General features: G+C 39.7%; 19 protein-coding genes, 1 long non-coding RNA gene, 3 other non-coding genes and 3 pseudogenes across 29 annotated transcripts; 12 read left to right on the top strand and 14 right to left on the bottom strand.

The window, feature by feature from the left end:
* Positions 1–17,276: 17,276 nt before the first annotated feature.
* LOC122659108 (E3 ubiquitin-protein ligase RNF181-like) lies at positions 17,277–17,714 on the bottom strand. The gene has a single exon (XM_043854256.1). The coding sequence runs from the start codon at positions 17,712–17,714 to the stop codon at positions 17,277–17,279; it is 438 nt and encodes a 145-aa protein (XP_043710191.1).
* Positions 17,715–55,174: 37,460 nt separating this feature from the next.
* LOC122659788 (protein cereblon) lies at positions 55,175–84,871 on the bottom strand. The gene is made up of 11 exons (XM_043854924.1): positions 84,827–84,871; positions 84,558–84,787; positions 78,822–78,904; positions 78,656–78,733; positions 78,145–78,257; positions 77,987–78,052; positions 77,021–77,122; positions 76,370–76,928; positions 74,875–75,080; positions 68,453–68,616; positions 55,175–55,468 (listed from the first exon to the last, which is right to left on the bottom strand). The coding sequence occupies exons 2-11, from the start codon at positions 84,677–84,679 to the stop codon at positions 55,309–55,311; spliced, it is 1,653 nt and encodes a 550-aa protein (XP_043710859.1). The 5' UTR covers positions 84,680–84,787; positions 84,827–84,871; the 3' UTR covers positions 55,175–55,308.
* Positions 84,872–103,066: 18,195 nt separating this feature from the next.
* LOC122660554 (transcription factor MYBS3-like) lies at positions 103,067–108,814 on the top strand. The gene is made up of 3 exons (XM_043855915.1): positions 103,067–103,470; positions 107,628–107,836; positions 108,111–108,814. Exons 1-3 carry the CDS (start codon positions 103,173–103,175, stop codon positions 108,627–108,629), a joined length of 1,026 nt encoding a protein of 341 aa, XP_043711850.1. The 5' UTR covers positions 103,067–103,172; the 3' UTR covers positions 108,630–108,814.
* An 11,960-nt stretch (positions 108,815–120,774) lies between these two features.
* On the top strand, positions 120,775–129,861 carry LOC122660331 (protein phosphatase 2C 56-like). Its single transcript, XM_043855587.1, has 4 exons — positions 120,775–121,251; positions 123,599–123,883; positions 124,187–124,292; positions 129,208–129,861. The coding sequence occupies exons 1-4, from the start codon at positions 120,781–120,783 to the stop codon at positions 129,525–129,527; spliced, it is 1,182 nt and encodes a 393-aa protein (XP_043711522.1). The 5' UTR covers positions 120,775–120,780; the 3' UTR covers positions 129,528–129,861.
* A 46,700-nt stretch (positions 129,862–176,561) lies between these two features.
* On the top strand, positions 176,562–179,729 carry LOC122660214 (histidine-containing phosphotransfer protein 4-like). The gene is made up of 6 exons (XM_043855429.1): positions 176,562–176,692; positions 177,262–177,392; positions 177,485–177,553; positions 178,350–178,421; positions 179,166–179,238; positions 179,517–179,729. The coding sequence occupies exons 1-6, from the start codon at positions 176,633–176,635 to the stop codon at positions 179,568–179,570; spliced, it is 459 nt and encodes a 152-aa protein (XP_043711364.1). The 5' UTR covers positions 176,562–176,632; the 3' UTR covers positions 179,571–179,729.
* Positions 179,730–189,652: 9,923 nt separating this feature from the next.
* On the top strand, positions 189,653–196,021 carry LOC122660213 (ubiquitin-like domain-containing CTD phosphatase). Its single transcript, XM_043855427.1, has 6 exons — positions 189,653–189,981; positions 193,741–193,885; positions 194,396–194,510; positions 194,610–194,673; positions 195,356–195,521; positions 195,615–196,021. Exons 1-6 carry the CDS (start codon positions 189,734–189,736, stop codon positions 195,858–195,860), a joined length of 984 nt encoding a protein of 327 aa, XP_043711362.1. The 5' UTR covers positions 189,653–189,733; the 3' UTR covers positions 195,861–196,021.
* A 479-nt stretch (positions 196,022–196,500) lies between these two features.
* Positions 196,501–198,130, top strand: LOC122659647 (NAD(P)H-quinone oxidoreductase subunit T, chloroplastic-like). Its single transcript, XM_043854744.1, has 2 exons — positions 196,501–196,949; positions 197,618–198,130. The coding sequence occupies exons 1-2, from the start codon at positions 196,621–196,623 to the stop codon at positions 198,036–198,038; spliced, it is 750 nt and encodes a 249-aa protein (XP_043710679.1). The 5' UTR covers positions 196,501–196,620; the 3' UTR covers positions 198,039–198,130.
* A 13,344-nt stretch (positions 198,131–211,474) lies between these two features.
* LOC122657391 (pentatricopeptide repeat-containing protein At1g08070, chloroplastic-like) lies at positions 211,475–213,672 on the bottom strand. Its single transcript, XM_043852084.1, has one exon. It carries the CDS (start codon positions 213,543–213,545, stop codon positions 211,509–211,511), a length of 2,037 nt encoding a protein of 678 aa, XP_043708019.1. The 5' UTR covers positions 213,546–213,672; the 3' UTR covers positions 211,475–211,508.
* A 460-nt stretch (positions 213,673–214,132) lies between these two features.
* LOC122657326 (pentatricopeptide repeat-containing protein At5g15300-like) lies at positions 214,133–216,113 on the top strand. Its single transcript, XM_043851995.1, has one exon. It carries the CDS (start codon positions 214,264–214,266, stop codon positions 215,854–215,856), a length of 1,593 nt encoding a protein of 530 aa, XP_043707930.1. The 5' UTR covers positions 214,133–214,263; the 3' UTR covers positions 215,857–216,113.
* A 12,089-nt stretch (positions 216,114–228,202) lies between these two features.
* Positions 228,203–240,434, top strand: LOC122659107 (annotated as a pseudogene).
* A 7,154-nt stretch (positions 240,435–247,588) lies between these two features.
* Positions 247,589–260,533, top strand: LOC122657600 (subtilisin-like protease SBT4.4). 2 transcript variants are annotated; one of them, XM_043852351.1, is made up of 10 exons: positions 247,589–247,676; positions 249,501–249,592; positions 249,678–249,927; positions 250,061–250,553; positions 250,867–250,964; positions 251,053–251,271; positions 252,328–252,439; positions 252,527–252,740; positions 252,862–253,119; positions 260,155–260,533. In XM_043852351.1, exons 1-10 carry the CDS (start codon positions 247,600–247,602, stop codon positions 260,439–260,441), a joined length of 2,100 nt encoding a protein of 699 aa, XP_043708286.1. In that variant the 5' UTR covers positions 247,589–247,599; the 3' UTR covers positions 260,442–260,533. The 2 variants fall into 2 exon arrangements, with proteins under 2 accessions (XP_043708286.1, XP_043708285.1); XM_043852350.1 differs by lacking the exons at positions 247,589–247,676; positions 249,501–249,592; positions 249,678–249,927; ... (4 more) ...; positions 252,527–252,740; positions 252,862–253,119 and adding exons at positions 255,788–255,882; positions 256,619–256,710; positions 256,802–257,051; ... (3 more) ...; positions 259,249–259,360; positions 259,449–259,662 and having other exon boundaries at positions 259,900–260,533.
* A 7,992-nt stretch (positions 260,534–268,525) lies between these two features.
* Positions 268,526–276,637, top strand: LOC122659106 (annotated as a pseudogene).
* Positions 276,638–287,991: 11,354 nt separating this feature from the next.
* LOC122660031 (uncharacterized protein At4g06598-like) lies at positions 287,992–297,089 on the bottom strand. 3 transcript variants are annotated; one of them, XM_043855204.1, is made up of 4 exons: positions 296,328–297,089; positions 295,488–295,567; positions 295,241–295,363; positions 287,992–288,593 (listed from the first exon to the last, which is right to left on the bottom strand). In XM_043855204.1, the coding sequence occupies exons 1-4, from the start codon at positions 297,041–297,043 to the stop codon at positions 288,385–288,387; spliced, it is 1,128 nt and encodes a 375-aa protein (XP_043711139.1). In that variant the 5' UTR covers positions 297,044–297,089; the 3' UTR covers positions 287,992–288,384. The 3 variants fall into 3 exon arrangements, with proteins under 3 accessions (XP_043711139.1, XP_043711140.1, XP_043711141.1); XM_043855205.1 differs by having other exon boundaries at positions 295,241–295,367; positions 295,492–295,567; XM_043855206.1 differs by lacking the exon at positions 287,992–288,593 and adding an exon at positions 288,910–289,055 and having other exon boundaries at positions 295,241–295,367; positions 295,492–295,567.
* A 20,657-nt stretch (positions 297,090–317,746) lies between these two features.
* On the bottom strand, positions 317,747–318,406 carry LOC122659105 (annotated as a pseudogene).
* A 4,701-nt stretch (positions 318,407–323,107) lies between these two features.
* On the top strand, positions 323,108–330,847 carry LOC122658202 (magnesium transporter MRS2-4-like). The gene is made up of 4 exons (XM_043853113.1): positions 323,108–323,458; positions 328,055–328,488; positions 329,142–329,423; positions 330,216–330,847. Exons 1-4 carry the CDS (start codon positions 323,146–323,148, stop codon positions 330,492–330,494), a joined length of 1,308 nt encoding a protein of 435 aa, XP_043709048.1. The 5' UTR covers positions 323,108–323,145; the 3' UTR covers positions 330,495–330,847.
* Positions 323,471–399,883, top strand: LOC122658201 (ran-binding protein M homolog). The gene is made up of 12 exons (XM_043853112.1): positions 323,471–323,476; positions 325,525–325,529; positions 334,100–334,496; positions 349,929–350,075; positions 350,453–350,539; positions 354,675–354,720; positions 379,711–379,787; positions 381,170–381,332; positions 385,667–385,735; positions 397,384–397,443; positions 398,382–398,468; positions 399,416–399,883. Exons 3-12 carry the CDS (start codon positions 334,141–334,143, stop codon positions 399,695–399,697), a joined length of 1,374 nt encoding a protein of 457 aa, XP_043709047.1. The 5' UTR covers positions 323,471–323,476; positions 325,525–325,529; positions 334,100–334,140; the 3' UTR covers positions 399,698–399,883.
* LOC122658203 lies at positions 357,705–358,617 on the bottom strand. Its single transcript, XR_006332423.1, has 3 exons — positions 358,505–358,617; positions 357,912–358,051; positions 357,705–357,795 (listed from the first exon to the last, which is right to left on the bottom strand). It is a non-coding gene; the product is annotated as an uncharacterized LOC122658203 (long non-coding RNA).
* A 9,747-nt stretch (positions 399,884–409,630) lies between the features above and the next one.
* On the bottom strand, positions 409,631–410,879 carry LOC122659104. Its single transcript, XM_043854254.1, has 2 exons — positions 410,486–410,879; positions 409,631–410,406 (listed from the first exon to the last, which is right to left on the bottom strand). Exons 1-2 carry the CDS (start codon positions 410,877–410,879, stop codon positions 409,631–409,633), a joined length of 1,170 nt encoding a protein of 389 aa, XP_043710189.1.
* A 13,513-nt stretch (positions 410,880–424,392) lies between these two features.
* On the bottom strand, positions 424,393–428,628 carry LOC122659836 (V-type proton ATPase subunit G3-like). Of its 2 annotated transcripts, none has more exons than XM_043854977.1 (5): positions 428,487–428,628; positions 427,317–427,419; positions 426,994–427,094; positions 426,715–426,867; positions 424,393–424,635 (listed from the first exon to the last, which is right to left on the bottom strand). In XM_043854977.1, exons 2-4 carry the CDS (start codon positions 427,402–427,404, stop codon positions 426,724–426,726), a joined length of 333 nt encoding a protein of 110 aa, XP_043710912.1. In that variant the 5' UTR covers positions 427,405–427,419; positions 428,487–428,628; the 3' UTR covers positions 424,393–424,635; positions 426,715–426,723. The 2 variants fall into 2 exon arrangements, with proteins under 2 accessions (XP_043710912.1, XP_043710911.1); XM_043854976.1 differs by having other exon boundaries at positions 424,393–424,643; positions 428,487–428,627.
* Positions 428,629–428,816: 188 nt separating this feature from the next.
* Positions 428,817–488,127, top strand: LOC122658514 (phosphatidylinositol-3-phosphatase SAC1). Of its 2 annotated transcripts, none has more exons than XM_043853509.1 (16): positions 428,817–429,094; positions 429,200–429,404; positions 429,530–429,695; positions 451,466–451,688; positions 453,466–453,542; positions 454,032–454,219; positions 454,356–454,453; positions 457,214–457,347; positions 457,459–457,593; positions 458,512–458,875; positions 459,049–459,170; positions 459,452–459,562; positions 459,711–459,923; positions 482,400–482,591; positions 487,094–487,181; positions 487,669–488,127. In XM_043853509.1, exons 1-16 carry the CDS (start codon positions 428,945–428,947, stop codon positions 487,918–487,920), a joined length of 2,718 nt encoding a protein of 905 aa, XP_043709444.1. In that variant the 5' UTR covers positions 428,817–428,944; the 3' UTR covers positions 487,921–488,127. The 2 variants fall into 2 exon arrangements, with proteins under 2 accessions (XP_043709444.1, XP_043709443.1); XM_043853508.1 differs by having other exon boundaries at positions 428,818–429,094; positions 458,488–458,875.
* Positions 488,128–492,305: 4,178 nt separating this feature from the next.
* On the bottom strand, positions 492,306–501,853 carry LOC122658517 (clavaminate synthase-like protein At3g21360). Of its 2 annotated transcripts, XM_043853512.1 has the most exons (4): positions 501,786–501,853; positions 500,504–500,771; positions 492,972–493,225; positions 492,306–492,667 (listed from the first exon to the last, which is right to left on the bottom strand). In XM_043853512.1, coding segments are annotated over exons 1-4 (870 nt in total). In that variant the 5' UTR covers positions 501,788–501,853; the 3' UTR covers positions 492,306–492,321. The 2 variants fall into 2 exon arrangements, with proteins under 2 accessions (XP_043709447.1, XP_043709446.1); XM_043853511.1 differs by lacking the exon at positions 501,786–501,853 and having other exon boundaries at positions 500,504–500,906.
* Positions 501,854–504,756: 2,903 nt separating this feature from the next.
* On the bottom strand, positions 504,757–506,877 carry LOC122658516 (clavaminate synthase-like protein At3g21360). Its single transcript, XM_043853510.1, has 3 exons — positions 506,471–506,877; positions 505,451–505,704; positions 504,757–505,137 (listed from the first exon to the last, which is right to left on the bottom strand). Exons 1-3 carry the CDS (start codon positions 506,837–506,839, stop codon positions 504,792–504,794), a joined length of 969 nt encoding a protein of 322 aa, XP_043709445.1. The 5' UTR covers positions 506,840–506,877; the 3' UTR covers positions 504,757–504,791.
* A 4,252-nt stretch (positions 506,878–511,129) lies between these two features.
* Positions 511,130–511,211, bottom strand: TRNAS-GCU. The gene has a single exon. It is a non-coding gene; the product is annotated as a tRNA-Ser (tRNA).
* Positions 511,212–516,202: 4,991 nt separating this feature from the next.
* LOC122658518 (clavaminate synthase-like protein At3g21360) lies at positions 516,203–518,044 on the bottom strand. The gene is made up of 3 exons (XM_043853513.1): positions 517,667–518,044; positions 516,664–516,917; positions 516,203–516,551 (listed from the first exon to the last, which is right to left on the bottom strand). The coding sequence occupies exons 1-3, from the start codon at positions 518,027–518,029 to the stop codon at positions 516,206–516,208; spliced, it is 963 nt and encodes a 320-aa protein (XP_043709448.1). The 5' UTR covers positions 518,030–518,044; the 3' UTR covers positions 516,203–516,205.
* Positions 518,045–522,036: 3,992 nt separating this feature from the next.
* Positions 522,037–522,118, bottom strand: TRNAS-GCU. The gene has a single exon. It is a non-coding gene; the product is annotated as a tRNA-Ser (tRNA).
* Positions 522,119–522,215: 97 nt separating this feature from the next.
* Positions 522,216–522,289, bottom strand: TRNAR-UCG. Its single transcript has one exon. It is a non-coding gene; the product is annotated as a tRNA-Arg (tRNA).
* Positions 522,290–546,589: the final 24,300 nt, after the last annotated feature.

Below are 546,589 nucleotides of genomic sequence, written 5' to 3'. Positions count from 1 at the left end.
ATTTTAACCTTAAGCGGTACCAATCCATCGATACAGGATTGACCAGGAATCGATATCATTCTCTACGTGCCTGCTAGACCCCTCTCTCTCTCTCTCTCTCTCTCTCTTCCACACCCTTCTTTATCCTCCCTCCCAAGTCAGGTTGGCAAAATAGGAACACTATCATGTTACTTTCAGGGATTTAAGTGGAACAAAAGGCATACCCAATTGATGTTTTCTCGTGCACTCCCATTGACTCCCACACTGGTATAGGAACATGCTTTCGGATATGAAATTCTTCCCTAAAAAATTTCATTATTTGAATTTATGGAGATTTCCTTACCCAAAACCCATTAATACCATTCAGGCCAGTGTGGGCTGGATCGACACTGGAGCTGTGGGCTCTAACATGGCTTATCGTGGCATTCAGCTGGTTATATATACCTTCTCAGTCTACACCTAAACCCCTGAGAGAGCTCAAGGATTACATGAGAGAGAGGTACCCAACTCGCCAATTCCCCTGTAGATGTCGCTCGAAAGATTGATGTGGTGTTCACAATGGTTGATCATCCACCAAACATTTGATTTGTAATGCTCATAGCAACAAAGGTGTAAAGGACGATGATGGGTGGGGTTGGGTGGCGAGGTGTTGGAAGGGGGGATAATTTAGGGATTTAGAATTAACAGCGTAAAAAAAGATTCGGAAGTTTGCTTTTTGGGGGAGTTAGAGAATAAACTTTGATAAATTTGATGAAATATAGGACAAATATAAGGCAGATATAGATATTTTTTCTTTTAAAAAAAATAAACAATCTTTAATTAATAGGATTGTCTAGATCACTACTAATGAGTTAAGGTTAAAAAAGTGTTTTAAAAATACTTTTAAATTATTTTATAAATATTTAATTGTATTATTTTATTGTCCAATCAATGGTCATGATGTTTTATACTAATTGTTCAATAAACAAGAGTCATGACAGCAATTTAATTCCATGTCCCAATGTCCATTGTGAGATGTTGTAAAATAGAGGGATCTACAGATAATATAATCTATCCATTATGAGTTTTGTTACTTTGTGGTTATTATGAAAACAAAGGTGCACTTGTGTATAATTAATTTAATTATCCAATTGAATATGACTTCGTATAAGTAATCTTGATGTACGACCTAATAGGCACTAGTAGGGGAGATAAGGGTGGGCAAAGATGCAAGGTAGGGGGTGTGATACAGGGCCTTGAATTGTTGGAGGAAGAATTCCAAAAGAGGGGTAGATAATGTATTTTTATCTGTTCTATTTCTTACCCGCTCTATATTCTCAAGTTCCTCTAATAGAGGGGGTGGATCCCATCCGAGCAATATGTTCGAACAGAAGTAGAGTGATCATTTTTGCCCCCTCTATTAGAGGAACTTGGGAAAATAGAGTAGATACTGGTCCGTTAGATAATAGGGGTAATTTGAGGTTTTTAAAAGTATGAGTAAAGGAGAAGTGGAACTTTGGTTTTAAGGAAGAGTCAAAAAAAGAAGTTTGACTCAATATAAGATAGAGCATAGAAGACGCGGAAACTTGTGGAAGTACACGTAAAAGGAAGATTCTAGTTGGATTCCAATCGACGGCTAAAATACCTCCACTTTCATTTTCTATTAACCACTTTAATTTCCACGATGGATGGTCATATCATGACCACCTTCTCAAGTCTTTAAGGGCCGTTCAATTTTGATAGGAATTCACATATTATAATGCCGTTCCCTTTGTGATGAGGTGCCTCGTGAGCTTTTCACATTAGTTTATCAAAGTCAAAATCTTAATAATAATTACGGTAAAAACAAAGGGAAAATGTACTCTTTTTTTTTTTTTTTTTTTTTAAGGGAAAATGTGCTTTGAGTAATGGAGGTAGCACCTCTCTCTCAAGATATGACCTTGCTGCCCTTAAAAATAAGTACGATATCATTTTATCGCATCTCATTGGTGCCTGCTTGTTTGGAGAACTTTTTCCTTAAAGTATATATCTCTCTTATTAAGTCAACTAAATAGTGAACTAAGAAGTCGTAACTTTTAGTAATTTAATTGTTCATTATCTTATTCCCAAAATAATTTAATGAAATTATGTAAAGATAAAATAAAGTTTTCAAAATATTGAATATTATTTAATATAATATTTATGTGAAATGATAGGATTGACCTAATTGAAGAAAAAAAAAAGTGTTATAGACTACGATTACTTTCCAGTTTTCACCAACCTTAGTTACAACTAGATTTTACCCTCTTCTTAATTAGTTTCAATCGCTACATGCATATTAGGTATCGATATCGATCACAATCGATAACGATACATATTGATGCATCAGATATTGATACATAAAACCGTGGTCTGAGTTCCTCTTGAATTTCATAAAATGGTGCACCTATTGAATCTCGAATCAACCTTCAAAATAAGAAATTTTGATATTATGGGAAGGGTATAGCATGAGGAGCCAGGCTTTGCTACATAATTTCTATCCATAGTAAATGGATTATTACAAGGGTGTATAAAGGGAAAGAACACAAGATCGAGGGAGAGATCAGAATTAAGGTCATAAAAGTAATATAGTATAGAAAGAGAGATATTTGAAAACCATGGCTTGAGACTTCAGCAGAGAAAGAGGTGACGGCAGAGAGGACAAGAGCCACGGAGGGAAAGCCAAACGGATATACAAAACGAGTGAAATACGTGACCGCACGGCATCTGTTTGGCTTCTCCTCTGCCTTCTTCTTCTTCTTCTGTTGCTGTTGGTGGTGGTTGGGAGTGGTGGTCATGGGTTAATTCTTCCATGCAAACGGGACAAACATGATCAGGTGAAGAGGAGACGACAGTGGGTATATTAATGGATACCAGAGACTGTGATTCTGACGGCGGCGGCGCCGGAGTTCCATCAGTAATTGAGGAGATCTCATCCACTGCCAACTGGGGCGGGACAAGAACAAGACCCAGATCGAACCTTCCATCCGCCATCTCCATTGGATTCTGCCCATTCCCATTCCACATTTTCTCCTCAGGGCTTTCCTGAAGTTGTCGTGGCCATGCAATACAATGCAACTTGCAGGGATATATAAGGAATTAAAGAGAGCGACATAGATGGGTCTGACACTCACAGTGGTATTGGTTGAAATGAGTTATGTGTCAATTGGTTGGATTCGGATTAGTCGGTTAGGTTTTGGTTCAATTCAAGGTAGGAACTAGGAAGGGTAGAAACCAGAATTAAACTCTTGGGTTGTATGCCGCAAAGTTTATTGGTCCAAAATCGAACCGAATGGTTTAAGAAACGGTTTCACTTTTAAAAATTAATCGGATTGATTTGTAAACGATTTGGTTTGATTTTCGTAAACAGTTTCGATTTATATAATTCACACCCTTACAGTTATAAGGATGGTTTAGGTGACCTAACTTCAGGGCATCTAACTGAGAGAGCTTAACTTGAGCTTGAGAGTACCCAACTTGAGGGCACCGTGACCTGTCAGAACCCCACAAGAAATTGATCGATGAACTCTCAAGTGGAGGCCATACAATTAGAATCTTCATTGGTTCTCATGACATCCATTTTTTACGAGTCCGGCTCACGTCCTCGTACAAACCATGCCCACCCACCTGGAATCCAGAGGACCCAAATGGGGGCAGTGGGGTTAGGGCTAGGGATGTAAACAGATTGGATTCGGCTCGAATAGTGCTATAATAGCATTCGCATCCGATTAGCTTGTGGACGGATTCGAATAATGCTAAACGGATACGAACACGGATTCGGATCGGATATTTTATTCGTTTACATGTAAATATAGTTTTTCGGATAGCTATATCCTATTCGTATCTGTATCTATTTAATTTTCGAATGGATTCGGATAGTGCTAAATGGACACGGACACGAATACGAAAACGGATTTCGGCTATTCATTTACATCCCTAGACGTGGGGTCCCAAGGACCATCGAATCCGGATCCTCTCCAATGAGGCGCATGACCAATGAGCATCCAACGACTAGGCTGATTGAGTGCATAAATTTATTTCATCATTATTCTATCATTTTTTTTAAAAAAAAAATTATTTTTCTGCTTTTCAAACATAATCTTGGCGGGAAAACCCAATCTTGACCTTCTCCTGGTCTTTTATTTTCAATTATAATGCCTGAGGGCGTAAATTAGTAGTCGAAAATTCATATTTGGTTTTTTTTTCATATTAGTTTAGAGGAATTCGTTTTCAAAAAAGTAGTTTCCATAAACTATCCAAATCCATTTGAAAGCTGATTGAATGAGCATATGGATTTTTCAGTTTTATTATTCTAAAATAGCCTTATCAATTCACAAGCAATTAAATGAGAAATTAAATAATAAAAAAATGAAAGACATCTATGTAAATTTAGATATAACACTTTTACATCAATCTCAGTGAGATAATGAATTTTACCCTTCACCTTCTCGTCTTCTTGAATTTCCATTTTCTCTAATCCTCTGCCACTCAATATAGTAATATACAAGAAGATTGCAACACGATTCTCTTCTGACTCACAACTCCACAGAATCTTTCTCTTATTAACAACACTTGGGAAAATTGTCGTCTCCATTTATCTGTCCCTCCATTTCCTCCATTTCATCTATCAAAGGGAGTGGACCCCACCCGGGCAGTGTTTGGGCAGGGGGTAGGGTGGTCATTTCCACCCCCTATGAGAGGAAATGGAGGGGCAGATAAATGGAGACGATAAAGATCACAACATTTGGTAGCATTCCAGAGAATAATTATCACCTCCAATTCGCGGGCATCTCCAATTCCTCTAATAGGGGGGAGTGGATCCCACCTTGGATAGTGTTTTTGGGGAGGGGTTGGGTGGTCATTTCCACCCTCATGTGAGGAATTGGAGGAATTGGAGGGGGCAGTGAATTGGAGGGGATAATGATTCCATTCCAGATAGGTCTAGACTCCTTGCAACATGTCATACAAGTGCTAGGTATGGACAGGACCGTGCTGTCCCCTCACATGGGGGAGCAAAATGACAATTTAACCTCACCCGAGCAGGGGGTTAGGTCGTCATTTCGCACCCCCATGTGAGGGGATAGCACGGTCCTGTCCGGGCAGCGGACAGGAGAAGATAACGATTCGCTAGGTATGTTGATCGATCCAATAATTAATCAAACACATATTTATATTTTATATGGCCTTACCTAACTAAACTGAATTTCAGAAGATCGTAGGTCACCTAATTAATGTTAATTAATGGGTCAGCCCAGTGGAACTTGAGAGCTTGTATAATAATACATTGGCCCCGCCCTATATATCTCAACCTCTTAGTTCAATCCAACACTATAATATATCAAGATAATTGAAATATATAATTAAGCAATATCTTGGTAGTTGATGTAATGTCCTATTCTTCATATAGAAGCATTATCTTGATATATTACAATGTTGGATTGAACTGAGATATGGGTTTGGCCCGTATTGGACAATTTTGGAAATTGATACAAATTAGTTGTATTGGACAATTTTGCCTCTGGTTTTCTTAAAAAGTTAAGTTATTGACTGTTTTATCCTTAGTCTGTATTGTTCCATCGATATAAGATCTACCTGTGTCGATATCAAAACAGATCACCCAATACAACCAATCTGATACCAATACCTCAAATCATGCTACCACATGACAAAATGATTTGGAACCTAAGTTTTCTTACCCAATACCCTCATTTTTTATTTTATTTTTGTATTGTGAATGCTTTTAAGGCTAAAAACATCATTTTCTCATAACTCTTAATCTGATATTCTCAAGATTCCAAACCCTATATAAAGATATATTGGTAAAGGGAGAGGGTTTCAAACACTGGCTGAGTGCAATTTCGAACGAATAAGAGAACCCCTTTTGGAATTTGACAAAAGATAGAGGGACATTTATGACATATCACCCTTCACATGATCAGTGATATGTGAGGGGGTAAGGGGTGCAAGTTTGGTCCTATCGGCCTAAACATGCACTGGCCCTCCCTGAGCCCGAACAGGGCTTGGGCTGAGATATTTGGCCCTGAGGGGCGGGTCAAGGCTGAAAATTTATAATCATGAGTCAGGGTTAGGTCGGGTTAGGGTTGAGGCCTCAGGCTAAGCTTGGCTCGGCCCGGCCCGACCCTGATTTAAGTTATACTATAAAATATATATTGATATAATATGTACATTAAAAACTTTAAATGTCACCCACATTTTTTTATATAATAATATATATATATATATATATATATATATTGATATAATGTCCTATTCTTTAACATGGGAGCACCCAAAAAAAAAAAAAACATGGAAGGGAGGGAGAAGAAGATAAAACAAGAGCCACGGAAAAAATTTTGCTGCTACACTTGTAGCAGAAAAGTTCAGGAACCCAACAACCTTCCCTTCCTAGGTCTTTCCGCTTTGAAGCTTTCTGGGTTCATGAACCCTCCTTCCATGACCTCGTCACCCAGGCTTGGACCGTTCAAGCCTCCGAATCTCCATCTCATATCCTCCTACAGAAGCTCTTCAACCTCACCAAAGTTCTTTGTAAGTGGAATCGACACGAGGTGGGCAGACTTCATCACCGGATTAGCCTTCTCCACACCCTTCTTAATGAGCTGCAATCAATTCCTCATCATCTCAGAGAAAAATGATGGTATCTTCATGAAAAACAAGTCATTGCAGATTTGAAGCGCAATATAGTCCAAGAAGAGAAGATGTGAAAGCAAAAATCGAGAGTTAGTTGGATTGTTAATGGTGATTCCAACACTCGTTTCTTCCATCTAACCACTCTCCACAGAAGGGCCCGCAATAGAATTTCTACCCTCAACCATCAAGGCCTAACTCTCACGGACAAAGAAGACATTGCTCAAGCTTTCCCCACTTCCAGGGCATATGTACCTCATATCATGCCTCCATCGATGATGAATATTTTGTCCCTAAGGTCAGTTACATATCTTTCCACGTGTGTGGTACACGTGGTTAGGCATACATGATATTATAAGAATTGGACGAAATTTTGTTCCTGCTACAAGGCTAACAGCCAAGGAAATGGAATCTTAAGGCTCCGTTTGGTTGCAAGGGAAATTAAAGGGAAGGAAAGTGAAATTTTCAAACTTAAATACGAAACTTTTGTAATTATTATCCCATGTGACTATATCAATTACTCCAAATCATTCCATATTTGGTTATTAAATTTCACTTTACTAAAATAAAAATTACATGTAAAATATATCATTACTAAATATTGTATGAAATTTAAGTAGTTTATACAATCACATGGGATAATTATTACAAAAGTTTCTTATTAAGGTTTAAAATTTTTCATTTTCCTTCCCTTCCCTTTAATTCTCCTTGCAACCAAACATAGCCTAAAAGGGAATTTTAGAAAATACTAAAACCTAGGAGGGTATTTATGAACCCAAAGAGGTAGTGAATTATTCCATTTCCTTGGCTGCAGCCTTGTAGGAGGAACATTCCTAGGCATAGCAGCAAAATTTTGACCTTCTGCACGTATACATACAAGTGACATACATGTGAGAGGCAACCATTTGTTACTTTTATTAGCACTATGCAGGCTTTGAATAAAAACGAACAACGATGGAAAAGGGAAAGAACATAAGAAAAGGAAGAATTAATTAATTAAGGGCATGGCTAGACTTCATCTGAGAAAGAGGCGGCGGCAGAGAGGACAGGAGCGACGGAGGGAGAGCCATGCTGATATACAAGACGAGTGGAAGAGGCTTAGACCTCTCCTCAGCCACTTGGGCAACTTGGTTTGGAAAGAAGGGAAGGTCGTAAATCTTATTCAAACCGCCGCCAAAACTAGCAGTCAAAAAGTAGAGATCATAATGATTAAGATTTTTGAAATCAATGTAATTTTAATCAGAAACACGTGCTCCGTGCGCTCACACGGGATCAGACGGTCCTCCTGCTTCGGGGATATTTCGGGGCTTAGTTTTTAAGTTCAAAGTTCTACATCTCTCTTTCTCTCTCCTTCTCCTTCTTCCTCTTTTTTTTATTATTAATGATCAACTAATTGCTTACTCCACTATTTCAGCCAACCGCATCTTTTATTGGAATTTTTCTCCTCTCAGATTATTGTTCGGTCAGGTTCGTAGGTTCCTCTCATAGAGAAGGTGAAAATGATGATCTCATCCCACCCAGGCAATGTGTTCTGGCAAAGGATGAGATCGTCATTTTCAATTCCTTATGAGAGGAACCTACGAACCTAACCAGACAAGGAACCTTATGTGGCTCATCTCTAAGCTTTTCACTTTTCATAACAAAATCAGGTAAAGGCCCGTGAGGGTACAACCCCTCGGACTTTAGAGAGTAGCTTCTTTCTTAGACACCACATGTCATGTTATTATTGGTTGACCATTTTATAATATAACAGGTGGCATCATCATCATTATTCTCTCTCTCTCTCATTAACAACATTTGTTGGCACTAAATCAAAATTTTCAAATGGGTCTCAGACTCCTTGCAACATGTCAAATTGAGAAGGTGGTTTGCTCACCTATGCAGGGATGACATGTGTTTCACCTGATGCAATTAACAGTGCAAGGAAAAGCATTTATGGAACAAAAAGGAGATAGAGCTACTTGCATAATACAGTGGGCCTATGCATCTCAACTCAGCCAGAGCATAGGTCACTTATTTAAAATGATCGATTTATGTTAAAACCCTCTCTATGAACACAAACAAATAAATTTATTTTGTTTATTTTGAAAGATCTTATTCTTCACTTAAAGTTGTAGAGCATCATCTAAATACATATGACAATGTTAGATTAAATTAAAATTTTAATTATATAATGAGTTTGGCAGCAATATGTTCACAAAGCTTGGGCGTATTTACCAAATTTTCATGGAAGACTTTTAAGAAATTGAGCACCCATGGCCTTTCCATCTTTCCAGGGGTGCAGTAGTCTTTTTGCATTAGACTATGTCTAGGCATAGGTACATGCCCTGCCACACACAACACCGGTCAGCATTCTTGTTCTTTCTCCCTTAAAAAAGACTTTTAAGAAAATGATGGATTCCTGAAACCCCTGATACGGTCCCTCCAAGTCAAACAAAATCCCGTATCTTCATCCCACACATGTGACGGATACTTCTTCTTATTCTAAGATGTTAATTTATAAAATGTGCGACCCACATTAATCTTATTGTTCACAAAGCTTACCTATTCTTCTTTATCAAGAAATTTTAACCCTATGTGAACATAGTTCCGTAAGTGTATGAAAGCATCAATTAAAGATATGAATATTTGGGTATGGGATTTCAATATTCCCCCTCACGTGTTGGCAGAATAAAATGATGCACACCAATTAAACACATGGAAAGATGCACGAAAGAGGAACATGAATCACATGGCTGGTATCAATGATGGTGTTTTATATAAAACATAGTCAAATAGGCATCTTCAACTGCGTTTTTCAAAAACACCGTCATTTTTCCGCCAAAAGTGCCGTTGTCATTGCACCTATTTTTAGGCTGCTGATGAGTATGTTGAAGGTGACCTTAGAGATACAGATCGGCTTCTCTACTTGTTGATGGCATTGCCGAAGGTAGGAGGGGGGGGGGAGAGACGTTGCTATATTATTTGTCAAGGTGTGCAAAATGCCTGGACTATGACTCTGTACATCATTCTTTTTGTTTAATATTTACCTTTGCTGGCAAAAAAATATATTCATATTGGATCATGTAAAAAAGAGTCAAAAGCATCCATAGGAATTGAATCATGTTTGTTTTCAATTCGATTGGATGTGATTGGAGTCAATAAATACTAAAAAGGGAGATAAAAAAAAAAAACAAAAAAAACAGATGTGATTAGAGTTGACGTATTGATCAGTAAACCTCAATTGTTAAATGGATTTTATATTTGTTATTAAAAGGTTGCTTACCGGCTACAGCCCTAATGTAGTTGAAGAAGTTATCAATTATATACCATATTGTAGATTGATGGAAAGATTCCTATATTTAAAAGAATATTGATGAGAATTTATTATCACCATACACGATTACATGGTGATTGTCACTATTTTTTCAATGGATATCTCATATATGGTATTAATTTGCTTAAAAATTTTGTCCAAACACTTTGTCCGGATGAGGTCCACCATCCCTATTTAAGAAACTGGGGAACTGACCGACCAAGAAACTGGAGGAGATAATTTTCAAGAAAACCACAGCTTCAGGATTCAGCCGTGTAAGAGGTGGCGGCAGAGAGGACAAGACCGACGGAGGGAGAGCCAAGTTGAGATACAAGACGAGTGGAAGACGTGACCGCACGGCATCTGTTTGGCTGCTCCTCTACCTTTTCCTGCTTCTTCTTCTTGGTCTTCCGTTGCTGGTGCTGATGATGATGATGGTGGTGGTGGTGATGGTTTGGAGTGGTGGTGGATTAATTCTTCCATACAAATGGTACAAACATCAGTTGAAGCGGAGACGACGGTGGGCATATTAGATACCAGCAGAGACTCTAACTCCGAAACCAGTGGCGGCGGTGGTGCCGGAGTTCCATCAGTAATTGAAGAGATCTCCTCCACTGCCAACTGGGGAGGAATAAGAACGAGATCTAGGTCGAACATTCCATCTATCTCCACCGGATTCTCCCTATACCCCCTACTCCACATTCTCTCTTCTGACTTCGATGATGTTGTTGCTGCCATCCAATACGATGCAACTTGCAAGGAAAATCAAAGGGATAGAGAGAAGAAGGATTTGAAAGCATGGTACGTTTCGTCGTTTCTATTTATAAGAGGAACTCTTCAAATTGAAGAATAAGCATTTGCTTCTCGACAACGCTTGGAAATGATCGATCATGTTCAATCCGCCGCTGCTGCCAAAAGGGACAGTCAAAAAGTAGAGATCGATCATAATAAAGTTTTCTAAAATGACATCAATAAATGTAATGTGAATCAGAATCACGCGCTCCGCCCACACGGGGTGGTTTTTTAAGTTCAGAGTCTCTGTCGTCTTCTTCTACTCCACTACTTCAGTCAACTTCAGTCAGTCAATCGGATCAGACCATTTATTGGTTCATCTCTAAGCTTTTGAAATTTTAAAAAAATAAAAAATCAGGTAATAAGGCCATTTACTCGGAAACTTCAGACTGTAATTCCATTGCCTGAGTCCATCCACGCACGTGCTTTTTTTAAACAGAGAAACCTTAAGAATCGCAAAATAATAATGTGGGGGGACATCACAAACTCAACATAGAACAGCAAAGGCGACCATCTCGATCATGAACATCATCTATGGAAGACCACACAAAATTTGGTGGCATCATCGTCATCACCCACTCTTTCTCTCTCTCTCTCTCTCTCTCTCTTTATCCTTAGAATTTTTCCCATGACCTGTGTTTCACCTTATGCACTTATGAAACAAAAAGAAGAGAACTACCTGCATTAGACAGTGGGCCTATGTATCTCAACTCAAGTCTCAACGCAGCTACAGAGCCTAGTTAGGTCACTTATTAAAATGGTTGATGTATAGTTAAAACCTTCTCTATCCTGTACGTGTTCTATTCTGGTCCTGGTTCCGGTTCCTATTCGATTTTGAAATTTGATTCTTATTCGGTTTGGTTCCGGTTCTGATTCTTGTACTCGATTTATACATACTCTATACATAGTATAATGCTATAATATTATTAGTATTATAATTAATATATCAAAATAACTTGGTACCCAATTTTTTTTTGATGAAAGTGTAATCACACAAACCACAGACCAATCCCAAAAGGTTAACCAATTTTCAGGACCGTAAAATGGAAGATATACACAACACATATCACATTCACACATCCGATGTGGGACTACTTGGTACCCAAATTTGGTTCTCATATATGATGGAACAAGATCCAAACCGAACCAAACTCAGTTCTTGCATCCCAGTCCCGGATGATAACCAAATTCCAATTGGTTCAATTTGGATCCGAAATCGGTTTCGGTTCTAGTTCTAATTTGATACCCTTATGTGGCGACAAGGGGAGGCAAGGGTACTGACAATCCCACCAGAATGAAACAAAGACAGCACCAGGAGGAGACAGCAACTCACTTGGACAGAACACGAAACCACCAATTAGCACCATATAACCTTGACGACCCATTGTTGAACTAAGTACTTGTTGAGGCTGGAATTTTTTCTAAGGAGGGTAATCGAGTTAAGCCTGTTGATCACATCCCTTTTGATAGTGTTTACATCCCATATTTGGTCTATTTCGGTCAATAGAGAAATAGACTGAAATCTATTTCAGTCAAGACTATTATGTTAATTAGTGATCGGAAAAACGATCACTGACTGAAAACGATTAAAAACGGTCAATGACTGAAAATGATCGGAAAAACGATCACTGACTGAAAACGGCCAAAAAGGGTCAATGACTGAAAATGATCGGAAAAACGATCACTGACTGAAAACGGCCAAAAAGGGTCAATGACTGAAAATGATCAGAAAAAATGGTCAATGACCGAAAATGGTCAGTCGGGCAGAAATGGTCAATGACCAAAAATGGTCAATTGGTCAGAAAATGGTCAATGACCAATAAACGGTCAGCAACTGACGAATGGTCAATGACTGGCGAACGGTCAACAAGGTGGCTACAACCAACTCTCAAAGAAGTGGATAGTTGTTAAACTACCTAGTATGCCATGAAATGGGTTCCTTTGAATTTGGAAAAAAAACCAAAGTGGAAAGGTGATGAAGGAGGTTATGTGCATTTACGTAACCACTTACAAGTGTTCAAATTTAAATTCAAATGTGAAATGATGGAGATGGGAAGTTACTTAACCACCTGATGACTACAAGGGATTGCCAGTCACAACTATATAAGTGATGATGGCGATGAAGAAGGGATCCTCAAATCAATCAAACAATTTACAATTTATCTTCATCTTTTATCTGTTATTTTCTTTTATCTTAGGAGTAGCGTAATTGTAAATGGTTCCTGTTCTTTTCCTTAAAAGAACTTATTGAGGTTACTCTTCAACAGCACTATGTTCTTAGTCAAATTGAAGATCTCTGCAGTCTTTCATTTTACCAAAGATGTATCTGGAGAGAAAATTAATTTGATTACTTCTTTTTCTTGTTCTTGGCATTACAATTTTTTGAAAAGTCCTTGGATTACCAAAGCACTGATAGAACCCATTCTTTTCAATTCACTTTATGGAATAATTTCCACATCCAACAAAGGTCTTCAGACCGAAGGAATTTGACGGAAACAAATAGCACTAATAATGGAAGAACTTAAGGATGCCTTATTATGGAACAATATTGATATACCAAGAAAAATCCTGTCTATGGACAGCCGACATGTGACAAAGTCCAAAGTGAATCGTGATGTTGCATCCCCTTTTCTAGGGCTTAGGGAGCATTAGCCCACAGGCTGCAGGCTTGTAGTTGCCGCAAATGTTAGGATGGAATAGGGCCAAAGTATTTATTGCTGGAGGATTGGAGGCGTACCCATCTCTTCGACATTTAATGTACATTCCATCTCTGCAACCGAGATACGATATGATACGAAGACCTTTAATGTTATTATGCCTAAGCCGATCTGCACCCGCTAAAAGGCTCGGACGCCCAGTGGACATGCCTGGCCCAACATTTAATGTGGTTGTATACATTTTCAGGTCTGGACAGGCATTTAATCCTGGCATGCTCTAGCCGAAAGAGTACTCTAACAGTCACAGTATGCCAAGTCAGAACAATCCTCCGATCACCTATAAATTTGGAAAAGGACCCCAAGTAAAGGGATCCGCATCTAGGCCAATCACATCCAATCTTAATCCCTCTTACTCTCTTACTCACCCTGAGTCTTTTAACTTTGACAGGAAAACTGACTTTGGCATCTGATGATCCCATCGGAGTCATCTCCGGTCCCCCTTGTGTTCATCCTTTTGGTTGCAGGTCCATCCATTGGATGGCTAGCATCCCACCGTTGTTTTCACCCGCATCAAATATGAAGTTTCTTTCCTTCCACACATGCACCACAATACAACAGAATGCAAGATTGTCTAAACAACAAACGAAGTTCGTTTCATCAAACGTCTTTGTCACCCTACGGCTTCCACATTCACATAGGAGTTAGGTCAATGAGAAGGGGAGCAAAGAACAAAGATTTCTTTCCAAATCTGGGCCGAAAACCTACATTGAAAGAAGATGTGATCTCCTTAGTGATTCAGAAGGATCCTAACAGGGTGCCAAGGATCAAAGAGAAATCCATGTAAGATACCCTCCCCCTTGAGGTGAATGATCAAAGACTCTATACGAGTTCTATACTTGAGAATCTTGCTCCAAACCCATAGACAGTCCTATAGGACTTTGGCTATCTTAAATGTAGCCACTTTGGAGCACAGAAATAATAAACTGAAGCTTCCTAGCATAAGCAAGAAGTCTGGTCTTCCAACCTTCTAGCTTTTTGCGAACCATATCAAAAAGATGAGAACAATCTTCGACCTTCAACTTCCTTGGAGAAGATATTTAATAAGCAACTTGGATTCAAAAAACCCAGATAAGATTACTTGCTCCTCTCCAACCTCTTGGGTGACTCTGCCTGAAATGATGCTAGACTTCCCTCTGTTGATCTGAAGCTCTGAAAAAGTCAGAAAAGTGGACAAAGTCTCCAAAGAATCAGACATGGATGCATAATGGATTAATCCATGTAGAAAACGAATGGAAATAGCAAATAAACAATCACATAACGCAAGGATATATGTGGATCAACGAAGTGCCTACGTCTATGGAGAAATGAAAATAATTTTCACTAACAATGGAGAATAGGGTTACATGCAGACTCTCGTCCTCACGTCTCTCTGTGTTTGCAAAGAATTTCTAGTAACCTTAATAACCCTCATCGCAACAATTTATAGAAAAACAAAGAGATATAAATATCTCAAATTACCCCATGTAAACCCTAAAAAAACCCATGTGAAATATACAAGACATCCTACGTACTCCCAAAACAGGTAAATATATGTCTTTAAGGAGATGAGGGTGTTGCGTTAACAACATGGAAGAAGGGACAACACTTTCATCCAAAGAAGAAAAAAACAAAGTCAAGAGAATTATAAATACAATAAAAACAAAGGTTTTTATATTTATACTTTTTATAAACATAAAAGTCAGTTAACAAAAACTTGGCTAGATTGGATATATCATGTGAATCCTTATTGGATGATGAACTGCAATATTATTTTTAAAAATTGATGGATTCCTGAAATCCCTGTCACGGTCCCTCCAGGTTAAACAAGATCATGGATCTCAATTCCACACAATTAAAGAACTTTATCCACTACTGTAACTGGAGCGCTGTTGTGCGCATTGTGCGGAGCAGTAGCGGCCATGTGTGCACAATAGGACCCGCTATGCACACATGACTGCTGCTGCACCGCACGATGCGCACAGTAGCGGATAAAAATTCCACAATTAACGAATACTTCTTATTATAAGATGTTAATTTTATGAGAAAGGTTAACAACATGTGAGCATAGCTCCTTCATTATATCAAAGCATCAAAGGATATGAAGATTTCAGTATGGGATTTCAGTATTCCCCCTCAAATGTTGGCCGCACTTGGCAGTGTTGTGTCTGTTCATTCCATTACTTGTATTTCAAGAAAGAAAGTGGTGTGCATGTATGCTTTTTATTTTTTTGGGGAAAATTTACACATACCTCTCCTGAGATATCGATTAATTATCAATTCACCCATGATATTTAACTATTTACACTTAGCTCTCTATATTTCAAAATACTGAATAAGTTAATCCAGTCCGTTAACTTAGGACTAAAAATGTTAGACTTTTTACTATACTGATCATATTGCCAAAACCTTTTCTTCTAGGAACTCGGCCTTCCCAAACTGAAAGGAGAAGAATTAATTACGCCCTAACAGCTCCACATCTCCCAGGTGACCACCATTCTTGTCGCAGCGCTAAACCCGACCACCAATGGCTTTAGACGACCAGGAAATGTAGAGCAACTGCTACTCCGGGCTCTATTCTACATTCTTTCTTTGCATTCCATTATCTCTGATGTTGAGTGAGCTGTTCCTGAGGTCTATGACCACTATTCTTACCACTGCACTAAATTCAACCACCAATGGCTTTCGGCAACCTAGAACTGTAGAGTAGATAGGCTAAACAATTAATCATTAAAACTTGAAAGTACATCAGTCAAGACAAAAATATTAGCTCACAGTTTAGAAAATTTAGAAATTTTCCACCTATTGCACTTACAGAGTGGATCAGACCAAACAATTTTAGCTCACAGATTTCAACTTTTCCAACAATTTTACTGTATGCAAAACCCAATCAAGGTAAAATACCTAATTTCACATTCAATTAATAAACATAGCTTAATCCTATCAATTATTTCATAAAACCTAGTTTACTGAACTCAAAACAAACTTATTTAGCATACACAACATAATCCTATCATACATTTCATATGTCTTTAAAAAATTGTTAGGGTTTTTCACTTACAGAGTGGATCAGGTCCTCTGGTAGTTAGAAGTGCATCCAATATCACTAACAGGAGCCACTAACGGACTAAATTAACGTAGTCAATATTTTGCAAAATAGGGGAGGTACATGTGAATAGTGAAACATCATGGGTGAATCGGTAATTAGTTGATACCTCAGGGGAGTTATGTGTAAATTTCCCTTTCTTTTTTAACATCTTAAAAGAAAAAGATTAGGGATAGGCAAGAGATCACTGTCTAGTCGTTTAGCGCGTGCATCAGCACGAGGCCCAATGAAAGTGCATGCATGCAAGGATCTATCTAAATGGGACATATTTTATTTTTACTTCACAAGGGTTGAATGATAATTTCACCCGGTGTTGTCTCTGGTTCCAGTTGGCGTTCTTTTGCCTCTAATTTAAGAAGTCAGTTCCTCTATACATACATGCAGGTGCATGAACATGTGAGAGGTAACCAATCCGACCTATTATTGTTATTTACAAGACGAGTAGGGGTATTTATGGAAATAAAAGGGACAGGTATTTTCCTCTCACATGTACATACCTGCAGAGGATCTCATCTCCTAATTTCATAGCAAATTTGAAAAAAAAAAATTGTATATATAGTACATATGGTGTGTGGAAGATCAATATATATTTTCAAAAAAAAAAAAAAAAAGTGTAAGACCAATATAGAGAACCAGGCTCAGATATTTGATCCTAATTTCCAAAAGAAAAAATGATAAATAGATTAAATAAATAAATAAGAGGAACAACACAAAAAAAAAGGGAGAAAACAAGGCCGAAACGAGAAATATAGATGAGAGAGAGGCGGCTTCAGCTGAGTAAGAGGTAGCGGCAGAGAGGACAAGAGCGACGGAGGGAGACCCAAGCTGAGATACAAGATGAGTGGAAGACGTGGCCGCACGGCATGTGTTTAGCTTCTTCTTCTTCTTCTTCTGTTGCTAATGGTGGTGGTTGACGGTGGTGAGTCAGTAATTCTTCCATGCAAATGGAACAAACATCAGTTGATGCGGAGGAGACGACGACGGTGGGCATGTTGGATAACAACTGAAACCGTTCTGTTGTTCCATTAATACTACTTGTACTTGTGGAGATCTCATCATCCTCCACTGTCAACTGGAGAGGAGGGACAAGAGCGAGATCCAGATCGAACATTTCATCCATCTCCATCTCCATCATTGCTTGTTCATGTTCATCCCCAGTAGTACTCCACATTCTCTCCTCAGACTTCCGTGATGCTATTGTCGCCATGAAATACGATATATCCAACTTTATTGCAGGGGATTTACAGAGAGAGAGAGAGAGAGAGAGAATTAAATGGGTAGTGAGGAATCAATTCAAAGAGATACAAGAGAGAGATGGGTTTAATTTACAGTTGCAGGTGATTAAAAATAGATATTAATTGGTTTCTATTTATAGGAACTGCGAATTGAATTGAATTGAAAGGAAAGGCTAATATTAATAAGACCTTCATCAATTCAACATTGTTTGGTTTGCTGGCAGTTGGGCGCGCGCTTACTTGGTATCGTGCTTTGTTCAAACCGCCGCCTCAAAAGAGAAGTCAAAAAAGCAGATATCATAATTAAGATTTATGAAACGATATCAATAAATGTTATATGTCAAAACAGATACACGCGTTACGGGAAGCCTTTCTTTCTTTCTTGATTAAGTTCCAAGTTCTTCTTCATTACGCTTCTGCCTAATTGCCTAATTGCCTAATTGGGAGAGTAGGTTTCAATTTCAATCTCATTAAACACATAAAAAAAAAAAAAAAAAAGGAAAAAATAAAAGGTGAGATATGATGATCCTCTGCCTGCGTCTTCTGAGTTATTCTTATTCTTAATCTTATCCTCCACTTCACCCAACCGTGCCACTTGGCTAATGTCCTTGACCTTTTGAAATCAAACTTACGGTGGTCATCAGGACGTTACTTGGAAGCTTCAACCATTCTGGATTTCCATGGCATCAGGCTCACCCACCCACAGATGCAGTGTTCAGTGTCCACATTTAAAATGCATTCGGGTATGACCACTATACTTGAGAAGATAAAAATCCAAGAACATGTTTTTGATCATCAAATACACTTTAAAGGTGTACTAGGCAGTACACCGCACGTAAGAGGATAAAATTTTTTATCCTCATGCACCCATAGAATAATACAGACACCATGGGCGACCATCTCAATCGTCATCATCATCACCATCTTGAACTAGAGTTTAGTTACTGCTTCAACCCTCGCTAGCCACCACTATTCAGGATGATCAATTAAGGATGTCAATTTGGTATGGTACCAAAGCCAAACACCACATATCGATATCATACCGTACCAGGTGTAATGATAAGCTGCCCATACCAATACTGTACCATACGGTACCGATTCGTTATATGGTTTTATTCAATATGTATTCGGTACGGTATACAATTTTCGTTATATGGAGCCGGGTGTATGGGCTGAGCGTGTAGCTAGCCAGCATAATTGATACAAGATACCATCAATATTCGAAGCTCATTGATACAAGGTTCCATAAGTCAGTACCGCGGATAGGAAGACTCGGCTGGTTTTGTATTGGAGAAACAATAATAATTTACCTAAACGGAAGGACTTTAAAACTTTCCAAGTGAAGCACATTTCAATTGATCCATGAGTTTCTTCGTCTTCCAAACTTCTACCACGAATGCTTCCACCCTTTGAAGCTTCTACCTCTTCTGAAGCATTCGATTGAAGACCTTTCCCTTGTATTGAAGAAGAAAAAGAAGAAGACGACTTCCTAGCTTTTCTTCGGCTTTTAGTCATGATTGAATTTTTTTCTCCTATCCTTTCAGAACTCGTTCTCCACCGTCTCTGTCCCCGTCATGGTTTAAGGTATCAAATCAGATCCGCCGATTTTGGCCGGATCGGATCAGTATTAGCAAAGACCGATTCCGATACCGATCCAATCCAGCTGTATGAATAGGGGTAAAAATGTTTAACAAATTAGTTTTTTTTATAAGAAAACAAGGACAAAAGTGTCATATTTGCCCGAGTTTGGGCGATCCCGATCCGTATCGGCTGATCCAGTCGATACCGAGATGACGAGCCATGGTCCCAATCCCTTGGAACTGGATTAGTGTTCGGATTTTGAAGTTAGACTAGGGGTGCCAGTTTGGCACTGACGGCCCGAACCCATCCTGGCCCGCCCTGAGCCCGAACAGGGCCTGGGTTGAGATACCTTGACCCCTGAGGGTGGGTTAGGGTTGAGGCCTCGGCTGAGCCCAGCCCGGCCCGACCCAACCCGACCCTATCTTTTATTTTTTGTTATTGTTCTTGTTCTTTCTTCTTTCTTTGCTTCTTCTTCCTAGCTTGGCAAGTCCATGCATCTTCCTTTCCTAGCCTAACCAGCCCATTCATCTCCCTTTCCCAGCTTGGCCAGCCCATACATCTCCCTTTCTCTGCTTGGCCAGCCCATGCATCTCCATTCCCCCCATGGCTAGGGCCAATCAGGGTCAGCCTGGCCCAACCCTAAGGGTGGGTCAGGGTTGGATTTTTCTGCCCCTGAGTCAGCAGGGCCGGATCAGGCCTGGGCCGAGCTAAGGGGACTCAGGGTTGGGTTGGGGTTTTAATAGGCCAGGCCCAACCCGGCCTTGTTGCAACCCTAAGCTGGACTCCCCTGCAGCACCAGCCCCAGTACCCGCAGTCCGGCCTAATTTTCTAGGGATGCATTTACAAGTTTAGTTTTACCTAAATCCATGGATTTATAGCATAAAAATAGAACTTAAAAACATGATTTGAACAAAAAGATCCAGTTTATTTTTAAAAAATATATATATCTTTTTCTATAAAATCTCCTTCAATCTTTGATTTAAGCTTGTTGGATGATCCAAAGGATGATGCATTTTCACTCCTTGATTCGTTTTTAAGTGTTGATTGGAAGCCCCAAGTTGGTAAGTGTGAAAAATCGAGTTTAGACGCAAGGCGGTATGTACCGCCGATATCAACCCCCATATCGATTATGTACTGTACTGAGTACGGTACCATTTTCCTACGTTGGTAACATATCGAATTGTGCTCAGTACGGTACAATATCAGTAATTTGATATGGTACTGGTTTGATAAACGGTTTCAGTACCAAATTGACACCCTTAGTTACTATGCACGTAGGTGCAGGTACACGTACATGTGAGAGCTCGGCAACCATATGTCTCATTATTGCCATTTACAAGGTTGGGAGGGGTATTTATGAAAAGGAACATGTGGTTGCTTCTTACATGTACATGCACCTACACATACGTGTAGAGGGCCGATGCCCTTAATTGACCACCTTACTTTCCAAGAAAGATAGAAATCCCAATCCTATTGATGCTTCTAGGCATACTCCTATTGGTTCGGCGTTGATGGTAGGGTCACTCTTGAGGATAGACAATTCTCTCACCAAAAAGGCGAATATAAGAGATACAAAGTTGAAGTTGGGAGTCTTTGGACTAGGGTTATGGATTTAGGTTAAAGACCACAATCCAATAGTACTAGGAACCACCATATTATTATCCAATACAAGTTGCGAGTAGTTGAGTTCAGTTTCTCTGCATATACATGTAGCAGGTACACGTACATGTGAGGGGCAACCACCTATCCTAGTTTTGCTATTTATAAAGGGAGGAGGAATATTTATGGAAACAAAATAAACATGTGATTGACTCTGAGATGTACGTTCACCTGCACGTACATGCAGATGATCCATTCTCTGAGTAGCTGACCACTGAATTGTACAAGTTATCCATGTAGGAAACCCTTTTCTTAGAAAACTTAGCATATTATGGTTATTTGAAAGATCTTTTTTCTTAAATGAAATTGCAGAGCATTATCTTAACACATGGCAATGTTAGATTGAACCGATTATATTAATTAAATAATGAATTTTTTAACAACATATACAAAAAATCCGTGGGCATATTTGTATTGGGCAGCAAAACCATGTGTTGGATTGTGTGCCTATCTCTCACATGTTATGATATGTTATGTATATATGTATTTTAAGGAGATGTCGGTGGGGAGAGGAAGGAAGCCAACAGAATTATAAATACAATAAACCAGAGTTAATTTTTAACCTTTTTATAAACGCAAAAAGTCAATTAATTAGATATTAATATGATTATTCAAAACTTTAACTACAAGTTAAGTTACTATGAAAACTTAGATTAAATTATGTGAAATCCATATTGTTATATTTAACTGAAGGTCAAAGCCTTCACAGGATAAAATGTGATCAAGTAGACTGTCTGTGATTTGCGTCAATACATATAAAATGAGAAAAAGAGAAAAAAACATGTCATTAAAGTTGATCGAATTATGTTGACCCCATTTGTTAAAAGGAGATTATATCTCTAAATGACCTATTATGAGGTTGCCTACAGCCTTAGATCGTACTGTAGTTGTTGAAGAAGTAACCAAATAAAATAGTGTAGATAATGAATTTTTAATATTAAAAAAAAATGTTGGATTCATGTAGTCAAACAAGATCTCGCATCTCAATCCCACATGTACGAGGAATATCTCTTATAGAGGGAAGGGGTTTGTTGCCAGTCTGCGTAGCCTTGTTTTAATGGGGAAGGAAAAATGGGAGCCTTTCCATGTGAGAGGGCGTGGGGGCCGCTGCTCTTTTTCCTTTTTATAGATCATGTGAGCCTCATGAATCTTATAGTCTATTTACCTGTCTTAAAATTTAACTTGATCAAGAAATATTATTATCAGTATTTGTTGGAGTGTTCAACCCAAAGCTTAGACAATTAAATGAAAATAACTCTTTAATTAAGTAAATGAAGGTACCATTGCATTTCGCGCCTACTAGGTGTTGAGCTCTCAGTCTTAAACTACACCACATCACACTTTTAGGGCATTGGAGGTAGAAGATTTTTTTCCTTCTAAATACACCTATAAAAGTATCATTGAAGCCACAAGACTTAAAGAAAAGGGGATAAAGGAGTCTATCTGGGAGCATGGTTCTTGCACCCAAAACATAGGCCTTGTGAAATGATCACCCCACCCGGCCTTGGTGATGCTTCTACTTGCACTCCCATTAGCTCTGTGCTTATGCAGTAGTCATATTCTCGAACAAAAAACTCTCCATAGATTAGAGAAGAATTTAAATTCTCTGTTGCCGCCTGTCCATATGGTCGGCGTGCAACCTCACACAAGCAGGTGTGGACCCCACATGGATGGTCATTTCGCCCCTGCTTGTGTGAGGCTGCACGCCAGCCGCACAGACAGCGGCAACAGAGGATCCAAATCCATTCCAGAAACTTAACACCAGAGAGAGAGAGAGAGAGAGAGAGAGAGAGAGAGAGAGCCATAAAAGATAGGGTGAAACTAGTAATTTACTCCTACACTTGTAGCAGGAATCTGCTCCTGTTACAAGGTTGGCAGCCAAAGAAATAGAATAATACACTTCTTTTGTTCATAAATACCCTCCTAGGCTTTATTATTTTCTGAATACCCTTTAAGATCCCATTTCCTTAGTTGCCAGCGTTGTAGCAGTGTAGCAGCAAAATTTCATATGTGTGGATGCATGATTTCTTTTTTCGGTGTAACATGTTAAAAGAGAAAGGTTAGGGGGACAGAATCAAATTTAATACCAAATTGTGTTACAATTAATTACAGAGCATTTTGATCAATATCGTGTCGCCTCTATCTGTCGATCGATCGATTCCATGATTCGATGATTGGAATCCATTAATGATGAACTCATCTAGAAAGAATTGGGACAATTACTATCACTCTCCTACACTTAGCCTATATTAATGTCGAGTCTGTGCGCACATCATCAACTCTAACTAAAATCACCCAGAAGAGAACAACCACTAACTATAGATGTCAAGTTAGATCTGAGAAGAAGATGATCAAGAAATAAAATTAAGATCATAAAACGCAGGTCAGGCCATGATCAGGTCAAGCCGCTTGAGCCAGATGCTGAAATGGGGCAGCGACACATTGGGCAAGAATTGCGAAGAGAGAGCCAGTTGCAGATACATGGTGTATGGTACACATGACCACACGGCATTTGTTTTCCTTCTTCTTCTTCTTCGGCCTCATCATCAAATCCTTCCATGCACACCATACACCTATTTTCTGTAGAACAGATTACCGTAGGCATTCCAGAGATTAAAGCTTCTGGGTTTGCAATTTTACCTTCTGGGTCCTCAATTATACCAATAATTTGATCTAGATCGAAGTCCTCTAGATTGATTCCTGATAATATGCTGTAGATCAATGATACATTACTGGCTGCCATATATTGTTGGAGCGAGAGAAATAGAGAGATAGAGATTAATTAGAATATGAAAACTAGAAAGAGAATTAATGAAGGTTCAATTCAAGCGTCTTTGAGTTTAGTGTTCTGCGGGATTTTATAGAGAGAGGAAATAGAGTTGGGTAGTTTTCCTTTTTGGAGAAATATAATTAGTTGGTAGAGTCTGGAAAGGGAAGGTTTGGCAATAATATGATATTAGAAGACTTCTTGGGTGACTCCACCTGAAATGATATGAGACTTTCCTATGTTGATCTGAAGCTCTTAAAAATCAGAAAAAAATGTGGACGAAGTCTCCAAAAAGACAGACACGTAAGCATAATGGATTTCACATGATTGTCCTCAGATGTTGTACAAACGAATTAAAGCACATAACGATAGCAAAAAACGAATGGAAATAACAAATAAACAATCGCATAACACAAGGATTTATGTGGTTCAGTGACAGTGTCTCGTCCTCACACCTCTCTGTGTTTGAAAAAAATTTCTAATATCCCTAATAGCCCTCATCAAAATAATTTATACAAAAACAAAGAGATATAAAATTTTCAAATTAACCCATATAAAAACCCTAAGAAAAACATGTTAAGTAAATGTATTTTTTAACAATTGATTGATTCTTGAAATCCCTAACACTGTCCCTCCCGGTCAAACAAGATCACGCATCTCAATCCCACACGTGGCAAATACTTCTTCTCATTCAAAAATGTTAATTTTATAAGAAAGATTGACACCATGTGCACATAGCTCCTTGACTATATTAAAGAATCAAGGATATGAAGACTTCAACTTGGGATTTCAATATTTCCCTCACGTGTTGGCAAAGTGTACATTGTGTGTCCATTCCAATTACTTGCATGTCAAGAAAGAAACTGGCCTGTATACATGCATGCTTTCTTTTTTTAATATCTTAAAAGAGAAACATTAGAAAAATGCAAAAAATCACTATCTGATCATTAGTACAAGAAATCATATTTTACTTTTACTTCATTGAGGTTGAATAGTAATTTCACATACGTGGTATTGTCTCTGTAGCCGGTTAGCGTTCTTTTTTTTTTTTTTGGTAAGAACAGAAAAAGGTAACCATCTCTCCCTTTTATTTTCATAAATACCCCTACCCACATTGTAAATCACAATAATGGGACAGATAGAATTGATTGAGTTTAGTTAAACCCATTTGTTTATATCTCTAATGACCTTTTATAAGGTTGCCTACAGCCCTAGACGTAGTGTGGTTCAAGAAGTTACCAAATAATATATTGTAGATGATGATGAAGAGCAATATTTAAATAGACTTTTTAAAAATTGATGGATTCCCGATGGAACAGTCCCTTCAAGTCAAATAAAGATCACACATCTTTTAATCCCACACATGTGACGAAAACTACTTCTTATTCTAATATTTTTTTAAATATTTTTTTAATAAAAATAATATTAAAATTAAACTGAAAAGTCATTTACTTCTTTATTCTCAACACAACCCTTATCCATTATGCTTGTTTTTATGGCAAGTCTGATGAATAAGGAGGTTATACAACTATCAAAATCATTATAAAAAGAAAAAAGATGGTTCTAGAGTCCTTATGCTCTCAAAAATAAAGTTAGAGTTCTATAGATTATCAGGTAGATTAGAGTTCCTAATAATATTCTGTGACTCTTGAGAAGTATTCTAAATGTGACTTTTCTACCATCCAAATGCATTCACCAGATGGAGTCCCTTGAGGATTCCTCTCGCTGCAGCTTCCAAGCTAGTCCCTAGCTATCAAAACACTGTTGAGTTCGTCCAAAAAACTAGATTAATCCTACAAAATACCGAGGGCCTATTCTAAGATGTTAATTTCATAAAAAATGTTAACACTATGTGAACATAGCTCCTAAAGAGTATATGAAAGTATCAAGGATATGAAGATTTGGATATGGGACTTCAATATTCCTCCTCAGGTGTTGGCACTTGGCAGTGTTATGTGTGTGTTCATTCCACCTACTTGTATTTCAAGAAATAAAGTGGTGTGTGATACATCCAAGATTCATCGGACCAATCAGCGGCCACCACGTGTCACAGGGCGACCCGCTCCAGAACCAAGGAGAACGAACCGGGGGTCCCACCCGGGCACGGCCTGCACCCAGGCGTGGCCTCACCCAGGCGCGGCCTACACCCAGGCACAGCCTGCATCCAGACGTGGCCTCACTCAGGCACGGCATCGTGGATGCGGACGTGATGTACATGGACACTGGGGCCACTCGTCTATGACCCAATCGTGTCACTACAGACTCATGTCACCACCAGGACTCTAGGCCATCGCTTAGAAGTCACGTCACCCAGACGGATTCAAGCACCAATGACGTTATCACCACACGCGGGTATCTATCCGCCAAGGATCTTGATACCACCAGGACACTCCCTCCCACGGGGAGATGGCCAATCAGGATAGAGCCCCGCTACCTAGGGCCTCTATCCACTCAACGGCACACTCGCCATCAAACTAGGACTCTCCACACCGCTATACATTAATATAAAAGGCAAAGTACACAACCCCATTGGGGGAGATCAAAACTCATATTGAATAATCACTATTCATTTATTTGCTCAGGAGATCTAACTTTGGCATCGGAGAGCCCTAGGCCGGAACCACACCGGTTCTCTCTGTTGACCCCTTGGTCCACTTGCAGCTGACAGCACTCGTAGGACCGCTCGATGATTTCTTGACGCAACAGATTGGCGCCGTCTGTGGGAATGACGCTAGCCATTACAGCTACTAGCTCGCTTCCATATTCATTTAATGGCACGAAGGAAGACTACCACCACCAACAACGGAGCAAGGAATGGATCACCACCCCCAGAGTGCTCTCGTCGCAGAGCCAATAACCAGGACCATGTCCCTCTGGAGGAAGAGATCCCCCTTAATGACCAGTTTGTGGTCAACGAACCCAACAATGACGAGGCAGACGATGTGATGGTGGAGGTGATACCTGACCCCAATGCTCCAGCCACTGTGGGTCAAATCAACGACCTGCAACTACAGATCCTCGATGAACAACGACTCTTTCGAGAATACTTGACATAGCGTGCGACGTCTCACCGCCGAAGGACGTCACCATCAGCAAGGGTGGAGTCCGTACCTCGACAAGAGCCGAACCCTAGGAGATCATCTCCAAGGGGCGTGGGATCAGAGAGACTTGCGCAATGAGCAACCCCCACTCTGCAGCGGGGGGAGCCTTCCCAGCGTCCCAGGAGAACAAGAGACCTCTTGCCACTGTCAAAACGTGGGAGGACGCCAACACCAAGGGCGAGGGTGCCTAGCCTGCAGAGATCGGTCTGGAGGTCTGTGTTAGAAGGACGACTTGAAGAAGGTCACATACCACGACGAAGCCAGACCTACAAAGAGGAAAGCCCCCCACCTTCACTACAGGGTTCATCACGGCGTGACCATTCACCATCCCGCCAATACTCAAGGCCGGAGGGGACATCCAGGAGAGAGCGAGAACGGGGTCGCAGCGAGCGTTCGGCCAGGCGTGAGGGACAGACACGGGACGAGGAGCTCGATTGAAGACTCCGCGACCTGGATAAGAAGCTGGAAGGGCTGAAGAAGCAGACCAAAGGCGAGACACATTCCATACCTGAACAACACCCATTCTCGACAGAGATCATGTCAGCCACGCTACCTTCCAGGTTTCGACTATCCACCTTTGAACTTTATAGCGGTACCACTCACCCTAATGACCACATCAACTACTTTAATGGCATGATGACGTTGTATGGTGGGTCGGACGTGGTCTCTTGTCGGGCATTCCCTGCATCCCTCAAGGGAGCAGCCACATCATAGTTCTCCAGGCTACGATTGAGATCTATATGCTCGTTCGTAGAGTTATGCAAACAGTTCATCATCCGCTTCCAAAGCAATGTCAAGCAAAAGAAGACCACTATCAATCTATTGAACGTGGTACAGAACCCTGGGAAATCTCTCAGGGAGTACGTTAGCAGGTTCACCAAGGAGTCCTTGGAGGTTCGAGACTTGGACGACCAGACACAGCATGCAGCCCTAGCAGGAGGCATCAGGGATCTAGACCTGATCAAGGACCTGGCACGTCATGAGACCAGGACTATGAAAGAGCTCCTGGAGCGGTGCAACGAGTTTGCAAATATGGCCGAGGTACTACAAGCTAGAATAAAAATAATCGAGGCCAAGCTGCCGGACAACAAGAGGTCAACACCTGATGACCGCAAAGAGGGTAAGAGGTCGAGGATAGAGCGTTGACAAGAGAAGGGCGACCGCCCATCTGGGAGGACAGACCGTCTCCCAGAGAGAAGTGAGAGGGCAAGCACCCCTGAGTTCACACCACTAAACACCACCAGGTCCCAGATACTCATGCAGATCCAAGACCGTGACCTACTCCATTGGCCACCACCCATGCTAGCAGGACCAGAGAAGCGAAACCCTAACAAGTATTGTCTCTTCCACAAAGAGAATGGGCACGACACAGAGGAGTGTTATCAATTGAAGAGAGAGATAGAACAACTTGTAAGAGTAGGAAGCTTGAGCAAGTATATGAAGGGGAGACGTGACAACCGCTCAGGCCAAGGAGATAGAGGTCGCGACGGAGACAGAGTGGAACCGTGATGAGAAGAAAGAAGAACAGATCGAGAGAGAGACCGCCCAGAAGAGTGGAGAGATGCAACAAAACCTAGTGGCACCAAGGGACCTCCTATCCTCACCATACTTGGAGGACCGGGGCAAGAGTCCACCAGAAAAGCTAAAGCTCATGCTAGGTTCGTGGGAGTGGCAAAGAAGCCAAGCAAGATAGCCAAGACTGAGGCAGTGATCTCCTTCTCGGATGAAGACCTGGAAGGACTAAACTTCCCATATGAAGATGCCCTGGTAGTACAGGTGGAGGTAGCCAACCGACCTGTACACAAGGTACTGATAGACACAGGGGCGTCTGTTGACGTACTCTCCTTGGACGTCTATCGACAGTTCGGGTTTGGGGACGTTCAGCTCAAACCAGAGCCCACTTACCTCCATGGATTCTCAGGTGCCACCGCCTCCATCAGAGGTACCATAGAACTACCCGTCACCTTTGGGGTACACCCTCGACAAGTGACTATCATGGTGAATTTCATGGTAGTCAAGTCCGTGGTGTCCTTCAACGGCCTCCTAGGGCGACCATCTCTGACAGCCCTTAGAGGAGTCATATCGCCACTTCACCTGAAGATGAAGTTCCCCACCGAGAATGGGGTAGGTGAAGTCCGGGGAGATCAGAAGAAAGCAAGGGAGTGCTACGCTACCTTCATGAAAAAGAACAATGGTAACACCTGTGGAATGACACTCTGCCTAGAGAACATGGTCAGTGACCAGAGAGATGAACTGGCAGAGAGAAGGGGAAGACTAGTGGAAGACCTCATCCCATGGCCCCTCAGTCGGGATGACCCCTCCAAGGTCGTTCAGGTCGGCTCGCTACTAAGCAAGGAACAGAAAGAAGGGCTTGGACACCTCCTCCAAGCGAACATGGATGTCTTTGCATGGTCGACCTCCAACATGTCAGGAATACCACATTCCATAGCGGAGCACCGACTACATGTCGACCCAACCAGGAAGCCCATTCAACAGAAGCGGTGTAACTTCACCCTCAACCGACAAGCAGCAATCAAGGAAGAGGTCGAGAAGTTAAGCCAATCAGGGTTCATCAGAAAGGAGAAGTTCCCAACCTGGCTCGCAAACATGGTCATGGTACCAAAGCCAAGTGGGAAGTGGAGGATGTGTGTTGACTACACCGACCTGAACAAGGCATGCCCAAAAGATGAGTACCTACTGCCCAGGATCGACCTACTGATCGACGCCATCACCGGCCATGAGATGCTGAGTTTCTTGGATGCCTACTCCGGGTATAACCAGATCCTCATGTATGAGGGTGATGAGTCCTACATCGCATTCCGGACGGACAAAGAGAACTACTGCTACAACGTATGCCGTTCAGGTTGAAGAATGCAGGGACCACCTATCAGAGGATGGTCTACAAGACGTTCGAGGAGCAGATCGGGTGCAACATGGAGGTATATGTCTATGACATGCTCGTGAAAAGCATCCACGCCAACCAACACCTGACCGACTTAGAGGAAGCATTCACAGTACTGAGGAGGAACCAGATGAAGCTAAACCCTGCAAAGTGCGCCTTCGGTGTAACGTCAAAAAAATTTCTAGGGTTCATGGTCTCAGTACGTGGAATAGAAGTCAACCCATCCAAGATCAAGGCCATCCAAGAGATGGCACCTCCTCGGACGATCAGGAAGTACAGAGGTTGAATGGAAGGGTTGCCGCCCTTTTTAGGTTCGTGTCATGATCAGGTGATAAGTGCATACCATTCTTCAAAACATTGAAGAACCTCCGAAGCCCTAGAGATTTCACATGGACGGAAGAGTGCCAGAAGGCGTTCGAAGAATTGAAGGAGTACCTAGAGAGCCCACCACTGCTTGGGCGACCAGAACCTAACGAAGAATTGCAGCTCTACCTGTTCACCACCCCTGTCGTGGTCAGTGTAGTACTACTGAAGGAAGAAGATAAAGTCCAGAGGCCTATCTACTACGTTAGCCATGTTCTGATCGATGCAGAGACCAGGTACACTAGGATCGAGAAGGTAGCCTATGCATTGGTAATCGCAGCTAGGAAGCTACGACCATACTTCCAAGCCCATACCATCACGGTCCTCATAGACCTACCTCTGAAGAAGATACTCCACAAGCCAGACGTCTCCGGATGATTAATAGCATGGGCGGTGGAGTTAAGTGAGCATGACATCAGGTTCCAACCAAGGACAGCCATTAAAGGCCAGGCTCTTGCAAATTTTATTGCAGAGTGTTCCCTGTCTGAGATCGAATCAAAGATAAGGGAGCTGGAGGAGAAGGATCACGGATCGTGGGACATGTTCGTGGACGGGTTGAGTAACGCGACGGGAAGCGGCATTGGCCTCATATTAACCAGCCCCGAAGGATTCCGTATCCAATATGCTCTCTGATTCACCTTTCAAGCATCCAATAATGAAGCAGAAATACGAAGCACTACTAGCTGGACTCCGGGTGGCCAAAGCCATCCAAGTCACACACCTATCCACCCGGAGCGACTCCCAGCTTGTGGTGAATCAGGTGAATGGAGAGTACGAGGCGAAAGATGATAGGATGGCATCATACCTAGCACGTGCTCAAGCATTGATCGAGGGTTTCGTGAAGTTCAAGATGGTTCGAGTTCCCAGGGATGAGAACGCCACCGCCGACGCCCTATCTAGGCTAGCCAATGAGGAACTCCAAAATTTGGCTAGCGCAGTCTATGTTGAGATCCTGTATGAGCCAACGTATAAGAAAAAGCAGGTTAACAAAATTGAGGAGGGACCTAGCAGGATGGACCCTCTACTTAACTACCTCCAGAATGATGTCTTACCAGAAGACAAGGCCGAGGCAAGGAAAATCAGGATGAGAGCTGCAAAGTACACTGTCCTAGATGGGGTACTGTACAAGCGGGGGGCAACAGCACCACTACTCTGGTGCCTAGGACCCAAGGGGGCAGAGTACGCCCTAGCAGAAGTCCATGAGGGGATATGTGGAAGCCACATGGGGGGGAGCCCTAGCCTACAAAATCCTCCGCTAGGGACTATACTGGCCACGAATGCAAGAGGAAGCCATCCAATATGCCAAGAAGTGCGAGCAATTTCAGTTGTTCGCCCCAGTACCCCATCTACCCTCCACCAAGCTGACATCAATCCTCAACCCCATACCTTTTACCATGTGGGGACTGGACATCTTAGGCAACTTCACCGTAGCATAGGGAAATAGAAAGTACCTAGTCGTCGCGATTAACTACTTCACCTAGTGGGTCGAAGCTAAACCCTTGGCCAAGATAATAGAGAAAGAGATGGAGAAGTTCGTCCGCGATGACGTCATCTACAGGTTTGGGGTACCACAGATCCTCGTCTCAGACAACGGCAAACAATTCAACAACCCTAAATTCCAAGCATTCTGTCACAGCTACAACATCGACTATCGGCTTGTATCGGTAGCATACCCACAGGCCAATGGTCAGGGGGAGGTCACCAACAGAACACTACTGGAAGAAGTCAAGAAAAGGCTAGAGGGAGCCAAAGGAAAATGGGTCAAAGAGCTACCAAGCGTCCTGTGGGCGTACCAAACTACAGTATGGACACCCACAGGAGAGAGCCCATTCCGCCTAGCATATGGCATTGAAGCATTGGGGCCAGTAGAGGTCTGCACCATGTCCCATATGGTTCTGCACTTCAACGAATGTACCTATGGCGACGGACTATGGGCGAACCTAGACTTTATAGATGAGGTCCGTGAGAGAGCACTACTAAGGAACGTCGCCTACCAACAACGTACTGCCAGGTACTATAATGCCAGGGTCAAGGAAAGGCTATTCCACCAGGGAGATCTAGTCCTACGGAGGGCAAGTGCATCACAACCACAGAAGGCAGGGAAGCTGTCAACCAACTGGGAAGGACCCTACATAGTCTCCAAGCAAATACGTCCAGGGACCTACCGCTTGAAGACTCCGGGGGGCAAGAAGGTAGACCGTACCTGGAACTCAAAACACCTGAAGAAGTATTACTAGTAGAAGCAAACAGCTCCATCAATAGTAGCAGTCAAGTAGTAGCAGTAGTGGTAGTGGTAACAGCAGTAGTAGCAGCAGCAGTAGCAGTAAACAACATCACTGTTTCAAAGGCAATTTGAAAATTTTCATTCAAAATAAAGAGGTGTTTCAGGAATACTTGTCTTCTTCTACCACTCAATCGAATCACTGCCACTACACCAAGGCGTTATGCCACCACGGAGGCTTTATGCCTAAGGCAACATGCCACCACTGAGGCTTTATGCCTAAGGCAACATGCCACCATTGAGGCTTTATGCCTAAGGCGTCATCCACCACTGAGGCTTCATGCCTAAGGCGTCATGCCACCACTGAGACTTCATGCCTAAGGTGCCATGCCACCATCGAGGCTTTATGCCTAAGGCAACATGTCACCACTGAGGCTTCATGCCTAAGGCGTCATGCCACTACTGAGGCTTCATACCTAAGGCGTCATGCCACCACTGAGGCTCCATACCTAAGGCGTCATGCCACCACTGAGGCTCTATGCCTAAGGCGTCACGCCACCACTGAGGCTTCATGCCTAAGGCATCATGCCACCATCGAGGCTTTATGCCTAAGGCGTTATGCCACCACTGAGGCTCTATGCCTAAGATGTCATGCCACCACCGAGGCTTTATGCTTAAGGCGTCATGCTGCCACTGAGGCTCTATGCCTAAGGCGATAAGCCACCAAGGTCCGATGACCACCAAGGCGCAACGCCACTACCAAAATCCTATGACTATCAAGGGCCATAGGGCATCAACGCGCAATCAACCACCCAGAGACAATGCAATCAAAGAAAAGGAATAACGATCTCATAGAGAAGTCATACTAGTTACAACTCAAGTTCAAAAAGGAAAAAGGTCAAGATGTCTACAAGATCGGTACGGCCGTAGGGTCAAGGGACCACAAAGGGGTGGGTCACCTCCGACCCAGCAGGAGACATCATGTCCACCTCAAGAAAACGTGTAGCAGCACCCCCCTCAGGCAGGGCAGCCTCCACCTCTGACACTGGAACGCTCTCCACCACTGCTACAACTCAGAGAACCCCAAGACAGAGAAGTCATAATCGGGGGTCACCTCTAAGACACAAGCGGCTAAGTCCCGGACCCCTCCCTCATAGGCAGGCTGAAGCTGTGCCTGATTCAGCACCGAGAACATCGAGGACGCCTGGAACTCAGCCACAGCTTTCTCACCTGCAGATGCTAGCTCCGCCTCATGACTCCCCCTCAACGAATGAAGCTCCTCCTCCAAAGCAAGAACCCTAGCCGAGCTCTCGGCCGCACCAGCAGAGGTCACACGAAGCTCCTCAGACACCTCCAGGAGCTTCCCGGACACCACCACGAGCTCCCCCTATGCCCTCTGTGCGTCGGCCTTGACCCTCTCATGGGCATCGATCTGTCCCTGGAGCTCCCTCTCCACATCACGCAGGGTGCGCTGTATCTGTACCTTGCGAGAAGCGTGACTCTCCAATCGAAGCACTCCTCAGCAACACGGTGATGGACCTACAATCAACATGGCAAGTGATAAAACACTAAGCATAAGTGGAGCAGCGAACATGACGAGACAAAAAAGGGATAACTCATCGAAGCCATATCATGGTAGAGAGTCTGGGCCAGACACGCATCGCTAAGCCTCTGCAAGGCCACCCTCGCGGTAGGGAGCCTACCCCTATCCACCCACTCCCGCGACACGCCGGCTCCAGCCAAGGTCGAGCCCTCTGGTACACCCAAGGTGATCACCAGGGACTCATCCATCGCAGGAAGATCAGTGACAGTACCACCAGAGGAACTCACCCCTTTCCCCTTGGAGAGGGGCAATGCAGAAGACCCGGAAGGGGCGACAGATGGAAGCAGAGGCACAGAGCCCGAAATGCCATTAACATGAGGAGAAGTATGGGGAAGGAGGACACGCACACCAGAGCTCGTCACATGGGCATGTCCTGGACCACCCTTCCGCTTTGCTCCAACAACCACAGGCGCAGAAGGACCACCAACATCGGTCACTCCAGCAGATCGACCACCCTGAGAAGCGGCCTTCCTCTGCAGATTGCCATGGAGCAAACTGAAGTTCGGACGCATATCCACTGCATAGACCGTCCAACCAGTTAGATGACATATATATTCAAATACAAACATGCCAATCAAGTACAAAAGACAGTGCTCTTACCAGGACTCAGCTTCCAGAGGGACAGGAAGGCCTCCGAGTCCAACTCCTGGATGTGGAACGGATCGCGACCCAGGCACAGCTTGAGGGAGTCACCCTCAAAATCACTCAGCTCAAGCCCCTGATTGACCCTCTTGAGGTCAATGACTTCCCTAACAGTCCGTAGCGGGCATCGGGGGACCATGGCAAAAAAGAAGCGATCCCTCCAATACTTCACGTTGCTAGTGATCCCCGTGAGAAGCTCCACAGAGGCATAGGGCTCCTTGAGCACGCGGTGAGCAAAGTGATAACATCCATGATTCCCTTTCTTCAACAAATAAATGTGGGAGAACAGGGGAAAAGAGGCGCACGCCGGCAAAAAGACATAGAAACCCAAGATCACCCTCCAAGAATTGGGCAACACTTGCCCAGGGGTGAGGTGCCAATGCTCTAACACCAACTCGACAAAGCGAGGGATAGGAAGGCGAAGGCCTTGGAGAAAAAAGGAATGGTAGAGATAGATCTCATCCTCACGGTGAGAGAAGGTATACTCGCCAGGTCCAGGAGTATGCAACATGACCTCAGCGGGAATATGGAACTCCTCACGAAGGGAGACCAAGTCAGAAGGTGACAAGATGCTAGCAACATGGCCCAACCTATCAGCCAGACCGACGACTGAGGACGCCGCCCCAGAGGGCCTACGATCCCTACTGGGACCAGAGACACTAGAAGGTCCCACACCTCCATCAATAGCACTGGGGGAGGGTATAGAGGATGGAGTACCCATAGAAGAAGGCGATCCTGGGGAACGCTCCTCTGAAGATCCAACCCCGACTGAAGCAGGGCCAAGGTCACCCGAAAACGACATGAACGACAGGAGGGAATGGACTACTTACTCGAGAAAGTGATCTCCCAGATGAGAAGCTAGCAAGAAAAATGAAATGAAGGACACCTACAAAGTATAAACAGTAGATCCATCACAGACAAGAAGAAGAAAAGTGGAGAAGCATGAGGGTCCATCACACCCACGCCGCGGCCACCATAGGCGCGGCCTCACACCCGCAGGCGGCGGCCTCACGCAGGACGGCGACCAAGCTGCCTCACGGTCGTAGGCGCGGTCACCCCAGGCACGGCCTCACACCCCACAGGCACCACGACCCAGGTGTGGCCTCACGCCCCACAAGAGCAACGACCCTGGCGTGGCCTCACGCCCCACAAGCGCGATGACCCCGACATGGCCTGGCGCTAGCAGGCGCGGCCACCCTAGGCGCGACCTCACCTAGGCGCAGCCCTGCATAAAAAAAAAGAAAAAGACAGAGAAGGGGTCTAACTTACCTCAGGGGGAAGGCGATCGCACGGGGAGGCAGGCACACGACGACGCAGCCACACCACTGGCACGATCAAGTGACAGAGACCACCAGAGGCAAGGCACTCAAGCCAAGCACCACTCAAGCCCTCCAAGCAAACAAGGCACCAAGTGAGCACAAAGCAAACACAAGGACCCAAAATCAAGTAAAATGGATACTAGTCTAGGTGACCCAAAGACAAGCACATGGTGGGCCCCAAAAAGAGGACAAAAGACAAAAAGTGGAATGCAAAGTGGAAATTAAAGAAGAGCAAAATGGGAGACAAAAAGTAAGAAAGAGAAATGAGAAGAGAAAGTGAAGGAGAGAAACATATATCTACAAAAAACAAAAGAAGAAAAAGTGTAGGAGGAAAGGTTTGAACCCCTAACCTCTCTTACCTCACTAATAGATTTACAGGCAAGCCCCGCAAAGAAAGTTTATTCGCAGCGGACTCCTCACTATGTAAAGGCCTCTACTCTCTTGGACATCCTATCTCAAGAGAGTGGGGGGCAAATGATACATCCAAGATTCACCGGACCAATCAGCGGCCGCCACGTGTTACAGGGTGACCCGCTCCAAAACCAAGGAGAACGAAACCGGGGGTCCCACCCAGGCGCGGCCTGCACCAGGCTAGGCCTCACCCATGCGCGGCCTGCACCCAGGCGTGGCCTCACCCAGGTGCTGCCTACACCCAGGCGCTGCCTCACCCAGGCGCGGCCTACACCCAGGCGCGGCCTGCATCCAGGCGTGGCCTCACCCAGGCTCGGCATCGTGGACGCGGACGTGATGTACACGGACACCAGGGCCACTCGTCTATGACCCAATCGTGTCACTATAGACTCATGTCACCACCAGGACTCTAGGCCATCGCTTGGGTGTAGGCTGCGCCTGGATGCAGTTAGCATTCTTTTTCTTCCCTTGGTACGCGATGTTGTCTCTAGGTCCAGTTAGCGTTCTTTTTCTTCTAATTTAACTAGAACAATCCCTCCACACGTACATGCAGGCGCATGTACAAATGAGAGCCTAAGAGGTAACCATTTGTCCCATTATTGTCATTTATAAGGTGGGTAGGGGTATTTATAAAAATAAAAGGTATAGGTGGTTGCCTCTCACATGTACGAGTTCGATTCCACTCCATGTACAAGTGAGAGGCAACTAGCTGTCCTATTTTTGCCATTTACAAGGGGAGGAGGGTTATTTATGAAAACAAAATAAACATATGATTGGCTCTGAGATATACGTTCATCTACACGTACTTGCATATGATCCATGTTCCACATGTACATGCACTGCAAGATCCCATCTCCTAATTTAATACCAAATTCGCGTCACTCACAATTATTTACAAAATACAAGGAAACAATAGTTATTATGTGTGTAAGATCAATATATATTTACCCAAAAGAAAAAGTGTAAGGTCCATAACGAGAAGCAGGCTCATATATTTGAATCTAATCTCCAAAAATGATAAATAAAATAAGGGAAAATGTTCTCTGTGCGGATAATTGGAACAAAAAAAAGAGAAGTCAAAAAGCAGTTATCATAGGGTCTCTTTGGTATCACTTTTCATTTTCATTTTTTGATACATAAACATTTTTACAAGTGTTTGGTATAATTTATGAACCCTATTTTTATTTACAAAACATCAAAATAATGAAAAACACCCCCCAAAATGTTTTGGATTATGGCCAAAATCTGTTTTTCTTTCAATTTTTTTTTTCGCTCTTTAATGACACGTACTCATATGACTCAAATATGAAGCATAAAATAGACATTTGATCGTTAAAATAGAAAGGCAAGTTCCTTCTTCTTCTTCTTCCTCCTCCTTCAACCACCACTCATCTTCTTCATCTTCCTCCTGCACCCTCACCCCTTGCTGTAACCCAAACAACCTCACCCGCCCCTACCCCCCTGTTGCAACCCAACGGTTTCAGAGGGGAAAGATTATGAGAGCAACAAAGCCCTTCCCTAAGTAGCTTTACCCACTGCAGACGCATATGATTTCCTAGTAAAGGTTGGAACAGCAGCAGACTCTTCATCTTCGCCTTCCCCTCCAGCTGCCTCCACACCTTGAATCCCATCCTCTACCGCCGCCTGAGAAGTCAAACGAATCAGAAAATCTGTGATTGGTCTCTGCCAACGTAGAGTCAGAACACCATTCGGTGGAGACGAAGACGAACAGGGCTCCTGCTGAACCAGAAAATCTTTTCATTCCACTGATTAGATCCCCAATAGTTAGAACGATTGCATCCACCGTCCAATACCAATGAAGACGAAGATGAAAAGGGCTCCTGCTGAAGCAGAACATAGGAAATAAAGCACAAATCAAACAACAACTTCAGATCTATGCACCGTCTAACTCAGATCGAGCATCCACAAATTTAAAAATTGCTTTTAAAATTTTGTGTTTGCTGGTTTTTTTTATGATTATTTTGTTGAATTTGTCAAGGAGAGTGAGAGGCAAAACCAGAATAGAACCCCAGATTTCACCCATTCCATTTGAATCGGCACAAATTGATGTTGTATTTCAGGAGATTTATGTTAGAGTTGATTTGGGAAAGAAGATGGGTGATGAGAGAATTTCTTCACCTACCACTAAAATATACATGGCTTTGAACATTTTCTCTAAAACACAAATCTGATTTGGGTCCATTTGTTCAAAAATGTTATAAAAATTATTTACACATAGATAATTACCAAACTTATTTTTCATTCTGTAATCTATTTTGTTAGTAGTTATCAAACAGATTTTATTATTTGATCAAAATGGCTTTTAATAATAAATTTTTTTTTTAAATAGATCAAAATGAAAATGAAAAGTGATACCAAGGAGGCCAATAATTAAGATTTTATAAAACAATATCAATCAATGTTATATGTGAAACAAAAACACGCGATTTGAGAAGCCTTTCTTATTAAGTTCAAAGCTCTTCTTCATTACTTATTTTGTTTTTTTTTTTTTTTGGTTTACGCTTCTGACTAATTGGGAGAGTGAATTTCAATTTCAATCTATCAATTTTTTTTTGTTTTTTTTTGGTGCATTCAATCTATCAATTACATTACTTAAAAAGGTGAGATATGATTATCCTCTGCATCTTTTGAGTTATTCTTGTTCTTAATGTTATCCTCCACTTGCTATTAAAAAAAAGGCCAAATGTTCTCTAAGCCTGCGCCTAGACACATGGGGTGGGCGAAATGACCACCCTACCCCCTTGAATGGCAGGCCCATGTGTCTGCCATTCAGGGGTGGGCGCAGGCTGCACTGCTGCACAGAGAACATGAGCCCTAAAAAAAAAACTCTTATTCTCCATTTCAGCCAATCAGGCCACTTGGCTAATGTCCCTCAGCTTTTGAAGTCAAACTTAAGGTGGTCATGAGGCCGTTACTTGGAAATTTCAATCATTTTGGATTTCCATGGTATCAAGCTCACCCACGGATCTATATCCTCTCAAGTGCGGTGCACTACCTAGTGCATATTTAAACTGTATAATGACCACTGCACTTGAGAGGATAAAAATCCAAGAACTTGTTCTTAGTTACCATCGGATACACTTTAAAGGTGCACTGAACAGTACATCACACTTGAGAAGATAAAAATTCCTCACCCACGGAATAACAAAGACACCATGAGCGACTATTTCGATCGACCATTGTCATCATTATCATCATCATCACCATCACCGTAGTGAACCAGAGTTTAGTTCCTGGCTTTGCTTCAACCCTAGTGAGGCATTCAACGGTGGGGTTGCTCTATGTATGCTGAGATGCATGCCAAAGTGGGGCCAGGCACAAATCCCGTCATACGTAGAGCAATCCCACCATTGGATGCCTCATTGGGTACTCACCAGACGGGGTGCTTGCAAGAGAGGAGCCGAATCCGAACGAGAGCGTAGCTCTTGCACCCAAACACAGCCCTATAAATTGACAAGTTCAGTTACTAATTTAAGGGTGTCAATTTGGTACGGTACCGAAGCCAAACACTCCATATCGGTATCGTACCATACCATACCGGGTGTTCATTTTACGGTTTCTTATATTATATATATAAATTAGTATCAAAGTTAAAAGTATCGGTATCAGGTATTGTATCGGTCAAATGATTTTAAGAGACGTATCATATCAAAGATACGTATCAAACACTACAAATTCGCATGGAAATAGGTAAGATACGCATAGAAATACACTTTTGATACAAAAAATAATATAAATAAGCAATATATAACATGTATCATACATAAATACTAAAATGGAGAATAATGTAAACTAGACAAGTGCATTAAATTGAACCATTATAAAAGATGAGGTTTCTTACATATAGTCACTCTATAGCCATGAAGAGTGTCCAGGTGATTCAAACTCATATTTGGAAGGATCTTCAGAAATTTTCGCTTTTCTTTGAAAAATCATTGATTTGAGTACAAATCCTTGCAAATGTTCAACTTTTATGCATCTATTATAGCTTAATTTTACCTAAATCAATGGATTTATAGCATAAAAATAAAATTAAAAAGCATGATTTAACAAAAAGATCAAGTTTTTTTCAAAAAAACATACCATTTCCTATGAATTCTCCTTCAAACTTTGACTTTTTCAGCTTGTTGGATGATGCAAAGGATGGTGATTTCCACTCCTTGATTCATTATCAAGTGTTGATTGGAAGACACAAGTTGGTAAATGTGAAAAATCGAGTTTAGAAGCAAGATTTCAGAGTTTCGGCTGGATTTAGGGTCATTTGTTTGTCAGAATGCTTATGTCGACGTTATGGATGAAAACAGGTTTTAATGGTTTTGAATAATGCATCGAGATGCATTGAGATGTATCGAATCATATGTCTCATTATTGCCATTTACAAGGTGGGGAGGGGTATTTATGACAACAAAAGGAACATGTGGTTACTTCTTACATGTACATGCACCTGCACGCACGTGTAGAGGATCCATGCCTTAAATTGACCACCTTGCTTTCCATGAAAGACTTAAATCCCACACTTATTGATGCTTCTACACATGCTCTTATTGGTTCAGAGCTAATGCAAGGACCACGCTCAGAGACAGAGAACTCTCTCTCCCAAAAGTAAATATAAGAGATACAAAGTTGAAGTTGGGAGTCTTTGTATTAGGGTTATGGACTTCCGGATTTAGGTTAAAGACCAAAACAATCCAACAGCAGGAACCATCATATTACCGAATTGTACTGTGACATTTGCAGTTTTTAAGTCCCTTTTTTATTATTATTATTATTATTATGGAAATGCGACAAGTTATCCATGTAGGAAACCCTTTTCTTAGAAAATTTAGCATATTCTCCTACTTTAGATTAGATTAGATTATGTGAAATCCATGTTGTTATATTTAACTGATGGTCAAAGCCTTCACAAGATAAAATTGGATCAAGTTGTTTTCAATTTTTTTTTTTTTTTTTTTTTTTTTGGGGGGTAAATGCGTCAATACATATAAAATGAGAAAAGGAAAAAAAAAAATGTCCTTAGAGTTTATCCAATTATGTTTACCCCATTTGTTAAAAGGATTTTATATCTCTAATGACCTATTATGAGGTAGCCTACAGCCTTAGACCGTAGTGTAGTTCAAGAAGTAACCAAATAAAATAGTGTAGATGATGGATTTTTAATATTAACAAAATGCTGGATTCATGAAGTCGGAAAAAATTTTGCTGCTACCCTTATAGCAGAAATATTCCTGCTATAAGGCTTGCAGCCAAGGACATGGAATAATTCACTTTCCCTTTAGGTTCATTAATACCTTCCTAGGCTTTAGTGTTTTCTAAAATGCCCTTTAGGATTTCATTTCCTTGGTTGCAACTCTTGTAGTAGGAACATACCTGCTACAAGTATAGCAACAAAATTTCATTCCATGAAGTCAAACAAGACTGCCCATCTCAATCCCACACCTGTGACGAGTACCTCTACATGAGGGAAAGGGTTTGTTGTCAGGCTGCGTGTCCCCAGTGTTAATGGGGAAAGGACAATGGGAGCATGTACACGGATTGAGCTCCTTTCCAAGGAGGCCAGTGTGCCCAAGGACTGCCCAGGGGGCATGCAGTTGTTGGGCTGTGCTGCACAAATCCCGATGGCTGACTGGGTACGCACTAAGATGTGTGCGGCACAGCCAAGCCCAGCCCTTGGATACCCCCCTAGACACTCCTTGGGTGCTGAGCTCCCTGAAGAGGAGTCAGATCCCCAGGCATCCAAAGGAAGGGGTGAGATGGTCATTTCACTTCTCCATGTGAGAGTACTTAGGGGACACTGTTCTTTTTATTTTTTATAGATCATATGAGCCTTATGAGTCTTATAGTTTAATTACCTGTTTGAGAATTTAACTTTATTTTTTTAGTAGTGTCTGATAATTTAACTTGATCAAGAAATATTATTAGCAGTATTTGTTGGGGGTTCCAACCCAAAGCTTAGACGGTTAAATGGAAATAATTACTCAAGGAAATGCAGACGCCATGGATATGGAGATTCCTATATAGGATTACAATATCCCCCTTCACTTATTGGTAGAACAAGACAGCGCCAAATATATTGTAGACAAAGGTTGCAATATTAAAAGGGATTGTAGTATCATTTGTAACTTTACTTTTTTGCCTTTTTAGTGTTACTTATTATATTTTCCAATGAAGGTAAAATGTTGTCATTTCACATTTATACTCAAAATATGTACATGACAATGACACCTTTCGGTAATTGCATAATGATAAGTTATTTTTAAATTTTTTTTTGAAAACCCTTTTATACCCCTAATTTAAAATATTTTGAGATAAGAATATAAGACATGGGGCAATTTAAGAAAACGTCTAGCTCTAAACACACGCATAAAAAGTGTCATTTAGATAAAAAAAAAATTTGAAAATAAAAAGGAAGAAAAGAGCCTCGCCGGGAACGTGGTTCCTACACCCAAAACATAGACCTTGCAAAATGATCTCCTCTTCCCCATGAAATCTCGCCTATGATAATGCCTTTACGTGCATTTCCATTGGCTCCATACTTATGCAGGGGTCACACTCCCAAATAGAAAACTCTCTTGTATATGTAGGATTCTAGAAACTTAATCCGAGAGAGAGAAGGAAGGTGGTGTGAAACTGGTGTGGATGCATGCTTTCTTTTTTGAACGGACATGTTAAAAAAGAAAGGTTAGTTAAGAGGGGGGGGGGGGGGAGAGAATCTAGTTTAATACCAAATTGTGTTACAATTAGTCACAAAATACAAGAAAAAATAAAATAAAATCTCACTTTCAAATCATTTTATGATCAATATCGTGTCGCCTGTGTCTGTCGATCCATCCGTTCCATGATGATTCGAAGATTAATAGAAATCCATTAATGATGAACTCGTGTAGCTCTAGCTAGCAAGAATTGAAGGATCTGCTAATATTAATATCCTCTGCCCAGATCAGAACAGAACAGAACAGAACAGAACAGAGGAAGCTAAGACGAAATTAACCCATTTTTGCTCATCAGATCAAAACCACTAACTATAGATGTCAAGTTAGATCTGAGAAGATCATAAAACGCAGGTCAGGTCAAGCCGCTTGAGCGATGGAAGCTGAAATGGGGGAGCGACACATTGGGCAAGAATTGCGAAGAGAGAGCCAGTTGCAGATACAAGGTGTATGGTATACATGCCCACACGGCATTTGTTTTCCTTCTTCTTCTTCTTCGGCCTCATCATCAAATCCTTCCATGCACACCATACACTTCTTATCTCTAGAACAAATTACCGTAGGCATTCCAGAGATTAAAGCTTCTGGGTTTGCAATTTTACCTTCTGGTTCCTCCATTATACCCATAAATTGATCCAGATCGAAGTCCTCTAGATTGATTCGTGATAATATGCTGTAGATCAATGATACATTACTGGCTGCCATGCTTGTTGCAAGAGAGAGAGAGAGAGAATGAAGTTTAGAAACAAAATGAAGTTTCAGGTGTTTTGTAGGATTTTATAGAGAGAGAGGAAATAGAGTTGATACTTATCTTCTTTCTTTTTTTTTAGATCTTTTTAGGTATTAAAATCTAAGATGCGTTGCCATGATTGAAAATTGAATGAGCTCAGCAGCCCATGACCGTTTTTTTTTTTTTTTTTTTTGGGTCAAAGGTTGATGCAGATAATTAATGAAGAAATATTAGTTGCAGAGTCTGAAATGGGAGGGTGAGGCAATAATTTTCGTAACACATTTGTGATTTTCATATCTCTTGATACTTTGGATGGTTGCAAAAGGTGGGAAAGTGGCCACTTTCATGGTGATATTGTAGTCCTTATCGATCATCACATACAAATATTGGTGTTATTCATGTTTTTGGTAGATTAAGAAACATGGATCATGATGGATAGAGACCCGCCGGCTTTATTCGAATCAGATAGGATTTGAGGATTTGAAAACTAAACTAGATAAGAACTGAATTGTTTTCCCGTTATCGTCTTCACCGATTATGAGGTTTAATTTATAATAATCAGAAGTATATAACATTACAATAAACTTTTTACAAGTGATAGAGTTTGATTTCATGTAAACTCTCCTAATTTGTAAGGATAACTCTTATCCATATCTGGTGGAACTCCTCTTGACTCGTTCAACTGGGAATTCAAATTTTGAATATTTGAATATTCTGTTGCACGCCCCCTTAAGCGAAATGGTCTTTGGGTCACATTGAGCTTGTCCCTGAGTGCTCTGAATCGTGGTCCAGGCAATCCCTTGGTAAATATATCAGCTATCTGATCACTGTTTGGCACAAATCGTACACATAGACAATTGGACCTCACTTGTTCTCGGACAAAGTGGTAGTCAATCTCTATATGTTTAGTGCGTGCATGAAACAATGGGTTGGGAGCTAAGTAAGTGGCCCCAATGTTATCACAGTAGAATAGTGGTGCTTGAAGTGGAATGTCAAGATCTTGCAATAATTGACGTAACCACAATAATTATGCCGTGGCATTGGCCACACCTTAGTACTCGGACTCCGTTGATGACCGTGCAACCGTATGTTGTTTCTTGGAACTCCAGGATATTAAGTTGTCACCAAGATATACACAGTATCCACTTGTTGACCGACGATCGGATGGACAGCTAGCCGAGTCTGCATGTGTAGGCAATTAGCTGAAACAATTTTGATGGTCTGATTTGGATCCCCAAAGCTAGGGTATCTTTTAAGTAACGGAGTATCCTCTTTACGGAAGCCCAGTGAGTTACTGTTGGTGCGTGCATGAACTGACACACCCTATTCACAGAGAATGCTATATCTGGACGGTCAAAGTCAAATATTGCAGTCCTCCAACAACGCTTCTATATAGAGTAGGATCATCAAAATTAGTGTCTGTATCTCGATCAAGAGAACTTGTCAAGCATGGTGTAGGCATTAGTTTGGCTGCATCCATGTTGGCTTTGCGAAGCAGATCCAAGATGGACTTGGTTTGGGATAGATGGAGTCCTTGTGAGTTTCAAATTCCCTCAATCCCAAGGAAGAAATTCAGATCACAAAGATCTTTGATTACAAATTCTGTGCTTAGAGTGGTGATGAGATCCTGTACCCGGTTGGAGCTTGTGCCAGTGACTATGATGTCATCTACGTAGACCAGTAGATACATTACTCCGGATTTATCTTTGTGTACAAAGAGGGCCAAATCTGATGCTGCTGACTAAACCCAATGGATATGAGAAATATTCCTAGCCTGTTGTTCCAAGCTCTTGGGGCCTGTTTTAGACCATATAGGGCACGCCTCAAGTGACAAACATGATTTCGATAGTTAGGATCAACAAACCCTTGCGGTTGTATCATATACACATCTTCTTGAAGAGCACCATTGAAAAAGGCATTTTGCACATCTAACCGCCTTAACACCCATCCACGTGACACTGCTATAGACAGAACAGTTCTGATTGTATTTGGCTAGACAACAGGGCTGAAAGTGTCAAAGCAATCTAAACCTTCTCGTTGATGAATGCCTTTGGCTACAAGCCTTGCTTTGTAACATAATATTGAGCCATCTGAATTCCTCTTGATCCTATAAACCCATTTGTTACCAACCAAATTCATTGAATACTGGGAAGGTACAAGTTGCCATGTCCCATTTTTTAACAGGGCATTGAACTCTTCACTCATAGCCTCTCTCCATTTCGGACTCTTGCTGGCCATAGTGAATGCCTGAATGGGGTGGGTTCCACATCATCAGGGGCTGTATGGGTAAGAAGGGATAATGGAATCGGGTTGCGAGTAACTATAAGGTTAAGCTTGGAAATTGGTTTGGCTACACTTGATTTGGAACCAGTGATAATTGAATGTTGGGTCGGTGGAGCAATTGGGTTTTGGATAGATGATTGGACCGGTTGGGGTTGAGGCTCGGGTGGTGGGCTTTGGTGTTGAGGCAACGATGATGGGCTCTGTTGTGGAGGTAATAATAGTGGGCTTGGTGGTGGAGGTAATAATGGGGGGCTTGATGGTGTACTCGGCAGTTGATGGGTTTGTTGCAATGGATTATTTGGTAAGGCTATTTGGTTTGTGGGTATAATATTGTCATTTGTGACAATCAATGGTGGGTGCATGGGTGAGCCATTTGTTTTGGGTTTGGATGATTGTGGATTAGCCAATGGAAAACATGCCTCATCAAAAGTTACATGGCGTAAGATATAGGTGCGCTCCACCAATGGGTCAAAACATTTGTACCCTTTATGAGCATTACTATATCCACTGAATATACACTGTTTGGATCTAAATTCCAGTTTATGCCTATTGTATGGTCGTAGCCAAGGATAACAAGCACTGCAGTATGTCCTTAGCATCAGATAATCAGGCTCTTTTTGAAATAACACCTGATATGGTGATTTCTCCTTGAGCACTGGAGTGGGTAGCCTGTTTATCAAATAGACAGCTGTGTCAAATGTCGATGCCCAAAATGTCATAGGAACAGATGCCCTTGTCATGAGAATTACACCCATTTCAACTATATGCCGATGCTTGCTTTCTGCTCTTCCATTTTGCTCTGATGTATGGGGGCAGGAGTATGGTGCACAATGCCATGTTGCTTAAAATACTTATCAAAAGATTGATACTCACGTGCTCCCTCTGACTAAAAAAATTTTCAGATTATATTTAAAGAAATTTTGAACATGAGCATTAAATTGCATAAAAGTAGGTAGAGCTTCAGATCTAGATACAAGTGGAAATATCCAGGTAAACCTACTGCAGTCATCAATAAAAGAAATATAATATCTAAATCCTTGCACTAATGGAGAAGGTGCAGGACCCCATATATATAGGTGCACCAATTCAAACGGAGCCGAAGCCGTTGATTTATTTATGCCAAAGGAAAGTTTGTGAGCTTTTCCCATCTGACAAGAGCTGCATACTAAAGAGGAAGCTGAAGCATGAAATGGTAGAAGTGACCGATGTATTACTGAATTCATACACTTTGAAGATTGATGGCCTAATCGATCATGCCAAACCGACTTTGAAACACGTTCGCCAATATGAACGGTGGGCAGCAGTGATGATGTAGTGGATGCTAATGGATGTGGAAGACGGTATAAACCGTCTTTAATCATTCCTTGGAGCAGCCTGATCCCCGTGTGTGGATCCTTCACATAACAACACATAAGGTGAAATTCCAGTATTACATTGTTATCTGCAATAAATACTTACTAATAATAGATTTTTTGTAATCTTAGGAACATGTAATACATCATTAAGAGTAAAGTGTTGTAAAGAAGATTGAATATAAGAGGTTCCAGTATTTTTGATATTCAAACCTGCACCATTTCCAACCCGTACTTGGTTAGAACCTGTATAAGGGGAGCTGATATTCAAGTTGTCCAGGTCGGATGTAACATGATAAATGGCACCCGAGTCGAGGTATCAGGCTGAGTCAAATGACACAGATGGTGTTGCTTGCAATGCCTTTGATTGAGGTGGCCCAGTTGGTGGAGAAGAAGTGTGGTAGTTAGGGTTAAACCTGTTGTAACAGGTTGCTGCCGTGTGATTTGTCCTATGACAAATTTGACACCCTGAACCAGCAGTGAAATGCATTTGATTTGGTTGCTGGTTGGTACCACGTCCACCATTATTGTAGTAGTTTCTACGGCCACCACATCGTCCTCCATTGTTGCTGTAGGAGCCACGATCACGGTTGGGGTTGAAATGAGAATTGTTGGAATTTTTGGTGGTCATGTTGGCTTCTACGGTCGGTAAATCAAGCTGTGAAGAGCGCTGATCTTTTAAGATTTCTTTCCTTAGAAGCATGCCTGTGAAATCTTCCAATGCTAATGGCTCAATCCGAGTTGTAACAGATGTTGCAAAGGATTCATAGTCTGGGTTGAGTCCTCTTAAGGTACTGAGAATGATATCAGAATCTGGAACTGGATTGGCGGCTGCAGCAAGGTTATCAACCAAACTTTTAACACATTGAAGATATTCCGCCATTGTAAGTGTTCCTTTCTTCAGTTGGAGAAGCTGGTATTTCAGTTGCATCACGCATGCTTGCGATTGAGATGCATAGGTTCTTTCTAGAGTTTTTCAAGCAGCATTTGAGGAGGTTGCACCAATGATTTGGGCAAGTGCACTTTCGGTTAAGGAGGAGATAATCCAACTCAGGATTATCTGATCCTGTCTCCGCCAAGTAAGATAGGCTGGGTTGATGGGGTTTGGTTTGGTGGATGAAGAGGTTGGTGAAGGGGGCAGAGTTTGAGGCGGGCATGGATTGGTTCCATCTACAAAACCATAAAGGTCATAGGCATGTAGAAGAGGAATAAACTGAGATTTCCAGAGTAAAAAATTGGTGCGATCCAATTTAACTGGAAGCAGAGATACGATGTTCGTAGGGGAGATGGTGGTAGGCTGAGTGTTGGTTGCTTGAGTAACGGTGGCTGAGTTATCAGAGTTGGTCATGGTGCTGAGAGACACGTAGGTCAATGGCGACTGATACCAAGATAGGATTTGAAAACTAAACTAGATGAGAACTGAAGTGTTTTCCCCTTATCGTCTTCACTGATCATGAGGTTAATTTATAATAATCAGAAGTGTATAACGTTACATTAAACTTGTTACAAGTGATAGAGTTTGATTTCATGTAAATTCTCCTAACTTGTAGGGATAACTGATAACTCTTATCAATATCTGGTGGAACTCCTCTTGACTCGTTCAGTTGGGAATTCAAATTTTGAATATTTGAATATTCTGTTATATAATCCATTAGAACTAAAAATCTAAATTGTACTCAAACAGATTAGAAGGGTGGCAATCATCCTCAGTCTGGTCCAGTTCGGTTTTCATTTATCAATTCGGTCTAGTTTTTTGGACCAATAAGGAGTTCGGTTTACAAGAGCTAGCCAACCCAAATGACAGCTATTGGTCAAGTCGGTACATTAGCGGTTTCTTTTATCGGCCTCTTATTGGTGTGGTCTAGATATTTTATGTTTTTTTTTTAATGGAGAGAGAAATTAAAAGTAGGGAAAAAGTTCTCTATCCGGGAGTGTGGCCTAGGCCAGCACTCCCATGAGTCTATCTCTCTCCTCCCCATGTGAAAAGACACATCTGCCCCTTTTTTTAAGGAGGAGAGAGATAGACACATGGGAGTGCTGGCGTAGGCCACACTACCGTACAGAAAACTGCTTCCCTTAAAAGTATTAATTGTTATCAGTTTTATTGGTTTTCTGAATTCGATCCAAACGGTCAGTTTCATGGTTTAAAACTAAAACCATTAGTACTGAAAAAACAAGGAATTTGATCAGTCCGTCTATATATGATATCGATTTGGTTTGATGGGTTTCAATCATTTTGAACCGGTCCGGTCTTTCTTAATTTTTATTTTTTCTTTTGTAACACCACTACGATTAAGTTTTCATTTAACCTCGAGTCATGGAGTGATTCAAACTTCAAGGAGAAAGTGGAGGGCAGAGATGATAGTACTAATGATATCAAGGGTGGTTTAACAGTAAAACAGTAGTATATTTTATTTGTAGTTTTGTTTGGCAGGTTGTGTCTCCTGTTGATGGCAAGGCAATGCCGAAGGTGGGAGTCTCAACTTTGTTTTTCTTACAGGTTGTATACATTATGACCTTTCCCAGACCCCGTACCGATGGAAGCCTCCTGCATTGGATACATCCTTAATAATACAAATAATCTTTTTAATGAAAAAAAAAATAGTATGAAATATATCTAATCTATTTTATGATTCAAAAAATAGATTAGATCAAGACCATTGACTTTTTTTGTATCCTTGGGGCTAAATATCACTAAAGAATATAATAAAGAAAAAAAATACAGGATTTATATCTGGGCATGACACTTGTTTGTATTTTTTTTTTTTGAGAAGCTAAAGATCAGTAAAGAATATAATAAAAAATATATATATATACAGAATTTACATCTAGGCATACCTAGACGAGATACAAATATAAACTATGATTTGATTCTTCACCTTCGGCATGGTCATCACCAAATAAATCAAACTATATATAGAAAAATCAGATTGGTGGTGAAACCTGAATCTAGTCTCTCGTTTTTTTTTGGGTAGAGAAAAAATCTATTCATTCATGCGAGCCCAACGCCAAACAAAAGATAACAAAACACATAACACTGATAGATAGCAAGATAAACACAAGGTATGGATATATGGTATCCAAAACCAAGGAGTAGAAATTAACCCGGTCTCACCTGCCATTAACTGGGTCATCCTGACTAGGGGTTGGTTCACAGACACTACCCTAGAGATCAAGCTGTAAACACAGCTAAAATTAAGCCCATGCACTAACGTGCCAATAAAGGGATCCTCATATGTGCCGAAAAGAAGCAATCCACACTGCCCGCACCGCCGACATACTGCCACAGCCTACATTCAAACAGACACGCCGGATAGGCAAAGGTCTGAATAATCGGCAAGTGAAATTTCGGTTGATGGCAAGAAGACCACCAAAGATGCTGCCACAGCCTACTTTCGAACGGATCTTCAAGGATTTGCTGGATCGGCGAGTGGAGCATCACCCGGCGACAGAGGGTGGTAGGTGAAGACTGACCAGCCGATGGATCAACCGAGCCATCGTTCACCGCAGTGCCATCGGAGCCAAAATCGGCATTACCTGCAAAAAAACACATAAACAGAATAGAAAAACCCTCCGGTTGTCCCATGTTCATGATCAGATGGAAACCCAAGCCTGAAACCTCAAAGACGGCATCCAAAGAATGGATCTCACCAAAAGAGGTCAATTGCCAGCAACGGCAAAAAACCCCGACAATCCGCAATGTTGGGAATTTCAGGGGAGGGGTACAGGTCACGGTGGTGGAGGTCAAGAAGGGAACAGGGCGGAGAGGGTGTGGGAGGGCTGTGGTAGTGTTGAAGGGAGCAGGGCCAAAAGGGAAGGGAAGTGAACGGAAAGGGTATGGAGGCAGAGGGAGGGGTAGGGAGGGCACTTTAAGCTGGGGTTGCATATGCCGTAGTTCCTCCATCTGGGAACCTTCAACCACCGAGGCGACGTAGAGCGAATGAAGCACCACGAGATTACCGGCTTCTCTCCCAACCTCTATATCAGAGGTCACGACCATCTGGGGAATAAAACACCGGACAAGGAGCCGGAGCAAACTCACCCACACGATCACCTCCTTGTCGCGGCGCTTGAGCTCCATCATGATCCAACCGAGGGAAATGAGGGATCCGTAGATCGTACAAGTTCTGATGTCGATGAGCAGGCACTTCAGATCCACGCGAGAGCAGCCATCGGAGATGCACCAGATACAAAGGAAGACCAGCAGGTCGGGTTTCTGGCACTCCTTGTCCAAGGTGAAGAGAGCTTTGATGGGAGGGTAGGAGAGCTCGAAAGGCAAGTTGGTGTTGTTGTCGGCGGCCAAAGGCACTGCAAATGCTGCTAGAGCTAGCCTTCCCCCCACAAATTTGAACCGAATGCAACAGATTATGCTGACGATGGCGTTGGCATCGTCGTCATCGTCGTCATCGTCGGTATCTTCCTCGTTGGCGAGGCCGTTGGTCATTGTGGAGGGGCTAAGAAGGATCTGGAGAAGGAAAAAGCAGGTTCAAAGCACGCACATAGGCCGGAGATAGGGTCACGCCACACAGGTGGAGATCATATACACAACACAAGGGCGGAGACACGCACGGCGGCGGGAGAGTGCTAACAACGGTCCATCTCTAGTCTCTCTTGAGCGTCCCATTATATGTCATGCATAACATAAGATGGGTATGAGGATCCAAAAGTAATAGCTCTTTGTCTAGCATAAAAAAGTCGAGGAAAAGAGTTCTCTGTGAGAGAGTGTGACCCTTGCACGTCATGAGGACCAATGAAAGCACACACAAAAGGATCAACACAGTGGGTATTTCCACCTTTCATTGTGTCTAGGTGCAGGGGCTATGCTCTCCCATAGAAACCATTTTCCCTAAAGTTATTAAAATCTGATTATTCCTTCCTTTACCAACTACGACATTAACATAGAGGACGTAGTACAAACGCAAAGAGTGACGTTCTGCTCTTGTACGTACATTAGTAAATAAATATATATATATATATACACACACAATATCTTGATGATAAAAGAGCCAAACGCCGGCTCCAGCCAATACGTTATACGTAAGGCCACGTGAAACCATTATTTTAAAAATAAAATCTTAAATAAACTTGAAATAATAGAATTCTCTGAACTAACAAGTGGTATGGTCCCCAGCCCCAGATATGGTTGATGATGATAGCCAGATCTATTCCATCTACTTACCCTGAGGTATCTGAACTTGAATGCTGAAGCTTTTCGTAGATTTTCTAATTATTTGTTTTTCTTTTTTATGGAAAACAAAACAACTTAGTTAAATATAAAATTAGAAACATTGTCTTTTAATATATCCCTTAAGCCTTTCCTCCTAGCCTTAACCGCCCACTTATGAGCAATAGATACTACATCCCTTACTTGCTTGACCATATTTACATTATAAAATGACTTAATTACACATGATTTAGCTAGTAACCAACTAAACACTTCCCATGGCCATCCTTCACTTTTCCCCTGCTGCAGCCACGAAATAACCTGCTTGCAATCCATCCAAACTGGGATCCAGATCCTCTCCAATGAAGAGCACGCCCAATGAGTGCCGAATGAGCATCCAACAAATGAGTTGGCTGGGCACGCTGATTGGGCATGCATTGGGATGTGTGCCATCCAGCTCAGCCATTGGATGCACCATTGGACACTCATTGGGCAAACTTTTCATTGGAGAGGATCCCAATCCTCCACATTGTCAACCCTATCCATCCCAACTCTTTTGCCCTTTGCAATCAATAAAGCAATCCCCGTACCTCTGATTTCTATTGATTCCCTACAAAACCATGATCTATAGAAACCAAAGTAAACGAGCGCTATTAACTAATATAGAAACCCATCCGGCCTTGCTTGAGCGAAGTTCAAAGCTACCTTATTCCTTGCAATAGTCTTTGGTAATCCTCCAGGGTCAAAAACACAAATTGATATGGAGAATCTATATCCCACGCACTTTACAATAAATACTCCTCCATTCAGATCACCAATAAAAATGTCGGAGCAGGTCATTCTTTGAAACAGGTACAAAAATTCGAAACATACATTACACCAACTTAAGAAGTGCCTTATTGTGATCAGACATAAGCTTAAACCCAAGACCAACCCCCACCCCCACCCCACCCCCCAACAACCCAAAATGTTTTTGGCTTACAAAGCATATGCCAACCAAAAGAACTATTTGCTCTTCTCAACCCCATCTCCTCTCCAAATCTTAGCACTTAAAGAGTCCAAGTCTCGAACAAAGTTTAGATGAAAGCATGAAACAAATCATCCACATGAGTGGGAATCGAACTCGACATAGCCACAATAAGGACACAATGTATTGGGCCAAAACTGGCAAGACAACCGATCTTCTAGACTAACCAAGTTTGGCCTCTTCCTGTGCCTTGATAAAAATGGAGAAAAACAGAACCCTACATCTATTATAATTATGCTAGCGCAACAAATGCCTGATTATAATCTATGTGTGGGTGATAAAGAATGCCATCAAACTAGTCTTGTCCCCCTATTGAGTTGCCCTTTCTTTATAAATTTCTCTTTTTTGTTTTGGGTAAAGATAATAAGTTTATTGATCAGATCGTGACGGACACATGGTTGGGGAAGTAATAGAATCCCTAAGCCAAGAAGTGGAACTTGACCAGGTTGTCTTACACGATATCAACAAAGCCTCCCTATCTAAGGAATTGGCAATAGAGTTTGCCTCCCTGGGAATGAAATGGAAATTACAGGATATGAGAAAGGTTGTAAGCTGTCTGTTGTCCTCCAATATGGGTGCACATCCACTGCAAATGACTGGTGCTGTTTGTGAGTATTTATCTATGATTTTGTTGGCGTCTGATTCCAGAATGAGATGCTCAAAACCGTTGACAATAGCCTCTAGAATCCCACTCCTAATCACCAAAGCCTCGCCAAGTAGAATGTTCTCAAAAGCACATGGATCAGAAACTTAACACAGTTTGTATTTTCTGCATTACCCACATACAATCGAGTCGGGCTCAGGTTCTCGTACAGGTCTGAGCTGCACAGATGGGATTAGGCTGTGGGACCCACCTCTCTTGGTTTCCATCTGTGACGCTCAGGCTGGACGCATACGAGAACCTGAACTGCACCCCTTACAATCCCTTTCCCCTTTCCCCCAACCCCCCCCCCCCCAAAAAAAAAAAAAAACCTAAGGTTCTATTCTAACAGTCACAGCTTCAAACTGTGCTACAGTTCAAACAGATGGTTATTTACATTACTAGAGAGAACCCATTGGCTCCATTTGATTGCAAAAAGGAATAGACGGTAAGAAACTGATCAAATCAACACCAAAATGAAATTTTTATAACTATTACCTCACATGATGGTGCAACCGACTCCAAAACAATTCAATTTGGTTACTAGGTTTTATTTAACAAAGCAATCACAATCTTTTATTTTGAAAAGTACAAAAAATATGGGGAAAGGATTCGCAGAGGAGATTCTCTCCCATCCGTGATTCATAAAATAGGGGGGTTTGGACATTTCGATGGGGGCTTGTCCCCATCCATTTGTTTTGTGCATGAACATGCACAAAACCTTTTCCCTATAAATATTACAGTTGAAAAAATATAATTACCAAATATAGTATAACTTTTAAGTAGGATAGACAATCATAATTATAAAAAAATTTCTTCTATTCAAAACTGATTTTCCTTCCCTTCCCTTTACTTGCAACCAGATGAGCCTTTATGAAAATTCAAATTAAAATAAAACTCTACACAGAGCCCATAAGGTTGGATGACAGATGTATATTAAAAAAAAAATTGGTTATTTCACCTCTGGAAATATGAGTCAGTGAACCAAAGGCTTACCATGTGGCCACATAAGACACATCAGGAACCAACCTATACACAAGAAAATGATTTGAATGTTAATATGTCAAGTCTCATCACCTGTCATCTGGACCTTGGGAGCCACGCATGTCATCTGCGACTTGGGAAGTCCTAATACCCCAAAATGATTTCGGCTTCAAGTTCTTCTCAGTGGCCGTGAAAAGCCATCCCACAGTTGACTCACAAGTGGCACAGATGGCAATTGTCCAAGCATACCTACGGAACCAGTTTATTAGCAATTAAATAAAATCTCAGTCTAAAGTTTGGCACGTGGAGAATATACATAATTTCCTAAACATCCAACCGTAAGAAGTTTCAATTCACCCTTTCACATGGCAAAAAATAAGAGTTTGATGGTTTGTTCTAATAAGTGAGACTCTGAGAGTGTGCTAGAATTTTTTTTTATTTTTTTATTAGAAATTTTATTATATTTAAGTTTACTAGGATGAGCCATTGTGAGGACCATGGGCAAACACAGGGAATACCATGTGTCATCCACCTTATACTTTTTAGGGGAAGAGAGATTTGGAACAACACAGAAATAAAGACATCAGGAAACGTACTTCTCAATCTCAATGGCATTGTATGGATAACATAACATTTACAGAGATTAGTGGAAAAAAGTAATACCAAGAGGGTTCAATTATTTTCTCTTAGATACTTATACCTACAGACCTGCAAGGGTTTTGTTCCATAGCCCCATTCCATCAGGTCAATAGATTTGAGGTAAAGCCAAGGTCAAACAAAACTGATTCTAACTCCTCCAGCCATGTCTAGATAGGGATGGATTTCTTGTGCTCACGAGTAAGCCATTTTTTAACTAATAGCAATAACTGTAGCCCAACCCAGGTTAAAGGCCCAGGTCCATCTGAGAATCCAGGTTAAAATTTCCATTACTTGTCTTTGCCCTGCCTTTTCTCCTGCCTCCACTTCTTGCATGCTGGGCTCCAAAGTTCTAGAATAAGATTCCTATTGTCTGTAAATATATTTTCTATTCAGGGGCTTAAGAAATACGTAAGTATGGGTGTTTATTGTAATTACCAGAATTTTCTTAATTATAAATATAATGCTTTGCAGCCAATTAGGGTACTTGACTAAGCGGTCTGCTCTCTTTTCTCTTCCGTTTCTCCTTTTTCTTCTTTCTTCTCTTGCACAAGTCTAGTATTGGTTGTTATAGCTCTGATATTCCAACATCCACTAAATGACTTCCTTTACATATCTCCATATAAGGACCCAAAACCCAACACTGAAGCTGAGGAGAGCCACCAATCTAAAATTTTATTTGTATCCCTGCAGGAATCCTTTCTAGAACACTTCGAAACTTTTCATGAATGGCTAGGACTTCATTTCGCCTCTCATCTTTCACACCATAATTTCCTCCTGCTCTTTCCTCCCTTGTGACTTGGTTAGTATCATCATTTTCAAGAAACCCTGATTAAAAGTATAGCCCCTCATGATCATTGTCCCTGACTCCCTGTTACCAGTTGAAACCTCCATTTGTCACTTCTATCCATACCAGAAGAGAATCTGCCGTCTCATTTACTTTGATGCCAGCCTCACAAGATCCCCATTAGACTAAATTTCTTTCTCCATTTTCCCTTTTATCAAGGACAACTGGTTTAAAAATTCAATAGAGGTAGGATACAAACAATAAAAGGATTGAAGGCCATTTGAAAACAACAGAAGTGCTTTTAAGATGGCCACAGGATTGTGTGTGCTGTTTGGTGAGAAGGAGAGAAGGGGAGGGCGGGGATGGAAAAGAACTTGGATATGAGCTCTTCAATCATAGATTGGTCTTTGTTTGTTGCCTCCCAGTGCACGTGGGAGCAAACCTCACTTGAACAAAATGGTTTACGCAAATAGATGAATCATAACCAACATACTGGCCAATCCCAACTCAAGCTTCTCCCCCAAGAGTCTAAATGATGATCACAAAACAAGAATTTGTTGGTTCACAATAAGATGCCTGATTTCTACCTTCAAAAAAGAATTCCTTACGCTGGAAACTGACCAAGCTTCCCCAGCTTACTTACTCCACATCTGCTGCTGCTGTGCCATCAAGTTCTATCGGTTCCCTAATCAACTTAATCCGTGACCTTAAGATTTGTTCATGGAGATCATCAACTTCTGCTATAATAAGGTGATATCACCGAACTACAAGAGAGGCTCTGTTCTTACAATGTCGGTACGCATTTTTGTTGCAACAGTCTCTACCAAAGAGTATTTCAAAGCAATTTTTTGGCAAAGTTGAGGTCTCCGAGGCGCCTCACTTCATTACAATTTGAAAGGCTTGTTAAAGATCACATCAAGATACATCACTACTCTCCAATAGAGCATGAATGTTCTAATCATTCTTATTGGCCACATAAGTTTCAGAATTCTGGCATCAAGGGATTCCAAGGAGTTCAAACACCAAAATTGATGTACTCAACCAGGTCATCCCTCGAGTACGAACATGCACCTTTTGTTTAACCAAATTCATTCAAGATGAGGCTCCTTGTTGTATGTTTTTTGCTAATGATATTGTTTTGGTGGATGAGACGAAAGCACGGATTAACACCAAGTTGGAGCTATGGAGATCAACTTTGGAATCAAAAGATTTTAAGATACGTAGAAGACGGAGTGATGCAGATCCTAGCCTCCTCGAATTGAAGAAGCCACCCTAAGCCTAGGGTTTTAGTAGGAGCCTTAGTTTAGTTTATTTCAGCTCTATACTTAGTTTTTATGTTGTGTTTGTAATTGAACCGGCTTAAATTGGTTGCATCCAATTGGTTCAATCGGTCTAATTTAAGTGAAGTGATCCTATTGACTAAGAGGTTCTTATATCCTATTGGCTAGTAGGGAATCTTCTTTTAGTTAAGTTGTTTTAAGTTGTCTTAAGTCATTAGGGGTAGATAAGTCTTTTTCTTTTAAGTTTTTAAGTTATTTTTAAATTGGTCCACCTCTCCATGATTTAAGTGAGAGATTTGATTTGTAATATATTTAGGAATAAGGCCTTCGGCCTCTTATTTAATAAGAAATCGTGGGAGAGGCTCCCCTACCTATTATTGTTTAAAAAAATCGTTTCTTCATGCTGCTGCTTGCTCTTTGAGAGTGTTCCTTGTGGGTAATATCAAGGAGCCCTTGTGAGTCATATCAAGGGTGAGGGCTGGTGGACTCCGGCGACTCCTTGCATCTTGTAGATCGGGAGGTCCTTCTTCTTCAATCAAGTTTCTCCAAGCTACTGTTGTTGCAGATCTGCAAATCCAGTAAGTGTTTACAGTTTCTGCAAGTTTCTTTCTTCTCCCTCTCCATCCAACCTAACCCTAATCGATCCCCCTTAAACCTTAATTATTTTAAACCCTAGTTATCCTGTCCAGCCCCTTCCCACCATCAGATTCGTTCCAATTTTACACCATAGTTCCAGCAGGCTATCTCCTTCACTTGATCCCCATTCTGCCCCATTCCAACAGCTAAACCCTAATCCCCCTCTTCCCCATTAAAACCCAAAAACTTACCTAGACCTATCCAACCATCCAAATCCTTCAATATTACAACCGAACCACCCCTACACTGCCCTTAACACTCGACCTTAAGTTCCAGCCCAAATTCCAGCTCTAAACCCTAAGTCTCATCTCCCCCTTCATTCCCAAAACCCGAAACCCTCAACCTAAAATTTCTGAAATTTTAAAACTTATTCAAATCTAACCAAACCTAGTTCATTAAGACCTTTAAAACCTGCATATTAAAACCCTATAAACCCCATTACCATTAGTTAACCCTAACCCTAATTTCTGCCCTATTTAGCCTAAGCTGTCCCAATCGGCCAGCCTTGTTAAGTGATCCTATTACCCTGGCTCCTAGTGGGACTATTTCTACCGAGGACTACATCATATTGGTATCAGAGCCATGGCTGAACATGGCACCCCTGCTGTGGACCCCACACAACCACCCCCACTCGATTCCCTTGCTGCAATTATGACTATGCTGCAGAAGATTTCAACAGCCCAGCAAGCCCTTGGTAATCAAATGACGGCAATGGAACATAGGCAAGTTGTGCCTCTTGTAAACAACCCTCTATATGTAGAGGAGGACAGATTCCAGGTTCACTCTGAAGTACATGGAACTCTGGGAAGGGATGAACATCATAGAGATCATCCCAGACGTCACAGGGACCACAGAGATCATTCTAGACATGACAGAGATTACAGGGATCGACGTAGGTATGACAAAGACGACTATAGAGAAAATAGGGATAGAACTAGAGAAGAACCTCGAAGACCTAACTTTGACGAATATATGAGATCCTACTTCACTGGAGATGAAGCTACTAATAGGAGGTACGATACACAAAAGGTCAAACTAGAGCTAAAGGAGTATAATGGGCATGGTGATCCACAGGTGTTCTATAACTGGCTTGCTGCCCTGGATGATTATTTTGACTGGTATGACTTGCCTGAAGATCGAAAGATGAGATTGACACGTACCAAACTGATTGGCCCTGCCCGAGAATGGTGGCGAAAGACAGAGAGAGATATGGAACGTGAAGGTAATGCACCTACTAATTGGGAAGATATGAAGTATGATTTGAAAGAGAAATACTTGCCCAGACATTACAGAGCCCAGATGCAAGATCAACTTAACTCCCTACGGCAAGGGACTATGACTGTAGCTGAGTATATGCAGCAGTTCGATGCTCTTTCTTCTCGTACTGACACCAGGGAAAGTAATACTCAGATGCTGTCTAGATTTTGGTTGGGATTGAGATCAGACATTATTAAAGCTATTGGAGTTGTTGACTTCTGGACATCAAGGATTGTTTCGAGAAGGCATTGAAGGCTGAAGAATTATTGGCTGGAAATAGAAGATTTGATTCCTCCACTGAAGGTACTATCAACACTTTTTCAGCATTCAAGTCTACTACCAATGGTCACAATCGAGTTGGAAACTCTACTACTGGTCCTACTCGATCAGGCTACTCTGTTGGTAGTTCTTCCCGCCCTACAGCCCCTCCACGTGCTGATCATAAAGGTAAAGCTTCCATGGACAGCAATGAACCCCACAAGTGTTTCCACTGCAATGAGCTTGGGCACTATGCCAACACATGCCCACAAAAGCATAGACCCGTTAATGTGGCTGCCAAGGCAGAGGAAACCCCTGAAGGGAACGATGAGCAAGGTATATATGCACTACCCCCTAATAGTGATGAAGAGTTAGAACGTTACCTTGAAGCTATAGATGGTGGTGCTCGAGGTGTCCATACGATTGCTCCAGTTCTCATGGATGATATGGTTGATTGTGACGAGGAAATTGGGAGCATTTCACAGGGAGACAATGACAAGCAAGTTGTTGTTCTTGAAGAAGTAGAGCTCAATGAGAAGGTTATCAATATTGAAGACCTTATGGACGTTGAACACATTGATTTTGTGATGCCCCCTTGGTTCTTCGAAGAGAAGGCTCCACAACTTGAAGACCATACTCCCACTGTTCTAACCTCAACAGAATTCTGCCAGGGAAGTGTTGAAGCTGCTGCCCACATGTTGCTTCCTCCTCCTCATCACAAGGTTCGTGGACGAGTTTCTTCACACAAGCATAGTACTTGGGCTCCCACTCATGATGTTAAAAGGCTCAACCCCAAGTTGCCAGAATGTTGCATGGATTTCACCCATTCATCGGAGATGAATGTTTCTAAGTCGGGGAGAGTTGATGCAGATCCTAGCCTCCTCGAATTGAAGAAGCCACCCTAAGCCTAGGGTTTTAGTAGGAGCCTTAGTTTAGTTTATTTCAGCTCTATACTTAGTTTTTATTGTGTTTTTAATTGAACCGGCTTAAATTGGTTGCATCCAATTGGTTCAATTGGTCTAATTTAAGTGAAGTGATCCTATTGGCTAAGAGGTTCTTATATGCTATTGGCTAGTAGGGAATCTTCTTTTAGTTAAGTTGTTTTAAGTTGTCTTAAGTCATTAGGGGTAGATAAGTTTTTCTTTTAAGTTTTTAAGTTATTTTTAAATTGGTCCAGCTCTCCACAATTTAAGTGAGAGATTTGATTTGTAATAGATTTAGGAATAAGCCCTTTGGCCTCTTATTTAGTAAGAAATCGTGGGAGAGGCTCCCCCACCTATTATTGTTTAAAAAAATTGTTTCTTTATGCTGCAGCCATGAATGCTGCTGCTTGCTCTTTGAGAGTGTTCCTTGTGGGTAATATCAAAGAGCCCTTGTGAGTCATATCAAGGGTGAGGACTGGTGGACTCCAGCGACTCCTTGCATCTTGTAGATCGGGAGGTCCTTCTTCTTCAATCAAGTTTCTCCAAGCTACTGTTGTTGCAGATCTGCAAATCCAGTAAGTGTTTACAGTTTCTGCAAGTTTCCTTCTTCTCCCTCTCCATCCAACCTAACCCTAATCGATCCCCCTTAAACCTTAATTATTTTAAACCCTAGTTATCCTGTCCAGCCCCTTCCCACCATCAGATTCGTTCCAGTTTTACACCATAGTTCCAGCCCAATTTTACACCATAGTTCCAGCAGGCTATCTCCTTCACTCGATCCCCATTCTGCCCCATTCCGACAGCTAAACCCTAATCCCCCTCTTCCCCATTAAAACCCAAAAACCCAAAAACTTTCCTAGACCTATCCAACCATCCAAATCCTTCAATTTTACAACCGAACCACCCCTACACTGCCCTTAACACTCGACTTTAAGTTCCAGCCCAAATTCCAGCTCTAAACCCTAAATCTCATCTCCCCCTTCATTCCCAAAACCCTAAACCCTCAACCTAAAATTTCTGAAATTTTAAAACTTATTCAAATCTAAACAAACCTAGTCCATTAAGACCTTTAAAACCTGCATATTAAAACCCTATAAGCCCCATTACCATTAGTTAACCCTAACCCTAATTTCTGCCCCATTTAGCCTAAGCTGTCCCAATCGGCCAGCCTTGTTAAGTGATACTATTACCTTGGCTCCTAGTGGGACTATTTCTACCTAGGACTACATCATAGAGTATAAGGTGTGACTTTAGTTACACTAGGACAGATAATGAGATGGTAAAAATTGATGTGAGAGTAGGCATTCTGGTAGTAAGGCCGACCACTACATAAGCCATCGTCTAGGATCAATCATAAATAAAGAATGTGCTATTGAGGATGATGTTTCATAGAGAATTAAAATAGGATGGACGAAGTGGAGAAATGCGTTCGGAGTGTTGTCTGATCGACGTATTCCTTTAAAACTTAAAAGGAAAATTTTATATGGCAGTCATCCAACCAGCTATGGTGTATGGTGTGGAATGTTGGGCAGTTAAGAAGTATCATATAGATAAACTCAGTGTAGCTGGAACAAGGATGTTGAGATGGATGTGTGGCAAAACTAGGAAGGATAAAGTAACGAATGATTATATTAGATCTGATTTGGGAGTAGCTTTGATACATGATAAGCTATGAGAAATCATTTGAAGTGGCACGGCCATGTTCAACAGAGGCCTTTGGATGCTCCAGTACAGAGGAGGGATTTAATTCAAATTGAAGGAGATAAAAGAGCCAAGAGCAGACCTAAAATGACCAAGAGAAGTGGTGAGGAAAGACATGCATAGCTTAGGCCTTGTATCAAATATGGCCTCGAACAGAGCTGAATGGAGGGTTAGGATCCATGTAGCCAACTCCATTTAGTTGGAATAAGGCTGAGTTGCTGCAGCTCTATTGCAACCTGGTGGTTGCAAGTTCGAATCAGGAAACAGCCTCTCCATGAAGTGTGTGTATGTGTGTGTGTGGGGGGGGGGGGGGGTTAAGGCTGCGTACATATGCCCCTCCCCAGACCCTGCAGTAGAGGGAGTCTCATGCACTAGGACAGTGTTATTCCACAATCAACTCTTTCCCTTTCTGAGTGAAGTAAATCTAAAAACCTTAGTGTAGCTGATGATCTCACAAGTCACAATGTATTCATAGTAACTTGGATAAGTGCTTCCAAGGCAGTTCCAGCAATGCTGATACCAAAGTACACATATCATGTTCCTACTATATCAACACTATCTTTGCAGTGTTTCCCACGTCCTGGTGAACCTCCTGCTCTATACAGTAGAGATGACGAGGCATCCAAAAATCAGGCTCAACAGTATCAACTGTATAATATCACCTTTCTCTCCCAGACAGGAAAGAAGTGAAGGATTCCTGATGTAGGCAGAGGCAAATCTGATTGATTGGGCTTGATTAACTCTGAACTCAAAGCCTTTATCCATTGGGCTTGATCAAGTTTAAACTTAAAGGCCCAAGGGGTTATATGGGTTATGGGCTAAGCAATCTTGGGTGTTTTTTTTTTGTAATGGGAAAATACTTTAAGCCCAAATATAAGGATTTTGAGTCCTACACAGGACAGGTGCTAGCTTTACTCTCTATTTTGGGTTTTGAAAAAATTTAGCCAATATTTGGGGCAACATTTAGTTTCCAAGGAGATCCTATTTTCTGTGTTAGTTTTTAAGTCTAGGAATTTTGGAAAGTCTCTAGAATTGTGTCAAAGCTAAGAATAGAAGGTTTAAAGGTTAGTTCATCCATAAATATGGAGTCTTATTAACAATGTAATGCAGTGATTGGATAAAAAATACGAAAATTAAAGGGTTGCGATAGGAATTAATTGGTTGTGGTAAAATTGCCAGGGACATGGCCTGGTTGATAATTGTCCTTAATCATTGCTAGCATTCCTAATTCTCTACACATCTCTGTCCTCAACTCTAAAAAGGGCGTACCCAGTGCACAAGGCTCCCGCCACTGCGGGGTTTGGGGAGGGTCATAATGTACGCAGCCTTACCCCTGCTTTCGCAGAGAGTCTGTTTCCAGACTCAAACCCGTGACCTCTTTGGTCACAATGGAGCAACTTTATCATTGCACCAAGGCCCACCCTCAACTCTGTTCCTGTTAATAGGTTCTTGAATTTCTAATTCTGCATATCAATTATAGCCCCATTCCAACACTTGCAGATACCCTGTTTTCAACCATATTTCAAGCCATCTACAAACCCTCCACAATTCTCACATCAGACCAGTTTGCCTTCAAACTTTACCCAACATCCTTCCATACCAACCCCCCTCAATCCATCCATAAAACCCTAGTTCCAGTACTGTTTTCACACCCTACCAGAAACCACCCTAGTTCTGTCCAAATTCATCAAAAACCCTAACCACACCCTTGAAATCTCAAGGGTTCCTGAGATATTTTGGGGTCTAACTAAACCTATTTGGAGGCCAACAGATCAAAGGTTAATTTTTTCCTAAATCGGCCCTGGGCAAACTCTTGTTCTACTTCCCTAATTCCTTTGTTTTGGGTGAGGGTTTGTGGGTCACCAACAATTTCCAGATAATCAAAGTATCCAACTATCCTAAGTTTGTTTCTGGCTCCCATAGCCAAGCATTCACTTCTTTTCTCAATCTACAGATCCCAAGAAATCTTCACAAAACCAGCAACAATCTTAAGATCCCAAATGAGGAGATCCTGCAGAAAGTAAGCAATTCCGGATGGGGCTCATGTGGGAACCTGCCTAGTCCATTGGACTCAACGAGCATTATTGAGGATTGATAGAGGCAGTTAACTTGTGTTGAGGCAAAGGATGCCATGAGTACAATCTTGCTTATTAATAGGTTTTATGTTTTGGTGATTGCATTCTATTTGTGCGTGAAAAAACTATCTTGCTCTTCCCTAGTGCTTTAAGGAGTATACAGGTTCCAAGCATTGAGAAATATGTCCTTCAGCCCAAGCATCAAATTGGAAGATATCAAGCTACTCAAGAGACTTTGTTATGGATTAGTGGAGCTCAAACTGGAAGATCAAGTCAAGCCACCCAGGACGATTCAAGCAACCAGAGCAAAGATTGGAAGACTTACTTTTGTTTGCTTGAATGTAATCCTGAGCTATGGTTTTTATCTTATATTTATCTAGATGATCCTAGGATGTAAGGATCCCATGTGCTCGACTCAAGACCAATGGACTTAAAATGGAAAACCTAAAGTAGGTGGTTCATAGTGTAGACTAACTAAGTCAAACTGAACCTAAATGGTTGACAACTATCATGAACCTTGACTTAATTAGCCCTTTGGGAAGCTGAAGGGACCTTATTTTGGTTCACATGGCATGGTATGAGAACCAAGTGGAAAATATGTCCAAGTGCTATGATTTAAAAGTGAAAAAGACCATTTACAGAAATGGCGGTCGATTGAGCGGCCAACAGGTTCTAAGTAGAGAGGTCAACCAATGAGCACACTAGTGGACTACAGGTACATGATCCGCTGTTTACCAAGAGCACCCTTGATCAGGCAGACAATCAACCAATTCATTGACCGGTGAAAGTCCAAGGGGCTTTGGCCAATTTACAAGGTTGCGATCGATCAGCTCCATATAGCGATCGACCAAAGTTCATAAAAATGGATCCGTTAGAACACATAACGGCTAGTTTTTTACTGTTGGAAATGGGTCCATAAATAGTGAAATAGCCTGAGTTTCAAAAATGAACTTTGCACAAAATTGTGTGGAAACTCTGCTGGGCTAAAACGTGAAAAGTTCAAACACCTCTATGCTTCAACTTGCAAATCTAATGAGCTATTGAGCAAAGAGGCTGAGAGCTACAACTTGCAAATCAAGTCAGCCATTGAGCATGAGCCACTGAGCAAAGGGGATCAAAATATTTGCTAAAACTTGAATATCTGCCTGTAAAAGAAGTAACTTGTGTTTTGGCCTTTGAGCCATTGTGAAACACTTTATAGTGATTGTATTCTGATCACGGGGTGATCAGTGAGAGTGTTGATAGTCCTGGAAACTATTGTGAGGTGTTTCTCCTACCTTGCAAGGAGAGAGTTGATCACAGGGAGATCATTGTGGTTAGGTGTTTCTCCTACCCTGCAAGGAGAGTGTGGTTGGTCTCGAGGGAGATCATTGAGTGGGTATTTTCTCCTACCCTACAAGGAGATTGGTTTAGTGGAATTCCAAGCCGGCGAGGGCTTTGGGAGTGGACGTAGGACAGTTTTGAGGCCGTGCACTCTCATAAATCTGTGTGTGCACTCTCTTTCTATATTCCCTTCAATTTCTTTTATTGTGTTTTGATTACTAATAGTTGATTGAAGTTTAGAGAAAGCTCTAGCAAAGAAAGTGCAAAGAATTTTTAATTGGGCTAAGATTCCGCGTTAACCCAATTCACCCTCCTTGGGTTGCCTACATAGTCCTACAAGTGGTATCAGACTGGGTTCGCCACAAAAGGACGTAAAACTCCAAAGTGCAATGGCAACTCGACTTAGTGGACAAGAGGTAAATCGTCAGTACCAGGACTTATCATATTCCATGTTTGAGGATTTAATTGTTAAATTTGATTCTCTTACCTCTGAATATTTGATCTTGGAAAGAAAGAAATCTATTCTTAAGGAAAGATTTGATGAAATAGACAAAGAATTCTCAAGTTTTGAGTTCAACAATTGAGACTTCAAGATCCCCTGAAAAAGAGTACACTAACCAACACGAACCCAATCTGAAGTGGGTACCAAAAGGCCAAGATAGCTCTTTTGATCAGAGTTCTGTAGGTACTGGTAAAACTGAAAAGAAAGGTCATCAGAATCCTCTTCAAAAGCCAAAGAATGGCCAACTGAATTCTGCTCAGAGATCAAAGGAAAGCTTCCCTAAGCCTAAGATAAATTCTTTTGGAAAATCCAAGAAGAAAGGATTCATGAAGGACAGAAATGCAAATTACCCTAGGAAAACTATGCAGAAAGTGAACAATAAGAGGACAAACTTCACTAAAAGAGGCCACAGTAAAGTCAAGAATAGGAGACAAAATCTCCATTCTAACAATGCCAAGTATGTAATGCAAACTTCCCACATTGTGTGGGAAAATGATTATATCAAAATGAATGGATATTTGTGGAAGAGAGTTGGGGTTGGGGATTCTTCCCACTCCACCTGAGCATGAATGCTCAAGTGGGCCTGGCTCAAAAATGAGCATGTCTGTAATATGCTAAAGAGCTAAATATGTTTGGTATGACTTTAATGTAGGACAGGATTGAAGATTCAATCAGTCCCAAAACAGGATCTGAAATTAAGGGAATGGTATAGGGCTGGATTGGTTTGGTAGGTTAAGGGATAGGTCTAGGGTTAGGTTTAAGGTGAGGGAAAGATCTGAGACAGTGGGGGAGTCAAGGGTTTAAACAAAATCAAATCTTCAGCAAGGTTATCCTCTGCAGATTTCAGAATAGGTTAAGAAGCTGGGTTTGAAGGGTTTTTTTGGGAGGATTCTTGTAGCAGTCAATCTGCTGGGCATATGGAGCTGAAACAGGGATCGAGTGGGGGCCTTAGAATGGGGGAGATATGCTCCGAAGATGGGAGAGAAGTGATGGCTGGATTGGTCAGGAGAAGGGGCTGATGGAATTAGAAAGTAACACAAAATAGACACAAACCAGGGCACAGCAGCAGGGTGTCTTGGTTGATGGGAATATGGAATGGACCTTCTAGAGGCTTGACATTTTGAAGAAGATGAAGAACAGCAACAAAAATTGACCTCTTGGGCTTCCTATCGCAAGGAGTCAGCCAGATCATACACAAGCTCCTTCCTCCATGGATCAAACACCAAGGAAACACTTCAACAGATTACAATGAATACCCATTGAGGGGGCGGGCCTTGGTGCAACGGTAAGGTTGCTCCATTGTGACCAAGTGGTCACGGGTTCAAGTCTGGAAACAGCTCCTCTGCAAAAGCAGCGGCAAGGCTGCGTACATTACAACCCTCCCCAGACCCCGCAGTGGCGGGAGCCTCATGCACTGGGTACGCCCTTGTTTTTTTACAATGAATACCCATTGGACCGAGGGCCCAACCTATATAAAACTCACCCCAATCTTATTCTAGTGGACATAAGCCCACTACTATGTTTTATCTGCACATTATCTATGACAGATTTTGATGTCACACCTAAATCTGAACCCTAGTTGCCATACATCAGTTATCTATACCAGATTTCTTAATACTGGAAAATAAATAGAAAATGACAACAAACATGAGTTAGCCAACAATTAAACTATACAAAACCAAAAATATTTAAACATGGATGATATCATATTTCCCTATCTTCCAAAAAAATTCTAGTTCACAGGTTCCGGGTGATACGCAATGACTAAAGCAATTTATGAAGAAAATTATAATGTCAGGTGAAGAAGGTAACATGATGTTTGAAAAATGAGTCAAGTGAAAGCTTAAACTCATACTTTGGAAACCAGCTATGCTCTTGGACAGCATGTCCAAGAAGTGCTAAGCCATTCACTTTGTAGACAGTCATGATCTCATGTACATAACCATGTGGATTCGCATATGCACCAAGGGGGCCATCACTAGACATCACCAACATATCACTTCGTTTCGAAATTACAGTCTGCAAGAACAGGGAATTTTTGTTACAATTGGAAAATAAGTAACCAAACAGTGTGTATAGCTATATTAGCAGAAAACGCAAGTGAACAGAATCACTAAAATCTCTAATAATCATACAGGGGGAAATCTCTTCCTGAATCTTCTCTCTCAACCTCTTTTCTTTGACACAAATGCTACAATATCAAAGACTCTACAGAGGGCACAAGAAGGTAAGCATCAGAATCACCTGAAATTTTAGGTGTTCCACCTGTTCTTTTTTGTTTGTTTAACACTACAGTACTTGACCAATTTATACTCTCCAACCAAAGAATTGCTTTTATCATGTTAACCACTTACTTAGGAAAAGACTAACTAATATGCTAGACTTAAGGGTTGAATGTGCGCGCAATTGTGTGTAAGGATCATGTATCTGTGCATGTGCAAGCATTTTTTTGTTTCACACATGTTCCAGAAACTCTTGAGTCCGCAATAACTGGAATTGAAATGCCTAAAAGATTTCTGATTTGTATTAAACTCACAGGATGAATACACTACACTAGTAGAGTAGCCATTACTGGAATGTTGAGTTATTTGGCTCACCAAAAGACATGTTGGTTGGTTAATATCCAGGCACTTCATGCACTGAAGTTGCATGCTATTACGACCACAGGATAGAAAACCCCAATTTCAGGTTGCTATGAGACCACCCAAGCGTGCAATAGCCAAGTATTAAAGAATGATGGAAATTACTGAAGAATTCCAAGGAGGATGGCAATTTGGTAATAAAACAGAATCTTAAAGTGTTACTTTGGAATGAATATATGGGTTAGGATACAAAGAGGATGCTTCTTTAAAGAACAGAAATAGACTTGAAATGAAAGGATAATATGGATGAAGGAAAAATAATGTAATTCCAGATGGGTGTAATGCCAATTAGAACCAGAACCAGGATCTGCTAGGGTTTAGTGTAATCGGTTAGGGCAGCATGGGTGAAATAATGAGATTAGGGTTAGGGTTTAGTGAAGTTTAGGGCTTGATAGTAGGGTTAGGGTAAGTTGATGTGGGGAAGTCTCCCAATAAAGGTCTTGAGAGGTTTTGATGGAGTTAGGTATGTAACTAAGATGGTTAGTGAATTAGGGTTTGGGTTTTGGGAAAATAGAATGTGAGAAACTCATATCTCGAAGAATCAATTTGGTTTTATGTCAGGTAGATCCACAACAGAAGCTATCTATCTATTAAGGAGGCTCATGGAAAGATATAGAGCTAGCAGGAAGATTCTCCATATGGTCTTTATAGACTTGGAGAGAGCCTATGACAGAGTACCTAGAGCTATAATCCGGTATGTTCTTGCGAAGAGAGGGGTGTCGAGTAAGCATATAGATGTAATTAGAGATATGTATGAAGGTGTGGTGACTAGTGTGAGATCTATGGGGGGACAGGGCAAGAAATTCCCAATTACGGTAGGGTTGCATCAAGAATCAGCCCTAAGCCCTTATTTGTTTGCGCTTATCATGGATGAATTAATAAAGAGCATCCAAGATGAGGTACCGTGGTGTATGCCCTTCGCCGATGATATCGTTTTGATGGATGAGACTAAAGCAGGGATTAACACAAAGTTAGAGTTGTGGAGATCGACCTTGGAATCAAGAGGCTTTAAGATTAATAGATCAAAGACGGAGTATGTGATGTGTAACTTTAGTTACACTATGATGGATAATGACATGGTGAAAATTGGGGAGCGAGAGATACCGCCAAGTGATTGTTTCAGATATCTGGGGTCTATCATACACAAAGAATGTGACATAGATGATGATGTTTCACAAAGAATTAAAGTAGGATGGATGAAGTGGAGAGGGGCGTCTGGAGTCCTGTATGACCAACACATTCCTTTAAAGCTTAAAGGAAAGTTCTACAAGACTATTGTCCGCCCAGCTATGATGTATAGGGCGGAATGTTGGGCAGTTACGAAGTTCCATTTAGCGAAGCTAGGTGTAGCGGAGATGAGAATGTTAAGATGGATGTGCGGCAAAGCTAGGAAGGATAAAGTGAGGAACGAACGTATTAGAGCAGATGTGGGAGTCGCTCCGATCAGCAACAAGCTCCGAGAATATCACTTGAGGTGGTTTGGCCATGTACAACGGAGTCCTGGGGATGCTCCAGTAAGGAGAAGTGATCTGATGCCAATAGAGGGAGCTAAAAGAGCTAGGCGGAGGTCTAAAATGACCATAGGTGAGGTTGTGAAGAATGGCATGCATAGTCTGGGCCTTGTATCGAGTATGACCTCAGATAGAGCCTATTGGAGGGCAAGGATCCACGTTATCGACACCATGTAGCTGAGATTTTCCTGAATTACTGGGCAATCTCCTTTCCTCTTACTTACATCTTTCACTTTCCATTACTTACCTTGCTTATCCAATTTCTTTTAAGTTTCTCTTACTTTCCTTTCCCTTTATGAGGACCTCAGTTTTTCCTACTTTATTTTTGAAAGGATCCAAGTTGCCGACCCCATTTAGTTGGGATAAGGCTGGGTTGTTGTTGCTGTTGTTGTTGTACAATGTGGGAGAATCTAGGGTTTTTAATGGACACCTAGGGTTAGAACCAGAATCGAGTTTCCCTTATGGTGTAGGGGAATGATCGAACCTGGAAAGGTTGGATTTTGATGAGGGAATTGGGCTGGACAGGTTTTAGGGTATGGGGATGGATTTTAGATATGGGGGGATGTTAGGGTTAGGTTTAGAAGTTTAGAAGAAGAAGGATTTGGGGTTGGGTTGTTGTACTTACTTGCTGATTTAGGTGAGCTTGAATCCAGAAGCAGAAACCCCAGCAATGAATTGAATCCTCCAAATATTGATCAGGCTTTTAGGTTTCTTGAAGCTTGAATGCAAAACAATGGAGAGAGAGAGGCAGTGAAGGCTATCTCAGCCTGGGCATCCCCTATGTCAGGACAGTGTTAATTGCAAAGCAAACTTCATTCAATAAATCGTGGGAGGCTCTCAAGAGCTCTTACATATATATAGCCTTATGGCTGGACAGAATTCAAACTCTAACTATGAATCAAAACTTAGCTAGGACTCATAAGTGAACTAGGAATACTAACTAGGACTTCTAACTAGGATTCAAACTTGCCTTAGGAATCCTAATTAGAATTACAATTCAAATAAAAACTGAGTAAATAAAAGTAACAAATTAAAAGCCCACGATTTTAAGTGCTGGTGTAGGGATTCCCCTACACCTACCCGCTGGCTACTCATGCTGGTGTAGGGCAGCTGGTTTTAGACAGCCAATTTACATCAAAAAAGAGGGTACTTTTGGAAAAACAAGAAATAAGGTAAGGGTTAGAAATAACCCACGACCACAAGGTTGTCTTCAAAATTCGAATGTCAACACCCAGCGGCAAAAGGAGAAATTCAAATAGAGAGATTGCCTCAACAGGCCTATGTTTGGCCTGAAATTTCAGGTGAAGGTCACGGATAAAAGCTCTATCGAATCCACTATGTAACCACTCGAAACTGCAGGCTGGAAAGATGGGAGAACCTAAAACAGGACCTGGCGGTGACCTATAGAACCAGTGACTGTTCCTGGTTCTATCTCACAGCAAGTAGGGTTTTGGGAGTGATAACCTAGGGTTTGAGTCGCATATGCGAGGGGTACCCACACCCAAAATATCTGGTTGAGATGGAATGTAAAATTGGAATTCCAACGAACCTTCTCAGGTCAGCAGTAATGCTAAAAGGGAAGAACACAGTAACAGCAATGTAAAGGAGGAACAAGGAAGCAGAGGGAAAACAAAGAAATAGGAAAAGAAAAGAAGATAAAATAGAAGATTAACTAAGGGAAGAGAAGGAAAAAGGGAGGGATAACAGGAGGATTGTACCTGCGAAGAGGAAGATATTAAGGCTACGTTTGGTAACGGTCCGAACACCATTCTTTGAGAATAAAAAAACATGAAAATCTGATTGGATTGTCGGTTCGTTTTTTTGTTCTTTTAGAACGAACCGAAGGGAATATTCATTAAAAGAACGTTCTTTATAGACAGTCTCAGAAACGGTCTATAATGAACGAGAAAAATTAAAATGAAGCCAAGATTGAGACATATGGGAAAAGACCCGTGATTTCTCTGTCGTGAGGAGAGGAGAAGAGAACCTCAACGAAGCTCAAGTTTATCTTCAGGGTTCGATCTCTACTCAAATCTCTCTCTCTCATCTCTCTCTCTGTCGAAGTAAACCCAGAAAACCCAAACCTTACTCCGCTTCTTCTTCTCCTCACTGTAATGGCATAACCCTAACCCTTAGTTCAGCAATGGCGCGAAAGTCTCTCCGTCTACGTTGGTCCGGAGCGGAAGCATGTCGTGATTCCAACTCGATTCCTCAACCTCCTGATCTTCATTTCTCTGCTCAAGAAAGCCGAAGAGGAATTCGGATATCAAGCCCATGGCGGCCTAGCTTTGCCTCTCGAAGTGGGATTTTTTAAAGAGCTTCTGAAGGTTCTTGAGAAGGATGAATTTTCAAAGGTTCAAGAGGTTGGAGTTGGATGAGTTCTTGAAGATGTTCTCTGAAGTGGGTCTTGATTCGTGTAAGGAAGGGAACAACTCTTGCAGTGGATTCACTCCCCTGTTGCAGAAAGCTAGGGTTTGATGATGATCTTGGTTCTAGTTGAATCCCCTCCCCCTTTCACTCGGATGATCTTCCATGGTTGTGGGTTCTTTTGGGATTACGGAGGAAAAAAAAACAGGGTTTGTAATGGAGAAGGCAGTGCAAGATTGGTAGGAAGTTTTTTTTCTTCTTCTTCTTTTTTCCCCCTTTTCTTTTTTAAATTATCCATGAGTCCCAATCTTGAATGGTGGGTTTCAATGAGATGTTTAGCTGCTAAACTTTCTAGGGTTTTAGAGGAAACTATATGTTACATGTTTGAAGAACAATGAAGTTGAGGATAATATATCAGAATTTGATTTAATTTTTGTTGCTAAGTTTTCAGCTTATCCTGGCACACCCAGACTCTCTCTCTCTCTCTCTCTCTCTCTCTCTCTCTCGCTCTCTGAAATTTTGAATTCAATTTGATTTTTTTACTTCCAAGAATCTCAAACTGGGCTTGTCTCTAATCTCATGGTTATAATGGAAAAAATTAATAATCTCCATTGCAAGCACAGATTATGGCTGTTTGTTTGTATTTCGAATTTTAGTTGTGTATGCAGATTGGAGTAGTTTACTAATTTCTATCGATAAATTCTTTTCCCAACTGTATGAGTTCTTCCAAAAGGCAATCTTGTGTTGTCATTGTTAGCCAAAAATTTCATGTGTTGCCGCCACACAGAGAGAGCACACAACACAAAGAGAATGTAATGGTGGTGCCATCATGGGATTCCCTACTTAATTTTGTTTTGTTGCAATGATTCATAAAACAGTGTCTTTCTTTAAACTGTACACCTACAAAAGAGGAATTGATTAAGAGAGAAAGAGTATAATCATAAAACAATTTCTTTCTTTGACAATGTCTTTCTTTAATTTAAATGGCAATGCTGTACCAAAAAAATTTAGATGGCAATAGCATTATCGTAATTAATATCAAATAGGGAAGAACAGGTTTTACCAAACACCATTTTCATTCTAAACGTTCTTGAGACCGTTACCAAACGGTCATTTTCGGTCACAGAATGCCGTTCCAGACCAGAAATGCCAAAGAACGTTTCTAGTCAAGAATGGGTGTTCTTTGTTCAGACTGTTACCAAACGTAGCCCAAGTAACAGTCGATCACTTGACCAGCATAATAAGCATACTCACCAGCGTATGCAAAATCAACTAAACTTTATTCCATTCAATTTGTATGTCGATGAGTACATGCTTGCATAAATAAAGAAAGCAACAAAGAAGTAATCTACTCTTAGTAGAAGATAATCAAATAAAGATTACAAAATAAACCCAAATAACCCAACCAACCCCTTCTTGTTCCAAAAACCCAAGTTAGCACAATTCCATTTGGACTTGGGAGTTCCAAACCCAATCATGTCGGTCCAACCACTGACCACTCTAGTGCTACTGCATCACACGCATTTGTTTTTCATTCATGAAAAACAAAGCAACAAACTTAGGGTCCAGAACTAATATAACTACCCCATCACTCCAAACTTCCAAAACCAACCTCTTCCTTCTATGTCAAACTTGCAAATTCCTTCACTCGTTTCTTCATTTACAGTTTTAGCTTTTAAAAAAAATTCATGTAAATGTCAGTTTCAGATTGCAATGATAATTATGCAATACATATATATCCAACAAGACCATACTACCTGACAATTCTTGCAGCATACACGATCAAACCACTCAAGTAACTCGATTTCCCGGCGCAATCTATAGGAAACTCCATCTATCTCTAGTAGTTCCTGCCGTGTAGATTCGGATAAAGGAATTTTACTGGCAATACAGAATGATAAAAGGTCTGGCTTGTTTACAAGATCATCCATGCTTGGAACACCTACTATCTGTCTCCACATATCTGCAGAATGGTTGAAATCATTGATACAATTCAGAAACAATTAAATGTGGTTACACAACCTTCGTTTATTTGTTGGGGGAAGGGAGGCATTTAAGCAGAGTTGTCATTCTGTTTCTTTTTAGGTTCAAGGAGTGGGAAGGTGAATCACGAAATTCTCCCAGAACCCCATAATGAGACAAGGTTGACAAAACATAAGAAAGAAAGTTCAAGGATCTACTGCCCTCTTTACTCATTTAAAAAAAATTTACCCAAGACCACAACACTTCCATACACTAGCTGAACTGACTCCAAAAACTTGAATGTTTTCAGTGTCTCTGTTACTTTGTCCAAAAACAAATATATATGCAGGCACTGTTATCTGCATATGACTGTCATATATCTAAGATGTAGGCCAATCAAGCACATTCCATGTCCATAAACACATGTAACATCCACAGAGATTACAGATAAGTAGGATGGATGAGTATGTCAGTGCCAAACAGATAAGAAGTACCAGAAATAAATAAAATAAAATTTAAAAAAAAAACGACACTGGCTATGCATCCTTCATATGCCATGAGAGAATTATTCGGGTTATCAATTCTTAGGGTTGCATTGACATTCAATGTAAATGAACTCAGTTTTAAAAAATTCAGTTTTAAAAAAAAAACCAAAATCATTAACTGATATAGAGGGAAAATCAGGAAAAGGAGTTTTAATTAGCAGGCTTGGTTTGCTGTTCAGTACAGTGGGGATGTTTAATCCAGATCACTCACTTCAAAAGTAAATAGGGATTTGCAATGCGGACAGCACCCTTATCTGCATCAAATCCAAACTTTACTGTTCATAGGGTTTGTCCCATTAGCAGCCATTGTGTTTTACTTTTAACTCAAACAAGGAGGAGAAAATAGAGTCCCCTCCCCTGTCAGGTGTCCCTTCAGCTGAAACTAAGCAGATGAGAAGGGTATTGTGTGGCAGAACAAATGCATGCCTTGGTCCCTCAACCTCAGATATTATATGCAACATCCTGGTATTAATAGGAATCAAAGGCTATTGTCTAGAACATTCCATCTCATCTCAGGAAAGAAACAGTTGAAACCCAAAACTATATGACAGACTGATAGTTCAATTCTGCTTTTGAGTATGACTGCATATGTTTGACAAATGTGTATGACACTATGAGTCTATGACATGTATTTAGTAGTTGATATTTCATACAGCCATATTTCATAAATAGTCTTAATCTGATACTGGGAAACCTATCAAGTGCTACCTGGACCAATTAAGGGAGAGATCTACATTCACATTACCTGCAGCCCTCCGAGCAAGAAAATAGGAATCATACATCTGGTAAACCCATTGGGGCCAGACCGACCGTGGAGGTCCATGCAACCATTTTGATTCAGCTTGTCCCCGTTCCTTCCTCCCTTTTCCAACAATGAACTGGTTCCCAGAGACTAGGCCAGTGCTATTGTTTTCACTACCTCTCTCAATCATCGAGTGTGTTGACCTCCCAGAGTCATCAGCGCTTGACCTCCACCACCAACTACTAGGGTTGCATTCAGACTCATCATCTTCGCTACTTGTCATTCCATCAATCCTATCATGCTCTCTACGGGAATCAATTGCCGACTGATGCATTCTCATTTCTGCTGGAGAAAGTTCATTCTCAAAGCTTGTCTCAGACATAGATTCAGAATCATTGCCCTCATACCCACACCCATGTTGTTTGGCTCGAGAAACATCAGTACGAACTGGGCAAGAAATGCAACGGCTCCATAAGTTACTTACAGATGCTGTCTGTCCAAATGCATCCCTTGGTGTCCTCAAAGGAGAATCTTCCTGGATAATTTGGATTTCTGCATATGGCTGTCAAATATGGTAAAATCTAGACAAATCAGTTACATGAAATGCATAAGTACGAAATGGCATTTCTTTCAAAAATATTAAGTTATTCTTACAACTCCATCCACATCTATCCAAGGACGTCGTAGCCGAAATCGCTGTTGACCACGAGTAACCACATTTAATGAACCATCTTCTAACCTTAGATACTTCCGAATCTGGAACAGTGCATTAGCAAGCTAATAAGTTGTTGGTAATATTACACAATTTACTGAATAACCATGTTAGAACTTACAGATAAATGCCACAAATCTTGCCAAACCAGAACGAGATAATAAAAATAATGCTGTGAACATCCAGACAAGATCACTCTATATCATTTTCAGGAATGAGCAAGGAAACCTAGCATTAATGTTTGTGATAGACTGATAGTCTGCAGCAATGGTAAATTTAAGAAGTTTCAGTCTAAGATCATACAAAAGAGTCTTATTATGGAGTTTCTAATAAGATACTACAATAAGCCGACAGATATATATTAGTATAGTGGAAATTGTATCAGCAACCAAACTGACTTTTGCCACAACAGGCACAAATCAAGAAGAAAACATAGTTTAAAAGTTTTTAATGATTTGAAGAACAGCAAACCGTTTTAGTATTCAGGACATCTAGTTTCATTTTTCTCAACAATCACTATTGATCTCTTTCTCTACAGAAACAGAAAGATTGTTGTATTAGGCTACAATATAAAGCAACAAGCTCATCAACTTGCCAAGTAAAGCAAGATGCACTTAGATATTGACACAAAGGAGCCAATTGTTATGCAGAGCTATCTAATTCACAAGTCAAAATTAGACATTACTACTCCCTACCGTACTAGAGAAAATTTAAGAATTGTAGACATGAAGTTCTCGTGATTGTCATTGTCCTTATGACCAATCTCCTTTCTTTTATCACGAGACCACTTAAATTACTCTATTTTCTACATCATATGGGAGTCCACCACTCCACCTGAGTCTGTCTTACAAAACATACCAATATAAGGGTTCAAGACACTTCTATAAAGGTTTTCCCCGAATCTATACCTCTGCAGTTGTTCCAATGGATGAAAACCTTAGCCTTGCATCATATGGATCCCTATGAACACGAACCTGAACCAAATTTGTAATCAATGTTTTACAATCATGGTTGAGCAGTAGTCAGACTGAGCAAATTACAAGATGTTTGAGAGTACAACACATACCACGCCAATTGTGCAAGGATTATCAAGTTGGTTTAGTGCCCTGTCCACAGCAGCTATAAAACTAGGTTGAACAAGTCTCAGAGGAAGAGTGGCCTCCGGAAACAGAACAGCTCCTGATAAGATGAAACTTCAAACAAAAATGTAAAGACAGGAGGCAAAAGTAACAAAGGGAAAATCTAAGAGCTCTAATCTCCAACAAAGTTATCATGCTTTTTCAGGGAAAAGTAGAGCTTTCTCCAAAGCTCCACTTGTTTCCAGGTAAAACCCCATAATATGAAAATATTTGAGTAAAATCAAGTGCAAAAAAGTATGCTTTTACTTGAAAGTTTTTCTTTTTACATGGATTTGACCTAAAAACGAACAAATCCTAAGTTGATCACTGACAACAATACTGACATACAAATGTAGAATAATATTCCAGAAAGGAAAAAAGGAAAATAATGCAATGAACAGAAGCAGTGTTTTGTACCAAAACTAAACAAAAACCATGTCATTCAAAGCAGGAGATTACCTTCAAGGTAGAACACCGGAAGGTTCAATACGGCACCACCATCCAAGAAAGCTAGCCTATGTTGAGTGTCTTCCACCTCTGTGAAATACAAGTGAATCATAAACCTTCTAATGGTTAAGAATAGAAATATTCTGGAAACAAGCACCAGTGGGCTCCACGTGCCTACCACCAAGATAAGTATGCAGGGAAACCAAATGTGTGTCATAGGAAAATCCACCACTTGGACCTTCTCCTCCATCTCCACGACCACTACAATTTAAGAAGAATACATAGACCAAATTTAGTAGTCAAAAATGGTATAGTGGAAATAGAATACAATGTAACTTCACCAGAAAAGTAGATGAATATAAATTTGAAAACAATTGTCGCAAATTGCTGATAAAATTTTGACTCCAAACCACGATAACCAAATTTAGCTGAAACTCTCATGAATGAAACTACATTTTGCATAAATTTTTGACCTGACAAGTCATTTTCTTGTCTTGCTTTCAAATTAAGAAACAAAGAAAAATGAGTGCAGCAGGCAAAGGCTGCAAATCTGTTTGATTGAGATTGATCGTCAAAATTCAATGCCCCAATGGGGTGATTGAGTCATGGAATAGTAATTCTTGATTTTTCTATCGTAATGGATCAGTTCTATAAGCCCACATCATGGGGTCCTGTATGAGAGTTTAGTCTTAGGTGCTACTTTCTGTTTTGTTAAGTCTCTAGAAGTCCTAAGTTGGTTTCTATTTTCAGTTCAAGCAGTTTCAAGGAGTTTCTATTTTCTGTTTACTTGGTCTTCAAGTCTTTGATTTTAGGGAAGTTTCAAAATTCGGAGTTTGTGTCAGTTAAGTTAGGGAGAAGTTTGCCTATAGAGAAAGGCGTTATCAGTTATGTAAGGTGGTGGATTTTGATTGAATGAATGAGAATTAAGAGAGTTGCAGAACAGCAATTCGATGAAGCTTTTGTGAGGCTAATTGTGTGGAAACCCCACAGTCACAGCGTGGTAGATTGGTGCCTATTCAACTTCTGTTAAATTTCTGTTCAAGATCTAATTTTTGTTGTGAATCTCTACTGCTAACACAGTCTTAACTGATAGTGGGAAACCTATCAAGTGCTACCTGGACCAATTATTTTGGCTGTGCTGCTAACAGTTCAGATCGATACCTATATCATACCTGTTTCTTCGTTCCTGTGATACCCTCTTTCTATGACATTTCCCAGCCACCTTTACCATCTCAAAACTTCTTCAAATAAGCCCTACTTGCTGCCAAACTTCCATCATCCCTCCAACCCATTCTTTTCCAAACCCTTCCATAAAACCTAGTTTCAGTCCCAAATCAGTAGCCTCCCCTGTTCTACCCATGAAATCTTGGAGGACTTCTGAGATATTTTAGGGATTGATTGAACCTACTTAGAGGGCCACTCGACCCAAATCTAAAGGCCAAATAATCAGCCTATTGAGATAATCAACCAAAACCTTAACAACCAGAACCGCTGAAGAAGAAGATGAAGAACAAGAGAACAGAAAGAGAGAGAGAGAGAGACGATAGGAGAAAAGGAAAACAATGGACTATGATACAATTCAGTATTTTCCAATCATGGTCTATCCCCAATACTTGTAACATAAAGCAATTGACTCTTACTAAGAAAACTACTAAGAGTGTAAGTCTAATTACAAGCATAGTTGTCACAGCATCTAGGCGACACCAACAAGGCGCCCGTCTAGACGACCAAGGCACCTGGACTAGGAGACGCCTTGACAACTATGATTAAAAGGAAAGTAAACTACAACTACAACTACTCATAGCCTAACAATTACTCAAAGACTTTCTCACAGCTTATCATGTATCGAAGCTACTCCCAAATCAGCTCTAATATGATCATTCCTTACTTTATCCTTCCTAGTTTTGCCACTTAATCCATCTCAGCATCCTCATCTCCACTACACTAACTTTATCTATATGATGCTTCTTAATTGCCCAACATTCCACACCATACATCATAGTCGGTCGTATGACTGTCCTAAAAATTTTCCATTAAGTTTTAAAGGAATACGCCAATCACACAACACTTTGAACGCACCTCTCTACTTCATCCATCCTATTTTAATTCTCTGAGAAACACCATCCTCTATATCTCCTTCTTTATTTATGATTGAGCCCAGATACCTAAAATAATCACTTTGCGGAATCTCCCTCTCATCAATTTTCACCACCTCATTATCCGTCCTAATGTAACCAAAGTTACACACCATATACTCTATCTTCGTTCTGCTTATCTTAAAACCTTTTGATTCCAAGGTTGATCTCCATAACTCCAACTTGGCATTAATCTCCGCTTCTGCTCATCCACCAAAACAATATCATCGACAAAAAACATACACCAAGGAACCTCATCTTGAATGTCTCTGCCTCTCTGGTTAAATCATCCATGATAAGGCCAAACAAACAAAAGCTTAAAGTTGACCCTTTATGTACCCCAATTGTAACTAGGAATTCACTACCTTGACCCCCCACAGTTCTTACACATGTCACCACACCATCATACATATTTTTAATTATGTCCACATATTTACTTGAAACACTTTTCTCTAGTACTAGCCAGATAAACTCTCTAGGGACTTTGTCATAAGCTTTTTCTATGTCAAATTAGACCATATGGAGATCCTTCTTGCAATCTCTAAATCTTTCTATGAGTCTCCTAAGTAAGTAAATAGATTCTGTCGTGGATCTTCCCAACATAAAACCAAATTGGTTATCCATAATAGTAGTTCCTTGTCTCAGGTAGGTTTCAATAACCCTCTCCCATAATTTCATAGTATGACTCATTAGTTTTATGCCTCTATAATTGTTGCAGCTCTGAATATCACTTTTTTTGTAAATCGGAACCATGATGATTCTCCTCCATTCATCTGGCATTTTTCATTGTGCTCATAATCTTATTAAACAACTTGGTTAGCCAAGATAAACCACAGATTCCTAGGCTCTTCCACACTTCTATTGGGACCTCATCTGAGCTTTGTGCCTTGCATACTTTCATCCTCCTTAAAGCTTCTTTTACTTTAGACACCCTAATTTTTCGTATATATCTAAGACATGCGATGTCTTAATGGGTAATGCAGTCCATCCGGGACACTATAAATCGAAGTGTCTTCATTTAGAGGCTGCAGAAATAACCTTTTCATCTCTTCTTAATGTCCTCACCCTTTATTAATACTTTACCATCTTCAGTTTAATACATCTAATATGGTCGAGATCTCTACTCTTCCTTTCCCTCCCTTTAGCTATCTTATAGATAGCTTTTTCCTCTTCCTTTATGCTTAGTTTGTTATAAAGATCTTTATATTTCTTCACCCTTGCTTTTCCCATGATCTTCTTAGTTTCATTTCTAGCTAATTTATACCTTTATAGATCCTCTACATCCTTAGTCCTTTGCCATGTCTTAAAACCAGCTTTCTTAGTCTTAATGGTTGCTTGAACCTTATCATCCCACCACCAAGTCTCTCTAGAAGAATGACGTTTTCCTTTCAATTCGCCTAGGACATCTTTAGCAACCTTCTTAATACAAATAGTCATCTCATTCCACATCATATTACTATATTAGTGTCTCCCTCAAAGTCCCACTTTCCTTGTTTGACCACTTCATCAGTAAATGATTTCAAAGTAGGCAACAATTACATCGACAACTAAAGGAAAGTAAACTACAAATACAACTACTCATAGCCTAACAATTACAACTAAACAGAGACACACCACCCTCACGATAGCAGTCTTTAACACTCCTAATATGCCCTGCTCTGACTCTAATCTATTACTCCAAATTTTAGTCCCAACTACTTACTTTGGGGTCGAGTCTTGGGCCATCACCAATGAGCCATGTTGTGTGAACTAGGTAAGGTGCTGTTGAATAAGATAAACTCCAGGAACAGGAAATTATTTTTAAGTACCACAAGCTTTTATGGGCAGGTAGTAAGAACTAGGTAAGCTGTTGCATAATAAGATAAATTCGAACAATAGAATAAAATATATCAAGAAGCACAAAGGACTTTCTATGTCCAGGTGTAGGCAGCGGAGCACCAAATACCTTTAACGAGTTTCATATGAAGGAAAAAAGGAAATCAGGTGCAGATTGTGTCAACTAACAATGCAATATGCCATAGTTAGCAATGTGCCATTGATGCAGCCCCAAGTAGGAAGAAGAAGAAGAAGAAGAAGTCCTGAACTTACGATTTAATTAGGGAGCCATAGGTTAGGTTTATTTTGCTTGCATTTTCCATACTAAGTTTATTTTCTGTTTTTTAAATTGAACCGGTTTAAATTGGTTGCATCCAATTGGTTCAGTTGGTCTGATTTAAGTGAAGTGTTCCTATTGGCTAATAGGTTCTTAAATCCTATTGGCTAGTAATGAATCTCCTTTTAAATCAGTAGTTTTAAGTTAGAATCTTTTAAGTTAAGTTAATAGGGGTAATTAAGTCTTTTCAGGGTTTTTAAGTCATTAGCTTTGTTTAATTAGGTCCCTTCCACGATTTTAAGTGAGTAGGTAATTAATTTGTATTAGGATTTGGCATAAAGCCATATTATAAATAAGATAAATCGTGGAGGCTCCCCCACAATTGAATTTTTGAAAAGAAAAGACTGTTTGCTGGCTGCCGATTGCTGCTGCTCCTACTCCTTGGAGTGTTGCCTTGTGGATCCATCAAGGAAGAAGGACAAGTGGATTTCCTGTGACTCCTTATGCCGTGACGGCTGGGAGGTTCTCTCTTTGAAGGTGGCTCTATCCTTCTTTGTTCAAACTGCTGCCGGTGGAATCATGTGGTAAGATTGAATTTAAATTCTATTTTCCATTCCTTCTCCTTCCCCATTCGATCCCCCTTTAATTTCTGTTTTAATCATCTGCACCCTAATTCCCTTCATTCCCCATAAAACCCAAAACCTTAAAATCAATCTACATTCTGTCCAGCCCAACTTAACCAGCAGAATCCTCCCAAAATCTGATCGAACCAGCCTCCTACTGCTAGTTACACTCGACCCAAAACCCAACTTCAAACTCCCATATAAAAACCTAAGTTTCACCCTAGAACCTGAAACCTAACACCCAAACCCTAACCCTAATTCTGCAGGAATGTTAAACTCATCCAAATCCCAATATTTTTATAACAAAATAATCCCCTAGACCTGCTGATCATTACCATATATCACATTCACCCCTAACCCTAGCCTAAACCCTAAATTTGCTCTAAACAACCCCAAATCTGCCCCAAACAGCAGACTCTATAAGAATTTGATTTTACTTGGCTTCTAGTAGGGCTTTACCCTATCTAGAACTACATTAGCCATGTTAAGATAAATTTTTCAACAACAGATTATTCTCGGTTCCTAAAAAACAGCCTATTGCACGGAAATAGAAGGTGGGACTGCTCCCACATCGTAGATCAATTCCATTCCAATGATTCGATCAGATAGTGTCAGATGAGACGGAAATTGATTGCAAATTTTTTCTTTTATTCCTTTTTTGGTGGGAGCGTTCAAATTTGACTCACTGTATTGAATATTCATAGAGAATTGATGCGGCAAGAGATATCACATCGTGGTTTACAGTTTTCTTTCTGTGTTCTGGATTGAGCTATGTCAGGCAAAATGACGCTGAAACCAACAAGCAAACGGGAACCTAAAGTATTATAAAATCAAAGATGGAGGTTTTTCCTGGTTCCATGATCACTAATTCTACTATTAAGCTTCCCATGGCGATCGTTATTTTACTCACAAGCCGGATTTGAGACCAAAAACTTTTTTTCCGAAAACCAAAAAGGCAGATTAAGGAAACAGAGAATACTTTGGGGACAAAAAATTACTAGTTAACAACATAGAGGCGACGATTGTTGTGTAGAGAAAGAGAGAGAAGAGGGAAAAAGACTTACTTGGAAGCGTCAGATGATGAGGAACAAGTGTCATCGACTTCCTCGATCTGCAATTCCTCCATGTCAAGCTCCCTTATCTGCTCCATTTGAAGACGCTCGCTTTCTAAAATACTTTGTTCCATCCCTTAACGCTTATCACTGGTGTCCGTGTGCATGCGAGATAGAGAGGCAGAGAGAAGGACAGAGGTCGAGAGATTACTCTCGAAGCTTTTAGCTTTTAGTTTTGGGGACTGGACGACGTGGAAAGCATTGATGAATCTGCAAATCCAACTTTGGAGAAACCCTCCATTTCGTCCACCTGTTAAAATTATTTTCCTTTTTTTTAGGGTGAATTTCTAAATAGCGCTCGGAGTACCTGCGTTTCAAAAATTGCGCCTGACAACCTTCTATTTCAATAAATTACGCCCAAGGTACCTCAAAGCCCAAAGGCCCAAACAAAATGTAATCCGCAAAAGCAAACTACTGTCACCGTGTTTGGTTGCCATGTTTAAATCTAAATCTCTTGGTGCCTACATTGATTTTGATGTAACATTCGTAGATTAAGTATATGTGGATTTGAAATTCTGACAAAATAACTATTTGGTTACCTGATTCTGAAACCTAAATCTACCACAATAACTGTTTGGTTACATATATCTAGAACAAAGATGCTACAACAATTTATCATTTTCACGGATCATCTAAATAGGAGCTTTGTTGATCAACGAATATAAATAATATTAGCGGAACAAAAAAAAAATCGACTGTAATCCTACCAAATCAATTCACAGGTGAAAAAAAATTAACCAAATAACCATATCTGGATCGAATCTGTAGCGATCTCCATGAATGTATGACCAAAAAATATGTAATCAAACATAACATTTCAGAGGAAGAAAGGAAATAAGAGAAGTAAGAAGGATTAGGGTTTGAAAATTACCATTTCACACGCGAGATCTGTAGATGGGAGTTGAGAGAATTTCCTTCCGCGAGATTTCTGGCTTGGGCATTTCCTTCCTATCCTTTCGGTGAAATAGTGAAAAACATGTTCGCAACCAAATATGAACTCTGGCACTAATAAGAACTCCTTTAGCGAGATGAATTCACAACCATTTCGGTCCAGCAATCCGAATGGAGGAGCAGAGACGACGACGACGACGAGGAGGAGGAGGAGTAGAGTTGCGGCTGGTTGCCGTGAATTGAGGAAAATCCCGATTTTTTGTGAATCTCCAGATGTCGAGGCTTTTATACAAATGCTTGGATTTGCGATTTTTAGTGTAAATGGTGGATCTTGTGCATCTCCAGATGTCATCTCATTAATCAACCAAACACTACACGAAATTGAGAATCATGATTCTATTGATTCAACAGCTAGGGATTTACGCAACCAAATAGGCTATAAAAAGATTAGCCCATTGAGCCCAAACCAATGGGTAATTGATGGGCCTGTAGAAACAAATTGTGGCCCTTCTCAATGTATATCCATTTTTTATCAACAAAATTACAAAAAAAGGAAGTGGTTTCGGCTCCATTTGGTTGCAAGGGGAATTAAAGGGAAGGGAAAGGAAATTTTTTAAACCTTAAAAAAAAACTTTTGTAATCATTATCCCATGTGATTGTATAAATTACTTAAAGTTCTTACCATATCTAGTAAAGATATATTTTACATGTAATATTTATTTTACATTTTAAACTAAAGGGAAATGGATGCAAAGTAAAGTGAAATTTAATAACCAAATATGGAACGATTTGGAGTTAGATATATTGTCACATGGTGTCACATGGGGTAATGATTAAAAAAATTACTTTTTTAAGTATGAAAATTTCACTTCCCTTCCCTTTAATTCCCCTTGCAACCAAACGAAGCCTTCTCGGAAATTGAAAGGTTTGTAAATAGGGGGTGGCTTTGGAATTCTAAGGGGTCTTGGGTTTCAAGTACGATCGTGCACTATGCACAGCCGTACATGAAACCTTGCTAGGTTGTGTAGCATATGATAGCGTTTCCCATTTCCTGTGTCTATCTCTCTCTTCCCTCTTATGAAATGACATATCTACCCCGTTATTATAGGAGGAGAGATATAGACACAAAGAGGCGCTACCATGCACTACATAGCAAGGAATTCAATCCCATAAAATATTTATGTTCTTGATCAAGTTTGAAAACTGAACTGGTGCTTGTACTTTCAGTTGCTTCTCCAAGCTTTCGGAAGAATTATTTATAGTGGCTTTTAAAGATGGGATACTTTCATCTTGTTGATGCTTGTAAGGTAACCTTGTATTACTTCAAGTGGTATTGTTCTTCTCTCTTCCCTATTGTAAATCTTAAGTTTTGTGCAATTTGAAAAGATAAACATTATAATCCTCATTTGATTTTAATGGATTCCTTTTGAAATTGTCTCTTAGGTTTTTCAATTCACATCCAAAAGGTTTTCCACGTTAAATTTGATGTTGTGGTTTAGTCAATCGTGTTACTTGTTTTATTTCTTATGCTTCTAATATTTGCATATATATACTTTTATATACCGTATGTATTTTCATGTGCTATACATTATTTGCGACCTATTGTATCTTTGACTCAAATACTCGGAAAAGCTTTTTTACTTACAAACATATTTGACTATTGGAATGGAATTCAGATCCTCTATTGCTGAGCTGCCCAGACATAGTGAGGCACGCAATGACCGCCTTACTCCCATTAGGACCAGGCGCTAGGTGGTCATTGCACACCTCCCTGTGTCAAGGCAGCACAGTCTTACCGGGCAGTTCGACAATAGAGGATCCAAATTGATTGGAGTGGAGTGTAGTCCTCTTTTATGTATACAATATGAGAAAAATAAAATCTTCAATAGAATGGTCGTGCACGTGTAAGATGCATGGTAACCCAAACAGGAAAGAATTGTGAATTCATTAGAAAGCAAATAACACATAGTCCCATACACCAAGATAAAGGTATGCAGTCCCTGTAGCAGCAAAGCATGATAAGCTTCAATGGGTTGGGCTTGTATTTATTTGTGGAAAAGAAGGATAATAAGTGGCAAAGCTAGGAAGGATCATTCTTTACTTTATCCTTCTTTGGGCATGTCTTTTGAAGACATCTATTCCAAGTGTATCTTCTTCTCCTATATATAGAAATGTTGCTAAGCCCATTTCAACACAGTTTTTTTTTTCAGATAATTCAAAATTCTATTTTGTTTTTTGTTTAATTGAGCACAACTGTGAAATGTGCCGCAATGGCCTAGTCTGCGAGTGCACGTGGACTAGAGGGCTAATAAGGGCTGTTTTTATCTAGAGAAACCAATTCACACCAACCATGTTGCACCAGTAAAAAGGAACTAAGGTTTTAAGGGGAGTGCCCGGTGGTACAACTGAATCCCATTCCTTAAGTTTCTTCATGTATGCTCAAATTCGTGATATCATATAAGGTGTTTATTGTCAACCTGATCGACTGGGTTTGTCTATAATTCAGATAAGTACTCAATATCCCTTTTATTTACATATAATATCATATATACTTTGGAAGAAATTTCCAAAAGAAGGTTTCAGGTTCATTTACTAGGTTACTCTGTTTATCTAATCTTAATGCCATATGTACTTGTTGAACCCATTTACAAAAGAATACAAGAGGTTCCCTTACCCACCAAAGCCTGATCCTTTCTTCCAAACTATTTTTGGATTCGGTTACTGTCCTAAAAATTAGGGTTGCTGTTCTCAGTGCCGCAGCGCAGCCTGCGCCCAGGTACATGGGGGTGGGCGCAATGACCACCTTGTCCCCTACACAGGCTGCCCATGTGCCTGGGCGTAGGCTGTGGTGCGGCACAGAGAACATTCTCCCTTATTTATGGCAGAATTGAGCAAGTTCATTGTGATGTTGTCCATGTGTGTACCATTGGGACAGATTCTTCTTGGAGATATATTGGGTAGATGAAGAGATACTATCATCACCATAGATGGAGAGAATCTGGGTCTCATTCATACAAGTATACAACCAATTTTAACATGGAAAATTGGTAATCTGAAATTTCTTTTTGGGCAAGAGATCAATGTTTGGTTGTGTAGCCCCTGCATCAGTGTGGGGGCTAATGAGAATGCACATAGGGGCATCAATATAAATGAAAATTTTAACTTTAGAAGGGGTTGGATGGTAATTTTTCGTACTCCTGTATCTGGGTGCAAGAGCCACGCAACCAAATAACATTCTTTTTCCCTTTCTAAAAGGGCAAGACTATTTCACCCTTTTAACACAATAGCCCATTGAGCCGAACCCAAAGTGCAATTGATGGGCCTGTCCAAGACTCCTAGCACAATTTATTTTGAATGGGCTTACTAACCATTGGGTTATTTGGATATCTGATTGTCCCGAGTTCGGATGATGTTAAGAAAACCTTGCATAGCCAGACTATTGGATTGTAGCTAAGGATGTTAATCGGTTTGGATTTAGTTCAATTCAAGATACAATATGTATAAATTAAAACCAAATAATTTTCATAACTTTCAAATCGAAAACAAATTGAATTGGTTCAGTTTTGTTCGATTCTATATTTGATTTCATTTGGATCTTACACGGTCTTGATAGTTTTGATTAAATTCGGTTTAAGTAGAAATAACCAGCTGTCAGAACATATAAAGGTGGGAAAGAAATTACAACCGCATGAAGATAGAAATTCATAATGTCATATCTGGTACCTTTCAACCTTTTCACATAACAAATAAACCCATACTAGATAATTTCACACAACTCAATAGAGACACATGATTGTAGAGTTTAGTATGGTTTAAATTTTGTTCTATTCAATTTATACGTTTTATACCTTATTTTGTTCTATTCAAATTGATGGTTTTTAGTCTAAAATTGAAACCAAACAAAATCCAATAAATTTTCTTTTTTCAAAACTAAAGTCCAACTGATTTCTATAATTTTGATTTGGATTTCGATTCTAAATTGACATCCTTAATTCTAATCTTCTTTAGGTATACAATAAGAGAAAAATAAAATTTTCAACAAGAAGAGTCCCATGTGGGATCTGTCGGATCTAAGTTAGTTTTTTTCTTTTTTAAAAAAAAAAAAAAAAAAACTAAGAGTACGGAAACGAAACAAGAAAAGAATTGAAAAGTCATCAGAGAGCATATAACACTGTACTCGAACAGGCCAAAGATAAGATGCAGAACCAGTAGCTGCAAAGCATGACAATATTGACTTGCACCATATGAAACTCATGAAAGTCCATTTACACGAGAAATTGACTCTGAAATTTCTTCTCTCTCAAATTTATTTTTGTTTATTTTTATTTTTATTTTGGAAGGGGTTTCCTACTTGGACCAGGTCCAATGAACATTTGGTCAAAGGATGGCAGTCACCCGAGTCTTGGTCAGACAAGAAAACCTGTTTTCACAGAAAAGTGATCGGTCTAATAGTGAATTTTTTTTTATTTTTTTTTGTGATAAAAATAATTTATTAACGATGAAACAAAGTTCTAAAAGAGTCAGAGAACAATCGAAATCAAATACAATCAGGGGGGAATCAAACTAAAATAAATCCTGTTGAATCGAAGCAGCATAAGAAGCAAGGCAGTCGGCCACTGAATTAGCCTCCCTAAGAGTGTGTTTGAAAATGATATTTGCGAACATAGTATTGAGCTGTCAACAATCCTCGATAATAGTAGCAATTCTCCAAGGGAGGAATTTCGTGACATCTTTGAGAAGATCGACAACCAACAGATTATCGCTTTCAATAATCAAATAGTTGAAGCCCTGAGAAATTGCAATCACCATAGCACGCCAAACTACCATCGCCTCCGCAACCAGTGCAAAATTCCAGCCAATACCTTGAGCGAAACAACATAAGAAAGCTGCATTGGAAGTTCTGCAAACGTTGCCGATGCCTGTACTGCCCGGATTACCATGGCTAGCCCCATCAACATTGAATTTAACATATGGATCTGGAGGAGCGAACCATTTGACTGTTCTCACAGCAGGCCGAGGACGAAGGTAGCAAGCTTGAACCTGTTCCCTAGCATTGTTCCCTAGCATTCGAGATAGCTCTCAGAGAGATGGTATTTGGGTTGAAGGGAGTATGTTTGAAGATGAGGTCCCAATAACCTATAGTGAAACCAAGGAAATATAAATCTATCAATCTAGTTCAATATTCAATCAGGTAACCTAGCCTAACTTTAACCACCTTCGATCCAATAGAAACAACTTTCTTCCAGGATCAAATTTAATCTTTTAAATTCATTCACCTTTGACCAATAGTGATGTAATGGCATAAATGTCTGATGATAATTTTCAGAAATGGTATTGGTCGATCTGTGTAGATATCGGTTGTTTCTGATATAGATACCTACCTGATTCTGTATGGATGGAATGGTTTTAATTGGAGATAAATTTGTTTTAAAAAAAAAGATGTTTTTTTAAATTACAATTGAAACTAAAATCATTCAATTCGATCCGATACAGTCGACTTTGGGTTCGTCATTAACTCACATATCCTTATTGTATAAGATCAAAACTGCCCTTCCCTAATCCAATCAAAGGGATAAGATCTCCATGGAAGTGGATCGTGAAATAAATTCAGAATAGAAAGTTCCATTTAATGTTTATAGGTGTGGTTTAGCCTAGCTTGGTTGGGCGGCTCTTGATTTGAGCCATGTGAGTGACTGACAAAGGGGTTGCAAACAACAACAACAACATCAGTCTTATTCTAATTAAATGAGGTCGGTCATGGATCCTTGTTCTCCAAGTAGCTTTATTCATAATCATACATAGTACGAGGCTTAAGCTAAACATACGTTTCCTTACTATTTCTCCTATGGTAATTTTAGGTCTGTCCTTAACTCTTTTGGTTCCTTCAGGTTCAATTAAGTCACTCCTTTGCACTGGGGCATTCGAAGGCCTCAGCTCCATTGAACATGATCATGCCACCTCAAATGACTCTTTCTAAGTTTATCATGGACCGTTTCAAACATTGGATCAAAACATTCCCTTTGGAATGGCTACATGTGGTGTAAAAAAAGATAATAAAAAAGAATGTTGTCCGATAGCACTCCCTATGCCCTCTCACGTGGGGATGTGCAATGACCATCCCAGCCTCCCCTTGATGCCCATGCACGTGCTTTCATTGGCGTCCATGCTGATGTAGGGGTCACCCAGCCGGGCATCAAACCCCTTCCGCATGGATAAATTAGTAAAGAGTTCTCCATTCAAATAGAAACAACATAGAGGAGAGCAATAATGAAATACAATGGAACAGCTACATGTGAAAGAAAGACGGCGACAAAGTCATTTCTTGAAGTAAAGACAGATAGAATGAGAGAGTGCTAATGTACCCTACCTTGGCGGCTTAGAAAATCTTTTTCCACACATAAATGATGATCACATGTAAATAAATATGACTAGATGTGGGATTGATATTAAAATGTACACCCTTCGGAATTATCATATTCAGAATTAAAAACAAAAAAAAAGTATTATTATACTTTTAAATGATTTAAATGATTCTTCAGAGGCTGACTTTTCAACAAATTTTTAAAGCTTTGCACCATCAAACAGATGAAACATACCACCTGGATAGACAATGCTGTAGATCACATGTAAAATGTGGGTGCTAGTTATTATTATTTATTATTTGAAAGAAAATTAGGCAACCCATCCTTATATGTCCTAGAGAATTATTGATACATTAATTTATTTTGTCTATCTTGCCTTTTAGGTTTCCAAGCAATTTGGTGATTTTGAAACTTCCATTGCAAGCTTTGCCAGCCCATGGGACAACCACTCCACCAAAAATAAATAAATTAAAAAAAATGACCATGTGTGAAATTTCTACCCTCTTATATATAACATGTATCTATTTAAGAAAAATCTAATTTATTTAGATCATTCTTCAAATATTGATTTTTCAATCTATTTTGAAGGAATATTTTTTTAAGGGAGAATGTTCTCTGTGCCGGGGGCTCAGGCTGCGCCCAGACACATGGGGGTAGACGCAATGATCGTCCTGTCCTCTTGAATGGCAAGTCCATGTGTCTAAGCACAACCTGCGCTGCGGCACAGAGAACATGAGCCCTTTTTTTAAATAGCAAAATATAAATAGGTGAAATCTACTACTTAAATAGATGATAATATGGACTGCACATTATAAAATATGAATCTCAACCAATGTTTTAGTTCACGAATTTGGAATAGGTATCGACCAATTCTGAAGCACAGTACTCTGATACATATCGCTCAATATTGGTTCAAAATCGTCTAAAATTTATTAAAGGAAAAAAATGGAGAGAAATCATTAAACCTTTGAAAAGATGGAAATGACTAGGGATGCAACGGTTATTTCAAGCACTGGATCGATGCAAGAGCTGGATCGGTGGCATTCTTTCTCCCAAAAAATACATCTTTTTAACCAATAGCAGTGGTACGTTTTAATATTGACCATTCAATATCGATACCTAAAACCCCTGATCCTAAATAAATTATCAACAGTGAAAGAGAGGAAATTCTTTGCAATCCGTGCCTTTGTCGGTTGAGAAGTCGGTTACTAATAAGGAACAAGGAAACATTTGACCCAACTAGTGTCTGTTGGTCTATTGTAATATTTGTGGGCTCTCTGTGTCTCTTCATTACCCCTACCTCACCCTCTCTTATTGTTCAATTATTTATAGCATTGATGAATCGGATCAAGAATCGATCAATTCGTATCAGAATCATCTCGGATCGATTCTGATGTTTGCCATTCTGAATCGAAATGTTCACCTGAAATTCTCCCAATGTCTGTCTTTTCATTCTGATTTTAGGATTAACTGGACCAATTCGACCGATTCCAATTCAATATGAATCAGAATCGATAGGAACTGATTCTGTCACCAAATCTTGATTTTAAAATCCTGCTTCATGTCCAACAAACATCTTGACAACCCGACACGATTTAGAAGATCAGGATTGGATCGGATGAATCAACCGATTCCAATCTAGATCTGCCGTATTGACTGATTTCGATCCAAATCAACCAAGTCAATCCGGATCGGTTGATATATATTGGATTTCTAGGGTTAAGGCATATTTTGACCGTTTTACCACCACCGGTCAGCCCCAATTTGGCTTCAACCATCCATTATCGGGTAAGTCGAATGGCTTAATTTGTTCCGTCTATTTTGGCTTTTGATCAGCAAGCAATCTTGTGATTTTTATTGTTCATATATTACAGGTTTGACCTTTATTTCTTTGGATTTGGTGGTCCATGTAAGATTCTCCTTAGACCTTGGCTTAAGAGTCACAAAATAAGAACCCCACCAACCCTTTTTTGGACTTTAATTCCTGCCTGTTTTGTGGTAACCATTTGAGAAGACTTTGGGAATCTTTATAGAAATATGCAATTCCATTACAAGTTCAACTAACTACGATTTTCATAAATTTCACTAATTGTAAACTCCATCAAACTGACCATAGTCCCATTGTGTTTTTGGGGTGGGTCCACCTTGTTGGGATAAATCGACAATGGATTGGAAAGAATTTTCTATGGGGGAGTGTGGCCCTACATGTGTATTGGGGCCAATGAGAACGTACACAGAAGTATCAATAAGGGTATTTTCGTTTTTCATTGGGGGCAGGGTGGTCACTTTGCCCCTTTGTGTCTTGACGCAAGGACCACGCTCCCCCCTCCCCCTATAGGGTTTTTTTCCCCATTGCTCTACATCGTTTACCCTTTTAAAAATTTTCATCATCTCATATATTCACACTTACATCCTAACTATTTCAAAAATTAAGATCCATGATTTCGATCCAAATCAACAAAACCCGATACCGATTCTAATCAATTTGGATCGACCTAATCTTGTTCCAAAATCTAGGCTTAGGGCAACTTTAGACTGATTCTAATCTACTTACACTCAAGGGGGAGTGCTGGAAGAATAGTCCTAAATCAATTATCCCTAAAGCCTATGATCACTAGAGGAAGAGTGTTGAGAGCAGGGATGTAAACGGGTATTTGAACATCCGAATTTGATTCGCATCTGTATCCGTTTAGGGGTTTCCAAATTTTTATTCGAATAATCTGAAAAAAAATTATCCGATCCGAATAGATATCTAACTAGTGATATAGAGGGCTTTTGAAGATTCAACAGATTCTAAAAAAAAGAAGAAATGAGAATTATGAGACAAAAACAGGGATTAAGAGTGAATCATATTCTTGGAGGAGAAAGGTCTGGGTTACACAAGTCAGAGATGTAAACGGATAATCAAAATTTCGAATTTGATTCGCATCCATATCCGTTTAGGGGTATTTTTATCCGGACAAGAAATATCTAGATTCAATCACAATTGATCTGTATTTGATTCATATCCGATCCATTTACATCCCTAGTCGAGAGTACAATCTTACATTGATTACCTGTAAAATCTTTTGTGACCTAAGACCCTTCTCCCAATAGTTGAAGTTTTTGAATTGAATATTATAAAACAACAGATCAAGAACCTTTTGCCACAACAAACAAAGCAAATTGCATGATGGACCCATCTAATTGGGGCTCTCACCATATTTGGGTAAGGTTTGAAATGCTTGAAGAATACCCCACCTTTATCTTTTACTTGCAAAACTAAGTCATCCCCAGAATGTGGTACTCTCTTATCTTTTCCTCCTCTTCTTTTAGCTGGTGAGATAGATAATGAGAATTGAGACATGATAAAGACTCCCAAAGATTCCTGAAACAAACAACTCTATCTCAAGATAAGATAACATATTTTATCTTGAACTGCTTTTTTTTACTGTTTGGTGAGATCTTGAACTGCTCTTTAATAATCTATTACTATACCAATGGCTTTCTTATTATTTATTTTAAAGTAACAGAACCAAAGAAGTTTTTGCTCCTTCATAGCTTATCCAATCCACTTTGCTTCACATGCAGAAAGCAATAAATAAAAAATCTTTGCCTTCCGCCGACTTGGAACACAGGGCTTCGTATCCACATGTGGCATATTCTTTTGTAATTGGACCAATAAGATTTGCCTATTGACTTGCAATGGCCAACGGGTGTCGGGTGACTTCTGACGTACTGAAGGATTCAACCGACTTCCTAATAATTATCACCTCCAATTCCAAATAGGGGAGTGGTCCTCACCTTGGATAGTGTTTTTGGGCAAGGGGTGGGGTGATCATTTTTGTCTCCATACGAGAAATTAAAGGAAATGGAGGGGATAACGATTCATCGATTTCCTTTTACATGAGAAATTTAACACATCAAAATTAGGGTCGGTGTTCTCTATGGTGGAATGTGGGCCCTATGCATGTGCAAGGCCAATGAGTGTGCGTTGGCATCATGGGGGTGGGGTGGTCATTTTGTTTTCTTTGTGTTTGGATGTGATCAATACACTTCTTCACAGAGTACTTTCTTCCCAAAAATTAATAAGGAAGAAATTGATTGTCTTTGAACTGCAAGTAACATCGTTCATAAGAAAAACACATTGGCTCTCTCTTTCTCTCTCTCTCTCTCCCTCTCTCTCTCTCTCTCTCACTTTTAGGGTTCCAAAAACACTAAATTCACCAACTAGAGAGAGGGAGAGAGAGAGAGAGGAGAGAGGGAATGGCCAAATCGTGGTCATCTCCCATTCAGATTAAAATATTTTCCGATTCCTTGATCGTCGAGTGCGGTGCAGTTCGGGATTGAGAGGTCGACACCTGGCAAACACGACATCCAATGGTCCAAGATCGATTGAGTCACTGTTTTTCTTTCTTCTCGAGCTCGGCACCATTGGATGTCACACCTGCCAGGTGTTGAGTTCTCAGCCCTGAACTACATCGCACTGCACCTTTAGTGAGTTGGAGAGCATTTTTTTTTTCTTTCCCCTTCTGCTTCTGTCTTCTATAATATATTGGGTTGCTCACTTTGAGTGGGGAACTAGATTCTCTCCAGTTCGTTTGTCTAGTGCATATCCGACGACTACGCAATGCATTGGGATGTGCACCGAGTGCGCTCAACCGTCTGATGCTCGCTGGACCTGGACACGATGCGTACTAGAGAGGATCCGAGTCATTTGAGTGAGCTTCTTTATTCGAGTGTGTTTGGGATTCATAATCCCTATGAGATTCTTAAACCCGATACCGATTTATTTGGTTAATCCATTCAATGACAAGTACCATTGCCAATACCGAGTGTCCTTGTATCCTATAAAAGAGGGATGAAGTAAAATCTCATTGGGTATTTTATCTAATCTAGATATCATGAGGAAAAATTTATCTAATCAATGATTATTATAATTATATATTAAATAAGGGGAAAAGAACCCTACTTGTTCGTGTGGCCAGCGTGGCTCCTACACCTAGATATAGTAACACATGAAAGTACCATACTGCCCCCATAAAAATGCGAAAATCATGCCCAGGGTGATACTTGTGAGCGTGCTGCCATTGCCCAGCATGCTTGTGCAAGCTCTAGAGGCCCAGATAGCGATCTCTTTCCCATTAAATAAATAAGTTAAGACCATTACCTCCCCAAAGTAGTAAATATTCAAAAGTTGTTTTTTTTTTTTTTGGGGTAAGAATTCAAAAGTTAATTTGATTAAGGGAGAAAGAACGCTACCTGGGCATGAGCGGTGCAGTGCCACTGTTCCCAGACACAGGAGCAGTGTACTGCACGCGTCTAGGTAACGTTTACTTTCCCTTTGATTAATTACATATTAATCCATCCACCAAACAATATCACATAATGATATGGCATGTTATTATATTATTACTAAATCTCAGCCATCAAACATGTCTAACTGTATACAGAGATTTTGTGTCAGTTATTGGATCAAAATATTTAATAAAATAGTAAATGATATTAGTTTTTAAAATAATTTGTAAACTCATTACAAAATGGTTACAGAATCTGGATTTTTCGTCCAATCATCCACAAAATTCTCTCTTCTTGATATTTCCCAGTAGGTAGTGGATTCTATGTGGAGCATCTCTCTTGTTTACATTCAAACACTATGAATCTAGTACACTAATATTTAATCAGGAAAACATCAACCATTGGCATGCCAAAACCCATGATACACAACCGCAACGACAAACACTTCTCAGGTCAAAAGACCAATTGAACTCTACTAATGATAATCCTATTCTTCATCAACTGGCAGTGATATATGTAAGACTCTTGAGTAATCTTATACTATGTGCACATGGTATGTGCACTCACACTTGTATCATAGAATCCTCATTCCGAAGAATAAATAATGTGACAATCATATAAATAGGATGTCCAGTTTTGTCTCTAGTTGAGAACTATCCACTTTTGATGTAGATATGGACTTACAACACCTTGTGATTAAAATCTGAAAGTCTATCATTAGCCAAAAAATAAATAAAAAATTTATTTGAATCATACTCGTTCACATAACAATTTATGCTTCTAAAAGATTTTGATTAAAAGGATGTCATACAACCTCATATTTAAGAAATTTTCATCTCCAATTTTAATCATTATTGTAAATGTAGCATGTTAATTGTTGACAAACCTTTGGATCACTGATGTCACCATGGTTCATAATCTTGGGATCGTTATTCCCTAGATCATTATCAGGATCAGTATTGGTATTGCCCTGAATCAGGCCGAATCTATTGGATTGCCCCTGTTTTTTAAATAAATTTTTTTTTTTACATTTTTATCCTTAGATCGTACTAGTGGATATCAAGTTGATCTTGGTTGATACTGATCCAATCCAAGCAAATCCATCAATCCGAGACCACTATCATGAACCATGGTTGTGTATCTAAGTTTTGAGGTTCATCTCCACCATGTGGCTTATCATACTTGTGATTAATTTATCCTTTTTAGTTTGACAAAGTTATACTAAATTGAATTTTAAACAAAATTTCCTATTAACCTTTATATCTTCACATGGGAAAATGTATTGATTGAAAACTTAATGAGGAAATATTCCCTCTAAGTATTACATGGTGTTCATATGCATATTTGTACCTATATGGATATGATATCCACGTCAATTATTATCTGAAGTCGAGCACTAAATGGGTATCAAACAGATACCTACATACTTTGCCCAAAAACAAAAAAACAGATAACCACATAAATGGGTATCAAACAGATATGAGATAACCTTATGTAAAGACTTTTATTACCTTAAAAAAACAGATAACCTTATGTGGATACTTTAATTAATAAATATTTGTAGATAGGGAATAACTAAATAGGGACATGGAGTCATTGATACAAATCCATGCCCGTTTTCTGGATTCGGCTTCTCTCATGCGAGCCCAGCACCCGAGATGCACCAGGATCCACCTAGGCACACATCCTTCTATGCTCAATAGCCCAGCACCGTTGGATGCCTCTTTAGGCACTCCCTGGGCACTTGGGTCGTAGGAACCCCATCCCTATTTTCTATGCTCTAAACTCGAGCAATTAATTGGTGGAGAGGAATCACTAAGATGGAATGCAATTTACAACTAATAAAGGGTAAATGATCGAATCATCTAGTAACTAGTAAGAATCTACACATTGGCAGCATAGACTTCGTTTCCCTTAGTTGATGTTGACTTCCAAATACGAATATGGAGTCACTGATCCCAATCTACTGAGATTTGAATTTGGTTGGTGTTTGTTTTTTTTGTTAAGAAGAATTTAGTTGGTGAATGCATCTAAATGTCAAATCCATTAATTTATGGTAAAAATATTAACTTGGAGTCAAACTTAATTTATAGGGAGAGGGTTCTCTCCGCAAGCAGGTACTCTCCATGATTTGGGATTAACTCTTTACCCTCTCACATTGAAAATTTTTTTTAATCACTATTTTCTTTTTAAAAAAAATAATATAATAATTGATGCGAGGACTTTGAGGAGGCACGTCTTAGAACTACAGTCTTTTCCTTAATTTATATTAAAGGAAAGGGTTCCTTACATTGTTAGTGTAGGAGGAATCTCCCACACCACGCTGGATTATAACACACACTCCCATTCCGTTAGTTTAGATCTAACAATATTAAAAACAAGGGGTGAACTGACAAAAATGCCTTTCTAAGAAAAAAAATACAGTGAACTTTATTTTATATATATTAATTTAAGATGTAGGGTGCAAATTCCGACCCAAACTAGTCAGATCAATCAAAACTGATTGAAAAAAAACAGTGAATTGAACCGAACCAAATGTTTTATCGATTTGACTTTGGTTTGGATTTTTTTTTTTTTTTTTTTCTTTTTGTTTTTAAAAAAACCAATAGAAATAAAATCAAAACCCAAAACCGGACTGAATCAGCTAAACTATTAAATATGGTTTCGATCAAGGGGTTCCATAGTAAAACTTCAATTTGATTAGTATTGTACCGAAAATGATTCAGCCGGATCGAAAACCCAATCAAATTGTCCGATTGACATTTCTCATGCCAAGCCAATGGAGATATAGGAGGAATGCCTTATGATTCAAGGCCACATGGTCAGGGAGAAGAAAAAATTGTGGGTATAGAGAGTGAGAGAGGGCACATGCTGGCAGTAGATCTGCCAATTGTTTTAGGCTGTGTTTGGTATGTATTCTAATTTGATTTCGCATTCTAAGACCATAAAAACAACTATTTTTTATCAATAAAAAATGTGATATCAACCTAAAATACATTTTAAGAATGCATACCAAACATTGATTTAGTATGTCCAATTTTCTATAAGCTACACGTTGATAAGGATCAGGATCGTCTCTAGGGAGCAGGAAATGCCCAAGACGCTGTCAGCCATTGGGCTGTACCGCACACATCCTTAAGTATGCACCGTGATATACATAGCACAACTCAACCATTGAATGCCCCTTGACAGCACCTGGGCGCACGTCTCCCTGGAGACGATCTAGATTCCGTTGATAAGCAAACCTTCAGAGAGTTGGAGTTGGAATTATGGGTGGAGTTCCCCACTGGTTGGACTCAATCAGATGTTGACATGCAATCATAGAGTTGTGGTTTTCACATTAAAAGGGCAAATCAAAGCGAAGAACTTTAAATTGAAAGGAAATTGAGCACGAGACTACGAGAGAGGTGGAACTTGGAAGTGGAAGGAAGACCCCAAGATAAGAGGATAAAGTATTGGGTATAATGGACACACGAATCATTAGAAGTTTTACACGTGTAAGGTCATGGTGGCTCTGTTGAACTACATGTATTGTAATGCATTCATTTTACTGTGGGACCACTTGGATAGAAAACGTGCTCATTTCCCATCTCCACCCAACCGCCACGTGCCTCATTGAAATTTCTCACTCGCTTCCTTTGATCCTGATTTTTGTCATCAAGTAGAGATCTTTTTACTTAATAATTTAAAATAATAAAAAAAATCAATAAACCTTGCATAGGTTGGTAGCGATTACCCACTACATCGATTTAAAAATCCAATGACTGTTTAAAGAATGATATCATCAATATAGGAATCTAAGACTCATATAATTACAAAAAATAGAGGAAAAATTATTTGAACACCCCTTAGATTATTGTCCGTTATCTTAGTATTCCCTGTTTTTCAGACAATTACCTGAACACCTCTTGCATTTTGCCATTTCTTTCAAGTAGGTCATATCCGTTAGTTTAGTGATGATGTCATCAGTTAAATTTTTTATAATAATTAAATTACCCTTAAAGGATACTGAAATGATAGATTTACCCTTCCTCCTCTTTCCTGCAAACCCACTGCTCCTATCTCCTAGTGCATCGCATCTGCAACATGACTGTTTAGTGCCCATGGAATGAAAAAAATATATTAAAATAATCCTATGAATTTCATATTTCTAGATACAAAGGCTGATTCTAAGGTTCTAGTTTGGTGGATTCTTCGACTTGGAAACCCGATGTTCTTTTTTCTCTACAAATTTAAGAATGCCCGCTAAGCATTCCAACAGTTATCATGGTGGCACTTTGTACCATTAGAGTTCATTCAGCAGAGCATTTTACAAGTGTAACTATGTAAGAGCACAAAAATGAGTTCAGATGCTCCCAATTGTTCTCTCCTTCCTTGTCTCCGGAGTCTCCACGCTCCTCTCTGTCCTCTGTGCTACATCGAGAAGACAATTGCTTCCACCATTTGTCGAAGCATCAAGGGACTGCACGAGCGCAAACCATCCTCCTCTCTATGTTCTACTGATGAAGCCATCACAAACCATCCTCGATCCCTTACACGAGCTTTGTGGCATTCTTTGCTCTGTACCTGGGCATCGCTAGTAACCCTAGGTTCAGCGGGTACGTGAGGTTCAATTCAATGCAGGCATTCGTGTTGGATGTGCTTTTGGTGCTTCCTTTGCTGGCCAAAGGATCATTAATCCGAGTAAAGGGCTGTAATTCGATCTTTGTGTTAATTGTGGCTTGCTTCTTGTATAGCATAGGGTTTTGTATTTTGGGTACGACTCCTTACTTACTCCTTGTTGTTGATGCTGCCGAAATGTAGCTTTGAGATTGATATGAATCTACACAATTAATTGGGTTTGTTCAGAATAGAATATGTAGTTTGCCATGCAATATACTTAACCCAGGCCACATAGGATCCAAATCCTCAAAAATTAGAATTGAATCTGCTGATTTGAATTGGAATTGATCATGACCAATCCCGATTTTATAGGATTTTTATCCTCACAAGTGCAATGTACTACTGAGTACAGCTCACTTGAGAATTCAATCTCTTAACGATTGGATTTTCAAGTGTGGTGCATTGGGCACTTAAGAGGATAAAAATCTGATTTTGTACGTTTTGACTTGACAGATTTTAGGGTATTCTCGAATTTTTATCCTCTCAATTTGTCTGCCCGTACTTGACATCAAGTACATCCAACAGAGGGGTAGAAATGGCTATCCTACCCCCTAAAAATAAGATAAAAATTCAATTTTTACTGATTTCAATCCGATTCAAATATCCTTAATTCAATTTTCCCCCCCTAAAATTTGTCTCTTTTAAGAATCGGTCCAGATGAAGGATAAACAGCCCCCCATTACACTAACAGGGCCATACACACCTACATTCAAGGGCTAAAACGGTCAATTCGTTTGATTAACAAACAATTTCGGAAGCAAGATCCGTACATACGCACCATTTCTTCGGTCTGTTAAAAATCCAAAAAGAAACGAGTATTCCAATTCGACGGTTATAAACGTAACATCAATGTTGTACCGTACGGTACACAGTCTCGCACAACAACCGCGTCTTCAGTCTTTGACTAAATCTCGTAAATAAAATCAAAATGCAAGCCTTAATTAGTAATTACACGTTTCTTCACCCCAAGTAAAACCCTTTCCAGATAAAGGATAAATTGAAAAAACTCATGCAACAAAACTCCTCTAAGCCTCTAAGCCTCTAAGCCTCTAACCTATAGAGAGAGAGAGATAGAGAGAGAAAGTATTATCCTTCCGTTTTCTCTTGGCTGCCTTCCCATTTATTCCTTCTCTTCCATCTTTCTCTGTAACTCACGAATCTGATCACATTAAAAGCTTCCTTCCCATATTCCTTCTCTTCTACCTTTCCATAAGTTCCGAATCTGATCACATTTAAACGTATATTATCCTTTCAAAGTTCCAATCTTTCTCTCTCTCTCTCTCTCTGCGTCTGTCTGCAACTCTTCTTCTTTTTCTTCCTCTGTTGATCATCATATATTCTTAGTAACGAGCTCGTTTGGGGAACCTGAGTCGCCATGACTCGGCGGTGTTCTCATTGCAGCCATAACGGGCACAACTCACGCACCTGTCCGACAAGAGGAGGGGTGAAGTTGTTTGGTGTTCGACTCACGGATGGGTCTATAAAGAAGAGTGCGAGTATGGGCAACCTCTCTGCTCACTATTACTCATCATCCTCTGCTGCTGCATCTCCCAATCCTGGTTCGCCTTCTTCTGATACCCTCCGTGATCCAACCCCTGTCGCCGAAGGTTATGTCTCTGATGATCCTGCTCATGCATCTTGTTCTTCTAATTGCCGTGGGGATAGGAAAAAGGGTAATCTTCTGTCTTTTTTCCTATTTCATTCCTTAATTTATTATTCGAATTCGTTTCTACGTTTGTATTGATTTCCATATGATTCGATTGACGATTGATATGCATTTTGAATTCTTTTTTACTTCAATTATTATTCACCGGCTATTGCTTTCGATTTTTTTTATATACCAATTGGGTCCTGATTCGAAGTTTCTTTTGCTTAGATTAGGTTAAGATTTGATTTTGATAATTCTTTAGTTGAACTGTTAAACTTTCTTTCCCCTCAACTTTTTTAACTTTAGATCGTTTTGGTGAGTATGCTACTTTCATTTTGATCTACGTAATAGTTGATTTTGATAATGCTCTCTAGGGGGGGAAATTTATATTCTTTTCCATTTTCCCCTATTCTTATTTGTCTTTTATAGATGAACATGTATTTGTAGTTTTTGGGATCGCTTCTTTTGATGTTTAGGATAAACACCTTACTATAATATTTTTTCCCCCTTGGCTTTTCAAATGGGTTGGTTCTCTGTTTTTTTAGTTTTGTTTCCATTTTGAAATTGTTATTACATTGGTTCTGTATGTCGTCATGTCACTTTAACTATTTTCAATGATTTTGTATGCACTTTGCCAAAATTTCCTTTTGTTTCCATCATCTTTTACATTCTATTTCCTTTTTATTTTGGTGCTTAGAATTTTTATAGATTTTCCATTAATTTTTTTGTTTGCTATTATTGGTATAACAATGCCCTCAAATTGTGTTTCAGTTCATATTATAGTTGGTGCTATTCATGTTCATAACTTCATTGTCATTAATTATTTTTAGTTTGTCAATTATTATCATTCTCTCTGTTTTTTGATGTTTTAATCCAAGTTCTAATGGATTTATGGTCAATAACTTTTCTTTTGTTTTCTTTTGGTATTTTTTTTTTCAGTTTATATTTAAAAAAAAATAGTTTTGTTGGCTTTTACACCCTCCAAAAAATCCTTTTTCTCCTCTAAATTCTTATTATATTCATAATTTTATACCAATGGAATAGGTTTTATACAATGTCACCTTCTCCAACAAAGTGGAAGTAAACCGCTATGACAGAAAATTCAGCACTTGTTGAAGGATATCTACTACTTAATTCCTATGCTGTGGTATCCTTCAAGCTGGAAGTCCTTGATCAATTGATTTTCTTTTTAATAACAATGGGTAATTTTCTAGCAAGTTTGGTTAATCAATGCATCTTGTCAGTGTTATTTCTCTTCTGATAATTTAATTAGATATTATGAAACCCAAGAAAGTGTATATGGAAAGCAACCAGAAAGATACTCAGTATGAAGGACACACTAGTAATATCCTTGGCTATTTGTGTATAGTGCTTCCGAGACTAACGTTTTTGATTGCATACTTGTGCAACTGAGTCTCACACCATTTAATCTGTTCTCTGCAACTGAGTTTCTGATTGCATACAAAGGTTTATGTTATTCTGCTTCTGTTATCTAACTAATTATAATTTATTTAATTTTTTTCCAATTTCCCTTAAACAAGAGCATTTGACAAAGTAGGGGGACCAGAATACTCATAATGTACAGGACAATTGGGATGATTTTGTATTTTACCTTTTGTTTTTTTGGAGGGAGGAGTTAATTTAATTGATACAAGCAGTCCATATCTTTGTTATATAGGTTTGTTAATTGTTTTGTTATCTTTAATGCACAAATTTTTTTCACTGATCTTTTGAGAAAAACAAAAAAAAAGGAGAGCTTTTGACAGTAATATAGGAGATGGAAGACAAATATGGCAGAGATAGTGGAACAGGACCTCCTTTCCCCTCCTGATTGTAGTCTTTCTTATTGGTTGATGTATTAATGCCACAACATGTCCTGCTAGTAAATTCTAGCTTGCAACCCACAATTTTCTTTCATAGTTCTCCCTCTTAATGGAATACTTATTTGACTATTGCTTTTCATCTGTGGATTTAGATTCATGTATACAACTATACATAAAGGTTTACCTTTCTCTCTTTGGACTTAATCCCCTCCCCCAAAAGGCAGTCCCGCTCTTTTGCTTGTTTGCAACTGTTGAGTCTTGTTATTCTAGCATCTAAGCATGGTACGTCTTATTTGCTTCCCTTTCTGTTTCTTTGAGTTCTTGTTTACGTTTATGTTTAGGAATTTATGTGCTTTGGTAGCAAAATGAAGGAAGGTTTAATTGCTTCTGCAAGGGTTAAGCCAAGCTTAAATCTGTGCACTTATGTATTTTTTTTATTATCAAGTTGTAAATGATGGGAAATGCTCCTCTTGAGGATGTTTCCAACTTCAGATGTGCACTTCTAGTGGACCTTGTTAGGTAGACAGTAGGCTAGTTTCTCGTAGTGTCTTTTCTATTCCAAAAATTAAATGCAGAGTAAAAAGATATTCAAATTTGCAGTTCTTGATTCTAACTCCTATTTTTGAATTCACTGCTAATCTCGCGCTTATTTGTCTTACGCTTAATTTTGCTTGAATCTTCTCCTGTTTGGAGGAATTCAAACTTGTGAAGGTATGGTTTTTATTACCGTGCTCCTTGGAGATGGATGAGATAAAAAAAGATTGTAATTAGCTGCTATATCTCCCTTCTTTTATTGGCTATTGGATGATTTAATTTGTTTAATCTATATGAATTGTAGCCTCCTCTAGTGTATGTTACTTATTTCTTAGGGTAAATTACGAAACACCCCTTGAAACCGGAACGAATCTCAAGTCACCCCCTCTTATTGGAAAATACTCATCCGTCCCCCTCTACACCAACGGTGTTATCTTCTTTTGGTAGAATAACGGTGTTGTCTTCAGTCAAACCAAAAAGTGAAATGTCATATTTAACTTTAATCCATCCCTTTGTAACCCAACCCAACCCTAACTATGGTTTCAAACCCAACTCTCCATCTCTCCTCTCTCTCTCTCTTTTGTAACTCTCGGAGACGGCAGCGGCGGTGGTTGTTTCAGGCAAAACTAGCTGTCTATTCATCTGTCTGCATTCCATGATTTTGACGAGCTCGTCAAGGCACCACTTGAATTGGCGTAGTTTTCGGAGAAGACAATGACGGCGATCCTCGAACCAACGATGGCTTTGAGGAGCTCTGAAGCGATATCTTCTCCCCTACGGAGTTCATCGTCGTCTCTGAAAGTGTGAATGCCTTTTGAATTAGGGCTGTATAGAGATGGTCGGTGAAGTTGTGGCGGGTGTCTTCGCCTTTGAAGCTGAGAGTACTCCTACGCCCAAATACTTGTTCGCGGCGGGATTGTAATGTGGGCTCGGCAGAAGGAGAGATTTGAGTAGCTCTGGTAATCCTAACCGAACTCCCCTTCCGATCTCCATCTTCGATTTCTTCTCCCTGCTACGTCCTTGTTGTTCCCGTCGGTTAATGGAGGGAGAGGTTGCAAATTTCTCCTATTTCAGGAAAGTTTCCATAGTTATCTTCTCAAGCAAAGAGTTAAATCGGAGAAGACAGTGGAGAAGATTCAGCGGAACATACTTGTTCACGGCAACAGCAATGAAGAGGGGAACAGTAATGGGAGGAGGAAGGAGAAGGAGAAAAGATGAAATTAGGGCTTGATAGAGGGTTGGGTTTGGATAGTTCTTTGGAGAGTGGGGAGATTGCTCTGACAGTGTTGCCAGGTCATATGAGGAAGAAAGTGGTGTGAGGAAGAAGATCGATTTGGGGATTTTTAGATTTCAAGGGCAAAATAGTAACTACACAATGGTCAAGGGTAGTTTAGGGTGTTAAAAAAATTTATTCAGCTGACTTCATAAGTTAACAGCATAAAACTAACAGTAGGGACTAATCTGTCATATAGGGCTCTAAAGCAGGGGGTGTTCTGAGTACTTTCAAATAAGAGGAGGTGACTTGAGATTCGTTCCGGTTTCAGGGGGTGTTTTGTAATTTATCCTATTTCTTACTATAATAGAAATTCTAATTCTTTTCATTCTCTCTTAAGCTTCTTCTTATCGTGTCATTTTGCTTTGAGCTTTATTTTACTCCTAAGTTCATATTCTTCTACCCTTTTGTGGAGCATTATGGCAGGATGAACCTATATTACAGAAGAATTAGTTGGTGAAAATAAAGACAGAATTTGATTGTCATAACGAAACTTTGTTAGGTTGTTAACACCTTATATGATAATGTTTTGGTTTCTGCTTCTCTTATCAGGCATACCATGGACAGAAGAGGAACACCGGCTATTTCTAATGGGTCTCCAGAAGCTAGGGAAAGGGGATTGGCGAGGGATTGCACGTAATTTTGTCATGTCAAGGACTCCGACTCAGGTGGCCAGCCATGCCCAAAAGTATTTCATACGGCAGTGTAATTCATCCCGGAGAAAGAGACGGTCCAGCCTATTTGACATGGCTCCAGATATGGTTTGTCTAGGATCTTGCTCTATTTTTATGTGCTTCAGTTTCACATTTGCCCTTTGGAAGATGACCAGCAGCACTGAATCTCTAAACCTAATAGACTGAAATAACAGTTGAACCTATCCCAGTTCCTAAATCAACTGGTGTTCTCAACCTGTAATGATGGTGCTAAGGTCATCTATATGTAGTGTTCTACGACCTGATTTAGTTAGCACGTATCTGAAAATTCCTGATTATTAATCTCTACTTTGTCTTTGATGTTTTGATCTTTAATTTTCAGTCCATGGAGTCGACAATTGTGACAGAAGAGCAACTACTGCAGCCAACTTCTCAAGCCGGTGAAACAGAGAGTGTAAACCCCAAACTGCCTTTAGACCTCTCCCTCAACCATGAATGTGAACCTATGGAGGGTACTTCTAACGAAACCCACACAGAAGCTGAAGAAACTGTAATGTCAAGTAATTTCCCTCCAATGATTCCTGGGTTCTTCCCGTCGTATTTACCTGTCCCTTTTCCATTCTGGCCACCAAGTGCAGCCCCAGCAGAAGAAGAGAACCAAGGTGAGACTTCTCAACATCAGGTCCTAAAGCCAACTCCCATTCATTCCAAGGACCCGGTCAATGTTGACCAGTTGGTGGGCATGTCTAAACTAAGCCTAGGAGAGGCCGCTAAGGGACATTTAGAACCTTCTCCACTCTCCCTGAAATTGCTAGGAGCTCCATCAAGGCAGTCAGCCTTTCATGCAAAACCACCGGTTAGTGAGTCAGATTTGAGCCAGAAAACAGTAGCACTAGCATAATCCATGCAGTGTAAGGCATGGAATATAAGGGTTAATTTCCTTCTCTCTTTTTTTTTGCTCTTATTTTTTACTTTTATATATACATTTATTTTTCCCAATGCTTATTACATTATTCATTTTTAATATTTTAGTTACATACAAATAATGTTTATGTGAAAATGAAAAAGAGAAACAAAACACATGTACATGTATGAGATCTGTAGCAGACACTTTTTCTTCTTTTTTTTTTTTTGGGGGGGGGGGAGTGGTTGGTGTTAACACTTCAAGTTAGACAAGGCATTGTGAATCTCTCCTGGAGATTATTAGAACTCAGATAATAATTGTGTGCTACTGAATTCAACCAAGAACAACCCGATCAATCGACAAATAATAAGAAGCTAGGAGCAGTTGTTCTTGAGAGAGACTTTCTTTCCCCCCCTTTAAATGTTTCTATAACCATTTGTTTTAATGAAATGTTATTTTTTTAAGAAGACTAGTTAGACATTGGAAGCCAGATATATATTGTCGTTTTTTCTAAAATTATATTGTTGTTTAGAATTTTTACAACCTATTCCCCCCTCCCCACCATAAAAAAAAGGTAGACATAATTATGAATCTCTATGCATTTTTGCATAAAATTTGTACAATAAAAGCCACAGAGACTTTAATTTCTTGTTACTTGAAGTCATAAGGACCTCATCATCATTTCTGCAAGTAGGGACATATTTTTCTTCAAAGATATTTATCCATTGAAATTCTGTTGAATTCTTTTTTAATGATTCGTTTTGGAACAATCTCAGAAAATTGCTAAATGCTTAAGAACAAAATAGTTGAGTTCTGTTTAGATCAAACAATTGATGACACATTCTGAAAAATAAAAAGAAAAAATCTCAGGAAATTGCTAGATCCATATGGTGACTACCCATTAATAATTTTTAAATCTAAAAAGAACAAAATCAATTACTGAAAATATTTGCAGAAGTTCTTGTGCATCGATGATGTATTGCAGTAAGTTTGAATAACAGGTTGATCAAGCCTTTACAAGTGGATAGGGTGTCCTTTGGATTTTGCATATTTCAAATGTTTGGTGCAAACGAATTGTATGGTCCTCCATGTGTTGCAACTTCTCTTTGGCACTCTACCCTTTTCTGAATATTAACTTTTCAATAATTTCCTATGAACTCTATTTGTTGGAAACTTAGCAGTTGAATGGGAAAAAATGGCAAAGAAACAGATCATAGAACAATACTTTCCTGTAATGTTCATGCACTAAAGTTAATGAAATATAATATGGACTTGAATGAGCTCTAATCTGGATGGCACAAAGAAATTGTTGGGAACTTGAGCTTCTGGTGTATTAGATACACTAAAAGGCATATTTTAGTACCCACACCATAACGACTACAAACTTGCTTTTCAGTACAGTATTACTCAGATTCCATCTCTAGATCAGAAGTTTTATTTAGTGAATGTAAAATATATGTTGGTATGACCTTTTTTCAAGGAAAAAAAAAATTTTAATGAGCGTATTTTAATTTGTTTCTTCAGCCGTTGCTCAAACCTCTGAAGATTCATTGAGTAGTCCATTACCCAGCCGGATTAGAGATGTAAACGGATATTTGAAAATTCGTATTTGATTTGCATTCGTATCCGTTTAGGAGAATGTGAATCCGTCTAAAACTAATTGGCTACGAATATGATAATTCACCTATCAAATCGATTATAATCTGAAATATATCTCTGTGTTTGTCTATCCTTTTAAGTTATCTTATTGGATTTTGTTATTTTATTTTTATAAATCTATAAGTTAAGGTCTATAAGGTTATCTTTGACATGGTTTATATTTATATTTATGACCTATTTATAAATAATCAATTATGATAATAGGTTATGGGTTATAAACAATAATCATTTGGTTAATACTAGACATAATAGATTATATAATGAAAAATAGGTTTGGTACACTTAAGTGAAGAATATATTATGTATTATGGTGGGCATGGGGTGGGGTTGGAGAGAGAGAAAAGGGCAAAAGAGAGGCTTTGTTCTAATTTTAGTTAATTTTACCAATTTACCCTTACTTAAGTAGCAATTCTGCACATGTTCATTAATGATACCCGCATAAACAAACATTAACAATTTATGGTGACAAATCATAAACAACTCAAGTTGTTTATAAATTGATTTATTTTAATGAGAAATAGGGATCATAAATCATACCAAATACATCTATTTATGTTTGTGTATCAGATAAACATAAATTTAAACTATACCAAAGAGAGCCTTAGATAATGTGATTCTTTTTGTAGATTTGTTATTGGTTTATGCAATGTGATACATGAAATCACATATCTATTAAAATACATACAAGATAAAATAAAAAATAAAAAACATAAGAAAATCAAAGACTAAGAAGAGTAGAAGAAAGAGTAGTTGTTGAACTCTCAAGTCTCAACCCTATCCTCATCATAAAAATGGTAAAGATGTCAACGGATAGTTGAAAATTCGTATTCAATCTGTATTCATATCCATTTAGGAGAATCTGTATTCAAAAAATCATTATCCGAAAATTATCTGAATCCGTCTGAAAATCGATAGGATATTATCCGAATATGTCCGAATATAATCAAATACGAATATGATAATGCCATTAACCGAACGAATTCGATCCATTTACATCCCTAAGCCAGATGTGCCTTCTTCAGCTACCATTTCTCTACTTGTATAACTCTGAAGATCTGTAACAGGGTTTCAAAATTTGGAATCGGAATCCGGATCGGTCCTTGCCAATGCAGATTTTGATTGGATCAGAATTGGTCTTGATCGACCCTGGAATTGACCTATAGATAGGGATGTAAACGGATCGGATACGGATTGGAGCCGGATATCCCTGGCCGAATACGAATACCTCAAAACAGATTCGAATGCGGATCGGATTCGGATTTTCGACCATCCGTTTACATCTCTGTCTTGTGTAATCCGGACCTTCCTCACCTGAGCGGATACAATTCACTCTCAATCCATATCTCTTAGATCATGATTCTCTTCTCATCATATTCTAGAACATGTTGAATCTTAAAAAACCCTCAAAATCATTATTTACTTAATTTTTTATTATTAAGTATTTGGATTTTTTTCTGGACGAATTTTAATCGGAGTATTTGGATTATTTTCTAGATATCTCTAAACGAATACGGATGTCCCTAAACGGATACGGATGCAGATTCGGATTCGGATTTTGGTTATCCATTTACATCCCTACCTGTAGATCCATTAGGGCAGTTTCTTTATAAGGATTGGTAAGATCTAGAACGGGCAGAATCGGGATCAACTTCTGCCGATCTGATTAAGATAGACTTCTAAACTTTTGGGCTTAGATCTTGAACCAAAAAAAAAATTATGGGATTGCCAGTCCATTAACTAACCAAACTGTCCCATGCCATAAAATTTCTTCTACCTCTCGTTTTCCTCTTACAGTCTTACACTTCTCCCCCTTCTCTACAATTTTACTATTCTCCATACATTAGTTATTTGGGCCTAAATTGGTCACCATTTTCAATTATAGTGCCCCCACTAGCTTGGGATGAAGGTCAATTTCTCTTAGGTAAGCAAGGAGTGTTATGCATTTTCAAAGTTATTTTTTTTCGACGAAAAGAAAACAAAATAAAATTTGCATAGACCACAACAAACTCAGCCTTATCCTAACTTAATGCGGTCGACTACATGGATCAAAACAAAACAAAGTAGTAAAAACTGAGGTCAACACAGAAAAAGGGGGAATGAAGAGATGGGGAAAAGAGATGAGAAGTGAAAAACTGGAAAATGACAAATGAAAGAGGGAAAGAAAAAGAAAGTAAGAGGACAGAGGCTCAACTTAGTAGGTTAGGAGAATCTAAGCTAAATGGAGTTTGCTACATGGATCCTTGCCCTCTAATAGGCTCTATCTAAGGTCATATTTGGTGCAAGACCTAGATTATGCATGTCCTTCCTCACAACTTCTCCTATGGTCATTTTAGGCTTGTCCCTAGCTCTTTTAACCCCTTCAATCGGGATCATATCACTCTTCCTTACTGGGGCATCCCTAGACCTCCGTTGGACATGACCATATCAACCCCAACTTAGATAAAACATGTGATATCTATCATAACATCAAATCACTCTCAAGGCCAAACCCAATCTTCTTGCTTAGGAATTAAACACCCCAAGTCCTCCAAACTCGTCCATACTACTAAAATTTCGCTATCTAATAGCAATGCTCCCTTGATCCTTTGGACCAGTCTCATGGCTTCTACTTCCACCATGCTTTCTACTACACCATAGTTCATAACATGAAAAAACAAACTGATTATGATAAATAAGAATTGAGGCTTACTCCCGCCTCCTCAGAAAATTTGCCCCAAGCTCCACCAATAATGACTATACAATGATCCGAAGCAAGCAAGATGGTGCAATCAACAAGAGAGCAAACAAGAGTACCAAACCTTGTCTAAACTATAATGTAAATTTTCCTATCTAGTAATATAGTACTTTCTTTTCTCATCATCAGAAACAGAGAAAAAAAAAAAAAAAAGGAGTATTGACATCAGGGACCGAGAATTATGACTGAAAAGAGTCCAACAATTGAAAATTAAGGTTTGGTTTAACCTTGGGGAAGCCAACATGATTTTGATGAATCCAGATAAAATAGACACTTATATCAGCAACCCCAAAAAACCAATGACAGTGTTTAGAGGTTGACAGGTTCGGGAAAGAGATTGAGAATGGTTGTCCTAGACCTCTCAGTTTTCAGGCTCAACACACCATCAGCTTAGACCATTTTAGAAAGTCACATGAGAGAAAAACATGCCAAAAAAAATATCATCAGCATTCAACATTTCAACCATTTAGACAATCTACCTATGGAGGAATTTCATTAAGAAACAACCGCCACAAAAAATATTTTAAATTTATGATAGGATGTTTATTTTTATTTTTTTGGGTTAAAAGGAGCTTTATATATATCTAGAGTTATATAAGGAATTTACAAATGAAAGAATTTCTTCCCATTGGCATCCTCTCGTATTAATCTAGAGAGAGCCTCTAAGAGACTATGATAGGATGTTTAATTTCCACCACTTCCTAATAAGCCCATTATTATTGACAACAAAACTTGGAAATAGCCTCTTCTATGAAGTAGGAGGTAACGCTGCATACACTTGCCCCTCCCAGACCCCACAGTATTGGGAGCCTCATGCACTAGGACGCTCTTTTCTATTATTGATAGCAAAACTACCTAACTCCCTAGCTATATATAAGAGGATGTGATCTTAGTGGTTAATATACCAGACTTAGTAACGGGGCAAAACCAATGATTCAATGTATAAGTAGAAGACAATATAATTTTAATAAGAGTAAATTACTTGTACCCCCCTGGAACTAGCCCATAACTCATATAACTCCCACGATTTTAAAAAAAATACATGTACCTCCCCCACTTTTACAAGCTAATATCAGAGTAGTCCACTCCGTTAGTTGATTCATGTTAAGTGATGATGTCATCAGGTTAGATTTTACTAAATAACCAAACTACTCTTGAAAAAGGGCACACTTATCATTTTACCCTTTATGCAAAAATCCCAAATCGCAAGAGATACAATTTAGGGTTGAGGTTTATTCTCTGCAAATCCTTTCTTCTTTGTCGAAGGCAATCTTCCTTGGGACATTAATCTCCGACGAAGATATACTGGCGATCTGCTGTTCTCTTAGGCAAACAATCCCGGCGACTTGCTCATCATGTACATGTAAATTTTTCTCCCTCATCATGTAAGGACTGATACTTGGAGTGCTATCATTGTTAGGGGAAGAAGTAGAAGTGAAGTTGATGTAAGAAGTGTTTGTAGGAGTGCTACCATTGCTGCTGGAAGTGGTAGCTCTCCAGGTGTTGCCAGGGCTAAGAATATAGTGTTGCTACTGCTGCAAACAAGGGAAAGAAAGTTGATGATATACAATGCAGTTTGATTGTAGCATTTCTGAAGAAGAAAAATATAGTGATGTTGAATGTGAGGATGATAGTGATAAAGAATACATAGATTCAGAGGAGAGCCAAGATGATGATAATAATGAAGCAGAAATAAGGGAAGAAGATGTAAATGGTCATTCAGAAAATGATCAATGGATAGACGTCTACATTGATGATGAGTATCATCAAACATATGACAAAGAGCATGATTTAAATGATGACTCAAAAATTCAGCTTCACCTGCATAATGTGTTTGATAATTTGGACCACTTTAGGGCTGTCCTTCAGAGTTATACCGTACAGGAAAGGTTTGACATTTAATGCTAAAGTTGAACCTTGGTACTATTTTCAATCTAGTACCCTAAAAGAGACATGACATAACTCAAAATCCTCAGTTTAAGAGGTTATTTGTTTGTATTTTAGCATGCAAGATGATTCACCCACTATTAGATTTGCAAAATTTGGAAGTTGTTGATGGTAATGATGTGTAGCAGCCTCCATCATTGAAAAGGCTACCAGGTAATTAAACCCACAAAAAAGCAGGAGAAGGTAACCAGCTGGTAAAGCAGAACTTGGAGACTTTAGGAAGAGGACTTATGCTATTCAGTGCGACATTTGCAAAGAATTGGGGCATTATAACAAGTGGACATACCAAAGAGCTGCAGTCCCAGGGAAGGCCCCTCTTCCATCTAGAGATTTGGTGTGAAGGTAATATCATTCAAACATCCTCAAATAAAATTATATTTTTTTATACAATTATAATCTATTATTATTTATTGTGTAAAGAAAGATAAAAAATAATGATGTGGATGCAACCAACAGCTTTCAGAGAATCACCAGATCTCGAGGTTCATCTGCAACCGCTCATGTCCATAGTCAGGAAAAACAAAGAGCAAAAATGTCTAATAAGGCAGAATGGATAAAAGCAAAGAGAACTGTTGCTAGAAGAGGAGATGGTGGTAGGCAAATTTAGGAGTATGACTGAGAACATTGTTGTGTATGGCTGGAAACATATCTTTCTAGTGGGGACCTTGATATAGCAACACTATAATTCATGTGTTGAATGAGAATGGGCAATGAATGCATCACACCCTGAGGCATTGGAATGCATTCTACTTATAAAAACAACTATTTTACGAAATCGATTTGATTTGAAATGTATTCTAAGAAAACATACCAAACACTGCCCATTGCTTTTTTGAGGGAGTTAGAGAGGATTCAGATCCTCTACTGCTATAAAATTACCTGCCATCGTCCTGCCGTCAAAGCTGGGAGCGACACGTGGATTTATACTGATCCAACGGTCATTCTTAAAATAATTCAAATCTCAGCTAGATATCTGGGTTATTTAGACAAAACCAAAACCAACCGGTACCAACAGACCAAGACCAACCGGACCATTGGGTTTAAAACAAAACAAAACCCTAAAATGTTGTCCCTGAGTCGTCTTCTTCTGCTTCTTCCTCTTGTCCCCTGAGTTGTCTTCTTCTGAAACTCCCTAATCATAGTTGTGGATCCATTTGAGGCGAGATAAATTGAATCCCTACAAATCATCATCTGAAACTCCCAAATCGTCCCAAATCGTCTTCTCTCCTTGTCCGAGAAGAATCTGATGAGATATGAAACCAGATTCCCAAAGTGAGATATGAAACCCATAACAACGAATGGAGGTTTTCTATGCAGAGCATATAATTAAATTTTATCAGCTCTTGAAGGAAATCCTTCGACAGGGTAGCTAGTTAGAATATGCTTACAGTGAAACTAATTATGAATTTTTTTTTTTTTTTTTTTTGTTTGGGGGGGGGGGTTAATTCTGATGAGCGGAATGGGAAACACAAGCTCATAATAAATATTAAATGTTTTTTTTTCCTGTTGAATGCTATTGCTTCTTTTCCCCCCCTTTTATCTATTTTGTTAATTTCTCTTATGTTAATGAACTGACTGGAAAAACTTTCAATTCTATTAATGCCAGTGAAATGATTAGTATACTTCATCTCTCGATTTTGTATTATTTTCTTTTGGGATCCAAATGCTTTATTGTTCAGATGATCTATAGTTTTTATCTTACTTCAATTTGTTGAAGGGAGTTCTTGGAATGGTTTGGCTTTCACCATCCGAGAAGAGGATTATCAAGATGCTTCATAATGTCTGTGGAATAGTGACACCATCAAGGTGTGTTACAGTTTGTTTATGTTGTAGAGCTATTTCCTGGTGAGATATGAAACTAGATTCCCAAAGTGAGATATGAAATTAGATTCTTCTCGGACAAACAGAGAGAGAAGACGATTTGCAGGGATTCAAATTGTCACGCCCCTATTCCAGACAAGGAATATAATATCATATAAAGGGTGACTAGGACGACGCGTGTCATCCTACTAAACCGCCCGGATCACTGACACAGTGTCCCAACGCACAGTCATATCCAATATTAACACAATGTAACATTAGAATGCGAAAAAGAGGAATATTACATTCCAAGGATCGAGTATTGCGGAGCGTATAAATCGAATAGTTACAAGATGTTCAAAGCTAGATGATAAATACGATAATTAGTTACATTTCCAATGATCATCTAATAACTATAAAAAATGGTAATACGATAAGTATTTCACCATAGGCCTTAGCCTCAAAAGTAATCAAAAAGGGATCGAGTCCCGAATATCCTCACGGCCCGTAGGCACAATCATCGCAAGGACACCGTCGCCATGTTCCTCAAACACGGCCTCCAGTTCCTCCTCACCGATCTCATCGTATCCCGAGGGCTGAACTCCAAGTCCGCGAGATATCCGTCACCTGCACCATAATCTAAAAAAAAATGCGCACGAGGGGTTAGCTCCACTGAGCTGAGGGGATGGGAATGCACAAACACGCAATTCACATAGTCCAATGATGCATGCACATGTTAAGTCCATTTTCCACCTAACAAACAACTAAGTCAATGGCATATGCTCTTTGTGACAACTCGGGAGACATCTGTGGGTCACTTAACTTATCGCCACAATGAAACCTCAATTGTCACGTGGGACCTACGCCGATCGAAGCCTCCAAGACCACTCGGTGGCGGACCCTCGATAACCAATACTACCATGATGGCCTCTCCCACCTCCACGAGAATCCGGTGTCGATTACCCAACACCTAAACCCCTGTTGGTAAGGGTCGTAGCATAAGGGTGTGAAATCCTAGCCACAAATATACTACATGCAAGTCCTATCGTCCCGAGAGGTAATCCGGCGCATCAACTTTTCATCCGGTTTAGTGCCCGGTTACGGCACGGCGCATACGATTCAACATGACATTCAACAAATTTCTTCATAAATGTATATAGAGTTCGGGGTTCCACAGAGACCCATCAAGATACAACATTACCAATCAACATTATAACAAATAGATATAAAATTATGCAATATGCCAAACATGCTTATTAATTATAATGAGTACATAATATATAGTGCAATAGTAATAACAAGCCCAAACAACCAAACCCACTCACACGTATACGCCAAGCACCACGATTATCGCTTGTCGCCTCGATCAAGCAATAAGCCACAAAAGTGAATATTTTAACCTATACAAAGAGTGGAATAAGGTTAAACGAGCGAAGGAACGGATCCCAAAAGGTCTCCCATAAACACTTAAGTATAAGGTTTCGAGACGAAGTGGTTGCGGGAGTGGTTTCATGCCCAAATTCTGCAACCACATGTAAATCCTAGGAAACCGGGGTTCGGGACAGTTTTAGTCAAGGTCGGATGCGGATGTGGTTTGAAAAAACTGAATCCGAGTGTAAATCCGAGCTTCACAGGGGCTCGGGACAATTTTTGCCAAGGTCGGATGCGGATGTGGTTTCGAAAAGCGAATCCGAGTGTAAATCCGACCTTCACGAGATCCATCTCGGGAAGGTAATTTCGGGGTGGTTTCTTGCGGTCCGAACCCACATGTAACCCTCACACCTTCAGGTCCAAAAATCCAAAGGATTCCCCTCCAAGGACCCCATTTCAAGTGGTTTTAAGCACAAGGACTTCTAGAAAACTCCATCCTAAGCTCATTAGGGTCCAACCTTAAATCTCTCAAAAGGCAATGAGAACCCTCACATTAGAGCTCATAATGGAGTGAACCAACTCCACCATAGCTTGGCTTTAAAGCTCCATCTACTCCCTAGGTTCCAAGAGAGATCTAGGTCAATCTCTCCCATTACCCAACCCCTTTTTGAAACCCAAAATAGAAGAAGGAAGAAGCTTACCTACCCCCAAGATGAAAGCTCCACGATTTCGGCCCAAGAGATGGGGTCTCCACCTTTCTCCAAGCCTCTCTCTCCTTCCTCTTTCTCTTCCTCTCCTCTTTCTCTCCTCTTTCTCTCCTCCACGATTTAGGGTAGAAGAGGATGTTGAAGAAGAAGTGATGTTCTCTCTCTCCCTCATGGACTCATTTATAACAAATGGGTCTATGGGTACCCTTAGTCAAATGGGTCATGAGGCCTAATGGGTCAACCCATTAGTCCTATGTGGGTAAATGGATGGAATAACCCATCATTGGGTCAATAGGTTATATGGGCCTGCCCACAACCTCAATTAGGGAAAAGCCCATTCTTAGATGGGTTTAAGTCCCCAATGTACTTCCTAAAGGTACGCGGGACCCGAACTTAAATTATTCCCTTCTCTCATGAAATAGCTCGAGCGGTTCAAGCCCGGACCCGCATTTCGAGGTTACCAAGGGAAGAATAATTAATAAGTCTTGAGGCTAGAACTTACTTTTCCCCCTGTCATGGTTTATTACCCATGACCCGAAACTTCGCCACGGCAACGCTAAGCTCATCACGAACGAAATATCCAGTGAGGTGACGGTCCGGGATGCTCTCTCCTGAACTCCTCGCTTCGGTGGGTACTTGGAGGGTAGTCGGCGAAGTCGCCGTCCACGAACTTTCCCCAGGCGGTTGAGGAATCTTTCCTCCACGGGCAAACCCGTCTTTGTGGTCAACGATTTTGTAGCTAGGTTTGACCATCATGGAGAACAGGTCACCAGCATACATGGCAGCGGTATCTACACGTCACGAGAAGAAATGATATTTAATTATATCCCGGGGTACGGGTATAACACAAATTATCTCGCCTCAAATGGATCCACAACCATGATTAGAGAGTTTCAGAAGACAAGTTTCAGAAGGAGAGGACCAAGACGAGAGGAAGAAGACGACTTAGGGACAAGAGGAAGAAGTAATGACTTGGGCAAACGTCGCATTTTAGGGTTTTGTTTTGTTTTGGTTTGAATCTAATGGTCCGATTGATCTTGGTCTGTTGGTACCAATTGATTTTGATTTGATCTAAATAAATCAGATATTTAGGTAAAATTTAAATTTTTAATAATAATAGTTAGATTAGTATAAATCCACGTATCGCTTCTAACTTAGATGGCAGAACGATAACACATAATTTTATGGTAAGAGGATCTGATTCCAGTTAGAGAACACGTTCTGTTGATCGACATATCAGCATCGAGTCCAAGGAATTTTGATTATGTATCCCGACTCCCGAGAGATTTCTTTTAAATCCCTGATTGGACTTACTCCTATCGTGCTTTTCCGATGTTGGTGGCACCTGGCAAAAAGTTAAATACCAGACCTACACAAAATTGCCACGTTTCCACGTTAATTTAATAATTAAAAAAAAAAAGTATAAAAAACTACACTGATTTGAATTGATTGTGTAGGTACACAGTCATAGGTTTGTGGTCCCCACCAAGTTGTCGTGCCAACCTTGAATCCTTTCTCGCACTTGGCAGGTTCAGACTTATAGGAAAGTTCAACGACTCTAACGATGAACAAAAAGTCGAAGCCTACTGACTCTATAGGTTCAGGTTGGCAGTGGTCCTTCGTGCCCCCCTATCATCCGTCAGATTTATTGAGTGGACCCCACACACGTGGCGTTGATGGAGTTTCCGAAACGTTCTATTCTCAGTTTCCTCATTTGCCAAAATGCAGCCTTCAGGGTTGGAATCCGAATGCGTGTGTCATCCATTCTATTGATTACTTCCTCACACGTGTCTCCTTCTCTTTCCTTTTTATCTCGTTATCACCTCTCCACCCCCTTTCTCTTCTTTTCTTTCCTTTCCGTTCCTTTCCCCATTCTCTGCTTTGTTTCTCTGATTTCTATTCTAAATGTGAGGGTTTCGACACAACAACGATGGATTCTGTGGATGACGAAGATCTCTTCAGAGCAGACGAATATCAGCGTGAATCGGATCTGACATCAACTGACTCCGGCGTATCTTCTCTTTTCACCGGCGAAGACAGTACCAGCTCCACTGACATCTCCGGCAGCAGTAGCGGTAGTTCCGGTGAGATTTCGGCTTCCGTTGTTGAAGGCGCGGTGATGGTGCCGAACCTACTACTGTCACCTACACCCTCGGCTGGCGATGTAGGTAAGGATGGGAGGCAGAAGTGCGTGGGGAGGAATAACAAAGGAGTGACGTGGGGGTTCACTTCCATCACTGGTCGACGGCGAGAGATGGAGGACGCTGTCGCCATCATCCCTGGCTTTATGTCCAGTTCTTGTGATCATGTAGGCGGTTGTACGGCGCCTGGTTCTCGAATTCCCGGCGAAATCTCTCCCGTCCATTTCTTCGGTGTCTACGACGGTCACGGTGGCTCCCAGGTATTTTTTTTTCTCTTCTTTTTCCCTATTTTAATTTAGAAACTGAAATAACCAACTTGGCAAACAACGTCCGATTAGAATCTTGGATAGGATGTGATCTATAGATTCCAATCTGACATTCAAAATCCGCTATCACATTAACACGTGGTTGTCAATTTCTATTCTGTCCATTACTTATAATAGTAGGTTGGAACTTGGAAATGGATATTTTATTCCGAAACTTTTCCGGCAAGGAAGGACACGTTTCGAACAGAGTATGGTGTTGAAAGAAACAATCCAAAACCTAATAATCAAAGAAGACTTTGTTTTCTACACTTTTTTTTTTTTTTTTTTTATTTTTTAAATCTTCGATATTTGAACACGTAAGCCTCATGCCGTAATGACGTGATGTAAGGCATATACATTACTTAGCCGGAGGATATACGTGTCAAGCTTCGGCCTTTCGCTGATTATTCCAATGCGAGGCTTTCCATTGGCTCCTCTATTATTATAAGGTTGGTGGCGATTATTCCAAACCGACAGCTCTAGTTGGTCCCACCTACTTTTTATACAGAAGCTGGACTTCTTTGTCATAAGGTTAGAAGACTCTGAAGACTTTCCAAACAGCAATTTGTGTGTTTAACCCTTCAACTCCTAGACCACCACAAATGTTGTTATTCATACCCGGTCTTGTTATGTGTAATCAATATACCACGATTGCCATCTTCATCCAATAGGAATAATTTTACTTTTTAGCATACATAATACAAATTTTTTTGTTAGTATATGAGCGTTAGATTGGATTAGCTTAGTATAAGATAATTTAAAAAATTTGATTTAACGTGTTTCATCAATGGTTGGCATATCGATCAAAGATTAAAATCCTTTGCAATTCCTTCTTCTTGCGGTGCCTTACAATTTGGGCCTAAAAACTCGACACATGGAAGATGCTTCATCCTCCGATGCGCTTGATTGATCCAATCTTTTTTTTTATGAGATCAACATCATTGGATGTTGCATCTTCCACGTGTCGAATTCTCAAATCTGAGTTGCAAAACATCGCAAGATTAAGACATTGCAGAAGATTTTTTTCTTCCATCTATTAAATACCTAACATAGAGCCAGACATCACGTCACCAAAGAAAGAACTACTTAAGAGACGGCTTTGAGGTTCAAAGATCCCACAAAACTAGAATCGTGGGTTCTTTTTCTCTGGTGTTACCGATTGTTTTATAGGATCCATATCACACAATTGTGTAAAAGAACGATTATTTCGTACTCCAATTGATCGATCAGAGTACAACTGTCCAATGTCAACCTAAGAATGACCGAAATGGTGAATCTCAACTGCGACCCGGAAGGAGATTTTAATTTCTTCATTAATAAAGAGGAAATATGAAGGGCCCATCAAATGAATAGGGGTCTTAAAAGTTGAATCCCAACTTACGCCTCTGCCAGGTATGTGGACTATATGGATTGCGGCGTCGTAATCAGTGATGGGGCATGGGCCCATGAAAAATTATCCTCTCCAATTCTTTATAGTTCAGCAGTGCTAGTGTGGATGTTCAACACCTGCTCTCTCACTATGTTGAATTCAGACCGTTACATATTTGAACTGTCATGTGTCAGACATCCACATTAACACTGTCGCACTGCCAAGCAATATGGAATTGAATAGAATAATAATCCTGGGTCCATTGCCTGTTTACCTAACAATAAGGAAGGACGACAGCAGGAACTGTTGCGAGTTGCAACGCGTCTTTGCTGTCAGTACCCAAATTATTGTAAAACCTTTTACCAAATATATACAGAAATAAAATATGGAGAGAAAATGCCTGGGCCTCATTCTACGAACTACATAGCCGGCCACGTTAAACCACTAGAGTGTGTTATGAGGAAGGCAGAGAGAAGTATTTGTTCGATCTTAGCCATTGATTTTGAGTGAACCTGATTACGTCAAATCCCTATGGTTGACTTGTTAAGTGTGAGATTCATCTGATTCAGATTCATCATTTGATGCCACGTGTCATATGTTGGAAAGTGGAAACAAATGTTTAGAGATAAGAAGTATAATACTAAAATGGCCTGGTATTAGTGAATGCTCTCCACCAATCAGACGGGGTTTATGATTTCAGATACATTAACATTTGTCTATATCAGAAAGGAATAACTTGAATGAAAGGAAAACACAGCTAGTTTTTCCTTGGTAGAAATAGAGACTTTTATTTATAGTCAGCGTGTAGAACTCACGGTACGAGTAGAACACATCTCCTATAACTATGGAACGGAGTTGGGTTAAACTGTGGTACATGTCAACAACTCAACCAGTTGCAGGAATCATTTATATTTATTTCCCCATATTTTGAAGGTGGCTAAATTTTGTGCTGAACGGATCCATGAGGTTGTGGCAGAGGAGTGGGGGAGGGTAGTAAGTGGTGATTGTTGGCGTAGGAGGTGGGAAGTGGCATTCTCTACTGGGTTTGAGAGGGCTGACAATGAGGTTGTGGCAGAGTCAATAGCACCAGAAATGGTTGGCTCAACTGCTGTTGTGGTGGCTGTATCAGGGTGTCAAATCATTACATCCAACTGCGGCGACTCAAGGGCAGTGCTTTGTCGAGGGACTCAAACAATCCCTTTAACTGTGGATCACAAGGTCAGTCTATCCCTATCTTTCTTTCGTTCTTCTCATTTTCTTCATTGATCTGCAAATTGCCAAGATTTAATAACTGTCTTTGTTTATCACTTAATAACTTGCATGATATACTATTGTTTAATTGAAATGTCGATTGTCGAGGGCCTCAGCTATTCTTTTGTGGTTATCAATTAGGATAAATGAATGCATGTCAACTTCCATGCGAATATGCTGATATTTCTCATTCATTGTATTGTTATTTTCCATTTTGTTAACAATTCTCAATGGAGCTGCTGTTGCTGCTTCTTCCTGATGTTTTTACAGCCAGACAGAGAAGATGAACTTGTGAGAATTGAAGGAGGGGGTGGAAGAGTAATAAACTGGAATGGTGCAAGGATTTTTGGTGTTCTTGCCATGTCCCGATCGATAGGTTTTTCTTTTCCCTCAATCCCCAACTTTTCTTTGGCCATCCTTTTCTGAAACTGATAAAACATTGCTATGTTTAATTATGTCAACCAAATTTATCCTTGGATGTACTGACTTACCAACATCATCATGCATGGTTATATACTAAAAGAGATGTGATTAATCTGTAGAGTAGTGGTTACTTTCAGGGTCTTTCAATTACCTCACTGAACTGTGGCAATCTTGTGGTTGTATGAGATACCCTGTGGTGTAAGTCAGGCCATGTTAGAATAAATTAATGTGCCAATTGCAGTCCAATAAATGTAGGACAGCTGCACAGGAAATCGTTTTTGCTTTTAGTTTTAACTCTTGGGACACAAGTAGTTTGGTGACCTCAGTGTTGCAACTACATATGTGAATTGAAAGTAGGAAGCTATTTTAGGAGACAGAAACCATTCCTCAGGTTGTTTTAAGGAGAAGCGAGGTCCTAACATATTGTTAGGTTCAAGGAGTGAATGAGAAATGCTCTGGTAGCAAATGGGAAATGTTAAAAGAAGTGGAAGGAAAACAGTAGCAGAAGCATTTGGAAGGATAAAGAAATGTGGTTAAAACAAGTGGAAAAGGGTTGGCTGAGAATGCATCATAAACAACAACTAAATAGTGGAATGGAACACATGTCATAATAAGAAGATACAAAAAAGAACCTGATGAAAATTTAAAATGAGAGTGGGAAACTTTATTATTATCGATTAGGAAATGAGTAAATAGTAATGCATTAAATTTCAAAACAGCTGAAGGCACGTCTACTAATTGTAATATCAAATGATACTATCTAATTAAATATTAATAACTAACACACCCTGTCGAATAGACAGAGTCGTAATGCTATTTTGGAACTTTCGAAACTGATTCTGGTGAAATGATTGTGTTCAGTAGCCAAAGGAAACATAATTTGTTTCCAGTGTTGTTTTAACAACCTTTGTAAACTCCCCCTCCCCCCCCCCCAACCCCCACCCCGAAAGAAAAAAAAAAAGAGGCAGGTGCTCTTTCCTGAATGTAATTTGGTTTTTTGAGGCCTCAGTCCATTCCGTCAAATCCAATATTTGCCTTGTTTGGGAATGATTTTAGAAGATCTTGTGGGTCCATTGGAGATATCAAGTGGAGGAAGATTCTATCCTAATGCTGCCAAAGTTTAGTTTGTATTTTCAGTTTTAGAAAGTATATTTTATTTCATTACAATAGAATCTTAGGTAGCTTCTAATTTCAGTCTCTTACTATTTTTGTTTTGTTCTCTAAAATAGGAGTTTCTTTTTTGATGTATGGCGGCTAGATTTTATAGGAAGTTTCTATTTTGGTTGTATGCTATTTAGTAGCCAGCACTTCCTGTTTTTATTGTTTCTATTTTGGGCTCAATCGTTGAGTCTTTATAATGTAATGCCCTTAGAGGCCTACGCATAATTTTTAGTTGAATGAAAACTTGCTTCTTTGCAAATTGATTGTCCTGAGAGAGGCTGAGAGACTGAGAGAGTCTAACTGGTGAAAGACCAGGGCTGAGAGATCCATTCTATCCCCAACCCCCAGTCTTCTACTTGATACCCCTCCTCCTCCTTACTATCTATTTTTGTTTCTAATTCATTGCTCTGCAATAAACCCGCTCCCTGGGAAGAATCAAGGCACTGTTTTCCATCACTGTTATTACTGGGAGATCCCTAGAAGTCTACCCCCATCGAGTGTCACAGAAGCTAGTCCATGAATGTGCAAACTCCTACCCTGCGGCCCTATTCTGTTGGTGTCCAATTGCAGCAAACTCCCAAGTCCTGATATCTTCTGATCAGGCCATCAGTTTCAGTCCAAAATTTGAGGCAGTATTGCCCATCTCAGGCTTCTTCGATATTAGTTTGTGTCTTATCCAAAGGCTGGATCTGGTTATAAACTGTTATTTCTATTTTGGATCCTACTTTGTAATTCTGAAACCCTTCCATATTTCACCGACCTTGTTTATTTACCTTTGGATTGAGTTTATATACTGTTACAAGTCTGAACCAGCACCTGTACTTGAGTTGTGCCTGTGATCGTAACTGGGATTGGATAGTTCCTATCTAGCCTTGCATTAATTACTAAATGGTCTACAAACAAAATTGAAAAGTTCATGTTTTGGGTGTTTTCTTTGTGGGGGAGATAAATTAGGGACAAGAGAAAATTATAGGAGAATGGGTTGAAATCTATGTTCCCGGACACTTTAAATTATCTGTACCTGTGTCCAGCATATCATGTAAGCCAATGAGAATCCGGGAAGTGGAATCCATTGTGGCACCTAAGTTGTGTCCTTTGCCATGTGCAGATAACAGAGGCTGAAATGGAGAACTTGTTGGTGGTATAGGAAAGCTGAGCTAGCCACTCATCTGTTATCTTTTCTCAATGAGTTTTCTGTACATATACTCTTAACTATGCACATTTTGTTATAATGCATAGAATGAATTGCTGGTAATTAGAAACATAGTTTATAATGTTTTCTCTTTTCAAATTCACGTGTCTCTTATTCATTGGTCTTTTTTTTCTGTTGTTTAGATGAATTGTATCGTGGAGGTTGTTTTTCTCTTTTGTACCTTGCATGCATAGGATGGTTTTGAAAAAGGATGTGTTTTCTTGGGCACATTATTGTGATAAAATACTTGATTTTGATTTTCTGTTAAATGTATTATTCTCCCTGCTTATTATTTGTCTTTTTTATTTCTGTTCCATGATGCTTATACAATCTATTGTCTTCTTTCAGTTAACATGAATGAGTAATTTTTAATAGAAAAGACATTTTGTATGTCTATTCTATCCTTCAACACTAAACATTACATTTCATATCATTCTTTTTCCTCTTCACACCCTGTTCTGTTCGTGCTTCTTTTATTTCTCACAAAGCAACCTCAGCCGCCTGGCTATGGTTCCTTCTACATTTTCCTGTGGCCTTTGAAAGGTACTATTACTTTATCAATATGGCTATGACTATGAGAACTTTTGCTTTCCCATAAGAACTTGTTCCATAGCTTAGAAAAAAAATTGTGCTTTTTCTGAACTTTTTAAATTGTTGTACTTCTTAAAAATTTTATGCCACAAGGACTAATCCTTTTTTGCATGCTTCTAGTGGTGGGCATTTTCATTTTACGTCCTATTTTGAACTTTAGCTCCTAATATGCTCTTAACATTGTTTTCTGCCAAAACTCAAACTACCTGTGGGAACTAAAAGTAAGCTTGGAAAGTCATCAGATACTTGAAAATTAATGAATACTGGCGCTGTAGGTTCATTGCACAATTATTGCGGAAGGCAGTTATATTTTATTCCCTCCTGTTAAGTGTTTATGCTAACTGCCACATGTGATATTTTGTCAAACATCACTTGTGTTAATCTGTTATCAGAAGCTGTTGGTGAGCTTGAGATTTCTAATTGACCACTATCAACGATATCTAAGATCTGGTTGAAGCATCACGACTTATCTTTGTCTTAAGTTGCCATAGTATTTTGGTTATAATCTAGAATCAAAGTGAGCCCTATAAATTTGTTACACCACAGTTCAGTTCTGACACAAACATTTTCAATATTAGACATCTGAAAAGGATAACCTAGAGGTCGTACTATTGTCGAATACTTCCTTTTGTTCAAGGACCTCTCTTGAGGTTATTTGTCGATTATGGGAAATGGATGTTGTGTCTTGTCTTCTTTATTTCTTGTAAAAGAGAAGTGAATCAGTGTTTGCAATAATGAAGATTTTGTAAATCTGCTGTGAGACGAGTTTTTTATATCCCTTGACATTGAGGGGTTTGATTTGAGTTTTCCTGACCAAAAGAAAGTAACTATGGCTTTCTGTTAACCTTAAGAATTGGATTCAGCAGTTTTTTTTCCCCTCTTTGGTTACAGTATGACACCTCTTATTCATCAAATGTGGTCCGTTCTAGTCATTACTGCAGTTTCCTCTTAACATGCTTCCACCTAATTTTGTTTGGGAGTAATCTTTGGCATGATTAATTATCAAATCACGTATATCTATGAATGAGCAATGTGATCCCAATAAAGAGGGAAAATATGAATCAACTTACCGATGTCTCTATTATGAAAATGGTGCTACTCTAAAGAGAAAAAGAAATGTTGGAATTTCAATGGAAGCATGTTGTATTGTCGTCCTTCCCCATGATTATATAATGACTCACCTCCATATATGGAGCAATGCAGATATAAATCTCAACAAAGAGAAGCGGAAAATGGAGTTAATTTGTGTGGATGTGTGTATGAAATTGATACGAAAATTTTAATATATAGAAATTTTAGGATGAGGATAAGTGAATCCTTTTGCATTAGTATTTGGTAAATAAACCCAGCCATCTCTGTCATGAGACATTGTTGTCATCTGAAAAAAAAATGACAGATCATATTGGTGGCAACCACACATATTTCATAGAACCATGCACAAATTTGGTGAAACTTTTGGTGACGGGGTTTAGATTGTGAGGATGTTTAGTTTTCACTCAAAATCCTAGAATGAGGATGTTGTCGTATAGTATGAGTTTTTCTTTTGTTGATGGTCCTTTTGCTGAAGGTAATCCTTGCTCTGCTCTTCTTTGAAGTAACATTGGCTTTAAAATTGTTTCTGGGTCATATAAGTTTACCTCCTGGAATACTCTTGTAAGTGATGGACATAGCATTAAAGGAATGTCCAATCTGAATATTTTGTTCAAGTATTGCTTTGCGACTTATTTGGTTGTCTTTTATTGATTGGCACGGTAGCATAGGTCTGATGGGAGCACATTAGTTAAATTCATCTGATTGTTGAAGGATTAGATTCCAAAAACAACTGACCTCCTCCAACAATTGGTGGCATTTTAGTCTAATCATTACTTCAGTGCACTTGTTATACTTTACTTAATTGGCTCACTAGGTTTTGGTTATGATCCAGGGGATAGGTATATGAGGCCATGGATCATCCCAGTGCCTGAAGTAACTTTCACAACAAGGAGTGAAGAAGATGACTGTTTGATAGTGGCAAGTGATGGTCTTTGGGATGTGATGACCAATGATGAGGTTGGAGAGGTAGCTCGTCAACTGTTCAGACGGCGACGTAGATCCACAATGGCTGATGGGAGTTCATCACCACCAGCACAATATGTTGCAGATCATCTAACAAATGTTGCTTACAAGAGAAACAGTTCAGACAACATCTCAGTCATTGTTGTTGACCTTAAACCAAAAAGAAGGCGTCCTCAGAGACACTATTAGAGGGATAAATGCACCTGCAAAGGAGAGGTCAAAACCCTCATAAGAAAAATCCCAGGAAGGTGGTCATAAAGTTTCAATTGTTGAGGAATGATCGGTCTATTTCTAACAGTGAAGTTATTGGAGAGACCACCATGGAGTCATCATATGGCTGTTGCTGGTAGCTATGGTTTTTATTCTTGCGAAGGTGACTACTGATGAATCTGTTGTTCACATCTATCTGGCTGCCATGGAATTGTTGCTGTTTGTAACAACCAAAACTGGTTTGTTGCCGCAAAAAACGAGATCAATCCTCAGTTTAATTGGTTTTGGTCCAAGTGAGAAGAGCAAAAGGATATTAAGAAGCTGCTTCATTTCCTTTCCCTGAAGGAAGAGTTGGGAACAAGATTTTTGTCCCTGTTTTTGTTTTCGTAACCAATCTTTGACATAAACCTAAAGAGAAAACAAACACCCTGACATCCATAACTCAGGAGGAAGGGGACCAAAGCTTTTGGGATTTGAACTATCAAAATATATTTTGTTATACTTACTTTTCATTGCATTTTTCCTGTTCCTTTTTTCTAAAGTTACTTAGATATAATACTTTTGCATCATACTCAGAAACCATTGGAATTTCTAATCATCTTTTTCTAGTTGAGATAATACTTAAAGTACCATTGTAGTGTTTATTTTTTCAGCAATGATTTCTTTTTGGTTTTTGGACATTTTGGGTTGGGGAAATAGAGCCCAGCTTCTGTAGTGTAATCTTTGATTATTTGGGCAGCTGTACCTTCTATGAGGAAATCCTCTGTGCATCAGAATTACGTAATGGCAAGCTGGCAAGGATGGTATCTATATTTGGCAATTGGTGTATATGGACAATTATAAGAAAGGGTGAAGTTCTCATTTTCTAAATTTGTTGTTGGATTCAAGTGTTCTATGAATTGTAATTTATTTTCAGGTAAGCCTTGCCACTGTATGAGAATGGCACAATGTTTGATGTAATGGAGATCTTGTTTCGTACTTCTAATTATGAGAAATGGTCTTTACTGACAGGTACTCTATATACTAATCCCTCAAATCTTTTTGAAGTTTGACTGATGTAATTTCTCAACTTTTAACGTTGCCTAGCCACGTGAAGCCTGTACCCAGACATAGGAGCGTGTGAAATTACTGTCCACTCTATGAAATAAAAGATCTCATCATGTTGATGCTGCACACTCTCGTAGGCCCCATGTTGGCGCAGGGACCACACGATCAGACAGTGATCTCTTGCCGTAGACATATATAGGGAAAAGAACACTACCTGGTCGTGTGGCCCTTGTGCCTAGTCATAGGTGGACACGAAATGACCGTCACACCCCCATGGAAAGGTAGAAATCCCATCCCCGTATGATGTTAGTGCTCATGTTTCCATTGGCCCCGCTTTGGCACAGGAGCATATATATATATAGACAGAGAGAGAAGCAATACATGCATACAAAATACAACTGGACATAGGCAGCCCGGGTAGGTTTCTTCAGGGTATGTTGTCATGTACACCAGTTTCTTGAGTTAAAAAGTACCCTTGTGAAGCCTAGCCCAATGTTTAGTTCATGTATAGCCATCTCCCTCATATTTTCATATTGCTTGGTCTTGAGTAGAACAATAGCCCATCATATGCTATAAAATGTGAAGACGCCCGAAAAATGACAATATTGGGAGGATAAAACATTTGAGTTTGATGACACTTAAAGATATAAGCCCTACTTTAATACATATTATGTTGAACGTGTGATTTGGTTAGAGATTCATAACGTTCCCTCTCTTGCAATGATTTTTCTAATTCCAATTCCATGTCCGATCGTATTGTATCTATTATGGTCTGAAATCAAGGGCAAGGGTTCTTCCCTTCTTAACTCAAATAATATTAGGTGTTTTAAGGATTCACTTTTTCACAAACTTTTGTGAATGCCTTTTGGGCTGGACATGCCTATCTAGGTGAGCGTCAGGGTGGGCATGGCCATGGTTTAAAAAGCTGGATTGAATTGATGATCGAGCCCAAAAAATAAAAAAAGTAAAAAAAATAATAAAAAATAAATAAATTAAAAAAAAAAAAAACCAGATGAAAACCAAGCTTTTTTTTTTTTAGGGAAAAGGATCTGCATGCCATTCGTGTGGGGATTCCTTTATACGTCAACAGATAAAAGTTGGGGTAGGGTGGACACACAAACACTCTCTCTCCTCCATAAACCCCTTATGTACAATCCGAAAGGGGGGGGGGGGTTCCATAAGCCAAAATTACTACTTGGGTGTTGCGGGAAACCCCTTATTTTATTTTGTTTTTGGTAACAGTTTTATTTCACACTGACTACCGACCGGATACCTGAGGCAAAGTAAGAACCAGATGGGGCAGCAGGCGCAGGTGCAACAGAAGGTGCAGCGGAAGATGGTTGGAGCATGCGATGAAGGGCGTCTAGTAGCTCATCTTGAGTAAGACCAGTGTCAGCAGAGGGAGCTGTAGCAGTAGGAGTAGTAGTCTCAGTTAGATTTGCCTTCGGTTTGGGCTTCACCTGGCCTCGTTTCGCCTCAAAATCGGTAGGTTTCCTATGTAACTTCCAACATTGGGCCTTGGTGTGATAGAGCCTGTGACAGTGCTCATACTTGACAAGCTCTTTGGAGGCAACATTACCACTGTCGGTAGTGGCAAGAGGAGCAGGGCTGGTAGTAGTCTGTAGCGTAGGCCTAGTACCAGAAAGAGCATGTAGCATCGCAGCCCGATGAGTCTCCTTAGTATGAATCATGGCAAAGGTCTGCTCCAGTATAGGAAAGGGAGACTGGTGCAACACTTGTATCCGAATAGGGTCATACTCCATATTCACCAGCCAGGAAATCATACACACGGTCACTATTTAGGTGTTGACGATAGGCAGCAACATCAGTAGGTGTAGAGGGTTGATAGGTGGAGTAATGATCCAATTGCTGCCACAAGCTTTTGAGGGCAGCATAGTATGTAGAAACAGATAACTCCTTCTGAGTGAGACCATGACCCTTCTTGCGAATCTCATACACTTGGGCAGCATTCCCTACATGCCCATAAGTCTATTTGGTGGCACTCCAGATCATATGGGCAGTCTCCAGAAGCATGAAATTGTCGGATAGATCTGATTGTATCATGGCCAACAAGTAAGACATGACCATGACATCATAGGACAGCCACTTCTCTTGTGGAGACCCAACTGTAGGTGGCATGGGAATAGTCCCAAGTATGTGACCAGTCAGTCCTCGACCAACAATGGTACGTCAAATAGGTGGTCCGAGACCACTTAAGATAGTTGGAGCCATCGAGCTTGAAAGGAACTGAAAGTGGAAGAGAATCTGTCTGAGGCTGTCCATCTTGCACAGGGGGTGCAGAAGATGCATCTGAGTTTGGCATTGTAGCAGCCCAATCAAAGAAGGAAGACCTTATGGAATCAGCTAGGAAAAACCTTAAGAGGCAATCTGTCAAACACATGGTAGGCACTCTTGAAAAGACACTGAGTTGGAGGCTGAAATTAAGGTCAAAGATGGCTCTTGATGGTAGAAAGCATCTCTAAAAATATCAACACCAACAAGAAGTTCAGTAGGCCCAATTAGGAAAAATCGATAAGGATTAAGGTTTTGAAAAACCTGAAAAAGAGAGTATCGATTGGGATGGATTCTCAAGGGAGAAAGGGTAAGGATGAAAGGCTGCTGGTTAGGACTGTAAGGAGGTTTGTTAATACAAAGTAACGTTCCCCACAAGAACTAGCAGAGAAGAAAAGGTTCAAACTCCAAAAGTTGATAAGTCTCAGGTTTTTGAAGAAAAAACTGAAAGAGGAATATCGATTAGATTAAGGGACTCATATGAGGAGTTTGAAGGATGGATAGATGCTGGAAATGATATGCAGGTGAAGATCCAATAAGGTAAGATGAGCCTATAAGGGAAAAAAGGCTAAATCTCCAAGAACTTGGAACTCTTTAATACCGTAGGAAGAAGGCAGCATCTATCGAACAGAAAAATTTTCAAAGCATATGAAGGAAGGGAGGTAGGATTGAGGGCAACAACTAGATCGTAAGATCACCTCATTAGTGCTGCCCTATAGTGAAGGATAGAAACCAAGAGAAAAAAAAGAGAGAAGGGATCGAAGGTAGAAGGAAGAAGGAAGAGAAGAGAAGAGAAGAGAAGTTTGGGAGCTTGGATCAGAATAGGGTTAGCTCTAATACCATGTTAACTTAACAGAGAATGAGAGACTGAGAGAATGGCTTAAGTGAGTCGTGTCTCTCCTCAGCACTCTATACATAGATTTCATTAATAGGAACAGAATTACAAGTATACCCTCCATAGCCGACTATTATAGCTAAGGAGAGAAATAAAAACAAAATAACAAAGAGAAATGCCCAAAGTACCTTTATTGGGTTACATAACACTTACATATACTAATAGTCTAATACCACAAAGAGTGTTAGGCTGGTTCAAAATCAAGGTCGAAATCACTCCCATTCATAAATCATTTACTTGTAGTTCTCAAACTATATTGAACCAATTTGCATCAATTATCCCCTTTTTTTTTCAAGTATTTTAGGAATTTTAATTTTCTAAAAATTATAATAATTTTAATATCAATTGTTTTTTACAAGAAATAAAAAAAAATAAAAAGAAAATCCAAGTAGAACACTTTTCGACTTTCTGAGAAATTTCAGAAACCTATGAACAAATTGATGCAATAATTCATGTTTGATGAAAAGCCTCAGGTCCAAGAAATGAAAGGGAGATCAATTGAGCAGTTGTGCTTCAAATTTTGGAAACTCAGGTACTGCCAATGAGAAGAATAATCTATGTTTCGAAAGTAAAATGGGTTTTGTAGATACGTATCTTAAGTATCGGTAGGTGTTGGTACGTATTAGCTGATACTTATTGATACGGTACGACACACTTTTCTTTTTAAAAAACCTGTATCGTATCAATACCAACCGATACCGATGCGTATCGATCGATACGGTATGATACTTTTTTTTTTTTTTATAGGTAGGGGAGATGTAGGATGAGAACTAGGAGACTTGAACTCAAGACCTCCTGGTAGCAATGGGTTGATACTTATTGATACGGTACGATACTAACCGATACTTTAAACCTTGCCTCTAGTGTTGTTTTGGTCCAGAAAGATAAATCCTGCACGGATTTAAATGGAGCTAGTATAAACTAAGTTACTCTCTCTCCTCTATCGTTTTAATAGTATTAGGCTTATTTCTTTATTTTCTTATGCTGTTTTTTTTTGCTAATGGTTAGCAAGGTTTGTATTAATAAAAAGAAAATATGATACAATCAAGAACCCTCTAGCTGGGCTCGCATTTCAGTACATTCACAAAAGACCAGTTCCACAGCTAGCCAACCGTTGAAGGTGATAAACCTCTCTAGGTGAATCTGTAGTAAGGACGACTCATCGCTTCCCACGCTATTCTACTTGCAATGAAAGAGGGGGTGTCGTTCCACTTGTCTGTTCTCTTTTTCTTCGCTGCATGGTTGGCTAATGCATCCGCAACCGAGTTTCCTTCCCGATAGCAGTGTGTGATCCGCCAGTGAATGGTGTCTAGGTATTTCAATGTTGCCCACCATTGTTGTCAAAAAATCCAAGGTGTATTTCCTGTGAGTATTGCGTTTACTACAGCTGTAGAGTCCGACTCAATCCATAATTTCTGTATTTACAGCTCTTGAGTTTCCTTAAGGCCAGTGAAGAACGCAGATAATTCTGCAAAGTAATTTGTTCCTACACCCTCATATGATGCGTAACACCATACCGTAGCTCCGAGATGGTTTCGGATGACTCAACCTGCGCCAGAATGTCCAGGATTTCCCAGCGATGAGCCATCGATGTTGAGCTTCCACCATTCTGGTGGTGGTTTTCTCCATGAAACTTCCAATATTCTTTGTATTGGGGGTGGTCTAGTGTTAATTTGGAATCTTCTCGCCAACATGAGATCATTGATCCTCTTCACCTGGGCACCCTTTGAGTTGGAGCAACTCCTGACTTCTTTGATGCAAAGCATTACTATTTACGCCGCCGTTCTGCTCGAGTTATCGAATCTCCATCGGTTATGTTCCAGCCATAGCTGCTGGCAGGCAATTACCAACAGGTCTTTCCATATATTCGACAAACTAGAAAATCAAGGGCTTGACAGCCTTTCAACTTTGTTTTTTATGTTCCCTTGCATCAATAACTACTATCTACTGATGAGCACATTTATGTGTGAAATCTTAGGGCATAAAGCATACATTTTACCATATTGGACAGAGTTACTCGGTGCTTTCTTATGCTTTTCAGGTTTTAGGTGAATTCTTGTGAAAATGGAGGAGATGATGCTAAAGAAATGTTTTTAAGGTGTTTAAAGGTGTTAATGGCTTGGATGAGTAGCCCATCGAGTCAACTTCGCAACGGTTTAAACGGCACTTGATTCCGAGTTGAAACGAAGAAGTTACGGCCGCTTTCCGTAACGGCGAAAAATGGTCTCGTAGGGGTTTATTTGAAATTATTGACAGTCGGCCGGAGACAAAGTGAAGCGAAAGTTCAGATTGCAGGGGCCTTAATAGAATTATTAGAAGTTATATTTCTTCTACCCGAAAGATTCCATTTGGAGGGCTCTGGACAGTCCAACTTCAACTTGAGATATCTTGGGCTCCCGAACTCCAAATTCGACGAAATTTGGGTCTATTTTGGGTGATTTTTCGTAAGGAACACAATGGTGAGGCTTATATAAGCACCCCATGCTCCACGTTTTCTGAAGGACAGAATGGGTATTTTATTTATTCTTGAAGGAATCCTAGTCATCACCCTTACTCTCTCTCTCCTCCAACTTCTCAAGGGCACTTCTGGAATTCTATTTGGGATAGATTTATTTTGAAAGATATTCTCTCACCTATGGAAAGTTGAAAAATCAAAGATGCTTTGATTTTATTGCTTGGAGAAGATATCTACAAAGAAAAGGAAGCACTTGTTAGAATTGGAAGTTTACTTTTCTAGAAATTGAAGCCTACAGTAAACAATCTTCTTCTTCTTCATTCTATTTTTTTCTTTTTCTTAGGATTCAAGGCATTGTAAAGAGGAAGGAGAAGAGAATATTCTCTTTTCTTAGGGAATATTTCTCCTACACTTCCCTCTTCTCTCTTCTCCTCTCTTCCTCTTATAAATACCCCTTGCCCTTTGGGTTGTAAGAAGTTAGTTTTTTAGTTAGTTTCTAGTTCAATTTTAATTCAGTTTTTAGTGTAATTTTTAGTTCATTCACTTAGTAAAATTTCTTTTCTTCTTCTCCTTCTAAGTTATGATTTTTGGCTTTTCTAAGTTCTAGTTTGCTTTTTGATTTTCATTTAATGGTTGTAATAGGTTTAGTTTATGCTTTAATTTCAATTTAAGTCTTCAATTGGGTTGTAATTTCTTAATTCTAATTTAGGTTTTAAGCCTTCTAGTCTAAGTTCTTAAGTTGATGACAAGACTTGAAGATTTAGAAGAGGAGGTCAAGGTAAGTTTATGAAGTATTCAAGCTTTTCAGTTACATTCATGCAAGGACATCAAGGTTTTACTATCTAAACTCTCAATCTCATTCTCCCTCTCCTCTATCTCTCTCTATCTTCTTCTTCTTCTCCCTCTATTTCTTTTATTTTTTTTATATGGTTGTGGTATGTGGATGCACTTTTATTCCCTTATTTCTTTTTATGTGATTATGAAGTGTGGCTGCGTTTTTGTTATTCCTTCCAATTTACGTTAGTTTGATAGGTTAGATGCTCATGTGTTAGGATGCCAATTTAATCCTTTAATTTTGTTAGATGCTTATGAGTTAGGATGCATTAATTTTCATTAGTTTAATTAGTTTAATTTAACACTTTAATTTGGTTCACTTTGCATTACTTTTAAGTTAATTAAATAGAGTGGCGTATATCTCCTCGTGTTCGACCCGTAGCTACGATTGACCCGTACGCTTGCGGTATTATTTTAACTCAAACATCTACCCATACGCTATAAATAATTTGGTTTGTTTTCATCGCACATTAAAATTGTTTTTATGAAGACAATAAAAATAAATTATTAGTTATTCATATATCAAATGTGCAAGTTGTGTGATCCTCCTAAAACACTTAAATTTATATAATAAATTTTATAAAATTAATGTTACTATGCTTGAAAAAAGATTATGTATGCCACCAAGTCATTGAATCCTATTGCCAACTCTGACATTTCATGTCCCTCTCAGATTCTGATACCCAGGAGATATATCCAGGCTCTCCTCTGCTAGAATCCAGATCTTTTACGGCACGGGCTGCCTGTCTTGCTGTGCTGCGCTGACACAAGGCGGTGCACATTGATTGCCTTACCCCTGCTCGAGCGCCTTGCTCTAGTGGAGGTAAGGCGGTCATTGCGCATAGCCTTGTGTCTGTGCAGCATAGGCAGGACAGGGCAGCGCACGCCGTAGAAGATCTGTGTTGGGCTCTACTCTTGTATAATAGGTCTGAATGTTTGTTTGAGTCTTGACCATTCTTGTTACACCTCTTACATTGATGATAGATTTTGGTATCTCTATCATCATTCTGCTTTTCTCCTTTTAAACTTTTGTCGGTTCGCTACGGGGAAATAATGTCTAATTCTAATTATCTGGATAGTGTTTTGGGAGAGGGAGCCACAAAAGTGGTATGCTACTCTCAATAATGTCTACCAAGCAATGGGATTCTCACGGAGATGAGTAGAACCGATGCTGCTGGAAGAATTTCAGTGAAAGGGTCAGTTAGAAAGCAAACTTAAAGTTAGCTTTTGGATGAACCTATGGATACCCACAAGGCTCCCCAAAACCACATTATTGGTAAAGGCATAAGAGAAAGATCACTTTCAAGGTCCCAAAGGAGCTAATTCTTTGATGGACCAATCTTAACCTCTTCTTATATATAAACAGTTGTTTTATGTCATATTCTTCTATATTCATTGATTCTGGTTGCTTTTTCTCCCAACGGTATTTGACATAACCTCATTTTGTAAATTTCCTATGGTCCACGGTATGACCTCTTTTAAGTTCTCTAAAAAGTGAAATGTTAGTTGAGTTAAATAGAAGTATTAATCTACTATGGTAAAAGTTTTTCTGGTTTGCTGACTAGAGATGAGGCAGCTTAGTTTGGACTTTTTTTTTGGTGAAAGAAAAAAATTATATTAAGATAAGAAAATATATACAGTTTTGTTGGTCAGAGCATTACGAGCCAAGTTCACTACTATAGTTATACAAAAAGGATCTCCATAAGCTATGTACTTAATGTTACCATACGAGTCAGAAATATATAGCAGATCTTTAAGATGCTGCAAGGGCCAGGCTGATTTTGTCACGCCCCCATCCCAACAAGGGATAAAATACATTATAAGGGGTGACTAGGACAACGCTTGTCATCCTACTAAGCTGCCAGGATCACTGACACAGTGTCCCAACGCACAGTCATAACAAATATTAAAACAATATAATATCAGAGTGCGGAAAGGAAAATATTACATTCCAAATGATCAATAGTTTTACGGAAGCGTATAAAATCAATAGTTACAAGATGATCAAAGCCTAGATGATAAATACTGTAGTTAATCCATTTTTCATTACCATCTAATAATGATCAACAAGGGTATAACAGTAAATGTTTATACATGGGCCTACGCCCTAAAATAAACAAAAGGGGAACAAGTCCCTAGAATTCTCAAGGCCCGTAGGCGCAATCGTCACAAGGACACCCGTTGCCATGTTCCTCTAACATAGCTTCCGACTCCTTCGTACCTGCATCATAATCTAAAAATTGTGTACACGAGGGGGTTAGCTCTCCACTGAGCCAGTGAGGGGATGGGGATGCACAAACACACAATTCACATAGTCCAATGATGCATGCATATGTTAAGTAAATTTTTCACCTAACATCACAACTAAGTTAGAGGTATATGCTACTGTGACAACTCGGGAGACACTGTGGGTCACTTAACTTATCGCCACAATGAAACCTCAATTATCACCTGGGACCTACGCCGATCGAAGCCTCCAAGACCACTCAGTGGCAGACCCCTGATAACCAATACTACCATGACTGGCTTTTCCAACCTCCACAGAATCCGGTGTACTGATTACCCAACACCTAAACCCCTGTTGGTAAGGGTCGTAGCATAAGGGTGTAAAATCCTAGCCACAGCTACATGCAAGTCCTATCGTCCCGAGAGGTAATCCGGACGCATCAACTTTTCATTTGGTTTAGTGCCCGGTTACCAGCACGGCACGGCTCATACAGTTCAACATGACATTCAACATAATTTCTTCCTAAATATATATAGTATCCGGGGTTCCGGCACCGGCACCCACCGGCACCGAGACCCATCAAAGTAAAGCATCTCCAATTAACGTCATAACATTCATATATAAAAGTATGCAATATGCGCAAGCATGCTTAATAATTTATAATGATGACATAATATACAATGCAATAATAATATCAAGCCCAAACAACCAAACCCACTTACATATAAGTTATGTTCCGATGTTATGAGTTGTCGCCGCAATTAAGTAACACGTCGCAAGATGAAAACTTTAAACCTAAATAAAGAGTGAAAACAGGGTTGATTAAGTAAAGGGATGGATCCCCAAAAGGTCTCCCATAAATCATTTAAGTATAAGGTTTCAGAGGCAGGGTGGTTTTATGGGTGGTTTCATGCCCAATTCCTGCAACCACATGTAAATCCTAGCTAACCAGTGGCTTAGGAAGGTCTCTACCAAGGGCGGTTGCAAGTGTGGTTTCATGCCCAAATGCTGCAACCACAGGTAAATCCTAGGAAACCAGGGGCTCAGGACAGTCTCAGTCAAGGGCGGTTGCAGGAGTGGTTTATCAGGAAATGAAACCACACATAAATCCTAGGAAACCAGGGGCTCAGGACAGTCTCAGTCAAGGGCGGTTGCAGGAGTGGTTTCTTAGGAAATGAAACCACACATAAATCCTAGGAAACCAGGGGCTCAGGACAGTCTCAGTCCAGTGCGGTTGCAGGAGTGGTTTCTCAGGAAATGAAACCACACATAAATCCTAGCTTTCCAGGGGCCTTCTCAGGGAGGTAATCTCAGGGTGGTTTCTTGTAGGTCTGAAACCACATGTAAAACCACATACCTGCAGAACCGAAATTGAAAGGTTTCTCACCCGGGATTCCTTTCCCAAGGGGTTTAAAGGTAGGGAGGCTCCAAGAAAGCTTCCTCCTAGGTCCATTAGGGTTCTAAGACCTCATTAGGTCCATGTAATCCCAAGGATTTAAGAGGAAAAACAAAGAGAACCTAATTTAGGACATAATAGGGTAGAAACCCTAAATTTCTCAAATGGAAAGGGATTGCTTAGGCTTAGAGCTTGTAATGGAGTGAAATAACTCCACCATAGTCTAGGTTTAGAGGTTCCATCGATTCCTTGGGTTCCAAGAGAACCCTAGGTCGAATCTCTCCCATTTCCCAAACTCCAAAACCCAAAATAGAAGAAAAGAGGTGGGATTGAATGGCTTACCTACCCCCAATATAGAAGGTTCCATGTTGAGGCTCCAAGAAGTGATCTTCAAACCTCCAACCAAGATTCTCCATCCTTCTTCCTTCTTTCCTTCTTTCTTCTTTCTTCTTTCTCCTTTCTCTCCTCTTTCTCTCCTCCACGATTTAGGTTAGATGGGAGAAATAAAGAGAAAGAGAGCTTCTCCCCCCCCTTTGTCTTATTTATAGAAAATGGGCTTGGGTCCTTTAAGTTAAATGGGTCAAAAGTTAAATGGGTGGATCCAAAATAAATGGGTCATTAGGCCAAATGGGTAGTTTAAGTTAAATGGGTCAAGAAGACTTAATGGGTTGACCCATGGTCTTATTTAGGGTAAAGGAATGGGTTAACCCATCTTTGGGTCAAATAGAGTCAAATGGGCCCTCAAGTTGAATGGGCCTCTTAACTAAATGGGCATGCCCACAGGTTTCAAATAGAAAACAACCCACTTGGGGATGGGTCCATCCACCATGGGATTATAAGCCCATCACACGCTCCCTTAAATAAGTGGGACCCACAAATGAAATATTTCCTGCACTATTAAAATAGCTCAGACGGTTCAAACCTTGACCCGCACTTCGAGAACATCGAAGGAAAGGGTAAATAAATAAAATTAAGGGCTAGAACTTACTATTTTCTTGTCATGGTTTGTCCCCTATGACCCCGAATAGTTTCCTCCACAGACAAACCCGTACTGTGATCAATAATTTTGTAGTTGGGTTTGACCACCAGTGAGAACAGCTCACCAGCATATGTGGCAGTGATAGCCACACGTCACGGGGAAGAAATAATAATTAATTATGATCCGGGGTGCGGGTATAACATCCTCCCCACCTTACAAGAAATTTCATCCCCGAAATTTGAGGCAGCTAGGGTCTCAAGTGATAAGAACTGTTGGATAACAACATCCCAAGTCACCCACTTCTTGAACTAAATCAAAGGTTGGGTCAAGATGAGGCAGTGCCTACATGACACAGCAAGTCAGGTTCCACAATTCTCTTTTCCTTACAGAGTCACATTACCACAGGGGTGTGGTTCACAATAACCCTAGGAACACAGGGTTCCTACTACTAAGTTAAGTCTCAAGGAACAGAGTTCCCTAAATCTTCCAGATCAGGTGATACCATTCTAGCCTTCACTACTCTGCTCATTCTTGGGTTACAGGATTTAACCTGTCCATGTCCCAACATAGGGTTCACATTCTGAAGGCTTTCACATCTGGTTGTCTCATTACCTAACCCAATTTTAGAATGATTTGGAATATTGATGGAATCTCCTATTGTTCACTCCTAGTACGGAGGGGACGTATTTGGTGATCCATTACCCCATTCATATCTGTCGTTGGAGAAGGTCTTGTTACATCCTTCAATCTCAGCTTTCACAACCTTTAAACCTACTACACAATCATTCTACAGGGGAAAGTTCAAATCAGTCCTCATTTGAGAACCAACGACCTTTACTAGCTTTTGTCCAAGTCAACTCTTCAAGCAGGTCTCAATAATTTAACCTATCCGATCATTAAATTCATTATTCATTATCCTAAGGTTTGGTCAACCAAGGTCAAGGCTCCAACTAGTTTCACAGCAAGGTCGAGGTAAGTCATACTTGTAGTACCAGAGAATCACTCTAGTCATGCAAGTCTAAGGTTCTAAGGGATATCTATATATATTTATCACACCAATATGTAGGTATAGATTCAATAATTACATTCAAATCCCTATGGACATATCTGTCATCTAGGTCAATCCACAAGAACAAGAAGTTCTCAGGTACGGTCCGCTAAGTCCTTTTTTTGGAAAGTTAAATCACGATGTAGGACTTTCTCTATGAGTCTAAACAAGGTTTGGATAAACCAAGTAAAGTTCAAATAGAGTCGTTACTAGCTTGAAGTGTTATGAATGACTTCTAAATACACGTGACCTTCATGGCTCAATCACATAGACCAGCCCAAACCAGCCTATCACTTTCCTTTCTTAGTACCTACCCATAAGGTTTGGGTCCTTAAATTCACAGGGTCTAAGGTCTTCATCCTCCAAGGTAACTCTTCTCCTTTTATGTAAGAGAGGAGTCACAGTAGTTACCAATGCCTGCTAGTTCTTATTAGCTGGCCCAGTCGGGTACAAGTCCTAACCTCCTTCAATTCAAGGTATTGACTAAACTTAGGTGGTTCCTACAAATGGGTCACATAACGGGATATCCGGTCTAGGGTATAGGCACATAATCATTACATATAAGTGTAGTCAAAGGTCTCCAAAATAAGCTCAAAATCCTAAAAGAAATCGGGTGGACTCACGAGCGACGTCAGCACTCCGGGTGCGTTCGTGGCCCCTCCGCGAAAATAGGGAGAGTGGACTAACGGGAGGATGTGCAATGCAAATCCGTCCGTTCATCCGATCTCAGAAGTCTCAATGGCTGAGAGAGTGTAAGTCAAACGGATCTACGGACGGACGCATGAGTGTGGATCCGTTCGTGATCAGCACAACTTTAAAATGATAATTCCAAGTGTTTTTTTTTTTTTTTTGGGGGGGGGGGGCGGATTCACGACAAGTGGATCCGTTCGTAGAATTTTAACAAAATAGAGCTGCGAGTTTTAAAACTCACTTTTGGCTCCAAAGAAAGGGACATAACCGCAGGGAGAAAATTTCTACAGGGACTTCCGTTCAAGCTTCCCTTGGGTGGTTTTTTTTTTTTTTTTTTTTTTTTTTTTCTTGTAATCTCAAGCCTCAAGGTTCAACTCTCAGTTGTTCAAGATATGACTTTCTTCCCATTCCTACTTTCTCTTTTCTTGGATTTGGGATGAATCATTTCAAGTTGTGATCATGTCTTGACTTTGCTTGTAATCTCATGGCTATGTACACCAAATCCATGCCAAACCGATTGCGACTAGGGTTTTTGGGTGTGAATCAAGTCCTATTTGATCGATGGCACTAAGTTGTTGGATCTTTGTTTGATTATTGCATCTTTTATAAACTTTCAAGTCTTTGTAAGCATTTTAGAGATTACTACTATGTTGTCATGTCTAGTTGAATTTTACTTGGATTATGCCCAGGTTTTGGTTGTGGTAAAATCCTCAATTCACAATATTTTGGGGAAACTCTTCAAGTTTAAGTTTAATTCTTTTACATGCCATAACATCTCATAGAAAATTATCACATTGCCTTATCTTCAAGCATATTCTTTGTATACATGATTGTTGATAAAATCCTTAGAATTTTTTCTCTTTTCCTCAGATAAATAATTCTTGTCTCTTGTTGGGGTATTTTCATCCAATAGCTTGCTTGGTTGGCATTGTTTGGAATATAAAGTAGCCAAAAGTACATGTTGTTCACATTGATCTCATTATTCACATCCACGCATTAGGAATCTCACATGGATTTTATATGTGCATTGATCTTATTCATATCTCTTTACTCCAACATATTCCTATGGTTATCATGTCTCATTTTCCCTTATAAGCTTTTGTCATAATACAGTTCCCATATCTTGTAGACATTTCATTTCTATAATTTTATTTGCCAAACATAAAGCTTACATTACTAGGGTAACATAGGTCACAAGGGGCGAGGGAAACAACATATGAAGGAAATAAAAGCCTAACATAGGTTGGTTCATCAAGACAGGGCAAGAAAACCCTTTCTGGCTTGGGCGGTTTTAGGTGTGGTTTCAGTAAGTTGCAACCACAGGTAAATCCGGGCTTTTACAGAATCAAATTTTATTCTCAGAAATTCGCAGATTCTCAGTCGGTTTTATAAAATTGAATCCGTAGGTGAAACCGTATGGCCCAAAAAATTAAAATTTTAAAACCCGCGACTTAGGGGTTTATTTTCCTCCTTCAAAACACAACTCTAAAGCTTCGAAGAAACCCCAGCTGCGACCGTACTTGCTCTCTCCTCACTCCTTGGTGGATTTTAGTGCTCCAAATTACTCCTCAACAACATCCAATCGCATTCAGGTAAGATCTCTCTTTCTCCCATCGATTTCTCTCAAGGAGAAACCCCAAAATCGATTTCAGGTTTATAAAACTTGGGGTTTTTGTTTCCTTTTTGCTTGGTAGGTTACTCACAACCTAATCTTAACCATTTTCTCATCATAAGCAACCTATACAAGGGCTTGCATACAATCTTGGCATCTAACTCAAGGATTTAGGTTGGATTTTGGAAAAACCAAACCTAATCAAATTTTCCTCTTCCCTTTTGCTATGTATGAATCTGTCTTACTAGATAGGGCTTAGTCTACACTATTTTGAGTTGCCATAAACCAACTTTACTTGTTTCTCAAGATTCAAACTTCCCATCACAAAATTTGAAAATTCTTTTTGAAGCCCAAGGCATGCTCCATGATCGAACAAGTCTACTTCTTGTTTGAACTTACTACTTTGTATAAAATATCATGTCCTAGGCATAATATGTCCATGAATCTTCATTATTTATCATGTCAATCACATAATAGCCATGCCTTTCCTTTTTCCTAACTTCTTAGATCACAATTGGATAAAATCAGAATTTTCTAGCCTAAGAATCCTGCTGTAATTTAATTTGCTTTGAAAGGAAAATCAAGGGCTAGGTTTTGAACTTCACAACCTTACATTGATCATCTACTTAGGCCTTAGCATTCAAGGTACTAATTTGCTATCAATCTTAGCTTTTGGCTGCAGGTTAAAACAATCAATGGCTCCAAGAACACAGCGTGCATGCGTTGAACAAGTTGCACCAACTGTCCTAGATCCACTATGGTTTCAAAAGATAGAGGACCAAGAGCTTTACCAAGACTACTTCCGCTTCAAAACTATAGTGGAAGGGCGGGATGTAGTGTTGGATGATCTCAAAGCTTACATGGTGGGGCAGAGATTCGAGGCATTGGGGTGGACCAACATTCTCAACCTTTCTGAACCATACTACCTGAAACTCATTCGCCATTTCTATGCAAATCTGGACACCGAGAACCCGGGCATACAACATTATCGGGTTGTCTTATATGTGAAGGGGGTTCCTATAGCCTTTATAGCAGAACAACTAGCCGGCATTATTAACGTGTCCATTGGAGGAGCAAGGACCTATTGTTCACTTAGAAGGAATCCCTATACCTTAATCAAGTGGGAGGTATTGACATTCTGACGACCATCAGGCAGCTGAATCTACGAGTGGTGGATGGCTTCGATGAGGTCATGAAGCAACTCTCCGACCAGACTCGGAGCCTAGAGGGTATCGAGAGAGGGGTAGATGACATCAACACCTTTCTTGATCGCGGTGGTGGAGGTGGTGCAAATGACTAGCACAGCTTTCTCTCAACAAATTGAAGTTATCTCGGATCAGTTCTTCTAGTTCTTGTCTTAGGATGAACAACTGGGAACTTTTAGAAATGGTAGACTTGTATATTTAATCTGAGATGAACAGAATCAAATGTTTTGAGTTGGAATAGATGAGATCTTGCATTTTGAGTTGGGAAAGACACAGTTATGCCGAAGTAGAGAATCTGGAACAATCATGGTGTTTAGATTAGTATTTTCTGATTGAGCAGGATGGAATCATATGTCTTTGTTGGAATAGATGAAATCATGAATGTTGAAATGGGAAAGATATGATTGCCTCCCAAGAAGATTTGGAACAATTAAATATTTGTAATTAATCTTATATGTATCTCTATGTATTTACTTAATTCTCTCTTGTTTAAATCATTGTTGATAATTGTGATTGGTTATAATTGATTCATTATTGTTTATAAATTATAACATATAGTTGCCCATTTATGACCTACTTAAGACTCAACCAAGCAATTACAAAGTCGTAGCTTAACGGCCTATGGTTCAAGTCCTAAGTTCCATATTGCCTATTATTTTCTAAGTTCTTGTTTCACCACAATCAGTCTTCTCCTATGTCTGCACACAATCATTTATGTTCTTGAAGATTTTTAGTTTAGAACCTAATTGTGGAGAGTAAATCAAGAGTCCACGAGACTGTGGTCGGTGCAGAGCATCATTGCTCTGATACCATTCTGTCACGCCCCCATCCCAACAAGGGATAAAATACATTATAAGGGGTGACTAGGATAACGCTTGTCATCCTACTAAGCTGCCAGGATCACTGACACAGTGTCCCAATGCACAGTCATAACTAATATTAAAACAATATAATATCAGAGTGCGAAAGAGAAATATTACATTCCAAATGATCAATGGTTTTACGGAAGCGTATAAAATCAATAGTTACAAGATGATCAAAGCCTAGATGATAAATACTGTAGTTAATCCATTTTTCATTACCATCTAATAATGATCAACAAGGGTATAACAGTAAATGTTTATACATGGGCCTACACCCTAAAATAAACAAAAGGGGAACAAGTCCCTAGAATTCTCACGGCCGTAGGCGCAATCGTCACAAGGACACCCGTTGCCATGTTCCTCTAACACAGCTTCCGGCTCCTCCGTACCTGCATCATAATCTAAAAATTGTGTACACGAGGGGGTTAGCTCTCCACTGAGCCAGTGAGGGGATGGGGATGCACAAACACACAATTCACATAGTCCAATGATGCATGCATATGTTAAGTAAATTTTTCACCTAACATCACAACTAAGTCAGAGGTATATGCTACTGTGACAACTCGGGAGACACTGTGGGTCACTTAACTTATCACCACAATGAAACCTCAATTGTCACCTGGGACCTACGCCGATCGAAGCCTCCAAGACCACTCAGTGGCAGACCCCTGATAACCAATACTACCATGACTGGCCTCTCCCACCTCCACAGAATTCGGTGTACTGATTACCCAACACCTAAACCCCTGTTGATAAGGGTCATAGCATAAGGGTGTAAAATCCTAGCCACAGCTACATGCAAGTCCTATCGTCCCGAGAGGTAATCCGGGCGCATCAACTTTTCATCTGGTTTAGTGCCCGGTTACCAGCACGGCACGGCTCATACAGTTCAACATGACATTCAACATAATTTCTTCATAAATATATATAGTATCCGGGGTTCCGGCACCGGCACCCACCGGCACCGAGACCCATCAAAGTAAAGCATCTCCAATTAACGTCATAACATTCATATATAAAAGTATGCAATATGCGCAAGCATGCTTAATAATTTATAATGATGACATAATATACAATACAATAATAATATCAAGCCCAAACAACCAAACCCACTCACATATAAGTTATGTTCCGATGTTATGAGTTGTCGCCGCAATTAAGTAACACGTCGCAAGATGAAAACTTTAAACCTAAATAAAGAGTGAAAATAGGGTTAATTAAGTAAAGGGACGGATCCCCAAAAGGTCTCCCATAAATCATTTAAGTATAAGGTTTCAGAGGCAGGGTGGTTTTATGGGTGGTTTCATGCCCAATTCCTGCAACCACATGTAAATCCTAGCTAACCAGTGGCTCAGGAAGGTCTCTACCAAGGGCGGTTGCAGGTGTGGTTTCATGCCCAAATGCTGCAACCACAGGTAAATCCTAGGAAACCAGGGGCTTAGGACAGTCTCAGTCAAGGGCGGTTGCAGGAGTGGTTTATCAGGAAATGAAACCACACATAAATCCTAGGAAACCAGGGGCTCAGGACAGTCTCAGTCAAGGGCGGTTGCAGGAGTGGTTTCTTAGGAAATGAAACCACACATAAATCCTAGGAAACCAGGGGCTCAGGACAGTCTCAGTCCAGTGCGGTTGCAGGAGTGGTTTCTCAGGAAATGAAACCACACATAAATCCTAGCTTTCCAGGGGCCTTCTCAGGGAGGTAATCTCAGGGTGGTTTCTTGCAGGTCTGAAACCACATGTAAAACCACATGTAAAACCACATACCTGCAGAACCGAAATTGAAAGGTTTCTCACCCGGGATTCCTTTCCCAAGGGGTTTAAAGGTAGGGAGGCTCCAAGAAAGCTTCCTCCTAGGTCCATTAGGGTTCTAAGACCTCATTAGGTCCATGTAATCCCAAGGATTTAAGAGGAAAAACAAAGAGAACCTAATTTAGGACATAATAGGGTAGAAACCCTAAATTTCTCAAATGGAAAGGGATTGCTTAGGCTTAGAGCTTGTAATGGAATGAAATAACTCCACCATAATCTAGGTTTAGAGGTTCCATCGATTCCTTGGGTTCCAAGAGAACCCTAGGTCGAATCTCTCCCATTTCCCAAACTCCAAAACCCAAAATAGAAGAAAAGAGGTGGGATTGAATGGCTTACCTACCCCTAATATAGAAGGTTCCGTGTTGAGGCTCCAAGAAGTGATCTTCAAACCTCCAACCAAGATTCTCCATCCTTCTTCCTTCTTTCCTTCTTTCTTCTTTCTTCTTTCTCCTTTCTCTCCTCTTTCTCTCCTCCACGATTTAGGTTAGATGGGAGAAATAAAGAGAAAGAGAGCTTCTCCCCCCCCTTTGTCTTATTTATAGAAAATGGGCTTAGGTCCTTTAAGTTAAATGGGTCAAAAGTTAAATGGGTGGATCTAAGATAAATGGGTCATTAGGCCAAATGGGTAGTTTAAGTTAAATGGGTCAAGAGGACTTAATGGGTTGACCCATGGTCTTATTTAGGGTAAAGGAATGGGTTAACCCATCTTTGGGTCAAATAGAGTCAAATGGGCCCTCAAGTTGAATGGGCCTCTTAACTAAATGGGCATGCCCACAGGTTTCAAATAGAAAACAACCCACTTGGGGATGGGTCCATCCACCATGGGATTATAAGCCCATCACACGCTCCCTTAAATAAGTGGGACCCACAAATGGAATATTTCCTATACTATTAAAATAGCTCAGACGGTTCAAACCTTGACCCGTACTTCGAGAACATCGAAGGAAAGGGTAAATAAATAAAATTAAGGGCCAGAACTTACTATTTTCTTGTCATGGTTTGTCCCCTATGACCCCGAATAGTTTCCTCCACAGACAAACCCGTACTGTGATCAATAATTTTGTAGTTGGGTTTGACCACCAGTGAGAACAGCTCACCAGCATATGTGGCAGTGATAGCCACACGTCACGGTGAAGAAATAATAATTAATTATGATCCGGGGTGCGGGTATAACAGATTTGATTGGAGATGGAAGAACATCGGCGATCATAGGATAAGAACACCACACTTCTTGGATCTGTAACCCCAAAACTGATGCATGATCCAACCCAGTTCTAATACTATACAAAACCGGCTCCAATTTCGTCGAAGCAGACTGAAATCCAGCAGCAAAAAAGGTAAGTCTTCCTCCTGTCAAAAAACAATAAGCCCATCCTGCTATGCTCAAACCTGGTATGTAGTATCCTGCGCAAATTACAACATGAAAATCGAGGTTTGGTAAGCCATGGAATTGTGAAATAGATAAACAAACATCCGGCTCATTATTTACATTCGAGGGTGTAATAGGTGGGGGAAACAGTTTCATATCAGATAAATAACTTGAAATTTACGTTATTGATGAGCACATTTATGTGTGAAATCTTAGGGCATAAAACATACATTTTACCATATTGGACAGAGTTACTCGGTGCTTTCTTGTGCGTTTCAGGTTTTAGGTGAATTCTTGTGAAAATGGAGGAGATGATGCTAAGGAAATGTTTTTAAGGTGTTTAAAGGTGTTAATGGCTTGGATCGTAGCCCATCGAGTCAGCTTCGCAACGGTTTAAACGGCACATGATTCCGAGTTGAAACGAAGAAGTTATGGCCGCTTTGAACGAAACACGAAAATGGTCTATAGGGGTTTATTTGTAATTATTGACAGTCGGCTGGGGACAAAGTGAAGCGAAATTTCAGATTACAGGGACCTTAACAGAATTAATAGAAGTTACATTTCTTGTACCCGAAAGATTCCATTTGGAGGGCTCTGGACAGTCCAACTTCAACTTGAGATATCTTGGGCTTCCGAACTCCAAATTGGACGAAATTTGGGTCTATTTTGGGTGATTTTTCGCAAGGAACACAATGGTGAGGCCTATATAAGCACCCCATGCTCCACGTTTCTTGAAGGACAGAATGGGTATTTTATTTATTCTTGAAGAAATCCTAGTCATCACCCTTACTCTCTCTCTCCTCCAACTTCTCAAGGGCACTTCGAATTCTACTTGAGATAGACTTATTCTGAAAAATATTCTCTTACCTATGGAAAGTTGAAAAATCAAAGATCTTTGATTTTATTGCTTGGAGAAGATATCTACAAAGAAAAGGAAGCACTTGTTAGAATTGGAAGTTTACTTTTCTAGTAAAAAGGTCTATGTAAACAATCTTCTCTTCTTCTTCTTTCTATTTTTTCTTTTTCTTAGGATTCAAGGCATTGTAAAAGAGGAAGGAGAAGAGAATATTCTCTTTTCTTAGGGAATATTTCTCCTACACTTCCCTCTTCTCTCTTCTCCTCTCTTCCTCTTATAAATACCCCTTACCCTCTGGGTTGTGAATGAGGAGTTTTTTAGTTCAGTTTTTTAGTTAGTTTCTAGTTCAATTTTAATTCAGTTTTTTAGTGTAATTTTTACTTCATTCACTTAGTGAAATTTTCTCTTCTTTTCCTATTTTTGGCTTAAGTTCTTATTTTTGATTTCAAGTTCTTAGTTTTGATTTCATAAGTCTAGTTTAATGGTTGTAATAGTTATAGTTTAAAGCTTCCTAGTCTAAGTTCCTATGTTGATGACAAGACATGGAGATTTAGAAGAGGAAGCCATGGTGAGTTTATTCAAGTATTCAAACACATCAAGGTATCTCATTCTCTAAACCCTTAATCTCATTCTTTCTTTCCTCTATCTCTCTCTATCTTCTTCTTCTTCTCCCTCTATTTCTTTTATTTTTTTATATGGTTGTGGTTTGTGGATGCACTTTTATTCCTTATTCCTTTTATATGGTTATTATGTGTGACTGCTTTTTTTTATTCCTTTCAATTTGCGTTAGTCCGATAGGTTAGATGCTCATGTGTTAGGACGCCAATTTAATCCCTTAATTTTGTTAGATGTTTATGAGTTAGGATGCATTAATTTTTATTAATTTAATTAGTTTAATTTAACACTTTAATTTGGTTCACTTTGCATTACTTTTAAGTTAGTTAAATAGAGTGGCGTATATCTCCTCGTGTTCGACCCGTAGCTACGATTGACCCGTACGCTGCGGTATTATTTTAACTCAAACAAGTTTTTGGCGCCGTGTCGGGAGATTATAGTCCATTTTATTTTTCTGATTTTTAAGTAGTTCAAGTGTTTTAGTTTATTATTTTCTCTTCTTTTTCTCGAAAAAAAATCAGTTTTTGAAAACCTCTTCTTGTTTCTCTTCTGTTTGAAATAGTGTGCGCCCAATCTAAGGTCCTTCATATGCCCAAACCCACCAATCTTGGTGCCCCTTGATTCGTTGGGTGGTTTGGATTGGCATGTGACTTATCTTTGGAGGTGACCACTCTTGATAACAGGAAAGCGACATAGTGAGAGAGTTTGAAAATAGAAACGTATAGTAGTCCTCCACTCTACATCGAATCCACTAGGAGTCGCCGTAGGTGGCTCGTGAAGACTATACGGGTTTCTCTTGTCGTCAACCTATATGGCAACCTTACGCCTTTGGAACCACTCACAGATTTTTGAGGGATAGATGCACTATCTACCTTGGGCTCCCTCATGTTTTTTTTTTTTTTTTTTTTTTAGTGAATTTTTTTCTAGTCTTGTATTTATTTATTTATTTATTTTTCTAAGGGAGACCTCAATTTGGGATAGGTGGTTAGTTTAGAATTATGGGAGATACACTTCCATATAAGACTTTGGGGCAAAGATGGACCTATGCTAAGGCAACCATGATTTTGGAGGAAATGTTTAAACAGATTAGGAAAGCCAAAAGTAATGAGATAGAGAACAATTTTGCACCACCCCAAATAATTTTGCTCCCCAACCCAACTATGGGCTTTCGAAAAATTTTGATTGGTCACATCCCCGCACAATCCATGTTATGGAAGGATGCCCTAATCTTTATGGGGGTAGCTATGGTGATGAGAATGTGAGTCCTCAATTTCAATATAATTCTTTTGGCACTTACAATCGGGGGTGGAATGATTATCCCGATTTCTTGTGGGATCAATGGAATAACCAAGTGGACCACCCAATTTCCAATATCCTGGTCGCTTGGTCCTCCAATGCCCAACCCTCCATTAAATCTCAATGGGCCACCTCTCCTTGAACCATATCACCAACCCCTTGAGTTTCAAAACATGGGTGAGGAGGCTAGACTGAATGAGCTTGAGAAATACATAGACCTTCTCACAATAAGCCAAAATATCATGGAGAAGCAACTCTCTCAATTGATAACCATGGTGCAAGAGGAGGAAACGGGTACATTACCTAGTCAGCCTGACCATCCCCAATTTAATGATATTGAAAGTCCACCACCCCAATTTGAGGTTAATGAGAGTCATTCCCAACAAGCTGCTTTTCATGATGATTTATTTGTTGAGATTGAGTCTCCTCAGATATTAGTGAAGCGAGATTTGATGAGCTACCCGGGGAAGTCCACCTTTTGCCTGAAATTTCTGATTTTAGTGAGCCTAGTGAATTTATTGATTTAGAATCAGATTTTCATGATAACATAGAAAGCCAGGAAATTCGATCTCCCCCTCTCTCTTTGGAAAACTTAGATAATTGTCATTTTGAGGATTTCATTGTCTCACATGTTGATTTGTCCAAACCTCCTAGGTTTGACGATTTTATTGAGGAGGACAATGTTAGTCATAATGCCTTTCAAGAATATTTCCATGATCCTTATTTGGCAAACCAAGTTATGCAAAGAGCGGATAGTTGTATTGCCAGGATTGATTTGAGTAAACCTCCAATTTTTTATGATTATTTAGATGAGGTTATTCATAATCCTTTTTATGCTTATTGTGATCCGTTTTTGATTGGTTTTTCAAAGAATAATAGGTGTTCTGCATTGCAAACGGGAGAGGAGGACGAATTTATGGCCTCGAGTTTTAATGCCTTCATTTTCCACGTCCCATGAGGATAGATTTTTCTATTGAATATTTCTCAATTGTTCTTAACTTCCATATTATTTCTCGCTTTACTAAAATTCATGGTCGAGTATTTTCTCGGGTCTCAAGCTATTTCTCCATTTATCGCCATGGATTGAGATTTCTTCTCCTAGCACTTTTTGTAGAGCTCATGACTCTTCATGATTCTCTTTGTTGATTATATCCGGTAAGCCCCTTCATCTCCTCCTTGTCCTTATTCTTTCTTTTATGCATGCATTGAGGACACTGCATGAATTAAGTGTGGGGGGATGTTGGGCTTAATTGGTGAATTTTGATTGTGACAATAGTTTGGTTTTGTGCATATGTCTCTTTGATTGCAAAGCGAGAGAAAGAGGGAATTAGGTATCCTAGCATGCGAAATAATAAAAAATCCCTTTTCAAGGACGGTAATTGGTTTGTATCCGGTGAGAGGGATTGAATTGGAAAATATAAGCGTTGTTTCATTTGATGGCTAGATTTCTCTCTGTGTTTTATGGACCCTTTGATCTTTTGGCTAGTAGTTGAGACCAATTTGTTTGTGGCAAGGCAAGGCATGAAAGTGGAAGTGAATGAAAAAAAAAAAGAAAAAAACAAGGAACAAAAAGAAAGTGGAATTCCTTGGGACTAGACAGGCATTGTGCCTCATGAAGCGGGGGTGACTTGATCGAAATTCCTTGGAAGGAAACTCAAAAAAAACTCTTGCATCAATGTCTCAATGTCTTATGGATATATGCAAAAATCGAAGCTACCAAGTATTTGGGTGTACGGTGTATGCTCCACCATGTCATTCAGAGAACAGAGTGGAGTAGAAATAGAGTTTGTGGTTGAGAAAGAAAAACTTTTGCCTTAATGCCTAAAAAAAAAAAAAAGTATGGTCAACAATACTCAATGCCTAAGTCTTTGGTTCCATCGATGCTATGGGGGTTTACTTGAAGGTGAGTAGTGTTCAGAAAATATAAGGAGATCCCTTGAACTTGATGCATACTTGTTACTTGAATTGATGTGGGGTGATAAAATTGAAGTGTGGGGAACCTTTGGCTCCTTGATCTTTAGTTGAACACTTTTTGGGATTATGTACACCGTCCTACTTATGCTATGATTAAAATTTGCAGCATTCATTTACAATTGAATTTTGGGTGTATATTCACTGCAAACACCCACGAGACACAACTCGTCCACTAGGGGTAACCTAGGGGTTCAAAGGCTTGTTGTACATGCTAAGTGCAACCGTGATTCCTACGAAAGTGAGTTTGGATTTTCTCGCATTCTAGATTAGTTTTTCTTTTGCTTTACTTGAGGACAAGTAACGTTCAAGTGTGGGGGAATCTGATGAACACATTTATGTGTGAAATCTTAGGGCATAAAACATACATTTTACCATATTGGACAGAGTTACTCTGGTGCTTTCTTGTGCGTTTGGTTTTAGGTGAATTCTTGTGAAAATGGAGGAGATGATGCTAAGGAAATGTTTTTAAGGTGTTTAAAGGTGTTAATGGCTTGGATCGTAGCCCATCGAGTCAGCTTCGCAACGGTTTAAACGGCACATGATTCCGAGTTGAAACGAAGAAGTTATGGCCGTTTGTAACGAAACACGAAAATGGTCTATAGGGGTTTATTTGTAATTATTGACAGTCGGCTGGGGACAAAGTGAAGCGAAATTTCAGATTACAGGGACCTTAACAGAATTAATAGAAGTTACATTTCTTGTACCCGAAAGATTCCATTTGGAGGGCTCTGACAGTCCAACTTCAACTTGAGATATCTTGGGCTCCCGAACTCCAAATTGACGAAATTTGGGTCTATTTTGGGTGATTTTTCGCAAGGAACACAATGGTGAGGCCTATATAAGCACCCCATGCTCCACGTTTCTTGAAGGACAGAATGGGTATTTTATTTATTCTTGAAGAAATCCTAGTCATCACCCTTACTCTCTCTCTCCTCCAACTTCTCAAGGGCACTTCGGAATTCTACTTGAGATAGACTTATTCTGAAAAATATTCTCTTACCTATGGAAAGTTGAAAAATCAAAGATGCTTTGATTTTATTGCTTGGAGAAGATATCTACAAAGAAAAGGAAACTTGTTAGAATTGGAAGTTTACTTTTCTAGAAATAGAAGGTCTATGTAAACAATCTTCTTCTTCTTCTTTCTATTTTTTTCTTTTTCTTAGGATTCAAGGCATTGTAAAGAGGAAGGAGAAGAGAATATTCTCTTTCTTAGGGAATATTTCTCCTACACTTCCCTCTTCTCTCTTCTCTCTCTTCCTCTTATAAATACCCCTTACCCTCCGGGTTGTGAATGAGGAGTTTTTAGTTCAGTTTTTTAGTTAGTTTCTAGTTCAATTTTAATTCAGTTTTTAGTGTAATTTTTACTTCATTCACTTAGTGAAATTTTCTCTTCTTTTCCTATTTTTGGCTTAAGTTCTTATTTTTGATTTCAAGTTCTTAGTTTTGATTTCATAAGTCTAGTTTAATGGTTGTAATAGTTATAGTTTAAAGCTTCCTAGTCTAAGTTCTATGTTGATGACAAGACATGGAGATTTAGAAGAGGAAGCCATGGTGAGTTTATTCAAGTATTCAAACACATCAAGGTATCTCATTCTCTAAACCCTTAATCTCATTCTTTCTTTCCTCTATCTCTCTCTATCTTCTTCTTCTTCTCCCTCTATTTCTTTTATTTTTTTTATATGGTTGTGGTTTGTGGATGCACTTTTATTCCCTTATTCCTTTTTATATGGTTATTATGTGTGACTGTTTTTTTTTATTCCTTTCAATTTGCGTTAGTCTGATAGGTTAGATGCTCATGTGTTAGGACGCCAATTTAATCCCTTAATTTTGTTAGATGTTTATGAGTTAGGATGCATTAATTTTTATTAATTTAATTAGTTTAATTTAACACTTTAATTTGGTTCACTTTGCATTACTTTTAAGTTAGTTAAATAGAGTGGCGTATATCTCCTCGTGTTCGACCCGTAGCTACGATTGACCCGTACGCTTGCGGTATTATTTTAACTCAAACAGTTATAATCCGGGTTGGATTAGGTCTCTCTGAGCCAAACAATGCCTTATTTCGAGCAACCCAAATAAAATAGCAAGTTATAATAAAGACATTAAAAAACCAGACAAGAGACTGTTTATCGAGTTTTGTTTTAAGAAACATAGAAATGCATAATTCTAACATATTTGGGGAGGTTAAGAATTCAGTTCTCAAGCCAAGAGGTCCCACCACCCAAAGATGCTTGACCCAATCACAAGATATGAATAAGTGCTAGTACAATTCTGCACAATTTCCACAAAGAGCACAGGACAGATCGATCGAAAGCCATTTAGAAGGAGCAGCCTTGATAGGGAGTCCTGCATTTAGAAGACACCAGAAGAATATTTTAAATTTCGGATGGAGTTGAAGTTTCCAAAAAAATTTCCACCAAGCATTATAAGTTAGATGAGTATGCTTAATGGAAGGATTTAAACCAGTGGCAGCAAGCTTAGTTGTGAAAAGGCCTTGTTTGGATGGTATATACCACCAGCAATCATCACAAAGTGAAAATTTGGTAAGAGTTAAAAGAGAGATGATGTTAGGAGGTAAAAGTTGGTGAAGGACCTCGACATCCCACTCATTTCTCATCCTAAATTTATCAATAGAATAGGAAAGCATGTTCTTATGAAGAGAACTTAAAGAGTGCCCCAAAAGGTTCCCATTGAGAGAAGGAATCCATTTGTTAGTCCAAAAAAATGTGGACTTGTCGTTACCAACCTTCCTAATAACAGATTTTTCAAGAACTGGAATAATATTTGTTATACTATTCCAAATCCACGAACCCTTCCTTTTCCTAGTGACTGAGTCAAAGAAGGAATTTTTTGGGAAATATTTCTCCTTAAGAACTCTGGACCAAACAGAAGAAGTATTAGTTATTAATCTCCATCCCAGTTTTAAAATGGGGGCTCTATTATGGTATTCAGCCTTTCTCAACCCCAGCCCCCCTTTGGCTTTGGGTAGACACAATTTATCCCAAGCGATGAAACATGCTTTTCTTTTCTTACCTTCTGGCATGCCAAGCCAAAAATTAAAGCAATTAGAATCAATTTGACGACACACTTTCACCGGGAATAAAAAACAGTTCATGAGATAGGATGGAACTGCGGCCAAAGCAGATTTGATCAATACCACACGTCCAGCAAAGCCAAGGCAGGTAGATTTCCAATTGGCCAGTTTGTGTTGCATCCGTGTGACAATTCCATTAAGATCTCTAACTTTTGACCTACCATGAAAAAGGTTAGTGCCCAGATAAGTAGCGTCCTTGGACATCTCCGAAATACCTATTAGAGAACACAAGACCCGTCTCTCAGAAGTAGTAACATTTCTACTGAAATGAATAGCACTCTTCTGAAGGTTAATCTCTTGACCAGATAGATCAGAAAAAAGATCTAAAATAGCTTTGATGGTCAGAAGATCATCCTATTCAGCACGACAAAAAATGAACATGTCATCAGCAAAGAATAAGAGAAATTTCTGGTGCAGTCTTGGAAATCTTGATACCATGGAATAGGTTTAGATCACGGTAGGTTGTAAGTAAACGAGAAAGAGCCTCCATAACAAGAAAAAGATAAGGGCTTAGAGGGTAGCCCTGACGAAGTCCCCTCGTAGCACCAAAGTTATCAAAAGGACTTGCATTCAGCTTAATAGAAAAGCTAGAAGAAGATATCAAACAATTAATCAAAGAAACCCATTTCTCACTAAAGCCTAGAAATTAAAACAGAGATGTTAACAAACACCATTCAATACGGTCATAGGCTTTAGACATATCAATTTTAATGGCAGCAAATTTCTTTTTCCTTTTGGTTCGATTTAGAAAGTGAAAGATTTCTTGTGCCACGACAACGTTGTCAATGATTTGTCTGCCAGGCACGAAAGCAGCTTAGAAAGGTGAGATAATAGTGTGTAGGTGTTTTTTCAATCGATTAGCCATTAATTTAGAAATTATTTTATACAAGACATTGCAAAGGCTAATTGGCCGAAAGTCTTCTACTAGAGCCGCAGATTCCTTTTTAGGAATCAAACAGATAAGAGTATGGGTAAGGCTTGAAGGTAATGAACCATTGTTGAAAAAAGAAACCACCAAATTCCAAATATCAGAACAAACAAGATCCCAACATTTTTTGGAAAAACACAGCTTGAAACCCATCAAAACCTGGTGCTTTCAACGGCCCCAAAGAGAAAACATGTTTGATTTCCTCCAATGATGGAAGAGAGCAAAGACAATCCAAATCTGCAGCAGAAATGGCCTGGGGAAATAAGCATTCAATAAAATCCGCCTCAAGGGGATCAGAGGATGTAAAAATACCCTTCAAATAGGAAGCAAAAGAGTGGGCAATAGCCATTGGATCCTCCACCTTGTTACCTGAGGAGTCAATAATAAAACTTATCCTTCTTTTCCGAAGATTCGTTTTGGCTACAGCATGAAAAAATTTAGTGTTACGATCCCCATCCTTAAAATACATATGTCTCGATTTTTGCAACCAAAAAACCTCTTCAGCATTAAAAATCCATTCTGCCTGTTGCTTAATTTTACCAAGCAGCTCAGAGTTGGGAGTGCTCCCATCAACATTGTCGAGAAATTGGTCAAAAAGTTGATTTTTGAGGTTGAACACATGCCCAAAAGTATTCCTATTCCACTTCTTAAGAGAGTTAGCCAGGGAGGCAAGCTTGACAGTGATTTGGTCCTACTGGAGTTGGTTCCAACAATTGTCACAAAAGGATTTGAAATCAGGGTGAAATATCCAAGCATCTTGGAAATGGAATAATTTTTTATAACTCGGTTGAGATCCAGCCGTGGAAAGTCAAATGAGAGTATGATCAGAATCGAGAGCAAACAGTTTGGTATTGATGGCATCAGGGAAAAAGGAAAACCAAGAGAGTTGAGCCAACCCTCTATCGAGACATTCTTTCACAAGTTTGGGTGGTTTTTGTTTATTAGTCCAAGTAAATTTGGGACCAAGAAAACGAACATCCTCTAGAGAAAAAGTAGAAATTATTTCCCTCAATAACATGGTACCCGGGGATGGGTGGAAACGGGCCCCACCCAATTTTTTCGACTCATGAATGATTTCATTGAAATCACTAAATAAACAGAACGGTTCATTCAGGGACTCCAAAAGGTTCATCAAACTTTTTCCAGAAGGAGGACCTCTTAACAGGTTGGGGAAGAGCATAGGAGCATAGATGCAAATAAGCCAAACCTTGAAAGTGTTCACACTGATGAGCACAACAATCAAGTTGGAATTTTGCACAATTCTGAAGCTATTAACATCAGGGGAAGATAATAACCACAAACCACCTTTTTTCCCTTTAAGCCCCACACTATTCACAAAGCTCACAGAGTTGTAAGAAGAAAGCATTTAATACCTTCTATTGGAGGAAGTAGAGGAAGTTACCGTAATGCCATTCTCTAATCCCATCAAGTGGACATGGGAATCACAAAATCTTTAGAAAATATTCTATCATTTCCCCACCCACCCCTGAAAAAAGACAAAAGGACATTGCATCAATGTAATAAGTGAATATGCCATAAGTTCCCTTCTGCCCCGACAATTGTTTGTTGTCTATATGTCATTATCTCTAGAAGATATTGTACTTAAAAATTTGGACCTTGGCGTAACGGTTAGGTTGCTCTATTGTGACCAAGTGGTCACGGGTTCGAGTCTCTAGAAACAGTCTCTCTGCAAAGTAGGAGTAAGGCTGTATACATTGTGACCCTCTCCAGACTCCGCAGTGACAGGAGCCTCGTGCAATGGGTACGCCCCTTTAGTAAATAACATGTGATACGTTATATATGGTAAAACAAAATGACGCACAGAGAACTGCATCATAAGTATTAGAGTAAAGTTTGATTTTGAATTTTCTCCCCTGAGATTTTGGGGAGAATATGTATTTCTATATATAAGCTTTGTTGAACACACAGTGCAGATGGCAGTGACTGTGTGTTGGTTGTCATTGTTGTTAACGTAGTGCATGTGTGTTGTTGTGGTCAACACAATGCATCTTGGTGCAGTTACAGTGCTCAGGCCAGTTCAGGCAGCATTCTAGTTGAGTAGACATGCTTATGGCAGTGCAGGCAGTGATTGGATAGTGTCCCCACCATCCCTAGTAGTTCTTATAGTGTTCACAACGGCAGTGATATCATTACAGGGGTTTGGCAGTGTATACAGAGATCCCATAGTGGTTGGGAGTCATCCAGGGGCATTTATGTCATTTTTAGGCATGGACAACATTCAAGGGCATTTATGTAATTTTATAGAGTACAAATGGCCTAGACAGGTGATAGAGAGCATTCAGTAGTATGTTGGTGATTTAGTCAGTCACAAAGGTCTATGGAGTGTTGACACAGCTCACAGGGGTATTTTGGTCATTTGACAATGTTGTGACATGTTAACAATGATGCTGGAGCATCCGGGGATTATGTGGCAGCATGAGATTGTTCATTACAGTGTTTGGAAGCCTTAAACAGCCTTGGGTGAAGGCTAGGTGCATCAAGAATGTTGATTTCATAGGTTTCCGCACTGGCAGTGTGTTCGTCGGCATTTTTGGAGGGTATAATGACAGAACTAGGCAGAGGATTCTGCATGAATATTTTAGTTCGTCAAGTCCTCTTTGAAACGCAACTGGAATCACGCAATTTCGAGTTCGGACAACAAAGTTACATCGATTCCCTTTTGGTCACCTAAAATGAAGGGCATTTTAGTCAATCCAAATTTTTTTGGGTTCCTTGAGAAAATCAATATGGATTTTGCTGATGTGGCCAATTTTGATTGGTAGTGCTCATTGTCACGGACACGTGGCTGCAAACGACACTCAAATCGGAGGTAAAATGAAGAAGTTATGGCCTAGATTCCATTTCGGCTTCTCTGGTAGATTGGAAGTGCAGAAGATTCTAATTGATAAGACAAGGTTCAATCGGACTTTTTGAAATTTGAATGAAGGATCCAGATTGATCCTACAGGGTAGACTCTCGTGCTCCTTGATTTATGCATCGCCCATGTAGAGAGGCACCTAGGAAAGATTCTTTTTCGGAGGATCTCATGAGCCCTTCTGTTTCAAGATGAAATGGATGATTATCCGATGGGTGAGAAGTATTCCCGCCTTCACCGACAGATCTGACGGCTCTCAGGCCTCCGTACGAGACAGCTAATAGGAGCGTGAAACGTCAACTTGCCACTGTCAGCCTTTGACATTGACTCTATCACATGATGTTGATCTGACGAACGCGATCTTGAGCGATCTGACGTACGAAAATCATGTGGATTTCAACAACAAGATCCGACGGACCTTGTCAAGTGTACTGGTGCACTGGCGTAGCATAGAATCAAGAGCCGATATGATGCTTGCACGTGCACTTATACACAACCCTCTAGATTCTATTTCAAGCCCTGTGAATGGCCTAACTTCAAAACGCGATATCTCACTCATCCGGTATCGAAATGAGGTGATCTTTTATTTGATTTTGGGTGATTTTTCGAGAGGTATCCATTGGTGTACTAAAAAAAATCGAGAAGAGTAGCAAAGGTTGCTGGAATATGGGTTGCAGCCCTAAATAGGTGATGTGTGCATTCATGGTTTGAGTCACCACCTCTATCTCATGTGTCCAGCCTTCCTAGAAACCATTGATGGTCTGAAATCATAGAACTAACACCTCTCTTCGTGGTTGCAGCCAAGAAAGAAAGGGGAAAAGAGGAAGGAAGAAGAAAGAGGAAGGGGAAGGAGAAAGGAAAAGAAAGGGAAGAGAAAAGAAAAGAAAGAGAAAGGAAAGGAAATAGAAGGATAAGAAAGAAAAGGAAGAAGACAATGGTTTCCCACACTACTAGGAACCACTCCAGGACTCCAGTGACAGCGCACACTTGAAGATTCCAGTTCTCCATCAAATTGGGAGAAGTTGAAGATTCCAGTGAGCCACTAGAGTTGCCAGACTCGATCTACGGATATCAAGAATCAGAAACACTACATGGTTGTGAGAATTTCTATCCCTTGACTTTGTAATTTTTGTATTTCGGTATTTATTGTAAATGCTAGCAGTAGGGATGCATGTTGAGACCTATACTAGATGTGCTTGACATTGTAGGGCATTCATATAAGCCCAAGTATTATTATTGAGTTGTCCAGTTGCATCTGGACACAGTGTTGGTTACCAGTGCGTGCTGGGAAACCATTGGGGGTAACACCCTTGTCTCTATACTTAGGGATAGAAGCATATCAAATGTCCTGAGTCATAGGTGTAACTAAAACATCATCTGCCGTGGGTGCGGCCTCTCAGTTCTATGCTGGGAAAAATTAGTGATGAGTAGATGCTGAGGTCCAAGTGACCATTACTCCGTGCATGTAGGCAACTTGCTGAAGCACACATTTCTTTGTGTTGTGGATGCTTGCTTGCTTTGGTTAGAAGTGCTTTTCTACAGGATGGGTGTACACACCTGGTAGAGCCTTTGACTGTCAAGCTAAGGTGTGTATGTGATTATATGTGCCAGTAGTGTGTGTGGTTGAGTGCCATATTGTGTGATAACATCAGCTCTTGGTAGCACTTGGTGTAGCAACTCTTGGCAGCAGTATCAGTGACTGTAGTTGTATGAGACTGAGTCAGGATTGGTATTAGAGTGTGATTGTGTGCCTGTGTGTCTTTTGAGAAAACTGTGTGGGTGGTTGTGGTGAGTGTTAAAGATCTCAACAGGTGAACTAAGAGATGAACCTGTTGGAGGGAAAAGTTTTATAGTCCACTGATTCACCCCCCCCTCTCAGTGGCCATCACTGTTCAACAAGCTTTACATGCTACAATTGTAAGAGCTGTTACACAAAAGATTGATTGTGTAACAGAAGTTTTAAATTTCAAATTTGAATTTTGAATTGAATTGATCCTTATCCTCAATGGCAATGGTTATCTCATTATCTGTAACCGATTGAGATATATATCCTTTACATTAAGCATGTAAATAATTCCAAACACTCCCCTGCTCTTGCCATTCAAAAAAAGTGTGGGAAAAGAGAGAAAAAGAAAGAGGGGCTGGGGGGGGGGTGTTCAGCTCCTACCCCAAATGACTATTTCTGAATCTCCTTATGTTGACACTTTGCACTGTATTCTATATCACCCTTTATTTTTTTAATGAAATATTTTATATTACTCTATGCTTATTGCTTTTAAGTCAGAAGGAGAGAAAGCAAGCTCCAGCAACCTTTTTAACCTTTAGTCCTTTACACATTATGTATATATATACAGGGGTGATGTCCTAACCTTTAGTCATTTACACATTGTGTATATATATATATATATAGGGGTGCTGTTCTCTGTGCCGCAGCGCAGCCTGCGCCCAGACACATGGGGGTAGGCACAATGACCACCCTACCCCTTGCACAGGTGCCCATGTGCCTGAGCGCAGGCTGTGCTTTGTCAAAGAGAACATTCTCCCATATATATATATAAGAGAGAGAGAGAAAGAGATGGAGTATTATTAGCGCTTATCATGTCCAGGCCAGGGTGGGGATTCTTATCTATATGAGCGATGGTGATTGAAATTGAAAGAAAGAATCACAATTTGTTCAAGAAAAAACACAAGTTCATATTCTGATCCCTCTCTTCCCAATCCCATCCACAGCTTTAATTTGTTGTTTCCTTTAAACAAATGAGTAGATGTGACCACACATTTGCCAAAAAAACCCCAAACCAGGGGAGAACGTACGTGACGGGAGAAAGCTAAGGAAGGTAATGAGCTTCTCTCCCTAATCACTACTTTGTAAGTATCATCAACTCTGCCTCTGCCCGGGGTGGGGGCAGAGGAATAAATGAAGTGTCCTCTTCAACTTCTTGCTCAGAAATTGGACATAAAGGACCACCACTGCCACTGCTTCCCCATTTGGAGCTAAATCTCTCATTTCAATCATTATTGGGATTTGTCTCCCTTTTCATCTTTTGCTCATTTCTCCGATTCTTCTTCTTCTTCTTATTCCTGATCATTATTCTCCACTCACAAAAAAATAAATAAAAAAATAAAAAACATCTATCACTTTAACGAGTTGAGTTACCCATATGTTAGAAATGGAAAATCTCATAGAGAATATTATGTTCCATTATTCTAGTCATGAATTGAAGTTTTATACTTTAAAGTTTAAATATTTATAATCTATTTGTAACATCCGAAACCTAGGCAATGTTCCAAAAACGTTGTTGGTCTCTTGAGATTATATTGTCCAATCTAGCCATGGTTTTATCAGTTTTTAGTAAGTTATGTTCTCCATATATCAACTCCTTTTTTTCACATAAAACAAATTGGATCTGAACTTTGATCTGTATTATTGATGACTTTTCCGATTCTACTTTTACTCCAGAAGATGGCTCTGTGCTTGGGGTTCATTTAAACTTTCATTTTTATTATAGAAGCTTTTCCTGAGAAATCTGACCATTGGTCTTTCAAGATTTTCTAGTTTTTAGATCCTGGAATGCAACCTGGACAGTCTCAAAACACCCCCTAGTAACTGATAATTTGTAAGGACTAAGAGTTGATGGTTTAGCCGCATCTTTATCCCTTGTAATTCCCTGCCTGGTCTAGTTCCCCTAGTGCTCCTAACAAGGGGGGCCATTCCACCCGTACCTGGGTGGGGTCCACCCCCTCTTATTACAAACACTAGGGAATTTTTCTATGTAATACTAGGTCAACCTCTTATCTCTTCCTCATAGATAGGAGAGTCTTTCTGTAATCAAACTCTACCTCTTGATGAGTTTGAATTTTGTAAAACTCAGTTATAAATATAACATACGTCTAACCTCTCATATTGGAGAAGACAAGCACCATTCAAATTCTACTTTCACATGGTATCCGACGACCAGGGAATAAGAGATGCTGCTAAAATTAAATCTTTTCTTTTCTTCTTTATTTATTTATATTTTGAAAGATGCTAGAAATGTTTAATAATGCTCAATTAAGTGGAGGTTCATCTGGCTTAGAAATATTTTAGGAAAAATTAATGTGGTTAAGATAGATATGCAACTTTAATCCAGAAACTATTGAGTTGACTTGCAAGATCATGCTGTGCATTTCACTAATTTTCTTAAAGAAGAGGTTTAGATAATTGTTAACAAAAATTAGTAGAATAACTAATAATGCAGGAACCTGATATAAAATTTGAAAAAACAAAAATGGTTCTTATGGAAATAAGAATATGTAATCCATCTTAACCTAATGTAGAAATTACAAAATTAAATTATGTTATGTGCCTAATGGGGCCCACTATAGTGTATGGGCACTAGATTGGGCCAGCCTAGTATGGGATAGGTTAAAGGGCTTGATTTAACGCGTTCCATCAGCTTCGGAGCTTTTGGCGTATTGGTCAAGTACCTAACATTTGGTATCAAAGCCAGGCACCAGGTCAAGGGTTCGAGTCACGGAAAGGGCTACCTAGGGGAAGGGCTACCTGGAGTAGAGTGAAAGCCGTTAAGAAAGGGCTACCTGCCTCCGAGGCAAAAAAACCTTGGAGCAGAGTGAAGCCGCTTGAAAAGGGCTACCTACCGCGAGTGAAAGCTACCTAGAGTGAGAGCCGCGGGGACGGCCGGCTGCGGAAGCGTGATGGTCCGTTATGTGCCTAATGGGGCCCACTATAGTGTATGGGCACTAGATTGGGCCAGCCTAGTATGGGATAGGTTAAAGGGCTTGATTTAACGCGTTCCATCAGCTTCGGAGCTTTTGGCGTATTGGTCAAGTACTCAACAATAAACTCTGATGAGAAGTCGGGTAATGCCAGGACTGGAGCGCATGTCATCGCGGCTTTGAGTTGTGTGAACGCCTCCTCAGCTGTTGGTGTCCAATTGAAATTGTTTTTTTTAAGCATTCCAGTGAGTGGCCCAGCTATTTTACCGTAATTTTGAATAAATTTACGGTAATAGCCCGTTAATCCAAGAAACCCACGCATGGTCTTTATTGTCTTGGGCTTTGGCCAGCTCAACATGGCCGATACCTTATCGGGATCAACTCGCTACTCCATCGGCAGAGATAATATGACCTAGGTAGTGAACGCTAGATTGTCCAAAGTTACATTTCTCCCGCTTCACGAACAACTTGTGTTCTCTTAGAATTTGCAAGGTCACCTCCAGGTGCTTCTGATGCTCCTCAAAATATGTTACGTGCTAGAGAGAGGGGGGAGTGGCCACGTGCATGAGGGAGGAGATAACTTCCATGGTTAGTGGGTGAAGTCATTATTTTATGTATGAGGTCATCATTTTAGGTGGGTTGCTATGTTATTTTATGTAGGCTTTCACTGTATGTAGGTAGTTATAGAGTATGGGTTGCTATTTTGAGGGATGGAGAGCATTATGTGTCTGTTATAGGGAGAGGTAGTGAGGTGTCGTGAGTAGGTGGAGTTGGTTATGTACACGGATAAATAGTATTGATTCGTTGAATGAAGGATGGAAATTAACCAAAACTACTCTTGAGTAGAGAGGTCAGGCTTCCTCGATTAAGCCACTTTGTCTTGATTAATATTCTTCTTCCCGTTTAGATTCTTCTCTCCACTATAGGTGGGAAGAAACGATCCCCTCGTATATACCAGCTTGGTATCAAAGCCTGGGAATGGATCGAGGGTGGAGCGACTAGAAGAGGATGTGAGTTCTCTAAACGAAGGGCAGAACAAATTCTCGTCGAAATTAGAAAGCCAACAAACGCTAGCGAAGATTGGGGATATGTTTGAGCGCATGAGTCTTCACCTTCCAATCCAAGAAGAGGGAGATGTAGGGGAGAATTCGCGGGCTTCATCTCAAAACCACGGAGCGCAAAAGACTCCTATCATCACCCCTACTGTGAGGACCACAACTTCACAACAAACAGTTCATCCCAAATTGGTCAAGCTCAATTTTCCCCATTACAATGGTGAGGAGGATACTACGAGCGGACATGCCGGGTAGAGCAGTTTTTGATTTTCACCAAACGCCGGGAGGCGGAGAAGGTGGCCCTAGCATCCTTCCATCTCGAAGGAGAGGCACAATCGTGGTACCAACTTCACAAGCAAAGTGGAGGTCGGAACCTGGCCGGAATTCCGTGAGGGCTTACACGCAAGGTTCGGCCCGACACCGTTCCCAAGATTTCTTTGGCGAATTGGCTAAGCCGCAACAAACGAGTTCTTCGTGATTACCGAGACAAGGTTCGAAAGAATCTTATCAAAGGTGGGTTACCTACCACCCAATAGGCAGATCGCTTGTTTTTGAGTGGGTTACGGGACAATATTAAGGCGGATGTTCGGCGCGCGACCATCTACCATTTCAAATGCAATCGGGTTAGCACGACTATTGCGAAGAGCATGTCACAGCAGAGACGTTTCGCACCACCAACAGATCCTCGCAAGCTGCCCGCAACCAACAAGGAGCCGCCAAATGCGGATGTGTTTGCCGATCAAAAGAATGACGGCTAGCGAAATGCGGGAGAGGAGGAGCAAGGGGCTTTGCTATAAGCGCAACGAGCGCTGTTCCAGCCACCGATGTAAAAACTATTTTTGATTGAAGGATATGACGTTGACGAGGAGGAGGAAGCGGCGGTGGGCGCTCCAAATGATATAGTAGATGAGGGGTACGGCTTGCACGAGATTTCCTTACATGCAATATGTGGGGATAAGGCTCCGAGACGATGAGGATCGCGAGTATCGGGCATGTGGCGATCACGGTCTTGATCGATTCTCGTAGCACTCACAATTTCCGAGCTTAAAATTAGCTACAAAGGTGGGGCTCATTCCTACAAATAAGCAGCCTTTTGAAGTCATGGTAGCATCTGGAGAGAGAATCGCAAGCCCAGGCATGTGTACCAACGTTGCATTAAATGTGCAAGGAGTACCTATTGTTGCAGATTTTTTCCTCTTATCCCTTGGTGGTTATGAAGTAGTACTTGGAGCCCATTGGCTGAGAACTCTTGGTCCTATTACATGGGACTTTGCCAACCTTACCATGAAGTATGAGGTGGTAGGCAAGATAGTTGAACTCAAGGGCATGAAGGCTGGAGTAGATAAGATAGTAGGAGATCCCACTAGAGAAGCAAGACGTAGCAAGCAAGGACTCTTACTGCAACTGTATTCGATCTCACCTTCCTCCACACAAATAGGAGAGGGACCCACTTCAAAGCCACTACAACGTCTCCTACACAAGTATGAAGACGTGTTTATCGAACCCACAGGCCTTCCTCCAATGCGGTTGCATGATCACCGAATTCCTCTCAAGGCCAACTCGCAACCGGTTTGTGCCAAAGCCTATCGTCACCCATATTTTCAAGAAGGAGATCGAGCGATTGGTGGGGGACATGCTATCATCGGGCATCGTGCGTCCAAGTAACAGCCCTTATTCTTCGCTGTGATTTTGGTCAAAAACACGATAATTCTTGGCGTATGTGCGTGGATTACGGGGCATTGAACAAAATTACCATCAAGGATAAATTCCCGATCCTCTTATAGATGAGTTATTAGATGAACTCCATGGTGCACGAGTTTTCTCTAAGCTGGACCTCCGCTCGGCTATCATCAAATCGAGTCGTTTCCGAAGATCTGAAAAAACGGCATTTGAACCCATCACGGCCATTATGAATTTTTGGTGATGCCATTCGGACTCACCAATGCACCTTCCACTTTTCAGAATCGATGAATCAGGTATTTAAGGAGCATTTAAGGAAGTTTATTTTGGTTTTCTTTGATGACATCTTAATTTATAGCACCACGTGGGAGGAGCATCGAAGCACTGGAGGTGACCTTGCAAATTCTAAGAGAACACAAGTTGTTCGTGAAGCGGAGAAATGTAACTTTGGACAATCTAGCGTTCACTACCTAGGTCATATTATCTCTGCCGATGGAGTAGCGAGTTGATCCGGATAAGGTATCGGCCATGTTGAGCTGGCCAAAGCCCAAGACAATAAAGACCATGCGTGGGTTTCTTGGATTAACGGGCTATTACCGTAAATTTATTCAAAATTACGGTAAAATAGCTGGGCCACTCACTGGAATGCTTAAAAAAACAATTTCAATTGGACACCAACAGTGAGGAGCGTTCACACAACTCAAAGCCGCGATGACATGCGCTCGAGCCTGGCATTACCCGACTTCTCATCGAGTTTATTGTTGAGTGTGATGCAAGCGGGTCGGGTATAGGAGCCGTGCTCCTACAAAAAGGCCGATTGCTTTCCTTAGTCATTCGTTGAAAGGAAAAAATCTTTTGCTTTCAACCTATGAAAAGGAAATCCTAGCACTGGTGGTAGCCGTTCAAAAGTGGCACTCTTACCGATTGGCCGACAATTCGTGGTTAGGACTGACCGGAGGAGTTTGAAATATCTATGGGAGCAAAAATAACTACCCCCGCCCAGCAATGTGGTTATTTAAATCGATGCATTACGACTTCGTCATAGAGTATAAAAGAGGGAAAAAGAGAACGTGGTCGCGAGATGCACTTTCACGGAGAGAGGAAGTAGTAGGAAAAGAAGGAGAAAAAGAAGGAGATGAAGGGGGTAGCCGAGCAACACATCATGGCCTTATCCATGCCTTTGACTAATTGGATAGAGGCCATAAAAGAAGAAATTGCTTCCAACGTGGAGATGCAACAAATCCTTACAAAAATAAGAGAGGATGAAGCCGTGGGGCCATGGGAGGATAGAGGTGGAGTTGTATTTTTAAGGAGAGGATTTATATCCCTACAAATTCTCCACTTATAGCCACCATTATTGACCGTTCCACAACAAGACGCATGAAGGATTTCGAAGACTTATCATCGGATAAGGCGGCGTTTTATTGGCGGGGTATGCGGAAGTCCATTTTAGAGAAAATAGCCACGTGTGACACATGCCAACGTCACAAGGCAATTCTCCAAACCCTGGCGGGTTTCTTTCGAACCGCTTCCTATCCCCGAACGTGTTTGGGAGGACATTTCTATGGACTTCGTGGAAGGACTTCCTACTTCTAAGGGAAAGACGGTTATTCTAGTAGTGGTGGATCGACTCTCTAAGTATGCACATTTTCTCTCACTCTCGTACCCCTACACGTCCTGCGGGAGTGGCGCAATTATTCTTTGATCAAATTTTCCGACTTCATGGAATGCCCAAGTCGATCGTGTGTGATCGCGACCCTACTTTTACTAGCAATTTTTGGAAGGAACTGTTCCAACTTAATGGGACCCGCTTCAATTTGAGCTCAGCATATCATCCCCAAACCGATGGGCAAAGTGAAGTGGTTAACCGTACAATGGAGATGTATCTCAGATGTTTTACTGGTTCACATCCTAAGGAGTGGAGCAAATGGCTGGCGTGGGCAGAGTATTGCTACAACACTAGTTGGCACTCCGCCATTAAAACTACACCCTTTGAAGCTGTGTATGGTCGATCACCACCATCTCTACTTACCTATGTGCCAGGGACCGCCAAGGTGGAGGCAGTTGAAAGACAATTCTGGATAGGGATACCAAAGTTAAGGAGCTGCGTCACACCCTCATCGAGGCCCAAAAGCGAGAATGAAGCGCATTTATGACAAAAAACATCGGGAGAGAATTCGAGATAGGAGATTGGGTCTATGTTAAACGCACCTTATCGACAAACATCTCTTGCATTAAGAAGGGCGCAGAAGCTTGCTCCACGATATTATGGTCCATACCAGGTTCTTCAACGCATTGGGAAAGTGGCTTACAAGTTAGATTTGCCGGACTACTCACGCATCCATCCTACGTTCCATGTGTCTCTCTGAAGAAGCAACTTGGAGAGCGGCATCGAGACCCAAGAGCGATTCGGCGGTGCAAGAAGATGAAACCCTCCATCCTCTTCCACAAGCCATATTAGACCATCGTACACACAAGAGGCGAGCTCGAGTCTTAGTCCATTGGCGTGGACTCTCTCCTCCGAAGCTACTTGGGAGAACGTGGAAACGATGAAGTTACAATTCCCGGCCCTTGGTCTTGAGGACAAGACCAAACTCAACGGGGAGGAAATATGTTACGTGCTAGAGAGAGGGGAGTGGCCACGTGCATGAGGGAGGAGATAACTTCCATGGTTAGTGGGTGAAGTCATTATTTTATGTATGAGGTCATCATTTTAGGTGGGTTGCTATGTTATTTTATGTAGGCTTTCACGTATGTAGGTAGTTATAGAGTATGGGTTGCTATTTTGAGGGATGGAGAGCATTATGTGGGCTGTTATAGGGAGAGGTAGTGAGGTGTCGTGAGTAGGTGGAGTTGGTTATGTACACGGATAAATAGTATTGATTCGTTGAATGAAGGATGGAAATTAACCAAAACTACTCTTGAGTAGAGAGGTCGCTTCCTCGATTAAGCCACTTTGTCTTGATTAATATTCTTCTTCTGTTTAGATTCTTCTCTTCACTATAGGTGGGAAGAAACGATCCCCCTCGTATATACCAGCTTGGTATCAAAGCCTGGGAATGGATCGAGAGGGTGGAGCGACTAGAAGAGGATGTGAGTTCTCTAAACGAAGGGCGGCAACAAATTCAGCCGAAATTAGAAAGCCAACAACAGTAGCGAAGATTGGGGATATGTTTGAGCGCATGAGTCTTCACCTTCCAATCCAAGAAGAGGGAGATGTAGGGGAGAATTCGCGGGCTTCATCTCAAAACCACGGAGCGCAAAAGACTCCTATCATCACCCCTCTTGTGAGGACCACAACTTCACAACAAACAGTTCATCCCAAATTGGTCAAGCTCAATTTTCCCCATTACAATGGTGAGGAGGATACTACGAGCTGGACATGCCGGGTAGAGCAATACGCCAAAAGCTCCGAAGCTGATGGAACGCGTTAAATCAAGCCCTTTAACCTATCCCATACTAGGCTGGCCCAATCTAGTGCCCATACACTATAGTGGGCCCCATTAGGCACATAATGACCACCACGCTTCCACGGCCGTCGTCCCCGGCGGCTCTCACTCTAGGTAGCTTTCACTCGGCGGTGGTAGCCCTTTTCAAGCGGCTTCACTGCTCCAAGGTTTTTGCTGGCGGCGGGTAGCCCTTTCTTAACGGCTTTCACTCTACTCCGGTAGCCCTTCCCCTAGGTAGCCCTTTCCGTGACTCGAACCCTTGACCTGGTGCCTGGCTTTGATACCAAATGTTAGGTACTTGACCAATACGCCAAAAGCTCCGGGCGATGGAGCAGCGTTAAATCAAGCCCTTTAACCTATCCCATACTAGGTGGCCCAATCTAGTGCCCATACACTATAGTGGGCCCCATTAGGCACATAACAAATTACATCTAATCCAATATTATGCTTCTTCTGTCCTCCTCCCTAACCTTTTTTCATGGTGGGAACCATAAGTTTCAAAAATAGTAAGCTCTTCTGATGCTCTGTATTGTATTCTATTCTAAACCCACTTGATTTAATGGAAAGAAAATAATGGTGGCACGTTTATTCCACAAGGAGAAAAAAAAATCAGTAGCACTCCTCCAAAAGGACAATTTTTCCCCCCCTCTCTTGTAAAGGATATCGAATATGGCCCCACTTGAAAACGAAAATAAAAAGGTACAGTGAGAAGTAATTGGGAAAGGGCTGCCAAACATAACTCATAGGGAAAAGCTCTTATGTAGACTGAATAATACTTCATGGCATTTGAGAAACTAACAGACTTTTATGGAAAAAAATAATGAAAGTAGTTCTGTCAGGGAGTGTCTATCGAGTTCGGCTCAGGGGTGTATGAGAATGTTCTTGTATGTGAACTTGAGTTGATCCCCTATTTCTCTTCAAACAAGAAGGCATAAATGTCTTTTTATATGTGAAGGCCCGAAAAGAGATAAACTTAGAAGAATGTTGTGTAATTTATGTAGGGCACATTCTTGGTCAGAGTTTTTTTTTCCTAATAATAATTTACTTATTTTTCGATTGATATTGGGTTTGGAGCCTTATGTGGGTATTTTTATGTATTTAAAGATTTTCTTAATTGAATGATTAATTCAAAGGTTCTCAGGTAGCCATGGCGAATGAAAAGAGAATGAGTATCTCATCAAAAGCTCGCTAATAATAACTCTCATCTCGGAAGGCTTTTCATAGAAGTTGCTTTACTTTGACCACTTTTAGCTAGCTGTTCCAAGCACTGACCTTGATTTGATGCTTTTAAAAACAAAACTTTGTGAAAAAAAGAGTCTTTTCATAGGAACTCTTGATTTTTTTATTTTTATTTTTTATAGAAAGAAAGTTCATTGAATCAAAGGCTTCTATTCCTTCTACCTCACAAAGATGGAGAAGCCAAGGAGAGGTAAGAGACCAAACAATCGGAGACTCAATCAAAAAGATTGACCTGGCTAAAGAATCAACCACAGAATTGACAGACGTTGGAACATAAGAAAATGAGCATTCAACAAAAGATTTTTAAAGATGAACAATATCATGAAAAATACAATCAATAGCAATCTCTGACTCTGAAAGAACTCTAGATTAACAATAGTATGAAAAGGTTAAACCTGGCTTCTTTTTTTTTTGGACGACTGTTTCCTTTGGGAAAGGAGCTCCCCCTCCCCCTCTATGTCTCTCTTCTCTGGCATATGTGTCATTTCACATGGGGCAAGAGAGAGGCAGAGGCGCAGGGTACATCTCCTTCATTGGAAACAATTGTTTGTTTTTTAATACTTTTCTGTTTGGTGTTTGCCCCTTTCCCATTAAATGGTTCCACACTTCTTAATAAAGTGGGGATGAAAAAAGGTACAAGGTTTCGTGCATAGCTGTGCATTATGCACAGTCAAGCATTGATCTTTGCCATTGAGCAAGATGGATTCGAAATGATCAAACCCCCTTATTTGACGCATCATCACCTCTTCTAAAAATGTGGCAAATAGATTTGCCAAGATATCAACTGAAGATGAAGAGGAAAGGGAGAAGAAGAGAGAGAGAGAGAGAGAGAGAGAGAGGGAGAGAGAGAGAGAGAGAGAGAGGGTGCAGGGTGTGGATTGCGAGTGATGCAAGGGAGTGGTAATGAACAACTAAGATGCCTCACTCCCACATCATCTGACGGTCAATAAAATGCTAACGTGCAAAATTCCAATACACAACACTAGTGTGTAGATTCTTTTCCCAAAAATTATTGGGAAAGGTTTCTGTTAACAGTAGTATAAGGGAGAACACTAATAAAATCTAATAAAATGGTGTCATACATAATAGAATAGTGAGGTCATTTTATGTGGGGTAGAGAGAGAAAAAAACCAAGGTGTTAGCTTGCCCTGTCTTTGCTGCTCAAAAAAAAAAAAAAAAAGTATCAATTCGGTATGTTACCGGTATTTGGTACTGAAGCCAAACACCTCATACTGATACCGTATTATATTGAGTACAGTATCATTTTCCCATATCGAAACCATACCATATGGTACCAACTACCAATTCAGTATATGGTTTTATTCGGTATGTATTCAATGCTATATATGGCATTCGTTCTATAGTTTCTTATATTATATATATATATATATATATATTAGTATATATAATATGAAATATATTATATTTTGTATATTATTTTATAAATATATAAGTTATTATATATATTTAATACATATATCCTTATATATTATTTATTATATATAAGTATATATGCAACTGCTATGGTACGGTACTAGTATTCAATAATTCGGTATCAACCTCCATATCGATATTGAACTGTATCGAGTACGTTATTATTTTCCCATATTGATGCTGAATTGTATTTTGTACAGTACCAAATTCAATTTTCTTGACTTTTTGTTTTTTTGGGATAAAAATTTCCTAGAGTAAAATGCGTGTGTTCCTAAAGATCTCACACTCACCCGAAAGTTTGAAAGTCAGGAGAGTCACGACAACGATGGCACAAAAAGGAGAGAGAGAGAGAGAGAGAGAGAGAGAGACCAGTGGGCCAGTGGGTGGACCAATGAGATGGAGGCTTTGAGAATTTTACGCGTGCGTTTGGAGTAGGATATCACTTACGTAAATAAAACCCTAAATGACGTCGTCTCCTCTACCTGTATAACATTTTTCATTCTTGGAAGGAAAAAGACCAAATTCAGATCTTCCGCCGCGTGCTGTTCGTAGCGGTCTGAGCACAGCGCAATGACCATTTTACCCTACTCGACCATTTTGTATGAGCGGGGTAAGGTGGTCATTGCATTATGCCTGTGTTTGTCCCGCTCAGACCGTTACGAGCAACGTTGAAGATCTGAATCCGAAAAAGACACTCAATACGGAATCTTAAACATTAATTTCAGCTTTTTATGGTCCTTTCAACACAAAAAAATATCTGATTCCCTTCCCTTCTTCTGACCTCCACTGTATAGAGAGTGTAGATAAATACATCACATGATCACATAAATCTTTCTTTTTCCATATCACAGACTATGCGTACAGATATGCATGCTATCAACCTCCTCCTATCCATTATTGCACATCTCTCTCTCTCTCTCTCCTTCTTCCCCCACTATATAAACCCCTTTTGGGATTAGAGGGTTGGTGTGGTGTGTCTCATTACCTGCTTCACTCCTACCTATAAGGCTTGAAGCCCAGTCCCCTTGCATTGTTTACCCTCTTCTTTTTGCAGAAAGGTTTGAACCCCCCCCCCCCCCTCTCAGAGAGTTGTGCTCCAAGCCTCCAACTCAACATTTCTTCAGTACTTTCCCCCACCATTAATTTTCTTCAATGGAAAGGAATCAGCTCAGACGCCAGGTTGCCGTTGTGAGGCAATCTCTCTTTGATCAGGTTCAATTCACTTTCTTCACCTTAATTTCCCTCCAGTTGCTTTTAAGAAGAAGAAGAAGAAAAAAAAAAAACCCACCTCCTCTTCATTTCAAGAATAGGGTTTCCATTTTCTACCATTTCCTTTTTAGGTTTATGAGGGCGGGCCTTGGTGCAATAGTAAAGTTGCTTCATTATAATCTAGTGGTCACGAGGTTTGAGTTTGGAAACAGTTTCTCTGTCAAAACAGGGGTAAGACTGCGTACAAGCCTCGTGCACTGGGTATGCCATTTTTTTCCCCTTGTCATCCCATCCTGATTCCCTCCATAATAAAATGATTCGATCATTCGCTTAAAAGCTAGTCTTTTAGAAGGTATCAAGTCGTTATAAGCCTTCACATTGGGCTACTCACATCATTAGAGTTAGTACTCCATTCACCAAATTAAGATGCTAATTAATATACATATATATGTATCCATGATATTTTATATCCTTAATAAAGATTTCTTATGTAAATATAAACTTTAATAGGATTGTGCTTGGATATGTGATTGTTGAATATCTGAAATAAAATTATAAATGGATTGTTTCAGGGATACCTTGATGAACAATTTATTCAGCTAGAGGAATTAGAGGATAGTGATAACCCTAATTTCGTGGAGGAAGTTGTTACATTGTTTTTCAGGGATTCTGCCAGGTTGATTGTTAACATAGAGCAGTCATTGTAAGTCAATTTAGTTCAAATTAAAAATATTTTCTTTTTTTACTCAATATGAAGTATCCTATGGTAATTTAATATTGATTTGGTCAATGCAGGGAATGTAGTCCCCTCGATTTCAATAGGTTGGACAACTACATGCACCAGTTCAAGGGTAGTAGCTCAAGGTATACACACACTCTAGAATTCACATCCGACATGGAATCATTATTTTTGCGTGAAACCCAACAAATGATACAATATATGGATCCTAAACATAGGATGTGAGTCCAGATTTATCCTAGTCTTGTGGTTTTTTTATCATTATAATTGTATTTTTAGTCACATGAAATTACTTTGTTCAAAAAATTAAATTTGGGGTAAGAGATCTTTTCTTGGTCACATAGTCTCTACACAAGCGTCTGGGCCAATGGATGAACACGCTTGGATATCTACACAAGGGGCAAAAGTGTTATCTCACAGTGCCCTATGGGAGGGTATAGAAAACACCACCAAGTAAAGATCTTTTTCCCTTAAATTTTATACATAGATTGTAAAGAAAGAGTCCATATTCTTGTGCAGCATAAATTCAGGATTTATTCTTGTGAGAACAATCATAGAAGTGGGTCATGGTTGGATGAGAACTGGAAAAGCATGAAAAGGGTGTTTCCATAATTCAGTTTTTGGCTAAGGAATCAATACCGTGGGCTATGAGAATAATGACATTATGGGGGGAAGAAAAGATGTTGATGTCATTACTCTCATATTCCCTTCATGGCTTTATCTATTGTGTTTGTTGCGAAGATTCTCCCTTTATTTAAAAAAAAAAAAATTTATACAATTTAGGAAGTTGTTCTTATGTGGATCACTTAAATAGATGGGAAAATCTTTATTAGGTTACTTCTCTAGTCTCTCCTAATAAGTAACTCAGACTATACTATACTAATGGCACTAAAATTAAACCATATGGTAATTTTATTGCAGCATTGGAGCTTCAAAAGTGAAGAACGAGAGCACACAGTTCAGGGAATACTGCAGGGCAGGAAATGCAGAGGGGTGAGTATCCCTATTCTTTTAATATTCTTCTATTTTTCTTTGGGTCATGCTCAGTGTAACAAAACATCGCTTACACTCTTAAACTCTGTAACCACATAGAAAGCTACAACTGTCGCAGCATAAATTTAGGAATTTTTCTTGTGAAACCAATCTCGATTATCCAAAATACATTTTTCCACATATTGGATGCTACAATTGCTATCATCTTGATTATCCAAAATAAATACATTCTGCTGCATATTATTGTTGGATACTACAACTGCTTAACCTCTATACCTACATAGAAAGCTACAATTGTCGTAGCATAAATTTAGGATTTGTTCTTGTGGGACGAATCTTGATTATTCAAAATGCCTTCTTCCATATATTACTGTTGAATGCTACAACTGCTATCATCTTATAGTAGAAGGGGAATCGTTAGGTGACATTCCTGACGTCAATAAAAAGTGGGGTATTTTGAATAATTGAGATGTCAGGCTTAGGACAATGATGTTTTGTATTATCTATGATGCTAATTTATAAAGATGGTAACGACTCTTTGTAACCAAGCATGGTTACACCAAGATTAACCCGACCTTCATTTTTCCACAAGAGTGCAAGGTTACTATGTTCTTTTCAGGTCCAGTTCATGATCAATGGACTCTTATTTTGGAACTAAAAACTAGAAAAAGGACTGTTTTATCCAAAAGGAAGTATTCTTGGCCAATTCATTTATCTAATTCGAGGGCATTCTAATTCTTGCAGATGCATGTTGTCATTCCAACAAGTGAAGAAAGAATATGCAGCTTTGAGAAAGAAACTTGAGCATTATTTTCAGGTATATAGCTATTTCAGTCCTTTTCTCTACTTCATCGATCTTTGTTTATATAGAAGAAAAGGTTGTATTCAGTGCACGGGGAAGGGTCATAGTGTATGCAGCCTTAACTCCCTGTTTCATGGAGAGGCTGTTTTCAGGGACTTGAACCCGTGACCACTTCGGTAACAATGGAGCAACCTTACAGTAGCACCAAGCTCCACCCTCTTCAAGAATATATATAATGACGATTATATGGCATCATTGTTAATATATTTTTTTCTTGTGTTTTGATGTTTCAGCTAGCCAGACAAGCTGGACCCGCGGAGACAGCATGTCGCCCAGCTAGGAACTGATGAGGAGCAAGAATGACCAATGGAGCTATTATTTGAGTTGGTTTGAGTTGGGTTCCCAACCACTATGGAAGGGCTTCATAGATTTCTTTCCTAGGTCTTAGCTAGGTGCCCTGTCTTATGAGTTAACTATGTTACTTATAATATTTCAGTTTTTGGTTTCTTTTTGGTCCTAATAATGCTTCATATCTTTGCTCCGGCCTTTTTGATGGTTCATACCAATGTTTACTAGTGATAATTGTCTTGGAATATTAAGCTTTAGAATTGGGAGTAAGGGCTAGGGCTCATCAGCCAACTGAACTGGACCTCATGCCTAATTCTTCCTTAGCTTCGCCCATCACAGCCCATTGCGGAATTTTTGTCCTACAGGTATGGCCCAGCCCAGGTCTGAGGTTACTGCAAAGTTTGATCAAGGGTTTGGTCTGGTAGAGAGAATCGGTCATGGCCTGGCGGGCTTAAGGCTGTTGTTTTTATTATGGACCACTATATATACAATATGGGTAAGGTATTTACACACTGCTTACATGTAATGGCATCTCTCACGCCAAGTCAATGGATATATGGGAGAGGGTTCCTTGCGTCCGAGAGTGAGCGGCGGGCGGCATGTACATCCTTTTCCCATAAATATAACATTTAACAATTTTTTTTTTTTTTTTTTTTTTTAATGAACAAAAGCAAATTCATTAACTAAAAAGAAGATACAACAACTCTTGTGCGCGCCTTAACCCTTTATCTACACTTGTGATTGAGGCTTCTACTTGTTGACCTGTGTCCAGAAAACCTGTAACCACCAAAATAATGCTTGCATCTACCAAAAAACAATAACTCCATCCTGCTCTTTTTAAAACCAGGTCAGTAATTCTTATGCAAATCAAAACAGAAAAAAGTAACATAGGGAACTTTGTATTGTAAACAAGAGAGAGGTCATAAGTCTCATTACAGTTATATACATTATCAGGAGTATTAAAGGATTGGGGATACAAGTTTAAATCAGACACCCATTTTGAAACATGATCAATAGCCCAATTGGGATAAAGTTTCATGGCTCCATGCACTACATTGTTCCTAAGACTCCAAATATGGAATCCTATTGGCATCTTTTTCTATCATGTCAATGGATTAAGCGGATTTGGGCTGCGGGCCCTTTTGAATTGAGAACAGAATTCCTTTCCGCCTCATCCTTGGAAAATCTCCGCATCTCTATTTTTCATGCCAAAATATTAGACAAACATTCTTAGCTAGGAAAAAAGACGAGGAAGAATAGTTGCAACTTCCAAATAGTGTATATATAGTTATGTTTGTTGAAGAGTGGTAAGATTGTAACGAAGGCTCCCTGCTTGCTCTTCCCATCTGCAACCAATGCAATGGCCCATCTTCTTGACGACTTTGTTAAGTTGATGCCCACCATGATTACAACTTGCTTTGAGAAAACTATAGAATTCTAAGAGATTAAGGAAAAATTCCATTAGCTCTACTCCAAACTATGCAGAGGCTTTGATTAAATACATTGTGCTATGCATTAGTGCCTAAGAGTTCTAAGTACATACAAGGTAGGAAACTAGACTCAAGTTTATACTGAAAACCTTATCAAACTGAAACCCAATCTCTCAACATCACATTTGCTATGGATGAAGAGTCCATAGCCACATATGATATGGAAGTCCTCAAGAGTCCTTGAATAATATGACTCAATACACCCCCTCAAGTTGAAGGTTCACTAGGATGGACCTTCAACTTGTCACGAAGAAACTGGAGTTGTATTGATGGCAAACCCTTAGTCATAGTGTTTGCAATATGATCAGTGGTGGAAATGAAATTATCAATTAATTCGTGGTGTGACAACCTCTCCATATACAAAATGGAAGTCTATCTCCACATGCTTGGTGCATGCATGAAAAACAGGGCTGTTCGAGAGGTAAGTTGGACCAATGTTGTCACACCACAAAATTGGAGAACTCTTTATAGGGAACCCAAGTTGTGTAAAAAGTGACTATACCCAAGTGAGCTCGACTAAGGCATCGGCCAATGCCTTGTACTCTGCTTTAATGGAGAAGCATGCCATAGTCCGTCGCTTACATTATAACCATGGGAATGAGATTTATTCCAATAGGAGGAAGGCAGCGGTGTCCCTGAGGCCAACCAAAGTAGGGAGGACGAGACTCAGTTTGACGACGACGCATCCTAGTCCTGTCATTTTTTGTTTGTCTTTTGATTTGCCAACCCCAACATGTGTGTTCCTTATAGTTTTTGGATGGATATTTCCAGGCATATTGACCTAATAAATTTTTTTTACTATTTGCTCTTCAATGATTTTGAATCCCAATTAGGGTTTTTTAATCATATAGTATGCTTTGATGGTGGTAACCCATAGTATAAATTCATAGACAACGCAAGTAGACGAGGATCCTGTGAGCCCAATCCAAGGGACCTCTTTGACTCAAGAGGCGGAAGACTAAGCTTCACCTAGCTAGTCCCTCTTCAACAGTCACCTCCATTTGGGATCCAATGTGAGGGGATAAGGCACCTGCAACCTCAACCATAACAGGACTCCCTTCCTTATTCAAAGGAGGGGATATGGAACCCGCCCAATCTCCACAATGATGCTTTTATGAAAGCACTGTGGTATATTTGCACATCTTATCAGTTAGTAAATTTAAGATAAATTAATCTATTCGGATATTTTACAACGTAAAACATAAATGTTGCTATAGCATATAACAATGTTTTGCGTTACTTTTAAACGCCTCTGTAGACCCTTTTTTTGTTTTTTTTATGACAAAGAGAAATATATTAAAAACTAACTAACCGAAAAATATACAGATTTTTTAGTCTGAGCATGCCTAGCTAGATTAAAGGTTATAGCTATACAAAGGTTGTCTCCCTGTCTGTTATAGCATATATCTTGGGATATATTAGATGTATAAATTAAGTCTTTTATAAGATGCCAAGGCCAAGGAGATTTGGTTGGGGATGGAAGAACATCAGTGATCTGTTTGTTGGAGTACCAAACTTCTTTTATCTTCAATCCCATATTGGTAGCATGGTCGAGGCCTGACCGGATGCTCATTAGTTCTAGTTCCATATGAGTAGTAGCAGTTATATGCCCAACAGCAAAACATCTAAACTTTCCATCTAACAAAAAGATATAGGGCCATCCTGCCAAAGTTAGTCCAGGTGTATGGTATCCTGCACAGATTAAAATAAGAAAGTTAAGTTTTGGTAATGAAGAGAAGGAATCAAAAGATGGACTTAAGAAATCCTCTCAGAACTACAATATGCATTATGGGACGAAATTAACGGTGGGGATACTTTCAAATCAGCTAACCATTGTTTAACCTGTTTCAACACCCAAATTGGATCAGGCTTTTCTGACCCAATGACTACCTTGTTCCTGATTGTCCAAATAAAGTAACAAGCAATAATAAAAACACTAAAAAACCAAATCAGAGATTGTTTATCTAAAGTACAGTTGAAAAGGATTGCCAAGCAAAAATCTTTTAGGGATGGATGATCCAAAAACTCAATTCACAGCCTCAAAGGTCCAACTACCCAAATATGTTTAATCCAATCGCAAGATAGGAATAAGTGCCATAAGGATTCAACACAATTCCCACATAGAGCACAGGAGGGGTCAATCTGAAGCCATTTGGACAGAGTAGCCTTGATTGGAAGACCAACATTTAGCACCCGCTAGAAGAAGATTTTAAATTTGGGGTGAATCTTAAGCTTCCAAAAGAATTTCCACCAAGAGGCGATAAAAAAGTTATTATTGTTAACAGAAATAGAATTAGCTCTTTAGCAGCCAGTTTAGCGCTAAAAATTCCATTCTTGGCCCTGGTACACCACCAACTGTCCTCAGAAGTAGATGGAATTACCTGTTGAATGTGAGATAAGATGTGCAAAGGTAGTAAATCGTTTAGTAAATCAGATTTCCATCTAGATCCCATGGTAAAAAAATCAACCTTCCTAATTTGATTAGAAGGATTAATGGAGTTCAACGGATAGTTTATCAGACTACCAGGCTGAGAAGGGATCCAATGGCCAGTCCAAAAAAAAGTAGATTTGCCATTACCTATTTTCAAGACCACGATTTTCTCTAGGGATGGGATGATATGAGAGATACTGTTCCAAGTCCAGGAGCCCTTCCTCGCACGAGTGTTCTAAAAGCTAGATACTCTCATTCTTTGATTTGTAGACCCTATTTCTTGTAGTGATTAGATCAGACATCTATGGGATGTAAAGGTGGTAGTAAAGTGGACATTTTATTTCTTATGGAATGCATTTTACACCATACACTCACTACTAATGAAATAGAAACGATGATGGTGCATGAATATGGGGATCCAAAGGAACCCACATCCGCTTATTCTTCAAATTGATTATGCTCTAGATAGGCTTCGGTGGAGTAGTAGCAAGCTCCCTACGATGGAAACTGCAGTGATAGCCACATGTAACACACGTAGCGCCTCTTAGTTGCCTTCCACTCCTGCGGCAATAAACTCCTTACGACCATCAATGGCATATCCACCAATTGAAACCACATAGTTCCTCCTGCACTCTATGTACTAGATACGCACCATTGCCCTTCCAATATACTAAAATCATTTGGTTCATTACTAAATTTGCAAAATCATTTGGTTCATTACTGAATTTACCTCAGCACCGTCACTACTCACACTCCTGGTGGTGTTGTTCTCCATATGTGATGATTATTGACAATTATAAAGCACCACCTTTAATTTTATCTCCCTTATTCTCCACAAACCTGCAATCCTTACTATTATATACCTAACTAAAGCAAGAGATGAAGACCAAAAAGTAGAACTAGAAATTGATTCTTTAGAGGCAACTTAAGAAAAAGTAGACATAGCAGAGTTGGTTAAATTAGATCTTAACCAAAAATAAAAAAAAGAACTTTGGACAATACCTTCGTCGTAATACTCAAAACTCACAAAAGGAGTGATTTTGAGTTGAGAACCAAGCACTAAAACTCCAAGGACTTAGTGGGGGGACCCTTCTCAACATGAGAGAGAGGGTATTTATAGTTGTAGGGGTGTGTGTGTATTCCCAAATTTGACCATGGACCAAAGTATTGATCTGAACCATTAGTGGGGCATCTTATGAGGTGTCTTTGCATCGACAATGGGGGTTTTGCCAACAATTATGGTCAATGGGGGTGTGGGAAAGTGTTTTTGTTTCCACAATTGAAGTTTTTTTTGTGCTAAGGGAGCCAAAACATGGATCAATGTTGCCAAAATTGGGCTTGGTCACTAATGGAAGCAATATCTGAGCCAAACATGGCAATTTTTTGTATTTTGGATTGCACAAGAATCGATATTGAAGAGGGGGTGAGTCAACATCTATAGGGTTTCTATGAACATGGGTCGATGTCTACTTGGGGTTGGTAAAAATATCTCTGAATGTCGAGTGCATATGGACATCCAAAATGTGGATTTTTATCCTCTCAGGTTCATCCGGTTCCCCCTCCTGATGCTTGATATGTGTCCAACTTAATCCAACGACCAATTTTGAAACTCAATTGTGTTTCCCAAAAACGCATCATTAACTCTCTCTCTCTCTCTCCCTCTCCACTCTTTCCCATTATTCTCTCTCTCCTCTCTCTACTCTCCACTCTCCTCTCTTTACACCAACCTCTGCAACCTACTACCGTCAGTTCCTCTCTCACATCAACCTCTGGCGAAGTTCTTCCTCTCTTACAGTAATTTCTGGCGAAGGCAAAGGCGAATTACCTTGGTATACAACCTCCGACGAAGTCCTTCCTCTGTCGCAGCAACCTCGTGAAGGTGAACGCGAGTCACCTTGGTCACCTCTGTAACCTACCGCCGTCGGGGCTCTTCGTAGGAGAAATACTTGCTCCACTCTCCTGCATCTACACTCCTACCCAACCTCACACCCACTGCGGAGGACCTCTGCAACAGTTTTGCTCCCACTCTCAGGTTCAATTTTTGCAGACGATAAACCACTTCGTCGGAGGATACTGGTGTGAGAGAAACCTCTTCGCCAATTTCAGGAGGAGTGGAAAGAGGAGAGAGAGAGAAGAGGGGTTAATGAAAAGTGAGTTTTTGGGGAACTGGAATAGCATTTTCAAAATTGGCCGTTAGACACCAAATGCCACGTGTCGAGCATCGTGAGGGGGAATCGGACAAACTTGAGGGTGTTAGAACCTAAGAGGATAAAAATCCTCCAAAGTGTATTGTTTAACATTAACAGTAGGTAAGGTCAATGTCGATGGGAGGTGGCTCAATGTCGACTCAGGGCCTTTGAGTATCTACACCAGGCTTGAGTGTTGATAGTGTATTTTGGGTTGCTTAGGCTGGTTCTGTGTTGGACCAGATTGGTTTCAAAGTTAACTTGGTCAGATCTAGCCCTTCAAAGGGTAGTTTAGAATTTTTGTGTTTATGTTTTAGCTTTGGTGAAGATCTGCAGGGTTCTCCCTCTCAGGTGTACTTTGGGTAAACAATTTGTGAATGAAATTGGGAAAGTACACACTTACCATACATCTACAGATACCCAAACTCTACGTCTTGAAGGGTGCTCATCATCATCATGGGAAGCCTCAGGGGCGTGACAAAATGATGTGTTTATAGAATACCCCTCTTTGACTAAATTGTGGTACAGTTGAAAGTCATAGAAGTGATTCCTGAACACTTCAAAATCGTTGGGGATTGAGAAGGATCCTACCAGTGCATTGCTCAAGGGCACTAGAGCACGAGGGATGATGGGAACATACCTGTGCTACGTCTTCATTAGATGCATGGATAGGGTGTAATAACGGCCATTGTATGGGCTGTACTGGTTGGGTGCCAAAATTATCGATAGTATGGGTTCTTCTCAGGGGTATAATCGTAAATGGCATTGTATGGGTGGTTACATTGCCGTAGTATTGGGTGCAATTAAGATATGTCATTGCATGGGCGATTGGTGTAGTAGTTATGTATTAGTGATTGTTGTCACATGGGCATACTAGGAAAGAATTACCCTTGATAGTTGTGTACTAGAGACTACTGTTGTATGGGCATGCTGAGGAAAGGTTGTCGTTATAGGGGTAAGATGTGATATGGTTGTCGGTGTATGGGTGCGATTGGGGTAAATCGCCAATGTAATAGCTTGAATGATAATAATGTGCGATGTAGGGCGTAATTAGTGCGTGTTTGCTATCGTATAAATTAGGTAACTGTCGTTGTGTGAATGTGATTAGCGTGATTACACAGATTCACTTCACTACTCGTACGGGACCGTGGACCAATGAGGGGTGCATTATGGCATGTTAAGTGTGCCATTTCACCATGTTTGTGGATCTGCCGATTCATATTTTAAATTTTGACATGGAAACAAGAGGTTTAAACAGTTGACAAAAGATATTTCTTGTGCCACCAACTTGAATAATCAGACCATTAACTTTTTTCCACTTCAATTTCAAGAATCTGACCCCAATTGTTTCATGTGCAAGCGATCGACATTGAAAACTATCATCATTGACAATCTCTCATTTTGGGTTACGGCGTGATGACGTTCTCTCTATTAAGTAAAGAAAGTAAAGTATTTTGACTTCCCATATTTTTCTTGACGGATTTTAAGGTGAGAGTACTATGATCTTGTGATTCCACCTTTTGTTTGGTGAGTTGCTTTGTAATCTAAGAAGGATTTGTTCTTGATGTTTTGGTAACCTCTAGTATTGTTTAGAGAGAATATCTTGTAATTCATTCTATATCATAGTGGAATTTAAATTGGACGAGGCCCCGTGGTTTTTTTTCCTTTTGCCTTGGAAGGGTTTTCCACGTAAAAATTAGTGTGTGCATTTGTAGTTTAGGTTGATTTGTTTCAATGTGTTATTAATATACACATATTTGATTATCATTGTGGATCTCTGTTAACTTGCACACATGTGTTAAATGGTTCTTTTTCTCATCAAGTGGTATCAGGAAGTTTTTGATTCGTGTGCAAAAGATGAAGGGAAACACCACAATATGGAGAAGTTTGATATTTGCCTTGGTGAAAACCTGTGTTGTAGTGATATACAAATATTGACATGTCAGATTTGAGAGATCCTTTCTCGTGAGTTGGAGGGAGCGTTTGTTAGGATCTTTCTCATTTTAAGGAGGAGGACCCACACGGTTACTTACCTCAAGTTGGTTTCACAAATCGATTCTGCTTTCTAACACCACTTTTATTTTTTTAGATGGTTCACATCTCTTACTTTTTATATTATATATATATAAAGGGAGATAAGAATGGTGTGCTAAAGAAGTCTAATTGTGTGTACGATCTCTTTTTAGCTTTGATTCTCTGTGGGTGGTTATCATTGTAGAACTCTGTTAACTTACACACATGTGTTAAAGGGTTATTTTTCTCATCAAGTGGTATCAGAAGATTTTTTATTCGTGCGTAAAAGATGGAGGAAAACACCACAATATGGAGAAGTTTAATATTTGTCCTGGTGGAAACTTGTGTTGTAGTGATATACAAATATTGACATGACAGATTTGAGAGATCCCTTCTCGTGAGTTGGAGGGAGAGTTTGTTAGGATCTTCCTCACTTTAAGGAGGGAGACTCACACGGTTACTTACCTCAAGTTGGTTTCACAAACTGATTCTGCTTTTTAACATCACTTTCCTTTTTTTAGATGGTTCACATCTCTTACTTTTTATATTATATATATGTAAAGGGAGATAAGAATGGTGTGCTGAAGAAGTCTAATTGTGTGTACGATTTCTTTTCAGCTTTGATTCTCTGTGGGTGGTTATCACTGTGGATCTCTGTTAACTTGAACACATGTGTTAAAAATGTTATTTTTCTCATCAAGTGGTATGAGGAGGTTCTCTGTGGGTGGTTATTACTGTGGATCTCTGTTAACTTGAACACATGTGTTAAAAGGATTATTTTTCTCATCAGGTGGTATTAGGAGATTTTTAAATCGTGTGCAAAAGATGGAGGGAAACATTACAACACAAAGAAGTTTAATGTTCATCATGATGAAAATCTGTGTTGTAATGATATACAAATGTTGACATGACAGATATGAGAGATCCCTTCTCATGAGTTGGAGGGGGAGTTTGTTGGGATCTTCCTCATTTTAAGGAGGGGGACCCACACGGTTACTTACCTTAAGTTGGTTTCATAAACCGACTATGCTTTCTAACACTACTTTCTTTTTTATGGATGATTCACATCTCTTACTTTTTATATTATATATATGTAAAGGGAGATAAGAATGATGTGCTGAAGAAGTTTAATTGTGTGTACGATCTCTTTTCAGCTTTGATTCTCTGTGGGTAAAAGAGGAGAGAAAAGAAAGAAGAGAAAGAGCGTTGTTGTTTTGAGTTATGACATAACGATATTCTTTTTGTCAAGGGAAGAAAAGAAAACATTTAGGTTTCCCGCATTTGTCATGATGGATTTTGCAGGTGAGAGTATTATAATCTTGTGAATCTACCTTTTGTTTTGGTGAGTTGCTTTGTAATCAAAGAAATGTTTGTTCGTGATGTTTTGATAGCCTCTAGTATCATCTAAAGAGAATATTTTTGTAACCCATTATTTATCATAGTAGAAGTTTTAACTAGATGAGGTCTCAAGGTTTTTCACTTTCGCCTTAGAAGGGTTTTTCACTTTAAAATTGGTGTCAACTTTTGTAGTTTGGATTGATTTATTTCAGTTTTTGAAGTCGAATATGGATCACCCAAAACACGGATGCATTCACTCCCAAATGGGTTCTGAGAAAATCTCCAATGGTTTGAAGCAGGAAGAATAGGGAAGGAGATGAAATCAGAGTTTTTCATTTAAATAACTAAAGGGGTTAAAATGGACATTTCAACTTTGGGTGCTAACCTTGCTTAACTTCAGGGGAAAAGTTGATATTTTGATCAAGTATGGGATGCCCGTGAAATTTACCCAAAAAACATCCTAATATTACAAGGCAGTGTACCAATCTTTTTTCTTTCGACTTATTTGGAAATTAACCTGCGGTGTGGAGTGAGGACGAAACAGAAAAAAATCTAGGGCTTACAAAAAGAGCAAAATTAACAAGGGAGTAGATTAGACTGAAGACACGGAGACGGACCAAAAGGGTTGTTCTTGGAATCGGCGCTGCAATTTATAAAGGAGTAGACGAAAGACTGAAATAACAGAGGCAAAAAGCAGAGTTTCTATGGCTTCGTCGTCGATGTCGGAGGAGGAGCTCACGCTAACGGTCCGTTGGAGTGGAAAGGAATACACAGTGCGAGTGTGCGGCGATGATTCCGTTGGAGAGCTGAAGCGGCGCATCTGCGAGGTCACAAACGTACTCCCCAAGCGCCAGAAGCTCCTTTACCCAAAAGTCGGTTCCAAGCTCTCCGATGATTCCCTTCTCCTTGCCCAACTTCCCCTCAAATCCTCCCTTAAGATGACCATGGTCGGGTAAGTATTAATCTACTCACCCCTTGTTTGTTTTCTTGCTTTTCTCTTAATCATTGCAATGTTCCAGGTTTATTCGGCTCAATTGCGGTAAAATATTGCCCTTTATTTGGTTTTTGGGACTGATATGATCATATAGAGTTTTAAACATGATTTTGTGTGCAACTGGCGACACTATTATCGATCGGGTGCTTAGTTGTATGGGGGTAATGGACTACTAACTGAGTTGAGGACTTTGAAACTAATGTTATTAGCCCATCAAAAGCAATTTGAATCTGACTAATAGACTTATAGTTGAGATTCTTGGTGCATTCGGTGAATTATCAGCTAAATTCTGGAACGGAAACAATAAATTATTGATTCAGGGCAGAAACAATCTGGCTATTGAAGTCGTATTTCTTGTTTCTCCTGTGGGACTACTCGAGTATTCTTCATAATGTCAATGAGCTGAGTATAACCACACAATGTTATTTTGATGTATTTCTTTTGTCTCCAAAGGATTGTGGTTGGCTCACCAGCCATTTAAGATAAAAATTTTAGTGTCCGATGTTGTAGCTGAAGCAAATCATGATTCACCATTTATCTTTTTATAATTGAAATATCTAAAGAATGAACGCAAAGTGGATGTTTCATCTTTTCTTCAATCTAAGATGGCTAATGGTTTATAAACCAAATTAAGTTATAGCCAACATAAGCAAAGTGACAGACTCAATTGTGGAGTTATAAAGGCTAACCAAACTAGGATTTTCAGTGCAAGCTGTTATTACAATGCTGCAGGCCCGGGATTTCTGCCCCTTGCATACCTTTTCTTTATGACTTTTATCATATATCTCAAAAAGAGATAAGAGTATTATTTTCTTTATGCAATCTTCTCTTTTCCAATATCTCCTCCTGATTACGCTGATTTCCTCTTTGCTATTCAATTACTCCAACCCTATGTCTAAAGACTTATGCTTCTCATATCCCCAAAATTTTGCCATTCCATTTTTTTTTAATAAGTTCTATGGGCCAGTCAGCATTGAATTTTTTTCAGCCCAGCAATTTGCCTCTAAATTGTTTTGCCAATTCTTACACACTGGTATGAAGTTTGGCAATTCCAGCCGCCTATTCTCAAACTGAAAGGTATTTAGTTGCTTTCTTGGAAATTCTCATGTAGCCATGTAAGAGCACAGACTTGTGGTGTGAGAAAGCATTTACCATAACTTGTTGGACATAAATTCTGTAACTTCTCAGCACTTTCAGCTGAAATTATCAATCTAACCAGTTTTGTTTTATAGATGGATGTGGCTTGTTACACAACTATTCTTACAAAGGGATTCCTACTAAGTTCAACTGGATTGAAGTATATGAACATCTGTCATTGCCTTGCTTCTACTATTTCTAGAATGGTTTTCTTTTCATTAACCACATGCAGTGTCAAAGTCTCCACGAATAATCCGACAAGCTTCATACCAACATCTGAAATCTTCCATATCTTACAAAAAAGCAGCACTGTTTCACTTATCGTTATGTCTGTAGATTGATTTTATTTCCCATGCTCTTTAAATTCTTTATCGTCCAACAGAACTGCATAATAATGGTAGAGCAATATATGCCAAGAAATGTACTCTTTGGCACTTATATTGTTCTTTAGAAGTCCCACTGGGGACTGAACTTAATGCTATGCTCTGATGTAAGTCTTAGACTAGCTTTATCTAGCTTATATTGTAGTAAAGGAAGGAGAAGTGGACAAGAAAACTTGCATTCTAAAAAGGGGAGGGAAGGAGGCCACAATCTCAGTGATTGAACGTCTTTTGTTGTTTTGTCTATTAATATATTATTTAACTTACCATAGAAGACCCTCCCCCCCCATGCAGGAACTTATGGACCTATCTTGGCTAAGTGACTCTGCCAACGTCTTGTTATATCTGGTGTCTCAGCCTTGGACCCTTCCTGGATTACCAATGCCTGAAAGAAATGTGATGTGCTCCTCCCATCCAGTAAAAAACCGTTTAGTTTTTCGGCTTCCTAGACTATCTGCTCTTTGAGTTGTACTTCTGCTTCTACCAAGTCCTAAACCTGCTCTGCAACATGAGATCATGTACATAATATCCATTCCTGTCTGCCAACATTGGAAATTTGGAATTATATCTTCAGGTGACCTTCCATTCTTACCATTTGAGATGGGAGTTAACAGGGTTGACTGATGTGGCTTCACTTCGTGAAGTGTTGTCTCCCTTCCTTTGAATTGAAGACACAGGAATAGTATGGTCTGTCTCTGTCACTCCCTCTTGAACCATCATTGTTTCCCAACTCTGATGATCAGTCGGATTCAGTTGAGACATGATAGTGCCCCCCTATGTTACAAACACTGTCTGTGGATCCCTTTGTTCTTTTGATGGTTAAAAGTGAGGATTTTATTGGACCACCAGGCAACAAAAATGTATAGTACATCAAGACAATGAATGAAAAATGCAGAAATAAGCAATATCTTACATCATCCACTCTTCTCAACTAATGTGATAGGGAGGCTCCAATTCCCAAAGGATCTTTCCCCACCATTCTCTGGGCGATGAATCCACCAGAGAATTACTTGGCCTCAGCCTCCAAATAACCTAGACATAAGGATCTGGCTCTCCTGATTAAATGAGAAAATCTCCATGGGAATTCATTAGTCAGGGTCATCCAACTAATATTCAAGGCTGAATCACTCTCAACTATTAAATCTGGCCTGTGGGATGATGATGCCTTTCAGGTCCCTTTTTCATAATGTAAATCATTGAACTATAGCTCTACCAAATGAGAATGTATTCTTCTTTCTAGTAGCAAGTCTCTTCTCGATCTTCAAGTTGTTGGCATTCAAGAGATATGTGACTAAGGTTTTCTTCCTAGGAACATACTGGGTAGTGCCCAGCAGCTAAGGGCCTTTGCTGGTTGGAGTGTACAGGGATCGGCTACCGTCTTCTCCATGGGGAGGGGGTTTGGGGGTGTTAAAATATCTTTCCTATTCCTTCCCATCCCCCTCCCACAAAAACCAAAAAAGAAAAAAAAAAGAAAAAAGAACTCTCCTAGGGGGTCAGCAAGACAATGCATTCGCCAACTTCTTCCTCTCTAACTTATTGTTTCAGAATCTTCCCACGAAGTCAATGTGCATATGAATTTCTCTGAAAAAGGTTTTCTCCAAGTTCAGTTTAAGGTCCAGTTGGATTCAATTAGTCAAAATGTTTGATGTTATTAGTGACTCAACTTTCTGCATATATGTTTTCTGAAAAGGAAAATCTTGGGATTATGTGATTGAACCCATGATTAGGGGTTTATTCTTTCCTGGGAATTAAATTTTGGTCTTGTGTGCGTTTGCCAACTATGTTGATTGAAATTGTTTCTGTAACTGTGAAAATTAAAATATTTATTGTTCGTGAAATTTGTTGAAATCTGGTTCCAGGAAATTTCTATCCAAACTATGGGACATACAGGATCATTATTTTAGTTTCTGATCATGCCTCTGTGTCCTCATCACAACACTTCGAAATCTAAATGCTGATACCCCAGTGTCAATATACTACAGTAAAAATACTCTTCTATACTCTTAAGTGTTAATGTTATAATGATAATTTTGTGAGATTTAATCTTTTAGGAAATTTTATATCTATGTGATGTTTGTATAAAGAGGCTGTTGAACCTTGCTCATGCATGTGGACTGTCTTATCAATTTTGTATGAGTTGAATATATTGAGTGTGGATAAATATCTTTAATCTTGCAGTTTCCTAACACCTACTTTACAGTACTGTGGAAGATGATATTATTGTTGATCCAGTCGATGCTCCCGAGATTATTGATGATTTTGAACTCGGAGAAAAAGAAGCGGTTCACATTAAAGACAAAGAGGTTAACAAGCAGAAATTGAGACGCCGTGTTGATCAGTACAAGGTCAATTTGTTGATTATCTTGTATGTTAAAACATATTTTGTCAGTTTTTTTTTTTTAATATTATTTTATCCTCTCTTTTCGATTGATTTTCTTATGAATAGAATAAACTCAACTTAGCCTTATCCCAACTAAATGGGGTCGCCTTTTCTTGTGAATAACATACCTTTTGATAAATCCTCTAATGGAAGATGTGACTGTCAAAAATACAAGATATGCACTGGCTTGATTACTATAAGCTTATCATCTGCTGTTATTTGGTAACTCAAGATGCCTATAATACCTGTAACATCCTTTCAGGTTTTACAGTAGCACTTATATTGATTATATATTAAAAGGGATTTGAATGAATCCCAAAGTTGGCAGACAATAATGCTTATGGATAAAGAATACTTTGAACCACATTATTATTTATTATGGACCTCACTGATAGAATGGGCAGTGTTTGATACTTTTTAGCATGGCTGTGTCATGCTGTTGCCATATGTTTTGAACCTGGATGTTCTATTTCAGATTAAACTCCTCAATCCATGCCGAGAAGGGAAAAAACTGCTTGTCCTTGATATTGATTATACACTTTTTGATCACCGGTCCACAGCAGAGAACCCACTTGAGCTTATGCGGCCATGTGAGTTGTCTTCTTGGGTCAATGATGAATCTCCTTATGCTTGTTTTGTTCCTCTTAGCAGTTTTTTTTAACATGGAACATATGTGACACTATGTGCAGATCTTCACGAGTTTCTTACAGCTGTTTATGCTGAGTATGATATCATCATTTGGTCTGCAACCAGGTTAGGTTCCTATGTTCTATAAGGGTTGTCACGGACCATGGTTGCCACAGAGGGAGTGAGTGGGTACTGATAAGAAATGGAATTGGGTAACAGCTGAACAGCATAGAAGTTTCACAATATATAGATTTTGAACATATAGAAAATGGTTTGGAATCACCAATAGAAACAGCTGAGAAATGACAGTGCCAGATGGTGCGAGTGCCTAGTTAGTTGTAAACTGGGTTTCTCAGTCATTTCTCAAGTGATTCTAGGTCTTTCTGTGTATTTGTACTGGATGGTTCACCTGTGCTCTTGACATTTCCTTTATTAAATTTTACTGGAAATCACATATTTCTTAGATTTACGAACATGTAATTTTCCACAAAGCACAAATTTCATTAGGTGAAGAATGTCCTATAAACTTTCTCGTCGGTGAATATGTACCCTTGGGGGCTGAATCTAGGAGTCTAGGGTTATCTTTTGTTTTAGCTTCCAGGGGGAGATTGAGAATTTCATTTTGTCATTGGAAGCATTCATTTTTGTTTTTCTTTATTTCTTCATTAATCATTATACATGTTCCTTTTTCAAGGTTATGCTGCATATAAGTAGTGTAGCTGCTTATCCATTCCCTCTGGACCTTAGTCCAATTTGGATTTCAATGTGTAAATCCTTGGTGCCACACATTTTATTTCCTTCACTGCAGCATGAAGTGGGTAGAATTGAAGATGGGACAGCTTGGGGTACTCAATAATCCTAACTACAAAATTACTGCTATGCTGGATCACTTAGCCATGATTACAGTACAGTCAGATTCTCGTGGAATCTTTGATTGCAAGCCGCTTGGTCTTATCTGGGCTCAATTTCCAGAGGTTTGTTAACTAACAAGATTCATCTGTTTGGTGTTATTTTGCTTTATCCAGTTCTTTTATTGACAAGCTAGGCTCTTTTTATATTGTCTGCAGTTCTATAATTCAAAAAATACTATTATGTTCGATGACCTTCGGAGGAATTTTGTGATGAACCCACAGAATGGTCTTATAATCAGGCCTTTTAGGAAGGCCCATGCGAACCGCAGCACTGATCAGGAGCTAGTGAAGCTGACCCAGTATTTATTAGCAATATCTGAATTGGATGACATGAGTGTACTCGACCATGGGAAGTGGGAATCATACACGGAAGATAATGTCAAGAGGCGGAGGCACTCATGACTATAGCCTTGGATTATTGAATTGCTGATGTTTCCTGGCTGTGTGAGTTCTTAAGTTTATGCTGTAGCTTCTTACAGCTCTATATACAATATTGAATACAAAAGTAGTGAAATTATGTAATTGTTCTTGAACGTATTTTTGTATGAATGATGACTGGAGATTCAAAATTATTATTTTTACTGAACTTAACTTGTCCCCCCCCCCCCCCCCCCCAACCCACACCCGGGAGAAGAAAAAAAGCCAAATTTCCTTTCACTCATGGTGAAGGGGTTCCATACGTTAATCTTTGTCGAATCGAACTCCCAGGGGTATTAATGACTTTGTACAATAGGAGGGTCGATATATTTTACCGTTGATTACCTTCAACGTGGGTGACTACTGCATTTTGTTGAAGCTCGACCTAAACTGGGAGTCTGAGATCGGGTAGTATCGAACGGCTTGGTAACCTGCAATACGGAGTTGACTCGGCCAATCTGGCCGATCCAACCCTGAGTTTCAGAGTTATGCAAAATGTCAATCTGGAGGTCAGCCAGAATCTCCTGTACATCTATTGATCAAAATTTTAAAATTAGCTACACGTGGCGAATATAAGAGCCCATAGCGAGGGGCCCACCTTGACTCGTCCCCTCTCTGTCTCTCTCTCTCTCTGTGCCACCGAAACGAGAGGTGAGAATCATTTTGTTTCTCACAGAGAGCTAAGCACAACTACGTTATATGAATAAGTACTTTTATTCGTCATTCTTTGAAAATCAGACGTCTCATGGCTCTCACGACATCTCCTCTGGCCTTGTCTTTGCTCCTTGGAAGCCTGAAAGGAGGGAAGAGCTCGAAGGAAGCCCAGATAAGAAGCAGAAGTAGCAGCAGTGGTAGAAGAAGCTTCTTGCGTGTTTTCGCATCGGAAACCCCCTCTGAACAGCGCAAAAGGGCCGCAGCGGGAGTTGATACCAGAATTCACTGGGAAAACCCTGATGAGGGTTGGATTGGAGGGACTAGTAATTCATCACAGCCAACAATTGAGGAAGAAAAACAGAATCTCTTAGGGAAAAACTACTCTGATTTGTTGAAAGAGTACTCTGATTCTCATTACCAGTGAGTCTCTCTCTCCATCTTTTTGTTATAGCTTCAAATTCTATCTTATCCATTGAACCAATATTTTGAACCTTTCAATTGGTATCGTTATCATTGTTCACATGTTCAAATCATCATTTGCTCTCCTCTGTTGGAAATAAATTCCATCCTACCATAGGTCATGGTATACTTCACCATTCGAAAATCAGTCAGATGGATTGATTTTGTTGGGCAGGCCTTGGTGCAAGGGTAAGATTGTTGCTCCATTGTGATCAAGTGGTCATAGGTTTGAGTTTGGAAACAGCTTCTCAATGAAAGCAGGGTTAGACTGCGTACATTATGACTCTCCTTAGATCCCACAGTGACGAGAGCCTTGTGCACTGAGTATGTCCCTTTTTGGAATGATTTTTGTTGGGTGATTAGAAGCGCCCAGTTGTTCATTAATGCCTAGTATTGAGCTTGAAACTCTCCCATACAATGGGTTAGTGAGAAAATTTCCATCACAGGCTGTTAGGACCCAAGCTAGCGGCCAATCAGTACAGAAGTCTTCTTTGTTTGAGTGATTAAATGATAAAGTAAAGGTTCATGTATTGTACAATTATAATTATCTTTTGTCTTATATGATCAATATCGGATGATATCAAATCAATGTAACAAAAAATTGTATGACAAATCCTATATTTTTGTAGGTTCTTAGGAGTATCTTCCGACGCTGACTTGGAAGAGATCAAAGCCGCTTATCGAAGGCTATCAAAAGAGTACCATCCTGACACAACATCACTACCCTTGAAAACGGCATCCGATAAGTTCATGAAACTAAGAGAGGTATATGATACGTTGAGTAATGAGGAGACCCGAAAGTTCTACGACTGGACATTAGCTAAAGAGGCTGCCAGTCGACAAGCTGAGAAGATGAAGATGAAGTTGGAAGATCCTCGTGAGCAAGAACTGCAGAATTGGGTGTCTGTACCAGATATGGTTGATCGTCTAGATGGGAAAAACATGAAGCTGAGTGATCAAGCTATGACAGCTCTCACCATTGATATTATTATCATTATCTTTTCAATTCTATCCATCATTGTTTATGCTCTCTTCTTTCAGCCATCATAGTTGCTCGATTATGTTAAGAAAAAGAAGAATCAAGATGAAGGTACAAATTAATACTTTTCAATGCTGACCAAATGTACAGTTTTTTATGTGTAGTTTTCACATCGGCCAAATTTTAGATTGTAGATGATTTTTCAGCTGTGTTTGGTATGCGTTCTTGGAATGCATTTTAGGTTGATTTTTGCATTCTGCTAGGTTCTTCTCTAATGGAACTTGGCTTGATTTGGTATGATTTCTATTTCAATTTTAGGGGGTGATTTCTATATTAGAAGTTGTTTGATTTGATTTTTGCGTCTTATTTTAGTGAAATAGATATTAAGTGGTTTAGAATTTCTATTTCATTTGATTTCACGTACTCTTGCTCTTTAATGAATACATGGTTAACTTGATGGACAAAGTAGTAATTTCATGTTAAAAATAAAATGCCACCCCCCTTCTTCTCCTAATAGTCTCACCACCACCACCACCACCACTTCCACACCACACCACCACCCTTCTCAAAGAAATATAGAGAATCTATTCTCAGAAATTGAACTAGCAAATGGAATTTTTTATTCTTGAATATTTATATTAATACAACCAAAACAATTTCAAAATTTTTGACCAAAAATATATTTGTTGACTATTTCATGAAATCAATCAAAACTTGAAATAGAAATCATACCAAATCTTGAAGTAGTCCCTTAGCCCTTCAGCTTTTTCAGTTCTTGATTTTGTATGGGATAAGGTTCATTATATCATTAGAAGGTCTCCTAGCAATGGTGACAGACTGACAGTGTTGTGTTGAATCCCTCCCCTAATAGGATATTTTCCGTGGCATTGACTAGGGATCTTATTCATATTAAAATGAAACAAATTGCATTGTGGAGTTTGCTCTAGTTTACGCATCACATCCCAAGGCATAGTTTCATCACTTGGTGTGCTTTGACGAGTATCCTCCCTACCTAGGAATCCATTTAGGAACATTGCCATTCCCAAATACTGCCTTTGTTGGAATGCACTTGAAAATATTGAACAACTATTTTTAAAAAAATTGCAAATATATATATAAGACATGAATGAGTCGACCCAAGACTTGGTCCAATCTAAATTGGTCAAACCATCAGGTCTAATCTATGATTAATAACAATAGGAACTGTCTTACAAACCGTTTATTAATAATATAAATTAACAATAAAACTTGAGAAGAGATCAGTAAAAGCAAACGTTTCAAGTATTTATGGTCCATGGTCCGGTACCATTTTCCAACCCTATAAAACTGCCCCCATTTATAAATCTCTTGCAATCTAATTTTCTCCTCCGGTCTACTTGCAACCAAAGATGAATAGAGCAAGAGAGCTGTTATGGTTACTGTTAATTGCAGCATTAGCAATAGCTATGTCAATTACTACTTGCAGTAGTGCTCTATTAACAAATGAAACAAGGCTATACAGGATTATCTATTTTTACCCAGGTGGTTCTAGGAAGCTTGTTGTCGATGCCTTACCACCTGACCCAGAAGTCATACCTTGCTGGTTATCTCTTCAAAGCACACAAGGGTGTGCACAGAATGTATATGACTCCTTTTGGAATGGCACAATCAGTGCCCTCAAACCTGCATGTTGTAAGGTCATTGCCCAAATTAGCAATGATTGCTGGTTTAAAATGTTCCCTAAAAACCCTTTCTTCCCTTTTGCTCTTAAATATTACTGTAAAGATGGAAGTCAGGTCGACTTTGATACAAGAAAGTACTTTCTGCCATAGTGCCACTTATTTCTACTACCACAAGACAAATCTTTGAGAGATTTATATAAAAAGGGGCAGTTACTATCATTCCACACACTTATCCTATATTTTAGGAGTGTCAATCCGTAGGTTCGAGTCGATTTTGATCGGGCTTAATCGGTTATTCTTATTTTAAGATGTGACACCGTGATCGGCTCATTTAAGTAATCTGTCCTCATAGGCTAGGCATGGTCCCATTTATAAACGGTTGGTCAGGTATAGGTCTATAATTGGACTTATATTGAACAATAAACGAGCCTATAAACGGACTCATTCTAAATGGGCTAAAATCGGGTTATGCAAGTTTGGTCCATATTGCTGTTAATGAGATTCATTTTTTTGTGATGACACAAAGAACTTACTTCAGGCTAATGGATATCCATAATAAAATCTCAAATTTATTTTGAGCTCTATAACCCTAAATCTCAATGGACATACAACCCTAATTATGTGCCATATTTATTTTTGGTCTGTCAATTTCATAGTGCAATAATATACAATTATCAATTCTATGTTTCTACCCCGCTTAGAGTCCTATATGTATAGCTTATGTAATGCAAAATGATAAATTAATCAAAGAAAGGGTATTTTTGGGATAAAATAGGAATTTCTGGGGTAATTAAGGTAAAACAAACGGTACAGGCTTAAACGTGTCGGTCCTTAAACATGTTGGGCTCGGTTGGGCGCCTATTGGTCCATCCCCTTGCACCGTGACCATGTTTAGCTAACATGTTGGGCCTTAGCCCGACACATTTAGCTAACGTGTCGGGCTGGGTTTGGGCTTTTACTAGTCGGGACAAGTCAACCCTACCAAGGCGGGTTAAGAATTGACACTCCTACTATATTTATTGATACTCTCTTACCTTCAACTTTGTTTCAGGCGAGTTTCTCTTCATCTATATTGGTGAAAAGATTCTTTATATTATTGCGATTGGATGGGACTCTAAGGGTACCATAAGATTACAATGTGGAGGAAACAGAGATTAGGGTTTCACATTCTCTGTTAAGGTTTTCCTCTTCTCATGACAGATGGCCACTGGTCGTCTCCCTCCGGTGGTCCCACTTCCCCCACCCACCCCGGGGGGCATTAACCCTTTGCTACCTACCTCCTTTGCAGGAGGTTCACTTGATGGCAGGTGGTCTAATTTGTTCTCCAACTCCGCCCCGAATGACAAAGGAGTTTCGCTCTCTTATGTGGAGCCCGACACCACCAACGGTCAAAAGACTGCGAGATGCAACGAACAAGACGTCGCTGATGAAATCACGCGCTGGGATGCTGCCCTGGTAAGCTATGTTCTAGGACTTAAACCCTCCTATGCTTCCATTAAGAGGTTTGTTTAGCAGCATTGGGAGAACACTGGAGCGGTTGGGGTCTTTGGTCTTGATAGTGAGTGATTTCCAGTCTGTTGAGCTTCGCCAGCAAGTTTTGGACAATGGCCCTTGGCGCTTTGGAGTCAGACCTCTCATCCTCCGGCCTTGGTCTATAGATATCTCCCTTTCTTCCAAGGAGGAAGATCAACTCCCTCTTTGAGTTCGTCTCCCTGGCCTGGGCCTACACCTTTGGGGCGAGAGATGCTTGGAGCGTATCACTAGTGTCTAGGGTCACCCGATCTGCACCGACAAGTGGACCATGAATAGGGAAAGACTTTCTTATGCTCGTGTCTGCGTCTTGATCCATGCCATTGATGGTCTCCCTGACCAAATCCTGATCATGCTCGCTGCTGGGTTGAGGATCTCACACATGGTTGAGTGTGACTAGCGCCCCCCTTGCTGCAACCTTTGTGCGATTTTTGGGCACTCTAACACCTCCTGTCCTAACAAGGCCCCTCCCCCGCCCTCTTCTGATGCCATTGCCTCCGTCAAGTGGCAGGAAGCCAGGAATCGGCGACGGAATGGCAAGCAAGTTGCCCCTGCTTTTCAGCATTTTTCCATCCCGACTCCTTCTGAGGATCTTATGGATCTACCTCTCGACGTACCTTGTGTGAATCCCTCTATTTCTAACCCTTCTCCGTTGGAGGATCTTATGGCTCAACCTGCTGCCACCCCAGCTGTGGATCCCATCGTTATAGACCTCCTAGCAGTCATCCCTGTAGCCCAACTCCCCCTCCAATCCGTTTCTCCTCAGAACACCAACAACCCACCTCTCCAGTCAATCTGTCCCCTACCTTAGCTTCATCCTATTGGGTCCTCCTCCATCAACGTCAAGGTATTGGCTCGATCCATGAACTCGAAAAAGCCCCCCAGCCGCCGGTAGGGGTAAAGGGTCTAACAAGTTCTCCCCCCTCACCGTGAATGAGCAGATGTCTGATCACTCCTAGTTGACCTCCCAAAATAGGGGCCGCTCCCACAATACTACCTTGAGACATCGAAGTTGTTCTCCTACCGTTGTCAGAGAGTGAGATCGAAGCCCAGAAAAGGGGTGCCTTGATAACTACCCAAATCAAACCCTTGGTTCCCAATGATCCGGCTCCCAATGCTACGTTTGACTTTGACCATCCAAGCTGCTGCCACATTCACAGAATTGTGTCAAATATAACTATAGTACTGACTCTTAATGATTGGTATTTATGGTCACTAGATAGGTATATTGATACTCAGATCCAATAGTGATTGATCCAGCTCAAAATTTCCAGATTAATTTTTTCCTCCCCAATTTTTCCAAAACATGGTTGACATTCCAATTCTATATATTATTACTGGGAGAGGGTTCCCCACAACATCAGGATGGAGAGAATCTTCCATTCATCCCAATGGCAACACAAAGAACGGTATCATGTGGTCCACATGGAATCATTTGGTTAGGGCATAAAAAAACAAAATAAAAAAACCCTATGTTATAGGCCAATAATACATTGGCATTGTTGGAAACTTTGTTGTTGTGTTGTTGGGGTAGTAATCCATGTAACAATGGAAGGTGGTATTTTCAAAAATTACAAGATACATATGAGCCATCCATATTTTTGTTTTTAAATCTAAACTGTCTATTCCCACTCAAAGTTGGAAGAGTGAACAATAATGCCAAGAGTAGTGGTACACATGCATGGACATAATACACAGGATATATGCCAATACACATACAGGATATGTGCCAATACAAAAGGGGGTATTTGATTAAATTAGACTCAGAAAAGTGGCATGCATTGCATAGGGAATTGTAAAATAGCACTAATGATGAGGTGAAATTGTAAAATAGAAATAATAATAAAGTTTAATAAAACAAGTCTAACTTAATTTGACTATTTTATTGACCTATTTATTCAAATTTCTAGAAATAAAATGAAAAGAAATGAAAGGAAGCTGCACAAAATCTAGCCAATATTTAATTAATAAAAATAAATAAACAAGAATTGAGGGTCATATAAACTGCCATAAATTTACTTCTACCCCATTCATCAGCACACTGAATAGAGTACAAGACATAAGCACTATATGTCATACTATTTCTCCAGCTATTTCTTCTTGTGGCCACTCTAGATATCACAAAGCAATTAATGATTAAATTATGAATTGGGTTCCTCCTCTAGCTCCTTCATGAACCATGTTTTTGACAAATACAGTCACACATATTTGAATCAACCTTTCACACATAGTTGAAACAACCTTTCATCTAGTTGTAAAACAAGAAATATATTGATTCATTTCGAATTAGTGAAAATAAGAGTGAGTAAACATTAAAGGCACAAGTTCTTTGAACTAGAAAGTAAAGAGGGAAAATGCAAGGGCTATGTTCTTAAGCTAAGGAACCAGAATGGCATCGGTGCTGGAACAGGTGGAGTGGAGTGCCAAATTTGAAAATTGTCTAGAGGTTAAGTGCCTTCAGAGCATTTAATTATAAGTGTATATAATTTTGCATGTCTATCTACTTTGTGATGTGTATGTTAGAATTGTGTGGCCCAACACAAATATATTTTGTATAATTTTTGCACATTATTGAACATTTCTATACTCTCATTTTGTGATATATGTCATGTGGCATTTATATTTTGTGACTTATAAAATTAATTAAATTGGTACCATGGTTTTTGGTCTACTTGGTTAGTGGACTGGTGTTTTGGATGATCATCCTGATGAGCCACTTTGTAGTCCTCGACTTGACCACACCTATCATGATGTATTATATGTTTATGTATGCATTGTTGGATTGTGATAGGTTTGAGTGGTGCAAGTCAAAATTGCTCAGACTATGGGAGACATGATGACTAGTGTCTTGATGGTCAGTACACATAAGGTCTGTGGAGTCCATCCATGGAAAGACCTCGTGTACATTGAGTATTGATCTTAGTGATTAATATTCCATTGCCAGTGACTTGACAATTACGGAAGTGTATGCGTACCTACAAACTGCCAATTTAAAATGTTTTATTGTCAAAATGGTTTTGTGAAAATTGTTTTTATCTATTGATATAAAAATATTATTTATTTTCTATCTTTGCAAAACCAATTTTGATTTATTTTTTGGTAAGGGCAGTTTTGTATTTTTGATCCCTTTTTGTTTGGGGGCATTTTTGATAATTGTCAAGGTAAGCCCAAGAGGCACTCTGGATATGGATATTAGGTGGCTAGCATCTCACTTAGGGTTGAACTTTATGGTTGGTCTTCTCCACCCTAGAGATATAAATATCTCAAGGTCACATAAGCAAGGGGATCTCTTTTGGAAGTTCAAAATACCGGGTTGTGGTATACCTGTGCAGCTGGGGTAAGCACCCTGATTGCTTGTGAGATCCTTGGAAATTCTACTGGCTTCATCAAATTGTGATCATCTACAATTTTTCTTCTAAAATTTACTAAGAGAGGTTCAAGTCTTCTTCTTCAACTCATTCAACAAAGTATTTTAGATTCACATCTACACAAGGGTATGTCTTTTTCCTTTTTCTTCTATTAAAAAATCTATAGATAAATAATTTTTATTTAGGATTTTGTCCTTCATGGATTGGAACTAGATAATTCCTAGTTTGAGATGTTTCTAGGACTCTTTTTCTTATAGTAAAACTAGCAATTAAGGAGAGGCGGCCCCTATTAATCCACCCACATCCCCATTCATATCCAATGTGGGGCTATATTTCTGTCTTATACGTGGATATTCCAACAATCTCCCCTTCCACACAGAAGGCAAACATGAAGCCTGAGATCCCGATCTTCCCCTTCACGCGGGAGTTGACGTGGAGCCTGAGATCAAACTCGAGAATCCTCAGCCAAACAAAAATTTTCATGCCCTGACTCTGATACCAGTTGATGGTTCTGCTAATCTCTAGTGTCCTAGATCATTTCTTTTGTTTTTCATGTTCTATGGATTGTCTATTTCTTTTAAAAAGAATTTGTATATGTTCTTCTTTGAGTTTGATAATTATTTATATGCTTGCATATATTCATGGATAATTTTGGTTTGATGTTTCTTTAAGCCTTTTGTTTGTGAAGTTGAATAGTCCTCTACGTATAGAGAAAGAAGAGAAGAAGATGATTCTTTGTATAAAACATTTATTGAATGATTGTGACATTTGAAGAGATTTTGCAAAAGATAATAAAGTCATTGAAAGTTATATTGAAAATTAAAAATTAATAATAACTTTTGAAAAAAGGTATCGTTGAAACTTAATAAATCTTCTTGGAATTTGAAAAATCTTATTGATATATACAAAAGGACATTGGTACTTGATAGGTTGTGTTGGAGGATGGAAAGTTTTTATTGTTTCCATACGTTACCTTGTACCAAGCCATCTAATTACTTTTGGCTCATTGCAAACCATATAATGTATTTTAGCTCATCTCAAGCCACCTACCTTTATTAGCTTATCAAGCTCTATTATTGACATGTAGTCATTGACTCAAGCCATTTTTTTGTGAAGCTATTTTTGTTCTTTGTAGCTTCTCTTGTTATATTATGAAATATTTTTAAGCTTTATATTGTGCTTGATTTTTTTCATTCGGATAAAATTTTTATTGACTGAATTAAATAAAATAAAATAATTTTGTTCCATATGTATCTATCTCAATTTTTTGTGAGAGCATGGGTTATGATATATTCTAGTGCTACATATACACAATCCTATTGGTTTCAGTGGGAGTGTATGGGTTTGGGCATTTGATGTAATTTTTTTTTTTTTTTTTTTTGATATTTTGTTCACTATTTCGATGCTCACACATGATGACATCCATCGGTTAATCACATGGATGAGATAAGATTGTGGATAGACATGAGAATTTTTTGTGTGTCGATGCCCATCGGATAAGACACATTTGATCCTTAATTAATTGAATTCTTCTTTACGCCCATCGGATACAGGAAGGGTTTAATTTATTATTGGATTGATAATTGATTTATGTTTTGTGGTTCTTGATTAATCAAGTTCTTCCCTACGCCCATCGGATACGGGGAGGATTTGAGATATCATAGGACTATTTGATTTTACCACATTATGTCCAATAATTTGTTTTTTGTGCAAAATTGTAATGGACCTTAGTCTCTGATCTTATCATGCATGTTGTATGCTTATGACAGATGATTGATTCTTCTAATTCTCTAAATATGTCTGACATTATGAAAAATTACATCCTTACTGGACCCAACTATACTGAATGGAAGCGTAGAATTGACTTGTACATTGGGTTTCATAATTATTCTGTTTGTATTAAAAAGAATTGTCCTCCTATGCCGGGAGCACATTTTACCAAATCTGCTAAGATTGCGTATAAGAAATAGACAGAGGCTGATAACAAGGTAAAATATTTAATGTTGGGATACATGACTGATTTTCTCATGGATGGCTATATGAATAGTCCGTTTGCAAAAGCTATTCTAGATAGTTTTGAACTGAAATTTGGGAAGAAATCAAGCCAACATATTGAAGGTTTGTGGGAAAAGTTCACTAAAACTAAATTATCTGAAGGAGAAAATGCTAGAGAGCATGTGAACAACATGATTGCCATAGCTGATGAATTAACTCTTCAGGGAAGATCAGTTGATGAGAAAACAAAAATATCCACTATTTTATCCTCTTTACCTGATTCTTATGAAACTGTAAGGGAGATATATTTTGTTTCTGGTTTGGATTGGTCTGTGGATGACCTCTTAGGTCACTGGTCATGAAGATACTAAGCTGAGAAAAAAAGATTTTGCAGTTAATGCTATAAAGTAGAAATCAGATAGACCCACGAATGGAAAGAAATATCAGAAGAATAAAAAGTTTAACAATAGGAAGCAATATTGGGGGAAGAAAAAGAGAACCAGTGTGAAACAAGATGTTGAGTTTAAATCAAAACAGATAGTTTATTATTTCTGCAAAAAGCCTGGACATAAAAAATCTCAATGCTACTCTTTCTTAAGGACTGCTGGAAAACAACCCCAAGGTATGTTTGCTACTTTGATTCTAGATGAGATTAATACTACCATTATTAAATCTGGATCATGGTGGACTGATTCTGGAGCAACTGTACATGTCTCCAATACCTTGCAGGGGTTCAAACAGCTAAGGAGAATAAGTGATAATACCAGCTTCATCTACATGGGAAATGATGACAAGGTGGAGATTGAAGGAGTTGGAGTTTTTTGAATTTAAGTTAAATGATGGAACAGTTTTTTATCTAATTGAATGTTTGTATGCTCCTAATCTTAGGAAAAATTTGTTATCTGTTTCAATGCTGAAAATACTTGGATATGAGTTTTATTTTGAAAATAGAAGATTTTTAATGAGTATAGATGGTAAAATTATTTTGCATGATTTTAGAAACAATAATATGTATCAGATGCAATTGTGTGGTAATATTGTGTGTGATATGGATTTTGTTGTGAAAGATAATTCTACTTATCTTTGGCATTTGAGACTGGAGCACATCAATATAGATAAAATTGGCAAATTGATTAAGTCTGGCATATTAACTGGAGTAACTCTAGAAAAATTCCCAACATGTGAAAGTTGCATTTCTGAAAAAATAACTAAAAAGTCTTATCCAAAAGGTGAAAGATTTTCTTATGTTTTATAAAGGATACATACTGATGTATTGGACCTATGAACATCACTGCCAGAGGTGGTTTTTGCTATTTTATTACTTTTACTGATGATTTTTCTAGATTTGGTTTTATGTATCTGATGAAACATAAATCTGAAGCCCTAGAGTTTTTTTAAAACATTTCGACTTGAAGTTGAGAAGTTGACTGGGTTAGTGATTAAGTCACTAAACTCAAATAAAGGTGGAGAATATTTATCTGATGATTTTGAGAAGTATTGCCTTAAAAATGGCATTAAGCATTTTCGAACTCCACCTCACACTCCAAAACCTAATGGGATTGTAGAAAGGCAGAATTGAACTTTGCTTGATATGGTTCGATCAATGATGGCTAGAGCAAATTTGCTAACTACTTTTTGAGGGGAAGCTTTATATACAGATATGCATATACTTAACAGAGTTCCCACCAAAATAGTGGATTCAACCCCTTATGAGATGTTTTATGTTAAGCAAGCCAGTATTGCTCATATTCGAGTGTGGGGGTGTATTGCTCATGTTTTGATTCCTGATCCAGATAGAAATAAATTGTTATCCAAAACTAGAAGGTGTATTATGGTTGGGTATCGTCACCGTTCAAAAGGATATAAGTTGTATGATCTTGAGTACAAAGTGATAATTGAGAGCAAGAATGTGACATTCTTGGAGGATCGTTTTGATAGTGGGAGTACAAAAAATGTTGATAAAAGAGTTTTGGAGGAATTAGCTGAAATTGATGAAAGTCATCCAAACCCTATGGATGAGGGATCCTCAAATCCTATTATATCTTCAAGCCAAAAGAAGCGTAAGGAACTTCTTCAGCCAATAAGAAGAAGTGAAAGGGTATCAAAAGCTCCAGCCATGTCAAATTTTTATGTTTATTTGGGAGAAACATATGAAAGAATGTCTATTATTGAAGTTGTTGAGGACCCTGTTACATATTCTCAAGCTATGTCAGATGTTGATTCTCAACAGCGGGTTGTTGCAATGCAAGATGAAATCAACTCTATGCATAAAAATGGTGTATGGAGATTGGTTGATAGACCTATGAACACTAAAGTTGTTGGTTGCAAGTGGATTTTTAAAAGAAAGAAGGATGTGTATGAAAATGTTGAAAAGTTCAAAGCAAGGCTTGATGCTAAAGGCTACACCCAAGAATATGGTGTTTATTATGATGAAACTTTTTCACCAGTTGTGAGGATACAATCTGTTCGTGCTATATTGGCCTTGGTTGCATATTTTGATTTTGAACTTTATCAAATGGATGTAAAGACTGCATTCTTAAATGGGAACCTTGATGGAGATGTTTTTATAGATCAACCTGGAGGTTTTATTTCTGAGGGAGATGAAGACAAAGTCTGCAAGTTAGAGAAATCTATATATGAATTGAAACAAGCTTCACGATAATGGAATTTACGGTTCCATGATTCAATTGTAGGAATTGAATTTACACAAAATACTTCTGAAGCTTGTATCTATGTGAAGAAAGAAGGTAACAAGGTTGCATTTCTTACATTATATGTGGATGATATTCTACTTGCAGAAAATGATGCAATTATGTTGATAAAAATAAAACAATGGTTAATTAATACTTTTGAGATGAAAGATTTGGGTAGAATGCATTAGATTGAGCTGTTTGCAATGGATAATGAGATATCTAAAGCTTGAACAAAAGGCTTTAGGTTGACTTATCATTCTAATGAGCCTAATATCATTGGGTATTCTAATTACACGATTATCAAGGATGTGTTGATAGCAAAAATCTACCTCTGGTTATATATTTACTTTATGTCGTGGTACAATTTCTTGGAAAAGCAAGAAACAAGAATGTGTTGCTCAATCCACTATGGAAGCTGAATATATTGCTTTAAATGCCGTAACTAAAGAAGCAGTGTATCTTCGAAAGTTCTTATCAGAACTCCTGATAGTGGATTGTGTGGAAAAGCCTATTCCCTTATTATGTGACAACAATTCAGCAATTGCCATCACTAAAGACCCAAAGTGCCATTCTCGTGCCAAGCATATAGAGGGTCGATATCACTATATTCGTGATGTATTAAGAAAAAAGAGGTAGATGTTCAGAGAGTGCCATCTAAGTCTAACTTGGCTAACCCCTTTACAAAATGTTTGCCTTTTGGTGTATTTGAGAAACATGCAATGAATATGAGATTATATCAGGCCAAGTGGGAGACTGTTAGAATTGTGGCCTAACACAAATATATTTTGTGTAATTTTTGCACATTATTGGATATTTCTATATTCTCATTTTGTGGCATATGTCATGTGGCATTTATATTTTGTGATTTGTAAAATTAATTAAATTGGTACCATGGTTTTTGGTCTACTTGGCTAATGGACTGGTGTTTTGGATAATCATCCTGATGAGCCACTTTGTAGTCCTTGACCTGACCGCACCTATCATGATGTATTACATGTTTATGTATGCATTGTTGGACTGTGATAGGTTTGAGGGGTGCAAATCAAAATTACTCAGACTATGGGAGACATGAAGACTAGTCTCTTGATGGCCAGTACACATAAGGTCTGTGGAGTCCATCCATGGAAAGACCTCGTGTACGTTGAGTGTTGATCCTAGTGACTAATATTCCATTGCCACTGACTTGATAATTACGGAAGTGTACGCGTACCTACAAACTGCCAATTTAAAATGTTTTATTGTCAAAATGATTTTGTGAAAATTGTTTTTATTTATTGATATAAAAATATTATTTATTTTCTATCTTAATGAGCAAAACCAATTTTGATTTGTTTTTCGGCAATGACAGTTTTGTATTTTTGGTCCCTTTTTGTTTGGGGGCATTTTTGGTAATTGCCAAGGTAAGCCTAAGAGGCATTCTGGATATGAATATTAGGTGGCTAGCATCTCACTTAGGGTTGGAATTTATGGCTGGTCTTCTCCACCCTAGAGATATAAATATCTCAAGGTCACACAGGCAAGGGGATCTCTTTTGGAAGCTCAAAATACCGGATTGTGGTATACCTATCCAGTTGGGGTGAGCACCCTGATTGCTTGTGAGATCCTTGAAAATTCTAGTGGCTTCATCAAATTGTGATAATCTATAATTTTTCTTCTAAAATTTACTATGAGAGGTTCAAGTCTTCTTCTTCAACTCATTCAACAAAGTATTTTAGATTCACATCTTCAAAAGGGTATGCCTTTTTCCTTTTTCTTCTATTAAAAAATCTATAGATAAATAATTCTTATTTAGGACTTTGTTTTTCATGGATTGAAACAATATAATTCCTTGTTTGAAATGCTTCTAGGACTCTTTTTCTTACAATGTACTAGTAAAATTTCACGAATTTGTACATTTTCTTGCTGGGATATGGGGTGGTAGACTGTTGGGATTTGGAGTGGCAAGAGTTTTCTAATATCTGTTGCAGACTTGTAGGTTATGTTTTTGTTCATATTTGTTTCCATTGAGTTTTGAAGTGGCAGACTCTCCTCCAACTGATCCCTGTAATCTCTATCCCCTCTACTTGTCCTTCTTGACAATTACAATCTACTAGTTAATATAGTTAAGCTACTGACATAATTTTAAAAACTTCAAATTGTAAGGAGTTGATAGTATTTCTTACCATATCATGGGAAAAGAAAACTATTTGATCCAACTTCTAGATGCCAACATTGTTGATGAGGCGGTCATTGATAAGGAATATTAAACAACTCAACTATTCAAGAGAGGGATATCACATAGCTCAATAAAGATGTCACCAATAGTCCTTGCAAGAACAAGACCCATCTCTGAAGTAATGGAACACATTCCTATCCCTCAAGACTATTTCTCGATTGAAAAGTTTAGATATGAACTTCATAGCAGTGTGACAATCACGACAAACTCGAAGGTTCTTGACTATTCTGATGGGTACACCTTCTTCAATGCTGATGAGCCCAAAGGCTATCGCTAATTTCTCACTGTGATATGAAACAACATTTTCTTTCTCTTCATCTTCTATGTCAAATAACACTGGAGACGTATTTGGTGTGTAACCTGCATTTCTCAATCTTGATGTGATCATCTCTAACATTATATAGATTTCTTCTGCTCTAAGGTGAGATTTGTCTCCCACATAAAATTCATGAATTGTACCATGGACCTCTAGTGAGCTACAGCCTGGGCTCTTTCGTAGGCCCTTTGATTTCATTAACATTCTCATCTTCCTCACATCATCCCACCTTCCAACGGTGGCATAGATGTTAGACAAAAGCACATATACACCACCATCATTTGGTTCAAGGTTAACAAGGTGGTCACCTACATACTCCCCTATTTTGGCATTCCCATGTATCCAACAAGCTCCAAGCAGAGCACCCCATAACACAGGATTTGCTTTCATGGGAATGGTTTCTATAAAAGAAACTGCTTCTTCCAAAAGGCCAGCGCGTCCAAGTGTGTCTACCATACAGCCATAGTGCTCAATTTGTGGTTCAATACCATATATCGTTCTCATTGAATTAAAATATTTTCTACCCAATTCCACCCAGCCACCATGGCAGCAGGCACAAAGCACACCAACAAAGGTGACCTCGTTAGGCCTCACCCCAGCTCTTTCCATTTGACCAAACAACTCTAAAGCTTTCTTGCCATTGCCATTCACTGCTAGTCCTCCAATCATGGCTGTCCATGAGAACACATCCTTTGATGCCAACATATCGAAGATCCTCATTGCATTTTCTATGCTCCCACACTTGGCATACATGTCAATAAGTGCTGTCCCAATTATAGAGTCAACCTTCATCTTGCTCTGGTCTACAAAGAGATGGATCCTTTTGCCTTGATCCAAGGCTCCAAGCTGTGCACAAGCCGATAGCGCACTCACTAGGGCAGCCCAATTGGGCGTCACCTTGGCATTTTTCATTTTCTCAAACAAAGCCAAGGCCTCATTAGGCTGGGCCCCTTGTGCATATGCAGTTATCATGGTGCTCCAAGAAACAATATTTCTTGTAGGCATCTCATCAAACAAATTGCGAGAACAATGAAGAAGACTACACTTAGCATACCCAGCAATCAAGGTATTCCAAGACTCTACATTCCGAGAAGGCATCCAGTTGAAAAGCTCCCTAGCAGCTTCAATTTTGCCACATTTGCAATACCCATTAATCATAGCATTCCAAGAAACAATACCCCTTTCAGGCATCTCATCGAACAACTGACGAGCCTGTTCGATAAGCCCGCAATTAACATACCCAGACAAAATTGAACTCCAAGAAGCTGAGTCTTTGTCATAACTGGTGTCGAACAATCTCCGGGCAAGACTAATCTTTCTACAAGCTGCATACATGTGGATTAAGCCATTGGTAGAGAACAAGTCACTATCAACTCCAGACTTTAAGATAAAGCCATGGAGTTGCCGGCCTTCATCGTAGGCAGCGAGATGAGAACAGGCTTTGATTACAAAGGAGAAGGTGAAGGAATTCGGGGTGGAACCAGACTGTAGCATTTGATTGAAGAGATGTAGAGAGGGTTTGGGGTAGGGAGATTTGGCATAGCCTCTGATAATTGTGTTCCAAGTGAAAGTGTTTGGATGAGAAATTTCAGCGAACAACTTGTGGGCGTAATGAAGGTTTCCAAAGTCTGAAACAGCACAGAACTCGACCAATTTGCTGGCTGCAAATGGGTCTTCGAATAAAAAATTTCGGATCATTTGGGCATGAATTTGGAGGAATTGCCTCATTGACGTGCATGATTGTATAAGGGCCAAGCATGTTGGATGGGTTGCCGTTATCAGAGAAACTGCAAGGAGCATAAAGATGGTGTTTCCGGCTTCTTCCTTGTGGAACGGTCTAGGCTGCCATTACGTAAAGTAACAGGGTCCACCGTCTACCAATGAATGGGATTATCTCAACAAAGGATAAGCTGAGTTGGCAGCTAAGAGGAGTCCCCGTATTGCGGGCATTAGGTCCTGTAGAAGAAACACTCCTCCTCGGATGGGATCCGGCTCCTCTCCAGCGAGCTCAGCACCCAAGGCACGCTCAAGGATTGGACTGTGCTGCACACATCTTGGTGCATGCTTAGGGATATGTGTAGTACAGTCCAACGGCTGGATACCCCCTGAACGTGCTGGGCTCCCTGGAGAGGAGCTCAATCCTCCGGATGTGTGATTGTGCACCCCTCAGATGCGTATAGAGCCAGCCCAGCCTTCGTTTAGCTCATTGGGCTCTCCAAGATCCCGATCCAATCTATACACCCTTGAACCGATCCAACCAACCATCAAGTGAGAAACCAGTAAATATTGCAAATTTTGCCACAGACCCACAGAGCCCTCATAGTCGCGCTAGTTACAGTTACAGAGATGGGTCCTTCTGGTTTAAAAACATCCATTTTCGAGTCCTTCGCTTTGAAATTTTATGGGTGCGTTCCTGCTTAATGCGTTTGTCAGAAATCGAATTCTCTGAATAATCGAGGTAGTCTTGTCTGTTTGAGTTTGAACCGTTTGAAATCGCTTTAACCATCAGACATGGAAGATGTGGAGAGCCATTGTTTCATCCGTCTTGTCCATACTTCAACAACTTTCCACTATGAGAGAACTGGGGCAAACTCAAGCTCTTATCACCAAAACAGGTCTCACTGGGTACCCTTCAGTTATTGCCAAATTCATCACCTTCTCTGCTTTATCGACCTCAGGAAGCCTTGCATATGCCAGGGCTATCTTCGAGGAAACCACCATGGAAGATACCTTCCTTTGCAATACCATGCTCAGAGCTTACTCTCAGAGCATCTTTCCAATTGAAGCCATCTTTCTCTACAACCAAATGCAACGTATGAACGTCACGTCCGATCATTTCACTTACCCATATGTTCTTAAGGCCTGTGCTAGAGTTTTTCCTAGGAGGGAAGAGGACGAGAAGCTTTACGGGTTCGAAATTTCTGTTAAAGGAGCTGAGATTCATGGTAGGGCCCTTCAGACAGGCTTTGTCCTTGATCATTTTGTCCAGAATTCGTTAATTCATTTATATTCCCATCTTGGGTTCCTTGATCTTGCACGCCAGGTGTTTGATGAAATGGAGGAGAAGACAGTTGCTTCATGGAATACCATGATTGCAGCATATGATCGGATAAATGATTTTGAGTCAGCAGATTTGCTGCTGCATTCGATTCCTGTTAAAAATGTGGTTTCTTGGAATACCCTGATTGCTCGTTATGTCAAATTATGTAATATTGAAGCTGCAAGGAGGATGTTTGAAGAAATGCCTGAAAAGGATGCTGTTTCTTGGAATTCAATGATTGCTGGTTATGTTCAGAGTAAAGATTACAATGGGGCACTGGAGCTCTTTCGTCAAATGCAGGCTTGTAGGGTTGAAGCAACAGATATAACACTCACATCTGTTCTTGGGGCATGTGCAGAAATGGGAGCACTGGGCTTCGGAAGGGAGATTCATGAGCTATTGAAAAGACAAGAGTTTAAGATTGAAGGGTTCTTAGGGAATGCTCTGCTGGATATGTATGCAAAGTGTGGGAGCTTGAATTTTGCTTGGGAGGTTTTCGATGGGATGAAGATGAAGCATGTAAGTTGTTGGAACTCGATGATTGTGGCTTTGGCTGTTCATGGTTACTGTGAGGAAGCACTGGAGTTGTTTTCAACCATGGAGATGAGATTTGATGAGGTTAGGCCCAACCGCATCACCTTTATTGGTGTTCTGATTGCCTGTAGCCATAAAGGCCTGGTTGAAGAGGGTCGTCAATATTTTGCCCGTATGATTGGGGAGTACAAGATCAGGCCTGATATTAAGCATTATGGATGCATGGTTGATCTTCTTAGCAGATGTGGTTTGCTGGATGAAGCATATCACATTATCAAAACAATGCCATTTGATGCTAACTCTGTCCTCTGGCGAACATTGCTGGGTGCTTGCCGGAACTATGGGCATGTCGAGTTGGCAGAGGAAGCCTTTCGAAGGCTTGCTGTGCTGGAGCCTCTTAGAGATGGAGATTGGGTTTTGTTATCAAATACTTATGCTGAAGCCAAGAGATGGGATGATGTTGAAAGAGTGAGGAATGAGATGATTGGATTAAGGATCTTGAAGAAACCTGGATCAAGCCAAATTGAGGTGAAATGATTAAATGGATTCTGCAGTTCCATTACTGGATTGGCAGAATTTCTGTTACATGGGAATGGGAGCAATGTGATTGTCCTGTTTGGGCAATGCAGTGCATTGGATTGTCTTGCTAAGTCTATTTTGGCTTCATAAACCTGAACTCTAAACCGCTATGGTTGTCATACCATGGAAGGTAGCAGTGATCCAGTTCATGAGTGATCGAAGCTCTTCAGCATCCATGTTTATTTATTCTCCTTGCAGTATCCAGTTAGACAAGTGAAGAGGGTTCTTTGTTGTAAGAATGATTTCCCCCCCCCCCCCCCCTATAGGAGGAGAAATTCCTTGTAGGATACAGCAATGCTGCTGAAAACTGAATGAGCAGTTAAATACATACATTTCATATTATGGGTATTCTATGGTGGTGATCCTGATGGTGGTGTTCTTATTTTAATTATATTGCAGGTTCATATTGTGTTCATGGGGTGTCCTTCCTAAGAAGGAATGCTCACTTTCATTTCAACACCTTAGCATGCTAGAAGATATTGACAATGGTAATAATCTTCAAATTTGTATGTCAGTAAAACTAGTTTAGTTGCGAATTTGTTTTTGACATTTTACTTCTAAATTCTTCATATATGAATTTATGGGAAAGTTAGTGGCAAAATGAACATTATGGCAAGCTTAAAACAAAGGCTGATTATAACAGCCACTTTGCAGTTTCCCTGGCAGCTAAATAGCTTTTACTGTGTGACAAAAAAAAAATGCTTCCAGATGGTTGGAAAGTTGAAAGATGGTTTAATGCCTGAAAATATGAGGAAGGTACAGTGAGTTGGACAACCAAATCTAACATTTGTTCAAATCAGGGGGATCTTATCAATCAGATGTTCAGATTAGCCACATCATCTCTTCACATGGCCTCAAACTAGGAGGCTATTGTGTCATGGTTAGCACACCACCATTTTGCTACACTTTTCTCATAAATTTGTAGACCTCAAACTTTAATCTTTTTTTTTGTTATTTTATTTTCAATAAGCAATTGTTGGTTTGGAGAAAAGAAGATCTCTTTTCTAAGGCTCTAAATTATCATACATCTTCATCAAGGAACAATCAAGCATACATGAGCACACACCACATATGTTTACCAAGATTTACATAAAAACTCTTACACGGCTTGAGGCTTTATATTCTCATTATTTCATATATGGATTTTACTATGGAATATCTAGGAATTTAGAGAAGGGGCTATTTCATTTTATGATCCAAGAAATATGAAGAGTTGGCTATAGAACTTGACCGAGTGGTAGGTTCTTCACCAACTATATATCTAGGGCTTTCTCTAGGCACTAAATATACTTCTATAAGGCCATATGTGGTCGAGTGATAGAATGCTGTGGGAAAAAACTAGCTGTAGACCATTGTAAGACAATTTATTTTAGTGGATAAATATAAATGTGCTTATCTTGAAAGAAACCATGTCTGGTTTCTCAGAAGGGTGCATGTGACACCTGTTTAGTGGGCGAGCCTTGTGCAATGGTTAAGTTGCACTATTGCAACCATCAAGTTGCGGGTTCAAAACATGGAAGCAGCCTCTCGCAGGGATAAGGCTGCGTACATTGGCCCCTCCCAGACCCTGCAGTAGCGGGAGCCTCGTGCACTGGGACACTCTCTAATTGGTAGGACCACTGGGTTTTTTAAATCTAGCACTCATGTGTAGTGCCTTGTGGAGGGATTTGACAATTTGTGGCATCACAGGTTATTATGGCAAAATATGGGCTGTAACTCCGGACAGTAAGACAGATTTACAGTGCTGGTGTTAGGAAAGGTATTTTGTCTGAATTCAGTGGTTTCATTCCAGGAATTGAGATGGAGCTGGTTTGGTATGGGTAAGAAATTGCATTATCTTGCAGGTAAATGGGTAAAGTGGTAAAGCTTTAAAATGTTCTTTAACTTGTATGTTGGAACATTAAAAAATATATAAATTAATTATTGACAACCAATATTGATTATTATCTCAAGTCACCAACTGGAGCATCATACCTGCCTGTTGAAGCCATATGGAACTTTAGGATTCCAACTAAATAGAAACTTTTCAAAACAGATTTAGAAACCTGTAGGGATGAGCAATAGATCCCAGAAAACCAGAAACTAATTAACCAAAATAGAAACCTCCAAGAATAGAAACTAAAGTTGGAAACCCTGCAGAAATTGTGTTAGCAATCAAGAAACACTGGGTTCAGAATTAGAAACTCAGGTTTTGAAGGCTGAATCAAGGACTTTTTTTTTTTTTTTTGATGAAAGGCTGAATCAAGGACTTGATAGCAACTGATGATGCTTGTCTTCAATTTCTGTGGAAAGGATACACAGGCCAGGAAATAGTAGTAAATAGAAGTTAAGTCCATATCCGAATAAGAAACCAAAGGTAGGTAGGGTTGGGAAATTTAAAACACCATGTTTTAGCAACTGAAATAAGGCTGGAAGACACCAGTGTGTGTGCTGTAAGAAATAGTCCTTGAAACCTGTGGGAAAACAAATCTGATTGCAGGTCTGTGACCAGATTCTATCTCAGGTCTAGAAAGAAGATAGTAGTGAAGCTCTGTGGTCAGATTTAAGAGTATAATCAAAACATAATAGAGCTTTGATCTTACCAGCCGTAGGATGCTTTTTTTTTTTGTATGGTGTTAACAAAACAGGAATTTCGTGAATGGCTTGAATGATCAATGAGATCAGTCAAGCTCTCTATTTATAATAATAATAATAAAAGAGATTACAAAGGGAAATACTGTTCACGATACTATTCATGATACTGTTCACGACACTGTTCATGTAAACAGTGTCATAGCCCAAATTACAATCCTACCCTTGTTCAAAAATACATAAATAAAGCATAAATAAAAAACCCAAAATACCCTTATAATATCGGGTGACACATCTCAACACTCCCCCTCAAGTTGAGGCATAGATATCACACATGCCCAACTCGACTAGACTAGGATAAAACAACTTCCCACTCAACCCTTTGGTGAAGACATCAGCCAGTTGATCTCCAAACTTCACAAAAGGAATACAAATCTGCCCACTCTCTAACTTCTTCTTGATGAAGTGTCTGTCAATCTCCACATGTTTGGTACGGTCATGCTGCACTGGATTGTGGACAATGCTAATTGCTGCTTTGTTGTCACAAGACAACATCATTGGAAGATGAACAGAACCACGAATATCAAGGAGTAAACTCAAGCCATAGTAACTCACATATGCCCTGGGCCATAGCACGGAATTCAGCTTCAAGACTAGATCTTGCCACAACATTTTTCTTTTTACTCCGCCATGTGACTAGATTTCCTCCAACAAAAGTACAATAGCCGGAGGTAGATTTCTGTCAGGGTTACCACCCCAGTCGGATCATCGTGTAAGCCTCAATGCGAAGATGGTCATGAGGAGACAAAAGGATCCCCTTTCCTGGAGCTAACTTCAAGTAATGGAGAATACGAAGAACAACAGCCATGTGAGTGGAATAAGGATCATGCATGAACTGGCTCACAAGACTCACAGCAATGGCAATATCTGGTCTGGTGTGGGAGAGATAAATTAGCTTGTCCACCAATCGTTGATATCTGCCCTTATCAATAGGTTCACCATCCTTCTCTTGCAGACGGGTAGTAGCTTCCAAGGGAGTGTCACAAAGATGACAACCAAACAAACCAGTCTCTGATAGTAAATCTAGAACATACTTTCTCTGGGAGAGAAATATGCCTTTTGGAGAACGGGCAACTTCAATCCTAAGAAAATATCTTAGCTGTCCTAGATCTTTTATGTCAAATTCCTGTCCCAAGAAAGCTTTCAGGTGAGAAACTTCATCTGTATCATTACCAATCACAACTATGTCATCAACATAAACTATGAGAAGAGTGACCTTTTCTCCCTTTCGCTTGATGAACAGAGTGTGATCAGCATGACTCTATTTGTATCCACAGGAGACCATGGCTTTATGAAACCTACCAAACCATGCTCGTGGAGATTGCTTCAACCCATAGAGTGCCCTTTTGAGCCTACAAACTTTCCCATGGGTCTTGTCAGAGGAAAAACCCGGAGGAACATCCATATAAACCTCCTCTTCCAACTCCCCATGAAGAAATGCATTTTTTACATCCAACTGCTGTAGGTCCCAGCCAAAGTTGACAGCACAAGATAGTAAGACCCGGACAATGTTCAACTTTGCAACAGGGGCAAATGTCTCCTGGTAGTCGATCCCATAAGTCTGAGTGAAGCCTCTGGCCACAAGCCTGGCTTTATATCTATCCACTGTTCCATCTGGCTTCTGCTTAACAACAAATACCCATTTGCACCCGACTGGTTTCTTACCCGAAGGAAGAATAACTAGCTCCCATGTCTCATTTTTAAGTAAGGCCGTCATTTCTTCCATCATGGCTGCTTTCCACTTTGGATCTGCAATCGCCTCCTGCCATTTTTTAGGAATAGAAACAGAGGAAAGAGAAGAAACAAATGCATGATAGGAAGGAGATAAAGCATCATAGGAAACAACATTGGAGATGGGGTGTTAGGTGCATGACCTAACGCCTTTACGAACAACGATAGGTAAGTCAAGGGAAGGATCCTTACCAGATGATGTAGTAGGGTCTGGATCTGGATCAAGTGTAGACGATTGTGGAGGTGGTATGGTGGTGGTGGTAGTCTCAACTTGTCCTGTGCGCTCCCGGGTATATACCTTATCAACAGGGATTTGACTGATTGGTCTACGCTCCCCCTGAATAGGAGCCACTATAGGAGCTGAAGTTACAGAGGGCTCCCCCTGAATAGAAGCCGGAAGAATAGCAGACACATCTTCAAAACCCTGATCCTGCTCCCCCTGAAGAGGTGTCTGGGAATAATATGACAAGGACTCATGGAAGACAATATCCATGGAGACAAAAGTACGACGAGAAGGTGGATGGTAACACTTGTATCCTTTCTGGGTCGCAGAATAGCCCAGAAAAATACACCGAATGCTCCATGGAGCAAATTTCCCATGAGGATGATGATTGCGGACATAGCCAACACAACCAAAAACTTTAGGGGGAACCACAAAGGAGGAGGAACCCTGGAGGAGATCAACGGGGGAACGACCATCAAGGACACGGGTAGGCACAAGGTTGATGAGATAAGCAGCGGTAAGAATGGCATCACCCCAGTAGTGAGAAGAAACCTGCCGTGCAAACATAATGGCCCGGGCTACCTCAAGGAGATGTCTATTTTTCCTTTCAGCAACCCCATTCTGGGCAGGTGTGTCAACACACTGGTCCGATGGACAATACCATGTGCAGCCAAATAAAGTTGGAACCGACCCTCCATGTACTCTCGCCATTATCATCTGCGTAAAATGCGCAAGGTGGCATTGAATTGGGTCCGAACCATACGATGAAATAACGAAAACAATGGAAGACCTCACTTTTATGGCTCATCATGTATACCCAAGTGGCACGAGTATAACAATCAATAAACGAGACAAACCATCGATGACCAGAAAGGGAAGTACAACGGACAGGGCCCCACACATGAGAATGAACCAAAGCAAAAGGAAACTCACTTCTTTTATTTAATGAAGAATAACTGGAACGAGTCTGTTTGGCCAAAACACAAGCCTCACATAAAAACTCATTCCTATTACAATGCTTAATCAAGCTCGGAAACAAAAGAGACAAAGTACTAAGGGATGGATGACCAAGTCGGCAGTGCAGAGATGAAGGTCGGGGGCGAGGTGGATCAGTAAATGATGAGTCAGAGAGGAAGCCGAATGCAAAGTAGAAGGCTGACCCGGTCAAATAAGTAGAGACCACCCCGCATCTTACCACCCCCAATCGTACGCCCCGCCTCCGATCCTGTATGACACAATGAGAAGGGAAAAAGTCGGTTTGCGATTCGATCTCTAGTTAGACTACTAATTAGAGAAGGTTAGTAGAAAAGGACAGAACATGCAAAACAGATTTTAATGAAAGGGTAGGGGAGTAGCGTATGGAACCCTTCCCATTAATAGGAGAAAGGGAACCATTAGCCACTCGAACACTGTCTTTGCCAAAAGATGGAGAATAAAGATGAAATACATGGGAGGAGCCAGTCATGTGGTCAGTGGCACCGGAATCTATAATCCAAGGACTGGATACGCCGATGCACACGACTCATCGATCGAGTACCGAGGCAAAATTAGAACCAGGAGGGGCAGCAGGTGTAGATGCCGTAGTGGAGGCAACAGAAGAGGCCTGTAGCATGCGCCGAAAAGCTAGGAGCTCATCCTGAGTAAGCCCAATGTCAAATGAAGGGGTAGCAGCAGCAGGAGTAGGAGAATCAGCCATATGAGCCTTGGGCTTAAACTTCCCACGGGCTTTCTTTTCCTCAAAATCAACAGGCTTCCCATGGAGCTTCCAGCATTGAGCCTTAGTATGATAGAGCCTGTTGCAGTGTTCACACTTGATAGGACCTTTAGGGACAACAAGACCACCATCAGTAGTGGTAAGAGAAGGAGTCTGGAAGCAACTTGCAAGGCGGAGCGATCAACGATGAGAGGAATGCAAGCATAGCAGCCCGACGAGATTCCTCATTATGAACCAAGGCAAAGGCCTGTTCTAGGGATGGAAAAGGGGACTGCCCAAGTACTTGCACCCAAATAGGATCAAACTCCATATTTAGTCCAGCCAAAAAATCATAGACACGTATTTTGTCAACGTGTTTGCGATAGGCAGCCGATCGAGCGAGAGAGGGCTGATAGTCGGAGTAATGATCCAATTGCTACCACATGTTCTTGAGGGCAGCATAGTATTTGGAGACAGAGATGGGTAGTGGCATTAGCCTTCTTTCTAATCTCATAGACCTGTGCATCATTCCCCGTGCGACCGTAAGTCTCTTTGGCACCATTCCAGATAGTATGGGCAGTGTCCAGTAGAAGAAAATTGTTTGAGATATCCCCTTGCATAGAATGGATCAAGTAGGACATCACCATCGCATCATTCAATAACCACTTGTTGAGCTGAGAACCCTCTTCCACTGATTTAGTTGTTGTCCCAAGAAGATGGCCAGTGAGGCCACGGCCAGCTAGTGTCAAATAGGTAGATCGAGACCACTTCAGGTAGTTGGAGCCATCAAGTTTGATTGGGGCAGCAAGGGGAAGAAAATCAGTCCGGGGCTGGCCATCAATGCCGAAGAGGCCGAAGAAGAATCTGAACCAGATCATTGCAGCAGTAACCAATCTTCAATGAAGCGCAAACAGCCAAAAATATCCAAAAAATTCTGGAATCGACCCCAATAGAAAAGGGCTGTATTGGAGCAAAAAATCTCAGATATGTAGGCTGAGAATGATGTCGAATGAAGGCAGCAAGGGTGCCAATCAGATGCAGCAGGAACCAGCAGCCCAACCCCAAGATCGATTAATGTCAGGGTTTTGAAAAAAACCCTGAGAAGAGAGATCGATAAGGGGCTGGGGTCTTCAACCAATCTGATGAAGTGAATAGGGGTTGAGAACAATATAAAATAAAGATCCCACAATAGAAGATGTAGCCGAAACAGATGTAGAGGCCTGATCTCCAAAAAAAATAGGAATCTTCAAATCGCAGACAGTGCTTCAGCTCCACTCGATCAAAAAAAGAGGCATAAAAAAGGAGGTATATTGGGGCAGTAGCTAGATCATTACGATCACCTCAGTAGTGCTGCCCTAATGGGAGAAGAAGAACCAAAAGAAAGGAAGAAAGAAGAAGGGAAGAAGCTCGATGGAGGGAAGCAGAAAAAAATCGAAGGGAGGGAGGTGGGTTTTGAAAACCTAGATCAGAGTGTATTTGGCTCTGATGCCATGTTAACAAAACAGGAATTTCGTGAATGGCTTGAATGATCAATGAGATCAGTCAAGCTCTCTATTTATAATAATAATAATAAAAGAGATTACAAAGGGAAACACTGTTCATGACACTGTTCACGTGAACAATGTCACAGCCCAAATTACAATCCTACCCTTGTTCAAAAGTACATAAATAAAGCATAAATAAAAAACCCAAAATACCCTTATAATATCGGGTAACACATCTCAACATATGGAAATAAAAATATTATATTAGCTAAGCAAAAGAGTACATCTGGATAAAGTTGGGCCATTTTTAAAGTTATCAGTTTCTTCAGCTAAAACAAAAAAGCTGTTTATAAGATTCCAAGGTATAGGGTGGTTGTTTGTGTGAGTAAAAAGCTGAAAAAGATCTTTGTTGCATAACCAAATTTGCTTGATGGGGATATTTTCTTTGCCGACTCTTTTCCATCCTTGCAGAATTCCAAAATGCTCCGCTTCCTTACATCCTGTGTTGGGAGGCTACCTGCATCTGTTAGCAAACTTTGGCCACCAGCCGTAGGATGTTAGTAACCCAAATTACTGACCTTGCAATGGAAGGGGAAGAAGAAAGAAGTAAGTAAGGATATGTTAAGGCTCTCACCTAACTGTGGAGAAGGTCTCTCACCAGCTTCAGTCCTGGAGTTCCACCAGGTTTCTACTGCCTCTCACAGTTGCTAACACTCACTCTCACAGACTTAAAACAAAGCACACATTGGCTAAGACTATTACTGAAATTGTAGGGGAGAAGGTCTGCTCCTTGTCATTATTTATAGTTTTGAGAATACAACTCAATAGGAACCTTCCCATTTGTAGAGTTCCTTACAACTCAATTAAAACTAAAATAAAAACTGAAAGAAATAGAAGCTCCCTAAAACTTAACAAATTAGCAACTAAGAGGGCTGGAATGAAATGACACCTATCCATCCTTCTAGAAACAATAAAGTAGAAAAGAATATTACTGAAAACAAAGCCCCCACACATCTTGGATCATAATACTGAAATGTATGGAACTTTTAGACCTGGTTCTTGAACTGGTTCTTCTCCTGCACGTATTCTTGTGAATGACCTTTGAATCTGCATCATAGTTAGAGTGAGGCCAGCTGGCCACACCCTTACAGGTTTGCACCTACAGTCTTCAGGAGAGCAAACAGTGGCACAATTCAGCTACACCAATTCCTTAAGTTTCTCCTTTTGTTTTCAGATTCATGATGCTATGTATGGTGCTTGAGTTTGTCTTCATTGGTTTATATGCGGTACAAAATAAGTATTTTATTCCCTTGTTACATATGTTAACATGTATGTTTTGGATGAATATTTCCAACACCCAAAGATTAATGGGATCTATGTCGTTTGAGTACTTTGATCGCTTTGACGTTGTAATAAGTCCAATTGTTGTATCAACGCTTTTAGTTTTTCCTTAGTTTCATCTGTGCTGTAATTTTGAACTCTTCACTTGAAATGTAAAGATATAGGCTTCAAATATTTTCGTAATGTACTGTTCCTAGTTAATCACAATTTTATTTTATTTTTTGGTATTTTATTTCTATTTACTATTTACATCTTAGTTCTATGATTCTGATGGTTAATTAAGAGACCAATTGGATTTTGATGCTGGTGGCATGCTTCTGCTTAGATTTGAACCTAAAAATATATATATTTTTTAACAAAGAACTATAGAATTTTATTAACTAAAACCCTGGCAGCAGAATCTCCACAGGGCAATAGGTACAACAGTAGAAAGCAGAGAAGGTAGGGTTAACCACCAAACATGAGACAAACACAGAGGATGCTCTAGAGGCAATGGAGTCAGCTTCAAACTAAATATTTTACTGCAAGGCATTGCCTAAGAAACATAAGTGACAACATTAAACATGTTAGAATTCTATCCGGTGACATTGTATTGCATGACAACATTATGAAATTATAATGCTAAATTGTGATTCCCATTTAGGTGATTTTACAAAACTTACAAAACTGCACCGGATATCAAATAGGGAAAAAGAATGTTGCTTGGTCGCGTGGCTCCTATCCCTAGACATTGGAGTATGTCAAATTACTGCTCTACTCTTGAAATAAAAAATCCCATTTGTATTGATATCCCCGTGTGCTCTCTCATTGGCCCTTGTACTAGTGTAGGGCCACACAACCAATCAGCGATCTCTTGCCCCAAATATTTAATACTAGATATTCTGTTGTTCCCCAAATTAGATGTATCAAATTGAAGAATCTATGAAAATTTTACTAGTGTTAAAATTAACAACTATTTTGAACTTGCGGATGCAACTGACAATTGGATCTTTATCCCCTGCAATTCCCCGCCCGGTATAGTTCCTGCTGTTCCCTAACAAGGGGGGTGGCAATGGCCATTCCACCCCTGACCGAACAGCCTGCCCAGTGGGGTCCACCCCTTTTTATTAGAGGCACTAGGAGAACTGTACCGGTCAGGGAATCGTAGGAGATATTTTTCCCTAACAATTTTACTAGTGTTAACTTTAAATGGTGTAATTATATGCCATCTCACAATACCTCTTCTCGGTTGGAAACTCTAATATTGTAAGCTTTTCGTCTTAGTAATATAATCTTTTCTTCTCATAATAAATAAATAAATAAATAAATAAATAAAAATAAAAAATAAAAATTGAAGAATCTGTGGTCCAAAGAAAGGGCAATAGCTAGGACTAATGTTAATAAGGCTTGCTTGGGTTGGATTACATTCTAAATTACCAAATTATTTGTCCCTTGTATTATCTCTCTTAAAAGAGGTATGCAAAACTTGTAAATGATCCCAATGCTCTTTAGGTTTAAGATTATTAGAATCAAAAGATTTCCTAATTACCTTTCTTTCTTCTCTTAAGGCTCAAATAGATATATGTTTGTGGACCTTAATTATAAGAATTCACAAAGCCCAAAAAAAAAAAAAAAACACTATTTATCAGACAATCAATCTATTTATGGGAAAAAGAACGTTGCGATCCCCGTGGATCTTGCGTCCTACCATCCAGACATTGAAGCAAACAAAATTACCGCTTTGTTTCCTTGGAAATAAAAAATTCCATTCATGTTTGTTACACCCCATTTTTCAAAACACTTATGTTATTTTAATTTTATTGTCAACAAGGGTGTCCTGGGGAAGGCTTTGATAGACGTCGAGAGTTGACATCGTTACCTAAGGCTAATATAAGAAAATTTTAATTTATGATTGAATATTTAAATAAAATTTGAGGACTTATGATATGATTTTTTAGAGAATGTCATGATTTATTTTCCTTTAAATCATGGTGTTGAGTATGTAATGTGACATATAAGTATGCAAAGTAATTTAATAAACCTTGAGACAAACAAAAAGATCATAAGCAGGGTATGTCATGGTTTTATATTTTATTTGGACTTAAAAATACAAAGGAATTCAATAGCCCAATGGTCACCAATGTATTCTATAAGTAATAGGTCTAATTTTTAAGTCTTATTGGCATCCAACTATTATTAAATAGGAGGTGGGTCAAAGACTAAGATTGTAAATTCAATAAGTAAGGATATCAAAGCTAAAGTGGTTAAATGTGTGACTATTGGATAAAATGGGTGGAAAGCAAGGGAAAAGGGTAACAATACATTGGTCGAAGGATTGCATAGAAAATGTTGAGTCAAACCTAGGATATATGGTAACCTCACTTCAGTCGAAGTAAGAGCATAATTGTGGGAGACAAGAGCACCCAAAGCAAATTACTATATTGGTTTTAATGGGAGGTGAGTTATGGGTCAACAAGGGTAAATTAGTCTTTTCCTAAGGGATATGAAGGAATAAAGTTTACTAATAAAAAAAATGACTCTTTTTTTCACTTTTTACTTGTTCATTTTTAGGAATGTAAGGGAAAGGGGAAAGGGGAAGAGGAAAGGGGACAGGGAGAGTCGAACTTGAGAGAGAGACGAGAGAGAAAAACAAAAGAAAGGGAGAGGAGAGAGAAGAATCGGCCAAGACAAGGAGAGAGAAGAGAGACCGAATTTTAAGAGAGAGAGAGAGTTACAAAATGGAGTGTCTACACCGATGGATCCTCTCCATAATGGTCACTTCCAGCTTTGACCCAATTCCTTATTTTGACCCTCTTTCCTTCCGCCACATGTGGATTGCGTTTTGAGGGGTTATTTTTACAATTTGGATCACTGCCCGTCCTGCCTGTGCTGCACAGATACAGTACTGTGTGCAAAGACTGCCTTGCCCTTGTCTGAATGCCGCGCCCAAGTGAGATTAAGGCGGTCTTTACGCACAGCATTGTATCTACGCAGCACAGGCAGGACAGCCAACTGCGCCGTAAACGATCTGGATCCTTATTTTTATGGTTATTATTAGTTTTCATTTAAACAACATAAGTCAAGTTATTTTTAGTCATATGTGCTTCAAAATTTTGAAATGGCCAGGAAAGCAACACCGAGTCATTGACTATATATGATTCTTTCCCACCCATATATAAATATTGCATCGCCATGATCCACAACTTGAGGGAGGATCCAACAATGACTAACTTCATCGCTTCTTCATTTTCTCCCTTCCTACTGGTTCTTATTGTTTCAGTATGCATTCGTTGTGGTGCCGTCGGAGAAGATAGAAAGGCAAGTAATCTCTGAACTTTTTTATTATCATTACCATTTTTTTTTTCTTTCTAAAAGATCATTTATATTAAAGAAAAAAGAATGAAAAAATACAAGCTAGACTTAAACCGATACACCAACAAAAAACAAGACAGACCCCTACCATCTACGACGAAGCCATGGTGATTAATGGTTCTTCAGCTGATCTTGATTAACAACTTCTTTAAATCGTTATGATGTTCTAAATTACATATAAACATAGATAGAGAGGCCTTTTCATTTTCATGGCCAAGGATTAATGGCCAATATATCCCAAATACGTACTTGGCCTATAGTATTGCTTATCCTGATTATCTCAGATGATGAAGCTGATACACTCGTTATACCTAAATCCATTAAATGGATCTATCATGGTATTGATCATACATATATTGTTGATGCGTGCAGGTCCATATTGTGTACATGGGTGCACCTTCAGAAGGTGAATTTTCAACTACATCTGATCAGCACATTAGCATGCTGAATGAAGTTCTTGATGAGGATGGGTAATATTCTTATATTTTATCATGGCAAAATATTTCATGTGCACAGCCGTGCGCCGTGCACGGTCAAGCACCTCCCCCTTTTCAATCCAATAGATCTTTCTATCTTGTTATTTTATGAGTGGAAGATATAATGTTAATACAAAGCAGTACTTTGGCTTATTGCTGGAAATTCTGACCATGACAAATGACAATATTAGTAAGTCGAAATTGCGTTAGATCTATGAGATAAGAAAATTAATTACAAATAGATTTAACTTTTTTTTAACATTTGTTTTGTAATTAAATTTTTTTTTTTTCAGCAAGTGATCGTTGCCTGGTCACGTGGTCTGCACTAGTGCAAGGCCAATGAGAGTTCAAAGAGGGGTATCAATATGGATGGGTTTTTTGATTTTAGGGGGAGGGATAGTAATTTCACGCACTCCTATGTCTAGGGCAGGCCCCACGCGACCAAGCACAATTGTTTTTCACTGAAGGCATAGAATTATTTAACCCTTCTATTTTTTTATAGGGGAAAATGTTCTCTGCACTCGGGGGGATGCGCCTCACATGGGGTGGGAGAAATGACCGGACCGCCCTCCTGAATGACCGAAATGACTGCCCGTCCCGCCTCATGTGTCTGGGCACAATTTGCTTCCCCGTGCACTCCTAGGGAGAACACATCGCCCCTTTTTATAGTGATAAAACATAGGGATGTAAACGGATCGAATTTGGTCGGACAGTGGCATTATCATATTCGTATCCGATTATATTCAGACGGATTCGAATAATATCCTATCGGTTTTCGGACGGATTCGGATAATTTCCGGATAGTTGTTTTTTGAATACATGTTTTCCTAAATGGATATGAATACAGATCGAATACGATTTTTCAACTATCCGTTGACATATTTACCGTTTTTATGATGAGGGTTAGGGTTAAGACTTAAGAGTTCAGTAATTACCCTTTCGTCTACTCTTCTTAGTCTTTTATTCTCTTACATTTTTTACTTTTGATTTTTTAATAGAAATGTAATTCTATGTATCACATTGCATAAAACAATATATATAAACCAATAGCAAATCTAGAAAAAGAATCACATTATCTTAACTTATAAATTTATAAAAATAAGATAACAAAATCCAATAAGGTAACTTAAAAGGATAGACAAACACAGAGTTATATTTCAGATATTTTATTACCGTCGGACAGCTAAACGAATCGGATAATAATCGGTTGGATAGGGGGATTATCATATTCGTATCCGATTAGTTTCGGACGGATTCGGATTCTCCTAAACGGATACGAACACGGATCGAATACGAATTTACGAATATCCATTTACATCCCTAATAAAACATGCCACTAAAACCTTGTACCAAGAAATTTTTTTTTCTTTGATATCAATAGACATGACTCAGACTCCTACAGGATTCAACAATGGAGAATTCCCTTTCCTTTAATTTCCTTTACAATCAAACGTACTCATATATGATCTTTTGTCTTATATATAATAATATTTTGTCTTATATGGACCTTGTGGGATGATTACAACTATATGAACCATGGTTGGTTACACTGAGATTAACCTATTTTAAAATTACCAAACTCTAACCAATTATATCACCCTCTTTGTGCAGCTCTACAACCGAACACTTCGTGCGAAGCTATCGAAGAAGTTTCAGTGGATTTGCAGCAAAGCTCAATAAACAAGAGAGAAAAAGGCTTGCCAGTTAGTAACACAATTATATCTTTAATTTCTAAAATGCATTTCAGTTTTATAACAATATGGTCATAATATCTTTGGTATCATGTCAGGCAAGGAAGGTGTAGTATCTGTTTTCCCAAGTAGAACTCTCAAACTACAAACAACTAGGTCCTGGGACTTCATTGGTTTTTCCAATGCTGTGAAAAGAAAACCCAGAGCTGAGAGTGATCTGATTGTTGGTGTTCTCGACTCCGGAATATGGCCAGAATCTGAGAGTTTTAGTGACAAAGGATATGGCCCTCCTCCTAAGAAATGGAAGGGTGTTTGTAATAGCGGCAATTCGAATTTTACATGCAACAAGTAAATCTCTTGGCCTGATAATTCATTATTTTTGTGTTGATTATAATATCTTCTCTAGAACAATGAAAAAGACAATTTTCCATTAATCTTTTACAGCAAGATCATTGGTGCTCGATTTTACTCCAATTCTAGTTCAGTGATAGATACAGAAGGACATGGGACACATACTGCCTCTACAATTGCTGGTAACTTAGTATCAAATGTGGGGTTTTATGGATTGGCTCAAGGGAATGCAAGGGGAGGTGTACCATCAGCAAGAATTGCAGTTTACAAAATCTGCAATTCACAAGGTTGCACTGATAGTGATATCCTTGCTGGTTTTGATGATGCAATTGCGGATGGAGTAGATATCATATCAATTTCGGTGTCAGCGAGCCGAATCCATTATTTCGATACAGATTCCATTGCAATTGGGTCATTTCATGCCATGGACAATGGCATCCTCACATCACATTCTGCAGGAAATAAAGGTCGAGGAGGCAGACAATAGTAAGTGTTGCACCTTGGTTACTATCTGTTGCCGCAAGCAGTACAGATCGCCACATCATTGATAAGGTTGTTCTTGGGGATGGAAAGGTCATTATGGTAAGAAGTCCTGATCAGTCTTTTTCTTTTCTTTGAAGGGGGGGGGCGCCGGGAGAAGGTGGGATTTGGAGCGTCTACGACGCGGCTGCCTGTCCTGTCTGTGCTGCACAGACACAGGGCCATGAGCAAAGACCACCTTACCCCTGCCCAAGTGCCTTTTCTGAGTGGGGTTAAGACGGTCTTTGCGTGTGGCCCTGTGTCTGCGCAGCACAGGAAGGACGGACAGCCGCGCCGTAGAGGATATGGATCCAAGAAGGTGATGGATCCAGATCCTCTAGCTACGACGCACTGCCCGTCCTGTGCGGTGCTGCACAGACACAGGGCAGTGCGCAATGACCGCCTTACCCCCACTTGGGCAAGGTGCTCAGGTAGGTGTACGGCGGTCATTGCACGCAGTCTTGTGTCAACGTAGCACAGCACAGGACGTGAAGTGCGCCGTAGAGGATCCAAATGCGAAGGTGATTGATTGCCTTATTACTTAGGGTACTATATATATGGCACCAATTAAGTATTAGTTTTTGTTTAACAGGGTAATTCCATTAATTCTTTGTTAAAAATCTGAACAAAAAGGAGAGGACAGAAGAAGGCTCAGTCGACGAAATCGTTCGTCCTTAAGACAGATTTGCACCCTCCTAATCCTGCAAGGGTTGCGCAAACCGCCTCCCAAGATAAATCAGTGATCATCGGTTGCGAGAGATAAGAACACGTGTGAAGCTATCGAGAATCTTTTTTTAATCCCTGGATGAGAGAATTCGTGGCCCATTTATAGGCCCACAAAGGCCTGTTCGGATGGGTCACACCGTGGCTCATATGGCTTGACCGGCAGTCATGACTATTGGGCTCCCTTGGCTGTTCGTGTGGGCTGCAACTCTTGGGGTCAATGTTAAACCAAGGGTTGCACTCCCTCTTTGATCGCCACCTATCCAACGGTCGGATCGATCCTAAGCACCCTTTGATCGGAACACGCCGATCCCGAAAAATTAAGGTGACATATCTGCGACGATGCGCACGCGCGGGTGCAAAGTGCGCCATCAAAGCGCCACATTGCGCCTCATGCACACGCACGCGCGCACGCGCACGCGCTCGGACGGGTACCGTCCTCGTTCGCAAGTGCACCGTACAATCTCTTCTAACATTACATGTGATAATAATAACTACTTACTACTAACACATATAAATCCAATGAGCTTTCCTTTCATAGCCGATGTAGGACTAAAAGTCCACATCAATATTTTGAAAAATTCCAACAATTTTCCCCAATTTTTAAAATAATTGAGCCTCATCAATAAACTCTCTGTACTTCTAAATCATACTTACATAAAGGTGTCTTTCGACTTGAACCTTTATGTTGTCAAAATACATTAGTACTTGTCAAAAACGAAGTAGCCGTAGCCTTGAACTTAGAATTTTATAGCGACAAATCTAATATACTAGACATATGACTTACTTGAACATAGTTTCAATAACACCCGCACATTTATGGCCTTGTGCTTTCATCTTAGGTTTTCATAAGTGCCTTAGAGACAAGCTTTGAATCTCATGAGCGGCCCCACTTCCTGCACTTATATAGGTGAATCTAATCAAATGCAATTGTTTGACTTGCATTTCCTATAAGGCATAGATTCATTGAAAGATTGATCCTACCCTCTGTCGGTTTCTCCATACAAACATGCACTATCTTGAGATGTCAAGAGATCTTATCTCTACTAGTTGAGTGCATAACCGGTTATTACTACAAGTGTTTTTCCATTGAACTAGTTGACTAGATGTTGGTCTAGTGTCTAGTTGGTTTCCACTTGCAAGTTACCTCTCATTTAAAAGCTTTAAACCCATCTCCTGGAAGTCTTCCATACCACATCCCTACCCAGGCCTTTTGTAAAGGGATCAGCCAAATTTTCCTTTGACTTTACATAACTAATAGTCACAACTCCTTTGATGAGTTGTTCTCTTACATAGCTATGTCTTAAACCGATATGCCTTGACTTTCCATTGTAGACTTTATTATAAGCTCTTGATAATGTTGCTTCATTATCACAAGATATTGATATAGCGGTATTGGCTTAGGCCACAGAGAGGAATCTCTGTTAAGAGGTCCCTAAGCCATTCTGCTTCCTTTACTGCCATTGCTAAAGCGATAAATTCAGACTCCATAGTGGAGTGTGAAACTACATCTTTCTTGGATCCCCAAGAAATTGATCCTCCACCCAAGGTAAATATCCAACCACTTGTGGACTTTGATTCATCGGATCCTCGTGATCCAATTAGCATCTGTATATCCTTCTAGTCTGCGGGGAAAATCCTTATAACTTAATGCATAATTCATTGTGCCCTTTAAGTACTTAAGTACTCTAGAAACGCATTCCAATGAATTTGTCCAGGGTTATGAGTAAACCTACTCAAAACACCAATCGCAAAAGCTATATCGGACGAGTGCCTTGCATGGCATACATTAAGTCGCGCAATGATACTAGCGTATTCCAATTGAGATATACAATTCCCTTCATTAAAAATTAATCTAATAGAATGATCATATGGGGTAGCAATCGGTTTACGATCCTCATGATTGAATTTCTTTAATATTTTCTTTATGTAATGAGACTGTGTTAAAGAAATACAATCGTAGAGATTTAACAATTTTGATTCCCAAAATTATATTTGCTTCACCCATATCTTTCATATCAAAACACAAAGATAGGAAAGCCTTTGTCTCCAAAATGAGTGCTTGCATTAGTATCAAAGATTAACATATCATCAACATATAAACATATTATAACACCATGTCCATTCTTGAATTTAGAATAAACACATTTATCGATTCATTTATTCTAAATCCATTTGCTACAACCTTTTGGTCAAATTTATCATGCCATTGCTTAGGAGCTTGTTTTAGACCATACAAAGATTTGACTAGTTTACAAACCTTACTTTCTGGCCTTTCAAAACAAACCCTTCAAAGTTGTTCCATGTAAACTTCTTCTTCTAAATCTCCATTTAGAAAAGCGTTTTAACATCCATTTGGTGTATAACAAGTTTATTAATCGATGCTAAAGCAATTAACAATCTAATTGTACTAATTCTAGCAACGAGGAGCATATGTATCAAATAATCAATGCCTTCTTTTTGCTTAAAGCCCTTTGCTACAAGCCTAGCTTTAAACTTATCAATGGTTCCATCGACTTTAAGCTTTCGCTAAAAATCCACTTACAACCAATAGATTTAAAACCGGGAGGTAAATGCATTAAAACCCATGTTTTATTACCCATGAGAGAATCCATTTCATCATTTATAGCTTCTTGCCAAAAGCGTAATCTTGAGAATTCATGGCTTCTCGAAAAATCAATGGATCATGTTCAACATTATACACACAAGAATATGTAACTTCATTTCTGCTTCCTTCTACCAAGAATTGATAGAAATCGGACCAAAGGATTTTTCCACTCTAACTCTTTTACTTCTTCTAAGTTCAACACTCTCATTATTCTCGAATTTGATTGAACAATATCTTGATCCTCCTTGTTTGTATTTTCATTCTTCCGTTTCCTAGAGAATGAATCCTCAAAGAACTCGCATCTCTAGATTCCAAAATTGTATTTTGGCTAACGGTCTCTGTAGATTCCATTGTTAGAAATCTATAGGCCTTGCTATGTTGGGCATAGCCAATGAAAATACATTCAATTGCCTTTTCACCTAATTTAGGTCTTTTAGGATCGATTAATCTTACCAATGCTCTACATCCCCATATTTTGAAATATCCAAGAGAAGGTTTTCTCTTCATCCAATATTCATAGGGAGTGATATTAGTCTTTTATGGGATATACGGTTAAGTATATGACAAGCGATCATTAATGCTTCCCCATAAATTCTTTGGTAAGTCAAGTAAGTAAAAGTGTATTCACCATTTCTTAGAGTCCTATTTTTTCTTTCTCGCTACTCCATTCTCTTGAGGACTATAAGGTGCCGTTGTTTGATGGATAATTCCATAAACTTCACAAAAATCATCGTGGAGAAGTATTCTCTTCCCTATCAGTTAAGTAAGATTTTAATCTTACGATCCAATTGGTTTTCCACTTCGGCTTTGTAGATTTTGAATTTCTCCAAAGCCTCATCTTTAGTCCTTAACGATATACATATGTGTATTTTGAACAATCATCTATAAATGTGATGAAATATCTTTTACCACCTCTAGTTAGAATACCTTCTAATTCACACAAATCGAATGTACTAATTCTAAGAGTTGTGCATTCCTTTCTACTTTCTTAAAAGATTTTCTAGCAATTTTAGACTTGATGCATACGAACATTTGTCATGACTAGAAGATGTGCATTCGGTAATAAACCTAATTTAACCATATTTCTCATGCATTTATAATTAACATGCCCAAGTCTAGAATGCCATGTATCAAAAGTAGAAACAATGTAAGCGAAGATGAGTTTTCATTAATCATATTAAATTTATACATCCCGCTCGATGCATATCCTTTCCCAACATAAACTCCCCCTTTGGACACTATGATGTTCCCGACTCAAACAGATTTTAAATCCATGTTTGTCAAGCAAGCTTTTGACATTAAGTTCTTCCTAATATCGGAACATGAAGTACATCATTCAAAGTAAGCTTTTTCCCGGATGTGAGATTCAACCACTGTGCCTTTACCTATGACCTTAGCAGTTGAAGAATTTCCCATAAAGAGATCTTGTCCATCTGCTATAGGTTCATAAACTTTGAACAAATTTTTGTTCTTGGCAACATGTTTGGTTGCACCGGAATCGATCCACCATTCCTCATCATCACCCACGCATATACCTCGGATATCATAGCAGCCAGTCATCATTGTCAATCATGTTGGCTTGGTCCTTTTGTTGCTTCTCCTTGATATAAACTCTGACTTGTTTCTTGAAATGACCGGCTTTTCCGCATTTCCAGCAAGCGCTTTGGGGTTAATAAATGTACCTTTTTCTTCTCGAAGCGATTGCCTTTTCCCATCATACTTTCTCTTCTTGCCCTTAGAAGATGCATTTTCTATGACATGAGCCTTTGGAGATTTTTCCTCCAATTCAAGTTTATCCATTTGCGAATTCTCTTCAACTTGGATATACTTAATCAACTCTTGCATAGTCATTGCATCCTTCTTCTGCTTCAACTCTTTCCGACAATCTTTCCAAGCAAAAGGTAACTTTGAAATAATAGATGACACTTGGAAAGATTCGTCAAGAGAATGGCCCTCGGAGATGATTTGATTCATGAGACCTTGCAACTCATAGGTTTGTGAAATAATAGACTTATCTCCTACCATCCCGTAATCAAACAACTTACTTATAAGAAACTTCTTGTTGCAAGCATCCTTAATTTTGTACTTTTTGTCGAGATCCTCCCATAGTTCTCTCGACGTGTCGTCAGAATTTGGGCTCATACACATCATAAAGTGTGTTTGATAACCCATTGAGGATGTAGCCCTTGCACATGAAGTCGTCTTGCTCCCACTTCGCGCGCCATGCTTCGCACCGGTGTCTCTCCATTTGAAGCTTCTGCAGCGTGGTGTCGTCGGTGTCGGTGCTCGGCTTCTCTTCGTTCAGGACATGAGCAAGTTTCAAAGCGAGTGAGGAAGAAATACATCTTCCCTTTCCAACGCTTTGAAAAATGACCCATCAAACTTCTCAAGTTTGCTTATCTCGCTTCCGTGTATCTTCATGATTGCGCTCCTCCATTGAGTTAAATACTGTCTTAAGATTGTTAAAAATCGAACAAAAAGGAGAGGACAGAAAGAAGGCCCGAGTCGAACGAAATCGTTGCGTCCTTAAGGCAGTATTTGCACCCTCCTAATCCTGCAAAGGGTTGCGCAAACCCGCCTCCCAAGATAAATCAGTGGATTCATGGTGCGAGACAGAACACTTGTGAAGCTATCGAGAATCTTTTTTTAATCCCTGGACTGAGAGAATTCGTGGCCCATTTATAGGCCCACAAGGCCTGTTCGGATGGGTCACACCCATTGGCTCATATGGCTTGACCTGACAGTCATGACTATTGGCTGGCTCCCTTGGCTGTTCGTGTGGGCTGCAACTCTTGGGGTCAATGTTAAACCAAGGGTTGCACTCCTCTTTGATCAGCCACCGATCCAACGGTCGGATCGATCCTAAGCACCCTTTGATCGGGATACACGTGATCCGAAAAGATTAAGGCGACATATTGCGACGCGAAGTGCAAAGTGCGCCATCAAAGCGCCACATTGCGCCTCACGCACACGCACGCGCGCACGCAGCACGCGCTCGGACGGTACCGCTCGTTCAGTGCACCGTACAATCTCTTCTAACATTACATGTGATAATAATAACTACTTACTACTAACACATATAAATCCAATGAGCTTTCCTTTCATAGCCGATGTAGGACTAAAAGTCCACATCAATATTTTGAAAAATTCCAACATTCTTTTACTATGAATGGAACAAATCATCCTTTGGTATACGGAAAAGATGCTTCAGTAAAAACATGTAATCCAGAGGCTGCACGGTAATGAAGTTATTCCCCCTAGCTTGGATTACTACTATCAATTCTATCTTCTTACATTACAAATTAAAAGTGAAGATTGGCTTTTGTGTTTCAGACTTTGTCAAGCTGGATGCTTAGATAGTGAATTGGTGAAGGGAAAGATTGTGCTGTGTGAACAGTCAAGTCTAGGAGATGAAGCATTGCAAGCTGGTGCTGTAGGGACAATAATATCAGTTGATGGACATGATGACTTGTCTCTTATATATCCTTTACCTGCAACACATATAAACAACCAAACTGGAGAGCAGGTCAAGTCTTACATAAATTCCACCAAGTAAGTTCAAAATAGTCATTGAGCTTCAAATGATCAATATATTGTTTGTGTCATGCTGAATTTTATTAAGAAAAAAAAAAAAGGTACAGGATTAATGTCCAGGCATATCTGGACGGGATATAATACACTAGAAACCCCCAACTCCACCTTTGGCATGGCCATCAGCAGAAACCCCAACCCAACCATAAATGACTTATAGATATCCGATATCTTGTACAAAAAACTTCATAATCAAGATAGAGTTCTTCCCATAGACTACCCAAAACGGTATCTAGGCTTCCATAAGCATCCTGAGCAACTTCTTCTTTCACATATTCAACAAACCTCCTCCAAAATTGAGATCTTCTGAATTTAGCGGTTTGGTTAGCTAGAGAGTCAACAACTTGATTCACCTCTCTATAACAGTGAGTAATTTTCCATCAAATTGAAGAAAGAAAAGCACTTAAGTTCTTCCAAAGATGTTGTAAATCCCAAGGAATGGTGACATTTGACATTGAATCAACTACCGCTTGAGAATCACTTTCAAACTAAATGTGCATATATCCTGCTGCTCTTGATCATTCAATTGCATAAAAAAATGCTAGGAATTCTGCATAGAAACAAGTTTTGATACCCACATAGTAAGAGAAATCTCCCAATGGATAGCCCTCACAACTCTTAAAAATTCCACTAGAACCAGCATGGCCAGGATTGTCTAGAGAGCACCCATCAATGTTGATTTTAATCCACCCCTCCATTGGTTTTCTGTGAAATAACTCCCTGATGTTTCATGATGATGAAGGAGCTGAGAGTCTCAATATATATGTCTTAAATGAAACATAGCCTGCCCATGCCGTTACTTTGAAGGATTATTCTACTTTCTATTAATTGATTTTTGGGAGAAAGACCACAAACTGGTGCTGTGTGTGGGCGTATACGTGCACCCAAACACAGCCCAATGCGAAAAGACCACCACACCCCCTGGCAAGGTGGAAAGGTTCAGGGGTGCGGCAGTCATTTCGTGCCGGGTTGTGTCTAACGCAGGTACACACCCACACATAACACCGATTATCATTCAATATTTCAAACTTTTTAATGCGTTATCATTCAAAATTTCAAACTTTTTTTATCTACAGAAACCCTACAGCAAACATTTTGAAGAGTGAAGCTATAAATGATTCCTCTGCCCCAACAATTCTTTCATTTTCTTCCCGTGGACCAAATAGTATTACACCAGATATTCTCAAGGTCTCTCTCTCTCTCTCTCTCTAAAAAAATTCTCCCTTCATTCATTTGGTCTTTCTTTCTTATAACATGGTGTTTTCAAAAAATCTTAATACAGCCAGATATAAGCGCCCCAGGGGTAGATATCTTGGCTGCATTTTCAACCATTGCTTCACTGTCGAAAAATATTAAGGATACAAGATCAGTGAAGTTCAGTATATTATCTGGGACCTCCATGGCCTGCCCTCATGTTACCGCTGCTGCTGCTTATGTTAAATCTTTTCACCTCGATTGGTCACCTTCTGCCATCAAATCTGCACTCATGACCACTGGTATTACCCTAGCTCCATCTATTAACATACTTGTTCATATATATACTCTTGATACCAATTCATTTTAATCCAATTTTACATTTTTTTTTATCTATAGCTTGGCCGATGAACGCCACCAGGAACCCAGATGCTGAAATCACTTACGGTGCTGGTAATATCAATCCAGTGAAAGCTATACATCCCGGTCTGGTATATGAAATCCTAAGAGATGACTATATCAAATTCCTCTGCAATAAAGGCTGGGATACCCAGAGGGTTAGAACTGTATCAGGAGGTAACAGCAGTTGTCAAGCAGGAACTAAAGGAACAGCATTGGATCTCAATTATCCATCAATGACAGCTTATATTCAACAAGATAAGCCTTTTGTTAGTAAATTTACAAGGACAGTTAAGAATGTTGGCTCAACAAACTCCACATACAAGGCATCAATCACTTCCCATTCTGAAATTAAAATCAGTGTTATGCCTAGTATTCTATCTTTCACATCATTGAACCAGGTTAAATCATTTGTTGTTATTGTTTCGGGAAGTAAATTCCCCCCATTGTCTATGGCATCTGCTTCACTGGAGTGGTCTGATGGCACTCATACTGTGAGAAGTCCGATTGTTGTTCACTCGTTTTCTTAAAAGAGAAAATCTCTGGCCAGCTATACTAATATTGATAAAGATTAAGGTGGCGTCCTAATGTTCATAAGGATGATCAAGGTTGGTGGCGTTCCTAGTACTGATAAGGATCAAGGTGGCCTTCCTATTTTATCTACAATCACCAGTATTAGGAGATCTTCATCAACCGATTATGATAAGGATGCATGCAATATTACACCTAATATTGATAAGGGAACATCTAGTCCTTCCATAAATAAAGGACTAAAATCATTGTTAAATACCAATGTATCCCAAGAGATTGAAAAGTAGTGGAAAACAGAGTACCCATAGTCAGCCAAAACGCGTTTAAAATGACGTTCTCATTTTTTTTTTAAATCATTTTAAATGTATTTTGTTGTTTGTTTCCCATTATACGAAAAAAAACAACAATTGGCAAGCATTCCTATTTTCAATGCGTTTAATACACGTTCTTGTGCTTTTTGGCATTTTTTAAGACCTTAGAGTTGTTGAACAATGGTTTACTTGGCTGACCATATCTCTCTCTACCGAACTCCAGTCAAACTGATTCTTTCGCCAAGGTAAAGCTGACTCGAAGGGCTACACTATCAAGCTATAATGCAGGCGGCGGAAACGTGAGACCGAGAGAGATAAATTACACACACTCAAGATATAAGAAAGGCCAACATACAAGTATGACCACAAAAATCGATAGTAAGAAAGGGGAATTTGCACAACTCTTCAAGGTTGTGCGGGCAACTCTTCCAGGATGCCGAGGGATAGAGAAAAATAGAGCTGCAATAGGGTCGGGTTGGGCCGGGCTTTTTAAAACCCTAGCCCAACCCTAAGTCCCCTTAGCTGGGCCCAAATCCGCCCTGAGTTAGAAACCCTGACCTTGACCCTAGCTCCTTACAAGTCTGGATGGAAAACAACTATCTTGCATGGTATGATTAGATTGCAACATTATATATTACTACAATAACTAAAAAAATGGTTTAACTTACCAACATGTGAAATGTTACATGTAATAAACCTATATTGACCTCCTCGATTAGTCAAACCAATTGTTCATGCCCCTCACTCGATCGACTCCTACTATAATAAGCTAATTAAAATAGTTGAATGTTTATAAAGCAACACAATAAAGGGACAGATTCACATTAATTTGATTATTTTATTATGTTTTTTTTTTCCTTGTTTTAATGGTTAGGACCAATAATTATATTTCTTGATCACTTGTATCATAACTCCATTTTTTTATAAATAAAGAATTTTTGTCACGGAGTACAACCCAGAAATGATTCTTTAGTGAACCATAGAGCACATACTAGAATACTAACACAATAAACAAATAAGGTACAAAAATTGTACACACCAGCTATGCATTATTTTACTCCCCAAACTTGAAGAGCAGCTAGTTCTGATAACTAAAGTTGACCCCTCAAAGTCCTTACTTGGGAAAGCCCAGAAATACATCCCTTTTGCCTTATTTAATGTCCTCTAAGCCTTTTCTAATGTCCAACAAAATTTGATTGATACTAGGATTGTAAGTTATCAACATCAGGGCCAAGATCAGGGTCAAAATCAGGGGCAAAATCAGGGTTGGGCTGAGCCCGAGGTCTTAACCCTGACCCGGTCCAACCCTGACTCAGGGCCAAGAATTTCTAGCCCTAACCCGCCCTCAGGCCCAAAAATCTTTATCCCAAGCCCTGTTTGGGATTAGGGCGGATTTGGATTGACAAGACCAAACTTGCAACCCTAGAGAAAAGCTTCCACTCTTCAAGGTTGAAGTGAAAATTCTTCAAGATTTTCAATAGGGAAAAATCAGCTCTTCTAGGTTGATGGAAAAACTTTTCTAGGGAATAAACTCTTCAAGGTTCAAGGAAGAACTCATAATGGTTCTAACAAAATGCACAAAGCTATTTTTCATTCATAAAAATTCTAGTCTCAATTACAAATAAGATAAGTAGGCCTTTTATAGGCAAGCAAAAGAAAACCTAAAAGCTCCCACAACATCTCAAATGAGGTTCCAATGGTTGAGAGTACATCTTGATTTATGAAAACTCTAGAGCTTTTTCTCCACTTTTGTTTTTGTTGCTCCACAATTAATACAATGTTTTACCTAAAAGCTCCCACAACATCTCAAATGAGGTTCCAATGGTTGAGATTACATCTTGATTTATGAAAACTCTAGAGCTTTTTCTCCACTTTTGTTTTTGTTGCTCCACAATTAATACAATGTTTTGATTGTTATTCCAATTAATGAGTTGATACTTTTTTCAAAGAACCTTGGTTATTGTTTTGAGAAGTCTTGATGATATCTTCAAAAGAAGAGTCAAGAGGAGAAGAACTTAGCAAAAGATATTTTGAAAGTGGGTGTCATATCATCATCCACTAAGAAATTTTCCACATCATTAATCCACTAAGGCAGTTCAAGATACATTGTAGAGATTCTCCACAAGCAAGGCTCTTATTAATCTTGGACTGGTTCTCTTTTGGTCCGGTGTTCTTAGACTTGAGTTGGTCTTAGATTAGAACCAATCTTTTTTGGGCTAGTTTTGTGATAGGGTCTTCAAGATGTGGGTTGGGCCTGCATCATGCTATTAGCTTTGACTCATGTTCAATACACAGACCCAGAAATTGAGCTACAAACTGATGCATCTGTTGAAAAGGGTTTCTAAAGCGATGACTCCCAACTCCAACTGAACATGAATCACTACGGGAGTGTGTTGGTTGTTTTGACAATAATGAACAACACTGTAGCCAAGCCACACTGTTCAATAGGAATTTGGACATTTTTATGGTGTATGATTTTAGAATTATATTTTGGATGATATGTCTTGGACCACTCTAAATTGGTTGTGTGCATCCTTCTCTCTCTCTCTCTCTCTCTCTCTCTCTCTCCCCCCCCCCTTATGCACACTTTATCTTAAGCACTTGATAACATCTTCCATGGCACTCAATGTGCTTATTGTTTATTTGTTTTCTCTTATCTGTCATTGCAATGATTGGATTATTTATGGGTAATTTGTTATACTGTTTTAAAATGGTTACGACTCAATTCAAACCCCCTCTTAGGTTGCATTCAACCTTACAAACAAAAAGACAAGGAGCGATATCAACATAGTATAGCCGCATCACTTCAGCTTTACTTCAATATTGCTTCATTATTACTACATCAACAATCCAGAAGCTATTCATTACGTCAGCATCTTGCTATTCAAGTATGATGCAAGAAGCGATGGATGACTCCAGAACCATAAATTTACTTTAGTAACAACATCAAAAATCAGAAAAGAAGATACAACAGTCAGAATAGGATTAGAAACAAAAATATGTATGCAGTCCTGCAGGAGCAGGTGTTGCAGGACCCAGGGTGGTTTAGGTATTTTAAATTATTAGGGGAGACAGAGAGATGGAATTTTATTTTTTGGGAACCAAAAAAAGGTTTCAAGTGGAAAAGTTTAAGTAAATATAGACCAAGAATAGGGGAGTGATAGAAGTTTTCCCTGTACTTGCCAAAAATAAAAATAGAAGTTTTCCATTCCTTTGTTTTCAAATATGTATGACAGAGAGAGAGAGAAAGTAATCAATTAAGAGACTAATAATGAAAAAAGATTATTTGTAATTTGTATAGAAAAAAGCATAATAAAAGGTAAGTTTGGCATTGGAGGCAAACAAACTCCCTTTTCTATTGGGAAAATCTTGTTTTAAAACTTAGGTTGGTTGCAACAAGATTGTAATATTACTTTTTTGCTCTTTTAATATTACTTTTTTTTTTAATGAGAGTAAATCCGATCATTTTACATAAAAACTGTACTAAATACTGCATTAATTTTTTTTAAAACCTCATTATTAAATCAACAATAAATAGTTTTTGGGAGCAAGACAAGGACAATTAAAAGAAAATTACAACTTCTAAGTTTTTTTTTTTTTTTGGTAAAAAGTAGTTCTATTCAAATAAACGACATGAATTACACAAGATTTGGATACAAAAATATCAAAAACTAAGGAATGGAATATGGCCAAAGTATCTTACATGCCATTGACACGGCCTTCCAGACTAGGGGATTGGTAACACCAATAGATCCCCTAGCTAGAAACAAAGCTGTATACACAGCCAACAAGACAAAAGAATATATGAAAAATATCCTTGGGAGATGGAAAAACCACTAGTGGGGTAGTAATGGTAGCCAAAGCGGTATGGGTATCCAATTTAGTTTCATAAATCCTCCTTGATCCCAACGATCCAAAATGGCTCATTGTAACTTGAATAAGGCAAGCAATTGGGTTTGGCTTTGAGATTCACCGGTCTTCTTTTCTGACATCTACTCCGGCTTCTCCTCCACCACTGGATCTATGCCTTACATCCTCAGGCCTCTCATGATGGGAAGAGTTGACACAAAATCCATCGATGCAATGAGGGTTCTCCAAGGAAGATGGACCATTGTTGGTTCGACGAGCTTCCAACACAAATTCATGAAACACTAGACCGAAACGATGGGGATGAAGGATGGACAATTGCATGGGGATGAGTGAAAGTGGAGTTGCAACGGACATGCTTTCAAAAACATATCGTACAACGATGAGAAAAGTCAAAATGGGCACCAAGTGATGGATCCATTTGATGAGCACCAAATTCTGAAGCCGTTTGATGAGCACTAAATGGTGGACCCATTTGATTGACACCCAATATTGAAACCGTTTGATAAGCACAAAGAGATGGTGTCATTTGAAGGGCATTAAATGATGTACCACTTTGGTGATAAGAAGTTGTTCCTTTTTTTTTTATTATAGTAATATAATTTCTTAAAGAAAATACTCCAAAGAATATAACACTTCTACTAATAAATAATTAGCTACTAAAGTATCCGGTAGATAAATTAGTGAGGGTAGTGATTTGGGCAAATTCCCTTTTTGAGAAACGTCTACACCCTCATCGCCAATAGTTACATCTGATTCTTTCGAAACTAAAATTCAAAAATTTGCCCCTATGCTGAGACTACTCATACAAACTTTTGAGGACAACAAAAGTAATAGTGAATGAAACTCATTTACTCTCTAAAGAACACACTTTTTTTTCACTACGAGGATTCATTAGTGAGAAGAAAATAGAAATAAATACATAGAAATAGAAACCTGAGCATTCCCAGGCAAAGAACTAAAGGAGAAGTAGCCTCATCTACGACAAAGCCGTCAAAAGGCATTACCCCCTCCCTCCCACCACTAATAGAATCTGAACCTAGGTCTTGACATAGGGTCAATCCCAAGTTCCTCAGCAATGTGGCTTGGAAATTGAACCATATAACCTGAAATCCATGATTTTGTAGCATTTTTCGCCAAGTAGTCAGCAATAGGATTTGCCTCTCTATAGCCTTGCGTGATCTTCCACGGAATGGATCTCAAAAAATGGTTAGAGGAATGTCCAATCTGGAAAAAAGAATACTTGCATGGCTCTTGTGCTAGACATAGGAGTGCGCAAAATTACTTCCCAACCTCTTCTGAAACCAAAAATTACATCTGTATTTATCCTTATGCATACACTCTCATTGGGAGAAAGTTCTCTGTTCGGGAGTGTGGCCTATGCCAACACTCCCATAAGTATATCTCTCTCTCCTCTCCATTTGAAAAGACACCTCTGCCCCCATGTTTTGATGAGGAGAGAGATAGACACATGGGAGTGCTGGCGTGGGCCACACTCCTGGACAAATAACTACTTCCCATATATATATGACAAGACTCGTACATGGGAGATTCTCCCATCAAGCCTGTCTTTATATGGGGCAGGGGGTTTTGGTCATTTCAGATGGGCATAAATGCCCATTCAACTGTACTCCATGTAGACCATGCATGAAAACTATTGCCTATACCCTTATTGAATTGCTTAAGTTGAGTCATAAACCCCAAGCTAAAATTAAAATTACCCACCTGTCCTGCTTTTAAAGTGCTCAAAAGAAGGAACCAAAGGTTAAAAAAAAGAGGTTAAAAAAAATCTGTTGTAACCACCATAGTGAAAATCTGTTTGTAACCACCAACAACTTCTACATATATATATATATATATATATATGTGTGTGTGTGTGTGTGTGTGTGTGTGTGAGAGAGAAAGAGAGAGAGAATGGTTTGTAACCAACGTGGTTACAACAGATTTTGTAACCAAATTTTCTAATCTTTGATTATGATTCTTTCCCACCCAGAGAGAGAGAGCATTAACATGTTTAAGGTAAAGTTCTATGGCCCCGGTTCAGTAGAGAATTGCAGTGGACAAAAGATTCTTACACGTTTTAGAAAGAAAACAAATACTTACTATTTTCATTTAAGAAAGTATGCCCCACTCAGGCTTTATCAAGTAAAATGATTAGTTGTATCTCTATATGTATTTTCAAAATGAAAGGAACATAAAACAACTCTAAATCAATGACAATATATGATTCTTTCACACCCTTATATAAGTATGTGTCGCAGCAGCTGTGATCCACACCTTGACAATTCAACAATGGCTAACTTCTTTGCTTCTTCATTTTCTTCCTTCCTACTGGTTCTTATTGTTGCAGTATCCATTCGTTGTGATGCCGCCGTCGGAGAAGATAGAAAGGCAAGCAAACTCTGAACTCCTCTATTATCATCCTCACATGTTTCTGTCAAATGGTCTATAAAATCTAAATGTACATGCATGTTTGTTATGTGTTAATGGTTCTTAAGTTGACCTAATTGATTGGAAATTAACTTTTTTAAATCGTTATGATATGGGTAATTTACATATAAACATAGATATAGAGGTTTTGATTAGATTATTTAGGTAATTTGTTTCTTCTTGTAAGGTGTGTTTTTATTTTTTTATTTTTTTATTTTTTTTATTTTTTTTTTTTTTCTGCTGATGACAATACCGAAGGTTTATTGATATATTTTTTCTGATCTTTGAAAAAAATAGATATAGAGGACTTTTCATTGTCATCGCCAAGGATTTATGTCCCAACCCAACGGACAATCCGAATTACTTGGCCTTATCTATGATGAGAGATTAGTGGTATCATATAGTATTAGCTAGATTAATTGGTCCCAGCTTATCTTGATTAACTCAAATGATGCAGCTAATACACTTTTCATATGTAAATCCATATTCATGGCTCTATTAAGGTATTGATCATATATGCTAATATTGTTGATGCATGCAGGTCCATATTGTGTATATGGGTGCACTTTCTGAAGGTGAATATTCACTTAAATCTCAGCACCTTAGCATGCTGGAAGAAGTTCTCAAGGATAAGTAATAATCATATATTTTATCATTCCAATAGATCTTGATTTTCTTATTATTTTATGAATGTAAGACATAATTTTCATACAAAGCACTACTTTGTCTTATTGCTGGAAAATCTGTCCAAGACAATATTATTAAGGGGAAATTGCCTAGATCTACAAGATAAGGAAAAATTAATCGCAAAATAATTATGTTTGGTTTTTTTTTAATACTTAATTGTCTTAAAAATCCATGCTATGTGTTCTGTAATTTTTGTACAAAAGATTGTTGCCTGATCACGTGGCTTCTAAACTAACATGGGGCCAATGAACGTGCATACAAGGGCATCATCATGCCCATTAAATTTATTTATACGCTCCTGTGTCTGGGTAAACTCAACGTGACCAGGCAGCGTTTTTTTTCCCGACTTAATGAAACTCCGGTCTCCTTCCTCCCTCATTTGTTTTCCCGTTCTTCTTCTTCTTCTTCTGCAATAGAGGCCCGTCCATTCCCGTGGTTTTGGATATGCTGGAATGTGGAGTTGGGGAGACGAACATGCTGACACAGAAAAAAGTCAATAAATAGATGGCAGAGACAGAAATGCGGAGTAAGTAACAAAGGCTGAGAGCCTGAGACTCTGTGAAATGGAAAGAGCGTAAAGCAACATCAATTCAGTTGCAGAGGCTTCAAAAGCTCTTTTGCGAACTTAGCAGCTTTACTGATCTGGCACCAAAAGTAAAGGAATAGAGTAAAATGAAACAGCAGCTGGAAACAAAGAGTTCGAAGAACAGAGGCAGAGGTATAGAGCTGAGAATAGAGTGAGTGAGAGACGATGCATAGTGAAGTAGTAGAAAGTTTAAAGGAGAGGCATTTAAAGTAATGGAAAAGGATTGAAATGAAAATGGTGAAAAAGAAAGAGAGAATGCCATCTTTTTATTTCATCTTCTTTGCTAGTAGTGTTTCTTCATGTTTTTTTTCCTGAATTCATTTTCAAGTTTTCAGCTGCTACTGTAATAGTAGTTGTTGTGTATGAAATGTTTGATAAAATGCCTGAGGCATTCTAGACTAAAAAAATGCATTTTAGCTAAATATGTAAACAAACAATGTTCTCATTCTCAGCCAAGAATGCATTCTGCGTTCTGAGAATGGGAATGCATACCTAACACAGCTTATATTTCTAATGAGACAAATCTTCTTTGATTTAAGTACTGTAATCCGATTCTCACCAAAAAAAAAAAAACTGTAATTCAAGAGTAAATGTGTCACAGTGAGTTCATGCTAGCAAAACCCTTTCCATAATCCTATATTGAACCTTTAAAGAGTCTCATGGATAATTCTTGAAGGTCGGGTAGCCAAGGCCTTTTATCCCGAGCAAGAACCAGTTTCTTCTTGATGAATGGTACACCTCTATCCAAAGATCCTAGAATTGGAAGTTTCCACAGCAGAGAATGTATTGTCTTGGCTGTGAGCCTCTTTATTATCCTAAATTCAGGTTTTTTTTTCTTTTTTTTTTTAGAACTTTGTAGAAACCAGGCAAGCCACTGGAGGCATTAACATTAGTGTATATATATAAAATGGGTAATGCCCAGTATAATCACAGTTTGTTACAATGAGACTGCTTCAATGATGCTTTTGCCCTCTTGGGGGAATGTCGACTTGATACAATATAGACAATATATTGTAACAGTTATATTAGTATCATAATGATTTTGTCTTATATTTAATAATATTTTGTCTTTTATGGATCATATAAGATGATTACAACTTTATATAACAATGGTTGGTTATATTGAGATTAACTCATCCAAAAAATACCAGATTCTTACCAATTATATCACTCTCTTTGTGCAGCTCTATAACCGACAACTTTGTGCGAAGCTATCATAGAAGTTTCAATGGATTTGCAGCAAAGCTCAATGAACAAGAAAGAAAAAAGCTTGCCAGTTAGTAGCCCAATATTTTTAATTTCTAAACTATGTTTCAGTTTTACAACAATATATGATCATATTATCTTTGGTGTCATGTCAGGCAAGGAAGGTGTAGTATCTGTTTTCCCTAGTAGAACTCTCCAACTACAAACAACTAGGTCCTGGGACTTCATTGGTTTGTCCAATGCTGTGAAAAGAATACCCAGTGTTGAGAGTGATCTGATTGTTGGTGTTATTGATAGTGGAATATGGCCAGAATCTGAAAGTTTTAGTGACAAAGGATTTGGCCCTCCTCCAAGGAAATGGAAGGGTGTTTGTAATGGCGGAAAGTTGAATTTTACATGCAACAAGTAATTTCTCTTGGCCTGATAATTCATTATTTTTTGTATTGATTATAATATCATCTCTAGAACAATGAAAACCTTCAGTACTGTACTCAACAATTATAGATTATCTCAACAATTTTCCATTAATCTTTTACAGCAAGATCATTGGTGCTCGATTTTACTCCAATACAAGTAGTTCAGTGAGGGATACAGAAGGACATGGGACACATACTGCCTCCACAATTGCCGGTAATGTAGTATCTAATGTGGGGTTTTATGGATTGGCCCAAGGGAATGCAAGGGGAGGAGTACCATCAGCAAGAATTGCAGCTTACAAAGTTTGTGATTCACAAGGTTGCTCTGAAAGTGCTATCCTTGCTGGTTTTGATGATGCCATTGCAGATGGAGTAGATATTATCTCAATTTCGATCGGAGCCACTCATATCATTGATTTCGATTCAGATTCCATATCAATTGGGGCATTTCATGCCATGCAGAATGGCATCCTCACATCACAATCTGCAGGAAATTATGGTCCAAGCAATATGACAACAAGAAGTCTTGCACCTTGGATACTATCTGTTGCCGCAAGCAGTACTGACCGCCACATCATTGATAAGGTTGTTCTAGGGGATGGAAAGGTCATCAAGGTAAGAAGCATTATATATGCAGTCCTGATTATCACACACACCCAGCCTTATAGGCAGCAACCAAAACACACACTTAGACATTACCGCGGACATCTGGGCTGCAACATGGGTACTTGCACACAAGCACACACATAGGTAGCAGCACACTCACATAAACAAATAAACATATTCAAGCACTCACACAGGTCCACACACATACACGCCCAACATGGGAGGGAGATGAGGTGGCTTCTTTTCCTTATTTTTCTTTAAAGAGGGGAGGGGAAGAAGGTGATTATGTTAATACCAATTAAGTATGATTTTTTATTGACAGGGTAATTCCGTTAATTCTTATACCGTGAATGGAAAAAAGCAACCTTTGGTATATGGAAAAGATGCTTCAGTAAGAACATGTTCTCCAGACTATGCACGGTAATGAAGTCATTCCCCCTTGGATTACTACTAGCTTCAAGCTTCTTACATGACAAATTACAAGTGAAGACTGGCTTTTGTGTTTCAGAGCTTGTGCAAATGGCTGCTTAGATAGTAAATTGGTGAAGGGAAAGATTGTGCTGTGTGAACAGGCAAGTCTAGGAGAAGAAGCGTTACGAGCTAATGCTGTAGGGACAGTGATGTCAGCTGACAGATATGATGACGTTTCTTTTATATATCCTTTACCTGCAACACAGTTAAGCAAACAAGCTGGAGAGCAGGTCAAATCTTACATAAATTCCACCAAGTAAGTTCGAAATAGTTGTTTAGCTTCAAGTGATCAATATATTAGTGTTTCATGATGCTGAAGGAGCTGAGAGTCTCCTGACCCCAGTCCATCAACCTGAGGATGTCCTAAATGAAAGACAGCATGTCCTTAATTGATTTTGTTCTGTTCTAAGTTGGTCTTATGTTAGCCTTGAGATATTTTGCATTGTAGAGGGCTAGTATTTTATTTTCTTTCATCAAATAGTAGATTATTTTGTTATCGTCTACATAAGTATAGTTACTCTATAGAAGGATGGCATGGCAATAGTGTGCAGATTATCTTGTGCTTCATACATATAGTCATGATGTATCTTAAATGGTCAACACTTCAGTCATTGGATAGGAGAATTTGATTCTTTTGTGGCTATTTGAACGACTAAAGTGTTGACCATTCAAGATACATAATTATATATATAAAAGTCCTTTTTTTTTGGGTTACTAAAATATAGGCAAGAGATCGCTGCCTGGTAGCGTAGCCCGTACACCAGCGCAGGGGCATCATCATGGATGGGATTTTTTATTTTATGGGGATAGGGTGGTTATTCCATACACTCCTATGTCTGGGTGTAGGAAACACGCGACCAGACAGCATTCTTTTTCTCTTAAAATAAAATTAATAAAGCCAAGAAAACTCCCTCCCCCTCCCCCCCCCCCCCCCCAAAAAAAAAAAAGAAATAAAAAAAGAAGGAAACAAGGACAAAGCCAACCCAAAGCAGTCAACTGAGAGGACTGATCAAAGAACAATACCCCAGCTATGTTTTAATGAAACAGCTCTGTTTTTATTGCTTCTCCATGTGCATTATATCCTTGAGAATGAACTCAATGTTCTGTAGGTAGTTCATAGTAATTAAGTTGCATCATATACTTACCAATGGTTACATCATCATCTTATTTCATTGGTCAAATTTTTGGGGCTTCTATATTGATATTATGTTAGTTTAACGTGTCTTTGTACTGCTTTTAAACTCCAGTGCATGATAGGCTAAGCCAATTTTAATGGGTTATCATTCAGTGTTTCAAACTTTTTAATCTACAGAAACCCTACAGCAAATATCTTGAAGAGTGAGGCTGTAATTGATTCAACTGCCCCTACAGTTGCTTCATTCTCTTCCCGTGGACCAAATGGCATTACACCAGATATTCTCAAGGTCTCTCTCTCTCTCTCTAAAAAAAAATTTCCTTCATTCATTTGCACTTTCTTTCTTTTCACATGGTGTTCTGAAAAATTATTACAGCCAGATATAAGCGCCCCAGGGGTATATATCTTGGCTGCATTTTCACCTTTTGCTTCACCATCTGGTAGTATTATGGATAAAAGAAGAGTGAAGTTCAGTATATTATCTGGGACCTCCATGGCCTGCCCTCATGCTACCGGTGCTGCTGCATATGTTAAATCTTTTCACCCCGATTGGTCACCTTCTGCCATCAAATCTTCACTCATGACCACTGGTAATGCCCTAGCTCCTTCAATATTTGATTGTTATTTGCTTTTGTACTTGTCTATATATATATACTCTTGATACCAATTCATTTTAATCCAATTTTGCTTTTTCCTCTTTTTAATCTATAGCTTGGCGGATGAACTCCACTAGGAACCCAGATGCTGAGTTTGCCTACGGTGCTGGCAATATCGATCCTGTGAAAGCTATAAATCCTGGTCTAGTATACGAAATCCTTAAAGATGACTATATCAAATTTCTCTGCAATATAGGCTGGGATACCAAGAGGGTTAGAATTGTATCAGGAGGTAACAGCAGTTGTCAAGAAGGCACTAAAGGAACGGCATTGGATCTCAATTATCCATCAATGACAGCATATATTCAACAAGATAAGCCTAGTTTTGTTAGTAAATTTACAAGGACAGTTAAGAATGTTGGCTCAGCAAACTCCACATACAAGGCATCAGTCACTTCCCATTCTGAGATTAAAATCAGTGTTATGCCTAGTGTTCTGTCTTTCACATCATTGAACGAGGTTAAATCATTTGTTGTCACTGTTTCGGGAAGTAAATTCCCACCATTGTCTATGGCATCTGCTTCACTGGAGTGGTCTGATGGCACTCATACTGTGAGAAGTCCAATTGTTGTGCACTCGTTTTCTGGTGCTTCTAAATAGTCATTCGTATCATGTTCCGATATATGATATATAGAAGCAAATAAATCAGTTCAAATGAAAAGTAGAATGTTCTTTGGATATTAAAAGTCAATATATATATATATCAATTCAAGTTGCTCCTGAATTTATTTTTTGCAAATTTCAGTTTACTCATCATTCTGATGACTTTACATTTATATAATAACCAGTATATTGGTTTCTTGAACTATCAATGATTTGGAGTTGCAAAACGGATAGTTACAATGATTTGGCGATTTGGGCCACATCAGCAAACATATATAGTTTGGTTTTCACCTCAGTACATATCATTACCAATTCCGGAGGAAGAATAAGGAGTTCCATCTAATAAGCGATTGGCAGGAGTACTCATGTTTGGTTGTTTGTTTCCCAATATACAGGAAAAATTACCCGTTTTAAATGCGTTTAAAACATGTTTCCATGTTTTTTGGCATTTTTTAAGACCTTGAACTTGTTGAACTTTTTTTGGTAAAAGATCATTTGTATTAAAGAAGAAAAGATAGTGAAGTGTACAAAGACAAGGCTCAAAGGAGCCAACTCACAACTACAAACTAGCTAGGAAAGACTCTTACCACCTACGGCATTGCCATCAATGGCATACCCTAACCCGATACATAAAGAAAGTACTACTAGATCGTCTTGCACAGAGGGGGGCAAGAAAACATGAACAGAGAAATCCAAGAATTTCTGCCATTGGGTTGGCCTCTCTAAAACAATGTGACACCTTCCGATCAGTAAACGATAGATAAGGTTGAAGGGCTGACCAATTCTGCCTCACAAACCATGGGACAAGATTCCTAGAAGCCAGTATTGAAACTGACGTTTAGTCACACTCAATCTAAAGTATTTGAATATCTAGATTTCGAGCACGCTCCAAGCCAAGGATAAGAGCCCAAAACTCTACTTCAAACTAAAGTTTGTCTTACCCTCCAAAAAATGCCTAAAGGAGAACACCCCTTACTCTATCATCACAAAGTATTCCATCAATGAGACTAAGTGTGGGAAGGATCAGAGCCCAAAACTCTACTTCAAGATTGAACCGCCCAAATGAAAGCATAGCCCAATTAATAAATCTCCAAATACACAAGGGCCCTGCGAGACTAAGTATGGGTGGCAAGCAAGGGCAAAGGGTAACAACACATTGGTCAAAGGATTGCATGGAAAATGTTGAGTCAAACCAAGGATATTGTGGTAACCTCACTCTAGTCATGGGATAAGACCGTAAATGTGGGAGACAATGGTATCCAATAGGGGTGTCAACGGGCTCGGCTGGGCTAGGCTTGCCCTAAACCCTAGCCCAACCCTTTGAGCCTTAACCTACCCAAGCCCAACCCGAACTTGCCACGGTCAAGCATACCCTCAACCCAACCCGATCCTGGAAGGACTTTCTTATTCTGAATTTGAAAATTTTTAGTAAAATTATTTACCATTTTTTGAAAAAAAAAATCATTTTATTCATTTTAACCACCTATACCAGCTTGAGGTCTGAGAGCACACTACCTAAGGCAAGGGGGACACTATGAACTATAATGAGGGGACCACTTTCATACTTTAGATATATTCCGAGCTCATCATTGTCTAAGGCCACTCGGGGGTTGATATACATAAAATATACATATACAGGTGTCAATAGAATTGCAAGATCGAAAGATCTTCTCTAACATTATACGACCATTTGGGTCCCCGTCATCAATGCATCTACATCATACCTTCTCGTCTCTTCCAAGACTGTTCAAGAAAATCGACCTAACTCTGACGGCTATGACAGCTCACCATCCACTCAATCAGATCGTAGGACGAATCGACCCAAACTATGTAAGGAATAATGTCTAACAGAGGTAGGTAGAACAACATTTATTACTCTTACCGCATTCATCTCACTTTTATGGTCCAAATCTAGCGGCAACAGGGGTTACAAAATGGAGTGTCTACACTGACGGATCCGTTTCATAATGATGGCCCAATTCCTTCTTTTGACCAGTCTTCCGCCACATGTCGATTGCCTGTTGAGGGGTTATTTTTATGTATATTAACTTTCATTAAAACAACATAAGTCCATCCAGTTCACTCCAGGCTTTACCAAGTAAAATGATGAGTGTATTTTCAAATGTGCTTCAAAATTTTGAAATTCTTTCTCACCCATATATAAATAAATATTGTGTCGCAGTGTCCCACACCTTAAGGATCCAACAATGACTAACTTCCTCACTTCTTCATTTTCTCCCTTCCTACTGGTTTTTATTGTTTCAGTATGCATTCGTTGTGGTGCCATTGGAGAAGATAGAAAGGCAAGTAATCTCTCAACTTTTCTATTATCATCGTTCTTTGCATGGTATTGATCATACATATATTGTTGATGCGTGCAGGTCCATATTGTGTACATGGGTGCTCTTTCTAAAGGTGGATATTCACTTACATCACAACACCTTAGCATTTTGGAAGAAGTTCTCAAGGATAGGTAATAATCTTATATTTTATCATGGCAAAAGATTTTGTGTGCACAGCCGCGCACCATGCACAGTCAAGCACCTTCCCCTTTTATCAATCCAATAGATCTTTCCAGCTTCTTGTTATTTTATGACTGTAAGATATAATGAACTTTCGCTTATTGCTGGAAAATCTGACCACGACAATATTAGTAAGTTGAAATTACCTTAGATCTATGAGATAAGAAAATTAATTACAAATAGATTTGATTTTTTTTAACAATTGTTTTGTAATTAATTTTTTTTCGGCAAGAGATTGCTGCCTGGTCATGTGGCCTGCACTAGTGCGGGGCCAATGAGAGTGCAAACAGGGGTTTTTAATTTCAAGGGGCGGGGTAATAATTTCACGCGCTCCTGTGCTTAGGGCAGGCCCAACGCGACCAGGGAGCAATCTTTTTCCTAAAACCATAGAATTATTTAACCCTTCTATTTTTTATATTGATGAAACATGCCACTAAAACCATGTACTAGGAAATTTTTTTATTGACATCAATAGACATGGCCCTGACTCCTACGGGATTCAAGAGCAGAGGATTCCCTTTCCTTTAATTCCCCTTGAAACCAAACATAATTATAATGATCTTTTGTTTTATATGGACCATTTGGGATTTTTACAACTCTATATGAACCATGGTTGGTTACACTGAGATTAACCAGCCTATTTCAAAATTACCCAACTCTTACAATTATATCACCCTCTTTGTGCAGTTCTACAGCCGACAACTTTGTGCAAAGCTATCAAAGAAGTTTCAATGGATTTGCAGCAAAGCTCAATGAACAAGAGAGAAAAAAGCTTGCCAGTTAGTAACACAATTATATCTTTAATTTTCTAAATTATGTTTCAGCTGTAAAAATATATATATGATCATAATATCTTTGTTGTCATGTCAGGCAAGGAAGGTGTAGTATCTGTTTTCCCAAGTAAAACTCTTCAACTACAAACAACTAGGTCCTGGGACTTTGTTGGTTTGTCCAATGCTGTCCAAACAATACCCAGTGTTGAGAGTGATCTGATTGTTGGTGTTATTGACAGCGGAATATCGCCAGAATCTGAAAGTTTTAGTGACAAAGGATTTGGCCCTCCTCCTAAGAAATGGAAGGGTGTTTGTAATACCGGCATGTTGACTTTTAAATGCAACAAGTAATTCTCTTGGCCTGATATATAGTTCTTTCTTTTCTTTTTTTTGGTTCTTTTTTAGAACAAGGAAAACCTTCAGTACTGTACTCAACAATTTTCCATTATTCTTTTACAGCAAGATAATTGGTGCTCGATTTTACCCCAATGTAAGTAAATCAGTGAAGGACTCTGTCGGACATGGAACACACACTGCCTCCACAGTTGCCGGTAACTTAGTATCAAATGTGGGGTTTTACGGATTGGCCCAAGGGAATGCAAGGGGAGGTGTACCATCAGCAAGAATTGCAGTTTACAAAGTCTGCAATACAGAAGATTGCTCTGAGAGTGATATCCTTGCTGGTTTTGATGATGCCATTGCGGATGGAGTAGATATCATCTCACTTTCAGTGTCATCGAATGGAATCCGTGATTTCGATTCAGATTCCATAGCAATTGGGTCATTTCATGCGATGCAAAACGGCATCCTCACATCACATGCTGCAGGAAATAAGGGTCCAAGAAGGCAGACAATAACAAGTCTTGCACCTTGGTTACTATCTGTTGCCGCAAGCAATACCGACCGCCACATCATTGATAAGGTTGTTCTAGGGGATGGAAAGGTCGTTATGGTAAGCAGGCCTGATCAGTCTTTTTCTTTTTCTTTTTATTTTCTTTGATGGGGTTAGGGGGGGATCTAGCTCTCCTCCAGCCGTGGCGGTAGCTGGAGGGTCCAGCCCAGCAAAAACACCCAAAAACAGGGGGTGTTTTGTCATTTCAAAGGGGTCCCAGTTGGGCCCACCTGTGAAGTGTCTAAAACCACCCTTGTTTTGCTAGGCTGGACCCTCCACCTCCAGCAAAAACACCCAAAAACAAAGGGGTGTTTTGTCATTTCAAAGGGGTCCTAGTTGGGTCCCACCTGTGAAATGTCTAAAACCACCCTTGTTTTGCTGGGCTGGACCCTCCAGCTCCTGCCATGACTGGAAGAGAGCCAAATTTGGGGGGGAGGGGGAGGAAGAAGGTCATTGATTGCCTTATTACTTAGGGTACTATATATATAGCACCAATTTAAGTATAATTTTTTGTTTGTCAGGGTAATTCCATTAATTCTTTTACTTTGAATGGAACAAATCATTCTTTGGTATATGGAAAAGATGCTTCAGTAGAAACATGTGATCCAGACAGTGCACGGTAATGAAGTTACTCTCCCTAGCTTAATTGGATTACTACTATCAGTTCTATCTTCTTACATGACAAATTAAAAGTGAAGATTGGCTTTTGTGTTTCAGAGTTTGTGCAGATGAATGCTTAGATAGTGAATTGGTGAAGGGAAAGATTGTGCTTTGTGATCAGTTAAGTTTAGGAGATGAAGCATTGCGAGCTGGTGCTGTAGGGACAATAATGTCAGTTGATGGACATGATGACTCTTCTATTATATATCCTTTACCTGCAATACATTTAAACAATCAAACTGGAGAACAGGTCAAGTCTTACATAAATTCCACCAAGTAAGTTCAAAATAGTCATTGAGCTTCAAATGATCAATATAGCCTTGCCAAGCCGTTACTTGGAAGTATTATTCTTCTTTCTTTTAATTGATTTTTCTTTTTCCTATTTCCAAGTTGGTCTTATGTGAAGCAGGCCTAGAATTGTAATTGATTATTTATTTTCTTTTATGAGTAATTGGGCGTAGTTTTAAGATTCCTAATTATTTTAGATTTTTATTTAATTGATAGGTTAGCCGAAGCCCATGGGTATTTAATTAATGTAGATTCCCGAGGTAAAATCAGATTATTATCCTCTCCAATTCCTAAAGCTCGGCAATGCGGCAATGCTAGGTGGAGGTGCCGACACCTGGCAGGTTGGTCATCCAACGATCCGACCTTGATATAGTCAATGAGCTCGGACTGTTGGATGGCTGAGCTGGCACGTGTCAGCATCTCCACCTAGCATTACCGCACTGCCAAGCTTTAGGGAATTGGAGAGGATAATTTTCCGGTAGAATCTTCCAAGGTGAATGAAGTTCCAAGAGCTGTAGCCTCCCAAAAGAGTGGAAGACGTAGTTAAAGGGAAAATTATCTCCTTCAGTTCCCTGCCAAGCATAGTTCCCCCAATGCCTATAATAAGAGGGGGTGGACCCTAATCGGGCAGGGATAATCTTTGTACTGCTTTTAAACTCAAGTACCTGATAGGCTAAGCCAATTTCAAACTTTTTTATCTACAGAAACCCTACAGCAAACATCTTGAAGAGTGAAGCTATAAATGATTCATCTGCCCCAACAATTGTTTCATTCTCTTCCCGTGGACCAAATAGCATTACACCAGATATTCTCAAGGTCTCTCTCTCTGTCTGTAAAAAAAGTTCTCCCTTCATTCATTTGGTTTTTCTTTCTATTCACATGTTGTTCTCAAAAAATATTACAGCCAGATATAAGCGCCCCAGGAGTAGATATCTTGGCTGCATTTTCAACCTTTGCTTCACCGTCAAACAGTATCAAGGATACAAGATCAGTGAAGTTCAGTATATTATCTGGGACCTCCATGGCCTGCCCTCATGTTACTGGTGCTGCTGCTTATGTTAAATCTTTTCACCCCGATTGGTCGCCTTCTGCCATCAAATCTGCACTCATGACCACTGGTAATGCCCTAGCTCCTTCAATATTTGATTGTTATTATTTGCCTTTGTGTGTGAAAAAATTATTTCTAAACATCTATTGACATACTTCTCTCTCTCTCTCTCTCTCTCTCTCTCTCTCTCTCTCTCTATATATATATATATATATATATATATATATATATATATATATATATATTACTCTTGATACCACTTCATTTTAATCCAATTTTTACTTCTTTTTTTTTTTTGTATCTATAGCTTGGCAGATGAACGCCACTAGGAACCCAGATGCTGAGTTCGCTTACGGTGCTGGTAATATCGATCCAGTGAAAGCTACAAATCCCGGTTTGGTATACGAAATCCTAAGAGACGACTATATCAAATTCCTCTGCAATATAGGCTGGGATACCCAGAGGGTTGGAATTGTATCAGGAGGTAACAGCAGTTGTCAAGAAGGCACTAAAGGAACAGCATTGGATCTCAATTATCCATCAATGACAGCTTATCTTCAACAAGATAAGCCTTTTGTTATTAATTTTACAAGGACAGTTAAGAATGTTGGCTCAGCAAACTCCACATACAAGGCATCAGTCACTTCCCATTCTGAGATTAAAATCAGTGTTATGCCTCGTGTTCTATCTTTCACATCATTGAACCAGGTTAAATCATTTGTTGTCACTGTTTCGGGAAGTAAATTCCCACCATTGTCTATGACATCTGTTTCACTGGAGTGGTCAGATGGCACTCATACTGTGAGAAGTCCGATCGTTGTGCACTCATTTTCTGGTTCTTCTAAATAGTCATGCGTATCATGTTCCGATTTATGATATATAGAAGCAAATAAATCAGTTCAAATGAAAAGTACAATGTTCTTTGGATATTAAAAGTCAATATATATATCAATTCAATTTGCTCCTGAATTTGTTTTTTGCAAATTTCAGTTTACTCACCATTCTGATGACTTTACATTTATATAATAACCAGTATATTGGTTTCTTCAACTATCAATGATTTGGAGTTGCAAAACGGATAGTTACAATGATTTAGAAATTTGGGCCACATCAGCAAACATATATTGCTTGGTTTTCACCTCATTACATATCATTACCAGTTTCGGAGGAAGAATAAAGAGTTCCAGCCCTGACTATTTTGGTCATTGAGTTGTGGAACTAACAAAGCCCAGGTTATAAAAAAACAAAGGTGTTTTGCGAAGAAAAGCTGTTTCCAAATTCGAACACATTACCACTTGGTCAGAATGAAATAACCTCGACTATTACACCAAGGCCCACTCTCTAAATATTATGGTAACCTCACTTCACTAATGGGGTAAGACCGTAAATGTGGGAGACAATGGAACCTAATAGGGGTGTCAACGGGGCGGGGTGGGCCAGGCTTGCCCTAAGCCCTAGCCCAACCCTTTGAGCCTTAACCTAAACCCAAGCCCAACCCGTCCTTGTTAGGGCCAAGCATACCCTCAACCTAGTCCGACCCAGATTGGCCCTGAATATCTTGGTCCATTGAGATGTGGAACTAACAAAGCCCATGATATAATAAAAAATAAATGGAGAAAAGTTGTTTCCAGATACGAACACATTACCACGTGGTCAGAATGTAACAACCTTGATCGTTGCACCAAGGCCCACTCTCTAAATTTTATATAAATATATATTATATAATACAAGGTCGGGTTGGCCCTGCTAGGGCCAAGAAAACTCTTAAACCGGCCTTATATTATACACAGGCCTGGCCCGGGGCCGGGTTTTTTTTTTTTACACCCCTAGTACACACGACAAGTTACTCTATTGGTTTGATGAAAGTTGGGTGTCAATTGGATGGTTCCCAGTATTCGGGACTGGTCTTTACCGATACCGGTACCAAAGGTGCCAATCCCATTTAGTTAATGGGACCAAACATAGGTCCCGGACCCGATTATCAACGAGACGGGACAATACGGATTCCTAAACAATTCTAAGCCTCGTACAAAAGGGGAGAAAAGCTTTAATGGTTTCTAATGAGATGGTTTCATTATAGTGTTGTGGATCTTTTCACTAGTATGAGATCTAAGCCATTCCTTACTTTTGAAAGCAACTTAGAATACGAAGCCGTGATGAATTAAATTTCATGGTTTACTTCTTCAATTTCCTTAAGATCACATATAATTTCTCAAAACGACGACTAATAATAAATAAAGGTGTAATAAACAAGTCCATATACAGTTTTAGTGCTATCACTAAACAAATTTATAAAAATACAACTGAAGGTCTATGATGTGTGCTCGGATATTGTTGAGAAAAAATAAATAAAAAAACAGAAGCCTTACCTCATCTCTTAGGGAGATAATAGGTGTTTCAGCTTCAAAGATGAAGCCTTGCATCCTGCCTTGGGTGAAGAAGCCTTACCTCATCTCTTGGGGAGATAATTTAGCAATTTCAAAGTCTATCTTTCTTCTATTCATTATCCATTATACATAAGATCGAGTTACAAGTAGTTAACTCAACCCACTACTAAGAGTAACTTCCCGCTAAGACTCAATAACTACTCACTCATCTTACGTACAATATTGAATAACTAATTATAAAATAATAATAAATTAACTATATAATATTCTCATACCCTAATTATAAAATAATAATAAAATAAACATATAATACTCTCATATCCGACTAACTATCTACAGATCCTATGCACGTAAGAGTCTATCAATTGAAACCTCCATAAGATAAAATATCACTCAAATACATCAAACTCTAGCCATAAACTTGAACAAAAGAACATGAAATATACCCTTTGATAAGGGTATTAATAATTATGGTCTCATCCGATATCTAATCGGTATTTCGGTACTAGTACCATTGGGAATCTCATCACAGAACCGTCCCATCCCATTTATTATTTGGTACCAAAATCAGATCCCAGTACCGTCCCGTTTGTTAATGGAACGGTTCGATACCGGGTTTTAGCAGGACTATTCTAGGACGGTTCCCGGTTCTGGTCCCAAATTGACACCCTTATTTTAATGGGAGGTGAGTCATGACTCAACAAGGGTAAATTAGTATTTTCTATGGGATTGGAAGGGATAAAATTTACTATAAAAATTACTTCTTTTTTCTTTTTACTTGCTGATTTTTAGCAAAGTAAGTGAAAGGGGAAAGAGAGTCAAACTTGGGAGAGAGAAGAGAGAGAAAAACAAAAGAAAGAGGAAAGGAAGAGAAAGAAGAATCGGAAGAGAGCAGGGGAGGGAAGAGAGACCGAATTTTGGGAGGGAAAGAGAGAAAATCGGTAGGAAAGGGGGGGGGGGGGGGGAGTCCTAAACAGAGTTTTCCGAAATGGTTTTGAGTGTTTTACCTTGTGGATTTAAGAGGAGGTTTTCAAGGAAGTAAGGTGCTGAAGAGAGAACTTGAAGTGGGATTTGGAATCTTCAAATTAAGGTTGGCTTCTTATTCTAAATTTGAAGAATTTGAATAGAGATTCTGAAATAGGGAAAGAAGAGAGTGAAGGAAGGCATAGAACAGGCACGCCACAACATAATGCATGGAAACTTAAAGACTTGAAATTCGTACATGAAATCACTTAACATGATCCCCAAATATAAATGCATAAGTGATGGACACGGTAAAGATTTTCCAAGATTAGTTGAATTGATTTAAACATAATAAAGGGCTATCATAAGATATTGATACTACTAGCATTTTTCACAAGAATGGATGACTTGAGAACAGAACAATATAAAACAGAACATAAATTTGAAGAATCTTCAAATTAAGGTTGGCTTCTTATTCTAAATTTGAAGAATTTGAATAGAGATTCTGAAATAGGGAAAGAAGAGAGTGAAGGAAGGCATAGAACAGGCGCGCCACAACATAATGCATGGAAACTTAAAGACTTGAAATTCGTACATGAAATCACTTAACATGATCCCCAAATATAAATGCATAAGTTATGGACACGGTAAAGATTTTCCAAGATTAGTTGAACCGATTCGAACATAATAAAGGGATAACATAAGATATTGATACTACTAGCATTTTTCACAATAATGGATGACTTGAGAACAGAACAATATAAAACAGAACATAAATGATGAAGAGAATAGGTACACAAAATTAAATTTCGATAGTGAAAATTTTATAAGAGGGGGAGAATGTAACACCCCATTTTTCTATGCACTTATTTATTTTAATTTTATTGTTCACGATATGTCCCGAGGAAGGCTTCGACAGATGTCAAGAATTGGTGTCATCACATAAGGATAAGATAAGAAAATTTTAACTTATAGCTAGGTATTTAAATAAAATTTAAGAACTTGTGATATGATTAACTAAAGGATGCCATGATTTATTTTTATTTTTTTTAAATCATAGTGTTGAGTATGTAATGTGCCATACAAGTATGCAAAATAATATTAATAAACCTTGAGACAAACAAAGAGAGCATAAGCTGGGTATGTTATGCTTTTATATTTTATTTGGGCTTAAGGGTGCCAACGCATTCTTGAAGCCATAGATCTAAGGCTCAAGTCTCATTAGCAGCAACTAGTAGGTTTTTTTTTTTTTTAAGGAGGTAACAAGGCAAGTTGTCGCCTCCAGTTCGCCGGATTTTTCAAGATCGACGAGCACCTTCAGACGCGCCGCTCTCGATCCTTTCCCATTCAGGCTCATGAAATGCTAGATACCTAGTCTTTTCGTTCTTGGAGATCACGTACTACATTTTTGTTCTACAACAATGGGCCTTAGGCATTTTATTGCATCTCTCCAGCTGACTGAGTCCACCATACACAGGATCTTGAGGAACACAAAAGTTGTCTTGCAGGATTGAGCTCTGGCCGCCTTTACCGTAATCTAATCATCAAGTTCAATATCCCATTTTAATTTTAACATGCGAGAGTTTTCTTCTGGGATTGGGATTGGGATTTTAGTCATTGGTTGATAGCTCTTCATCTTCTTCAACATCCTCTTTCCTAGAAGCTATTGAAGTAAGTCTCTGCATCTTCCCCTATGTCTTCTCCCTTTTGCTCAAGTACCCTATTTTGCATGTGATTTTTGGTTTCTTAAACGAGCAATTTTAGCTCTTATGATAGTCTATCCTCGGTTTCTTGCATGGATCATCTACCCCCCCCCCCCCCCCTCCTCTATCTCCGTTTTCTTAATCATGACCCCTATCTGTTCTACATGGAGGCTTTTCGACCTGGATTATCTCACTTTTTTCACCCTTTATTTAAGCTTGGTGGTAGTGGTAAGACTATAACACCCTCTATCACCCAAGAGACCTTCCCCTTTGTTGTGAAAGTTCTTATGGCTAAGTTGTGTAGAACAATTCCTCTCCACATGTCTCTACCAAGCAACTCCCTCCTCTCTTCCTCGCCTTTTTTCAAGATCCCCGGCTCTAATGCCTTTGCCGAACAGCTCGCGGCTGATTTCTCTTCCAAGTTGGATCTTCCAAACATACAACTCCCCCAAGTGAATGTTACTGAAATCGCTCCGTAACAGGCTCGTGATAATCTTCAATTCACCATCATAGGATGGATCTTGGACAATGGCCATGTTTCAGTTCTTGAACTGCGTTCTATGTTCAATAGAGCGGGACATGCAAGAGCAGTTAGGCTGGAAGAAATTCATCTGGTTGATAATGCATCAGATCGCTTCATTATCAAGTTCAAGTGTGCTAAGGACATGCATGTCACTTTGTTTGCACAACCTTGGATCTATCTTGGTCACTTAGTGGTTCTTCAACGTTGAAACCCCGAAATCCTAGCTGATCAAGTGATCTTCACTATAGCGGTTATTTGGACTCAGATTGAGAACTTACACTGGATGTTCTACAGCCAAACCATTCTTAACTCTATATTTTCCAAGGTTGGTAGATGTCTCGATGTTGAGTGCCCTACTGGAACAATCAGTTTGAACAACAATCCGATGGCTAGGGTGATCATTCCTCCCTCAAGCAGAATCATTCACACCGCCATTGTCAACCTCAATCCATTTATCTCAACTACAGTGGCATTTGCTTATGAAAATAGGCCAGCTCTGGTATGCCCTAATTATGTGATTATTGGCCATAAGGGGGCTGACTGCCCTTTCAAACCTAACAAAAATATCTGCATGCTATCGCACAGAAGGATCCCAATGTGGAACTGGCCCTTATACTGAAAGCTGCTATCCCGCCTCGTAGAGTCAGTCTTATCACTGAGATCAGCATTGTTTATGACGAATTCTTCTCAACCTCCAGTGAAGGACAAGCCAATCCTCGACCTTCCAACCCTGGAATGAATGCAACAGGGAACACCATTCCATACTCTCATTGTAGGAGAGTAGAATTACCCCAATTCATAATCACTATGGCTCACGTTCTCAGTATTGATCTGCCACTAACTTCAACCAACACTAGGAAGATGATGTTGGATATTATCAAGAACAATGCCTTCCCCTCCTCTTCCAATGTGCAAGAATAGGAACTTCTTCCAGTGCTCATTCGCAATCCAGTGATGAATCCAACCTCAGGTACCGAAAATCATAATCAGAAGGAGGTGGTTAACTGTGAGAACAACACTCTGACGGGCACTCCCACAGCTACTCTGAACTTCATTCCCAATATCTGGAACATCAAAGGCCCCAGGTTAACACTCCATGGCATACCTATCAATCTGGCGCTCCTTAGGACTAAAGGAACTATAGTCTCCCCAAAGAAGAGGGCTATTATGCACGATGAGCGCGATCCTCTGGTGCTCCAGCTTGCCACCTCGGGGGAAGGGGAATCATCCAAGAAAGCTAAGAATGACAAATCTGCAGCAATGAACATTGACTTTGAGGCTGTGGTAACTGGCCGGAAACAGTCACCCATGGGAAAATGATTGTCATGAGTTTCAACTGTCGAGGGATGGCAATAAGGCGGGAAATCTGTCAATCCATAATAAAACATAGACCGGATGTTTGCTTCCTTTCTGAAACAAAGTCTTCCATTCCCAATCCTAGGTCTATGTGCAAAACTTTATCTTTTCCCCATTTTGAATGTATCCCAGCTGTCAATGGTGCTGGTGGCTTGATGCTTATGTGGTCTGATCGAATTCAATGTAATATCACCTGAAGCAGCAGCTGGTGTTTTCATGTACAAGCACACCTTTTGGAAATGAATGAGATTTGGGAGTTGTCCTTTGTTTACTTGAGTTGCAATGATACAATTAGGAAACATCAGTTCAATACTTTGATTAACTTGTCTCATTTCATCCAACATGCTTGGATTTTAGGAGGCGATTGGAACACCTATCTTCACACAGATGACAAAAGGAGCGGCAGATTAATATCTCATTCCCAACTGATGCCTTTTAATGAATTCATTAATGAAGCTTGTGTAGCTGAAGCCCAACAAATGGGTTACCACTACACATGGGATAACAAACAAGTTGGGGATAGGCGTATTGAAGCCAAGTTGGACAGATTCCTTACCAACTCTGATTGGATTAACTTATATCCCAATGCTTCGGTCTTCAATGAAGTTATGGCATGTTCAGATCACAGAGCTATCTACCGACAAGAAGCCGAGAGCACATAGGCCCTTTAGATTTGAAGCATTCTAGACTAAAGAGCCCTCTTACTCGGATGTTGTGTTTAACTTTTGGACTTAAACGCATCGTCATGGTTCTCCGTGTTTCTCTGTTTGTGGTAAGCTGCAACTTTTATAAACTGATCTCAAGCATTGGAATAAGCATACCATCGGTAATATCTTTAAAAACTTGGAGGCCACTAAAAACAATCTCTCTAATCACTATGGCATACCTCCTTCTCTTAGGAATGAGCTCTGGTTTCTTGCAGAGAAAAGACTCATTGCGGTATCCAAAAGATTGGCTCACCAGGAAGAGATTCTTTGGCAGCAGAAATCCAGAGGGAGGTGAAATTTGGATGGGGACGGAAACACCAAGTTCTTCCATCTAACCACTGTCAAGAGAAGAACTAGGAATTCCATCAGATTTCTCAACTCTAATGGAATCACTTATACTAAAGATGCGGATCTGGGCAAGGCTGTCTCTGATTTCTTCAAGAATATTTATCATTCTAGGAATATCAGGTTGGAGTAGGATTATTTTGCTTCAATCAGGGGATGGATTGCAGAAGCTCATAATTTTACCCTCAACTGCCCAGTCATAGATGCTGAAATTACAAGCATAGTTAAGACTATGCTCTCAGATAAAGCTCCTGGGACTGATGGGTTCTCAGGTCTTTTTTTTCATAAATCTTAGCCTTTGATAAGTAAAGAAATCTCTGATTGCATCAAGAGTTTTTTCAACACAGGGACATTTAGCCTCTCTCTCAACCATAATTATATTTATCTTATTCCCAAAGTGAACCACCCATCAACCATCTCCGAGTTCAGACCCATAAGCCTCTACAATTTTATCTATAAAATCATCTCAAGAATCATTATCATCAGGCTTAAGCCAATTCTGGACCGAGTAATTTCCTTTAATCAGAATGGCTTTGTTAAGGGAAGGCAGATCCAAGATAATGTCTTAATCTGTCATGAGCTCCTGCATAAGATAAAGAAGACAAAGAGGGGAAATAAGGGTTTTTTCTCGCTAAAGGTGGATATGAGTAAGGCCTATAACAGGTTAGAATGGAATTTCTTAAGGAGCACTCTCTCCAACATGGGTTTTGTTGATGCGTGGATTAACAAGGTGATGTTTTGTGTGGAAAGTACTCAGGTGGGAATTCTACTCAATGGTTCCCCACTCCCTTACTTCAAACCGTGTCGTGGTCTTCAGCAGGGGGACCCTCTTTCCTCTTACCTTTTTGTACTTTGTGTTGAAGTACTTTCCACTAAGCTTTCAATTGCAATGACAGAAAAGAAAATTCAAGGTATGTAGATTAATAGAGGAGGGGAGAGACTTTCACACATGGCATTCGCTGATGATTTAATCCTTTTTGGAGAGACCTCCATGAATGAAGCAAGGGCCCTAGATATTCAGACATACTACAATTATTCAGGGCAAGCTATTAATATCAGCAAGTCAAGGGCCTAGTTTACTCCCAATGTGGATTCTGCTACAAAGAGATTTATGAGAGAGTTCTTTCAAGTCACCCCTACTACTTCGTTGGATAAGTATCTAGGGATTCCTTTCATTGGTGGAAAACTATCCAAGGCACACTACACTGATTTGATTGACAGAGTGACTACAAGACTTCAACACTGGAAGTCACAGTTTCTCAGTTCGACTGGTAAAACCATTCTGGTTCAATCTACTCTTTCAGCCATGCCCCTTTACACTATGTCATGTTTTAAGCTCCCTGTGTCAGTTCTGAAAGCTCTTGATTCTACCTACAGAAACTTTTTATGGTCCAGCGGCACTAAAAAATTTGTCCCTACCATTCCTTGGAGTACTATTTGTCTACCTAAAAGGGCGGGGGGTCTCAATGTCAAACTCTCCGCTCCTATGAATCAAGCCATTCTTGCAAAGAAAGGATGGGAACTGCTCATTAATTCCCACTCCTTTTGGGCCAGGCTGATGAAGGCAAAATATTTTCATGCTTCCTCCTTCCTTGATGCCAAATGTCCCCAATCTTCTTCTTGGGGTTGGAAATCTATCTGCTCTACTCGTGATCTTCTGCGGAGAAGTCTGTTCTACTGTGTGGGAAACGGTCAATCCATAAACCCTTGGACAGATTTCTAGATTCCCATCCATCCCCCCTCTTCAGCCCCTTTCCCCCTCCCTCCGAACGCCCCCTATTCTGTTGACTTTTTAATTGATCCAAACTCTAGAACGTGGAATAGGGACTTGATCTTCATATGGTGGCCGCCTGATATAGCTTTCTCTATTGTATCAATTCCCCTTCCCATCTTCCCGATCGAAGACAAATTTGTTTGGGCAACACTGCATCTGGCAACTTTACAGTTGCCTTGGCTTACATTCTTGCCATTAATGGATTATTCTTTCAAACTAATGCTACCTGGTTGAAGATTTGGCATATACCCATAGCTCCTAAAATCCAACATTTCATTTGGAAACTTTTCCATAACAAACTCCCCTTACCAGATGTCCTCAATCCTCGAGGATTTAATTTAAACTCGCTTTGCTTCATATGCCAAAGTTATCCTCAAGATCAGTATCACTTGTTCCTCAACTATCCGGTTATCATGCACATATGGAATCAGCTTGGCTTACTTCATTGCTGGGCACCAACATTACGGAAGGAATCAACAACATTCTTTGAGCAGACCAACCTCATAATAGGGAGCACAGGATTAAGATTTCTCTCGTATGTAACATCATTTGGTAGATTTGGAACAGTTATTGGGATCTTATCTTCAGGAACAAGGTTTTTAACAGTGCTTCAGTTGTTCTCAGGGCTACTTCGAATGTCAAAGATTTTCTACATGAAGAGCTGTCCCAAGTGCTGAACCACGGCCGACAGGTTAGATGGTTCCCTCCTATTTATCCTTATGTGAAGTTCAATGTCGATGGCTCCAGCTTTGGGACCCAGGGAAAGCAGGGATTGGAGGCATTTGCAGATCGTCAACGGCATTCTTGGGCTGTTTTTCCGTTGGCAACGGTTGGAACTATGCTCTTGTGGCAGAGGCGCTGACTGTGTGGCAAGCTCTTATCTTGGCACAATCTTGGAATATCTCTCATCTCATTATTGAATGAGACAATCTCTTAGTCATTAACATTCTCTCCCATAAGACAATCACAATACCTTGGCGCATTGAGAGCATTATCCTGGACTGCTGGAATTTATCACGTAGTTTCACTGCTGTGCTCTTTCAACACACCCTTCGTAAGGGGAATGCAGTGGCTGACTCCCTTGCGGGCAAGGGATTGTCTTCATAAGAATCTAGAATCTATCTTCATCAGCCTCCATGTATTTCTATTCCTCTCTTTGTAGACTCAGCTAGAACCTTGTTCCAAAGATAATAAATTCTCATTATCAAAAAAAAAAACTAGTAGGGTTTTTCTTTTATTTATTTTTTGCATGCTAGGAGTGGGTTCCACATAATGACTAGGATGACAAATGTTATCATAGATGAGGACATGATGGAAGAAAAGAACTGCATGGAAGCTATGTGGCATCCTAGTTGGTAGATGCATGAAGGCCATGTGGAAAAGTAGATTCCAAATAAGGGATACCATGGGTTGGTTTACATGGTAAATAGGAGGTGGGTCAAAGACTAAGACTGTACATTCAATAAATAAGGGTACCAAGGATAAAGTGGTTGAATGTGTGACTATTGGATAGAATGACTGAAAGCAAAGGCAAAAGGGTAACAATACATTGGTCAAAGGATTGCATGGAAAATGTTGAGTCAAACCAAGGATATTATGGTAACTTCACTTCAGTCAAGAGGTAAGAGTGTAAATGTAGGAGACAAGGGTACCCAAAGCAAGTTACAATATTGGCTTTCATAGGGGTTGAGTTATGGGTCAACAAGGGTAAAATAGTCTTTTCCTAAGGGATTTGAAGGGATAAAGTTTACTAATTTAAAATTACTTCTTTTCACTTTTTACTTGCTGATTTTTAGGAAAGTAAGTGAAAGGGATAGGGAGAGTCGAACTTGGGAGAGAGATGAGAGAGACAAAAAAAAAAAACAAAAGAAAGGGAGAGAGAAGAATCGGCCAAGAGAAGGGGAGAGAAGAGAGATCGAACTTTAAGAGAGAGAGAGAGAGAGAGAGGTTACAAAATGGAGTGTCTACACCAATGGATCCGCTCCATAATGGTGACTTCCAGCATTGACCCAATTCCTTATTTTGACCCTCTTCCTTTCTGCCACATGTTGATAGCCTTTTGAGAGGTTATTTTTACAATTTGGATAGTCTACAGCGCAGCTGCCGATTCTGTTTGTGCTGCGCAGACACAATGCCGCATACAAAAACCGCCTTATCCCTATCCGGACACCTTGCCCGAGTGGGGTAAGGTGGTCTTTATGCGTGGCACTGTATCTGCGTAGCACAGGCAGGACAGGCAACTGAGCCGTAGACGATCTGGATCCTTATTTTTATGGTTATTACTAATTTTCATTTAAACAACATTAGTCCAGATATTTTTAGTCATATGTGGTTCAAAATTTTGAAATGGACAGGAAAGCAACACCAAATCATTGACTATATATGATTCTTTCCCACCCATATATAAATATTGCGTCGCAATGATCCACAACTTGAGGGAGGATCCAACAATGACTAACTTCATCGCTTCTTCATTTTCTCCCTTCCTACTGGTTCTTATTGTTTCAGTATGCATTCGTTGTGGTGCCGTTGGAGAAGATAGAGGGGCAAGTAATCTCTCAACTTTTCTATTATCATCGATCCTCGCATGTTTCTATCATGCATGGTATTGATCATACATATATTGTTGATGCGTGCAGGTCTATATTGTGCACATGGGTGCACCTTTTGAAGGTGAATATTCAATTACATCTGAACAGCACATTAGCATGCTGGATGAAGTTCTTGATGAGGATGGGTAATAATCTTGTATTTTATCATGTCAAAAGATTTTGTGTGCACAGCCGTGCGCCATGCACAGTCAAGCATCTACCCCTTTTATCAATCCAATAGATCTTTCCTTCTTGTTATTTTATGACTGTAAGATATAATGCACTTTCGCTTATTACTGGAAAATCTGACCACGAGAATATTAGTAAGTCGAAATTGCCTTAGATCTATGAGATAAGAAAATTAATTTTAGATTTGACTTCTTTTAACATTTGTTTTGTAATTAATTTTTTTTCGACATGCCAAGAGATCGCTGCCTGGTCACGTGGCCTGCACTAGTGCGGGGTTAATGAGAGTGCAAACAGGGGCATCAACATGGATGGTGTTTTTAATTTCAGGGGGATGGGTAGTAATTTCACGTGCTCCAGTGTTCAGGGCAGGCCCAACGCGACCAGGCAGCATTCTTTTTCCCTAAAACCATAGAATCATTTAACCTTTCTATTTTTTATAGTGATGAAACATGCCACTAAAACCATGTACCAGGAAATTTTTTTCATTGATATCAATAGACATGGCCCTCACTCCTACAGGATTCAGCAGCGGAGGATTCCTTTTCCTTTAATTCCGCTTGAAATCAAACATAACTATAATGATCGTTTGTCTTATATGGGCCATTTGGGATTTTTACAACTCTATATGAACCATGGTTTGGTACACTGAGATTAAGCTATTTTAAAATTACCAAACTCTTACCAATTATATCACCATCTTTGTGCAGCCTTACAGCCGACAACTTTGTACGAAGCTATCAAAGAAGTTTCAATGGATTTGCAGCAAAGCTCAATGAACAAGAGAGAAAAAAGCTTGCCAGTTAGTAACACAATAATATCTTTAATTTTCTAAACTATGTTTCAGCTTTAAAAAAATCTATGCTCATAATATCTTTGTTGTCATGTCAGGCAAGGAAGGTGTAGTATCTGTTTTCCCAAGTAGAACTCTTCAACTACAGTCTACAAACAACTAGGTCCTGGGACTTTGTTGGTTTGTCCAATACTGTGAAAAGAATACCCAGTGCTGAGAGTGATCTGATTGTTGGTGTTCTTGATAGCGGAATATCGCCAGAATCTGAAAGTTTTAGTGACAAAGGATTTGGCCCTCCTCCTAAGAAATGGAAGGGTGTTTGTAATACCGGCACGTCGACTTTTAAATGCAACAAGTAATTCTCTTGGCCTGATAAATAGTTCTTTTTTTTCTTTTCTTTTTTGGTTCTTTTTTAGAACAAGGAAAACCTTCAGTACTGTACTCAACAATTTTCCATTAATTTTTTACAGCCAGATAATCGGTGCTCGATTTTACCCCAATGTAAGTAAATCAGTGAAGGACTCTGTCGGACATGGAACACATACTGCCTCCACAGTTGCAGGTAACTTAGTATCAAATGTGGGGTTTTACGGATTGGCCCAAGGCAATGCAAAGGGGGGTGTACCATCAGCAAGAATTGCAGTTTACAAAGTCTGCAATACAGAAGATTGCTCTGAGAGTGATGTCCTTGCTGGTTTTGATGATGTCATTGCGGATGGAGTAGATATCATCTCACTTTCAATGTCATCGAATGGAATCCGTGATTTCGATTCAGATTCCATAGCAATTGGGTCATTTCATGCGATGCAGAACGGCATCCTCACATCACATGCTGGAGGAAATAAGGGTCCAAGAAGGCAGACAATTCATAACAAGTCTTGCACCTTGGTTACTATCTGTTGCCGCAAGCAGTACCGACCGCCACATCATTGATAAGGTTGTTCTAGGGAATGGAAAGGTCGTTATGGTAAGCAGTCCTGATCAGTCTTTTTCTTTTCCTTTTTTATTTTCTTTGATGGGGGAGGGGGGGATCTAGCTCTCCTCCAGCCGTGGTGGGAGCTGGAGGGTCCAGCCCAGCAAAAACACCCAAAAACAGGGGGGGTTTTGTCATTTCAAAGGGGTCCCAGTTGGGTCCCAACTGTGAAAAGTCTATAACTACACTTGTTTTGTTGGGCTGGACCCTCCAGCTCCTGCCATGACTGGAAGAGAGCCAAATTTGGGAGGGAGGGAGGGAGGGGGGAGGGGGTGGAAGAAGGTGATTTGATTGCCTTATTACTTAGGGTACTGTATAGCACCAATTTAAGTATAATTTTTTGTTTGTCAGGGTAATTCCATTAATTTTTTTACTTTGAATGGAACAAATCATTCTTTGGTATATGGAAAAGATGCTTCAGTAAACACATGTGATCCAGACAGTGCTCGGTAATGAAGTTATTCCCCCTAGCTTGGATTACTACTAGCAATTCTATCTTCTTACATGACAAATTAAAAGTGAAGATTGGCTTTTGTGTTTCAGAGTTTGTGAAGATGGATGCTTAGATAGTGAATTGGTGAAGGGAAAGATTGTGCTTTGTGATCAGTTAAGTCTAGGAGATGAAGCATTGCGAGCTGGTGCTGTAGGGACAATAATGTCAGTTGATGGACATGATGACTCTTCTATTATATTTTCTTTACCTGCAACACATTTAAACAACCAAACTGGAGAGCAGGTCAAGTCTTACATAAATTCCACCAAGTAAGTTCAAAATAGTCATTGAGCTTCAAATGATCAATATAGCCTTGCCAAGCCGTCACTTGGAAGTATTATTTTTCTTTTTTTTAATTGATTTTTTTTTTCCTATTCCAAGTTGGTCTTATGTGAAGCTGGCCTAGAATTGTATTTGATTATTTATTTTCTTTTATGAGTAATTGGGCGTAGTTTTAAGATTCCTAATTATTTTAGATTTTTATTTATTTGATAGGTTAGCCGAAGCCCATGGGTATTTAATTAATGTAGATTCCCAAGGAGGTAGAATCAGATTATTATCCTCTCCAATTCCTAAAGCTCGGCAGCGTGGCAGTGCTAGGTGGAGGTGCCGACACCTGGCAGGTCGGTCATCCAACCATCCGACCTCGACATAGTCAATGAGCTCGGACTGTTGGATTGCCAAGCTGGCACGTGTCAACATCTCCACCCAGCACTGCCGCATTGCCAAGCTTTAGAGAATTGGAGAGGATAATTTTCCGGTAGAATCTTCCAAGGTGGATGAAGTTCCTAGAGTTGTAGCCTCCCAAAAGAGTGGAAGACGTAGTTAAAGGGAAAATAATCTCCTTCAGTTCCGTGCCAAGCATAGTTCCCCCAGTGCCTGTAATAAGAGGGGGTGGATCCTACCCGGGCAGGGATAATCTTTGTATTGCTTTTAAACTCAAGTACCTGATAGGCTAAGCCAATTTCAAACTTTTTTATCTACAGAAACCCTACAGCAAACATCTTGAAGAGTGAAGCTATAAATGATTCATCTGCCGCAACAATTGTTTCATTCTCTTCCCGTGGACCAAATGGCATTACACCAGATATTCTCAAGGTCTCTCTCTCTGTCTGTAAAAAAATTTCTCCCTTCATTCATTTGGTTTTTTTTTCTATTCACATGTTGTTCTCAAAAAATATTACAGCCAGATATAAGCGCCCCAGGAGTAGATATCTTGGCTGCATTTTCAACCTTTGCTTCACCGTCGAACAGTTTCGAGGATACAAGATCAGTGAAATTCAGTATATTATCTGGGACCTCCATGGCCTGCCCTCATGTTACCGGTGCTGCTGCTTATGTTAAATCTTTTCACCCCGATTGGTCACCTTCTGCCATCAAATCTGCACTCATGAGTCATGACCACTGGTAATGCCCTAGCTAGCTCCTTCAATATTTGATTGTTATTATTTGCTTTTGTGTGTGAAAAAGTTGTTTCTAAACATCTATTGACATACGTCTCTCTCTCTCTCTCTCTCTCTCTCTCTCTCTCTCTCTCTCTCTCTCTATATATATATATATATATATATACACACTCTTGATACCTCTTCATTATAATCCAATTTTACTTCTTATTTTTTTGAATCTATAGCTTGGCAGATGAACGCCACTAGGAACCCAGTTGCTGAGTTTGCTTACGGTGCTGGCAATATCGATCCAGTGAAAGCTATAAATCCCGGTTTGGTATACGAAATCCTAAGAGACGACTATATCCAATTCCTCTGCAATATAGGCTGGGATACCAAGAGGGTTAGAATTGTATCAGGAGGTAACAGCAGTTGTCAAGAAGGCACCAAAGGAACAGCATTGGATCTCAATTATCCATCAATGACAGCTTATCTTCAACAAGATAAGCCTTTTGTTATTAATTTTACAAGGACAGTTAAGAATGTTGGCTCACCAAACTCCACATACAAGGCATCAGTCACTTCCCATTCTGAGATTAAAATCAGTGTTATGCCTAGTGTTCTGTCTTTCACTTCATTGAACGAGGTTATATCATTTGTTGTTACTGTTTCGGGAAGTAAGTTCCCCCCATTGTCTATGGCATCTGCTTCACTGGAGTGGTCCGATGGCACTCATACTGTGAGAAGTCCGATTGTTGTGCACTCGTTTTCTGGTGCTTTTCTATAGTCATTCGTATCATGTTCCTATTTATGATATATAGAAGCAAGTAAATCAGTTCGAATGAAAAGTAGAATGTTCTTTGGATATTAAAAGTCAATATATATCAATTCAAGGTGCTCTTGAATTTATTTTTTGCAATTTTCAGTTTACTCATCATTCTGACTTTACGTTTATTTAATAACCGGTATATTGGTACTTGAACTATCAATGATTTGGAGTTGCAAAACGGATAGTTACGATGATTTGCCAATGTGGGCAACATCAGCAAACATATATAGCTTGGTTTTCCACCTCAGTATATGTCATTACCAGTTCCGGAGGAAGAATAAAAAGTTCCATCTAATAAGTGACAGCCAATATATATAGCTTGGTTTTCCACCTCAGTATATGCCATTACCAGTTCCGGAGGAAGAATAAAAAGTTCCATCTAATAAGTGATTGGCAAAGAATACCCATAGTTAGTCCAAATGTGTTTAAAATTAGGGTTGTAAACGGATCGGATTCGGCTCGGATAGTGCTATATCCGCATCCGCATTCGATTAACTATTGGACAGATTCGGATAGTGCTAAACGGGTAAGGACACGGATACGGATTGGATATTTTATCCATTTACATGTAAATATTGCTTTTCGGATAGCCATAGCCTATCCATATCCACATCTGTTTAGCTTTCGGATGGATTCGGATAGTGCTAAACGGATACGGAAACGGATTTCGGCTATTCATTTACACCCCTATTTAAAATGGCACTCATTTTTTTACCATTTTAAACGTGTTTTGTTGTTTGTTTCCCAATATACCGAAAAAAATGACAAACGGTAAGCATTCCCCTTGTGGATGCGTTTAAAACAAGTTCCTGTGCTTTTTAACGTTTTTCAAGACCTTAAACTTGTTAACTTTTCATGGTAGAAGATCTTTTATATTATAGAAGAAAAAATAGTGAAGTGTACAAAGACAAGTCTCAAAGGAGCTAACTCACAACTACAAACTAGCTAGGAAAGGCCCATGCCACCTACTAGGGATGTCAATTCAAGGCCCGGCCGGGCAGAACCGACCGAGCCCACCCGACTAAAGCCCGGCCTGGCTCGGTCCATTTACTAAACGTGTCGGGCTTAAGCCTGGCACATTTAGTAATCGGGCGGTCTCGGTGTGAGGTCTTAGCTTGTCGGGCGTCCGACCGAACCGACCAAATGCTAGCCCGACCTAGCCTGACCTTGATGTGTAAAGATATCCCAGGAATTGGGTGATCTACCATCCTCTCCTGCTGCTCTTTCCACCTTCAACACAGAACCACCACCACATATATACTCAGTATTTTCTTATCTATGATTTCATTAGATCTTCCTAATCTAATCTTCCATAAAGAAACAATTCAGTTTCAATATGATGATAGGAGATCTAATATAAGGTTTTTGATGATACTATACCTGATAAGCTGAAGTTCATGCACCAAAGACTAAGTCGGAGGGGAAGTCATGGTGGCTATATTTGAGTGAATTTTGGCATTTATATTTGGGTGTGTTTTGGCCTGAACCCACCTCTGATGAAGCTAATAGACAACTTAGCAGATGAAGAAGAAGAAGAAGATATAACCAAATTGACTACTCCTTTCTTGAACCCACCTCTACTATTATTTCACTCAAATCGTTCATTATTGATGAGATGGAACCCATTCAAGGGTATAATGTTGCATTAATTATCAGTGCTGAGAAGTGTCAATTTAAAAAGATTGAATCCATTACATGACATTTGGTATGAAATATCACTTAGCCCGACCATTTAGAGTTAAATAGGTCATTAGCCTGACCGAAACCCGTTTCAGGCCCGTTTAGCCCGAATAAGGTTCTCCCGATTAAAGACCGAACACCAACCGACAGAAATGAAACCATATCATGCCCACCCAAGGCAAGCCTGAATGACTAAACGGTCGGACACGGTGCAGCCTATAAAATTGATGAGGCCCGTTTAGGCCCAACCGAGACCGACCGAGCCCTACCGGTTGACACCCCTACCACCTACGGCATTGCCATCAATGGCAAAGCCTAACCCACTACACAAGGAAACTAGCTACTAGTATTGAATACGAAATCTTGCCCTACATTGTGCGTCAACAACAAGATCATCCTGCACAGAGAGGGGCAAGGAAACATGAACGGAGGAATCCAAGAATTTAATTGGTTGCTGATTTTGCTAGGTAATCAGCGATTGGGTTGGCCTCTCTAAAACAATGGGACACCTTCCAATCAATAGACGACAGATAAGCTTGAAGGGGCAACCAATTCTGCCTCACAAACCATGGTACGAGATTCCTAGAAGTTGGGATTGAAACCGACGCCAAGTCACACTTAATCCAAAGTTCTCGAATATCTAGATTTCGAGCATGCTCCAAGCCAAGGATCAGCGCCCCAAAACTATACTTCAAAGTTTTTCTTAACTCCCCAAGAAATTCCTAAAGGAAAACACCACCCTTGTTCTGTCATCACGAAGTATTCCACCAGCACCCAATCTGCTCAGATTTCCTAGAGAGCACCTATCCACATTAAGTTTGAACCACCCAAGCGAAGGCGTAGCCCAATAAATCTCCAAATAAACTGGGCCCAGCGAGACTGTGTGTGGGAGCCTATTCCTCTAGCTTGCAAGAGATCATTTACAGATAAAATTGGATGCTTGAAATTTGAAGAAAGGGAGTAGAGTTCCCTCTTCACTAATTCCCAATTCTAAGATGGTCTTCTCCATCTTTCATCAAATCTTCTCATGTTCCTCTCCATCCAAATAAAATAAGGGATCAAAACCAGACACACTAACCAACCTTCTTTGAAAGATAGAGACCTGGAGTTCCTTTTCCACCACGAACTCCACTCTGGTATAGAAACCTGATTTTTCCAAGTAAAACTGAAATAATCCTTAGACTTGTTGAACAATGGCTTACTTAGCTGACCATATCTTTCTCTATCGAACTCCGATTGAATTAAATCTTCACCAATTTAGAGCTGACTCGAAGGACTACACTTCCATGCTATCACCTTTAACTCATGTTCAGTACACATTGATCTTGAAATTGTCTTTGATATCCTTTTCCACCGTTGCAACGAATCCAAAATGGATGTTGAAGAGTACAAGTTGACCTTGAAATAATCCAAGAAACGTTGCTAGAGGTATTTTGAGGTAGGACACTCCAAAAAAGTGTGCGAAATCAGCTCAATCTCACCAAGGCACAGCTTACATATCTAGAGATCGACAAGAGACACGCCTTTCCTACTAGTCTGATCATCTACGAGTAATTTCTCATGAGCAAGCCTCCAACCATATAATGAATGTCTAGGCAACAGTTGAATACCACAGAATTTTTAAATTCCTTACCTGTAAGTCCTCCCATGCCGACTTCACTGTGAAACCACCAGAAGGAGTGCATTTCCAATAACATGAATCTTCCAACAGAGAAGACGGTAATGGTACCTATCTTACTTCATCAAAAATTTGGTTCAAGAACATAGAAGACACCTGAGAAAGACATCATTGTGAGGAAACAATAAAATCAGCCACTTTAGCATTCATTCCATCAAAAAAGCAAGGTTCAAGATCCAATGCAGCCGCAATGGATTGATTATCAACCAAACGTCCTTCTGAAAACTTATTTGGAGCCATTATCTACAATCCACCTTTCCTTTGCAATTTCAGATTTTTCGAATACCCGGCCAGATTGAAGAAGACTTATACCCTCTTTTTATGGATCCAGTCGCATTAAAAAATCTCGCTCTAAAGAAGCACTAAATATTGAATCTTCATGTTTGATTTGCCAGAAAAGCTTACAGAGCAGGGCTTTGTTAACATCACGTAAACGATGAATACCAAGGTCTCCTTCCGATTTCGGTTTGATTTCCCTAATTCAACATCTCCAGTCCATAGAAAATCCTTAGTTATAAGAGTCTCTCTCTCTCTCTCTCTCTCTCTCTCTCTCTCTATATATATATATATAAATATATATATATATATATATATATAAATATCATACTATTACATAAAAGCACATTGTGGCAAATCTTTCAGTTACGTATTCTACCCTTCATTCTTATCTAATATTCTATTCTTCAATTCTTAATCTGTATATCATTCTTTCTTATAATTTCATAATCTTAGGTACCCTTAGTATTAATTATTATTGTTTTTAATTAGTGGCAAATCTTTCATTTACCTATTATACCCTTCAATCGTATCTAAAATTCCATTCTTCAAATCTTAATCTTTATGTCATTCTTTTTAATAAATTCTTAATTTTAGGTGTCGTTAGTATTAATTACTGTTTGTAATTAAAATTAATAATATTTATTATTATTTAAAGCAAATCTTTCTAATTCTCTCCATAAAATTAGATTTACCAAAAGTAAATCGGTTAACAATTATGGAGAGAAAATCTCTCCAATTCTCTCTCATAAAATTAAAACAATAATAAAAAACCCTTAATTAAATAAGGTAGATATTCATTCTCTCTCTGTCTCTTTTGCTTGTTGTTTTTTTATTTTTTTTCAAAAAATACTTCTTTATTCTTAACGATATCTCCCCTCTCTCTCTCTATTTGAATCTACAAAATCTCAAAACATTTCTTGCTGTATTTTTTTTTTAAATATCTTTTTTTATTCTCAATGATCTCTCTCTCTCTCTCTCCAATTCCTTAGCAAATGCCGATATCAATTCCTGGCTGATCCCATATCAATGGGTTGGTATTGACAAGGGTGAAAATAGTAAAAAAAAAAATCTAATTTTTGAACAAAAAAAAAGGTAATCTAACCGATAGATCAATTTAGATCGGTATCGGCTGAGACCAATATCGATTCCTGGTCAATATTGTATCGATGGGTCAGTATAGACAAAGGTAAAAATATATTTTTTTTAAAAACTAATTTTTTTTAAGAAAATAGGGTAACCTAACTGATGCAATCCGATAAATACGGTCCCCGATTGGTATCGGTGGAGATGGAGATCGATACCGATTCCTGGCTGATCCCGTATCGATGAATCGATACAGACAATGAAAAAAATATTTTAAAAAAATGTAGTTTTTTTTTTAAAAGAAAATAGGGGTAAACCTAACCGATCCCGACCAACACGGATCGGGATTCTGTAAAGAAATAAACGATAATGTAAAGAAAAGTATATCATGATTCTGTAAGTTAGACTCACTAATATATCTACTTATAATCCACGTATGGTCACACGTGCACCTTTACTAGTGTATATATATATATATATATGCATCTTGTTGTCACCAAATAGGTGAACCAAGAAGTTGTAACCTTACTTTTTATACACCTTGTCATATTCTCAAAAGTTGTTTAATATAGGGGTAATCTTGTCATTCACATGGGCAATGACAGTTTTTTAATATGATATAATGATAAGTCACTTTCAACTTGTTTTGAAAACCATTTTTTAGCAATAACTAAAAGAACTTTCGAAAATAAAATAAAGGTTTTTTTTGGGTAAAATTTCATTATGATTTTTTAGCAAAAATAAAAAGAATTAATGATTATGATTCTTTCCCACCCCTATATAAATATTATGTCACAGTGAAAGTGCCTTGAGGATCCAACAATGGCTAACTTCCTCGCTTCTTTATTTTCTCCCTTCCTAGTGGTTCTTATTGTTGCAGTATGCATTCGTTGTTGTGCTGCCATTCGAGAAGATAGAAAGGTAAGTAATCTCCGAACTTCTCTATTATCCAACGCAGATCGTCTACAGCCCAGCTACCTGTAGCAGCCTGTGCGGCGCAGACTGGGTCGCACACACAATGACCTCCTTACCCTCTGCCCAACGCCTTGCCCGAGCGGGGGTAAGACGGTCATTGCTCGCACGGTCCTGTCACATCGCACAGGCTACTACGGGCACCTGAGCCGTAGGGATCCTAGCTCGCATGTCTGTTCGATGGATCAATAAGATGTGAAACATAAATAGATGCTTACCAAAAAAAAAAAAAAACATAGATACATGTTTATTCTGTATTAATGATCTTAATTAAGCTGATCTTGATTGGAAACTTCTTTAAATCCCTATATAAGATATGGTAAATTACATATAAACATAGAAATAGAGGCCTTTTCATTGTCATGGCCAAGGATTTATGCCCCAGCGCGCCCAACGACCAAACCCAAATAACTTGGCCAATACTGCTGATAATTGCCTGATTTATGATGGGCGAGCCTTGGCTCAACGGGTAAGTTGTGCTATTGCAACCTGTTGGTTGCGGGTTCAAAACTTAGAAACTATTAATTCTATTAAAGGGTGCAATTTCAATAACATGGATCTATGGGTGTAAGGCTGCATACATTTGCCCCTTCCAGACTTTGCAGTAGCAGGAGCCTCGTGCACTAGATTGCTCAATTTACGATGGGTGATTAATGGTATCATATAGTTTTCGCTGGATTAACTCAGATGAGGCAACTAATACACTTTTCATAAGTAAATCCATATCCATGGCTCCATCACGGTATTCATCATGCTTATATTGTTGATGCGTGCAGGTCCATATTGTGTACATGGGTGCACGTTCTGAAGGTGATAAACATTCACTTTTACATCTGAGTGATCTCTACACAAGCGTCTGGGCCAATGGGGGAGCATGCCTGGGTATCTACCTAGGGGACTGAGACGTCATTTCACAGTGCCTTGTGAGAGAGCGTAGGAATTGAAACACCACCAATTAGAGATCTTTTTCCCTAATGTTATATGTGAAAACCTCCCCCTTATCAAGGCAAAAGGTTCCATGCACGGCTGTGCAATGACGAACCTCCCCCTTGTCTTGTATACCTCTTGTTTTGTAATTAATTTTTTGAGCAAGAGATCGTTGTCTGATCTCGTAGTCCTTGTACCAATGTGGGGGCCAATGAGAATGCACGCAGGCATGGGAAGATAATTTTTATGTGCTCTTGCAGCGATCTTTCCCGGAAAAACCATGAAATTACTATCCCTAGCAAAACCATTTCCATAATCCTCAATTGAAACTTTAAAGAGTCTCATGGATAATTCTTGAAGGTCACGTAGCCAAAGCCTTTAATCCTAAGAATGGAAATTTATGACAATCATGTCAGTATTATAATGATCTTCTGTCGTAATATAATGATATTTCATTTTATATGAATATCACGTGAGATTATTACAACTCAATAACAATGATTGGTTACACTGAGATTAATCAATATATAGAATATCCAAATTCTTACCAATTACATCCCTCTCTTTGTGCTGCTCTATAACCGATCGACAACTTTGTGCGAAGCTATCATAGAAGCTTCAATGGATTTGCAGCAAAGCCCAATGAACAAGAGAAAACAAAAAAGCTTCCCAGTTAGTAGCCCAATATCTTTAATTTCTAAACTGTGCTTCAATTTTATAACAATATGATCATAATATCTTTGGTGTCATGACAGGCAAGGAAGGTGTAGTATCTGTTTTCCTTAGTAGAACTCTCCAACTACAAACAACTAGGTCCTGGAACTTCATTGGTTTGTCCACTGCTGTGAAAAGAATACCCAGTGTTGAGAGTGATCTGATTGTTGTTGGTTTTATTGATAGCGGAATATGGCCAGAATCTGAAAGTTTTAGTGACAAAGGATTTGGCCCTCCTCTTAAGAAATGGAAGGATGTTTGTAATGGCCGCGAGTCGAATTTTACATGCAACAAGTAATTCTCTTGGCCTGATGATAGTTCATTATTTTTGTGTTGATTATAATATCTTCTCTAGAACAAGGAAAACCTTCAGTACTGTACTCAATAATTTTCCATTAATTTTTTACAGCAAGATCATTGGTGCTCGATTTTACCCCCATATAATTAGTTCAGTGAAGGATACAGAAGGACATGGGACACATACTGCCTCTACAATTGCCGGTAACTTATTAGTATCTAATGTGGGGTTTTATGGATTGGCTCAAGGGAATGCAAGGGAAGGTGTACCATCAGCAAGAATTGCAGTTTACAAAGTTTGTTATTCAAGAGATTGCTATGAATTGAAGAAAATATCCTTGCTGGTTTTGATGATGCCATTGCTGTCTTGCTGATGGAGTAGATATCATCTCACGTTCAGTGTCATCGAATCGAATCCTTGATTTCAATTCAGATTCCATAGCAATTGGGTCATTTCATGCCATGCAGAACGGCATCCTCACATCACATGCTGCAGGAAATAAGGGTCCAAGAAGGCAGACAATAACAAGTCTTGCACCTTGGTTACTATCTGTTGCCGCAAGCAGTACCGACCGCCACATCATTGATAAGGTTGTTCTAGGGGATGAAAAGGTCATTATGGTAAGAAGCCCCAATAGGGTTCCCTAAAATTGGATTTTATTATGTTTCTCAAAATACCCTCTCAATACCCTTCCACGCACATCTGAAGCCCCATGATGAATGGATTCCCATTCAACGAGGCTGAAGGAAAACTCGGTCCTTTATTATATGTTAGCTTACTTTAAAAAAGAAAAATACAATTCTTGAGAGCCGATCTTTGGTTTCAATGATCTCATTTAGTGTCTTTTTGGTATCATTTTTCATTTTGTTTTTGGCCTATTTGACTGTAAAATGAAAAATAGATTTGGTACAAATGATTTTTATAACAATTTTTTAAGAGAAGGCCCAAAGCCCACATGTAGGTTAAGTGGTGAGTAAAGAGGACAGCTGGGGTGATTTGGGTTGCAACAGGGGGTGGTGGGGGGCGGGTGGGGTTTCTCGAACAAGAAGAAGAGGAGCTGGTGGAGGAGGAGGAGGAAGAAGAAGAACGCCAGGGGTAGGAAAGGGGGGTTGCAAGAAGAAGAAGAAGAAGTAGTAGGAGGTCAGGACTCAAGACTTGCCTTTCTAATTGAAGGAGGAAATGACTACTCTACCCTCGACGTACTTTGAGACTTTATAACCACATGCACAACTCTATTATGGCTAAAAACCTTTTTTTTGGCCAAAATCCATAATAAGGTCTCAACTCTATTATGGTTTTTCTATTATTTCGATGTTTTTTAAATAGAAATAAGGTCCATAAATGATACCAAACACTTGTAAGAAAGTTTTTGTATAAAACAAAAAAAATTGAAAAATGATATAAAAAAGACCGTTAGGTTCCATTTAATATGTGTCAACTTGCAGAGGATGGTGTATTGGTGCTTTGCATTCTATCACACAAATCTAGAAAACTACTTTAATGGCTTTTTTTTTAATTTTTGGTAAGGGTAATTCCATTAATTCTTTTACTTTGAATGGAACAAAGCATCCTTCGGTATATGGAAAAGGAGCTGGAGGTTCATTATGTGATCCAGAAAGTGAACCGCAATGGATTTTAATCCTCTCCATTTCCAGATCCATTATTTCTTGTTATTTTCCCCTCCAGAGTGCAACATGTGGCAGTCTTCAATCCAACGGCCTTAAATCATTTTCTTGCTTTTAAGTAATAAACTAACTATGGTTAGCCAAACCCAAAACCTAACCCAGGTCAAATTTAACCAAACCAATACTAAACCAAACCTAGAACCTAACCCAGGTCAAATTTAACCAAACCAATACTAAACCCATGGTTAACTCAAACCGAAAGACACCCAACCCTAATCTCATCGTCTCTCTCTCCTATGCCCTCATTGAGAGACGAACAGAGAAGCTCAACAAACAGAGAAGCTGCCGCTGCTGTCGGAATCGCCCCCATCTCGCCGGATCCGTCAAGGAGAACCGAAGTTGCGGGTCTTTCTACCCCTTAAACTGAATACTCGACCCCAATTCTAGGTCCATCAGACTAGTTCGAACAGCCTACTGAGTTTTCTCCTAAATCTTGGTGAGAATGAAACCGAAATACGTATTCCATTTGACCATTGGAGGTTAGGAAACGCAAAAACAGATTATCTCAATAAAACCAATGACAATTCAAACAACGTTCGGTCTTAATCTTTCATTAAGTAGAATATCATATTGGGCATAAGCCCAGAGCTTGCAACCTTCTCAAACGATTCGTTCACTGCAAAATAGGATTAAGAAAAGAGAATGTGTAAGGAATTAATTAATCATGAGATTCTCTGTGGTCTCTCTTCTTCCCACCAACGAGAATGAGTGAAGCATATCATATTTTGTTTGGTTGCACATAAGAGTTCTGGTTATCAGAGTGAATTCCAGTGTCCACCGTTCTTGAATTCAACAAATGGGCTTCTTCTTCTTCGCCTTCTGGTTCGTCTATGATTGAGTTAGTAGATGAAGACTGGTCATTGGTATTCATGGTTTTGGTACTCACCATATTTGGATTTCTGCGATTATTTCTACTTTCTCTTCGTCCAATACAATATTTGTTTGAGATGATTTCTCCATATCACAATCTGACAAAAACCCATCCTTCAGATGAGCGAATGATTCCCAAGTGAGAACTCATCAATCGATTCAGTTTCTTTTATGTGAACATTCCAACAACAGTCCAACATATTATAAATTAGAACCCAAATCGGCTCCTTGAAACGATCAGAAATCACATAAATGAGAGAACACTAAACGATTTGGGAAAATCATTGAAGAAGATTGGATTTCAGAGAGGTCTCCTCGACAACAACCCCTATCGACTGCAACTCCTATCGACTGCAACTCCGGTTCTCCTCGACGGATCCGACGAGATTGGGGCGACAGCGAGATGGGGGCGACAACGAAATAAAGGATCTCCGTCCTTCATGCTGTAGCATCACAGTTCGACGATTCCAGCGGCAACGGCAACTTCTCTGTTCGTTGAGAGATGAGGGCATAGGAGAAAGAGACGATGAGATTAGGGTTGGGTATCTTTCGATTTGAGTTAACCATGGGTTTAGTATTGGTTTGGTTAAATTTGACCCGGGTTAGGTTCTGGGTTTGGATAACCATAGTTAGTTTATTACTTAAAAGCAAGAAAATGATTTAAGGCCGTTGGATTGAAGACTGCCACATGTCGCACTCTGGAGGGGGAAATAACAAGAAATAATGGATCTGGAAATGGAGAAGATTAAAATCCAACGGCAATGAACTGTCCCTTAGTATTACTACTAGCTTCCATGACAAATTACAAGGGAAGATTGCCTTGTGTGTTTCAGAGAAGGTGAAGATAGCTGCTTAGATAGTAAATTGGTGAAAGGAAAGATTGTGGTGTGTGATTGGTTATCTCTAGGAGAAGAAGATAATGTCAGATAAAGATAAAGAATATGATGAGTATTCTTTTACATATCCTTTATCAGCAATACATTTAAGCACCAAAATTGGAGAGGTGGTCAAGTCTCACATGAATTCCACCAAGTTCTTCAAACTAGTCATTGATGAGCTTAGTACATGATAAGTTATCACTCAATATTTCAAACTTTTTAATCTACAGAAACCCTACAGCAAACATCTTGAAGAGTGAGGCTGTAATTGATTTATCTGCCCCAGCATACATAGTTTTCCACAGCCAAGCCATCTTCAATCATCCATTAAATCTCCAATCCAAGGGTCATAAACTATCTTCACAATCAATACAAGCAGTTCCTCATCTGAAGAATCATGACTGTGAAGCGACTACTCATGAATAAGAATCACTTTGCGATACAGGAGACAACCAATAAAAGGGGGAGGGGGGGGAGGAAAAGATTAACGAAGTTATCACCTCCGATGAATCGCCTGCCAGAAAATCAATTCTCCGGCAACGACCACCAGGTGCACAAATGAAGATATCAGAAACACAATATGGTTGTTGGGGAGGAATAGTGGCTGTCAGGGCCCCAAGATTCTGATGGCTACCCTCAGTCCTTCTCCACAAAAGAAACTACCTCGGTCACCAGAGTTGGAGTGCAAGGTACATAATATGGCACATATTCTATCTGAACTCAAATACGAAGTGGCCCAGTGACTGGATCATGACCAGAACTCGCCTCTTTGTGTTTTAAAGATAGGTTGGCAAATTGGGAATCCAAGTCCCTACTGCTGGCACGGCGATGAGTTGACGATGGTTGTGGTGGTTGTTGCTGCTTCTGCTGCTGTTGCTGAGACAATGCTCGTAGCCTTGCAATCTCTCTCTCCAACACATCCTGCTCCACTGATCCACAACCTCAGAAAATTTAGATTTTCTCTCGATGAATAGTACCATCAGTACTGGGAAAAGATCCTCATTTCCAGAAAAAAACACAATCTACAGCTGTTAATTATTTTAATATAAATTATCAAAAGTATTTTGCAGGAAATTGGGCCTGCTAAGCTTAATTTGTTTCAACAGAAACATTTTAGTATTTTACACATTGTTTTAAAAGCAAAAGGTAATTGTGCAGCAATAAAAAGAACAGAAATCATTTATGGAAGACAATACAAAGATTTCGATAACTTTCACTTAAAATTTCCAGAAAAGGGACTGCATCCTACAATTGCCACCCATGGGTGACACAAAACCCATCATATGGATGGATTCTTCTCCTCAATTTCCATGCTCAAAAATGCTCAGGCCCAAATTTGAATCACAAATACATACAAGGCAGCATAGTAATCCTCCATTATTTATTCAGAACTATAACAGCTAATACTATGAAATTAGTTGAATAATATATACATAAAGAAAAATTTTCTTTCATTTTCAGTACAAATAATATAATAAATCTTCTGCTTTTAAATTTTAGGGGAAGTTTGTCCAAGCAGCCTGCATAGAAAGGAATCTCCAAGCGGATGCTTCATTTTGCCACATGAAATAATGATATGGCAATTCTGAACTTTGGATGACTAGCGAATGGTGTGGATTGGCCACGTATCAAATTCCAGAACCTAATCCAATCAAATATCCCTCCTATGTATCGGCATGCATCCCCATGTATGTCCATGCAGACCTACTGTTACTCAAACACTACTGTCCTGAATTTTCAAAAGCTTAATTCTGCCACTTGAAAAATTCCGACTGGGCTGAAACTTTACATATGTGCAGGGAACCTTGGGGTCTTCCTGTCCACAACATTTGGGCCCCACCTGAAATGCGTGCAGATATTCAAAAGCTGCTTGGAGTTTCCTTTGCAGCCAAGCCACTTAGAGAACTTAAATTTAATTTAGATTCTTATCCTTTAGAAGTGTCTATCTGTCTCTAATATATCACCTACTTTTCCAAAATACTCAATAGTTTACTTGAACCGCTGAATGGGCACATTTAGGTTTGCCACGCGGAAGAGTGATGGAGCAACTCTGACTATTAGACATCCAGGGAATGGTTTGAATAGGTCACATGTAAAATTTCAGCCCCAAAGTCAATTATTTACCCTCCACCTAATGTCAAACCCTCCTATATATGTCCATGCACCCCCCCCCCAATTGTAGTCTTATGCTTTGGTAGTTCTAGATTTTTCAATTCCTTTTTTTTCCACTTGGCACACTCGAATTGATATGAAATTTGGTGTAGGGGGCCTTGGTAAATGGTAACTACCTATCCACAAAATTTCAGTCCCATCTGAGCTCCCACGTGGCAGATCAACATGCACGCTAAGAAGATTCTTTCCTTAATGTCTGTGTAGGAAAACCAAGTCCTCCTTTCAATATGAGATGACATGGTTTTCCTCATAATATCAATATCTAGCCAACCATGTTAGGCTCTCTTTGGTATCATTTTTATTTTTGTTTTTCTGACACAAAAACATTTTTGCAGGTGTTTGGTATCATTTATGGACCCTATTTTTATTTAAAATAAATCAAAATAATAGAAAAACCATAATAGATCAAGACTCATCTATATATATATATAATGTGCACAAAGGTCTACCCAGTGCACAAGGCTCCCACGTTTAGCAGGGTTTGGGGAGGGTCAAATGTACGTAGCCTTACAATGTGCACAATTGCTATTTAAGTGGGGGTAAAATGGTAAAATTAACAAAAATACAAAAACTCTCTCTCTCTCTCTCTCTCTCTCTAATTATATAGGTATATATTATAGGGTAAATTACATCTCCATCCCTTGTACTTTGCCCTAATTAAATTTCCTCCCCCCAACTTTTCCTAATTACGTCCCCTCCCCTACAGTTTATAATCAATTACAATTACACCCATGCTGTTGTGGCAAAGTAGTATTTTTTTTAATCCCCAAACTAACCCTGGGTCCAAGTAACATGACCCTTTTACCCTTCTTCTTCCTCCTCCTGCAACTCCGCCCCCACTCTTTTACCCTTCTTCCTTCTTCTTCTTCTTCTTCCTCCTACTCTCCTCAAGGTACTAAAACTCGGGTCTCGGTACCAACTCAGCCCTTGGAAAAACCGAGTCGAGTCGAGATCTCGCCGAGTTGGAGCATTTTTTTTTTTCCGACTGGAAGCCTAAACTCGGTGGGTTTTAGACCTAGTTTGGGTCTGAAACTTGATATTCAACCTATTTTAGGCCATTTAAACACAATGGCACTATCAGATTTTGCAAAAACAAAGTCCAAATATGAGTTTCAATTCAGACCATAGGTTGGTAGGCGATGATGTACTAAAATACCCTACTCTACACATAATTTAGTAATAGAAAGCAAACAAAACATTCAATTAATAGCTAAACAACTTAAATAAGAATTAGAAATGTTAAAGTGATACATCAAACTGTTTAACAGTGTTACAACTATCATCACATAAATGACTTTGAATCAAGTATTCAGTCCCTGCTAGTGTCACATAGTCTTCCCATGACATAGTGTTGCTGTAATGTTGTATATAGTGCTCCACAGCAAGCATATAATAGTTCTGTCGAGTTAGGTAAGTAAATACCTAGTAGATGGGTCATTTCCATGGGTCAACCCGAGATCTCGACCTGAGATCTCGCCGAGATATGTCGAGTTCTAGTTAGGTAAGTAAATACTTAGTAGAAGGGTCATTTCCATGGGTCAACCCGAGATCTCGACGAGCTATTGCACTTTTATGTACCGTATGCCATCTCGTCTCGGACTCTTGGTTTCTCAGAAAACCGAGAAACTCGCCGAGATCTCGCCGAGTCGAGACAAGTTTTAGAACTATGCTCCTCCTCCAACCCCTTTTCTACAACTCCGCCCCCTCCCCCACTGCCAACGCAACCCATCTCCCCACCCCATTAATAGCCTATAGTGGAGATTTTTGTAGCCATCACTTGGTTATCATTTCTCTATTAGAGGCTTCACCGTGGAGTTTCTTGTCTACAAAGTTTAATTCTCATCAATTTCTTGTTCAATAGAGACCAGAAAGGGTTAGTGAATCAAAAGCAACATGAAATTGAGAGTGAGAGCTTTAGAATCGAAGGAGACTCTGAGGATCGAGACGCCATCTCCATGTTCTCTGCAAGACCTAAAGACCGCTATTGCTGAGAAAATTTCATCTCTTCCTGAAACTCTACGTCTATCTCTCAACCGGAAAGATGAGATTCCCGAGTCTGCTCCAGAGGAATCTCTCCAGTCTCTCGACATCACTTCTGGGGACTTGATCTTCTACACTCCTAACCTAACAGGTTCTTGGGAGGAACCTCCATTGTGACCCAGCAGACCTAGACGAGAGAGAATCATCAAATTCAGGCAAGTAATAAGCTTTCTGATCCTCATTGGCAAGTGCTTATTACTTGGGAGTTGTTGTTCAATGTTACATTGAATTATTCATGTCCTGCTTGCAGAACCAAAATCTATTGTGTTCAATTTAGAACTGCGCAGAGGATTATTCAACTTCACACTAAGATGATTAAGTAGATAAAAGGAAATGCTTAAAACTTGTAAAAGAAGTTCTTCTGTAATGATTGATTCTTTATATTTCTTTCCAACTATTAAAATGAAGAAAACAACAAAAATTGAGCAAAAAAATTACAAATGAAAAGGGAAAACAAATAAAACCATTAATGTATTCTTCAATTCCTGTAACAGAGCTTCTCCCAACAACCTCTCTGACTCTTCCATCAATTCAGGGCTTAAACTAATCATCAAAACACAAAAATCCATATGGTTCAGAGCTCCATCACCATCCAAATCACCCTCTTTCAACATAGACGACAGTTTATCATCACTCAATCCCTGTAACCCTAGTAGAGCGGAGCTCTTCAAGCTCTCAAAATGTAACGAATCCCTTATTAGGATCCATCAATAATCTTCTACCTTTGAGAATTGAACTTTCCCTCCTCTCCCAAACCCCAACGAAAAGGCTGGTTTGGTAAAAACATCGCTCATGGCGGTCCTGCTAACAGATAGACGACAGCGCTCTAATGTCAGCAAGGGCAATACCGGCGGTGAGGACGATGATGTGGTGACTCAGAGGTGCAAATGGGTGGGGGTGGGTGGGGATAATCTAATACCAATCAATTTCCTTCTTTCTCCTCTAATCTCTTCTTATTTGTTCTCTCTGTAATGTCTCTCTGATCTCTTCTTATTCATTGTGGTTTGTAATGTTCTCCTTCTCCTCTGTCAACATCAATTTTCGTTGGATTAGTGTTTTTCTTAGATTGGTAGTCGATCCAGTGGATGAAGCTTCGACTAAATCGATTTGCTTTTGAGCAACACTGTAAACAATCAGAACAGAGGCGGTGGAGGAGGAGGCAGCGGTGGCAGTGGTGGTGGTGGTGGTGGTGCTGGCAATGGAAGAGGAAAGATAGATATGAGTGTTTTAGGTTGCAGATGAAGAAATGGGCAGCATTGTAATTTTATTTTGATGTTTTAGTACAAGGGTAAAATAGTCTTTTCAAAACTAAAACTAACACCAGGCTAACACCGTGAGCCAGAGGGGGTCTAGGTGTAATTAGGGAAAGTCAAGGGGAGGAAAGTTTAATTAGGGCAAACTACAGGGGAGGGGGATGTAATTTACCCTATATTATATGTTTATACATAACATAAATATATATAATATATGAGTCGTGCTCCATGTAACCCTGGTTAAGTACATAGAGTCTGTAACCAGAACCGTAATGCCCCTCATTGCGGGTGTGACCGGGGGTAGAAATGGTCCTTTCGGTAAATGACTCAAATTTTAAAATCACCCTTCTGGAACGATAGCCGATATTGATACTTTAAACCTTGGCAGACAAAAGTAGCTTGGGGCAGTTCCTTCTTGCTCCTTAGTGGTAGAGCATTATTCAGATCTAATAGGCCAACGAAAAATACCAGCGCAAACTGAAGAAGCTTCACTTCCATTTCCATATCATGCTGGTAAATATAAATTTGATATAATAGCAGCGGAAATTTGCAGATGGTCGGGGGAGAATGGAGTTCTTCTGTTAAGGCCGGTCGCCTGGCTGTTGAATATAATGGCATAGTGGATGGAAATGCGGTAAGGTTTCTCATTCGATATAATAGGGCTGTGGGAAAATACTGTTCCAGAAATAAGAAGCTTCAGTTCCTGCTGCGTTCCTTGGTGAAATATCTTCATTCAATATCGTAGCAGTGGCCACAATCCTGTTGGAATGGAGGAGAAGCCGCTTGAGTTGAGGGATGAGGGATAAAAACAAAGGCAAATGTGAATCGGATTGCGGTAAGGTCCTATTTTCAAAAAAAGGATTGTACATAGTGTTGGAGAACTAATGCCTCAAATCTCGTCTCCTAATATTCAGGCATGTTCCTCAAATAGTTTTGTCTCTTTATCCAGTCGATTCTCTACCAAAATTGTGAAGAATGAAAAACATTATGTACAATCATCCAAATAAGCACCAACTATATATGTTCATTGGAAAACCAGTGTTAACATTAGTATAAAATAATCAAATGAAACATGTTCTCCTTAATTTCCAAGTACATAAATTATGCAACGAATCAACCTACCATCTAGTTTTCTCCTATTTGGAGAGAAAGAGACAGGGGAGCACCTTACCCGTCCATATAGAATATAGTAATCAGATTGATTGAATATTTGTATGTGATTTTTCAATTAAGAACTCTTGTATTTTTCAGTTGAAATATGTTCACCTTTTAATTTCTTCTCCTTATCATTGGGTGCATCCCATTCCACAAATCAATCGATTATTTGTATGGATGTTCATTTGATCAGTATATTGAAATTGAGAAAATTAGATTCTAATACAACATGGTGGTTAATGTTGTCGTGGAATCTCACTTCTGAATGTTGATTAAACGATAACATCATGTAAAAGCTTTGTAGGATCGAATGCAACCCAATTGGGTTGTGACCAAATAAATAACTAATTAAACACAAACCAAAACTAATCCTAAGCACATCACACAAACATAAAACAGAAAACAAAGAAGCACAAACAAAGGTAGTGCTATGGAGGATAGTGTGCTTGATGTAGAAGCAAGAGAGGGAGAGGAACGATGCACACCAATGCATTAAGGCAGAAATGGTTTGCACCAACTTGTCCTACGTCCACTACCTTGATCACGGACAAAGGATTTCTCCACTATCCAATTCTTTTCCCCAGGTAAGAATCAAGCCTTTACACCAACTCAACCAAGGATTTCCCCTTTTGTTTATTATATGTTGGGTTTTTTTTTATATTATGTCATTAACAGCATAATTATATAGCTTCTATATTGCGCATAAGCATTATGATATAAATTATCATTTGTTATATTACATATAGCCATATACTGCACGCCTAGGCGCGTAAGCGACTCCTAGGCACCCCTCCAACGCCTTGGGTCGCCTAGTTGCCTTGACAACTATGCATGGAAATGAGAATGAGTTGCATTTAAAATCTAACAGTTCTAGCTCAGTAGCACTGCAACCACATACTTCCTAAATTATTTCCCCAAGGGATTACAGCTTTAGCTAGTCGGTATAAGAGACTTACAGTATTTTATAAGTTGCTCCTGTGCTAAACTTTCAAGCCGTTGCTTCAGGGCTTTGTTCTCCATGCTTAATATAAGATTTTGCTGGTCCAGAAATTCAAGCTCAGCTGAAACTTCAGACCCTTCTACCTAAAAAATCATATATAAATATATATATGAGAAACAATAATAATGTCCATAGTTGCATAGCAAGGATAAATAATTTAAAATCTAGAACAGACTGATAATGTGTTTAACTTTTTCATAAACTTGCCTGTAAAGCTTGGACATTCCTTTCCAGTTCAGCTATGTACTGAAGTTTCCGGACTCGCGAACGTTGAGCAAATTGCCTGCAGTAAACAGCGTCCAATGTCATACATACAAAGATGAAAACAATAGTAATTAACTTGTTTGCATTTGTAAGCGTATATTCAAGCATAGGTTGAATAACAAAACAAAAGATCAAAATTCAAACATGCAGTCATAAAGGATTCTCTGACCATGGAAGGGTAACCCCTCTCCCCAAAAAAAGGATTCTGCCCATAATTAGACAAAGCAGCAGAATAGAGAATGCAATATTATTAACCAATGATCTTGGTCCCTATCATAGCTGAGCCACCAAAACACTAATTTTTTAAATCAACCACCATAGTATTTGAATAATTTATCATTTGATGAGCATCAAAATGTGAATTACTTATGTAGCCATTAGAGGAGATGCATATAAAAGGGAAATTGAAAATCCAACAGAATAGAAGGCCTACACATTTTAAAGTACAATCCCTAACAGCTCAGCACAGGTTATAATGCAAGAGAAATACAATCACAAGTTTCTTTTCCTTTTTTTTTTTTAAGTACAGTCAATTTTCTTCGTCTTCTTCTTCTTCTTCTCTTCCTCCTCCTGTTTCCCTTTTTTTTTTTTTGGGACCCGGGGGGGGGGGGGTGAGAGAGGAGGGGTACAGTGAACAAATTAATTAACAACGAAAAATCTTAAAAGCATACTTATGGCAAAGAACACAAATTTTCTTCAGACTAATAGCAAACTATTCTCAATATATTAGAAGTTCTGGAATCAAGCATACTGTGAACAAAGGAATAAAGATTTCTTACTGTTTAGTACGGTTTGGATCTGTCTCTGATGCAGTAGGCTTAGCATAAGAGTTATCCTTCTTATCAGAAGAACCTTTTAGATTATGTGACCCAGATTCCCCCTGTTCTTGCTTGTCAGTAGCTGTAGATGGAACCCTGTCCGGTTCCTGTGGCACAGATAACTGTCCAGAGCTTTGACGTACACTATTATCCCTGGAAGATGGATGGCCACTTAAGTAGTTAACAGAATTCAATGAAGATTCCCATGACCTATTCTGCAGGCTTCCAAAAGAAGTTGGCTCTGTGTAGAAAGAAGCATGCCATGCCTCTTTGTAAGGATCAAATTCCAGAGATCCCCAAGTAGGTAAAGAGGCCTTTTTAAAGTTGTCCTCCTGAGCTACATTTTCCAAGTTAAAAGCATTAACAGTGTCCAAGTAAGGAAATGAGTCACTTGAAGACCGCCGGTGACCCCTTCGCAAAGGTGTCTCTGGCTCATTAAGGAGATCATCAAGCCAAGAAGGTTGATCCTCTGTTAGAAAGCTCTCAGAAGAAGTACGTTGGTGGTGTCTATGCCCCTCTCTTTGCTTCGGAATAGCTTTCGATCCTATTGCAGGACTGGTTCCATATTCAGTATAGGATGGTGATATACTCGGAAAGGGACTTTTAGGAGGCAGCAGTGATTGTTTTCCTGAGTATGGCAAATTTCTAATGTGTGAAGACCCTTTTGAATTGGCCATAGAACAGCTTCAGTCTGCCAAAGAAACTGACATGAAATGACAGATATCAGGACTAATAAAAAAAAAACTGCATCAAATTATATTGCCTACACATTTTGAAATGCATCTCCATTCCTTTCACATTGGTCATGACTCATGAGATCAAATTAAAAGTTCATAAAATGTGCTAATTGGTGTGTACCTGTACAGAAAGATCAAGTAGGTGGCATTCAGTAACACAAAAAACTGTGTCCCAGGATAACAGATTTATGACCTACAAATAAATCATGAACCCAAACCTTATCATGGAATGAGACAAACGAGTATTTAATACTTGACATTATGCAAGAAGCTACTAATTTCCATTTTTTATGAAGACTAATTAGTTTCATCAAATATTGATCAACCGTAGTTAGCAAAGTAGGAATCAAAACTTAAAAGCAAAAAAGCAACGACTATAAAATATAGAGGATCTTAGAAGTGAAAGCAGAACAAATGTATTAGCAAGTGGAAGATGATCAGAGAATAAAGAGGCAAACAATTTTATTAATTTAGAGAAGCAAAAAAGACATCCCAATTTTTAACTACGAGTAAGAGTCTAGAATTGATAATGTTACGAGGAGACGAAGGATTAACATAGCTTGTATTCAGGAGACCAGATGGAAGGGTATAAAAGCTAAAGAGTTGAATGACTTTAAGCTTTGGTATACGGGGGATTGAAGTATTAGAAGCGGAGTGGGCATAGTAGTGGATAAAGATTTAAAGAATGATGCAGTGGATGTTAAAAGAATTGGTGATAGGATTATATCCATCAAGCTTGTGTTGGAGAACGAGGAGAACAAGTCTTTAAAATCTTACGTGAATCTAATGGTCAGATTTGAAGATATGGGTAGTCTCAAAAATAGTAAGTCACAAAAAGAGAGACCAGATCTAGCGACCAGAAGAAGAAAAAAAATAGCAACTAAGAATCAAAATAGCAAGTCATTCTCAACATAGAAACAAGAAGTCGGATTAGGAAACTCAGGTAAACATAAATAGCAAGTGCGTCAGCAATCAGTAAGTAGAAGAGAATAGAAACAAAGAAGAAGTATTGCTATAACAGAATTCAGACATAGCAAAAAACTGCCAACAGAACTTCAGTCCGATGGGCTTGCGTAGCTCTGATATGTTGACACTAGAAATCTGGTTAACACTTGAGTAGAAGAAAACTGACCCTAAGAAAGAGAAGAAAGATAGAAAAGAAGGATAGGACTACGCCTCTCACTTGAGTACAAAGGTTAGTGAACTGAATAGCAAATTGAGAACAACAGAAACTGAACTTGTATGCGCAAGGATGAAGCAATCAGAAAACTGACCTTAAGAAAGAGAAGAAAGATAGAAAAGAAGGATAGGACTACGCCTCTCACCTAGAACTTGACTAGCATCTCACTAGTACAACTTGGCATCCCACCAAGCAACCTCGGCATCCAACCAAGGATTTCACTACATCACACAGAGAAGGAGCTCTGAATCTCACAAAACTAAAAGCAAAAGCTATGTCTGAATCTCAAAAGCGTAAGGAAGTTGTGTAGCCCATTCTCTTTATTTATATAAACTAAAAATAGTAAACTGTTCATGCACAAGCTAAGGAAAGTCTCGTTACAACTTAATTCCTGATAATAGAAAGTACCTAGGAACTCTAAGAAAATAAAAACAAATACCTAATTTCATATAGGCCACAAATCCCTCATATTTGGGCTTATAGATTTAGCCAATTACAATAGAAAACCCAAAATACTAAGCTCATGATCATAAGCCATTGGGCACACAAAATAAAGCCTATTAGTCCAATCTGACGAAAATATATTAGATGAACCTGCATATGTTATCCGTATTTTTTTCTTCTGAAGTCACCCGTTCAACTTGACAAGTGTCGGTTTTCACTATCACTTGGCCTCCTTCCTCCGTGTAATTCTTTCATTTTGGTACTCCGTAGTGAAACCTCAAATTTCTTAATAAATTTCAACAGTTACTGTATTAACAGTTCATCCCGAAGCTATCAAACCACACCAACAAGAAATTAAACATTCTTCCTACATTTTGCCTCACATGAGAGCACCTCCTTCTCCTTAGAAAATAATGAAGCACATAACACAGCAACCAACTGCGTGATCTTTTAACACAAAATGATTCTTTTTTATGACAACTGACACACCTCCAAACCCGATTAAAATAAAAATAGAAAACCCGCTACAGACGACCACAGAACTGACTCAAGAGATTGGCGGGTGGTGAAAAGAATGGAAAACAACATTAAAAAATCCCAAAAAATTACAATAAAATGAAAAACGAAATTTCAAGGGAAAAAATAGGACCCAAAAATGGTTCTTAAAGAAAAAAACATCTAAACCAATTTACATAAGAAATTAAATAATTAAGTACAGAAACAATGGAAGATTTTGAATATACAGAAAACGAAAGGAATACAGCCATAGCAAATTGATGAATTAAAGACAATGTATATACCAGATTGAGAGAGACTAGCAACTACGTAATCCTCTTCGCATCCTCTGTGCTCCGAGAAACAAACCCTAGAATCAGAACCCTAAAAAATAAACATAAAAAGAGAGAAATCCTAGGGCTCTGCAAGAGCAAGAGCAAGAGCAAGAGTAGAGGGAGAGAAGATAGTTGCGAGGCTCTGGTGACTGGTTGGAAAGTATAAGCAAATGGCATTTCAATGTTAAACCGTTAAAAAACAGAAAGTAATCTCCAAGAATATCAGACCCAATTTATCGTACCCATAATATCGTGAGATGCTTTACCAAAAAAACATTACTATCGTGAGATAAAATCAGTTTCTCGATATTTTACAGCAAAGAGTCAAAGACCTTTTTCTGTTTAAGTCACAATATTTTACAGCAGGAAAAGAACAACTTGGGTGTGCGTGTGAAGCATCCAGACCGGCAGAACAGTGCAATTGTGCAAAGCCCTTATTCATTACCACGTGGCTGGTCCCACATGAATAAAATTTGAAAAAAAAAACTCTTGCCCAAAGATAACCATTCCAAAAGGAGGTCATAAGCCAATGTTATGGAATCTTTCTTTCTTAAAAAGTAGACAATGTCAAGATCAAAATGACTAACTTTGATTCCAAAGTAGTGGCCACTGCTAAAGGGCTACAACCTTTGGCTGTGGAACCTGATTTACTGTATCACGAACCTTACATATTTTCGGTGGAGAAGGAAAAATAAAAAAAATAAAGATTTTCTCCCTTTCTACCCTTATTTATATTTGGAAAAATCTTGTTGTGACCAATCTTGGTTATAATCTTGTTTTTTTATACCTTGTCTTATTCCCAAAAGCCATTTGTTGCATTCAATGCAAGTGTAAAAAAAGGTTTTCAAATAAGATCTACATTTTTCTAACAAAAAAAATAAATAAATAAGATCTACATTTAAATGAACCTATAAAAAAAAAAAAAAAAATTTTAAATGAATTTTAATTTTTTAAATTCTTTTTTACCCCTACATTAAATGATTTTTTTATAAATAACATAACTGACATAAAAGTAAGATTATAACTTATTAGTCCACCTACTTGGTGACAATAAGATGCACCTTTTAGATTTAGAGTTATTCTAAATAAAGTCGCATATGGTGAAATTTTGATCCATTCAAGTGATTTCTCAGTTGTTTGACTAGTTGTTTTACTTGTTTTGAAGCGTTCTTTGTGAAATTAAAATTTCTCATCCTACTATCTCTTAAACATTTTGGAATTATCAACTTTTTTTTTTTTTATGTACAAAATTGTCAACTTCTGTAAGGTTGTACATATTAAGTGTCAATTCATTGTATAAGAATTACTTTCAAAAACAATGAAATCTACCATTAGAATTTGAGAAGGTTGCCCTTTGCATCACATGAAGGAAAAGTACAATCATCAATGGCCGTAAATATTTTTCCCCTATTTATAAATGATTGACTCCCCGATAACCCAAAAGTCAAGAGAAATTCTCTTGACTGTGGGTGTGAGAAATCTCGAACCATAAGAATTACTCTAGAAACTCATAAATTGTACCAAACACGGTAGACAAATCTAGTATCTTTTCCCTTAAATTTTAAATCCACTAATTATATATGATCAATATTTGCATATAATACTAACTTCAATCTAACAAACCAGCTAGTTGGATAATACATGTCATATCTCTCTCTCTCTCTCTCTCTCTCTCTCTCATATTTTAAGGGTATCAAGTGATTCCGTTGATCCAAAAAAAATAATCTTTAAATTAATAAGGTTATGTGGTGGACTTTGACAATTATTCATAACACTATATCTAAATTTTTATAATTAGAATCAAATATAGAGCAATTTTATCTATTTTACTGTGAATAAGCTTCTTTCAATAATTAATGACATGATGAGACCATCATAGATATTCTTTTTGAAATATGTAGCTTGTCTATTCTTTACGGAGTAAAAGAGAAGAAAATAAAATAAAAGGCTAGAATCCCCATTTCCCTGCACATAATAATAAAGAGGAGAAAATGTGGGAGAAAAACACTAGTGAATCAAGAAAAGAAATGATCTCTTGCCAAAATCCTTGATATGATTTTTTTATTTTTAATTAAGATAGGCAAACTTTCTTTCTTGTGTTATTTTTTTCATTAATTTCTTTTGAAGATTTGGTCAACTACTAAGTATACGTAAGAAATGTTTTAAACATCAGTGTACTGTAAAATATATTATAGAGAGATACAAAATGTATCTAATAATATTAAGAAACATAAGAATTTATTGTATATTAGCAATCACAATAACAATAGCATTATGAATGACTTGTTAAATAGGCAAAACTTTCCTTCTTGTGTTATTTTTTTTAACTATTGTTACTATGTTCATATCTATGTTTTCTTCATAAACCTATCCTCGTCCATGCCACAACACCTAGTTTGATATCGCTCACCCCTCATCACATTCTCGACTATTAATACAATGGATATGAATGATGTGGATTGAAGTCGTCATGTTACACTCCTTTCAGCCTGGCCTTCACCCTAGAAAATGCCATTTTAAAACATAAAGAATTATAAGTTAAATTTCTTAAAAGAAAATACCAAAAAATAAAAAATAGAAGATTCTCTAAGCAGACTGCTTGGAAAGGAATCTTCAAGCGACGCCTAAATATCTGTCACGTGGTAGTTTAGGTGAGACCTAAAATTGTTAACAGATAGACCTCAAGGTTCCTTGCTGACATGTGACCAAAAAATTTTTGAAAAATCCAAGTTAATAGTGCATAGTAGTTACCAGCCTAACAGTAGGTATGTATGGAAAATATGGAGATGCATCAATACATGGGAGGAATTTTGATTGAAGTTCATTCTGAATTTTGATATGCGGCCAATCCACACCATACCATAGATATCCAACAGGCAAAATTATCATCACTCACCCATGTGGAAAAATAAAGAATCTCCTAAGATACGTTTTTTCAAGCGAGCTGCTTAGATGAACTTTTCCATAAAAGATACTTCTAAACAAAATTTCACCAATTAGACATTAGTGGTGAATATAAAATCCAAGATTTTTTCTTTGTAAGAATAAAATCAAGATTCTTACTAGTACCAAAAATTGAAAAGCCACCAAACCTAGTTTTTTTTTTTTTTTTCCCTAAATAGAGAAGAAATTAATAAAAGAAAAGTATAGTTGATGAGACCCCATGGTTCATGTGAAGAAGAATTTTGATTGATGTTCATACTAAAATTAAATATGTGGCCAATCCACACCACTCCCTAGATGGATTATTATCCTCTCCATTTCCTAAAGTGTGGCAGTGCGGCTGTGCTAGGTGGAAATGTCGACACCTAGCAGCTGCTACATCCAACGGTCCCCATATCAGTGAGCTTGGACGGTTGGATGCGGCAGCTGCCAAGTGTTGACATCTCCACCTAGCACTGCCACACTTCAAGGAATTGGAGAGGATATTTTTCCCTCCCTAGATATCCAACAGGCATAATTGTTATATCAATCATCTAGTCATCTACATGGCAAAAATGAAGAATCCGTAAAAAGAGATGCTTTTTTATGCAAATCTCTCTCTCTCTCTCTCTCTCTCTCAAAACCCGTTGATTTGGTAATCATAGATTTTTAATTCTCTTATTTAACGTTCCCTCTACCTATGTCACTTTCCGAAATGCTCTAAAGGTAATAATTTGAATCAAAGGCTTACCACTTGTGGTTTTTTGTACTCTTCGCCCTCCCGTGCATATGCCCTTCGTCATCCTTTCGGTCTCCTACCCTCTTTGACTCTCTCCCCCAACCTTTTTTTCCTCCCACACCCCTCCCCCACTCTATTTTAAATTAAAAACAGTCGATGCAATGTTTTTGTTGGGGTTCCATGCGAAAGGCGAGAGTAATAATCCCATATCAGTAGCCCAAAATGGAGACTTATAGGTATTTGGACACCCTCTCCTTAATAACTAGATTTTACAGATGGATTCTATCCAATTCCCTAACAAGTGGTATCAAACCCAAGGTTATGCCAGAGCCAAGGCATGACAACCTAGTGTGCGTTTAAGGATGAAGGTAGGGAAGATATGAGTTCTACCTAAGGGTGTACCAAAATCGTTTATCGAACCGGTACAATACCGAATTACCCGTGCCGTACTGACATATCGATACCATATTGAATTATTGAATACCGGTACGTACCTACCATATTACTGGCATATATGTTGATATATATACTAATTTATATATAATAAATAATAAATATAGTATACGAGATGTTGAAGGAGCAATACTGCATTTCTTGTTTTATCAAGAGGGTTGGAACTTGGTACTGGTCCTTCATTTAGTTTATAGTTTAGTAATGTTTTTTTCACACTAGATTTTTTGCCACTTTTTTTTTATGAAGGTAAGAAAACTAAATAATAGTATCGATACAGAAAAATGGTACCGTACTCGGTACAGTATCAGCATGGGGTGTTTGACTTCGATACCATACCGAATTGACACCCTTAGTTCTACCCAAGTCCCTAACAAGTTGGGAACTTAAATGCACAACCACAAGGAAGAAACCAAACAAATGATCACACACAACACGAGAAATTTAACTTAGTTCGGGACGAATTGTTATATCCGCACCCCGGATCATAATTAATTTTTATTTTTCCCGTGACGTGTGGTTATCAACGCCACGTATGCCGGGTGAGTGTTCTCACTAGTGGTCAAACCTGCCTACAAAATTTATTGACCACAAAGCGGGTTTACCTGTGGAGGAAACTATTCGGGTCATGGGGACAAACCATGACAAGGAAATAGTAAGTTCTAGCCCTTAAGTTTATTTATTTACCTTTTCCTCGATGCCCTCAAGTGCGGTCAAGATTTGGACCGCCCGGCTATTTTAGTTGAGTTGGGAATATTCTATTTGTGGGTCCCACTTGCCCTGGGAAACGCGTGAAGAGCAATTATACCCATATCATGTGGGCTCATCTTTTAATTAGGTTCTTTCCTAATTATAACTAGTGGGCATGCCCATTAGCTTAAGAGGCCCATTGGGCTTAAGTGGCAATTTAACCCGAGGTCCATCTAACTCTATTTGACCCAAAGATGGGTTAACCCATTCCTTTACCCTAAATAAGACCATGGGTCAACCCATTAAGCCCTCTTGACCCATTTAACTTAAACTATCCATTTGGCCTAATGACCCATTTATCTTGGATCCACCCATTTAGCTATTTGACCCATTTAACTTAAAGTACCCATTTAGCTATTTGACCCATTTAACTTAAAGGACCCAAGCCCATTTTCTATAAATAAGACAAAGGGGGAGAAGCATTCATTTTCATTTCTTCTCCCATCTAACCTAAATCGTGGAGGAGAGAAAGAGGAGAGAAAGGAGAAAGAAGAAAGAAGAAGGAAGGAAAGAAGAAAGAAGGAAGGAAAAAAAGGAGAAGGAGGAATGGAAAAGCTTGGTTGAAGGCTTGGAACCTCACCTTGTGGAGCCCTCACGTGGAGCTTTTCTACATTGGGGAAGGTAAGCCATTGAAACCCACATCTCTTCATCTATTTTGAGTTTTGAGGTTTGGGAAATGGGAGAGATTCGACCTAGGGTTCTCTTGGAACCCAAGGAATCGATGGAACCTCTAAACCTAGACTATGGTGGAGTTATTTCACTCCATTACAAGCCCTAAGCCTAAGTAATCTCTTTCCATTTAGGAAATTTAAGGTTTCTACCCTATTATGTCCTAATTTAGGTTCTCTTTGTTTTTCCTCTTAAATCCATGGGATTACATGGACCTAATGAGGTCTTAGAACCCTAATGGACCTTGGAGGAAGCTTTCTTGAAGCCTCCTACCTTTAAACCCCTTGGAAAATGAATCCCTAGCAAGAAACCACCCTCGAAATTACCTTCCCGAGAAGGCCCCTGTGAAGCTCGGATTTACACTCGGTTTAGTTTTCAAAACCACATCCGCATCCGACCTTGACTAAAATTGTCCCGAGCCCCTGTGAAGTTCGGATTTACACTCGGTTTCAGCTTTCAAACCACATCCGCATCCGACCTTGACTAAAATTGTCCTGAGCCCCCGTGAAGCTCGGATTTACACTCGGTTTCGCTCAAACCACATCCGCATCCGACCTTGACTAAAATTGTCCCGAGCCCCGTGAAGCTCGGATTTACACTCGGTTTCAGCTTTAAACCACATCCGCATCCGACCTTGACTAAAATTGTCCCAACCCCTGGTTTCCTAGGATTTACATGTGGTTGCGAATTTGGGCATGAAACCACCCCGCAACCACTTTGTTTCAAACCTTATACTTAAGTGATTATGGGAGACCTTTTGGGGATCCTTTCCTTCGCTCGTTTAACCTTATTTCACTCTTTGTTTAGGTTAATATATTCATCTTGTGGCTTATTGCTTGATCGAGGCGACAACTCATAACATTGGGGCATAACACATATTGTGAGTGGGTTTGGTTGTTGGGCTTGATATTATTATTGCATTGTATATTATGTCATCATTATAAATTATTAAGCATGCTTGCACATATTGCATACTTTTATATATGAATGTTATGATGTTAATTGGAGATGTTTTACTTTGATGGGTCTCGTGCGGAACCCCGAACACTATATACATTTATGAAGAAATTATGTTGAATGTCATGTTGAATCAGATGCGCAGTGCCGTCTTGGTAACCGGCACTAAACCGGATGAAAAGTTGATGCGCCCGGATTACCTCTCGGGACGATAGGACTTGCATGTAGTCGTGGCTAGGATTTTACACCCTTATGCTACGACCCTTACCACAACAGGGTTTAGGTGTTGGGTAATCGCACACCGGATTCGTGGAGGTGGGAGAGGCCACCATGGTAGTATTGGTTATCGTGGTCCGCACCGAGTGGTCTTGAGGCTTCGATCGGGCGTAGGTCCCACGTGACAATTGAGGTTTCATTGTGGCGATAAGTTAAGTGACCCACAGTGTCTCCCGAGTTGTCACAAGAGAGCATATACCTCGACTTAGTTGTGATGTTAGGTGGAAAATTTACTTAACATATGCATGCATCATTGGACTATGTGAATTGTGTGTTTGTGCATCCCCATCCCCTCACCGGCTCATGGAGAGCTAACCCCTCGTGTACACAATTTTTAGATTATGATGCAGTATGAGGAGCCTGTCGTGTTAGAGGAACATGGCAACGGTGTCCTTTGGCGATTCGCCTACGGGCCGTGAGAATTCTTGGGACTTGTTCCCCTTTTGTTTATTTTAGGCGTAGGCCCATGTAAAAACATTTACGTTATACCCTTCTTAATCATTATTAGATGGTAATGAAAAATGGATTAACTACGATTTATCATCTAGGCTTTGATCATCTTGTAACTATTGATTTTATACGCTCGCAAAACTACCGATCATTTGGAATGTAATATTTCCTTTCCGCACTCGATATTATATTTTAATATTAGTTATGATCGTGCGTTGGGACACCGTGTCTGATCCTGGCAACTTAGTAGGATGACAAGCGTTGTCCTAGTCACCCTTATAATGTATTTTATCCCTTGTTGGGATGGGGCGTGATAGAGTGGTATCGAGCAATGATGCTCTCGCACCGACCACGCCTCGCGATTCTTGATTTACTCTCCACAATTAGGTTCTAAAACTAAAAATCTTCAAGAACATAAATGATTGTGTGCGACATAGGAGAAGACTGGTTGTGGTGAAACAAAAACTTAGAAGATAATAGGCAACATGGCACTTAGGACTTGAACCATAGTCATTAAGCTACAACTTTGAAATTGCTTGGTTGAGCCTTAAGTAGGTCATAAATGAGTAACTATATGTTAAAATTCATAAACAATAATGAACCAATTATAACCAAGCATAATTATCAACAATGATTTAAACAAGAAAGAAGTAAGCAAATACATAGAGATACGTATAAGATTAATTACAAATATTCAATTGTTTCAAATCTTCTTGGGAGGCGATCATATCCTTCCCATTTCAACATTCATGATTTCATCTATTCCAACAAAGACATATGATTCTATCCTGCTCAATCAAAAGATACTAATCTAAACACCATGATTGTTCCGATTCTCTACTTCGGCATAACTGTGTCTTTCCCAACTCAAAATGCAAGATCTCATCTGCTCCAACTAAAAACATTTGATTCCGCTCATCTCGGATTAAATATACAAGTCTACCATTTTCAAAAGTTCCAAATTGGTCATCCTAAGATAAGAACTAGAAGAACCGATCCGGATAACTTCAATTTGTTGAGAGAAAGTCGGGCTAGTCATTTGCACCACCGCCACCACCGCGACCAAGAAAGGTGTCGATGTCACCTACCCTCTCTCGATACCCTCTAGGCGTCGAGTCCGGTCGAAGAGTTGCTTCGTGACCTCATCAAAGCCATCCACCACTGTAGGTTCAGCTACCTTATGGTCGTCGAATGTCAATACCTCCCACTTGAATAAGGTATAGGATTCCTTCTAAGTGAACAATAGGTCCTTGCTCCTCCAATGGACACGTTGATAACACCGCCAACCGTGCTGCAATGAAGGCTATAGGAACCCCCGACACATGAAACAACCCGATATTCTCGTATGCCTGGGTTGTCGGTGTCCGCATTTGTATAGAATGGCAAATGAGTTGTAGGTAGTATGGTTCGGAAGGTTGAGAATGTTGGTCCACCCCAATGCCTCGAATCTCCGCCCCACCATGTAAGCTTTGAGATCATCCAACACTACATCCCGCCCTTCCACTATATTTTTAAAGCGGAAGTAGTCCGGGTAAAGCTCTTGGTCCTCTATCTTTTGAAACCATAGTGGATCTAGGACAGTTGGTGCAACTTGTTCAACGCATGTACGCCGTGCTCATGGGGCCACTAATTGTTTTAACTCGCAGCCAAGAGTCAAATAGATAGCAAATTAGTACCTTGAATGCTAAGGCCTAAGTAGATGATCAATGTAAGGTTGTGAAGTTCAAAACCTAGCCCTTAATTTTCCTTTCAAAGCAAATTAAATTACGGCAGGATTCTTAGGCTAGAAAATTCTGATTTTATCCAATTGTGATCTAAGAAGTTGGGGAAAAAGAAAAGGCATGACCATTATGTGAATGACACGATAAATAATGAAGATTCATGGTCATAATATGCCTAGAAAATAATGCTTTATGCAAAGTAGTAAGTTCAAACAAGAAGTAGACTTGTTCGATCATGGAGCATGCCTTGGGCTTCAAAAAAAATAAATAAAATTTGGGCCATTTTGTGATTGGAAGTGTGAATCTTGAGAAACAAGTAAAGTTGGCTTGTGACAACTCAAAGGATGTAAACTAAGCCCTATCTAGTAAGACCGATTCATACATGGCAAAAGAGAAGAGAAAAATTCGAGTAGGTTTTGGTTTTTCCAAAATCCAACCTAAATCCTTGAGTTAGATGCCAAGATTGTATGCAAGCCTTTGTATAGGTTGCTTATGGTGAGAAAATGGTTAAGATTAGGTTGTGAGTAGCCTACCGAGCAAAAGAAAACAAAAACCCCAAGTTTTATAAACCTCGAAATCGAAGTTTGGGGTTTCTCCTTGAGAGAAATCGATGGGAGAGAGAGAGATCTTACGTGAATGCGATTGGATGTTGTTGAGGAGTAATTGGGAGCACTAAAATCCACCGAGGGAAGAGAGAGCAAGAACGATCACGGCTTTTGGTTCTTCAAATGTATTAGAGTTGTGTTTTTTTTGAAGGAGGGAAATAAACCTCTAAGTCGTGGGTTTTAAAATTTTAATTTTTGGGCCATGCGGTTTCATTCGTGGATTCAATTTTGTGAAACCGACGAGAATCGTGAATTTCTAATAACAAAATTGGTTCTGGAAAGCTCGGATTTACCTGTGGTTGCAACTTACCAAACCACACCTAAAACCGCCCATGCCGAAAGGATTTTCTTGCCTGTCTTGATGAACCAACCTATGTTAGGCTTTTATTACCTCTATTTGATGTTTCCCTCGCCCCTCTTGTGGCATATCTTACCCCGGTAACTTAAGCTTTATCTTGGCAAATAAAAGTATAGAAGTGAAATGTCTACAAGATGTGAAAATTATATTGTGACAAGAGCATATAAGGGAAAATGAGACACGATAACCATAGGAAGATGTTTGGAGTGAAGAGAAATGAATAAGATCAATGCACATGTAAAAATCCATGTGAGATTCCTAATGCGTGGATGTGAATAATGAGATCAATGTGAACAACATATACTTTTGACTACTTTACATCCCAACCAATATCAAACAAGCAAGTTATTGGATGAAAATACCCCAACAAGAGACAAGAATTATTTATTTGAGGAAAAGAGGAAAGATTCTAAGGATTTTATCAATAATTATGTATACAAGAGAATATGCTTGAAGATAAGACAACGTGATAAATTTCTATGAAATTTTATGACATGTAAAAGAATTAGATTTGAACTTGAAGAGTTTCTCCAAAATATTATGAATTGAGGATTTTACCACAACCAAAACCTGGGCATAATCCAAGTAAAATTCAACTAGACATGACAAGATAGTGGTAATCTCTAAAATACTTGCAAAGACTTGAAATTTATAAAAGATGCAATAATCAAACAAGGATCCAACAACTTAGTGCCATCGATCAAATAGGACTTGATTACACCCAAAACCCTAGTTTCGCCAATCAATTTTGGTATGGATTTGGTGTACATGGCTATGGGATTACAAGCAAAATCAAGACATGATCACAACTTGAGATGATTCATCCCAAATCTAAGAAAAGAGAAAGTAGAAATGGGAAGAAAGCCATATCTTGAACAAGTGAGAGTTAAACCCGAGGCTTAAGATTACGAGAAAACCACCCGAGGGAAGCTTGAACGGAAGTCCCCGTGAGAGCTTTTTCTCCTCGCGGTTATGTTCCTTTCTTTGGAGCCAAAAGTGAGTTTTAAAACTCGCGGCTCTATTATGTTAAATTTCTGCAAATGAACGAACGAGCGAATCCACTTATCGTGAATCCGCTCCGCATAAAACTTGAAATTATCATTATAAATCATGCGATCAACGAACGGATCCACACTCATGCATCCGTCCGTAAACCGTTTGACTTACACCCTCTCGGCCATTGAGACTTTTGAGATTGGACAAACGAACGGATTTGCATTCCACATCCGCCCGTTAGTCTCGCTCTCCCTATTTTCGCAGAGGAGCCACGAACGGACCCAGAGTACGACACCGCTCGTGAGTCCACCCGATTTCTTTTAGGATTTTTAGCTTGTTTTGGAGACCTTTGACTACACTTATATGTGATGATTATGTGCCTATACCCTAGATCGGACACCCCGTTGTGTGACCCATTTGTGGGAACCACCTAAGTCTAGTCAATACCTTGAATTGAAAGAGGTTAGGACTTGTATCTGATCAGGCCAGCTAATAAAAAGTAGCAGGCATTGGTAACCGCTGACTCCTCTCTTACATAAAAGGAGAAGAGTTACCTTTGAGGATAAAGACCTTCGATCCTATGAATTTAAAGACCCTAGGACCTTATGGATAGGAAACCTAAACCTATATGGGTAGAGACCCTCAATGGGGTGCGTAGGAAAGGAAAGTAATAGACTGGTTTATTTGAGTAAGCCATGAAGGTCACGTGTATTTGGAAGTCATTCATAACACCTCAAGCTAGTGACGACTCTATTTGAACTTTACTTGGTCCATCCAAACCTTGTTTAGACCCATAGAGAAAGTCCTACACCGTGATTTGACTTTCCAAAAAAAAAGAGACTTAGTGAACCGTACTTAGAACTTCTTGTTCTTGTGGATTGACCTAGATGACAGATATGTCCATAGGGATTTGAATGTAATTATTGAATCTATGCCTACATATTGGTGTGATAAATATATATAGATATCCCTTAGAACCCTGGACTTGTGTGACTAGAGTGATTCTCCGGTACTACAAGTATGACTTACCTCGACCTTCTTTGTGAAACTAGTTGGAGCCCCGACCTTGGTTGACCAAACCTTAGGGTAATCAATAATGAATTTAATGACCGGATAGGTTAAATTATGGAGACCGCTTGAAGAGTTGACTTGGACAAAAGCTAGTAAAGGTTGTTGGTTCTCGAAAGAGGACCGATGTGGACTCTTTCCTGTGGGATAATTGTGTTATAGGTTTAAAGGTTGTGAAAGCTAAAATCGAAGGATGTAACAAAACCTTCTCCAACGACAGATATGAATGGGGTAATGGATCACCAAATGCGTTCCTCTCTTTATCGGAGTGAACAATAGGAGATTCCATCAATATTCCAAATCATTCTAAAGTTGGGTTAGGTAATGAGACAACCGATGTGAAAGCCTTTAGAATGTGAACCCTATGTTGGGACATGGACAAGTTAAATCCCGTAACCCAAGACTCCACGAGTAGTGAAGGCTAGAATGGTATCACCCGATCCGGAAGATTTAGGGAACTCTATTCCTTGAGACTTAACTTAGTAGTTAGAACCCTGTTTTTCTAGGGTTATTGTGAACCACACCCCGTGGTAATGTGACCGTAAGGAAAAGAGAATTGTGGAACCTGACTTGTTTGTGCCACGTAGGCACCGCCTCATCTTGACCCGACCTTTGACTTAGTTCAAGATGTGGGTGACTTGGGATGTTGTTATCCAACAATCCTTATCACTTGAGACCCTAGTCGCCAAATTTGGGACGAAATTTCTTGTAAGGTGGGGAGGATGTTATACCCGCACCGGATCATAATTAATTTTTATTTTTTTCCGTGACGTGTGGTTATCATCGCCACGTATGCCGGTGAGCTGTTCTCACTAGTGGTCAAACCACTACAAAATTATTGACCACGAAGGGGTTTACCCGTGGAGGAAACTATTCGGGTCATGGGGGACAAACCATGACAAGGAAATAGTAAGTTCTAGCCCTTAAGTTTATTTATTTACCTTTTCCCTCGATGCCCTCGAAGTGCAGGTCAAGATTTGGACCGCCTGGCTATTTTAGTTGAGTTGGGAATATTCTATTTGTGGGTCCCACTTGCCCTGGGAAACGCGTGAAGAGCAATTATACCCATATCATGTGGGCTCATCTTTTAATTAGGTTCTTTCCTAATTATAACTAGTGGGCATGCCCATTAGCTTAAGAGGCCCATTGGGCTTAAGTGGCAATTTAACCTGAGGGTCCATCTAACTCTATTTGACCCAAAGATGGGTTAACCCATTCCTTTACTCCTAAATAAGACCATGGGTCAACCCATTAAGCCCTCTTGACCCATTTAACTTAAACTATCCATTTGGCCTAATGACCCATTTATCTTGGATCCACCCATTTAGCTATTTGACCCATTTAACTTAAAGTACCCATTTAGCTATTTGACCCATTTAACTTAAAGGACCCAAGCCCATTTTCTATAAATAAGACAAAGGGGGAGAAGCATTCATTTTCATTTCTTCTCCCATCTAACCTAAATCGTGGAGGAGAGAAAGAGGAGAGAAAGAAGAAAGAAGAAAGAAGAAGGAAGGAAAGAAGAAAGAAGGAAGGAAAAAAAGGAGAAGGAGGAATGGAAAAGCTTGGTTGAAGGCTTGGAACCTCACCTTGTGGAGCTTTTCTACATTGGGGAAGGTAAGCCATTGAAACCCACATCTCTTCATCTATTTTGAGTTTTGAGGTTTGGAAAATGGGAGAGATTCGACCTAGGGTTCTCTTAGAACCCAAGGAATCGATGGAACCTCTAAACCTAGACTATGGTGGAGTTATTTCACTCCATTACAAGCCCTAAGCCTAAGTAATCTTCTTTCCATTTAGGAAATTTAAGGTTTCTACCCTATTATGTCCTAATTTAGGTTCTCTTTGTTTTCCCTCTTAAATCCATGGGATTACATGGACCTAATGAGGTCTTAGAACCCTAATGGACCTTGGAGGAAGCTTTCTTGAAGCCTCCCTACCTTTAAACCCCTTGGAAAATGAATCCCTAGCAAGAAACCACCCCGAAATTACCTTCCCGAGAAGGCCCTGTGGCTCGGATTTACACTCTTGATTTTCAAACCACATCCGCATCCGACCTTGACTAAAATTGTCCTGAGCCCCTGTGAAGTTCGGATTTACACTCGGTTTCAGTTTTCAAAACCACATCCGCATCCGACCTTGACTAAAATTGTCCCGAACTCCCGATTTCCTAGGATTTACATGTGGTTGCGAATTTGGGCATGAAACCACTCCTCGCAACCACTTTGTTTCTCGAAACCTTATACTTAAGTGATTATGGGAGACCTTTGGGGATCCTTTCCCTTCGCTCGTTTAACCTTATTTCACTCTTTGTTTAGGTTAATATATTCATCTTGTGGCTTATTGCTTGATCGAGGCGACAACTCATAACATTGGGGCATAACACATATTGTGAGTGGGTTTGGTTGTTTGGGCTTGATATTATTATTGCATTGTATATTATGTCATCATTATAAATTATTAAGCATGCTTGCGCATATTGCATACTTTTATATATGAATGTTATGATGTTAATTGGAGATGTTTTACTTTGATGGGTCTCGGTCCGGAACCCTAACACTATATACATTTATGAAAAATTATGTTGAATGTCATGTTGAATCGTATGCTGCCGTGCCGTCTTGTGTAACCGGCACTAAACCAGATGAAAAGTTGATGCGCCCGATTACCTCTCGGGACGATAGGACTTGCATGTAGTCGTGGCTAGGATTTTACACCCTTATGCTACGACCCTTACCAACAGGGGTTTAGGTGTTGGGTAATCGCACACCGGATTCTCGTGGAGGTGGGAGAGGCCATCATGGTAGTATTGGTTATCGGGTCCGCCACCGAGTGGTCTTGGAGGCTTCGATCGGTGTAGGTCCCACGTGACAATTGAGGTTTCATTGTGGCGATAAGTTAAGTGACCCACAGTGTCTCCCGAGTTGTCACAGAGCATATACCTCGACTTAGTTGTGATGTTAGGTGGAAAATTTACTTAACATATGCATGCATCATTGGACTATGTGAATTGTGTGTTTGTGCATCCCCATCCCCTCACTGCCTGGAGAGCTAACCCCTCGTGTACACAATTTTTTAGATTATGATGCGGTACGGAGGAGCCGGAAGTCGTGTTAGAGGAACATGGCAACGGTGTCCTTGTGACGATTGCGCCTACGGGCCGTGAGAATTCTTGGGACTTGTTCCCTTTTGTTTATTTTAGGGCGTAGGCCCATGTAAAAGCATTTATTGTATACCCTTCTTAATCATTATTAGATGGTAATGAAAAATGGATTAACTACGGTATTTATCATCTAGGCTTTGATCATCTTGTAACTATTGATTTTATACGCTTCGCAAAACTCATCGATCATTTGGAATGTAATATTTCCCTTTCCGCACTCGATATTATATTTTAATATTAGTTATGATGCGTTGGGACACCGTGTCGTTGATCCTGGCGCTTAGTAGGATGACAAGCGTTGTCCTAGTCACCCCTTATAATGTATTTTATCCCTTGTTGGGATGGGGGCGTGACACGAATACCTACAGCCACCTGAGAGAACCATAGATTTTCCAATAAATCTGAAAAAACACTCTCCACCTTTCAAAGTGAGATCCCTTTCATTAGTGTTTAAGTTTTAATCACAAAGACAATATATTGGGAACCCAAAAACCCTAGCCCTTGAATGATTACAATTTTACCCCGTACATATAATGGACCCAAAACTAGACCTAAATACAAAACAAGCCAAATAATAATTATGTAGACCCGTAGAATACAAGACACACCCAAACCTAACAATTTCAGACTCCAGAATCTAAAGCGAAGGACACCACTCAAAGCATGCATTTATCTATGTTACAACATCTTAAAACAACAAAGATTATTCATTACAATATTATGACTTTGCAAGCTTCTCTTTATTCTTTCACTCTCCCTTCCCCAAATTGCAATTATGCATTATCTTTGAAGCTGCCTTCTTTTTTTTTTTCCTAAGTTGTCTTCCTTACTCTTTTGATTCTTGGCAATATCTTTTATAAGAATCCCACGTTTGACCATCAAAGAGAGGCAAATGCTATCACACCCCTATACTCACCCTATATTTACTCAAAGTCTCCTATGCTAAACTTTTTTTTTTTTTTATTCCCCCAGAAAGGAAAAGTTTCACCTATCCTTCTCCCCTATTATTTTAAAATTCCCATGTTACCCCTCTGTCTAGGGAGGGTCATAATGTATGCAGCCTTACCCCTGCTTTTTCAGAGAGGTTGTTTCTAGACTCGAATCCATGACCACTTGGTCGCAATGGAGCAACAGTACCGTTGCACCAAGGCCCACCCTCTATAGAGCAAGATGTTTCCAACATATTTCTCGTTGGTTAGATTTTGTTGTGTGATATTGTTGGTGTCATTTGGTTACCTCCATCCCTGTAGATCTTCATCCTCTATGGAGAAGTATCAGGTTAGGTTTCTGCTTCAATCTCACCAATATGTTCGTCTTCACGCCTATGAGAATCGAGATAATTCTCTTCAGTGTTTTAATCCCAAAACCCCTTAACCTTCTAGGGATTTTTGGTTAACTTGAAACTATTTTTTAGGAGCATCATCTATAAATAATTCCTTTTTTGTTGATGCAAAATCTTGCTCATACCCATGAACGATGTACATTTATAGGGTTTGTCCCTTAGATTGGAGATTTATTGTCATAGACCTAAACCAAGCTTGTACCCAGCTACAATTTTGTTTTTTTGGGAACGCAAGAACGCAGGTGGTCACAGAATGGAGAGCAATCTGATCTGTCAACGCAATTGCTGCACATCTCCGGTTGGATGATGTGTTCGACCTGTCACCCACCAATTCACAAAAAGTATTCTCGCATTCCTTTAATGGAATACAACGTCTGCAGCAGAAGCCACCAGAAGGCCCAAAGAAAGTGGCAAAACCTTATTTGGAAGCTAGAAAGAAAATGAAACGTCGGGTATGGTCCCAAGCTGTTAAAGTTTCACTATGACGCCATAGCAATGCACAGAACTTCGACGATGGTGTATGGACTGGAAACCATGCACAAGTAGATAGCGTTTTCATTATTGAGATTTCTATTCACTCTTTGATCACAACCCATTAATGTTTAATTCCACCGTCACAATGTGTTTATAATTAGTTGGGCAAGGATACGGGAGGGTAGGGCGGGGTTACAGAGCAGGGGCAGGGTGAGAGAGGATGAGGGGGTTGGGGAGGGAGAAGGAGAGAAAAATGAAAGAAAAAGTAATAAAAAGGAAGAAAGATGATAAATCAGTTAACAGGTGAATAAGGAAGGGTGATTTGGGCATTTTAAAATAGCAGGGGAGAAGGAGAGGTAAAAGTTTTAATGTAGGAAAGTATCAGTAAATATATATTGCCTCTTAGAGAGAAGAAGCTTTAGTCCGTTCTGTGCTGAGTTTACCTTATAGAGGGGGTTTCATATGAAACCCAACTAGGGTTTTGTGGACATGGTCAAGGTTGATGAACCCACCTAGGGTTTTGGCCTAAATTCATGAGTGTGCAAACTCCGCACTCCACTCTCCCCGCTGCTGTAAGCCCCCATCAATCGTTGCGATACAAACTCGCTCAGGGGAAGGGAAGAACGAAGATGAAATCAACACTACTTCGAGGTGTAGCAGACCTCCTAGAAGAAGAAGAGGAACAAAGATTTCATATATTGCTTGATGCCCTTTACAACCGATCCCCTTACACTATATAAAGCCATATCTAATAAAATTATCCATCTACCCTTAACAACAAACAGAATACCCTAAAGCCTATGATCATATAATTGCCATCCCCTTTGGACAAAACCTTGTCCTCAAGGTTCGAACAATATCACAAACAAGTGGTGGTCAATGTAGGATGTCGCTTATTTTGTGTGACTTCCAATTGCTCAAACATGTTCTTCAATTTGAAAGCATATAGCTTCTTTCTCTTCGCAGCTTTCACATCTAAATTTACATGTGCAAGGTTCTAAGTGAGACCCTCACTAACATGGGTCCCCTTTTCTTATTGTTCATGATTCGTAGGCTCTGTCTTAGTATGTCTACCTGTATTTCCATGGTAGCTACTTTGGCTTTCAAGTCTTGGACTATTTCTTCCTCTTCAATGCTTCTATGGTGTTCTCCTCCTTGTTCTAGAAGCTCAATATCGAAATGTTCTTGTGAAGCGGATCTCCCTTTGCATGGTTCTTGGCTGCTCAGACTTTTGATCCTTCAATGGGGGCTACTTGAACATCTCTGGGAAGAGCAGATGATTGTCTGGCATTTGATCAAATAGTTTTCGTGCACCCAAACCATCGCCCTTGATGTATCCATGTTTGACGACATTGACTCCACCACTCAACATCTTGTAATTAGACTTCTCAAATCCCTTCACAACACCAGCACCATAGATTGCCCCAAGGCATTGTATCACTATTTAGAACACTGCCCTCGTCAGAGACAACTTCCTCGCCAAGAACAAACTGAAGGCCACAGTTGGGTTGATGTGTCCTCCTGAGATGCCGATGGTACAATAGACAAGGCCAAATATCATACCCCAAAAGGCCCAAGCAAGACCTTGAATAACCATAGAGGAACACATGTTAGGAGACTTTTTCACAATCATGACAGCCAAGACGGTAAGGTATAGGAAGAGGAAAGTATCCATGAACTTTACGATTCCAGCTCTCCAAAAAGACCATGATTGCAGCTCCCCAACCTCAAATAAAGGAGCAGTAAGTGGTTCCTTCTAGCCCTTGTTTGTCTGTGCTGCAGTTCTTATGGGCTACCTTGCTGAGTACTTGTTCACTCCAAGCTTGACATCTTCCTCCTTGCCTTCCATTTCCTCTCTCTCCCTCCAGTTCTTCTCTTCTCTACAAGCTCTGAACACAACAAATAAAACACCCTGTGATGCGGGCAAAGGTGGTGGTGGCTCCGGTGGTGGCCATGGCGGAATGGGTGGAAACACATTCACGCTGTAAACACCATCAAGCATCTGGGAAAAATTGAACGAAGATCCAACAATAGTGTCTATCTCGGCAAACCCAGGCGACTCTTTCCAAGAAGCTGATCGGAGATAAAGGAACATAATTGGCAAAGCATTGCTTAAGACCCTCTGGTGATTTCAAGGACCCAGCCTTTCCATTCTCCAAAATATGCAGCAACTAATATCTTCGGCCTACAACGTTCGTTGATTCAATTGGATTATAAGATTGATAGATCTGATTCGGATCGACTGGGATAGAGGGCTCAGGCTGTATTGGCAGTTCTTCATCCGGTAACTCGGTGATTGTCGTTAGTGACAGAGTTGGAAGCAAGGGTGGGGGAATCATGATAGGGGAGAGAGAATTGGTGGACGACGAGATCTCGGTTTGGTAGTAGAGAACGATTGAAGGGGAAGAAGATGGAGTAAGCAGACGTGGCTAGTAGAACAGAAGATGAAGGTGAGGGGCTAAGGCAGAGTAAGCAGGGAAGAGGCGGCAAAGCTTGGCATCAATGGAGTCGAAGAGCAAGCGGATCTCGGACAGAGACTACTGTTGATGGTAGCGAGTTCCTTCGGCCATGGAGGTGGAGGAAGCTCTCAATGAAAGCCCCAATGATACGAACTCTCTCAGGGGAAGGGAAGAATGAAGATGAAACCGATGCTACTTCAAGGCGTAGTAGACCTCCTAGAAGAAGAAGAGGAACAAAAGAGATTTCATATAATGCTTGATGCCCTTTACAACCGATCCCCTTACACTATATAAAGCCATATCTAATAAAATTACCCATCTACCCTTAACAACTAACAGAATACCCTAAAGCCTATGATCGTATCACGCTGCCCCTCCCTACTTCTACTAGAAGGGAGCGATGTGGTTCAAAAACTAATGGTTGTGATTGAATCTGTTGGCTTGTTCACGAAATTCTAGAGGATGCGGGCTGGAGCGCCTCAATCTTGTGAGGTGTATGAAGCTCTTCATGCATCTGTTAGAACTTAGAAGCCAATAAACGCAAAGAGAGAGAGGGAGAGAGAGAGAGAGAGAGAGGTAGGGGTAGAAAGATGGTAGTAAATTTACATCTTTGTCCCTTTAAGTAACTAACACATCAACTTATAGAAATGTATGGTTATAAATTCTTTTTGTAATATTTACCAAAAAAATTCTTTTTGTAACCAACACCCTATATTAAATAACTACAACTCCTCAAAGGAACATTAAAACGGGTCTATATGTTCGAGAGAGGGAACGTAGTTCCCATCTTGCCAAGGGCGACCGATTCCCCGGTACTTGAGAGTTATGGGCCTATAGTTGAAAAGAATTAGAGAAAAAGAAAATGAAAATCAAAGCTTAAATATTACATCTCAAAAGTATAATTATCAAATGAGTGGTGATATTTGAGCTAGCGGGGTAGGGAGCAAGTCAGTGAAAAGGGCAACAGATGGTTCATCAATGGAGGGAAAATAGAGAGAGTGTAAAGACCAAGGTTTTAAGATCGGGAATTGGATTGGTGAATCGGTCAGGTTCATTAATGGAGGGAAATAGAAGAGCGAGAGAGAGTAAGTAAAGACCAAGGTTTTAAGAATTGAGAATTGGATTGGTGAATTGGTCATGTTCATCAACGGATAGAAAACAGGAGAGAGTGTAAAGACCAAGGTTTTAAGAATCAGGAATTGGATTTATCAATCTGTCGTGACCGATTCTGACCAATCTGATATGGCCTATACACACCCAAAAACCCTAGAAATTTAGTATTCTTGGATCTCAGGACTGATTCTAGGGTTCTTGAGGACCAATTTCGGCCAATTCCAATATGAAGTCACTGATCGATTCCATCCACGATCCCACATTTTAAAATCTTGGCAAAATATATAAAGAAATAATGCTAGTGTGGCACCTTTTTAACTCACTAGATATGATAGAGTTAATGTGCAAAGCTTTCCTCTCTTTTCAAAACTAATTTCACTTCTCGTCCCTTTTATCTTACTTGCAACAAGACTGAGCTGTAACGGCCCAAATGAGGACATCTCACTAAACAACCATTACAAGTGAACTTTGTTCACCGTTGGATGAAGACCTTATCCAGCTCAGGCACAAGTCATCTACCAACCCAATGGTAGAAGCTCTGAGAAGCATGGAGCACTTTATCTTACCCCCTCCCCCAATACTTCTCTTTTTGGGAAAAAGAACGCTAATCGATCACGTGATTAGCATGGTTCCTGCGCCTAGACACAAACCAATGCCTTTGTGTGTGCAAAAACCATTCAACCTCCAGTAAAATAAAAAATCGCCTCCAAATTAACCAATGCCTCTAGACATCTAAAACATGATCCATCAATGTTTAACCTTGCTAAAATTTAGTGGAGGGAGAGACAATGCAATATGTATTATATCCGGTTGAGGCAAGTTGGATGGAGGTGTGTAGTAGTCATGTGCCAACTTGAAATTGAGGTGGACAGCTAATTGAGGCGTGTAATGGTCGTGCCTAAAAATTGAGTTAGAGTTATTGCACCAAAGAAATCATACCACAGTGGACGAGAGAGCTTTGTACCAACCCTTAGGATGTAGTGAGGATTCAGCTCCTCTCTTACGAGCACCCCGTCAAGTAAGTGCCCAGTGAGGCATCCAAAGGCAAAGCAGCCCCGCCGTTGGATGCCTCACTGGGCGGGGTGCTCGCTGGAGTAGAGCTTGATCCATGTAGTTATGGCATGGCTTAGTTAGTTATTCTCGCAGTTCAGAGAAGATTTGGACCGCCACTTCTCTGAAAGCATGGTTCTTGCCTCCTCTCCTCCCTCCTTGGCATGGTTCGTGATCTCGGTATCGACTGGATCGGATCAGCCGCTATGGATCGGGATCGTCCAAACTCAGGCAAATATGACACTTTTGTCCCTGTTTTCTTATAAAAAAAAACTAATTTTTTTACAATTTTACCCTTGTCCATATAGCTGGATCGAATCGGTATCGGGATCAATCCCGATCGATATCGATCCGATCTGGCCAAAATCAGCCGATCCGATCTGATACCTCAAACCATGCTCCTTGGAGCTCGTCCATTTGTTGGGTGATCCCTTGCTCTCATATTCGAGTGTCTGCTCGTCATCTAGGGGGTGAGTGAGATTTCTGCTCATTGCAGTCACCTCCGGGGTTATTTGGACCTGGATAGTCAACTCGTGCCCTGGACTGCATTGCCCGCCCGGAGCCCACCCTATGACCCACAACTCCAAATGAGCCTTGCAACGAGAAGCTACGGTTCCCTCTAGTCCTTTCCCAGGTTGGGTTAGGGGAACATCTGAGCGATTGCCTTCGTGAATCCAAACATGCTCATAAGGCGCACAATAAGAATAAGACCAATAGAGACTTGAAGGGACCATTTGAGCTGCAAATCGTAATGCTCGATTCATGATGATGTGAGATAACCAACTTTGAATGGATGTAGTAGGATTTGTTGATGAAAACCTGCAGTCCTCCATACCTTACTTTTTATTTTATTTTATGAAAAGCAGCAAAATATAATGTTAAACAACCTGGGGAAGTACAGAGTTTTTGTGGTAGGCATTTTTAGCCAAGTTTCTAGCTATAGTTAGACAAAAATTATCCCCAGTATTCCTAAAATATACATCCTAGTAAGATCTGATATATAGAGTAGGTCTTTGAACAAGTTCCACGGCCATGGGCATTTGGTTGGAGATGAAAGAAAATCAATGATCCACTTGTTATCATACCAGACTTCTTTAATCTTCAACCCAATGCAGGCAACATGGTCTAGTCCTTTACGGATCGCAAAAATATATGAGGCTAGATCTGCCGTATATCGAATGTTTCCTGCAGCAAAAAACTTAAAAGTGGCATCTATCAAAAAGATATAGGACCACCCTGCAACACTTAGTCCAGATATATGGTGTCCTGCACAGTTTAAAGTAGGAAAATCGAGCACAGGTAAGTTAAATGAAGAAATGTTAAGAGAGACCACTGCACTGTGTTCTATTATAACCTGGGACAAAAAAGAGGTGGGGGGGAATAAGTTTTGACCAGAGATCCATTTGTGGATATAATTCAGTTTCCACATTGGATCGGGCTTCTCCGAGCCAATAACCACTTTGTTTCTAGCTGTCCAAACATAATAACATGTTATAATAAATACACTGAAAAACCAAGAAACCAATTGTTTGTCCGACCTGAGTTGAAGATAAAAAAACAAACAGAAAAGTTTCAGATTGTTAAAATCCAAGGAATCAGTTCTTAAGCCCAATGGTCCTGCCGCCCATATGTGTTTAACCTAATCACAAGATAGAAAAATGTGCCATGGAGATTCAACACCATTTCTACAAAGAACACAGGAAGATTCAATTTGGATCCATTTCGATAAAGCCGCCTTGGATGAATTTGAATTTTCCAAATGAATTTCCACCAAACAAAAAAATTAGCAAAAGCATCTATTGAAAAGGGCCAATGAACGAATAGATGATCCGAATCATTTGTTGCATAACTGCATAAAGGACAAGTGTCCAGGAGGGAGAACCCCATGTCGATTGAGTAGATCAACCCTCCCCAGTCCCCACCCCAACCCAAATACATTCCGAAAGAATATGGCGCACTAGCCACACACCCATGGGAACGAGAGCTCTGCAATAGTGGGAGAGGGAGAGGGAGAGGGAGAGTGAGAATGGGTGGAGGGTCTTTCTTGTTCCTTCGGAAGATACGACGGCGCCGGCCCCGGCCGCGGCCCAAGAAGACGACGGAGATGCAATTGCAGCTAGTCGACGCTCATAACAACAACAACAGCTCCTCCGTAGCTGTCGTATCTGGAAAGGGCAAGAAGAAGATTTGTGGTTCACGGCTCTGGATGCGTTTCGATCGATTTGGTCATACTGAACTGCTTGAATGCGACAAGAGTGCCATCATCAAGCGTGCTTCCATTCCTGCGAGGGATTTAAGGATCCTTGGCCCTGTCTTCTCTCACTCCTCCAATATCCTTGGTAATCATCGTTCAGGAAGTGATCATTTTTTGAATTGCTCTGTTTGATTGAGTTTTGGGTTCATGTGGGGTTGGATTTTGATTATTTAAATAACGATTAAATGGATGATAGAAGAGGATCTAGGGAGAATTGCGTCAATTACTTGGGCAAGATTTGAATGTGGAGTTCTTGCGTTTCTGATTTTGTGATTGCTTCACAGGGCTTTTGTTTGTTTGGTTGTTTTTAGTGTCGTTTGTGCCTTTCTGGTTCATTAACTCTGGCTTAAAACACTCAACTTGCTCTTTGTTGGCTCTTGATAGATGAGACTGGGTGAGAGGTGATCGGCAACTTGATTGTGTACTACCAATTTTTATGTATGACTCAGTCTTGCTCCTCCTCAGTTGTCGTGATTGAGTTACTAGTTTTTCCCCTCTTCCATTTTAAAGTGTTCCCTTTAGACACTGCATTTTTTTCAAGTACAAGGATGGAAGTTGGACTGGCCAAGTGAAAGAAAGGGATGGTTATTGGAAAATTTTCATCAGTCATGCTATGGCAAGGTACTAAAACTCAGGTCTCGGTACCAACTCGGCCCTTGGAAAAATCGAGTCGAGTCGAGATCTCGCCGAGTTGGTGCATTTTTTTTTACTTGACTCGAAGCCTCAACTCGGTGGGTTTTAGACCTAGTTTGGGTCTGAAACTTGGTATTCAGCCTATTTTAGGCCATTTAAACACAATGACACTATTAGATTTCGCAAAAACAAAGTCCAAATCTGAGTTCAATTCGGACCATAGGTTGGTAGGCGATGACGTACGAAAATACCCAACTCTACCCATAATTTAGTAATAGAAAGCAAGCAAAACATTCAATTAATTGCTAAACAACTTAAATAAGAATTAGAAATGTTAAAGTGATACATCAAACTGTTTAACAGTGTTACAACTATCATCACATAAAATGACTTTGAATCAAGTATTCAGTCCCCACTAGTGTCACATAGTCTTCCCATGACATAGTGTTGCTTTAATGTTGCATATAGTGCTCCACAACAAGAATATAAGAGTTTTGTCGAGTTAGGTAAGTAAATACATAGTAGAAGGGTCATTTCCATGGGTCAACCTGAGATCTCGGCGAGATATTGCACTTTTATGTACCGTATGCCATCTCGTCTCGGTTTCTCAGAAAATCGAGACGAGAGCCGAGATCTCGCCGAGTTGAGACGAGTTTTAGAACTATGTGCTATGGGTGTTTGTCTAGATGACATGTTGAATTACATGCTACCTCGTAGTGGGAATGACTCCAAATTTGCTGCATCCGATGGACCTGTTAATAGGTGAAGTCTCAGTAGGTAATTAGACAGTTCAGGTGTATCTAGACTTTGACTGCAGTCCACTGTAAACTCATTAACCAATCATCATCTTAGTTTATTATTATTATTATTATGAATAACAATTAACAGAAGAGCTTTATTGCCAGTCCATACTTATCATTCATCTTGATAAGAGTCCAAAACCTTTAAGATACCTCCTTATTGATGATTTGAGAACTGATAGATATGGAGGAAGCATAGAATACTAAGTACCTTACTGTGACTAATAAAATACTAGGCTTTGTATTTCTAAGAGAAGTTGACGTGTATTAAACAATCTGTTGAGCAAAGTGGCTGTGGGTATTGTCAACACATTCAACATACTAAAGTCAATGGTTGGATTGCCGAGGTTAAAATGTGTTCTGTTGTGAAGAAGAAGCCAAGTTTCAGCAAAATGGAGAAGTATGGTAACTTACCCAGATTCAATGTCGAAAGCACAATGTTCGACATTGAATGAAGTTTTGTCGATGTGAAGTGCAAGGCATTTGACACTTGCTCAACGTCGGCATGGAGTATGCCTCGTGTCTAATGGTGTTATTGACAAACTCAACGTCCATCGGTTTCTGTTTGATGTTAAATAGGATCGAGCCGACGTAGAAGAAGAGTTGGTCGACGTACGCTCGACATCGAGTAAGTTACATTGCACGTCAAACTTGCTACTCGTGGGATTTTGTCTTTAAGTCACTTAAAGGCTATTTAAGTTGGACATTGGGTCATAAGAGGTTGTGAGAACACACTCTACTCAAGAAAAGAGAAAAGAGGAGAGAGTCCAAGAAGAAAAGACGTAGAAGTTTGCCCTTGAACCAAGGGATTCTTCAAGCTTTGCAATAGAGTATCAAGGGTTGTGAAGAGAGGAGAGAAGCTACACAATAAACTTAAGGTTTATGAAGACAACACAAGAAGGGTTCGGTTTGCTCAAGAATGTTGTTTAAAGCCCTATTAGTGCCCTCATCTTCCCCAAATCATCATCTTAGGGGGGTACACGTATTTGACCCCTTTTTTTACTGTTGGAACTTTCTCTATAAATAGGAGAACAACTAGGATTTTTAGAAAGAGATTTTTGAAAAATTGTAGGGAAACCTTGCTGGAATAAAATTGCAAAATCCATACTCCAAGTGAGCTTAAACTTGCAAATCATATGAACTATTGATGAAGAGCTATTGAGCTTCACCGGGAGATTCATATGAACATTTTGAGCATGAGCATTTGTGAAAAGGGGATCAGTATATGAGCTTCAACTTGCAAATATGCCTGTAAAAGAGGTAACTTGTGTTTTGGCCTTTGAGTCATTGTGTATCATTTTTATAGTGATTATGTGGTGAAGAGTATTGAGGCCTTGATTCTTGTGTGATTGATCACGGTGATGATCGGAGCGAGGTGTTTCTCCTACCTTGCAAGGAGAATGCATTTAATCTCGGTGAGATCATTGTGTGCAGGTGTTTCTCCTACCCTTTAAGGAGATTGTGTTAGTGAAATTTCCAAGCCCGAGGCTTGGAGAGTGAGTTGAGGTCCTCGAACCACTATAAATTCGGTGTGTGCATTCTCTTCTTTCCCTATGTCCATTTATTTTATTGTGCATTTGCTTAACTAACCAATTGTTGGAGTTTTGAGATAGCGCAAAAAGAAACCAAATTGCGCTAAGATTCCAAATACCCAATTCATCCCCTCTTGGGTTCCCTATACAATCCTATACCTTGACAACATATGAGATAAGGATTAGTAAATCCAAACCCACATGCATAGAGGCTGCCTTTAAAGATGAGAAGGGTCACAGAGCAAACCAAGAGTCAGAAGGCAGTGTCGAAGATGATTGGGAAGAAAACTCTGTCAGAAGCTTGAAAAGAGGAAAATGAAAGTACAAAGGGAAGCTATCACTCAAATGCTTCAACTGTGGAGGAATGGGACACTTTGCCTCAAAAGGTCCATTCCAAGGGAAGAGTGACAATGATGAAGACTTTGTTGAAGAAAACAGTGGCAGAAGAAGGTCAAAGAAGAAATGGGGAAGTCAAACAAGAAAAGCTTCATGTCCAGGGAATGTGCCAGCTCATCAGATGAATGCTCCACCAGCAACTCTTTAAATGAAGGACGTGAGTCCTTGTTCATGGCCTTTGAAGAGAGAACAAAGAGGGAGCGAGAGATTTGATGAAGAGAAGATGGGCTCAGAAACAGATGAAGAGGACATTGACGCAGAGGTTGATCTTGAAGGAGAATTGATTTCTGCCTTAAATGAACTGATTGCTGAGAGAAGAAAACATAAGAAGACCTCTAGAAATCTAAGGGATGCAACAGAGCTTATCATGAACTTGGAAGGATAGGTGAAAGAATTCAAGGTCATAGTGGAAGTACTTGAAGCCCAACTCATCTTGAACACATTTATGGATAGTCTATCGCAAGCTTGAGTGTCTCCTTGTTGAGAACTGGAACGGCCAGGTGCTTGTTTCAAAGCTTTTGTATGGTTAATATTATCAGAGAGAGGGGAAAATGGGTGTTGAGATTCATATCGAAAGCAATAACCTTTTTGACTGGTAATTTCTCAGAAATCCCTTATTAAGGTAGCAACTTTACCTAGGCATTTTTTAAGAAAATCTTACTTTGGGTATGCTGGACAAGCTTCTTGCTAATGGGGAATGGGATGATCACTTCATGGAGGCAAATGTGGTGCTGCTATCTTTACCAGCTTCTGACCATACACCTTTTATACCTACAGTGGGAATACAAGGGAGAGGTCCATCTTCATTTAAGTTCTAAGTTGGTACTTGGTAGTTTTTGATATATTTTTGGAATTTATTAAAAGATGTCTTACATGTATGTAGTTCTCTAAGTCCTTGGTTGTATTATCTTTAGTTCTTTCAGTTCTGATCAGCACTTATGAATTCAACCTGACTTTACTGTTTCCTTACCTAGCCAATTGTGTGTGTGTGTTTTTTTTTAATAAGAAAGAATTGAGTTTCTCTTGCAAGAACCAAACCTGTCCAGCTGCACCATAGAGCATAGGAGGAAACTGTTCCTTAGAGAGAATCTCTTTGTTTTATTCTGTTGTTATTTTTTGTTGCATTATTCATCTTTTTCCTGCTTGTGTTTATGATCTTGAAATTTCTAGTTCTTAATTTTCTCTAATAAAGGAGGTATGCTAGTGAAAGAATTCTGAACTCTCTCTTTTCTCCTCTCATCTCAAGAGATTTGGTTAATTTGTAGTCTTCATCTTAACTGGAGCAAAAATTTTACTGTCTTCACTTCCGGTTTGCTGTAGCCAGAGAAAAGGCCATGGTTGTCAATTTAGAGTTCATAAAAGCCATAGTTACTGCTGAAGAAGTGCTGCTGCTTGATCCTCTGTGTCGAGACGTTATACCTTTTGTAGATCAACTAAAGCAACAACTTCGACATAAAAGCCCATTTGGAATTCGAGAGGCTGGCCTAGAAGAAAGCCGTCCTTCAACTGGTGGACAGTGGTTGCCTGTTCCTGAAACAGCTGAAGGTGTTCAACATGAGCTTCCGTTTGAGTTTCAGGTCCTTGAGATTGCATTAGAGTTTGTTTGTACATATTTAGATAATAGTGTGGCAGGCCTTGAGAGAGATGCTTATCCTGTCCTGGACGAACTAGCGAGGAATGTTAGCACTAAGAATCTTGAACGTGTCCGAAGTTTGAAAAGCAACCTTACCCGTTTACTTGCGCATGTACAAAAGGTAAGGCTGATGAATTTTTTTCTTTTTTTCTTCTTTAATGCTCATTTTTGTTTGTCTTATACTCCTTTGCCCCTTTCTGGGAGTATGATATGCTATTAGCATGGTGGCTCTGGCCTAGATAGGAGTTAAAAATAGGAGCTGGCACTTAGTTAGTTACTACTGGATTGAAAAACAGAAAATAATGATTCATTTCATGTGCCTTACTCATTCTCTCCATGACTTCGTTACACCATCACAAGTGTTGCAGTCACAGACTCACAGTAGGGGATGAGAGAGTTAGGTTTGAAGAAACAAGACTGGAGACTTTGGACAATCAACTCGTGGGATTTTAAGTATTTATCTATTTTAATGCATTTGAGGGATTGAAATAAATGATCAATTCGACCATTGCAACTGGCTGATGAACATGCAAACCATTTTTTTTCTTTACATGTTCTCATTGTCTAAGCTATACTGAAAAAATAATAATGTTTAATGGTGCCATAAGATCTCATTTTCTCCCTATAAATGCAGCTTACTTTTTCTGGTTGCATTTTATATTTATGAATATTTCTGTGGACAAATATTTATATGTATATGCAGTAAATTTGGATTTGTGTCTTTGTTATGTTTCATTATCACTCAACTAGTGAGAGCTAGCCGTCCTTTTGCAGGTGAGGGATGAGATTGAACATCTTTTAGATGACAATGAAGATATGGCACAGTTGTATCTAACAAGGAAGTGGATCCAGAATCAGCAGTATGAAGCATTGATGGCAACGGCGGCTTCAAATAGCATTGTCACTCATGCACCTAACCTGCGTCGACTTAGTTCTAATAGGAGTGCAAGTATGGGTACTAGCAATCATTCCGATGATCATGATGTAGAAGATCTGGAGATGTTACTCGAGGCTTATTTCATGCAACTGGATGGAACTCGTAATAAGATACTATCAGTGAGTCCAATAATTCCAATTTCCCTCTTAAAATAGCATTAGTACGTGTAGACTGATCTAGCATATTTAGAGATGATCTGCTTCCCTCTCTCCCTCTCTCCCTCTCTCCCTCTCCGTCACTTCCTGCTCTTTCTCCACACCTGGGCTATAGATGTATCTTGTCCCTGTTATGACTAAACATGTATTCACTCTGTATCCTTTAATCTTCTTCTCTATATTTTTGTTAGTTTTTTAGATTTTTTTTAGGGTTTACTGGGGGAAGAATGAATGAGGGAAGTGAAGGCTGGATTTGATCCCAAGATCTGGTTGCAACCAGCCAAGACCTTACCAGCTGCGCTGCTGGCACCTTCGTAAATCTTTGTTACTTTTTCAGATTTTAGAGACTGCTCCTTAGATTTTTTTTAGGGTTTACCAGCTGCGCTGCTGAGGGAAGTGAAGTATTTTAGTCCAGATTTTTTTTCTTTCAATTCATCTGATATGGAAGAAAAGTTGGGACTACTTTTATTGCTTAAATTCTAGTTTCCATGAAATACTTTCACTAGTTTTGCTGGTTATAAATTAAGCTTCTTTTGCATCTATTGCATGTGAACATGTCACCAAGTATTCACACCCTCATGTGTCCAAGCTTCTTATTTCACATGCATGTAAAATGGTAAATTTCCTTGGGATGTTTCCATGAGATACTACATGCAAATGTAGGTTGATTTGTTGTTTGTTCATCAAACTTCTGATTGACCATATCAGTTTTTTTGCCTCTTTCTCTTTTTTCCTCCCACCCTCGTGTAATTGAAGGTACGGGAATACATTGATGACACAGAGGACTATGTCAACATCCAACTTGACAACCAGAGAAATGAACTTATTCAGCTCCAGTTGACATTAACCATAGCATCGTTTGCCATAGCTGTTGAGACCTTGATAGCTGGAGCATTTGGCATGAACTTGAACTGCCAATGGTTTTCCATCAATGGCATCTTCGGCCCTTTTGTTGGAGGAATCTCAACAATGAGTTTCTTGCTTTTTCTGCTCATGCTGGGTTATGCCCGATGGAAAAAGTTGCTTGGGTCATAAATGAAGTGAAGTGAAGGTTGTGTTATAGTTCATTCTCAGGGTTTTTGCTTTGGCAGAACTGTCTAATTTTACTAGTCACAGCTAGTGTCCTGATGGTGAGAAATTCAAGAAATAAATGCTGGTAGTTGAAAGATATTTTGCAGGTATTTTCAATGCAGTCTACTGAAGTTATATGATGATATGTAACAGCTGTTGGTGATTAGTTGATGGCATTCTCAATAGTGTGCATAGACAAGGACAAAGCTTGCTTTGTTGATTCAGATGGGTTATTAGGTGTACACAATGTCCTTGACATGGAACAACAGTGTGAGATGTCAAGAATTACAAAATTTTCAATGGGAGGGCAAAAGTTATTAAATGTTTTCGCTTTTGGTGTGTAGTTGAACATTGAGATGTACTGAACTATATATAATTTAACAAAATTGTTGTTTAAAATCAGCCATGCTTTGGTGCTGTAGTCCTTGGAGATGAAGACTTTGTTGAGTGCTTTTACTTTCGTAGTTTGCATTCTGGAAAACATTTGATGCAAGGATATGTTGACCATATGGTTTATGCCTTATGTTTTGGTGATGAAACAGCCTAGTAGATGATGGTAGTTGGGGATTGTTAACATGTGTCTCAGTGTTTGTATATGAAACGCAAGGCGACCTTGCTTTTTCAGGGTAAGAAGGGTTAGAGAAAATGTCTCGAGCCAATGTTCGAGTGTACTGAACCAATATGACATAAATTCAAAAAATTTCATTGAATCGTGTGATGAGGAGATTCAATTCGTGCCCCAAACCGATAAATTCTTATCTTATAGAAAATTAAAAAAAATTGGATTACTTTATTTTTTGAATTTCATAAGTGTTTTTTTTTTTTTTTTTTAAATTTATTTATTAAGAATCAAAGGAGGATAATTATGTGTATACAAGCATCAAGGAGCAAACGCCAATGAAAGTCTCAAGTTCAATTGGAGAGCTTTAGTAAGATCCAAGCTAAAGAAACTGAATCTTGGAAGTATCATGAAGTAGAAGACCTGTTAGGCTGTGTTTGGTAATGTTCTTGTTCTGAGAACGCTGTGTTTTTGTAAGATCATCTTTTCTTGTTTTTGGTCTGAAAGTGTTTTTCTGCCTCAAAGTGAGTGTTTGATAAACCTGTTCCAGGACGCGTTCCAAAACAGATATTATGGCATTTGGTGATCCTATATCGGAACAATCTGATATAACTATTGATAATATTTACATCATTGCCATTAAACTCCAAATTAGGCTAAATAAGATTAGAACTGCAGTGAAAACGTTTGCTTAACTATCTAAATTATAGAGGTGCCATTACCATCATACTGTTTTTAAAAAAAATACATAAATGAATTTACAATGCTCATATGCCTAAAATACTTGTGGAAATTGTCAATACAAACAAAATCGAGTAATTTGAAATTACATAAGGTGATACTAATCTCCACCTTCATCCAATTCAAGTTTATTCACAACATCAAAGATGTCTTTCAACATCCTTATTTGATTCTCAGAGACTTTAATTTCGCCTTGTAAATAACCTTTGATATATTCTGTTGATGGTGAATGAGTTGAAGATGTTGTGATTTTCTGACAATCATTCTTTAAAGGTGGACTATGATGGGTAGAAGGTCTTTCCTCTTCTACACACTTGAACATCCCACATCTACTATCATCACCCTGCATATAAATTTTGTATTGTTGTTAAAACTTAAAACCCAAAGTTCCTACACTATTATGTATTGTTTTAAAACTCAAAACCCAAAGATAAGTTCTAGTAGTTTCTTGAAGCTACTATAGTCCAATCTCAACTTGTTCATCTTATTACGCAATTGATTCCTGTGAAAGGAACGACCAACACTATCCTCTAATTTGGTTTTGATGTTGATAAGGGATAAAACACCCAACCAATCAGAAGCTGCCACATGGTCGAACCGAGCTTGGCGGAAGACCGGGCCGACCTGATCTTCGACGAACCTGACTGCTTGGCCGAGCTCGTCGGACACCTCCAAGTCAACCAGACACTGAGCCGAACTCGTACGGGTCGAACTAGGCCGACCTAGTAGGCCGAGCCCTTCGGCTGATCTCTGGCCGCACGGCACGGCAGACCAGTACCAACCCAAAGATCCCCCATCGCGGTTGAGCAGCACGCCCGCAGACCCCACGGTCCTAGCCTACGTAGGTCGGTCTTGATTGGAGCACCATAGCGCGACCAAGCTCACACAACTAGTGATGACCCTCAGGTCATACAGGCCGAGGCCGAGCTCTTAAGCCGAGCACTGAGGCCGACCTCCCAAGCCAAGCCCTCCTCCACAGAAGCCACCATAACGTCCCACCAGGGATCGCGGGGCCACGTCAGCACATCCCGGGAATCACGGGATAAGGATCAAGCCATGCTCCCTACGCAATGTGAAATCATACTTTACATGGACTCTTACCTTAATAAGAGCCCGACCCCGAAAATAGCTCTCCACTCCGCTCTATGCGAGAGAGCCTTCCAAAAGAAGGACTCCTACCATACCAGGACTCTTCCAACCGCCTCATCTCATCCTCACTCTATAAATACCCAGGTAGGGAGCACCATTCCGGATCTGATTTTTACTAGCTGTTACGCTGTTTGCACTGGTGATCTAACTTGAGCATCGGAGAGTCCTAGGCCAGAGCCACACCGGCTCTCTTGTGCTCATCACTTGGTCTTTGCAAGCTCATCCGGGGGCAAACCAAGCATCGGAGGTTTTCACACGCAACAGATGTCAATCCAACCAGGTTTATTAAAAAGTAGCATTGATCTTATTTCCTTGAATTGAAATTCATAAGGGGAGTAGTAGAATCTCTCGATTTGCAAGTAGTATAGAGTTGGGAGGAGTAGCAACCCTCGATTTACAGGTTGTCGGAACACTTATGCCAGTGGTCAGTTGCAAGTAATCGAAAAGACTGGTGGTCACTTGAAATGGAGTTGCAGGTGATCAGAAGGGACTGTTGCTCTTCAATTCCTTCGTTTCCGAGTGAATTGAGTCCTCTCCTCCATAGTCGAGAGAATGGGGTTACAATTACGATTGAAGTCATTTAGAAGAAACGGCAATTTGGTGATATAAACATTTTATCTAATGTTTTGGACGGGGTTACGTTTGTAATTTTAAGAACCACAGGGAAAAAGTGTAATTTACCCAATAAAAAAGATAAAAGGTCAAAAGAAATGGTGAATAGATTTATTTTGTCACTGCTTTAGTGACAATTAGACAGACCAAGTTACTTGTAGTGTTGGACATGGCCACATGGCAATTGCGCAGGCGGCAAGTAAAGTGAAACGTGCATCCGTAGGTAAAGGGTATTTTCGTCATATTATTATGTCACGTTTCATCATTTTGCAGATTCTTCTCCTCCGCATTCCCATGTCTCCCTAGCTCGTTTGGGTTTTGTATCTTCTCTGGTTTTCAGTTTTTCTCTTCTTATCAACTTTTAGACACCAATAATTAGGGTTCCTTATCCAATTCTTGCACATGGAAACAAACCGAAGTCATCATAAATCGATGAGAAACTAGGGTCTCTGCATTGGTGGGCTCTGTCAGAGTGGAAGTGATTCAATTGCCATTTCGGTTGGTGAAGGTTGTGATACTGGAGACGGAAACAGAAAGAGAGATTGGTTTATGGTTCAAATGGTAAGTGATCAAGATAGTGGTGGAATCAATCTTGACCTCTCAAAATTCAGCTTGCGACGGGGCATGGATGATATGGAAGTGGAGGAGGAAGAAGAGGTACCGAAGCATCTCAATACCATAAATAGTTCTGGTGGGTTTCTCGTAGTTTCGACGGATAAGCTATCTGTTCAGTATACAAGTGTTAATTTGCACGGCCACGATGTGGGAGTTGTACAGGCGAATTGTCCGGCACCAGTGAAGAGGCTGGTGTACTATTTCGAGATATTCGTGAAGAATGCTGGAGCGAAAGGCCAGATTGCTATTGGGTTTACAAATGAACATTTTAAGATGCGAAGACAACCCGGGTAAGAATCCAATTCTTTCTTTCCCTTTGAATGCGGGTCTTCTGTCTTATATTGCCCCTTTCAATTCTGTAAGTGATTGCTACCTTGTAATACGTAGAAAATAACCATTTTTAAATATTAACTCCTTATCTGGGTATTGTAATATTCATCATCTTTTCTGCTGGTGAGGTCAGTGGGCATTATATACCAAACCGGGGATTGATTCCTACCCTCACCTGCTGTTGTAGTTGCCAGTCAATGAGGTCCTACAAAAAAAAAAATGCCAGAAATGATCAAACATCTTATATGTTGTAATAGGGAGATGGTAAATTTTTTAATGAACCGTGGAATTCTGTATCGTTATAAAGGTAATAGAAGTGGAGTGGGCATAGTAGAGGATAAAGATTTAAAAAATGATGTGGTGGATGTTAAAGGCTTAGAGATAGGATTATATCCATCAAGCTTGTGCTGGACAAAGAGATTGTCAATATAATTAGTGCTTACGCACCCTAAGTTGGATTGGATGAAAGTAGTAAGATACAATTTTGGGAACACATGGATGATTTAATACAAGGTTTTAGTCAAATAGAAAAGATTGTTATAGGGGGAGATCTGAATGACATGTTGGGAGAGATTGCAGAGGCTATGAAGGAGTATATAGAGGATATGGTTTTGGAGAGAGGACTGAGAAGGGGACTTCAGTTTTAGATTTTTCTGTGGCATATAATATCCATAGTAAACACATACTTTGAAAAAAGAGTCGATCATTTAATTACCTTCAAAACTGGGCATCAGTAGCCGAATTGATTTCTTCCTAACTAGAAGGACCGATAGGTTGTTATGTAAGATTGTCAGGTTATTCCTGGGGAGAGTCTAACCACTCAACATAGATTAGTGGTCAATGGGTATGTGTCTCACTATGCTGAACTGTAAGAAAGGTGAGATTATTTATCATAGGATAAAGTGGTGGAGCTTAAAAGGAGAAACCCTAAAATTATTTATTGATAAGTTGGTGAAACAAAGGTGGGACTTTGATGGAGACACTAATAAGATGTGGAACAAGATGACTACTTGTATTAAGAAGGTTGCTAAAGATGTACAAGGTGAATCGAAAGGAAAACGTCATTCATTTAGGGAGATGTGGTGGTGTGATGATGGTGTTTAAGCAACTATTAAAGGCTAAGAAAGTTTAAGACATGGCAAAGGACTTGTAGAAGATTTAAAAAGGTATAAAGCTGCTAGAAAGGAAGCTAAGCAGATTGTGGGAAAAGCAAGGGCGAAGAAATATGAGGGTCTCTATTACAATTTGAGTTTAAGGAAGGGGAAAAAGCTATCTATAAGATAACTAAAATGAGGGAAAGGAACAATAGAGATTTTGAACATGTTAGATGTATTAAAAGTGAGGATGATAAAGTCCTAGTAAGCAATGAGGGCATTAAGGAGAGGTGGAAAAATTATTTCTATACCTTACTAAATGAAGAGACTTAGAGTAATAGTGTCCCGGAAGGTTGCAGTACTCATCAAAGCACCACATGTCATAGATATATACAAAAAATTAGGGTACCTAGAGTAAAAGAAGCTCTAAGAGTAGGCAAGGCACCTGGTCCAGGTGGGGTCCCAATAGAAATTTGGAGGAGCTTAGGGTTATGTACTTTATGATGCAGAAGCCGAAACCATGATTAATTTGGCTGTTCTTTGATTTTTTCGTTGGAGCCTTTTTATTTGTTTGTTCTTTTAGCCTAGGGTTAAAACAGTCATTTTCATGGTTTATCTTCTTAGTTCCCTTCCACGATTTTAGAGGGATTAGTATTTTATTTTATTTGTGTTAGTTGTTTACACTTATACTCCTATTTAGAGTATAAGTCTATTCTATGTTTTATAATTAGGATTCAGATTAGGAATCCCAACTCCTAATCTGATTAGGATTGCTTTAGATTGATTATTTGTAAGGCCTTTAGGCCCCCCTTTATTATTATAAATAGTAGAATTGTGGGAGTCTCCCCCACCTATTATGTTTGAAATTTTGTTTCTTCTTGCTGCTGCCGCCATGACTGCTGCTGCTTCTCTGTCTTGTGTGTCATATCAAGACCCCTTGTGAGTTATATCAAGGGCTAGGGTTGGAGAAATCCAGCGACTCCTTGCATCTCGCAGATCGGGAGGTTCTTCTTCTTCTTCAATCAAGCTTTTCAAGTTGCTGCCATTGAAGTTCTTCTATTACAAGTAGTATTCTGAGATTCGCAATTAATTAGTTCCTTCTTATTCCCTAACTTGACCCTACATCCTCTATCAATTTCCATAACCCTCAACCCCATTAAATCGCAACTCCTATTTTAACTAGGATTCCTTCGTAACTACAGATCCGACCATCAGTTTTCATTAAACTTCTAACCACAGATCCCTCACAGCAGACCTTCCACTCGACCTAACCTGCAGCCTTCACCTCAACAACTAAACCCTAATTTCCTCTCTTCTCCATTACACCCCAACAACCCTAAACCTGCCTAGACCTAACCAGCCATCCAAATCATCCCATACTTCAGCCGAACCCTATTCCCTACCTCTGTGACACTCGGCCAGAAGCTCTTGGCCTGATTCCCTCTAGAAACCCTAGATCCCTTTATCCTCTTTAGTCCTAAAACCCAAAAACCCTAACCCTAATATTCTGAATTTCTATTTCTTATTTAAACCTAGTTAGATCCTATACTAATAGACTCCTAAAAACCTGCAGGCCATTATCCAATAAACCCTAACTCAATATCCCATTCCTAACCCTAACTTCTGCCCTAGTAACTCTAATCTGTCCATTCGGCCAGCCCTAAGACAGAACCTGGTCCTACGTGAGATTTATTTCACCTAGGCTACATTACTTTATCTTGGCTGTTTAATAAGATTATGAGCACAAGGAAAATGCTAGATGAATGGAGGAGAAGCTTTGAGGTTTTGATTTATATACATAAAGCTGATATTCAGAGTTGAATAACTATAAAGGCATAAAACTAATGAGTCATACTATGAAGTTATGGGAGAGAGTTATTGAAAGTTGCCTGAGACAAGAAACTATTATTATGAAAAACCAATTTGGTTTTATGCTAGGAAGATCCACGAGAGAAGCTATTAACTTACTTAGGAGACTCCTGGAAAGATTTAGAGATTGCAAAAAGGATCTCCATATGGTCTTTATTGACCTAGAAAAAGCTTATGACGAAGTCCCTAGAGAATAAATTCAGCATGTACTAGAGAAGAGATGTGTTTCAGTAAATATGTGGACATAGTTAAAGATATTGTTGAGAGGATCAAAATTAGAGCTGAATGCTTAGATGATTAATGATCACCCCAAGCTTCTAATTTATATTATTGAGAATAGAGAATAGAGTTACAAGTAAGCAATGTGGGGCTAAACCCACATAATACAAATAAGAATAAAACAGTAAAAAAGTCCAGTACTGACCAAAGTACGGCGGGAAGGGGGGTGGTAGCACTTGTAACCCTTCTGGGTTGGAGAATAACCCAAGAAAATACAATGTAACCCCCTAGGTTCAAGTTTGCCTGGAGATTTAGTATCTCTAGCATAACACACACAACCAAACACCTTAGGATTAACAACAAAGGAGGAATTCCCCTTAAAACCTCAGCTGGACTACAGGAGTCAAGGACCCGAGAAGGTAGCCTATTGATGAGATAGGTAGCAGTAAGGACAGCATCTCCCCAATACTGAGATGGGACATGTCTAGCAAACAACAAAGACCTGGCCACCTCTAACAAGTGGCGGTTTTTCCTTTCTGCCATACCATTCTAGGCAGAGGTATCAACACAACTGGTCTGGTGAACAATACTATGGTCAGCAAGATAGTTTTGAAATTGTGATTCTTTATACTTGGTTCCATTATCACTTCTCAATATTTTGAGAGTAGCCTGGAACTGAGTTTGGATCATTTTATGAAAATGCCGAAAACACTCAAAAACCTGATTTTTTGTGTGTAAAAGATACACCCATGTGTGCCTAGAGTGACAGTCAATAAAAGAAAAAACCATCGGTGACCAGAAAGAGATGTTTTACGACTAGGACCCCAAACGTCACAATGCATCAATTGAAAACAAGAAGAACTCCTTTTATTTGATAAAGAATAAGTGGAGTGTGTCTGTTTGGCCAGAACACAAGCCTCACAAAAAAAGTCATCCCTAGTACACGGGGTGACCAAACTAGGAAATAAATATGCTAAAATTCCTAATGGAGGGTGACCTAATCTAGAGTGCCATTGGTAAAGTTCAGAAGAGACCAAGGAGTTCTGAGGTAGTGGAGAGGGGCGACCATCTTCAAGCAGGTACAATCCACCATGTACTTTTCCCAATCCGATTGTCTACCCAGAGCCCAGATCCTGAAAAACACAATGGGAAGGAAAAAATGTTACTTTGCAATTAAGATCACGAGTAATACTACTAATAGAAAGAAGGTTAGTAGTAAAATTAGGAATATGTAAAACAGAGGACAAAGGAAGAGAAGAAGTACAGTTGATGATTCCTTTTCTAGATATGGAGGAAAGGGAACCATCAACTACTTTGACCTTGTCTTTCCCAGAAGTGGGAGAATAGCGATGGAACAGGCTAGAGGAACCGGTCATGTGATCTGTAGCTCCAGAATCTATGATCCAAATGGGAAGCTACAGAAGCACAATGACCACCAAATGGAATACCTGACCGGGCAAAGTGTGAACCTGAAGGAGCAGCGGAGTTGGCAGTATCAGCAGATGTAGTAGAGGCAACAGCAGTAGAAATCCTTGGCACACATAGGAATGCCTGTAGATCATCTTGGGATAGACCAATGTTAGTAGTAGGGGCTGTGGTAACAGACTCAGTGTGATGAGCCTTGTTTTTTGCCTTTGTCTTTATCTTGGCAGCCCTTTTTGCTTCGAAGTCAGCCGGTTTCCTATGAAGTTTCCAGCACTTCTCTTTGGTGTGGTAGGGTTTGTGACTGTGCTCACAAGCAACAGTCCGTATAGTTGAATGACCAAGAGAAGCAGTGCCAACGGGTGCAAGAGTAGCCGGGGCAGCCGCCTTGAGAGCTGATCTGTCAGTAATAGGTGGGTGCAACATAGCAACCCTACGGTTTTCCTCAGAGGACACCAAGGCATAGGATTGTTCAAGTGTGGGAAAAGGCTTATGGCCCAATACTTGAACCCTAATCTGGTCATACTCCATATTTAAACCAGCCAAAAAATCATACACCCTGATCTTGTCCACATGCTTCTTATATGAAGCAATGTCAGCAACTGTAGTGGGGTGGAAATCAGAGAAGTAGTCCAATTGTTGCCACAGACTACGTAGAGTAGCATAATATTTGGAGACCGAAAATTCTCCCTGAGTAGTGTGGAGGACCTTCTGTCTGAGTTCATATACTTGGGCATCATTGCCAAGCTGCACGTAAGTTTCCTTGCAAGCAGCCCAAATCTGAGAGGCTGTATCAAGGAGAAGAAAATTATGTTGCAGATCTGAAGTCATAGAACCAATTAGGTAGGACATAAGAACACCATTGTTGGCAAGCCATCTTTCTTGAGCCTAACCAGTCTCAGTTGGCATAACAGTGGTGCCATTAATATGAGCAGTAAGGCCACAACCAACAATGGCAAAGGAAGCAGACCTAGACCAAAGCAAATAATTAGTACCGTCCAGTTTGATTGGATTAGTAGGAAAGGTATGAAATTCTGATTTGCCTTGGCCATCACCAACAGAAGTTGCAGTAGAATTAGCAGAGTCATCCATGATCACAGAGAAGTTGTAGTGATGAGAAACCCAAGAATCCCTTCAAGATAAGGGCTGAAATTTGGTGGAGAACGCTCTTTTAATATTGGGAGATATGTCTCAAAAAACCAGCAGCATCTGACAGAGAAAACCTTGAGATCGACTTTTTCAGGGTTTTGGAAAAAACCCTGATTTTGCTGAAATCGATGGAGGGCTGATTGACAAAGAAACACTAGATAGAGGTGAAACTAGGATCGAGTATGCTTCTAATAGGACTGAAGTACTCCTTAAAAAACCAGCCCCAATGGAAACCTGAAACTTCAAGATCGATAGTTGTCAAACACCCTGATAATGTTGAGGTCGATTTTTGGGAGAAGGCTGTCAAAAAAGCAAGGGATGAAGCTGAAATTTGGATCGAGTGGGCCTGTAGGGCTGCTGAATCACTCCTCCAAAAATCAGCACTAACAGAGAGCTGTACCCCCAAGATCGATATTTGCAGGGTTTTGGGAAAACCTGAAAAAAAAAAAATCGATTAAAGAGGAGATGTTCAGAAGAGCTGGCTGGAGATAGAGGCTTGGCTAATAAACTAGCGCAGGTCTTGATCTTCAAAAAAAGATGGAGAGATTCCTTGTAATAGAGATTGAATCAATCCAAAATATATGAAGTCTTCAAAGTTCGCAGGCATAGAGCAAGCCCTTATCGATTGAAGTTGTCATAACATGAACTGAGGTGATGGAGGGCAGCAACTAGATCACATGGATCACCTAATCAGTGCTGCCCTATGAAATATGAAAGAACAAAAGAGAAACAAAGGAGAGGAAAGGGAGATCAAGAATGAGAAGAGAAAGAGGGGATCGAGAATGGAAGAGAGGAGAGCCCTAATCCAAAACCTGCACTGATGCCATGTTGAGAGGATCAGAATTAGAGCTGAATGCTTGGATGATTAATGATCACCCCAAGCTTCTAATTTATATTATTGAGAATAGAGAATAGAGTTACAAGTAAGCAATGTGGGACTAAACCCACATAAATCAAATAAGAATAAAACAGTAAAAAAGTCCAGAATACCCCCCATGGTATTCTGGCCCATATAATCCAACAGATATGTATAATGGTGTGGTGACCAGTGTAACAATGGCAAGGTAAGAATTCCCAATTACAATGGGGGTACATCAAGGATCAGCTTTAAGCCCTTATTTGTTTGCGCTTATCATATATGATCTAACCAGAGACATTCAAAACCAGTTTCCTTGTTGTATGTTTTTTGCTGATGATATCGTTTTGGTGGATGAAATAAAAGCAAGGATTAACACCAAGTTGGAACTATGGAGGTCAACCTTGGAATCAAAAGGTTTTAAGATAAGTAGAACGAAAAAAGGGGTATATGACGTGTAACTTTAGTTACACTAGGACTAATAACGAGATGGTGAAAATTGATGGGAGAGAGATCCTGCAAATTGATTAGTTTCGGTATCTGGGTTCAATCATAAATAAAGGAGAAATAGAGGATGATGTTACACAGAGAATTAAAATGGGATGGCTGAAGTGGAGAGGTGCGTCCATAGTGTTGTGTGATGACGTATTCCTTAAAAACTTTGAGGAAAATTTTATAGGACAATCATACAACCGGCTATGATGTATGGTATGAAATGTTGAGCGGTTAAGAAATATCATATAGATAAACAAAGTATAGCTGAGATGAGGATGTTGAGATGGATGCGTGGTAAAACTAGGAAGGATAAAGTAAGGAATAATCAAATTAGAGCTGATTTGGGAGTAGCTCCAATACATGATCAACTGCAAGAAAGTCATTTGAGGTGGCATGGGCATGTACAACGGAGGGCTTTAGATGCTCTAGTATTGAGGAGTGATTTAATTCAAATTTAAGGAGCTAAAAGAGCCAGGGGCAGACCTAAAATGACTCTGGGAAGAGTGGTGAGGAAAGACATGCATAGGTTAGGCCTTGTATCATGTATTGCTTTAATAGAGCTGATCGGAGGGTAAGGGTCAGTTGAGAATCAGAGTATTGGAGAATGATTTGGCTTGACAGATATGTCAGAGGTCATCTTTATTTATAATGTAGATCTGTAGTACAAAGGGTAACAAATACGGTAAGTAGTACATGACTAGGTAAGTAGTTAGTACACTAGGTAGTACACATACACACGTATATGATGTGGCATACTTATCCTGTCCTTACCGCTCCCCCTTGGTGCATAGATGTCTCTCATGCCTAACTTGTATACAATAGGATGAAACACTTTACAAGTTAAACCCTTCGTAAAAACTTCAGCTAGCTGATTTTCATGTGACAAATGCCATACAAATGGAGCCTTGTTCAAGCTTCTCTTCGATGAAATGTCTGTTTATCTCAATATGCTAAGTTTTGTCATGTTGAACTGGGTTATAAGTTATACTGATTGCTGCCTTGTTATCATTGTAGAGCCTCATAGGTTCTTCAGATGTCACTCCCAGATCACTGAGTGATATTCTAAGCCATATAAGTTCTCACACTCCTTGAGCCATTGCTCGGTACTCTGCTTCTGCACTTGATCTAGATACCACTAATTGCTTCTTGCTTTTCTAGGTAACTAGATTCATGGTTCAAGATATTGGTTTCTCAAGTTTCCAAAACAAAACCCATATGTATTACTGTATCAGTATTGGTTTCAACCAGGTTTCGATATATTTCGACAATATTTTGGAAATTTTGATAATTTCAACCATTTTCGACCAGCCCAGTTTTGTTAGTTTTGACCAGCCTATGACATGTCGAATTTTGTCCAAAAAGACCAGGTTTTGAACAAAACCTGGGAAAACTCAGTTTTGGCCAGGGTCAAAACTGGCCTCGAAACCTAGATCTAGAACCTTGACTAGATTTTCCCCTAAGAAAGTGCATTAACCAGAGGTAGATCAATCAATAGAGCCTGCCCAATCGGCATTAGTGAGGGTTTCCAGTTTCAGATTGCCATGATTAGAGAATAAGATTTCCTTTCCAGGAGTAGATTTCAGGTATCTCAGAATCCGATTTACTGCGTTTAGATGTGCAGTCTGTGGACCATGTAGAAACCGACTAACTACCCCTACAACATAGGCAACATCTGGTTGGGTATGAGATAGATACATCAATATTCCAACTAACTACCCCTCGAAGGCTACTAATTGTTTCTGGAATTCTCAGAGATAGTATTCTGTAGTTGCTATGATAGAGGTTGATTGGAGAAGCCCAAAACAGGCCCATGGTTCTGTTTTCTTCAAATATTCTGCTGCACCTTCAATTCCATTGATCTATGCACCCAGCCACCAGTTGTTGCTGGTCTTTGGAGGATCGAATCCCTACCCAAGAGTCCCCCATTCGATGTTGATTTTCTTTATAACTGAGATCCTATTATGGGGTTGAGTCACTTGTGACTTGGCTCTACATTAGGTCCCCTAACATTAGAGTGAATAACGGAAAAAGGAACATCACTTTTATTCAAATTTGGGGAGTAAGAAGAACGAGTATGTTTGACCAACTAACAAATATCTCAAACAAACTTGTCTGGATTACAATGCTTTATTAAAGAAGGAAATAATAAACCAAAGTCCGAAATAATGGATGACCAAGTCGGTGATGCCATCGATGTGGCTGTTTGAGAGCACTATCTATCCGAGAAGTATAAGTAGAAACCCATGGAGGTATAGCAGCGAAATATGGCTTGGGATAGTACAACCCATCACATGCCCTACCATATCCAATCGTTGCCCCTGTCACCAGATCCTGAAACACGCAGTGAGTGGAATAGAACAAGATACAACAATTTAGTTCAATAGTGAGATGATAAATAGAAACCAGATTAGCACAAATATTAGGTACATGTAAAACAGAGGACATGGATATGGTTGAAGAACAATTAACGGTCCCTTTCCCAGAAATAGAGGGTAAGGATCTATTTGCAATACGGACTTTGTCCTTACCTAAACAAGGAAGGTAGGAACGAAATACCTCAGAGGAACTAGTCATGTGATCTGAAGCTCTTGAATCAAGAAGCAAGGAAGGACTTGAAGAAACATAGACTGTACCTAACTGGGCAAGATGAGAGGCAGGTGCAGTGGAGGGAGCCATGGCAGTGGAAGTCCTACCAAGCTGAGACATCATGCGCTGGGGTACAAGCAACTGATCCGAAGTAAAAGAGCTGTAGAGGCAGGGATAGGTGGTTGGGAACTGTCGGAAGCTTCCGATAGATATACATGGGAGCATGTAGAGCCCTGTTTCCCCACACGTCCTTTCGGACGGTCATGAAGTTTCCAACATATCTCATGGGATGTCTGGGCTTGCCACAGTAGTCACACTTTACAGGTTCCTGGATAGGGGGTCTAGACTTAGTGGATGACCCAGAGTGATCTATAGTCGGCATATCCTACTGAGTGGTGACTAGTGGTAAGCGATCAAGAACCGTGGCAGGCATCATAACAGATCGACGACGCTCTTCATGCTGTACCAAGTTATAGTCCTGTAGGAGGGTGGGAAATTTGTCTTGGCCGAGGACTTGAATATGGATTTGAACATGTTTCAGATTCAAGCCAATAAGACAGTCATAGTCCCTTTCCATTTTGCGCTCACTTTTAAATGTTGTGGCATCCAAGGTTCGAAAACTCGGGTCTCGGAGCCATCTCGGCCCAACAAAAAACCGAGTTGGGCCGAGATCTCGGTGAGTTTGTGCATTTTTTTTTTCCGACTTGGAAGCCCATCTCGGTGGGTTTTAGACCTCTTTTGGGTCTGAAAATCGGTATACAGCCTATTTTAGGCCATTTAAACACAATGACATTATTAAATTTTGCAAAAACAAAGTCCAAATAGGAGTTTCAGTTAGTGAGAAAGCAGGATAGACACTTACTTATTCTAGAAACCAAGACAGACACAGGACAAACAGTCTTATTTATGCCTTTTCATTTACTTAAGATATTATTCATAAATAAGCAAATACCCCCCTATTTGAATCCAATAAAAATAGTTAAAAAATCAAATTCCAAAAGGAAAAAAAGTCAACCCCCCAATTCAAGAACAAAAACTGGATTTTCGGCGGTAGGTGCAATTTTCAACTTTCTAATGCTAGGGTTTTTCTCAAATCTAAAAATTCCATAAATCTTAATATGATAAAACATTGCTAAAAACCAAAAGTGCGGTAAAATATTCATTTGTTTTGATGTCCAAAAATATATTTTCATTCAGAGCGATTTGACAGCATTCGCGCACACCGAATTAAGTTTGACAGGTAAATAACTCCTTCAATATAAATCAGATTTAAGAAATCTTGGACTTGTTGGAAAGCTTTCAAAACATAGCTTTCCAACAAGTCTAAGATTGCTAAAATCTAATTTATATTGAAAGAGTTATGTACCGGTCAAACTTAATTCGGTGTGCGCGAATGCTGTCAAATCGCTCTAAATGAAAATAATTTTTTGGACATCAAAACAAATGAATATTTTACCGCACTTTTGGTTTTTAGCAATGTTTTACCATAATAAGATTTATGGAATTTTTAGATTTGAGAAAACCCCAGCATTAGAAAGTTGAAAATTACACCTACCGCCGAAAATCCAGTTTTTGTTCTTGAATTGGGGGGTTGACTTTTTTTCCTTTTGGAATTTTATTTTTTAACTATTTTTATTGGATTCAAATGGGGGGTATTTGCTTATTTATGAATAATATCTTAAGTGAATGATTCACTTAAATGATATTAGGCATAAATAAGTGTCTGTCTTCTCTGTCTTGGTTCCTAGCATAGATAGGTGTCTGTATACCAAGAATTTTCAGCAAGATCTCGAGATCTGGCATTCATATAAAGGACCTAGATGGGCATTTTCCTATGTCACTCCAAGATATTGACATTTTAAGTTTCGTAGGCCATCTCGACTTGGGAAATTGGAAAATTGAGAATCTCGGCGAGATCTCGCGAGATTTCGGACTATGGCGGCATCCTCACTGCAGGCCATAGGATGAGGGCAGCGTAGTAGGCACTAGGTAGTGAGAGACAAGTCCTTTTGAGTGGTCTCATGAATCTGACTACAAATTCAGCCTTATCCCAACTCAAATGGGGTTGGCTACATAAATCCAAACAAAACAAGGTAGGAAAAAAGAATGAAGAGATGGGGAAAGAGGTAAGAAAAGAAAAATGAAAAATGATAAGTGAAAAATGGGAAACAAAGGAAAACTGAGTGAATAAAGTAAGAGGAAAAGGCACAGACCAGCAAGTCAGGAGGATCTCAGCTAAATGGGATCTGCTACATGGATCCTTGCCCACCAATAGGTTCTATCTGAGGTCATACTTGGAACAAGACCTAGACTATGCATGTCCTTCCTCACAACTTCTCCTATGGTCATTTTAGGCCTGCCCCTAGCTCTTTTAGCTCCTTCAATTGGAATTTGTCACTCCTCCTTACTGGGGCATCCCTAGGCCTCCATTGGACATGACCATACCACCTTAAACGACTCTCTCGGAGCTTGTCATTGATTGGGGCAACTCCCAAGTCAGCTCTAATACGATTATGCTTTACTTTACCCTTCCTAGTTTTTCCACACATCCATCTTAACATCCTCAGCTTTGCTACACAAAGCTTCTCAGTAAGATACTTCTTAAACGCCCAACATTTTGCCCCATACATCATAGCCGGTCGTACAACAGTCCTATAGAAGTTTCCTTTAAGCTTTAAGGGAATGTGTAGGTCGCACAACACTTCGGAGTCTGGATGCACCTCTCCACTTCATCGATCCCACTTTAATTTTGTGTGAAACATCTTCCTCTATGTCACCTTCTTTAATTAAGATTGACCCCAAATATTTAAAATAATTACTTTGCGATATCTCTCTTTTCGCAATTCGCACCATGTCGGTATCCATCATAGTATTGCTAAAATTACACATCATATACTCTGTCTTTGTTTTACTAATCTTAAAGCCATTTGGTCTCACGAACCTGACAACGCATAGTTACTAGTTTGTACATAGGTCTGCTTAACGGCCTCCCATATGTCTTTGGCAGAATTCAGAAGCACAAAACTGGGACTGATAGATGGCTCCAGAGTTCAGAAGGAAGGACATAAAAAGGGCATCCATCATTAGCCAACGAGGCATTCTTTGCTGAGGCCTCAGTAGGCATTAGAGTATCACCCGTCAGGTACCTCGAAATGTGATTGCCACAAATAGAAAGTAGACAAGCCCGTGTCCAAGCAAGAGAATTTGTCCCATTCAACTTTGTTAGACCTGGCTGGAGGGATGGGTTATGGCTATGAGTCCCAACATGACTCACCCCCAACTCCCCTTAAAGAGGTGCCACTAATGCCACTCTTTGCCATAGAGCCAGCGTATCAACACAAGTGTGAAATGGACTGCTAGAAAGAATGCACAAAAGAGAGGAGAGCGGCTATCATACCATCAAATGAAGGCGAGCCAGCATTAGCGGCAGGGTGGCCTGGGCGGTGCTAGCGGCAAGGGGCCTAGGCGGACTGGGCAGCGGCCTAGGTGAGGCTGGCTGTGGCCAGCAACAGAGGGCGGCAAGGTTGAGAGGGGCTGGCAGTGAGGTGGCAGGGCCGAGAGGTCTGGCAGGACCAGTGGCGAAGCGGCAACATCCTAGGGGGGCCGGCGGGAGCTGGTAGAAGCCAATGATAAGTGGCCGGCGGCAGAGGTTGAGCAGCAACAAAGATGCCTCGATTGCTTGTTGCGGTGATCCTACTGGCGGAGGATTTAAAATAACACTTTAAGGTATTGGGGCTTTTATACCAAGTTGAGAATCAGAGTATTGGAGAATGATTTGGCTTGACAGATATGTCAGAGGCCATCTTTATTTATAATGTAGATCTGTAGTACAAAGAGTAAATATGATAAGTAGTACAAGCCTAAGCAGTACACGTATACGATGTGGCATACTTATCCTATCCTTAACAAGATCCATGTAGCTGGCCCCATTTAGTTGGAATTAGGCTGAGTTGTTGGTGTTGGAACTTTCTATCGTTATTGGGGGGCTGATGCAGATTCATCATCGAAATGGGGTTATTTCTTTAGAAATAAGTTTAGGGTTGGGATATATATATATGTTGGGCCTTTGATCCCAAGGATTTTCTATGTAATAGGCCACTTTAATAGGCCTAAACTAGGGGTACATAGGTTGCATATGGGATTAGCCTAATACTTAGTTTATTTTTCATGTTTTAGTGTTTTACATTGAACCGGTTGAACCACTGGTCCAATTTAAGTGATTTTAAGTCAGCCTTTTATTTTAAGTTATTAGGGACAATTAGGTCTTTTTGTCTTTTAAAGTTATAAGTTGTTTTAATTAGGTCCCCACCCCTCCACGATTTAGTGAGGGAGTGTTTTGTTTAGATTAAGATTTGGTCTACGGCCTTTTATTATAAATATTGAAATCGTGGGAGGTTCCCCCCACAAGTTTATGAAGTTAAAAAAAATCGTATTGCTGCCTAGTTGCTGCTGCTGCTGCTCTTTGTGAGTGTATATCCTTGTGGTTCTATCAAGATGGAAAGGGTAGGTGGATCTCCTACGACTCCTTACGCCGTGACGGCTGGGAGGATCTTCTCTGAAGGTGGTTCTATCCTTCTCCACTGCTCAAGCTCATCTTCAAGCTGCTGTTACTGGAATTCTGCAACATCCAGTAAGTTATTTAATTTTTCCTGCAACATCCCTTCTTATTCTAATCCTCCAATCTAGCCCTAACCCATCCCCATCAATCTCCACTAAACCCTAGGTTGTCTAGAGACTGTCCAGCTCTATTCTACCATTCATATCCTTTCAAACTTCAAGCATAACACCCCCATAATAGCCCCTACACTCAGTCCAGATCACAGCCCCCATTCCTAGTTCAAAACCCTAAAATCCCCTCGTCTCTACAAAACCCTAAAAACCCCAAATCCTTCCTAGACCTAACCAGCCATCAGAATTGCACCAAACCACAGCCGAAGCATCCCCTTGTTGCCCCTTGGACTCGGCTAGAACCCCTGCCCAGATTTCCCACTCCAAACCCTAAATTCACCTTTTTTCCTAATTTTCAAAACCCGAAACCCAACCCTAAATTTCTGAATTTTAATTTTTTAATTAAAACTTCATCAAACCTAAGCCATTAGCTTCTCCTAGACCTGCCTATTAAAACCATATAAAATTTGACCCCATTCTCATAAACCTAACCCAATTCTGCCCATTCGAACCAGCAGCCCCTTGTTTGATCCTGTTGCTTGGCCTCTAGTAGGATCCTTCTCCTATCTAGAGCTACATTAGGGGCTCTGTTATTTCAAGCTATTTTCTGATTGTTTTAAATTTGTTGGCTGACTGAAACTTGGTAGCTCTGAGGTCTGGAAAATTTGGCGATCATTAGATCTTAACCGATTAGACCATCTGCTGGATGGGGGAAGAGAACTCTTGATTATGCCCAGTATTTTCTAAACCGTAATACTGTTTATTATATTAGATGCTGTCTTTTGGGTGTAGCTTACAGGGTGGTCTCTTCTCTACATATTCGTATTAGTCATTGCTGCTATGGCTATAATTACGATGGAAAGGCTATGCAGGATTCATGTAGTAGACTCGGATTAGTTAAGGTTGCGCTTACATTTCCTTGTTTGTCATTGTCTTCTATTTATTTACAGATTTAGATAGCTCACAATTCATGATTTGATTTTGAATCCTTTGTTGTCATACTAGTACTTAATAAAGTCGCTTTTCTTTTTCAGTTGGGAAGCCAACAGTTATGGGTACCATGGGGATGATGGACTGCTTTACCGAGGGCAAGGAAAGGGAGAAACCTTTGGCCCAACTTTTACATCTGGTGATACAATTGGTGGCGGGATAAACTATGCTTCACAAGAGTTCTTTTTCACGTAAGACAGTTTCCCATTTTTACTAGCTGTCGATGAGTTTTTTAGTTACTCTGCTTTAAGTGTCTGTTTGTTTTGTCTTTGTAGCTGGAGATATGATTGTGGATTGGTCATTCTAACAGCATTTCCCTTGCAGCTGGTGCCTTTTAACAAGCACATCTAGAGACTGTAATTTCTGCTTTATTATTAAAAAGGCAGCTTTAGTCTTTGTATCTTCTCATCGCTTGCTTATGAATTTTGTTGAATTAATAAGGGTGCGTAATAAATTTGGTTTATTTGGTAGCTATTTAGTCTTCCAAATGCTGCCTGTATTAGATTTAGCTCCTGTTGCTTCAAAATGATTCTTATAGATTCAAATGTTGCTTATGCTGAGGATGCAGTAAAAATGGAAAACTAGTTGGAACGGTCTACAAGGACGTTAAGGGTCCGTTGTTTCCTACAATTGCTGTCCACAGCCAAAATGAAGAGTATGCCCTGGATACTTTTGTTTCTGAATTGTATCTGTTATCCTTTCTGTATAATTTTGTTCTCTGTTTCTTGCCTTTTGTAATGTATTGTCACAGTTATTTAAAGTGGTGCATACAGTATTAATTTCCTATGAGAATTTTTTTTTTCTGGGTATACTTCAGGGTTTGCCATCTGGAATTGTGTTTGGATGTTTAATTTTTATTCGTTGCTTTATACTCTTAGCAGCTCCTTCTGTCATTCTGCATAGACTTTTAATACCTTGGTTTTTTATTTTATTTTTTATATACTTGTTCAATGCTGCGAGCAAAGTTAAAAACATCAAAGTAAACTCAGAGTGATAGTCAAATTTTGCTTTGTAATGACTCATGACCTTTTCGTTTGTCCTCTACACTTTCTGGTATGCATCAATGTATGATTGTTGTAAAACTGCTAAATATTGAAGAAAATGTTATCGTATTTATGCAGGCATAATAGGCTTTTTCAATCCCTTGTCTACATCATCGGCCCACATGAGGAGGCCTTCATATGTGTCCACCTAATTGCGCCACATGGAAGGGTGATGTGACAACAATGACCACTGGATAAATAGAGGATGGCCTGGATTCTCCATTTGTCAAATTTGACAGCCAAATTCAATCGCATACCCTTCCATGTATTTAATAAATTTTCCCTTTACTTTCAGCCATCCATTTACATTCTCAACCTTTTTTCAGAAGATTCTTTTTCCTGGTGGACTTTTAAAGCTTCATCTTGCTATGCGGCCAACTCCTTTTGGGGGCTGAAACTTGAAATGTGAGTGGGGGCCCGGGTCCTACCTTCCCTCAAATTTTGGGCCCCACTTAATATGTCACATGGCAGATAATAGGGCCACGTAGGAAGGATTTAGGAAATTAAACCACAGGGACAGAATCACAGTGAAAGCCATTAGGTAAAACAGGGCGTAATAGGGAGATGATTAATTATTCAAGATCCAAGTTCCTGATTTGGACCAAAGGCTGGTCGACAGTAGATTATGGCATGCTGATTGAACCTTTTAAAACCCGAGAAGATCCAATGGCTGGATCAAGAATAACAGAGGTGAACAGAAAGTAGAATGATGCAGATAAGTCATCTAAAGGGCTTATATTATTAAAAATAAACTTTGGTTGGGTTATGTAGGTGTTGGGCCTTTGATCCCATGGGTTTTCTTTGTAATGGGCCACTTTAATGGTCCTAAAATATGGTAGAAAGTAGGAAACAGGATTTACTTTATTAGTTTAGTTAGAGTCCTGTGTTAAGTCAGTTTCTTTCATTATTTTAGTTTCCTAATCAGTTTATGTTACCTTATTAGCATAGTTATCAAGGCGGCAACGCGACCACGGCATTGGGGAGGGCCTAAAATCAAGGCGACACCAACAAGGTGGCAAGGCAGCAAGGCGCCCGAGGCAACCAAGGAGCCTGGACGCCTTGATAACTATGCTTATTAGTTAAGGATTGGGTTAGGCCTTTTCTTTTAGTGTTTGAGTCTGTTTTTGAGTCTTCTATGTAAGTTTGTAAGGGGCTACAGCCTTGTACACGAATTTGAATTAATGAGATTGGAGAGGAAAAAACATGGCTTTGTGCTTTGCTCTGTGAGTGAATGTGGTGAGAGACCAAATACGGTGAGAGGCCGTAGGGGAGAGAGTAGAGACCCGAGTCTAAGAGAGGTGACAATAACACAACTTAGAAACCAGTAACCGATGGAAGAAGGAAGAAAGAGAAGGCTGCTAGAGAGTCATAGCCGATAGGTTGCTCCCCCTCTCAACTCTTATTTATAGTTATAATCACTGGTACAATAATCTTTCCTATTCAGACTAGGAAAGTACGACTCAAGTAGGAAACAAATAAAGAAAAAACTAGGAAACAAACTTTCCCTTCTTTGATTTAGAAACTCTTCTAGAACTTAACAAAATGGAAACTATGGTTAGATTGTAGCATATCTATCCATCCCTTCTAAAATCACTAATAAAATAATGAATACAACTTATTAAAATAGAAAGTAACACTAATCCCATATGTCTTAAAATCGTGGGCTGAAGATAAGCTTCTGAAATCCTGGATTCCGTAAGCCATTTAAAAGATTTCCAACTGTATATATTGATAAGGTTCCTGATTTTCAGGAACTTCAGAATCGTAAGCTTTAAAACTTCCTTCAAATGGACCCCACAAATTCTGGTTTCTAGGATTTACACTTCCTTGAACAGAATGTTGATCCGACCCCAAAAATTGGATCTCAACCCAATCCAAACCAAACCAGCCCTGCATTATTCCCTCCTCTTTAGAAAAGACTCGTCCTGGAGTCATAATGAGGATAAATCTCGACCTAGGCGTCCAGGTGCCTTTCTCTCGCCTTGATTTCTGGTGTTGCCTTGGTTTTTAACCCCCTCGATCGCCTTGGTTCGCCTAGGCGCCTTGACAATTATGGATCATGGTGCAATTATCCAACACATCTCATGATCAAATTCAGCAATATTGGCTTTCTTACATCTAAGATTTGTGGAGGAAGAAGGAAATCAATGGTCTCGATCTCTTCGAACTTTTTTTTTTTCTTCAATTAGAAATATCTCTTGATGCTCATCGAGTTTTTCTACCATTGGATCTTCTTCCATTTATGTCTTCTGATTCTTTTTCTGAAACTTCCATTAAGCTCAATACATTAGTATTATTGACAAATTTTTGAAAACTCGATTGGAGATCCAACAATCTATCCTCAATTCTCTTCATACTTATCTCCATGTGAAGTTGAAGAGCAAGACAATCATAATCGATTGTGATCAGAAATGTAGGATTTCACCTCTGATACCAAACTGATGCAGATCAGAGAGATGATCTGCTAGTGATGGGCTTGCTTCGAAGATAGAAGTAAAGATTCTGTTTTGATGTTTGATACAAGCAGGATCTGATAGAATAGTTTAAGATCTCTTAACAGAGTTGCAGGGAAGAAGAATCAGAAAATTCAGAACTGTGGGTAAAGAGAGAAGATGGAAGGGAGAGAAGAGAGAGGGGAGAGAAGAGAGAGACTATAGGAGGTAACCACCTCACTAACAAAGTAAACTAAGCCAATCCATTCAACCAAGTCGTATGGAGGGTCTTCCCTTTTCATGCTTCTATAACCAGCTATAAAACTTGACCACGATTGGGAAACGAAACATAAATAAAATTAATAAAACCCAAACCAAAATGAGATCTAACTCCTCTAGCCGTAGGCTAAGAATGGAGTGTCCTAATGCATTAATAGCACTAAACAAAGAAGGAAACTGCTGGACAATTAAAAAGAGTGAAACTAAGAGAAATATCCTCCTAAAAATTGACCTACGATTGGGCTGAAGATAAGCTCTTCTGAAATCCTGGATTTCGTAAGCCATTTAAAAGACCTCAAGCTGTATATGTTGATAACATAGTTCAAAACTCGCAGAAATTTTGGTGATTTCAAGGCCGAGATGAAATAACGCTAGAATTAGGGAATCAGCACTGTTTTGGTTGAAATTTCGGTCATTTCGGTCAAGTCTACATACAAAATATGCACTGTTTTTGACAAAAAAATTTGGTCATTTTGGCCATTTCCCCCTCCCCCCCTCCGAAATGGCCTACTGAAAAGCACGGCAAAAAATTCATTGTTTCTGCGAAATTTCGGTCAGGCCAAAACTAGACCAAAACCTGAGGTTTCGAACTATGGTTGATAAGGTTAATGTTTTCAGGAACTTCAGAATCGCAAACTTTAAATATTCCTTCAAATGGGCCCCACAAATTCTGGTTTCTAGGATTTTTAAGCCTCCTTGAACCGCCTGTTGATCCAAGGCCAGAAACTGAACAAAAGAACTGGTTCATAAGTGAACCAATCCAATCCAAACCATACAAGCCCTACATTACAACCCCAAGTGGTTGGGTAAGGATTTGTTAATTGACTTTTCTTTTTGATTTTGGAAAAGTTCCTTAATTCATCTCTGCCTGGAAAATATCACATCACTGCTTTAATCTTTATCTGCTCCTTGTACAAATTTATTTGCAGATATTATATTGCATACTGAGTTGTGAAAATCTCTATGCAATTTTTAGTTCTACTGAAGTGTGTGTGATTCTGCTAACTGCTCTATATATTAAATGTTAATTCTTCAGGGTGAATGTCAACTTTGGGCAGCAATCATTTGTTTTTGATGTTGAGGTAATCTACAACCTTCTGTTTTCTTCCTCAGTACTGGCCAACTTGTTGCCCTGCCTTACTTTATCACATGGTATTGTATATGTTGCATTGTCAGGTGAGCATATGATGTTATGTATGTTCATGGATTATCATTTATTCAGTTTTGTGTTTGCTCCTGTTTCTGTAAGTAAGGATTATATTTTTGCAAGTGCCTACGCCATTGCATATCCCAATATAATAAGTGAGTCACTTCATATGAAGATTTGGGCATTGGATTTCTTATATTCATTTTGTTTTCCTCTCTTTCCTTTGGTACTGTGACACATATGGACACTCATCTTCTTTTTAAACTTCTTTCTGTAATAATGTACATACTGTTTTTCACAGATATAAGAAATTGTTGATTGATGGGATTGTTGGCTTGGCAATATGATAGAGGCCCAGCCTTTATTTATAATGAGTAAAACCTTAATAAGGAAGATACAAGAGAGTAAAAGTACAGAAATATCCCTATAGACAAAACTATACTTATACTCAAATTACAACACTTCCCCTCAAGTTGGTGCATATATATCATGCATGCCCAACTTGCACACAATAGGATGAAATAACTTATTGCTTAAACCCTTAGTAAAAACATCAGCTAATTGGTTCCCAGATGTAACAAAAGAAATACAACGAATTCCACTGTCTAACTTTTCTCTAATAAAGTGACGATCAATCTCCACAGGCTTTGTACGATCAGGTTGAACTTGATTGTGTGCAATTCTGATGGCTGATTTACTGTCACAATATAGCCTCATTAGCGATTGATAAAGCTGTCTGGCTATGTTCTTATTTGCTGTTCAGGTGGACAGCATATTGATAAAGCTGTCCGGCTATGTTCTTATTGTGGGAAAACAAATCATACTGTTGAGACATGCTGGTCCAAGCATGGGAAACCAGAATGGGCTCAAAACTTGGCCAATCATGCAGCTCCTGAAGATGGTTCTGACTTAGTTGCACCTAGTGATACTAAACCTAGTTCAGTCGTGGGAGATTCATCTTCCAACCTTCGTGATGAGGTTCATCAACTGACGCGCCGTATAAGGAGTCTAGAGTCATCCACTTCCACTGCTGGGGCACCTACTTCTGTTGCCACATTAGCTCACGTAGGTACACCTGCTTTCTTTTCCACCACCTCCACACCTTGGATCATTGATTCAAGGGCTTCCGCTCACATGACTGGTAAGTCATCCATTTTTAGTTCTATTTCATCTAATTCTCACACTCCTGGTTAGGCTTGTCAACCGGTACGGTTTTGGTAAAACGGTACGGTACCAAAAATAGGTACCCAATACCGATACCGTACCATTTAGAAGTCCTATTTTCAATACCGCAACCGTACCGTGACGGTACGGTTTGAAAACGGTATACACAATGTACGGTTTTGGTATGGTATAAAAACGGTATGCATACGGTACAAAAACGGTATGGAATCTATTTTTATAAAAAACGGTATAAAAACAGTATAAATTCGCATGAAATGGTTTGAAAATCGTTTTTTTTACCGGCATTAGAAATGACGCTTATTCGGTATTGGAACCAAATTTTTTTTTTTTTTTTTTTTTGAGAAACTAGTCATTAAGCAGCAGAACATTAATTACAAGCCCAGTGAGAATTTAAACAGCTTTACATGGTGTCCAAAATTATGAACGAACTTCAATATGTAAACCCTAAATCAATGGTAAGCCAGAAAAATCAATCTCCATTTATCATTAGCGATTGAAAAGGCACCCTTTTTATCTCCACAAATGTTGAGAATTCTCTATCCATTGGCTGTTTCCATGGTTCCCCATCCATCTGCAAATAAGCTTTTCTCCATTCCCCACCTCTAATTTCTAGCCTAAGTGCAGCAGCCTGCGCAATATGTTTGGCAGAGATAAGCTCCACCATGACGAATGAAGCATGCCATCCTTGCTTTAGGCCAAAGATTTCAAGAAGGCCATCATCTGCATGGGCCTCAACAAAACCTCTCAGTGGCCTAGTATGTCCATCAGTGCTTCCCTTTTCCAAATACTCTGGGAATATGGATCAATATCACAAACACCTGCTAATATATTCAATTATCAACTCAGATAATGTGATGGAACATTGAATGACAACTAAACAAATTGACATAAGAAAAATATTCTATCTTGCTCTAAAGTCTAAACCACATCAACAACGAAGTTGGAAGTAAAAACAAGTTCTTGCTCTAATGTCTCCATAGTACATAGTCCACTTCCACCCATTTTTACAGGTCTTGGACACTCAAACCTAGAGAAGAAAACAGAGAGATCAACAACTAAATTAGAAGAGGGAAACAAAATCAGAAGGCTGAAATTGAACAAAAGCAATTGAAATAGGCAAATAGCTACTCAAAGATCCATTTATTGATAACTAAAGAAAGAGACAATCAATCAAATGAAGAAAAGTTCCAAGATAGAAACTCACATTGCATTTGATAATTAGTTAATAATAGTGGGGTTAGATGTTGTAGGCACTGTTAATAGGAAGAAAGAAGTAATATCTAAACACCTACAAATCCAAATTAATGAATCATGTTAATAGGACTCAATGAAAAACCTCAGATCAACAAAATTTGTGGAAAGTAAAATAAATTTACATGCTAAGTATAACAAGAATTGCCAAGTAAATAAAAATAACAACTCAAGAAAGCGTATGTTAATTTCTATCTTTATCAATAAAATAAAGTTTGAAGGGCTAGAAAAACCATGCTTCACTATTTCCAATACCTGGCAACTGGCCAAAGAAGGATTTCAATTCACTCGCGGCAAGCCAGCAAATTTAGGAATTGATGCCCAATCCAATGCTCTTCAAGATGTCAGATAATACATTTGCAGATAGAGCTTGTCATACAGCAGCAGGCCTCCATCTGCCTGCTTTCACCTTCTCTGTGTTGTCTTCAGATCAATTCTGTTCATGTGGAATACCAATCTTTCCATTTCTAATGACATGAGGCATTTCTCCCAAGTATATCTTCATGATGACCCACTCACTTTGCTTCGGCCATGTTATGCATCACCTGCAAAAGCCTTCTGTTAGGCACTCATTCTGAAAGACAAGTGTTTATGTGGTTTTAAAAGAACATCAACCTCATGTCGTCGAAAATATGAAAAGTAAAACCCAACCAAAATTCAGTCTTTATAATAGTAGAATTTAAATCTTACATGCTATTCTACAAGGACCGTAACAGACGAGCTGCAAAGGATCCATCAAGAGAATGTTTCAGGGGGTTCGAGAAATAGAAGCCATTATCTGTTACAAACTCGGGTGGAACATATCCATCAACAGGATCTATGTGAAATTCCTGCAAAAGAATAAAGTAGAGAAATCATTAAGTGGTGCCTCACCAAAACTATAACACTGCTCCATTTGCCATTGGTTAGGACTTTTTAGCCCAAAATATTTATCGTAAGCCATTAGCCATGACCAAATAATCCTGACCACTCAAGCAGCTGCATTCTGTTGGTATTTCAGAAACATTATGAACAGATTTCTGCTGCTTTGGTCATCACATATTGCAATATTCAGGGCTTTATCAGTCTAAAAAGTATAGAAAATGGATTGTCCAGATAAATAAGGTGGTTCGTCAGTGTCTGAGTTTCTACATATAATATTTGTCCTTGCTGTCTTACATACAACGGAGACAACAATCAGTTCAAATTTACCCTTGGAATCATCTTCGCTCTTCACAGGGACACAAAACATCGAGGAATAAAGCACGTAGACAATTTAAAGATCTCCAGTAAGGAGCTTTTACCGGATGCCTATGAAGAAATGCAGTCACTCGCTCCTCATTTTCTTCAGGATCTATGGAACAAGTACTGTAAACCAATACTCCGCCAGGCTTTACCAACCTATGAATGCAATTGCAGTAACTAACAAAGTCAAGCACTTGTCTAGTACAAGAACAGGCTTCAATAAAAATAACCAAGACCGAGAGAGAGAGCAGCAGCAGCATATCTTTAAACACACCACATAGAGAGAGAGAGAGAGAGAGAGAGAGCAGCAGCAGCAGCAGCAGCTTTGAGGAAATAAATCAGAAAATAGAAGAAACCACATCACAGAGAAGGAAATCGAACTGAAATTTTTCACAAATTTTCCAGTGATTCACTTGAAAAAAAACACAACTGCACTCAGAGGTAACCAAGAACGAGAGAGAGAGCAGCAACAGCATATCTTTAAACACACCACATAGAGAGAGAGAGAGAGCAGCAGCAGCAGCGTTGAGGAAATAAATCAGAAAATAGAAGAAACCACATCATAGAGAACGAAATCGAACTGAAATTTTTCACAAATTTTCCAGTGATTCACTTGAAAAAAAACACAACTACACTCAAAGGTAACCAAGAATGAGAGAGATTCATTGTGTACCTGATAAATCTCCGCCTCCGCTGTTAGGGTTTTCGCTGAACTGAAGAAGACGACCCTTGTGAGAGGAGTTGTGTTTGAACTTTGAAGAGGTTAAGGTTACTCCATTACTCCATTACTGTGAGACTGAAGTCTGAAACTCTGAAAATCGAAAGCGTGAAATGCTCCATTACTGTGAGACTCAAAGTCTCAAACTTTGAAAGTCGCAAGCATGAGAGGACGAGAGGCTAAGCCGTTAAGAAATTAGGGATTTAGGTTTAGGGTCTTAGGAGTTAGAAATTGATTTTACAAATATACCCCCAAAAAATGGTACGGTTTCGGTATGAATTCGGTATAACGGTACATTAACGGTACATACCGACGGTATTGTACCCAATACCGATACCGTACTGTACCGTGGTCAAAACCGTTTGACTATACTGTACCGTACCATTTTTTGCAACGGTACGGTTTTACATGGGCGGTACACGGTTTCGGTTCCAAATTGACACCTTTACTCCTGGTATTGTGGCCAATGGTTTCTCCACACTTGTTACTGGGCATGGCACTGTTTATCTTAATTCTAACCTTTCTCTTTCTTCCGTATTACATGTTCCTCAATTACCCTTAAGTCTTCTTTCAGTTAGCCAACTTACTAAACAATTGAACTGCTCAGTAACATTCTTCCCTTCTCACTGTATTTTTCAGGACCTTCACACGAGGAAGACAATTGGTGGAGGGTGTGAGAAAGATGGGCTATATTACCTATATGGCACTGCTCCGTCTGCTTCGGCTGTAGCTACTGCTGTTGGTAGAGAGTCCCCTTTCCTATGGCATTGTAGGCTAGGACATTTATCTTTGTCTAGATTAAAGATTTTGTTTCCGTAGTTTAAATCTTTAGATAGGTTAGAGTGTAAGGGTTGCGAGTTGGGTAAGCATCATGGTGCTACTTATCCATCTCGTCCTATGCCCTGTAGTACGTCTTTATTTTCTTTAGTACATTCAGATGTGTGGGGTCCTTGTCGTGCAAGTAATAGACATGATTTTCGGTACTTTGTCACTTTTGTGGATGACTATTCTAGAACTACATGGTTGTATCTCTTAAAGGATCGGTCTGACTTTTTACATGTATTTCAAAGTTTTTACAATGAAATAAAGACCTAGTTTAATGCTTCTATTAAAAATTTTCAGTCTGATAATGCTTTGGAATTTGTTTAAAATGTGATCTCTTTTTTTTTGTGTGTTACTAACGGAATGATTCACCAAACTAGTTGTTCCTATACCCTTCAACAAATGGGGTAGCGGAATGGAAGAATAGGCATTTACTTGTGGTCGCTCGGGCTCTCATGCTGCATATGCAGGTACCCAAACATTTTTTGTGTGATATAATCCTTACTGCTTGTTTTTTGATAAACCGAATGCCTTCATATGTACTTGCATTAAATCTCCTTTTTCTATTTTATTTCCTGACTTATCAATTTTCAGCTTGCCTCCTCGGGTTTTTGGGTGTGTCTGTTTTGTTCATAACCTTCATCTCCCTTGTGATAAGTTAGACCTTAGGTCAACCAAATGCATCTTCTTGGGTTACTCTCGGACCCAGAAGGGGTATAGGTGTTATGATCCTCTGACTTGGAGCCAATTTGTTAGTGTGAATGTCCCCTTCTTTGAAGGTACATCTTACTTTTCTGGTCAGCACACCTTGTCAGGTGATCCGTTAGCTGTATCTGACCCTACTCCCATTCCAACTGTTGTTCCTATATTTACCTCTCCACTACAGGTGTATCGGCGCAAAAAGCATATTGAGCAGCTCAATACAGATAATACTGGTCCACCTACATCCCTTCTTGTACCGTCCTCAACATCTGGTGGAGATCCTAGCTTACCTGCTCTCCCTGACTTACCCGCTGATCCGGATCCTGATGACTTACCTATTGCCACTCAGAAAGGTAAACGTTCATGCACTCAAAAATCTTTAGTTGCCTATCCCATTGATAAGTTTGTTTCTTTGTCTCATCTTCCATCGTGCCATCATAGTCTTGCTACTTCCCTGTCTATTATACCATTCCTCACACCCATATTGAAGCTCTTGCTATCCCTGCTTGGAAGAAAGCCATGGATGTGGAAATGGATGCCTTACTGACTCGGCATGCATGGGAGTTGGTGGATTTACCTCTTGGTAATGACCTAGTCAAGTGTCGGTAGGTGTATACTATTAAGTATCATTTTGATGGCTCTGCTGAGCGGCTTAAAGCCCACCTGGTTGCTAAGGAATACACCCAGACCTATGGTGTTGATTGTTTTGAGAGCTTCTCTTCTGTGGCTAGGTTGAATTTTGTTCGTTTCATTATTTTTTGATTGGGCCTTATACCAGTTGGACATTAAAAATGCTTTTCTTTATGGTAAGTTACTCGAAGAGGTCTATATGGAGCAACCTCCCAAGTATGTTGCTTAGGGGGAGAATGGTGGACATGTGTGTAGGTTGCACAAGGCCATTTATGGGCTGAAACCGTCTCCTCAGGCATGGTTCGAGAAGTTTAGTTCCATTGTGACTGGTTATGGTTTTTCTTAGTGTTTCTCAGACCATTCTGTCTTTGTTCGTCGTTAAGGAGAGAAATTGGTTGTTTTTGTTGTCTATGTAGATGACATCATTGTGTTAGGAAATGATGAGAGTGGGATCAAGGAGGTGAAAAATTACTTACAACTGCATTTTCAGACTAAAGACTTGGGCCAGCTTCAGTACTTTCTTGGGATTGAAGTCATTAGAAGCAAACAGGGGATCAACCACTCTCAAAGAAAGTATGTGTTAGATCTCTTGAACGAAACTGGTATGCTTGCTGCAAAACTAGTAGATATTCCTATGGATCCTAATAAAAAATTTGGCACTGATGATGGTGAGTATCTTAAGGATGTTCACTCCTACAGAAGCTTAGTTGGAAAGCTATTATACTTGACCGTCACTAGACCGGATATAACTTATGTTGTTGGGGTTCTCAGCCAGTTCATGCAATCTCCTTGTAAGTCTCATTGGGATGCCGCTATTCGGGTTCTTCGGTATTTGAAGGGTGCTCGTGGGAAGGGGATTTTTTTATCGTCCCAATATACATATGGAGCTTGTTGCCTACTCTGATGCAGATTGGGTAGGTTCGGCTAGTAATCGTCGGTTTACCACAGGGTATTGTACGTTTGTTGGAGGAAATCTGGTTACATGTCGAAGCAAGAAACATACCATTGTTGCCAGATATAGTGCTAAAGCAGAGTACAAGCTATGGCTCATACTATTGCAGAGTTGATGTGGGTTAGATCTCTCCTACTTGAGATGGGGTTTCCAGTTCTAACTCCTATGAAGATGTTTTGTGACAACTAGGCAGCCATCTATATTGTTAGTAATCCGGTCTTTCATAAGAGGACCAAGCATATTGAGGTGGATTATCACTTCGTCTGATCAGCTTACTTATGTGTTTACCAAATCTTTATTTGCCCCTAGTTTTCGGTCTTGTTGTAACAAGCTGAGCATGGGTGATATATATGCTCCAGCTTGAGGGGGAGTGTTGAAATATAAGTCTAGGGGCATATAGGACTTTTACTTTAGTTTGTTTTAGTCTTTTACTCTTTTATTATGTTGGTTTGATGTAGGGGCATTATTGTCCTAAAGCCTTTCATATTTTTGTTATAAATATTAAAGTGGCTGACCTGCGTGAGAACACTTTGTTATGCCGCAGGTCCCTTTCACTCTTGGGATTTGCGTATCTTCTCTCGTTTCTCCTTTTCTTCTTTCTTCTTCTTCTTCCTCTAATCTGGTTATTAGTTCTTGATATTATAACAAGCTTTAATAGGAGTGTCAGATGGACGACAACCTAACATTCCTGTTTCAGCGAGATGGTCAAGTGTGTACTTCCGTTGAAAAAGAAAAACTGGCTTATAGTGTTGGTGTCGCCTTGATTTTAGACCCTCTCCAATGCCTTGGGTTGCTTAGACGCCGTGACAACTATGAACAAAGTAATGTTGATCATACTCGGTTCATCAAGTGTATGGGTGAAACGATTATTCTACTTATAGTGTATGTTGATGACATTGTTGGCACTAGGAATGACATTAAGGAAATCTCCTGTTTGAAGGCATACTGGGGGAAAGAATTTGAGATTAAGGACTTCGGCCTACTACGATACTTTCTTGGCATAGAAGTATCCAGATGGCTGCCTAGTTGTCACAAAACATCTGCATAGGAGAGATGGTCAAGTGTGTACTTTCCTATTTCAGAGAGATGGTCAACTCGAAGGGCTGCATCCCAATGTGACTTGCAAGGGGATTGCATAAACTGGCTGAGAACCCCAACAACATAGGAAATGTCTGGCCTAGTGACTGTCAAATATAACAACTTTCCAACCAAGCTTCTGTAAGAGTGAACATCCTTAAGACCCTCACCATCATTAGAGCCAAACTTGTGATTAGGATCCATCGGAACATCTACTGGTTTGGCAGCAAGCATACCAGTTTCGGTCAAGAGGTCTAACACATACTTTCTTTGAGATAGGTTGATTCCCTTTTTACTTCGAATAACCTCAATCCCAAGAAAGTAGTGAAGTTGGCCCAAATCTGTTGTTTGAAAATGTTGCTGTAAATAACTCTTCACCTCCTTGATCCCAATCTCATCATTTCCTGACACGATAATGTCATCAACGTAAACCACAAGAACCACCAATCTCTCTCCTTGGCAGTGAACAAACATAGAATAGTTTGAGAAGCACTGAGTAAACCCAAAACTAGTCACAATAGAACTAAACTTCTCAAACCAAGTACAAGGAGACTGTTTCAGCCCATAAATGGCCTTGTGCAGCCTACACACACGCCTACTATTCTCCCCTGAGCAACATACCCCGAAGGTTGCTCCATATAGACCTCTTCAAGCAAGTCACCATAAAGAAAGGCATTTTTAATGTCCAACTGGTATAAGGACCAATCAAAGTTCACAGCCAGAGAAATAATGAGTCGAACAGAATTCAGTCTAGCAACAAGAGAGAAAGCCTCAAAATAATCGACACCATAAGTCTGGGTGTACCCCTTAGCAACTAGGCGGGCTTTGAGCCACTCAACAGACCCATTAGAATGATACTTAATAGTGTACACCCAACGATACTTAACCAGTTCTTTATCAGGAGGTAAATCTACCAACTCCCATGTATGACGAGTCAGTAAAGCATCCATCTCCACATCCATGGCGGTTTTCGAAGCAGGGTTTTTAAGAGCCTCAGTGTGAGTCTTAGGAACAGTATAAGACGACAAAGAGGTAGCAAGACTATGAGGAGAAGTTGGAAGATGGGATAAAGAGACAAACTTGTCAATAGGACAAGTAACCAAGGATTTCTGAGTACATGAACGTTTACCTTTCCGAGTGGCAATGGGTAAGTCATCAGGATCCGGATCAGCTAGTAAGTCAGGAAGAACAGGTAAGACTGGATCTCCACCAGAGGTCGAAGAAGGTACAGGAAGCGATGCAGAAGGGCCAGGCTGATCTGTATGGCGCTGCTCAAAATGCCTCTTACGCCGATACACCTGTAGTGGAGAAGTAGACAAAGGAACGATGGCAGGGATGGGAGGAGGGTCAGACACAGCTAATGGATCACTGGACACGGTGGGCTGAGCAGAAAAATAGGATGTACCTTCAAAAAAGGTGACATCCGCACTCACAAATGACCTTCTAGTGAGGGGGTCATAGTACGGTTAGCACCTATAACCCTTCTGGGTCCTAGAGTAACCCAAAAAGATACATTTGGTTGACCGAGGATCCAACTTATCACGATGGAGATGGAGATTATGCACAAAGCAAACACAACCAAAGACTCGAGGAGGCAAACTAAAAATCGAAATAGCGGGAAATAAAATAGAAAATGGGGACTTGTCACCAAGAACAGAGGATGGCATTCAATTAATCAAAAAACATGCAGTAAGAACTGCATCACACCAAAAATGTTTGGGCACCTGTATCTGCAACATGAGAGCTCTGGCAACTTCAAGTAAGTGCCTAGTCTTTCGTTCCGCTACCCCATTCTGTTGAGGGGTATAGGAGCAACTAGTTTGATGAATCGTTCCGTTAGCAACACAAAAAGATGAGATCTCAGTTTGAACAAACTCTAGAGCGTTATCAGACCGAAAAATTTTAATAGAGGCATTAATCTGAGTCTTTACTTCATTGCAGAAATTTTGAAACACAGATAAAAATTCTGATCTATCCTTTAAGAGGTACAATTAAGTAGTTTGGGAATAATCATCCACAAAAGTGACAAAATACCGAAAACCATGTCTATTGCTTGCACGACAAGGACCTCACACATCTGAATGCACTAAGGAAAATAAAGAATCACTACGGGGCATAGGACAAGAAGGAAAAGTAGCACAATGATGCTTTCCTAACTCGCAGCCCTCACACTCTAATTTATTTAACGACTTAAACTGAGGAAAAACAACTTTTAACCTAAGCAAAGATAAATGGCCTAGCCTACAATGCCATCGAAACGGAGACTCTCCACCAACAGAAATAGCTGCAGCTGAAGCAGACGGGGCAGCACCATTTAGATAATATAGTCCATCTTTCTCACACCCTCCACCAATCGTCTTCCTCGTGTGAAGATCTTGAAAGACACGATAAGAAGGAAAAAAGGTTATTGAACAATTCAGACTTTTAGTAAGTTGACTAACTGAAAGAAGACTTAAAGGAAATTGGGGAACATGTAAGACAGAAGAAAGGAAAAGGTTAGAAGTAAGAGAAACAGTATAATGTCCTGTAATAGGAGTAGAGGAACCGTTGGCCACAACAACAGGAGGGGTGTGAGAACTATGAGTAATAGTACTAAAAACAGATGACTTACCAGTCATGTGAGCGGAAGCCCCCGAATCAATAATCCAGGGTATGGAAGTAGTAGAAAAGAGAGCAGCAGGTGTACCTGCATGAGCGAGAGTGGCAGCAGTGGTGGATGCCCCAGAAGTGGAAGCGGATGATCCAGACTCTTGATGTGACGCATGAGCTATTGCATCTGATCACGAACGTTGGTAGACGAATCTCCCAAAGTAGAACCAGCCTTAGTATCACTAGGTGTAACAAAATCAGTACCATCTTCAGAAGCTGCATGATTGGCCAAGTTTTGAGCCCATTCGGGTTTCCCATGCTTGAACCAGCATGTGTCAATAGTGTGATTAGTCTTCCCACAATAAGAGTACAATCGGGCTGCTTTATCAATATGCTGCCCACCAGAATTGCGACCACCAAAGCCACGGCCTCTAGTAGTAGTGAAAGCAGAATTTGCCTTGGGGTTTGTTTCAGGCTTGGAGCTAGGATAGACAATATGCTGCAGCCTAGAAAAGGTGTCATTCAAAGTAGGGACAGATTCACCAGCCAAAAGATGTCCTTTAGCAGCCTTGAGACTAGGACTTAAGCCAGCCAAAAACTTGGAGACAAAAAACTCATTCTTTTGGGCCTTCAACTTGTCAATGTCAGTAGTAAGAGGCTGGAAGACATTTAACTCTTCAACCATGCCCTTGAAAGAACTGTAATAGTCTTGGAGAGACTTGTCTCCCTGTTGAAACTGAAACAATTTCTCATAAAGGTTGAAGATACGTGTCATACTCTTCTCTTAAGAGTATGTCTCCTTGAGATAGTCCCAAACTCCCTTTGCCGTGGTATGAAACATAACATTCGCAGCGATATCTGACTCCATGCTGTTCCATAACCAAATTAAAATAATAACATTCTCCTTATTCCATGTGCTGTACTCCTTAGAGTCAGGTTCTGGAGGAGGAGAAGTAATGTAGCTAAGCTTGTCCTTAGCTATAATGTAAACCCGGACAGCTTGTGCCCACAATAGGTAGTTGGAATTCCCCTTCAGTTTAATGGAGGTAATCTGAACATTAACATTGTCATGGGATGTCTTCGAATCAGCCATGATATGTACTCTTTAGGAACCAATAAGGATAAGCAAACAATGATAGTCGAATCAGCAGTAAGAGACAGATGGCAGCAGCAATCAATAAGAAGATAACTGATCGGCAGTAATAAGGTAAGCAAAGAACAGCAGCAATACCACACTCAATGAAGACAGCCAAGAGAAAAAAAACAGAGTCGATCTCAGGGTTTCTGGGAAGGAGAGGTAGACCTTCAAATAAGCAGTCCCATCAATCAAACCAGGTTGCAACAACTTCCAGAAGCAATAAATAACATGTAGAAGCAGCCTTGAACGGCAGCACTTCAACAACAGCCTTCCCAGAGTCAAATCGATAATTGTCAGGGTTTTGTCCTAACATCGAATGGAGCAGCCTTCAAGAGTAGATAAAGGAGAAATCTAATCAATCATCAAATCGGGTAGATAGTAGTAGAAATCACTCCATTAATTCTTCTATAGGAGTGGATTTACACCATAGTAAAGGCAGCTGTAGGTGGCTGCACACCACAGGCTAAAAACGACAGAGAGAAATCAGAAGAAGATCGTGGAAGGGGGCTCTAATCTGATTAAAAAAGCTCTGATAGCATGTTAGTAAACCAGAACTTAGTGAACCAGATCAGAGAATGAAGGAAAAGAAGAAGAAAAGAAGGAAGAAGAAGAAGGAAGAAACACAAGCCCCAAAAGAGAGGAGAGGACCTGCGGACTGAATAGAATGACTGCCGCAGGTCTGCTCCAATATATTTATCATAAAGTTAAAGGGGAAAAGGACAAGTATGCCCTTATTACAAAAACGGCATAATAAAAGGCAAACAACTAATCATAACACAAAGACCCTTTTGCGCCTACAACTACTTATTCCAACACTAGCTTTATTTAGTATGCTACAATATGTATCTTATATCATAAAAAATCAACATTAAACCACATCAAGTCATAAAAAATCAATATTAAGCAACATCAAGTCATCAAAAATCAATATTAAGCCACATAATGATGTAGATTTATCACCAAACTGGGCTTCTTTTATTAGGAATAAGTCTAGGGTTGGGTTACATACATGTTGGGCCTTTGATCCAATGGGTTTCTAATGTAATAGGCCACTTTTATGGGCCTAAAATATGGGTATATAGGTTGCATATGGGATTAGTCCAATACTTAGTTTATTTTTATGTTTTTTAATTGAACCGGTTCAAATTGGTTGCATCCAATTGGTTCAATTTAAGTGATCATGTGACTTGGTTAAGTGGTCATGTGATGTAAGTTGGGCTGGATTAGGACTTTATAAGTCTAGCTATGTTTTGAGTCTATTTCCTTTAGTATTCTAGTTTCCTAGTCAGTTTAAGTTACCTAATAGGTTAGGGATAGGGTTAGGCCATTCCTTTTTAGTGTCTAAGTCTATTTTTGAGTCTTCTATATAAGTTTGTAAGGGAGGCCAACATTGAATACGAATTTGATTAATAAAAATTAGCTTTATGCTTGCTGCCATTGCTGCTACTCTTTGTGAGTGTATATCCTTGTGGATCTCAAGGTGGATAGGATGGGTGGACTCCTGCGACTCCTTGCGTCCGTCCAGTACCGGGAGGTTCTTCTTCTTCTTCAATCGAGCTTCTTCAAGCTGCTGCTGCTGCTGCCTTTGAAGAAGATCAAACTAGTAAGTAATTTTAGTTTCCTGCATATATCCTTCCCCTCCATCCATCAAACCCTAACCTCCATTAAACCTGCAATTCCTACCTTAACTAGGATTCCCTCATAACTAGAGATCTGGCCATCAATTTCGAACCATACTTCCAGCCTATATTCCCCACACCTCTCCCTACACTCGACCTTAAACCCAGTCCATAATCCCCACTATATCCCCTCCATTCTTCCACTCCATTAAAACCCAAAACCTGCAACTCAATTTTGTCCAGAATTGCAGAATTTTAAAACCTTCCCAAACCCTATTATTTATATGCCATAAAGGCACCCTAGACCTGCTCATTAAAACCCCATAAACCCCATTGTTATTGTCCAACCCTAACCCTAGTTTTTGCCCTAAATAAGTAAACCCTAACCCAATCAGCCAACCCTTGTGTGTGACCCCATTACCTTGGCTCCTAGTGGGACTACTCCTACCTAGGACTACATTACATAAAGCCACCAAAAATCAACATAGAACTAGAAGACAACAGAACTGAAGAAGCAAGTTATTGGAAGTTTGAAACAATCAAAACATACGTTTGGTTTATACTGTTCTTAGAAAGTATGATCTTGTCAATAATTAATTAAATTTCTCTTGATTTATAGAATTGTTCTTGTTCCCTAAGAAGTTTGATTGATCAACTAATTTTATTTTTACATGAGACTTTTTTTATTCGGTAGAACCATGGTTCAAAATCTCAAGATATATCGCCAATATTTCGGATATCCCGACACTGCCGAGACGAGATGACCATACGAAATGAAAAAAGCCCAAATTTCGGTATATTACTTAAACAATGTGTATTTAACTATTTATACATCAGGGTCCGACCGTATACTGTCAATCAAGGGTGCAAACCCAAAACACCAATTTGAGTTCTTTTTTTTACAATATGAGGGTTTAAATGTGTTTATTTAGCTTAAATAAGGGTGTACATGAAGTATCAGGCCTTAATATGGCCAAAAACCCACCGAGATGGACTGCCGAAATATGGCAGAAAAAATACCATATTTCGGCAAAATTTCGGTAAATTTCGGAAATCTCGACTTGCCCAAAATGGCGAGACGAGATGAGATCTTGAACTATGGGTAGAACACAAAACCAGCTTTCCAACAAATCCAAGATTTGCTTAAATCTGATTTATATTGAAGGAGTTATGTTCCGGTCCTTATTTGGTGTGCGCGAATGCTGTCAAAATCACTCTGAATGAAAATATTTTTTTAAATATCAAAACAAATGAATATTTTACCGGACTTTGGGTTTTTAGCAATGTTTTATATTATTAAGATTTATGGAATTTTTAGATTTGAGAAAAAACTCAGCATTAGAAAGTTGAAAAGTTCACCTACCACCAAAAATCCAGTTCTTTGATGTAATTTTGAATAGATGAGAATTGTATACTTCCTAGATGCCTAACATGCTGCCCATACTTTGGGTATGTGGGTGATGCAAGAAATTTCATATGGGGAATGGGAGGATGATTTCTTTACTTTGTCATGGAATATCTTCTCGAAGTTACAGCATTGCCTTCAAAATTCTGAATCATGTTCCTGTCAAGTTCTTGAATGTATAAGACATGAAGTGTGCACAGTATGGTGTCCCCGATGAGTTAATACATATGATATTTGATGCAGTCAAGATGGCCCAATTGGGCTTAGGAAGGGAATATTTTGGGCCATGGATAGGTTCTATGGTACTTGGGATACTTGTTTATTGGTTATTTGTTGTAGTGAGCCTTAATTATAAACCTATAAAGTGGGTGTGAAGTTAGTACATGGGATTAGTAGTTAAGTTAGGTGTTTGAGTTTAGATTGGGATACTTAATAGATTTAAATGTTTTGTTTCGAGTCTATTAAGTCAAGTCAATGTGTGAGAGTACTTAGGAGTCCTTTTATGAGTTAATTTTGGAATTTCAAAAAGGTTGTATATATGTAATACACCTCCATCAGTTAAGGATGATTTGAGTAAAGAAATTTTTATGCAATCTGAAAATCCAGATTAAAGATCTCAGATGCAAGCAGGCCCAATAATCAAAATATGTAATCAGATCTTTGATAAAGGAAGCAACTGTGTTGTTAAGGGAAGAAATCGGATCGATGGACAGAGAGGGAAGAGAGATGAGATCTATCTTCTTGGGAGGAAGAAGAGAGAAGAAGAGAACAAAAGAGAAGAGGAGGAATCAGGTTTGGGATACCAATCCTGCATGCACTACTCAACAGCATCAAAACTCTTAGAAAAAACTCTTTCTTTACACAAATCATATCTAATTGATGGGAGATGTATTACATACATATAGACCTTCTAAAATTCCTAATTTGACTCATAAAAGGTTTTCTGATCACTCTGATACAGTTAATAAAGTAAATAAACTCATAACAGAATTCTATCTAACTACTAAGTATCCTAATCTAACTCAAACACTCAATTTAACTACTAACCCCGTGTACTAACATTATCTCCACTTTATGGGCTTATAAAATAGGCTCATTACATCAATAAACCGAAAAATAAGAAGCCCAAGGTCTATAGAACCCAACCAAGGTCCAAAATAAAGTCTTCTAAGGCCCAATTGATCCAATTGGACAGTCTTAACTGCATCAATTTTGACTTTGCTTAGGAGTTTTGGAGCTGTTGAGCTATACATATGTGATTGGTATTCTAGATCTGATCTCCCTCCTTGTAGTTTTGTTATCTCCGAGATAAGGTGTGATCTTTCCTTTCTCTTCTTCTTCTTCTAGCTCCCTTAATTTCTTCTCTAATATCTTCTAATTCTCTTCTCTATGAATTTCTCCTACCATTCTTTTATTCTGGTTCTATATTAGTTTTATCGATTATTCATTGATCCTGGACTGTTTGCTCTTTTTTGGCGTTGAGAACATTGAACTACATCAATTTGGTATTAGAGTCGAACAAATTTTCATCATGGATTTTCAACAAATCTGTGATTTGTTACTTGTCACCTTAGCAAGCTCTAAAAGCTTGAAGCATATAGGATAGCTCTCTTTTGAGAATCCGTTAGTTGGTTCGTGCCCCCTTCCCCTCTTGTCCCTTTGTATATTCCCCCCCCCCTCTTTTTTCTCTTTCTCCTCTTTTGGTAATACATTATTTATTCAACAAAAAAAAAAAGGGGACGAGTGCTACATATGAAAGTTTAATTGCTTCTAGTGAAGAGATTTGAGAATGTAATAGAAGATTTACTGGGAATCTTAAAACTCTACAACCATGAGCTGAAGGCAAGTTGATTGCGGAAGCCCTTGAAGATGTAAGATCCTCATGAGGAGCCATTGATCGGAATCAAGATAAATTGATCCTTGATCTGATCAAAGATAAAGAGCCTCCTATGGAAAATTATGTTGAAGAAGAGCAGATCAAGATCATCCTTGTAGAAATCGAGTGTGTGGAATTTAGTATTCCCAATAGATCCGCAATGTCAAGAATCTAAAGGTTGATGATTTTGTTTAAGTTTGTGTGAAACATTGGATCAACATCAAATCAAAGTATATGGTTGTGGGTGCTGACCATGTGGTGAAGATTATCCCTCACTACAAGACTCCAGGATGAGTCTTTTCCAACCATGAGGGAATTTGATGCAGTCAAGACTGCCTGATTGGGCTTGGTAGTCCAGATTTTGGGCCATGGATAGGTTTCATGGGCCTTGGGATACTTGGGTTTTTTATTTTTTAAGTTAGCAGTTTGAATATTGTTTAATAGTTCTGTTTTGAGTCTATTATCAAGTCAATGTGTGAGAGTTGTTAAATATGTTAAATGTGTAGGGGGTTCCATGACTTAATGTACCGTGGGGGTACGTAAGTCATGGATACAGCTAGCCAGTCCATAAAGTAAGAATAGGCCAGCTGTAGTCTTATTTTGTCCTTATTTACTTTCCTTATTTCAGTTATTAGGTGTAATTCTGTTTCCTTAATTTAGGAAACATATTTAGAAAGATTATTTAATATATTCCCTACGTGAGAGGAGCAGCTCTCACAACCGAGACTGCTCCATTTCTAGCAGGTTCTTCTCTCATCTTCCCTCTTCTTCATCTTCTTCTTCTGATCAGTTTTTCTTTTTATTTTGTTACATGGTACCAAAGCATTGATTAAATCCATGTTGTTCTTTCTACGGTTCTGGTTTGATCAAGTTTGAAGTACTCCTTGTTGGCTGCAGCAGCCTATGCTGCCTATCTACATGATGTCCTAGTTGATGATTACGCAAGCAAACTAGGACTCTATTGCTATCATATACTATGTCTGAAGATCATGTAATGTGTAAGGATTGATTCTGCATACATTCCCTACAAGGGTTAACTGATGTTTTAAGGATCGAGTGAAGGATATCTTCTTGTGCAAGGTTTTTGTTCAATTTTCAATTCTGGTTCTCTTCATTCCACCAGATGTACTGCTCCAACCTGGAGGGTTCTATTCTGCTGCATATATGTGTCACTCGATCAGAGTTTTGAGACCTTTTGAGTTCTCCTATTGCTGCTCTTGAAGGACTACAGGTTTTGACCTGCGATACTCTGTTTTTCCCAGATTTTTTGGGACTACTATATTTTCTATAACTGCTGAAGCTGTTGGCTTCTTGGTCTAAGCTTCTGGGCTTTTACTTAGCTTCCCAAAAGCATTCTTCGATATCTATATCAGGTGATGTTATTCTGATTTTTATCAAAACCTGTTTTAACCCCTGTTTTGTGCTTCTCGATAGCTATTTTACTGGCTGTCAGTTCTGTTATGGATTCCATATTCCTATTGAGCCTTGATATTTGGTCCTTCCCTTGTTACTTCTTCACTGCTTGTTATTCCTATTCTGGTTTAATATTATGGAAGAGACTGAAGCTACTGTGGACCATATTCATCTACCTATTACTGGTGTTAAACTGGCTGGGATTTCTAATTACACTCTATGGGTACAAGCTGTACAAACCTATCTGTATGCCAAGGATAAGGTCTAGCATCTCACTGAAGATCCTCCTTCTTATGACTCTAAAGATAAGGCTTCCACTGCTGCCTATACTACTTGGATGCGTGATAACTCCACTGTTAAAATCTGGTTATGGAATAGTATGGAACCAGCGATTGCTTCTAATGTTATCTATCACTCCACAGCCAGAGGAGTATGGACTGATCTTCATGAGACATATTCCCAGGCCAAGAATGTGTTTCGCATTTATGAAATATATGAGAAACTGTTTACACATAAGCAAGGGGATAGGCCTCTCAGTGAATTCTTTGGCAGTTTTAAGGGACTTATTGAGGAACTTCAAGTGTACCAGCCCTTTACTACTGATGCCGAGGTATTAAAACAAAAAAAAATCTGACTTTCATGTGGCATTGTTTATGGCTAACCTTCATCCTCAGTATCAGTCCGTAAAAAGCCAGTTACTTACTGGAGAACAGGTGCCTTCCTTGAATGAGACATTTGGTCGTCTTCAGCGCCTGTCTTCTGCACCCAAGAATGATTCATCCTCTGAAAAGGATTCTTCTGCATTTGTTGCTGGCCGTGGCCGAGGGTCCTTCTCTTTTGGTAAGGGTCGTGGCCAGGGCCGTGGTCGTGGTCGTGGTCGAAATGGTGGTCGTGGATCTGTTGGTCAGTTTGTTGATAAAGCTGCCCGTCATTGTACCTTTTGCAATAAGCCCAACCATACTATTGATACTTGTTGGGCTAAGCACGGTCGTTCGGATTGGGCAAATGAGGTTGCCCAATGCTGCTATTGATCAAGCTTCCGCTTCTATATTACCCAGTGAGGCATCTTCCTCGTCTTTACCTGGGGCTCCTCCCTCCATCTCTGGGTCTCGGGACGATTATCATCAACTTCTCAAGCGTGTGCAATTGCTTGAGATATCTAGTTCTCCATCCAAAGCTACCGTAGCCATCACAGGTACATCTGCTCTTTTTTCTTCCACATCAGTTTCTACCCTCTGGATTATTGATTTAGGGGCATCCTCCCATATGACTGGTAAGTCTGGTATGTGTTTTTCTTTGTCCATACTTACTAATTCCACCCCTGTTCTTCTTGATAATGGCTCTTCTATTGCTGTTAGTGGTCATGGTACAGTTTCTCCCACTCCTAACATCACTTTATCATATGTCTTGCATGTTCCTCAATTACCATTAAGTTTATTATCTGTGAGTCAACTTACCTAGCACCTTAACTGTTCTATAACCTTCTATCCATCTTATTGTGTGTTTCAGGACCTTCAGACCGGGTTGACAATTGGTGGTGGGCTTGAGCAGGCCAACCTCTACTATTTGGATGGAACTAGACCTTCCACAGCTGCTACTGCATCTACTCATCCCACATCTCATTAGTGGCATGTTCGGCTAGGCCATCTGTCCTTACCTAAGCTGAAAATTATGGTCCCAAGTTGTTCCTCTTTGACTCATCTTTCCTGTGAAGCATGTGAATTGGGGAAGCATCATCGCACTTCTTTTCCTCCTCGTACTGAGCCTAGGAGTAGTTCCTTATTTTCTTTAGTTCATTCTGATATTTGGGGTCCCTGTTGTGTCAAAAATAGGTTAGGTGTTTTATATTTTGCTACTTTTGTGGATGACCACTCTCGTTTAACTTGGGTTTATATATTAAAAGATCGGTCTGAATTTTTATCTGTCTTTCACAATTATGTTAATGAAATTCAAAATCAGTTTGATGTTCGTATTAAGGTATTTCGGTCTGATAATGCTTTAGAATATATGCAAAATGAGATTTCTACCTTGTGTTCTGAACGTGGGATTATTCATCAAACCAGTTGTTCCTACACCCCTCAACAAAACGGGGTAGCTGAACGGAAAAATAGGCATTTGTTGAAAGCCGCACGTTCTCTTATGATTCACATACATGTGCCTAAGTATTTTTGGTGTGATGCAGTTCTTACTGCCTGTTTTCTTCTTAACCGAATGCCTTCTTCTGTCCTGTCCAATAAAACCCCTTTTTCTATTTTATTTCCTACTAAATCCTTGTTTCCTCTTTTACCGCGTGTCTTTGGGAGTGTTTGTTTTGTCCATATTTTGCACCAAAATATTGACAAATTATCTCTTCATGCTATCAAGTGTGTTTTTCTTGGTTATTCCAGGACTCAGAAAGGTTACCGGTGTTATGACCCTATTTTTCATAGGCACTTTGTTAGCGCTGATGTTACTTTCTTTGAGAGTACTCCTTATTACTCTCCTCCTCCCTCATCTAGTGAGGCTATGTTTCCTAACCCCACTCCACCTATTCCATCTGTGGTTCCTCTTCCTGTTTTGGATCCTGCAGCCACACCTCCTTTACAGGTTTACAAACGGCGCAAGGCTACAGTTCCATCTGCTACAGTACATGCTCCTGCTCTACCTTCCACCGATGTTGCACCGGCTGAAGTTCCAGCTGAAGTTCCTTCACCAGACTTACCCATTGCTAAAAGGAAAGGTATTCGTTCTTGTACTATTCGTCCTGTCTATCCTATTGAGGACTATGTTGGATTTTGTCACCTTCCCTGGCCTTTTCGTAATGTTGCTTTCTCCTTGTCCTCATCTTTTGTGCCCAAAACTCATAAGGAGGCACTTTCTCACCCTGGTTGGAAGGATGCTATGGATGTGGAAATGGATGCTCTATTGTCCCGTCAGACATGGACATTGGTGGATTTGCCTCCAGGTAAGGATTTGGTCCGTTGTCGTTGGGTATACACTATCAAATATAATCCAGATGGATCCGTTGAGCGTCTCAAGGCTCGTCTTGTTGCTAAAGGCTATGCCCAGACCTATGGGGTTGACTACTTTGAGACCTTCTCTCCCGAGGCTCGTCTCAATTTTGTTCGAGTTCTTATATCTATTGCTATTAATCTGAATTGGCCTCTTTATCAGATGGATATCAAGAATGCATTCCTCTATGGTGATCTCCAGGAGGAAGTTTATATGGAGCAACCTCCGGGGTATGTTGCTCAGGGGGAGAATGTTGCACGTGTATGCAAGTTGGCAAAGGCTATCTATGGTTTGAAGCAGTCCCCAAGGGCATGGTTGGACAAATTTAGCAATGTTATGGCACAATGTGGTTTTTCCCAATGTTATTCGAATCATTCAGTTTTTATCCGTTGCCAAGGTTCTAAGCTTGTGGTACTTGTGGTGTATGTTGATGACATTATCATATCTGGTAATGATGAGTCTGGCATTGCAGATTTCAAATCCTATCTACACAAGCAGTTTCAGACGAAGGATCTGGGTCACCTTAGTTATTTTCTTGGCATTGAAGTCCTCCGGAGTAAAAAGGGTATCAGTCTATCATAGTGAAAGTATGTGTTAGACCTACTATCTGACACTGGTATGTTAGCTTCTAAACTAGCCGATACTCTTATGGATCTTCATCAGAAGTTTGGCAAAGATGATGGGGATAACTTTGATGACGTACACCAATATAGAAGACTTGTTGAAGCTTATTTATTTGACTGTTACTCGCCTTGACATTTCCTTTGCTGTTGGAGTAGTTAGCCAATTTATGCATGCTCCAAAGCAAATACATTGGGAGGCAGCCTGTCACATCTTGAGGTATTTAAAGGGTGCTCCAAGGAAAGGTCTTATCTATCGATCACGTAACAGTGTTGATCTTGATGGATTTTCCGATGCTGATTGGGCTGGTTCTGACAGTAACCGGTGTTCTACTACTGGATATTGTACTTTTGTTGGAGGAAATCTAGTGACTTGGCGGAGTTAAAAACAGGCTACTGTATCTAAGTCTAGTGCAGAAGCTGAATATAGAGCAATGGCTCATACAACTGCCGAGTTAATGTGGCTTCGTAATCTCCTTCAGGAGATGGGTTTTTCAGTTCCTCCTATGAAGATGTTTTGTGATAATCAAACTGCTATCTACATAGCCAAGAATCCAGTGTTTCATGAGCGTACAAAACACATTGAAGTGGATTGCCATTTTGTTAGAGATGCGGTTATGAAGAAGCTAATTACTACTCCATTTACTTATTCTGCAAATCAGTTGGGTGATATGTTTACAAAGCCATTGTTTGGGCCTACCTTTCGGAACAATCTCAGCAAGCTGGGCTTGGGTGATTTGTATGCTCCAGCTTGAGGGGGAGTGTTAAATATGTTAAATGTGTATGGGGGTCCATGACTTAATGTACCATGGGGGTACATAAGTCATGGATACAACTAGCCAGTCCATAAAGTTAGAATAGGCCAGCTGTAGTCTTATTTTGTCGTTATTTACTTTCCTTATTTTAGTTATTAGGTGTAATTCTATTTCCTTAATTTAGGAAACATATTTAGAAAGATTATTTAATATATTCCTTGCGTGAGAGGAGCAGCTCTCACAACCGAGACTGCTCCATCTCTAGCAGGCTCTTCTCTCATCTTCTTCTTCTGATAAGTTTTTCTTTTGATTTTGTTACAAGAGTGATTCTGAGCATAGTTCTAAAACTCACGAGATCTCGGTTTTCCAAGGGGTCGAGACGAGATCTCATACGAGTTCTAAAAGTGCAATTTCTCGGTCGAGATCTCGAAATGTCGACCCAAACTCCTTTATATGAGTGCCAGATCTCGAGATATGGGCGAGATCTCGGTGGGAAATCTTGGTATACAGACACTTATTTATGTAAGAAATCAGGACAGACACTTATTTGTATTTCATTTACTTAAGATATTATTTCATAAATAAGCAAATACCCCTTATATGAATCCAATAAAAATAATAAAAAAATCAAATTACAAAAGGAAAAAAAGTCAACCCCCTAGTTCAAGAACAAAAACTGGATTGGCGGTTGGTGCAATTTTCAACTTTCTAATGCTAGGGTTTTTCTCAAGTCTAAAAATTCCATAAATCTTAAAATGGTAAAAAATTGCTAAAAACCAAAAGTTTGGTAAAATATTCATTTGTTTTGATGTCCAAGAAAATATTTTCATTCAGAGCGATTTTGACAGCATTCGCGCACTCCAAATTAAGTTTGATAAGTACATAACTCCTTCAATATAAATCAGAGTTAAGCAATCTTGGATTTGTTGGAAAGCTTTCTAATGCTTATTTAAGTTGTTTTACATTAATTGAATGTTTTGCTTGCTTTCTATTACTAAATTATATGTAGAGTAGGGTATTTTAGTACGTCGTCGCCTACCAACCTAGGTCTGAAGTGAAACTCCTATTTGGACTTTGTTTTTGCAAAATCTGATAGTGCCATTGTGTTTAAATGGCCTAAAATAGGCTGATTATCAAGTTTCAGACCCAAACTAGGTCTAAAACCCACTGAAACCAGGTTTCGAGTTGGAAAAAAAAAATGCAACAACCCGACCAAGATCTCAGTTTTTCGTAGGGTCGAGTTCCGAGTTTTAGTACCTTGATTATGAGTCTTTTTGTGAGTCAGTTTAGGAATTTCAAAAAGGTTTTTATATATGTAACACACCCCCAATCAGTTACGGCTGATTGGAGTAAAGAATTTTGACTTTTCTTATAGAGTCTTGGAGTTGTTGAGTTGTACATGCGGGATTGATATTCTAGATTTAATCTCCCTTCTTCTTGTAGTTCTGTTCATCCTTCTTCTCTCTTCTTCTCTGTTGTTCTTGTTCTCTAATATCTTCTTCTCAGCTATTTTTCTAATGCTCTTCTTTTTGCTTGAGAGAGATAATTTCTCCTACCATTCTTTATTCTTGTCTTCTATTAGTTCTTTCGATTTTGCATTGATCCTGGAGTGTTAACAGTACTTTGGCTCTAGCTCTTTCTAGAGCCTTGAACTGCGTCGATATTACTAACACTTGTTAGATTATATGTTATCAGGAGGAAAAAGAAGTGCATGCACAGACATGTGTATATTTGCAACACACTCTTTCATTTTCCTGGTTATGCATCTATTGGAAGATAATTTTTCTTTTTTGATGTGTGAAGTGTTGCATGTAGCAATAGCAAAAGGACATCTGCTAAAGTTGTTTATATCTACTGCTAGATACTTTCATTCCATAGCAAAGCGATGGTCTACCTATCAATTTGCAATTATATTGTAGATTTTTAATTGTTGTTTCTCTTTGCTTTTTCTTGTTTAGGCTTTTGTACTGGAGGAAAGAATGAGGCAGCAGATGACGATTGAGAAAATATCACTGCCTCGTAATATTAGTCACTGGTATGTTCACCATTGGCTGTAGCTTGTTGAAAGTTTTAATCCTATTGTCGGACTCTACATATTTTATTGTTTTGTACATGTACTAATTGCTTGCTTTGTGGATGGGTGGGTGGGTGGGTGCATGTGTTTTCTGACGTTTGGGTGGGGGGGAGATCTGGCATCAAGTTCAAGTTTGTCCTGCTATGGCAGCCTTTTACTTGAATGCATCTTTTCGTTATGAGACAAGTCTTGGATCACTATATGAGACCTCAAATCCAGGATTTTTCCCTTTTGGAAGATTGACATACTAAATTGCATCACAGCATTAGTGTCTGGAGCTTTCAGGGTTGGAAGATCAAGTCGATGTGAGGGCAGGTTTGAGAACTTGTAGGTGCATGGGGAATGCCTTGGATTTTGATGTTTGAGCATCAAGGGCCCTCAATTTTAAATGCAAGTAAATGGGGGTATTGAGAAAGTCGGAGAAGGTTAATGAAAGACATCCAATATTGTCTGAATGTTTTTGAGAACACATTTAAATGGTTCGGACATACTTCATCAGATTACAGGATAGAAAGGAAGAAGATTGAACCATTACAAAATAGAAAAAATTTAGAATGTCAAATTATTAACTTGTAACAATTTGTTAATAGGAAGTGGCTGTTTTTTGTTTTTGAAACTACCAAATGAAAGTAAAAAGTAGTTATGAAATTGGTTCTAGCTCTTTGTGGATGGTCATTACAAACCTTCAGAGTACAAAAATGATGAAGTGCAAGTTTATTGAATTCATTTTGTTGCAGCCTAATTCTTATGACAAACCTTATATTTTAAAAACTTATTGGGTGCATGCCCTTGACAGATGGTGATTCTTCAGTGCATATGCATCTCACCTTGAAGCTTGGGCCTCAGTCAGTTTACACTAAGAGCCTAAGAACCTAAGACATCTTTATAATAAAAGTTTGGAGGTTCCTTACGAATAATATCAGATTTTGGCGTCTCTTTGGGATTTAGCTATGGCAAAGGAGTTCATAGGGCTTCATAGATCCAGCAATGGGACTGATTAAACAAATTTCACTTTGGGATATCTGGTGTATTTCTGTTTACATGTTATTCTATTTGTCTGGTTGAAAAATGGCTATATTCACCAATCTTTTCTCTTATAAATTCTCTTCTTTGTTTGCAGCTGATGGAAGTTTTGTTGAGGCTTGCCTCGAGATAAATTTTTTTATTGACAAATTTGGGTTCTTCTTTACAACATTTTAAATCTGTAATTTAACTTGGTATTCTTACTACCATTATGTTTATAGTGACTGTTCATCCCCTTTTATCTTGGGGTTCTTTTTGTTTCTTCTTTCTGTTGTATAATTTTTTTAATTTTTAGTTTTTTTTTGGAATATGGGAACCAGGATCATTCGTTCCTACTTTCTACACTATGGGTATCAAGATACACTCAATTCCTTTGATTTGGCTAGTAGAAGTACACTCCCTCCTATTCCTGTAGTTCAAGAAAATGGCATTAATGAGCGAGGCAATACATATGCACTAAGGCACAGAAAGATTCTTCGTCAGGTATGAAGATCATGTTTGATGATGGAGTTTGTAACTTGTAAGATGGTTTTGGCCCTTTTTGATTTAAGAGTATTATTCTTTGGTGCATTAGTTGGAAGCATCTTTACTTATTCTTGGTTGAAGGAAAGCAATTTCTTTTTCATGCGATCTGAAATTGAATATGTTTCTCATGTCCGAATATGTACAAAATTTCCTGATAGGATTTGTTGAACAATATTATCATTCTGAGTGACTCCTAGATTTGTTGGCATCATCTTGATGCCTGATGTGTCTTTCTAGATGTTCCAAGTCTTGCTTAATCACCTTCCTTTGTAATTTGCTGCAAGAAATTGTTCCTAATGACGGAAAAAATCGAAAGGTGGAGCTTTTTCCGGTTTATTTTGTGCAAAATTGGTCTTTCCTTGAGATATAGTGGAGACTGTCTGGTTGGTCAATCAGCCTGTGTGGTGAGGTTGAAGATTCTCTAGAGTATCCACCTTATCCCACTTTATAGAGGTGATTAGATAGGGTGGAACTATATAAACTCTGAAGTTTGCTTTTCATCTGTGATGCTATTCGCTGTTCTGAGGATATCACCATATGGTAATTTTGAAGAATTTTTTGGCCTCAAGGTGAACCATTTTCTTAGGAGTTAGAAAGATATTATTGTTGGGAATTGATAAGAAACAAAGAATGGAGATATATGTATGCTGATATCTATCAGGTGGAGGTGAATGATTCGGCAAGCCTTTCTGTCCTTAAAAGATGCCTCTAATCTCTGTTTTGTTCGTTCAGTTTGGTCTCTGTTCATCATCCTTATGGAACATTTTCCCTATTGATGCACATTTATTTATTTGTCACTCCAAGACAGTTGTTTCTGATACCAAACTTGTAACAAGGGGAAATAAATGTTTGATAAGAGTAGTAAGAGTGGTTGTGCTTGCTGAATCACATTGATAACCAATTGAGAAATTGTAGGCATACAAGAAATGGATAAAAAAGAGAGTGTCCCAGTGCACGAGGCTCTGGTACTGCAGGGTCTGGGAGGGACAAATGTTTGCAGCCTTACTCCCTCTTTGCAGAGAAGCTGTTTCCATGTTTCGAACCCACAACCTGCTGGTTGCAATAGGACAACTTAATCGTCGAGCCAAGGCCCACAACCTGATGGTCGCATACAAGAAATGGATGTATAGCTAAAATTCACGTGCTTTGCACAGGAAGAAATGATGGTAGAGAAAAACAGTTGGACTCATGCATTTGTAAGGACATTGGCTTTGGTTGGTATGGAAGGTAAGGTCAGAATTCATTGTAGTGAATCTAAATGGTTAGGAACATAGTGTTTGAAACTTAACAGTTTTCACATCAGATCATAGTTGTCACGGCGTCTAGGCGACCCAAAGTGTTAGAGAGGGGCAAAGCTCAAGGCGACACCAATTAGGCGAACTAGGTGCACCTAGGCGACCCTTAGGCGATGCCTAGACAACTATGCATCAGATGGCCAGATGGGTAGAACCAATAATGAAGACTTTTGGTTCCTTTTAAATTAATTGATTTCACGAGAGACCCTTGCCCCTAACTCTTTATCATCGGTAATGTCTTTCACTCCAATGACAGCTCACTGTGATGTATTTTCTCCTGCTGTGAAACTAAATCTCACTGGGTATTTTTCTCCTCCCACACACACACTGCCGCTTTTTCCTATTCACCGTTCTTCTCCAGCTTTGACTGCGTCTGGTAACTAATTTGACGGCATATAAACAAGACAGTGGTGTAAGGGTTTCATGCTCTAGATTAGTAACAATGAAGAATGTTTTCCAGTCCTTTCATTGATTGATTCAAAATAATAATAATAATAATAATAATAAGCTCTACCATAATATTATTATTATTATTTTGAATCAATCAATGAAAGGACTAGAAAACATTCTTCATTGTTACTAATCTAGAGCATGAAACCCTTACCACCACTGGGGCAAAATCCTCTCCTATGCCAGCAGGGTTGAGTGCATTAGATCGGTTCTCCAATCTTCTTACATCTATTGGTGTGGTATCTATGGTATCCCTAAATCCACCATCAAAGCTATGGAAAAACTTTTCTGTGCTTTCCTCTGGAAAGGTAAAGAAGTTTTCAAATTTCTCCATCCAATTAGCTGGAAGTCCATTTGTCTCCCCAAATCTGAAGGGGACCTGGGCATTTGTCGCATCCGCGATTCAAATACCGTGGGTATCCTAAAGCTCATTTGGGAAATTTCTCCTTTAGATATGACTCCATCTAGGTCAACTGGGTTTACTCTCACTTTCTAAAAAATGATTCCATCTGAACTGTTCCCATCCCCTCTGACTCTTCTTGGATCTGGCGTAAGATTCTCCTCCTTCGCCCCCTTGCTCTTAGAGCCACCTCCTCTACAATTGTTGATGGATCTTTCACATCCCTTTGGCTTGATCCCTGGCACCCTCTAGGAGCCCTTTATAATGTCTTTGGGCCCAGGTCTATTTATTCCTCTGGCATTCCCAAATCTGCCTCCCTCTGCTCCATCATTTCTCATGGCTCTTGTTCCCCCCACCCTCCATACCCCTATTCCCTCCCAGATCTGTCCGTCCCTTCCCCCCTCCCCTCCCCCCCCTAGCTCATGCGGATAAGGTTATTTGGCTTCCCTCCTCCAACGGCCTCTTTAGCTTTAGATCGGCTTGGAATTTTGTTCAGAACCCGGACCCCCCTCTGTCCCTTGGCACAAATTAGTCTGGTTCAAAGGCCACATCCCTTGCCATAGTTTCACAACCTGAAGAACTCTTAGCTTTTGCCTCCCAACCCAAGCCTTCCATCTCCACCGGAACATCCCTGTCTCCCCTTCTTGCATCTTCTGTTGGAGTGGATCCGAGGACATTGCCCATCTCTTCTTTGCCTGCCCCTTTACCTCCACCATCTGGAAAAAAGCCCTCTCAACCATTTAGCCCCATTGCAGGAGACCCTTGTCCTTTGATAGAGAATGGCTCTAGCTGGATAGTACCTTCACTGGCTGCACTACCTGTAACACTATTGGAAAGCTTGTTTTTGGCTTCGTTATTTACCACATCTGGATGGAAAGGAATCTTAGGATATGGACCTCCAACTCTAAATCTTTCAATTTGATTTGAAAATCCATCTCTTTTGATGTTTCCTCCAAGCTCAGCTTTATCCCTCATAGGCCCATTTTTGATAACTCCAAGGAACAGGCATATTGTTGTATCCTGGGATCTTGATATTTCTTTCTTGCAGCCTCCTACCTCTTCTTAGGTTGGCATGAGCTTGCGGCTTTTGTTCCCCCTCCCCCTTTCTCCTTTGTATTCCCCCCCCCTTTCTTCTTCCCACCCGCTCCTGGGATTTGGTAATATATTTATTATTCACCAAAAAAAATTAAATAAAAATAAAAATTTGAGTATAAAGAATAGTACTAAAACTTGCAAAATTTCAGTCGAGATATCGAATATTTCAAGTATCTCGACCTGTCCGAAACGAAACGCAAGTCCGATATGAAAAAATGCAATATTTCGAATATTTCGGAAATTTCGGTCATCTCGTTTCGGAAATCTCGGTAATTTCAGTAAATCTCGTTTCGAAAATTTCGGAAATCTCGGTCATTTTTGGCATTTTACACCCACAGAAAAATACCATATTTCGACGAAATTTCGGTATCTCGGAAATTTCGGTCAGACCGAAACACCGAAACGAAACGAGATTTAGTACCATGGTATAAAGTAGTGGCATCACATGAGCAAAGGTTGCAGTAATTTGCCTTCTCAAAATATCAAATTTTATATGAGCGATTGTGTGGCTGAGGTGTAAATGAGGGGAATGACCCCATTTCTTTCTCCCTTCCCTTATTGCAATTACATGAGGGCTGAATACTGATTACAGTCTGTTATTTGTTATCTTTATCTGGTCCATGCCAGTGGAGGACAACTCAGTGTCACAAGTCTCACTGAAGAGACTGGTTAACTGGGCTGTTCTGACTGGATTTCTTGATTTTCTGGTCAGACCAGATGAAGCACTTGAAGCTTGGGTGGAGAATGATGACATTGATTATGGAAAACACTTTCTCCAAATTTTTGAACCAACACCCATTGTTTGTTGTAGAAGCAATGCCATGTTGATCATAAGATTTTTCGACCAATTGTTAACTTTTTTTTTATTATCCTATATGGTTTTTTAATATTACGGTTGTTGCCTCTTGTCTTTAAATGTTTCCAGTAATCATTGAGCTCTGTCTGCATTTATTAACAATGTTTGCATTTCTTGTTTCCTGCTACGATAAAGAACATAATATTGTATATAGTTCATCTTCATATTCTCTCATGTATTTTCTCTACTGATGAAGCTTATCAGGAGTGGAGAGCTTGATTCTGTGTTTGGTAAACTTCGAGATTGGTATCCTCAGATTGTACAGGTATATCGCCTCACCTTCAGATATACACACATGCATTTTTTCACTTTAATATATATATATATATATATATATATATATTGGAAGTTTTTTATTCGAAGATTTCATCAATGAATTGGCAAGGAGCAAAAATAACAAGAGTGAAAGGAATCCCGTCACCACGGGCTTGGGAAACTTTCAAAAGGGCTGGCAAGGAAAATCAACATCCGGCTGCAGAAAGATACATCAGTTTGATAAAGGTCAAACTCTTGCAATGATGGAGGTTGGGCTTCTGAGGAGTGGGAGAAATTGTTGGAATTCCGTGAAAGAGTTCTGGAAGCCAGGATGCATGCCAGTTTCATACGACCAGGTGGAGTGGCACAAGATGTGCCCCTTGGGGTTGTTTTCTCCTGTCTTTTTGTCTTGTCTGGGCTTTCTACCACAGTCTGTCAGTCTACGAGGTTGTCAAAGTCGCATTTCTTTCTGGGGAACTACCACCACTGCGACCCCCTCCCCAATCGATGTTTGGGTGCTTTCATCTTTAGGGTTCCCGTCGGTGTGAACTAGAGCTGGAAGATTGCTCTCGTTCCAACGGAGCAACAAATGGGAAGCGAGCCGCGAGTGACGCGTGCATCCGTTTTTCAGCTGACTTAAAAAAATCCGTAGTGTGCTTAGCCCACCTACTAATCAAAGAGGCTGAGAAGGATTGTCATGGTTCGGATGGTGGGTGACCCTAGTCTGCTAGACGAGACGTATATAAATGGGAAGCGAGCCGCGCGTGACATGCACATTCGTTTTTCAGCTGACTTAAAAAAATCCGTAGTGCGCTTAGCCTGCCACCTACTAATCAAAGAGGCTGAGAAGGATTGCCATGGTTTGGATGGTGGGTGACCCTAGTCTGCCAGAGAAGACGTGTACCGGTCGAACCTGAAAGTGAATAAGGCAGTCTTTGTTGGTCGCTGGCTTCCCAACCTCCTGTAAATGAGCTAGTAAAGCAACCAATTGCTCAGCTGAACGTCGCCATTCCAGCAAGCCATTATCTTTGGGACTCCCAAACCGCTAACGCCCAACTATAAACGGGCGTGCTAACGCGTCTTAGTAATAGGTTTGTGAGCTGATCTACGAGCACCCTTGCTTCTTTGGTCTACGATCAGCTAGCGCTCAGGAGTTTCCAGCGCATCGACCTGAACTTACTGAATCCGGAAGGTCGACTACAACGAAAATGTAGTTATTCCCCCTCCGGCAATCGTCCTACGAAATCTATGGTTATTTTTCCTGTGTGTGTATATATATATATCCATTAGATGGACGTGCTAATGCAAAACACAGACTAGGGGCTATGCTTAAATGATGATGAATATGACACAAATTTGAATCTCAAGCTTTTTGTTTATCCCTCTCTTTCTTCCCCTCCTTACGTATTCACTTACAATGAATACGATTGATTACAAAAGAAGGATCTTATGGAAAGTACAGGCTGGGCCACTAGATAAGAGGTGTGCCGTTTGTAGCCAGGATCAGTGCACTAGATTGTGGACCTAAAACAGGAAATGGTAAATTTTTTTTTTTTTTTGTGTGGTGTGTTGTGGGGGGGGGGGGGGGGAACCATTATCCCACCACTTGAGCTTGAACAGGGACAGACCAGACCTTTCCCTAAATTTTTGTACTAATTTGGGATTCATGTGCTCTATGGGATTACTGCATGGGATATCAGATCAGGAAAGGTGAGATCATGTGACATGCTGCAAAGGAGGTTTCCTTCTTGGTCTATTTTCCCCAACATGTGCCATTTAATATGGGCTGAAAGGAAGATGGAAATTCACCTGTTCATGCAGTATGAGTCCATGTGCCCATTTTGTAGGATTATTTGGGGTTTGTTGGAATTGTGTTTTGGATACCTTGGACCTCTTGTGATCTTGGAATTTGGAACTGTGCTGTTTTTATTTTTAATAGTAGAGGAGCAATAGAATTTTCACTAGAAAATATCAGTTCAGCATGTGTGTGTGGCTATTTTGGTGAGGGCTATACACTGATTGTTGTGTTTCCTGGTATCTCTTTTTATGTAGCCATGACGAAATGAGGGTTGTTAATTAAATCCAATTTGCATATACATTATGCATTCAGGTAGGTTCACCAGTGGATCTCTCGAGTCCACTCTCTGGTGATTAAATTTAATTTTGATTGTAGCAGATTGGGAAACCCACATCTGCCAAGAGTCATTGACTAAGGGTGCTTTACGAGATTATGGTGGCGCTTTTATTTTTAGTTTTCTCAGGCCCTATTGATATCTTGGAAACTGTGGTGGCAAATTTGATGGCGTTGGATATTGGCCTAGAAATAGCTATTACCATTCAGCAAAAGAATTTCATTGTTGAGGGGGAATTCTTCTACTGCTAGTGGGTGGTTGTCCCTACTCCCCAATGAGTCCTGGTTCTTGGAGTTGTTGTCTTCTGATTTGAAAGAGGAGACACATATGTCCTCATAGGAATCCATGTCAGTGGAGATGGAAGTCATGTAAACTGTGTAGTGGATCAGTTGGCTGAACATGTAGCATTTGGAGACTGTCGGTTTTTGGTTGCCTTCTTTTGTTATAATCTGTAATGTACGGGTGTGTGCTATTCAGCACTGTCAGCTATTCCTGCCATTTGGATGGATTTTAGAAGTTTTTTCCACTTGATGGACGGTGAGTTCTCTGAATTAGCCATGTGTCTGATTTAGTAGCTCATCTCAAAGAGTATTAACCTCCTTAAATCCAAGCTCTTCCTCTCTGGTGTCTCGGAGCTTGACAAAGACTCCCTCCTCCGTCTCACAGGCTTCTCTCTGGGCTCCCTCCCAATGAAATACCTTGGCCTTCCTCTTATCCCTGCTAGGCTCTCCAGCCACCATTGCACCCCCATGCTTGACATTATCCGCAAGCGTCTCCAACTCTGGAAGGGCAGGCTTCTCTCCTATGCGGGTAGGCTTGAATGCATTAGATCAGTGCTCCAATCCTCTTACATCTATTGGTGCGGCATCTTTGTCATTCCTAAAGCTACCATCAAAGCTATTAAGTCCCTTTTGGCTGCTTTCCTCTGGAAAGGGAAGGAATCCCCCCAGATTCCTCCATCCGGTCAGCTGGAAATCTATCTGCCTTCCCAAATCCGAGGGAGGTCTTGGCATTCGCCGTATCCGGGACTCCAACACTACAGGAATTCTGAAGCTTATTTGGAAAATCTCCACCAAGCACGACTCCATTTGGGTCCATTGGGTCTATTCCCATTTCCTCAAAAACGATTCCATCTGGACTGTCTCCATCCCCAAGGATTCCTCCTGGATCTGGTGCAAAATTCTCCTCCTTCGTCCTTTGGCTCTCTCAGCCATTTCCTCCTCTATTGCTGATGGGTCCTCCATTTCCTTATGGCTTGACCCCTGGCACCCAACGGAGTTCTCTATAACTTCTTTGGAGCTAGGGCAATCTACTCCTCCAGGATCCCAAAATCGGCCCCTCTTTCCTCCATCATCTCTCATGGCAATTGGTCCCCCCCCCTCCCCCCTTCCCCCCTTCCCCCCCTGGTCTTGCGGACAAGGTTTCTTGGCTTTCCTCCAACAATCATAGTTTGAGAACTCGCGAGATCTCGGCTCAAGATCTCGGTTTGACCTAGGAAAATGCCCATCTAGGTCCTTTATATGAGTGCCAGATCTCGAGATGTTGCTGGAAAATCTTAGTTTACAGACGCCTATCTATGCCAAGAACCAAGACAGACACTTATTTATGCCTATCTATGCCAGGAACCAAGTAAATGTTTTATTATTTGTTTTTGTATTTGTATTTCATTTACTTAAGATATTATTCATAAATAAGCAAATACCCCCCTATTCGAATCCAATAAAAATAGTTAAAAAATCAAATTCCAAAAGGAAAAAAATTCAACCCCCCAGTTCAAGAACAAAAACTGGATTTTCGGCGATAGGTGCAATTTTCAACTTTCTAATGCTGTGGTTTTTCTCAAATCTAAAAATTTCATAAATCTTAATATGGTAAGACATTAGAAAGTTGGAGATTTTTAGATTGGAGAAAAACCCCAGCATTAAAAAGTTGAAAATTGCACCTACCGCTGAAAATCCAGTTTTTGTTCTTGAACTGGGGGGTTGACTTTTTTTCCTTTTGGAATTTGATTTTTTAACTATTTTTATTGGGTTCAAATAGGGGGGTATTTGCATATTTATGAATAATATCTTAAGTAAATGAAATACAAATACAAAAGCATTTACTTAAATGATGTTAGGCATAAATAAGTGTATTTGTCCTGCTTTCCCACTAAGTGAAACTCCTATTTGGACTTTGTTTTTGCAGAATCTGATAGTGCCGTTGTGTTTAAATGGCCTAAAATAGGCTGAATACCAAGTTTCAGACCCAAACTAGGTCTAAAACCCACCGAGATGAGGCTTCGAGTCGGAAAAAAAAAAGTGCACCAACTCAGCCAGATCTCGACTCGACTCGGTTTTTCAAGTGTCCGAGTTGGCACCGAGACCCGAGTTTTCGAACCTTGCCAACAATGGCCTCTTTAGCTTTAAATCTGCCTGGAACCTAGTTAGGCCTCAAGCCCCTACTGTCCTTTGGCACAAGCTAGTCTGGTTCAAAGGTCACATCCCCCGCCACAGCTTCCTTGCCTGGAGAACCCTTAACCTTTGCCTCCCAACCCAAGCCTTCCTCTCCCACAGAAGAATCCCCGTCCCCCTCTCTTGCATTTTCTGCTGGAATGGTTCCGAAGACATTGACTACATTTTTTTCGCCTGCCCTTTCACTTCTACCATCTGGAAAAAAGCCCTGTCGTTCATCTGGCCTCGCAGCAGGAGTCTTCTCCCCTTCGCTCGAGAGTGGCTTTGGTTGGTCATGACTTTCCCAGAATGTACCACCTACGACATCATTGGCAAGCTTGTGTTTGGCGCTACATTTTATCACATTTGGATGGAGAGGAACCTTAGGAGATGGACCTCCAACTCTCGTTCTTTTGATTTGATTTGGAAAGCCATCTTTTGGGATGGATCCTCTAAGCTCAGTTTTCTGCCCCACAAAGCCCTTTTGGATTCCCCAAGGAATAGGCATATTGCTGTTTCCTGGGGTTTAGATAGTGCTCTGTTACGCCCCCTTCCCCCCCCCCCTCTCTCTCTCCCTCTCGCCCCTCTCGGGCTTTGGTAATATAATTTTTTATTCACGAAAAAAAAAAAGGTGTCCCCTAGGCCTTGATGTCCAGGCACCTTGGGCGCTTTGGTCATTTAGGCAGCACCTTGGTCACCTTCCGTCTAGGCCCCCTCCAACACTTTGGGTCACCTAGACGCCGTGACAACTATGTTTTTCAATAAATTTTCACACCTTTTTCATGACAGCTAAATCTGATAAGGCTGAAGTTGATAGGAGTAGAAAATTTGAGTGCCAACAAGAGTTGCCATTGGCAGATAAGCCAGCAGTGCTAGACTGACTTCTTGACTAGGATGATGTGGATAACATATCCAGAAAATTTGGGTGCCAACAAGAGCTGCCGTTGGTAGATAAACCATCAATGCTGGATTGGCTTCTGGACTGCTGGTGCTAGTTCCCTGCTCCCAAAAATTAATTTTGTTTTTTTCTAAGTTGAACAACTTAATAAACAAAATGAAAATATTGTCCTCTCTTGTGAACTTAATAAGTTGTGGATCAATCCCCTAGGAACTTAAAACTTGTTTTTTTTTTTGAATTAAATGGGCAACTGCAGAAAGATTTTATTAGAAGAGAAGAAAAGGGAGAACTATTTATTTTGTGTGTGTGGGGGGGGGGGGGGAGGATATAAAAGTATTTTTTGTGTGAGCTTGTCAAACCGCTGACATGACCCTGGTGGCTGGGCTTCTCAAGCCCATAGTCATGCTTCAAGTCTTCTGAGTTCTGATACTACGAAAAAATAGATCCACATCAAATATAGTTGCCTTTTTTTTATTTTCATAATTTCATATTATTCATTTAACTTTGATTGTGTTGATTGTCATGTAGGCTTTGTATTTTAGTTTTCCTTTTTGGGTATTATAATAGTATTTTAGGTTTCCTCAACCTATATATAGCTTTTTTAGCTGTTCTTCTCATTATCCTCTTGTGCTTATCCAAATCATTGATGCTATGTATTGCGTATTGCGCATCTAGTGGTCAATTTTCATTAATGTTGATGTTCAACCAATGCTTATGTTGGTCTAACATTTATTTCAATACTCTTCCAAGCTTTTAAGTGATGAAGGATGGTGTATATTTTCTATTACAGCGTGCAGTACATGTTAAGAATAGGAGTTTAAGGGTATTCTTGTATATAACCACATGTATTTTATATTTCTTCTGTTATTTGTATAAGGCCAGGGGCCCCTGTGTAATTAGTTATTCTTTTTCAATATAAGGAAGTTTGTCTCTAGTTTGAGATAGAAGAGATTAAACACAACCGTATGTGCTCTTCTCTTTCCCTCTCTTTTCCTTCTTCTCCTTCCTCTCTAAAACTGAACATGGTATCGGGCGTACTCTTCCTGGAGTTTGAAGGTGTTAGAAGGGTGTTTAGTGGACCAAGAGGTGGTTTCCTCTCTTGGTTGTTCTTGGAGTTTGAGCTCCAACCTGCGGTTCTTCACAGATCTGTTTTCTCTCTCGGTTCTCATCCAAATGGAGAGCAACCAAGTGCTCTAGTTTCGTTTGGAGGTTACCTTTCTTCCCATTGTGTCATCTCGAAGCCGATTGGGAGCATCCAAGGACAGAGTGAATCTCGGCCAGGACTGCCCTGTTTTCCGCCACCCAGTGTGTGGATTGGCAATAGCTCTTCACTAGAGCTTTGTTTGGGAGCTGTTTTGGACTACCCATGTCGTTTCTTGGTAAGGAAGACTTTTCTTTTCTACTCATTCTGTTTTCTTTTGTGAGGCTCTACAAGTTTTTTTCAAGCTTTGTGGTCTAGGTTACCTCTGTTTTTCTTCTTGTTACTTGGGAATCTATTGTTCTTGCTTGAAGTGCTTGTTGATTGCTCCTCTCAGTGTTTGTTTTAAAACCACAATGGGTGAAAAAGCTGTTGAGACATCCGAACTTCCCATTCTGACAGCCTTGCCAATCCCTCTATCATATGAGAATCCAAATGTTCGGCTCCCATTGTTAAGCTTGATAGTAACAATTACTTGGATTGGTCACGTCAATGAAGCTTATCCTTCAAGTAGGGGAAGTTGGGATATATATCCGGAGCTTTAAGGCCCCTTCCATTGATGATCCGGGTTACTCTAAATGGGAAACCGAGAACTCCCTTGTGATGACTTGGCTCATTTTTTCAATGAAGCCGGAGATTGGAAGAAGGTTTATGAGCGAGGAGACAGCCAAAGATATTTGGGATAGTGTTGCTCGTATTTTTGATAGAGTGGGGGACTCTACAAAGGTTTATCAACTTCTTCAACAGTTGTTAGCTGCGTCGGGGTGACAAAAGTATCTCCGAAGTACTATAGCCTTGTTGTGGGACTTTGGGAGGAGTATGATCACTACAGAGATCTCCATGTGTCTGTTGATGAGCCTAAAGTGCATCGAGTTATTTGAGAAGGAGAGGGTCCTGTTCCTTCTTGAGGTCTTAACTACGAGTTTGAACCCATACGGTCGAGATGCTTGGCCGACCAAGTCTTCCCTCCCTGGAGGAGGTGTGTGGTTATTCAGAGTGAGGAGACGCGTAGAAGTGCTATGGAGACCACTCCCACGTTGAGCGCTCTGCTCTTGTTTCATCCACTCCACAGGACCGTCCTCCCTTCACCTAAGGGGCGGTAGAGGCCGATTCTCCTGTGACTATTGTGGCAAGTCGGGCATAAAAGGAGTTTTGTTGGGATCTTCATGGGGAAACCACCCTCTACGCATCCGGAGGACGAAAGGACCGAAGAAGAATGGGCCTAAAGCCCATGTTGGGGTTCATGAGTCCGATTCATCCTCCCTCTCCAAAGAAGACATAGCAGCTTTTGTCGGATTGTAGCACACTTGGATGGATCCTCCTCTCTGCACCACTACTTCCACCGCTCTCTGGTCTCTACTTCATCCGCCACTACACCGGGTAATTGACTCAGGGGCCACGGATCACATGACTGGTAGGTCTCGCTTTTTAACTCCTACTCGTTTGTTCTCGGAAAAGATAAGGTAAAAATTGCTGATGGTTCCCTTTCTTCCATCTCGGGTAAGGGAGATGTCCAAGTTACTCCACTTATCCCTTTGAAGTCTGCTTTCATGTTCCCAACTTTGCCACTAATCTTCTTTCCATTAGCCAATTGACTAAATCTTTGAACTGCTTTGTCACATTTTTTCCTACCCATTGTCTTTTTCGATTTGGTGACGAAGAGAGTGATTGGCGGTGGACGTGAGACCCGATGGATTATATGTTCGACACTTGTGCTTCCCTGTGACGATAGCTCAATCTTATGTGTGTGGGCAACATGGCGGACGTACACAGGAGGACATTTTGCTTTGGCACCGGCGTTTGGGACATCCTTCCTTTTCTCATTATGAGAAAAATGTTGCCACATTTATTTACCTCTTTTCCTGTCAATCATGTTTTTCATTGTGAACCTTGTCTTTTTGCAAAAAGTTGTAAGACAGTTTATCCATCTTCTAGCAATAGATCTATTTCACCTTTTCACATTGTTCATATTGATGTTTGGGGCCCTTCCCCGTTACTTCTTTACGTGGCTTCCGCTACTTTGTCTCCTTTATTGATGACTTCTCTCGAGTTACTTGGGTTTATCTCTTGAAAAAAAAAGAGTGATGTCTATGTTGCATTTAAAAACTTTTATGAGTTGGTTTACACTCGCTTCAAACTCGTATTGATTGTCCGTTCGATAAAGGTGGAGAGTATATGTATGGTGGTTTGGAGTCCTTTTTTCTCGACCGTGGCATTATCCACTGGTGGCTTGTGTTGATACCCCTCAACAAAATGGGGTTCTTTGAAAGAAAAACCGCCACCGGGAAGTAGCCCGGTCTCTTTGGTTTACAATGCATGTTCCAAAAACCTTTTGGTCCGATGCCTTACTCACTTGCAGTCTTTCTTATCAATCATATGCCCTCCGGTGTCTTGAACTTCAAAGTACCTCTTGCGGTCTTACCCTTACTTTCTTCTTCTTTTTCACTTCCCCCACGGGTCTTTGGTTGCATCCGCTATGTCCATCTTAGCAAATCTGCCCACACTAAATTGGATCCTAAGTCCTCAAAGTGCATCTTTCTGGGTATTCCTCTACCTCTAAAGGCTACACATGTTATCACCCTCCTACCCGTCGGTGGCTTCTCTCCAAAGATGTTTCTTTCTTTGAACATCTCCCGTATTTTCTACCACCTCTTCGGGGGAGTGTCGTAGGTAGTGAGGTTGAAGAGGCTCCTGAGTTTCTATCATTTCCTTCCCCTCTCTCGTCCCTATTTCCCATTTCAAATTGACAAGGGAAAGAAAAGGACCGAGAGGAATTGTTGAGGGGGAGTCTCCGAGCGAGAGGTGAACAGAGAGCGGGGGAGCTACTTGTGTACACAAAGGACAAGAGAAATCCTCCTTCATGGCTCCCTATACGGAAGACTCCTAAAATCCTCCTTCGTCTCCTCATCCCGAGACATACCTTCCTCTACTCCTACACCCTCGGACTTAGATCTTCCTATTGCTCACCGCAGCGAACTCGAGCTTGTACTAATCCCATTGCCAAGTTTGTCTCCTATGATTCTGTCTCCCTACGGTATTGCTTTCACAAAGGCTATCTCCTCCATCTCTATTCCTAAGAATGTAGTAGAGGCCATGGCTGATCCAAAATGGAGAGAAGCAATGAATACCGAGATGGTGGCCCTTGAGAAGAACCACACTTGGGATCTTGTTGAACTCCCAAAGGGAGAGTTCTGTTGGATGCGGATGGGTATTCACATCAAGTTCAAGTCCGATGGCGTAGAGAGATATAAGGCAAGACTGGTTGCTAAGGGCTATACCCGGTGTATGGCATTGATTATCGTGAAACCTTTGCTCCAAGGCCAAGCATAACTCCATTCGGTACTCCTCTCAATGGCTGCAAACCTTGATTGGCCATTATACCCGACTTGATGTAAAGAATGCTTTCTTACATGGTGACTTAGAAGAAGAAGTCTACATGCACTCTCCCCCTGGTTCAAGCATCCTAGTGGCAATGGAAAAGTGTGTCGTCTCGGAAAGCGCTTTATGGCCTTAAACAATCTCCTAAGGCTTGGTTTGAGAGGTTTAGGCAAGCTATTCTCTGAGAATGGATACATCCAAAGTCAAGCTGATCACACTTTGTTTATACAAAGGAAGGGCAACACTATTACAGCTCTTATTGTATATGTTGATGACATTGTGGTCACGGGAACAATAAACTGAAATCACAAAGCTTAAACTTTACTTGGCTCGCAGTTTGAGATCAAAGATCTTGGTCCATTGAAGTATTTTCTCGGGATTGAAGTTTCAAGATCCAAGCAAGGGATCGTGTTTGTCGAGGAAGTTTGTCCTTGATCTACTTACAGAGACGAGGTACTTAGGGTGTAAACCAACCTTCTCTCCTATTGATCGAATCACAAACTAGGAGAAGATTGTGGTGAGCCCCTTGTAGATGCTGAAAATATCGGAGATTAGTAGGCAAGCTAATCTATCTTTCCCTTACCCGACCGGACATAGCCTATCTTTGTTGGCGTGGTAAGTCGGTTTATGCATGCACCCAAAATGGGACATCTTGATGCGAGTGTATAGGATCCTCGGATACTTAAAGTCATGCCCTGGAAAAGGTCTTCTCTTCTCTAGAAATGGTCACTTGAGGATCAAGCATACATCGATCTTGATTGGCTGGATCTATTTCGATCGAAGATCCACTTGGGATACTTGTACTTTTGTTGGTGGAATTTGGTTACTTGAGAAGTAAGAAGCAACTGTGGTGGCTAGGTCAAGTGCTGAGGCAGAATTTAGAGCTATGGCTCACGAGTGTGTGAAGTCTTGTGGTGAAGAGACTTGTTCAGGAATTGGGATTTGAGACTCACAAACCTATGAGTTTATATTGTGACAACAAGGCAGCCATAAGTATTGCCCACAACCCAGGTGCAACATGATAGGACCAAGCATGTTGAGGTTGATAGACATTTTATCAAGGAAAAGATTGAGTCAAAGACCATCTGACCCCTTTTGTGAAGGCGAATGAACAAGTGGCCGACATCTTCACCAAAGGACTTAGCACTCATCACTTTGATGTTTATTGAACAAGTCTGGGTATGTATGACATATACCACCCAGCTTGAGGGGAGTGTTAAGAATAGGAGTTTAAGGGTATTCTTGTATATAACCACATGTATTTTATATTTCTTCTGTTATTTGTATAAGGCCAGGGGCCCCTGTGTAATTAGTTATTCTTTTTCAATATAAGGAAGTTTGTCTCTAGTTTGAGATAGAAGAGATTAAACACAACCGTATGTGCTCTTCTCTTTCCCTCTCTTTTCCTTCTTCTCCTTCCTCTCTAAAACTGAACAGTACAGTATCCCCCCCCCCCCTTCTGAATATCATTTACATTGATTTATGGTCTTTACTATAGATTTCTAATTTTTATTGCCTCCTTTTGTTAACGTCTGTATTGATATGCTGATTATATTATTGTCTTTCTTTATTTGATTCTTCTGATCTAGCTCACGTGACTCAAATATTTGCTTTCTGCAGAATGAATCATCCACTATTTGCTTTCTACTTCATTGTCAGAAATTTATTGAACTTGTTCGGGTAAATATCTTCTTTTTATATATTTTGTATGATAGATAACATCTTCTGTTTAATTTAAATGATTTATGTTTTGCAATTATTAGCATGCCACTATGCTATATTGGTCCTTTGTTGTAGTAGATAGTTGGTTTCATTTTAATGCTTGTCAAGGCAAGATGAGGGTGATTCCAGATGCTTGAGAGGACTTGATATAGTCAGTTTGTTGGAGAGATTGTCAACATCCTGGGGAATATTTGATATACTTTTAAATCTTGAAAGCATCTGTAATCTAAGGTGTATAAGTTCATCTTTATGACTTGATTACCTGATGCAGAGATGAAGCTAAGGACTTCAAATTGAGCAAATATTGCGAAGAGAGTTGTGACTTCATGTGGGATATATACAGGTGCCTTAGGCCGTGGGACATGTGGCATCAAAGAGGATGTGGAATTAGGGGGTTTGTCTGACTGATTGGATTTGTGTGCGGTTTTGTTGGACCGATAGTATTTATATATTTTTCTGGATGGTACATACTCTATGATTAAAAATGAGCTCGGTACAAAGTCTAGACTTGTAATATGTCTTAGCCATGCATTTTTCATCTTACAAGTCCATAATTGTATACTTATGCAGCTAAACAGTTTTCACTTTTGGACGTAATAATGTGTCCAGATCATGAAGTTGTTTGGTTATTGGAGAATTATGTATACTTGTTTTATATAATATGTCCGTGTATCCATGCCTGCTATGTGATGCTTATTAGCCAAGTCCTTGCATCCTAAGATGTAATGGTCCAGACAGATTTGCTGATAGACATATACCCACAGCTGAGCCAATGTAACTTCATATACCACATTATGTGATGTGGAATTCTAGCTTTGTTGTCATCATTTCCATGAACTTTATTCTAGTTATGATTAAGTTTGATACTATAAATTATATTTGTACCTGCCACATAGGTTGGGAACCTTGAGGATGCTGTGACATATGCTAGGGCTGAACTGGCAAGATTTTTTGGGATTACATCACTAGCAAGTCTACTTCAGGTACTCTCAATGTCCTGGTCTAAAGAATGTTCTTGTTATATGCTTCAATTAAATGTTGATTTTTGCATATGAACTTTACCTGATCTTCACATTGAAAGTTGTGTCAGATGGTCACTTGCATGTGACCTAATGGTTAAGATATTCAGTGATGCCTGCTAAAAACAGTTGATGATGGATTTCAGGTAGAAGTTGTGAAGTGATTAGCATGTCATGAAGTAGGCTCTATAAGATTTGAGATTAAGTGAACTCAGAAATAAAGAAAGCTTTATTACAAAAAAAAAAACAAGAACACTAGCGGTGCAAGTGTGGAAGACATTCTAATCATCGACTGTCTGCATTGTCGGATGCACACTCAAAATTCAATGTTTGAACATCTGGGAATACAATAGAGAAACCATGTCCGAAGTGATTAGCATGTCATGAAGTAGGCTCTATAAGTTTTGAGATTAAGTGAACTCAAAAATAAAGAAAGCTGTAGCACAAAAAAAAAAAGAAAAAGAGATTAATAGCGGTGCAAGTGTGGAAGACATTTCAATCATCGACTGTCTGCATTGTCTGATGCACATTAAAATTCAATGTTTGAACATCTGGGAATAGAACAGAAAAACCTAGGACATAGTTATTCATATAGGTGAGTCGTCCTATGAAATTTGACGTGTCTAGTACAGAGGATCCAACAGTTGGAATGGCTACGGCCATCCCTTTCCTTGACAAAATCAATGGGTCACCCGTCCAAGTGGGTCATAAAAGCTTACCCATGTTTGCATCCAGCCTTCAAGCTATTATCTATTTTTCTGTTTTTTATTGAATTTATGTGTGTGTATATATATTTCCTATCCTGGTACATGATATATATCTATAGCATTATTGAAAGTGATAATAGCTTGAAAGTCCAGATTTAGTATACTTTGGTAGGCAATGTTAACAAAGTTCCCTCTCTTTTATAGGACTGCATTGCTTTGTTGGCATATGAAGAACCCATGAAATCGCCTGTTGGGCATCTCCTTCATATGTCCCAGAGAGAAGTTGTAGCAGATGCGGTCAATGCTATGGTATTGTCCACAAATCCCAACATGAAAGATTCACAGAGCTATTTACAATCATACCTTGAGAGGTTGCTGAGGCAGCTGGCTACTTCTTGTTTGGAGAGAAGGTCGTTGCATGGGGATCAAGGAGAGACATTCCAGCTGAACAGAGTTCTGCAGAGCAGGAATGGGGGAAAACGGTAACCGATATTTGCACTTTGCCCCTGAAGCTCCCTTGTTCCAATTGCTAACTCTTGTCTTCAGATGGCATTACTTGTATTGGTCAAATTGCTTCAGCTTTGGGCGTACTGGCGTGGAGACACCTGGTATTTAAGTAGCTTACATTTCACACAATAATAATAACTGATTTAGGCAAAAAAAGGGGAGCTGGGGTGGTTCTCTATGGTTATAACAATTGTTAATGGAGTGGAGCATCTGCCTGTCAGAGCTTTTAAGTTGTGTGTAAAACAGTCGGTGAAAATTCTCTTTGAACTGAAATGTAGCTCTGAAGAAATTAATAGTGGCCAAGAGATTCCATTGATTGTTCTCATAGTGTAATCAATATATCTTCAGACTTCAGCATCTGTTTTACAGGATGCAATCTGCATTTATTTATTTTTTGGGGGAGGCGAGGGGGAAGGGAGTCTCGACTCACGACCGCAACAAATAAGGGGTAAAGTTGGTCATTTGGCCAAAATGTCAATTTTCTGCCATTGAGAAGATGAAGGATCACTCTTCTCTTACTCCCTTATTCCTGTTGTATCCTGTCTGCACTTGCCCCTGAGAAATAAATAAATACTTTCTGCTCGAGCTCCATAATGTCCTATTTAAAAAGAACACAAATCATAGGCTACAAAGACTTGTTTATGATTTATTGGCACAAATCAATTTTTTTTGTCTATGGCCATGTGCATAGTTGTTGATTAAGTGGGTAAAATAGTAAAAAAATATTATAAACATAGTCTGAAAGCCCTTCTTGTTTCCTCTTGGACATATCTCCTTGAGTCTCCTCTTCTTTGATTTCAGCCACAGCTGCAACTTAGCTTGATACGGCCTCTCCTATTGTTGCTGCCGACCGTCCCTCGCCAAGAGCCCTCTCTTATTCTTGATCTATAACTCAGACCCCTCCTCTCCCTGTCTTACCCACTCTGAATATTCGCCATTCAATTTAGGGTAGGGTTGAAGGTCAATGACTGACTGCCGCTCAACTCTGCCTACTCTGACACTGTTGTCTTGCCGCTCACTGGCTTGGGTTATATATCCTTAAAACCAACATGTAGGCCATTTCATCCTTAGCAGTTCTGCCCACAGATGTGACGCCAGCATTCAAGACAGTCAAAACAGCTGGAGCTGTTGACACGGCACGGCAGATGAGTAAATTTCGTCGAATCCGGATTTTACCATATCCAGACATGAACCTCTAACATCAAATCTGCTCCCACTAACTCAAAATTTCAGAGTACCGAGTTCAGATATTTTGTTGGAGCCTTTCTTCATTGGGCTACTGATTCTCAATTTTTTAAACGGATCTTCTGTGAACAGCAACCCACGGGAGATCGTGAGGTAAGACAGGGTGAGATTTTGCAGATTTATGGAGCTTACAGAATGAGATATCTTCAAATCCTTGAGCATGCAATGCATCTCAGATGTTTAATGAAATTATGCAAAGGAAAAATTACAGAATTTACCCATTTTTTCATTTTGTAATATGTTTTGTCTAATAGTAATTAAACAATTATTATTTATGGACCTATTATCATAAACAAATTTTCATAGATAACTAATAAATGCAAATAAAAATTATACCAAAGATTGAGAACCGTGGACTCAAGTGTTCTCTTGTGCTATTTACTCATCCAATCTTGTATTCATGTATCACAACACTTTGGAGGGTATAAATTGAATACTAGCAGAGGGCCTAGAGAAAGGGGGAATAAGTCGAGTTTTAATGCACGTTTGAGGATCATTAGTGATAAGCCATGATTTTGTGCAGAATTTGCTTTTGGGCACTTTGATTAGCATTTATGAATGTACAATTAAGGCCAAGTTACACAGCATGGGTGTCCTGATAAGCTTGTCAGGACACCCTAAGTTGTTGTCATGTGGTAGTTTGAATGGAGCCCAAATATGGATAGATAGACCTTAAAGTTTCCAACTTATATATAAAATTTCGGTCGAGCCGGAGTCTGCAAAGTAGAAAAATTAGATTTTGAAAATCTAGGGACTGCATGTATAAACACAAATGACTGAAAGACACAATAGACAAAGACTGAAGACAATAGACAATAACTATAATTAATAAACTCTCCCCTTGGATGTGACTGATAGTGATGGTTGACTGCCTCTTGGTGGTGCCTCAACCCTCGGTACCGCCACCCCCAACCCTCCTCCCTCCCTCCCTCCCTCCACCAACCCTCCTCCTGCCAATGCGACTTGGAGCTCTCAATTTGCTTAGCCCCACTCTGCTCTGGGGGGATGGTCTCCCTCCTCATTTTGTCCCTCCCTCCTTTGATGGTGACTCCTCGATATGGTGCAACTCTCTAGTCGGCCATTTATAGGCAACCGATCCCCATTCCCCATTGTCAAAATCTCCCTAACAAAACAATGGAAGCTAATTGGGTCGCTTGACACTTATTTGTTAGACAATGACTTCTTTATTTTCAAATTATCCTCTGAAGAAGACAAGCTTCGAGCTCTTGAAGATGGTCCTTGGCACGTCGGTCAGAAACCCATTCTGCTGCACCAATGGGATCATCTTCAGCTACACCACATCAACCTTAGCTCCATCCCTGTCTGGATCTCCTTGTCGGGTTTCCCTCTTCATTTCTTGCGCAGAGATGGTATTAGTATAGTAGGCTTCGTCGTTGGTAAGCCTCTATTCTCCTATGCTTGTACCAAAAGGATGGATTACTTTGCTTTTGCCAGGATTTGTGTGGAGATCTCTGTTACTGAAGCCTCTCCGCTTTCAATCAAGGTTTCAAATGACAAGGGTTTCTCCTTCATCCAACGTGTCACCTATGAGTGGCTTCCTCCCCAATGCCTTGTCTATAAGGTTTTTGGAAATGACTCAAAAAATTTCCAACCAAAACCTTCTAACCAAGAAGTTCCGCCAACCCCAGTTACTAGCAGTATCTCAGTCTCCACTCCTCCAACCCCCTTGTCAACACCAATACTGGCCCCCCTTCCTCATACCTTGTACCTTCTTCACCCTGGTCAATCGTCCTCTTCAAACCCTCACTCTCCTAATCGTGGCCATCTCAGAAGTTGCTGCCATCGTCGAGCTTGCATCTGTGAGAAACTAGCTTTAGATTCTCCGACCGGTCACGACCTAGCTTCGAGATTCCTCCCGCTGGTCCATACCGCTCTTGGGACCGCTTGTTCGTGTCCTCTCTCGCTGTTTCAACCCACTGGGGAAGGATCGTCTGCTCTGACCCCTGCCTCCTATTCTGAAGCTCTGCCTGCTTCATACCTTGAGAACCCTCAACCTGCAGCCCCCCTGTCTATTTGCCATCCTATACGTGCTCCTACGCTTTGCTTTCTGTCTTCTTTCTCTAATTTGACGATTGTTTCTACCCCTTCCTCCTTACCTCCCCTGTTACCTCTTCCAGTTACTTGTCTTGGAGTGGGCGCCTTTGTCTTTCCTCAATCTTCCCAACCCCCTTTCTTACTTCTTGTGGTCGATATCCTTGGGATGGACCCCCTTCTCTCTCTCTATCTCAGCCCATTGCCTTTCTGCCTCCAAATTTGTTGGCCTTAATGGGCCAATTCTCATTATCAGCCCTTTAATTCCCTCTCCAAACTCTCTCGGTCTACCATCCACTCCCTCTGACCCTCTTTACCTGGCCCATACCTCTTGTGTAGGGTTGTCCCCTATTGCGCCCCAACCCAGTGCCCATCTCGATCCCCCTCAACCGCCTATTATCCCTCATCCCCTAAGGGTGTCAATCTGGAACCGTAATCGTATACCGAAATTGAAACCGCCTGTGTAAAACCGTACCAAATCGCACCATTGCAAAAACGGTATGATATGGTATGGTCAAATAATATTGAATACGGTACGGTATAGTAACGGTTTTTACGGTCATACTGTCAGTATGTATCGAAATCGTACCGTTTTATCGTAATCGTACCGTTTGGGGGTGTAAACATGTAAAAATGAAATCGTACCATTTTTGTACCGTATGCATACCATTTTTGTACCGTATATATACCGTTTTCGTATACATATCATTTATGAAAATCAAATTTATACCGTTTTTTGTACCGTAAATGTACCATTTTCATACCGTACCGTATATATACCGTTTTCATACCGTACCAAAATCGTACCGTAGCGGTACGATTGCAGTATTGAAAATAGGGTTCTTACACGGTATGGTACGGTATCAGTATTGGGTACCTATTTTTGGTACCGTACCGAAACCATACCGTATTACTGAAACCGTACCGTTTTACAAGCCTAATCCCCCATCCCTTCGTGTCTACCACCAACGCGATACTAGCTACCCTCCTTTTCCTAAGAAACGGCCCTACATAGCCTATTCATTGTCTAGTAATGTGAAGATTATGCCTCTAAACAAGGAAATTAGAAAGCATGCCCTCTGTCATGGCACTGTGGATCCTTACACTACTAAATAGCGCTTTTGTCGAGGCTGAGTCAGTTTGCCTTGATGTGGCTCAAGTCTTTGCCCTCTTTTGTTGGTTGTAATTGATTAGGGCTTTCCCCTTCCATTTTGCAAGCCCTTGCCTTTTATTGGTTAGGCCTTGTATTTGGTTTGTGTTTGTATGTTCTCCGCCCTCCCTTTTCTTTCTTTTGGTAATGAAATTTTTTATTCATTAAAAAAAACTCTACCCTCTATTCTTGTGTGGAAGACAATAGACAAATCATTTGTCGGAGAGTTAGATCTGAACGTACAATAAAGATATGGACAGATCCCTTGTCACACCCCAGTCCGGTTTATAAGGGCCAAGTGTGACTGGATGTCTCTCACATCCAACCAACCCACCAGGATTGCAAGTGGTGTACTCTATTCGCAATCATATCCACAAATACAGAATTAAATGCAGCGGAAGCAATTAAATACATAAATAAGGTAGTAATAAAAGAAGACTAAAGCTGAACTGTGATATATATATATATATAGAAGAACTGAGTTACAGTGTTTAAACCATAAACAAAAGAGTTAAACAAAAGACTTATTTACATAATTATACAGAAGTGTATAACAAAAAAGAGGGGAAGAAGCCTGGTCTAGCAGTCACTCAGGAGCATGCGCAGTCATCGCACGAGCACGAAGCGTCGTGCATCACCGCCAGAGGAGCATCAACTCCATGAGCTGAAGGAGAGTCCTGTGAAGGGGAGACTCCCACAGAAGCACTAGAAACAGTAGTATCATCTGAAAAATAAGGTGTACACAGGGGTGAGCTCCACTAAGCCCAGTAAGGAAATGCATGCAAATATGTCACAACAGTCTATGATGAATGTCCTAAGTAAGCATGCTCCTAACATGGATACTAAGTCGCATAAGGTATAAGTACTACTGTAATAGAATACTAGCTTCGGTCCCAAAAACACATAATCAGACGTCGGTCACCTGAGCAAAAGCATTCTACTACGGTGAAGACCCAGCAGCTCAGGCATCAAACATCTGATGCTAACGGACCCCCAATAACTAACCGTACTGTTTGTTCCCACAGCGGAATACACACGCTAACATGGGACAGTGAATGGCATTCCGGAATCATCCCTTCAGAACTACCACGTGTTATCCAACGCCTCTTCCCCTGTTGGTAAGGGACGTAGTACTGGGTAATAAAGCATCCTAATCCAATGCAGTCTAGTCATGATGGCATATGTATGTACAGTTCAATTGTAAAGTAACAGTGCATCATAAACATCATTCGTACAGTATCAAGCAATATCAATGCAATGTAGTATGCCAATGCAACCGAATTCACATGCAATCTAATGTAAAGAGTTTGAAGCTAGCAAACTAAATGTTCTAAATAGTGTCAATGATGCATGGCATGGCATATTGAACAAGAAGAAATTAAGATAATAAACATACTGAAATTAAGTCAAATTCCATTACTTGGCAATGATAGACTAGCCTAGGTTAATAACCCGCCAGAGATCCAAGAAAGACAGACAAAAAACAAGGTTTACAGCCCTGTATATCAGACAATTCACAAAAATTAGGTTCTGTGATGGTCCAAAGTCACAAATGCACTAAAATAGGCAGCCGGATGCAAATTTCCAGGGAGCCAGATGACTGCCCCTAGGCCTACAACTCCATCCAGCTGCTTGGCCAGAATTGGGGTTTTTGGCCCAGGTGCATGGATCTTCACATGCAAACCACCAATTTCATATTTTGCACTGTCCTAAGGTGGGTCAACACAAAATTATGATTTAATTATAAAAGTTAAAAGCAATTTGGGGATTTTAAGAGATTAATCCCAATTTCCAACTTAGGGTTTAATAAATTAATGGTTACAGCTGCAATTTGATGAACAGCAGGCAATTGATAGTCTAATTTCAGGTCTGAACCATTATTAGATCCAAATTAAGAGGTCAGAGATGGGTCATTAGTCAATTAAACCTATTTAAGCTAAGGTTTAATGGCAGATTTTAGCATAGATTCAATTAGAGATGGAGAAACAAGGAGAAGAAGATAAATACAACAAGTTTTTATGGCCTACTTGAATGCAGCAACAAGAAGAGGTGATGGCAGCAATATCATAGGCAGCAAGGACTCTAATGAAGGCTTAAAAGCTCCAAGATCAGGTATGGAATCAAAGCCCTAAGATGAAATCTTCCAATTTCCTCTTCTTCTTCTCTTTTCTCCTTCTCTTCTATCTCTTTTCTATGCTCTCCTAAGGCTGAATCGATTTCTTCTCTTTGGTTTTTATGAATTGTGAATAGTATAAATGGGTTGTTATTATATATAGTGGATTAGTTAAGTAGTGTTTGTTTTAATAATTAAAAATCTATTTTTTATAACTTAATTCTAAAACCTGATTTTAAGTAGAATTAGTTATTAATTAGGTTATTCTAATTATATAATGATGTCATATGACATCAGGGGTAATCCGGGTGTGGGTAATTATTGAAAACAGGATTCCTCACTGGGGATGTGGGCCCTATAGGGATAAATTACTAAACTACCCCTATTAACTCTAATCGATCAGTACGATACGTTATAAAATACAAATAAATCATACTTACAATGGGTTTAATTGATGGAGAGGTTCTGCATGCTATCCAGACAGCAGATCAGACATAGGTAGCTTAAGTGCGGGGTTCCATCAGGGTTCTCTGACTCCAGAAGGGCAAGTTGGGAAGAATCCCTGGAATCCTCCATAGGCGTGTCGCGTGATTGATTCACTTCCTCGACCGATGCAGCCCATAGCATCGAAGCAACTATGGACTCAAAACTGGAACTTGAAATCACACAAGTTCCAAAGTTTAAATTTATTGCGATTTTCACATTCCACCCTCCTTATTAGAATTTCGTCCTCGAAATTGATGTACCTGGGAGATCGAAGAGATAAGGATATCTCTCTTTCATCAAGTCTTCTCTTTCCCAAGATGCTCCAGCTGCAGAGTGGTTAATCCACATGACTTTAACAAAAGAGATAGTTCTATTCCTCAGGTTGTGTTCCTTTGCATCAACAATCTTCTCGGGCACCTCTTCATAGGTCGGATCAGCAATAAGTTCAGCTAGTTGCTGAGGTAGTAGATGTGTCGAATCAGGGATGTATTGTCTTAACATAGAGACATGGAATACATCATGTACACCGGCAAGTGATGGGGGCAATGCAAGCTGATAGGCCACTACACCAACTCTGGCTATAATCTCAAACGGGCCAATGTATCGAGGACTCAACTTCCCTCCCTTCCCAAATCTCACAACACCTTTGATTGGGGACACCTTCAGGAATGCTTTCTCACCCACTCTGATTTGAATGTGTTGCCTTCTTCTATCTGCATAGTTCTTCTATCTGGACTATGCAGCCTTAATCTTCTCTCTTATCAAATCAACCTTCTCACAGGTCTTCTGGATCAATTCAAGACCCAATATACGTCGCTCTCCAACTTCATCCTAATACAGTGGAGTATGACATGTCTTGTCATACAATGCCTTGAACGGAGTCATCTCAATAGATGCATGGTAACTATTATTGTAAGCAAATTCTATCAAAGATAGATGTTCATCCCAGTTACCAGTCATCTCAAGCACAAAAGCCCTGAGCATTCTAAAATCTGGATTGTCCTCTCTATTTGCCCATCCATCTCAGGATGATGTGTTGTACTATGATTCAATTCAGTATCCAGAGCCCATTGTAGACTCTTCCAGAATCTATAAGTAAACCTGGGATCTCTATCAGACACAATGTTCACTGGTATTCCATGTAATCTGATAATATTATCCACATATAGCTTAGCCAATTGATCCATAGAATAGGTAATCTTCATTGGAATAAAATGGGCTGTTTTGGTCAATCTGTCTACAATTACCCAGATTGTATCCATTCCCTTCCTAGTGCGAGGAAGGCTAGTGACAAAGTCCATAGTGATGTTCTCCCATTTCCACTCTGGAATAGCTAAGGGTTGCAGAAGTCCATGTGGTCGGTGTCTGACAGCCTTTACTTGTTGACAAGTAGAGCATTTGGAAACATAGGTTGCCACATCTTGCTTCATTCCATACCACCACAAGTACTGTTTCAAATCTCGGTACATTTTTGTATCACCTGGATGCACAGAGTAAGGAGATTGATGGGATTCTTACAAAATCAGACTCTTCAATTGACTATCAATAGGTACACACAGTCTGTCTTTGAACATCAGAACTCCATCAACTGTCACTGTGAAATCAGTATCTTTCTGTGTCCTAGCCCGAATACTTCTTACAATGTGTTGGAACTCTTCATCAGAAGATTGGGCTGCAATGATCTGAGCCAGCAGTGATGGTTGCACCATCAATACTTGAATTAATTCTTTAGTCTCCCCAAATATAAGCTCCACATTCAATGCACTTAAGTTTTTCAGAATATTATCATTAATCACAATTCTGCCTGTTGACCAATTAGAGGATTTCCTGTTGAGTGCATCAGCCACAACATTGGCTTTCCCTGGATGGTATAGAATGTTAAACTCATAATCATTAATGAGTTCAAGCCACCTTCTTTGCCTCATATTTAACACCTTCTGAGTGAAGAAGTACTTCAAGCTTTTATGATCAGTGAAGATCTCAATCTTCTCATCATACAGATAATGCCTCCACATCTTCAATGCAAAGACAACTACTGCCAATTCTAGGTCATGTGTAGGGTAGTTTCTCTCATGGTCCTTTCGTTGTCTAGAACCATAGGCAATAACCTTCCCATTCTGCATCAACACACAGCCTAACCCTGTCTTGGAGGCATCCGTATACACAAGCATCCCCTCAGTTCCTTCAAGAAGGACAAGAACTGGGGTTGTCACCAATTTCTTCTTTAACTCTTGAAAACTATTTTCACAGTCTTCATTCCACTCAAGTTTAGTCCCCTTTTTGGTAAGCTGTGTCATGGGCATTGCTATCTTTGAGAAGTTCTCTATGAATTTTCTGTAGTATCCAGCTAATCCCATAAAACTTCTTATCTCTGTCACAGTCTTGGGACTCTCCCAATTCACCACAGCTTCAACCTTCCCTGGGTCTACCTCAATCCCTTTTTACATGGCCTAAGAACCTAACTTGAGGCACCCAAAATTCGCATTTACTGAATTTTGCATAAAGTTGCTTCTCTCTCAACCTTTGTAGAACAAACCTCAAGTGCTCAGCATGCTCTTCTTCATTCTTGGAGTAAACCAAGATGTCATCAATGAAGACTATCACAAACTTGTCCAGAACATCGTGGAAGACTCTGTTCATTAAGGCCATGAAGGCTGCTGGGGCATTAGTAAGGCCAAAAGACATTACCATGAACTCGTAGTGTCCATACTGAGTCCTGAAGGCTGTCTTACTGACATCGGCTTCCTTGATTCGAAATTGATGGTACCCTGATCTGAGATCAATCTTTGAAAAGACTTGGGCACCCTAAAGCTGATCAAAGAGATCATCAATCCTTGGCAAAGGATACTTATTCTTGATTGTCAGCTTATTCAGCTCTCGGTAAATCAATGCACATACGCATGGAGCCGTATTTCTTCTTCACAAACAACACTGGAGCACCCCAAGGTGAGATACTAGGTCTTTTAAACCCTTTCTTCAACAAGTCTTGAAGTTGAGCCTGTAATTCCTTCAACTCACTCGGTGCCATTCTATAAGGTGCTTTAGATACCGACGCCGCTCCAGGTATTAAATCGATCACAAACTCATTCTCCCTTGGTGGAGGTGGACTTGTCAAGTCATCAGGGAAGACATCAGGAAACTCCCCTACAGTAGGGATCTTTGACATAGGTCTAACATGTGTCCTAGTGTCCATAACAGACACAAGGTATCCCTGGCATCCCTTATCTAACATCTTCTTCATCTTTAAGGCTGAAATCACCATCTTTCTGGGTTTCTTCTTCTTGTCACCCACAAAGATGAATCCCTTCTCACTTATAGGCTGGAATACTATCTTCCTGTCAGCACATAGCACATTGGCCTTGTACGCTGCTAACCAATCCATCCCCAATATGACATCAAAGTCAGTCATATTGAGCTGAATCAGATGGGCATTCATATCTTTGCCAACAATCCTTACAGCACAGGGCTCATACAATGTGTTCAAATCTATCCTTAATCCAATAGGTGTGCTAACTGCTAGGCCCTCTGTCAAACACTTTGGTGACACACCAGTTCTCTTAGCAAATGACGGTGACACAAATGAATGAGTTGCTCCCGTATCAAACAAGGTATATGCAGGTGTAGAACAAATGAGAATGGCACCTATATGTCATGACTTGATGATTATGTATGCATGATATCATTCAATGAAAATACAACTAGGTATAAGTTAGAATGATACCAGTAACCACTGCTTGGTTAGCCTCAACCTCACTTGCAGTCACAGAATATACTCGGCCCTGAGGCTTATTGGCTGGCTGGCGAGGGGGAAGAACAGGCCTCCTATTGTAGCAGGTTCTGGAGGTATGCCCCATCTGACCACAGGTGTAGCACTTAAACACTACAGTGCTTGCTGGAGCTGTTGCATCTATTGCCTTGGTACTGGGGTTAGCATACACGGGCCTGGACACTGAAGACTCAGACTCGCTCCTTTGTGGCAAAGCTGGAGCTGCACTAGGTCCAAAAGATTTGGTGAACTTACTGAATCCTCTATCAAAGAAGGGCGTTGCTCTCTTGCCGGATGCTTGACTCACGTGATAAGCATCCCTTTGCTTATCCTCAATCTTCTTAGCCATCTGTACGGTCTCAGAATACCCTTGGTTCACTCTGGTGGATATAATAGAGGCAATCTACGGCCTCGATCAGTCTTCAAACTTCTGTGACTTTGCTTCATCATTATTAAGATGAAGAGGAGCAAAGAAGAAAAGCTCCTCAAACTTCTGTTGGTATTCCAACACAGACTTTGACCCTTGTGTCAACTCAGCCAATTCAATCTCCTTCTTCTTCCTTACACTGGTGGGAAAGTAGTTTCCAAAGAAGGCCTCTTAAAAATTTCCCAAGATAAGACTGGATGGGCAGCCTCTACGATAGGCCTTGTAGTTTCCCACCATGCTTCTGCCTCATACTGAAGCTTGTATCCAGCGCATACAAGTTTTTATTCATCAGTACATCCCAGAAACTTGAAAGCCTTTTCCATCTCCTTAACCCATTTAACGGGTAGTAAGGTATCTCTACTAATTCCAGCAAAGGTGAGGGGCTGGATCTTCAGAAACCTCTCCATTAGGCGTCCCTCAGCATCATTATGTTGTGCAGGAGGGGTAGGGACAGCAGGGGCTACCAGTGGAGTTTGTAGATCCCTAATGACTGCCTGGTATTGTTCACCCATGGTAGTCATCATTTGCTGCATTTGTTGCTGTTGCCTCTCCATAATAGTGTCCACAATACTAGCCACATCATGCATGGGCATATCTGGAGGGTTTGCTTATTTACCCTTAGCTGGAGGTTCATTATGGGCAGGGTTGGAGGAAGAGGCTGCATTTGCACGCCCTTGTGCATTATGCCTCCTATAAGTATTAGGATACTGTCCATTCATAATGATCAACTAAGATAAGAAAGCAAGACATCAAACTATCAGCACATGCATCAGTTTGATATAATAGAGTGCACAGTAATGATAATACAGTAAGAACAGTAAAGTATGATTCATCATACTTAACAGAATTCAAGGAAGGCCTTGAAGTTTATCCGCCCTTCCATGGAGGATAGATTCGATGCGAGTGGTATGGAATTGAAGGTATTCTACCCTTCGATCTATGATGTAAAAATCCCTAGTCATCAAGGATTTGCCGTCATTCCACATAATTGACTGAAGATATAACCGGTCATTGGTGAGTAGCTCGAGTTTTCAATTCAACTCATCAATGTTCTCGGGATTGTAATTGTATTCCTCTATTGGCCTTAACACATAACTCATTCTGAGTCGCAGTCACGTGTTAAGCCAATGGTTCAGGTACCTAAACAGAAAAATATAATATTATATAATATACAGTACTTATATACTATAAATACAATATGATAAATACATAATTAACTCGTGTATAAATACTAAGTAATAATATATGTACAGCATTTATGAAACACTTAGCATATAATGTATAACATATATACTTACTATAAACATATACATTTATTCATATAATATATGTAATTACATGTATATACTATTTGCTTTTAGTACATATAGTATACAAGTAATAGTATGACTACATATATATTTTTCAAACATAAATACATAGCTTTTATATACACATACATATACTTTAAGTATCTTATTATATACCTATTCTATGCCTATTATGTACATTAAATTATATTACATATGTATATATTTTATTTTATTTTATTTTAAAATTTTTCTAATTTATTTGGGCCAGCCGGATGCAGGCCTAAAAACTGTCAGATGCACAGTCATAATGGTGCCGGTCGTCTGCCTATTGAAGCAGTGGCTTCATAAGGATTTTTATCCAGCCAGATTCAGGGTCAATTTGGGCCGGTCGTTCGCTCGACGGAAACCTGGGTTATAAAACCCATTCGAGTCCCACTCTAAAACCTTCTAAACTTGTTTCTTTTGGTTCTAACTTCTCTCTAAACTTCTCCTAAGCTTATTCTAGGGTTCCTATAGCTATTTGAGTGCTTGAATCACTAGATTTTCATCTCAAATCCACAAGTAAGTGCTCTAATCTATGAAATTTCTAGTCTATTTGTTTCTTACTCAAATCTAAGTCTATTTTCATTATTTTTCTTAGGTTTTTGAAACATTTATGCCACTTTGTTTCCCTTTTTACTAATCTTTGCTAATGTTTGATAGCTTACATGATATTCCTCTATTTTCTCTTTCTCTCCATTGTATCAAACCTGCCTATGTTGGCATTCTATGCCTTTTTACCCATGTACTGTTACACCCCCATCTTATTTGTTCTAAAACTAACTCTAGGGTTTCTCTTAGACTAATACTACTATTTTGTACATACAGCATCCAATATTATTCTATATCTATTAAGATTTTGCCTAAAATCTTGCGTATACTTATTATTGGACTAAATTCCTTATTACATACTAAGTTTATTGGTTATATTTCAGATAGGCTTGCTATCCTATTCTTTTCTAACAAGCTTTTGTTTGCCAAGATTTGCAGCATTTAAGAAATGGTTGCAGCCCAAGGCCGTGGGGGAAGGGGAAGAGGTAGAGGTGGTAGGGGGAGAGGTGCAGCTGCTGTTGCCCCACCAGACTTCAACCCAAGATTCTTTCAAAGTGTGGAAGAAGAATAGATATACAGTGTGTGGTTTATGGAGAGAAAAGTAGAAGAAGAAAGAAATATTGTCTTGGCAGACCTTGTTGCTTTCAAGGTCCAAGAAAGGTTTGAGAGATTAGGGTGGTTGTCTATGTTGGAGCCTGAGAGGCACTGCTACCCTAGGTTGGTAAGACTATTCCTAAGCAATCTCTCTTATAGGTATGAAGGAGATGAGTTCTACATCAGCTCTTATGTGAAGGACATGCCTATCTCCTTCAACACAGCCCAGCTAGCCAATATTTTGGAGATATCCAATGAAGGGGAGTGGAGATACTGTACTCTAAGTGCGGATGCTTCTGAGTTCTTGGCTGATGAAGAGCAGGAATAGTTATGCTCAGTCCTTATTGATGGGAGGTTCTATGACCGAATGAAGTCCGAGTTGGATCTACTTCCCTTAGCCAAGATGTTATCTAGGATATGTGGTCACAATGTGGTCCAGAAGAGTGGGCATCGCACTAAGTTATCCACCATAGAGATTCTGGCGACCTACAGCCTCTACATAGGGTATCAGATTTGCCTTCCATATGCCATCATGCGCACCATGGCTCATTTACATGATAACCCTGGGCGTGGAAATCTATTGCTTGGTAGGCTGTTTACCAAGATATTTCCTAGGTTTGGGGTAAACCTAAGGAATGAGGAGACTTCTATAGGGAAGACAGTGAGCATTAGCCGGATTACCCTGGTAAAGATGAGCATAGAGCTTCCACCTTTTTCTCCAGAACTTGGTCATCTTGATTGCACTAACATGGGATAGACCACTAATACAGAGGGTGCTGCAGAGAGAGAGCATGCAGGGGCACGATCCACCTACTCCTCCTTGGCATACATCATATGGTCACGCGGGTGCTTCTTCCTCGATTGTCTTAGCTGTTCCTACAGACGGTACTCCCTGGGGATAGTTTTTTAGCCGGTTTGAGGGCTTAAAGAAATCTATGAAATAGGGGTTTGATGGCATGAGGAGGGACTTCACTCAGGTTAGCAGCCGTGTCCAGGCTGTGGAGACTGAGTTAGGTCAGTGGAGATCCTTCTTCTCTGGTCAGGGACCACCACCACCACCACAGCAGTAGAGATGTTATATATATATGTTTTTATCTTTACATGAGTCTCACAATCAAGTTTCTTTTTACTTGGTATCTTTTAGTTAAGGTTTTTATTTAACCCTAGACTGGACTCACCTTCAAATCAATGAGTCCAAGAGCTGTTATACCATGAACTTGACTGTGAATAGAAATAGAGCATGAGTGCTCTGATACCACTTAAATGGCACACCCTGGCCCGGTTTATAAATGCCCAGTGTGACTGGATGTCTCTCACATCTAACCAACCCACTAGGATCATAAGTGTTGTACTCTATTCGCAATCATATCCACAAATATAGAATTAAATGCAGCGGAAGCAATTAAATACATAAATAAGGCAGTAATAAAAGAAGACTAAAGCTATATATATATATAGAAGAACTGAGTTACAGTGTTTAAACCATAAACAAAAGAGTTAAACAAAAGACTTATTTACATATTTATACAGAAGTGTATAACAAAAAAGAGGGGAAGAAGCTTGGTCTAGCAGTCACTCAGGAGAACGCACAGTCATCGCAAGAACATGAAGCATCGTGCACCACCGTTAAAGGAGCATCAGCTCCATGAGTTGAAGGAGAGTCCTGTGAAGGGGAGGCTCCCATAGAAGCACCAGAAATAGTAGTATCATCTGAAAAGTAAGGTGTACACAGGAGTGAGCTCCATTGAGCCCAGTAAGAAAATGCATTCAAATATATCACAACAGTCTATGACGAATGTCCTTAGTAAGCATGCTCCTAACATGGATACTAAGTTGCATGAGGTATAAGTACTACTATAATAGAATACTAGCCTTGGTCCCGAAAACACATAACCAGACGTCAGTCACCCGAGCGAAAGCATTCTACTACGGTAGAGACCCGACAGCTCAGGCATCATACATCTGACGCTAACGAACCCCCAGTGACTAACCCTACTGTTTGTTCCCACAACAAAATACACACACTAACATGGGATAGTGAATGGCATTCTGGAATCATCCCTTCAGACCTACCACGGGTTATCCAACACCTCTTTTCCTGTTGGTAAGGGACGTAGTACTGGGTAATGAAGCATCCTAACCCAATGCAGTCTAGTCATGATGACATATGTATGTACAGTTTAATTGTAAAGTAACAGTGCATCATAAACATCATTCGTGTAGTATCACGTAATATCAATGCAATGCAGTATGCTAATGCAACCTAATTCACATGCAATCTAATGCAAAGAGTTTAAAGCTAGCAAACTACTTGATCTGAATAGTATCAATGATGCATGGCATGGCATATTGAACAAAAAGAAATTAAGACAATAAACATACTGAAATTAAGTCAAATTCCCTTACCTGGCGATGATAGACTAGCCTAGGTCAATAACCCTCCAGAGATCCAAGCTAGACAGACAAGAAATAGGGTTTACAACCCTGTATATTAGACAATTCGCAAAAATTAGGTTCTGTGATGTCCAAGGTCACAAATGCACTAAAATAGGCAGCCGGATGTAGACTTCCAGGGAGCCGGACGACCGCCCCTAGGCCAGCAACTCCATCCGACTGTTTGGCTAGAATTTGGGTTTTTGGCTCAGGTGCATAGATCTTCACATGCAAACCACCAATTTCATGTTTTGCACTGTCCCAAGGTGGGTCAACACAAAATTATGATTTAATTATAAAATTAAAAGCAATTTGGGGGTTTTAAGAGATTAATCCCAATTTTCAACTTAGGGTTTAATAATTTAATGGTTTCAGCTGCAATTTGATGAACAACAGGCAATTGATAGTCTAATTTCAGGTCTGAACCATTATTAGGTCCAAATAAAGAGGTCAGAGATGGGTCATTAATCAATTAAACCTATATAAGCTAAGGTTTAATGACAGATTTTAGCATAGATTCAATTAGAGGTGGAGAACCAAGGAGAAGAAGATGAATACAACACGTTTTTATGACCTACCGGAATGCAGCAACAAGAAGAGGTGATGGTAGCAATATCTTGGGCAGCAAGGACTCCAAAGAAGGCGTAAAAGCTCCAAGATCAGGTATGGAATCAAAGCCCTAAGATGAAATCTTCCAATTTCCTCTTCTTCTTCTCTTTTCTCCTTCTCTTCGATCTCTTTTTTATGCTCTCTTAAGGCTGAATCGATTTCTTCTCTTTGGTTTTTATGAATTGTGAATAGTATAAATGAGTTGTTATTATATATAGTGGATTGGTTAAGTAGTGTTTGTTTTTATAATTAAAAGTCTGTTTTTTATAACTTAATTCTAAAACCTGATTTTAAGTAGAATTAGTTATTAATTAGGTTATTCTAATTATATAATGATATCATATGACATCAGGGGTAATCCGAGTACGGATAATTATTAAAAACAGGATTCCCCACTGGGGATGTGGGCCCCACAAGGATAAATTACTAAACTATCCCAATTAACTCTAATCGGTCAGTACGATACGTTATAAAATACAAATAAAACATACTTACAATGGGTTTAATTGATGGAGAGGTTCTGCATGCTATCCAGGCAGCAGATCAGACACAGGTAGCTTAAGTATGGGGTTCCATCAGGGTCCTCTGACTCCAGAAGGGTAAGTTGGGAAGAATCCCTGGAATCCTTCATAGGCGTGTTGAGTGATTGATCCACATCCTCGACCGATGCAGCCCATAGCATCGAAGCAACCATGGACTCAGAACTGGAACCTAAAATCACACAAGTTCCAAAGTTTAAATTTATTGCGGTTTTCACATCCCTAGATCCCCTCTCTATGTATTTTTCCATTCATTCACATATCCAAACTTCCACACTCTATTCTTATGTGGAAGAGTTGAAAAACACTGATGTTGAATGATATCTCCCATTTATTTCTTCTCTATCCCCATCAAACATTGTTCTCTCTATTCTCAAAATTAAATTCTCCCTTGTGATCACCGATGATGGCCTTATTTGCCCATTCTTTAAGTCTGGACAACTCTCAACACAAATGGTTGTCTCTTATTTAGTAAGTATTCTAAATTCGAGCTAACCCTCAATTCCTCAATTTCAAATAAGTATCTAGAATGTTTTATGGAAATTAAAGGTGCACCCTAAGTTCAAAATCTCTTTGGAAATGTTGTCATTGGTCTTTTAACTCATTGTTATCTTAACAACATATTCCCAGTGGATACAAGTTGTTCATTGTGTCAAGCAGCGGACAAATACATTTGGCATATATTTTTTGAATGTTCTCTCTCTCGAATCATTTGGTTTGCTAGCCCTCTTGGCTTACATATTTCCTTTTTCTCTCCTTCTTTTTCGCTGTACTCTTTGTTCAAATATTTATAACTCTTGTAGTTCAAAATTTTAATTTATATATATTTTAGAAGTGGCTTCTATTGTGTTTTATTTTATTTGGTTAGAAAGAAATTGAGTTTACCATGAACAAGATGGTCCAAACCTATATCATGTTCTTCACCACATACACCAATGGATATCAACCCTGACCCTAGACCATCAGTATTATCAATTGAAAATCTATCACCTGAGTCTGGAACCTTTCCTTCTACTTTTCCTAAGCTTTCTCTCACAACCTTCTTCCATCCAGTTCTCTCTGCTGATCATTGCTTACACCTTACTGATGAGAATTTTCACCCTATATCTAAAGGATGAGGTTGGGCATCTAGTTTAATAATCCATAAAGAATAGTTTCATTATTCCTTTGATTATGGTAATTTAGATTCTACAGATGAAGCGGAAGGAAAGACAATTGAACAAGGACTTCGGGCAGCAAAAGAACAAGGCATCAAATGCCTAGTAGTGTGGGCAAACTCAACAAATCACACCATGTGGTTAAAGAAAAATAATTTTTGCAAATGATCATGGAATCTTTATCACTTTCTTCATACTATTACTAATCTTTTTGATTATTTTGAATCAGTTGTTGTAAATAAATTGAACAGGGATAAACCATCCCATGTTTTAGCCACCAAGGCTAGAATTTCGAAATTACGTTCCAAGTTTGTTTGTAACCTTTCTAAACCTTGTAATATCTTTTGATCATTATTTATTCTGTTAAAAAAAATACAACTAATGGACAAGGACCATTACTAACACCTAACAACTTTAACGTGAGTAGATCGATGGGCTGAATCTTTGCAAAACACCGTTTCAATTGTGAACTACAAGAGACACTTTCCATTCATTTGTACCATAAAAGCTTCAAACAAATCACAATATCGGTCTTTGGTTGCCTTAGAGAGGCATCTACTCGGCCCCTTTGTGATTAGCAAGAACAAAAAATGATACAGGTCAGCTTCGCCCAACCTCCCATTACGCTCTTGAAATAACTCATAGCAATATTGTTTTTAATAGAGGAAATGAGATATTGTGACACATTTCTTCACCTAAGTTTGCGAGTCCTAATCAAAGCCAAGCCTTCTTAAAATTAATCAAGATATTCCATGAGGCAAAATCAACTTGAGGTGCAAAATAACCAAAGAAACTGAAATTGAAGGTTCAGAAAAGGTCAAGTCCAACTTGAAAAAATTTAAAAGTTAAAAATGATTAATATACATGTACTCTGCATCAATCAATAGACAAATGATCAAAGAAAGAAGATAGAGCCTTGCTGACAGATCCGAAGAAAGATGAGTTTGAGACCCTGATCCCAATTGAATTGTAATGGATGACCCTTTCCAGATGACCGATAGAGGTTGGACAGATTCCTATTACCAGAAGGAGATAATAATGGATTCATTGCTCTAGAATTTGCTACAGTTGAATTCACTCCTAGGCCTTAAAAGAGAGTATTCATGGCATGTGTTGATGCCCTTTATTAGAAGATCTATTCAAGAGCTTTCAAGAAAAAAAGAAAAAAAAATTTCAGCATTGCCCAAGAGTGGGAGAAATGCTTTTAAAACGAACAACTACTAAAGCTTATTGATACTTTTTACGATCTTACTGATGACGATATCCTAGCGTGGTTAGTTTCCAAGGAATATGAATCAGATGAACAAGAGGACGCTTAACTTGAAGAAAGATAGTGGGATCCATCAATTGGGACCTAGTGGGGTTCCCATTGCGCAAAGAAAGATAGAGGGACCCAATAATTGGGACCCACTAGTGGGGTTCACATTGCTGAGTCAAAGAAGAATCAACTACAACTAAAAATGTAGTTGAAGAAAGATAATTTTTGCATATGGCCATGGATTCTTTATTACTTGCTTTATACTATCACTAATCTTTTTGACTATTTTGAATCAGTTGTTATAAATAAATTGAATAGGGTTATGATACAGCCAACTCATGTTTTAGCCACCAAGGCTAGAATTTCGAAGTTACATTTCAAGCGTTTTTGTAACCTTTCTAAAATTTATAATATCCTTTTAACTTTAATTATTTTGTTAAAAAAAAAAAAAAAACAACTATTAAACAAAGACAATAACCAACACCTAGCAACTTTAACGTGAATAGATGGGTTGACTCTTTGGTAAACACCGTTTCAATTGTGAACTAGAAGAGACACTTTCCATTTACATGTACCATAAAAGCTTCAAACAAATCACAATATTAGACTGGGGTTGCCTTAGAGAGGCATCTACTCAGCCCCTCTGTGATTAGCAAGAACAAGAAATAATATAGGTCAGCTTCACTCAACCTTTCATTAAGCTTTTGAAATAACTCATAGAAACATTGGTTTTAATAGAGGAAATGGGGTATCATGACATATATCTTCACCTAAGTTTGCTAGTCCAGATCAAAGTAAAGCTTTCTTAAATTGATCAAAACATTCCATGAGCCAAAATCAACTTGAGGCGTAAAATAACCAAAGAAACTGAAATTGAAGGTTAAAAAAAAGCGAAGTTCAACATGTAGAAATTTAAAAGTTTAAAATGATTAATGCGCATGTACTTTACAACAATCAATCATTAAGACCTTAGCTTGAGTGTCATTTGAGGCCTTAGAGCACAACTTAAGCTTCAGAGTATTTCAAACAATATTATTACCAAGGTAAAGAGTGAAATGCTAAAAGCATGCATATTGTGCTTGTTGATGATCACAATGTTGGGTACTAGTTGAGAAACCTAAACAATAAAACCACTACTTTAAATTAGTTTGTTCCAATGAAATGACTTTTACAACATTATTATAAAAGCAAAAATAAAATTGTATTGGTCTAAAAAGAGTAATTGTTTTATTAAAAATAAAAAATAAAAAATTGAATTTTGAAAATGACTTCTATTTTAGATTTCTCAATGTTGATTCGAAAATAAAAATGATGTTATCTTGTTCGATGGGACTGTTGAAACCCACAAAACACACCAACTCCATCATATACCGGATAATAATCACAATATCCCTCACTCAACCATGCCTGCATATGGTTCCTTATCATGTACAATCAAAAGTAGGACAAATAGAAAAAAACCAAAAGTTGATTTCCTGGAAAAAAAACTCATCAAAAGAAATGGAGCCAAGAAAATTACTTATAGATCATCGCGTTATAAATCTAAATATAGAGACCTTGCCTCACCTTTTAAAAATAATGAATTTCTAATTATGGTTTACATATACTCTGACCATCCTCAAAGAAGCCATTGTTTTGTTTTGTTTTTCTTAGTTTTCCCTTTCTAGTGAGCATCTCTCAAATTTTGTGTTTTAAACCAGGCTTATTAGCCGAATATAGCCCAGCCAAGCTTTCTTGGTAAGAGCTATATTCGGTTTCCATTTTCTCCCTTTCCATATTCAAAGGTTTCCTTCTCTCAGCCGTCCATATTAGTAGCAATCTAATCTTTCCTTATTTTACATTTTGTGTATGGCAAGTGAAGCACGTTGAGGATCCACTCAAGGTTTCCTCTCTTGATGTATAAATAATCTTTACCACCTCAGCCATCTCCACCACAGTTTGACCAAATAGCACTTAGTCCCTTACCTCCTCCACACTTTCAACCCTCTCCCCCATCCAAAATTAAAACCAGGACCTCAACTGACCTTTATAACCAAATTGAGGCCTTTCAACTTGGCACTCAATCGCCCCCTTCACCCACCCCTCCTTCTTCTCCCATCCATCTAGCCCCACTACTCCAGTTTGATTGGGGCGGTGAATACCGTATCCTTCCTAAATTATTTGCGAACCTTGGCATCCAACATCGCCTTGCATGCCCTCATACCCATGAACAACAAGGGACGGTTGAGTGGCGTCATCGCCATATTGTCGAAATATGGCAGACTTTGCTTGCCCAAGGAAAGGTCCCTCACCAATATTGGCATTTTGCATTTGAGACGGCGGTTTATCTCATTAATCGAATGTCGTTTCGTGTTATTGGAGGTAAATCTCCCTTTGAACTCGTTTTTAATCGTTCTCCAGATTACACCTTTCTTTGTACTTTTGGACGCTTGTATTTTCCTTTTCTTAGGCCTTATCATTCACACAAAATGGAGTTCCGGTCCACACCTTAGGGTATAGTCCCTCTTATATGGGGTATAGGTGCAGGGATACTACCACTAATAAAATATACATTGCTCGACATATTAGGTTTGATGAATCTTCTTTTCCCTTTCACACATGGTCCTCCTCTATTTTGGGACCGGTTCCTCCCTCCCCACCTCTCTCCCTGTGGTCGTTAGTACCAAACCGGCATCACATGCCAGTGTCCGGACCAGTCTCTACTAGATCCCCATCATTGTTGGACACCAATTTCACAAATCAACCGAATTCACAACCTCAGCCATTTCACCATAGTTGACCAAATAGCACCTAGTCCCTTACCTCCTCCACAGTTTCAACCCTCTCCCCCATCCAATATTAAAACCATTACCTTAACTGACCTTTATAACCAAACCGAGGCCATTCAACCTGGCACTCAATCGCCCCCTTCACCCACCCCTCCTTCTCCTATCCATTGGCCCCAACCCGAACCCACACAATGACCCTGTGCAATAGGCCACAACCTCAGGTGAATCATGCTTCCACTCTGGCCGACCCTACTAAACCCATCAGCTATACACAAGCTAAGACGAGTCCTGCCTGGAGGGCGACAATGGCTAACGAATCTAATGCTCTTGTTCGGAATGGGGTTTGGTCCCTTGTTTCTTCTAATGCTAAGTTTAGTGTTATTGGTTGTAAGTGGGTGTATATGATCAAACGAAAGGCTGATGGCTCCATTGAACATTATAAAGCCCGCCTCGCTGCCAAGGGGTTCCATTAACAACAGGGCATTGATTACTCTCAGAGACATTTAGCCCTGTGGTGAAACCTACAACTATCAGAACTGTCCTTTCATTGACTGTGACATAGGGATGGCTAGTGTGTCAGTTAGATGTCAACAATGCCTTCCTCCATGATAATCTAAATGAAGAAGTCTATATGGTTCAACTGCAAGGATTTGAAGATCCGGCCTGCCTTACCCATGTTTGTAAGCTGCATCGTTCATTATATGGCCTTAAATAGGCTCCCCAGGCATGGTTTTATAGGCTCTCTCAATTTCTTATCCAATATGGCTTTACCGCGTCATAGACTGACCCGTCACTCTTCGTTCTTCGTTAAGGGTCCATCACCACCTATGTCTTGATTTATGTTGACGACATATTGGTGACCACCAGTGGCCCATCTCATATATCAACCCTACTTGAACACCTTTCTCGCGAGTTCTCAATCAAGGACCTTGGTCCTCTACATTACTTCTTAGGTATTGAGGCGGCGGCACATCCTAAGGGTCTTTTGCTCTCTCAAAAATAGTACATTAATAATCTTCTTAAAAAATCAGGAATGATTGATTGCAAACCAGTGCTTACTCTTATTGCAACCTCCTCGAAGAGCACTGACTCAGGGGGGCTCCCTTCCATGATGCCACCCTATACCGTTCTACAGCAGGGGCCTTGCAATATGTGACCCTTACACGGGCTGACGTTGTCTTCGCAGTCAATTGCGCCTACCAGTACATGCACTCCCCTATTGATGAACATTGGTCGCTTGTTAAGCGCATATTGAGATATCTCAGGAACACCAAGTCTCATGGCCTTCTCATTGACAACAGAACCATTTCACAATTACAGGCATATTCTGATGCTGATTGGGCTAGTGACTCCCTTGATCATCGATCCACTGGGGGCTATGCAATCTTCATTGGTTCTAACCTCATCTCTTGGTCATCACGGAAGCAACGAACTGTTGCACGGTTATCTACACAAGCTGAATACAAGGTTGTTGTAGACATTGCAGCCGAATTGACCTGGCTAGCTACTATGTTTAAAGAGCTTGGAATACTTGTCCTTTAGCCGCCTATCTTGAGGTGTGACAATATTGGCGCCACATATCTCTCTGCAAACCCAGTGTTCCATGCTAGAACGAAGCACATCGAAATTGACTACCACTTCGTTCGTGAAAAGGTTGCTCGACGTGAGATCGCCGTCCAATTTATTAGCGCAATGGATCAACTAGTTGATATCTTCACAAAGGATTTGTCGTCCAAGCGGTTTCAGTTTCTCAGCGACAAGCTCAAGATCTGACCTGTCGAATCCTCAGCTTGAGGGGGTGTATCAGCCGAATATAACCCAACCAAGCTTTCTAGGCAAGAGCTATATTCGGTTTCCATTTTCTCCCTTTCCATATTCAGAGGTTTCCTTTCTCAACCTTCCATATTAGTGGCAATCTAATCTTTCCTTATTACATTTTATGTATGGCAAGTGAAGCACGTTGAGCATCCACTCAAGGTTTCCTCTCTTGATGTATAAATAATCTTTACCACTCTATTAATGAAATACGGTGAATCAATAGAAAATCACACAACTTTTATACCACTCTAGCAAGGCTCAACCCAAGGCTTGAAAGATCAAGCTTGATCTTTTATTTATTTCTTATTTTTGGGAGGGGGATGGAGAGCAGATCAGATTCAGGTAAAATCGCCCAAGTACCCACCTATAGTTAAAATATTACAATTAACCTTTCATAATATTTAATACTATGCCTACAAAGAGAAAAGTACAATCTTTTCCAAAAGATACTGATAGATTGAAAAGAATAAAAAAAAACACATCTTTGACTCTAAGATTCCTGAATATTAAGAAAGAGTTAAGAGTTCACTCCTATATCAACTTATTAATAAACCAAAATCAACATACAATGACAACAAGAAGGTCGTTCTATAAGCTTGATCTCTAGTTCAGTGGTTTGCTGTAAATCTGCAAAAGGAGAATACAATTAGAAAAAAGAACCTTCATTATTTTCAGCACCAATTAGGCAGCATGCTAGTATTTTCTTTGTCCATGAGTGCGTGTGTGTGAAGACCAAAATTCAATAAGATACACCACTAGATATAAGAGATCGGACAACAAACCAAAAAAAAAAACAGAGAAAAAAACGAGAAAAAAGAGATTAGAGATCAGACAATGATAGTTTTATGCAAAAAGGCTAAATACTACTAATAAGCTTACAATAATGATATTAGGACCATGTGGTCAAACTAGCTACAATAAGAAGCTCATGACAGAGGATCGACATCAAAAGCAATTACATACACTAGCACTGGTTTAATCCTATACAACTCTAGGCAAGAGGTTATCCAGGTGAGAACCCATAGACAAGAGTATCTTGTCGGGCAGCTAAGGAAAGTTTATTTTTTGTCATGTGAAAGCTGATTTGGCTAGCTGAACATTGGAGAGATAGAGCACCCCTTGGATATGAGCATGTTAGATTTCAAGCACCACTTGGATCTTTGCATGTCAAAGTTCATGGTCTACCACAAGTCTAAACTGTATAGACCACCATCTAATGGATATTTTTTCTTTGTACTTTCAGCTGTCACACCAGTTGAGACTGTTGTGGCTATTCCAAGTGTTGGATAGATAAGGGACCATGCTGATTAACCATCTATTAAATCTCAGACGCAAACCCAATCATATAACCTGACAAGTATCAGACTCTTGCTCCCGCATCATCTGTCCAAATCTTGAACAGATTTAATTTGTTCAGTGTGCCAAATTGTAGAATATTTTTCAGCTGAAACTCACCACATTAGTTGAGGGTGACATGGTTGGACCAAGTTTGAGCACCAACAAATGTTTCAATTGGCAGCTAAAAGTGTTTAAAAGAGTCTACTCAGAGATTCTTTTCGAGGTCTGCTTACAGAACGTCTTACATATATTGTAAAAACATTAATAGATCAGGTGTAATCAACTCTATGATTATTTAGTTACTCTCATGTTACGATTCACAGGTTCTTGAATGGGGGAGAAGCATCAAAACAGTCCCCAGTGTCAATCTGATGTAAGCTTGATCTTTAGGAAGTTTTAATGGCTATGGATAGGATATCAGTGCTCAAATAAAACCAAACAGCACACTCTCATTGGTTATAAAAATTCCTATTTAAATGCTACGCTTCAAGTTTTAAAGTATACACTCTTTTAACTTCGATCCTAGGGAATGAATATCCTATATGGAGAGAACCTTAAAATTTCAAATTCAAGCATACATAGTTCCATAGTTGTCAAGGCAACTAGGCGACCAAAGGCGTTGAAAGGGTGCCTAGGTGACATGTTGCCCTTGGCGTGCAGTATATGACTCTATGTAATATAACAATGATTATTATATACCAGTGCAATATGATATAATTATACTAATAATAACCTAATATGAGAAAATCAGTATATAATATAGGATATATTATAAGCATATGCATCGAAAAAAAAGTAATAAACAAAATCAACGTAAACTCGTGAATTGTCAACAAGGTGTGCGGGTGCCGTGAACCCAAGAAAGAGCCTGGAGCCCTGGATGCCTATGCGATGCCTTGACAACTATACATAGCTCCAATTACCACTTGACATACATAGCTCCAATTACCACTCACCTCGCTCTCTCTCCTATTGTTTATAACTTTTCAACATAAGAAAGGGCGTACCCAGTACATAAGGCTCCTAACAATGTGGGGTCTGGGGAGGGTCATAACTTTTCAATATGGTGGACAAAATTTATTCCTATACTTTGCTGATGGCGGGCCTTGGTGCAACAGTAAAGTTGCTCCATTGTGACCAAGTGGTCACGGGTTTGAGTCTGGAAACAGCCTCTCTGCAAAAGCAGGGGTAAGGCTGCGTACACTATAACCCCCCAGACCCCGCAGTGGCGGGAGCCTCGTGCACTGGGTATGCCCCTTTTTATACTTTGCTGACGGCCAAAGGACTAAAGAATATTCAGTACTTATGGCATATGTTTTAATTTATAATTATAGTGTAAACATAAATAAGACATACTAACCTCCTTGCATTAATTTCGGACTGTGGTTACATATTTGATGAGCATACCAATAACATCTCCGGAAACCTTTGAGGTCATATATTTCAAGATTTGAATCTTTTTGTCAGTTTCCTCTTCAAGCCATTTTACGTTTGATCCAGAGTTATCCCTTGTCTACAAAGCATATAGGAAAAATAGAAAAATTCCAATTGAATAAAAATAAAATTTAAAGAAATTAACATACATTAGAGAGTAGTTACATAAAAAGAAAGTGTTGCAAAAGATTAAAAAATAAAAAACCTCAGAAACTTTTTTTTGGTATTCAGCCTCTAAATGGGAACGATAAAGTGATGCATCTCTCTCAGCTTCATCTTTAGCTTGCTTCAATCTTTTCATCTTTACTGAAGAAATACGATTTGAAATATTAGATTAGATAGTCTAGAATTTCAATCAATAGTAGGAAAAAATAACCTAATTTGCACAATAAATCTCATACATTGTACCAAAGAACTACTTAAGTAACTCACTACAGATAAAACAGTGACTTAATTTGAATGATACAAAAACTTGATCCAACTTAAGATATCTATTGCTAAGAAATGCATAAGAAAAATATATTTTACAATTTCTGGCGCTAGTGACAATCTGTTGAGCCTCTTGTTCTGCAGTTAGTAGCATTTGGATGCCTCCTTGTCCCTTAATTGAATCCATAGGTGACTATTTGACCTGATTATTAAAATGTAAGTCAGAAAATACAAGGGAAAATAATGAAGCATTGATGTTCCAAAATCCTTTGAAATATTCATTTGTTAGTTGTAATTATTTTGAAAAAACAGTTCTTCAATTGTAAAAAAGAAATATAACTAATAATCAAAATGATTAATAATACCATAAAAGAGCATTTAGGTGAGACAAAAGATAAATACCAGTTCAAAGTACCAAGGAATCATCCATATTATCTATACCAAACAAAGTCAACACATTCATAAAAAAGAACAATATTAAATAATATTGATCCAAATCAGCATGTCTGAAGAGTCGCAAAAGAGAAAGAGTTGCCCACTAGAGAAACGACCTAGAATCGGTAGATCTATTTTTCAGATCTTTTTGGAGAAGTTTCCTTTCTCTTATGATCCGGTTTCGATGATGAGTGCAACTCCATTTTATTAGATTTCAAGTGGAACAAAATTTCAATTGGTAAACAGAAGTGATAAAAGAACATTCCTGTCAATTGGGGGGAGGGGGGGTTGTTATGTAGGGCCGGCAACAGAGACAAAGGTAGAGGCTGAGAATTTAAGCCAGAAAAACTTGAAAAATGGTAAAAAAATAGTCATTTTAGGTTAAATATTATTCAACCCATTGACCCAAGTGATGATAATAGGCTCTACACATAAGAGTAGCAGTATTAAAGCAACTCCTCAATCTAATACTCTTCCTGCGATGGTAATGCATGCAGAGAAACCTTTAAAATTCTAAAGCAAAGCAGAGACTTCAAAGGGGAGAGCAAATAGACCCTAATTTGATATACAAAATAGGGGTTGGGGATTTGGGTTATTTTCATCAATTGGTTTCTTCGTGTCACTTTCACCAATAAATCTATCAACCTCATTTCGAAATGCAGATCAGTGATCCTTCATTCAAGATGAACCTGTTTCCTTTATTACAACAAACAAAATAAAACTAATAATATTGCAGTAAAATCGCACTTGTAGAACAGAAGAGCAATAATCTGGTTTTATTAGAAAAAAAAAATCTTTTGGAATGAAAGAAGATAAAATTCTTCATGGACTTACCCGAAGGAAGATGCTGAAGGCTGAGAACGCAACTCGATCGCTTGGAAAAGCTCTCTCTCTCTCTCTCTCTCTCTCAATCGAGCTTCGGTTTCAGCAAATTTAATGGAATAGCAGCGATTTTGGCGGGAAAGGCCGTTGTGTTTTGTTTATTTTATTGACACGTGGCTTAGATTTTTTGGGGGGTAAAACCTTGGCTTAGATATTGGCAGCGATGAAAAGTCAAAAAAGGACGCAGATAAGAGGTGCAAGTTAGAAAAAGTTCTTTCATTTCGTCGCGGACGGCGCAAGTTATAAAGTGGTTCCTTTGGCTTGAGTGAAAGGATTTCGTCGCAATGCCTATATAAACCCTAACTACCCACTTTCCGGTCTCTTAGGTACGGAGAAAGTATGTCGGAAAGAGATCAAGAAGAGTAAAATCGCTTTAAGAGCAACATCGATCCTTAGCCGGAGAAAGTTTAATGGCGAAATCAGAGAATTCAAAGCTGGATACATCATCAACGCGTCCTCCTTTAATCAAATCGCAGACAAAAAATGCTCCTTTGAACGACCAAGATATCGACTCGAAATCGTATTCTCTCGTGAAATTTAAGCTCTACGAGACCCGAGCTGTAAGCATTTCTGAGTTCACTAATTGGAATATAATTGAATTTACTGTAAAAGTAGGTAGGTGAGTTTGTTGAAATTGCTATTCTGTTCTGTGTTCATTTGAGCAGAGGTTTTATCTAATTGGAAGTGATCGCAACAAGCGATTCTTTCGGGTGTTGAAGATAGACCGGTCAGAGCCATCGGATCTCAACATTAGCGAGGATCCTGTTGTGTACTCACAACTAGAAGTTAAGAACTTGCTTCAGCGCATTAGCGAAGGGAACCGTTCCACCGGAGGCCTAACCTTCGTTGCTAAGGTTTACGGAATTGCAGGTTGGCTTACGGCTTACCTGAGTTTTTTTTTGCTTCTTTTACGAGGTTTCTGTTTTTTCATTAGTTTGATTTGTGATCATTACGTACTAATTATGTTTGTTTTTTTCCCCCCCCCCTGGTTTTAGGTTGTATTAAGTTTCTGGAGTCTTACTATCTGATTCTTGTTACCAAGCGTCGGCAAATTGGCTGTATGTGTGGTCACGCAATTTATAGCATTGACGAGAGTCAATTAATCTCTGTCCCGCATGCATCAATTCAGTCTGATGTGGCACATTCAAAAACTGAGCTAAGGTCTTCCCTATTTCCTTAGTTATTCTATTGTGTGCTACTGTATTTTATTTTATTTTATTTTTTTTCCATTTTGCTATTAGAATGAGATGATTTGGTAGTTTTGAGCAATCCTGATTGCACACTTAACTCATAACAGTGGCACTGGCATACTAAATAAGGATCCTAATTGGGAAAATACACTTGATTGTAACCCTGCTAACTAAATAAGGGATCCTGATTGTGTATCTGTGTAAATGTTGGTTTGAATCAATTGCGCCACAAATGATTTCTGGCAAATGAAAATATAAAACACAATGGTGTCGCAATGCTTTTGTCTTGTAGAGCATAGTTGGTATGATAATGATACATGTTAAAACCTTTATGTTTAGTGCTATGTTCACAAGTATGATACATGTTAAAACCTTTATCTTTAGTGCTATGTTCACAAGTATACATGGTTCTTTCTACAGTCCGCCGTGTTTGGATGGAGGCTGAATGTTTGTCCCTATACATGTATTTAGCAAGGAGTCTTAGATTGGAGTTGGTGCATACCACAGGATTTCTATTTCCTGTTATCAAGTTTCATGTTAATTTAAAAAAAAAAAAAATATTTTAACATATTAGCCCAATGTACCTAGTAGCCCATTGAACCATGAACATAAGGGGTAAAGACAGATTTTTTGCACTTGTCCCCCAACAAAATCATTACTTGAATGCTGATCCACATTTAGAGATGGCCCCTGAAATGCTTCTGCTTTGTTCTCCAGCCAAGTATGCCAATATGTCACCACAGGAGTTGCAGTCCAAAGCTTTTCCTTCTATCCCAGGGCCAAAACACCTCCAATTCATTAAGGGAAAGGATTCTTTTGTGTGAACCCACTGCTTATCAAAATTCTCCATTCATTTGAAGCATGATTCAATGTAACAGGACAAACTAACAACAGATGAATGACAGATTTCACATAATTTGTACAGAGGGACTAGCTACTGGGGAATCTTATCATGAACCACTGTCCATAGAGAAAAACTTGAAGTTAATAGGAATTATCATGTGCCATACTTAAAGCAGGGTAAAGGTACACATTAGTAGATCCCTTGGATGGATTAATTTCACCATCTGAAGTACCTCTCCAAGCCTTATTATTTATAACTCACTTCTCAAACCAGCTAAACTAGTGTTCAACTTATGAGCTAAAATTTCAATATCCTAATACTGTGGGAGCAAGGACACTAGACAGCAAACTAACAACCTAACCCAACAATAGGATCAATAGGACTTGTGAACAGCAAGACCTTTCCTCTCCTCAGACATTTTAGGTTAAGAAGTTGTGTGTGCACTTTTCTCTCTATAAGAAACGGCGCTTTCCAAGGTGCGAAGTGGGAGGGATCCAGATTTCTCTGAGGGATAGTTTCCTTGTAACAGTAATGGAGGGTCAGTAGCTAGCCTTAACAGCAAGGATAACAGTATATGATTCTCGACACTAGAGTATCCCAATAATGAGAATAATATGCTGTTCATAAGGGTTAGACGACAGATAATCAAAACAGCAAGGTAGGACCTCACTGTCGGCAGTGGAAAAAAAACCAGAAACTTGATGAATAAGAAACTCCCAAAAATAGAAACTGAAGATAACAGTAAAATCAACACTAAACCATCTCTGATGGGATTGTGATTCCAGTCGAAGGTAAGGATATCGAAGACGTTCAATAGTTCAAAATCTAGCCACAAATGATGGCTGGATCAACAACTATGACACTGATTCAAAATTAGAAACAAAGAGATCTGAAATGGAAACTCAAAACCTCAGGATGTTGTAGCCATTGGATGGCCAAGAAATTACAGTTGAAGGAAGCCTAGGACTGGGGGAGTACCATACCAAAAATTTAACTCACGTTTGTGGTTCATGTAAGGGAAATCACTATTGAAAATTGCTGCCAGGAAAACCCAGGACAGAAGTGCCACTAGTATGATCTTGCCTCCAATCTTCAGTGCATTAAAAGTGAATGATGGGACATGTAACAGGGTTGTAACAGAACTTTGATAACCCTCTAAGATGGTCTCGGTACCTCACAATGGATCTCAGTTGCAGTGAAATAAAATTAGAAACAAGGGAGAAAAAGGGGAAGAAGAAGGGAGGGATATGACCAAGGCCTCTCACCTATGGCCTTGGTCAGTCTCTCGTCTGTATAGGTAAAATGGCCCGTACAATATATAGGTGCTTTTTTAGCACTCTTAACAGAAATAGAAAGTCAATAAAAGAGGCCCACAAATATAGTGGGAGCCTTATACAATAAGAAACTTAAATAAAAGGAAAGATAGCCTAAGATCTAAATAGTATCTACTTATAACTGAAAATTGAAACTAATCCCTATTTTCGTGTAGACTTCAAGTCCCTCCTCTTTGGGCTTATAAAATGGGCCCGTTACAATAGAAAACTCAAAATTACTTAGCCTAGAACCATATAACCCATTGGGAACTTAAACTTGGACCTAACTTATTGAACCGCAGGCTCAATTTGACGCAGAAAAACTGAACCAAATCGAAATCCAAAAACTATTCTTCTTTCTTTTATCTACATCCCCTAATAACTGTCATTTGACAAATTCAGCTGGGTTATCTGAACTGCTAAACCTTTTGGAGGCAAGATTATTGTTCAATTGATGCAGTTAAGAAGAACAAGAAGGCCATCACAAGCCAGGCCATTTGATTGGACCAAGAATGGACCAGCAGGCTTAATATTGGGTGCCCAATGGGTCATATGGGCCACGGGCCTAGTATTTTTGGGTTTACTATTTTAATGAGCCAATTCTATAAAAGCCTAAATGTGAAGGATTTAAGACCTATACAGGATTAGTCCTGTTTCTGTTTTAGTAAGCTGTATTCTTTAATCTGACATGCTCTAGTGAAGAGAGGGGTGTCAAATAAATATGTGGCTGTAATTAAAGATATGTATGAGGGTATGGTGACTAGTGTGAGATCTGTGGGAGGTTAGGGCAAGGAATTCCTAATTGCGATTGGGTTACATCAGGGATCAGCCTTAAGCCTTTATCTATTTGTGCTTATCATGGACGACCTAACCAAGAGCATCTAAGACGAGGTCCCGTGGTGTATGCTCTTCGCCGATGATATCGTTTTGGTGGATGAGACTACAGCAGAGATTAATGCTAAGTTAGAGCTGTGGAGATCAACCTTGGAAACAAGAGGCTTTAAGATTAGTAGAATGAAGACGGAGTATATGATGTGTAATTTTAGTCATACTATAATGGATACTGATATGGTGCAAATTGAGGAAATAGAGATACCACAAAGTGACTATTTTAGATATCTAGGGTTAATCATAAGCAAAGAAGGTGACATAGATGATGATGTTTCACAGAGAATTAAAGTGGGATGGATGAAGTGGATAGGTGTGTCTGGAGTGTTGTGTGATTGGAGTATTCCTTTAAAGCTTATAGGAAAGTTCTATAGGACTGTTGTATGACCAGTTATGATGTATGGGCAGAATGTTGGGCAGTTAAAAAGTTTCATATTGAGAAGCTATGTGAAGCAGAGATGAGGATGTTAAGATGGATGTGCGGAAAAACTTGGAAGGATAAAGTAAGGAATGAACGTTTTAGAACGGACTTGGGAGCTGCCCTGATCAATGGCAAACTCAGAGCTAGGCGTTTGAGGTGGTATGGCCATGTGCAACGGAGGCCTAGGGATGCCCCAGTAAGGAGTGATATAATCCCGATTGAAGGAGCTAAAAGAGCTAGGGGCAGGCCTAAAATGACCATAGGAGAAGTTGTGAGGAAGGACATGCTTAGTCTAGGTCTTGTACCAAGTATGACCTCAGATAGAGCCTATTGGAGGGCAAGGATCCATGTTGCAGACCCGATTTAGCTGAGATTCTCCTGACTGGCTGGGTTGTGCCTCTTTCTTCGTACTTTAATCTTTCATCTCTCATTTTTCTTTTATTTTCCTTCTTCCATTTGGAGTTTTCCATTTTTCTTTTCTCTTTTGTTTAGACTGCAGTTTTTTTTCCTATTTTGTTTGTTTGGATCCATATAGCTGACCCCATTAAGTTGGGATAGACATGCTACAATCTAGCCATAGTTTCTATTTTGTTAAATTCTAAAATAGTTTTTCTTTTATGGAAAACATAGGTTGTAAAGGGTTCCTCCTTCCAGGAATGGGGGTTTTCTATTTTGCTTATTTCATGGAAGTTTTTTTTTTGGGTGAATAAATAAATTCTTTACCAGAAGAAAAAAGAAAAAGAAATACAAGAGACCCCAAAAGGGAAAAAGAAAGAATAGGACAGCCAACCCAAGCTTAGGTAGGGGAATCCAAAGCAACAAAAGAAACATTATGAAGGCCCCAGGAATCAACAATGAGCCTGTTCCTTGGGGTATCTAAACACTGAGAAGGAGGAACAAAAGATAACTTTGCTGAAATTTCAAAGGAAATGGAATCCCAAATCTGCCGGTAAGATCGAGAATTGGAGGTCCATTTCCTGACATTATGCTCCATCCAAATATGGTTGAGAGTTGTACAAAAAGCCAATTTTTCCACGCAATCACATAAGGAGGAGCCAGCAAAGGACTTCTCAATCCACACACATTCTCTTGAGAAACGGAGGATTCGTCTCTGGGAAGGCCGACACTTGGAGAGGATACCCTTCCAGATATCTTTGGTGGTGGGGCACTCAAAGAAGAGGTGATTCAATCATTGTTTCAACAAAGGCAGCAAGTAGGGGACACAGTGATCTGTCGGCTGCGAAGAAAAGCTTGAGTTGGGAGGCTGTTGTTGAAGATTCTCTAGGCCGTGAAGCAATGCCGAGGGATGTGGTGCTTGAACCAAATAATCTTGCGCCAAGGGACCACAGGGCCTTTTAACCGAATAGAGTTCCAAGCCACTTTGGAAGAGAATAAGCAGGGAGTGTCTGACGACCAATTTACACAGTCATAAGAAGAGGGTCCCACCACCTTCCAAAAAAGCCTTGTGGATGTTTTTGTTCGATGGCAGGACTCTTGCCACAGACCTTCTGGGAATAGACGTGAGATCATTCCAAATAGGAGCAAGAGCAGGGACATGGGAGGGGGGAGCCCAACCATTAAGATCAAGAATGTCAGCCACCAAGGAGAGCCTATGAAGACTTGAGGCATAAATGGTTCTCGGAGTGACCAAGTGAAGAAGGATTCCCCTTGGGTGCCAATTATCCAACCAAAGGTAAGTAGAGAGACCATCACCAATCTGAGAGCGGATGGCCTGATGGACTAGCTGGCGGCAAGAGAGGATTTTGCGCCAGACCCAAGAAGCATCAGAAGAGTCTGAGGCAGTCCAAATAGAGTTTTGGCGAAGAGGCCCCGAATAGATCAAATCAACCCAAATGCTTTTCTTCTTTGAGGCAATCTTCTAAAAAAGCTTACTGATACCCGCGGTGTTCACTTCTTTGATTCTTCTGATGCCTAATCCTCCTCCTTTCTTAGGGAGGCAAACTGCAGCCCAGCTAAGAGGATGAAGGAACCGAGAGGAGTCTGTACCCTTCCAGAGGAAGGAAGCCATGAGAGCTTCCAAGGACTTGATAATGGAATGAGGAAGGCCATAGGTACCCGACCAGTAAATGTACGATGCCTTCAGAACTGATCTGATAAGAACCAACCTGCCTGCATATGAGAGAAGCTTGCCTTTCCAAAGCTGAAGTCTTTTCCGGATCAGATCTAACATGGGGGTGCAGTGGTGGGCAGAAAGCCTAGCCGGAATGAGAGGGAGCCCTAAGTATTTTACAGGCAGCCTACCTTCTGAGAATCCAGCTTTTCCTAGGAAAGCAGCCTTGTCTGACTCTGGGACCCCAGCAAAAAAGATCAGAGCCTTAGAGGGGTTGATGCGAAGACCCGAAAGCTCGTTGAAATGCTGCAGGCATAAAAGGATAGACTCCAGGGAGGTAATGGAGGCCTTAGAAAAAATCATTAGGTCATCAGCAAAGGCCATATGAATAAGCTTGAGGGCTTTACACTTGGGCATAGGGGCAATAAGCTGTTGATCTGTGGATATTTGGATCTCTCTGGAGAGGATTTCAAAAGCTAAGGTGAACAAGTAAGGGGAGAGAGGGCAACCTTGTCTGATCCCCACTGAAGCTCCAAAGTAATCGGCCGCGCTGCCGTTCACCAAAACAGAGAATTTTGGGGAGGAGATGCAAGCACTAATCCAGTTGGTAAATATCAAAGGAAACCCCATCTTAGTCATAACCTGAGCAATAAAGTCCCACTTCAGAGAATCAAAGGCCTTGTGGATGTTAATCTTCAAGAGGAGAGAAGGAGAGTGATTTTTCCTGTCAAACCCTCTGACAATATCATTACAGAGAAGGATGTTGTCAGAAATATTCCTGCCAGGGATGAAAGCCGTTTGATTATCGCTAACCAAAAGATCCACAACATTTTTGAGTCTTTGGGCAAGGATCTTGGCAATAAACTTGTAGAGCAGGTTGCAGAGAGCAATAGGCCTGAAGTCGGACATGGCAGTAGCACCTTCCTTTTTCGGGATGAGATAGAGGAAAGTGTGATTTGCCCCTTTGATTTGAGCAGGGTTGAAGAAGAAGCTTTCAATGGCAGCAATGAGATCGGGTTTGATAATATCCCAGGCAGCTTTGAAGAACGCCATACTAAAACCATCAGGGCCCGGAGCTCCATAGGCTTTGAGGGAGTGAATAGCTTCCACAATTTCATCTTCTTTCGGAATGGAGCTCAAAGAAGCATGGCAAGCTGGGTCAATGAACTTGTTGATCAAATGGTTTGGAATGGGATCAGTATCCTCTTGAGAGCCCGAGAAGATGCTTTTGAAGTGCTGAACTGCCAAGTCTTTAATATCTTTGACTGTATTGACAATAGAACCATCCGGATGAGAGAGCTGCACAATGGAATTAGCATTTACTCTAGCTTTCTCAGACTGGTGGAAATAAACTGTATTTGAGTCACCCAAGTCAAGCCACTTGATTGTAGATTTTTGTTTAAGGAAGCTTTCTTCTCTAGCCAGCAAAGATGAGAGTTGACTGGAAACCTCTTTCTCTTCAATAGCAAGCAAGTCATTTAGAGCATCAGATTGTAGCCGAACCTGAATAGAAGCAAGCCTTTCTTTGCACTCAGCAACTAGGAGGGAAATGTTGCCAAAAGTGTTAATATCCCAATCTTTAAGGGCAGCCTTGAAAATGTTGAGCTTCTTAGAGAAAGCTATGAGGGGGGTGGAGAAGGCATAAACAGGCTTATTCCAGGCTTCTTGAACAACCGACAAGAAGGTTTTATGAGAGGACCACATATCAAAGAACTTGAACGGTTTGGGGCCAAAGGAGGTGAAAGGTTGAATATCAAGAGAGATGGGGGAGTGGTCCGAGATGTTCGGATTGTCAAAAGTTGCATGAGAGGAGGGGAAAGAGGATAACCATTCTGCATTGGCAAGCACTCTGTCAAGCTTGCAAGCAATACGGTTTGAACCAGCCTTTTTATTACTCTAGGTAAGGGGAAAACCAGACCATCTGAGATCATTGACTCCAATATCTTCAATGCAATCATTGAAAGAATTCATAGCTTCCAAATTTGGCTGCTCACCTCGCTGCTTTTCATGGCTGTACCGAATGATATTGAAATCACCACCTAGCCCCCACGGATGGGAACCAATTTGAGAAGCCAAAGTCCTGAGATCAGACCATAGAGAAATCCTCTGTAAAGGGCAATTAAGTGCATAGACCACTGTGAAGTGAAAAGAAAAATGCCCCAGACAGTCCGAAAAAATGGTGTGCAGAAACTGAGAGGAGGAAGAAGAGAGGGAAATGGAAATTTTTTTCGGATCCCAGAAGATCCAAATGCGACCATTAGAGTGATGGGAGTAGTTGGATAAGAGAGACCAACCATGGGCAATGGAGTTAAGAATTTTTTGAGAATTGAGCTCTTTGATGTCAGTTTCCAAAAGGCAGCAAAAACTGGACCGAGAAGTGCGAATGCGGGAGCGCATAGCAGAGTGCTTCGAGGGAGAGTTGAGCCCTCGAGTATTCCAAATAAAACCACGGATCATTGGGGAAGAGGGAGAAGAGGCAACGAAGACTCGATGAGTCGAGTCAGAATAGCCTGGGATCTAGTTTCACTGTGGTGTTGACGCCTATAAGAGTTTCCAAAGGGAGGGGCAGGCAAAGAGGGAGGAGGTAATATTTTACGAGAAACCAAATGTTGGAGGATTGAGTTTTTCCGGGGAAGGAAGAAGCCGGGTCACCCTGGATAGAAGAGGATCCAATCGGGTGAGGAGAACCCGACCCATTGCCAAAAGCAGGAATGGTAGAACTTGGAAAAGAACCTGGCCCAGAAATAAATGGCCCAGAAGTGGCCGGAGCCAAAATAAGCCCACCAGTCTCGCACAAAGGTAGGGAGTCATAAGAAGAGGGTCTCACTAATGATGACTCAGCAACGGCAAGGTTCCCAATATTCAGCATCGAAGGAGTCATAGCCATCCCTTGAGTGGGAGGAGAAAAAGGTAGAAGAGCGTCTGTAGCAGACGAAACCTCTACAACCACACCAAAACTCAGCTGATCCATCTGCAACGTAGCATTGGGAGTAGCAACAACAGCACCAGAGCTAGGAATGGAAGGATCTGCCACAGGGGAAGCCGTCATACAAGATCTGCTACGAGGTAGGACCTCGAACTGGAGATTTTCTGGGCAAGAGAGCAGATCCGTATCATCGTCAGGTGACAGGATGCTGAATCTGTTCTGACCATCGGTCCATGGAGTCATCTTTGAAAGGGACTGGTCCTTAGGGATCTCCTGCGCCTTCTTCCTCCATCTCTGATTTCGGCACCGGAGCCTGGTCCGAGACCTACCACGGGAAGGAGGCCTTCGGACAGAAGTGCGATTTTGCATCATCCTCGTCGAATCACGAGCAGGAGACAGGGCAACGGCAACCTCAGGAGGAGCCTGAGCACCAATAGCTGAGAGAAGTTGAGGTTCACTAGTAGCCGGGCCATCACCAGAAGAGGGCTTCATCTTTGGAGAGCACAAATGGGAGTGATGACCGAAAACTTTGCAGACCAGGTAATGCGGAGGTTGCCAGTCATAATGCACCTCCTGCTCGAATGAGTAGTCATCTCCTTCACTCACGGTGATGAAGGAAGGTAAAGGGTCCTCCGCAGAAACCTCAACACAAATCCTAGCAAAGGCCAGGCGATCCTTGCGCATAGTTTGGACATCAGAAAACAAAGGCTTGCCCAGAACAAAGCCAATGGAACTAAGTCCATCTGAGCACCAGTAATGGAGAGGCAAACCCGGGAGAGAAATTCACAGAGGGATCAAGGAGAGGCCCACACGACGAAGCTGAAGCTGACGTTGCCATTGCCGCAGGAAAATCAGCTTCTTTCCCACCAGCCAAGGGCCACCTTCAAGGGCACGAACCTTATCGAGGGTGGAGGAGAACTTGAAGATGAAGAACCCGTTGTCAAGCAAGAAGGTATCTAAAGTTCCCTGAGGGTGCCATTGCTTGGAGAGGGACAGCTTGACAATGTGGAAGGAAGGTCTAGGACCCAGGAAGTTGCCAACAAGACAGTCCTCCCACAGCTTGGCTTCAATATTCAGAAGGTCAGCAGGGCACAGAGCGACTTTCGAAGATCCGACGGAGGAAGGGGGGACTAAATGCAGGGGCAGTCCATCAGAGTGAGAAGAGATTCCAGCAACAAGTCTAGCGCTCCAGGTGGCAGGTTGAGAACCAGCAGGGGGAGAGGAAGGGAAAGGAGCAAGAGGGGAGGTCGACATTCCCCAGGCAAAGGGAGCCCGCAACGATTTGGAAGTTATAAATAAAGAGTAGGAGATCACACTACCTTGAACGATTTGGGAAATAATTTAGTCTGGAGCTTGTGAGTTTTGTGAGAGATGGAGCATGGTTCTGTGGTATTCGGAACTGTTTTACTGTGGGATGCAGTAGGGAAACTTTGGTGAGATGTAAAGGCTGGAGTTGGGATTCTTCTCCACAGTTAAGTGAGAGGCCTAACGAATCCTTTTTTCTCTTCTTCGCTCTTCTTCTTCCATTAAAGTTCAGATTTGTCAGTTTTCCTGTGTGTATCAGTTTTGCTTCCCTTTTCTGTTGGATTTTGACTTGTTATTCTGTTAACTGATTCCTTGTTGCCTTGTTCTCTGTTTTAGAATTCATTCTAGTACAGGAACAACCATCATATCAGTCCATCGATTCTTTAGTAGCAGCAATTTTTTTGTTTTCTGTTGTGGTGACCTGCAGAAACAACTTCTTTGCTCTAGTTTTTTTTTTTTTTCCTTCTAGTTTCTATTTCTATTCCTTTTTATTTGTTTCCTTAATTACTAATTTCATTCCCCAGTTTCTATTTTGTTTACACTTGCTATTTCTTCAGTTTAGTTATTGTTTCTATTGTTTCTAATCCTAAGTTTCTAATCTTTAGTAACTTTCTATTTTCGTAACTCCTTAAGATCTTCCAATCTAATCGTCGGATTCATTCCTAATTTTGGCAACCCATTCTTCATACCGAATAGGCCTTTTGACCAGAGTCGCAACCAGGTCTGATTATCCTTTGACCTGGTTGGTGATATTGCTCTTCTGGAGGTTTATTGGGAGACCTGCTGTTCTAGATCTTTGTAGGCTGTAGGTTCCCAACTTTGGGCAATTAGATAACCATTATCAACCGTTGTCACATCCATGTTTTGTTGCACATGTTAGGAAAAGATACTGCTATGCCTTCATTATGTCTTAGCCCTAAATAAAATATCAGTTCATCACTCCATCATAGCCAACAAAGTGTTTCTAAATTTGTTGGAGCTGCGTAGGAAATCCTGTTCTAATGCTCAACCTGTGGAACACCCCTCTGCTGCTCCTAAAGTGCAGGCTTAAGTTGGTTCTGAATGATCACCAAATGATCAGATCTGATAGTGAGGTTGTTTCTAGCTATATATACCTTTGAATACTTAAAATTCTAGCTCTTATTTTTATTAGCAAAGTCAAGTTTTCTGCATTGCTTGTTTCAAGATCTCGGCGTTGACAAGATGGTTGGTATAACAATATAAGAGCACTAAGACCTGCAGCAAAGAAGAAGAAATAGAAGAAAGAAGAAGAGAAACCGAGAGAAGCTAGTAACACTGCCCATGGTTGTGTTGTGAACTTGGAACGAGGTCTCACCGAGATCTTTGAGATATTTTGGTTTTTTGAAGGTCCGAGACGAGAGAAAAGACAAGGAAACAGCATCAACTCGAGATCTCAGTATCTCGGTATTTTACATTAATTGTATGCTTTCTACTACTAAATTATATGTAGAATATGGCCTATTAGTACGTTGTAGCCTATCAACCTAGGGTCTGAAGTCAAACTCCTATTTGGACTTTGATGTTTCAAAATCTAATAGTGCCATTGTGTTTAAATGGCCCAAAATAGTATGTATGCCAAGTTTCATAACCTAACTAGGTCAAAAACCCACCAAAACCTGGCTTCGAGTTAAACAAAAAATGCACCAACTCGCTGAGATCTCGGCTCAACTTGGTTTTCTGCCTGGCTGAAGCCAGGTCTGAAACTGAGACATTGAACCATGGTTGTGAATAGAGTATACAAACCGTGGGCCTAGGAGGATATTTATATTAATAGTAACCACAGTTACAACCGACTTTATGCTGAGTATGCTAATCCCCAAAATAACCCTTACTAACTTAGTCTAATAAATAAAGTAAAATAATCCAACCAACAATAGAGACTAACAGTAGCACCTAATACTTAACATCCCCCCTCATGCTGGATCATAGACATCAGCAATGCCCAGATTGGAACACCCTAGGAAAAAACCATTCCGAGACGATGCTTTGGTAAACAAATCCCCTAGCTAATTATGAGTTGTTAACAAACGGATTAGAGATCAACTTCTTCATCACTGCATCCTTAATAAAATGACAATCAACTTCAATATGTTTTGTCCGCTCATGAAACACAAGATTATTAGCAATGTAAATAGCAGCTTGATTATCACAGCCACATCTCCATTAGATTGTTGGTAGAATAACCAAGTTCCTGAACAAAGGACCTAAGCCACATGAATTCAGCAATGGTGTGAGCCATGGTTTGATATTCTGCCTCAGCACTGGAATGAGTGACAATAGTCTGTTTCTTACTCCTCCACATAACAAAATTTCCTCCAAAGTAGGTACAATAGCCAATAGGAAATAGGAAATCGGCAATCACCATCTACACCAGCCCAATCAGCACCAGAATACCTGAATATATGACAAACAACGTCCCAATGAACTTGCCTAGGTGTCTACTTGAACTGGCTGATCACACCAACAACAAATGGAATATTAGGACGAGTAACAGTACGATATATGAGTTTGCCGACAAGTCTCTGATACTAATGCTTATCTTCAAACTCCTTATCATCAGACACACTAAGCTTTACATGTGGATCCATAGGTGTATCAATAGGCTTGCACCCTAACATACCCATCTCACTTAGAAGATCAAGAACTTACTTCCGTTGAGACAAACTGAGGCCATGCTTACTACGAACAACCTCAATACCAAGATAGTAGTAAAGACTAAAGAGCACCCAAGTCCTTTATCTGAAAATGCTGTTGCAAGTAGGTCTTAACCTGTGTAAGCCCAGACACATCATTACCAGAGGCAAATATGTCATCGAAATAAACAACAATATAATCACTTTAGAGTCCTGCCGTCGAACAAAAACACAGTGATCCAAGTATCGTTGAGAAAACCCATATGCTGCTACAAGTCTGCTAAATTTATCAAACCAGGCTCGTGAGGACTGTTTTAGTCCATAAATGGCTTTGTGCAGCCTGCAAATCCTCTTAAGTGTCCTACTCCTGAGCAACATACCCAGGAGGTTGCTCCATATAAACCTCCTACAAATCACCATACAAGAAGGCATTCTTGATGTCTAATTGGTAGAGAGGCCAATCAAGATTAACAGCCAAGGAAATCAGAATGCGAAAAGAATTCAACTAGGCAACATGGGAAAAAGTCTCAAAATAGTCAAGTCCATAAGTTGAGTGTAGCCCTTAGCCACCAATTGATCTTTCAACCGCTCTATTGAACCATTAGGGTTAGACTTAATAGTGTAAACCCATCGACACCATACACGGTCCTTATCAGGAGATAAGGTAACCTATGTCCAAGTCTTGTGAGATAGCAATGCATCCATTTCAACATCCATTGCCGTCTCCAACCAGGGTGAGACAAGGCATCCTTATAAGAGGTAGGAATAGAATGAGAAGTGAGAGAAAGTGCAAAGGTATGAATAGAAACAGGAAGATGAGAGGCAGAAGCATAATTAGCGATTGGGTAGGTAACCGAAGATTTTTTAGTACAAGAACAAATACCTTTTTGAACAGTAATGGGAAGATTTGTGATAACGGAAGGATCTCCAGGCAATGAGTCAAATGGTGGAGGTGGAGGAACAACAGGGTTAGATGTACATTGCTTCGTTTTGCGTGTATACACATGCAAAGGTAGCCTTGTAGGAGGGGGGTAAGTAGGAACTGGAGAAGTAGGATTCACATCCTCAAGAGGAAGAAGTTGAGGAAGAGGTGGTGGACTAGGAGTTACAGGGCTTAAATCAGACACTGAACCACCAAAATAAGGAATATTTTCAAAAAAAGGTAACATCAGTATTAACTATTAACAAACTGCTGACTAGTAATGGCGTCAAAACAACGGTAACCCTTCTAAGTACTAGAGTACCCCAAAAAAAGACACTTTGTGGCCCAAGGAGCATAGTTGTCATGGAGTCTAGGTGACCCAAGGCGTTGGAGAGGGTCCAAAATCAAGGCGACACCAACTAGGCGACCAAGGTGCCTGGACGCCTAGGCGATGCCATGCGGAGATTATGAACAAAACTTTGAGAACCAAAAATACGGGAAGGCAAACTAAACAAGGGACGGTTAGGAAACTAACAAAAAAGGGAATTTTATTATGAAGAACAGAGGACGGCATCCGATTAATCAAAAAACAAGCAGTTTACACAACATCACCCCAATAAACCTTTGGAACATTCATATGAAACATTAAAGATCTAGCAATGTCTAACAAGTAGTGGTTCTTAAATTCTGCCACACCGTTTTGTTGAGGTGTATAAGAACAGATGGTTGGTAAATAAATGCCATTATCAGAGCAAAAAGAGGAAATGGCATTTTGCTTAATTTCAATAGCATTATCAGTACGCAAAATTTTCAAACACCAAATTGAACTTTTATTTCATTATAAAATTGTTTGAAGACAGATACAAATGATCTTTCAAAAGATACAACCATGTCATGCGTGAACGATCGTCAATAAAGGACACAAAATAATAAAAACTTGACCGACTTTTGAGCCGACATGGCCCCCTAATATCTGAATGAACTAAATCAAACAAGGACCGACTTCTAGACTCACTACGAGATGGAAAAACAATATGGTGATGATTTCCAAGCTCACAAGCATCACACTCAAGATGAGAAACAGACTTGCAACTAGGGACCAGAAGCTGTAGCTTGGACAAAGAAAGGTGCCCTAGGCGATATTGCCAATGTAAAGGAGAAATGCTAGTGGAGGTAGAAGATGCCACCGTAGAAGAAGTAGCAACGTTAAAGTAGTAGAGACCATTCCACTCATGTCCTCTACCAATCATCATCTTTGTCTTGAGATCCTGCAAAACACAATGAGAAGGATAAAATTAAGATGTTTAGTTAACTGACTAACGGACAAGAGATTAGAAGGCATTTTAGGAACATGAAGAACATTAGATAAGTAAAAATCTAGAAGACAAAAGAATAACCCCATGACCTAAATCATTAACATTAGTAATAGTCTAACAGATCCATCAACAAAGACAACATGTAAGGGAGAAACAGTATGCTGAAATGAAGTAAACAAAGGAGACTTACCAGTCATGTGTGAGGATGTGCCGGAGTCAATGACCCAGGGAGTAGGAGATGAGAAAGTAAAACATGCAGGGATACCCGAATGAGCTAATGTGGTTGTGGATGCTGAAGAGGATGTCTCAAGTTATTGAATGCATTTAAGAAGTTGACTGATAACATCAGCTTGTGAGAGGACACTCCTACCAGTTGAAGGACTAGGAATCATGGTTTGAGAACTCGGTTTCGGTACTGGTTTCGCCCAGCCATAAAACCGAGTTGATCCGAGATCTCGGCGAGTTGGTGCATTTTTTTTCAAACTCGGTAGATGGTTTTGGTGGGTTTTTGACCAAGTTTGGTCATGAAACTTGGTATACAGCCTATTTTGGGCCATTTAAACACAATGGCACTATCAGATTGTCCAAAATCAAAGTCCAAATAGGAGTTTGACTTCGGACCCTAGTTTGGTAGGCTACAATGTACTAATAGGCCCTATTCTACACATGATTTAGTAATAGAAAGCAATCAAAACATACAATTAATATAAAACAACTTAAATAAGCATTAGAAATGTAAAAGTGTAAAATACATCAATCTTAACATATACATCTATCATCCCAAGCCATATTGTCGAATAAAGTATTCCTCTAAATGTGCCACATAGGATTCCCATGTCATAGTGCTGCTGAAGAATCAGACATAGTCTTCCACACAATGCATATGTGTTGTCATCAACTAACGGAAGGTACCCTATCCTAGGGTATGGAAGAGGCGGTTGTAATGAGATCGATCTATTGCTACTGCCACTAGGCTGTTGAACTACCATCGGAATGTATGGCTGGGTTGGGACTATGAATATTTCGTCGACAAACCTGACCCAGTGCTCCGATTGTCGAACTCATGTGCAGAGTGTACTGACTACGGCTGCCCAAACTGATCATAACCATTATATTCGGAACCAGTGCTCTCATGGCCATACTCATAGTCATACTAATGCTGAGATGCATGCCACAACTGACGCTCACTAGTAGTATCTATATACTAATGAAGTCATAGATTGGACTCAAAATAATAACAGAAAAATAAATTGGACTTCATGAAGTCATAGATCGACCAAAGTTGTGTAGTATATTTTAATTTGACACCCAATCACCAAGATTTGAAGAAGAATCTTCAAATCCAGCGAACAACAGAATCCGAGGAGCAACAGAATCAGAAGAAGAATTACTGCGACCACCTTTGCCACTTCCATAACCTCCCCCTGACCTACGACCTCTACCAGAAGTACAATTACCACGACCACGACCACGACCACGACCACCATTATTAGCAATAAAGGCCAAATTATCCTTTGGAGAGGGAGTGGAATCAGGTTTAACCAGAGAAGGAGAAACAATGCGCTGAATTCTGCAATAAGCCTCATGGATAGAGGGAATCTTCTCACCAGCTAACAATTGGCTTTTGACAGGCTGTAGGTCAGAATCCAAACCAGATAAGAACTTGGAAACAAGAAACTCAGCCCGTTGGGATTTGTGAACGTTAATGTTATTGACATAGGGCTGATAGACATATTAAGTTCCTCCCACATGCCTTCTGAGTGTACTGTAGTATTCACCAACAGGCTTCCCATTCTGTTTGAGAGAGAATAATTTTTCATAGAGAGATCATATATCCTGGACGCATTCTTGTCTTGAGAGAAACTCTCTTTGAGTTCATCCTAGAACCCCTTTGCAGTCTTATGAAACATAACATTGGCGGCTATGGAGGGCTCCATGCTGTTCCAGAGCCAGCAAAGTAGAGTAGCATTCTCGGATTGCCAATCCTTGTAATTGTCAGTGGTAGGAACTGGTGGAGTCATAGTCGAGTAATCCATCTTGCGCTTGGGTGTGATATAGGCTTCCACACTCCACAGTCTGTGCCTAGAGAAGATAATTGGAAGCACCATTCGACTTAATGAAAGTAATCTGGACGTTAACACCGTCCACAGAAGGCTTGGATTCTGCCAAAGGTGCAAAACAGCAATAACCAATGCAGCAAATTTGAAAAAATCACCACCAAAAAACAGAGAAGCAACACTGAAATTACTGCCAATATGGAATCAAATAACCATGCTCAGAGGGCAAACACTGCCCTAGAAGTTTGCTGAATAGAATACCAGTTGAAGATTCAACGCAGACAATATAAGATCAAACCAGGGTATCACTGCAGCCTATGGAGATATAAAATTGTAGCACTCAAAGGGCTCAGATCAGGCCCAAATCCAAGTAGAGAGACCTTCTTGCAGTGCCTTATAAAAGCCTCAAAGAACAAGGTGAATCCAGAAAAAAAACAGATCTGGAAGAAATTAGAAAATCGACCCAGGTAGAATCTCCAGGTATCAAACAGCACCAGCAAAGGAAGAACTTCAATTATGCTTCATCCAAGACTTGGATCAGCATAATGCCAAGGTTGAAGGACCCATATAAGAAGGGTTTCGATGCCCAAAATATCAGAACAATACGATGAAGGGATCAGAATCATGGTTCAAGGTCTTGGTTTTGGACCTGGTTTCAGCCTGGCAGAAAATTGAGTTGTTGCATTTTTTTTTTAAAATTAGAAGCCAGGTTTCGGTGGGTTTTTTGACCTAGTTAGGTCATGAAACTTGGTATACAACCTATTTTGGGCCATTTAAACACAATGGCACTATCAGTTTTGAAAAATATCAAAGTCCAAATAGGAGTTTGACTTCGGACCCTAGGTTGGTGGGCTACGACGTACTAATAGGCCCTATTGTACACATAATTTAGTAGTAAAAAGCATACAATTAATGTAAAATACCGAGATCTCGCTGAGGTACTGAGATCTTGAGTCGATGCTGTTTCCTTAACTCGTCCTTTGTCTCGTCTCGGACCTTCAAAAACCGAAATATATCGGAGATCTCAGCGAGATCTCGGTGAGACCTCGTTCCACGATCAGAAGTAATCTAGAGATAAAGAATCTACAAAAATCCTCAAAGAGCAGGGTACCGCCAGCTTACTCCATAAGCAACAATCACAGCAACCTAGGGGAAGCATTCACAAAAACAGAAAAAACATTCTCAAGAACAGGAAACACTAGTTCTTTGTTATTTCATCCATAATTGTCAAGGCGTTGCCTAAGTGCCGCCTAGGCGTCCAAGCGGTTTTCTAGGTGCCTAGGTGGCTGCCGCCTTATCGTAGGGCGCCTTGAACTGGTTTAATTGGTGTCAAACCAGGTTTGGGCACTTATTTATGTTAACTATCTTTTAAGTAAATGAAATAATATTTGTTATTTCATATACTTAAGATATTATTCATAAATAAGCAAATTCCCCCCCCTTTATGAATCCAATAAAAATAGTTAAAAAATCCAATTCCAAAAGGATAAAAAGTGAACCCCCCAGTTCAAGAACAAAAACTGGATTTTAGGCGGTAGGTGAAATTTTCAGCTTTCTAATGCTGTGGCTTTTCTCAAATTTAAAATTTTCATAAATCTTAATATGGTAAAACATTGCTAAAAACCAAAAGGTGCGGTAAAATATTCATTTATTTTGGTATCTAAAAAAATATTTTCATTCAAAGCGATTTTGACAGCATTCATGCACACCAAATAAGGTTTGACCGGAACATAACTCTGATGTAGATCCCAGCCCCATGCATGGGCTTACATACAATTGAAGGAAGAAGGTCCAGTGTAGCCAAGACCAGTTAACTCGAGCCTAGCCAATCCCTAACTTTGGGACAGAATTGGACTAGCCAATTTGTCTTCATCAAGCCATTCCCTTAGCAGCTTCTAAGCAGTTTCTCATCAGAAGCTTCTAAGCATTTTCTCAGTAACAGCTTCTAAGCAACTTCTTAGCAGTAGTTTATTAGCAACTTCTAGCAGCTTCTCATCAAGTATTTACTAGTATTCTCTTGGCTAAGCCCTCACTATATATGGTGGCCTTATAAGTTTTTGAAAGAATAGAATGAATGAAACAAATGAAGCTTGCTTTTGCAAACCATTGTCCTGAGAAAGGCTGAGAGATCAACTGAAAGAGTTGAGGGTGAGAGGCCTACGGCTAAGACAACCCTCTATCCCCATAATCCTTCTATCCCTCCATCGTCTCTTCTATCTTCTGTTTTAATTACTGATTTGTTCCCTTTATCTGAAGTTTGTTGATTGAGATCAAGATCTTGCCTGGGGTTTGATCATTCGTGATTTAACCTTACATTAAATTTGTATCAGAGTAGACAGACTACCATGGAATTCGTTGAAATTTGAAGATGGAATAGCAACAAGAGAAGACAGACTCAATAATCTGAGCCATTGAATCCATTCTGGAGATGTTGGTGTGTGAACCACAACTTGATGATGATGGGGCTATTGATGCTGCCCTTGAAGGAGAAGAGTGTGAAGACACCCTGGATGATAGTAAGGACATCTATAAAGTTAATGTTGAAGTTTCAGTAATTTTTGTCATCATGAAAGAGTTAGCCCTTGATGTTCCGAATGCCGAGGCTTACATTGAAGAATTTAAAGCACAGCTTGATTGAAATTTTGAAGATGGAAGAGCAACAAGAGAAGACAGACTCAATAATCACAACCATTGAATCCATTCCGGAGATGTTGGTGTGTGAACCACAACTTGATGATGATTAGGCTGTTGATGATGCCCTTGAAGAAGAAGAGTGTGAAGACACCCTGGATGATAACAATGACATCTATGAAGTTAATGTTGAAGTTTCAGCAATTTTTGTCGTCATGAAAGAGTCAGCCCTTGATGTTCCACATGCCGAGGCTTACATTGAAGAATTTAAAGCAAGCAAAGTTGAGGCAGTGGATGATGTGGAAGTTGAACACGTGGAATTTGTTATTCCACCAAAGTGCTTTGAAGAACAAACTCCACACATTCTGGATTACATCTGTATCTTCAAGGAGCTGCAAGAATATTTGTATGGATAGAAATTTGATAGTCACCACACCAAGCTTACCCCTACCATCTTCAAAATTCGACCTCTTAGAGGGGGAGAGCTAATGTAGATCCCAGCCCCATGCATGGGCTGACATACAATCGAAGGAAGGAAGATCTAGTCTAGCAAAGACTAGTTAGCTCGAGCCTAACCAGTCCCTAACTTTGGTATAGAATTGGACCAACCAATTTGTCTTCATCAAGCCATTCCCTTAGCAGTTTCTACCAGCTTCTAAGCAGCTTCTCAGCAACAGCTTCTAAGCAGCAACTTCTAATCAACTTCTCATCATCAGCTTCTAAGCAACTTCTCAGCAGCAGCTTCTCATCAGTAGCTTCTGAGCAGCTTCTAAGCAACTTCTCATCAACAACTTCTCATCAGCAGCTTCTAAGTAGCTTCTCAGCAAGTATCTACTACTATTCTCTTGGTTAAGCCCTCACTATATATAGAGGCCTTATTGTAAGTTTTTGAAAGACTAGGAATGAATGAAACAAATGAAGCTTGCTTTTTGCAAACCATTGTCCTGAGAAAGGTTGAGAGATCAACTGAGAGAGTTGAAGGTGAGAGGCCCACAGTTGAGACAGCCCTCTATCCCCATTACCCTTCTATCCCTCCATCTTCTCTTTAATCTTCTATTTTATTTGCTGATTTGTTCCCTTAATCTGAAGTTAATTGATTGAGATCAAGATCCTGCCTGGGATTAGATCATTCGTGATTTAACCTTACATTAAACTCCTTCAATGTAAATCAGATTTAAGAAATCTTGGATTTGTTGGAAAGCTGGTTTTGTGCTCTACCTAATAGAAAAAGTCTCATGTAAAAATAAAATCATTTGATCAATCAAATTTCTCAGAGAATAAGAACATTTCTCTAAATCTAGAGCAGGTTAATTACTTATTGATATGGTCATATTTTCTAAAAACAGTATAAACCAAATGTGAGACTAGGTTTACTTGAAAATGATCAAGTCCAAGAACATATAAACCAAATGTATGTTTTGATTGTTTCAAACTTCCAATAGATTGCTTCTTCAGTTCTGCTGTCTTCTATTTTTATGTTGATTTTTGATGACTTGATGTGGCTTAATATTGAATTTTGATGACTTGATGTGACTCAATGTTGATTTTTGATGACTTGATGTGGCTTAATATTGATTTTATATGACTTGATGTGACTTAATGTTGATTTTTGATGACTCAATGTGGCTTAATGTTGATTTTTGATGATATAAGGTACATGTGGTAGCATAATAAATAATGTTAGAAAAGAGGGAAAATAAAAAATAACATTTGGGCGCCTCGTCGCCTAAGTGCTTAGACACCCCTCCACCACCTTGGGTCGCCTTGCCGCCTTGAAAACTATATTGTCATCAACTAGGGTTTCAAATAAAACATACATACAGCATTGGTTGCTGTGGACCATAAAAGAAAAGCTTAGAAAAAGACTCTCAAGGTAACAAGAATGGAGAGAAAAACAATGGATCTTATTGCTCTGATACCATATAACAATATAAGAGCACTAAGACCTGCAGCAAAGAAGAAGAAATAGAAGAAAGAAAAAGAGAAACAGAGAGAAGCTAATAACACTGTATCAGAGCACTAAGACCTGAAGAAATAGAAGAAAGAAGAAGAGAAACAGAGAGAAGCTAATAACACTCCCCAAGTTTAGGTTGTGAATAGAGTACACAAACCGTGGGCCTAGGAGAATATTTATATTAATAATAACCACAATTACAACCAACTTTATGTTGAGTATGCTAACCCCCAAAATACTCCTGACTAACTTAGACTAATAAATAAAGTAAAACAATCCAACCCACAACCGAGACTAATACTAACACCTAATACTTGACATTTGGCTTTGTAATAGTGATGTTCACCTTATATAAACTATCAGCCATTACTCTTTATTAAATTAAACTTACAATATGTATCTTATTCTCTTCCTTAAAGCATTTTCCTTTAATGCACAGGTACAAGAAGCTCTTATCCAGTGTTGATCTCACTAAAGATTTTTTCTATAGTTATACATATCCTATAATGCAAAGTCTACAGAAAAATGTCTTAGCAATGGGCGAGGAAAGTATGCCATATGAAAACATATTTGTATGGAATGCATATCTAACGCTGGCAATTCGATCGAGATGTAATAACACTCTTTGGACAATAGCATTAGTTCATGGACATTTTAAGCAGGTAGAACTTTTATACCTTCTCATATCTTCTTGTTTTGATTATCATCTCATTGCTTATAGATTTGACATATGTAACCCATGGGCTCACAAATCTTGATTGTTTGGATTGTTATACTCTTCCTTATTGGCATGATTTTATCTTATTCGGCTTCCAAAGTCGTTCTTCCAACCCTGTCTCCCCCAATTTTTAGCTTGTTGCTGTCATTGTTCAAGTGCGAGCTATATCTTCCAAATCTAGGCATCTTAGTTTGTTTTTTTAGCTTTACTTGACTGGATGTTAAAAAAAAACTATTACAGGAACAGGAATGTAGTCTTCTGATTGCTACATCTTTGTTTCTTCTTGGTATTAATGCTAATGCTATTTTGTTTTTATTAATTACCTTAAAAAATGAGAATTTACCAAAATCTTGATATGTTTGAGGACTGGACGTTTCGTTGAACGATTCTGAGTTTGGAATTAACTCATGAGTTTTCAAACGTGGAAAGATTTTCGAAATTGGCAATGCAGCAGAAGTTGGTAAGTGTGACGGATGATATGACAGGAATAAGGGTTCCCCCCCCCCCCCCCTGTAAGGATGTTTCAGCTCAGTAATGCACTGGAAATTGCACATGTTGGACACATTTCCATACAAATGGGACCATTATCCTTCCAACATCTGCTATGACATCTACTCCACATGGCAAGTGGGTAGGGGTGTAAATGAATAGCCAAAATCCGTTTCCGTATTCGTGTCTGTAACCGTTTAGCACTATCCGAATCCGTCCGAAAGCTACACGGATGCGGATACGGATAGGCTATAGTTATCTGGAAAGCTATATTTAAATGTAAATGGATAAAATATCCGATCCGTATCCGTGTCCGTATCCGTTTAGCACTATCCGAATCCGTCCGATAGCTAATCGGATGCGGATGCGGATATAGCACTATCCGAGCCGAATCCGATCCGTTTACAGCCCTACAAGTGGGTACTTGACTTAAAACTACTCCCATGAACGATTCACGTAGTCAGATGAAGCCCATCAGCTTTTGTTTCTTAATTTTGATTTCCAATCTAGAAGTTTAGAAATTGGAGTTAATAGTCATGCATACAATATAATTCATAGTGAATAACAAAAGGAAGAGAAAACCTTGAACAATTTTGTTTGAAAACAGTAATTTGAGACTTCAGTTTTGACTTCTGAATTTTTGAATCCAGACAAAAAATTGTAACTTTTAAAAATAGACTTGAAGTAGACTTTATTTCCAAATTTTTAAAGCTTCTGAGAATATAGGATTTGCTGGTTTTACAGGTGGAAGATTATTTATTACTTGAAAGTTGAAACTGACTTTAGAATTTGAAGAAGAACCTACTTTTATTTGCTAATGTCTTTCTAGAACTCCTGCAGATGGAGGAATAAAGATCTTTATAGGTATTTTAGGTCAGCAAGAGATTACAAAATGCAGTACCATAGTATAATTTTTTTATTTCTTTTTTGCGTTATTAATCCCATTCTTTTTATCTGTTCTAACTTGCTGTAAATGATACTAGTTGTGAAAGCTTGATTGCCAATGAAATAATTTCAATATCCATAGGATGTTAACCTTCATCTTTTGATCCTCGGTATGCCAGTGTCTTCATCTGTGATCAAAATTACAAGATATACATATTTGATTCCATTGCTTCGACTACACAAAAGGCTTACTCAAACTCTCGCCAAAGAAAAGAAAGAAAATCATGGTTGCATTTTCAGTATTTTCTGGTATTTTTATATGGCACATCTATTTTTGGTGATGGCAGGTGAGGTTGTCAATTTTTGGACGGGAATTCAGTGTTGCTCTTGTTTCTAGGCGTTCTCGTCATTTTGCAGGCACACGGTATGTCACAGGGCAAAGACTTTGTGTGATCTATTTGCTGGTCATCCAATTTCAATCTTATTGCCTTCTTTTTGATATTTTAAAAATACGTATTTACTGCAAATAAAGGCAAAAGATGAATATTGGATGCCCTTCTCTCATTGTGTCTTGTAAATGTTATGGGGTTCAAAATGTTTTTTGAATAAGCTGCAGTAGATATTAATTGTAGCAAATTTTTATTCGTAGATCTTTGGCTCATAATGCATTTGGTTGGCCTGTTGAAGTGGCTTTGACTTCTTAACATTAATCAATAACAATAATCTAATTATTGTTCATGTGGATTAGTGGACACCTGTACACTTCTCATATATATATATTTTCTTGTGAATGTTTTGACTCCAGCAGTCTTAACTTTTGAATAAACCGGTGTAGAAAGACATCATGCCAAATTTAGATCTCTGAAAAATCTATTGTTGCTTAAATTTCCGTTTTCTAATTTGTATGGTGCAGCTACTTGAAAAGGGGAGTAAATGACCGGGGCAGAGTTGCAAATGATGTTGAAACTGAGCAGATAGTCCTTGATGAAGAGACTGGATCATGCAAGGGGAAAATGAGTTGTGTAGTGCAGATGCGAGGCTCAATACCCCTGTTCTGGTCTCAAGAGGCTTCTAGATTCAGTCCAAAACCTGATATAATCTGTAAGGATGGATATCTATGTTTTGGTATCGTTATTCTTTTGCTAAGCATATCCCATCCTTGGACGTCCATTCTTTGAGTTTATGGTTTTCCTTTTTCAGACAGAATGCTTGATTCTTGTTTCTGATTTCGCTTCAGTGCAAAGATATGATCCTACCTATGAAGCGACCAAGTTGCATTTTGAGGACCTTGCTAAGAGATATGGAAATCCAATAATTGTCCTGAATCTGATTAAGGTCTATTTCTATGCTCAACCTAAACTCCCTTTTGTCTAGCATACTACCATAATGGCTGCCTTTTCCTTTCAAAGTTACAATGTTCTGAGTTTATTTTTTCAATCATTTCTGAATTTCTGTATATAATGTTTTTAACTCACTCTGTCTTAGGATGGAGAAAGTTTCTTTACTGCGAGTCCTAGGTTCTTGAGGGGATGTTTAAGGTCCTCCAAGGATTTTTGAAACTGACTTTAAGTCATAAAAATTAGTTAGATACCTCAATAATGAATTTGATAGCATTACAAACACAGCTATATATGCATTCTTATTATGAGTATAAATAGTCAAGGCTTTCAAACATTGCCCATTTTTAAACAAAAGTGGATTGATGTATGAAAGCAAAGGACTCGCCAATAGCTACTCCAACCCATGACCAGCTTGCTGTAGCAGCAGCACAAAACAGAAAGTATATGTAAGAAGAAGATAACTCATCCCTGGTTGTATGTTGCAGATAATTGAAGAAGAAAAACCTACTGTAAGACTGAATTTGTGTGTTGAGATGACAAAATTCTCATTAGCAACATTTGTAGGGTTTGACCATTAAACCACCAATGCATGGTTCAAAATATATTTGGTCGAAATGTCAAAATTTTGACAAAATATTTCAGATGAAGGTCGAAATGAATTGACTGCTGAAACTTGCATGTCGAAATTTACTAAATTTACCGAAATATTCGGTTTCGACAAGTGTCGAAATCCCATCGAAATCTGAAATTTAAAACCCTTCCAAGGAAGAAAACCTTCTGTTAACACAAGCAAAACCATGCTGTAAGACTCAATTAAAAGTTTGAATTAGATGCATACCTACAGACTATACTTGGACTGCTTGATAAATTCAAAATACCCTTATTAGACTTCTACTTGGACTTTGGCTTGCTGATAATACGGACTCTTAAGGGCCTGTCCTAATCCAACATGGAAAGGAGGGAAAAAAAAAACCTATACTTAATATACTGAACTAAAAAAGTTCTCTCCTAAAACTTAAATTCCAATAGGGCTCAAACATAAACTTTCTAAAAAACTCATACTTGATGTAAAATTCCAGCAAGAAGAGAAAATGGGCCTGTTGTTTTGGGTTTGGTTTAGTTTCTTGGGTCCAACTGAACCTATGGTTTAAGTTGGGCTTAATTTGAATGCCCAATGGGTTATAGAGGCTATGAACTTAGTATTTTGAGTCTTCTATTATCAAGGCTCAAGAAGTTGGCTTGAACCCTTATTTTGGGTTTCGACCGACTTCTGGTCGAAATTCTGCAGGGATTGTTTGGTGAATTCATTTGACCTTTTCGCTGATCAAATGACCATATTTTGAGCTGAAACTTGGCAAAGGCCCTAATTAATCCCTAAACACAGTGGAACCTTTAGATTGTTGAAAAACGCACTCAAATTGTTACTTGGGTTTCATGCCCTAGGTTGGCAGTGTACGCCATACCTTGCGTGTATATTTCTCAAAGATAGCTTATGTTACACATGATTTAGTACTGTAACATTCCAAATATAAAGAAACCAATTAAATATGCAATTGCAAGTGGCAAATGGAGAAAAATCATTTAATATTATTAAATGTCAAAATATTACATCAAAGGTGCAAGTGTAGAGTCACTGACACTGTCTTCACATATCACAAGTTCACATGTAAGCCCAAAGGTACAAATAAGCAAAAATCCCCTGACCTTCCTCCTAGACTCCTATTCTATGTCAACACCAGATAGAGTTCTAGGTGGGCTCGAAAGATGAGGAAGACCGGCCAACAGTGACTAACATATATAAATAAAATTGAGCTCCAACCACTCAATATTAACCCTTTTTTTTTTTTAAATTGTTGCAATAAAATCAATTTTTAAAACAAGAAAATTTTAAAAAATAATTAAAAAATATAAAATTAAATCCGACTCCATTGAGTCGTAGATCGGCTAATACTAACTAAAATATAAAAAATTGAAGCCTAACCACCACATATTTATCCAATTTTTTTTTTTTTTGTAAAAAATTACTTTAGGTGAAAACGGTATTTACCTAAAAGTCTGAATCTTTAACCAATCTCCCTCAAATCCACCAAATCGTAGTTGTAGATGACTTGTACAAGCTTCTAACAAGTTGTTCCACCAAGAATAGAAAGTGGAATGGCCAAAATTCACTTAAAATTGATGTTTTTAGCCTTGACATCAGGTTTTGCACAAGACTTATCGAAATATCAGCATAAGTTGATTGAAGCCGTGTCTGTTTCGATCGACTTCAAGTATTTATAACACATGGTTGGGACTTTCCGGCAAAACGAAACGGCACGACGGACTCGGACCGAGATTTCGACTGTAACTTGGAAGTTTCGGTCTAAATCTTGAATGCCTAGTGAGTCGTGGCCTGTTTGTGCCGGTTCAGGTCGAAACTGAATTATTTTGGTCGATTTTGACTGAATCTGGCGACTTCTTGAACCATGTCTATATAATGAGCCAATACTATAAGTCCAAATATTAAGGATTTGAGTCTTATTAGGGAGTAAGTAGTTGGTTTCTCATTTGGTGTTTATTGTTTATTTTAGAAGATTCGAATGAGATTTGCATGGAGGATACTCTAGAAGATTGAATGAAGATTTGCATAGGCCCCATGTGATTTGTGTGGAGAGGAGATTATCTAGAATATTGCTTTATCTAGAAGATTGTTGGAATATTCTGTTAGATCTATTAGTGCTTTAGTTTCTATGTTTTAATATAGAAACTAATGCAGACTGTTGAGAAACGGCCTCGAGAAATGATGCTTCGGCGTGAGTTTGCTAATGCGGTTGGCTATCTAAACCAGATTCTCTTGGAAGAGAATCATCTGAAATTTATACACTGGGACTTTCACAAGTTTGCAAAGAGGTAAGGTAGTGCACACTCTTTTCATGGACTCTCAGCAGACAGCATTAGATGAACTTATTCCCTATGAGCTAATTTTTTTTTATTCTTTTTTTTTCTGTTGTGTTTTTAAAGCAAGTCAGCCAATGTTTTGGCAGTTTTAGGTGCTGTTGCAAGTGAAGCACTTGATTTGACTGGTTTCTATTACAGTGGAAAGCCTGTGAATGTAAAAAGGAGATCAACCCAGCTCAGTAGGACAAGCACGGCAAGGTAATTACATATTCATTGAGTTATTCATGTATCTGTGGCCTACATTTTTCAATGCGCTTTCAGTGTGCATTCAAAACATATAGCCATCTAATGTGGACTTAAGATAACTCGGACCCCTAGGTTCAAGAAACTCAAGAGGTAGGACAATTAGGTGGTAACTGGTCCTTGCATGAAGATGACTTCCAAGTTCCATCATAAAAGGGTTGCTTTTAATCACTGATATATGTCAAATCCTCATAATTTAAGTGGCACTCCCAAGGTATTTTTCAACATGGGAAATTTTTTTGAATTGCCAGTTCACTGAGTTTATCATGATCCTCTGTTGCTGGAGTTAACAAAAATGGTTTGTAATATCCTCAATCCATAAATTGCTGAAGCAGTTGACTTGGGAATCGGCAGTGCTGTTTCATCATTTGTGTGACTTTTGCTTCCTGCATTTTTGGCAATATGGTGGTCCAGAGAATCAAATAATATTTTTTATTAGCTAGATGTAATGAAGGACCTAACTTTGTTCTATTGTAAATTGATCGTTCAAGAAACTCATGTTAAAAGACCATCTCTGGAGTTTGAGAAAGAAGAATGGGTTAGGCAGGATGCAGTTTAGGTTCAATAACCATAGTTCAGAGAAGATAGAGGTTGAAAGCCGTGTGAGAGAGATAGAACGCCTTAAGATTTCAAGATTAGGGTGCGACAATGATGATTAAAGTGCGGTAATGATGCAGATAAGTCCAAAAGAGGATTAAAAAAGGTAATGAAAACAATGAAGCTAGGAATGTGGTTACATTGCATGTATTGAATTTGATTTATTTATTTTAGTAGTATGTATTGAAATGAGAACAATTTGCATAAGTTATTTGATTCTGGGAATTCTAAGTGTCCCTTTTTTTTAAACAGGGACACTTCTCTTGGAGAACTCAGAGCTAATTCAGCTGATCTTGGGAGGATGGGAAGTAGTAATAGTGAAAGTTTGAACTCTTTCATTAATAGAGACAGAGACTCTGAATTTAGTCAACAGTCCAGGAAAAACGAACACACTGGCACAACTCCACGTTTTCAAAGTGGAGTTCTGCGCACAAACTGCATTGATTGCTTGGACCGTACAAATGTTGCCCAGTATGCTTATGGCTTGGCAGCTTTAGGCCGTCAACTGCATGCCATGGGTTTGACTGATATGCCCAAAGTAGATCCTGACAGTAGCATTGCTGCAGCTCTCATGGATATGTATCAGAGTATGGGTGATGCTCTTGCACAGCAGTATGGTGGTTCTGCAGCTCACAACACTGTACAATTTCTTCCAAACTTGGCACTATTATACTTTTTTGTTATTTTGTGGTTCTCAATTTGTCTTCTACATTCATTTTAATGTTGTGGTGCATGTGCTTATGTTATTATTTAGTTACTCTTCTATTTTAATGGTTCTCTAAAATGTGGTCAATTCTATATCCTGTTTCTTAGGTTTTCCCTGAGAGGCAAGGAAGGTGGAAAGCAACCACCCAATCTAGGGAATTTCTGAAGTCTATCAAGCGATACTACAGTAATGCTTACACAGACGGTGAAAAACAGGATGCAATAAATTTGTAATTCTTCCTTTCTTATATTTTACTTTGTTGCTTGCTTCTTTGATGACAGATTAAACAGCCAGATATATTTTGTCTGGCTATAAAAATCAAGAGCATATGAAAAGCATGTTGCTTCCAGTCCTAGTGCATTGCTTCTTGTTGTAGTTCTACTTTTTTATCCTTACATAAACCACATCATGCTTGAATTCTATCGGCATTTAGCCTTTTAGGATTTCTCTTGGTTTGAATATCATACTTCTCACCGTCATGGTTCTTAAGTTATTTGCTGGTTTTACCAGATTTTTGGGTTATTTTCAACCCCAGGAAGGAAAACCTGCGCTCTGGGAATTGGATTCTGATTATTACCTTCATGTTTCTGGAGTTGGAGATGAGCCTGTTACTGGACAAAGGTATACGTTTTTTTTTGGATATGTTGTGTAATTCTCATACATTTATAGTGCCAAAATTACACATATGAGTATATGACTGTTGTTGTGGTCTTGCTAATTCTTGCAAGAAAACTAATACAAAGAGGTTCATTTCTTTTCTCTTTCGCAGTTCACCTGTTGATGCTAAATCTTTGGTTGGAATGGGAAAATCTCTTGCACCAATTTTTTCTTGCAGAGAGGACTTCTTTCGAATGAAATTGACATCTTTCGATAAAATAATAGAGAGAACATGCAGTTCAATAAAGAATGTAAGGCTTTGCAGTGAATCAGATCAGAAAGCAGGTGGTGGTACAGGAAGTTCTGGAATGGCACCTGATGCAGCGTAATTTTTTATTCACTTAAAGCAATCAACTTGAATTCTTCACCTTTTTTATTCTTGTCAAATAACTAAATCTAATCACTTTGCACCTTAGTTAGACAACTGTTATTTAAAAAAAAAAAGTAAATACGAGCAATAAATTAGTCTTCCCAATTTCTATCTTGGAACTTCTATGTCATATGAATCACATATTTTCCAGTTGTTATTACTTCTTATTTTGATGGAAGGTTAATGTAGTCCTAGATAGGTAGGAGACCTACTAGGAGCCAGACAACAGGATCAATAACAAAAGGGGTTGCTGGTTCGAATGGACAGCACTAGGATTTAGGTTAATTCTAGGGTTTAGGATGAGAATTTGGGAATGGGTCTTATATGGCTTTAATATGCAGGTCTAGGGGCTTATCATGGGATAAAAATAATTGGATTTGGTTAAGTTTGAAAAATCTGCAGAATTAGGGTTAGGGTTTCGGGTTTTACGAATTAGGAAATAGGCTGAATTTAGGGTTTCTACTGGGAATTTAGGGCAGGGTTTTGGATCGAGTATAGGGGACAGTGAGAGGGTAGATCGACCAGGTTTGGGGCTGGTTCTTATGGTTAGTAATGGCTGGACAGATTTTAGATGGATTAGGGTTTTGGGGGGAATCGATGGAATTGATGAGGGAATGGGGCTGTGAATGATTCAGGGTTAAGGAACTCAAATAAAAAAAAAAAAAGGGGTGTTAGGGTTGGTTGTAGAAGGTTAGGGAAAAAAAGGAATAACTAAATTAACAATCAACTCACTGGATCTGCAGATCTGCAGTAGCAGCAAGTTGAGGAAGCTTGGTTGAAGAAGAAGAAGGACCTCCCGATCTACAAGATGCAGGGAGTCGCCCGAATCCACCAGCCCTCGCCCTTGATATGACTCACAAGGGGTCTTGATAGGACTCACAAGACAATTCTCAGAGGAGAGAAGCAGCAACAGCCATGGCCAACAGCAAAAGTTGATTTTTTTTAAACATAATGGGTGGGGGAGCCTCTCCCATGATCTATTATTAAATAGGAGGCCAAAGGCCTAATTCCTAAAACTATTACAACTCTAATCTCCATCCAAAATCGTGGAAAGGTACAATTAAGTGACTTAAAACAATTTAAAAGGTATAAAAAGACTCAATTGACCCTAATGACTTAAAACAACTTAAACTACTTGAAATAAAAGAAGATTCCCTACTAGCCAATAGGATATAAGAACCTATTAGCCAATAGGAGCACTTCACTTAAATTAGATCAATTGAACCAATTGGATGCAACCAATATAAACCGGTTCAGTTTACAACACAAAATAAAAACTAAGTATGGAACTGAAATAAACTAAACTAAGGCTCCTACTAAAACCCTAGGCTTAGGGTGGCTTCTTCAATTCGAGGAGGCTAGGGTCTGCATCAAAGGTGCTGGTTTCCCTCGAAATTCTAGGGTTGTAGTGGTTTTAGGTAACCTAAATAATGGGATGTAGTTGTTTAAGTCAGATCTGAATTTTCTAATGGTGGAAAACTGTGTAAGGTGCAAGTTGATGTAAATTTTGAATTCAGTTTTAACTTGTTACACAAGCTTAAATGCTCTTTCTGTAATTCTGTAATAATGTTTAAATAAATGGAACAACTGCCATAAAACAACGATTTCAAGAGTGAATTTTTAGGTTGAAAGGAGAGGATTGATAGGATGAAGAGTAAATTTTGTGGCAAAAGCAGTCCATAAAACAATGGTTTCAAGAGTAGATGTAATCATGGAAATGTCAGGTTTGGAAATTGAGATTTTTAGGAAGTTGGAGCAGGTCAAAATTTTTTTTTAGTAGAAAGAAGGCTATTCATTCCTGCGCCCCAACGCCAAGCGAAGAAAATCAAGATACATAAACAGATAGAGAACATGATAAACACAAGGTATGGATATACGGTATCCAAAACCATGGAGTGGAACTTGACCTAGTCTCACATGCCATTGACTGGGTCATCCAGACTAGGGGATGGGTCACAACCACTTCCTTAGAAAAAAAGCTGTAGATACAGCTAAAATTAAGTAAATGCACATGCGTGCCAATAGAGGGGGGCCCGTACGTGCCAAAAAGTCCAATGCCAAACTGCCCACCTGTGCCGACTCGCTGCCACAACCTACTTTCAAACAGACTTGCCGGATCGGCAAAGGTCTGTTGGATCGATGAGTGGAGCTTTGACCGACGGCAAGAAGAGCACCAGAATTACTACCACAGTCTACTTTCGAACAGATCTGAAAGGATTTTCTGGATCGGCAAGTGGAGTTTAGTCCGGCAACAAGAGAGGGATGGTGAAGATTGAACTGCAGCTGGAGCTTCAGAGCCGACGATAACCTCGGTGCCACCAGGACCTAAGTCGGCATCACCTGCAAACACACAAACAAAGAAAAAAGAAATAATCGTCCGGTTCACTCGGAAGTAAAGATCGGCAAAGAGCTTGTAGACTAGGAGATTGAAATGGTAAAATCGAAGTGTTGGGGAGGCGTTGGTGTAGGTGTTGAAATGGTGGATGTCCCCGGTGGAGATGCGTATCCAAAAGAGAGAGGCAGGGTCGACGACACATACTGCAATGAGGGAATGGATACAGAGATGCAAGGTAAGGACAATGATGTACCAAGGCTTGAGGTTGCCCGCGTCTGCAGCGGCAAAACCCTCATCAGTTTTGGTTCCATCCCTCCTTCCTGTGAAACAACCAACACCTCCCACCGATGAAAAACTTCTAAGGACCGACATTCGTTGCCCAGATCTGAACAGATGTGAGATGAGGCAGAGTGAGAGAAGGGGTCGAGCACTGGTTTGGGAAGATCTTAGGTGAGGCGAGTGAGAGAAGGAAAGAAAGGGAAAGGAAAAAGAGAGAAAAAAAAAAAAAAAAAAGAAAACACGCCCCTTGGGTAGAGGAGTTCACGCCATTGCGGCGGAGAAAGATCACGCTACAGGGGCGGAGAAGCTACATTTTGAGCCAAAAACCATATGATCGGAGGAGATGAAGTGTTGCAGAAACCCTCTTTGTTTTTGCTTTGCCGCTACTTTACGCCGAGAGATGAAGAAGTGATGTTAGAGTTAGGGTTTTTTTTTTGAAACCACAGAACCATGAGCAGGTCAATTTGTGGTACAGCCAAATTGAGATATTGATGGAGAACTTAATAATTAGAAAATCTCTAAAATAGAAAACTATCTCTTTGCTGGATGTGGTTATAGTTTAGGGCTTAGGTGCTAAGGATGAGTGGGGTGACAAGTTTAGATGAATTTGATTGAGGAGTTGGTGATGATTGATGGGGAGCAGCAGATGATGCAGATACATCACCAACAGAGGCTTATTTAAATGGGAATAAGTCTAGGGTTGGGTGATATACATGTAGGGCCTTTGTTCCCATGGGTTTCTGTTGAGATAGGTTACTTTACCCGATAGGGGTAATTTAGTCCTTTTGTTTTATTTGTTTTATCTTTTACTTTTATTTCTTTTTCTGTGTTTGTTTCCCTCTAGCCGATCTCTATTTGGGATTCCTAGTTGGAATGAGAATTCCTAATTGGAATAGGCAAGGGGGGCATTCCTACTTTGATTATGAGTTGTATTTCTGGTTATTATAAATAAAGGGGCTGGATGATCGATTCTGGTCATTCAAGCATTCATCCAATTTTGGTTTTGTTAACATGGTATCAGAGCCTTCTTCTCTGATCTAGGGTTTTCAAAACCTTCCCCCCTCCATCGATCTTCTCTTCCACAGTTCCACCCTTCTCCATCGATTTCTCTTCTCTCTCTTCTTCTCACTTCCTTGGTTTCTTCCATCTTTCAAGGGCAGCACTAATGAGGTGATCACATTATGATTTAGCTGCTGCCCTCCATCTCACCTCACATTATATGCCCTAATTTCTGTTCATAATAGCTGTTGTCTTCATCTCTCTGCGATTTTGGACAGCTCTTATTTTTTGGAAAATCAACCCTATCGACTTGTGAGGTTGATTGTTCACCTTGGAGCACTACTGGCAGATCTCTGGACTGCATCTATCACAGCTACATCAGCAAACTTTGAAGTCCCTCAAGTTCCAGCCCCTCTTTTCCCTTTATCGATCTCAACTGTAAGGGTTTAAAAACCTTGACACCATATCGATTGTAGGTTTTGGGCTACTTACTTGGGGAGATATTTTGAGGGGCTGTTCCCCTATCACATTGCTACCCTCGACCTGCTTATCAGCCTCATCTACTGCAGTTTTTTGAAGATCTGATTTTTTTCAAATTATTGGATCGATTTTTGCCTGGCTGAATTATGGGTGACTCAGAGATGACTACTACTCCTTCTGGAGAAGATGGTCAGACTAGGAATGACTTTCTTCCCTATGCTGCTGCCATCAAGCTTGATGGTACGAATTATTTAATTTGGGCCAGATCATTATCCTTGACCGTGGTTGGTAGGGGACTCACTGGCCATCTTACTGGCACCACCAAACAGCCTACTGAAGAAGGTGTTGCCCGTACTAAATGGGTTGCCAACGATGCTATGGTGATGTCATTTGTTCTGAATTCTATGACCACTGACCTCTCTAGTCAGTATCTCCTCCTTGACATTGCTACTCAGATATGGACTGTTGTCAAGGGAACTTATGGTCGATCAGGTAGTGGTGCTCAGGTTTATGAAATCAGGAAGACACTCCAAAATACTACTCAGAAGGAGATGTCTGTCACTAAATACTATGCTGCCCTCAAGTATTTATGGCAGCAATTGGATCATTATGCTCGGTGTCAACCTACTACTACATTACTGCCTATCACTCTTATGTTGATCAGTTTTGGGTCTATGATTTCCTGGCTGGCCTTAATGATGATTATGATCCTATTCGGGTGCAAGTCCTTGGTCGGGTTCCTTTCCCCACTTTAGAGGAGACTTTTTCTTATGTTCACAGTGAAGAGACACGAAGGGCTACCATGATGATTACTCCCAAAGTTGAGAGATCAGCCTTACAGACTACTGGCTCCACCCCTAATACTTCTTCTGACAGTGTTGCTGCTACTGCTATTGCCAAAGAGCTTGTGAAGTGTGATCATTGTCACAAACCATATCACACTAAGGCTCAGTGTTGGAAATTACATGGGAAGCCTGCTGATTTTGAGGCCAAACGTGGTCGTGCTAAGTCTAAAAACAAAGCCAATCACACTGAAAGTGTAGCTCCAACTCTCACTGCTGACATTGGTTTCTCCCAGGAAGAACTCCAGGCTCTCCGGCGTATGTTGAACACATCCGCTGCCTCTACTACATCTGCTGCCAATTCAGGTTCCTACTTTGCCTGTACAGGTATTTCCTTTGCTGGTCATTGTGCATCAGTAGTCTCCACTCCTTGGATCATAGACTCCGGTGCTATTGATAACTTGACAGGTTCTTCCAGTCTTTTTAATACATATTCTCCTGCTTCTGGTAAAGATAAAGTCAAAATTGCTGATGGGTCCCTCTCCTCCATCTCAGGGAAATGATCCATTGGTTGTTCTCCTTCTCCTACACTGTCATCTGAGTTGCATATTCCCAAATTTACCACTAACCTTCTTTCCATTAACAGTATCACCAAATACCTGAATTGTAAAGTGACATTTTTTCCCACTCAGTGTGTTTTTTAGGAATTGGAATCGGGGAAGACGATTAGATCGGGTAAAGTGCATGGCGGATTGTACCTGCTTGATGGAGATCCTACATCTACCCAGGCTTTACCTTCTAGGTTCTGTCACCCGGCATCTTTCTCTTTTGAATTACACAAATGACACTCTAGGCTAGGACATCCCCCTTTAGGTACTTTATCCACTCTATTTCTAGCATTAGTTAAAGATTGTAATAAGGAAGATTTTTTTTGTGAGCCTTGTGTCTTGGCTAAACAGACATGTTCAAATTATCCCATTTCTAATAAAAGATCTTCTTCCTTATTTCATGTTGTCCATACTGATGTGTGGGGTCCTAGTAGAAAAGTTCCCCTTTTTGGTCATCGGTGGTATGTCACTTTTATAGACTGCTATTCTAGGTTCACTTGGGTCTACCTTATGCACACAAAAAATGAAGTTTTTTCATGTTTTCAGCATTTTCACCAGTTGGTTAAGACCCAATTTAATGCCACTCTTCAGATTTTGAGGAGTGACAATGGGATAGAGTATATGGAAGGTCAGGTCCAAAAATACCTTACTGCCCATGGAATCCTCCATCAGACCAGCTGTGTAGACACTCCATCCCAAAATGGTGTGGCTGAGAGAAAAAACCGCCACCTCCTGGAGGTAGTTAGAGCTCTTCTGTTTGCTCGTAATGTCCCTTCCCTTTATTGGGGGGGGATGCTGTCCTTACTGCGGCCTATTTAATTAATAGGCTGCTTAGTCGGGTTCTTCATTCCAGAACCCCTATTGAGCTATTACTTGGCTCTTCTTCCTTTATAGTCCCACCTAAGGTATTTGGCTGCGTTTGTTATGCCAGGGATACAAGGTCCCTTGGTAAACTTGACCCACGTAGTCTCCGCTGCATTTCTTAGGTTACTCTGCTACACAGAAGGGGTACAAATGTTATTACCCTCCATCCCGCCTGATTTTTGTCAGCATGAATGTCGTCTTTCATGAAAGTGTTTCATATTATGTGTCCTCACTTCTTCAAAGGAAGAGTATTAGTGAAGAGGTGCTGATTATTGACTCTCCACCTCCACTTCTGTCTGTCTACCAAGAGTCTTAACTAGTTCGGCCTGCCCCTAGTACTCCCCCTGAGTGAAGGGGAGAGGTCCCTAGACAGGGGGAGACTATCTTTATTCAAGGGGAGCAAACTACCCCAGTCCATACTCTTGTCCAGAGGACTATTAGTGAATTTCAAAGGAGGATTGATGATAGTACTGTGAAGACCTATGCAAGGAAACATAAGCAGGTTCAATCAACTGTTGCTCCAGTACCCATCCAATTGCCGAACCCGGATCCAGAACCTGCCTCTCCACCTGGTAATGTTCCTTCTCCTGAACTTGCCTCTCCACCTGGTAATGTTCCTTCTCCTGAATTACCTATTGCTCTTCGCAAAGGTGTCAGGACTTGCACTCAGCATCCCATATCTCATGTTGTTTCTTATGACTCCCTTTCCCCATCCTTTCGTGCTATTGTTTCCTCTCTTTCTTCTGTTCGTGTTCCTAACAATTGGTAGGAAGCTCTATCAGATGGAAAGTGGAAGGCAGCTATGATGGAAGAAATGGAGGCCTTAAAGAAAAATAACACATGGGAGCTTGTGGTTCTTCCACCTGGGAAGAAAACCGTTGGATGTAAATGGGTGTTTGTGGTGAAACAGAAGGTGGATGGCATTGTGGATAGGTATAAGGCATGACTCGTGGCCAAGGGGTTCACTCAGACATATGGCATTGATTACCAGGAAACCTTTGCACCTGTTGCGAAGTTAAATACTGTTTGTGTGTTATTATCTTGTGCAGTCAACCTTAGATGGGATTTGCAGCAGCTAGATGTAAAAAATGCTTTCCTAAATGGAGCACTGGATGAGGAGGTGTATATGGACATTCCACTAGGGTTCTCTTGTGACAGAAACCAAGGAAAAGTGTGTAGGCTGAAGCGTGCACTACATGGTCTGAAGCAGTCACATCGAGCATGGTTTGGCTGGTTCCACAAGGCCATGATTTCTGTGGGCTATAAGCAGAGTAATGCTGATTTGTATTCCCTTTGTGACATCTGCTGATCAACTTGCTGATATCTTCACCAAGGGATTGTCTGGGAAATTGTTTCATCCCAATCTAGTCAAGTTGGGCATGATCGACATCTTTGATCCAACTTGAGGGGGAGTGTTGAGATAGGTTACTTTACCCGATAGGGGTAATTTAGTCCTTTTGTTTTATTTGTTTTATCTTTTACTTTTATTTCTTTTTCTGTGTTTGTTTCCCTCTAGCCGATCTCTATTTGGAATTCCTAGTTGGAATGGGAATTCCTAATAGGAATAGGCAAGGGGGGCATTCCTACTTTGATTATGAGTTGTATTTCTGGTTATTATAAATAAAGGGGCTGGATGATTGATTCTGGTCATTCAAGCATTCATCCAATTCTGGTTTTGTTAACAGTTTCCAATGTAATAGGTCACTTTTATAGATCTAAAGTATGGGTAATAGGCCTGCATAAGGGATTAGCTGTTTTAACTTTTAATTCCTTAGTTTTATTTTTATGTAATTAGTGGTCATGTGATCACTTAAGTGATCATGTGACTTGGTTAAGTGGTCATACTATTTAATTCTTATGTAAATTGGGCTGGATTAGGACTCTTCTATAAGTCCAGCCATGTTTTGAGTATATTTCCTTTAGTATTTCAGTGTCCTAGTCAGTTTAGGTTACCTAATAGGTTTAGATTGGGTTAGGCCTTTCCTTTTTAGTGTAGGGGAGACTATTTTTGAGTCTTTTATATGAGGTTGTAAGGGGGGCAAGCATTGAACACGAATTTTGATTAATGAAAAGCTTTTTGCCGCTTTTCTTCTCCATTGAAGAATTTTGTCTTGTGTTTGATCAAGGGTGAAGGAATCGATGTTTGATCCGATTGACACCTTGCGGTGGGTAGCCCGGGTGGTTCATGGTTACTTTTATCTTCTACATTCGCTGTTCTACAGTCAAATTCTGTTTCAAGGATTATTCTACATCAACAATTTGTTCAAGTTGTTCTTCACATCATAAGTTGGAATCAAATTCCAAACCCTAGATTCCCCCTTTTCTCCTAAATTTCCAAACTTCCACATTCTGTCCAGACCATTCCAGCCCTGGGAATTGTCTCAAACTTTGGTCGAGTGTTCATCAATCCTCATAGAGAACTCGATCCAAGTTGGGAGCAATTCTGCCCAGCCAAACCCTAATAACTCCACTCTTTCCTCTTTCAAAAACCATAACCCTAGACTCCAAACCTGCTGCTGATTCTGTTTAGCAGTCTTAGACTGTTAAACCTTAACGAGACCTTCACTGGAAGACTCCCCTACATCATCTAACCTTACCATCAAACCCTAAACCCCCTTAAACCCTAACCCTAAAACAGATAATTTAGCCTATTTGAACCCTAAACCTATTCACCTTCTGAGATCAGATCCTGGATTGGTTCCTAGTTTGATTATCCAAACCTAGGACTACATTAGCAGTAGGTTCAGGTGGAAGTTGTGGAAAATCTATAAAAAAAAGAGAAGAAAACCTAGGCAACACTTTTATTTTGAGGCAATCACATTCCGGACTAAAGAAGCATTTCTCTCAATTGAAGAAAATTAGTTTCAAGTAAGCAATACATATTTATCGAGACTAACCTTCTTGAACTTCCAGGTTCTAATAACAAATAGAATCCATGAAATAATAAAAGTCCCATGAAGACTAACTCAAAAATAGAAACTACTTGCTGATATTGATTAAGTCATCTTACGTGTAGCAGGACCCACTAGAACCACTATAAACCAAACTCCAACAGAGAACCAGACTAATGTCTGTACTAGATTCTAAAATGGGGCGAACCCAGTGCATGAGCCTCCCGCCACAGCTGGGTCTGGGGAGGGTCATAATGTACGCAGCCTTACCCCTGCTTTCGCAGAGAGGCTGTTTCCAGACTCGAACCCGTGATCACTTGGTCACAATGGAGCAACCTTAACCGTCTGTACTAGATTCTAATAGCCAATAATCCTTTAAACAACGCAGTGCCAGAAAGCAAGCCCCTAATTATTTTCAATGTTCTAAATTCATCATTACGTTTAGGAACCACTTACTAGGAGAGCTCTTACATGGGTCCACGCATAGTTGTCACGGCATCTAGGTGATCCAAGGTGTTGGAGGGTGCTTGGACGTCAAAGCAATACCAAGAAGGCAACTAGGCGACGCCTAGGTACCCAAGGCAGTCGTCCAACAAGGGGCGCCTGGACGTCTCCATGGACTTGACTGTAGCAGTATCCTGAATGTATAGTCAACAAGAATGGTGGTGGTCGACTATATACCACATCAAATGGGAGTTATCTTGATAGCTGAATGCCAACTAGTCTTGTAATGGTACTCTGCTCAAGATATCCGATTGTCCCACCCCTTAGGTTTTGAGCTAGTGAAGGATCTTAAATGCATATCCATCGTACGGCTAACAACTTTGTTTTGGTCATCAGTTTGAGGATTATAAGTCTATAATAAAATCTGTACCATTAAGTCGAAACAATTATGAAAAATTATTGCTAGTAAACGTGGGATCTTGATCACAGTCGATTGTTCTCAACATACCATGTTACTTGAATACTCAATCAAAGAACACTTGGACAACTCCAGTTATCATGTATTGATGAGATAAGGGAATAAAGTGTGCATATTTTGACTGTCTATCAACCATTACCAAAATAATAGATTTTCCCTTAGTAATTGGTAACCCTTCAACAAAATCCGTTGAGATGTCTTCCTATACTTGATGCGGAATAAGCAGTGGCTAGGGTAGTCCAGCAGGAGAAACTTGTTCTGCCTTGTGGGACTGACACATGTCACATCGAGCAATAAGGTTTATAATTTGTTTCCTCATACCCAGCCAATGTAAATTGGTTCTTATTCTTTGAAAGGTTGTGATAACCTTCATGTGTGCTATTGTGGAACCGGCCAATGATATCTTCAATTAGAGAGTAATTTTCAGTAAGATAAATTCTGTCCTTAAAGAAGATAAGCCCCCCCTCAAACTCCCAAGGTCCCAGTTCCCACTAATTCACCATCCTGGATCCTTTAAACCAACCCTTGCAGAGCCAAGTTTGAGTTGGTGTCCTCCTTAATTGTAGCTTCCTAATTAGATATTGGTTGAGAGAAATCTACCAGCTTCCCTTATGCTGGACAATGCATCGGCTGCAATATTTTCCTTTCCCTTTTGATATTCAATAATGAAATCCTAACCCATCAATATGTAAAGCCACCTCTGTTGTGCTGAAGAAGTTGTTCCCTGAGCTCATAATGCCCTTAAACAAGCACTTGGGCGTAGTAAAGCTGATAGTAGAGTGCTGTTGCACGCTAGTGCTTGTTCGGAGTAAAGCTGATCGTAGAGCACTGTTGTACGCTAGTGCTCAGCTGAAGTTTTTCAGCTGGGTGCGCTAGTGCAATCGGGCTTGAAAGCCTACATTTGCTTGTTTGAGCTTGTTAGATTGCTTTCATTGTTATTGATGCGCTTCCTGCCTTCCTTAACTTACTTGGTAGCCTACCTGAGTATCCGGATGGATGGATAGAGACTGATCCCTTCCTATATACATAGCCCACACCAGGCATATATTAAAGTAATCAAAACACAATGCATCAACCCACATCTATGCACTTATACTTACATATTATAATAAGCATTAAACACGTTAGACTAGGTTCTAGCCCATTCATGCACTAACAAAACAAAAAACCAAAGAAACACCCAAAGCATACGGGTCCGGCATAAACAAAACAAAGCAGATTGACCACCTCACGTTTGGGTTTCCATTGGCATTCCGCCCTTGTGATACCCAAACCCCCTCACGCCAGCATCGGAGTACATCAACGCAGGAGGTTTTTTTTTTTTTTTTTTTTTTTTTGAGGGGTGGGGGGGGGGGGGAGTACACCCGTGCATATGTTTAGCTCTTGGCTCCGGTTCTCTATTGTCTATATTCCTCGACTTCTGGCTTGAACTTCTTTGAAAAAAAAAGCGTACCCAGTGCATGAGACTCCCACCACTGTGGGGTCTGGGGAGGGTCATAATGTACGCAGCCTTACCCCCACTTCGCGGAGAGGTTGTTTCCAGAGACTCGAACCCGTGACCACTTGGTCACAATGGAGCAAGCTTACCGTTGTACCTAGGTCCACCCTCCTTGAACTGCTTTGAATCATCCCCCCGTTTAGTATAATTTTCAGATTCAGAAATTGTTTGTATAGCATCCTCTAGTGAAATACGTTGTGGGGATGATCTATATGCCAGCTCTTCCTAACATGTTTGAGATGTTATTTGCAGCAGAATGCAACTGCTCTCCTTTTTGTTTTCCAAGAATATAGGGATTATTAGATCTGGAACCAATAAAAACCTATCCCCTTTGCTTTTTCAGAGCAGCAGCATCTTCAGATAAATCTTGCACCACTCCAGCCAGCTGATCATACAGTTCTGTAGACTGCCAATATCATTGTTCCTGTTTTCACCACTGTTTGTCATAGCTCTGATACCAAATAATGTACTTTAATCCTCAACCAGAAAAGTTCTAATAGAAGACTAGAACAGCAGGATCACAGAGACAGTAAAACAGAACCAGAGTAGGGAGAAATTTTGTAGCTTCAGTTAAAAAATCGGAATGATCTGAAATTACAATTAATGACCGTTCCGCTGGTAGAACTGACATGCAGTGACTATCTGAAGAGTCCTACTACCTCAAGGATTGTTAGTATTAGATTCATAATTGTAGTAATCAACCAAGAAATTCATAATTGCAGGACTTGTAACTAGTATCAGATCAGAAAGTTGATAGAAAACAGAGTAGCTGCAGGGTTTAGAAGTTGAGTAGATCTGACCTATAATTTTGGCGCAGACATTGTTAGAAAGATAGATGGATGAACAGGCTAGGAATCCACCAAAACCCCACCTGGAATCCGCGAAGTACACCATTGAATTCACAGCAGCATCTACTGAGTCCACAACAGCTGTTAGACTTCAAAATCGTGGGAGGCCTGAAGGGGCCAATACATCTACTTATAATACTTGATAAAATTCAATCAAGATTACTTAAGGACTGTAGACCTCAAACATGATCAGATCAAGAAAAGAAAAACAAACAAGACAGAATTTAAGCTCCTCTAATTGACCACCTTAATTGGTGTCTTAAACTGACTAGGACTCTGAAATAACAGTGACAACAGAACCAAAACAGGACTAGAATTAATATATCCTAATCGGGCCTAACTAACAGTGATGTAGATCCCATGACTGGCCAGCATTACCAGAGGAAGAAAAAGAAGAACCAAGCATCTGGCCCATCAAACCATCAGCTTCTAATGGACCAGAACTGGACCAGATTGAGCCAGCCCAGCAGAGCTTCTAGAAGACCCAAGATGTCCCCCGATTTTGACTAGAATGCTGGTCTTTGACCAGTCAAACTCTTAGTTGCCTAGTTTCTATTTTGGTGTCCTTCCTTTTTTTGTTTAGAAGGCTTGAGTCTATAAAGCCTTCGTACTTTCTATTTTTCAAAGTTTATATTTTTCTACCTTCTACTTTGTAAGCTTGCCTAAATTATTAATAGATCCCCTATTGTAAGGAAGGACCACAATTGAATAATAGAATTTTCAAGGCATGCTTGCCATCATTTATGGGAGAACATTCCCTGTTCAACAGCTGGGATAGCTGTGGGTGAGAGACTCAGGGCTGAGAAAGCCCATCCCTATCCCCTTTCTCCTATCTTCTTCTATCACCCACCTCTATCTCGAGTTCCCTTCTCCTTTATTTCTTTTGTTCTCTGTTGCTGTTTGAAGATTTCTAACCCTTCGATTGTGACTGCTACAAGCTCCTGTTGCTGTGCAAGAAGGCTCCATATAAGTGCTGTTGAAGATCAAGTTTCAAGCCTGTTTAGACCACTTTACCCTTGTTGAACCTGGGCCTTGTCTACTGAATTCGATCCCCTGTGATTTCTAATTCTGGGATTCAGTCACAGCAGGGTTTTGGGAGTTTGTTCTACTCTCTCAGAGGGCCACTCGGTCCCTACTGGAGTCCTAATTCCTGCTCCTATTGCTGCCTCTGCAAACCTCACTCGAACCAGATTTGAGACCCCCTTTTGTTCTGTTGTTGCTGCTATTTGAAGCCCTACTGTGAGTAGTCTAATTTGTTCTCCTGATTTGAAGTTTATTCTCAGATTTGACTGCTTATCTTCCTTACCTAAGTCTGAGTTTTCCCGCCTGAGTTTATTGGAGTTTGAATTATATTATTGGGACTGTTACCTTCGGTATAGTCTTACATCAAATAGCAAGTTAGCAACTAATAACAATCAGAAAAGGAAAACAAAAGTAATAACAGAACCCTATGATAGACTAGGCATAGGATTCCAGGAATCTGGAAATCTGGAACCGCAGGCTTAATTTGACCTCTTCTTGTTCTTCCTCTGGTACTGTTGCTGGAGCCTATCTTCTGTATCAGCTGCGGACCATTTTGACAGACATGAATCGTTAAATTGTCTAGTTGTTAAATCAGAGGTCTATTTCAATCATTTCCCTGCCATTTATTGGACTGTCCTCCTGTTTTCTGTGCACCAAATCTTTTCAAACCTTTTTTCAACACTTTGCAATGTCTGATTGGGCTGAAAGCTTAAGTGAATCTTGATCCTGGCTGTTGAGAAGTGTACCATGATAGGGGGAGTGTCCTATTGTGGTTAAGTCTATTATGGTTTTCTTTATTGTTTTTTTGTCTTTAATTGTTAGGAGTTAGGAGTCAATTTCCTAGTCTAAGTTACCTATTTTAGACTAGGTTTAGTTTCTTTTTCCTTTTATGTTTGTAATGGTTTTATTATGAATAAGATACTTGAGGGAGGAAGCAAAGTAACACACACCACTCCTCCCTTAAATTTGGCCGGCCTTATGCATATATATGGATTTCACTTAAATTACACTTTTGCCATTACCTCTTGCTATTGCCTATTGCATACTTGGAGTTGGTTGGGTCCATCCTGAACGAAATTGGTTATTTTGACCCGGGTTCCACACCAATTGAAGATTGCATGATGTAATTACAGAATTGCCATTGGGTATACATATGTGCCATATCATTGCTTTGGTGGGCCCATATCACATCAATTTGTTTTTTGGCAACTTGGTACTTAAATGATATTGAGGTTGGAGTTTGTTTTGAGGGGGAGATTGAAAATTATTGAGATGCTGGTCATATACCGAACTGCCATTACCCTTTTAATTCCGACATTTCTTCAGAATTCTTTAAGTATAGTTGCTCAGGTGGGCCCTGAACACAGGTGGGATTTGTACTTCTTTGAAGGTTGGACCTTGCATGGCGGTTGTTGGCTCCATTGAGGGGAGGTTAGAAACTGATATTGGGATTCTTTTATCTATAGGTGTTATTTGTGGTGCTCTTGTTTATGGGATTTTTTGTGATGCCCGTGCTTTGAGATGTTGATTATTGGCTGTTATTTGTTCAAGTGTACTGCTACACGTGAGGGGGAGATTGGAATTGGATATTACATTATTACTATTTGCATATCTGCTCTACACAAGTCATCAATTGGAGAGTCTTATCTTTCTCAAGATTTATTTCAGTGAAGATTTTTACTTTTGAAGGAAAACTTCGAAGTTACTGCCCTCCATCTTTTAAGCATGATATGGTGTTTTTTGAAGATCAACAGGAAAATTCCACTTTGTGCGATTGAATTGATCCTTCCTTTGTTTGAAGATCGAGTGTTCTCTTATTAGAAATCAAGTTCTGCAATTATTGGAGAGCATCTGTCATCGTTACCTATCTGCTGTTTTTGGTTGCGGTTGATGTTATCTATCGTCTAGTGCTTGGGCTGATATTTCTACTGGTTTTATTGGAGTTTCCTCTGTGCTCACTGAAGTCTACAACTACTATTTAAGACTGGTGTTGAGTTTGATTTTCTATTCTTTTTGGTCCAAGCTAGAACCTTTCTTTTGATATCTGTACACTCCAGCTTGAGGGGGGAGTGTTGAGAAGTGTACCACGATAGGGGGAGTGTCCCTATTATGGTTAAGTCCATTATGGTTTCCTTTATTGTTAGAGATATAGGCCAGAATACCGTAGGGGTATTCTGGTCCTTTCCTCTTAATTTTCTTCTTATGTTATTTATTCTATTTCCTTTGTTTATACTTATGTCATCTATATAGGGGCATAAGTGTCTATGTAATTCTCTTTTATTAGTATAAATAAAGGCTTAGGGAATCATATTGATTTACTTGAGCATTAATCAATTCTATTTCTCAACATGGCATCAGAGCAACGATTCTAATTTTTTCAAAAACCCCTCCCTCCCTCCCATCGTGTTCTCTTCTCTTTCCCTTCTATCTCGATTTTTTTTCTCCCCCTTCTCCTTGCTTCTTCTCCTTCTCTAAGGGCAGCAATGCAGAGGTGATCACATGATTTAGTTGCTGCCCCTTCCCACCTCTTTTATTCCTTTTTTTCCACGACCTAAACCTTTCTCTCGATGGCTGCTGGTTCACTATTGCGATAATTGGAGTTTCCTGTTTTTATTTAAGTTCAGTCCAGGATTTATTAGGACTGCTTCTCCTTCTATTGGGAAGCCTCCTGCGACATTGGCCTGCTCCTATCGAGACTACTTCAGACCTGAAGACCCCATCTCCCTATCGAGACCTCCTTTCAGGTTTTTTTTACTTCACAAAAACCTTGCATCTTCTCGGTTTGGGATTGGGCTGCTTGCGGCTCCTGCTTCTTTTGGTGTTTTTTATTCTTCATCAAGGACAATCTCTACAGTATATTGGACAGAGTTGATCAGCATTCTTCAACAATTTTTTTTTGGATTAACCTGCCCCATCGATCTCTGTTTTTTTTTGGGTTTTCTTCAACAACCCTAACACACTCGATCTTGGGGAGGGCTCCTCTTTTGCTGCTGGTTTTTTGGGCGGTGTATTTCCCATCACCAAGGGTCATTCGGCTCACCTTTCAGCACCTGGTGTGGTCTCTCCGGTGGGTTTCTCTGCTGGACAGCTCTTCTTTGCACCATGGGTGACTCCACTGATATGTCCACGGCTACATCTGATCCGGTTAACCATGACAAATCTGATTTTCATGATCTCCACCCTAACCGTATCAAGTTAGACGGCAACAACTATCTGCTATGGTCTCGATCTGCATCTTTTGCTATTGCTGGCCGTGGCCTCACTGGTTATATTGATGGGACTATCCCTATGCCGACTGCCCCTGGTCCTGCCAAGACTCGATGGCTAGCCAACAATGGTCTTCTTATGTCATATTTTGTTGGTTCTATGAATTCAGATCTTGCACAGGGCTTTCTTCTACTTGATACAGCTTCTCAGATTTGGGTAGCATGTAAAGAGACATATGGGCAGCTTGGTAATGATGCTCAGGTTTATGAGCTTCGTAAGAAGGTCCTTCATACTACTCAAGGAGACTTCACTGTGTCTAAATATTATGCCACTCTCCGCAGCCTCTGGCAGCAATTGGATCATTTTTTGGATTATCACCCTGATACAGTTGCCAACATCGCTGCCTATAAGAAGCATGTTGACAAGATTCGGGTTTATGACTTCTTGGCCGGGTTGAATGTTGAATATGACCAGATTCGTGTTCAGGTGTTGGGCCATTCTCCTTTTCCCACACTTGAACAGTCCTATGCCCTGGTCTCTTCAGAAGAAAACCGCAGGGCTGCTATGTTACATCCTCCTGTTTCGGACAGATCGGCTCTCTAGATGCTGCCCAGGCTACTGCTGCCCCTATTGGTACTTTATCTGTTGGTAGCTCTTCTTTAGGTCCTATTACCTGTGACCACTATCACAAGCCATATCATACCAAGGACAAGTGCTGGAAACTTTATGGGAAACCAGCTGACTTTGAAGCCAAGCGGGCTGCCAAGAAAAAACCTAAAAGCAAGGCCAATCAATCTGAATCTGTTGATACAGCCCCGGCTACAGACATTGGTCTATCCTAGGATGATTTACAGGCTTTCCTGCGCATACTAAGATCTTCTGCTGCTGCTGCCTCTACTACTTCCGCTGCCACTGCCAATTCCTCAACTCCTTCAGGTTCATATTTTGCCTGGTCAGGTATCGTTTTTGGTGGTCATTATGCTTCTGTGGCTTCCCATCCCTAGATCATTGATTCCGGGGCTACAGATCACATGACTGTTACTTCTAGCTTATTTTATAGATATTCTTTTGCTTCTGGGAAAGACAAGGTCAAGGTGGCTGATGGTTCCCTTTCTTCCATCTCTTGAAAATGAATCATCAACTATACATCCAACCTCCCTTTGTCTTCTGTGTTACATATACCTAATTTTACTACTAACCTCCTTTCCATTAGTAGTATTGCTCGTGATCTTAACTGCAAGGTAACCTTTTATCCTTCCCATTGTGTTTTTCAGGATCTGGCGTTTGGGAAGACGATTGGATTGGGTAGAGTTCACGGTGGGCTGTATCTACTTGATGATGGTCATCTTCCTTCACCGCTACCTTCTCCACTACATCAGAACTTCTTGGTCTCTTCTGAACTTTACCAATGGCACTCTAGATTAGGTCACCCTCCATTAGAAATTTTAGCACATTTATTTCCATCTTTGGTCACCAAATGTAATAAGGATAATTTTTTTTGTGAGGCTTGTGTTCTGGCCAAACAGACACGTGCAACTTTTTCTTTATCTAATAAAAGGAGTTCTTCTTGTTTTCATTTGGTGCATTCAGATGTTTGGGGACCTAATCGTAAGACCTCTATCTCTGGCCATCGTTGGTTTGTCTCATTTATTGACTGTCATTCTCGGAATACTTGGATTTATCTTCTTCAGTCTAAAAACCAGGTTTTTTCGTGTTTTGAACATTTTCATAAAATGGTCCAGACCCAATTCCAGGCCACTCTTAAGGTTTTACGGAGTGATAATGGAACTGAATATAAGGAATCCCAATTTCAAAAATACCTTGCTGATCATGGGATTATACATCAGACTAGTTGTGTTGATACCCCGGCCCAAAACGGTGTGGCCGAAAGAAAGAATCGCCACTTATTGGAAGTGGCAAGAGCATTAATGTTTGCTGGACATATTCCATCCCAATATTGGGGTGATGCGGTTCTCACTGCCGCTTACCTTATTAATAGGTTACTTTCCCGGGTTCTGGATTCCCGTAGCCCCATCTGACGTTTTACTTGGTGATTCCTCCTTTGTGGTTCCTCCCAAAGTATTTGGCTATGTCTGTTATGCTAGGGATACTCATTCCCCTGGAAAACTTGAACCACGTGGCTTACGGTGTGTTTTTTTGGGTTATTGTCCAACCCAGAAAGGATATAAGTGTTACCACCCTCCTACTCGCTGTACTATGGTCAGTATGGATGTGGTGTTCCATGAAACCCTTTCCTATTATTCCTCCCCACCTCTTCAGGGGGAGCGTTCTAGTGAAGATGTGGTTCATACTCTTGGGTTTCCCCTCCCTCCATCACCTATAGTCACCAACCAACACCCCCCGACTGCTGTCCAGCCTCCAGTGCCTGCTGTCCAGCCTCCCGAGGCTGCTGTCCCTTCACCTGAGGGGAATCCAATACAGGGGGAGATCATGGAAACAGGTGGTGGTAATGTTCCTATTCAGGGGGAGCTGACTCCAGTACAGAGGACCATTCGTAACTTTCAAAGGACCATTGACAATTCCACCATTCTCACTTATAACCGGAGATGTTCTAACAGAGGGCAGAATCAGCCTACTGCAGCACCGATACCCATCCAGTTGCCGCCTCAGGATCCAGATCCTCCTTCTCCTGGTGAGCCCTCCTCTTCTGATCTACCCATTGCACATCGCAAAGGTACTAGGACCTACACTTTACATCCTTTTTCCCGTTTTGTTTCTTATAATTCTCTTTCTCCCTCTTTTCGTACCTTTGTTTCCTCCCTTTCTTTTGTTTCCATTCCTAAAAATTGGCAGGAAGCATCTACAGATGGGAAGTGGAAGGCAGCAATGTTGGAAGAAATGAGAGCATTGAACAAAAACAATACGTGGGATCTTGTAGCTCTTCCTCCAGGAAAAAAACCAGTGGGTTGTAAATGGGTGTTTGTGGTCAAGCAGAAGGCAGATGGTACAGTGGATCGTTACAAGGCCTGCCTGGTTGCTAAAGGCTTCACTCAGACATATAGCATTGACTACCAGGAGACTTTGGCACCGGTAGCAAAACTCTAGCTATCCTGTGCAGTGAATCTTGGATGGGATCTTCAGCAGTTGGATGTGAAGAATGCCTTCCTCCATGGTGAACTAAAAGAAGTATATATGGACATTCCTCCAGGTTTTTCAAGTCTTGCTACCAAGGGTAAGGTGTGTCAACTGAAGCGTGCACTCTATGGCTTGAAACAGTAACCTAGAGCTTGGTTCGGTAGATTTCACAAGGCTATGCTGCCCATGGGCTACCAGTAAAGCAATGTTGATCATACCTTGTTCATCAAACGTGTGGGTGCTAAGGTTACTCTCCTCATAGTCTACGTTGATGATATTGTAGTGACCGGTAATGATGGTGATGAGATCAACAGGTTGAAGCTGTTCCTTGGCCGTGAGTTTGAAATTAAGGATCTGGGGACTCTGAAATATTTTCTAGGGATAGAGATTGCTCGTTCTTCAAAGGGTATATTTCTATCTCAAAGAAAGTATGTCCTAGATCTACTATCTGAAACGGGGCTGCTTGGGTGTCATCCTTCAGACACTCCCATAGAAACTACGACAAGACTCAAGGAGAAAGAAGGCACACTAGTTGACAAAGGTTGTTATCAGCGGTTGGTGGGCAAACTTATCTACCTATCTCACACTCGGCCTGACATTGCCATTGCAGTAAATATGGTCAGCCAGTTTATGCATGACCCTTATTCTTCTCATATGGAGGTAGTCCTTCGCATCTTACGATACTTGAAGTCTGCTCCGGGACAATGGATACTTTTGTCTCCCAATGGTCATCTGAAGATTGAAGTTGATGCAGATTAGGCTGGTTCAAGTGATAGGAAGTCCATCTCTAGATACTGCTCTTTTGTTGGTGGGAACCTTGTCACCTAGCGTAGTAAAAAATAGAATGTGGTGGCCAAGTCCAGTGCTGAGGCTGAATTTCGTGTGATGGCTCATGGTATCTGGGAATTGTTGTGGCTTAAGGGGCTGTTGCAAGATATTGGAGTTGCTGTCCAACTTCCAATGATGTTATATTGTGACAATAAGGCTGCCATAAGCATCGCTCATAATCCTGTCCAACGTGACCGTACTAAGCATGTGGAGGTGGACAGACATTTCATCAAGGAGAAACTTGAAGCTGGACTTATCTGTGTTCCCTATGTGAAGTCTACTGATCAGCTGGCTGATGTGTTAACCAAGGGGCTGACTAGCAAAGTGTTTCATCCTTTTCTAGCCAAGTTGGGCATGTGTGACATTTTTGCACCAACTTGAGGGGGAGTGTTAGAGATATAGGCCAGAATACCGTAGGGGTATTTTGGTCCTTTCCTCTTAATTTTCTTCTTATGTTATTTATTCTATTTCCTTTGTTTATACTTATGTCATCTATATAGGGTCATAAGTGTCTATGTAATTCTCTTTTATTAGTATAAATAAAGGCTTAGGGAATCATATTGATTCACATAAGTATTAATCAATTCTATTTCTCAACATTTATTGTTTTATGTCTTTAATTGTTAGGAGTTAGGATTCAGTTTCCTAGTCTAAGTTAGTTACCTATTTTAGACTAGGTTTAGTTTCTTTTTCCTTTTATGGTTGTAATGGTTTTATTATAAATAAGGTACTTGAGGGAGAAAGCAAAGTAACACATACGGCTCCTCCCCTTGCAGCCACTCTTCTCCTTCACGTGTGATTCTGGTTTCTTAGTTGCTAACACTGGCATATCCATGAGGTTTGAGTGCAACCAAACTGCCATGTCGTAGTTGGTGATAAAAGGCATTTTGTCACTGCCTCACTGGCAGTATATTTTTTTTTGAGGACCCCTGCTTCCTTTCTGTTTTAGATCGGCAGTGAAAAAGCTATACATATGTTTAATGAAAACTAAACAAGTACAAGAGGATTTAGAAGTTGAGGATTGGCAAATACTCTAAAAGAGGAGAAAAGAGAGAGAGAACAAAGAATGTAGGGAAAGATGCACCATCACCTGCAATTCGTCACCTCCACCTCCACCTCTACCTATTCAGTTACTTTATCCAAAAAATTAACACTGAGGAATTTGATATTTTGCAACCAAAAAATAAAAATTCTTTTTGGGCTTATAGCAGCACCAAAATGGATAGAACCTGGTGCTTTCTTGATTGGGTTAAGGCCACATCACTATGTTGAACTTGCTGTGATTCAGAAGATCATCAGTGTCTTGAACGTTTATATGAAGTTAGCAAGTGACTTGAATAAGAAAATTGCTGTACAAAATTTGGTAGTTGTATAGTATACATAAGGTAATTGTATCATTGGCGTTTTCAGTAGAGGTACTCGGGCAAGTTGGATCAAATCATCAAATAAGAACAAAAATTTAACCTTGCCTCTGGTGGGAATCAACATCTCTTCCCCCCCCCCCCCTCCCTCCTTTGATAGGAAAATCAGAATAAAAGTTGTTAGGGAAGATGATAGTCATCTTTTGGCTTAAACCATGTTGCTTTATAAATGATAACTCCAATTTATACTTTATTTTTCTCTCTCCTTGGTTTCTTAACTGCAAATTCGCTAATAGTCTTTATGCTGCTGGATTAGATTTGTGGTAAGCTGTAGTAGATGGTGACATTTTGAACACATAAAAGATATAACAATGCCTCAAGCTCTTAAATGTTCTATACATCTGATGCAGTGAAATACAACTCAAAAGCCCTAATTGGCTCTTTGGGCAGAGAAAGTTTGAAGAAAGTGGTTCTGGCCCAAAGGTTGCAGGACACGAAATTTCAGGTGGAGTGTCTGATGATGAGATGAGCACCACTGGTTTATGTGACCTCAATTGGATTTCTTTGATTGGTGAGATCTCTGAGGAGGATATCTTTAAGAGGTAACTAACACTTTTGTTTCTATGAAAATGGGATGCTATGTTATTCAGAGGTGAAGTTCTCTATTTTTGTGAGAGGTTTTACTGTCTGTTGTATGGAAGTTCTCTGGACTCTTTCATCCTGTACTTCAGCCATTCACAATCTGGTTCTTAATTATGAAATTCTGGTCTTTGTACTCCCCCCCCCCCCCCCCTAAATGTTCCATAATTTTGTGCCATGTAGCCCAACTCCTAATAGGCACAGGGGTCTAGGGAATCAACATTTTGCTTATTTATGAATAATATCTTAAGTAAATGAAATAACAAATATAAAAATATTTACTTTAATGATGTTTGGCATAAATAAGTGCCCGAACCTGGTTCAACACTGTAGAAAACCTAGGACTTATAACCAGTAACTTGAGAGAGAAGAGAAGATGGAAGAAGAATTGATTGTAATGCTTGAATTATTCAATTGATAGGTAAGCCCCTCTATTTATAGAGGGGAGATTACAATAGAAAGGGGAACTCCTAATCAGATTAGGAATTCCTAATCATGATAGGATTCCAAGGTACAATAGGAAAAGAACTAGAATTAACAACTCAAACTGAAACTAAGACTAACAACTCACAGTAGAATTAGGACTTGACATAATTAGAAACTAGGACTCCAACTAGGACTAGGAAAATAGAAGATACACATATCAACCAAATCATTGTTCACGTGAACAGTGTCACATGAACAGTATTTCAACACTCCCCCTCAAGTTGGATTATACAAATAAGTAAAGAAAGAAGATCTAGCTTGAACTAAAAGGAAAACAAGAATTCCATAATAATGCTAACACTCTCCCTCAAGTTGGCGCATAAAAGGTATTAATGCCCAACTTGAACAAAATGGGAAAAAACTAAGGTGCAGCAGAATCCAGCTTGATATATGAATGCAGCTCCCAAATAAACCTTCAAGAACTTGAAAAAATAGATTTTCAAAACTTGGACATACATGATCAGCAAACCGGTACTGGAATGTCTTTCAAAAAAGGCAGCTTTCAACGATCTTCAATAGCTATCCCGTAATGAATCTCAAATTGTCATAGTGACATAGATTCTTGAAGTGAAATAACTAGAGCAGCAAGTAGTGAAAACAAACTGAATCAGGTAGCGGAAAAAAACTGTATCAACCTAATCAAAAGTCCTCAAATAGGCAACAACCAAATATCTTCAATATTTCAATACTTCAATCTCCCCCTTATGGCAAACTCAACCCAATAACGAAGGATACCCAATGGCAATAGTGGAGAAAACTGATCTTCTATGTTTTGCACCAATGTTCCTGTAAGTTCTGCGTTCTGCAATGTCTGCAGGTGTATTGTACATAATCCCCCCCTCACGTGTAGTACACGTGGACATAAAAGAGATGATGTAAGAGATGGGGCAAAAACATAATATACCAGAATTTTCCAAGAGGTGCTAAGGGTAATTAAAAAGGAAGGAATGGCAAAATTGGAGAATACCATTAACTTCCAAAGCGGTTATGGGTATATGCCAAAGGTATGGGATATGAAGGGAATTAGAATTATTGAAAGGGAACGGTGTTGGAAAAAAAAGGATGGCATGGTTATAATTTGGTAAAAATCCACTTTTATATACAATCCAAGCCAAAGGGCAAACTGGTAATAAACCAGAATTTTAAGGGTCAATTGGGTAGTCAAATAGGGGAATGGTAGAATTGTAATTTAAATGAAATCCGTATATATATATTTATATATATATATATATATATATATATATATATATATGTGCATAAGCAAGGCCAAATTTAAGGGAGGAGTGGCAATCTGGTAAATAACCAGAATATTTCAAGGGCTTTTGGTAAACAAAGAAGCACTGGGATGCAATAGGAATTACTAGTTATGAAGTATGGGCAATCTTGGAAGCAAATGTAAGTGATAAATAGAAGCTGAATTAGGCATAAAGGCAAGGGTAAATTAGGAAAAAGATAAAATAAGGAATATAATAAATAACTATGTCATTGGGATTGAATGCATTATGGTCAATTAAAAGAAAGTAACCAAATATCTTGCTGGCTGTAGCCAAAGGGAAAGATACCACGACAGTGATTGTCTTCAACCTCACTACCAAGGTCCAAAAGCAAAAGATAACAAGACTCGAGAGACTCCATCAGCAGAGGTGAGAACAATAAACACCATTAGAAGAAATAAATCGAGGAATATTTGAAAACAGAAACCACAATCAGTTCTCCGACCATCAAAAGTAGCTGGTTCTGTAACTAGCAATCAGAGGCGGAAAACCCAGCCGACGTTAGTAGCAGGATATCGATTAGCAGAAAATAGAATCAGCAATGTAAATAAGAAAACCAGAGATTATTGCAGCAGAGGCGTCGGTTTGTTTGGATTCAGCAAATCATGACTAGCAAACCCAGTCGAAGAATCAGGAATAAATTTCAATCAACAACAACCAGTGAATCGAAACCAGAAATTGTGACCAGATATCAATAGTTATACAACCAGCGGAACGGCCAGCAGTAGGAACAAACTTAGGCTTCAATCTTCAGCAGAACAGGTACGAATTTTCATACAAATCTTCAACGGTATATGAAACCCTAGTTCTTCTTCGTCTATAAACTAGGGTTTCTTCTTCCAACTAGAAACCCAAAAACGACTCTCAAAACAGCAATAACAGAGAGAAACAGGTACTTGCTTACTGCTCTGATACCATGTAGAAAACCTAGGACTTATAACCAGTAACTTGAGAGAGAAGAGAAGATGGAAGAAGAATTGATTGTAATGCTTGAATTATTCAATTGATAGGTAAGCCCCTCTATTTATAGAGGGGAAATTACAATAGAAAGGGGAACTCCTAATCAGATTAGGAATTCCTAATCATGATAGGATTCCAATTTCCAAGTTACAATACGAAAAGAACTAGAACTAACAACTCAAACTGAAACTAATACTAACAACTCACAGTAGAATTAGGACTTGACATAATTAGAAACTAGGACTCCAACTAGGACTAGGAAAATAGAAGATACACATATCAACCAAATCATTGTTCACGTGAACAGTGTCACATGAACAGTACTTCAACAAACACCAATTAAACCAGTTCAAGGCGCCCTACAATAAAGCGGTAGCCGCCTAGGCTCCTAGAAAACCACCTGGACACCTAGGTGACACCTTGACAACTATGGAACCTAGGCATCATCAAGTTCTCTTCCATTCCACGAAGGCGTGGCTCAATCAAGAGGAAATTATTCTAAGAAAATATGTGTGGAGGCGCAGTTGCACAGAAGTTCATCTTTTAACTTAAAACCTTAAATCACATGCATGTGTATGGATGTTAAGTAGGTGGCAGCACTTGTCCTTATATCTCATTTTTTCACTTTCACGCCCTTGCTACTGCACTTGTTCTTTTTCTTGCACTTAGATCTAGATTATTTTTCATTGGCTCATGCTCGTGATCCTGCACTTGCTCTTGCACTGCATTTTTGGCACTTAATGCCTGTAGCACCATTAGATGACAAGATGACGGAAGGTCAACTATAATGGTTCAATTGAGTTGAAGGCTTTAAAGGACAGAATGTACAATGTGGAGGTTTTAAGAAGAAGTGTCATGAGGATTTGGATGAAATACGAAATAGATTGTATATGGAGTGGAATGGAAAGTTAGAATTCATGTGGTTGAACCATAGTGGTTGTGATGGAACTTTTTTTTTCTTGAACCATTAAATTGTGTACGAAAGGTAGCCCTAATGAAACAGAGGCAGGGAGAGTTTCTGAGGGTTACTACTGAACTCATTATGTTTTTCGACTCTCTTCCTATTTTATAAAGAAAAAGAAGAAGATTTTAGTATTCTGCTTTTTATAACTACTGAACTCATTATGTTGCCCTAAGAATTGTGATTTTCTTTCTAAATCACTTTCATTTTTATTATTCTTTGATAGATTATTATCTCAAAATTTCTCTCTCTTTCTTCTATATATGCAGAATCTTTGAAAAAATGTGTTATTTCTTGAAATTTTTTATGAATGATATAAACCAGATTCAACCACATTGGGATTCCCCATGGCTTTAGTGCTCATTGGACTTTGGATTCATTAATTTTATTGCTCAAACCCTTCATTCGTATTTTTTTTCTTTTTTTGGTGTATTCTACATTTTTACATGTCTTTTGGTCACTTCTGTCATTGTCCTTCACCTTGGCCTTGATTATATAATAATGAATTATATTTGTTTGTTGTACTCACTAATCTTGATAATTTTTGAGGTTCAGTTCCTGGTCATCTGCAATTTTGTGGTAATGGATTCATGTAACCTTGACATTTTGAATCCAAGGATTATTAAAAGCATGTGGTTTAGTTCAAACTTTGTATTAGGGAATCTAGATGGTCCTTATATTTAACTCTTCTTATATCCTGGGATTTGCACATGAATTATATGTTGTTTATTAATCAATTATCTGGTGCCAAGACAATGTATTTATTTTGTGATTTGTTTGCCAGTTACCTTAATGAAGCGTCTGGTGGAACACTGCTTTGTGATCAAGATGAAAGTAGTGATATATACAAGCACTACTCTGAGTTGTGTCAGGTAAAATATTGATGCACCTTTGGTTTGGTCCCTATAAAATGATGGATTTTTTGTTGTCTTGGTAAGTTTAGTCTCATTGGTTTCATGATTTGCAAATGACTTAGCGTAGAATATTCTCTCTTTGTATACTCTCTTTGGAACACATTGGCATTACCTTGTGCATTTAGTTTTTTTTATTATTATTTTTTTGTTGGGGGAGGGGGGTGTTATTGAGTATTCTGTACTTGGTAGAATTTGTATATTTTTCTTGGTGTTTTGTTGTTTCTTTTTATTATTCCCTTCTTAAAAAGCCATATTTTGGATTCTCTGTTCCATTGCAGTCCTATCTTTCTTCTTTTTTTTTCTTTTAAAAAATTTCTAGTTTCATGTTGAACTTTTTTTCAACTTTGTAAACATTTAATTATGTAGATGTGCCTTCATCATGGATGAATAAGCATATGGCTTGCTCATTTCTGACTGCCTTCATGGTTTTCCCTGTAACCACCAGGGCCCAGCACTGGAACCCTTTGAACATGATCCTGAGAAAGAGAGACACTACTCAGATCTTCTTCGCATGGGCAGTGTAGATAGTGCAGATGATGCAGCAGTTGAAGCAGAGATGGAAGCCGCTCTTAATGATTATGACCAGATTGGCGCTGACCTTGGGATTGTGCCAAGCACTTGTAAATACCTGGCTGAAGATTCAAGCAGGCTGACTAGGTGGATTATTGGAGAAGAGAGGGTGTGGCAGAGGAATTGATCTTTAGACAGAATCTTTAGGAGAGAAGGTGCAATGTTTATACGCAAACTTACTCTCCATCATTTAACTGTTAAAATGAAAATTTCTTTGTACATACATAGCAGTTCTATACCTGTATAGTATTTTGTTCCAAAGTAGCCACATTTGATTAATCTTGTAGGATTTGTTAGTGGTAAATATATGGTTGAGGGGTGCCCTTCTGTTTTTTTCCCCTTTGGGGTGTGGGGTTGGGGATGGTCATCATCAAATTGCATTGTTCCTTGTTTTGTTGGTTTCATCAAGTTGTGTTCTATTACCAATAAAAAAAAATTAAAGTTGTTTCCCACTCCCACCTACATGTAATTGCACTATATTTACGATTTGTTATAAATGAATGGTATATCCCCTATGAACAATTCCTCTAATGTTTTTCTTAGTGTGTGTTTACACTTCACAGTAAGGTCTTATTTTTCTTCCATAAATTTTTAAATTACTGTAATTAAAATTTGACAGTTAAATACAGGAGAGACCTTTGGTTTTTATGGCATGGAAGATACAGGACAAGTGATAAACCATAAAAATACCAGCCAATCATCGGATGACACGTGGCCATTCGAGGCCGAGTTGAAGAACCTGGTCCATGGAAGAACCAGATACCGGTCCATCTCAAACGTTGGATTAACTCTAAAGCGACCCTTTTAGGGTCAGAAGGAAGTAATGTTAAAGGGTTGGACACGCGGCCGAGCCCATTGATCGGCCATACGGCCGAGACCACCTTGTTCGGCAGCACGGTTGAGCCCACTGTGTTCGTCACAGCAGTCGAGTTCTCTATAATCAGCAATCGGTCGACCCCTGTGCGGACGCCAGTAAGGCTGAGTTCCCCTCGGTCGGGAGTCAGGCCGAGCCCTGCATGGTCGGTAACAAGGTCAAGTCCACAACGATCGGCAGACAAGCTGACCCGTTCTGCACCCGGAGGCACAGATGAGCCCAGCACGCACGGATGTCGAGCCTGACAAAAGCATCCAGAACACTCCTGAGGCCGAAGGGTCAGATATCTTGGGCCGAGTCTTCGAACGAGATGATAACCGCGATTCACTTAAATCACGGGACCACGTCAACACATCCCAATGATCACGAGATATGCAGAGTCAGTCGAATCGGGCCGCTATCCAACGATGAAATCGTATCACACTCAAATAAGGACTCTTGCCAAGTGACGAGTCCCCTTCCGAATATGATTCCACCTAGGAGACTCTTATAAAAAATAGGACTCTTGCTATACAAGGACTCTTCTCTCCCGTCCTATTATCACTCTATAAATACCTAGGTATGAAAAGCCTAAACACTCGACTCACTTTTTGCGAAGTAGAATTGCTGCTAAAATAGAGATCTGACTTAGGCATCGGAGAATCCTCGATCGAAGCTACACCGGCTCTCCAGTGCTCACTCGATTTTTGCATGTTCATCCCAGGTGGACCAAGCCGGAGGTTTCCTGACACAACAACAAGAAACTGAATAAAACTTCCCCCCTTTTTCTTTTCGAAAATTTTCACAAGTCAGCTATTTGACAAAGAGAGAGAAAATTAGTTCATTGGGTAGTTAAAAACTACCCAATTGGCTTTTGTTATGTTTCACCAGGCTGGAATTACTCCCATTTTAGGGGTTAATCTGAATTGCCTACGGTTCAGCTCAGTTAGCATTCAAGAAGTTGCCCTTTGCCCGTCTTGAGCTTAATTTGGTTTTACAAACACAGCCTGATCTAAGAGTAGATCCGCAATGAACAACTGATTTTGATGGGCAAATTGACAGATTCGGTTCATCAACCACCAACATCCCTTCCATCTGATTCTGTTACAACCAATATCCCCCTATCGTTACTGCTTTCCCATTTCATAGTCAACCCCTGTACACGTAATCCCTTAAAGTGATGGTTCTTGCCCTCGGTCTGGTTCTCCTACGAATGGGTGCTTCGGCTAGGTTAGCTGCCATAGCATCACCTTCTGCTTCCCGAAAAACCTTGTCGTCAAGGTTCAGCTGAAGTTAGAGCTGGCACAAAGTGATATCCTCCCATGTGGCTTCTTCTAACGACGATCCGTTCCATTGCAGCAAGGCCTGTGCCACCCAATACCCTTGGATTTTAAGGTGACAATAGTTCAGAATCACAACCGAGGCAGGTACAACATCATAGTCAGCAGCCTGAAGTGGCATGGGAAATGTTGAAGCTGGCGGACTACCAATACACAGCCTGAGGAGTGAAACGTGAACACAGGATTGATACGAGCGGTAGGAGGTAACTTCAATTTATAAGTGACATTTTCGATGCGCTCCAGCACCTGAAATGGCCTTAAAAATTGTTGTCCGAGCTTCTGGTTTGTGCGCAGGGAAACTGAATGTTGTTGATATGGCTGGAGTTTTACATAGACCCAATCACCTGGTTGGAACTGTTTATCTATAAGCCCCTTATCCGCTTGGCTTTTCATGCGAGCCTGCGCACGAGCGAGGTTGAAAGACCTCATCTCTGGTTTTCAGCTCGTGATCAACAGCTTCATTAACAGTGGAATACGCAGTATAACGATGACAGTAGATGATGGTCGGCCATACAGAGCTTGGAAAGGGGTCATACCAGTGGCCTTGTGGAAGGCTGAGTTATACCAATACTCTGCCCAGTGGAGGTACTTGACCCACTGCTTGGGTTCATCCAATACAAAAGCTTCGGAGATACATTTCCAAAGAGCAGTTGAGCACTTCGGTATGCCCATCCATCTGAGGATGGTATGCCTTGCTCATGGCTAAAGTAGTGCCCTGCAACTTGAAAAGCTCGCTCCAGAATTTATTGACGTAAGAGAGGATCTCAATCACTAACTATTGTGCGAGGAAAGCCGTGGAGATTGACAATTTCTGACGCAAACACTTCAGCAACTTTGTGGCTTTGTGATGTTGCCAGTGAACGCACAGAAGTGAGCGTATTTGGTCAATCGATCAACAACAACCAAAATGGATGTCTTGTTAGGGAGTCCCATAATAAATTCCGAAGTAATGTCTTCCCACACCGGCTCCGGAACGGATAACCGGTTGGACCGATCCCCTATTCAACTTGACCTATGCTCACTGTTTTGGCCGTAATTTGGCCGTTATACATCGGATTAACCTGATTATTTTCTATCTTGAAATCTAACTTGAGTACCTACGTTTTTCTTTGCATTTCTGTCTATAAGGTCCTCTAAAATCCACGTGAAATCAATATTTCACTCAAAACAATACAATTTCTATCATTTTATCTTTTGTGTGAAACACCAATAGGGTCCAGAATCACATAGGGTCATTCTATTTTGTTTAATACTTGTAAATGGTGAAAATTCATATTTACTATTATTGTCAAATCTCCTCTGTTGAGTTGGCTCAGTTGGGCCTAGCCGGGCCTCATGTTGCTTAAAGCTAGCACCGTGACTGCATGTTTAAGTATTTGGGTCGGGCCTGGTAGGGCTCGATCAAACTAGGCCAGGCTTCGGGTTATAATCGGGCCTTAACTATACTGTGGGCATGTTTAACTCTAAACGGACCTTAATCGAGCCTTAACAGATTAAGAGTAATAGAATAAACAATTTATATTTTTCTTCCTCACTTCTTAGGTGTATTAGTTTTTTATCAACAGTGCAAAAAAATCCTAATCATGTGGTCCTCAAATTATGGGTAAATAAGTTAATCAAGGTATCAATCAAAGTCCAACATCTTCTGGTCTTACTCATGCTATATGGTATCAAGCTAATGCATCAGTTTTTTATATGAGAATGAGACCATAGTATGACATATATGTGTGTATTAATAACCTAATCCATCGACTTAGAGCTGAAAATTTTCAAAACCCATATTAAGTTAAAACCTGATCGATCATCTATAGACCAAACACACCACTAAGATTCATAAATATTTAATTCACAAGGTTTCAAAACCAGCAAATAGTACGGGCTAGGTCGTTCAGTCGGTCCGATTGAGCATCCGACGGGATAAGACCTCACACCGGAACTGCCGGGTTACTAAACGTGTCGGGCCAGTCACCAATTAAACTAAAAATTAAATGCTTTTCTTGGGACGGGGTATTGGAGACTGGGATACCAGTACTCTCCAACGGTAACTAAAAGTTCCACAAAAGGATAGACATTGTGAAAGAATTGCAATCACTGTGGAGCTCTGAAGATCTTAATCTTCATACCGCTGCAATAGGATATTGATCGACGGAAAGCTTCGTTCATCACACACACGCCAACACTTTACATCCTAACACATCATAAAGAAAGCAACCAAAATCTTAATATAAGATTAGACTTCTATCTTCCATAGAACATATATAACCATTTTCAAGGGCTTACTTCTATTAGACCATTATTGTAAATAGGAAGGGAAAGGTGTCAAGGGTGACTTCTTTTACTTGCAAATGGACACAAATATGCTACGTGGCGGCTTCCCAGGACGCCTAGCATGCTGAACACTCAGATTATCAAGCAATAAGATGTCTCCCTTTTGCCACCTCAGATCAATACAATTCTCATTCAAGACTTGCTTGTAAGCATCGATGGCTTCTACTGGAAAATCACTTCCATCGCCAAAGTTAATGCCCATCTCTATCCCTTTAGTTGAGTAGCCTGAGATAGTCTGGAACCAAACTTTTCTTCCTCCAAACTCCTTGATTGGGCTCATGGGTCCATAAACCATTTCTGCAGTCCCATTCTTGTTGAAGTTGATTGAACTACAAGAAAACAATTCCATGGCCCTACAAAGAAAATTGAAGAAAGAAAAATCAGTTTTAGAGATCATAGGGCAATCTAGCAATTTACCCTTGTTTGGATATTCGGAGTAGAAAAGCCCAACCCAATAAACAGCTGTGTTTAATTTATGAGAAAAGGAATGCCACCCGATCGTGTACTGTGGCATGTATGTGCACCCAGACACAGCCGGGTGCAAAATGACCGACACAACCTGCCTTTTCATGAGGGTGAAATGATCATTTCATGCCTGATTGTGTCGTTCTTTCTCCCTTTTTTGTAATTTTAATTCCAGAGTGAGTTTTTCTATACCGCTTTTCAGCTTCAACTTCATCTTCAGTGTTGAGAAACCGTTTCCATGTCTTGATAACGATAGTGGTAGGATCACGTTCTTTGGGAGTTTTAAGCCGAAAAATAAAACCCAATTCAGATAACTTGGCCATGAATTCTGGCAATTTTTCTTCCATCTTTTCAACTATGATGTAGCTTGGCACAATTGATGTCTCACCACCTTCCGGAGAAGGTTGGAAACAGAAGAAAAATATCTTGGAAGTTAATTTCTTGGTCTGCATTCATACAAACAACCAAGTACTGTGCTTTATTACTAAAATTTGACTTGCTTGATTAACTAAATTTTATTATAAATCAGGAAAATAAACAGAAACTACATGCATGAAAACAGTTTAGATAGAAATGGTCACTTTTAGAAACAAAACCCACTCATGTTTCCTGGGCAATAGCTAGAAATTAATAGATTGAACCACCTGGTTCAGATAGAAATTAAAGCAATTGAACCAGGGTAATAATAATTATTTAAATTAAAAAAAAAAAGAGAAAAAAAGGAAGTATTGAAAGATATAAAATATGGGAGATCTTTCTCTGTGGGAGAGTCCAGGAGCCACGTGCACACAACAGCCAATTAGAGCGCGTGTGTTGACATCTCAAGGGTGGAATTTTCACCTTTCAAGGGGGTGGTGATCATTTCAACCCCCACTATATCTTGGCATGGGCTGCGCCTCCTCACAGAGAACATTTTTTCATTAAATAAATAAGGATAATTTACGAAACACCCCTTGAAAATGGAACGGATCTCAAGTCACCCCCTCTTATTTCAAAATACTCATCCGTCCCTCTCTACACAGTAAAGGTGTTATCTTAAGTCAAACCAGAAAGTGAAAAAACAATTTTTAACCTTAACCAAAATAAAATAAACAATGACAATTGAGTTACCCAACGTCTGTAGAAAATGCACTTTAGGTACCCAAAGCTTGTAAATTATATTTAGGATACCAATTTTGATATTTCTAATTATACCCTAAATCACCACCACTACTACAACCACCATTGCCCCAGCCACCACCACCACCACCATTAACGTCGTGTAACCCCATCCCACACCATCCTCTTCCCCGTGCAATCATCACTACCCCCTCCCCCTCTCTCTCCACCCTTTCCTCTCTGTTTTGCTGCTTTTCTTCTCCTTCTTCCTGTTCCCACCGCCACAGCCAAGATCGAAACCATGGCTGCAATCTGTTCTCCCCTCCGAATTGCAGAAGACCAAACCATTTTTTTGCTTCCATCATCAATGTCACTTCAACTCCTGCGAAGAAGTTGAGGAGGTTTGATTGTTAAGAGGATCTGAAACCACAAATTTCTCGTGTGTGTTTATTGTGAGGGACACCATCAAACTTGAAGTTATCATTTTTTCTTCCAAATTTTCAATTCTCATGGCTTCCAGTGATCTTATAGAATAAAACCATTATCTGTTGGGTATATTCTATAACCCTAATATACGTTCTAATATAAGTCTACTTGAATAAATAATCAGGGTGTGGTGGGCTCCACTAGAAAGAACCCATATAACCTAAAACCCTAGTCTTTCCTATAAATACTAGCTGGAGGCAGCAACCTGTTTATTCCAAATTTGATATACAGGGTGTATTGCTTTAAGCAATCTTGTATTTAAAATCCTAAACCCTAACAATCTTAATGCAATATTTGTTTTCTTTTCTCTGCGATCGACTTTGGTGTTAAATTACGATTGTAATGTTTGTGTGCGGTTTGAAGATTCACGATTGTGTTTTTGATGCTTGGAGATCATTCACGTTTGACTTTTCTCGATTGACTTTGGAGATCATTTGAAGATTGTAATAGTTCATAGGTGCTTATCTTCATAAGCTTTTCTCTGCGATCCACTTTGGTCAAGAGCGCCAACTGCCCCCAGCGACCAACTCCAACGCTGAACATCTTTCGAGTTCTCGTCCGTTGTATTTGATCCGTCATATCCTCCTTCTCTCCTCTCATCAGGTGCGATTGTTCCACTTTAAATATTTTTTAAATAAAAATATAGAGCAATCGTTGAGATGGAGAAACATGCTGTTCCGTTTGAGATGAGCAATTTGGAAACCTGCAGTAGATCTTAGTTCAGTGCATGAACACGTGAGACTCTGTTTGATTTCAAATATCTGAATGTTTTCTATACTGTAACGAGTACTTTCAACAACTGTATTGATATTGAGGAATCTCAATGGGTTATTGATGAAGACTTTTGCAAAAATTATTTACTAAATTGTTTGTCAGATAGACTTGCAAAGACCTACAGTAAATTTGAAGCTGCAAAAGAGATCTGGGATAATTTAAACGCTCAATCTAAAGGAGGAACTATCAAAAACTCACCTGGTGGATAAGTTCATGGGCTTCAAATTTCAAGAAGACAAGGCAATCCTCCCTCAAGTAGTTAATCTTGAGAATTTACGGTATAAATTAAACCTAAAAAAAATACCTGTTTGTGATGCATTCCTAGTTGATGCTATTATTTTTAAATTACTTTCGACTTAGCATTCTTTTAAAACTGAGATGTATAGAAAGAAAGTGCAAGTGGGGCTGGATGATCTCAAAGGATTTATTCGAGTCGAAGATTGGAACAGGGCTAGGAATAATTTGAAGATGGTTAAACAACAACAGTCAGTTGCTAACATGGTTACACATCCCAAGAAATTTTCTAAGAAATCCAAGCCACCTAAAATTGAACCAGAATAGTTGAGGGCCAAAAAGACTACTTTAAAAAAGAAGGGCAAGTGTCACAACTGTGGTAAGTGAAGTCACTATGCATTTGAATGTAGACACCCTAAAAAGGGGGATTCTAACACACTAAAGAAAAAAGTCTACATGATGGTGGATAAGACTGAGCCTACCAATTTTTTTGCCATGGTTGAAAAGGGTGAGTCCAGATCTTCTTCAAATTGGTAGTTGGATTCTGGAGCAACCTGTCATGTGTGTAACAACAGAAACTTGCTGATTAAGAAAATCAAAGTAGCAGAGACGGTTATAGTTGTCAATGGAGCATCAGTGGAGGTGACTCAGAAAGGAACTGCAAATCTGATCTTGTCTTTAGGTAAGACTTTAATTTTAAAAGATGTTAAAGTAGTTTCTGATTTTGAAAAGAATTTAATTTCACTTAGCTGATTATGTGATACTGGCATGTGTGTTTCTTTTTATGGTGGTAGAGTAACTTTGTCTGTTAACTTTCATTATTTTGATTGTGCTTATTTAGTTAATAGCATGTATAGATTAAGTTTAGCAAATGAGACAATTAATCAAATTAGTTCAAATTTGCTTGATCCTAAAACATTACATTGTAGATTAGGACATGTGAATTATAGAAAATCTGTCAAACTAGCTAAAACTCATAATTCGCCATTAGACATTTCGATTAAATTAGATAGATATGAAGTGTGTGCTCAAACCAAAATTACTGGAAAATCTTTCCGTTCAATTTCTAGGACTACACAACTTCTTAAATTAATATATTCTGACCTTTGTGATTTTAAAAGTTTCACTACTAGAGGTGGTCGAAAGTATTTAATTACTTTTATAGACGATTTTTCTAGGTATTGTCATATTTATCTGTTAAAATCGAAAGATGAAGTTCTTAAAAATTTTAAAATTTGCAAGAACCGAGTAGAAAATCAGTTACACTTAAAAATTAAAAGACTTTGAAGTGATAGAGGAGGAGATTTAAATTGTCAGAGTTCAAGGAATTTTGTGCCTCTCAGGGCATAATTGAAACTACTACTCCTTACTCGTCTCAATCAAACAGCATAGTTGAACGTAAGAACAGGACGTTGACAGAAATGTTAAACTCCATATTACTGACAGTTGACATGACTACTTGTTATTGGGGAGAAGCAGTGTTGACTGCTAATCACATTCTAAATAGGTTACCACACTCTAAGTTGACTTCTATTCCTTATGAAATTTGGCATAACCATTCCTATAGATTTGACACTCTTAAAAATTGGGGTTTTATAGATTGTGTAAGGATACAAGACTCTAGGAAACCTAAGGTGAGAACTAGAATCAACACTTGTGTGTATCTAGGATGTGCAGAAGATAGTGCTGCAAACCATTTTTTGGATCTCTCAACCGATGTGGTGATAGAATCTAGGGATGCTGTGTTTTTTGAGGATAAATTTTTCAAAGATAAAGGCATGACCTTACCAGGTTTGACAGGAATGGTTACAGAATCACCTTTGGAATCTGAACCAGTTGTTTCTGGCACTCTTCCCACAATTCTCTCTGAATCAGAGTCTAGACGTGATTCTACTAGAGATCAAGTACCCAAGAATTTTTGTGAGGACTTTGTGACTTACCATTTAGAGGCTGATCCATCCAATTTTAAGGAAGCGATGAGATCCAGGGACTCACTATTATGAAAAGAAGTCATTGATGAAGAAATGATATCTTTAATGCATAATAAGACCTGGCAGCTTATTGATTTGCCTAAAGGGGCTAAAACGATAGACTGTAAATGGTTGAAGAAGAAACTTAATCCTGGTAGATCTATAGCCAGGTATAAAGCACGCTTAGAAGCTAAAGGTTGTACTCAAGTTAGTGGGATAGATTATTTTGATATGTACTCATCGGTTTGTCACTTGGCTACGATAAGGATTCTTCTTGTTTTAACATCTATTGAGCACTATGTTGTACATCAAATGGATGTGAAAACAACCTTCCTTAATGGAGACCTAATGGAAGAAATCTACATGAACTAACCTGAAGGGTTTGTCATGGAAGATTTTGAAAAGAGAGTTTGTAAGTTAAACAAATTTCTATATGGTCTTAAACAAGCACCTAAATTGTGGCATGAAAAGTTTGATAAAACAGTAAAGAGCTTTGATTTTCATACCAGTAACTCGGATAAATGCCTTTACTTTCGATTTATATCAAATAAGGTTACGATTATTTGCTTGTATATTGACAACATGTTGATTCTTGGTTCTGATCATTCTGTAGTGAGTGACATTAAAACAACCTTGTCCAAAGAATTCGGCAGGAAAGATCTTGGTGTAGTAGACACCATTCTTGGTATAAAAGTAAGTTTTGATAAGCAAGAGATCGCTCTTAGCCAAACTCATTACATTGAGAAGCTACTTTCTAAATGGGGATACTGTGATTGCAAACCGATTGAGACACCTTATGACTATAACCAACGGCTGAAACCTAATACAGATGAAGCTGTGAATTAGTTGGATTATTCTAAACTGATTGGTAGTCTCATATATGCAATAAGTTGTACTAGACCAGACATAGCCTTTACGGTAGGCATGTTGAGTCGATTCACTAATAATCCTGACAAAGAGCATTAGGATGCTCTGACGAGGCTCATGAGATACCTTAAGGGTACTCTTAGGTATACCCTACACTATACTAGACATCCTCCAATTTTGGAAGGATAATATGGCAGATGCTCTTACAAAGGGACTGAACAAAGATCGAACATTCAAAACTGAGGAAAAAATGAGATTAAAGATCTTTTAGGGAGGTCTTAATCTAATCCTATGTTATTTTGAATTATTCGAATCTCAGCTAGCCATAATAAACATTTGTGATAATTTACATATTTCAAATAATTTGGTAAGATTACTAAGTATGGAGGTTTGTGAAACCATTCCAAATCTGATGGTGTAGCAAATTTCTATATGTCGTTTCCTTACTTTGTTATTCCACAAAGAAATATGAAAATTGTTTTGATATATTTCGTTGATATTATGCTTGTCTTCCATTCTTTCATAGTATGATGTGTCATTCCAAACTTGATGATACAACATCTGTGATTGCTATGACAATTATAATATTCCAAAAGGAAACATGATATGGTCCTTATGAAAGAGACTATATAGGGTCTTGTTCTTGTATAGAAACTTGACGATAATGCTTATTGTTGAATTTTGGTTCATTTTCAGCCATTATATGAATTGTACTAAGTTCTTCTTGTTGAACTAGATACTGTTATATCTTTATGCAAATGATTGAATTCATTTTTCTTATAAAATTCATATTTGATAAATTACAAAGGATGGCAAAGATGGAGGAGAAGGTCTAAATCTGGATCTTGATGATGATGATTTACTTGATGAGTAAAGTCATGAAGGATTGCAACGATATTTTCTTTTTAATTTTCATTTGCATGTGGAACTTATTGTTGTTTGGATTTAGATTCGATCTAAAATTCAAAGGTTTTATTTCTTAAAGTTTACTTTATAATCCATTAAAGTTTTAAACATTCTATTTATTTGATTCAATATTTTGTTTGAACGATGTTTATCTATTCTTAGTGCTGACTATATGTAAAACATAGGAGGAGATTGTTGGGTATATTCTATAACCCTAATATATGTTCTAATATAAGTCTACTTGAATAAGGAATCAGGGTGTGGTGGGTTCCACTAGAAAGAATCCATCTAACCTAAAACCCTAGTCTTTCCTATAAATACTAGCTGGAGGCAGCAACCTGTTTATTCCAAACTTGATATACATGGTGTATTGCTTTAAGCAACCTTGTGCTTAAAACCCTAAACCCTAACATTATCGCATAGCATAAAGTAGAGGTTAAAACCCAGAAAACTTGAAATAACAGAATACTAACCAGCAACCATTTGATGGGGCTAAAACCCAGTTCGAGTGGTGATTCTGGCGGTGAGAATGGATGCTCCAAAAATCAGCCAAAAATGAGACCTAGGGGTTGAGATATCGCAAGCTTATGAAACTTAGTGGAAATAACTCAATCCAGCCAGTAGAAGTGCATCAAAAGAGGATCAGTGAAGCTCTCCAGGTACTGATATAATCCTTCAAAACTGCCTGAGCAGTTGGGTGGATGCTAGATTCCAAGTGCTCGATATAACGAGAGAGAGAGAGAGAGATCACTCTCACAGCAATCCTCTCCTCTCCCGTAACAACCCTAGCCCTATCCCTTTGACATCGATTCCCCTGAACCCCAAACCCATCCCTGTGATTTCCACAAACAAACCCCACCTCTGTTTTGAATTCGATTTTTATTTAGGGCCACCACTGAGTTTTACCCACACCTGAGACAGAAGTTGTGGTAACAGGAGGAGGATGGTAGTTCACCAGTATCTTCCCAGGTCGCCGAACCTCTCATTCGACCACCGCAAGAGGCGGTAGTGTGATGTTAAAACATTAACTCCATTCTCAGTTTAGCAATTTGGGGAAGAAGGAGATCGAGGTAATATTCCCTCTCTGATTCTTTGTTTTGATAAAAAAAAAAAAAAAGTTTTTTAGATTCAAGTATAAACCAGTAATTATACACTGGTCAAGGGTAGTTTAGGGTTTTAAAAAAATTTAATTGGCAGACTTCATAAGTTAACTACGTAAAACTAACAGTAGAGACTAATCTATAATATAGGGCTCTAAAGCAAGGGTATTCTGAGTATTTTCAAATAAGAGGTGGTGACTTGAGATTCATTCTATTGTCAGGAGGTGTTTCGTAAATTACCCAAATAAATAAAGAAAAAGAAGCAGAAACAGAAAGACAGAAGATATACCAGGGCCATCTCATGGTGGAAGTTGATGAATCGATCCAGGGGAACGTCGTTGGCAGTGTAGACCCTATCAACCACCTTTGTACGTGAGCTGGTTCCCACATATTCCATATCTTCCCACCCAAATGCTTCCACAACCCTTGCAAGCTCTTGTGCTGTAGAGACCCCAAATCCCCTTAAGAGAAGAGCAGAGTGGATTTGGAGTAATTCACTCAACCACTCTCTCTTTTCTTTCACTATTTCCACCAACTCATTCACTCCATAATTCATCTCATTCCCTCCTTCCTTTGGAGGGTTCAGTGTCTTTGGAAAAACCACGCCTCCGAACACCTTCTCTCCTTCCACCTTTCCTTCTACAAACTCCATCTCCATGATCTCTCTCTCTCTCTCTCTCTCTCTCTCTCTCGTTTTTGTTCGCTTTTATAGAAAATTCCAATGGACAATGGTGCATACTCTTTGAAATCTGCTTCGGAAGCAATTAGGTGTCCCCTTGTGTGGTTCCCTCTTCATTTTACTAGCAGACATAGTTTTATTGATTGGTTGAGATTGCTCAAGACATTATCCATCCACTAATTGTGATGGGTCCTATGATGTTAACCGCGAGGATATGATTGCACTGGTCGAAATAGTGGGCTTGAAGCTTCTTTTTTTTTTTTTGTTGCTGTGGCAGCTGCTGGTCCTCCAACATCTGTTATTATCCATGAGCTTCAAGCCATCTTAGATGGTTTACAAGTGGCCATCTCAAAGGAATTCTTCCAAGTTATCTTGCAATCAGAAGGTTGTAGATATCCAATGTTTGTTCTTCCTAAGGGGTTTCTCCTCCTTTGTCTTTTGTTGCGTATATCTTTTTTTCTTTTTTGGGTGAAATTGTTGTGTATATCCCTCATCTTTTAAGTCAGGAAACAAGAATGATGCTTGGTTGCGTGACTATTGCGCTCAGACACAAGAACGTATGAATTCTGTGTCGCCCCAGTGAAATAAAAAAAAATTTATGTTGATGCCCTTGCATATGCTCTCCTTGGCCTGTAAACGGATTGGATTCTGCTTGAATACAGATCGGATGTGATCGGATCTGGATATTCCCTGGTAGAATATGAATACTTCTAAATGGATTCGGATGGATTCGGATGCAGATCGAATTCGGATTTTCGACCATCCGTTTACATCTCTACCTTGTGTAACTCGGACCTCCCTCCCCCTAGGTCCGTTTCGGATTTGAAGTAATTCAATCAACCACGCTCTCTTTTATTTCATCATCTCCATCAACTCATTCACTCCAAAACTCATCTCATTCCCTCCTCCCTTTGGAGGGTTCAGTGTCTTTAGAAAAAACACACCCCCAAACACCTTCTCTCCTTCTACCAACTCCATCCCCATGATCACTCACTCTCTCTCACTCTCTTTCTCTCTCTCTCTCTCTCTCTCTCTCTCTCTCTTGTTCTCTTTATAGGTAATTCCTATGAAGTTCTCTTTTATAGGCAATTCCTATGTACACCATTCATGAGAAACGCATGGGTTATTATCCTTCTCTTTTCTATCTCTCATTTAATAATTCCAACGCCTTCTAGAACGTTTGTAATAAAAAGGAGAAAAATGTAGGTTTTCATATTCTGCCAGGGAATATCCGAATTATCAATTGGTACGGTATCGGGAATTCGATAAGGTTTCGATTCAGCACAGAAGATAGAAAGTAAATACCAAAAATCATACCGTACTGAATACAAACTTTATTTTCAATTCCGATATTATATTGATGGTATGGTTTTTATTCGGTATAAAAAATGGTTTCATATTCGAACTATTATCAGTTGTGTGTGGTATTGAGAGTCTTATCACCAGTTTCTTATTTGGTGTAAAATAAGTTAACTTCACTTTGTCCGTACACTTTTTTTTTGGTAAGTTATCTTTTTTCTTTGCAACAATATAAAATGAGTTGTCACTTTGTCTAAGGGTGTCAATTCGGTAGAGTACCGGTATTTGGTACGGTACCCAATCCAAATACTCCCATACTGAGTACGGTATCATTTACCCATACCGATATCATATTGTATGGTACCGGTTCGATATACAGTTTTATTCGGTATATAATTTGTCATGGTATTTGGTATTCGTTATATGGTTTCTATATATAAATTAGTATATATAATATGAAATCTATTATATTTAGCATGTTCTTTAAAGTTTTTTTGTATGTTTTTTTTATTATTTTAATATTATATTATTATATAGTTATACTATGTATATGTAAACACAAGAAGTCAATAACACATCTAGCCTTCATTCACTACAAAAGTAGAGAATTCAGTGCAGTTTGGTATATATCAAACAGGCTTAGAAATTAATACCATATCGAACCAAAAAAGATTCAATTTTCCCATGCCGAAACCGTATCAAATCTTCTTTGATACAGTTTAATACGATTTTATACGATCAGTCTAAATTGACACCCTTAGGCTGCTTCTATTCTTCAATCGGAAAAGGCGAGGGATTTGGGGATTTTAGTTTATCTTTTGAATTTTTATTTTTTATTTTTAGAAAAAAATATCAAACATATAATACATGTACAATATCCGGTCTGATAAAAAGCACATATTTATTATATCGAGTATGTTATGGGCCTTGACGACACTAGTTGGTATCACCAGAGTGTTTACCAAAAAAAAAAAAAATATATCACCAGAGTTTTATTGCTTAGTATTTGCATGCTTTTGCATAGCTCTTTACAGGAGTGGATTCTTGTTTTTTTTGGTTTTTTGGTGAAAAAGTAATTTATTGATAAAAGCATCTAACGAGACACGAACTACAAGCATCAAACAAAAGAAAAAGTAACAGAAAGGGAGGAGGGAAATGTGACCATAAAAAAAAAACAAAAAAAAAAAAAAATCCTAAAGAAAAGCCGTGAAGTTGCCTTCTCAAAGCGACTGAGTGAAACTAATATGTTGGAATTGCTTTTGCATGGCTCTTTAGTCTATACAGTCATTGTTTACAAAAATAAATACAAAGAGATATGATATTTAGAAGGAGATGGCATGCGTTGGCATGATAAGCATGATAATAGACCCAATGGAAACTCTCTCACTGTCATGGTCCTAAAAGTTGTCACTACAGGTCTTTAGATGATAATTTCATGTCACTAACTCCATGTGAGCTCTGACAACACTTGTTGGTATCACTACAGCTTTATTGCTTAGTGTTTGCATGTTTTTGTCGCTACAGTTCCTTACATAATAATTGCATGTCACTATTTGTTTTTTTGGGTCAAATGTTCTCTGTGCTTGGGGCGTAGGTTACGCCAGACACATGGAGGTGGGCAAAATGATCACCTTGCCCCTTAAATGGCAAACCAATGTGTCTGGGCGTGGGCTACGCTGCAGTACAGAGAACATCAACCCTTTTTTTTTAGGGCTGATGTTCTTCGTACAACAGCAAAGCCGGCGCCGAGACACATGAGCCTATCATTCAATGGGTAGGGTGGTCATTTTGTCCATCCCCATGTGTCTGAACACAGCTTGTGCCCCCATCAACGAGAATATTTGGTTTTTTTTTTTTTTTTTTAATATGATGATTTGAAGGAAAAAAAAAAAATTTATGTACTTCTTTATAGATAATAATTACATTTCACTATTCTTGTTTTTTTTAATATGGTGACCTGATTATGTACTTCTTTAGATAATAATTGCATGTCATTATTTTTTATTTTGAAAGGTAACTCGATTACCTATGTTTTTTGTGCTTAGGACTCTTCCAAATTCTGGCTATAAGGTTTTCTAAAATCCACGTGAAATCAATACTTTACTTGAAATAATACAATTTCTATCATTTTATCTTTGGTGTGAAGTATCAACAAGGGCCACAATCACATAGGGTCATTCTAACTTATTTAATACTTGTAAATGATGAAAATTAACATTTACTATTATTGTCAAATTTCCTCTATTGAGCTGACTCGGACCAAAATCCATCAAACGAACCTTTCCATGCCTGATCATCAATAAAACTAAAAATTAAATGTTTTTCATGGAACGGGGTACTACAGACTGGGATACCATTACTCTGTTTGTATTTGTGTTCTTGATCTGCAATAGGATATTGATTGGCGGAAAGCTTCGTTCATCACACACACACGCCAACACTTTACATCCAAACACATCATAAAAAAATAAACAACCAAATCCTTAATATAAGATAAAATTTTTATTTTTCCATACAACATATATAACCATTTTCAAGGCTTACTTCTATTACACCATTATCTTAAATAGGAAGGAAAAGGTGTCAAGGGTGACTTCTTTTACTTGCAAATAGACAATAATATGCTACGTGGCGGCTTCCCAGGACGCCTAGCATGCTGAACACTCAGATTATCAAGCAATAAGATGTCTCCCTTTTGCCACCTCAGATCAATACAATTCTCATTCAAGACTTGCTTGTAAGTATCGAAGGCTTCTGCTGGAAAATCACTTCCATCCCCAAAGCTAATGCCCATCTCTTTCCCCTTAGTTGAGTATCCTAAGATAGTAAAGAACCAAACTTTTCTTCCTCCAAACTCCTTGATTGGGCTCATGGGTCCAAAAACCATTTCAGCACTCCCGTCCTTGTTGAAGTTGATTGAACTACAAGAAAACAATTCCATGGCCCTACAAAAAAAAATTTAAAGAAAGAAAAATCGGTTTTAGAGATCATATGGCAATCTAGCAATTTACCCTTGTTTGGATATTCGGAGTAGAAAGCCCAACCCAATAAAACAGTTGTGTTTAATTTATTGGCACACGTTCTTTGTCAAGAAGCGCATCTGGGCACAAAGACGGAAGGGGTAGAATTTTGGGTATTCAGGGGATAGGTTGGTCATTTCGTTCACCCCCATGTGTCTGGGCACACCTTGTGCCCCTAGTGCAGCAGAGAACTTTATCCCTTAATTTATTTTTAATTTCAGAGTGAGTTTTTCTATACCGCTTTTCAGCTTCAACTTCATCTTCAGTGTTGAGAACCCATTTCCATGTCCTGATAACCACAGTGGTAGGATCATAATCTTTGGGAGTATTAAGTCGGAAAATAAAACCCAATTCAGATAACTTGGCCATGAATTCTGGCATTTTTTCTTCCATCTTTTCAACTATGATGTAGCTTGGCACAATTGATGTCTCACCACCTTCTGGAGAAGGTTGGGAACAGAAGAAAAATATCTTGGAAGTCAATTTCTTGGTCTGCATTCATACAAACAACCAAGTACTGTGCTTTAATTACTAAAACTTGACTTGCTTGATTAACTAAATTTTATTATAAATTAGGAAAATAAACAGAAACTACATGCGTGAAAACAGTTTAGATAGAAATGATCACTTTTAGAAACAAAACCCACTCATGTTTCCTGGGCAATAGCTAGAAATTAAGATTGAACCACCTGGTTCAGATACAAATTAAAGCAATTGAACCAGGGTAATAATAATTATTTAAATTGAAAAAAATAAAGACACAAAAAGGAAGTATTGAAAGATATAAAATTTCTACCAAAAAAATATAAATAAATATAAAATATGGAAGATCGTTCTCTGTGGAGGAGTGCAGGAGCCAAGCGTATGCAGCAGCCAATGAAAACTTGTGTATTGACATCTCGGGATTCAGATCCTCTACTGCTGAGCTACCTGGCAGGACCGTGCTGCCCAGACATGGTGAGGCGTGCAATGACCGCCTTATTCTTACTCGGGCAAGGCGCTCGTGCAGGGATAAGACGATCATTGCACGCCTCACCATGTCTAGGCAGTACGGTCCTACCAAACAGCTCAACAGTAGAGGATCCAAATTGGACATCTCGAAGGAAGAATTTCTACCTTTCATGGGGGTGGTGATCATTTCACCCCCACTGTATTTGGGCGTGGTCTGCACCCCCCCTCACCGAGAATATTTTTTTCATAAAATAAATAAGAAGAAGAAGCAGAAAAAGGCAGTAGATATGTAAGTAATGGGATTAACCAGGGCCATCTCATGGTGGAAGTTGATGAGCTGATCAAGGGGAACCTCGTTGGCAGTGTAGACCCTATCAACCACCTTTGGACGTGAGGTAGCTCCCACATATTCCATATCTTCCCACCCAAATGCTTCCACAACTCTTCCAAACTCTAGTGCTGTGGAGACCCTAAATCCCCTGAAGAGAAGAGCAGAGTGGATTTGGAGTAAATCACTCAACCACTCTCTCTTTTCTTTCACTATTTCCACCAACTCATTCACTCCATAACTCATCTCATTCTCTCCTTCCTTTGGAGGGTTCAGTGTCTTTGGAAAAACCACACCCCCGAACGCCTTCTCTCCTTCTACCTTTCCTTCTACAAACTCCATCTCCATGATCTCTCTCTCTCTCTCTCTCTCTCTCTCTCTCTCTCTCTCGTTTTGTTCGCTTTTATAGGCAATTCTTATGGACACAAGCATGAGAAAAACACATGCATGGGTTATTATCGCTCTCTCTCTCTCTCTCTCTCACATTTAATAATTCAGCACCTTTAAGAACACTTGTTATAAAAAAGGCCAAAAAAAAAAGCATGGGCACTGATTACACATCAAGTTTGTTTATTCCTCACTCTCTCTTCTTTGTCACTTCTTAGAATTTTTGTCCGCGTGCAGTGCACTTTCACATCAGACCGTGCCCCGTCACATCAGACAGTAGCCCACACAAAGAGAGATAGAATTTTATCCTCTCAAGTGTTGTGCACTGCCCCGATGCATCATGTCAGTTGAGACGTTAACGATCCCACTCCTTATGGGTTTGATGATACTTGTTGGTATCACCAGAGCTTTATTGCTTGGTGTTGATCATAGTTAATAAGTTAGGAATCGGCAATAAATCGGATATGGATACGCACGGTAGTTAAAATGGAGATCAAGCGTCAATAATATTTTTCGAAAATTCAGCCATGATATGATACATGTTTAATATTACTTATCTATAACAAAAAATACGGGCATACATTCAATATGTAACTGACGTTTACACCACCTAATAAACAAAAGGAGAAGTGTTCTCTATCTTGGAGCATAACTCCTATGCGCATAGGCCAATGGGAGAGCATGTGGGGCATCAAGCAGGGGTCATTTGCACATTTCATGGGGGGTGGGACGGACATCTCCCTTCCCCCCTCAAATGTGTCTGGAATTCTGGGTACATTCCCAGACAAAGTTTTTTCCCCTAAACAAAATAATAGCATATAGACAATGATTTTATCAAAAATAAGCTTCAATAACTGAAATAAACACAACATTGAGTTTGATCATACTCAATATTCTGTTTAAAAATATAAAGTATGTTCTCTAATACTATTTTGAACAGAATATTGAGTGTGGCCTTGAATACCACATACGCTCAATTTATGAACTTAAAGGTCAATGTTCCAAGACTACTGAAATCGATGCTATTTTGGATTGAAAGAATAGTGGTAATAGAACAAAAACATTTGGAACTAGAAACAGGACCACTAGACCACTGAAATCGATGGAGGAAACTTAATGATTCAAAAGTTATTGTCACTAACAGATTGTAAAGTATGTTGTTATTCTATGGCAACTAGTGCATAGTTCCAATCGATTCCCAATGAAAAGCAACAGATGAAGGACGAATTGGAGGATCTACAAATTCCACCAATGTCAGCCGCACCTGGGTTTTCCTCTGCTTGCCCCATTCACATTGAACTTGGTTGGGATTTATTTGATTACTCATTGAGCATCGTTAAACTCAATCGGGAATGGAGATGGAGAAGAAGACGGGGCCGGGGCAAGGGGCTAGGGTAAGTTTGTCAATTGGCTCGGGAACTCAATAAGGTTTCGATTCAATACAGAAGATAAAAAGTAAATACCAAAAACTGTATCGTACTGAATACAAACTTCATTTTCAATACCGATATTATACCGATGGTCTGGTTTTTTTAAAAATGGTTTCATATTCGAACTATCATCAGTTGTGTGTGGTAGTAACAGTCTTATCACCAGTTTCTTATTCAGTGTAAAATAAGTTAACTTCACTTTGTCCTTACACTTTTTTTTGTAAGTTGTCTTTATTCTTTGCAACGGTATAAAATAAGTTTTCACTTTGTCCAAAGGTGTCAATATGGTATAGTACCAGTATTCGATATGGTACTGAATTCAAAAACCCCACACTGAGTACGGTAGCATTTTCACATACCGATGGTACCAGTTTGATATATGGTTTTATTCGGTATATAATTTGTTACGGTATGTGGTATTTGTTATATGGTTTCTTATATTATATGTATAAATTAATATATATAATATGAAATCTATTATATTTAGTATGTTCTTTACATTTCTTTGGTAAATTTTTTTTTATTTTTTTTATTTTTTATTTTAATATTATTTTATTTTATAGTTATACTATATATATATAAACACAACAAGTCAATAACACATCTAACCTCCATTCAGTACAAAAGTAGAGAATTCAGTATAATTCGATATATATCAAATGCGCTTAGAAATCAATACGATATCGAACCAAAAAAGATTCTATTTTTCCATGTCAAAACCATACCAAATCTTCTTTGGTACAGTTTGATACGATTTTATACGATCAGTCTAAATTGACACCCTTTTGGCTGCTTCTATTCTTCAATCGGAAAGTCCAAGGGATTTGGGGATTTTAGTTTATCTTTGGATTTTATTTTTTTTGAAAAAAAATATATCAAGCATACAATACGTATAATACATGTGCAATACCCGATCTGATAAAAAACACATATTTATTATATCAATGCTTAAGTATGTTATGGGCCTTGACGACACCTGTTGGTGTCACCAAAGCTTTATTGCCTGGTGTTTGCTTGTTTTTGTTAGATAGATTGTAATAAAAGAGAGATTATATAAATAATTTGTTATTTTGGGAAAAATGCTTTAGTCCCACATCGGAAAACTACAAAAGTTATAAATGGTATTTATTATATTATCTTCTTTATCTCTTGAATTAAATCGGAAAAGGGAGACATTCTACAGTGTATATGCGAGGACGGCATAGCCGTCCGCACACGCGCACGCACACACGCGGCGTGGGCAGTGGGCTATAGAGGCGTTAGTGGCGTACGCACGCACTTAGCACTTGCATCGCGATGCAAGCGATCTGATCTAGTACGTTGTTTTTTTTTAAATGATCAGATCCGTCGGATTAGAAGATCCTAAGGTCACGTCTGATAGGATATGACTGTTGTGAACAGGTTCATCTCTGGTTTAATCTGGACCGTTAGATCATATGGCAATTGATCTAATGGATACAGAATGAATAGATATGTCTATTCAGAAGAGGTGCTCTACTTCTATAAAATAGGAGTCATGTGTTCAAACGAATTATCTCTCCCTCTTACAATTCAGTATCTCTAAGTGGAGTTCTGTGTTTTATATTTATTGCTTTGTTGATTTCTGAAGGTGAATTTGTCGTGTGGAGCAAATATCTCCTTTAAGATAGCGAGATCGTGTTCAAAGCAGTTTGAAGTTTCCTTCTTCGAACAGAGTTTTTTCCAACAGTTTTTGCATGGTTTTTTACAGGAGTGATTTTTTTTTTTGATTTTTTATCTTATCAAAAAACTTTTCTTTTTTTTAATAAAGCTAATATGTTGGAATTGCTTTTGCATGGCTCTGTACAGGAGTGGACCCAATGGAACCTCTTTCACTGTCATGTAACAGTTGTCACTACAGGTCTTTAGATAATAATTGCATGTCACTAACTCCTTGTGATCTCTGACAACACTTGTTGGTATCACTATGGCTTTATTGCGTAGTGTTTTCATGCTTTTGTCACTACAATTCTTTAGATAATAATTGCATGTCACTATTTTTTTGTACTTTTTAGGGTTGATATTCTCTGTACCGAAGTGCAGCCTGTGCCCTGACACATAGGTCTGTCATTTAGAGGGCAGGATGGTCATTTTACCTATCCCCATGTGTTTGGACATTTTCTACGTCTCCGAAAACATTTGGCATCTTTTGTTAATATGATGATTTGGAGTTAAAAAAAAAAAGAAAAAAGATTATGTACTTCTTTATGGATAATAATTGCAATTCACTATTTTTTTTTGGAAAAATTACATGATTAGCTGTTTTTGAGTTTTCATTTACAAAACTGTCCACCCTATATTTGAATTAACAAAAATAGACAAAAACAAGTTTAGTTTTACAAAACTAGACAAAACAGTGACTCTCCTTCCTTCTTCGGCAGTTCCCCTCTAAATAAAATTTTTTTTTTTTTTCTCCTCTGTTACTTGGGGTAGCAGAGAATGGTGGTGGCTGGGACAAGGGTAGGGTTACAGGGAACGGAGGATACCTAGGCGAGAAGGCAATGACAGGGGTAAAAATGTCTTAAAAAGTAAGTGTGTGAGGGAGAGACACTATTTTATCTAGTTTTGTAAACCTTAATTTGTTTTTGTCTATTTTTGTTAACTCAAACGTAGAGTGGACAATTTTGTAAATGAAAACCCAAAAGTAGCTAATGATGTAATTTGCCCTTTTTGTTTTTTTAACATGGTGACTAGGAGTTAAAAAAAAACGATTATGTACTTCCTTATAGATAATAATTGCTTTTGTTTATAATATGATGATTTGGGGGAGTTTAAAAAAAAAGATTATTGTATCAAATTGACCCGTCACCTGAGAGATTCGAACTCTCGCGGGGAAACCCCATGTACTTAGCAGGCACACGCCTTAACCACTCGGCCAAAGTGACTTGATAGAATGATACTATGCCATGAATGCTACTCGACCATATTTAAATTTTAAGTTTATTAAAATCAAATAGAGGTTATGGAGCTCTGTCAACCCAAGTTTGTAAAATAGCATGCATGGATCTTTTATTTATATTACTGTGCCAATTTTCTTGACAAAAAATGTGTTCGATAATGCATAGTAAGTTCTATTTTTAGGTAAAAAAAAAAATAAAGAAACATGTTTGTTATGCGTAATAAATTTTGTTTTTGGAACTGTGATAAAATTTCAAAATGCCATTGAATACCCAAAAATTTGATGGAGATGGTGTTGTGCAGAGGCAGTGGTGGCAACAATGGTGGTGGTGGTGGCAATGACAATGTTGGTGAAGGAGAAGGTGGCGGTGAAGGTAGTGGTGGTGGTGGGGAGGAGGAGGAGGTGTGGAAGTGGAGATTGTGGTGGAGGAGGAGGTTGTGGTGACGGTGCAGGCGGTGGTGGTGGCGTCGGCAGTGGAGGTGCAGACCGAGTGCAATTCCGTTTGTCGATCAGTGGGAGATCTGCCACTTGAGGCAGCCAAGCTCACTTCGTGCCGAACCACTTATCTCGTTCCTATGTCATCAACCCCAGTAACTTAACGAAGTTGGAAATCTCACACTGAAAATGCAAGCTGGGGGGGAAACTTAACCTTCGCGAGCGATGGGCTTCACTCGACAAGAGTACGAGTGGAGAACTTCCAATTGTTGTTGTGGAGGTGGTGGCAATGGAGGTGGTGGTAGCGATGGAGTCTTTGCCAAGAAGAGAATTGTGGAGATAGGTCGAGCACCCCCACCCCCCTTTTTTTTTGTTTTATTTTTGGAATAGAGAAGTTTCAATTTGGAGCTTCGTTATAATTTCTCAGCTATTTTTTTGTCCCGGTTCATTCCCAGAAATAAAAAATTGAACCGGTGTTAACAATCTAATTTCTACTTTTTTTGTTGTTCTCAAGAACAAAAAACAAAGAAATAGAGAAACAGAAGTGTTAACCGGTTGGTTCTTTCTTGATTTGGTAAAAGCAACTTGTGAGCCACTCAATCACTAAGAACGGATAAATAAATTAGCAGGTTACTAGGTGAAAAGGAAGGGCAATTTAGGTATTTAAAAAAATGCGAGGAGTAGGAGATGTAAAAGTTTAAAAGGAGAGGAATATCAGAAAATAAGTTTAAGGTAGGGGAGTTTTAGTAAATATAGGCTAAGTGCAGGGGAGTGATAGTAATTGTCCCTGGTAGATATTTTCAACTTGTGAGCCACTCGATCACTAAGAACGAATAAATTAGCAGGTTACCAGGTGAAAAGGAAGGGCAATCTAGGTATTTAAAAAAATGAGACGAGTAGGAGATGTAAAAGTTTAAAAGGAGAGGAATATCAAAAAATAAGTTTAAGATAGGGGAGTTTTAGTAAATATAAGCTAAGTGTAGGGGAGTGATAATAATTGCCCTTGTAGATATTTTCATTACACTTCCCCCTCCCCCTGCCCCGCCCCCAACACTATCAATATCGCAACAGACTTAATAACCATGGAATAAAATTGGGGTTTTCAAATTAAGCTTTTTTTAGTGTCATCATTATGTACAATTAAGGATAGTTTAAACTTCATCCTTTATGATCACACCACATGGCACATTTTACTCCATTAGATTGTAAACTTCATACTAACTTCTCTATAAAAGAGAGGCTATGACTCAAACACTTATAAGTTGCACACCACAATTAAAAGAGAGTTGAAGAAAGAAAAAAAAAAAAGTCTCATCTTCCTCTTTAAGCAAAGGGTTTTAGTCATTGGGAGTGGCGTAGACGGAGATCGTGACCTTAAGCAAAAGGTTTTGGTCATTTGGAGGAGTGCGTTACTTGTGTGTTTTAAGTAACCTATAGACCCTATTCATTATCGATATCATATGTGTTCATTAAGATCCTTACTTCATTAAATTTTTATAATAGATATTGTATCATTGCGCTTCCGCCGCCATTTTCACTTATTACCATCTTCTGGGTGACTCATGTATCGCTCATATATGGGAAGAAGTAGAAGAAGGCAATGAACTCTTAAAGGAAATAACATATATATTTATATAAGAATAAATCTCAATTAGCCATATAAAAATGTTGGATAACTCCATACCAAATTGTTGATGATAGGTTAAGACATTCTGAAACACAGTCATACAGGATGTCAATCTTCCACACTCACAAAATTGCACCTCATGTCTCAAGGTTTTTCAATAATAACTGGATTTTAGTAATTGGTATTTGGTAGGAGGAATTAATGAGTCAGAAGTAAAGACCATGGACCTGTTCCAGATTTCTTTCAACCATCAAAAGGTGAGTCATCACACCAGTAAATCAACATTAAACTCTCTTTTTTTTTCTTCACAATTTCTTTAAGATTGTTTCACTTTTACAATAATTTGTTATGTGCAGTACGTTTGGTCCCATTCTGATCCTCATTTGGTAAACTTGGTGAAATAATGCAACAATATACTTCGATCTTTGAAATTTCTTTTTGCTCTGAACCAGACTTGAATTTATTTTTTCTTTTGTCTACGTTGGATAAGGATTTTTTGACATCGGTTGTGTCTTTCCTTAGGTCGGTGATGATTTTCCCTTAGACGTCAGCCTGAGAATGCTCAAAATCGGAGTTTGTAAAGAAACTTACCCGCATACACTACTCACTATTCAACATTGAACTTAGTTTTAGATGGCTTGCTTGCATTGGCGATGATCCTTCTATGCATGCCCGTACACCAATATTCTCAATTTCTTTCCAACACTAGATCATATGAGAATCTTGAATGGTTTACTTGTCCGTTGTTAAAGAATATGATTCTCAATGGCAATTTAGAATTGGTTCTTATATACCTGAGTTATATACCTGGAGGTACTTGTCAATGCAGTTGGGAATTATGGATTTTAGTTTATTAATGGTTGACACCGACATACTATATATCATTACTCTAGATTTCTGGAATTTTTAGTAGATAAAAGAGATGCATGACAAGGAATCCATTTTTTTTTATCAGAAATAAAAAAAGAATCTATTTCCTGTATAGGATGAATACCAAGAGAGGAAATATTTGTTCGTGATTGGACAAAATTTTAGTGCTAGTGGTATGCTTTGTAAATTGTTTGCAAGAGGTTTTTTTAATTATGGGTGTGAGGGTGTGTCTATTTATAACCAAGAAGGTTGCAAAAAGATTTTGTAACCTCACTCTTTTGCCCCAGTGAGATGGCACTAACAATTCCCTTATCCTCTCCCTCTTCCTCTCCAGCTTCGATTCCACCTCCCTGTTTCGTTCTTTCCATTGTAGCTGGCAGGCTCACAATACTCACCATTGCCCTTTCCCCTGCCTTGATATATTTAGCGCAGAAATATCTTTGAGAGTAGAGAAGACCAGACCATTGGCATCACCACTACATGTTCAAAACTGCCTGATTCAAATCAATAGGGTTGTCAAAAAAACCCGGCCAGCCGAACCCGCCCTGAGCCTGGACAGGGCTGGGTTTAATGTTTTCCTGACCCTGGCAGGGCCTGGCCGGGCCTAGGTTGAGGCCTCGACCTTGTATTATATAATATATATTTAAATAACACTTATAGAGCGGGCCTTGGTGCACCGGTCAAGGTTCCTCCATTGTGTCCAATTGGTCAAGGGTTTGAGTCGCGAAGCATCCTCTTCGGAAAAAAAAAAAAAAACTTTAATATCCTAGGCTTTGTTAAGTGGGTTGTTATTGAGCTTTGTTAGTTCTACAACTCAATGGGCCGGGCTTGAGAAAACCATGCTAGGGTCGGGCTGAGTTGGCCCTGGCAGGGTCCAGCTAGGCTTGAATTTAGGTTAAGGCTCCTAATGTTGGTCTAGGGTTTAGGGCAAGCCTAACCCAACTCGGCCCGTAGACACCCCTACAAATCAAGGTTGATGTGTTTGATATTTAGAAGAAAGAACAAGAGAAGGTCTTGCCATTTAAAAAGAATAGCCAATCCACTGCTTCTTTCCTTGATTACAATTACCTATGTACCATTCTATGATCTGGACAGGGTGCACCATTAACTGTGTTTCAATTCCTGAAGGAATAGGTGGAATTTTTACTGCCAGCTCGGACATCCAACGATGCCAAGTTCGAGAAGAAAGAAAAAAAAAAAAGGGAAATCTTTACTAGATAAAACTTCTATCATCCATAGAACATATATAACCACTTTCAAGGCTTATTTTTATTAGACCATTATTACAAATTAAGGATGTAAATGGATCGAATTCGATCGGCTAGTGGCATTATCATATTCGTATCCGATTATATTCAAACGGATTCAGATAATATTCTATCAGTTTTCGGACGGATTCAGATAATATCCTATTCGTTGACATCTTTACCGTTTTGTTGACAAGGTTTAGATTGAGACTTGAAAGTTCAGCAACTACCCTTTCTTCTACGCTTCTTAGTCGATTTTCTTATGTTTTCTATTTTTTTATTTTATTTTTTATTTATTTTAATAGATATGTGATGCATAAAACAATATATATAAACCAATAGAAAATCTAGAAAAAGAATCACATTATCTTAAATTATAAAATAATAAAAATAAAAAAACTTAACCAGATAGACAGACACAAAGATATATTTTTGACATTTCATTACCGTCGGATTGCTAAACGAATCGGATAATAATTGGTCTGATAGGGGATTATCATATTCGTATCTGATAGTTTTCGGATGGATTCGAATCTCCTAAACGGATACGAATGCGGATTAAATACGGATTTTCAAATATCCATTGACATCCTTATTACAAATTGGAAAGGAAAAAAGGTGTCAAGGGTCACTTCTTCATTTATTTATTTTGTTCAAATTTAGCCCACTAGATCCACTAGGGACAGACCCACGAAGGGGCCACGACAACAAACCCGCCAAGAGGAGCCCACGAAGGACCAAGACTTATTCTAGAAAAGACCTGACTTGCTGCAGGCGATAGGGGAGGAGGGGTCACTTCTTTTACTTGCAAATAGACAATAATATGCTACGAGGTGGCTTCCCAGGACGCCTAGCATGCTGAACACTCAGATTATCAAGCAATAAGATGTCTCCCTTTTGCCACTTCAGATCAGCACAATTCTCATTCAAAACTTGCTTGATAGCCTCAAAGGCTTCTGCTGGAAAAGCACTTCCATCCCCAAAGCTGATGCCCAACTCTTTCCCATTAGTTGAGTATCCTAAGATGGAAAACCACCAAACTTTTCTTTCTCCAAACTCCTTGATTGGGCTCATGGGTCCAAAAACAATTTCTGCACTCCCATCCTTGTTGAAGGTAATTGAACTACAATCAAACATTTCCTTGGCCCTACAAAGAAAATTGAAGAAAGAAAAATCAATTCTAAAAATCATATGGGAATCTAACAATTTACCACCCCCCCCCCCCCTTTTTTTTTTAATTCCAGAGAGTTTTTCTATACCTCTTTTCAGCTTCAACTTCATCTTCAGTGTTGAAAAACCATTTCCATGTCCTGCTAACGACAATATTAGGATCAAATTCTTTGGGCATATAAATCCGGAAAACAAAACCCAATTCAGATAATTTGGCCATGAATTCTGGTACTTTTTCTTCCATCTTTTCAGCTATGATGTAGCTAGGCACAATTGATGTCTCACCACCTTCCGGAGAAGGTTGGGAACAGAAGAAAAATACCTTGGTAGTGAATTTCTTGATCTGCATCCATACAACCAACCAATACTCTAATTTATTACTCAATCTTGATTAACTAAATTTATTATAAATTAGGAAAATAAACAGAAATTGAATGCATGCATAAAAACAGTTCAGATAGAAATAACTTTTAGAAACAAAGTCATTTTAAACCCACTTTGGGTTTGTCAAATGGGCTTGGTTAATTAGAGGCCCATCGGCAATAGCTAGAAAGATTGAACCATCCGGTTCAGATAGAAAGATGATAGAAATTAAAAGCAATTGAACCAGGGTAATAATAATTATTTAAATTTAAAAAAAATAAAAAATAGAAGTTTATATTGAAAGATATAAAATAAATAAGGGGGAGCACATGGGTCCGTGTGCGGCAACCAATGAGAGAGCATTGGCATCTAGGTCGGGAGTTCCGCCTTTCATAGGGGGCAAAGTGGTCATTTTGCCTCGGATCAAAAGTTCCGCCTTTCATAGGGGGCAGAGCCATCATTTTGCCCCCCACTGTATCTAGGGCTATGTTCGAATCCGGATCAGCTACCCACATGGGGACTGGTGGGGACAGATCTGAATCCTCCATGGGTAGTGGATCCCGCACCCTAGAGGTGGGTCTCACACCCCCATGGAGGGTTCAGATCTGTTCCCAGCTGTCCCCATGTGGGTAGGAGATCCAAAGTCTGTTCTCCATACAGAACTTTTCTCCAATAAATAAATAAAGAACAAGAAGAAGAAGGGAGGCAAAAGATATAAAAGTAAATAACCAGGGCCATCTCATGGTGGAAGTTGATGAGCTGATCAAGGGGAGCCTCGTTGGCAGTGTAGACCTTCTCAGCTACCTTTGTACGTACGGCACCGCCAACGTATTCCATATCTTCCCACCCAAATGCTTCCACAACTCTTCCAAACTCTAGTGCTGTGGAGACCCTAAATCCCCTGAAGAGAATAGCAGAGTGGGTTTGGAGTAATTCACTCAACCATTCTCTCTTTTCTTTCACCATTTCCACTAACTCATTCACCCCATAACTCATCTCATTCACTCCTCCCTTTGGAGGGTTCAGTGTTTTTGGAAAGACCACACCCCCAAACACCTTCTCTTCTTCTACCTTTCCTTCTACAAACTCCATATCTATTTGTCTCTCTCTCTTCTTGTTGTTCTCTTTTATAGGCAATTCCTATGGACACCAAACACGAGAAAAACACATGGGTTATATAAAAAGGAAAAAATAACGCATGGGTATTGATTACAGGATTTTGATGGATTTTTATCCTCACAGTTTCAAATCTTTCAATTTCCATCAATTTTTTCCTTAGAATGTCTGACACCTGTCTTGCTCTAATTCGACAGTCAAAAATAATTCCCAAACTTAACCATGATTTTTCTCGTGCTTGGTGAATGGTTTTCCATTCATCATGTTTGAAGGGAAACTCGATCGTTTATTATTATTATTAATTTGATAGAATGTTTGTTGCTTCCTCACCTTCTTTACCATGGCTCCGGTTGATTGTAAGGGAAATTAAAGGGAAAGGATGAGAAATTTTCTAACCTAAAAAAGAAACTTTTGTAATGATTACCCCATGTGGCTATATCACTAACTTCAAATCATTCCATATTTGGTTATTAAATTTTCCTTTACTTTGCATCCAATTCCTTTTTAGTTGAAAAAGTAAAATAAAAATTACATATAAAATATATAATTACTAAATATGATAAGAAATTTAAATGGTTTATATAATCATATCGGATAATTATTATAAAAGTTTCTCTTTTAGGTTTGAAAATTTTCATTTCCCTTCCCTTCAATTCCCCTTGCAACCAAACGTAGCCTATGTAATTCCCTATGGGCTCTGATGATACTTGTTATAAAAAGAAGAAAAAAAATCCATGGGCATTGACTACACACCAAGTTTGTTGCTTCCTCACCCCTTTTGCTATGTAACTCCTTCTGGACTTTAAGGACACTTGTATTTATTTTTTTTTAATGGAAAGAAAAAATATTTTATCTAAAAAGTAGTATTTACATGGTTGGTAAGATTCATGAGAGCCATGCATATTGGTAATTCCGCGGTAAAAGAGTTCATTGCTACACCACTTAAAACTAACATTAGTAAAATTAGCAGTTTCATTAGCACGATTGAGATAGAGGTTAACTAAGTTTCAGGGAAGACGCATTGAGTCTGTAGGATGAATAAGGTCGCAAAGTTCTTTGTTGTAGTACCACACTTCTTTGATGTTAATGTTTGCCTTCACAGCATGTTTCCATGTACCCCTGCAGAAGTCCATCAAGTTCGACTTTTTTTTCGTCTGATGTTGTGAGACTACCTGCAGCTATTAAAACACCCTGGCCAGCTAGCAAAATGCAAAAAGCCTAACTTGTTAATCTAAGTTCAACATCATATATGTCTGCTCAAATTAAACCAGTGAGCTGCAACTCAGGATTAGAAACATGAGGAACTATATTTGAGACGTGTGTGCATTGTGGAAGTGCAGATGTAATTGATGATTTGGAAGGAGGATGAATGCATAAGTCAGAAAGCCACTTTAGAACATCTCTGAACACCAGCAAAGGATCAGCCTTGGTCAATCCTTTAATAACCTTATTCCTTATATTCCAGATGAAATAACAAGTAATAATAAAAATCAAATAAAACTAAATTAAAGATTGTTTATCAAGGACATTAGAACAAAGGAGAGAAGCACATAGATTTGCAAATGAGGGGTCAGAGAGATGCTCGGTTTTCAGTCCAAGAGGGTCAGATGCCCAGATACGCTTATTCCAATCACATGATAGCAAAAGCTACCATATTGATTCATCACTAGAACCACAGAAAACGCATGTAGGCTTGACGAGCATCCATTTCGAGATAGAAGCTCTGACAGGTAGTCCTGAATGTAAGACACGACAAAAGAACATTTTAAATCTCGGATGAATGTAAATTTTCCATAAAAATCGCCACCATTTGGATATCATGGGACAGGGGTAAATAGTTGAAGAAATGAACTTGGATGCGAGCTGAGTGCAGAACGATCCAATACTAGAGAGGGAACATCTCCAAAGATCATTAGATTCTGAAATATTGATTTTATAATATTATTAATAAAAGCATTAGAAAAGCAAGAAGAGGGGCTTCAGGATTCCAATCAGCATTAACTACTAAGTCCTCAAATTTATTAAGAGACATGTTATAGGTGATATGAGGAGGTATAGAGTTTTCTGGGATTGATGGGTTCCAAGGATCGAACCAATAGAAACAGGTCTAGGACCCTCTAAGGACACTTGTTGGTATCACCTAGGGGTGTAAATTTGGCCTTGTCAGCCCAAGTCCGCCTTGGCCCTCCCTGAGCCCGAACAGGGCTAGGGCTGGATTTTCAACCCCGAGGGCGGGTTAGGGTTGAAATTTTCAGGCCCGGGGTCAGGGTCAGGTTGGACCAGGGTTGTGGCCTTGGGCTAAGCCCAGCCCAACCCGGCCCTATGTTAGGTTATATATTACAATATATTTATTGATTATATTTTACAATTTTTGTTTAGTATCTAATTATCTATCGATTTACCAAAAAAAACGTTAATTTTCTATTGAACAAAAGTATTTAAATTTTAAGATTGGACTAAGTTTTTTAATCTAAAGAATAGTCTAATAATCAATTGAGTATGAAACAAACCAATATCTAATCATATGAGACTGATCAATCAGGACCAACTAGGCCCTAGCAAAAATCAGGGGTCAATCAGAGGCAACCAGACCCAACCCGGCCCAATCAGGGTCAATTAGGATCGGGTTGAGTGGGCTGAGCCCGACAAGGTTCGGCCTAGGCTGAGATATCTTAGCCCGACCTAGGGGCCAGGTTAGGCTTGGGTTGAGCTAAGAGGACTCAAGGTTGGGCTAGGGTTTTAAAAAACCCGGCCCAACCCGGCCCTCTTTCATCCTAGTATCACCAAATCTTTAATTGATTGGTGTTCACTATAGTAGTAGTTTGGAATTGACAATAAAATGGATATGGATACATACGAGAATTAAATGGACCAGATGTTAATAATATTTTTCAAATATCCAGCGTAATAAAATACATACGGCAATGATACAGTATGTGGTTAATACGAGTGATTTGTAAGTAAAAATACGAGCATATATTTACTATGTAGCAGACATATACACTGCCTAAGACATTTAATGCGTTTTATATGCGTACAATATGCAATCTATTAAAATTCTCACATATATCTGTATCAATGTAATTATACGCAAAGGAACATCTTTTCCATTCATACAAATAGATATGCATGTTATACATATATAATACATGTATTTACTAAGGTTTTCACACATGGTTTGAGGTATCGGATCAGATCGACCGAATTTGGCCGGATTGAATCGATATCGGCCGAGACCGATCCCGATACCGGTCCGATCCAACTGTATGAACAGGAGTAAAAAAATAAAAAATGTAGTTTCCTTTTTATAAGAATACAGGCACAAAAGTGTCATATTTGCCCGGATTTGGACGATCCCGATCCGATCCGATCTAGCCAACACCAAGATCACGAACCATTTCTTTCACATGCTTCTTGCTAGGCTCTCTTTTACGAAGTGGAATCAAGTAGGGCTGTAAATGGATAACCGAAAATCCGAATTCGATCCGCATCCGTATCCGTTTAGAGGCATCCGAATTCATTTAGAGATACCCGGAAAAAAAATCCGAATACTCCAATAAAAATCCGAATCCGAATACTTAATTATAAAAAATTAAGTAAATAATGATCTTGAGGGTTTTTGAAGATTCAACAGGTTCTAGAATATGAGGAAAAGAGAATCATGATCTAAAACTATGGATTGATAGTAAATTGTATCCACTAGGGGGAGGAAAGTTCGGGTTACACAAGGCAGAAGTGTAAACGGATGGTCGAAAATCTGAATTCGATCCACATCCGAATCCATCCGAATCCGTTTAGAGGTATCCATATTCAACCAAGGAATATCTGGATCCGATTACATCCGATCCGTTTAGAGGCCTAGAATCAAGGGGACCTCAAGTTATTATGTTTCTATCTCTCATTTGAGAGACTTGTTATAAAAAAACAAAAAAAAAAAAAAAAAACCACTGCAGAAAAAGTATAAAAAGAAATTAATGCAGAAACGACACCTGAGAGATTCGAACTCTCGCGGGGAGACCCCATGTACTTAGCAGGCACACGCCTTAACCACTCGGCCAAAGTGTCTTGATGTTTGACATCAATGACTCTTTTATTAAATATTTATAAATAAAAACATACAAAAAAAAAACAATTTGAATTAAATTTATAAAATAAATTTTACCGACCACAGTGGGAGTCGAACCCACGACCTTCTGATCCGAAGTCAGACGCGCTAATCCACTGCGCTATGCGGTCTTATGTATTACAGAAGTCATTTTTATTAAATACATATTAGTGCATTGCCTAAAGATCGTTAGATTCGCCTTACAGAATTGAAGTATTCTGTTTAGTTGTTGATCAGATGGAAGATAATCTATAAATATCGGCTCTTTGCGAAAAGAGGGCGGACCTCAGTGCAATACTAAGGTAGTTCCATTGCTACCTAGTGAGAAACAACCTCAATCCGAAGTGCAACCCTGCTCAGACCTGTAGTGGCTAGAACCTTGTGCACTAGGTGTCTAGGTATTCCCTTTTATCGGCTCTTTGAGAAACACCTCACCAAAAGAGATGTGCCAAAAAAAAAACTTTGCATGTTTACACTACCCTGCCCATCAATAATCATCCCCTCATAATCTCATATGAAGGTTTCAACCATGATTCTAAAGAGGCAAGTTGGGTGGCAGTATTCATTCATCATTTGTGTGCATGCCTCGATTATGGATTTACAGGAGATTGAACCAAAGAAAAAGAAAGGAGGTACTCCGAGGAATCCAAAGAGCAATGTCGTCGGGCTGCAACATTGTAGAAGCATTGACGGATTCGCAAAATTTGGTGGATTGGATATCGAAGAAAAATGATATTATTTTGCAATAGGACTATTTTCTAGTTCATTTGATATTAATACTTTTAATATCGAGTTTGAGAATGTAATCTTAAACAAACAACAGAGAGATTGATTTTCATCCTCTCCAGTGTGGTGCACTGCCTAGTGCACATTTAAAGTGCATCAGACGTTGGTCACTACACCTGAGAGGATAAAAATCCAAAAACATATTCTTGCCCACCGTCGGATGCACTTTAAAGGTGCACTAAATAGTGCACCACACTTGAGAGGATAAAAATTCACAAAGAGATATATTAGGAATAGCTCATACATTAGCCCATAAAGCTAGAACAGAGAAGGTCCAAGGTAGGTTCAGCACCGGTAGTATGGATGTTTTGTAGTTCCATCTTTAGTAATTATATTTCCTTATCCTAAAAAGTAAAATATATTTCCTGAATTTATAACAAATAAGGCCATATTGTTTTCTAGTTAAAAAAAACCAAAGGAAAATTTTCAAGTGAAATTCTAGTTATTGACATATTGTATTGATTTGGCAAAAATATATCTCCCATGGGTATGTCTAGACAGTTTTATTTTTTTTTATTGGGGATGGGCATGGCTAATTTTTCCACTTGGATTTGTTGGAAATGGTCTAGATTAACCATGTGCAAAATTTGAGACCTAAATTCAATCATTTATTCTTCTTTGTAATGAAATACCATTTTGTCTATATCCATGCAACCACCGATGGTTCACACCCTCTTGGTGGTCTTTAACTTCCTCGTGCTTTTATTTTTTCAGATGATAAACTTTGTTTGAATTGAAACTTGACATATGAACAAAGGGTCTTCTGTCTATTTGGCCCATATTTTTCAGACCCCAATTGACTTTGCCATGTACCAAAAATAAGTGATTGTCCAAAAACTAGACTAATTTTAACTGATTTTTTTCCTTTTCAATAACATTTAGTTATAAAATAGATGAATTGAGGCCTAACGCATGTCTAAATCTGAATACACTTAATCTAAACATTCCTTGGATTCGTGGTTTTGGATCCATATATCATTAGACAAATATATGATGGATACTATGTTCAGTTTATGGCTTTAAAGTGAAGTAGTTGAAGTAAATAAATACAACTAACTTTTTTTCACTTTACTCCCAAAAGGCATTCCATTGACAAATTTTTTTTTTTTTAATTCCTTTTATCAAGTTTCGGTTATTAGTTTCAATTTACCAAGGAAACTTAACTGTATTCAAGCTCCATTCCCTCCACTTCCTTTCAGCGAAACTTTTATTTATTTTTGGATTCCATCTTAATGTCTATTTATGCTTTATTTTTAAGTGCATCAACTTTTTAAGAATAACGATTCCAATCCTAAAACCAAAATTAGGGTTGTGTTTGGTATGCATTCTTGCAATGCATTCTAAGTCGATTTTGCATTCTTGGATGATAAAAATAGTTATTTTTATTGTCCACAGCAACAATATCCAAAGCCTTATCCCAACTTTATAAAGTGGGCTACATGGATCCAATAAGAAACAAATGATTAAAACTAACGAAGTAAAAGGGTAGGGTGGGGTTGGGGGGGGGGGAACAACATGGATACAACTACGATACAACTACATAGGTGCAGATAGATAAAACTAAAGAAGTAAAATGGTAGGGGGGGGGCATACTGTACTGACACAAACTCTGGGGCATTAACCCTTCTTAGCTATGAACCGCTTCTTAACTACCCAACATTCTGCTCTAAGTCCCGAAGAAGTGTAAATACAAAACAACATCACAACAACAAAGACCAACTAAATGGGGTCAACCGTATGGATCTTTGATCTCCAATCAACTCTATTTGAAGTCATACTAGGCATTATTTTTATTGTCCAAAAATGCAAAATCGACCTAGAATGCATTCCAAGAATGCATACCAAACGTAGCCTAGGAAAACTGAGTTTATGGTGTACGAATTTTGTTTTTTCACTTTTCTACATGATGCCTATTTCTTTCGAATGCATTCATAAATCCACTGAGTATAAGTGCTCCAAGGCTCCATTTGGTTAGAAATGAAGTGAAATGACAAATGAAGTTTATATTTGTTCTGATTCAAAAACACATAAAAGCCTTTATCCCCCCCACCCCCTACCCAAAAACAAAAAAATGATAGATTAAGGCTAAAAGCAAGGTACATATTTTTTACTTCCCATAATTTATTTTGCCAGTTTTAGGGCATAAAATTGTGGCTCGTACGTTATATTTACTTCCTATGAAACAATCTCTATAGTTAAAAAAAAGGGAAAATGTTCTCTGCACTGGGGGCGAAGGATGCGCCCCGACACAAAGGAGATGGGGGTGGGCGAATGACCACCCCGCCCCCCTGAATTGCCGAAATGACCACCAAGCCTTGCTCCATGTGTCTGGGAGCAACTTGCGCTCCCTTGCGTTCCTAGTTAGAGAACAATGCCCCTTAAAAAAATTACATTCTTTGTTACATTTGTCTAATTTATGCAAAAGAAATGCAACCAAAATCGAAAGTAAAACCAAGTTTCACATCATTAATTTTCCATCCATATCCATATGGATTATGGATGTAATGAAATATTTTCTATGCCCTTTCATAATATTTTATCTGAAATGACCATTTTACACTTTTTTTTTTGGAGATACCACTGGAAATTTTACACCTCCTACCTTGTTTTCAATTCATGTTTTACTTTCAGTTTACCAATGGCAAATATATTTCACCTCACTTCCAATCAAATGGAGTTTTAAGTGCCTATTTGTGGATGCAAACTTTTTTAAGGGGGTCAGCTCAACTTATAACAATTCAGCCTTATCCCAATTAAATGGTGTCGGCTACATGGATAATATTAAAGATAAATATTAAAAATAAAAGTAAAAAGAAAAGAGCACAACATCATCGTCAACAACTCAACAAAATTCCACCTAAATGGGGTTGGGTACATGGATCATTGCCCTCCAATCAATGTCATACTTGAGACAAGGCATAAACTATGCATGTCTTTCCTCACTACTTCTAGGTTCATTTTGGACTTGCCCCTAGCTCTTATAGATCCTTCAATTTAGATCAAATCACTCCTCTGAATTGGTGAATCCTAAGACTTCCATTGGACCTGGTCATGACACCTCAAACGACTTTCACAGAGCTTATCTTGTATAAGGTCAAATCCCAAATCAACTCTAATAAGGTCATTCCTTATTTTATCCTCCTAGTTTTGACGCACATCCATCTCAACACCCTCATTTCTACTGCATTTAGTTTAACCACATGACACTTCTTAACTGTCCAACATTACGCCCCATACATCATAGTTGGTCGTATGACAATCCTAAACTGTTAATAAGGTCAGCTCATCTTATACTAATTTGTTAACTTTAATGGCAGTTCAGAGTTCAAAATTTCAATTAAATATTTAGTATCTAAAATGATTTGTTCCCTACTCCACACCCCCACATCCTCTGTTATACCCGCACCCAAAGTACACCTTAATTCTTCGGGCCACGTCGAACTTTCATTGGTAGATGTTGCGGCGCTGCCAACGGTCAACACCTGTGACTTTGGGTCGTGACAATCAAGGAGATAACTGGAATAAAATGGTGAAATTTCGATGTGATGGATGATGTGACCTCGTGAAGGTGAGCATTTAATCCTTAAATATCATGTGTACATGTTCCCTTGGTAATCCTCGAAAGGTGGGCCAAGCCCGGAGTTTATTGCCTTGGATTACCCAAGTTTAGGTAGGGTTGTAAATGGATAGCCGAAAATCCGAATTCGATCCGCATCCATATTCATTTCGGAGCATCCGAATTCATTTAGAGATATCCAAAAAAAAATCTAAATACTTCAATAAAAATCCGAATCCGAATACTTAATTATAAAAAATTAAATAATGATCTTGAGGGTTTTTGAAGATTCAACAGGTTCTAGAATATGAGGAAAAGAGAATCATGATCTAAAACTATGGATTGAGAGTGAATTGTATCCACTAGGGGGAGGAAGGTTTGGGTTACACAAGGCAGAGGTGTAAACGGATGGTCGAAAATCCGAATTCGATCCCCATCCGAATCCGTTTAGAGGTATCCGAATTCGACCAAGAAATATTCGAATTCGATTACATCCGATCTGTATCCGAGCCGAATCCAATCCGTTTACAGGCCTAATTTTAGGTAGGCTGGACCCTGAACTGGACCCGGTGGTGAGTCCACACTTGCCATAGGGTTTATTGTGGGTAAGGTATCGTGGACCCCACCACCTCTTTTGTAACTTAGTGATTGGGTCTTAAAATATCCTAGGGACCCACTAGAGACTAATTGAGGGTTTTGGAGTTTTGTGGATTAACTTGACTATCCACTCACTAAGCCACTTGTTAACTTAACTATCCACTCACTAAACCACTTGTTAATCTAACTATCCACTTACTAAGCACCCATTAACTAGTCACTAACTCATCTAACCTAGCAAAACCGTGGAAGAGAGGAAAAGAGAAAGGAAGGAGAAGAAGAAGAAGAGAGGAGGAAGCATTGAAGGTTCTAGGGCTTGTGCAACCACCCCTACTTAGAAGTTATTAGCTTGAGGAGATAGGTCCTTGATTATATGTTTCTATCTCTCCCTCTCTTCTTTAATTCTTTTTGGGTTTGGGGATGTAACCATTAGGTTGGGGGTTTTGATCCTAGGGTTCCATTTGGAACCCAAGGATGCTTTTGGGTTAGTAACCTCCCTACTTGGAGGCTTGATGCTAGCCTTGAGTTTGTCCTCTTCCTTTTTGTGGATTTTGATTTTTGGATTTAGGGTTCTTGGTGGAGAAACCCTAGATTTGGGGTTTTGATGAAATTAACCTTTGAACCCAACAACCCTATGATAAGGGTAGGGTATTATGACCCTAGGTGACTCAAAAACCCTTTCCCCTAGTCCTTGTAGGCTGAAACCCATGAGATTTCAAGTTTGGAAGCTTGCATGTGGTGAATTTCGGTTTCAGCAGGAAGGTGGACCCAGAGGTGGACTTAGGCTGGAAACCACCATAAGAGTCCACCCCTAATCTATCTACAGGTGGACCCAGACTAGAGTCCACCCCGTGAGTCCGGATGCTTGCTGGTTCACGCTGGACCCAAGAGTGGACCCAGACCAAAGTCCACCCCGTGAGTCCGCATGCTTGCTGGTTCACGCTGGACCCAGGAGTAGACCCAGACCAGAGTCCACCCCATGAGTCTACATGCTTGCTGGTTCGCACTGGACCCAGGAGTGGACCCAGACCATAATCCACCCAAGAGTCCAGCCTTGGGTTTTAGAGTAATTTTTCCCGGGGTGGACCCAGGTACTGTGCCTCCACTCAAGAGTCCACCTAAACTATATTATGTTACCTTTAAACTTAGATTTCGAGTCCCCTCTTACCTTACCTAGCTTGCTTTGTCACGCTTCTTTAGGCACCATTACTTTTACGGTGAGACTTATCATACGTTGATCGACAATGAACCCTAATAAATGAATTTGCGAACTAATAGGTGAGTGGGTGTGGATTTGACTTAATTTGGGAGTGTTTTGCATTATATTATGCTTGTATGCCATTTCTCAAGCATACTCATTCTTGCATTATAATAACTATGTTTGTGGAAATTGTGAATGTATGCGTTATGAATGTGTCTTGTTAATGTCTTCATCATGTTTATAATTAGTCTATCATGCGCCATGTCGTGCTGGTACCCAGGTGATAGATGGTATGGGACGTTGATGCACCCGAAATACCTCTCGACACGATAGTTCATATAGTATGGTTAGGGTTACGTTCCCGTTGCTACGACTCTTACCAACAGGGGTTTAGGTGTTGGGTAACCAAAGCTCCCTGTGTGTCTAAGGAGTGATACGAGGCCAGGTCAGGGATGATCATTGGTTATCGGGGTTTGCCTCTGGGTGGCGAGTGGCTTCTATCGGTGCGGGCCCCAAGGTAACAATTGAGGTTGCATCGTGGTGATAAGATAAGTGATCCATGATGCTTCCCGAGTTGTTGCAGTAGCAAGAACCTAGTGACTTAGACATGTTTGCTAGGTGGCTAATATTGTTAAATAATTCATGCATCATGGACTATGTGTTATTGTTTGCATGTTCCCCATCCCCTCACTGGGGTCAGTGGAGCTTACCACTCTTTGCGCAATCTTTTTAGATGTGTTGCAGGTGATGTTTTAGTGGAAGTCTCTGTGGCTCTTTCTCTTGGATATGTTTCGCTCAGTGTTGCTGACGTGCAATCGGTGATTTATATCTATGATGTTGATTAGATGTTGATAACTGTGCCGATGGGGCACTTGGATCAAGACACTTATTTTTTTATTCCTTTTAAGTTTCATCATTTGTATAGTATAAACTCTCTAATAATTACTGTTTTTCTTAGTTTTATTTAACCTCTTGAGAAAGGATGTAATATATTATTTGTCTATCACATAGACTTTTGAACGCTTTTATTATTGTAAACGCTTCCATTCTTTTGCATCTACATTTACATTTATTGTAAAAGTATTTCTTCCCGCACTCTGATGTACATATAAGTTGTATTGAGTTGACTATGATTCGAGCCACTGCATCGAGATCTTGGCGGTGTAGGGTGACACGTGTCATCCTAATTATACCCCTTTTATTGTATTTTATCCCTTTTTGGGATGGAGGTGTAACATCCTCTCCCCCCCACCCCTCCAAACAAAAAAAAAAAAAAAAACAAAAGAGAGGAAGATTTGGTTCTCTACAAGGAAACCAACCTCCTACGATTCTCTCTATTAACAATAAGAACGAAATCAATACAATCTCTCTTAGTTTCTCCATTCTATTTTCTTCTTAAATAGTTGGAAAGTCAATACTTACAATCGATCAAACAACTGACTCAATTGATTAATATATATATAACATACACATAATATGTTATATTATGAGGCGTAAAACTAATTTGGTTTTATGCTAGGAAGATTCACAATAAAAACTCTTTACCTAATTAGGAGACTTATGGAAAGATATAGAGATTGCAACAAGGATCTCCATATGGTCTTTATTGACCTAAAAAAACTTATGACAGAGTCCCTAGAGAGTTAATTTGGCAAGTACTAGAGAAGAGAAGTGTTTCAAGTATATATGTGGATAAAATTAAAGATATGCATGATGGAGTGGTGATGAGTGTAAGAACTATAGGGGGACAAAGTATTGAATTCCCAATTTAAATAAAGGATCAACTTTAAACCCTTATTTGTATGCGCTTATTGTGGATGATTTACCCAAAGACATTCAAAATGAGGTTCCTCGGTGTGTGCTTTTTGCTGATGATATTGTTTTGACAGATGACACAAAAGCAAGGATTAACGCCAAATTAGAGTTATCGAGAACAACCTTCGAATCAAAAGATTTTAAGATAAGTAGAACGGGGTGTAACTTTGGTTACACTAGGATGGATAATGAGGTGATGAAACTTAATGAGAGGGAAATTCCACAAGTGATTATTTTAGATATCTTATCTCAATCATAAATAAAGAATGTGATATAGAGGATGATGTTTCCAGTGAATTAAAAATATGATGGATGAAGTGGAGAGGTGCGTCCGAAGTATTGTGTGATCGACTTAATCCTTTAAAACTTAGAGAAAATTTTTATAGGATAGTCATACGACCATCTATGAAGTATGGTGTGAAATGTTGGGCAATTAAGAAGCATCATATAGATAACTCAGTGTAGTGGAGATGAGGATGCTGAGATGGATGTGTGCAAAAACTAGGAAGTATAAAGTAATGAATGATCATATTAAAGCTGGTTTAGGAGTAGCCCCGATAAGTGATAATTTACGAGAAAGTCGTTTGAGGTGGTATGGCCATATTCAACTGAGGCCTTTGGATGCTCCTATATAGAGGAGTGGATTGATTTAGATTGAAGGAACTAAAAGATACATGGGCAGACTTAAAATGACCTTAGGAGAAGTGGTGAGGAAATACATGCATAGCTTAAGGCTTGTTTCAAATATGACTTCGAATAGAGCTGATTGGAAGACAAGGATCCATGTAGCCGACCCCATTTAATTGGGATAAGGCTGAGTTGTTGTTTGTTGTTCAATACACATAATATGTTCGCAACATAAACATATAGTTCATGACAAATACCCAACCAAGGGCAAAAGGCAACCATTGATTATAGGGAAAATATCATCCCCCTCCCCTCTAAGTTTCCTTAATATCAACCCAGTACCCAAGTTTTGAAAAATGACAATTCCGTCCCCTACTTTATAAAGATTCTATCAACCGTACCCTAACCGTTTAAAAACCCCATTAAGTGATGATGTGGCATGTACAAAATTTGTAAAACCCCAAAATGCCCATAGTATAATTATATTCCAATTTTGCCCTCCCCTACTTTCCCTTTTGCTTCTTCTTCTTCTTCTTCCTCCTCTGCCAGCACCACCATCATCACCACTTCTTCTTCTTAGAAGCAAAAACATTAGTCTTTAGAAGCAGGAATAAGGTCTATCACCTGGGTTAAAAAAAATCCAAAAAACAAATAAGCAGATTACTTGATCTATTTATCAGAAGTGAAACATCTGTAAATTGAATCTGCTAAATATACGAAAGATTTGATATCATAGACAAACCACACTACAAACGAATGGAAAGACAATTATACAATACCATTTTCAAGAAAGAAGAGGAAAAAGAAAATCTTGACGTTACCAGAACATCTGAATCATAGAATAACATCAGCTTAAACACAAATCAACTTAAGCGGAATTAGCAAAACTCGTAGAAGCAAAGATCTCAAGCAGAACAAAAGTAAAAAAGACAAACAACTAGAACGGAAAATTTTTGAATCTTTAAAAACCTAACGGAAATGGAAACTAAATTTCATGGCAGAGCAAGACAAGAACAACCAGAGAAGACCCAGAAAAGAAATAAAGGAAGAAACCCTAGATCCGTACAAGGCGATAGGGTTTTGAAGGCAAACCTTGAGAGACGAAGGAACTGTTCATCGGATGACGACGAAGATGGGATCAAAGAGGAACCACCGACACCGCCACTACCAGAATTATTGCTGAAAGCAGAGTCGAAGCGAGGAGCAAGGAATCTGCTTCCTCGGTTGCCTCTACCACCAGGCCTTAAGCTCAATACCGTCTGATCTGCTTGCATAACTCAGTTTTTCTCTCTATGGAAGAAGTGGTGATGTTGGTGGTGCTGGCGGAAGAAGAAGAAGAAGCAAAAGGAAAGTAGGGGAGGGCAAAATTGGGAAAGTAAGGGAGGGCAAAATTGGAATAAATTAGAATAAAATTATACTAAGGACATTTTGGGGTTTTAGGATTTCATACATGCCACATCATCACTTAATGGCATTTTTTAACGATTAGGATACGGTTGATAGAATCTTTATAAAGTAGGGGAGGGAATTGTCATTTTTTAAAATTTGGGTACTGAATTGATATTAAGGAAACTTAGAGGGGAGGGGGATGATATTTTCCCTTGATTATATTATGGGAGTCGTTATTCCCACTCTTAGTTCCAGGCTAGAGATTCCTTTTCAGCGCATCGATAATAATTGCAAATGGATCACAAATTAAAAAAGGAGTGGAGATAGCCTTTTTTTTTTTTTTTTTGGGTAGAAAATAGATTTATTGTGAAAGACGAAAACGGCTCCTGTGGTCTGGTACAAGGTCACCAGCTACACAGGGATTGAAATTTGGGCCAAACTGTCCTTTCCGTAACAGATAGTACCTTCCTAGCTAGGGAATCCGCTACACCATTCGTGGTCCTTGGAACATAAGAAAAAGACACATCTTCAAGATAAGTAACCAGATGGTGGATGTCATCGAGGATTGGCTGAATAGACAGGGGGAAGGAAGAGGTGCAGGCTGCAGGAACCGGATCACCTTTTGATTGTCGCTTTCTACTTGTAACTTGTACGTGCCCTCAAAGATTGCTTCCAGAAGACCTTCGCGTATTGCAAGCGTCTCCCCTAACATAATATCCTCAAAATAAATGGGATTAGACACAACAATTTTAGCGCTGCCTAAGTGCTCTCGAATAATGAAACCCACCCCACTCCGCTTGCCGTCCTTATTGAGAGAAGCATCACAACTTAACTTAAAGGTACCATCAGGGGGAGGCGACCAGCCCGGGCTGTGGGACTGAACTGCTCACCTAGGCCTATCCTTTGCAATAGTATCAACTGACATAAACTCCTCCCAAGCCGTCTGAGCTGCTGTGATAACTTCTTCTGGGCGCCAATCTCGTCGACCAAAAATAAGATCATTTCGTGCTCGCCAAAGGAACCAACACACAAAGGAACAAAACGATTTCAGGCTGCACGATTCACTTTTGCCATTCCTTTCAAGCGACAACCAGCATTGAATCCAACGATAGAGTTTAACATCTTCTTCTACTGGCAGCTTGTAAGAAAGCGTACACCTAAACCACACTGCTCTTGCAAACCAGCAGTTCCAAAAAATATGATCAGTAGTCTCCTCCGCCATTCCACATCATTGGCATTGGATGTCTACAGGTATCCTCCGGTGATTAAGCACTGCCGCAGAGGCTAGCCCATCAGCACACGCTCTCCATATGAGATGACGAATCTTTGGGAGGGAATTGTAATGCCAGATAGATTTCCACACTTCAGTTGGGACTGCAGGCCAACTGCTAGACGTTGAATGGGCATTCACTGTCATCTTCTCAGCCCTCCAGCCATTAGATAGGACATGGTACATACTCTTCACTGAGAAAATGCCACGCTTATCTGCTCCCCAGACCATTTTATCCACCTACGCAAACACACCGAGCTGAATCTGGAGGATTAGGTTGGCGTCAGATGGGTGGAAAAACTTGCTAATGACATCTCTCTTCCAAACACGATTTGGCTGATCTATCAACTTCGAAACCCATGTGAAGGGGCATGGTTCCAGGGGAGGGTGTTGAATGCTGAGATTTGGGGTGGATGGCACCCAGTTATCGGTCCAAATGTTGATTGAATCTCCATTACCCACCTTCCAAAGCAGCCCTAATTGGAGAGCATCACGTCTAGCCAAAACGCTCCTCCAGCCCCAAGAAGGGTTCACTCCAAGGCGAGCATCTAAAAAATCCTTATTTGGGAAATAGATAGACTTCATGAATTTTCCCCATAAGGAGTCAGGTTCCTTCCAAAGCCTCCATGCAATCTTGGCCAAGAGGGCCTTGTTGTGAAGAGAGGGATCCCTAAAGCCAAGGCCACCCCGCTCCTTTGATTGGCAAAGGTGAAACCAAGAGACCCAATGCAATTTCTTGCTGTCCGACCCGTCACCCCAAAAAAAGGCTGAAGCATCTTTCCTCAATTGGTGGTGCAAGGAGGCAGGTAACTTAAAATGAGAGCCGGCGTAATTTGTGAGGGTCAAGGCTACCGACTTAAGCATGACTTCCTTTCCTGCATACGAGAGCAGCCGGGTCTTCTAAGAGGTAAGACGCTCACCGGCCTTATCAAAGAGGTCCTGGAAAAGTTTCTTCTTTGACACACCGAACATAGTTGGTTAGCCCAAATATTTATTTGGCCCATTCCCATACCGAATTTTTAGAACCCGGGAGAACCATCGCTGGAATTTTAAGGGACATTTGGGCTGAAGGAGAGAGAGGATTTCTTCAAATTTACAGCCTGTCCACTCGCCCTACAGTACATATCAATGCAGTCCTTCAATTGTGAGACCTCTTCAAGTTTCATCTCTGAGAACATTAAGCAGTCATCATCGAAAAGCAGATGTGTAATAGGTTCTCCACGAGTCCAAACTCTAACTCCTTTTAATAGACCTTCCTTCTCATAATGCCCAATAATACTGCTAAGAGCTTGAGAGCATATGTAAGTACCGCGGTCCTTCGGACGAAGGTTTCCTCACCCTTTATGGTATATGGCGACATAGGGTTTTGGGAGATACATGTGTGTGTGTATGGATGTGGATAACATTGTCAATGTATAATATCGATAAATAGGGATTGGGATCATGCATTAAAATATGCTAATATAATGAGAAGTCGCCACCTAGGGTTAGGGCCTAGGACCCATTAAGTGTAGCCCTACCCGTGGTGAGCGGAATCGGACTACGTGACTCCATATGGTCCGACCAAAGGTTCGGGTAAGGGGTCGGAGTTACGAGTGTGGGAAGGTGTTAGGCACCCACCTCGCCTGGCGAGCCGGTCTCTTTGTGTTAGATGCTACATAAGGACGAATGTTCTCTCTCTTTTATTACGGGGATGGGGATATTATGAACCACATTCGGATGTTATGAATTGAACTAAAGCATAATAAACTACATTATATATATGAAAAATGCGGACTAAAACGATGAAATATGAAAGGACTACATTGGATCAACAAAAATGCAATAATTATACCGTATGGTTGTATTCCCTTGGCTCGGGGAGATAGGCGAATGGATGACATCGCTTCTTTCTCGTGAGTAACTGGCTCTTTCGAGTGATTTGGAGAGGAGTAAACAGACGAATATCGCTGCGTAATAAAGGAGTTTTGATGGTTATCCGTGCACGGACGGGATAACAACGCCAAGGAGCAAAAGCGCTTTATACTCAGAGGGACAATTGAAAGATCTGTCCGTCACAAGAAAACTTCAAGCACTCACACTCTCATGAGAGAAGGAGGAGAAATGAGGGTAAAAAGGGAGGAAAAGAGGCTAGGAATCACTTGGGGAGGGTCTCTCCACCCAAAATTCCTTGGGAAATGTGGGAGAGGACCCTCCTATTTATAGGAGGGACCCCTCTCTCTCTCGATCGGATAAGTCCTCCACGGCGCCGTGGGGACTTTTCCACGGCGCCATGGGTGACGTCGGTAGGCTAATGTCACACCCCCTCATGGCGTCGTGGAAATTCGGTACACATCCCCACGGTGTCATGGGAAGGCACCCACGGTGCCGTAGGAAGGCGTCCACGGCGCCGTGGGAAGAGTCCACGGCGTCGTGGGAGCGCAGTGCCATTTTTCCTTATTTTTGGGCCTAAAATGGGTCATTTTGTGCTCAGCATGGTTCTTGGTCTTATGGGTTAGGTATCTTGGGTCTAAAAAGAGGGAGAGTGTGTCATCCATCGTCCATGTCCCGTTGTCATCATCGCCAATTAGGGGGTGACAAAAAATCAGTGTCTACAGCATAAAATAAAGAGGGCGGGGGAAAGTGGGTCCCCTTGTCGAATACCTTGGGACGGCAGCACCTTTCCCCGGGGGGCACCATTCATCACCAAATTATAGCTAACCGACTGCAGGGAAGACATCACCATAGACACCCACTTAGGAGAAAAACCAAAGCGGATGAATAACCTTTCAAGAAACTCCCATTCCACCCTGTCGTATGCTTTCCTCATGTCTAGCTTCATAGCAAGGAAACACTGCTTCCCTTTCTTCCTATGGTGGATGTAGTGAAAGATTTCATGCGCCAGAAACACATTATCAAAGATGGACCGCCTTGGTATGAAGGCCGACTGGGTTGGAGAGATAATGGTGTCTAAGACTTCTTGTAATCGTGTAGCAAGGATCTTCGTGACCACCTTAACCACTACGGCACAGAGAGAGATAGGCTTGTACTGCTCAGCATATTCAGGATTAGCAATCTTTGGAATCAAACATAAAAAAGTCTCATTACAAGAGTTAGGCAGATGACCAGAGATAAAAAAATTGCACACAAATTCATACAAGTTTTGGTGTGTGAGATCCCAGTATTTTTGGAAAAATGCCGGAGGGAGACCGTCAGGGCCTGGGGCCTTAAGCGGTGCCATAGCAAAGAGGGCCGTGTGGACTTCTTCCAGGGAAGGCATCATGGTCAGCTTTGAATTCATGTCATCGGTTACCTGGGACTGGATTGCATCCAAGACAACACGGAGGGCGTTCTGGTCAATTCCTTTCGATTGATAGAGTTGGTGATAGTAGGCTAGCATTGCTTCATACACCTCGGACTCAGACTGGGTCCATCTTCCATCAGCATCCTTCAGCCTGAGAATTCTATTGTGGCTCCTCCTTGTAACCGTGGTCATATGAAAAAACCTAGTGTTGCGGTCGCCTTGTAATAGCCATGCAATCCTTGATTTTTGGCGCCACATTTCTTCTTCATTTTCAAGCTCCATGTTCAGTAGCTTTATAACCCCACTCTCCCGTTTCTGGGAAACCTCAGAGATCGGCCCTGCCTGGATGGCTAGCAGTTCTTGCTGCAGTTTTGTGATCTTCTCTTGAACGTTGCCGAAGACTTCCTTGTTCCACCGTTGAAACACTGGTTTACAATTTTGAATTCTCTGAAATAAAGTTGGAGAAACTTCATTATGTGGTAGTCGAGACCAAGCCTCAGTCGCAGCCCTTTTACAGTCCGGATGCTTGAACCACATCGATTCAAATCTAAACAGTCGTTGGCCTTTAAAGCGCCCTCCCTCTGAATCAATTATCAGAGGATTATGATCAGAATTCAACGCCGACCGAACCGTCGCTGTTGTGTCTGGGAAAGTGCTCTGCCATGCCACATTTGCTAACTCCCTGTCTAGCTTTATTCAAATATTTTGATTCCCTTTCCTTCTGTTGCTCCAAGTAAAGGGCGATCCATGAGTTCCCAAATCCAATAAACCATAAGAATCGAGCATCTGCCGGAATTGATTGATATCGCGGTTGCACGAAGAAGACCCACCTTCTTTCTCATGCCAAGAGAGGAATGAGTTGAAATCCCATAGCAAAGCCAATCCGTTTGACGACCAGACCCCAACTGGATAATTTGCTCCCAAACCTGCTGCCTTTTATCTCTCACTGGGTCCCCATAAATTGCCATCATAAAGAAGGAAGCTCCATTGTCCAGCTTCACAACAGAATCAATAAAGTGTTTATTGGCATCTAGAATCTCCACCGAAACATGACCATGCCACAGCAGGGCCAGACCACCGGACAAGCCATTAGAGTCAACAACGTGAGAGGTAAGCCATCTTAAGTCTTCTCTTTATGTTCTCCACTTCCGCAGCTTGGCACTTAGTCTCAATCAGGAACATTATATCAACTTTCACCGATCGGGAGAGGTGCATGAGAGTTCGAATTGTCGGTTCCTCCCCAAACCCCGAAAATTCCAAGTTAAGATCCTCATTGCTGCCCGTGGAACTGCTGCCCAGCCTCCACAGGTGTATACTCTAAAAAATGCATCTGTTCAGCACCTTCATTCTCAATCCTAGGCCGCTTCTATTTCTCCTTAGGTACATCTTGGTCCAAGCTTCTGCTCTGCAGGCGATGAGGGCTATGGGTAGTGGTCCCACAGGCTTCAGACGTGTCCATTGCACAAGGCTGCTTGGGTGGCGTAAGGAGTTGAGAAGGTTCATGCAAAGGTGGGGTAATAAGGGTGGTGGTAGGGACATTGACTGATGGTGAGAGAGTTAACGGTTTGTTTGAATTACTAGTTCCAATGACTGGGGTGGAGTGGTCATTTGGGGACAAAGATATGGCCGTTAAGTGTGGTAGAAGGGAAGCCAGAAGGCTTGAGACTTCTGGGGTTTACAATAATTGATTCTTCAACAGATGCGTGGGTAGGGCCACATTGGAAAGAGCCTGTTCCTAGTCAATCAATTGGGGTGCAGGGTGGTGTTGGTTTCTCCTAGTGTGGTGGGACAGGTTATTGTTGAGAAGATGAGTGGTAGTGGGTGGGTTGGGTATTTTTAACATCTTGCCTGGAGCCGAGCCACTTGGGACAGCCGATTGAGATTGGGTAGGTTCAGTATCAGCCATTGCAGCGCCTCGACGGCCTGATATTCCTCCCATGTCATCAGAGATAATCTGAAATGGAACATTCTCAAGTTGTCGCTGATCCGGTGCGATCCCCCAGAGAGTTGGGCCATATTTATACTCGAGGAACTATGGGCATGTGGAGGCTCACGAGCAGTCGTGTTGTTGTACGGGCAAGGTTTCAGCATCAAAAAGAGCAATGCACCACTTGATCTCATGATCGAGCATACCACAGTAATAACAGAAGTTTGGCAGTTTTACGTATCGAAGCGACACAACAACCCTACTTCCCGATCTCCTGTTAATAGTAACAGAGTTCTTCAGAGCTTTGGTAATGTTGATGCGAATCCGGCAGCGAATAAACTTTGTTCGATTGCCAAACTGCATGCCTTAAAACAGGAGAACCCTCAAAGGGGTACCAATCTTTGCGGCCAAGTGTGTTGTAATATCCAAGTTGAAAGGCTCCTGTGGAATCGCGTGGAACTGTACCCAAAAGTCCACGAACTGGAATGCCCAGTCCTCTTCTGGTTTCCACTTCTCAAGGACCAAAAGATTTCCACCAACCGACCAAGGACCTTCGTCCAACACATTCTATATGTCCAGGGGGTGGTGGAATTGAAAAAGATACCTGTCTCCATGCAAAGGCATGATGGCTACAGGAACTTTCGTGTTCCACGCGTTGATCAGAGCTTCTGAGACAGCCTGTTTCCGATACGGTTTGCCTACAATGACTTGGCCCGCCAGGCTAAGGTCCCACGTTTGCGATATCTTTGCTTCCAAATCATCATCCAGGGTTAGGGCATCGTCCTCTTCAGATTCCACATCGCTGGGTATTGGGGCACGGTTTGGGGATTGCGGGAAGTGCCCTGAACGGTTACCGATGGTGCTCTGGGCATAGAAGGGGGTGGATGGCGTTTGGGACTGTTGGATCCACGAGTGTTGGTGATGTGGGGCCTGGCAATAAAGGGAATATTGTGGGGCCTGACAATAATGGATATCGTTGGGGTGCTAATGATGGATCTGGTGGGGGGAGACGTGGTAACTTGGAGTGATCCATAACTGATAGCCAAGAGAAGGTGGAGTAGCAGAGAAAGGAGATGGAGATGGAGATAATACTCTAAAGGCAGCACGTCATGCAGACGGAAAGAGGAGCACGCACGGCGGCGGAAACCCTATTTTGCTTCGTAAATATTCTCATCAACTGCAACCAATGTTTTCTCTCTTTGATTCTGCCACTCAAGCTCTTCACTTTTTCACTTTTAAGGCTTTACCCAATGTATGAGGCTTAAACATTTCGGAAGCTTTTTACAAAACCCTAGACTTGCTCTCAACCTCTTTTATGCTTCACTTCTCAACCCTTGGTGATGTGACAATAAAGCTTGAAAAATCTCCCTCAAAATTGATACTGGATCGCTTCAATGAATGGTGTTACGTCAAGAATTCGCTCAGCGGTCCTTCGAGTGCCGTAACCTGCAAAAGATCCTGAATGACAAAGGAGAACCGGTGTGGTTCTGACCTAGGACTCTCCGATGCCTAAGTTAGATCTCTCTAAGCAAACAGATGAATAGTAGTATTCAAGATGAGTCAAGATGTCCCTTGATGGGGCTGACTACCTTGCCTTTTATAGTAGAACATGATGGTGTGGAGAGTCCCAGTTGATGTAGAGTGTCCGTCGTAGGTGATAGAGTCCCTGAGTAGTTGGGCTCATCCTTGACTGGTTGTCTTCCCGTGAAACGTGGTGTCACGATAGACTTGGCAATCGTCTTCCTGAGAGACGTAGTGTCATGATAGACTTGGTATCCTTGGTGGATTGACCTATCTACGTGATAGATGAGGTGCCTGGTACATGAGTCCTTTCAGACTACGTGACTTGATAGGCGGTGGCCTAGAGTCCTTAGTGATGTGGTCTGTGTCTTGTTGATGGCGGTGGTTCCTGCCGTGTTCGAGGGAGACTGTGCCCGGGGATGATGTGTTTGAGGAATCCGTGCCCGGGGTCTTCGTCCATGTCTAGGCCGTGCTCAGGCAGTCCACGCCCAGCTGATCTGCACCTGGGGTGGTCCACGCCCGGGCCAGTCCTCGCCTAACACTAATTCGCACCCGGGGTGGTCCGCGCCCAACGTTGATCCTCACCTGGGGTCATGCGGTCCGCGCCTGGGTCTGATTTGGGTCGGTTCTCTCCTGGATTGGCCTACTTGGTTCTGGTCTTGTGCTGGCCCTATTTCTTGGGTTAGGACACGTGGCAGTCCCTGATTGGTCAGGGTGCTTTTGGGTTCATCATTTGCCCCCCACTCTCTTGGAATGGAGTGCTCAAGAGAGTATCCTTTACATTCTTGTACCAATTAGGGGGTTCCCTGTAAATAATCTCTTCTCTGAGGATGTGCTTGTGAATTGTTTGGTGAGGGAGAGGTTGTGGGTTCAAACCTCTCCCCTCTTTTTTTGTCTCTTTCTCTTCTCCTTGTTGTAGATATGTACTCTTGGTCCTTTCTTCTCTTTTTACTTTTCCCTCTTCATTTCTCTTCTTCTCTCTTTCTTACTCTTCTACTCTTTGCTTTTTTATATCTTCCACTTTTGCTTGGACTTTGAGCTTGGTTACTATTCATTATGTTCCCCATGTGTTTGCTCTTGGGTCACAATGAAGAGTAGTGTGCTCTACTTGCTTGTCTGATCCTCTTACCTATTAGCCTTGTCTTTGGGCTTGGTGTGCTTTACGACGTGCACGACTTAGCGCTTGGCTTTTGCCTTGTGCCTGTGTTTAGCCCGCCCTGGTCCATGCTCACCTGTTGTTTAATATTGACGCGTCCGGCCCACGCCTAGTTCGATCGATGCTTGCCCGGAGCTACGCCTGTTGCTCGGTCGACGTCCTTCCGTGGTTCGCGCCCGGCTCGATCAAAGCCCCCCACGGTCCGCGCCCGTGATTCGATCGAAGGTCATCCGCCTTCGGTCCACACATGCCGGGGCTCAATCCATGCCCTGGTCCGCGCCTGCATCAATCCGTGCCCGACCGCCTCGATCCACACCAGGGTCCATGCCTACTGCTTCAATCGGCGCCCATCCGTCGACAGTCCGCGCCCATCTAGGGGTCCCTGCCCCTGCTCTCTTCGATCGACGCCCATCGTGCCTGTGCCGTCCGTGGTTCGGGCCTATTCACTGCACTCGATCCGCGCCCTTGACCACACCTTGGTACGTGTCGTCTTCATATTCTCTTCTTTCTCTCTCTTTTTTTTTTTTTTTTAATTGGTTCTGCATTGGTGGTTGCAGGTTGGCATCCCTCTCCTCAAGTTGGTTGCTTGGCTTTGGGAGACCATCGTTCTGAGTAAGTAGCCCATCTGCTTCATTGTTTATCCATGTCATCATCGGACAACTCTGATCCGACTACGGTCGTGGTTGGATCCGCTGAGGAGTCTTCTTTGGGGTCGTCATCCCCCGCGGATACTTCTTCTTCTTTGCCTTCCCCTGTTGCTAGTGATGGGGAGGAGGAGGTTTCTAGAGGTTCCGCCCCTAGTAGGGGTCGTAAGGCCTCCAGAGCTTCTACTTTAGTTGGTGACCCTAGGAGTAAGTTGGCTCACATTCCTCGCATCTTGACTTCTTCGGACTTGGCATTACTTCGCCAGGAGTACCATATACCCTCTGAGGTCGTGCTTCGTGTCCCTGGTCCTAATGACCGTGCTTACTCCCATCGAGCGGATGAGGTCTTCGCTTCCCTATCTCCCGTTTCATGGAGCTGGTGTTGGAGCACTGGCGCCTTACCCCTGAGCAGGTGTTGCCCAACTCTTGGCGTGTCATCCTGGGTTTTTATGTGTTCTTCGCCCGGATGGGGCGTGCTGCTACCGCTCCCCTGTTCTCGTACTTCTATGTTTTGAAGAAGGGGGAAGGTGGGTGCTACCACTTCGCCCATCGTCTCCCTAGGGGGTCTCTTGTCACGCTCGATCCTCTTGTGGGGATCACTAGCTCAGTGAAGTACTAGAGGGATCGCTTCTTCTTCGCCATGGTCCCCCGATGTGCACTGCGATCTACCTGGGAGCTCATTGATGTCAAGGGGGTGAACTGCCCTCTTAAGTTGAGCGACTTTAGCGCGACTCCCTCCAGCGATGTCAGGGATGCGACCCATTCGATGTCCGTCAGTTGGATTCCGAGGCCTTCTTATGTCTGTGGAAGTTGAGTCCTGGTAAGATATTTGGCTTCTTGGATGTTTGCTTATGTACTTTTCTTTTATGTATCCACTGTTTGACTTACCTTGTGTTTTTGATTGGGTGTCGTTGTGCAGTGGACATACGACCAGATCTTAGTGTCTTCCGCTCTAACCTGCGGAAGAGGAGTACTCAGACTGCTTCCCCTGGGGATGGTTCTTCTGCTGTGGATCCTGCAGTTCCTGCTTCTTCTGCTTCCAGGGTCGTTGGGACCAAGTGGAAGGGGGGCCCTGATCCCCCTAGTTCAGTGAGGACTGGGCCAAGTATTATCCTTTCGCGTTCGTCTTCTACCGCCACTGCTCCTGGGTCTTCTGCTCCACCCCCCTCGAGAGGCAAAGGGGTGGTCTCCTCTTCTGGTGGCGTGATTGCTGATCCACCAATCTCCTCCCCTTTGGTGTTACCTTGGGATCTTCAGGAGGGAGCAATGTTAACCAGCCACGGAGTATGCCGAGAGTGGCTGGATATGGGGAGGCTTCCCGGGGAGCATTCAGTCCTACAGGGGTTTAGCGACGCATTCTTGACGCAGACCCTCTACCAGGACATGGCTTCTGTGAGTTGTGCTTCTCGCTCTTTTGCTTTTCATGTTGTTGCTTTTCTTGTACTTGAGATGATTCTTTGTGGGTATGTTAATTGTAGGTCCAGCATCATGTCATGGAGACGGTGTTTCACTTGGAGAGTCATGGTTTTTGAGAGATCCAGCTAAACCGTAAGTTGCAGGGCTTGGAGAAGGAGCTTCAGGGGCATAAGGTCGCCCGGGAGGAGACGATGGCACGTGAGAGGAGTATGGCTGAGGAGCTCAAGGAGGCGTTTGCTGCGGCGGCAGAGAGCTCATCTAGAGTTCGTGCCCTGGAGGAGGAGCTTCGCGCCTTGAGGCGGAGTCATGAGGTTAAGGTGTCTGAGGCGAGGGAGCTAGCAGTGGCAGCTTATCAGCAGTCTCCTGAGATCACTGCGTACTTTTATAAGTATAACCAGGAGATATATGATGCAGGCATCCGAGACTTAGCGGTCCGCATTCTGGAGAAGACCCCTGACTATGATTTCTCAGGGTTCCTGGAGGTCACTACGCTGTTGCCAATGACTGCTACTGTGGCTCATATCTCTCCTGAGGACGGTGTTGTGGGGACTGAGGTGGGTGTGGTCTTCCCAGAGGAGAGTGTTGCTCGTCCAGCCGAGGCCGATATGATGTCCCCCACTGGGTCGGATGTTGCTCCTCCATCAGATGCCCCTTGAGTATATAGGTGTTCTTGGATGTTGAGCTTTTTGGATCTTGAACTTTGGATTGTGATCTCTTTTTGGATTGTATGTACTTAACTTTTTACCTTCTTCGATGTGGATGTTGCATATATGTGATCTTTGTTGCTTTGATGGTTCTCTTACTTTTGCAACCCCCGGTGGTCTGTAGTCCTTAGTGATGTTATGTCTTGGCGGTCTATGGACCTTGGTGGCCAACGGGCCTTGGTGGCATAACGCCTTGGTGGTCAACGGACCTCGGAGACTATGATCTTTGGCACACCGAACCTGTAGATGATGTCATCACGAACGAACTTCTCCATTTCATTCTCTGTGATCTTGGCCAATGGCTTGGCCTCTACCACTTGGTGAAGTAGTTTATGGCGACCACCAAGTACTTACGGTTGCTTGATGCTACTGTGAAGTCCCCCAAGATGTCTACCCCCCACATGGCAAAGGGAATAGGGTTGAGGATCGATGTTAGTTTGGTGGCGGGTAGATGGGGTACTGAGGCGAACAATTGACATTGCTCATAAGCCTTGACGTATTGCACTACTTCTTCTTGCATTCTCGGCCAGTAGAGTCCTTGTCGGAGGATTTTGTAGGCTAAATTTATCCTCCCATGTAGCTTCCACAGATCCCCTCATGTGCCTCTGCCAGGACATATTGAGCTCCCTTGGGTCCTAGGCACCAAAGCAGTGGTGCTGTGGCCCCCCTCTTGTACAGTACTCCGTCCAGGACGGTGTACTTTGCAGCTCTCATCCTTATTTTCCTTGCTTCGACCTTGTCTTCTGGTAAGACGTCGTTCTGTAGGTAGTTGAGTATAGGGTCCATCCAGTTAGGCCCCTTCTTGATTTCATTGACTTGCGTCTCCTGGTATGTTGGTTCATGTAATATTTCCACGTACATTGCACTGGCCAGGTTTCTGAGTTCATCATTGGCTAGCCTGGACAGTGCGTCGGTAGTGGCATTCTCGATCCTGGGAACCCAAATCATCTCGAACTTCATGAACTCTTCGATCAACTCTCAAGCAAGTGCTAGGTATGATGCCATTAGATCGACTTTCGCTTCATATTCTCCATTCACCTGATTCACTACCAGTTGGGAGTTACTCCGGATGGATAGGTGTGTGACTTGAATGGCCTTGGCCACTCAGAGTCCAACGAGTAATGCCTCGTACTCTGCTTTATTATTGGATGCTGGAAAGGCGAATCGGAGAGCATACTGGATTCGAAATCCTTCGGGGCTGGTGAGTATGAAACCAACTCCGCTTCCTGTGGCATTACTTGAACCATCCACGAACATCTCCCATGATCCTCAGTCCTGGTCCTCTGGTTCCTCTGCTTCTAACTCAGTCTCAGGTAGGGTGCATTCGGCGACAAAGTCCGCCAGGGCTTGGCCTTTAATGGCCGTCCTGGGTTGGTACCTAATGTTGTGCTCGCTCAGTTCAACCGCCCAGGCGATCAATCGTCTGGAGATGTCTGGCTTGTGCAATACCTTCTTCAATAGTAGGTTGGTGAGGACTATGATGGTATGGACTTGGAAGTAAGGTTTGAGCTTCCTAGCCGCGATCACCAGTGCGTATGCTACCTTCTCCATCATTGTGTACCTGGTCTCTGCATCAATTAAGACATGACTAACATAATAGATGGGTCTTTGTATCTTACCCTCCTCTTTTAGTAGCACAGTGCTCACTGCGACGGGTGTCGTAACCAAGTAGATCTGCAACTCTTCGTTGGGTTCTGGGCACCCAAGTAATGGTGGATTCTCGAGGTACACCTTCAGCTCTTCAAACGCTTTTTGACACTCCTCTGTGCATGCAAAGTCTTTAGGACTTTGGAGGTTCTTTAATGTCTTGAAGAATGGCAGGCACTTGTCTCCCGACCGTGACACGAACCTTGAGAGGGCAGCGATCCTTCCATTCAATCTCTGTATTTCTCTGACTGTCCGAGGTGGTGCCATCTCTTGGATGGCCTTGATCTTGGATCGGTTGGTTTCTATTCCCCGTACTGAGATCATGAACCCCAGGAATTTTCCTGACGTTACCCCGAAGGCGTACTTCGCAGGGTTTAGCTTCATCTGGTTCCTTCTCAGCACGGCGAACACTTCTTTTAGGTCGGTTAGATGTCGCTGGGCTTAGACGCTTTTCACGAGCATGTCATCTACGTACACCTCCATGTTACGCCCAATCTGCTCCTTGAACATCTTGTTGACCATCTTTTGGTAGGTGGCCCCTACATTCTTCAGTCCGAACGGCATGACATGATAGCAGTAGTTCTCCTTGTCCATTTGGAAGGCGGTGTAAGACTCGTCATCCTCATGCATGAGGATTTGATTGTAGCCCGAGTAGGCATCCATGAAACTCAACATCTCATGTCTGGTGGTGGCGTCGATCAGCAGATCAATCCTAAGTAGTGGGTACTCATCTTTTGGGCATGCCTTGTTCAAGTCAGTGTAGTCGACGCACATTCTCCACTTCCCATTTAGCTTGGGTACCATGACCACGTTCGCAAGCTAGGTAGGGAACTTCTCTTCTCTGATGAACCCTGCTCGGCTCAACTTCTCGACCTCTTCTTTGATGGCTGCC

This window comes from Telopea speciosissima, chromosome 4 (genome assembly GCF_018873765.1).
Source record: "Telopea speciosissima isolate NSW1024214 ecotype Mountain lineage chromosome 4, Tspe_v1, whole genome shotgun sequence".
Taxonomy (NCBI): Eukaryota; Viridiplantae; Streptophyta; class Magnoliopsida; order Proteales; family Proteaceae; genus Telopea; species Telopea speciosissima.
The sequence above is the reverse complement of the archived record's forward strand: the minus strand, read 5'-3'. Positions and strand labels throughout refer to the sequence as shown.

Excerpts from the sequence above, each read along its gene's own strand:
- LOC122658516 (XM_043853510.1), bottom strand. The coding sequence starts at position 506,839 with ATGGAGATGGAGTTTGTAGAAGGAAAGGTAGAAGGAGAGAAGGCGTTC. Across the intron at positions 505,705-506,470 it reads TCCACCATGAGATGGCCCTG|ACCAAGAAATTGACTTCCAA; the intron begins GTTAATCCCATT and ends GTATGAATGCAG. Across the intron at positions 505,138-505,450 it reads GAAGTTGAAGCTGAAAAGCG|GGCCATGGAATTGTTTTCTT; the intron begins GTATAGAAAAAC and ends TTTTTTTTGTAG.
- LOC122657600 (XM_043852351.1), top strand. The coding sequence starts at position 247,600 with ATGGGTGCACTTTCTGAAGGTGAATATTCACTTAAATCTCAGCACCTT. Across the intron at positions 250,554-250,866 it reads GGGATGGAAAGGTCATCAAG|GGTAATTCCGTTAATTCTTA; the intron begins GTAAGAAGCATT and ends TTTTATTGACAG. Across the intron at positions 251,272-252,327 it reads TCTTACATAAATTCCACCAA|AAACCCTACAGCAAATATCT; the intron begins GTAAGTTCGAAA and ends TTTAATCTACAG.
- LOC122659108 (XM_043854256.1), bottom strand. The coding sequence starts at position 17,714 with ATGGCGACAATAGCATCACGGAAGTCTGAGGAGAGAATGTGGAGTACT.
- LOC122660331 (XM_043855587.1), top strand. The coding sequence starts at position 120,781 with ATGGATTCTGTGGATGACGAAGATCTCTTCAGAGCAGACGAATATCAG. Across the intron at positions 121,252-123,598 it reads ACGGTCACGGTGGCTCCCAG|GTGGCTAAATTTTGTGCTGA; the intron begins GTATTTTTTTTT and ends CATATTTTGAAG. Across the intron at positions 123,884-124,186 it reads CTTTAACTGTGGATCACAAG|CCAGACAGAGAAGATGAACT; the intron begins GTCAGTCTATCC and ends ATGTTTTTACAG.
- LOC122658514 (XM_043853508.1), top strand. The coding sequence starts at position 428,945 with ATGGCGAAATCAGAGAATTCAAAGCTGGATACATCATCAACGCGTCCT. Across the intron at positions 459,563-459,710 it reads GAGCCTGTTACTGGACAAAG|TTCACCTGTTGATGCTAAAT; the intron begins GTATACGTTTTT and ends TCTCTTTCGCAG. Across the intron at positions 482,592-487,093 it reads GAGGAGGATATCTTTAAGAG|TTACCTTAATGAAGCGTCTG; the intron begins GTAACTAACACT and ends TTTGTTTGCCAG.
- LOC122658201 (XM_043853112.1), top strand. The coding sequence starts at position 334,141 with ATGGTTCAAATGGTAAGTGATCAAGATAGTGGTGGAATCAATCTTGAC. Across the intron at positions 381,333-385,666 it reads ACAGAAAGATTCTTCGTCAG|CTTATCAGGAGTGGAGAGCT; the intron begins GTATGAAGATCA and ends CTACTGATGAAG. Across the intron at positions 385,736-397,383 it reads GGTATCCTCAGATTGTACAG|AATGAATCATCCACTATTTG; the intron begins GTATATCGCCTC and ends TGCTTTCTGCAG.
- LOC122660213 (XM_043855427.1), top strand. The coding sequence starts at position 189,734 with ATGGCTTCGTCGTCGATGTCGGAGGAGGAGCTCACGCTAACGGTCCGT. Across the intron at positions 189,982-193,740 it reads CTTAAGATGACCATGGTCGG|TACTGTGGAAGATGATATTA; the intron begins GTAAGTATTAAT and ends CCTACTTTACAG. Across the intron at positions 194,674-195,355 it reads ATCATTTGGTCTGCAACCAG|CATGAAGTGGGTAGAATTGA; the intron begins GTTAGGTTCCTA and ends CCTTCACTGCAG.
- LOC122660031 (XM_043855204.1), bottom strand. The coding sequence starts at position 297,043 with ATGGCCAATTCAAAAGGGTCTTCACACATTAGAAATTTGCCATACTCA. Across the intron at positions 295,568-296,327 it reads GATCCAAACCGTACTAAACA|GCAATTTGCTCAACGTTCGC; the intron begins GTAAGAAATCTT and ends TGTTTACTGCAG. Across the intron at positions 295,364-295,487 it reads TGTCCAAGCTTTACAGGCAA|AAGGGTCTGAAGTTTCAGCT; the intron begins GTTTATGAAAAA and ends TTTTTTAGGTAG.
- LOC122660554 (XM_043855915.1), top strand. The coding sequence starts at position 103,173 with ATGACTCGGCGGTGTTCTCATTGCAGCCATAACGGGCACAACTCACGC. Across the intron at positions 103,471-107,627 it reads CCGTGGGGATAGGAAAAAGG|GCATACCATGGACAGAAGAG; the intron begins GTAATCTTCTGT and ends TTCTCTTATCAG. Across the intron at positions 107,837-108,110 it reads TTGACATGGCTCCAGATATG|TCCATGGAGTCGACAATTGT; the intron begins GTTTGTCTAGGA and ends TTTAATTTTCAG.
- LOC122660214 (XM_043855429.1), top strand. The coding sequence starts at position 176,633 with ATGGAAAGGAATCAGCTCAGACGCCAGGTTGCCGTTGTGAGGCAATCT. Across the intron at positions 177,554-178,349 it reads TTCAAGGGTAGTAGCTCAAG|CATTGGAGCTTCAAAAGTGA; the intron begins GTATACACACAC and ends ATTTTATTGCAG. Across the intron at positions 178,422-179,165 it reads AGGGCAGGAAATGCAGAGGG|ATGCATGTTGTCATTCCAAC; the intron begins GTGAGTATCCCT and ends TAATTCTTGCAG.
- LOC122658202 (XM_043853113.1), top strand. The coding sequence starts at position 323,146 with ATGGGTGGAGGGTCTTTCTTGTTCCTTCGGAAGATACGACGGCGCCGG. Across the intron at positions 323,459-328,054 it reads TCACTCCTCCAATATCCTTG|CCAGAGAAAAGGCCATGGTT; the intron begins GTAATCATCGTT and ends GGTTTGCTGTAG. Across the intron at positions 328,489-329,141 it reads TACTTGCGCATGTACAAAAG|GTGAGGGATGAGATTGAACA; the intron begins GTAAGGCTGATG and ends GTCCTTTTGCAG.
- LOC122657391 (XM_043852084.1), bottom strand. The coding sequence starts at position 213,545 with ATGCTCCTTGCAGTTTCTCTGATAACGGCAACCCATCCAACATGCTTG.
- LOC122659104 (XM_043854254.1), bottom strand. The coding sequence starts at position 410,879 with ATGGCTAAGAAGATTGAGGATAAGCAAAGGGATGCTTATCACGTGAGT. Across the intron at positions 410,407-410,485 it reads TAACCAAGCAGTGGTTACTG|GTGCCATTCTCATTTGTTCT; the intron begins GTATCATTCTAA and ends CATGACATATAG.
- LOC122658517 (XM_043853511.1), bottom strand. The coding sequence starts at position 500,872 with ATGGAGATGGAGTTTGTAGAAGGAAAGGTGGAAGGAGAGAAGGTGTTC. Across the intron at positions 493,226-500,503 it reads TCCACCATGAGATGGCCCTG|ACCAAGAAATTAACTTCCAA; the intron begins GTATATCTTCTG and ends GTATGAATGCAG. Across the intron at positions 492,668-492,971 it reads GAAGTTGAAGCTGAAAAGCG|GGCCATGGAATTGTTTTCTT; the intron begins GTATAGAAAAAC and ends TTTTCTTTGTAG.
- LOC122658518 (XM_043853513.1), bottom strand. The coding sequence starts at position 518,029 with ATGGAGTTTGTAGAAGGAAAGGTAGAAGAAGAGAAGGTGTTTGGGGGT. Across the intron at positions 516,918-517,666 it reads TCCACCATGAGATGGCCCTG|ATCAAGAAATTCACTACCAA; the intron begins GTTATTTACTTT and ends GTATGGATGCAG. Across the intron at positions 516,552-516,663 it reads GAAGTTGAAGCTGAAAAGAG|GGCCAAGGAAATGTTTGATT; the intron begins GTATAGAAAAAC and ends TTTTCTTTGTAG.
- LOC122657326 (XM_043851995.1), top strand. The coding sequence starts at position 214,264 with ATGTGGAGAGCCATTGTTTCATCCGTCTTGTCCATACTTCAACAACTT.
- LOC122659647 (XM_043854744.1), top strand. The coding sequence starts at position 196,621 with ATGGCTCTCACGACATCTCCTCTGGCCTTGTCTTTGCTCCTTGGAAGC. Across the intron at positions 196,950-197,617 it reads TACTCTGATTCTCATTACCA|GTTCTTAGGAGTATCTTCCG; the intron begins GTGAGTCTCTCT and ends ATATTTTTGTAG.
- LOC122659836 (XM_043854977.1), bottom strand. The coding sequence starts at position 427,404 with ATGGATTCAATTAAGGGACAAGGAGGCATCCAAATGCTACTAACTGCA. Across the intron at positions 427,095-427,316 it reads TGTCACTAGCGCCAGAAATT|TAAAGATGAAAAGATTGAAG; the intron begins GTAAAATATATT and ends GTATTTCTTCAG. Across the intron at positions 426,868-426,993 it reads ACCAAAAAAAAGTTTCTGAG|ACAAGGGATAACTCTGGATC; the intron begins GTTTTTTATTTT and ends TATGCTTTGTAG.
- LOC122659788 (XM_043854924.1), bottom strand. The coding sequence starts at position 84,679 with ATGGAACAAAGTATTTTAGAAAGCGAGCGTCTTCAAATGGAGCAGATA. Across the intron at positions 78,734-78,821 it reads CCTGCATACTTATCTTGGTG|AGGTGGAAGACACTCAACAT; the intron begins GTAGGCACGTGG and ends TGTATTTCACAG. Across the intron at positions 75,081-76,369 it reads TCTTGCTCGGAGGGCTGCAG|ATATGTGGAGACAGATAGTA; the intron begins GTAATGTGAATG and ends ACCATTCTGCAG.